The following is a 576,716-nucleotide window of genomic DNA, read 5'->3' on the forward strand; positions in this document are numbered from 1 at the left end:
AACTAGACTACCAGGAGCCTTAAAGGTTCAAAGAATTTGTTCTAAATGACAAGCATCTCCTAACATATTGGAGAATGATCATAAGTTTGGATAGGCTAAATTATGCTATGCCCAAAAAACTCCTTAAAATTCAGTGGCTTAAATTAATGATTCCCTTTTTGTAGTCCCCACGTGTCTGTCATTAGTAACAAAGAGCAAGCCTCCGCCATCCCTCCTCTAGGATAAGACCCAGAAAGCACAAGAAGTCAGCAATGTGTATTACTATTGTTTTGTTCCTCCCTCCCCACAGACTCCATCTGCATATCTTTTTCTTGCTTGTTTTTCAGATATTGTAAGCTGACTCAAAGAAAATGGAAGTGTTTTTAAAATTATATCAAACACAGGGAGCTAAAACATTGTATTCAATTCAAAGGCAAACAAAGGTCAAAGGATTCAGTCAAGACAACTGTGGTCCACAGCAAATACTAATTTTTCAAATTTTCAAATGTATTTATTTGAAAGGCAGAGAGATTCAAAGAGTAAGAGAGACACGCAGAGAACTTTCATCCACTGTTTAAATGTCCACAATAGCTGGGGCAGGGCCGAGCTGAAATCAGGACCTGGGAGATCAACCGAGGTCTCCTTCATGGATGGCAGAGACTCAAGTACTGGAGCCATCACTTGCTGCCTACCAGCACATTAGCAGGAAGCTGAAATCTGCAGTGGAGATGGGACTCAAAACAAGGCAGTACTGGGGGCATTCTAAGCAATATCCTAACCACTGTGCAACAATGGCTGCCCCCAGAGCAAATATTTCTAAATGGAAATGGAAATCGGGAAAATAGTAACTGGGAATACAAAATTTTCTTTGTTAACATTTTATTATTTTGTTTTATTTAGGAGGTACAATTATAGAGAGAGGGAGAGACAGAGAGAAAGACCTTCCATCTGCTGGTTCATTCCCCAAATGCCTGCAAAGGCTGCAGCTCAGTCAATCTGAAGCCAGGGGCCAGGAACTTCTTTCAGATCTCCTATGCAGGTACAAGGGCCCAAGCACTTGGGCCACCTTCCACTGCTTTCCCAGGCCACAGCAGAGAGCAGGATAGGAAGAGGAGCAGCAGGGACTAGAACCAGTGCTCTGTGGGATGCTGGCGCTACAAGTGGAGGCATAACCCACTATGCCATAGCACTGAATTCACAAAATTCAAAAATTTGCATAAAGATTTTAAGAATTTTATTTCTGAAAAAAATATTATAATGTTGTTTAAACATTTAGGAAGACTATACATGTATTTTCTTACTTAGGGGAAAGTGTGAAACTCAGATTTTTAAAGCACCAACCTTGATAAACTAAAAAATAGCAAATATATATACTTTTCTCTCTGATAAACAATGTGATTATGCTATACTGATTACAGGAGGAACTGTCAGTAAACTAAATGGCAGGAGAGGATGATGAGGGGGATTCTGAAAGGTTTGTGCCATGCAAGCAGCTGCTCTATGATTTTTAACAAAAACGTGTTCCACAGAGGGGAACATCTTTAAGCCTTTAGCCAAGATCTTGGCTTTTCCAGGTTCTGCTGACCAACTCGATGGATTTCTTGCTCACTGAGATCTGAAGAGGTTGGCCTCCTTCAAACAGGAGCTATGTGAACTCTTTATCTCTTTACCACCAGCTTGTGCCAAGCACATCCAGTTTAGAAATCTCACGGGAGTCTTTCAGTCTGTGTTCTGCTCAGAAGGGAGCTCTATATCCTCCTGCCAACCTGCTGGGAGGCCTCTTTTTTTCCTTTGTCCAGGAGCCCAACAGTTTGTGCTATGGCTGCTCTCAAGTCTGACTGTCCCCTGCACAGCCAAGGGTAAAAGAAAAAGGTATGTAACACTGGTGTCAGATTTCGTCTTCTCTTCCAGACACGTCTATAATTCGGACACAATCTTTTAAAAAGTACTTCTTTTTAAAGTACATCTTTTGCTTGTAAGTGGCTGGCCTACCCAATTTTACTGGAAGATAATACTGGATATTCTAAGCAGTAAAGATAGATTGCTTAGGATTGAATTTTTGGAACTTCTGGTGAAACAGTGACTAATTCTGATGCACCTGTTAAGTGGATCCCACTAGCCTGATGTGTTGCATGGGTCCTAGCATTCCAACTCCAAGCTCAAACTCATCAAATGGATAAATTTTTTTACAGGGCTGGTGCCATGGCTCACGTGGTTAATTCTCTGCCTGCGGCGCCGGCATCCCATATGGGCGCCAGGTTCTAGTCCCGGTTGCTCCTCTTCCAGTCCAGCTCTATGCTGTGGCCCGGGAAGGCAGTAGAGAATGGTCCAAGTGCTTGGGCCCCTGCACCCACATGGGAGACCAGGAGGAAGCACCTGGCTCCTGGCTTCGCATCGGCGCAGTGCTGGCCGTGGTGGCCATTTGGGGAGTGAACCAACGGAAGGAAGATCTTTCTCTCTGTCTCTCTCTCTCTCTCACTGTCTATAACTCTACCTGTCAAATAAATTTTAAAAAAAAATTTTTTTTACAAATACCCACAAAGTGAAATGGATGGCACACTGCTGAACAACAAGATGAAGAAATGCAACCTCATAAGACTGTAAATGAATAATAGAAGGTTTCTACTAAGTGAAAGAGAAGAGCAATTAAATATTAAATCACGACTCTCAACAGCAGGAGTGCTCGTGGGGAAAGCAGCAATGACCTCCCCTACTAGGATTCTGTCTCAATATTTGGGGCAAGGTATAGTGAAAGCAACTGTTGATTAACTCATATATAGAGAGTGTGCCCCTTGCCCAAATAATGATGCTATTTCTAGAGCATGTTAACAACCACACACAGTATGATAACAGTAACTCAAGGTTGAAGACATCTGCACTAAATCAAACAACTTTAGCTACTGAAGTGCTTCTTTACTATCTACTACAAATCCCAGGTTTGGATTACAAACATAGTAATTTTTTAAAGTTTTTATTGTTTATCCACATAATGTAGACAAGTACTTAACTCTGGACAGACTTATTGCAAATCTAAATGAATTTACAAGTGCAAATACATTACGCTGAGTCTACCTCATGGATTGCTTCAACATAATCTAAACCTTTATAAAGGTTTTTGTAAGTATTATTATGTTATGTGGAGGAAAAAGCATTTCAATTTTTTTTTCAGTTGAAAAATATGGAAGCTAAAACAATGATTTGGGTCCAGGTAATTTGTGGAATTGACACTTGTCATAGAATGTGAGAAATGGGAAGTCCTCCATGACCTTCAGGAAGTGCTGTGTTACAAGGAGAACTCTAGGCTGAAAGCCCATCTTCTGCCATGGTTGAGGACCTCCACTGAGACCAATATGTCTCAGGAAGACCAACTCACACAGGGACAAAACGTTAGCAGTTATCCAGCCTTCAGAAAATCATGTAGACCTGGACTAAATCACAGATGCAATCAGAGTGTAACATGGCTTGAGCTTGTTGCAACCCGGGAGGTTCATTGTACACATGAGTCAGGGCAGGAAGCAGGGTGCAGAGAGGCATGACGTATCTGCTGTAAGTCATGGAATCACCACCCCTGTGGCACAGAAATGGGAGAAGGCAGTGGTTAGAAGTAGGGACACGAAGGCTTTTGACAGGAAGCCTTAGAGAAAGGCTCTGACCTCATGACTGAAGCAAAGCTGGGGCAGGCTGAGTGACTTACTGAAAACTAGGACAATTCAGTGAAATTTTGCATACTAAACATAATCCTCTCCCCAAGAAAGCCTTGTACACAAAAGAAAGATACACATACTTCAAGAAGGGCAAACAGGAAGAAACTTAGATAAAGCATAAAGTGGGAGAAAACTTTTGAACAACATATTATAAGCTAAGAGAAGCTCTTATATTCATGAAACAAGAGCAAGCTTCTATAAAAGAAACCACAAGGGAAACACCAAAAGCTCTTGGAAATCAAAATATATTACTAAATTCCCAACAGAAAGGCAGCAAGATAGAGTTAAAGAAATCTCTCCCCCAAATTAATTTAAGAACAAGAAAGATAGAAAGCAAGGGAGAGACAATCAGAGAGCGTGGGAAGGAGGAAAATGAGAAAGATAAGAAAATTAAAGACCAATAATCTGGAAAGTTTTACTTCTTAAATAAACCAGGAGTTCCAGAAAGTATGAGAAAGAAAATTAAAGAAGCCAATTTCTATCTTTGTCAGTGAAAGTTTATACTACCCTTAAGATAGGAATTGTACTTATTTTGACAGAAAAAAAAAATGCTACAAAGTACAAAAAGCCATTTTGTATCATACTCATCCTTACAGAAACAACTTGGGAGAGGAATTTTTGAAGTATAGTTGGTTATTTAATGTTTGTTAAAGTAGTAATTTTAGAACTGAAAATAGCAGCACACATTCTCAGCAAGCATCTCATGAGAAACTCTCCTGCTGTTGATGATTTGCCCTTATCAAGGGCTGTGCAAATGCTGGGAGAGGACAGGCTGAACTGTTCCATGTCAGCGGCCCCCACTGTGTGGCTCTTCCTATCAGTGTGGATGCCGAAAGGCTGTCGAGACACTCCAGTTCAAATTCCATGTCCTGTTTTCCTGCATGAGACACTCCTATAACTGGGCAAATATTTATTGAGCAATTACTAATACAATGACCTTACCCAAATCCTCTCGTTTGGCCATAGTCCACGTTCTGTCAATATCCTAGGCCCCTTCAGCTCTTAGGAGATCACAAATCTCCATGTTTCAGTCCTTCTTGACGTCCTATGTGTCTGCTTGTTTCTGTTTCTGTCCCTCCATGCCCACCCAGCCTTCAGAAAATCATGTAGGGCTCCTCAAAATCTTCTGCCTCAATTTGAGACATAATGTGTCCAGCGAGTCTCCTAAGTTTGCAATTTCATATAGCTTAGAAAAACGAATTTCAGAATGCAAATATGTTTGTTACTGGCATCTCTAACAACTTTAGAATTGAGAGTACTCGCATTTCTTGCAAACATGTCTTTTTAAAAAATCCTCAAGGATGACTGAAAATAATAGCCCTCCTAAAAAGATAATGCTTATTTGAGATAATAACTCAGTCTTTTGAGTTATGTAAAGAATGGATCACAGTGACAGACATTATTTTATTAATTCTGTAACACATGGGATTATTGATGCTTTTTTTTTCCTTTTTTATTTTTCCTTTCACAGTTTAAAAGGAAAACTCAGACCACCTCTACCGAGCTAGTACTGCAGGCAGGAACTGTAAGCATAATCCATGAATGATAATGATACATTTAACAAGATAATTTTCCCAAATGTCTATGAATGGTACCTTTTTAATAGGAAAAGTAACAATTTAGTAAGCACTTAGTGGTTTGTTAATTATGTCACATGGTGAAAATGTGACTTAACTTTAGATAGTAGGCAATCATTTCCCTTTTGGCTGAACACAGTCTTAAAAAGGAGTATCCATTTATCTAGCACTTCTCTCTAAAGAACTAAACAGCCCTTGCTGACATTTCTTTATTAGTTCTCCCAGCATTCCTGTGAGAAAACAGCATTATTTCTGTTCTATTGATGAAAAAATATGTGAAGAAATTAAACAGCATGCTTGGGATTGTTCAGCTAGCCATAGATCTGGGAAGAGACCACTGGTCCTCAAAGCCCAAGACAAGATGTCACCAACTGCCTCAACTTTCACTGGCGGGAAGTACACAGTCAGTATAAGTCTAGACACTAAAGACATTTTACTACCCTCTCAACACTGATAGTTGTATTTCAGAACTTTGCTGAAGGTAGATCTCAGCTTTTAAAAGGACATAAGGGGAGCCAAGGTGGGGGCCGGCACTGTGGCTTAGCAGGTAAAGCTACCACCTGCAGTCCCCAGCATCCCATATGGGCGCTGGTTTGAATCCCGGCTGTTCCATTTCTGATCCAGCTCTCTCCTGATGGCCTGGGAAAGAAGTAGAAGATGGCCCAAGTCCTTGGCCCCCTGCACCTTTGTGGGAGACCTGGAAGAAGCTCCTGACTCCTAGCTTCGGATTGGCGCAGCTCTGGTCATCGTGGCCATCTGGGGAGTGAACCAGCTGATGGAAGACCAACTTCTTTCTCTCTCTCTTTCTCTCTCTCTCTCCGCCTCTCTGTAACTCTGCCTTTCAAATAAATAAATAAATCTTAAAAAAAAGACATGAGAGCAAAAGTTGGCACAACTAAACACTACCACCATCTTCAGTGTGCTTTATTTTCTCGAGATCTGTTTATTTTGATAAATAAGTCTTCTAACTCCTAAGAAACCCAAAGTGTTGGGGTTACCCCATAAGTATCATTGCTACTGGAGCAGAAGGCAGATTTCTTAGATATTATGCAAGTCACATATTCCAGAACACTGTTGAACTCGAAATAGGACTTGTGAAATCAACAACGCAATTCTGGGAAACACATATGCAGAAAGTACTTCAGGAAACAACAAATTCTGGTAATAGTAGAGATCCTAGGCAGAATGAGTTTTGGTCCTGGTCTTGCTTCTGTCAATATATAATATAATTAATATAATTTTACAACATAAAAATTCATTAGTTTTTCTATATAAAATCAGTAAATCCATTCTGAATATATTGTTTTTATTAATACTTTTATATGCTTAGACTTTTTTTTTCTGTTCATGATGGAGCCATCAAATTTTCACTTATTTCATCCATTGGTAAACTATTTACTTAACAATTAACTTTTATATCAGAGATCTGGGGGTGTGTAAAATCTGAACCTTCCATATACAATTTTTAAAAAAATTATTTGAGAAGCAGAAAGACTCTCACAGAGTGGGGTGAGGAAATGGAGAGAGAGATCCCAACCATTGGCTGGCTCACTCCCCAAATGCCAGCAAAGGCCTGGGCAGTCAGTCTGAGCAGTTACATGGGTGACAGGGACCCAACCATTTGAACCATCACTGCTGCCTCCTAGGGTCTGCCATTAGTGGGAAGCTAAAATCATGAGCCAGGGATTTAACCCAAGTACTTGCTATGGTAAAAGGATATCCTAGCTGATCTCTTAACCACTAAGCCAAACCTACCTGCCCCAATCAAATTCTGATTAAAAGCTTTATTTTATTATTATTTTTTTGCATTGCATTGCAGACAGAACTAAGGGAGGTAGGAAGAGCATTCACTGAGATCCTGAGTAACTCTGTTCTGAATCCTTTATGGAATGTTTCATATTTCATATACATATAATTAAAATGCTAAGGCCCTACTGTGTTCCACTCTATTCCTCTCAGACGTTACAAAGAAATTCTGGTATTATTTATATTTTAAAAATAAAGGAGAAGAGCCTTAGAAACATTAAACTTACTCAAGGTCGTAGGACTAGGAGGGCCTACTTGAACTGAAAGCTCAAGGTGTTTATTATGCCCTTCTAACTTTCAGAAAGGAATTCTTTTGTTCCCCTGTTTGGAGTTTCTTGTAATAAAGAAGCTGCATCTCTCTGCTCAGTTCTTCATCAAGAAACTATAATAGGATCATACAGATTTCAAACTACTATCTTGTAATATTTTTCATGAGAGTTACGTTTCACTTCAAACACTCATATCTCCAAATAAGAGTGGATTTAAAAAAAAATAGGTTTTCCTTTTTGTGTTGGAACAGACCATTTCTTCTCTGGTTAAGGACCAGGTGAATGGCTGGCTTGTGCTTAGCAGCTAACTGTTTTGAAGACATGGGATTTTGAATACCAGAATCATACTAAGGAGAAACAGTGACATTAGGAGAGACACAGGAGAACTGGGACCAGCAAAAAGGAAAGCAGAGATATGTAGGTAGTTTCACACATGCTTCGAAGAACAAAATACTTGAGAAAACAGTGGACAAATTCCTAGCATCATATTTTCTCCCCTCCCACCTTTTTCAAACCTTCTTTTCATCCCACACACTTTAATTGTTTCACGTTAAAGGAATTCTCCAGAATAAGGTAAAGGGCCCAGGTAAGACTGGGAGTAACAGCACCAGGGTCCCATCCTGGGTTCCCTTCTCGCAAGCTGGTAGCTTTGCACACCTTCTAAAGCCTTGGGGTGCTCCAATCTATAAAATGAAGGAGTTGCATAGACCATCTTTAAATTTTTGTGTAGAGCATTCCATGACTGTACGAAAGCGATATGATCCAGGAAGGTCAGCTTTAATACTCACTATAGCTAACTGAAGAGAAAAACATAATGTGAGGGAACTTCCCAAGGAATAAGTGACGATCCTAACTTGCCCTGGTGTTTGAAAACTGGAAGGAGGTAGAGTTGAGGAGGGTCATCATTCAACATTTGGGAAGACTACACTAGACATGAGACACAAAGACAAACGCAGGGCCTGCTTTTATTCAAAGTGGAGAGGGGTATGCACTGGAGAGGAGGCTAAAGACCAGCCTATACTGTCAGGCATTTGTTTCCAAAGTGAGGACCCCTTTTACATAAACACCCACATGATGCATCTGTACATTCAGAATCTCTTGTCTCAGAAAACACACTAGAACTAAGAGTTATTATGGAGGCCAGTGCTGTGGCATAGCCGCTGCCTGCAGTGCTGGCATCCGATATGGGTGCCAGTTCAGGACCCAGCTGCTCCAGTTCCGATCCAGCTCTCTGCAATGGCTGGGGAAGGCAGTGGAAGGCAGTGGAAGATGGCCTAAGTCCTTAGGGCCCTGCACCCACGAAGGAGCTTCCAGAGGAAGCTCCTTACTTCTAGCTTCAGATCGGTGCAGCTCCAGCCACTGCAGCCATCTGGGGAGTGAACCAGTGGATGGAAGATGTCTCTCTCTCTCTCTCTCTCTCTCTCTCTCTCTCTGCTTCTGCTTCTCTGTAAGTCTGACTTTCAAATAAATAAATAAATATTTTTAGAAAGTTATTATTATTGCCGGCGCCGTGGCTCAATAGGCTAATCCTCCACCTTGCGGCGCTGGCACACCGCGTTCTAGTCCCGGTTGGGGCGCCGGATTCTGTCTCGGTTGCCCCTCTTCCAGGCCAGCTCTCTGCTATGGCCAGGGAGTGCAGTGGAGGATGGCCCAGGTGCTTGGGCCCTGCACCCCATGGGAGACCAGGAAAAGCACCTGGATCCTGGCTCCTGCCATCGGATCAGCGCGGTGCGCCAGCTGCAGCGGCGGCCATTGGAGGGTGAACCAACGGCAAAGGAAGACCTTTCTCTCTCTGTCTCTCTCTCTCACTGTCCACTATGCCTGTCAAAAATAAAAAATAAAATAAAAAAAAGAAAGTTATTATTATATCACTTGCAATTAAATGTTTAAAAAGAGATGATGATGATATCTACATGAATACAAAAATTGGCCATGTATTCAAGTCATCACTGACTGTGCACAAGGTTTAGTGTACATATACATGACTTGTAATAAATCAGCAGCAGTCCACAAGTCAGAAATGAAGAAGTAAACTGATTTTTAGTGTATGAGCCCAGCTTAATTTATATTATTATTTTTCTTTCATCTCTCCATCCTACCCCCAATATCACCTGGCTATTTCTCAGTGTAACAGCAAGACCCCAGCATCCCTACAGTTCTATAGGCTTATGGAAAGCCAGTCTAGAGAGGCAGTGCTTTGAGCAGGATCTAAAAATCTGAAGGTCTGGCCACCAACTGCCCAGAAAACTGAATAGTCCCATTAGATAATACTAAGGATGGTATTATAGGGATAAAGCTGTGTTGGATGCCATAGTTAACACCAAACCTACTTTTATTAACACCAATGCAGTACAAAGTCTCCTACAACATGATTTTAGGTTAGCTTAATGCTTCTTTTAATTGAAGGTGATTTGGCCCACCAGGTGATCAGATTTAAAAATCAGAAAAATTTCTAAACAATTCACAAACATTGAATAGTGTGAAGTATGGAAACTAGAATCTTTGTTAATGTTACAAGTGCTTACCTAAATGACTAAAAAATGTTGGAATCAGAGAAATAATTGACTGACAGCCATCCAAAACAGTTGAAGCCATAGTCATAGAATCTAATTTCTATTAATTTATAACGGACATGTAGCTCAAAGCTTCAAGTGAATAATACTCAAATTTTTCATGCTGAACCCTTAAGCTAATCAGAATCATTAATTTAATCAGAAACTTAAGTTATCTTTAAGTTAATCAGAATGGTAATAAACATTGATAGGTACTGCTAAGAGCAGTGAGGACAAAAGGAAGACCCCATGTCCCGAATTACAGATTAATTCTTAGGTATGGAGATAGGTCTGAAAACCCCATTTTAAAAACAACATGTCCCCATATTGGTACTGAATGTCTTACTATTATAATGCATGACTCCCTGTAAGTTGAAATTATAAATACCCTATTGCAGCGATAACTTTTACTCTGATTAGTGTTATTATGACAATAATATCTAATAAAAAAGGAAGAGAAAGAAAGACAAGCAGCTCTGATTACTATATTAGCCGAGCCTTTCATCTAATCTCTTAAATTTAATTAACATTGCCTTTCTTGTTCTTTTGAGAAGAAAGAAAATCCAGGAACATTTTTGAGTTTCATAAAAAAGTGGCTTACAATATTATGTTTTAATTAAAATTGAATAAGCCTTCCCATGAATATTAAATTTTTAAAAGCCTAGTGAGCAATAGTACATTATTAAAAGCTGCATCAGTTATGTCCAAGAAATCAGCACTTGATTTTTTGAGCCGCATCATCAAATTCTAAAACGATCGGTATCTTGAAACTCATATTCAAATTGTGTTAATATTTCAGTTACTCAAAGCTGAAGAAAGCACTAAATATTCGCTCTAACTGCAACGCGCTCCCAAGCGTTGAAACGCTGAGATAAAACACATTTTTATTTTCCTGTAAACCCTTTAAAAAAATGTTCCAGAAAAAAAAATTATTACCTCATTTGAAAACTGCTCCACGCCCCCACCCCTCCATCTAATAAAAGCTTGTGACCAAAGTCTCATTCTTGGACTTGCTTGCCAAGTTCGTGCCTGAACGAGAGGACGTAAAAATCCCTGACTTGGCGCTGTGTATCAATCATTTTATCTTTAGACAACCCCATTGTCACCTCGAGATCCGGCCTTTTTGGCATCTCTCTCTCTCTCTCTCTCTCCCCCCCTCCCCCTCTCTCTGATGGAGTCAGGAATCAAAGTCCCTCGAACTGCCCCAAAATGTGAATCGCACTAACGAGTAGTATTACAGAGAGACTTCAAATAAAACCGTAAGCACCCTCAAACTCCTAGCAGGGACAAAAGAAAACAAAAGAAGAAAACACAAACTCGGGCCGCTCCCGGACACCCGCAAGGGTGCGAGCGCGGGCGAGGGACCGCGGCCTCGGCTGTCCCCTGCCCGCAGGTGCGCGTGGAGAGCGCCTCCAACAATGGCCAGGAAGGGCTCAGCCGGCGGTGTCAGTTTGCGGTGCGCGCCCCTGCCCGGAGGAATACCCCATTTCCAAAGAATGACAGCACAGAGAAGCGTGCGTTAGGCTCCCCACCCGGGAGGCGTCCCCCCTCCTCCACCCCGCCCCATGCCTCCTCTCCACCAGATTCCCCCTCGCGGGCCAAACATGAACCTGCCACCAATCAAGTTCCTGCGCAAGTTATTTTATTTCCCGCAGCCCCTCCACCTGCCGGGGCGGTGCTCTGCGCACCCCAGGCTTCCCTCCGGCGACCCCCCGCGGGCTGCAGCAAAAACGGGGCGCCTCGGCGGGGCGGGGGCGGGCGGCTGCCGTGGATCCGGCCGGCTACCGCCGCAGCTCGGTGGCCTCCGATTGGCCACGACGCGGGCGGGGAGGCTCAGCGGAGGAGGGAGGCGGAGGCGAGGGCGGCGGCGGCGGCATCAGCGGCGGCGGCGGGAGGGGATAGGAGAAGGGACCGGGCCGCGCACCGGGGCAGCGCGTGTGGCGAGCGCGGGAGAGCGGCGGCGGCGGCGGCTGGCCCAGGTCGCGTTGGCGGAGGCCGAGCGGGGTGCGCGGGCGGCGGCGCAGGGAGAGGACGCGGAGCGGCGGGAGGGTGCGGGCGCGCAGGCAGCAGGGCGGCCGCAGCGGTAGCTGCGTGGGACGGAGCCGCGGCGGTAGCGGCCGCGCTGGTCCCTCACCTCGCCGTCGCGCGCGGCCGAGGCCGAAGAACAGTCTTCCCAAGTCGCCGGGGGAGGGCAAAAAAAAAAAAAAAAAAGGAGCCGAGAAGCGGCCCTCAGCTCAGCCTCCAACACAGCGGAGAAGCGGGTCGGCGGGACCGCTGCCCTTTGTGGGCAAAGCGCACAGCGCCCGGAGCGCCCTCCCCGCGGCGCTCTCCTCTGCGTCGTCGTCTCGCCCAGCGGCCGCTGAGAGACGACCGGAGGAAGCAAAACCACTAGCCCGAAACCTGTCGTTGCGGAGCTCCCAGGGAGCACCGCCCGCTCCACTTCCATCGCCGCATCACGCACCGGCCAAGGTCCCCGCCGCTGCATCCCTCAGAGCTTCCGCTGCGCTCCGGGCCGGAGCAGAACCGCCCGCGCTGCCCCCGCGGCCGCCTGCGCGCGCGCGCGCGCGCACACACACACACACACACACACACAGACGCACACACACTCGCGCCCTCCCCTCGCCCCCTCCCCGGCTCCTTGATCCCTCGGTCTGTTTTATTACTCCTAGCGCGAGTCCCGCGGACTCGGCGGCCCGCTATTTGTCATCAGCTCGCTCTCCATTGGCGGGGAGAGGAGAGCAGCGGAGAAGGGGGTGGGGTGGGGAGGGGAAGGGAAGGGGCTGGAAACTGCCTGGAGCCGTCTCTCCGCGCCGCTGTTGGTGCTGCCGCCGCCACCGCCGCCTCCGGCTCCTCGCTCGGCCCCTCTCCGCCTCCATGTGCCGGATAGCGGGAGCGCCGCGGACCCTGCTGCCGCTGCTGGCGGCCTTGCTTCAGGTACGTGGTAGTCCCCGTGGGCCGGGCTGCGGGCGGGGTGGGGCGGGCGGCGCCGGGTCCCTTTGTTCCCCGCGCCGCTGCGGGGCCGGGCTGCGCACCCGGGAAGGGAGGTGCCGCACCGCGCGGCCGGGAGCTGCGCAGGCACGAGGCTCGGGCCGGGCGCGGGGGTAGGGCTGCCGGGGCCAGCTGGTCTCCCGCTCCTTGCCCGGCAAGGGCTCGGTAGGACCGATCGCGGGCCCTTTCTGCTCCTCCTTTGGGGTGAGGAACCCGCTCTCGGGTCGGCGGGTGTCCTTAGGAAGGCGAAGGATGAGGCGGGAGTGCTCCCAGGTTTTGCAGTTTTCTGTGCTTTCGGGCCCTTCGCATTGCACTTTGCTCCAATTTTTTGTTTGTTTGTTTTGTTTTGCTTATTTCTACAGGGGTGGGTCGCGAGTTTGCAGTAGCGATTCTCACTCTGGTGGCTTAGTTACGGGACTTGCCTCCACCCCACCCTGGCACCCGCGCGCCTCCCGGTGCCCGAGGGTTCCACAGTCCTATTGTCTTTATCCAGCCAAGAGTTGCCTCCTATTCTTCTCTTGCCCTCACGATTTTCCATATGGGTCCCACTTGAAAAGAAAGCGTTGCCCCCTTGTTCTGAGGAGTCCTCCGGCCTGCGTCTGGGGCACCTTGCCCGTGGCTCCCCCACGCCCCGTCGCCGGCGGGCAGGGAGAAGTTCCGTTACCCGGGGATGACTGCTCTCTCTCCGGCTGCCGCTGCCCTGTGTGCGTCCCGGGCCCGCCTTCGCCCTGAGCCTCCCGCACTTTTCACACCCTCCGGAGAGCGCCAGCGAGCCTTTTCATTGAATCTGTACCGGGAGGCTCCTCCGCGCCTAGAAGCACCTGCTCCAGGCGGGTCACAGCTTCCCTCACCCCACCGCCTGCCCAACTTTCCCTCGGTGTCCGGCGCAGGACTGCCCCCCAGGTCCCTCCAGGCCCGCCAGCCGGGTCCCCGGAGGCGACGACGCGCAGCCCGGGCCGCGACCTTCGCGCTGGGCGGGGGCCATGGCGGGGTCCCGAGCCTGTCCCCGCCTGCGGTGGAGTCCCGGAGAGGTTGCGGGAGAGGGGCGTGCCCGCCCTTGCCTCGGGACTGGGAGATCCACCGAGAGCCCCCTCCCCACCCTGCGCACAGCCTTGGCGGCGCGGGGGGCAGGGCAGCCGGGTGGCAGCCCCGAAAAGTGCGGGTGCGCGCGCCTCGGAAGTGCCGTTCCGCCGGGCTGGGAGGGGGAAGGTGGGCGCAGATGGTGCTGATCGCCCCCCGCCCTCCACGGTCTTCACGGGTCAGGGCCTGGCGCGCTCAGGCCGCAGGGGCTGGGGGCCTGCGGGCGCCTGGGGCGGGACGGGGCCGGCGCCCGCCCGGGGTCTCTCGCGCTTTCTCCCGCTGCCCCCTAGAGGGGTGTGGGCCGCGGCCGCACCGAGCCCTGTCCATGGTGCGCCATGGTGCGGCGCGCCCAGCCCGGCGGGTCTCCTCCCCGGATCCTGCTGTCCCCAGCACTGGCTCCTGGGACGCCCGAGCGCCTCGTTCCTTCCCCCTTTCTTGGGTTTCTCCTTTTGTTCTGTGTCTCCTGCTGGTCTTTCTTTCTTCCTCCCCTTCCCCCACTCGCGGGTCTCCCCCACCTCAGCTCTCTCCTGACTCTGGGATTTCAGAACTATTAGATGAAACATGTTTGGCCTCTGCAGTTTTGGGGAGTAGATGGGATTTCTCCTAACTTGGAGGAGGAGACCTGCCAGTCACTTGCTAACAAAAGTACCTCCTGTTATAAAACCGCCCTTTATTCTCTGGAGCGCACACTCCTCATTCTTGCGCCTCCTGTCACTTCATTTATTGTTTCTTTCAAAAAAAAATTTTTTTTTTAAAGAGGTTAGGCTGAAGGGGAAGAAGGAAAAAAGCGCTACTCCTCGTGTTTGAAGTTAAAAGGAAGGCAGGGCTTGGCTATTTATGTGTAGCTCGTGTTTTCTTCTTCGACAAAAGGGGTCATCATACGTTTTGAAAATATTTTAAAAGCATTATTTTTGGCGTCTTTTGGTTTGGTCTTAACTGATTTGCAGACAATAAATTGAATGTGAACGCGGCATTACATGTCTGTTTTCACCAACTTTTGGATCTAAATTCAAGTTTTAATTGGATACTGCACAGTGGAGTTAGGACAGGAGGGGACATTTGTTGGTCTTTAACACAGCAGGAAGTCTACATGTGTTAGGACTAAAGCAATCTCATTTCCTCTGTTAGTCCTCGCCTGGAGATCAGGTGTGAAATTTGGAGGTTTTTTTTGTTTTTTGTTTTTTTGACCTTTTACATTTAAAATATATCATCCGTAAAGTCGAATAATGTCCTTATCTTTTCCATTGTTCTTTTGCAGTGTCTTTTGCACTGAGGTGGATTTTTATAAACCTTGCTGGAAAGGGACATTGTAACTTTGTCATAGAGTTTTTGGAAGTCTTATAATTCCTGAGTGCCAGTCAAGCAGTAACACTGAGTGATTTGAAAGGTCATGAGGAGTGGAAGCAGAGCAGTTGGTCAACATAAGTTTGAGGGTTAAATGCACCATGTGGATGCTACTGAGATCGGGGATGACTTAGCTCTTGGTCTGGTTTACACCCTAGAACAACAAAGCTCTATCTGCAAGGTGAAAGTGGTTCTTCTGCAGTGTTCTACTGTTAAAAGTCTAGTTTGTTTTGCTTTGCTTTGTTTTCCTCTTTTTTTCAGACCAGGCCAAGCAGCCAAGAGTTTTAGAAAAGCAATTGTGTCGATTATTAGAGCAACCTTGCTTTTGCAGGGCAGTTAAATATAATTGAACGTTCAAAGGATTCTTTTCCTTTGTTAACCAAAGTGTCTGCTTTCCTTGTATTATTTTAAGAGAGTCTTTACTAGTTTAGTTATTCTGTCACCTACATTTGCATAATTCTTGTTAACCTGTGAGGATATCAGCTTTATGATTTTAATCTAAGATATTGGCTTTGTCCTTTACATTAAAGAACAATTTGAACATTAAACTTTGCAGCTTAGGGATAACATATTATATCATAAAATTAGACTAGTTTTCCTTTAAAATTATACAGTTGACTTTCAAATTCATAGTTGAGTTCATCATTAGAAAAAGAAATCAGTGTTTCTTTTACCTGTGACCCAGTAATTAATAGATTACAAAACTTGGTTTGTTTTTCTGTTTCACATCGTGATTGTATAGGATTGTTCTAATTTAAATACAGTTGACTGAATTAATAGACATCAAGGACAGTACCTTGATGTTCATAGAAATTCTAGATTCTTAGTCTAATCACATATGTCCTGGTTTCAAATCTGTAGGAGGACCTAGGAACAAAAATACATGATACCATATGTGTTTTTCACCTGTTAGGTACAAATTTTAGAGGTTAACATTCAACACGTGAATCACATAAGATGAAGCTTTGCTTTAGAATGTGGAAAGTCTAGGATTCAATCATTGTCTTCAGCATAAAATATTTATTCTCAATGTTTATGTGATTTTCACACAACTTACAACTTAAATTCTATTGGAAGTCAGAACTACTAATTTAGTTGGTGTTGCCAGTTAGTTACTCTCTAGATGTGGTTATCTAGGTCTTTACTCTTTTCTTATATAATAATTTATACATCCCAAAACAATTTATGGGCATATTTGTAAAAGATTTTACCTATATACACACATACACATTTAGGCCTTAATAGCAAGGATGTACAAGCAGAGCATATTTTTTGCTTTATACTTTCATCAAAGTCTTCTGTGACCTCTTTCTAAAAGTTCAGACTAAGATTTTAAGAGGGAAATCTTTTTAGATAGCTCTTATTTTTCACATGTGGAGACTTAAGTCTTCCTGTAGCATTATTTTGGAGACAGTATGTTGCACAAAATTGTCCTTAATTTCTTTTTCATTAAAAATTTTCAATTCTGAAATCTGTTGTGCCTTATTAAGCTTTAGGGCTATTAATCGGGAAATGTCAAGACTTAAAGCAACAGTTAATCTTACTTTAAAATGCTTTTTTTGGAAATCTTAAGTAACTCAAATCCCTATCCTGTTTTCAAGGAGATATTCTTAAGTCAGAAGAGTGAATTTTTAAAGAAAAATCAGAGCTGTTATTTAAGAAGTGTAGTGTTTATGTATACACTCTATCATTTTGCCCAAGTTAACATTATTCAAATTTGTTCTTTTGGCTCAAATACAAAAAGTAATCAAGTTTAAGCACTGCTTAGAGTTGGCAGTGAATTTTATCAGCCATTTAAAAATATGATAGACTTGGAATTTGGATTTTGTCATTTGAATAAGTAGTTCGTATCTGCTACCAGTACACCTTCTAGAAGTTAAGTATTTTCAAGATAAGAACTATAAGTTCTTAACATAATTTGTACCAATAAATCACAGAATGTTTTTCTACTGAAAATGTATTCTTGTTTTAATTTTTCAGAAATTTTTATCAGTTAACTTGAGTATATGGTGATCTGTATTTAATTAACCCTATTCATACTGGGGAAGAGATATAGAAAAACTAATGTGCTAGGGAAGAGGTATAGATAATTAAATTTCAGTAAGAGCTGAATCTTATAATGTATAAAGTAATAGGTTGAAAGTGAGCAGAACAGGGTGAATTCAGAAGCTCAATGGGACTTTTTGAAAGAAGGATTTGAAGATTATGACTTATGTTGTAGAGATTTGTAAATGAAAATTTAGGTTATATAAAAACTCTGCTGAGTTCTTCTTGATATGAACTCAAGTAGTAGTGCATTTCAGTGTCCAGCTGTGCAGCACTCAAGCCTTCATGTCGCCCTTGCACATGTGTATGCGCATGTACACACACGCTATGAATGGTGAGGACAGCCATCTACGTATGTATCTCCTGCAACTTCGAGTACAGTTGTATGTTAAGTGTCAGTTGGTAGTTGATGGAATACTTTCTACAGTGTAATGGAAAGTGAGAATATAACAACTTACTCTGTGCAAATGAGTTGCTCTTGTGTACTGTCTCTCAAGGGCAGAAAGCTTGGGATTCTGATCTGGTCCAGATGTAGTCTACCCTCTTAAACTCTCATGATCCCGTTTTTAATCAACAGTAACTTCTTGGGTCTGGTTGGATTAGTTGATCTGAGAAGGACTTCTATTTCTGTGATTTTGGGGGACTGCTTAAAATTATCCCAATACTTCTCCTTTTCAGTTGTTTTGGAATTACTTTAATTTTCAACCTAAGATGTAAGGAATTTCAGGTGCTCACAGTTGTAGAAGGACATTTGGGGGGGATTTATTAACAAGAATTTCTCAGACATGCTTGATTAGAAGTTATGTGTATTTTTTGTATTCTTGACTTTAAAGTCTTGTTTACTGGCTGTGATAGCTTTATCAGTAAAAGTAAATTATTTAGAGGTGTGAAGATAAGACTAAAAGAAAGTGTATTATTGCTGAGAATAAAAATTATTGCTTTTATCGTTTCTCAGCCTTTTGGCTAAGATCAAGTGTAAAAATTATTGCTTTTATGGCCTCATTTTTTTATTTCAGAGAAAATAGTCTCTGTGAGAATCACTGAATTGAGTGATATGGGTCAGCATTAAAAACGCAGTTAGACCTTTGTCCTAGAAAGCCTCCTCTAGTTATATAATAGTATAATATAATAAATAATATATACACACCCGAAGATGTTCATTGAAGCATTATTTGTTATTGCAAAAAATTGGATTCATTGATATATGAAAGACCATCAGTAAGAAATGATTTATTGTGCAGCCAGATTTCAGAATCCCTACTGTATGAAACAAAACATTTTAGTTCTACTTTTGGTTCAAGAATATTGTTAAACCACCCCATGGGTTAAGAATAGTTACACTTGGGAAAAGCTACAAAGAAGGACAGGTAAAATCACCAGTGGGATTTCAGTCTTCTGAGTGAGGATCAATTGGACAAAGATCACAAGTAATAGATATATAACTGAAGAATAGAAAGTTAAGAAGAGTAGAAATAAGACAATGATAATCTGAAGTAACACTAGAACATTTTTACAGTTAAATTTGAAACCACCAAAGCTCAGCAGGCTGAGTTAGATTTAGGTCCAAAGGACAACTTGCTAAGTTGAAGGGTAACTCCATGAGGTTATCATGGAGTGACCACATTGTGCTGCTATCTGTGCCTGAGAGATTTTACTAGTTGGTTAAACAATTGTAAAATTACTTGCATTCCCCTTACTGATTGAATATTTAATTTCTTATCTGTTATGATTGTGGAAATGTTGCCTAAGTGGACCTTACTAGGATCTGGAACTTAGGCTATAGAAAACCATTTAATAGCAGAATAGACTCTCTGGTCTACTGAATGCCTTGATTAAGTAAACAGTGTAATTTTGTTTATTCCAAGTAGCATTGGGAAATTCAGTTGTATAATGCTTTTAAAGCATCTTGAGCCACTTAAAAGGAGGTAGCATTTTAAATACAAGGGGTCTTCCAAAAGTTCATGGAAAATGTATACTATGGAAAAGCTCTGCATGAACTTCAAACACTTTTTGCAACAAAATAAACTAAACTTCTGCTTTTCTGTGAACTTATTAAAGTCCTCTCACATAACATCCCATTCATAATAACTCAGATGCTTGATCCCTGATCTCTTCCTAGGTACCCCCCAAAGTAGGCTTACTGATTAAATAAATAATAAGTGACTAAGTAAAAACAGGCATAATAGTGTACCTTTGTACTACTGTGTATTGTGATTTCACTTTTAGCACTGGCTTTTCAGTCAATTTTTTAAAAATTAATTACTTATAATTTAGGACGTGGATACCAAGATTTTATCCCCATTATGATACATTATTTAATGTTTGAGTGGATTCAGGAAGTAGCAAAACAACAGTTAAAAGGTACATAATTTAGAATCTTTTATTATTCCAGACATTACTGGAAATGTAAAATGACTGTTTTTTACCTCACTATTAAAATCAGTTCTTAGTTTATTCAGCTTTCTTCTGTTGCACTAAATATTGGGCTTTTATATCACTGTTTCCAGTAAGGATTGTAAGCATTGACATTTTGGGTTTTTTCCACATCTACTGTTTTGAGACATTTCATAATTTATTTCATATTTAGTAATTGTTAGGAGGCCAATCATGTAACTTGAAAGAGTGCATTCACAGGAGAAAACTCACAACTGTGTATATTAGCTGTTACCTCTTCAAAACTCTTTACAAACTGGTGTCTGGTAGTGGTTAACAAAACTCAGGAAGTAGGTGTTGTTCATTTCGAGGGAAACAATTTTGTAGCTTCAGTTCATAGTTTAAGTTCACCTATCCTGTGAGATGGGCAGTTTTATTCCCATTTTAAAGTTGATGAAACTAGAACTCAGGCATTTTGAGTATTATGAGAACCCAGAATAAAGCTTTATTTGTTGTAGTTGAGTTTTGCTTGACATTGAAGCACATGGTTTTCTCCCTCTACCTCTGTGTAACACTGAGAGGATGAATATAACAGTAGAGAGGGGTTAGCATTTAAGTTACTCTAGTTAGTCTTGGCCTTAAATTTTTGCTTGCCTTTGTCATCTGAAGCCAAAAGTAATGTCATGTTTGGTTAGGTTTTTCCACCGTTATTTTATATGTTACTCTTGGAGAAAGAAGAAAAAACTTAAGGAAATGATTTGTAATCTGTTTTTGAAATTCTTCAAGTTGTCTTAATCAACAAATAATACACTGAGGTGCTCAAAAATATGTGTGTGCATTTGAATTCTGGAACTTAAGATACTTCCTAAGAGCCTACAAACCTCTCAGGCTACAGAATATGCATGGTTTTATTTTTTGAAACTGTATATTTTTCAGATTGCTCATTGTAAAAATAAACATAGGAGATCCTGTGACCAATTTTTGAACTGTTTTAATGACACATTTTCCACCTTTGACTAGTATGAATTATTTTCCCCACAAAATAAAATTATTTGACTTCCCTTAAATACATTGTCTGCATTTCAAAAGGACTTAACAGGTTCTCCTGAATATTTTCTCGAGTTGCTGGAGTGCAGATACTGATTTGCTTGCTCCTGAGAAAGCCTAGAACTATTTTATTTGTAACTTGACCTATTGTTGGTGGGTGGTTACACTTGGCTTGGCTGTAATCTTGCACAAAATGCCTGTTAGCTGGTTGGGAAGCTAATAAGGAAGAACTGAAATAAATACCTAAAAATCATTAATTTTATTAAGCTTAAAGGAGATTTAATACACTTTCTTGCTTAACATAAATCTTTAATAAACTAGAGACTGACCACATTTTTTTTTCCCTTTTGTTGTCTTAACTGGTTGACACAAAAGTTCAAAGTTTGAAATTCATTCTTTATGGCTTTCTGCTTCAGTAAATAAAGAAAGGCGGTGGGTTTTTGTGTGTGTGTGCAGCTAACATAATAGCTTTTGCAGCTCCTGTGGCACCCACCCTTGATAGGATCTATTTGATGTCAGCATCTCCAAGTTTAGGTTCTAGTAGTATGTCAGAAAATCCAAAATTCAGATGATAATAAACACACATTCAACTACTTTATGGAAAATCACATGCATACAAGAAATTCCACATGTGAGGGAACAGGCTGCTAAGTGTTCCTAAACCAAACGTGCTGTGTAATCAGCCCTGGACAAAGACACGAATTACCAGCTCCCCAGGAACATGCCCTCCCAATTTTAACCATCTTCAGTGGTCACTATTTACTTGGGTCCTAGCAGCAAAGATTATTTTTCCTTACTTTTGTACTTTATGGAATCAGATACTCAATTCCATTTGTGTCTGCATTTTCAAGTTAATCCATAAAATCATCCATATCTTTGTGTCATGTGTGCTTGTTATACTCAAAAAATTAGAAAGACCAGTAGACACTAGAAATGTCTGGGAAGTTAAGGAAGTTAAAAATGATTTTAACAAGAAGGAAAGATCATTTCAGTGCAACTAAAGGCCCCTTGAGCATTTATGGTGACAAGCCACTCAGCACCTGTTGTGGATTTTCCTGCTGGATAGTTTTTGATGTTCTTTTGGTAATTGAACAATATGGCTTCAACCAACAAAGGCATTTGAAATTATGTAATTCGTGGCCTTTTTTGCCATTCCTTTAATCAGAAGGAGGGCGGAGGCAAAGAACTATCTGTTTGACCTCAAGTTTTCACGCAGAAGATTTGAGTGTTAGGATTCTAATCTTTTCAACAGTGCTTCTTAATACCTTCTCTGAGCTTACAAGTGACCCACTTTTCAGTGAGGCCCTACCCAATTTTTACTTTGGTTCTAATTTTAAAAAGGTTTTATCAGCCGGCGCCGCAGCTCACTAGGCTAATCTTCCGCCTTGCGGCGCCGCCACACCGGGTTCTAGTCCCGGTCGGGGCACCAGATTCTGTCCCGGTTGCCCCTCTTCCAGGCCAGCTCTCTGCTGTGGCCAGGGAGTGCCGTGGAGGATGGCCCAAGTGCTTGGGCCCTGCACCCCATGGGAGACCAGGAGAAGTACCTGGCTCCTGCCATCGGATCAGCGTGCTGCGCTGCGGCCATTGGAGGGTGAACCAACTGCAAAAAAGGAAGACCTTTCTCTCTCTCTCTCTCTCTCTCTCTCTCACTGTCCACTCTGCCTGTCAAACAAAAAAAAAAAACAAAAAAAGGTTTTATCACAGGCTTTATAATGCCATAAACTCATAGTTTTCTGTCTGTTCAGTATGTATTTGGGTACAGTTGACCATTTTTATGTTTGTGTAGCTTTTTTCAAGACCTGAGAGTTTGCCATGAGGGATGCAGAGTGCTCATACTTTGGGAAGATCTGTCCAGAAGCTCTTTCTCTCTGATTATAATGGTGGTTTGGCAGGTCTTGATTGTTGGTGGAGGATTCTGCATAATGATGAAAACTAAGGAATCCAGTTCCATGGGTAATTGCCCACCTAGGATTTGTTTGCTTCAAGATAACTCTAATTTACTTTTATTCTTACACGTGTGGACTTTATTTTACTGTATTTAAAAAAGATGGTGCTGTTTCTGTGGCCTCAGTTTTTTGAACTTGCTCTTGCCCCAACATTGTTTTTCTATCATAAAAGTAATGGTTTACACGTAGTGATTGTGTTTTTGGCATTGAATTTTATTTACACTTCTATCTTTGTTAGACAAATAACTAAGAACATTTGGGGAGAATATTAAAACCATTTATTTAATTTATGAATTGATTCACATTTCAGTGCCTTGTAAATGAAATGGAGTTAAATCCATGATGTGGTCTATGACCTTTCCCTTTTTTGAGGCCATCTTGATGGATCTTTGTTTTAAAGAGAGGTAGTGGTATATTTAAATGTAGATAATAATGAATTATTATGCAGATTTCTTTTAAAGTATCAAGAAGGAAAGTAAATGGATTTTGGAACATAGGTTACTTTCTTTAGTACTGATTTTGCATATATATTAGGTATTGACAGGATTCTGATTCCTTATTTTCTGGAATTTTGGTTATTTGTAATTAAACTACTTGTACACATATCTCTGATGTGTAACAGGAATACAACAACTTTGGTTAGTGAGCCAGGGTATAAATTGAGGCCTGTCAACCTCCACAGCTTTCTTACACTTTTTCTTTTTCAGATATTACTCATCTGTTCATATTGTCAAATTTAGATATTTTAGATACTTTACTACCTGAAATTTATTTTTGTATATGGTGTGAGTAAGGGGTCTCATTCTATTTTTTTCCTTTCAGATATTTTATACATACCTTATGTGTACACAGTAACACATTTGTCAAATAAAATTTTTATTTTTCTGAACTGAATATAACACCTAGTACAACATTTCTGTAGATGTTGGATTTCTTTCTTTTATTTAAGTTATACTAATTTTGTGGTCTAGAGATGCAATGAGGTATCATGCTCAATAATGGAGACTGTAGAGCAGGTGATTTGTGTTGGATCCCCGGCTTGATAACACCTGTTGTTGAGTGAACATGAACACTATTTGGATGTTTCTGTCCCTCAATATGCTCAGCTATGAAACAGGAATAATAAATAGCATCTATCACAGAGGTTGTTATGAAGAGTAAATGATTATGTGCATATATATGCTTATGTTTATACATATAATCTAAAATATACATGTATATATATAATCTTGTTTATTATACATGCATATTGGGAGCAAGATTATAGATCTATAAAGATTTGGGGACCAACACATTACCCTTATTTTATACAAACACAATCAGGAGTTGTATAATTATCTGAATAAGTTTGAGCAGTTGATGTGACAAGGCTTTGTTCTATGTTAAGTATTTTCACTGGTTAACTTGTAGCCCTCCATGGACTATCTAATACTAGGATTCTTTAGACCACACTTGGTATTCTGGAAGTCTTGGAAGGACACATATTTATTTTAACAGTCCTCCCTCAATCCTAGATGATATTGTCTAGGCCGACTATAATTAGAGAAGGATAGAATGTATTCAGTTTTATTATACAGGTTATTTGTGGTGGAAATAGCAGGTATTCAGAAACTGTTCTGGTGTCTTCTCTGAGATCTGTCTCTTGCTTCTATGATTTAATTCTTTAGTGTCTGGGTGTGAACGTGTGTGTGTGTGTGTGTGTGTGTGTGTGTAGGCCAGACTGGACCAAGAGTTACTTAGTTCTCTGCATAATTGTAACATAATACTGAGGACCCAGTAGAGGAGAGGATTGAGGAAAAAGTTATCATATTGGTTGATGCCAACACAGCATTTGTGAAAACAAAAGAAAGGTAGATTCACTGTTCTCATAGATGCTGATGATTTATTGAGAATTAGATGCAGGAAATGTTGCTTTTAACTTACTATTATTCTATGGTAATAATAGCTTATAATTTTTGAATAATTACTATGTGTCAGGCACTGTTCTAAGTACCTTGCATATATTAACTCATTTGTTCTCAAAAATTAATACCATTTTACAGATGAGAACATCAAAACATGGATAGGTTAACTAATATGCTCAAGCTTATTTTTTTTAATGATGGAGCTATAATTCAAATGTAAGCAGCCTGATGTTAGAGGCTGTGTTCTTAGATTTCATACATATTTCAATTCAGGTAAAATATAAAGCAGATTGATGCCCATTTTTTCTAGTATATGTATGATGGTTACCTTTTTTAGAGCCCTTTTTAAATAAAAATGTATTACATGTAGAACAGTATATAAAACATAAGGATATACTTTAAAGATTGCTAAATTGGATTAATGGCCAGAAATTTAAGAAATAGAATATTTCCAGTACCTTGGAAATATCCAGAGTACTTCTTCCATTCCCCAACTACCCTGATTATTCCATTATTTATTTGTTCATTGCTTTGCTTTATAGCTTCATCATCTATGTGTATATTTGTTAAGTGCATATATGTACATATATCTATAGAGAGATGTGTCTTTTATGTATACATATATATTATGCAGAGATGCATAATGCATCTTGCACATGTGTGGATACTATGTATTTTTCTGTGATTTGCTGTTTCTGCTTACATTATGTCTGTAATATTCATTCCGTTGAGTTGTGCAGCTGTAATTGGTTCATTTTCAGTGCTGTTGAGCATTGTATGCTATGAAAATGGCACAGTTTCCTTGGTTTATTGCTGATGGACTTGGTTGTGTGGTTTCAGACTTTTGCTGTGATCAGCATCACTTTACATGCCATGTGGCCATAAATGCCAGGGATGCTGTGCTGTAGGGATGGATTTTCCCAGAGTTTAGTGTGTATGAGAATCACCAGAAAGCCTGTTCAAATGTGGAGCTCTGACTGTATCGCCTGAACTTTCTGATTCAGTAATTTGTAGTGGAGCCTGCAAGATTTGCATGTCCAGTAATCTCCCGGGGACATAATGCCATTCTTCTCTGAGGTATGGGCCAAGGAATAGAACTGATGGGTTGCAAGCTGTGTGCATGTTCGTCATTACCTGCTAATGCAAGAATTTTTGCCAAGCTGGTCCACCAGCACTGTGTACATATTTTTCACCCATCATTTTATGATGCTTAATCAAACTTCAAAGTTTTTAAAATGTTATGGACTGTGTAGTATCTCTTTTTGCTTTAAATTTGAAATCTCCTAGTTATGAATGACTTTGAGAATGTTTTCATGTGTGTTTTGGCCTTTTATAATTTGAAATGTCTGCATGAACACTAGCCTGTTGGTTCAAGTCCACAACTTGTCTGTAACTTACCCTTTGCCCAACATTTTCCTGTATGGCTCTGTGAAGTTGTGTTTCCAAGGATTGAGGACCTTTCTGAAAACTGACTGCTGTGATTGAATGTAGTATTTACTGAGTGTTTACCATGTATCAAGCCAAGCATTTTTCCTGCATTTTCTCAAGTGATCCTTATATCAGTCCACTATGGTAGGTAGGCAGACATTATTGTCATTATCTGCCTTATGTCTATCTGAATATGGCTTTACTTAAACTATTCACAAAAAGTCATACTGTTAGGAGATTCCAGACAGGAGTTTTGATGATGTTTTGTCTCCTTGTTAACAACTCTGCTGGTTCCTTGGAAGTGTGCAAAAGAATGCACCCAGTGGGTACAACTCTGTTCTGGGCTTTGAAGAGTTGCAGCCTGAAGGAGGATCTGACTTTGGAATCAAGACTTAAAGGTTGTCAGGGAGTTTTCAGGGAGAAAACTTTGGCCTTAGGAATGGGAAGATGTAACTGATTGAGGCAGGATAGGCTGGCCTGTAAGCAGATGATTTCTGTCACTGCTCACAGAGCTCCTTGATGATGGCTTAGAGAAATATAAATGTCTGGGCCAGCACCATGACTCCCTAGGCTAATCCTCCACCTGTGGCAGTGGCACCTCGGGTTCTAGTCCCGGTTGGGGCGCTGGATTCTGTCCTGGTTGCTCCTCTTCCAGTCCAGCTCTCCGCTGTGGCCCGGGAAGGCAGTGGAGGATGGCCCAAGTGCTTGGGCCCTGCACCCGCATGGGAGACCAGGAGGAAGCACCTGACTCCTGGCTTTGGATTGGAGCAGCACGCTGGCCTTAGCGGCCATTTGGGGGGTGAACCAACGGAAGGAAGACCTTTCTCTCTGTCTCTATCTCACTGTATAACTCTGCCTGTCAAAAAAAAAAAAAAAGAACTATAAATGTCTGATGTGTTATTGGTAGTTCTTTCTGTGAGTAGTTCCATTTGTCCTGACCTTATACCAGCTTGACCTAGAACTGTTCTCACTTAGTAATAAAGGCATACCTGTAGCTTTCTGTTCCTAGCACTTGGTTCCTCCAAGTACTTATGGAGTCTTGATTGTCTACTCTCAGGCCCTCAGCATTGAGCCATTCTGATAGGCTTGTGGACCTGTTGGCGGTATGTATAGTGATGCTGTTTGACCTGATTTCTTCCTGATCTTTAAGCTTTTGCTTTGAAATATTGCTATTATCATGACATTATTGATAATTTGATTGTCTATGAATAGATCTAAAAACTAGTACTTCTTATGCATCTAAGTTCTTTAGGAATAAAACAAAAAGTCAGCAGATAAATAACAAAATACATCCTTTGTAACTGATAAAGACCAAGTTGGGGAATCTGTCTTAAATGTATCGCGTCACAGAATTGGTTGTCCCTTCCTTCCTGTCTTTGACAGTGCTATGATGAGGGCCAGCCTTCAGACCTATATGAATCACCATATTAACAGTACTGACCCTGGCCAGCTTAGGCTGGCTTCTGACAGAGATGAGCTAAAGAAGTGGCTGAACTCTGTGCTCAGTTTTTTCATTCAGACTTACGTAAAGGTTGACAGAGATCAAGAGTAGTATAGCTCCCACTCCATGGAAGTAGAGAATAAAGATTCTACTTTCATGAGCCCCAGATTTTGTTATTTTGTCTTTATTTATTTGTTTATTTATTTTAAAGATTTTATTTATTCATTTATTTGAGAGGCAGAGTTACAGAGACAAGGAGAAACAGAGAGGGAGGTCTTCCATCCTCTGGTTCACTCCCCAAGTGGCTGCAAAGGCTGGTTCTGGGCCAACCCAAAGCCAGGAGTCTGGAGCTTCTTCTGGGTCTCCCACACGGCTGCAAGCAGTTGGACCATCTTCAGCTGCTTTTGCAGGCCATAGCAGAGAACTGGACTGGAAGAGGAGCAGCCAGGACATGAACTGGTACCACAACATCAGCCCCAGCTCCTAATTTTAGATTAACCATCGAGTTTGTGTTCTTAACCAGTATGTGTGTACTCAACCAGAAGTGTGCTCAACCCATCAGAGACAGAGAGATAGATGCACGTCTGTTGGACTATCTTTGTCCCAGCTTCATGTTCTATAGATCTCTAATTTGATGTTTTAGAGTCCCAAACCTAATGGAGCATGGTGGATGATCACAGCAATGGTCAAACAGCCTACAGACTTAGAAAGCAAACCAACACTAACCCTTAGAAAGGTTATCTTGGGCAAAATAGTTTCCCAAGCTTGTTGTTAGTGTTCCAGAGACCATCGTAGAAAGCCTGGGTTAGCTGAGGGGAGAGGCCAAGTGTTCTTGGGATGCTTGTCAGTCTAAGCCTCTTGTCTATAATCCATGACCTTTGAGCTGAGTGCAGAATTCAGAGTGAGAAAGGGAAATTCCGAGATTTGGAACATGCTGTCTGAGAAAGAAAGGTACTCCCAAAAGATAGGGCCCAATGGACGTTTCTGAACCTTGTATTTTGGTGGCAGTATCTCAAATGGCAACTTTCTGCAAGGAAGCCCATTGTGTAGGGTGGATTCCCCCAACCCCAGATAGTGAATATGAAGTGCAAATTGAAAATACCAGTGGGATCCTCTTCCAGTTGAGTTTTGTTTAGCAACCAACACATTCAAACATCCTTTTCCTTTGAGCCCCTTGCATCTGGCAGTCCAGTGCTGTCACCAGGTGAGCTTGGCCTAGTGGACACCGTCTGGGAAGCAGGTGTTTCAGTCTTCTGCCTCACTGGCTTTCTGTGCCACTTGCTGTGGAATTGCCTTGGCCCATCTGCAAGGGAAGATGTCTCCTTCCTTTGTAAAACAAAAACAACAACAAAAACAAAACCATCCAGAGCACTTGGTAGCTGCTGGCCCTTGAGTCTGTGACCCTCAAGCCTGACCTTTGAGCAGTGAAGATCCAAAATGTGCCTTCCTTGCCCCTGAACACAGTAGAATTTGAGGGAGCCAATCCTTTGCTGCTCGCACAGACTTGTCACTAATAATTTAAAGTGAGATCCTTGCTAGGGCGCTTGAACTTGTCATTTAAAAATAGCAAATGTTCTGCTCACTAGTCTTTGGGCAGTAGATGTTGAAATAATCCTCTTTTTCTGTTCCACGGCTGCCTCTGCTCATTTAGGCTGGAGCCTACAGGCATGTCTGAAAGTCCTGAGTTGCCTCAGACCCTTGCCAAAACCAGGCTACAGCAGCTGTTGACCAGAAGTGTTTACCGTTTGGCCAAGGTCGCTGTGATTCCTGCCTCATTTCTCACACCTCTGACCTGGGACCTTTCCTGAAGTCTGCTGGTTTTGCTCTAGGCCCCACCTCTACAAACAGCCGCTGTCCTAGAGAATAAACCCCACTAAGTTGTGGTCATGCATCAAGATCAAAATACCCGCTGTGGTTCAGGAATTAAAGCCTCTTGATGTTTTGATGTTAAAAGCCACCTGCCTAACCATAAAACCCAGCCACACTGCATCATCACGACTGCAAACCAAGTTAGCAAATGTGCAATGTGCAGCACTCAACTAAAACACTTGTTTTCCCTTGCCAGAAGTCCCAGTCTCTCCAGGGCTATTTTGTTCTTTATATTATAATTCTTTCTTATTTCTCAGGGTTCCCAGACAGTTTACCAAGTGTCAGTCTTCAGAGGGTCCAATATGTAGGACCTCTCCTCTTTACCTCAGTTCTGAACAAGATCAGAAGAATATGTAGACAGGAAAGGGAAGCATCACCGTGGTTCCGATAAGTACTAGGGTGGAGAGTTTGGTCTTTATCTACAGGTTAGGTCCCCTTGCTAAATTTGAATCCCTGAATTCCACAGATGCCCCCTCCTCCCTTCCACAGTGCTGGCAGGGATCTACAAGCTCCCAACATGAAAAATGAGATCACATTTGTTTTCTGTGGTCCTGTGACTCCCAAGTGAGAGGAGTAGGAGACAGGTTGGGCACCAGCTGCCCCAGTTTTTTCAAATGCAGCCTTTGGGTAAGTTCAGTCCATCGCTTACTTTTCTAGAGCAGCAATGCACAAGATTTTGAGTGTCAATACTCTTACACTCTGAAAAAATATTGAATATTCCCATGAGCTTTCATAATGTGGGTAACATCCACTAACGTTGACCATGAAGAAATTGAACTAAGAGAATTGTATGATATTTATTTATTCATTTAAAATATTAAATCTATTATATGTGTGATATAAACAGCATTTTTTATGAAAAAACACTGTTTTCTAAAAGAGGGAAGAGTAGTGTCATGTTTCTATATTTTGCATTGTCTTTCACATCTGGCTTAATAAAAAGGCAGCTGGTTTCTCATACATGCTTCTGCATTTTCTCTGATAAGGTATCACATGTCATATAGACCCTGGAAATTGCCACTTCACATTTGTGAGAGAATGAGAGTAAAAAGGCAAATAATATATTACAAAAGCAGTTTTACCTTTGCGGGTCCCCCGATAGTATCTTGGGGATCTCTAGTGGTCCACTCTTGGACCTGGCTTTGAGAACCACCATTCAGAATGTGACTGACCAGTACAGTGGGAAGATTTGGGACTGTTAGAATTAGCAGAGTTCCTTCCACCTGGACAGAAGGGTAACAGGGAATAAACATTCCCCCTCTAAAGGCTATGTAGTGAACCTATCCAAATGCCACGCTCAGACCTTGAGTTGACACCAGAACTGACCGTATTCTCTGTGCAGTCTCTTGGTGAACATGCAGGCCTTGCAGGTTTACTCTTTTATTGCTTGTTCTATTAGAACAGCACTGGCCAGGGCGCTGCTTCCGGAGCAAGTTCAGGAATGGCTTTGAACTCTGATGTTGCTGACAGTGCCCTCCTTTTACTGCAGTACGCTTCTGGAAGCTGTGCCACAAATGTTGTTTTCTCACAAGAATAGTGTTATTACTGTGATGCGTTTATCTTATCAAGGACTCAGAATTAGGTAAATCAGCACTAAGACCAGCTATGCTAATTAGATCAGTGTTACAAGGACTGTGAATATCTATAACTGTTTTTAAATAGGAAAACCACATTCCAGGTTTTATGAAACAGGTCTAGTTGTAAATGAATACAAGAGACTGCAGAGTCTGAAAGCTATAGAGATATTATTATAGCCTGTAGTTAGTCTCTCATCGGTATCTTCACTGAAAATTAGTATAGTATACATGATATCAATTTACTCATCATTTTACATGTGTACTTTCAGAAGAGTTTTGGTGGAGAGGGGAAACTTTGATTTGGATGACTTGAAAAACAGGATGTTTAAGACAGCTATTCTTTACAATTTTTTCCCATAGTAAACAGAAAAATCATACTTTATCAGCATGTATCCTATCACATGCAAGCATGAATCATATTTTAGAAAAAAATTCTTGAAAACAGTAGACAGAATTTTCATGTGGTCTCAATTCATATAGGACAGTTTGCAGCCTTCAGCTAGGTAGGTGTTGTATGTCAATGAATGTGGATGCTTCTTGCTGGCTTTTTTGGTGATTGAGCAATGGTTAATGGTGATCACCAAGGCCATTTGCTGCTAGTTTGTACATCCATCCCTAAGTTGGCTAGCAAAATTGCTTTGGACACTTCTTCTCAGTTGACTTTCTTACTGCAGAATAGCACTACAAATAGTATCTACCTCACAGGATTGTTGAAAAGCTGTAAGAAATTATGCACAAAAAGCATTATAGCACACTTCCTGACACATGGTGAGTGCTCAAAAGGTATTGACAATCATTGCTACTCTGTGTATTTTGTTGAATGAATTCTCAAGCTGATTATAAATGCAGTCTAATGCCAAGTACTTTATAATTTAATGACATTTTGAGTTTATATATTAGTATGTTGCAGACTCTGGTGAGTTTAATGAGTTGATAAGGCAGAATCAATGTAAATCAGGATTGACCCTCTTTCCTGGAATTGTCTTAGACACTTCTAGAACTTTTAATGGAAGTTCAATTGCACAGCTGCCTGAGCCACAGTTTAATGTTTGTATTGTATTTTCACCAGCCAGCTCAGTCTATGGATGTATTGTTGCACCGTTATGGTTTTTTTTTTTAAAGATTTTACTTATTTACCTGAAAGTCAGAGTTACAGAGAGGCAGAGGCAGAAAGAGAGAGAGAGAGAGAGAGAGACCAGGAGAGAGAGAGAGTGAGTCTTCCATCCACTGGTTCACTTCCTAGATGGCTGTGATGGCCAGAGCTGTGCCGTTCTGAAGCTAGGAGCCAAGAGCTTCTGCTAGGTTTCTCGTGTGGGTGCAGGGGCCCGAGGACTTGAGCCATCTTCTCCTGCTTTCCCAGGCCACAACAGAGAGCTGGATCCTAAGTGAAGCAGCCGGGACTTGAACCAGCGCCCATTTGGGATGCCAGCAATGCAGGCGGCAGCTTTACCTGCCACGCCATATCACCGGCCCCACACCAGTTATGTTAAACATCCAGTACACACGGTGGTGAGCTCCCATGTTTTGAGACTCTATTCAAAGAAATATGGATGCCAAGGAAGCCTCCTCCCACTTTGGCTGAGTAGGCCTGGGATTCCAACCATCAACATGGATGTCACTTGACATATGTTTGTATATTGTCCTAAGCTTTTGCAGATTCAGCTTCTGGGAAGATGATATTCTAACTCATATTTTGAATGCTGGACTCAGATTTTTGTTCACAAGTTGTATTGTGGTGCTCTTTTAGTTGAGAATTGGATTTCCAGTGTTGTCAGGTTGCTATGCCAGCATCAGTGCTATTATTTGTCTGTTCTGTTTGTCCTTCCTTGATTAAAATGAATGAGAATCAGAAAAATAAAAGTATTGATTCTAGAGATATTCATGTAACACTAGAGATAATAATACATTTGGAGCAAAGATGGAAATCACTGGGTGGTCAAAGGAGGCAAGTGTGTAGCCTTGGTCAGATATTTTTTCTCACCTACGCTGGTCTACATCTTAAAGACAAGAAAGTGTTAACAAACCCATACTGAATGATGCATGCTCCCTCCAGAGTGGTACATGACAAAACAAAGTACTGAAGTTATCCAGGGTTAAACCTCTGCAACATTGCAAGTGTATTTCCAGGGATGTACAGTTCAGCTTGTCATCAGTGACATTACTGACATAGAAAAGCTTTAAAGAGTGGCAGTCACTCTTAAATAATCTTCTTAACATAGCCTCCAACATCAAGGATAGAGTCCTGCAAAATGTGGAGGATGGCAAGTGTCATCGTATGGTGATAAATTGGATTAAAAATTTTTAAAAAATTGCTCATGTAGAATAGATCTCGAACAGCTCCATTATTCTATTACTGTGTACCTCACTAACCACTTTTAATAGTGTCTGCACTACTTGTCTGGGTTCTCTTATAGCGTTTGGAAGAACAAGCCATGTAATGAAAGTACTACCTTTGTTGTCCTCTCTATCTACAACCATCCCCTGCTCCTTAACCCACAAACCACATACTATGAAAGAAAGAAATTCTACTTGGGTTTCTTTTGTCTGTATTTGCAAATGAATTTTTTCTTTATTTCTTTACAGTAATTATACTACAAAAATTTATAAAAAATATTTCTCAGAGGAGTGGCCTAGCTGATAAGACAAACTCACTCCATATTGAAATACCTGGGTTCAATTCCCAGTTCTGACTCCTGGCACTAGATTACTACTAATGCAGACCCTGGGGTGCATCAGGTGGTGGCTCAAGTTACTTGGTCCCTGCCATTTATGTGGCAGACATGGATTGAGTTCCCAGCTCCTGCCTTGTTTCAGGGTCCCTTTTTGTGAGTATTTGGGGATGAACCAGTGCAATGAGGGAGGGCTCTTTCTCTGTTTCTCTCACCCTCTCCTTCTCCCTCTCTATCCCTCCATGTCTTCCTCCTTCTCTGTTCCTCCCTCTTTGCCTCTCTCTCTCAAATAAATACATAAATTCTATAAAAATATTTCTCAGCTACTCACAGAACAAAGAGATAAAATTTTCCACAACAAAAACAATAACAAAATAATAACTCTCTTGTCTGATTGTCAATCAGGCATTATTTTTAAGCACTGCGTACTGTTTATATGTGTCCTTACTTTTAGCTATGATATGACAGAAGGAGCTGAGGCACCGATGAGGCTGTGTAGCTTGTCAAGGTCACATAGCTACTATGGAATGGAGGCTGGATTTAAACCTAAGCAGGTTTGCCACAGTCTTCAGTCTTAACCACTGCACACATTACTGCCTTTATTTCCATAAAGAATAGGGGAAGCAAACATATTACGAGGTTGTTTCAGCCTCGCTGACTGCATTTAATAATTACTGTACAGTCATCAAATTGTTATTAGATGATGATGATCATAGAATAGCTGATAGGGAAAGGGAAGAGAGAGAGGCCTTGAGAGGAAAACATCCTATTGGTTACATTTAAGAGTTTATGATAATCAACATTGTCTAGGTTTTGCCATCTGTCTAGAAAAGGTAATGTTGCCAGTAGGTTTGGGCTGCTTGCAGATGTGAACTTTTTAGCCAATAATCCTCAATGATCTTGATCAGGAAGAAGATGGAGAGGTGAGGCAATTGAGGAGTCAGACTATTGTGGCTCCACATGAAATATTTGAGAGCTTGGATTTAGGAGTGATTTGGAAGAAATTGTAAAGCAGATCCAGTGATCAAACATGATAATAAAAAAAATAGTGACAGAGGCTGGCGCTGTGACATAGTAGGCTAAGCCTGTGGCGCCAACATTCCATGTGGGCTCTGGTCTGTGTCCCAGCTGTTCCTCTTCAGATTCAGCTCTCTGCTATGGCCTGTGAAGGCTGTGGAAGATGGCACCAGTGCTTGGGCCCCTGTACCCATGTTGGGGACCCAGAAAAAGTTCCTAGTTCCTGGCTCTGGATGTTGTGGCCATTTGGGGAGTGAACCAGCAGATGGAAGACCTTTTTCTCTGTCTCTGCCTCTCTGTAACTCTACCTCTCAAATAAATAAATAAAACCTTTTTTAAAAAACAGTGATAACAGGAACCTGAGAGAGGAATAGACTCGTGGCTTTGATGCTCACTGTATTGAGACTATGGAAAGATTTCAACAAGAACAAAAACAACATTGCTGCAAGTTCAAAACCAGAATAGAGAGACTAATACGAACAGGAAGGAGGACTCCTCAACTCCTATTACACTTCTGTCCTTTTTAGACAAGGAGGTTGATCTTTAGCCTGGGAAGAGTAGAGCAAATTCTTGTAAGAGGAAATTGAAACTCAAGATAGGTGATCTGATTGTGTAAGAGCATGGAGCGGCACTAAATGAGTTCAGGTCCTCTGACCAGCATGAATTTCATCCTGATGGATGGAGAGAACTTACTGACTGCTTGTCATCTTTGAGAAATTGTGGTGAAGAGAATTATTAATGCATTATCAGGGATGAGGCAGTGTCTCTATGAAAAGCAAATAAAAACAAAAACAAGAAGGTGTAGTTATCAAACAAAAGACAGCATGAAATTATTAAGAACAGAAGAATAATTGTTTCTGAATTCCTTTTTGTTGTTGATAATCCATTAGAATTGAAGATAAGAGCCTAGAGTAGGCAGGGATGTGATATATCGCGTTTGGAAAGGTTTTTGGAGGTGGATATATGGGCTGGACGTGTGGCCACAAAATGTGGCATAGGTACCTGTTAAAGATACAGATTTGTCTGTCATGACGCTGGAGATTCTGTTGTAGTGAGTCTTGGTTTGGGACCAATTTGGGTTTCAACTATTTTAAACAAATGCCCCTGGTTGCTTGCCACGCTGAGTATGTTTGGGAACTACTGGACTGTTTGAATGATAGACATACCATGTGTTGGATTCATGTTGTCCTCATAGTGTTACTATTACTATGACTAATAGCTAATGTGTACATTGAATGACCATATGCCAGACACTATTCTAAGTCCTTCTAATGCATTAAGCCACTTAATGCTTTCCTCTGTCCTATGAAAAGATGCTGCTTTTATTATGCCCATTGTACAGATGGAGCAACCGTGACTTGCTTGAGGTCTCACAGATAGTAGTGTGGGCTGAGATTCAATCCTAGGCATTCTGGAGTGTTGGAAGTCCATGCTCCAGCTGCCCTCTCAGGAGTGTGGCTCATAGCCTGGGGTTGGCAGGAAAGGTCATGTCTGACCACATGGCATGCCTTGCCTGTATTTAACATCTGAGTAGCATCTTTATGAAGATCCTGGGATGATACATTTTCTTGGTACTTACATAGGAAGAAACAACTAAAACCAGCTGGAATTATTAATTTATTGACACCAGTTTTGGAAGCTTAAATGCAAATTTATTCCCTTAAAGAGCACATCAGCAGCAAAGACACTGGCTAAGGATGCCATGACTTTCCTGTTTTCCTGGTAGAAAAGATCAGAGTTGTTTTGGTGGACAACAAGCCCCACATCAATCAACAGGGGCTTTGTTCTGCCGCACCTTATGTCTGGGATGCCCTTTTCGACTTCCTCCTCTTTCTCTTGGCAAATTTTTAATCATCTTTAAAGTCAAATCCTAAATGTCACTTCAGCAATGGAGTCCCCTCTTTGACTTCCACAGGCGAATTCATCATCCCCTTCTTTCTGCTGCTTTAGCACTTTGTTTCTGATGTTAGAATTTTGCAATTATTCTTCCTAGTGTGTTGCACCCCTGTTCACAGTCACCCAGCTGGAAACAGAGGAGGACATCATTTCCTCCTCCCTCCCTCCCACTGGGTGTCCCTGCCTTCACTAAGCCCTATTGATTTTAATTGTCTGCATATTGATAAAATCTGCCCCTTCTTGGTTCCTGCAGCTTCTACCCTGATTCCAGCCTGTGTCCTGACTTGTCTCCCAGCTGTAACTTGCCACACTCCTCTCCAGCCCCCACCACCACCACCACCTACTTCCCATTAAGCAATTAGATAATTCTCTCTCAAATATAGTCCGCCTGTGCTTTTCTGGCTCTCTCCAGCCAGAAGGATAACCTCAAGCCCTAACCACCTATGATCGAACCCTGTCCAACTCTGCAGCTCAACTTTTAACTCCTTGCCTTGCTTCTTGGACTCCGGTGACACTGAACTCATTGTAATTCCTCAGGCACTGTGCTGTTTCTTGCCAGCCTTGTTTTAGCTAAAGTGGTGGCCGCCAGGGATGGCTTCCCTGCCGTCCCTACTGCCTTGGTACTCCAGGGTTGTGTCTGGAAGACCCCCAGACTCCCTGCTTGGGGCTTTCTTCTTGCATATCTCTACCTCTCGCAATAAGCTAGAGCTGCTTATGGACAGGAACTGCGTCTCATTCTCTGTCCAGCAGCAAATAGGCACTAAGTATACGTTTCTTGAAAGAAGTGGGATTATTTGTGCTTGGAAAGACTAAAAGGAGTTAGAATCCTGCCTCTTCCTCTTCCTGGATGGGAGGCGTTGGATATTTTCTTGCTCTTCTTTGAAAGAACCTATTTGCTCATTTGTAAAATGAGGATAATTTTGCCCCTTTCTGGGGGCTATTGTGAAAATTAAGTGGGATAGCAATATTGTACAAAACTTACACCATTCCTGGGACCCTGATGCCTGCTTTTGTGTGATCAATGATGTGTTTCACATTTTTAAATGCATAGTTGCTTTTAAAAACATCAATAGGCAGCTGTTTGGCACCGTGGTTAAGTTGCCGTTTGCGATGCTCACATCCCATATCAGAGTGTCTGGTTTGAGTTCTGGCTCCTCTGCTTATGATCCAACTTACTGTTAATGTGCGTCCTGGGATGCAGCAGGTGATGGCGCAAGTGCTTGGGTTCCTGCCGCCCACATGGGAAAGCTGGATAGAGTTCTCAACTCCTGACTTCATCCTGGCCCAGGCCTGGGTGTTAGGCATTTGGGGAGTGAACCAGTGGATGGAAGAGCTCTCTTTCTTTGTCTCTCTCTTTCTCTCTTTCTGCATTTCAAAAAGAAAAAAAAAATGATACTTTCAACCTTATCCTCCATCCCTCCTCCTTCTTATTTTTAAAAAAATTGTACAATGACATATTTTCAGTTTATTTTATAATCACAAGCTTAACCCTCCACCAATTAAAGAATTCAACTATAATAAGCAGAAAAATCATTATGTGTAAAATGTATATATGAAATCTGTTCACCTTATATGAATAAGCATTTAATAAAAAAGAAAATAAATAATCACAATAAATATAGCAATTGAATACTTTTTTGATCCTTGGCAACTAAATAAAATTCAGGATGTCTGTAAATAAAGTTTTCTGAAAATGAACATAGCTAGTCTCGTTTGTTTTTTTGCATTATAACAGAGCTGAGTGGCTTCAACGGAGTTTCTGTGGTTTGTAAAGACTAAAATATTTACTGTCTGGCCCTTTACAGAAAAATCTTGGCAACTGCTGCCCTACTCAAATATAGGAAGATGCATGCTATTCACAACCTCCTCATTTACCCACAGTGAACTTTGGGAGGAAACAGTTCCTCTTTCTCATATTCAGACTTCTAGAGCTTCATCCTGGGTTTTGACATTCTGTTAAAGAAGGGTGTTCCAACAAGAATGTAAGGGATTGTTCAAGGAGATAGTAAGCATCCCATTGTTAGAGGTGCTAAAAATAGGTGGGCATACGTATTTTGTGGATTGCTATAGAATAGAATTTCTTAACCTTGCCTCTGTTGACATTTTGCAGTGAGTACTTCTTGGTGGTAGATTCTGTCCTCTGCTTGGTTGGTATAATGGTTACTAACCTGTATGGCCCTTACCCACTAGAAGCTAGTAGCATGTCCATCTCCAATCTGTGTCCAGATATTGCAAATTGGGGATGAAATGGCTCCTAATTGAGAACCGCTGTTGTAGAACGTGCTAACATTAGCTGTGGATTAGACTGCTGGACTTTCTGTATCCTCAAAGCTATTACTATTAGAAGTTTTGAAGTGGAGGTCAGCTTCCCTGGGTGAACCAACTCTGTGGTTTTCTGCACCCCCAACCCAGTACCAGCCCCAGTCTTGTAGGGTGGCTAGAAGAATTAAATTCAATTAATTTATTAGCACAGTGCTTGGCATAAAGGAAGCCAGCATTGTCTCCACTTTAGAGATTGTATTGATTTGATGTTTCCTGTTTTTTAAACAGGCCAATTTTGTTATTTTGGACTGCAAAGTAAAGAGGGAAAATTAGTCACAAATTAGTATGAGAAATACATATTTTAGTAATTTCCATTTTTAAGAGAACACAGTATAGATTGTTAACAGCATATTATTTTGTGGATCCATTTTTTGTGTTAGGGAAGAATTTAGAAAATTTTTCTGTTGCAAATGAAAATAGAAATCTCAAAATAATGCATGATCTCCTAGCCAGTGTTTGTTAGATACATTTGCTTTATAAACATAGTTTCAGCAATGTTCATAGTGTCAACAATGCTCACAATCAGCGTAGGCAGGTAGGATGCCCTTTCATAGCACAAAGGGGTTAAGTAAAGGGTAGGTAGCACGTCGAGGACAAAAGTACCTTTTCTGAAATATGCTGGAGACTGAACATCAGAAGTGAAAATTCACTTATTTCTAGTGGCCCTGCTGTGGCCTCAAAGTACCATACGTGTGGGCTTGGACCAGGTGCCTGTTGCTGCTGACTCCCTGACCCATAGGGCAGATCCACTGGACAGCAAATCACTAGTCACGGAATTGAAGAAAAGCTTCCTGTTTTCCTCTGGTCTTTAGAGTTTATTGATCTCTGGGTACTTTCCCGTAAAACTGCAAGCTGACCTAAGCTGAATGCCTAGGTAGAAATGTGACCACCCTGTGCTGTCTGCTTCTGTTGTTTGATGCCTCCCCCGAACTCTGCCATGCCTTGCTTCCCTGGGCCAAGGACTCTGTTGGAGCCCTGGACCAGAGTGGAAGAGACAGACCCCAAACAGGGCAGTGGGACATGGTTTATAACACATTTGGCTGTTTCATATGGCAAACTAGGGAGTTGCATTTATTTGTTTTTGTTAGCTAAAGGAAAAACTTTCCCATAATGAACGCCTGCTCTGTGCCAGGTGGGTCTAGGTGCCCAGGTGATTACAGGTGTCAAGTAGCACAGTAGCACCCAGCATCCCAAACTTGACAGGTGTTAGAAGCTTCTCCTCAGTGTGTTTTTAGCATTTTCTCTGTTTTTCTTTATTATGACGTGTATGGAACAAAAAGAAGAGGTAGGGGGATAATAAAATTTGTACTCATATTCCTAAGCAAATATTCACATTTTGACTTGTTTGCTACAGATTCTTTTTGAAAGAAATGAATTATCACAGAAAAATCAGTCACCTGTGTAATACTTCCAGAGACTTATTTTCCTCTTCCCTAGGGTAACCAGTACCCTAATTTTAGTGTTTACCAGGCCAGGTACATTTTTCTATTCTTACTGCATGTGTATGTGTCTCTTACATTATCTTTTGTGTGTAAATTTTATGTAAATGGCGCTATCAATCATGCTTTTGATGTATTTTGTACAATTCACATTGCTGTGTGCTTTGTTTTCAATCTGAAATTGGAATGTTACCCAAATGGGTTTTTGAATTTACTAAAAATAGTAGTCATTGATAGGTTGATTTATAATTAAATTTCTCTGTCAATCTTATGTGAAACAACTTTTTTGTTTGTTTTGTTTAGCTGTTTTTTTCTGAGATGTAGCCTGTAGGTAACTATAATTCCACTTCTTCTACTGTAATTTTGTTGAGTCTTCCTTTTCTTGACTGTGTCAGTTTTGATTTGTCAGTTTTTCCATTGTTGGGCATTGCAGTGGTCTGTAGTTCCTGCTGTTACAGCCCTGTTTCAGTGAACATTCCTGCATGTGTCCATTGGAGCACCATTGGGAGACTATTCCTGAGAATATACCTACAGTATACACTACAAGGGTACTTCAAAGCATTACTGGGATAGTGGAATTAAAACTAAGCTTATTTTGGTGAAAACAGATTGAAAGTCATACATAATTTTTTAATAAAGTGGACTTTCCATGAACTCTTTGAAGGGCCCTCATCTGTCTGCATTCATTGCTGATCCATTGCTGGTATCCATTGCTGATCTATTCCTGGTTCTCCTCAGTGTATAGATGGCTCATAATGCTGAATGCTGTCCCTGTAGCTACTGAAATTTCTCCCTTGGGTGGCCTTAGGCTGTTCTTCCTCTTCTTTATGTAGTTGGTTCCCCATCAGGGCAGGGTAGAGCTTCCCTTTATTAATGTAAATCCTCCAGGAGTTCTGCTTTGGGCTAATCATCTTGTGATTGTGTCAGCAGGGCCGGAAGAAGTGGTAAAACTAACTGGGAGCTAAAGCATTGGGTATGGCTGAGTTTTAAGCACATTGGGCAATTAACTGTGCATGATGATACTGCAGGAAATGTCAGAAGACAATTATTTTCTAATCTTAATATTAAAAGAAACGATGTTATTTCTTTTACATTTTTAAAGTAACTTTTCCCTTCGAATTAGAGAAATGCATACTTTTCATTGTTTGATTTTACTTGGATAATACTATATATTCTGCAGTCGCTGTTGTGTATTTTTATCTTTTTTAATGCACAAGGTATATTGAACCACACTCTATAGATAATCAAATGAGAATATGAAAATCTGTATATTTGGTTGATAAGTTTGTCATGAGCAGTTAAGAAAGTGATGGTGATTGTGGAGCCTGAACAGGATTTGGCTGCTCAACAATTCCAGGCCCACTTGATAGGTCTTCAGTCACAGTGGCAATTATCATGGAAATGCTAGGTCCTTCCAAGGACCTGGAATGTGTATTATTTAGATTTTTTCTGGACTGGACAAGTGGGATTTGTTTCTTCTACTCCAGTTATCGAAAAGATTAACCCTTTAACCTCTACATTTTAATTGTAACCATTGGGAAACAAAGAGGTTGTTTGTACAAGAGAGTTGGAAAAATGAGGCTTTATGCCAAGTGGAATGTTTCTCAGAAGAAAGAGGCAGCAATCATTGCACACATTTTTTTTTCTTGTGTTGCAGGCGTCTGTAGAGGCTTCTGGTGAAATCGAATTATGCAAGACTGGATTTCCCGAAGATGTGTACAGTGCTGTCTTATCGAAGGATGTGCACGAAGGACAGCCTCTTCTCAATGGTACTGTCCCAAAGATACTTGTACATATAGCATCCATGCTTTTGAAACCCACAAGCTATTAAAAACACTCTGGGTCAGCTTTCCTCCATAACAAGCATGAATTTTTTGCAATCACTGATGAGCCTGGAGGGACTATTTCAGATTACAGAAGAGCTCATGAATCTCTTATCTACATAATTGGAAGGCTCCTGGTCTCTTGAAAAATTCATATTTCTTCCTTTTTTAATTTATAGTAGGCAACTCTACACAACTGATTTTTACTGTTTTTCCTCATACATTTTACTTAAATTGAAAACTAATGTGTGACATAATTTTGTTCTAGTAGTTTAAAAAATGGTTTATGGTAAACACCCACTTAGAATTTAGAATTAAAGAAAGGATTTTATTATAATGTGTTTGACAAGACATGTCAAATTCAATATTTAGCTAAATTATAAAGAACAAATTAATCTCAATGAAGGATGAAATCTATATTTTATTATGATATTGTTTATAGAAATTATGATAGTTAATTTAGTTGTAGCATATGTGAGTTTCAAATATAGGCTCATTCTCCATTTGAATATGGATCAAGTTCATTACAGTTACCATTTGAAAACCCTCTCTAGTAATCTGAGATAAAACCCAAGTATAAAAAGCAAAATTAAGAGCCCCCTCCTTGAGCTCCAACTGAGAGCAAATAAAATTTGAGATAACAGTGCCTCTGTGAACTTTATTATTCCATATAATGTCAAATTTTGATTTCCCACATATGCATATCACTGAGACTGTTTTCAAAGCTGTTTTGAAAAATCCTGTGAACCCTCAACTGATTAATTTTCACAGGACTATACCACACAGCCTTAATTGAAATATCTCTGCAGCACTCACAAAACTGTTATCCTACCTAATGGGTGATAGTTGACGTGATGGCAGCCTCCTTCAAATCACAGAATGTAGATTCTTTTTTAAAAAACGATTTATTTGCTAATTTATTTGAAAGAGTTAGACAGAGAAGAGGTAGAGAGAGGGAGAGAGAGAGAAAGAGAGAGAGAGAGGTCTTCCATCAGCTGGTTCACTCCCCAGTTGGCCACAATGGCTGGAGCTGCGCTGGGTCTCCCATGTGGGTGCAGGGGCCCAAGGACTTGGGCCATCTTCTACTGTTTTCCCAAGCCATAGCAGAGAGCTGGATCGGAAGTAGAGCAGCCGGGTCCCGAACCGATGCCCATAAGGTGTCACTCCCCCTCTTCGCAGAGGAACGACACAGAACCCTGCGTTGTTCTTTTGTCTGCTCAGCCCTTCCAGGGTTTGCTGCTGGTCCTTCCCTGGTTGGCTGCCGTCCTTCCACCTCCATGGAAGGGCGGTTCCCCCTGCCACTTTCCCCACTTCCACGGGGGAGCGGCACACTGCCGGCCGGCTCTCTCGGAGGCTGCTCAGATGTTATCCGGATGTTCCCTTTAGATGTTCCTGGTGCATGTTGTCTCTCTCCTCCTTTATAGTCCTCTTCCACCAATCCCAACTCTGCTACCCACACGCCGAGCACGCTGCTCTCCTCCAATCAGGAGCAGGATCAGCTCCTGCAGGTCATCACTCAAGTTGGCAAGAGGCAGCTGCGTAGAAGTTATTTACTCCCTTCTCAGCGCCATATTGTGGGAGAGCAGATGCATAGAATAAGTCTTAATTCCAGTAACTTAGTCTAGTCCGAGTTGCTCCCCACAATAAGGGATGCCGGCGCTTCAGGCCAGGGCATTAATCAGCTGTGCCACAGCACTGGCCCCAGGATGTAGATTCTGTTTAACTTCGTGGGAGTCTCAGAGTTCTTCTGCATGCTCATCATCTTCTGTACTTTTTTTTTTGTTTGTTTGACAGTCAGAGTGGACAGTGAGAGAGAGAGACAGAGAGAAAGGTCTTCCTTTGCCGTTGGTTCACCCTCCAATGGCCGCCGCGGCCGGCCCGCTGCAGCCAGCACACCGTGCTGAACCGATGGCAGGAACCAGGTACTTATCCTGGTCTCCCATGGGGTGCAGGGCCCAAGGACTTGGGCCATCCTCCACTGCACTCCCTGGCCACAGCAGAGAGCTGGCCTGGAAGAGGGGCAACTGGGACAGAATCCGGCACCCCGACTGGGACTAGAACCGGTGTGCCGGCGTGGCAAGGCAGAGGATTAGCCTATTGAGCCGCGGCACCGGCCTTCTGTACATTTTTAAATTCTTAGGCGGCATTGTAGAGCTTGTATGATGTGTAAAATATGGCAGAATAATTCAAATGAGTGAAAAATATGAGAATTGTTTGCATTTTTGCAATATATGGAGATTCATTTGTAAATAGGTCACTCCTTCTCCTAAATGTTTATAATATGTTGTTTACAGATTAACACATGGTCTGTCACTGGATATGAACTTCGGATGAATTACTTTGGCATACTGAATAGTTTTGAAAATGATAATCTGTTCTCCAATTACTAAATCATGCTGGTGACAGTAGAAATTGGCCATAGGTTCTTCCCAGTGTCTTTTTTAGTTTAACCTAGAAACTCGAGGTTGCTGCTAAAGTTGTTCGTGTGAAAGATAGAAAATATTTTTGATTTTGTACTCTAGTCATCATTGTGAGAAGAGTCCATTGTAGCCTCTAGTAGAATTTCTAACCAATTTGTTTTTATTTTTTAGCATTTTTTTAAAAAACTGCTTTCTACATGACATACCATTACATTTTGTCTTTATCATTTTTAGAATACATTAAGGAATACCAGCATCATAAAGCTTAAAACACACAATTGAAATATTGATTAATAGAAAAAATAAGTTTTTGGAAGAAAGCAAATTTATGTGGAATTTTGTGAAGCATGAACCTTCCTACTTGTAACAGTGTTGTCCTTAGTTAAGGTGTTTCTTTTGGAGAATGGCTACTTAGAGTGATTCAGGGTTTTTACCATTCCTGTCTTTTTGGATTTTTGGTGGGATGATAACCCAAAGCTGTGTGTATACACTGAGGCCGGATGCCATGCCATCAATATGTCCTTGAGCTCTGTGTACTGCACTGAGGCCATTCACCTGATACATACTGCAGCTGAAAGGAATCTGCTGCTAGGCCAACCAAAGTGATCACTTTGCTAGGGTTTTGTGGTCTCTAGTGTCTAAGGAAAGCAGTAATACTACACAAAAGGCGTTCCAAGGCTTCATGGCATATTCTGCCATATTAAGGTTGACTTGAGAGTCCAAGAGCCTGCTGTAATCATGACTCCTAACTCTTGATGTTTCCTTTACTTTCCCACTGATGACACCCAGGGGGAGGAAGATAGTAGTAGCCCATCAGTGTGTGCAGTGTGGTTTCATAGAATATATCCAACACACTAGACCTTGTACAAAACTTAATATTTTTGTGTGTAGACCTCATGAATACTGACTGCTTTTCAAACAATTAAGTAACATGTTCTCGGTGAAAATGTTTAAAAAACGTTAAGCATGAGATAGAGACATGATACTAGTTGTGTTGGAATAGCTATTTTGGGGGAAGCAGTTTGGAGAGCATTATATCTTCCCTCTTCCCATTTCGTTTTGTTTGCTTGTTTTTTGCTGTTGTAATGCATTTTATAGAAATAACAAATGGACATGGTGATGCAACATGTTAAACAGCCACTTGGGGTGCCAGCATTCCATATTACAGTGCCTGTAATCACATTCAACCAATATTTCCCATCCAGCTTCCTGCTAATGTGCTCACAGGGAGGGAGCAGATGATGACTCGAGTACTTGGATCCCTGCCACCCATGTGAGAGATCTAGCCTTTGACCTGACCCAACCCCAGCTGTTGTTGGCATTTGGGGACTGAACCCTTGGCATTTGGGGACTAAACTGGTAGATGGAAGAGCTCTCTCTCTCTTTCACTTTGTTGCACTCCTTTGAAATAAATTAAAACAAATAAACTTTTAAAAAATGAAAAAGAATCCAAAGAACTGGTTTTATCCCTTGGTTTTCAAGAGTCTGTGTTTTGTGAAATTGCAAAGGGGGTGAAGTATTTTGTGACCAGCCATACATTTCATGTTAGGTCACGTGAAGAAGTCTCTGAAGATTATTTTCAAAAATGGCCGTACAGGCCCACATTTTCAGTTTTTGTTAGCAAACACAGATTTTGCTTTTAACTCTGCCTCTATTTTTGAATATACAGGTTGGTTCTAGTTTTTCTCTCTGACATGCTGTGCTGTTGTGGAAATTGTTAGAGAATTTTGATTTTTCTTTAGAGATTTTGTTTGAGGGGATTTGTGTTCAAAAGTAGAGTTATGAGGTCAAAGGGTAGATAGAAAATTTCTCTTACAGGCATCTTGTATGATATTTTCATTCAAAAACTATTTTTAAAATGGCATATATATGTGGTATACAGTATAATTGGATACAATGTATAATACTCAAAGTGAGATAAATAGCATTTATATCTTCTTAAGTACTTTTCATTTCATTATTTTGGGAACCTTCAAAAACTTTTCTTCTAGTTCTTTATAAGATATGTAATAAACTGTTGTCAGCCATAGAGGAGAACTTGGTTACAGGGCTAAAAGTATGTTAGTTCTTTTCAACACCCCCATCGCCATTTAATTTCTTTTTATTTTTTTAATTTATTTATTTTTGACAGGCAGAATGGACAGTGAGAGAGAGAGGCAGAGAGAAAGGTCTTCCTTTTGCCCTTGGTTCACCCTCCAATGGCCGCTGCAGCCGGCGCGCTGCGGCTGGTGCACCACGCTGATCCGTAGCCAGGAGCCAGGTGCTTCTCCTTGTCTCCCATGTGGGTGCAGGACCCAAGCACTTGGGCCATCCTCCACTGCACTCCCGGGCCACAGCAGAGAGCTGGACTGGAAGAGGGCCATTTAATTTCATGGTGGTTTGTTTTTTTTTTTTTTTTTTTTTAATTTGGTCTTTCTCCCCTGATGAAAACCATTCCTTATTTTATCATGTGCCATACATATGTTTTCCTTTGTAAGTTAGGATCAATTCTAGTATGTTCAGGTAGTCATTTTTACCTTGCATTTTTCTATTCTGTTTTAGAAGCATTTATTGCCAACCCCCTCATTTTACAGACAAGCAAATTAGAGCTCAGAGAGATTATAGGCTTTTCCCGTGATTATAGAGCTCTTTAGGTTGTTAGTAGCAGACCTGGAATTAGAACTCAGGCTTCCTGATTTCTAATCTAGTTCGGGTGATGGTGATAGTAGAAACCTGTTATAGTATAACACAGAGAAGGCTGTAGGCTAATGGGAGATAGCCTGAATATCCACGTGTCTTGTATCAAGCTTGTCTTGGACCTGGTCTTCCATATTCTCCACTTAAGACCACATTTGTGCTGTACTAGTTGTATTTGGGATTTGTGGACTATAATGTAAACAATGCCTTCTGTAATTTAAAAATATCTTTCAGTTGTTGTTATTGTTAGTATTTTGTGCATGCCTGCTTACAAGCAGAAAAAAAATTTAAGGATTTAGAAGATAATATGTAGTATTTAATATTTAACTTAACACTGTAATGAGCTGGATGGGGGGGCTGTTATAGTAGCACATTGCTTGAAAATTAAAAAACTGCAATCATCAATTTTCAATCTGTCATGAATACTGTATCGGATGCTATGAAATAGCAGCTGTACTGTGTGACATTGCAGAGAGAATCCTGGGCTGTTTTGTGTGGATGTCAAGAATGATATTCCTGTGTGTTTTGCATTGGTGGTCTGGGTGCTTAGATGTTTTACTAAGTAAACTCCTCCAAATCTGATCAACATAAATAGCAACCAGCAATTACCATGGATATTTTCAGTAATCCATTCATACTCACCACCTCTGGGCAGTGCATGATGATTATTTTCAACTAGATGGAATTTGATTTAGATTAGTTTGCTTACTGATTAAGCCTTGTCTGCATTAACATGCTTGGAGGAAGCTACAGTACAGTGTCGTTAGATAACAGTGCTGAAATATCTTTTATTAGTTTAAGAGAACTATACAGCTGAACAACTGCATAATTTTAAATAATAGGAGTACTTCTGTATGATGTGATTTGCTGAGTAGCAAAGAGTTATATTAATCTGTTATGAAACCATTGGTTTTTGGTTTTGTTTTCTTTACTTTAGGCAATCACTGTTGTTATTGAATGTGTAAATGTTTTAAAATATTTGAAAGGTAGGTTTACAAACAACTTGTTTACACAGCCAGCCAGGACTTTGTACTTTACTGATTTTTCAATTGATTGTGGGAAATGGCACTAACCACAGAGATTGTTCTTTTGGATATTGATGATAAACTCTAAGGAGGAGTGAGTGAGATTTAGCTATTTGCATAAAAGTGGTAGCTTTTTGTTTATACATTTTTAAAGGACAACGAACTATATAATAAGGTCAGTAATGGAACCAAGAATTTAATCTTTATTTTCAGTATAATATTTCAAACCTTATTTAATACTTGTACTTTTTTCTGTTCTTTTGGACATTTTTTAGGTATAGCTTTCTCAGTGTGTTGCTGCAAACTAAGATGAGCAGGTTTGACTAGACACATTTTTTTTTTTTTTTTTTGGACAGGCAGAGTGGACAGTGAGATAGAGAGACAGAGAGAGAAAGGTCTTTCTTTTGCCGTTGGTTCACCCTCCAATGGCCGCCGCTGCAGCCGGCGCACCGCGCTGATCCGATGGCAGGAGCCAGGAGCCAGGTGCTTTTCCTGGTCTCCCATGGGGTGCAGGGCCCAAGCACCTGGGCCATCCTCCACTGCACTCCCTGGCCATAGCAGAGAGCTGGCCTGGAAGAGGGGCAACCGGGACAGAATCCGGCGCCCCAACCGGGACTAGAACCCGGTGTGCCGGCGCCGCAAGGTAGAGGATTAGCCTATTGAGCCACGGCGCCGGCCTTAGACACATTTTTTGTTGTTAAGTCTTTTTGGAGTTATTCATGGCTCTCAGTGATTTGAATAGCTGAGATTTGCTCATTGTCCCACTTACAACCAAGGGATAGGCATTGCAGAAAGCAAGCCATGGTTCTACATCTACCACAAGCATATGAGCAAGCAGGGACCCAAATGGTTTAACATCCATTTTTTTTTTTTTTGAAAGATGTATTCATTTGTTGGAAAGTCAGAGTTACAGAGAGAAGAGGCAGAGAGAGAGAGAGAAAGAGGTCTTCCATCCACTGGTTCACCCCCAAATTGGCCACAATGGCCGGAGCTGTGCCGATCCGAAGCCAGGAGCCAGGAGCTTCTTCTGGATCTCCCATGGGAGTGCAGGGGCCCAAGGACTTGGACCATGCTCTACTGCTATCCCAGGCCATAGAGAGCGGGATTGGAAGTGGAGCAGCCGGGTCTCGAACCTGCGCCCATATGGGATACTGGTGCTTCAGGCCAGGGTGTTAACCCACTGTACCAGAGTGCCAGCCCCAACACCCATGCTTTTAAGATCAGAGAGGCACTTACTCTCTTTTCTTTCAGGCTCTCTACTAAGTAGAATGAACAGTCAGTAAGTGAAGTGTACTTCATGTTAGGTAGTGAGAACAGCTATGGGGAAAATAGGGAGTATGTGTGCTTCTGCAGCTTACACATAGCCTGGTCATTAGACGGATTATTCACAGGAGACAACTGAGGAAGTATTGATGTTGGTGATGGCCAAAGAGCTGTAGATAGCTTTTTTTTTTTTAAAAGAATTATTTTATTTATTTAAAAGAGTTACAGAGAGAGGTAGAGACAGAGAGAGAGAAATGTCTTCCTTTTCATTGGTTCCCTCCCCAAATGACCTCAACAGCCAGAACTGAGCTGATCTGAATCCCTGAGCCAAGAGCTTCTTCCAGGTCTCCCAAGCAGGTGCAAGAGCCTAAGGAGTTGGACCATCTTCTACCGCCTTCCCAGGCCGTAGCAGAGAGCTGGATTGGAAGAGAAGTAGCTGGGACTTGAACCAGCGCCCATATGGGATGCCAGTGCTGCAGGCTGGGGCTTTAATCCACTGCACCTCAGTGCTGACCCCAAGAGCTATAGATATCTGAGGAAGAGCAAGTGCAAAAGCTCTAACATAGGAGTCTGGTGGTAAAGGAGGACAAGGAGCATAGTTGACTGATATAGGAAAAGCAAAGGGATTAGGTCAGAGCAGTAGTATGCCATTATGTGTGGGGGCTATTGCATGGACATGGCTTTGAATATGGGCTGGTAAAGAGTTGTTGGGGGAGGGGAATGGCACACAGCACTGTGGCATAGCAGATAAAGCTACTGCATGCAGTGTAGGCATCCCACATGGATGCTGGTTCAAGTCCATGATGCTCTACTTGCCATCCAGCTTACTGCCAATGTGCCTGGGAAAGCAGCAGAGGATGGTCCCAGTGTTCACCCACATGGGAGACCTGCCTTCTGCCTTTGGCCTGGCGCATTCCTGGCCATTGCAGCCATTTGGGGGGTGAACCAGTGGATGGAATACATCTCTCTCTCTCTCTTTCTGCATCTGATTCTCCCTCTCTGTAACTCTGACTTTCAAGTAAATAAATAAATCTTTTTTTTTTTTTTTTTTAGAGAGTTGTTGGAGAACTTTCAGCAGAGGAAAGACATAAACTGACTTTTTTTTTTTTTTTTTTTTTTTTGGACAGGCAGAGTTAGACAGTGAGAGAGAGAGACAGAGACAGAGAGAAAGGTCTTGCTTCTGTTGGTTCACCCCTCAAATGGCCACTACAGCCGGCGCGCTGCATCGATCCGAAGCCAGCAGCCAGGTGCTTCCTCCTGGTCTTCCCTGCAGGTGTAGGGCCCAAGCACTTGGGTCATCCTCCACTGCCTTCCTGGCCACAGCAGAGAGCTGGACTGGAAGAGGAGCAACCGGGACAGAACCAGCGCCTCAACTGGGACTAGAACCCGGGGTGCCAGTGCCACAGGTGGAGGATTAGCCAAGTGAGCCGCAGCACCGGCCTCTGACTTTCAAAATGGGATTATTCTGGCTGTTGTGTTGAGAAAAGATCAAGGAGATGAGAGAGGATGGGGAGACCAGTTAGAAGGGCCCTAATAATCCAGGTGAGAAAGGTTGGTGGAGTGGGCCAAAGTGGTAACAATAGAGATTCAATTCTGAGTTTTAAAAAAGTAGTAACTTATTGAAGTGGCATTCACATAATTTAAAAGTGAGCATATTAAATGCTTAAAATATCATGGCACTTAGCACATTCAGATTGCTGTGCCAACACTACTCTATCAAGTTTCAAAACATTTCATCTCTTCGAAGTAAAACTCTCAGCCATTGAGCATTGTCTGCACCATCCTCCTTTCTTCAGGGTTCACAGATCTTTTGTGTCTGACTTCTTTGACTTAGCGTAGTGTTCTATAGATCCATCCATATTCTGGCTTCTATCAATTCACTTTTTATGGCTAAATGGTACTCCATTGTTTATAGGTATATATCTACCATGGAACTTTTATCCATTCATCTGTTCATGTACTTTTTTTAACTTTTATTTAATAAATATAGATTTCCAAAGTACAACTTTTGTATTATAATGGCTTTTTCCCCCCATAACCACCCTCCCACCAGTAACCATCCCATCTCCCACTCCCTCTCCCATCCCATTCTTCATCAAGATTCATTTTCAATTATCTTTATATACAGAAGATCAATTTAGTATATACTAAGTAAAGATTTCAACAGTTTGCACCCACACAGAAACACAAAGTATGAAGTACTGTTTGAGTACTAGTTATACCGTTAATTCACATAGTACAACACATTAAGGACAGAGATCCTACATAAGGAGTAGGTGCACAGTGACCCCTGTTGTTGATTTAACAGTTGACACTGTTATTTATGACATCAGTAATCACCCGAGGCTCTTGTCATGAGCTGCCAAGGCTATGGAAGCCTCTTGAGTTCGCCAACTCCAGTCTTCTTTAGACAAGGCCATAGTCAAAGTGGAAGTTCTCTCCTCCCTTCAGAGAAAGGTACCTCCTTCTTTGATGGCCTGTTCTTTCTGCTGGGATCTCACTCGTGGAGATCTTTCATTTAGGTCATTTTTTTTTTCTTGCCAGTCTCTTGGCTGTCCATGCCTGAAATACTCTCATGGGCTTTTTAGCTGGATCCAAATGCCTTAAGGGCTGATTCTGAGGTCAGAGTGCTGTTTAGGACATCTGCTATTCTATGAGTCTGCTGAGTATCCCGCTTCCCATGTTGGATTTTTCTTTCTTTTTTAATTCTGTCAGTTAGTATTAGCAGATACCAGTCTTGTTTTTGTGATCCCTTTGACACTTAATCCTATCATTATGATCAATTATGTTCATGTACATTTGAGATGTGTTCAACTTTTGGCTGGTGTGAATAGAATAGGTATGGACATGAATATATAATATATGCATCGTGTCGGCTTTTTTACTAAGATCAAGTGTAGGCCGGCGCCGCGGCTCAGTAGGCTAATCCTCCGCCTTGCGGCGCCGGCACACCGGGTTCTAGGCCCGGTCAGGGCACCGGATTCTGTCCCGGTTGCCCCTCTTCCAGGCCAGCTCTCTGCTGTGGCCCGGGAGTGCAGTGGAGGATGGCCCAGGTGCTTGGGCCCTGCACCCCATGGGAGACCAGGAGAAGCACCTGGCTCCTGCCTTCGGATAGGCATGGTGGGCCGGCCGCGGCGGCCATTGGAGGGTGAACCAATGGCAAAGGAAGACCTTTCTCTGTCTCTCTATCTCACTGTCCACTCTGCCTGTCAAAAAAAAAAAAAAAGATCAAGTGTAATATATGCATATTATATTTTTTTTGACAGGCAGAGTTAGTTAATGAGAGAGAGAGAGAGAGAAAGGTCTTCCTTCTGTTGGTTCACCCCCCAAACGGCCGCTACGGCCGGCACTGCTCTGATCCGAAGCCAGTAGCCAGGTGCTTCCTCCTGGTATCCCATGTGGGTGCAGGACCCAAGCACTTGGCCCACAGCAGAGAGCTGGACTGGAAGAGGAGCAACTGGGACAGAACCCAGCATCCCAACGGGGAATAGAACCCAAGGTGCCGGCGCCGCAGGCAGAGGATTAACTTAATGAGTCACTGCACTGGCCTGCATATTATATATTTTACTTTGTAAAAAGTTCCTATCTTGAATTTTTTTTAAGATTTTATTTTTTTAAAATTTGTTTGAGAGGTAGAGTTAGACAATGAGAGGGAGAGACAAAGAGAAAGGACTTCTATCCGCTGGCTCACTCTCCAAATACCTGCGATGGCTAGAGCTGTGCCAATCCAAATCCGGGAGCCAGGAGCTTCTTCTGGGTCTCCCACGTGGGTGCAGGGCCCAAGTGCTTGGACCATATTCTACTGCTTTTCTTGGCCAGTGTAGAGAGCTGGATCTGAAGGGGAGCACCTGGGACTTGAATGGGTGCTCATAAGGATGCCAGTGCTGCAAGTGGAGGATTAATCTACTGCACCACAGTGCAGCCCGTGGTATCTTGATTCTTTTGGATATATACCTGGGAGTGAAATTGAGGAGTCATATAATAATTTGATGTTTAACTTCTTGAAGAAACACTAAATTATTTTCATAATAACTGAGCCATTCCCAGTACAATTCACAGAGGCTCCAATTTTTCTACCTACTCACCAACACTTGTTATTTTACGTTTGATTGTAGACATTTCAGTAGGTATGAAGTGGTAACTCCCTATGGATTTGACTTGCCATACTTTAATTGTTAATGATATTCAGTATGTTCTCATATACGCCATTTGAATGTCTGCTTCGGAGACAATGTCTATGCAATTCCTTTGCCCATTTTTAAATTGGGTTGTTTGTCTTTTGGTTTTAAATTATAAGAATTCTTTATATATTCTAGATAGTAGACCCTTATCTGATACATAATTTGCAAATATTTTTTTCAATTCTCCAGATCTTGTCTTTGATCAGAATACTGTAACAGAATACCATAGGTTGAGTGGCTTATAAACAATAGAAATTTATTTCTCAAGGCTCTACAGCTAGGGAAGTCCAAGGTCGAAGAACTGTCAGATCTGGTGTCTGGTGAGGGCCTGCTTCCTGATAAAGGATCATCTTTTCACTATACCCTCACATGGTAAAAGGTGCAAGGGAGCTCTCTGAAGCTTCTTACAAGGGCACTGTTTGGAGAGAGCACTTATGACCTAATTTCCTCTCAAAGGCTCCACCTCCTAGTGCCATCACTTTTGGTGTTGGGATTTTAACATGTAAACTTGAGAACACACAAGGATTCATACCATAATAGATATCATCTCATAATCTTGTTAATGATCTTTGATGCACAGAAAGTTTTTAATTTGATGAAGTCTAACTTGCCTATTTTTATGTTGTTCTTGGTGCAGGTATTACATCTAAAAATCCATGGCCAAATCTAAGGTCATGAAGACTTACCACTCTGTTTTCTTGTAAGAGTTTTATGATTTTAAAACACGGTTACATTTAGAACGTTTACCTACTGTTAGTTAATTATTGTCTATTATGTTAGATGGAGGCCTAACTTCATTCTCTAAACATATTTGAAGACAGAGGAAATGATGGATTTAATGTTGTGTGAGAGAAAGGATGATTCCCTGATGTTTTGTCTGGGTACCGGGAAGGAGATTACCCACTATGTTATAGGATATCAGGAGCTTACTTTTGAGTCTGTTGAGATGAAGATCAGAGATGTTAAATTTAAATTTTTATTTATTCATTTTTCATTTTTATTTGAAAGAGAAACAGAGAAAGATTTGAAAGAGAAACAGGGATCTTCCATCACTGGTTCACTGCCCAAAAGCCCACAACAGCCAGGGCTGGACCAGGTGATAGCCAGAAGCCAGGAGTTCAGTCTGGGCCTTTCAGGGTGGCAAGTACTTAGCTACTTGAGCCATCACCAGGATGTGCACTACAGAAAGCTACAATTCGGAGAGAATCTGGAACTCAAACCCCAGTACTCCACTATTGGTTGAAAGCGTCCCAAGTGGCATCTTAACTGCTGGGCCACAATGCCCATTGTAAGGGGACATTTACATGTGGGTCTAGGGTTTGGTGAAGGAGGCTGGGCTGTAGAGTGGGAAGCAATAAGTGAGCAAACATAAGTAAAGCCACAGCGGTGTGACGTCACTCAATAGCTGAGTGTGAGGAGGAGAAACAAAATAAAGCAAAGAAAGTTTAAATACCAGGTTTTTGAGAACTCCAATGTTAGAACCTCAGAATTAAGAAGAGGAATGAGGAATAGAGACTGAGAGTGAACAGTGAAGTAGTGTAGAAATCAGGCAGGTTTGAATTCTTGGAAGGCAAATGAGGGAGTATTTTAAAGGGAGGGTTTTGATCATTTTTGCCTGGTGCCAAAGGGTTTCTTGACATGAAGACCGAGAATTCACCATCGTATTTTGTAACGTTGAGGAGCCTCATGTCTTATAAAGCTCTTGGAGATGGGTATCAAAAGCTTGATTTTATTCAAGTCAAGTGGAAGCTGGATGCAGATTGAGTTTTCCATTTAAAGAAAGGAGAGAACTTGGATGGTAATTGGAGAAGCAGAGGGGTCTCAACCAAAAGCCTTTTTAAAAGATTGGAATTAATATATTTGTATGATGAAAACAAAGAATCCAGACGGGAGGGAGGAAGTGAGGGTGCAGAAGAGAGGTGACAGTTGCTGGGTCAGTATCTTGGAAGAGGGTAGAGAAATGAGACCCAGAGGGACTTGGGTGTCTATGTTGTTTGTGACAAGCCCTGAAGTTGTTTGTGTGGACCTGCACTTGGAAACCACTCTCATACATTTTGTTGAGTCACTCCGAAAATGGTTAAAAATCCTTCATTTCAGCTTGCTGATTTTATGTCAGCAGAAGGTTTTCTCTACAGAAACGGCAGAGAGGATAAAAATGAAACCCTTGTGGTGTTCGATGATGTAAACAGTATTTTCATTGCCGTAGCATCCTTGACAGATGGTTATCCAGTTTCCACAAGAATACTACTGCCACTTGCTTCCCCTAGATGAGGAAGAGATCACTGCCTTACAAAGTCTGCTGCATCTTTGGAGAGCTCTAACTGTTAAAAAGTGATTTCTTACAAAGTTTAGCTGAAGCATATGTTTCTAAAATTTTTACGCACTGCTGCCATCAGCTACCACACTAAGCAAGTGTAGTCTCTTATGCACTGAGGTCATTTATTTCATTTTTTTTTTGTTTGTTCAACTAGTATTTTTGAACCTTTGTCATGTGCCAGGCCTTTTTCAAGGCACCAAGCAAAGGTGGGCAACAGAGGAGCAAAATCCCTGTGGTAGGAACTTGCATTCTAGAGATCCTTCAAATACCTGAGCATAATCACCTCGCCTCTTTCAGCATCTGCCCCAGGCTAAACATCAAACAATTTATACAGAGGGAATTGAGCATTCTGGTTTACTCTTCCCTTTCAGATAAAGGAAACCAGGGTTCCCTCCACATTGAACTTAATATGAGTGTGTCCTGCTGGATGCTACAGAGGCTTTTCTCTTGCCTTTGATGTGAATGCAGTACTTCTAGCACAGTCCATGGTGGAATTGGCTTTATTTATGGCTGCGTCATTCTGTTGCCTTCTCAAGACTGTAGTTAACTAAAACTCCTGGTTGTTTTTCAGATGAACTGCTTACCATCTTGCACTTAGAAAATTGATTTTTGAACACAAATGTTAAAACTGTAGGTTAACTTTTTTTTTTTTTAAGGTTCTAGCTTTGACACTATCTGGGGAGCCCTGACAACCAAACACATAGTAATCCTAGGAAACAATACCAGTACTTACCAGTACTTACTTTAAATCCTCATTTGAACAAAGAGTTAATATAGTAAAATCTATAGGCTTTAGATGACATAAAATTCACATTCAAAACACACACACACAGATACACTCACATAATCCTTAAATTGTTAAATGATTAAGAAGCAATCAATGAATTTCAGCCTACGGCAACTTCAAGACACATATTAAGACCATATTTCAATTCATAGCCCATGATTTTCTTAAAATAGAGTCTCTTAATGTCAGAAAATAAAGAAAAGGTCTATTGTGGATATAGAAAGGTGAAAATAACAGAATTCGGATCATCCCAGTTTTGACTGTTTCGGATCCATTCTGAAGAATGTATTTCAGGGGTGAGCTTTGTGACACAGCAGTTATGACACTGCTTGGGATCTGACACTGATACTGGAGTGCCTAGCTTCGAGTTCTGGCTCTGTTCCTGATTGTGGTTTCCTGCTACTACACACCTTTTGAGGCAGCAATTGATGGCTCAGGTGCTTGTGTACCTGTCGCCCACATGGGAGATCTGGATTGGGTTCTTAGCCCCAGGCTTCATCCCTGGCTTTTGCAGGCACCGGGGAGAGAACCAGCAGATGTGAGATTTCTCTGTTTCTCTGCTTTTGAAAGTAAATAAAATAAATAAATGAAAAGAATGTATTTTTTACAAAATAAAAGCAGTTTTCAAGAATGTGCGCATCTTACTAATGCACATCTTTAGTTCTTAAATTCTCCATTTCACCTTGTGGACTTCTAGGTCAGTAGACAACTGCTTTCTAAACCAACAGGATGTAGATAGAGCAAGGATGAATTCATTTGGTGCTTCTTAATAAGAGAACAACTTTTTTCCACCTTCCATCACTTTGTGTTTTAAACCATGGCTCTGCAGGAGCCTAAAGGTTGCCTCTTCAGTTGTTCATTGTCCAGTCTTTTCTAGATCACTCTGGTTGGGATTTTCTCACCTATAAGGGAAGCACTGACAGCTTGATAGAAAAATTTTTCCTTCTCCAGTATGGGTTAGGTCCTTTTATGGATGCCTTACTTTGTTTTTTTTTTTTTTATTTTTTTTATTTTTTAAAGTCTTTTCCAAATAAAATTACCTTTGATGCATATATTCATTCTCAGTAATAAAATAGGGGCGTGCTCATTGCTTTTGAGGAGTTGTGTCTTTATTCTTGGGCATGCCTTTCCTGCGCTTCTCTTGAAGTTAGTCATTCGTTGTGACAATGCGCCATTTCACTAGGTTGAAGATTTTCATTAGGGTGAGGAAATATACTCATCAGATTTTAATTGTAGTACCTTTTAAATGGACTGTTACGTGCTTCTACACTACTTATATGCTTTTATTATTTCCAGGTCAATTTTTTATTCCTAATGTCTGTAGTTAAAAAGTATAGGTGGATGGCCATAATAATGCTGCATCCTGGTGCCTGGGTTTAAGTCTCAGCTCCACTTCTGATTTCAGTTTCTTGCTGATATAGAGCCTGGGAGGCAGCAAGTGATAGCTGAAGTACTTGGGTCCCTGCCACCCATGTATGAGACCCAGATTTTGTTCCTGGCTCCCAGCATTAACCTGGTGTTTTGGGAAATGAACCAACAGATAGGATATCTCTGTCTTTGTCTTGCTTTCTTTCTCTTCCTTCCAAATAAGTAAAATAATAAATAAATAAAATATTATTTTTAAAAGTGTAGGAAAAGACTTTCCCAAAGTTCTTTTGTTTTAACTTTTAAACCGTCTAGTAGCATTGGTTTTCAGATTTCATGGTGCTTGAAAGTTACCCCTGAGAAACTTGTTAAAAGGCACAGTCTTGGGCTCCACTCCAGATTTTCAAGTCTGGTCCTAAACATGTATATTCAAGTGATTTCCAAGTGCTTCTAATAAAGTTGATCTCCCATAATTACGTGTATGACCTTTGTTTGTTTCTGACAGAACTCCAAATCTTGTTCACTTATGTTTGTTCTGTGTTTCAATAGTCAGGTCATAAAAGTACACAAGGAATTTTGGAGGTGTTATGCCTTGGAGTTTGTACATTTGCTCTTTCTTGCCTCATTATGTAGAGGCCTGCCTGCTATCTTTGTGTAGACAGATATCCCAGCCTTGAATAATCAGAGAATATCTGTGTATATTTTATACTTTTGTTTGTGTTTATTTTCTATGTGTTTATTTACTTGAAAGATAGAGTGACACAGAGACACAGAGAAAGAGATCTTCCATCTGCTGGTTCACTCCCAAAATGGCTGCAACAGCCAGGGCTGGGCCAGGCCAAATCTAGGCACCAGTAATTCCATCCTGGGCTCCCACATGGGTAGCAGAGTTCCAAGTTCTTGGCCATGATCTGCTGCCTTCCCAGGTGCATTAGCAAGAAGCCATTTTGGAAGCAGAGCAGCTGGAACTCAAACTGGCACTCTGCTATGGGATGCTGGCCTTGCACGCAGCAGTTTGGCAGTTTAACCTGCTGTACCACAATACTGGCCCTAATTTTTGTTTGTTTTTAAACATATGGGCGTTTATTTAACCAGATGCTCAGAGAAGGAAACTGGTAAGTTCTAATGAACTGTTAAATAAATTGAAACTAAGATTCTTCACTTAATTAGTGTAAAAAATATTACAGCAAAGAAAATGGATTATGAATTCTACTTCTCAGTTAATTCCCAGAGCTGAAAGCTCCTCCTTTCTGGAAATTTCATTTACCCACCAAAGTCGTGGTCTGACCAAGGACCTTCCTGGAAGAGGGGAAACACCTATTAATGCTGACTCTGATTTTCTTCTGCCACCTGCTAACCTTCCCGATGTTCTTGTTTCATACTGGCACTTGATTTTAGTGTGAATTTTCAAACCCTACAAATCAGGGCCTGCTCATTATTACTTTGCCTTTCATTTTAAAGGTTAGCTTTAAATTAAGTATGTTTAAATTTAGCATGTGTTATAAATTTAAGAGGGTGTAATAAGGAAATTCTGAGGGTCTGGGAAGTGTTTGTTCTTGTACGTATATTCAACAAATGTTTGTTTTCTGCTGTGTGTAAGGAAAGTCACTATGCATTGCCTTGGAAAATGTCAGTGCCCAGCTAATACTTGTTAGTTGTGGTAGCAGAGAAAATAAGCATAATTTGTAGTAATCATTTAAATTATAAATGTCTCTTTGCAGAATTTTCTGGGACTTTAAAGGACAAGAAATAATGGGCCACATAAATGAATTTATAGGAGAAAAATTTCAATGGTGCTGAATATTTATTCTCCCAATTTCTTTGTGAAAGCAAGTCCTGCAGATTGTCACATTATGCATAAATGTAATTATTCCTTCAGTTCAGTCACTTAGATCTGCTATGGCATCTTTCGTTGACTTGGTGACTTGTCATCCATTCTATCCATGTAAAAAACAAGTTTATTAAAGCATCTTGTTGCATTTATATTGCAGGAAAATGTTCCCTTATGGGGTAGTCTCACACAGACTACTCCAACTGATAAACCTTCTGTATAGTATTCTCACCCCACTAATGATTAACCAATTAGTAGACAGCATGGATTCTCACCCCATAATAGTTTTCCATTTCTGAGTTCTGGTACTTGTATATTTAAATGTCCTAACTGTTTAGCCTACTTCAAGAAATGATTATAATGTATTATTTTTGAAAAAATCTCATAAAAATGTAGAGAGTTAAGAATAGATGCATCTTTGGGCTGATTGTTGATGATGTCTGCTGGTCACATGTGGACGCTTAAGTAATACTACATTAAAATTTGTATGAAATGTCTTACCTTTGGCATGCAGATTAGCTATCTGTAAACGTATTTTGTTTGCATAGCATTTTGTACTTGTCAAGCAATTTCATTATTTTGTTTTAGCTGTCTCAAACTCTGTGAGTCAGGGAGAACAGGGCGCTTCTATTTTCATATAATGCTGAGTCCACAGAGCTGAAGTGATTCACTTAGAATCAGAAGATGAATAGGTGGCTGAACGGGGTCTGGAATTGTGCTGATTTCTGACCATTGTATGGGCTCCCTTCCCTCCAACCCATGACATCAGTGCTTCAAAGAAAGTCTCCTTCTGCCTGAGTGTTTGAGACTCCTGTTACTTTCTCTTGACCCCTGTGCTAGGGCTTATCTGCTTGTCTGGGTTTTTAAAGCCCTTGTTGTCCATCAAGGTACACATTTTTTTTCCATTTGTGTGCCCCAGAACACTTGTTGGTAAGTGAAGATCTAGCATATTTAGAGAGCAACAAAATTTGCATAGAAATAAACAGGATTTCATGGCTAATAGTAAGAGATTTTATTTATCAGACGACTAAGAATTATGTTTAGTCTTTAAAATGGCTCTGCAACAGTGGAAATTCTGGGGCTGACATTGTGGTGTAGCCTGCAATGCCAGTATCACTCAAGGGAGCTGGTTCCTGTCCCTGCTGCTCTACTTCTGATCCAGCTCTCTGCTAATGGCCTGGGAAAAGCAGTGGAAGATAACTCAAGTGCTTTGGCTCCTACCATTCACATAGGAGACACAGATGAAGCCCCTGGCTCCTGGCTTTGGCCTGGCCCAGCCCAGACCATAGTAGCCATCTGGAGAGTGAACCATCAGTTAGAAGATCTCTCTCTCTCTCTCTCTCTCTCTCACTCTCTCTCTCTCTCTCTGTAACTCTGACTTTAAAGTATATAATCTTTTTTTAATTAAATTAGCTATTCTTTTTTGTGAATAAAGACACTCAAATGCACATAGATTTAAAGTGCTTTATCAAAGTCAGGCCATTACAAATAGTGACACTTGGATTTGAACCCATATCTGTGACGATGGGCTCTCCGTGTACCCTTTGACAGATTTAGCATGCTGTCTGCATACATTGTGCTTGAAAATTCAGGGAAGTGAGGGACCCAATGAGGCAGGTGTGACTTAATGAAGAAGACCATTAGCTACACAGCACTGTGAATGGATGAGAAGGAAAGAACAGCTTGCCAGATTTTTATTCAAGAATACTTCTCCCATATGTGGACTGTTTGGTGGCACCAAGTCCTGGAGATACTTAAGTGCCAGAGTAAGGAATTTGAGTTTGCTGGTGAGGTGGAAGTCATATAGTATTGTGAAGGAATATTTAACAACTAGGATTGTGGAGATAATAATATGCAAGAGGCCAACCTTAATGTCTGTGCAGTAGATGAATAATATTATGTGTGAACTCAGTTGCATTGTGGACATAATGATTTCCCCTGGGATCCATTCCCCCCAGATTATGCTATTCCCTACTACTCCCACATCATCCATAGGTATAGGAAATGCCAGGTCAATCTCTGGTTCTGGAGACATGGTACCATAGTCCTGTTCCTCTGACCACCACAGAACCCTGTGTATCAGTGAGGTAAAATTTAGGGGAAATACTGCTCCTTCTCAACCTGTCTTTTGCCTGCTCTTCTCCTTCTACTTGATACCTCTTTTCCTTTTCCCCAAAGGTTCTCCTTGTCAGTCATCCGCTTCTAGGCAGACTGGAAAGTAACCCAGCTCTAAGTGAAATTACTGAACTGCTGAATTAATATAATCCAGAAGCATTTCCTATCCCTGGGCCTCCAGTTATGTTCACTGATAAGCCCCATCGATTGTGTAAGGCAGCGTGAGATGAGTTTTCTGTTACATGCAGTGAGTTGCATCCTAACTGATAGAAGGTCTCACTGAAGGTCTCCATGAGGATGTGAGCACAAGCTTCCCAATTTGAGAAAATGTGACTGGTGGATGTGGCTATGCTCAGGATGGCTCTCTCTGGGGGTCTGCATTGCTGTGATTTTCTGCTATGGGCTGTAAAGGTGTGATCATTTTTCTAAGGTCAGGACTGTGATCCTTATTTACCTAGTACTCTCAGTGGCTAGCATGATGCCTGACAAATTGGTTGATAGATTAAATGAATGAATGAAGGTGATCAAAAGCTTGGAGTTTAACTGAGAAGTAGGAAATGAGATCAAGGAGTGCATTATCTGTTGCAGAGAACAGGGTGAGATTTTTTTTTTTTCAAGTGAAGTAGTTAGTAATTTAGAAAGATGGAAATGCAATGCCAGCTTGCAAATTAGTGGAAAGTATTTGGGTAGAAGGAAATGTTTAATGGATCTGTAAGATCACACTGTGTCGGGCTTCAAAAAAACTGCATTGGGAACAATTATTTCTCTATCCTTAATTTTCACTCTATCTCTTTCTAAATGGACCATGTTTTTTTTTTTTTCTAAATGCCTTCCAGAATATTTGGATTTTGTTACAGAAATATATTGCAAGGTAGAAAGTACAGGGGAAAAAATCACAGGCTTTTTCTAGGTCAAATCTTAATATAAAATCACCATGGCAGTGACTGATATGCTGCATGAAGATTACATCAAGTGTCCTTATATCCTGCCCAGATTGAGGGAAAGTGGTGTCATTAAAAACTCTCCCATGGGGCAGACTTTGCGGTGCCGCAGGTTAGTCATGACTTGGGACACCCCTGCAACCCCATATCACAATGCCAGTTTGAGTCCTGGCTACATTGCTTCCAATACTGCATTCCCACTAATGTGCCTGGGAAGCACATTTTGGCATGAGTACTTGTGCCTCTGTCACCCACATGGGATACCTGGATGGAGTTCCAAGCCCCTGTGTTTTGGCTTGGCCCAACCCCAGCTGTTGTGGGCATTTGGAGAATGAACCAGCAGATGGAAGATCTCTCCCTTTCTCTCACTCTGTCTCTCTGTCTGTGTCTCTCCCTCTCTCCCTGTTGTCATTCTTCCTCCTAAATAAATAAAATAAATAAAATCTCTTTTAAAAAGCCCATCCATAAAAATGTTCAACTATCACCTGCTAATAAAATCAGTGAGCATGCCTGGGATCTCACTTTGTTCATCTTTATCCCATAGCCTCTTTTCTCAGAAAGCAGGAGCATGGAGGTCATTGAGAGCATTAGAATCTTAAAAACTGACATAAAAATTGACATAAAATCTACTTCCTGGGAGAGGAAGGATCCTACCTGAAAACATAGATTTTCATATATTTGAAAAATTCATGAAGTGTTATACAATCCTAGATTTGTGAAAAGGCAGAAGCAGCTTAGGAGGAAATTACTACTTTTAAATTGTGCTGAATATAGGACTCTTTTTTTACATAACTTTTTGGATTAGGCTATTTTATCAGCAAATTATGTAGTATTTTTTGATCCTAAGTGACACTGGATTTCTCAGATTCTTGGAACTGCTTATTAGTTATATGTCTGATTAGCTGAGGAAATGATATAAAAAGCTATTCTCGCATTTTCTTTTCCTTTTTAATACCTGTTTTTTGTTTTCTTTTAAAAATTTATTTATTTTATTTGGAAGTCAGAGTTATACAGAGAGAGGAGAGACAGAGAGGGAGAAAGAGGTTTCCCATTTGCTGGTTCACTCCCCAACTGGCCGCAGTAGCCAGAGCTGCGCTGATCTGAAGCCAGGAGCCAGAAGCTTCTTCTAGGTCTCCCACATGGATGCAGGGACCCAAGCACTTGGGCCATCTTCCACTGCTTTCCCAGGCCATAGCAGAGAGCTGGATCAGAAGTGGAACAGCTGAGACTCAAACCAGTGCCATATGGGATGCCAGCACTGCAAGTAGCAGCTCTACCTGCTATGCCACAGCGCCAGCCCAATTACCTGTTTTTTAAAACAAGGACTCTATTGAATAGATGGGTGTGTGTGCTGGCATATGTGTGTAATTCTAAATTTTTAATGAACTCATTCTTTCAAAGGTAGTTCATCCCAACTTGGGATTCCTTAAGGTTCAGCCTCCTATAAATTTTAATCCTTTTACTATTCTAAACCACTGTAACACAGGGCTTGCAGTTCTCACAGTCTAACTCCACTTTGGAAAGTCTTGGCAGAATTAAAGCTCTCTGTGCCCCTAAGGATGTAACACAATTTTCAACTTCAATCACTGGGGAAGAGCCCAAATCCTCTCCTGCAGGGCTCCCTGGAAGAGGCCTGCTCAGCAGCCATGCACACATCTGGATAGTCTCCATTTTCTCAGGAATCGTGCCAATTAATTCTGGCTCCTGTATCCTGGCTAGACGTGGTATGATTACTTCACAGGTGTCTAATTTGGACTGGGTATGTGCCCATGTGTTTTAGAGCAGTTCTTGTCAAATTGTTATGTCAGAAATGCATTTGACATCATGGCCCTGCACTTATATATGTAGTTCACAAGATGTTATGCTTCCCTTTGACTGGCATATTCCATTTTCCACTCCATTCCTTTCCAAATTATACTAATAATACAATGCTCTCTGCATTTTCAAAAGTTGCATTCTCCCTGTTTTTTAGGTTGCAGAGAGTACTTTTCCTCAGGGTCCCTCACAAGTGTTTTTGTCTTTCTGTCCTCTCGCAGTATGGACCTATGATGACCACTCATGGTCACCTACCCATGCCCACTGTCCCTCTGTTAGTGCTAGTGCAACCACACAGTCTGTGGGATGCTTCTGTGTACTATGTAAGAAAGGGTTTTGCATGAATCAGCTCCTGTGGGCCTCATAACCATCTATGAGATGTGGGCACTGTGATTCTGTATCTGCTTTTTGTGAAAACAGACAGAGAGGGCTTCATTATCCTTGCACAGAAGTAGCAGAGCAGGAAGACTATGCTTAATGTTGTCTTTTCCCAACAATTCTACTTCATGTGCATGATGATACTTACGCAGTTCTAGATGTCCTAAAATGAGTAATAAGAAACGTATATAAATTATGATTACTGACATATAAAGTAGAACTATATAGATTTTATATAATTAATTTGTATTTTCAAAGTTATATCCAAGACTAGGGTCTGATATTCTTCTGTTTTATAAATTATAAGCTAGATTTATTAAGAAAAATGAAGTTTTAATATTTTATTTTTGTTTCATATTTACCAAATATTTCAAAGTAGAATTTTTTCAAAAAATTTTTGACTGTCTACAATTAAAACACAATTACTTAAGTTTAGGTAGACTTTTATATTTAAGTGATGATGTTTTGTTTGTGACCTTAAACCTTTTTACAACTATAATTTGAAAGTATTAAACTGCAAAGTGGGCCGGCACCGCGGCTTACTAGGCTAATCCTCCGCCTTGCGGCGCCGGCACACCGGGTTCTAGTCCCGGTCGGGTCGCCAGATTCTGTCCCGGTTGCCCCTCTTCCAGGCCAGCTCTCTGCTGTGGCCAGGGAGTGCAGTGGAGGATGGCCCAGGTGCTTGGGCCCTGCACCCCATGGGAGACCAGGAGAAGTACCTGGCTCCTGGCTCCTGCCATCGGATCAGCACGGTGCGCCGGCCGCAGCGCGCCGGCCGCGACGGCCGTTGGAGGGTGAACCAACGGCAAAAGGAAGACCTTTCTCTCTGTCTCTCTCTCTCACTGTCCACTCTGCCTGTCAAAAAAATAAAAAAAATTAAAAAAAAAAAAAACTGCAAAGTGAAATGAGCCAGACACAGAGAGACAAATATTGTATGTTCTCTCTCACTTATGGAAGCCAGAACAAGTTGATCCTGAAGAAGGTAGTAGAGTACAATTACTAGGAGGTAGAGGTGGGAGGCAGGGATTGAGGGAGGTTAGATAACAGGTACCAAAATACAGTTAGGTAGGAGAAATAAGATCTGGTGTTTTAAAATACAGTAGTGTGGGTATAATTTATAGCACCCTAATACACATTTTATAAAGAACTGAAAGATAGGAGTTAAAGTCTCCAAACACAAAGAAACGATAAGGAGATGGAAATGCTCCTTACCTTGATTTGATCATCACATATTTTATACATGAATTGAATAATAACAGCATACCTCATAAGTATGCATGGTTATTTTTGTTATCATTTAGAAATAATAAAAATTAGAGCCAGCATTGTGACACAGTGGCTTAAGGTGCTACATGTGACCAGCATGCCATATCAGAGCAGTGGTTCAAGGCCTGGGTGTTCTGCTTCTAATCCAGTTCCCTGCTAATGCACCTGAGAAAGCAGCAGAAAATAGCTGAAATCCTTGGGCCCCTACACCCATGTGGGAGACCTGAGTGGAGTTTTGCTCCTGGCTTTGGTCTTTCATAGCCATGGTTATTAGGGCCGTTTGGGATAAAACAGCAGAAGGCAGACCTCTTTCTCTGAATCTCCTTCTCTCCTGCTCTACCTGTATCACTCTTTCACAGATAATATAAATCATTTTTCAAAAAAATAAAAATAGGAGCTGGCGCTGTGGTGTAGCGGGTAAAGTCTCCACCTGCAGTGCCAGCATCTAATATGGGCACCGGTTCAATTTGGTTGCTCCACTTCCAATCCAGCTCTGATATGGCCTGGGGAAGCAGTGGAAGATGACCCAAGTCCTTGGGGCCCTGCACCCATGTGGGAGACCCGAAAGAGGCTCCTGTCTCCTGGCTTCAGGTCAGCCCAGCTCTGGCCGTTATGGCCATCTGGGGAGTGAATCAATGGATAGAGGACTTTCTCTCTCTCTCTCTCTGCCTCTGCCTCTTTGTTACTCTTTTAAGTAAATAAATAATATCTTTTTAAAAAAAGAGAAAGAATAAAAATTGGAGGAAATGTTTGGCATAGTGGTTCAGATGCTGCCTGTGGCTCCACAAACCCATATCAGGGTGCTTGAATTCGAGTGCCATCTCTGCCCCTGACTGTGCTTTGGATTCCAGCTTCCTGATAATGCACACTTTGAGAAGCACTAAGTGAGTCAGGTACTTGGGTCTCTGTCACCCATGTGGGTAACCTAGATTGAGTTCCCAGCTTCTGGCTTTAGCCTGTTCCAGTCAGCTGTAGTGGGTACTTGGGGAGTGAACCAGCAGATAAGAAAACTCTCTCTTTGTCTCTTTGTCTTCCAAATAAATAAATGAAAAGAAAAAAATTAAATATATGGAAAATATTAAATTGATAGAAGTAAAATTTTTCAGAGAAAAATAATTTAGCATTAGCAATGTGTCAGCTTTTGACTCAGTGATATATGGGTAGACAAATTCAGTTTTCAATGGAGTAGCTACTAATCAGAAGATCACAAAAGGCAATGCTAAGATCTTTTTGTATATAACAGGAACAAAAGCTGTATAATATATGATGCCTACTTTTTTTGAGAGGACTGAGATCCATCTGAAACCCGTCTATGGAGGTTTAATGTCAGCAGATAATATGGGAATAGCCATTGTGTTTTGCATCTGAAAATACTTTACAAATCAGCTTCCAAATCTAAGCAAAACAGCAATTCAAATAAGCTTTTGGTTTGTGCAACTGGCATATCTGTCAGAATGGAATAAATAATGTCCTGTTGGGTGTGTGCTGGAGGTCACTCTCTTCATTGTGTTTGTGTGTCCTTCTGTGGGAGATAGTCTCATTCACAGTGGGGTTCGTTTTAAATGCACTATTCATTAATGCCATTGAACCATCCAAAATAAAACTTGAGATAGTTTAGAAATCAAACTTTTATGAAGAAGTTGGTAAATTTAGGGAAATAATTTTCTGACATCTCAGGTACAAAGGCACAATAATATATTGCATACACAGAGTTCTTAGTGAATAATGAATTTATCTAAGTGAGAAGATTATGAGGCTTAGTGACAGCCTAAAAAGTTTTTAGACCCTATTATGTCTATGTCTATGTCTATGTCTATGTCTATATCTATATCTATAATATGTCATACAGATATATATATATATATTTCATGTAATTATAGGAAGAAAACAAATGAAAAATGGGCAAGGAATTTCATGATAAAAGTTTTAAAGAATATCAAAGGCCATGTTGATGGGTTGCCATAGACTCCATCTAGTTGTTGGTGGTGTATTGACCATATGTTTTACTATTGCATGGACTCAGATGTCCTGGGAATGTGGTAGGTGGCAAGTACTTTCCTTTCATCTGTTGTCTAAAGTATCTATCACTGAGAATTCTTTTAAGATCACACATTAATATTTAATACATTAACTCTACAAAATATTTGACCACCGTCATCCTTTGGCTGGTATTACCTATGCACTTTGATGACATGGCACATTGAATTTCAAAATATTCTAGCCATACCAAGGGCTGAGTTTCTGTGTACAAAGAAAATGAAAGAGAAAAATGTCACACTTTTTTTTTATTCCTTTATGAAAGAATTTTCTAAAGGCATTTATTCTGAAGGAGCCTTGAAAGATTTATGTACTTTAGGGCATCTCTACCTCCAGCCATAATAAGCTCCACTTTTTCCAGATCTGGTTATCTTCATCTATATTTGTATGGTGTTTTCCTTTTTTTATTTTTTTATGTGTTTGGCATGGCTTCAGTTGATGCATTGTAATTGGCCTTGGTACTTTGTGAATGGATTATTTTCCTGATTAGAAAGTGGAATGGTCGTTATTTAAATAATGTTGAGTAAAATCTGAAATGTGTTTTTGAGTAGGTGAATTGATTTGACCCTTGCTCACTAGAAAGAAAGTGCTTTCCTTTGCCTTAGGGCCTTGGGTTGATGACTGCTTTCTAAATTTCAGATAGGGTTTGGAATAAACTTGTCACTATGGCTACCAGAATTTCAATTTGCTGTTATTAGAGAGAAGCTTATAAATTCTCAAATCACTCAGAAGCAGAATCCATCAACTAAATCCATAACTGCTCCTGTGGGAGCTAAGAGAAAAGCCCTATAGATTTTAGTATTATTTCCCCTACATCAGGTTGGTGGATAGGATGACGTGACAATTGGTTTTTTTTTTTTTCTCTACAAAAGAAGATTTCATAAGTAGTAAAAATACTTATCATTTTTTTAAAAAAATGAAAACATACAAGTTGTGTTCAGGTTATCTTCCACAATACTGCAAATTCTTCATGTGAGGCAGACACTGACTGGGTCTTTCTCCTATTTGACAGTTTACCTATAGCCTCAATGCCTTGAGGAGAAAATCCAGCTAGATGTAGCAGGCACAGCCCCTGAATCTGGTCTTTCTACAGCATCTTCACCCACCACGTGGATAGTTGGGTCTCCATCCCATGAAACTGTTATTTATGAATCCTGGCTGCAACATGTGAATCATGTTGCCATATCTTTTCCTATGCTGATCTGTTTCTCTGGAGCCTAGTGGCTCCTTCTGTCTGCCTTTCATTTCTATGAAGTTGCTTTTACCCACCAGACCAATGGTTCTGCCAGGACAGCCCATGGCTCATTCACATCTCCTTCTCCTGTGCCAAGCACCCTCAGTAACAGATGGGGAAAAAAAAATGATGGTTTGCCTCTCATTCTTCTTATTTAAGAAATTATAAAATTAGAGCAAATGACTCTAATTGTGATTTTCCCCTCAAAAGTAAGTGTGATAAAAGATTAGAAGTCCTCTGACCACATTTTATATTTATATAAAGTATACCAAATTTGCTTGAATTTCAAATACTATAATAGGGACTCTAGATGCATTATTTAACTTAATTGCAATAGCAACCAGTTGGGATGGACTGTATGCATTTTTAAAGGTATTGAATAAACAGATTAAGAAAAGCTAGGGAGTCTGAGTAAACATCCAACTAGTAAATGGAAGATCCCACAATTTTCAGTTGCCACAAACTATCTTTCTTTAACCAGGGGTATGCTATGAAGTATAGTTTAAATAAATAATTCACTTTGATTTTTTGAAGATTTGTTATGTAGCCATATTAGCTCTCCCCATTATTCTGTGTAAATGTAATTTTGTAAACCTATAAATGTAAATTTGTATACCAAAATAAGAAACAGCAGGTCTGGTTTTTTCTCAGGATTGTAATAATCTTCAAAATAAAAACATTGGCACAGTTTCAAATCACATCTATCTGAATATTTTACATAGAACAAAGAATATATGACCTTTAACATCTTTATTATTAAATATGTTTTTTTATCTACATATAAACTATTGTGCTGTCAGAATAGTGTGTAAAGTATTACACAATGTAGATGCTCATCAATTCTCTTTTGTTGTAAAAATATTATTAAAGGTAAGTTTTCATGTTTTTTTAATATCTATGTTATTTCCAATTCAAATTTAAGAAAAAATGGCATAACCTACTTTTGTGTTTTTAAAAATTATTTATTTACTTTATTTTCACTTTGCTTGAAAGGCAGAGAGACAGAGAGAGAGAGATCTTCCATTTGTTGGTTCATTCTTCAAATGCCTGCAACAGCTGGGAATGGACCAGGCCAAAGACAGATCCCAGAACCCAATCTAATTCTCTATTGAGTAACATGGACTCAAGTACTTGAGCCATCACCTGCTGCTTCCCAAGGGTACATTAGCAGCAAAACAGATCAGAAGCGGAGCTGGGACTTGAGTAGGCACTCCTAAAGGGAATGTCTGTATCCCAAGCAACTTGTTAACAGCTAAGCCAAGCATTCATACCATCTTGTGTATTTTTTATACCCCAAAAGTATTTCTGAAATATAAACTTATGTGTTGTATATTTTATAACCAGGAGTTGTGACTTGAAAATTGAGGATAACAACAATTGCTATTTTATGTGCATATGTACCTGAATTAGTAACTTTACAGTATTTTGAACAATCCCAGCCCATAGTAAATGCTAAATATATGGGTACTAGAAAAAAAGTTCAAGGACAAATGGAATTAAATATAAATTTATTATGATGCAAAAATTTTTGAAACCTAAATGTTTTCTTAATAATACATACATTCCATGAATTTTTTGAAGACCCCTGATATGCATGGATTTCAAAAATGTTTTTGCACCAAAATAAACATCTTTTCATTCCATCTTCCATGAACTTTTTGATGCTCCCTCATAACTGTTCATTATTATGACTTAAGGTTTTTCCTTCCAGAACTCTTCAACATGAAGCATTTTCAAAAATCAAGCTGACAGACATTTAACATTTACATGTTTACATGAATGTATTAGGGTATATAAATCCATTTCTTATGAATGCAAATTTTCAGGTCTAGTCCCTCATTCCTTCTTCTCCCCACTGGTTTTCCACTAACTCTTGGCCCTTTTAGAAAAATTAATTTAGAAAATATTTTTTTCTGTTTTACTCCGTCCCATCTCCAGTATTCCTTGGAATCTCTGCCAGCAGATACTAGTTTTTACTGCCAATGTACTCATTGAGCAGCAGTGGCTCTTTTATTTATTCTGGGGACTCTGTGAATATTGGTCAAATGAATCAATGCCTGAGCAGTGGGGTAGTGGATTTCTGGCTTCTTGACCTTCGGAGGAGAGAACTTAAAAGAGTTTGCTATACTTCATATACTGGAACATAAATTATAAAGTGGAAGTCTCATTCCTCTCCTCCACTAACTAAAAAATTCTTAATATCTGTATGACAGCTATAGTGTTCTGATCAAGTTAATATAAATACATTAGAATGTAAATTCTAGGCAGTTTTTAAAATGGCTCAGATCTGTGTCTAAAGCTGTTTTCAGGTCATTATCTTAAAGTTTCAGAACCAATCCAATGAACAAGCAGTGTTTGCCCCATAATACTGAAACTGAGCGGAGTGGCAACTTGCTAAAGAGTCTGCACTCACTGCACAACTATTTAGTGGCTAAACCAGTATTTGGATTGCATTCAAATTTTGAATACAGTCCCTGTACTGGAATTTTCTTCCCCTGAACTTAATAAGCCAATTACCATTTCCTTTAGATTGAGAAGAGTTCAGAAATATCAGAAAGTTTAATGCAGCTGTTCAACACAAAATTATTATCTCCCTCTCTTTTCAGATAACAGAATAGCAGAGTAGTAATGGCAGCGAAAGAGTTGATCAAGGCACTTAACCCTTTGCGTTTGGAAGATAGACTGGAAAGCCTTACAGCCAGTGTTCCCTTGGCTGACATTTAGAAAAAAACAACCGGGCTTTCATTTTATTTGTTTTAAAATAGACAACTCTTTGAAAGTGTAGTGATGAACACTAACGAAATTTGGAAACACACGCCTGCCCTGTGGGCTAAAAAGCAGGACAAAGGGGTGTGGTTTCCCTTATTCTGAGATGAAAGCACACTCTAGATTTTAGCAGCAATATTTTAATGTAAAGATCAATTCATAGCATATTCAGGCTTATTTTGATTGAAATTTGAGTTTGACTAAGGAAAATCATGTCCTTCTAGATGAAAATGAAAATAGGCTGATGTACAAAATAAACCTTAAATAAATCTTGAATTTATACCTCCCTCAGTATATCATTTCAGTCATAGTAAAAGTGACAGAGACTGGGGGTAGGAGCCATTGCAGTTAACTGAAATCACTACACACATTTTAGGGGCTGAAGGGAACACGTGTGCTAATGAGACAAAATTGCCTTTCTGCTTGGGAATATGCAAAGAAAATATTCCTCTGTTCAAAGTCATTTTACCTTTAACTGATTATCACACCACTTTTTAAACTGAGAAATCTTTGAATGAAGTACAAGTTTTGTCTCCCTCCCTGTTCTCTAACTGAATGCTGTCTATTATTTTAATCATGTTGATCTACTACTTAATGTAAAATGCTGCTCTGTGGCTGCCTGAGAACAAAAGTGCTTTCTGTTCCTCCTCTGTCAGTAAACCAGGCTTCACTTCATGCATGGTCTTGCACACAGTTAGGGGTTTAGTCTAAGCTGATCAATACATCCAGAACCCTTTATTTAGTGAGATCGATAGAGTGTAATGAAGTCTGCGCTCCAATTCTCTTCCAGGTGTCATGACCAGGGGAGGACGGCATCTATTCTGTTGTAAAGCACAATCAAAATTATGTTTGAGGTTTTTTTTTCTTATCACTCAGGATGGAGCCCCTCCAAACAAGCTCAACTGGAGCTCACTCCCGGGTTCCTCCAAAGACACAGCCTCTGTAATAATGAGGGATGTGTGAACAGAACTCATTTGATCCGAGAAAGAAAAATTGAGTGTTAGCAGAAACACTGCTTCAGTTATTATCTGTGACTTAATCACATAGGATGATTGGTGCTAAATGGTTTTGAGTCAAATCCTTCATCTGTAAGTCTGTGCCCACAGGTTGGCAGCTTGCTTAGGAACAGGATATGGATAATCATGGCGTCAAAGAGGTAATGTGGCAGCTGTAAGTTTAGTGTAGATATATTTGTAAGCAGCATGATAAAACAAATTAGAATATTTCATACTTTCCTTCTGAGTTTTTAATGCTTTGATTGTGGTATACTTTGAGTGAGACTTCTAAACAGTTTCAGTTGTCTTAAAGGGATGTTTGAAAAGTCAGTTATCTAACATTTGTATCAAAATAGGAATAACAGAGCCTGAAAATTGATCCCTGTAAGTGTTAATACACAATTTGTCATTTTTTGGCTACAATACCTTAATACATCTCTTACAAACTTTCTTTATGGCCTAAATAATTCACATGAAGCCCATGGGGCATTTCTGTTTTCTAGTTTCTGTTTTACTAAGTGTTGTAAGAAAATGTTTATATTCATAGGCATTAAATGTTTATATTCTTGGGCATTAAGAATGAAGTACATCGAGTCTGCTAAAAGTTCTGTTTAAGAAAGTTTGAAGAAATCACCTTATAAGGTGTTGATCTAAAACAGTTTATTTCTCAGTGTTTTATAATTAGAAATCTTAGTACTTTTCTTTTCTTTTCGTTAACCATGTTTTATAGGATTGAAGACTAGTAGAATTCTAAACTTGGAAGGAATTTTGCAGATTACCGAGGCCTTGCTCCTATTGTGGAGTCTAATACTTAATAAAATTAAAAAGAAAATGCAATTTAGCTAAAAATTTGTGTTGACTTTGCTAACAGTAAAATTATATTGTTAAATACACTTCATACCAAGAGCCATGATAATGATGAAAATAAAACCTACTTGGAGAAAAGGTAGCACATTAAAATAAAACCTACTTAGAAAAGGTAGTACCTTTTAACATCTGGTATCTACAAATACTGTAGTGAAGATGTGAAGAGAATTTTTTTTTCTTTCCATTGCCTTTTGTTGACTAGTGAGAGCTATTTGAAACAAATACACTCAAAGTATTAATTCTTGAAAGAGTGATGACTTCTCTCTGTGATTCAGGTTGGAAGAGGTTTCCTGGAGACATGACATTTGAACATAGGTATTCATTAAATGTAACCATTTGGGATTTTCTGTTTGGTGTTTGTTGATGTTGGGGTACCAAAGATAAGGGGACCAAAAGCTTTCAGGATTTTAAATATAAGTGATTAGATTGGGCTGGGGGATGGTCTGGTCCACAGGCTGTATAAGGCCAGTGGGATAATTTGATCTGGCCCTGCCAAGGCAACTGCAGGCATGACTAGAGATTCAGTAAATTTATAGCATACTAATTTTTAAGTTGATCGTTTTAAATGGCCTGTGAATGATCCTATATGTATCCAGAAGGTTCCCCACTCCTGGAACCACTGACATAGGAAACACCAAAAACTAGGAGAAGGACAACACTATCCTCACTTTTAGCAGCTTTATAGCTCTATGGAATGAAGTATTCTCTATTTGTAAAGTGTTTCAGCAGTGAACCATTGTTCACTTCACTCTTGCCCTTTTCACCCCTATCCTGCTAACTTCTCACTTCTGATTTTTACAGAATCCCCATCAAGTGTCACAGCTCTGTGCACAGTCACTGAGATAGGCGCTTTCATGTCACCAGTTAAACCATTTATTGTCTATTACTCTAATGTGAGTTTGTTTTTATTTTATGAGACTACAGTGACCTTGTTTTCCTTGGTAACCCAAATCCCTGGCACGCAGTTAATACTCAGATTTCTATTGAATTAATGAAAGAGGATAAAAAATACCAGTTGATGGAAAGACAACTAAAGAGAGGGCATCCATTATTAGCTTAGACCTAGACTTAGGGAAATAGTTTGGAAATCTGAATTAGAGTTAGTGCTTTGAAGCCACAATGTGAATATAGAAAAGAGAAAATACTACTGAGGATTGAATTGTGGGACCTAAACAGGAAGGATCAAGGAGAAGTCAGTATAACATAAGCTACAGACCAAGAAAATTTTGAGAATTAAGGGATGACCAAAGAGTTAGAATATTGCAGGGAGGCCAAGAAAAATGAGACATAATGAAAAGATTGTCTTGGGTAAATAGCACTCATTGAGGCCTTTGAGCATAGGTTAAAAAGAGTGGTTAGGATACAGATAATGTGTTTCTTTGCGAAAACATTCATATGTTTTCACATGTCATCTGTAATGACATGTGGATGATTTAGTTTACTTAGGTGTTTTCTATTAACCCTTCACCCCTGGATAACCATAAGGCTAAAGATTTCTTCTGGTTGTTTTTAGTTGATAGAAAGTTAGTTATTTGGTAAAAATATATTCTAAGTACTGCGATGCTTATGTGAAATTGCACAAAATGGCATTCATGCTTTATAGTGGTTTTAATGTGTTTCTCTGTTTCTCCTTGATTTTCAGTGAACCTGTTAACTGTAAGCTGTCACACTGCCTGTGAATAGACTCAGACACTGAAAGTGAAAGCTTATACCTGTGACCAAAGCAGCTCTTTCTTGAGAAGGGTTGAAACCCTTGCCAAAGAGTTTAATTTCCAAGGCAGGAAATAATTTTCAAAGGAAATAAAAACAACAAAACAACAATTTCATGATAGTGTGGGTGGTATTTGTGTCTAGAGGTAACCCAAGCATATTGTGCCTGAATATTTCTTCAATACTGTGCTTTCACTAGTAGGTTTAGAGTTTAGGACAGGATGGAAGGGGTCACTGACCATAGGTTTTCTTTTTAAATAATTCTGCCTTTCTTTTATATCTACCTTTTAAATATTATTGCTTATTTGTCTTCTTTATTATAATCGTGTCTTGTCTTCCAAATACACACAGGCTATTCAGTCATATACGGTTAGATAAAAAAGCAGTTTTGGTCATAGGTAGGCATATGTTTGATTTATATCTATGACTATATAAAAGCAAAAGTTTTAGAGAAAACTAAGTGATTTGTACACAACTTAGGTATCATAATCATAGTCTATCAATTCTATCTTCTGTGATTGAATATTTCATAATTCCTTTGCTAAGGATGTCAACTAGTAGTGTTTTAACAAATCTGGCAGAAGTGAATGATATTAGGAAGAGAGAGTTTAAGAAATATGTTGGGATGGCAGCCATTTAACCTAATGATCAAAATGCTTACATCCCACATCGAAGAAACTGTGTGCAATCCCTGGCTCTGGCTGTGTATACCCGGTCTGCTAATACAGATCCTCCAAGACAGAGTTAATGACTTCAGTAATTGAGCTCCTTCCCCCCACGTATATGGCTCATATTACATTCCAGGCTCTCAGCTTTGACCACCGCCCAGCCCTGGCCACTGTGGGTATTTAGGAAGTGAACCAACAGATGGAAGCTCTGTTTCTTTCTCCCCTTCTGTGTCAATAAATAATAAAAGTAAGTAAATAAATACATAAATAAATTTTTATAAGTATCTTGAGCCTGTCAGTGTGATTGGGACTTACTTGGGGTGATTGAAAAAGTTTGGAAAATGACATTAAAAGATAAAAATATAAACTTTATTTTTCAACTTAAGCTCCTCCAACTTCAGGATACTTTTGTAAATGTTGATACCAGTCATTTAGTCCATTCTTCTTCTTTTTTTTTTTATTAAAGATTTATTTATTTGAAAGGCAGAGTGTCGCTCCCCCTCTTCGCGGAGGAACGACACAGGACCCTGCGCTGTTCTTTCGTCTGCTCGGCCCTCCCCGGGTTTGCTGCTGGTTCTTCCCGGGTTGGCTACCGTCCCTTCCACCTCCGTGGAAGGGCGGTTCCCCCTAGCCACTTTCCCCACTTCCGTGGGGGAGCAGCACACCGCCGGCCGGCTCTCTCGGGGGCTGCACAGGTGTTCCTTCCGATAGATGTTCCTCGTGCATATTGTCTCTCTCCTCCTTTATAGTCCTCTTCCACCAATCCCAACTCTGCTACCCACACGCCGAGTATGCTGCTCTCCTCCAATCAGGAGCAGGTCCTACAGTTTATTGGTTGAACTGGAGGCAGCTGTGTAGAAGCTGTTACTCCCTTCTCAGCACCATATTGTGGGAGAGCAGATGCATAGAATAAGTCTTAATTCCAGTAATTTAGTCTAGTCCGAGTTGCTCCCAGTTGCTCCCCACACAGAGTTAGAGAAGAAAAGACAGAGATAGAGAAATCTTCCATCCACTGGTTCACTTCCCAAATGGCCACAAAGCCAGGGCGAGGCCAGACCAAAGCCAGGAGCCAGGAATGTCTTCCAGTGCCCCACATGGGTTCAAGGACCCAATCACTTGAGCCATCTTCCGCTGCTTTCTCAGACCATTAGCAGTAAGCTAGATCAGAATTGGAGCAGCCTGAATGGCCCATTTGGGAGGCTGGCACTACAGGCGCCAACTTAACCTGGCATGTCACAATGCTGGCCCCTAGTCCTTTCTTAAAGAAATGAAGGGTCTTAGAATTTAACCCTGTCAATGCATTGTTTTTTACATTATTGAATAAAGATAAATCAATGCCATTTAAGTATTACTTAAGGTTAGGAGACCAAAATAAGTCCAAAATAAGAGCACAATCAGAAATGTAGGAAAGATATCTAATGATTCCCTATCAAAAATTTCACAAAATAGCTCTTGTTTGATCAAAGGAGTGAGCAGGAGCTTTGTTGTAGTGGAGACAGACTCTGTTGAGGCTTTCTTGGACCTTTCTTTGCTGAAACTCTGGCTTTCTCAAAATACTCTCCTACTAAACATATGTCATCATTCTTTGGCCCTTCAAAAAGTCAGCAAGCAAAATGCCTTGAACATCCCAAAGAGCTTTGCCATGGCTTGCTCTTGACTGGTCTGCTTTTGCTTTGACTGGGCCAATTCCACCTCTTGATGGCCATTGCTTTGATTGTGCTTTGTCTTCAGAATCGTACAGGTAAAAGCTGTGTTTCATTTGCTAATGGATTATTTGAAGCAGTTCTTCAAAATGCTTCAGGATCTTGATCTCACTTCTTAAAAATTTCAGTTGAAAGCTCACTCACTTTTGTTTGCAGCTGATCTGTATGCAACATTCTTGGGTCCTATCAATCAGAAAATTCATTCTTCCAGAAGTGGATAAACTGAACCAGTTGAGATATCTAAGGGGCTGGCTGTTGTTTCTGCTGTTAATTGGCCTTTTTCCAATAGGGCACATACAAGATTAATTTTTTTACTCACAAATTGGTGTGGGTAGTCTACCTTGGCTTCATCTTCAACATCATCTTATCCTTTCTTTAAAAATGAGTTATTCATTTGTAAATTGCTGATTTCTTTTGGGTATTTGTCCCCATAAACTTTTCATGAAGCATCACTGATTTCACCATTCTTCCAGCCAAGCGTCACCATAGATTTTATGTTGTTCTTGCTTCTATTTTTGCAGAATTCATGATGCTAAGATAGGAGTTCTTTCTGAGCTGATGTCTTATCATTCTTAGTGCCTCAAATTAGATCTGCTTCAAGCATGTTATAACAAGTTAGTATGATTTCATTTTAGAGCAAAGAAATTTTGAAATAATATGGTTTTCCATGAACTTTTTGAAGAATCCTTTATACATGCAATACATACATTCCATGCAAGTATGACACACACGTATGTATGTGTCTATGTAAATAGTGCCCATCATGGTATGTATATACATGTGTGACATAATTGAGCCAAACTACTTAGGAATAACTCTAAAATAGTGATTTTTTTCACTTGGTTTATGAATTAGATGAGATACAAATTTGTTGTGTGAACTTAGAACTAGAAAGGACACTAAATTGAACAAAAATCAATTTTATTTTTCTCACAGGTAGCCATTTGAAAGTCAGCAGGGTTTGCTTCATAAAGTCCTCCAGGGATCTGGGCTCACTTTTTGCTATTATTTTGCCTTTCTAAAGTATTGCCCTTACTAGCACAGTTCAAGGTGGCTACTAATAGTCAAGTCCACAGTCCAGGCAGCTGAAAGGCAATGAATCCCTCTTCTTTTTAAAAGGCATTACCTTGAAATTGCACATCTCACCTTCCTGTGTGTCCCATTATTTAGAGAGTTTTTTTTTTAATAAGGTACTACAACTTGATGAGAGGCAGAGAAAGGTATTTTTTTTATTCTGAATGGCAGTGTGCCCAGCTAAAACTTCTGCTAGAGTAGAAGAAGGTGAGAGTGAATATTGGGTTACATTTTCTGCCCCAGGGCATGGTAGAGTGGCTGTTATTAATAGCAGACATGTTATTTCTATTTGCGTTATTATTGATCACTTATAGAATGTCCACTCAATACTGCTTAATATTAAGACATTATTGAATGCTTTACCAATTATGCATATGAAATTTCCTTTATTTGGAGACTTGGTGACCTCAAATTCCAGAACTTTAATCTCTGAGGAATCTGAGGGCACTTAATTACTGATGGAAATCTGTTTATTACCTAGAAAGTTAGGGGTAGTTTGTGCCTGATGGCTTCTTTTTTCTTTTAAGAGATTTATTTATTTATTTGAAAGTCAGAGTTACAGAGTGAAAGATGGAGAGATAGAGAAAGAGAGAAAGAGAAAATCTTCCATCTACCAGCTTATTTCCCAGATGGCTGCAACAGTTGGGACTGAGCTAGGCCAAAACCAGGAATCAGGAGCTTCCTCTGGGTCTCCCACATAGGTGACAGAGACCCAAGGACTTGAGCCATCTTCCACTTCTTTTCCCAGGCACATTAGCAGAGAGTTGGATCTGAAGTGGAGCAGCTGCAACTCAAAACTGGAGCCACGTATGGGCTGCCGGCATTGTAGGCGGCAGCTTTACACGCTGCACAACGCCAGCCCCTGATTACTTCTTGAGTATTGATCTGTTCATTCATTCATTTCAGTGCTTTATTAAGCTTCATTAAATGTGGAGGTCCTGTGTTAGGCTCTTCTTGGGGTACAATAGGAATTAGACACAGACCCCTAACATGAAGGTTCCTCCAGTGAAAGGAAGACCTTGATGATAGTGGCTGTACTTGGTCCAAAAATCAAGGAAAATTGCCCACAGAGTGCTTCCTCCTCAATCACTCAGTGTCACTTTGTTCCATAGTCCCTGAACATAACCTACTTTGGACCTGGTTGCTATTTTGAGGAAAATTTTGTGGAGAATCAAGTTCAGGCTGTTCCCTGGGTTATTTTGTGGTTTTGGATTTTCTAATGGCTTATTAAATTGCCTCCACAGTGATCCATTGGACACATTGGGAGTAAGGAAAATAACTTTATTTATATCTATTTAATTAGGGGGTTTTAAGAAAGGATTTCAGATGTTCTGCATGTAACATAACACAATATACTTTCAGATAGTAATTATATAGTCTTTCCTTTCTTAAGCAATGCAAAGTTAAAATTCCCCCTCCCTCTTAGAATGTAACTTCAGAATATTTTAGAATGAACAATCTTAAGAATAAAAGGCTGGCTTTAGCATGAAACTAATGGAATATATCAATAATCTTGAAGGTATACTGGCCAAGCCTTCCTTAGGTGCAGTTTATTCTAAAGATCCAAAACACAGCAAAACCTGGCGTGACCATGATGCTGCTTAACCTAAAGTCAGCACAAAAGCAATAACCACAAAAAATAAATACACACATACCAAAAAAAAAAGCCATTTATTAAATCTTAAGTGCAGTATGAAACAAGAGCAAACAAAACTTGGCTCACCCAGTTTTATCTTACTTTTCGTCAACACTCCCTAATGAGAACATTGGAATTAGTTCTTTTTAACAGTATTCTTTTGAAATAGGTTGATTATTTTCTGAGATTATCTAATTGCGTGGAAGCTGTGAGGATCAATGCTGATGTTACTAAAAGCCGCATGTGGCAGAAGATGGAGCGCCTCACCTGGCTGTAAATATGCAGCTGCACATCTATGGAAAGATCAGCATTTGTTCTTAATTCCTTTTTTCCTATTGCATTTCTAGTCCTTCATTTCTTACTCTTCTTTCAATCACTGGCGCTTAACAAAAGTGTAGGTGAATGTAATCATAATGTGCACAACTTTTGAAAGATTTTGCTTTTTGCTTATTTATAGATTAATTTCTTTGTGGAGTTAGTGTTGTCACACAGTGGGTTAAGCCGTCACCTGGGACACCTGCATCCCACATCAGAGTGCCGCTTGGAGTCCCAGCTGCTCCATTTTCAATCCAGCTCCCTGCTATTGCAACTGTGAAAGAAGCAGAGGATGGCCTAAGTGCTTGGACCCCTGCCACCCCTGTGGGAGACTAGATGGAATTCCAGGCTCCTGGCTCCTGGCTTCAGCCTGGCCCAGCCTGGCCCAAGCAGCAATTTGGGGAGTAAACCAGCAGATAGAAGATATCTACTCTCATTTCTCTCTTTTCTCCCCCTCCCCCTGCCCGTGTGGGGGTGGGGGTGGGGGGGTGTATGTGTTTCTCAGCTTTTCAAATAAATAGATTTGAAGAAAAAGAATAGTCATTGGGTTAACAAAACAAAATTCAGTAGAGAAAAATGAAAAGTATGTATGAGAGTACTGTGCAAAGTTTGTGAATATCTTTTTATTCTCTTTTCCCATGAACTTTTTGGAGTACCTTGTATGTTGCCCTAAACTTGGCAGGAGGATAGATCATATTTAAATAAAGATAGATGTACCACATCACCATTCTTTACCATCATTTTAATAAACTAGATTTAGCTCTTAGGTTCTGATCTATGCAAGCTTTTGAACTTCTTTCCAGGATTGTGTATGCTATTTGGGTAACCGGTGGCCTAATACACTAGGAAAAATAATAGTTAATAATAATAATACTTGAGGCCTATGCTGTGGCGTAGCATGTAAAGCCACCGCCTGCAGTGCCGGCATCCCATATGGGAGCCGATACACATACCGGCTGCTCCACTTCCCATCCAGCTCTCTGCTATGGCCTGAGAAAGCAGTAGAAGATGGCCCAAGTCCTTGGGCCTCTGCACCCACATGGGAGACCCAGAAGAAACTCCTGGCTTCTGGCTCCTGGCTCCTGGCTCGTGGCTTTGGATCATGGCAGCTCCGGTTGTTGCAGCCATCTGTGGAGTGAACTAGCAGATGGAAGAATCTCTCTTTCTGCCTCTGCCTCTGTAACTCTACCTTTCAAATAAATAAATTAAAAAAAAAAAACTTGTATAATAATAATCTATATTATATCTATAATCTATGTATATAATAATGAACTTTCTGATAGTTTAGGAGTCAGGAAGCCTAAGTTTTAGGTGGGGTAGAGCTACTGACTTCACTGTACCATGAGGCATAGTGTCTGGGTACCTTTTCCTCATCTGTGAAGTGCAGAGCTTGCTCTAGGCTATTACTAAGATTCCTCTCAGGCCTGCAATTATCATTTTACTCGTCACTTTCATTTTAAAACCAACATAAATAAAAGTTCAGCATTTTTCAAAGCCATGTTCTACAAAGCCGGATTTGTGCACATATCTGTGTAATTCATCTTGCCTTAAGGCTGCATCCCTTTCTTGACAGCTTAAACTTTTTATGAATGAATTTTGTGACCTAGTGTAGTCAGGCTGTGGTCTGGGATTTACAGCATAGATCCTCTTTTAGCAACACCTAAATAAAAGACTGATATAGCTCCCAAGCGAAATCATTGATGTGAGCTTGATGTGCGCAGCCCCACTGCTTGTGTATCCTCCGTGGGTGCAGGGCCAGGTGGCCAGCCTGGAGGGGGTACTATGCCCTGCTGGTTGTGAACATTTGTCCCCAGTCGTGCTTTTCCTTTAGCCATGTTCCCCTGGGATCCCATATTTGAACATATAGATTTTGTTTACTTAATGTGAGGTTAGTATTTTCAGTCTCAATTAATCTTATTTAAAACAATTTGGTTTTTACAACTAAGCAAATATATTTATCTTGTTGTGTTCTCTTTTGATAGTACCTATTAATATCAATTTGAAGGTGTATTAGATATCTGTATGATAAAATGAATATGGAAAGCAAGCCACTTCTTAACTTTCAAAAGTTAGATTACAAATACATTGTAGTTTGTGAGGGATGAAGAGAGTACAAAAATTAAATTGTGAGCGTATTTGTAGGAGATCTGACTGCATAATGAACCCTGCCTACAAAATTTGAGCAATCTGATTTTTAAACAGATGGAACACTGATTCTTCTCCCTTCGTTCCTAACACAGGTGCTTAGTACATAAAACACACAGCCATTCCTTTAGAGTACATCACTGTTAATGCTTTCATTTTTTTTTTTAAAAACCTTCTGTAAGCCTAGTTCGGCTCACTAAATCAGGAGTTCCTATTTCGAGTCATTCAAACATTGAGTGTCCTTTGCGTCACACTGATTCTGTGCTCAGGATCAAAGACAAACAAGGAAATGACAGCTATTGATTGGTTTTATAGAAAAGCCTTGAATGTCAATGACCTCTGGTGTCATCTGGTTTACTTTGGCCTTTTTGGAGTTGTTTCTAAAACTGGCATTCACTTTCCACTTAAACTCTTACAGTGATAAGTACCTGACTTCCTGCTGAAATAGTTGTTGCCTTGAGAAACTTTGCCTTTTACTAAACTAAAATCCATATAGCTTTTCCTAAAGTGGATTAAAGAGAGCATTCAGAAAAATACATAGAGGTGGATGAATAAACATGGTAAAACACTGAGCAAAATTTAAAATTCTATTCAAATAGATCATCTGTTACCATTTTTATTATTATAGATGCTTAGATTTCAGAGTTATTCAGTCCAGAACGTTTTGGATTATCAAACCTAATTGATTAGTCCTTTCTCCCTAATGAGCTAGGTTTTTTAGCCTAGAAATGTCAGATCCTATGGGTTGAGAAACAAGTAAAGTTTCAAAAAAATATGCTTAGTTGTGGGGAGCAACTGGGAGCAACTCGGACTATACTGTTACTGGAATTAAGACTTATTCTATACATCTGCTCTCCCACAATATGGCGCTGGGAGAGGAGCAAACAGCTTCTACCCAGCTGCCTCTCACCAACTTGACAAGCTGCAGGACCTGCTCCTGATTGGAGGAGAGCAGCATACTCGGCGTGTGGGTAGCAGAGTTGGGATTGGTGGAAGAGGACTATAAAGGAGGAGAGAGACAACATGCACCAGGAACATCTATCTGAAGGAACACCTGTGCAGCCCCCGAGAGAGCCGGCCGGCAGTGTGCCGCTCCCCCGCGGAAGTGGGGAAAGTGGCAGGGGGAACCGCCCTTCCATGGAGGTGGAAGGGACGGTAGCCAACCCGGGAAGAACCAGCAGCAAACCCGGGGAGGGCCGAGCAGGCAAAAGAACAATGCAGGGTCCTGTGTTGTTCCTCCACGAAGAGGGGGAGCGACACTTAGTGAGGACCTTGACGTTAAACCAGCGTTTCTCAACCTTAGTACTATTGATGTTCTGAACCAGATAATTTTTGGGCATGTGGGACTTTCTGCACATCGATGTTTAGTGACATCCTTGGCCTCTGTCCATTAAATTCCTGGGTTATGACAACAAAAATATCTTCAAAGATTGCCAAATATTGCCTGGAAGGGAAAAATCAGTCTTATTGAAAATCATTACATTAAATAAATAGTTATCATTGTTTAATACCCAGAACATTGGAATAGAGGACTTTCCAAGAAAGGACAGTACAGTAAACTGAGACTGACCTAGTGAAAATGCAGTATTAAAACTTTATGAGATTTATTGATTTTGCTTGTTTTCTTGATCCATATTGATAGATCTAGACCAGAGAGAATGAAGTTGAGTTCATATGTCCCACTTGTTTTATCACTTCAACAAAAGTAAAAATTCTGACTCACATGGGCATATTTGTGTAAATAGATGTAGTAGTTGTAACATCAGTTCCTTCACTTGAGAATATTGTAGACAAATTAGAAAATGCATCAGTCAGTTCTGCTGGTTGTGGTCTGGTTCTTATGAGAGCTGCTGTCATCTCCCCATTTTTCCTCAGTTTTGTGCAGCTGGGAGCCCTGATACGAGAAATTTCTCTGAAAATTTTTGGAAAACTTGTCACCAACTAGGAGAAAACAGTTGCTGTGGTCCGTGTTTGAGAATTCTTAAAGGTTGACCAGTTTGATGTCTTCTCTGTCACTATGGCTGCTGAAGGAGTCAACTCCAGAAGAACATAGTGATTCATGCTGGAGTTCCTGCACCCTCCAATGTGCAGGGCCTGAAAAACAGGGCAGGAAGTAAAATGACGTGACTCACATCCACTTCCCACATACTATTTCTGATAGAAGTGATCCTTCTAACACTTTGTGGGCAGGAGAATCTTTCCCATAAAATCACTCAGCCATAATTCCCACCCTAGCAGCCAACCCTGTGATTAATCCTAGCTCTGTCCAGAATATGACTTGGGTTCCCAGACTTCAAATGAAGGTTGAAGACTTTGGGCACTCAGGGCTCTTGAATCACTAAGTTCCAGTATGCAAGTTATATGCTGTTCCCATTGGAGATCACTGTAGCACCACTTAGGCCCCTGTCATTTAGGCGTTTGTCATGTATCTTGGGTGGAATGAACAGGCAAAAGGTTGAAAATCATCATGTGCCTAAATATTGTTGACCAACAGAAGCTAAACCTTAATACTGTTCATTGTAATATTTCTTTTAGAGTATTCATTTTCCATTCTGAAGGCAGCCTATGATTTAGATGGAAAGAATACGTTGATTTTGTAAGATGATAGACAAGTTGAGCTATTTGGAGCAAGGTGCCAAAGATCATGGCATATTAATAACAGAGTGAAGGCCTCAAAAGTTGTAGGCCTGATAACTAAAATCTCTCATGGCATAGTAACCTGAGTATTTTACTGACACCTAATTCAGATAATGTCAACTTTGAACTATCTGCTTGACTTGCAAGTCATTATTAAAAACCATCTTTACAGTTCCATGGCATAGAACTTAAGGGAAAAGAACATAATCTAAGGCCTAGTGTATTGCTCATCAACGGTCAGGTGAATTTAGAAATACATTTAAATAAAAGCCAGTGTAACCCAATATGAAATGTTTAATCACTTATATTTTTTCTTATTAAATGTATATTTCTGTACTGATTGTATGAAGACCAATGGAAAACCAACTTGTAGTGTATGCATACAGACATGGAATAAATTGGAAATGCTTTAGGATCCAGATCTCTTTCCTAACCTAACGTCTTACTAGTTGGAGGATGCCACTCTAAATACTATGGAATCTGATTTCTTTCCAAGTGACTGCTCTTATTTTAGATAATCTTTTTACTTTCTCCTTTTCCAGATACTGTCATTTTCCCTTAGTGTTTCTGAAGAGTAAAATGCATAGTTGCATTATGCCTTCATGGAGTTTACATAAATTACTCAGTCTTTTATGGAGAGTAGCTTTATATACACTATGAATTGTCATTAAAAAGTTGAAGGAAGATACAGTGATAGGATTGCGTTTTCCCTGCTTTTTTGTCTGTAGTAATTCTATTATTTTTTTAAATCATGCTTATTTACATAATATTCTGAAAAAGAGGATTCTGAGCAAATGGCTACTGTAGCTATGGAGTTCTTCCTAATGTCTAAAGCATTCCTTTTATGCCAAATCTGTCTCACCTTCCTTTCTCAGGCAGTGGTGAATATTTGTGCTACAGCCGTGATGAACATACTTTCCCCCATCTTTGCTTTCCGTTTTCCTGACTTTTCACAGTATTTTAATACATATGCATTGCAGGCAGTTTATGTAGGTATTTAAATATTCTGTCTAGTTTGTTAACCAGTAGGTATTTGTCACATGTCAGCTCCAGATTTTGAGGATCGGATATGAAAGAAGAATGTAAGTAGTCTCCCCTTGTACATTGATTGTGTGTCAAAATGTTATTTTACTGAGTTAAACTGAATACATTACAATCAATGTTACCTTTTTGGGTTTTTTTTATCTTTTTCTTATGGCAGTTGAAAACTTTCAAATTATATACAGAGCTGACCTAACATTTCTGTTGGGCAGCCCTGCTCTCAGTATTACAGTTTCTTTGCACTGTAGCACCCAGATTCAGTATTTTACTCAGACCCAAAAAGTATCAGAAGTGTTGAAAGTATAATTGCTATTATCATATTCTATGAGTATTTTTCTTGATATATAGTCACTCCCTCTAGCCTTCTTAAAATTGAGCAAAAAAGACTTTTGTATTTTTTTTTATTGTTTTGGTCCATTGATTTAATGTCTTTGATTCCCTCCCCTGTGTAATCTCTGTGCAGTTAACTTTCTTTTCTTCAGAGAATTAGTCTACACCCTTTCAATGGCTCACTGACTTGTTTGCTTGCCAGCCTGAGAAGATAGGGGGTCTTAGAGTAGGCTTTGATCTACTTGTTGGAGTTGATATAAATCTCCTACTTTGAAAGTGGGCAGGGATCTCCAGGAAGTTTTCCTTTTAAAATAAGGTTTGGGTTACTAATTAGAAGACATTTATAAGAAACTATATACTTTTTGAAAGGATATTAAAAGATGACCAAATGAACATTATAATGTGGTTTTAAGAAATTATTTCTTTTTTTGAACCAGCCTGTTAGTTTTGTTTAAGAGTGTTTGAAGTTTTATATGAAATTGTACATAAACTTCACAGTCTTTTGCTGGATCTGTCACCTCCCTGCTTCCTTCAAAGGAATTTCAGGCTGACCTCTTTGCTGGCCATTTGGTATCATCTCTGCTGAGAGCAGCACAGACTCCTTTAATGCTCATTAAGATCTCCATGTGGAATTCTGCAGGCTGGGGCATCACTAACCCATTTTGTTTAGGACGGGGAATGCAGAAAGTCAGAAGGTTTTATTTTGGTTCAGTGAATTTGTCTGTGACCATGAGGCTGAAATATGAAACAAGCCAGCTTTGGAGACATAGAGTCTTGCATTTATAGTGGGAGTGATTAGATAAGTAGTCTGCTGGTGACATGGACATGATTCATGCTCTATCTACTGATGACTAAACTTTCCAAATACTTTCAGTGCACTGATAGCGCATTTCTTGAATGCTAAATATATCTAACTGTTAACAGCTAATTGTCCGTCGAGCTCATTGTCGTTAGCCTTAAATGCTAAGGTCAAATCGTCCTTCCAGTTTGTAGATAGAAGAATGTAATGTGTGGCAGAGGCAAGGACATAAAATCTATAAAAAGTAAGTGTACACTTGTAAAACTTGCTTAGCTTAAAATTTTAAAGGAAAATCTTTTTAACCGCTGTTGTGGAATTTGCATTTTTGTTTTTTATTCTTTTTCATTTTGGAATAGAATCATAGAATTTTACATCTGAAAAAAAAAAGCTATAGAGGCTATCTGTTTCAAGCCTCCATCTTTTCATGTTGCCTGTTTTGTATACAGGTTTAAAGAAGGCAAATGATTTTACATCCATGCTAATAGCATAGGTTAACCCAAACTCTGAATTTCTGACTTGTAGGTATAGTATTCTTTCTGACAGCATTTAACTCCTCACTCAGAAAATTTCAGACTGATCAAGACATCGGAGAACTCGATGTGGTTCGTTTAAAGATACAACACCTGCCTTCCTATCCTTGGTTGCTTCATTTATAAAATGATAGCTCTCGCTTAGATGATTTCTGAGATTCTTTTTGCTCATTCTGATTATCATACAGCTTTCTTTGTATAAGGTAAACAGTGTATTAACTCAGATACATGTGTTTTCAGTCTTTTCAACAAAACACTTCTATTTCAAGGTGACATGAAGTAGGATTTGAAATTCCAGAGCTGGGGTGGGTGGGAGGGGCGTGGAGAGGGGTGTCAGCATGTGGGTCAGCAGGTGGGCTGAAGAAGCTGAGGGCAAGCTGCTTTGAGATCTGAGAATGTTAAGTCCTGCTCTGTTGTTTTCCTCCCTGGCAGCCTTTGCCCTGCCTCTTTCCAAGACCTGTAAGTAGGCCAGGGAGCCACTGCAGGTCGGCCTTGGAGTTGCCCAAGAGAGCTGATAAGAACTCTCTTCCCCAGGCTGCACTAAGCAGGAGGCCCACCCTCTGGGCCCCTGCACTCCCTGATTGCTGGATGAGCAGGTTCTTTCTTTTTTATCCTTTCCTTTCTCTGCTATACTGACCTCATGCAGTTTGATTTACCCCCAGGTCCTGCTTGGTCTGTGAAGTAGAATGTGGAAACTAGCTTGGTGAAGAAAACTCTTGATTTTTTTTTTAATGTTTGTTTGTTTATTTTCATCTACTTGAAAGGTAAAGTGACAGAAATAGAGTGAGAGAAAGACAGGTCTTCTATCTGCCTGTTCTCTCCCCAAATGCCAGCAAGAAAAGAGCCCAAGGTGGGCCAGGCTGAAACCAGGAGCATGGAACTCCATCCAAGTCTTCCAAAAAGGAGGCAGGGACCTAAGCATTTGAGGCTTTCTCTGCTGCCTCCCAGGATGCAGTAGCAGAAAGCTGGGTCAGAAGTGGAGTAGCTGGTACTGGAACAGGCACTCCAACATGGAATTTGGTCATCAAAAGCAACAGCTTAACCCTCTGTTTAAATTTATAAAGTAGCAAATTTAAGTTCTACAGCCATCTGTGCCTTGTGTCACTGCATAGCCTTAGCCAAATCTTAGACACCTTCCCTTCACCTTGCCTGTGTAGGCAGTTATTTTACTCCTCTGAAATGACACATTGACTTTAGCATTTATGTTGTGGAAAGGCATCCTCAGTGCCCTTTCCCAAAAACTCCTACTGTTGCTCGGGTGCATCAACCCCACTGGCTTCCACAACAGATAGTTTGTTCTAGGTTTGTGAGGCCAGGGCCAAGGCTTTTGCAATGGGAAAATACCCTGGTGACCATTGATGTGAGCATATGGCAGTGGTCTGCTGACTCAGTCTTTGGGTTCTGGCTTCATTGTTTCCCTCTCCTAAGTGTGTTTCCCTCTGTCTTCCTGGCTCCAGTGGCTGCGGAAATCTCTCACTGCTGCTGGCCCTCACAAGGCATCTCCAAAAGGCCCAGGTTTGTTCTCAAGACATAATTTATGCAGTGAAAGATTGTGGCTGACAGAGGGTCCCATGGAGGAAACACTTGTTATGTCAGTCTTTCACTGCAACTTAAACAAAGTAGAATTAACTGCTAGACAATGCTAAACAACAGAGATAACAGCTGAGGTCCCGGTGTATAATTAGTACAGCTTGAGTCTCTTCTTATTTTCTGTGTTAACACGAGCAACACCAAGTTCTTAATTCAGAAAGGAAATAGATTCCAAACTATATCAGCTTATTGCCTTTTATCTCAAGAAAGGACACCATTTGGACCAGTTTGTCTATGGTCTTGCCATGACAATTGCTCCCATCAGAAATGATCTTCTCCAGAAGTGTGGTATGTGTATACTTAAAGGTTCTTCACTCAAAAAAAAGAAGAGAATAGAATTTGTTAACTATCATTGTTGAAAATACTATTTTGGAGGAAAGAGGAATTAACAACCCCTTATAAGAATTGGGGCTGTTTATGTACTTTTAGTTATAACAAAAGCATGAAATTATATAAACAATAAAGCTTTCTGGACACAGATTTTATATAAATAGATATAATGGGTATATATAGTAGGTTTCATATTCTTAAGTAGTGGGGAGAAGTGTCAAAGAGATTTCGACACCATATTTTGTGTGTGTGTGAAATTGCCTTGAAGGTAAAAATTGTTTCAGTCATGAATGATGATGAAATTGACAATAATAAATCATTCCCCAGTTCCCGAGAGTAACAGCTCAAAATGTCTTATTTGTATCATCGTTCAATATCCAGCTCCTCATGTTATCTGTTTATATTTATTATCGTAATTCTTAAAAAGAGATGTGGGGGCATGTTTTTGGTGTAGCCATCAAATGCTGCTTGGGATGCCCACTTCCCTCACTGCCTGTTCCAGATTCCTGCTAATGCCAATACTGAGAGACACCAGGTGATTGTTCAAGACACCAGGTAATTTTTTGCCACCCAGACAGGAGATCTGTATTCTTCTCCTTGCTCCTGGCTTTGGCCTCAGGGGCATTTGGGGATTGAACCAACAGATGGGAGCTCTCTCCTTCTGTCTCTTTCTCTGTCTCTGCTTCTTGAAGAAATAAATAAAGAATTGATAAAAAGATATCACCAAAACATTCAGCTTTAAATGTTCATTATACTCAATGAATCTTCCGACTTAAATCCTTCATGAACTGTGTAAGGGGGAGGGACAAATTGCTCTGTACTTCTAAACATGTAGTGATGTAGGAATAAATTGGATGACATTCCATGATTTTAATCTTTGTAAATGAGTAACACATTTTTTATCATAACAGTCTTAATTTTTTAAACAGAGAAGGTTACCTAGGGTCACAGTTAAGTCTACCAAAATATACTTACTTTGCAATATAGGCATTTTGTTTCTGTAGAAAATTTTCTTAATTTGTATTGGGCATTTCAAGGATGAGTATTCTCTTTTCCTCCTTATTAGCTTGAGTAACAGTTTGTAGATACTGCATTTATGTCATTAGCAGTATAATTATTCTCCCATCATATGGTGGCCATGGTTCAGATCCTGGTTTAATAAGTTTAATCAAGCTGCTTTTAGTACTGGAGAAGGTGCAGTTGTGTTGTGAAACTATTATTTAATGTTCAGTGTGAGAAAGACTGTTGAGGTGTGACTTGGACTTGAGTACATTTTCATAATTTGGACATTACTCCTGCTTCCAGTTCAAGTTACAAAAAAATTTGGAAAAACTGTTTTACTCTGTGATTGAAAAACAAAAAACAAAGCAAAGGAAAAAAAGAAAGAAAGAAGCACCTCCAATGTTATTGCAGAGTTTGCATTGATAGAAAATGGTTTGTTAAAACCTTCTGATGAATCATTTGCCAAATGCAAAAGAGCATCACAGAGTAAAATAGAATTTGTAAACTTGTAATTGAAATTTTACTGTATTAGGTATGCACACATGCAGTTTAAAAAATATTTATTTATTTGAATGTCAGAGTTAGAGTGAGAGACAGAGAGAGAGAGAGAGAGATCTTCCATCTGCTGGTTTCGCTCCCCGAATGGCCACAACAACCAGTGCTGGATCAGGCTGAAATCAGGAGCCAGTAGTTTCATTCTGATCTCACAAGTGGGTGGCAGGGGCCCAAGCAAACACTTGAACCATCCTCTGCTGCCTTTCCAGGCCTTTAGGAGGGAGCTGGTGTGGAAGTGGAGCAGCTGGGACATTCCACGTGGAATGACATTGCAAGTGGCAACTTCATCTATTATGCCACAACACAGGCCCTGCACACATGCCCTTTGAACATGTTGCTTGAATTTCTGACATTCCTTATTGGATGGGTGCTGTGTTTGACTGTTTCAGGGGCACAAGTGTGTCTTTAAGCAGTTGCTTGATTAAAAGCTGAGCCCCAGTCTGTTAGGATGAGTTAGATTTGGCCAGAGCTCAAGTGTAGGTGATTGCATTTCCTCTATTTGCTATCTCAACAAAGGCATCTATTAGAGTATCTGTACTTTGTCTTTCAGCAATGATTAGATAAACCAATGACTGTAGATTTCATTGACCAGAAAGAGTTAAGGATGTTTCTCTGTAGAATGTTGTGTTTTCATAGTAGTTCATAAATTTATGGATCAAATAAGCAACTGAGAGTTTTCAGTACTTTTTTAAATCTTTGGAGGTTGTCTCTGAAGCCTAGTCCAAAGAAAATGAGGGCATTTATCTTTGCAGGGGTCTCCCTGCCCTCTCAACACCTATGTGTTAATGGGATAAGTAAGGGTAGCTTTCACTTCTCCAGACCTGCAGGCTGTCAAATGAAGAGGAAAAAATGGAAAGGTTACTGTTTCCTCTGTCTGCCAGGTTTTATTATGGAAACTAGATTTAATTTTAACAGAGGGGAAGAATCCTATTGTAAACAAGAAAGTTCTTTGAAGAGAAATCTTGTCAGTAGCTGTTGGAAGGGTGCTTGAGGAAGCTTGACATTTTTTTTAATGGCCTGGAGTAGGCGGGTGTTATCCCCCCCCCCCCTTTTTTTTCTTTCTTTCCTTTTCTTGCTAGACTACAGAGTGTTAGGGGGCTAAAAGGTGATAATTAGTGTAGTCTTCACCTGATTGCTTTTTTTCCTTTTGCAGATTGGCTAATTGAAATGCATTCAAACCCTTCACTTTGTTTTCCCCCAGAGGAAAACATACTTCTTTTGATATGTGCCCTTTTTTTTTTTTTCTGAACTTCTCACTCTTCCCTGTTACCTCCTCCTTTGTTTTATTTGCTGCTTCTTTAAACAATTAAGACTCTAGTATGCTTATTTGTAACTCTTAAGTGTTAGGGGAATGAGCCCTTCTCCTAAATACAAAGTTTATACCCATATTATCAGTATTTTTAAAAAATGTCTTTATTTTTACTTATTTGAAAGATCAACAGAGAGAGAGAGAGAGAGAGAGAGATCTTCTATCTACTGTTTCACTCCCCAAATGTCATAACCAGGGCAGGGACAGTCTGAAGTCAGGAACCAGAAACTGTCTAGTTTCCCGCTAGGATGGCAGGGACTCAAGTACTTGAGCTATCATCTGTTAGCTTCTGGATGCATTAACTGGCTGAATCAGAAGCAGAGGCAGCATCTGAGCCCAGCCACTCCCATGTGGGATGTGGATGTCCCAAGCAACAGCTTCTCCCACTGCCCCACAGCACAGACCATGTTTTTATCTCTGCTATAACATACATATTATACCCCTGTGAAGTCGTTTATTCAGTTCTTCACATATCTTCTATATTGAGTTTTTACTTTTTACTTTTAGTCTTGTTTAAATTTTTAATGTTCTTAACAGTATTGTTACAGTTTTCTCTATTACAATATATCCTTGATTCAACATTTTCATTTTAAAATGCATACGATCCCTCCATATTTTACCATCGCACAAAAAAACAACTGATTGTTCACCCTTGTAAGTACTGGGTGTAGAATGCTATAGATCTAGGTTCACTTTTTAGTTTTAGATGTCTTGCTTTGGATTTTGTACTATTCTCATGTAAAGGAAAGAGATGAATGAACATTGACTTTGTAGTCTAAAATGGTGATAAAGTTTTCTGAAACATTGCCACAGTAAATGTCCATAGTAGTACATTTAGCTTTGCCTAGTTTTGATTGTCAAACTTCTAGGGTTTTGGATATAGCTTTACTATATTCAAGCTTTTCATCATCACACAAAATATTTGTCATGGAATTGGTAAAGAAGGCTTAGGTATGTGCTTAATCAATAATGGGTGATTTTTTTGCTTATATCTAAAGTAATTATAACTAAATTGTTTAACTAGATAAGTGCTAAAAATAATGATCTTTAGAAATGCTAAACAGTTATAATTTATATTAAGTACTTGAATCTGATTTTTTAAAAATGCTGATTTATAATTTATCATCATATAGTAAAAGAGCTTGAAAGAATAGGTTACTTAAGCCAGAAAAAAACTCTATGAAATAGGACATATTCTGAAAGTCAGAAGCAGACAAGTAACTCATCTTGTGGGCTTCCTTAGTGTTTAGCAGTTGCCTGTTACATGATCTTTTTAAACTTATCTAGAAATTGGTAACTGTAGTGGGTGTTTTTTTCTTCTCTCTTGTAAAAGTGAGGTCACACCATCTATCTGGGAGAGAGAGAAAAAAAAAAAAAACTGGTAAATTGATGCCCATAACGTAGATATAACACTTTCTTATCCCACATTTGCTAATGGTGACCGACTGCTGACAGGAAATTAAAATTTTCAAGATTCTCACATTCACAATCTCAGAACAGAGAACTTGTGAATAAGCTCTGCGAGTGAAGCAATATCATGAGGATACTGTTAAAGAGAATGCATACTACTCATTTCCCATCTATTACAATTCTAGCTTGCACTTATAATAAATCTCAACTAATCCACACAGTGGAGGTTTTTTTTTTTTTTCCTTATTAATTAAGTCATATAGAGGTTAGCCAGCAACTCATTTTAATTTCAAGCTTTATTTCTAAACATCTTTATTAAATGTATTAGGCCATTTTGGTTATTATGACACCCTTAATGGTAAGGACTGTGCATTGACTTGGGCAAATATTTTTCTGCATTTGAATCTTCATGTTAGAGTTCTGTTATACAAGACATGGCCCAGAAGTTGGAGGAGTGTACAAGTTTTATTAAATGAATAATACAAATGTATTCTGTTGTAAGCCTGAACTTTTCTTCTAAGATTACAGTAATTTTTTTAATTTCTAAATAATTTATGGGTTCTGTTTAATTGAGACTTCATTTCTCCTTACGAAAAGCTTATTTTGAAAATGATAGCAGGAATTTGGAAGTATTCCAGAATTCTCTAAAATTCATAATAATTTGCTTCATTCAAACTTATTTTGATTGGCATGTGATCCCTGTGTTGTGTGCTGAAATATCCAAAATCACAACATCTTGATAGAGTCTGCTCTATTTTTGAATTGTTTTAAATAGTAACTTTAAAATTTGCATTAATTGAAAGGTACCTTGTCATAACATTTGCTTTGTGTCATGAAAGGTTATCTATATTTGGAAGTAACATTTTGGTAAAAGGAAGATTATGGAATATTTATGAACCTTCTGTCTCACAGATTCATAGGTTATTAGAACAGGATGGAACTTCAGAGCTTTTCAACCACAGCCTTCTCAACTTACAGTTGAAGGAAATGAGTTCCAGAAAGATGAAATGACTTGCCCAAGGACACACAGCTAAAATGTCATTTACTAGGAATTAAAGGGGTGGGCATTTGGCAAAACTGTAAAGATACCACTTGGGATGCCTCTCTCCTTTTTCGGAGTGTCTGGGTTTGAGTCCTGAATCTGCTCAAGTTTCCTGCTAACGTGTACTCTGAAAGGAGCAGGTTGTGGCTCAAGTACTTGAGTCTCTCTCACTCTTGTGCTTTCCTGGCCCTGGCTTTAGTGTTGTCCATCCTTATCTATTGGGGAATTTGGGGAGTGAACTAGTAGAAGAGAAATGTCTGTCTGTCTCTTCTACCTTCAAATAAATTACTTTATTAAAAAACTTTTGTATTTAAAAAAGAGGATTATAACCCAGGACCCCTCATTCCAGGTCAGCTTTTCCTACCATAGAAAATTCTCTCTTCAATAAGCATAATATATTGCTAGAAAATCATGATATGGAGCTAGAAGGGAGTAAATTTTAACTATGTTTTATTTTAGTGATATATATTATCTATTATCTATATATTATATTTGTATCTGTACACGTTTAATATTCAAATGCTTTTATTTATATTTTCATCTATACAGTTAGATAATCAAGTACTTATACTTTTTTTGCAGATTAAAAGATGTTGAATTGTATTTTTTTAAAGATTTATTTCTTTGAAATTTATTTGAAAGAATTACAGAGAGGGAGAGATGGAGAGAGAGAGATATCTTCCATCCTTATATTCACTCCCCAGATGGCCACAATGGCCAGGGCTGGGCCAGGATGAAATCAGGAGCCAGAAGCTTCTTCTAGGTCTCCCACATGGGTGGCAGGGGCCCAAATACATGTGCCGTCTTCCATTGCTTTCCCCAAGCCATTGGTGGGGAGGTAGGAAGGTGAATCAGAAGTGGAGCAGCCAAGACATGAGCCAGCATTCATATGGCGCTGCAGACGGTGACTTTTCCCACTATGCCACAATGCCAGCCTCTAATTCTATTTTTGAATTGAGCACAAGGATGAGGATAATTACTTTGTGATGAGAATGATTTTATTTATTCTCAAGACTTAATTTAAAGGCTATTGCTTCTTCATAATGCCAATTTAAGATAAAAGACAACAATAGGGTTCTGTGTAAAACAGTAATTCCTGGATTGCTTCATGGTTTTAAAAGTATTTGAATAAAGATAAAAATTAAAAATTAACTGTTTATGATTTGAAGATACCAACAATGACATACTCCATTTTAATGTAACCAAGTTTTAGGAAACAAAATTAATACCTGTATACTATTAATTTGTTTTTAGTTCATGTCTTCAGAAACAAATGAAGAGTGAATGTATGTGATCTATATGAATATATATATATGATGAATATTTTCGTAGTGAAAATGTTTGGTAGAGAATCAACAGAAAATTTTGATAACATGATTCAGAGGGTTTTTTCTTTATTAATCTGTTTTAGTAACCAGAATCAATAATATAATCCACTGAAATTAACACTGAGTGTTTTTGTGGAGAGGGAGACAGGACAAAGTCACAGCCAGTTGGCATCCAGAAGTGCTGCAAGAGCTCAGGGCCACTGGCCACAGCTGGTGAAGTTTCTCAGAAAAAGTGCTGTTCCAGCATCTCCCAGGCCATTGGTATTCACAGTGTGCAGCCTGTTTTCAATTACAAATCCTAAATTTTTTAACTTTTTGGACATAAATAAGGGCATTTAAAGAGATTTGTGCAAAATAGAATTAAAAATAAGTTTATTTTAGTGCAGAAAATTTTGAAATCCATGCATACAAGGACTCTTCAGAAAGTTTATGAGAAATGCTGTTATGAAAAAGACTGCTTGGGTTTCAAAGGGTTTTTTGCACCAAAATAAACTTATCTTCTGATTCCACTTTTCCATGAACTTTTTGAAGTACCCTTAGAAGTGTTTGAAAATAAGTTTATCAGACCTAAGACCCTGACTTATGTTATTTCCTTTGTTGCTTTACTGGCTATTTACTGCTATGAGTACCTGCTATTAAGGAACCAGTAAAAACAGGGTGCTTTTTTATAAGCAAACAGTATATTTTGATTTTTATGATCAGCTCTAATGTATATAAGAAGTATTTTATCTGACTTCACGGTTATAGTTTAATTTTTTTTTATAATCTGAAAACCACTTTCAGTTTCACTGTTTAGACATTCTTAGCTATTTAGTATTGCTCCTTACATATTATTGCCTATTTATCTACTTTATGTTGGCTTCTAATTTTCATTTCAGTTTCTAAGATAAGTATTTTTGGGGCACTACCCCTTGCCACAGTTCCCACAAATACAAATAAATAAGGCCTCTCAATGACAATACTTTGATCCAAGCCACAAAATAAATTGTAGGATTTTCTGTTTTTATAATTTACATTAAGTGCCTGAATCCATGACTTGAAAAGGCATGGGTATAGTTTACATATTCATTACAAAATAATAATCTACTCTGAAGTTGCTGTTTTTCAGGTTATCAGCTTATGTTACTTACTGTCTGATCCAATAGACCTTATGTCCTATACACAGTCATACCCTTGACTACAAGTCTGGCTATAAAGGACGAGAAGAGCAAGGGTATTGCTCTGTGGTATTGTCCTCTCTGTTTCCAGTAAAACTTTTTTTTTTTTTTTGCAAACAATGATTCTGCAGAGGTGGATCAGAATACCCTGATTATGCATGACATTTTCACTTCCTAATTCTGTAGGCATTATACAGCCCATCAGTTCCAAACTTGGGAATTTCACTGCTTCGTTTAATAAAAATTTTTTAGAAGATTTTTTCCCTACTAAAATTGACTTCTGATTTCTTGGTTTATGGAAAACATAACAGTTTCCCACAGAGAGAGGGAAGAAGCACTTTGCTTTTGCTCTCCCTTCTACCCAGAAAACTAGGACACAGGCAGATTTCATAGAAGACAAGATTTCCACTCCATAAGAATGAGTTGGTGTGACTGCAGGCATTTCCTTATAGACAGCTGTGGGAGGTATGGATGTGCTTTGTCCACAATTGATTGCATGTGCATGTCCACAGTTGGTTCCCTCTTGAGCAATTTGAGATAGGAAGAAATGTAAATAGAATTGGAGAGAGCAGAGAAAAAAATGAAATAGGTACACCAGTTGCTAATTTGGGCTTTAATAGGATATCCATTTTGGCCCAAGTAGGATGTCTTTGCAAGGTAAAGTATTGTTTCATTTTTATATTTGGAATCCTTAAGTAATCAAAGAAATTAGAAACCCTTTTCATGCTTAGGGCAGATTTTTGTGATTTGTTGTGTGCTTCAGGCTATGCAATTTAGTTTCCTGGATTCCAGAAAAGTTTATTCTTATACTTCAACCAGTTCTTTCTCTTTCTAAAACTCTGAATCCCCAAGATCTGCTATTTCAGGCAAACCTAGCATTTTACTCGCATTGAATTGCACATTGGTATTGAATAAGCTTGGTGAGATTAAATTCCCAAATGTATTATGGTGCATTTGTTTATAAATCACAGGTGTGGCTCCAGGTGGCTTTTGGAGAAATGTAAGTTAATAGGGTGCTGGTAAAGAAATCCATACAGGTGCAGATGACTTTAAAAGGCAGAAACATTCACCACCAACTTCATTATGGTAGATGAAAATTAAGTTGCACTTAGAAAAGTCATAAATATAGTGACAGGGTCATATGACATTTGCTCAGGAGGTAGAGGTCATTGTAGAACATAGGCAGTTTTATAATTCCCTTTAACAGAACTTGGGATGTGTAAAGCATTAAGTGAGGAGCAGAGATATTCTAGATACACTGTTACTGGCAAGTTACCTAAATTCTTAGCATTGATTCTAGACATTAGGGTCCCCTGGGTTAAAGGTAAGATTTTATGTTTCACTTTCCCAATCATCATAGTCAATTCTCCAGCTGGGTGCTCTAGAAGTATTACACTTAATACAATAGTGATACTTGTTAATAAGCTTTGCAAAATTACACTTTTGAAAAGCACATGTCTTTGTGAATTCCAGTTAACCCTTCTTTATAGTGTTGGCCTCACTTACTTACATCCAGACCTTCTTGGTGAGTGAGGTAGAAAAGTCTAAATTTCAGCAGATGACCCTTCGTATTACAGTGGTGTGGGCTATAGTGAGCTGCCTTTTAAAAGGTACAGTAAGGGTGCATTTAAAAAAAAAAAGATTTATTTAATTGAAAGGCAGAGTTACAGAGAGAGAGAGAGAGAGACAGGCAGAACTTCCATCTTCTGGGTCACTCCTCAAATCGCCACAACAGCCAGAGCTGGGCTACGCTGAAGCCAGGAACCCTGAACTGTATCTGGGTCTCTCACATGCATGGCAGGGATCTAAGTATTAGTCCCATCTTCCACTGCTTTCTCATGTGCATTAGCAGGGACCTGAATCTGAAGTGGAGCAGATGGGACTCAGACTGGTGCTTATTTTGGATCCTGGCATTACAGGCGGCATCCTAACCTGCCATGCCACAATGCTGGCCCCTAGTGAATGGGTTTTTTGTTTTGTTTTTAAGATTTATTTATTTACTTATATAAAGTCAGAATTACAGAGAGGGAAGAGAGAGAGAGAGAGAGAGAGAGAGAGAGATCTTCCATCTGCTGGTTCACTCCCCAAATGGCTGCAATGGCTGGGGCTGAGCAAGGCCAAAGCCAGGAGCCAAGAGCTTCTTCCTGGTCTCCCATGTGGGTAGCAGGGGCCCAAGCATTTGGGCCATCTTCCACTGCTTTCCCAGGCACATTAACAGGGAGCTGGATCGAAGAACCAGCACCTATATGGGGTGTTGATGCTGCAGACAGTACCTTAACCTGCTGTGCCACAGCACCAGCCCTGAGGTGGATGTTTTTTAAAAATTTAAATAAAGGGGCCGGCTCCGCGGTTCACTAGGCTAATCCTTCGCCTTGCGGCGCCGGCACACCAGGTTCTAGTCCTGGTCAAGGCGCCAGATTCTATCCCGGTTGCCCCTCTTCCAGGCCAGCACTCTATTATGGCCCGGGGGTGCAGTGGAAGATGGCCCAAGTCCTTGGGCCCTGCACCCACATGGGAGACCAGGAGAAGCACCTGGCTTCTGGCTTCAGATCAGCGCGATGCACCGGCCACAGCGCGCCAGCCGCGGCGGCCATTGGAGGGTGAACCAATGGCAAAGGAAGATCTTTCTCTCTGTCTCTCTCTCTCACTGTCCACTCTGCCTGTCAAAATAAATAAATAAATAAATAAAGGTGCAGCCTATGGTGTCTCTATATCAAGAGTGCTGGTTTGAGTTGAGTGCCCCACTTCTAATCCAACGTTCTGCTAATCTATCTGTGAAGTCAGTGAAAGTTGACCCAAGGACTTGACCCCCTACCAGCATGTGAGAGACCAGGATGGAGTTCTAGGCTCCTGAAATGGAAAATATCTCTGTCTCTCTTTATCTCTCAACACTTCTCTCGCTCACCCTCTTTCAAATGAATAAATCTTTTTTTAAACATAAGGTACGGTACAACTATCAAGCTTCCATAATTGTATTTTTCAAGTCCCAACAAAAAGTTTTTATATTTTATTATTGATTTCTTAAAACTTTGGGAATGATACGTGCATATGAATGAATATCAATTGTGTCATGGCTCAAAAGTCTGCCTTGATGGACAGAACATCACAGGCGTGTTGTTCCATACATACACCAGGTTTGGGAAACGCAGGGCTTCTCTGACTTGCTCATGTGCATCCTGATAGTCTGACTTGGTGCATTAGGGTTCTTCAGAGAAGCAGAAATTACAGCAAAGACACTCACACATTTGTGCAATGTGACATATCACAAGATCTTCGGGCTCTAAGAGAAATAGTGATGTGATGTCTGGTCCGGAGTCTGGCAGACTGAGGACCCAGGTAGAGCTGATGTTTAAGTCTGAAGACAGAACAAAAGCTGATGTTCTGATTCAAAGGATACATTTTCTCTTATGTATGAATGGATTAGTCTTTTTAGGCCTTCGGCTGCTTACATGAAACTCACCAAAATTAAGAAGAGCAATGTACTTTTCTGTCTGCTGGGTTAAATACTAATCTCATCCAAAAGCATGCTCATGGAAGCACTGAGAATACTGTTTATCTAAATACCTAGGTACCCCATGGCAGAGTCAAACTGACACGTAAAATTAACTCTCACACATAGGGTCTGCATAGTGCCCATGAGAGTGCTTTAAAAAAATCAATGATGAATAAATATTGGATGGATAGATGGATGGATGGCATCCCATATGGGCACAGGGTTCTAGTCCTGGTTGCTCCTCTTCCAGTCCAGCTCTCTGCTGTGGCCCGGGAAGGCAGTGGAGGATGGCCCAAGTGCTTGGGCTCCTGCGCCTGCATGGGAGACCAGGAGGAAGCACCTGGCTCCTGGCTTCAGATTGGCGTAGCTCTGTGCCGTAGTGGCCATTTGGGGGGTGAACCAACGGAAGGAAGACCTTTCTCTTTCTCTCTCTTTCTCTCTCTTTCTCTCTCTCTATCTTTCAAATAAATAACTTAAAAAAAAAAAGAAGGGGTCTCAGTGGCTGCAAGTCAGGTCTGAACAGGCACACTACCGCATCCTCTGCTGCAGGGGAGCTCCTAATTCTTGCACCAGGGGGAAACACAGAGCGTAGAGAGAAGATTACTTTCTGCCGGGAGAATTGCGAGGCTGATTGAGATGGCCTGTATGCTAGACATTGAACGATAACTTAAAATTATCATGGGGAAATTATCTAGTGCTATAAATTTTCATATTTCTACTACAGTGGCAAATTTTTAATTTTGCATGTGATCTTTCTCAAGTAGAGAGTGTGCCTAGCTTGTCATTATTTTAAGCATTGCTGCCACAAGAACGAAAATGTTTTTTTATGCTGTTTCACTCTTATTTACAAAGTACACATGGTATTTCACATTTTTCCTATATCCTCATAGCAGATTTTTTGTTTTGTTTCTGCAGTGTCTTTTTGATCAGAACCTAATTTGATCAGTTTAGATTTTATTATACTTTTTTATTATCATAGATAATGCCAAGTAAATCGCTTGATGTTTATATCTTTTTTTTCTTGTGTGGCATTTTGGAGTATATATTACAGGTATGGAATTACATGAAACTGTTTTATTACTTTTGTTGGATAGTTTCATTTTGCTTTCACAACACATGTTGCTAGTTAATAGTACTCCCTATAATAGTTATCCTATCATTGCATGTTATGTGTGCTTATATTAAAAGAAAAACAAACCCTTGGGGCAGATACTGTGGTGCAGAGCAGCTTTAAGCCATTGCTTGGGATACCTGATTCCCATATTGGAAGGCCAGATTCACAGACCAGCTGCTGTACACTTCCAGTGCAGCGTCTTGCCAGTGTGCATCCTGGGAGGCAGCTGATGTTGCCCCAAGTACTTGGCTTCCTGCCATCTTTGTGTAAGACCTGGATGGAGATCCTGGCTTCCAGCTTTGGCCTGGCCAAGTCCTTGCTGTTGTGGATATTTGGGAAATAAACCAGCAGATAGACAATCTCTCTTTCTGCTTGTCTCTCTCTCTGTGACTCTGCTTTTGAAATAAGTGAATATATATATATGTATATATATATATATATTTAGATCTTACTTCCTTTGCAGCCATAATAAGACATTTCAAGGTTATTTTAATCTGCACATCTTTGATTGCTAGCAAGGATAATTCTTTGATAATGTTTCTAATGGAATTTTGCCTTGTGTAATTGTTCGTAATTTTTGTCCAAGTATTTGCCTGGTAGAGTCTTTTTTATTTTTGCCATATGTAAGGTCATTTCTTTCTCTTTTTTAAATGATTTATTTCATTTATTCGAAAGGTAGTTACAGAGAGAGAGGAGGCAGAGAGATCTTCCATCTGCTGGTTCAGTCCCCAAATAGCTACAATAGCCAAGGCTGGGCCAGGCTGAAACCAGGAGCCAGGAGCTTCATCCAGGTCTCATACATGGATGCAAGGCCCAAGCAGTTGGGCCATCTTCCACTGCTTTCCCAGGTACATTATCAGGTAGATGGATCAGAAGTAGAGCAGCAGGGACACCAGCCGGTGCCCATATGGGGTGCTGGCATTGAATTCAGTGGCTTAACCCACTATGCCTCAGTGCCAGCCCCAGTTACTCCTTTGCTTTTGGAGTTATTCCAAGTTAAATATTTTTATGTATGTAAAACTAAGTGTTTCATGTGTACCTCTATGTCCCCAGTGGTGTAGAGGGAGTAACACCTCTTATTACTGGGTTCTTACTTGGCTACAGGCACTTTGTGGAATACAAACATGTCTGACCACCCTCACAATAATGTGTAAAGGAAACAGGCCTACTACAAACTGCATAATTCCCTAATATTTATTTTCTGACATTGGAATGCAACCAAATACTGACAATAATAGCTAACTTCTTATACATCCTGCCAATCCCTTCATTTCTTTTCTGTGTTGTTATTGTACCTTGTAAATCCTTTCCCTTGTGGAACCGTAGTCACATTTGATTTTGTTTTTTTGTTGTTGTTGTTGTTTTAATTCTTGTGCCTAACACACAGCATTGCAGCCTCTCCTTAGTACATTCATTTTTAACAAAGGCATTTATTGCAGGCCCAGGTGCTCTCCTAAGCTTTACTGGGAATGGGGTGTATAAAGATGAAAAAGTTCCGGGTCCTGAAGTTGGGCCAGACCAATTACAGGCAAAAGGAAAACCATGGGTCCCTACATAACTAAAAGGGTATAAAAACTGATTTTAAAGTTGAGAATGGTCTTTAATCACTAAAAAAATCAGAGTTAAGACATTCTATTAAAGTAACAGGGATCAGAAGTCATTGGGAAAAAGCATGTTATAACTAGCTACAAATTCTTTAAAGTTTATTTTCCCAAACTTTATGGATCTTCAGCTATGTTACCCTGGCCAACTAAATTCTCACCCTTGTTCATTAAAAACCTTAAGTCAGAAATGTAACATTTAAAGTGGACAGGGATTGGAGCAATCATCTATCTTAGCGCCTCCTTTTTTTTTAAGCCAAGAAAACTGGACTCCCAAGCAGTTATAAATGTCTGCCAGGCTAATGGAGGTTTTTTGTTTTGTTTTGTTTTTTCTTTTTTCAAGAAAAATACCATTTCAGAATTGAGGGAGAATACATTTCTTGATAACTGTGATGAAGAATGTTAGGTACATCCTTGCACAATTGAGTGAAAGCTTTTCATCAGACCCAAGACTCTTTTGGCCTCACACATGTGTGTGCTTGAGGTGTGTCCAGGTGATGCTGAAGGTAACATACAGTGACCCGTTTTTCCCTTGTTCCATGTGACGCTGAGAAAGCCTCAAGGAGCTGAGGTCTGTGGCATGTCCTGTGTTTGTAACTCTTTGCTTTTTAAAGCCTAAGATCGAAATTTACCTTTGAGCTTAGTTATAGCTGTCTTTAGGACAAAGACATATACAAATGAGGTATTGACTTTTAGTTTTTCTGTATAATATATGATATGTAAAGGAATGAGACTGTGTCAAGAAAATGCATTAATCATGCAACTGGCTGGAAGTAGTAGTATTTTTCACAGTGTTTTATCTCAACCCCTAAGTCTTGTTTTTTTTAGAATAATGTGGGTTTTTTGGTTTTGTTTTTTACTTTGTTTAGACTATAAAAGATACAGACATATCTATCTTATTCACAGCAGACAAAGCTAACATAATAGCCTCCATATGGGATTAAGATGATCTAAATGGCAGAGAGAAAATTTTCAAGCACTATATTATTGTTATGTTGAATATTAAAAACTTACTCCCTTGTTACACAGGAATAGTCCTTTAGTTAAGATGATGACTCAGCAACAAGAGACTTCTTGGCATCCTCTTTTTTTTTTTTAAGATTTATTTATTTATTTGAAAGAGTGTTACTATAGAGGGATAGAGAGTGAGGAATGGGCAGAGAAAGCAAGAGCGAGCTTCCCTCTGCTGGTTTACTTCCCAGATGGCTACAACAGTCAGGCCTGTCCCAGGCCAAACTCACGAGCCAGGAATTCCATCTGAGTCTCTCACAAGAGTAGGAGGAACCCAAGTACTTGGGCCATGTTCCACTGCCTTCCGAGCTGCATTAACAGGAAGCTGGATAAGAAGCAGAGCAACTGGGATTCAAACCTGTACTTTAAAATGCGATGCCAGTATTACAAAGGGAGGCTTAACTTGCTGTGCCTCAGTGCTGACCCTTAACATTTTCTAAATGAGGCTTTTTTTTTTTTTTTTTTTTTTGACAGGCAGAGTGGACAGTGAGAGAGAGAGACAGAGAGAAAGGTCTTCCTTTGCCATTGGTTCACCCTCCAATGGCCGCCGCGGCCGGCGTGCTGCAGCCGGCGCAACGCACTGATCCAATGGCAGGAGCCAGGTACTTATCCTGGTCTCCCATGGGGTGCAGGACCCAAGTACTCGGGCCATCCTCCACTGCACTCCCTGGCCACAGCAAAGAGCTGGCCTGGAAGAGGGGCAACCAGGACAGAATCCGGCGCCCCAACTGGGACTAGAACCCGGTGTGCCGGCACCGCAAGGCGGAGGATTAGCCTAGTGAGCCGCGGTGCCGGGCTAAATCAGGCTTTTTTAAAAATCTGAGTCAGAAGTTTTAATTAGAGACTTTTTAATTTTTTTTGACAGGCAGAGTTAGAGAGAGAGAGAGAGAGAGAAAGGTCTTCCTTTTTCGGTTGGTTCACCCCCCAAGTGGCCGTAACCAGCGTGTTGCGGCTGGCGCACTGATCTGAAGCCAGGAGCCAGGTGCTTCCTCTTGGTCTCCCAGGCGGGTGCAGGGCCCAAGGACCTGGGCCATCCTTCACTGCACTCCCAGGCCACAGCAGAGAGCTGGACTGGGAGAGGAGCAACCAGGACAGAATCCGGTGCCCCAACCGGGACTAGAACCCAGGGTGCCAATGCCGCAGGCTGAGGATTTAGCCTAGTGAGCCATGGCGCTGGCCAAATTAGAGACCTTTTAGGGAGGTATTTCAACTCTCTGAAATGCCAAATTTTGTGTATATACATACACAAAATGTGGAGACTAATGTGAAGAATTCCATAATTCTGTGTAATATTTCATTCATTCTATTGAAGATAACTAAAATTAGAAATAAATACTAGAAATATTATTCCATACCATCTCTCAATCACAAGTTTTTTCTTGCTGTTGTTTCCTTAAAGATTTTGTCTTGCAAAATAATATAAAGATTTTCAGCTGCTAGTTTTTGTGAGGTCTTTATAATTTTATATTTTTTCTTTTATGCTTTGCCTTTTCTTTTCTGATCAATATTTTATTCTGATTGCTCGAAATAAGGATGGCAAAGGAAATTTGGTAGATCAAGTAAAGTTTAATTACATTGGACTTGTGAGGAGTGATGACCAAAATTTATAAGCATGGTACTGTTCTTCTGACTTATGTATGTTTGATTTTACAAATAAACATTTCAGGTTTATATCTAAAAGTAATCCAGCCTTCAATAAAACAGTCAGAGGTTAGACCACTACTGGCAGTAACTGTTGTTGGTTTGGCATCATGGTCAGTGATTTCTTTTACTTTCCTAGTGTATTTCTTTCTGTGCCTTGAAGATAAGAAAGCAAGATACCACTAAATACTGAAATATGAAAATTAAAGATTGTAGAGTTCTTGGAGATGAAAAGTTAATTACTGATGGGGCTGTTTTTAGGGGAATGGTGTAAGTTAAAACCCTAACCCCTGATACCTCTCAATGTGACTGCCGTTGGAGAGAGGGTCTTTAGAAAGACCATTATATTACAGTGAAGTCTCTGGGATGATCCCTACTCCGCTGAGACTGTATCTTTATGAGAAGAGGAGTTTGGACTCAGATGGGTATGGAGAAGGACCACGTGAATACAGAAAGAAGAAGATGGCCATCGTGAGCCAAAAGAGAGCCCTCAGCAGAAACCAACCCTGTTAACCCCTGCATCTCGCTGCTAGCCTCTAGCATTGTGAGAAATCATGTCTTTGTCTTTAAGCCACAACTCAGCATACTTTTTTATGGCATTCCTAGCAAATGCATGCCAGGGGGCTTGTTTCAAGAGTGATTAAAATAGGTCACTTATAGAAGGGCATTTGTCCTGATGATTGGGTCACTCTTATCCCATGGCAGAGTGCCTGGACCCAGTCCCCTGCTCCAGCTCCTGATTCCAGCTTCCTGTTAATGTGCACCTGGGAGGAAGTAATTGATGGCTCAAGTGTTTGTGTCTGTGCCACTCATATGGAAGACTTAGTTTGAGTTCCTAGTGCCCAGCTTTGATTGGCCCAGTTCCGGTCATCGTGGGTTGGGGAGTGAACCAACTGAGTGTTCTCAGTTTTCCTTTCTGTATGTCTTATTCTGTTTCTCTGGATTTCAAATAATTTTTAAAAAAATAGTTCAGGTAATCAGATGAAAAGATAAGTCCATCACTTTTCTTTGGAAACCAAGTTTCTATTAATGTCACTTCTGAATAACCCCTATAAGGGTATCCCAAACCATTGGTAATTTGTTCAGTTTTCCAATGGTGGCTCCTTCACATAACTCACTTTAAAGTGTCTTTATTTTGAGAAGTTTCAGGAAACCTATGCTTTAAAAAATAATCTGACTTGGCCGGTGCCATGGCTCACTAGGTTAATCCTCCGCCTGCGGCGCCGGCACCCCAGGTTCTAGTCCCAGTTGGGGCGCTGGTTCTGTCCCGGTTGCACCTCTTCCAGTCCAGCTCTCTGCTGTGGCCCGGGAGTGCAGTGGAGGATGGCCCAACATGCATGGGAGACCAGGAGGAAGCATCTGGCTCCTGGCTTTGGATCAGCGCAGCGCGCCAGCCGCAATGCACCAGCTATAGAGGCCACTTGGGGGGTGAACCAACGGAAAAAGGAAGACCTTTCTCTCTGTGTCTCTCTCACTGTCTACCTCTGCCTGTCAAAAATAAAAATAAAAATAATAATCTGACTTAATCATTAAGATTAATTACTTCGTTCCTATCAAAATTTTTTTTTTCTGTTCTTCAACTGTAAGATAAATGATTTTTTTTTCACCACTTTACAAAAACATAGGGAAAGAATTGTGGAATGTGAGTATTTGCAAGACAGACTGAATGACAAAGTCTACTAGCTAACTGAACTAAAGGGAATTACATTCAGTTAGTTACAGAGTACATGAAAAGCATTCAAGTCTCAGGGAGTATTTTTCATTTTGTTCCTATTTCTCAAGAACAGTGGTGTGGAGTGAATGATGGGTAGAAAGGGAAATTTTACCACCTATACCCATTTTACTTCATGATATCTTGTGTCAATTTCTAGTAGAAAAACAAAACTTTGCAAATATATAGGTATTAGAGAAAACAGTACTCTCAAGTTTAGTTTTTTGTTTTTTGTTTTTTTTTCTTTTGGCATTGCATCAGAGTGTCTCTAGATCCTTTCATTTTTTTACAACTTTGCCCTGGAAAATATGGGAAACTCAGCCTATGCAATTAAATGCAAAATCAATGTAAACTGCCCAAAGGACGAACATATTGGGTATTAGGTTGTAGAGACAAATGCTTTTTCAGTTTCTCTTGTAATTCAACCGTTATTGGATATAGAAATTTCAGGCTTAATCTCTGTTTTCTCAATATTCTAGTTGTAGCTGAGTGGAAAGGAATACTGGTATTCTTATCCCAACCAGGAAGATACATGTTGCATTAGAAATATGAAACTGGCTTCTGGGTGCCATTAGGTCATGATGGATACAGCATTCTGCAGTATCATAAAGGAAAATCTTTCTTGCCTTGAAGTTGTATTTTAGCTTTTGTTAAGTTCTTTTTTTTTATTTGCTTTTGTTAAGTTCTTATCACTAGCATAAAGTTGGAAAGAGGAAAAGCATTTGCAGTACTGCCAAGAGTTTGCTAGAATACAATGGAAGATAATATAATAAATGTATCCATAGATTACTTTTGATTTGATAGCTAAAAGAGAATTGTGCTTTGTGGGAGGGAGATTGTGGGTTGCAGCTGAGCAGATGTTTGTGGACGCTACCTGGGTAGAAGTATTGACCCTCTGTGTTCTCCCCCGCCAGATGGCTCAGTCATTTCTGGCCTTCGGTTGTACTTCAATGATGACATGATGGAGATGATGAGGTTTTTGGTTCTTGCATTTAAGGGGCCTCAGAGTTATTGCCCAATACACAAATCCATATGTCAACCAATAACACACATTTGTCACTGTTCCTCAAATTAATTTAGATGTTATTGAGATTAATGTGGTATGCATGTATTTAAAAGCATACTGAATTCAAAGTAGTAGTTTCATTATGCGTTATCTTAGTCAACAGATGCTAAAAAAAAAAAAAAAAAAAAAAAAAGAAGCACCATGCGTAGAATCTGGGTGCAATCTATATACTTTGGTGGTTTTGTGTAGATTTTTTTATGACATTTGATACTTGTATTCAAAAAGAAAAGCAACAGATTAATATATTGCCAAGGCCCATACAGCTGTGGAATACAATTAATTGTTAAAACTTTTTATTTGCTAGGTAAAGAGTTGAAGAGAGAGAAAGAGAGAAAGAGGCCACCCTTTGGTTTATTCCCCAAGTGCCCATAGTGGCAAAAATGGGTGGCTAGGAGTGAGCCAGTGCCAGGAGCCAAGAACTCAGTCTAGGTCTTCCATGTGGATGTCAGAGCCCAGTTACTTGCCATCACTGTTATCTCCAAGGTCTGCATTAGCAGGAAGATGGAGTTCAGGAACTAGAACCAGGATTCAAACCCAGGTACAGAAACATCTTGCCTGCAAGGCTAAACACCTGTTTCCCTAACAATTTTCTTTTAAGTGTGCTAACTACACATTAGTTTGATGTCATTGAAACCTTAAAGATTTACTAGAAGAGTATAATCAAAGATTTTTAAAAACACAATTCATGGTGAATATTGAAAATTCTCTGTTAAACATGGATCTGAAGCATGGAGGGCTCTGTTGGGGGCAGGAATCTGGCTCTCTTGTTTCTTGCAATTCCCTAGCACCTTTCACATATTTTTTTAGATAGTAAATGCCCAGTAAGTATTTGTTGTCAGATGAATCCCTTGAACAGATAAGATTACTAATCATGAATTTGACTAAATTTATTTCCTCTAATCTTGCTTTAAGAGAACTGGTTACAGATAGGACCAATTAAGAAATAAGTAAATTAAATAAAACAATTTACTTTAAGAAGAAATATTGGACTTGGATTAAATTGCAATTGAAATTTATTTACATTATTTAAATAATCCATGAACATTTATAATGTAACTCTGTTTACAGATTATCTTGGTCTATTAATTTTATGATATGTTTATAAATATAAATTTCCAAAGTGCAACTTTTGAATTATAGCGGCTTTTCCCTCCATAACCTCCCTCCCACCCGCAACCATCCCATATCCCACTCCCTCTCCCATCCCATTCTTCATCAAGATTCCATAAAAATTGCACCACTATCTCAAAAGTCATGTCCTTCTCACAATTATAAATTAACTTAATCTCAGAATTCCTAAAAGTCTTAACTGGTTTCAGCGTTAATTCAGAAGTTCGAAGTCCAAAGAAATGTGTGAGACTCAAGAATATTCATACTGAGGCAAATTCCTCTTCAACTGTGAGCCTGTTAGGTGCTTCCAAAATACAGTGTTGAGCCAGGTTAGGATAGATTCTTTTTTTTTTTTTTTTTAAGACTTCTTTTCTTGTTTGAAAGAGTTACACAGAGAGAGGTAGGACAAAGTGACAGAGATCTTCCATTTGCTGGTTTACTCTCCAGATGGCTATAATGACCAGGGTTGAGCTGGGCCCACATAGGTGGCAGGGGCCCAACTTCTGAGGCTTTCCCCAGGCTGTTAGCAGGGAGCTGGATGGGAAATGGAGCAGCTGCGACTTGAAGATGGCACCCATATGAGATGCCAGCATTGTAGGTGGTGGCTGTACCTGCTACTCCACAATGCCAGGAGAACAGGGAAACCAACATTATGTCTTAAACAGCCTCCTTTGACTCCATGTTCTGCATTCTGGGCTCAATTGGGATGAGGATTGTGCCCCCAAAGTCTCAGACAGCCCTGTCCCTATGGCTTTACAACCTTGATCCATCTTTCAATTCTCTGGAATTGGAAATTGGTCCCTATGGTTCTTCCAAGCTGGTGTTGCATGCTTGTAGCACTACAATTCTTATCAAATCAGGGATAGCCCAAGCTTCCTTTCTCCACTAGGACTTGTCCTAGTGGGAATTCTGCAGTGACTTTATCCTTGTATCAAGTCTCCGCCTGGCTCCCAGGCTGTCTCTGTCATCCTTGCAGATATAAATGGAGGAAGCTGTTCCCTTGGAATTCTTAAATTTTCGTGTCTACAGAATTTGCATCCTGTGATGCCACCAAGGATTGTAGCTCATACCTTCCAAAAATTGTGGGTCATCTTGAGCCACGGCTGGGGTGCAAGAAGAGCACTGACTGCAGTGGAATGCAGAGAGCAGAGATATGAGGCAGTTTTAAGCAGTAAGCCTGTGGAGGGCATCCCAGTCCTCTATCCCAAAACCATTCTGTCCTGTTAGAGTTCTAAGTCTTTGATGGGAGAGGCAGCCACACAGATCTCTGAAATGCCTTTAGGGTCATTGTCCCATTGTCTTGAGAATCAGACTAGTGTCAGTCCCTACTAATCGCCTTAGTTGTGGATTGTTAGGCCACACCCTTAGTTTCCTGTCCTAAGCATGCCTTTCAAAGGAGAGTTTCAAAATCTTTCTGTTCTCTTACCCATTTTATTGTAAAGTCTATCTTCAAATAATTTCTCTCTTTTCTCATTGTATTGTGAATAGTTAAAAGTGTCCTTGAAGCTCCTTCAATATGTTTCTTAGAAATTTCTTCCACCTGATATCCTAGTTCAATGCTCATAAATCCCTCCTTCCATAAAGCTCTCAGGCATAGGCACAATTCAGCCCAGTTTTTGGCCAGTTTATGGTGAGAGTGACTTCTGCTCCTGTTTCTGGTACCTTGCTCCTCATTTCCATCACGAGATCTCATTAGAATTTTTTTTATGGTGAAAAAACATATATTTAGAATTAGCCAGCTGGACTCCTTTCAGATAATCCCAATTTTGTTGACAACGTCCAGAGCATCATAGTCAGGAGCCAGCCGCACATACGCCTTCTTCTCTCCGTCAGGTCTGATCAGGGTGTTGACTTTGGCCACATCAATGTCATAGAGTTTCTTCACAGCTTGTTTGATCTGGTGCTTGTTGGCCTTGACATCCACAATGAACACCAGCGTGTTGTTGTCTTCTGTCTTCTTCATGGCCGACTCCGTGGTCAGGGGGAACTTGATGATGGCATAGTGGTCAAGCTTGTTTCTCCTGGGGGTGCTCTTCCAAGGGTATTTGGGCTGCCGTCAGAGGCGTAGTGTCTTGGGCCGCTGGAAGGTGGGGGACGTGCAGATCTTCTTCTTGTGGCTGTGGACGCCTTTCAGCACTGCCTTCTTGGCCTTCAAGGCCTTCGCTTTGGCTTCGACTTTAGGAGGGGCAGGAGCTTCCTTCTTCGCCTTCGGCGCCATCTTGGTGAAAAATCTCATTAGAATTTCTACCAGTATTCTGACCACAGTCACTTAAGTACTTTCCAAGAAGTTTCAGACTTTCCCTGCTTTTCTTCTTTTACTAAGCCCTCACCAGAATCGCCCCTGATGCTCTCTGTTCATGACAGGCAAGGCTTGGTCTACTCTACTCCTCCAAATTCTACCAGCATCTATTGATTTGTTTCAAGCCATTTCTAGATTTTCACATATTTGTTATAGAAACAACCTGATTCTTGGTGCCAATTTTCTTTCTGAGTCTATTTTGAGTCACTAAAGCAGAATACCAGAAACTAGGTAATTAATAAACAATAGAAATTTATTTGGATCATGGCCTGGGAGGCAGGAAAATCCAAGAGCATGGCTCTGGCATTTGGTAAGGACTCTTGGGCTGCATAATCCCATGGCAGAAGACAGAAGGGCTAGAAAAGATGGGAGCAAGAGAGCAAAAAGGGGACAAACTCACTTTATAACCAGATGACTAAGCCATTCCCATGATAATGACATTATTCCTTGCATGAGGACAGAAGCTCCCTGATGTAATTTTCTCTTACTGAGCCAACACTGTTGCACTGGGGATTCACATCCCAACACATGCATGAACTTTGAGGTGCACATTCAAACCCTAGCACAGTCTGTCAATTTGCATGCAACTTTTTAGGTAAAATGGTTATGAAAAACTAGTCACTCTTCCAGAAAGGCACAACATCCATTTGCTATTTTTCTTATATCTAGGACATACTGCTGACTATAGTGATTCTCATATGAAGATTAAATAATTATAATGTGCAACAATGTGTGCCATTGGCTATCCTTTCAGAGTTGTGACTTACTGTTTGGTTTTCTCTGTGGTAGTTTTGATTGGGAAGGATTTTCCCTGTGTTTCTGACCCCTACATTTTAAGTCCAGATGTTGTTTTTCCAGAAAGTTATCCCTTGATAGTATGCTGATCTGGCATGGAGTTGAAGAAGTTGGTTTGGCATTTAGGCTTTTTTTTTTTTTTTAAGATTTATTTATTTATTTGAAAGTCAGAGTTACACAGAGAGAGGAGAGGCAAAGAGAGAGGTCTTTCATCCGCTGGTTCACACCCCAATTGGTGGCAACAGCCAGAGCTGTGCCAATCCGAAGCCAGGAACCAGGAGCTTCTTCCAGGTATCCTACGTGGGTGCCGGGGCCCAGGGACTTGGGCCATCTTCCACTGCTTTACCAGGCCATAGCAGAGAGCTGTATTGGAAGTGGAGCAGCTGGGACTTGAACCAATGCCCATATGGGATGCCAGTGCGGCAGGCGGTGGCTTTGCCCGCTACACCACAGCTCTAGGATTTAGGCTTTTTTGAAAGTTCTCAGTAGCTATTCTTTCCTACACACTGGTCATCGAAAGTGTGAACAGGTTTGAGTGGCAAGTAAAGGGAGCATGCACCTGATCTGTTACTGAGCTCTATAACTCTCTGTTTTGTATTCTACTTACATTCCATCATGATTAAGACACACACATGTGTAGATTTTTATTTGTTGACAAAGCTCTTTTTGTATGGTTGCCCTGTATATTACATAGAAGTGTAATGATCTGGGTACTAACTTTATAAGGTCAGGTTTGATTTCCCTTTGATTTTGCAATACAGTCTTTACCCAAAACCCCACATAGAATCCATGTCTTCTTTTGCAATAAACCATGTCTGCGTCTATACACATTGAACTTACTTTGTATTGTGGCTCTCATTTGCTATGTATGGAAGGTCTCCAGTTTAGAAACACTTGATTTTCTCTGAAGGTGACCCCTGTGAAGCATCCTCTGCCCCTGTAGGAGCCCTTGCACACCTGAGCAGGAGCTGTTGGTGCTGGAAGCTCTTACTCTTCTCCCAAGCTCGCCAAACTCCTCTAGGGCCGACCTGTACCCCATGACATTTCCTCCTTGTCAGGTACAGGGTTTCCATGCCTTCAAGTATTTAAGGCTGCAAGGTACAATTGAGAGGACTGGGTGCCAATTTAGAGAAATGTAAGGGATTCTCATTTACTCTGAATGAAAAGAGTTGTGATCTAAGTGGCAGACTTATACATTAACTTTTAAATTCAGTTACTTGTTTGGGGTATCTTATTTCTCACATTAGATTTTCAGTCTCCAGGGTCAAGCAGAGTTCATTAAAAAACGCCTGTAATTGGGCTGGCATTGTGTCAGCAGGTTAACTCTCTGCCTGCAATGCCGACAGCCCATATGAGTGCTAGTTCCTGTCCCAGCTGCTCCACTTCTGATCCAGCTCCTTGCTAATGCACCTGGGAGAGCAGCAGAAGAAAGCCCAGGTGCTTGGGCTCTTGCATTCACCTGGGAGACCTGGATGAAGCTCCTAACTTCTGGCTTCGGTTGGTCCAGCCTCGGCTGTTGTGGCTGTTTGGGGAGTGAGCCAGCAGATGGAAGATCTCTCCGTCTCTTCTTCTCTCTGTGTGACTCTACCTTACAAATGAATAAATGAACCTTAAAAAAAAAAAAAAACAAACAAGAGTCTATAGGGACCCACACTGTGGTATAGCAGGTAAAGCTGCCGCCTGCTGAGCTGGCATTCCCATATTGGCACTGGTTTGAGTCCTGGCTGCTCCATTTCAGATCCAGCTCTCTGCTATGGCCTGGGAAAGTAGCAGGAGATGGCCCAAGCCCTTGGACCCCTGTGCCTGTGTGGGAGCCCCGTAGAAGCTCCTGGTACCTGGCTTTAGATCAGCCCAGCTCCGGTTGTTGTGGCCAATTGGGGAGTGAATCAACAAATGGAAGACCTCTCTCTCTCTCTCTCTCTGCCTATGCTTCTCTGTAACTTTGCCTTTCAAATAAATAAATAAATCTTTCTTTAAAAAGTGCCTATAATGGTTTTGTTTATGCTTAAAAATGTAGTTGATTTTTTTGAATATTACTATATTCCTCATCCTGACACCCCCCAAAAAAGAAAAAAAATCACACTTTGATGTACAATAGTCCCTTTTTCCTCTCTCCTGTTTTTGTTCAATGTTATAAATTAGTTGCTTCTCACCCATTAAGCCTAATTAATCAAGGTAATATTTAATTTTATCTTACTGTCTGGTTTAATATTTTTACCAGGCAGCCTAGGGCCAAAAGGTCTTTTTTCCATTTTGACCAGGCAGGTGTATCTGTGGGGGAGCCTGTGTTTTTGAATGTTGCCTTCTGCCTTCTCTGATACAGAGAGGATAAGATGAGATGACAGTGGCACTGTGGGTATCTGTAGCCTGGTTTTCCTGTCCCATGTAACACAGCTATAATTTTCCTGTCCTAGGGCTCCCATCATGAATGTTTGGCCAGCCTTGTGTTTTCTTTCCTCTTTTTTTTTCTTTTCTTTCTTTTTTTTTTTTTTTTTGAATGACTGGACAAGTAAAAATCGGAGCAGAGGTGGCTTTACATTACAACAGAATGTGATGACAGTTATGTAGTCTGGTCACAGATTTTTTTTTTTTTTGTATAATACTATTATTATCAAAGGATATATACTTGGGCTTAGAAGTATTTGAGGTGGGGAGAAAAGCCTAGGTTTTTTTCTTTTCAACCCAATGTAATAAGAAGCTTAGATGGAGGCAGTCCCAGGAGTGGAGACCCAGTGTGTCTAGCTGGTGTTTGCAGGAGGGCAAGCTGCCAGTGGAGTTCAGAGCCTGCGGCTTGTTGGTGTTGGCACGCCACTGTGTGCAGAGGGCGTTTTAAAACCTCCTGGCGTGTGAGAGGATGAGAAGATGCTGTGGTGCCTTAACCCGGTCACTGTTCCTGTTAGGACATACGCTTGCTTTCGGCAGGACACAGGATACTCCATGGCAGTATCTTGTCCAACCTCATGGCACAGGGAGAACTGCTCTATGCTCTGTCATGCGTCTTTACACACAGATGCACAGCCCTTCCTGCACTTTGCATCAAACTTATCTTTTATCCTGTCTTTTGTATCTTTTGCAAGGAAATTGATCTCATAAAGAATGCTATGAAATCCATCAACTGGCACAAGATATCATTTCAAAGTATAAGTAAGGGACATAAAAGATGCAAACGTAAGCGTGACTGTTTCAGCAGAGCTGGTTAGCAGAAAATATTAAATCAGCCAGCCTGCCATGCAGTCCCTCTGGCCACAGCTCGCCAGAGAATCTCACAATGTGGATAACCTCCAGCCCTCTGACTGTATGCAAAATAGGAGTCCTGAATGAGAGCATTGTGTTCTAAAACCTTTAACTAGAGCTAGACTAAAAAGCCCAATCTCACTGGTTATTTTGGACATTCAAATACTGTCTAAGAGAAAAGAGCTCATTATGACTCAGTTCCGTTAATTAGACGTAAATTACCATCTTTTGTCTGATACAAAAGAAGGTAAAGGGAACTCTGCAAGACCAGAGGATACAGAAATTCTAATGAGATGAGAGCATAGGCTGGGAACTGAGTGAATACAAGAAGCCATTCAATTTGAGGCAAGCCCCTGGTGTGTCTTGTGTATGAGCAAAAAGCAAAAACATACATTTGTAATTGTCCGGATTCATATACTATTTAGAACCATGATCAGTGTCCGCGCAGACACTGAGGGTCCTGATTTTTGACAGGATGTGAAGCTGACCCAGGAAATACTCTCTTACACCCTGAAGATTTCTGTTATGTACACAGCCCTTCTCAGTGAGAGATGAAAGGCCTCTAACGTGATTCAGTGATAAGTAAATGGACCTTTTACTGGAAAACAATGAAGGCTTAATAAATAAAGACAATTAGCGAAATTTGACCAAGAGATTTAAGGAACTGAAGTAAAGGAGTCATAATGAAAACTGAAGAATCACAGCATTTCAATGCTGGAAAGCACTCATAGGGTAGTTCTCAAACTGAAAAGCTACTTCATTAAGCCAAGAAAATAGTAACCCCATTAATCCCGTCTTTAGGGCTGTCTAAACACACTTTCTTAATTGTATCAACTTCTCAGTAACAAACCAGGTTATTCCAGAGTAAATTTAGCAGCACTATTTCCGCCTGCAAAAATGTTGGCATTTTCCCTTGTATTGGGCAAAAATGTCTTGTGATCTCAAAGATCCTGTAATCTAGTTGCTAAATGTCATATGTGTTTAAAGCAAGTTTACAATGCCGCGGTGAGCTTAGTTCCAGGTGGATATTTTTGCTTTCTTTTAGAGATGGGTGCAATGGGAGTTTATAACTTGCGTCCTGTGGTATTGACTGTCTTGCTGTTAGTTCACATGATCTTAGTACCAATTATAGGGAAATTTAATAACTGTATTACAAGTAATTAATCAGTTCATTCATTCAGCCGTTAAACACTTGCTAAATCCTGCACTTAGTGTGATACACTAGGGGTTCTGACTCCAGTGCTGGGAAAAGGGATGGAGCAGGCAGGACCAGATTTAGGAAGAAGCTGATTTCCACCAGAAGTCTGACTTTGAGATGCCAGTGTCAGTCAGCGCCAAGCAGATATTTGACCATGATTATCTGAATGTGAAGGTTAAGTCTGAGTCAGGAGGTCCAGATCTAGAAGTCAGCAGCAGGAAGTTGTTTGCTGGTCCCCTGTGGTAGTAGATAAAAATCAGACAAGCTGAATGAAGTGGGAATGATGTTCCAGGGGGCTGAGATTGGAGGGGCAGGTGCAAGATAAGGAACCCAGGGTGGAAATCAAGGCTGTTTAGAGAAGCGGGGAGGAGCTCATCAATGCAGTACTTGCAGTGCTGTAGTTACTAGGTTGAGAAGTGTGTTTTCGCAGTAGATTTGAGTTGTGAGGTGTATATGTAGAAAGACAGGTGGAAAAACAGGAGATATTGCTGAGGGTATCTGAGTAGGACACTAAGATAAATCCTGTGGGTAAAATGGCTATTTTAAAAAACAAGTGTATGACATGTGTACAAGGAAGGTTTAAAGAGAGAAGCTGGGAAAAAAAAAAAAAACAAGAGGAAAGATCTTGGGGTTATCTGTGTCGGTAGATGCCATAAAGGTCAAGGACACAGTCTTTTAAGCTAGCCCCTAACAGGGGCAGGGCTTCCTCCAACTGGAGTGCTGGAGCTCAGGGCTGATGTGGATGCACAGGCTGATTTAGCCAATGAATGGGGGACTGAATTTTGACTCTAGCAGATGCCCTTCCTCTTCCTCAGATAGTAGGAGATACAGCCCTCTATAGGGTTGGGCCAGAGCCTAGTCAAAGTTCACAGTCATCCCTGAAGGACCTGAAGAAAGATCCGTAACAGCCATGTTATGGTGCAGTGGGTTAAGCCGCTACCTATGGTGCTGGCCTCCCATGTGGGTGCCAGTTTGATTTCCTGGATGCTCCATTTCTGATCCTGCTCCCTGCCAATGGCCCTGGAAAAGCAGTGAAAGATGGCCCAAGTACTTTTGAGCCCTGCCACGCACATTGGAGACTCAGATGGAGTTCCAGGTTCCTGGCTTTAGTCAGTCCCAGCCCTGGCTGGACATTTGGGAGATAAATCAGCATATGGATGATCTCTCTCTATTTGCTTCTCCCTCTCTCTCTCTGTAACTCTTTCAAATAATTTTTTTTTTTTTTAAATGGAAGCAGTGGGTGTTTAGCTGGCCAGTGGACTAGCATGAAGAGGGTGGTGCTAGGATTTAGATGTTAGATACTTGAGCAAACATGAACAGCATTCTCTGTGTGTGGCAGGGCAGGATGTGGGGGATGTTTTCCTATTTTCGTTTCTTTCTACACTGCCCCATTGCTTTCCGGAACTGTGTCCTTTCTGTGAAAATAGTATTGAAACCAGTCCTGTGCTTCATGTGGCTTGGAGAAACCAGGTAAGGAAAAAGGTCCTCATGTGGTTGACTACTGATGAAGACCCAAAAAGCAACTCTGAACGTGTTGGTGATTCTTACTACTCTTATTAGTTTGTGCTCTTGAGTTTTCTCATGAAAGCAAAATAGAAATAAAAAACTACCAAATGAATGAGAACCCCCTCCCATATTGTGTTGAGATCAATGACTGTTCTAAGGTGATGCCTGTGAAATCTCAGAGGCTAGTAGGTATACAGAGAATTCAGTAAACCAGATTTCAAACACCAGCTACCGGCACTGAGTCTTGTTCGTATTTGCTCATTTGAATTTGTCAGACAAAAGTCTTCATGGTTGATTTGCTTACTGACTACCCAGGATGGACTTCAGATCTCTGTGAACTGAGCTGGGTGCAGCTCTCTCAACTCAGCAGAACTGCTCTCTGCTGAACTCAGCAAGCCAAAGTAGAACTCATGAAACCCAAAAGTGAATGTGAGATGTTGTTCACAGAGCCACTTGAGTGTGTTCTCAATACCAAATTTAGGACAGTGACTGCCAGCCCTGATTTCCTGCTGTCTGTGCCCATTTCCATTTCATTTGACTATAGTGTGTGTATTTACATATTCAATGAACCTTAAAATTCACCATACCTTTTATGAATGAGGGAGCCTTTCCAACTCAACTTGAGTAAGATGTGTGGAGTCAATGCCCTAAATCTCTCTCTTAACATAAAAAAAAAAAAGTCCTCTACTTGTTGTTCAACTTGACCTTAAGCAAGTACCTTACCTCTGAGGTCTTAATTTCCTTACCCTTGAAATGATCACTAGTCTTTTTCAGCACTTAATAATTCATGATTTTTTAAAGTAGTGTTTGAAAGATTTTAAAAACATTTCTTTTTCTTGCTGTTTTCTATTCAAAGTGGTCCATCTGTTTTCCTAGTACCACAGTGCTTATGATCAAACTATAGATCGTCTCTGCTTCTGTTGGATCAGAGCCCTTCCTTTTTTTCATAGTCTTCTATTTGCCAAGTGACTTTAACTATTTGTCTGTTCATTAGTACCTCTAGTCTAGTGTGGACTGGGACAATAAAATATGAAATTCAAGCAAGATATTGCTGCAGTCTTGGTCCTAATGTGGAAATGAGTTTCTTGGGAGTGTTATCTTTAGTTACTTAATTATACTATCCATATCTCCTGGAGCTAATTGAGGAATGACTCTTGCAAAGAGATCTACAGCAACAAACATGTTTTACCAGGCCTTCTCCCCTAGGAAGTCCACAGGCAGGAAATTTAATATCAGCATTCTTTTCTGCTCAGTTGGCATAAATTGTTACTTGCTTTTAGGATGCTCGCATGGTATTTTTGGAGGCTGTTAGTTTAGTTCACTGTGAAGTACAACAAATCCTAACCCTGTGGTCTTAGATCAGGGAGGGAAAGGATCTTCCAAGTTGGGATAGTCCAACCCTCTATCGTGCTGAAATACTCTTCATCCGTGAGCGATGTGAACTCCTATAAATAACAATATTTTTGCAGTTCTTTTTGCTGGCATTCTAAAATATGAAATATTTTAAGAAATTTATTTTCACTATATCCAAGAAAGTAAAGTTTACATGCAATTAAGACAGCCATTTAAGGAACATCTGTGTGGTCATAAAACAACATGTGTAATGCCCCATTTTATAATCTAACATAAAATAGGATTAATGAGATGATAAGAACTGCTTTGTGAATCTTTGAGCAGTTTTTAAGAAAAAGCATAAATTAATTTTGAGATGAGGGTGCATATAAAAATCTGTGGTGTGGCAAAATACTTAAGAGATTGATCCAGTTTTGTTAGTCTGTATCAGCCTTTATTATGTCTCTTATGGAGAAATACCACTGTGACTATGTTATGTTACCACTTTAAACATTGTGGAAATCTTAATATTTATAATAAGTAGAAAATATTTGAATGAATCATTTGGTCACACTAAGTTTGTCAGTATGTCATAGCTAGACTTTACCAGGCTATAAACTTAATCTTGGACCTGATAATGTGATTTGAAGAGCTGATGCTGAAAGAGATGGTATTCAAAATATGACAAAGAGGAAAATGCTGAACTCTTGCTTCCTTACCTGCTTATGCTATATACTTTGGTCATACAAAACACCTCATTGTAAAATATTACACATCTGGCAAACATTATTCAAGTATATTTCATTACCTTAATGTTAAGTTATGTATGAGTTTCAGCAACCACTGAGCTAAACGATATAACTACTATTAACTTGTGCTAATATTTGTAGCATAAAAAATAATCTGTTTTATAATGTAATGTAACCATTGTTCAGAAAACCTTATAAATAACCTTAAAGCTATATGATGATTTCCCCATGAAACATTCTTCTATATAAGTGAATAAAATTAGTATTGTACTTTATTCACACAATGGGGAAAATTTACCTCTTTGGAATCTAAGAACTTAAACATTTATAATATCATCACTTGTAATACATTATCAGATAAAATATTACAACTAGCTTGTAAAAGACTTTTAAAATAGTCTATTTGTGGAGATTTCTTGTAAATTTAAAATATTTTCTAAAAGTTGATGTTAGTATCAACTTTTATTTTTTAATGGCTATCGTTAGGCCTTCAACAATAAAAGAATCGGTGACAATTTATTTCTACTAAAACTTAATGGATTGCTTCAGTGTGTGAGATGGTATATGCCCCAAGGTTATAAAGCACAAGGAAGAATTACTAATATTATGTAAATAATTTAAAAAATAGTTACATGCTAAAACTGTAAGGGTTAAATGAATCCAGAAAAGGAGACCTTATTCTGACCTAAATGAGTAAATACATGTGCTCCTAGGCTACCATAAGATTCTGTCCTGATAAACCCATCCCAAATAAGTTAAAGATATTGCAAATGGAAAAGGCATTGAATACTGAACATTGCAGCTTAGCAACACTGTGCATTGTAGAGTGTGGGTGACTGAGGAGATGACTGGGACTTGTGGTTCCCTTCTGCTTCCCATCATCACATGAGAGGGTTATGCTATATATTAGGAGCCCAAGAAAAGAGCAAAAATCAAAATGGGAAGTATGGATTCTACTGGATATTTATTATTTTTGTACCATGGTAAGGTTGAAAATTTGTAAGTGGAGACTTGCCCCAAATGGTAGAGTTAGAAACATACCAGGGGATTCCAATTCAATCCCATCAAGGTGGCATGTACCAATGCCAACTCACTAGCCCCAGTGATCAATTTCAGTTCACAATTGATCATAATGATAGGACTAAGAATCAAAGAGATCACATAAACAAGACTAGTGTCTGAAAATACTAACCGATAGAACAAAAAAGGGAGAGAACGATCCAACATGGGAAGCGAGATACACAGCAGACTCATAGAATGACGGATGTCCTAAACAGCACTCTGGCCTCAGAATCAGCCCTTAAGGCATTCGGATCCAGCTGAAAAGCCCATGAGAGTATTTCAGGCATGAAAAGCCAAGACACTCTGTCAAAAAAAAAAAAAAATGACCTAAATGAAAGATCTCTGCGAGTGAGATCCCAGTGGAAAGAACAGGTCATCAAAGAAGGAGGTACCTTTCTCTGAAGGGAGGAGAGAACTTCCACTTTGACTATGACCTTGTCTAAATATGATAAGAGTTAGTGAACTCGGCCGGTGCAGTGGCTCACTAGGCTAATCCTCCACCTTGCAGCGCCGGCACACCGAGTTCTAGGCCCGGTCGGGGCGCCAGATTCTGTCCCGGTTGCCCCTCTTCCAGGCCAGCCCTCTGCTGTGGCCAGGGAGTGCAGTGGAGGATGGCCCAAGTGCTTGGGCCCTGCACCCCATGGGAGACCAGGATAAGTACCTGGCTCCTGCCATTGGATTGGCGCGGTGCGCCGGCCGCAGCCGTGGCATCCATTGGAGGGTGAACCAACGGCAAAAGGAAGACCTTTCTCTCTGTCTCTCTCTCACTGTCCACTCTGCCTGTCAAAAAAAAAAAAAAAAAAAAACAAAAAAAGAGTCAGTGAACTCAAAAGGCTTCCATAGCCTTGACAACTCATGACTGGAGCCTAGGGAGGTTACTGATGCCATAAACAAGAGTGTCAGTTTGTTAAGTCAGCAACAGGAGTCACTGTGCACTTACTCCTCATGTAGGATCTCTGTCCTTAATGTGCTATACATTGTGATTTAATGCTATAACTAGTACTCAAACAGTATTTTTCACTTTGTGTTTCTATGTGGGTGCAAACTGATGAAATCTTTACTTACTATATACTAAATGATATTCTGTATATAAGAGAAATGAATATGAATCTTGATGTGAATGGTAGGGGAGAGGGAGCGGGAAAGGGGAGGGTTGTGAGTAGGAGGGAAGTTATGTGGGGGAAAGCCATTGTAATCCATAAGCTGTACTTTGGAAATTTATATTCATTAAATAAAAGTTAAAAAAAAAAGAAAATTTGTAAGCGGAGCCATCATCACTAGGGGATTATCTTCAGCATCTTGGGCTGAATCTTGAAAGATGAGATTGTGAAACTCATGCCTGTCATGTACGAGATACTGTGCCTGGCCCTTTAGGAGTGATTGAACTTCACAGCAGTCCCTTCTTGGACAAGGAATCCAAACTCAGAGTTTAGTCCTTTACTCTTAACCACCTAGCTGCTCAGTGAGCTACTTGTTTCTGAGAAAAGACTTTCTAGGTCGAAGGAATGCTTGACAAAGGCAGGGATATAGGCACAGCTATATCTCTTGTCTTGCACTTCATTAATTTTCAACAAACTTTATTATTACATGTATGTGCTATCATCTCACAGCTTCAAAATTTAGAATTGAGGCATTTTACAGTAGAAGCCAATCAGAACTAACGACAGAATTTCTGTGAAATTTTAATTTCTTCTTGAACAAGTACAGAGTTGCCATTTTAAATTTATTTAATATTTGTTTTCATTTGTTAGAGAGAGAAAGAGAGAATCTTCTATCTTCTGGTTCACTTCCCAAATGCCTGCAAGCAGTCAGGGCTGGGCCAGGTCAAAGCCAGGAGCCAAGATTTCAGTCCAGGTCTCCAGCGTGGGTGACCTGCTGTTTCTGGGCTGTGCATTAACAGGAAGCTGAAATCAGGTGGAGCTGGGACTTGAACCCAGACACTCCTAGGATGTATACCTAGGATGCAGGTATACCAAGCAGCATGTTAACCTGCACACCAAACATCCACCACTCAAGTTGCCTTATTTGAAGTGAAAATATAGATTTCTAGGTTCTGTATTTCTGATTGGTGTTTGTAGTTCAGAGATTCATCCCTGTGAGGCCTCGAGGTTTGTATTAGAGTATGGGTTAGTGACTTACTACTCATTGCTAATTCTTTCTATGACCTTATAGCCAGTGTCATTTTCAGATTTTGTTTGTTTTGTGTTTTAGCCCTCACGGTCTTGTCTTTCTTCCACCTTTGGGTAAATTCATTACCATAATATTCTGTCTGTCTTTTGAATATCAACCCTGTGTTTTCTTCCTAAGGAACCTGTCATTAGTCACCAAGAACTCTTTGAGGTCCCTGAGTCGGAGTCTGGTAAAGTTGTTCTACAGAATTTCAGTTCATGTGTTAGATGTAAGAAAATGTTGTTTAGTCTCATGCTTCCTGTTGCTAAAATTGTATTTGGCTGCAATATTTTTTTTATTGTTTGTACAATAGTGGGCCAGATTTGAAAAGTTAGTTAAGTCTCTCTGATCATATAAACACATTTTGTCAGGAAAAAATAATTTACTTGAAAAAGGATTATCTACTACATGTTTTAGAAAAATCTTGATAATTGAGCATTAGTGTGACAGTGCAGGTCTGAGGCTTATGCCAGTGTCTCCCCTTCTGAAGAACCTGTCATCTTACCTCTGCATTTCATGGCAGAACTGGAATTGGGCATCTTTACCATATTAAAACATTGACCATAACATCTTGGCTTTGCTTTTTTCTTTCCTTTTCTTAGTAAATTTATCCTGTACAAAGAAAACAATATTCAGTAAGATTATGAAACAAAGCTATGATCTCTGAAGAAGTAGAATAACTTGCATCAACGGAAAGTACCCAGCGGTAGAATAAAAAATATTGGAGAGACCCAAATATAGCTAACTATGTATTCTGTGTTCAGAATGGACTCGGATTTACACAGGATTTGAAATCATGCAAGGCCGGCACCACGGCTCAATAGGCTAATCCTCCACCTGCGGTGCCAGCACACGGGGTTCTAGTCCCGGTCGGGGCGCCGGATTCTGTCCCGGTTGCTCCTCTTCCAGTCCAGCTCTCTGCTGTGGCCCGGGAGTGCAGAGGAGGATGGCCCAAGTGCTTGGGCCCTGCACCCGCATGGGAGACCAGGAGAAGCACCTGGCTCCTGCCATCGGATCAGCACAGTGCGCCAGCCACAGCACGCCGGCCACAGCGGCCCATTGGAGGGTGAACCAACAGCAAAAGGAAGACTTTTCTCTCCGTCTCTCTCTCTCTCACTGTCCACTCTGCCTGCCAAAATAAATAAATAAATTAAAAATAATGCAAGCCCTGCCATTGTGCCTCTGCTGTAAAATAGTGCTTTTTGCGTATTTTGCCATATTTTAAGAATTAAGGAAGAAATTTAAAGGTTAGAAAAAATGGTTAGAAAGCAAAGGTTTTTATAATCTAGAGAGAAAATGAGTAACTACTGTTTGTCCTGATCTACGAATAATGGTGAGGGGAACTACTTTTTAACTAAAGCATTGTTTTGATAAATTAAGCTAAGCATAGAAGGAATTGTGGATAATTTAGATAGTTAAACGTTTTACTGTTTTTTATTTAGCAAATTTTTGTTGAGCTCTTAGCTAAATTGCTAGATACAGAGATAAATAAGAAACACTTCTTCAGACTTAAGACACCAAAAATCCGTTAGTAAAACAAGGTGAGCAATAATTATAGTTCGAGAGAGAGGCTGTACTCTGATTCATGTGTGAAGCAAAGGCGTGATTAGTGTCCAACGAGAAACCCCTTTCCAAATTATCAGGAATTTGATTGTTCAACCCGATGTGAAATAAGCTGCTCACAGTGGAAGACCGAGTGATGTGATTTGAATGCATAAAATACTGGGATTAACCCGCTAGGGAAAGGGTATAGAAAGCTTTTGATGTGTGGAAATGTTTTCCTAGGGTCTTGAAAGATAAGCAGGGTTTTTTTCAGGTAGAGAACGGTATTTCTGGCAGAAAAATTCAATGAGAAATGCATGGGTGTTTGAAAGAACACTGAAGCAGAAGGGAAAATTCGTTGCAGCCAGGCATCAAATGAGAGTATGAGGGGCGTCGTGAAGGTGAGGCAGGCGGAGAAGGTAAGGAAAGGCAGCCTTGTCCTCCTAAGGCATTGGTACTTTATCCTGGCATCAGATGTAGCACTTTTGGACTACCTTGTGCTTGTATCCCAGTCACAACTATGGCCCTTAATGACTTAAACCTGCCTTCCCCAACACTATTCTCCACATCACTGAAGTTCAGATGTTCCTCTTTTTTTCCAAGACATTGAGGTCAATGAATCTCCATTTTCATTTACTCGTGTACATCACTGCTTTCCCTATAGAGATTCAATCAGCATAGTGTTTGCCCAGCTAGTACAGGGTGCTCAACTAGCTAATCTGGAAAGTTTTATCAACTTGAGAGAATCCTTTCAGCCTGTATGGAGATTGTCAGGCACAGAATGGGTCTTGAGAAGTACATTCTAAGATTTTGATTTTTTTTTTTGCATATCAGGTGAAGTTTTGAACGGAAATATAGTAAGTTCTGCATGCAAAGAAAATTTTCAAGTAGGCAGACATGTACCATGGGACGGAAATCTTCTCGTACAAAGCTTACATTCAACTGTGATGTTCCTCAACAGAGGTTAATCAGCCTTGAACTTGACAGAGCAAGTACTACCTCTTTTGCAGTAACTACAGATTTGATTTGATGTCTGGGATTTTGCAAGGCTTCCACCTTACAGAGGGAGGATAAATATTAGTGGTAACCACTATTCCTTTTCTTTAGGAACAGAATAAATGTTTTGCAATTTCCTTTTTTTTCCTGTTGATTTTTGAAGGGCTTCTAGAGTTAAAAAAATGACATTTCCAGGTTTTCATACAGCATTGGAAGAATGCTTTGGTCTAATATAAGCAGAAATGTTCAAACATTCTGGTACTGGTGATTTCTTTTATTAAAGGATTTCTTTCAGTCTTATTTTAATTTCTCATCTAATAACATCTTCCTTTGCAAACATTTTTCAAGATTTATTAATTTATTTGAAAGGCTGAGTTTGAGGAAGAGACAGAAAGAGATTGTCCATCTGCTGGTTCACTTCCCAAATTACGCCCACGGCCCGGTTGGGCCAGGCCGAAGCCAGGAGTGAGAAGTTTCATCCAGGTCTCCCACATGGGTGGCAAAGGCCCAAGCACTTGGGCCATCTTCTGTTTCTTTCCCAGGTGCATTAAGAAGGAAATGGGTCAGAAGTGAAGCAACCAAGACTCAAACCAGTGTCCATATGGGATGCTGGCATTGCAGGTGGAAGTTTAACCTGCTAAGCAGCAACACTGGCCCCACTTTGTAAATTTCTGTTTTGGTCCATTTGGAGATTTGGTCAGTCCCTGATGTAATTCTTTCCTGTACTACAAAAATTCTGACTTTCTCTACTGTAAACAAGCAGAACAGTATGTCATTAGTTACTTCTTGGTTGCTACCAGTTTTAGTCCACTTAAAACAGCAAGGCATATGGCCAGTGTGCCCAAAAAAAAAAAAAAAAAAAAAAAAAAAAAAAAAAAAAAACCTACTTAAGATAAGAAAGGTAATCTTTACACATATTGCTGATTTGGCTATTTGATGCAAACTATTTGATGAAAACTATTTAGCACCCAGGTTTCATCCTCAGAGTGGAAAATGAGTCATTATTTCTATAGATGATGATGACTGATGATTAGCATAATCTTGATAATGACAAAGGCAAGACTTTATTGAGGGCAAGTGATGGTTACTATATAAAGTCCTTCCCGTGAATTATATCATTTAATTTTCACAGTTCTCTGCTTTTTCATCTACAAAGATTGGCAGAGTTGTTTGGGTATAATTTTGTAATAGAGAGATCAGATAAATTAATCAACACATTTCCTAAAAACAGTATTTCTCAAGATTGAGAAAAGGAAGCATCTCTTTCACTTAGGATTCAAATTATAATTTGTTAGTTATACACTTACAAAATCTAAAACTAGTTAAAGCTTTATTAAATATAGTTCTCATATAATTGTAAGAGCTAAGTAATTCTAAACAGGCACCACAAAACTAAAGAATCATTAAAATTGGAATTAGAGAGTTAATTTAATGTTATGAATAGCGATGTTAGTAAAACTAATATTGTGCAGTTGTATTAGTGGGTTTGGCATTCTCATGAACATTTATGTCAAATGATGGCTGAATTTCCTCACTGCTTTCTCTAAAAAGTGTATATAGATTGACATGGCACCATTTGACCTTTGCTTGACAGGAGTATTATCTATGCATTAGGCCCACCTGTACATCATTACCTCTTTGTACATGTGAACCAAGTGGTCATTAACTGTTGTTAGCTTGAAAAATTATGTGAATTGAAATAAATAAATTTTTAAAATTCGTGTAGTGCTGGCTTTGTGGTGCCACAGGTTAAACCTCTGTTCTGCAATGCCAGTTCCAGTCCCTGCTGTTCATCTTCCTATCCAGCTTTCTGCTGCAGTGCCTGGAAAGTTAATGGAAGGTGGCCCAAGTACTTGGGCTTCTGCCACCCAAATGGGAGACCTTCATAGAGATTCTGGCTCTTGGCTTTGACCTTACCCAGCACCCATTTGGGGAGTGAACCAGTGAATGGGTGATCTCACTCTCTCTATCTCCATCTCTCCCTCCCTTCTTCTCCCTTTCTCTTTCTGATACTCTGCCTTTCAAAGAAGTAAATAAATCAATCTTAGAAATTCTGATAGAGAATTTGTAGTCCCTCAGAGTTCTTGGGCATGTTTCCCTGACTTCATCCACAATGTGCTAAGGAAACTAATACAGTGGAAATAAGAGATACTGAATGGCTAGGCACTGTATTAAGCTCTTTGTGTTCAGTAGCTCATTGAATTTCACAGAAAACCCAGGAACTAGGTAGTTTTGTTACCCTCTTTGTAGGTAAACACTGAACCTTGGGTATGTTAAGTGTATACCTTCCAGGGTCATGTGCCTAGTAGAAAATCAAGCTGGCTTTGAACCTAGGGACTTTCACTCCAGAATCTATAATCTTTTTGTGCCTCTCTGCTACCTTGTAGCTTTATTCCTTTTTCACTTCAATAAATGTGTACAATGTACCCCTTCTGTGCACCAGGTACCTGACCAGATGTGTTTCATACATTATTATCTTTACAACAATCTCAGCTGACTAGAGTGTATCATCTGCCTTTAGTAAGCTAAGAAGGCTCAAGGTCACACTTTTCCCCTTTTAGGAACAATCTCCCTCCCCTCTCCTTAAAAGATATAATAGTGTGAATAAGGGATGTTTTAAAAACAGAATTTTAAATAGTGTCTATGTTTTCTAGAGCTTCAAGAGCTGGATTTATAATTTTCAAGGAAAAACAGTCAATTAAGAGACCCTATATTTGTATTGATTTTTTAAAAAAGTAAAAAAAGTCATTAGAAAATGGACCTGTTAAAACCCTTCATTGTCTGTGAACCTTGACCAAGGACATGAGATAAATGCCTTGTACAATGAAGTTTTCTGCATTAAAAACATTTTTGGTCAGCAAATTTTGTGGCAAATTTATCGATGTAGTAAATATTTCATTTACTTAATAGAGCTGTTTGGGAGAAGATTTGTTTACACTAGAGAACTGAAGGAAATGTAATCCAAATTACAGGCATAATGATTCTCATTGATATTCTGGCAGTGTCCTCTGGCTTATGTGCATCTAGAAAATGATGTTTTTTTTTTTTAAATCTGTCACCATCTAAATAATTTATGTGACATTTTTGACAATTGATGTACTGATGTTGAAGATAGTGGAGGAGACTCTTGTAGGTGGGACTGTATGTGTGAGATTATGTGAGTACGTGTATCTCGGCAAACCAGTTGCGTATTCCTTCTCCTGAAATGCTTGGGACCAGAGTGTTTTAGGTTTTGGAATTTTCCAGATTTTGGAATATTTGCATATACTTCACCACTTGAGCTTGGATAGTGTATACTTGTCAGTGTTTTGTTACTACAGCAAAATGTCTGAGGCAGGCTACTTTATAAAGGAAAGAGGCTTATGTTGGATTATGGTTTGGGAGGTATAAGGTACAAACAGCAATGTGCAGGCTCTGGCGAGGGTGCCCTAGGGTGTCTCATGTCACAATAGAAGCCAGATGTACCTCTCCTCTGTAGCCAGTCTCCCTCTCCTTATAAAGTCATCAGGATTCAGTCATGGGTATTGCATGTGCCCATGGCCATTTTCCAAACCTTAGCAGATGGGCGAAGGGCGCTTTATACCATTTAAAGGAGATTCAGTCATGGAGCTGTGGAACACACCCATGCCCAGCCAAGAGGTAGAAGAAAGAGACTGATAAGGAAAAGGCACAAAGACTGGAGAGGGATTGGAGTGAGGACTTGAAAGCTGGGGAGGGGAGTAGGGAGTTTCAAGGCAGAAAAAATGACTCAGTGTCAAATCTTGCTGTATTTTGACAAGAATTCTACAGAATCATTGACTTTTGCAATTAAGCAGTCAGTGGTGACCTTATCAAGAGCAGTATCATTATCCCTATTGTATGTTGAATTTCTGGGATCTCAGGAGAGGAGTTTTATGATATGAGTCTCATAAACCTCCTCCTCCTTCCCTAATGACTTTGAAGCTACTGTGGGCATGTGATTGCCCCTTCTGGATTAATAGTGCAATCGATGAATGGGGAAAGGATCCACACTGGGGATAGAAGGAAGAGCAAAGAGGGAGAGAGTATTATTCAAGCTGCTTCAGAGAAATGGACAGTGGACACAGGCTCCTCCAGGATATTTAAGAGACACTAGTTTCTTAAGTAACTTGTAAACAAAATTAGTTGGGCTGCTGATTAAGAAAATGCATGCCAGTTTGTCAGAAGGCCTGAAGTTTGTTAATTATTTAGCAGTCAAATAGGTTTAACTCTTTGCCTGCTTCCTGGCTAAGGGGAAGGTAAGAAATGAGGGAGAGGGAAAGTCAAGGTCAGGCAGGCCCGGGAAGACAGATGTCTGCCTCCTGTCATCAGTGTTCTGATGAAGGAGTGACATTTTGAGCAGATTGTCCCCCCCTCCCCGACCCTGCCTGCCCCCTCTCTATCCCTCACACTCACTTGCTCACACTTTTCCTTCTTGACTTCCTATGTCATTTCCAAGGAGCAGAGAGTGACCTTTTGATGGGTGCACACCTGCATTTTTGCTCAGTAGCACTTTGCGTCTGTTCTTGCAGAAGCAGCATGTACAGGTTTCTCCAGCTCCTTCCTCTCTCTTAAAGGATGAGAACAAAGAGACTGGGGTGGGGGAGGGAAGGAGCAAAAATTGGCAGAAGACTCTGAAAGAAAATGAGTTTGACAGATTTGTTCAGTTCTGGAATCCTGTCTTCCTGTTTCCTAAATCTGTCAGGAAAGCAAAGACCCTGCCCCCACGATGATTAAAATCCCTAAGGCCACGTCTGCGAAGAGGGAAGATACACATTGTTTCTCTCCAAATTATCAGAGGAAGGTTCATACAGGCAGAACCGAGACACACATCGTTATCTCCAAATTATTGGTGGGAAATCAAATTAATGCTGGGGGCTTTCAAATGGGTGGGCTAATATAGAAGAGGGAAAAAAATGAAAAACAGAATGTCTCCTGAATAATCAATAAGTCAAATCTAGTTGTAATTTAAATCTGATTCCTACCCTTAATGGATTGCTCATGATTCACGGTGTGGCCTGGTGTGCTTTATTTATTTCATTTTTTTATTTTTTTAAGCTATTTCCTGAGTTACCCACTTATGCTGCCTCTTTTCCTGTGCTCATCTCTCCTCGCACATTTAACTGCCTGTTTGTGCTTTGTGGGTCCCCAGTTAGGCAATGGGCTTTTTGAGAGCTGGAAGCAGGCACACTGCAGTCCCAGTCCCAGGACAAAGCAATATTCCAGGAGGCTCCTGTGCACTGGAGAGACAGTTTGTCTTTTGCAGAGGTTGTGTGATCTAGGGAGTGAGCCAGCCCTGGAAGGGAGTCTGCAAGAGCAGTGTTCGCATCTCAGATGCAATAGCTGGACACTTGGCTCAGCATTCTCTCCCTGGCTGCCTGGATGACTACAGGTTCATGCTCCATGAGACAACATGGTGCTATAAATGAGCACCTGATCTGGAATCAGGGACAGCCCAGTGCATATCCCACTTCTGCTCCTTAGAATGTTTCATTCTTTTCCAAGCCTTAGCAGTTAAAAAAGGATCTACCTCATCTGGTTGTCATAGGGCTCAGATAAGTTGGTAACTGTGAAAGCACTTTAAAAAAAAGATTTATGTATTTATTTTGAAAGTAAAAACTATAGAAAGAGAGGAAGAGAAAGAGAGAGAGTGAGTTTCCATCCACTGGTTCACTCCCCAGATGGATGCAATAGCCAGGGTTGAGCCAGGCTCAAGCCAGGAGCCTGGAGCTTCTTCCAGGTGTCTCATGTGGATAGCAGGTTCCCAGACACTTGTGTCATCTTTACTGCTTTTCCCAGGTCATTATCAGGGAGATTCATTGGAAGTGAAAGCACCTAGGACTCAAACTGACGCCTATATGGGATGCTCGCATTGCGGGCGGTGGTTTTACCCCGAAAGCACTTTTAAAATTATGATGGCGGTAGTTGTAGCTGGGCTTGTAGTTGAGCAGTAACTGAAAATACTACATTTTCTATGCAACTTTTAACAAAGTGCTTTGTGTAGAAAGGATAGCATATCTATAATTTAACATATATTTTCTTGGCCTACGTAATACCAGTTCTCTCGAAAGTAACATTCTCAAACCATACCCCAGTTTTCACCCTATCTGTGATTCTACCCACATTTTGAATTTAACTGCATTTGTCACCGTGGTTCTTAGTCTGTTTATCCTCCCCTGCCTAGTAGGCTTCCTGTGGATGTTGCTGTACTGGGGGCCTTAAAGAGCATTTTGAGTGGAGGGTATTAGACATAGTGTTTAGGCCACTGCTCGGAACATTCACATTCCCTATCACAATACTTGTGTTTAAGTCTGGCTCCACTTCCAGTGCTGACTTACTGCTCATGCTCCCTAGGAGGCGGTAAGTGCTGACTCAGTAGCTGGGTCCTTCCTCCTACATAACAGACCAGAATAGAGTTTCCTTCTTCCAACTTTGTCCTGGCCCAGCTCCAGCTATAGAGGGTGTGCGAGGAGTGAAGCAAGGAATAAGAGGTCTCTGTTGTCTGTGGATCTGTCTCTCTCTGTTTCAGTCTGTCTTTCAAATAAATTAAATAATAAGTAAAAATTGTTTTAAAAGGTAGCCTTTCACTCTTTTGCATTATTGCCTTTTGAGAACCTCTTTTTATTGAATTCCTAGGGAAGCAATACTTCGAGGGGTAGGGTGGAAATCTAGGCAGTCTATTTCCAGGGTTATTAAGCTGGTGACTGGTGACTCCATCTGCCACATCAAATATTGTTGAAGGTTTCATATGCCTCACTTTTAGGGGTATAGCTAACTCTCTGTGTGTGCCAATAATGTGGGTACCAAATAAGCCTATGAGAGCTCAGAGACTGGGTCTTGATCTTCTGTCAAGAGATATCAAGTGTCATCTTTTATTTGCAAGATCTCAGAGAGGAGGCGATCCACTTGAAAGATGCTAGAATACCTGTAAGGCTAAAGTGAGTGGATTGTCACTGAGTTTGTTGGTTCTGAATACTTGAATGTCGGAATGAAAAAACTTGGGTCACTGTTATAGAAAAAGTATAGAATAAGAGAATAATTCCTTTGGAAGACAGAAATTCAGTAGCCGTTGAGTATAACAGTAGAGGCTTAGAGTAAAATGTACATTTTTTCTCACAAAAGGGTAATTCTGTAGACCTGTTAAGAGTGCAAAAGAATTTTGATGAGGCTTGTCCAGTTTGACATAAACAAGCTAAGGAAAGGTTAGCATTATAGTATGATCAAGTTTCCAAAATTAAAAATGCTGTCATATAAAGATATATATATATATATATATAAGCTTGTGCAGAAATTTTGAAATAATGTGCATCTCCCCAAATAAAAAAAAAAGTGTCAAGATTGCTGACATGTGGTTGAGACGAATTAATTTTCATGGTGGTTCCACTTCATAGAGTAAACATAATATCCTTAATCCTTTGTCATGCTCAGTTTTGAATTAAGGGAGGACTCCAGGAATATGTCCCTTTGATAATATATGATAACATTGTGCATTTCTACTCTCCAAAAATAACAAAAGAGGAAAAAAGGAATAAAGATCATTTATTAAATGGTAGGGAATGACTTGTCCTTTCCCTTCCTAGTCTAAAATTTGTATGTTATTAGATAGATTTAAGATGGGATAGCTTAGCCTTTCACCAGCACAGTAGCTATCAGATTATGTCAGATTAGTCACCAGTTAATGAAATAGCTTGGAATCTAGTTTGAGTTGGTTCTTGACTCTGCAGCTCTGTTTTAACTAGAGGGTATTTTTTGTCAGCCTTCTTAAGACCAAATTTGCTCTTAAATATGCTAGTTCTATGGATGGATGCTAATGTTATTATTTTCATGTATGAACTCAGGTGTCATCATCTCACCACAGGACTTAATGAAGCTGTTTTAGTCATTCTGACAACACTTCTCCGCTTTTAATACCAAGTGCCTGCATCCTCTGCAGTATGAGTAAATTCAGTTGGTTTTTAATTTGATGATAAGTTTTGTTCTAGTTAGGAACATTGATCTGTATGTTCCTTTCAGGATGTTCAAAGTGACATTATTAGTGTTTATGTGCATGCTTGGAGGAAGAGCACACATGTGTTAATGTAGCCTTCTTTATACTTCAGAAATTTACTCTGGCTACTTAACATTTGGACTGTCTGGAGCATTCTTTGTGTTTATAAATAACCACTATGCATGCTAATGTTGAGACCTCATAGCAAATAGCTCTTACGTTTTTCTTTCTGCTTTTGCCTTTAGCTTTCAAAGTTGGAAGTGCTGTTTGAAATGGCTGCAGATGGGGGATTTTCTCCTGGCCTTTCTGTATCTACTCTCCATCTCAGGATACTGGCCTGTGTGAATTCATCATGGGTCCCTTGGGCTCTGTGTCTGTACAGATTTGGCCAAGGGGATTCCTAACAAAGATTGGAGGGAGGGAAGAAAGGGGAATTGGGATATTTATTATTCTGTTACTCTACCTGTGAAGAGGCTTTAGACTATTGTCACTAGCATCACATTTGGGGTTTTATTCAGCTTTGTTGTGATAATCCTTTCCACTGTATTATGAGCATCAATTTCTAGATTCATAAAACTTTAAACTCAGAAATAATCTTTTATTTTCTCATAACTACACAATCATCATTTTAAAAATGAGAAATTTGAGGCCCACATAACATGGTGGACCTTACTTGTGAATATTAAAACTTGACTCTCCAGGACATTACATACTTTTGATCATAATATTGAACAGGAAGTAAATTATTTTACTTCTGGGAGAGGGTGTTATATAGAGGTCCATATGATGGATATCTTTAGTCAAGAAAGCAAAACTGGATAAGAATTACTGTTTTAAAAATCTAATCAATCAGAAACAACCCAAATTTCTATTAGGTGATAAGAGATAAATACAGTGTTATACATCTATATATAGATATATGATTAATATATATGTAACTAATATATAGAAACATATAAGTATATCCATCGATGGAATATTACTCAGTCAAGAAAACGAGGAAGTACTAATCCACGAACTATAGGAATGAACCTTGAAAACATGTTAAGTGAAAGAAGTTAACCACAAGGGACCCATATTATGATTCCATTTGCATGAAATGCCTAGAATAGGAAAATGTGTATGGTCAGAAAGTAGGTAAGTGTTTACCTAAGGATGAGCAAGTTAGAGTCTGAGTCAGGCATTTAGCCTACCAGTTAAGAGACTGGTTAATATATTCGTGTTCCATATCAGAGTACTTGAGTTCAATTCCCAGCTCTATCTCCTGACACCAGCCTCCCACTATTGTGAGGTAGCAAGTGATAGCTCAAGTCATCGGGTTCCTACCACCCACGTGGGAGACCTGGTTTGACTTCTACGCCCCCGACTTCAGCCCCAGCCCAAACCCAGCCATTGCAGTTGTTTGAGTAATGAACTAACCAATATGAGCTTGCTCTCTCTTTCTCTCTGTCTCTCAAATAGATAATCTTTTTAAATGGGTGCTGATGGCTAAGAAGTTCAGGGTTTCTTTAGAGTAAAGACAATTTTATTGTAGAATCGATTATGGTAATTGATGTGTAACTGTGAATATGCTAAAAGCATTGAATTGTATTACTTTAAATAGGTGAATTTTGTGTCTCAGTAAAGCTATTAAATTAATCAGTGACACTAAAAAATAAACAAAAACCAAACAAAATAAAAAGCCACAGTATTTTTATTTCATAGTCAATATGGGTGTACAGATCATTGCTTTCAGATTTTGTGAAGATTTTTTGAGTTGCTAAATATTACCATTACCAGGACATACATAAATGCCTGCAATCTAATTGTTAGTCCATTTGTAGAGTTTGTTTTCTCCTCCAGTTTATGAAGTTTTATTTTTATAGGTTTGCTTGTTTATGAGGAGAAATATCCAAGTAGAAAACTAAATTTCCATGGTGTTCTTATTTTAGGGCTTTTATTTTGAGTTTTACTTAAAATTTACTTGTGGTTTTTATGTTTTGTGAGCTTTGCCAGTTTTTTCACATAGGAGCAGTAGATCCATAAAATCACTAAGAGTTGAGTCTTCTGAATACTAAATGTGCTCGTGTTGTGGATTTTAGATTCTGTCCAAAAATATTTTTATAATTTATAGATTAAATTTTTTCTATCTGATCCAATGGTAAAACTTATCTTTTGGACATTTCAGATTCAGCTTGACTATAATAGAAATCATTATTCAAACAATACAGTAGTACCAGCTTTTCAGGCATCCAAACTAAGAAGAGATTTAGTAAAATGATTTTAATTACATGCTTGTCTGTTTGATAGGCAGTAAGAAAAGGAGATTTTTCCCTTTGAAAATGGAAAGGGGTCTATTTGGAGAAGGGGGTTGTCAATACAATTCCACGCATTCCTATCAAGAATTATTCTGGAAATTCTTGATGCATTGCACATAAGAGGCTTTGTTCGAAACCTTGTTCTAAAGGTGGCAACCTTAAAATCTAAAAATACTCTGAGCAGAAACCCAAGTTTTATTTTAATAATGTAAAAGCAGTGTTTCTCTTTATGAAATAGCTAAATTTTGAAGTTTATCTAATTTTGAACGTAAAGTTTTTTATATTTCGTATGTGGCTGCTTTGCTAGTCTTTTTTCCTGTGTGAGTTGAAATAGGCCATCCAGTTCAGTCCAATTGAATTATAGTTTTTCACGTGATCTTTTTGAATTTAAGAACAACTTTCAAAAAACCAATGCTTAAGTACTTTTCAAATGGTCATCAGAGAGAGTTATGACATAAATTGACATGTAAATTCTAAAGCATAGCATACTCTCCAGTGCATAAAAGAGTGAGGGTATACAATTGAAGTCAGTCCCTTCTTTACCCACCTTCACCATTACTAGAAAGCTTTGTCTGATCTGGTACATATCTAAGTGGAAAATTATCAGAGCCTAGAGAGAGTGCAATTTAATGTTGCGATCATCTCCAAATCCCTAGCTTTTAAGGCTAACATTGCCTTTAAGAAATAAAGGGTGATGAGTGTCTTATGTTTCTGAGTCATTAATCACTTTGTAACCTTGGAGACTATGAGATCTTTCTGTACCTTGCAGATATCATCTGTTAGGGTCTTTTCTGGAATTGTGATTAGAGATTTGGATAGGATGATGACGATAGTGGCGGTGGTGGTGAAAAATGGAATGATGTAATATTGCTTATAATGTCAGCACTCTGGGCAAACAAGAAACCAATTGACAACTAGTGACTGTAGATTTCCTTGGAGGTTGACAATGACTGGATTATCAGTGTAGCTAGCATTCTTGGCACTTGAGCCAGTGTCTGAGAATGTAAGATGGTAATCCCTCTTCCATATTAGGAGATGGAAGCATTATATAGTTGAAAATAGAAGTCTTTTGGTAATAGATCGTTCTATCACAATTGCCTCTAGAAAGCATTCTCCTTAAAGATGTATTTAATTGAAGGGCAGAGTAATAGGGTGGGGGTAGTGAGGGAGACACCCCCACACCCTGCCGCATACACAGAGATTTCCTGTCTATTGGTTCACTTCACCAAATGCCCATAACACCCAGAGCTGGGCCATGCCGAAACTAGGAGTCAGGAACTCTGTCTAGGTTTCTCATGTGGATGGCAGGAACCCAACTACTGGAGCCATCATGTGCTGCTTCCCAGGCACATTAGCAGGAAGCTGGGGTAGCCTGGACTCAAGCTAGCACTCAGATATAAGATGCCTCCCAAGTGGCGACTTTACCCACTATACCACAAAACCTGCTCCTAGAATGTATTCTTCTTAACACGTAATAACCCAAGAGCCTTATTCAGTAAGACAGTTTTGGTTATTAATATTCTATTTTGGCTACTCCTTAGTTAACCTACTACCTGCATCCTTATATCTGGATGCCATCAGTTGTGAAGTCTAAGAGAGTTGGGACTGTGTCTCAAATCTTGGTTTAGATCTTCTCACCTCTCTGAACAATAAAGTGTAAGCAGGAGATAAAACACTTTGGTGATTGAGTTTCTGGCTCAGCTCCACAGAGTTGCCCTTCATGAGAGAGACTGAAGAATGCTGAAGTGAGCTACAAGCTGGGATGCCCCATGGGAATTTATAGCTTTTTAGTAGCCACTGAACATAGCATCCGAAGTATAATACAGATTCATTTATGTCTGACTTCCTTGGGTATAAGGAATCTTATTATAGCAGGTGACTGCTGGAAATGAAGGAAGCTGAAAAATTCATGGTTCTCAGAGAGGACAAGCTGAATGAATAGGAAACAGCAGAGGTGGGTTACTGTGAAGCACAGGTGGGTTTGAATGAAGCACAGGTAGGTTATGTGAAGTCACTTTAAGGACCTGGGAAACAGGATTTGCTGGGAGATATTTTCATATGCTCTCAGAGAAATCAGGGAAGGCAGATTGTAATCTGGTTCTGCCTAAGGAGACTTAAGAATCTCTAGGGGACCTAAACTCTCTCAAGGGTCCAGGAATTTGGTGATTTAGTTTCTCATTTTAAGTAAATATTCACTTTATTTCATATTTTGTATTTTATCAAACAGGGCTTCAGATTTCTAAATACATTTTTTTTCCTTTTCCTTAAACCATCTCAGACCAGGTTGGGTGGGTAGTCAGCTCCATGCTTCCCTGTTTTTCTGTTTCAATTTCTATATTTCATTTATTTTTTTATTTTTCTAGCCTCTTATTTCCTTTTTTCCCCCACTACCTGACACATTCTCCTGTTTTGCAGCTGGTGCCTCATGAAAAAATTAAGTTTAGGAAGACAGAGAAAGAAAAAGAGCTGGGAAAACTGTGCTAATTCTCAAGGGGTTGCTTCTTTACACATATCACAATCAGAGACGAGATTCCCAAAACCTCCCTCTGCGCACCCTCCCCAGCCTCCATTGTGGAATTCATACTATAGGAGATTTCCAGATGTTTCTCATCCAGACATGTCTGGAGGAATAAATGAAGAACAGCATATATTTAAGTGGTCTGGTTGTTAACGCCTCTCAGACAGACAATAAATATTATATTACCTTTTCCTGTGCCTAAGTCGATCTTAATGATAGAATAAATTGGGGCTGGTTCTATGTGATATTCTGTGCTGCTGGTAATTTTGAAGATTTTAAGATCTAGATGGTTACCTATAATATGAAATGCTTTCTGAAGACAGCATAGAAAACCTTGTGAATAGTTTATGAAATATGTAGGGGATTGGAGCTAAATTTTACAATAACAGTTATGCAGTCTATCTGTACTAGCCAAGGAAATCTCTCCTTAGACGCCCTGCTGCTGATCATTACTGGATTTAAGCTTCACTTCATAGTTCCTGAAGCTATAGGTCTCCTGCTGATATTCAGTTTTGCATGGAGATGAGAAAGGAGTCCCTGTGAAAAGTTTTTATTAGGATGTGTTAATGATGCCTCCTTGCTGTATACAATGGCTGAGAGATGATCTGCTGAAGTGGTGGGTGTGTGCCACTTTAAATAACTCAGAACTCCTTTTGTCCTTTGCTCCAGCTGAAAGCCTGCTGAGGCTTCCCTGAGCAATTCCTAAAAGGAGCCTCTCCTCCCATTTCCCCTACAACACAGTGGTCTTCCACCTGTAGTTGTAGTTTCTGGGTTGTTGACTTCTCTGTCCATTTTGGTTTCTTAAACACCAGTGAATAGGTTAGAGTAGAAGTGAAGTATTAAGTATGACACTGAGTATTCAAGATACAAGAAAAGTAATATAGGGGCCGTTGCTGTGGTACAGTGGGTTAAAGCCCTGGCCTGAAGTGCTGGCATCCCAAGTGGGTGCCGGTTCTAGTCCCAGATGCTCCTCTTCCAATCCAGCTCTCTGCTGTGGCCTGGGAAAGCAACAGAAGATGGCCCAAGTCCTTGAGCTTCACCCACGTAGGAAACCTGGAAGAAGCTTCTGGCTCCTGGCTCCAGCCATTGTGGCCAATTGTGGAGTGAACCAGCGGATGGAAGACCTTTCTCTCTGTCTCTACCTCTCTCTGTAACTTTGTCTTTCAAATAAAATAAAATAAATCTTTTAAAAAAAGAAAAGTAATATAAACATTGCTGTTGCTGTATCATAATTGTGTTTTTTTCTAATAATGTAATGAAGCAAATAGAATTTGATAAAGCTACTTTTTTTTTTTAAAGATTTATTGATTGATTTGAAAAGCAGAATTACAGAGAGGCAGAGAGAGAGAAGTCTTCCACCCACTGGTTCACTCCCCAAATGGCATCAATGGCTGATCTGAAGCCAAGAGCCAGGAGCTTCCTCCAGGTCTCCCATGGAAGTGCAGGACCCAAGCACTTGGGCTACCTTCTACTGCTTTACCAGACCATAGCAGAGAGCTGGATGGGAAGTGGAACAGCCACGTCTCGAACCAGCACCATATGGGATGCCAGCATTGCAGGCAGCGGCTTTACCAGCTACGCCAAAGTGCCAGTCCCTATATATTTTATTTTTAAAAAATCATCATAACAATGACTTAAGAGGGCATAAAAGGCCACTTAAGCCTAACATGTAAGTATCTGCTTTTAAAGTACAACTTATTTTTATGACGTTATACTATAATTTTAACAATTTGAGGGCTTGTTAGGCTTTTGTGAAATATGCATCTCTGAATTTATGATATTTCATTCTGCTTTTCTTAATGTTGTGTCATTAACATTTGGAAGGCTTTCATATTTGCATTTGCTTATTTTATGTCAATGTAGTTTATATTTATATTATTAACTCAGTTGTACAGTGTGGATCACTTGATGTTCAGTGTCAGACTGTTATAAAAAAGTTTCATTATTTTGCAAAAGCATGGGAATAATAAGAGTTTTCATCTATAGTATTCCTTAAAAATAATGGAGGCAAAACCAACTCTCTGTTGTTAACTCAAGTTGAATAGTTCAGATTATAAATTTTAAGTAATTAGCTACATAAGTTACATATTTTCTGTTGGGAAAGTTGATAGATACTTTAATTTAGTGGATAAATGGATGATTATTTGCCAGCTGTCTGTCTTGTTTCAATATATTCTCAGCTTTTTAAAATAATTCTCCTTTTAATTTATAAAGAAATTGATAAATGGCTAGGAAAAATATTATATATTGTACCAGTTTATTGCAAAAAGAAGGCTGTTCAAAGCAGAAGAGTATAAAATTTAAAGACCAGAACCAACTAAGGAATGGGTTTAATAAAGTATAGTACATCTCCCTAAGAAGTACTACAAAACTGTCAAAAGAAATGAGGACTGTCTACAAGCCACTGTGGAAGGATCTCTAGGATAAAGTTTTAGTATATTAACACTGCAGAGTGAAATACACTTAATAAACAGTGTCGTTGTTTACCGAAAGGGAGTGAGTATTTTGTGAACATGCCTCTGGAAATGTACATATTTTGCAAAAGTATAATACCAAACCAATAAAATGAAGACAATCATCAAAAATGAAGTAAGTATATATCTGGTTACTTGTATACCTGTCACACTGAGAAGTATTTCAAAAGCTGTCAAAACAGAAATTTGATTGTACATCCTTAGTGGGATATATAATCTGACATCCAAGAACAAAAAAAGTCATGACACATTTTTAGAAATGTGAGTTTTAGGAAATGATGTGTGTATGATATAAAGCAAGTGAATAGATGATCTTAGCTGGAAGAACTGAGGAAGCAGTATAAATTTGGTGTGATTAAGAAAAAATCCTGAAACCCTAAATTTGAAAATACAAATTTCAAAAATCCTGATTTTATACACTTGCCCTTAGAAAGTTGCCTGAAAACAGTGGCCATCCAATAGCAATCAACATTCTTGGAGTCCATCCTGAGGCTCACAAGAAAGAGACAGGGAGATGGAGATTTTCAAAGAAAGCATAGATTCCATCTCTAGAGCAAGAAGTATTTGAGATAAACTGGAATGTCATGTTGTCCTGTCAGGTAGTGGGGCATTATCAGTGATTACCAGCCTTATCACAAAGTCCCAAATCTAGGCCAGCTTGGTCGCTAATAAGGTTAATGTTAACTACAATGGGGAAAGAAAAAGCTACTCTATTTTGGATAACACTTTGAAAATTATTAAATAAAGAGAAAGAATCAGGTACTTGCATTGTTCTATAGTGATTATATTTCATGGAAACTATATGACAGACAAATCCCCTTTTATTTTCAGAAATTTTCATTTAATGTTTGAGAGACAGAGAACCTTCATCTATTTGTTTACTATACAGATACCCACAACAGCAAGGTTCTGGGCCCAGCTGGCGCTGGGAGCTGAATACTCCATCCAGTTCTTCCTCATGGGTTATAGTGGCCTAATTACTTGAGCCATCACAACTGCCTTCCAGAGTTTGCACTGGTAGGAAACTGGTGTGCAGAGCTAAAGCCAGGAATAGAACCAAATTCTCAGATGTGGGATATGGGTGTCTTAATCAGATGTCCACCACAGGTTCCTCTTTAACAGTGTATTGTATATATAACAAATGAAGAAAAAATTATAGAAATTGATCACCACCATTATTGAAACACTGGATTTAAGCAGTGATCACCAATGACTAAAGGAAAGACAATCAGTCCATTATGACTTTGTCACAGGAATACCCAGCATCATCTATGAACTTTCTTGCCAAAAAAGAAAAGCACCTGGATCTGATTAAACCTCTAGATCTGTCATTTTTAAGAAATAAGACAAGAAGAACATGTTACATAACCTTACAGAATTACAGTCTCCAAAATCTAGATTGCAAGGAAATGCTGTAGAACAAATGATCCAGTTTCTTCAACAAAAGAAATTTGAAGATAAGGGGGCTGAGAACTGACAGATTAAAGACACATCAACCAATCTTATTATAAACTTATTCCAACAAATGTGTGTGCTCAGGTTTGTGGAAAATGCACATGAAACATGCACATACATTCATATTCTGCATTTGTGATAAGGAAATTACTGACTAGATATTTGATAATTTTAATGAATTGCTGTTACATTTTTAGATAGAATAAGTATTTAAAAATTAAGGTTGGGGGCCAGCACTATGGCATAGTGGGTTGAGCCTACACCTGAAGTGCCAGCCTTCAAGTCCCGGCTGCACCACCTCTGATCCAGCTTCCTGCTAAAGGCAGTGGAGGATAGCCCAAAAGCTTGGGCTCCTGCACCCATGTAGAAGACCCAGAGGAAGCTCCTGCATCCTGGCTTTGGATTGGCCAAGCTACAGTCATTACAGCCATTTTGGGAGTGAACCAGTGGATGGAAGGCTTCTCTCTCTGTCTGTAACTCTGCCTGTCAAATAAATAAATCTTTCTTTAAAAAAAAAAAATTAAGATTGTGGCCAGTGTTGGGCCTAGCACTTAAGAGGCCTGCATTTCATATAAGCATACCTGGGTTCGATGCTTAGCTCCAGCTCCTACTTCAGCTTCTGCTAATGAAGAAATGGAAGTCGGCAGTGATAGTTCAAGTAATTGGGTTCCTGGTGGGAGCCTTCAGATCATGTTTCCAGATCACAGCCATAGGCACTGCAGGCATTTGGAGAGTGAACCTGCAGATGGGACTATTTTTTTAACCCTCTCTATCTTTTACCTCTCAAATTAATAAAATAAATAAAATAAGAAATAAAAAAATGAAGTATAGTTATACTTAGGTTGTTATGAATGATAGTGGCTAAATTTTAGATTTTTTTTTCTATCATTTCATCATGTTCTGGTTTCTTTGGGCCATCATCACACAGTACTGCAAAGTAGAGTGGCTTAAGTAATAGGAATTTATTTCTCACAGTTTTGGAGGCTGAAATTCTAGAACAAAAAATTGGCAGATGTAGTTTTTTCTTTTTCTTTTTTTAGAAACCTTTTATTTAATGAGTACAAATTTCATAAGTACAACTTTAGGAACCTAGTGATATAGTTTTTTCTGAGGCTTCTCTCTTTGATGTCTTGCAGTGTACTCACATGGTCCTTCCTCTGTGCACAGCTATAAATGTGTCCAAATTTCTTCTTATAAGGACTATTGAGTAATGAATTAGAGCCAACCTCTCTGACCTCTCTACCTTAATTACATCTTAGGATTTTAATGTATAAGTTTTAAGGGGACACAATTCAGTCCATAATACACAGTATATAATTTTTTAGTGATTTAAAGGAGAAGATTAATTTTTTTAATTATAAAAAAGGAAGAAATTGGCTAATTCTAATGCACTCTTTCTTCGTGTTGAGTTCTTAGATGTAGCCAGACAACTCACCGCTATCAGGATATCCATTTTCATTCTTGGTCCTAATTTGTTCCCTGATGCTCTGCTCTTTTCCCCAGGATTGATGCTTCTGATGCATTTGCCACACTAATGTTAAAGCATTATTTAATAATCTTGAAACACTTCTTTGTCATCTTTGAAATTTCTCTACCTTTCCAAACCTGAGTAGGACCTAATAGAGAAGCATACCATTTTTTTTTTAAGATTTATTTTATTTATTTGAAAGACAGAGTTACAGAGAGAGGTAGAGACAGAGAGAAAGGTCTCCATCTGCTGGTTCACTCCCCCAGATGGCCGCAACAGCCAGAACTGCACCAATCCGAAGCCAGGAGCCAGGAGCTTCTTCCGGGTCTCCCACGTGGGTGCAGGGGCCCAAGGACTTGGGCCATCCTATCTTCCACTGCTTTCCCAGGTCATAGCAGAGAGCTGGATCAGAAGTGGAGCAGCCAGGACTAGAACCGGCACCCATATGGGATGCCGGTGCTTCAGACCAGGGCTTTAACTCACTGTACCACAGCACTGACCCCATTAAAATAGCCTTAAGTAAGGAGGTATTTCAGAGTTCACTCCCATGCACTCTTTAAGGAAAAGGACACTGAGAAGTTTAAATTTAGGTTTTCATTTGCTATGATTATTGTGGCTTACATACAAACTAACACTCAACTAGTAATTTCTCTTCTTTCATCTGTTTAGTCCTAAATTTGATATACATACAAATCCTGTGGCTTCTTTCCTTTCTACTCCCATCCACAAATTTCTTCCCATGTGCAGAAAACTGAAACTATGACTCTTCTAATTAATTTTCATTTCTTCATTTTTTCATTTCTGAAAAATATAGAGCTGGGAAATAATTTTCATTGTAAAATATGTTATGGTGAGGGAAAATTTGCTTTAGCTTCATCCTTTGATGCCAAACGATTAACATTAGTTGTGTTAGGGCTCTAATGTCATTGTGGTTCTCAAGAAAGTGTTTGTGTTTTTAGACATACATGCTAATGGAGTTGAATTTGCCTTAAAATACTTAAGCAACTCAAACAAAAGGAATAGAGCAAGCACATGCAACAAAATTCTGATAACTGTCCAATGTGGATGGTTGGTATGAGTTCGCATACTGTTATTTTTTGTTGTTTATTTTGTAAACATTTCCAGTGAAAAGTAATCGGTGATATAATTATCGATTTTACATAGTGTCTTTGTGGAAAAAAACTTAGTAGGAAGCATTTACTTTGTTTGTTTGTTTGTTTGTTTTTAACTTTTATTTAATGAATATAAATTTCCAAAGTACACCTTATGGATTACAATGGCTTCCCCCCCACAACGTCCCTCCCACCTGCAACCCTCCCCTCTCCCACTCCCTCAAGTAGGAAGCATTTACAACACCTAAGAGGTGAATTTATGCTGCTTGCCTCCAGATGCAGAGGCATTCCTCAGTCTTCCTGGGATAAATGATGGGAAACTTTGTCATAAACAGTCCTGTGTTCAGGGCAGGGCAGTTTCAGTAATTAGAGGGAAACATTGTTTGAATAGACCCATTTTCAGCAAAGAATGCAGTGATTTTATTTTTATTAAAACATTTCTTTCTTGGTAGCACAAGGTTTTGAAAGTCAAGCACTCCTGATAGGAATCTGAGTCATTCTGACCCAGAATCTATTGTCTGACATGCAGATCCCTTTCTTTTCACCTTATGTACCACCTCTCTTGAGATGAGCAGACATTTTTAGTTTCAGGTCTACTATTACTAACTGGATGTAATGTCATCCTAATAATTATACAGGGTTATTCTTAAGTGCATCTCGTATTTTCCCAAGGTCATTGCTACTTCCAGTCATCATAGTTTGTGGTTCGAGCACATCTAAAGTTTTGAAAAATGTTTGTCTGCTGTCATTTTTGCTATAAACATGTTTTCCTGCTCTGATTTTAGCTATATGAGGGTACTTCAGAAAATTACTGGGAAAAATTCAATTAAAAGGTAAAGTTGTTGTGGTGCCACCAAATTTTCTTTTCTTTCTTTTTTTCAAAGATTTATTTATTTGAAAGATTGCACAGAGAGAAGGTGAGACAGAGAGAGAGAGAGAGAGAGAGAGAGAACCTTCTCTCCCCAAATGTCTTGGCAATAGCCAGGGCTGAACCAAACCGCAGCCAGGAGCCATGAGCTTCATCCAGGTCTCCCATGTGGGTGCAGGGACCCAAATACTTGGACCATCTTCCACTGCTTTTCACAGGCCTTTAGCAGGGAGGCAGATTGGAAGTAGAGCAGCTGGGACAAGAACTGGAGCCATATGCAATGCTGGCATCACAGGTGGCAGCTTTACCTACTATATGGTAAGACTGGCCCCACCACCAAATTTTCAAACCCATGAATAATTTTTTCATATGCATTACCCATGAACTTCTGGAGGCCCCTTGAGTGCATGCATGCATTTCAAAGTTTTTGCACCAAAATAAACTTGTCTTTTAATTCCATTTCCCATGAACTTTTTGAAGTACCCAAAAACAGAGAATCTGATTGCCTTGAAGTATTAGAAAATATATCTGATTAAAGCTTGTGAAAGCAGCAGAAATCATAATTTAATATAATGCTTGGAAGGAACTAATCTCTGTATCAGTACCTTTGAAAACTTATCTTAAGAAAGTATCTTTTTATATATTATGCATGTGGATTAAAATAAGAAAGTTGTTTGTATGAATTAAAAATGTTTTCTTGGTATGGGTTAATTAGGAAGATGAGTGGTTGGGGAAGTGTATGATTTCTAAAAAAATCAATTTTTCCCTTGTATAGTCATTATCAAGACTGAATTATCTTAATGAGCATAGATGAAAAGAAACTTTTTTTTCAAGGAATCCTCTTGAGGTAAAACTTATGGCTGTCATAGGAATTTTCTGGGCTGTACTTCTTCTTTGCAAGAAGAGAGCTTTCAGGCCTCCCCAGAGGCTCTCCTTGTCAAGTGGACCATCTGGGGGTGGAATGGGAGAGCTATTTCAGTGCTAGATGAGTCCCTGCAGAGCAGCAAAAGTGAAAAAGACATATCTCTTCTATGGAGCCTCCATGCTCTCCTGTTAAACAGTTTTGAATAGGAAAAAACCTAACCAGAATATGGAAAGTGGTAAAGAGAGCACCTCCCTTGAAACTTAGAGCTGCAGCCTGTATTAGCCATGAGCTGCTCAACCTCAGTGAGTCTTGATTTCTTTGTTGGGAAAGCAGGATGATTTTTACTTCACAGAAATTGTTTTAAGAATAAATTGAATAAAAAGCAACTACTTTAGTGCCTGAAACATTTTTAAAAAGAGAGTGTAGAACTAAGAAGGTTTAATTGTTCCAAGGCTATAGTAACTATGTTATATACTATCACTAAGACTGGAATGTCTACTTTTACCCTATGCCATTGATTTAATATAGGGACAGTATCTATAACAGCATTAATTAGATCATTATCAGTACTAGTATCTCACTTATCAGTTGCCATGGTGATATTGCATAACAAACACCCCAAAACTAAGTGGTTTTAGACAACAGTCACCATTCTTGCTCCTGCATATGTGAGCTGAAGGGGGCTCAGCTGATCCAGTCTGGGCTTAGATCCAGGCTGCAGATTGAGCCTAGCTCTGTTTCACATGCATTCATCCTTCTTAACCCAGTGGGTTGGCAGAACATGTTCTTTTGCATGGTGATGGAATCCTCCAAGAAGTCAAGCCCACAGCACGAGCACATTTCAACTCTGTACTTATGTCACATTCACTAACATCCCAGTGTCCAAAGCAGGACAGGTTGCCAAGCCTGACATCAGTGGAATAGCAATGTACATTCTGCCCATGCTGGGAAGAAGGGAGTAGTGAGTGTTTGCTGTGAAATAATCCAAGCAATTAAAATCTTTATCATCATAATTACTATTAATTGCATCCAGGCTAGATTCTACTGAAAGATCCCCCAAAAAAGTGCTTAGGTTGTGATTGTTGACCATTGATACTTAAATAAAAGTATGAGTTAGCTTTTCATTGCAATAATAAAACAACTAAGATTACTTACAAGGAAAGGAAGTTCATTTAACTCACAGTTCTGGAAGGTGAAGGGTGTGACACTGGCATTGGCTCAGCTCTGGTAAGGGCCCTCTCAGCTTAGCCCCATCATGGTATATGGCAATTGCAGGACAATGTGTGGGATCAAGTTACCATATCTTAAACAGGAAGCCAGAGAGGTACTGGATAGAACAGAATCAGACTTTAGAACAGTCCTGTCATGATAACTAACAAGGGCCTCACTTTTCAAGGTCCCTTTTTCCCCAGCAGACCTAGCACTTCCCACCTTCCAGGAGGTCTCACTTTCCAAAGATTCACACCATCTTCCAACAGTACCACCCTGGGAGCCAAGCTTCCAACAAATGAACCTCGTGGTAACATTCAAATTTTGTATGTGCAGTTCCTGGGGCCTTGTCATCGTTACTGTTTGGTGATGAAGTAATCCAGTGATTCTGGATGGTCAGTGTGCCGTCTTCTTCATGGTCAGTGTGCCATCTCTGATGAACAAATGTGTGTAAAAGTCTGAAAGCATATTGGTGCTTTCAGTCTAGGTGAGACTATCTTCTGCTTGTCTTATTAATCTGCTGTAGCAGGTCTAAATCTCCTTTAGTACTATCACAGTGTATATTTTGTGCTGTTTGTTTCATCTCTGCATGGGAGCTTCCTCTCTCTCAAAAAATAGTTTCAGGAGCGTGTTTAGCATTGTAACAGGTGAACTGGAAGTAGCTGTATAGCAACTAGCAACTGTTGTTTTGGTGCAAGTACTACAAGCCCGTAGCACGTTTCTGTGTAGTGATCACAGAGGAAGCTTTTGAAATGCATTCACCTTGCTGGTTGGATTTGCCACTCACCACTTTTAAGTGCTTATTTTTTCTAGCTTTTCCTTTCACCTCCACATGACCCTAAACAAATCAATCAGAAGCCCTCTGGTTGAAAAGTTTTCCAATGGATGATGTGACACCAGCAGAATCCTTTAAAGCATCACTGTGTATTCCTCTGCATGTACACTAACTGGGAGTATCAGTTCAGTTCAGGGAATGAAATAGAATCTAAGTAGGAGTGTACGGCTGCTGTTGATTTCATGCTGGAGTTTAGTGAGGGGACCGGCAAGGTTTGTCCTCCTGTTTGCATGCAGATGGTATTGTCTGTTTTCTTTCTTTCTTTTTCTTCCTTTTTTTTTTTTTTTTCATACAGGAGTGGGAGGAGAGGGCTGGTTCAGCTGCCATTGATGAAAATCAAACTCCCAATGTCTGATGGCAGGCTGCTATTTCACGCTCCGCCGTTTTTGTTTCAACAGAAATTTAGTTTGTTGTTTTTGCTGGCAGGGTTGCCTGTTCTGAAGTATAAAGACTGCTGCATTTAGTTAGGGGTTTAGCATTCTTTGCTTACATTCAAATGCATGTCATGGTTATGGTGCTGCAGATTTATTAAGTAGCAGCACCTTCACGTAGGCTGGGAAATAGCACCATGAATAACATTGTAGTCTTGAAGGAATGCCAAAAAACTGAAATGCTGGTCTCTGGATACCCACTTTGTATGCTTTGGGGGTATTTGACCCACATTACATATCAAAAACAGTTATTCTTTATAACAACCAGAATTATTATTTATCACCTGAGTGGGATACAGTTTTGCAGGGTTACTTGCGGCCATGTATACATTTAACATAATAAAATTCCTGCTAATAAAATTCCTTACCATAATTTCAAGTGAAAAGCAGATAGATGAGGCAAAAGTGTAATGGAAAAGCTTACTGCAGCTCCTCTACCTTTTATTTTTTAGCATTAAACACCAAAGAGAAGTAAAAGCAGATCACAATTCAAACTTACCAAGTCTTTATTCATCATATGGAAATGATTTCTTTATGTCAAATTTAAAGTGTTACAAGATCCACACTTGAATGATCAGATGAAAATTCTCTTTTCTTCCTTGGTGTTACCTATTGAACTGAAGCTAGCATGGCTGTAGCAGTCAAGTTGTTTGCTTTGTTTTTAAGGGTAAAAACATAAGTACTGCAATCTGTTGGCTCAGTGCTTGGCAGGTCAGTTTTACCCTGTGGTCTTTTATTTTTTGACAGGCAGAGTTAGAGAGGGAGAGAGAGACAGAGAGAAAGGTCTTCCTTTTTCCGTTGGTTCACCCCTCAAATGACCACTACGGCCGGCGCGCTGCGCCGATCCAAAGCCAAGAGCCAGGTGCTTCCTCCTGGTCTCCCATGCCGGTGCAGGGCCCAAACACTTGGGCCATCCTCCACTGCACTCCCTGGCCACAGCAGAGAGCTGGACTAGAAGAGGAGCAACCGGGACAGAATCCGGCGCCCCAACCGGGACTAGAACTCAGGGTGCCGGCTCCGCAGACGGAGGATTAGCCAAGTGAGCCGTGGTGCCGGCTTACCCTCTGGTCTTATTAAAACATCTTGAGAGGTTAAAATGAAGAAGGTTTTTGGATTTTTTTTGGGGGGGGGGTATGGTTTCTTGCTCCACCATAAATAAAGAGGGTCAGAACTTTCAATGATAGATCTAACTTTTATCAATATCTCATTTCTTCTTGCTTCCCAGCAAGCTTCTAGATATTTAAATCTAGTGGTTTTTTTTTGTTGTTTTTTTGTTTTTTTTTTGTTTTTTTTTTTGACATCGCTGCTTCCCCAACAGCTAAGAATCTACTTTCTCTGGAAGTGGAGGCAATTTGTGAACTGCCTGGAGCTTGGCAGATCACAGGGCCATAGAAGATTTGAAGTGTAAAGGAATCCCTCCAGGAATCACATCAGATACAATCCTCTGGTTTCTAGCACATCCCAGTAATGCATGATCTAGAAATCCTTAGTTTATTGCCTACTTATCTGCTATATTTCACTAAGGTAGTGTCGTGTACCTGCCTTAAGCTTGCTTCAAAAGCTGACATATCCTTCTACTTAGTCAGTTATGGCTCTTATCACTTTTATCCATGACTGTAATGCAGCATAAGTCAAATCTAAGTCTTGGGTTTTTCTCTGAATGAAGTTCATTAGGAAGTCCTCAAATTATTATTATTATTATTATTTAAAGATTTATTTATTTATTTATTTGAAAGGCAGAGTTACACAAAGAGAGAAGGAAAGGCAGAGAGAGAGGTCTTCCATCTTTTGGTTCACTCCCCAGTTGGCCACAACGGCCAGAGCTGCTGCCCCTTTTTTCGTAGTTCTTACCACATCTTTATTTATGTTCTTAGTATTTTTCTGTTTTTAGAAGATATAGTTTTCTGTTTTATTCTATGGGTAAAAAATCTTCCCTATGTATTTTTTGTCTTTTAAGCTTCTTCTAAAAATACTATTCCCCAAAAGAAAATTAAGTACAAATTTATTAATGTTGCCTAAATTTCTAAATAATATAAGAGATGATCACAAATTCCTGGACAACAGTGAGCTTATTTTCTGGTGTTGGTCATTAATGCTCCATATTTAAAATAGACTGAAGTGTTTACATCTCTCAAATGGTCATTTATGGACCAGAATTGTGGCAATGTGGTTTAGGGCTCTATTTGCTTCCCCAGCATCCCATATTGAGTGTGAGTTCGAATCCCTGCTACTCTGCTTCCAATTCAACTTCCTGTTAAAGTACCTGGGAAGGCAGTGGAACATGGCCCAGGTACTTGGATCTTTGCCATCCATATTGGAGACCAGATTATGGTTCCTGGCTTTGGCCTGGCCCAGACCTTACTGTTTTGAGTATTTGGGGAATGAACCAGCAATGGAGATGTGTGTGTGTGTGTGTGTGTATGTGTGTGTGTCTCCTCTACCATCACAACCACAACCACAACCACACCCCGCCATTCTGCCTTTCAAATAAATAAATACATCTTTTTATAAATATCATTTAGGGGCAGTAGCTATCTTATACAAAGGAGTGCGTGACTCAGCCCCTTCTGGTACAACAGGTCAGCGTCATCACATACTTAATCATCTTAAATAATAGCTCTTGTCTCTACTGTTGAGGAATAGTGTTTTTTTCTTCTATTTATTGAATTATTTACTTAGTGGATGGTTAAGCTTATGATTATAAAGTAAACTGAAAGTGTGATTGTAAAAATTAAAAGAATAAGAAAAGAAGGAGGAGGGAAGGTAGGGTTGGAAGTATCATTATGCTGCTCAATCTGTATATATGTGAAATTTGTTTAACTTATCTAAATTAAAAAATTATATAAAAGATAATGATTCTATTTTAATTCCTGAAACTGGTTATTTGTGTTAAATTTCTCTTTGTTTCCCCAGTGACTTCTACTAGTGGTTTATTAATTTTGATAACATTAAAAATTCCTGTATCCTTACAAATGTAATAAGGCATTCCACACAACTATTGTGGAATGTTTTTCTTTTTTACTATTAAATTACACAGCGGAGTTTAGATAATTTTTAAGTTTTTTCTTAATTTTATTTATTTTGAGAGGCAGAGAGAGATCTCCAATCCACTAGTTCCCGCTCCAATTCCTGCAACAGTCTGGGCTAAGCTTCGGTGAAAGCCAGGAACTTGAGCCAGGTCTCCCATGTGGATGACAGGGACTCAACTACTCGAGCCATCACTACTGCCTCCTAGAGTCTGCAGTAATAAGAAGCAGGAGTCAGAAGCCAAAGCCAGGAATTAAACCCAGATACTTAGATCAGAGTAGTGTGCTTCTTAACTGGCACTTCAACCACGAAACACTTGCTCCAGTGTTTGTTACCATTATTGTATTTGTATTGTTGTGGGTCTGTTGAGAGACACCAGGCTGAATATCTTCAGAGTGCTGAACACAATTTAAACTTTTCTTTTAATTACTAAATTCCCTTAATTGCCTTTTTCTGTGTTTTATCTCGTGTATTTAGCTTTGGGTCAGGTATGAGCAAGTAAGCACCAGGGTCCTTAAAGAACTAAGTGCAGCTCTGCCCTTTCGTTTGGGAACATATGTAAACAAGCATGTGAAATTCTGCATAAGCACTCTGATGGTAATATTTGAGGGAAAGGCCTTTGTTTGTTGCTGCTTCACAAAGGACATGACCCTTGAAAGAAGAGAAGATGCTTGCCCAGGTACTTAAAGTAAGGGTGCTTGCTCCACTCATAGTGACCAGCATGAACACATGTACAGAAGCCAAAAACAGTCACACATGTGTCAGAAACTGTAAGCAAGTGAATATGGTGGGAGTGGCATTGTTGAAGAACATGTGTCATAAACAGTGAAATGAGTGGTGGCTTTTTAGTTTTGCTTTGTTTTTATTTATTGTTTGTTTGTTTGTTTCTTAAGACTCAGACAGAAAGAACTCCTATCTGCTGGTTCACTCCCCAAACACCTGCAAGTGCCAGGCCAGGACTGGAGCCAGGCACTGAGAACATAATCCAGGTCTCCCACGTGGTTGACAGGAACTCAGTTATTTGAGTCATTCCTGCTGTGTCCCAGAGTCTAAATTGGTGAGGAGATGGAGTCAGGAGTTAGAGCTGGGAATCAAACCCAGACACTCTGAGTAGCATACAGGCATCTTAACTGCTGGGATAAATGTTTACTCCCCCCAACAAGTAGAATTTTATTTTCTAATAAATAGAAGAGCTTTCAATGGATTTCAGCCTTACAAACTTTGAGTTGTTAAGAAGCTATTACCAGAGGCCCTTATTTGCAAGAAAGAAGCAGAAAGGATAGATCCAAGAGATTTAAGAGGGTAACATTACAGAATTTAAAGACCAGTTGGTTGAGACAGGACTCTAAGATTATCATTCTTGTGGCTGGATGACTGGTAGATAGGTTAGTATCATTCTTCAAGAAAAAGAATGTAGGAGGAGCTGGGCTAGGAGGAGGGTAGATGTAATTTTCCCATTTGAATTTGGAATTTTAAGTTCTGTCCACATGAAAAGGTCATATAGATACTTAAATCTGTGGCTCTGAATCTTAAGAAAGAGTTAGACCTTAATCTTAATTAAGGTTAGACATAGGGATTTAAGTCTTAATGGAGTAATAATGCTCTCATTTATTGAAAATATTCTATGTGACAGTTCTTGCTTATTATGCATATAATAAAAGGTTATATCTATTCAGATTGACTTTGCTGTTTCTAAAATGCCTGGGACCAGAAGTATTTGTCAAATTTCAGATATTATATATTTTGGAATATTTGCATATGCATAATGAAGTATCTTCACTTACATTTCATATACAATTATAGATAAAACCCAAAGATAATTTTATACAATATTTCAGTGTACCTGTGTTCTGGCTGCAACCATCATTTGAGGTCAGGTGTGGAATTTCCACTTGTGGCTTCATGTTGGTACTCAGAGGTATCAGATTTTTGAGCATTTAAGATTTCAGATTTTCAAGTTAGGAAAGCTTAACCTGTATAGTGTTATATATGTGTTTAAGTATAAATGTGTTTGTGTGTGTAGTAGTATTTATATAGTATGTATGTCTATAGTCTGTCAAAGTCCTTAATATAGCTCTAAAAGCAAGATATTATCTTTATTAGTATATAAATAAAGTTTAGAAAAGTTCAAAAATTATGCAGGCTTTCATATCTAATAATTAGTAGGTACAACATGGAAATCCACAGCATTAGAATGGTGTTCACTGCCTTTTCCTTGATCATTTTTACAAAAGGTTTAGGAAGAATGGGAAGCAAGGCTATGTGTACAGCAGTGGATAGTCAGACCTAGATTTGAAAGCCTATAGAAGTATCTTAGCAGAATAATTGTGGATTTGAATTTATCTTATTGGCAGTAAAAAACATTGAAAATTTTTAGAGGGATGATTAGAAAAACCCATATGAATTTAAATGAAGTGCACAGAATTGAGCAGTTGGAGAAGATGTGATATTAATATTGTTTTGGTTGTAAATAACAGATCCTAACTCAGCAAAAGGAATTGTTTGTTGGAAGAATAACTGGAAAGTCTTGGGGAAACAAAAAGGTTAATAGGCAAGAATTGGAGCAGTTCATTGAGTTTCACCTCCAGGATACAACCAGCAAATTAACACAGCTACCAACTGGTCTCTGTCTTTATTTATCTGTGTTCAAAAGTCCAAAGGCTGAAAAAATTAAGGCAAAGATGAGTGGCCCAGCCCGAGGACAGTGGCCATGGCTGTACCAGACTGTTGTGATCATTCACTTGTAAACACAGCATCTCTTGTGACCTTAGGAAAGTCATTTCTTCCCTTTTTTCTTGCTAGGTAGGAATGAAAATGTTTCAAAGTTTATGATCATAAGAATAACACTACTGGAGTATTTATTTCAATGAAGATAAGCCATGACTTTTGAAGCAAAATCAGATAAGATGAAAACTCAGTCCCATCAACCACTAAAAATCTGGTTTAGGGGTTGGTAAAACTCCCAAGTCTCTATCTGCTGTTTCACATCAAATCTGTTTTCAATCATTTTGTCTTCTCAGTAGGAGGGAGCTCAGTCTTTCCCTCCATCCCTGTGCCACATTTTTTTTTCTGAAAGCAGTTACTCTGCATTTTCTTTTTGTTTTTCTTTAATAGAAAATATGAAATCTCTTCATTTCATAAACTTCGTACAGAAAGAAGGCTAAAACCATGCTTTTAAATCTTGAATTTGTCAATGAAAACATTGCCTTAATTTTTCTTAAATATTTTACATAGGTATTTTTGCTTTATTTTGTTGGCTACTATATCCCTGGTGCTCGTAACAGTTTCTGGCAGATAGTTAGGCCCCCAATATATAATTGTTGAATTAGTGGATGATTCTATAAGACATGTTAAACTGAGGTGACTTATCACCTTATTTTCAGAATTTACCAAAGTTTAGGGTTTGTAAGTGCTGTGGAATATAATGTCAGACCATCCATGTAGATAGGCTAACTGTGACCCTCTTCTATAGCGAATGGATGGAAGTGTCAGAGAAACTCAGCTGTTAATTGGGTTAGTCATGGAATTACTGAAGAACCTCTAACCTAGAATGCTTGTAAAGCATTCCAGTAATTTCAATGCTTTATTATTGGTCATTATAAAAGCAGAAAACTTGTCAATAAATAAACATAAAAAAGCAACTATTCTAAACACAGTACTCACAATTCTAAATTTCCTATATTCAGACTGTCAGGTTTTTAAGGATAAATTGTTAGTAAAAATCAAGTCACATATATTGTTAAGAAAAATGCTTATTAGCAATTTGATATTTCAGATGTACCGATTTCAGCTTTCATAATTGATTTTTTAAAAAATCTATTTATTTATTTGAACAGCAAAATACAAAGTAGGGGTGGGGAGAGAGAGGCAGCAAGAGAGATATTCCATCCACTGGTTCACTTCCCAAATGGCCACAATTGTCAGGGCTGAGCCAGGATGCAGCCAGGACCCTGGAACTCCCACTGGTCACCCAGGTGGGTGGCAAAAGCCCAAGAAGTTGTGCTATCTTTCACTGCTTTCCAAAGTGCATTAGCAGGGAACTGGATGAAAAGTGGAGTAGCCAGGACTGGAATCCATGCTTATATGGGCTGCCTGCATCACAGGTGGGGGCTTAACCTGCTGCTCTACCATGCTGGCCCCCATACTTGTATTTTTATGGTGATGGTTCTCCTAGCATACAGCTGTTTCTCAGTTGTCACTACTAAAAGCATAATTAAAAACTAAGGACAACTATATATAGGGAAAATAATTTCTTGGTATTGTTTCTTTCATAAATAAATTATATTTTAAAAAATCAGGGTAAAATTCTTACATAATTGGAAACATTACTGCAGATTTACTTTGAGAAAATAGATTAATATTTTCATTCATTCTTATTCTTCTTGGGAACACCATAAGTTGTTTATGAGTTATATGGAAGTGTTTAAGGTGTAGGAGTGTTGAAGAGTGGCCGCACTGAGAGAGAGCACAGTCCTCTGCCAATTCAGGAGTAGTATAAAATGATGCCAAGGCAGGTCCATGGTTCCTGAAATGCTTCTTAATTCTGCTAAGAGTGATTCATCTGTAAGTAGGAAGGGAAAGAGGTAGATTGATAGCTAGGCTAATTCCATTCCTAATCTCTTTGAGTCTGTTAACAGAGTTGCTTGCACTGGTGTGGCATTTTTTCCTGTTGTCATGGACACTTATCCGTTGAAAACACAGATGCCTGCTGACTGTCCATCTTTGCACATTGCCTGGTGAGACTTGAGTCTGATTTCAGGCTTTGATTAAAGTAGAAAGTGTTCTGTAGAGATCCTTTCATCTTCTTTCATATATAGCTTGATGTGTGATTCCAGTGAGAAATTAAATGAACTCTGATTTTTTTTTTAGAAAAGCTAAAAACATTTATATAGCCCAGGTACATATGTAGCCCTTGGATACCATATTTTAAAATAAAATGGGCAGGTTTTCACTTCAGAGAATCTCTTTTATAAATGTTCCAATTAAAATAAGTTGTTCCAAGAATGCGTCACATGATAAATTTTCATTATTTTGTAAATTTAACCTTTTGTTCCTAAGGAAAGCATATTTTTATTTATGAAGATACTAATTCATGGTTCATGTTTTTACTCTCAAGGAATGCTCATTGAAGATTCCTCTCCCAGTAACACAAAGAGAGGGGAGCCTTTTGAAAAAGCAAACCATGTTTTAGAATCACAGAATTGTGTTCAAATATTAATTCCACCACCATGTGACTTAGGAGCTGGTACTTTATCTCTTTGTGACTCAAGTATTTTTCATCTTTAAAATACTGTCTACCTTTAGAGTTCTTAGAATTCACTGAGATAATACCTGTAGTCAGTTTGTCTGGTGTAATCACTGAATCAGAGGACCAAAACTCTTCCAATGCAGAAATAATGAGCTAGAATCCTAGAATCTGTTGCCCTCTCACTGCACCGTGAGTCTCCGAAGGCCTGGGACTGGAGTTTTCTGTTTTGATATTCTGCATTTAATAGGAGTATTGTTGCACTTAGGGTGGTTCTTAGCAGGAAGGTTTGCAGAATCTGACATGGAAGCTTTGCTGGCCTCTGTTGGTGCAGCTTCTCCTTTATGTTGTCTTTCCTATACTCTGCAACCAGTATTTTCAGTTTTCGCTCTCAGCACCAAGGACAATTTTGCTCCTTCCACGCCCATGAACAGAAGGTAAACCTGAGTTTGAATGTGGAATGTGTATTGTAGGAACACAGTTTTTTTCAGGATGCTGACATTAGAAAGTTAACATTGTTGACCACAGAATTTCAGCTACTTGAAAGTGAGTTGATTACTTTACCTCATCTCACTAGCATCCAGTTCTTCGAATACTCCATATTAGGAATCATAATTTGCCTCTGTTTACATGAAGGCACTCTTGTGTCTGTGACAGTGCTGCATAGCTGTAAGATAAAGACACTATTTGCGATCTTGATCAGTCAGGGAAGTTCTGTGATTGTACTTTTTACTAAAATCCAATGTCTTAACTATAAAGCAAACAAAGAGTAAGGACCACAGCATGCCATACTCTTGCTTGGTACTTAACTCTAAAGCCCTCTGAACAAATAAATGCTCCTTTTTCCTTAAGTATCATTGACTCCAACTAAACCAATAACTCCTTATTATTCAGCAGTACTAATATATTATACTAAAACTATGGATTTTGTATTCAAGTAGTCATGAAGTAGTTTGCTTATGTTTTTGACATTGTCAATTAGTTGTTCCCAATACTAAAGTATAGATTATCATTGGCCTTCTGTTTAGAAGAAATTATTTGTTTAATGTCCAGTCCTCTCTCTTTCTTGAACTATAAATGTCAACTGACTAACTTTACTTTCTCTGTATTTACACTACCAGTTAAAAATTTTAAGATCCATTAAATAACTACATGAAACTCTAAGTTGTGTGGAATTGCCTAATCCCACACCTGATAAAATTTGTAGAAAATTATTCTATAATCAGTAGAAATACGAACTTGAATTGACAACAAAGCATGCAACACAGACTCAGGAATCCTTACTTGGCACTGGTAGAACAGAAAGGAGATAATTATACCAAATCATAAACTAAAAGTGAGCTAGAAACCTGTTGTTATTTGTAATCCATCTGGTCCCTAATAATGGCAGTTTGTTCTATTTGACAGTTGTGGGACCCAGGGCAACTTGCTTAATCTCTCCAAGCTATAATTTATGCATTTATAAAATGGAAATATGGGTTGCTGCCTACTCAGGCTGTAGTTGTAAAGATCAAGTATGATCTTGTAAATGAAATCAGTGAAACACTAATTTTGGTCTCCTAAACCCAAGAGCAGATTAGAAAGGGCCACTGGAGGAATGCAGCTGAGCAAACAGTGCTGAGGTGTTAGTGTTCCCTGACTTCAAACTCGGGATGTGGCATGGATGGTACGTCCCTGCCCTCATCAATGTGGCAGTTTTCAGACGTCAGAAATGTGGATTTGTCGGGTGACCAGGCAGTACAGATCATGGGCTTTCTGGAAAACAAGAAACATTTTCTAGAAAACTTCCAGTGTCTGTGGAAAGGAGAGTAATGAAAGGACTCTGCATGACATTAGACTGAGTGTGGTAGGACATTAAATAAGGGACCAGGAGTCTAAAAGAAGACTCACAGAGGCCACTGTCCTCTGTAACAGAGATAGGATGTAAAGTGCTCAATTATCAATACTGCCAAAGGTTTTTAAACTCACTAGAAATTGCCAAGTCTCCATCAGAGCTACAGAAACTAAAAAGTATTCTGCATTCAGCAGGTGCATTCAGTATTTTGTGATGGCAGTAATTACAACAATATTTGTCCTCTTAAGTTTGGTTTTGTGAATTTTACATTTAAAAAGCATAGTAGTACATTAGAATATGGTTCACGGAAAGAAAAAAAAACATAGTATCAAGGGCCCATAGGTCAGGAAACTAATAAATTCAATAAAGAGAAAAATATGAAAGAAAGGCTGACATCAGTACATTTTTTACATCTTTTTGAAGAGATGTCTGCATAGGAGATGGCTATCAGATGTTTCTGTCAATAAGACAGCTAACAAGATAACCTCAGCAGGAAAATGTTAAATTAAACATGAGTTTCTTCCTGAGAGATTTCACCTCATTCCTCGGACTTCACCTGCACAAATAATTTGTGTGTGTTCCTATAATTGGACTGATAGAAGCTCCTGCAGAGTGAGGCTTATGAATCGTCTGTACTTAGCCAATGTCAGACACTCAGAAAATGTACATTCTCTATATACTTACAATGCTACATTGAATCAGCAGTTCTGAAAATCAGCCTTTCATGAAATTATTCCCTCCTGCAGTTAGCACCTATTTCCATTCATCTTTCTCCTCGTCTACTAGTGGACACAAGACATTGGAATTCTTTTTGACTCCTTCCTTTTCTTTTAGAGCTATTCCTCTTTCCCATATCTAATTAGCTATCAATTCCTGTAGATACTTCCTTCAGCGCCTCTTTGTGCAGATTTCTTCTTTGGGGAATTCCTATTCCCATCACTCTGGCTCCTTAGTTCATGTACAAACACTAACCTCTTGGGTTCTCTGCTAGTTTCTAGATTTTATGTCATAATTCCAGCCTATATACTCACGTTTAAATTTGATCACTTACCCCAAAACACTACTTTCACTTCCCCTGCCCAAGAAATTACAGCATTTCTCTCTTCTGAGTTTTTCAAGTCCACTGTGGTTTGCCTACATTCAATTTATATGTTCCACTTTGTCCTTAGAAGAAATCTAGATTTTAAGCAGTGGCTGGCTTTGCCTTTTCTGAACATGTCCTTGCATCTTCTGCTGTGTTGTTTCTGCTGCCTACTGGGACTCCCTTTGTTCCCAGACCCACCTTTAAAAATCCTCAGGCTTAGCATTGTCCCAGAGTATTTCTGTAGGCCTTCTCACTGCTTCCACAGTACTCCTGGTCTGTACCAAACAATGTAGCATATGGTGTGAACTAGAAAGCTGATTGTGCAAAGAGAGATGTTGAAAACAAGACATCTGACGAGCTATTGTTGAAAGCAGTGCTACCTTCATGTTGGCAGCCTGTCTGAAATCTCATGAAGTTTCATGGTATACTTAACATCTTTAAAAATCTGAAATAAAAGGGCTCTTTAGAATCTTTTATCCACCCAATGGCAAAATTGTTTTTAGGCATGGGTTGTATGTAGAGCATCTTTCATTTTACATGGAGTACATTTCTTTTATTGTAAAATTTTATATTTTAACAAGTACTCTTAGATGTGTTCTTTTTGACATTTAAGCTTAGATTCATATCCAATTTAGGGTACAAAACCAATGACTCCTTACTAGTATTAATTATCTTATAAGCACTTTGAGTGCTCACTGAGTACACCAAGCACATTTATCATTGACTATTCACCCAAGTTGCTCTTTAAATAGAAAGCTAAATCTATAGATTTACTCAATAGATTACAAAATAACAAGCCACAAAGAGGTACTAGCTGAAAAAACTAGATAGAACACGCATCTAAGATAACCAAAAGGAAGATATTTGTCCAAATGAAAATGCAGTTTTACCCTGTCAGTTTATTCTTGTGTTGTATTTTGTTTTGCAAACAGACAAAAGGACTGGCAGAGCTTAGGAAGGTTTTGTGCAGGGCCCAAGGTTGGGGGCAAGAATTTGAAAAGGATCAGTGAATCAGATGTAATACGGGCTCTGTTTGAGCCACCCAATCTCTGTTTTGCTGACGGTCAGTATCCCAGTTATAAAAAGCTGCATAGGCATTTCCGTCAGCTCAAAGGAACTTTATCCCTGTTTTCATTCTGACGTACCTATTATGACTTTGTTCACTAAGCAAGAGGAATTATGGGAAATGGAAACTCGAAGGCATGTTTTTTATAGAGGAGTTGTATGTGTGTCTTTACTGAGAAATTAAAGAACCGAGTAGAATTGCGTGTTTTCCTCTCAGGTAACAAAAATGGACATACTCCTTCCCTCTAAAAGTGATTTAGCTAACTTGGAAAACAAAGTGGCCTAAAATGAGAAGGCTTATGCACAGAGTCTGTTTTATATTTTAAACAAGGAACTCAGTGAATCTATGAATTGCTTCTCTTCTAAAAGCAAACTGAAACCTAATCACAAAAAAACCTCTGCAAATTTATTTTATGCAGGTGGGGAAGTGGTGGTTCAAGAAAGGAGTGTGAAAAAGCATGTTTCTCACTTGCCTTCCCAAGATTTATAGGTATAGAGAGTGCAGAGTTGTATATTTGTATTTCTTCCTTTTTTTTTTCTTTTTTTACAGGCAGAGTGGACAGTGAGAGAGAGAGTGAGACAGAGAAAGGTCTTCCTTTGCCATTGGTTCACCCTCCAATGGCCGCTGCGGCCGGCGCACTGCGCTGATCCGATGGCAGGAGCCAGGTACTTCTCCTGGTCTCCCATGGGGTACAGGGCCCAAGCACTTGGGCCATCCTCCACTGCACTCCCGGGGGCCACAGCAGAGAGCTGGCCTGGAAGAGGGGCAACCGGGACAGAATCTGGCGCCCCGACCGGGACTAGAACCTGGCGTGCCGGCGCCACAAGGCGGAGGATTAGCCTAGTGAGCCACGGCGCCGGCTAAGTTGTATATTTGTATTTCAGAACAAGTACATGTTTTCCAATCTAGGTGGTCATACTCGTTTTTACACCTTTTTATAAAGACACTTACCAACAAACTGCAGGTACATTAAAACTTTACAAACCAAGTATTTTTGTAGAAAATTTTATAGTTGATATTCTATTTCATTATGATATTAAATGTTAAATTCCCTTTTTACATTTCTTGGCCCACCAATAAGTAAATCTTCATCTTAATTCACATAATTTACTGGAGAGATTCTTAGAGAGGATCATGACTTTCTTGATGCTAAAATACTTATGCCACTCACTGTGCCTGTGTTGTAGTGTGACTTATACAGGACTTCAAAAAGTTCATGAACAAATAGAATTGAAAGATGAAAGTTTTGAAGAAGTTTTTGAAGCCTCTTATATATTCCATCTTGGATGAAAGTAAGAACACAGATTACCATGCGGTTATGAAATGGGATTATATAAAAGGATAACCATTATTAGTATACCTTTTCAGTTCAGAAATCTTTACTTTTCTAAGACTAATTTAGATGGGATTAACCTGTATCGATTTGTCTAATAAATATGTTTAAGAAAATGTTACCTGCTTCTCTCCTTTTTAGTATCTGCTTTGAATTTAACAAATTTTCCTTAAAAAAAAGCCAAACTTAAAAGCCCTTGAATATGTGTCATCGTTAAATCAGAGGTCTATGTTAACATAACTTTGAAAGTCTAGAAAATGAAGGTTAACCTCATTAATTTTGTAAAAATTTGCCAAACATCAAGGGGTTTGAAACTGCCTAGAAAAACAATAAGATATTCAGCGAAGTTGCTTGTTTTAAAGTCTTAACTGCAGTCCATAAAAGAATTATCAAAAGGTAGTCTGTGCATATAAAACAGGCTGCTAAAAAAATGACTTTGAACCTGAGAAAAAGATTGCTACTCATTAGGAACCAATATTTGCACTGGTGTGGATGTATGGCCATTATGTTAAGAAAACTGAATATAGAATGGCTTTTTTTTTTGTTACAAATACTGAGTTTATTTTATTAGAAATTCTTTTTTAAGGTTTATTTTATTTTATTTGAAAGAATTACAGAGAGAGGGAAAGACAGAAAAATCTTCCATTCTCTGGTTCATTGCCCAAATGGCTGCAGCAGCTGGGGTTGGGCCTGGCTAAAGTCAGGAGCCAGGAGTTTATCTTGGTTTCTATGCGGTTGCAGGGACCCAAGCCCTTGGGCCCATCTTCCACTGCTTTCCCAGGTGCATTAGCAGGGAGCTGGATTGGAAGTGGAGCAGATGGGACAGGAACTGACACCCATAAGGGATGCTGGCATCGCAGGTGGCAGCTTTATCCACTATGCCACAACACTGGCCCCTAGAAACTCTTCATAATATGTTGCATAAAAGTTAAAGGATCACCTTTCTGTTGTAACTTAAACTTGAAATATATCATATTCATTTTGTTATCACATTTCTCCCAAGGATTTTTGTAGGCCTTCATTTTGTTTTTCTCAATGAGCATTTATTCTATCAAAATTATAAACTAATAAGAAATTATGAACTGTATCCTTAATTGTCTTGAAAGCATAAATTCCAGAGTTATATATGTTACATATTCCGTACTAAAACAGTTCTAAAGAACTTTTTTCCTAAAAGTTTGTTCTCAGGAAGTTTGAATTTTGCATTTTACTGTTGACATCCATTATTTTAGAAGAGACATAGAATTCGGAACTTGAAGTATGGGATATCACATGTGATCTTCACTACTCATTGTGACACTTTAGTCATGAAGTGATTGAAATCTGTCTCAAAAGGTGACCAGTCTATTTTAAGAGTTGTATATCACACAGAATAGCTTTTTTGTGATGACATACAGAGTTTAGTAAAAGAAAAGCATGTAGACAATAAATTATAATTTCATTAATACCTGAGTAAATTTTTAACCTATGGATAGGAAGAGTAAAGCAGATTTTTATCACTCTAGCTATTGCTGCCATTTCATCTGTAATTGCCTGAAATGTGTTACTTGGATTTTAATTTTGTTTTAGGATTCATAACTTTATAAAAACAGAGAAAAATACTTTTGAAACAGTTCCATTCCTGTAGGTGTTCTACACCTCCTTTAGTTTCTGTTCCAGAAAAACAATGTTTTTTCATAGTGTCTGCTCAACAACAACCAAAACAAAGCTTGAGTACAACTTTCAGTGGGACTTTAACTTACACTCAAGGATTCATGATATCAAATTTTAAATTACAGGCTGTTCCCATTTTTAGTACTGTAAATGATACTTCAAAAAGTTTGCATAAAAGTGTAGTTAAAAGATAAATTTGTTTTGGTGCAAAATTTTTGAAATCCATGTATGGATTTTTCCTATGTGTTTTCCGTGAATCTGTGCAAACCCCCTCATATGCCTGAATTTCAAAAATTTTTGCACTAGAATAAATTTCTTTTAATTCCAAGTTTTCATAGACTTTTGGAAGTCCCCTTTGATTTAGCAGAATAGTCTTCCAGGGAGACTCGTTCATGTTACAGCTGAGTTCAACCAATGGTACTAGAACAAAAAAAAAATACTAAAATGGATAAAGTATTACACTGTACATCAACCGTCAGGACAAGAGCTGATCAAGTCACTGTTTCTCATAGTGTCCATTTCATTTCAACAAATTTCCCCTTTGGTGCTCAGTTAGTTGTCGCTGATCAGGGAGAACATATGATATTTGTCCCTTTGGGACTGGCTTAATTCACTGAAGAAACAAGAATTCAAAACTCTTTGGAGATCATTCAGTGTCATTGGATTCACAACCAGAACCAAGTTCACTGGCTTGTAGTCCACTATTCCTTTCATGTTTTTGCACCTAACTGAAATGACATGATAAAAATCTTATTACCAATGCAACTTCTTCCAGTTTAAAGAAGAGTAAACTTTTATCAGACTAGTTGAGGGTGTGGTTCAGTTAAGTATAAAATGATACTGGCTTGTTGAAAATTACTTGTCAAATACATGAGAGTTGGACTTTATACAAGCAGGGACTTTTTTAGTATCTTTTAGTATTTATTAATAATTCATCTCATTAGATACTGAGTTTACTTCTCTACTTTACTCCAAGTTAAAGTATATATTTAGTGCCCTGTTGGTTGAATTATAATTTATATGAGGCATGACGGTTATATAATGAATCCGATTTTTTTCTATGTGACTTGTCAAAGTAATCTCATTTCTGTATATATATCTTGCATATTATATTGTCTGCTTTTGAATAATTCCTGTGTTTATAAACTGCCATGACTGGTATTCCTCATATTAATAGACCAAACACATAGGATCAGGAAAAGGGGGGATAGTAAGCCTTTTTACTAAAAAAAACTACAATGACACTTAAATTTTCACTCAGTCATTTGATATGCATGTTTCACACACAAAGCCCCAGGATTCTGTGAACCGATTTGTGTGCATCATTAACAACGTCTTTATTCTGTGTCTATGTTTACTTTTTAAAAAAAGATTTATTTTATTTATTTGAAAGGCAGTTACAGAGAGAGAGAGAGAAGAAGAAGAGATAGAGAGATCTTCCAGCCAGTGGTTCACTCCCCAAATGGCTACAATGGATTGGACGGGGCCAGGCCGAAGCCAGGAGCTTGGAGCTTCTTCCAGGTCTCCTACGTAGTAAAGGGCCCCAAGTATTTGGGCCATGTTCTGCCGCTTTCCCAGGTGCATTATCAGGGAGCTAGATCGGAGGTAGAGTAGCCAGAAATTGAACCTACACCCATAGAGGATGCAGGCATTGTAGATTGTGGCCTAACCTGTTATGCCACAACACCAGCCCCAACATTTCTTTCAGCTTAATGGATTCTAGTCTACCCGGCAATAGTTTGTCTGAATAAAAGGTTTTACTCCATAGAAATTCCTCACCTACAAAGAAAATGTGCCCTAAAAACACCTTGCCAAACAAATTTGCTCTTAAAAACATATTTAAAAAATTCAAAGACTCATTGTTAACAAAGACATCAAACAAGAAGCAATTACTGATCCAGTACCAGTCGTCTGTTAAGTGCAGAGTGTAGGGGCTCATTGCCTTGCTTCCATGCCCTTTTTGATGCTGAAGCAGCCATCATTTGCCTGCCGCCTGCTAGAACCATGCTTATACTTCTATGCTCAAATCAAAAGCCAGCTGCCGTTTTCATGGCAGCTAGTCTGTTCTTCCTCTCTTCAGAGATAATTGTCAAGCAGTTTGGTTTTGCCCATTTTGCTATGAGTGTTTTGTTCACTTTACTCTTGGTTGTTTATAGGCCTTTTGCCCTAAATTTAAACACCTAGCAATTAAAGACCTTGTTTGGTAAATTAGGATTCCTTTGGTGTGGGCAGTTCACAAGAAATGGTCTTAAATGGTATTGGGTGCTTCCTAGGATGCCCTCAAGAGCTTCAGGCATCCATGCCATTAACTACTTTCAGTGTTACCAGGTCACTTAAACACTGTGGTCTTTTGTTTTCCTTTGAGTAAATTGGGAAAATAATAATATGAACAGAAAAAAAGTATATGAAAATATTTAAATCATTGTATCTCATCTCCAAATGAGATATCGGAGACATTCTGAACTCAGAGCTCATGACATAGAAATTGTACTAATGAGAGTAATGTTAGATTACTTATTCTGTTCCAAATCTGATGCTAAATTCTTCATGTTTATAGGTGGGTAGATGAATTCACACATATATACAAAACAAACAAGTTAATGTGCTGTTATTCACAAATGCTGTTCGATCTTTGTGGGTGTAATCTCTACCTTTATCCTGTTCCTTGCAAGTCATCCTGGATATGTTCTTGTTAAAATAGGGTTGTAATTGGATGATTAGGAAGTTTCTTTGTGCTTTTTCTTTCTCATCCTCAATTTTTTAAAATATTTATTTATTTATTTGAAAGGCAGAGAGGCAGAGAGATAGAGAGGAAGAGAGAGAGAGAGAGAGAGGTCTTCCATCTGCTGATTCACTCCCCAGATGGCCTCAGTGGCAGGAACTGCACCAATCTGAAGCCAGGAGCCAGGAGCCAGGAGCTTCTTCTGAGTCTCTCATGTGTAGGCAGGGGCCCAAACACTTGGGCTATCTTCCACTGCTTCCCCAGGCCGTAGCATAGAGCTAGGTTGGAAGTGGAGCAGCCAAGACTTGAATTGGTGCCCACATAGGATGCTGGCAGCGGCTTTACTCACTACGCCACAGTGCCAGCCTATCACTCTCGATTTTGAGAAAATGTAATGCATATGTGAATGAACTCTGGCTCAACAGTACATTGTTTATAACTGCTTGCAATCCAGTGATGTTTGGGAAGCCACAAAGTGCACAAGCTCAGCAGAGATTCAGGGAAACCTGAGGCATGGCTACATGCATGCTCATTTGACCAATACCTAGATTGAAGACAGACATCAAAGCATTTTTATTTTCTGACTTTCCATTTGTTTCACTCTTCTGAAAGTACATATTTTACTAGATCCCTCTGTGATGTGTCCTTTTTTATACTCACTCTAGTCAAGTCAGCTAATAAACAAAAAGAGGGTCTCATATACCTTTTATTATTTACCTGGTTTGACTGACAAATAGTTAACTCTACTCTTCCATTGGATACCAGTGTCACTTAAAAACAAGGAACAAGAACTAGATTTTTGGTGCAATGGGTTAAGCCGTTGCTATGATACTGGCATCTCATGTCTGAGTGCTGATTCAAGTCCTAGCTGCTCTACTTCTTATCAAGATCCCTGTTAATGTTCCTGGGAAAGCAGCAGAAGATGGTCCAAGTGCTTGGATGCCTGCCACACCATGATTTCCAGGCTCCTGACTTTGGCCTGACCCAGCCTCAACTGTTGGGAACATTTGAGGGGTAAAGCAACAAATAGAAGATCTGGGTCTCTCTTCCCCTCTCCCTCCCTCTCTGTCACTTGCCTTTCAAGTACATAAAATAAGTCTTTAAAAAAAATAAATAGGGTCCGGAATCGTGGCATAACAGCTACAGGTAAAGCCACCACAGTGACACCGGCATCCCATATGAGCACCAGTTCGAGTCCTGGCTACTCCATTTCTAATCCTGCTAACGTGCCTGGGAAAGCAGACCCAAAGTGCTTGGGTCTCTGCCACCCACATGGGAGACTAGAAGGTAACTCCTGGTCTTGGCTTCAGCTTGCCTGAACCCTGGCTCCTTGCTCACTCTCCTCCCACCCCTGCCTCTGTAACTCTCCCTTTCAAGTAAATAATTAAAATCTGAGAGAGAGAGAGAGAGAGGGAGAGAGAGAAAGACAGACTGTTGGAAAAACATAGAGAAAGATAACTTTTAACCATAATTCCTATATACCCTTTTATGACTAGACATTTGACTTAATCTGCATGATTCTCCAAGTTTTCTTCGTTCATCTGTTCTTTCCTCTCTGCTGTAGTCCACTGTGTAATATTTCAAATATGTAGACACAGACCTGTGGCCAGAGTCAGTTAGGCCTGTTGGAGGAATTATAAGAAAATTGATGAGACTGTGGCAATCAAGTGAGCTATGTGCAACAGAACCCTTGAAGCATGATCCAATTCATGTTTCTAAAAGGTCAGTATAGATGTCATGAAGCATGGAAATGGGAGATCAGCTAGAGGATCTATCTGTGACTTAGTGCCGACAATGATTGACAGTAAATCTGTCCCATGTTGCTGACAGATTTTGAGGTGGAGCTGACAGGATATCCAAATGGAATAAATCTGAAATGAAAAGTCAAAGTCAACTGCTAGAACTGCAATCTGAGCATCTGGATGAAGAGTGAAGTCTCTACCATAGGTTGTGGAGGAAGGGGATGAATCAAGGACTGTCTTTGGTGTTCATTCATCTGTTCAGTTTGAATTCCCTATTAGAACCAAAGTGGACATATCAAGTAGGCCATTGAATGTAGGGCTCTAGATCTCAGTGGGGCAGTCAAGGTTTACACATGTGTATTTAAGCTTCTTTTTGGTACAGGGTTTTTTTTTTTAAGATTTATTTATTTATTTGAAAGTGCCACAGCACTGGCCCCAGTACAGGTATTTTTTTAAACCTTATGTCTAGGGGCCAGCTCTGTGTAGCAGTAAGTTAATCCTCTGCCTGCAGTGCTGGCATCCCATATGGGTGCCGATTCTTGTCCTGGCTGCTCCTTTTCCCATCCAGCTCTCTGCTATGGCCTGGGATGGCAGTAAAAGATGGCCCAAGTCCTTGGGCCTCTGCACCCACATGAGAGAACGGGAAGAAGCTCCTAGCTCCTGGCTTCAGATCAGCACAACTCTGGCCATTGCAGTCATTTGGGGAGTGAACCATCAAATGCAAGACCTTTTCTCTGTGTGTCTCTCTCTCTGTAACTCTACCTCTCAAATAAATAAATAAAAGCTTAAAAATAAAAACCTTATGTCTAGTTGAAATCACCTGTGATGAAAATATAGAAAACTGAAAGTCTCAGAATAAACCCTTCGTCACTGAAGCAGATTGAGAAATAGTGGCTAGTGAGAAGGGAGGAACCAGAAGACAGCTCTCTCAAACTAATTTCATTCTGAGTATGATTGTTCTGCTTGTTTACTTTGTTGACTGTTCTTAGCAGTAGATATTTTTGATGTGTAATTGTTTGGGAATTTCAGGCTCATTGTGAATGAGACATTTGTTTTCAACTTTTTTTTTTCATTCCATGCTTGCACAAACTCAACCACAGCTGCATTCTGGGGCCCATTCCTTGGAGTCAAGTTGTACCCAGCTTGTGGTCACCCTCAATCACTTTACCCCGTACCAGCTGAACTTCAGTTGCCCTTGCTTCCTCTCTAAGTGGCAGTTTATACTGGTTCTTTCAGGTCCATGCTTATTTGACTTTGAGTCTGAATGTTAAGTTTTTAACTTTTTATCCTGCATTATTTCTGCTGTGCATTTGGAACACGTTAGTACTTCAAAATCATGGAACAGCTTGTGCCATGCCATGCTATCCAGGGGTCTCCATACCTCCAGCTTCTATTTGTCCTTAGTTTCATATACCTCCTTTTAAAAAAGTACTTTTACTTTTAAACAAAATTCTCCATTTCAATAAATCTTTATCCATTTCTGCTTAGGTATGTGTTTTTTGCTTTTTTTAGTGTTGCTTTTGTTTTGTTCTTGCTATTGTCCCAACTTATCACATCTGTTGTTTTCTTGCACTTTTGTACTTCCAGAAGTCAAATGCTTATTGAAAGTTAATTTTCAAAAATATAATTTTTAACATATTATCCTAAAGCATTTGGATTGCTGGGGCTTTTATATGAAAAAAGATAATTTAGGCTGGTCTGCTTAATGCATCTATTTATCAGGACAGGATAAAGATATTGTTTTAGCCTAACTTCATATATTGTAGCTAGTCATACAGATTGAGAAGTGATAGTTTGGAAGTAAATACTAATGTGCACAGAATACTGGCCTTGACATCATCTTAATTAATGTGATGAAAATCCTTGAGTACTTCTTGTGTGGTTAATTAAATGTGAAAAATCCTGGCCGGCGCTGCGGTTCTCTAGGCTAATCCTCCACCTTGCGGCACCGGCACACCGGGTTCTAGTCCTGGTCGGGGCGCCGGATTCTGTCCCGGTTGCCCCTCTTCCAGGCCAGCTCTCTGCTGTGGCCAGGGAGTGCAGTGGAGGATGGCCCAAGTGCTTGGGCCCTGCACCCCATGGGAGACCAGGAGAAGTACCTGGCTCCTGCCATCGGATCAGCGCAGTGCGCCGGCCGCGGAGGCCATTGGAGGGTGAACCAACGGCAAAAGGAAGACCTTTCTCCCTGTCTCTCTCTCTCACTGTCCACTCTGCCTGTCAAAAAAAAAAAAAAATTCTTTACCTCTGTGTAGTTTAAAGATACCTTGACCCTTCCTAAGTACATCTAGTAGCTGAACTAAGAGTGTTATAGTGGCATTTGGGGAGGGTGAGAGATAGGATTAATTCTGAACAGAGCACTATTGCACCTCATAAGTTGTTCAGATAAATCACACAGTGTGGAACTGAAGTGTACATGAGATGGCCATAATGTTACAGTATATGACAATTAATCCCATTCACTTTGATATAATTAATGAGAATGGTGAAATGCAAGTGCAGTCATTTCTCCAAGAGGAAATGTCAGCCTGTTAATGAGGAAAAGGCTTATTATTGTCAGTTGAAATAGCAGATTTCTGAAGCAGCATCTATTCAGCTTGCTGAGCTAGTGTTTTCAGGAGTCGATTTTCAGTTTGGACTGTGACAATGGGAAGGAACATTTTTGAAGAAGATTTTGGTTCTCTCTCTCCGTTATCAGTAAATGTAAAATATATCAGTAAATGTAAAATATAATTTATCAGTATAACTAACTGAAATTTTAAAAGAACATTATGCAACTTAAGTATTAATATATGTATGTAAAATCAAATACTCTTCAGCCTTTTGTTGCTGTTATGTTACTTCACGAAAGTGTCATCTGTTTCGTATTATGTGCATGGGTTATTTGCCCTTGTCCTCTTTGTGACTGTGTTAAACCACACTGAACCGAACTGGGTCTAATACTTCCCTATAGGTTGTTGAAGAAGACATCTGTCATTGGGACAGCTTTCTAGGGTTTATGCAGTAGTTTGTCAAAGAGTTGGAAATTGGTGAATTGGGACAGTTATAGAAAGATGGACTGAGAGGCTATAGTCTTTCTGAGCTGTTTGACGGTGCTTCCTAACAATAATGTATTATTAATGCATGAAAGAATTAATATTATAATTTATTAATTGATTTTACTACTTCAGTCCTATTGGCAATTTATGGATTTTATACAATTTCTTGGAATAATTTCATTGCCTTTGTGAAAGAAATAGCAGCATTGCTGAAATTTTTATGAAATTTTACATAAGTGAGACCCTTTGAAAAATCCATGGAAATACATATTATGAAAAAGCTATGGGTGGATTTCGTTTTTTGCACCAAAGTGAATTTATATTTTATTTCCATTTCCCATGTAACTTTTGGAATTACCCTCATATTAAATACTAACTACATATCATTTTGTTGATGTTCAGAAGACAAGGCAGCCTTTAATAATAGTAGGGCTTTGCTGTGGCTTTTGTTTAAGTTTTATAGTTTGCTTTCTGTGAAATGTCCAACTTTGCTATATACAAGGTTCCTTTCAGAAGTCAGTGGGGTGATACATCTTTTTGGTAGATTGACAGCAGGAATTTGGAATTGAGCTTTTAACTATGAGTTAAGTATTATATATTTTCTGGAAATGCTTTATATGAATTATTTTTCTATATATGATCATGCTCTTTCTCTTTCAGCAAATCAAGGAATAAGCACTTCCTACATTTTTTAAGGGTTAAGATAAAGTCTTATCTCTTTGTCCATTTTGTAACTTTACTACCAGCAAAGGATTTTGGGTTTAATCGTTTAATAGTTCAATAGACTTTAATTTCAGTTAATGTGGCATTATATCATATGAGCAGAGCTAATTGACTTAATGAACATTATGTGTTATCTATTTCTTTTAATCAGGTTTCATAAAATATATAACATCCTCACGTTCCTTGCTGTACCCATGAATCAGGTAGTCTAGGTCATATTTGCTCTTACTAGCCTTTATGGCACATTTTGAGGCTACAATAATGAAATTAAGACACCGATCTAACTTAGTTTTGTTTTTTTTTTTTTCCTTTCTAGTCACGTTTTTGAAAACAAGTTAACAAGAATTTCAGTTTTCAGCAAAGTGGGTTGAAAACTTTTTTAATTTAAAAATCAGCAAAACCTCCTATTAGAAATTAGGACTTAGGATTCCTTCTTTGTTGACAGAAATAACTTGGAATATGGAACTGACTAAATTGCATCAGATTTCAGAGACTAATAACTGTACAGTGGGAAAAGGGAGATTCTGTACCACCTGTACTCTGGGAAGTGATTTAATTAGAGGCAGTGATCTTTCAGTGTAATTTGTTAATGGACATATTCTACCGAAAAAAAAAAAAAAAAGAACAATTCTGCTTGAGCCCTGATAATTATATGTATTTCTAACTGGATTCTGTCAAATGGTGGGGAGCGGGGCGGGAAGCAGAGTTTCATTGAATTTCATGGAATAGAGATGCCTGGAGGAAGAATACCAATGAAGTGAAGAACAGCTTGAATTTTTCAGTTATTAGGTTGTACACAAGGAAGAATGCAATAATCCTACTGCTTTTCCAATAATTTAATATAAAATGGTGTGCATAGCATTATTAGACTAGTAAAAGTCTAAGTTTTATATTTTGATATCATAATCATTCTTCTATATCATTCCTACTGCTTGCTATTTTGATCTTTTCCAACTTCAGTTCAAAGAAGAAAATCATGGCACACTATTCTTCTTTTATTTGTGGCAACTCATACACAGATGCTGGCTAAATAGTACACAACTTTCCCTGGAAAGGAAAGGAAATAACAGCTTCTCTAATAGAGTTCATAACATTTTCAGGAATACTATAACAAAACTCTTAGGAATAAAGAATACTTTTATGAGTTTAATTTCCAATAAGTTTTATTGTGATTTATTTCATTTTTACAGGCATTTCATCTTGATTTTGCTGTCTTAAGAGTGCTTTGGGTCACTCAGAGTGAGGCCTTATCAGACATGATAGCTATGATGTGATGTACCAGCAGTTGCCAGTTTTCTGTGCTTACCACAAGAACATTGATTTCTTGTGCATGCAAAGTCCATTGTGAGCACAAATGACTCTCAGGATTGCTCTCTGTGGATTGTCTCTCATCCCATGGGTTTGATCTGTGTTATTTCCATCTACTATGTTCTTTTGTAATTGCCACTGCAGGGGAAGAGGGCAGCAAGTTGTTGATGCTCCTGCTGAGAAATGATATATGTCATTTCGATCCCCAGATTTTATTGGCCACATGGTCATATCTGATATCAAGAGAGATGAAAAGTATAATCTTTATGAATGTCTAGGAAGACACTGTGAAGCATTGCTAGTGTTTACATAAAGCTTAGTATTTCAGGAACAGGGAAAAATAGTGTTTCCCCACCCGGAATATCGTGAATGGGAAACAGACGGGCTGCTGATATCTTTTCACCTGTATTTTTTTTCTTTTAAGATTTTTTACTTTAATTCTTTGAAAAGCAGAGTTAAAGAAGAGATCTGCCATCTGCTAGCTCACTCCCCAAATGGCCACAACAACCAGGGTGGGCCAGGCAAAAGATAGGAGCCTGGAACTCCATCAGGGTCTTCCACGTGAGTGGCATATGCCCAAGCACTCGGACCATCTTCTGCTGCTTTCCCAGGTACATTAATTAGCAGGAAGATGGATTGGAAGTGGAGCAGCCGGAACTCGTGGGATGCCAGAATCACAGGCAGCAGCTTAACCCACTGCACCATGCTGGCCCCATCTTCTAGTTTTTAATGTGGCTTCTAGATTACTTAAAATGATGTAGACCGTGGTCACATTATATTCCTGTTGGACAGTTCAGTTCTGACATCTAGGCTACTACTTGGCACAGGTAGATAGGTCCTGTTGCTGAGACAGTAAAACAATTTCCCAAGGATAGGAAGGTGAGAAAGCATGGCGATCTCAGGCTGTTGGTGTTCTAACAGGGTCTAGGCATGTCTCTCCCTGCTGCCGCTGTCACTTTGGTATGATCTCCGGAAGGCTCTCTGTAATTTTACCACTCCCTATCTCCACTGGCATTTTCAAATGACAATGTTAAGAGTTCTTAGCTGATTCAGGCCACCATAGTATATGGGTCCAAATAGCCTTTATCCTGTTGATAGCCTAAAAGGAGAGTTAGGTAATTGACAGTTACTCAAAAGCTTTATTGTTGATGGAACTCAATAGTTAATTGTTAGGTGTTCTGTAATTAAAGAATTTCCATCATGTTAAATTTCTATCTGTTTTTAAAAATACATTGCTAATGCATTTCTCTGATCATAAAATTTACTAAAAGGGAAATTGAAGTACAAATTGAAGTACATCATCCTTTTGATTTTATAAGAACATAAAAATGACTATGGGATACAAGTTTGGTAACAGCATGTAAGATAACACTTGGGACACTGACATCCATTTCATAGTGCTGAGTTAGAGTGCCAGTGCTGCTCCTAATTCCAGCTTCCTGCTAATGCACACTCTGGCAGGTAACAGGTGATGGCTTCAGAAGCTGGATTCCTGCCACCCACATGGGAGAGTCAGTTGGAGTTTGGGGCTCTCGGATTGGGCCTGGCCCAGCCCTGGTTGTTGCAGGCATTTGGGCAGAGAACTGGAAGATGGGAAATCCCTTTATCTCTGTATCTGTCTGTCTTTCTCTGTGCTTTTCAAATAAAATGAAATGAAATTTTTAAAAAATTAATGATTATATTTTATGTTTTATACTTATAATTATTGACCCAAATTATTCAATTATTCTACTTTAGATTACTATATATTTAACTTTCAAGATTTTCATATGATTTGTTTTATATCATATATATATACAATAATTCTATCATATTATTTTAAGATTTTATGTTATGTTTATTTACAAATAAATTCCTGGAACTTGTACATGCCTGCAATTTGTTTTATGTTTAGATTTCATTTTTACATATTCTTACTTACCCAACACAATGAATAATTTGAAATAACTTTAGAGCCTCTAGAATCCATCCCCCAAATGATTAAGATATTAATTGTGTATAAAAGTGGTCCCCTCAAATTAGAATTTGTATGCCCTTAAAATTATGTCACATTTCATTTGCACGCAGAAGTGATCAAGTGAAGCTTCTTGCATGGCAGAGTTTTGTGACTATTATACTCCCAAGCAGCTGTTTTAGGAAGAGGTGGTTTTGCACTATCTTAAGCAGAAAGTTCCTCTATTAGATTCGGTATGGTACGCTAATATCAAGCTTTAAAAGCACTAAAAAGGTGTGCCATCCAATTTAATACTTTTAAGCCAACAGGCTTTTTACATTTGCAGAATTGCTTATCTTATCACCCTATATACAGCTTCATTGGTATACTGGGGACCAGGGAAACAGAAGAAATAGTAAAGGAGGCACGTGTACAGGACAGACAGTACTGGCAAATCACACATCATAGTGACAACATGAATCAAACAGATTAATAAATTAAAAAAGTTACTACTGCATATCGATGACTTTAGGGTGTTAATAAATATGCTAGTTAATAGCACAGTTAGACTCATTGAAGATAATTTTTCAGAAAAAATGAAACAAACTTCTTATAGATTATATAGGCAAGGATGCAAATGAATACTTTAAACAAAAATTAACCTTTCCTTTAAAAATTTTTTTCATTCAGCATAGCCCTGACTGTTAATGAACAACATAATACATTATCCCTCTTAGTAGTTTTTTTGTCTGTTCTACTTAATATGACTGGTTTAATTCTGTAATTAATACACAGTTATTCTTAAGTGTTGAAAATTAACTGAAATGTGATCCCTGTTAAACATAAGAGTGGGAATAAGAGAGGGAAGAGATGTATAATTTGGGACATGCTCAAGCTGACTTGCCCCAAATGGTAGAGTTAGAAACATACCAGGGGATTCCAATTCAATCCCATCAAGGTGGCATGTACCAATGCCATCTCACTATTCCAAGAAATCAATTTCAGTTCACAATTGATCATAATGAAAGGACTAAGAGTCAAAGGGAGCACATAAACAAGTCTAGTACCTGCTAACACTAACCGATGGAATAAATAAAGGGGAGAGTGATCCAACATGGGAAGTGAGATACTCAGCAGACTCATAGAATGGCAGATGTCCTAAATAGCACTCTGGCCTCAGAATCAGCCCTAAAGGCATTAGGATCTGGCTGAAAAGCCCATGAGAGTATTTCAGGCATGGAAAGCCAAGACAATCTGGCAAAAGATCTCTGTGAGTGAGATCCCAGTGGAAAGAACAGGTCTTCAAAGAAGGAGGTACCTTTCTCTGAAGGGAGGAGAGAACCTCCACTTTGACTATGACCTTGTCTAAACAAGATAAGAATTGGAGAACTCAGAGGGCTTCCATAGCCTTGGAAACTCATGACTGGAGCATAGGGAGATTACTGATGCCATAGACAGGAGTGTCAATTGGTAAAGTCAACAACAGGAGTCACTGTGCACTTACTCCTCATGTAGGATCTCTGTCCTTAATGTGCTGTGCATTGAGATTTAATGCTATAACGAGTACTCAAACAGTATATTTCACTTTGTGTTTCTATGGGGGTGCAAACGGTTGAAATCTTTACTTAATGTATACTAAACTGATCTTCTGTAAAAAAAAAAAAAAAAAAGAAGAAATTATCAATTCCCAACTTGACTCTCACTGGGATTAAACATGACAATAGGTCTGATCTGATTTCATCATCATTTAAAAAAAATCATCTATTATTTTTCACTTTATGTTTCTGTGTGGGAGCAAACTGTTGAAATCCTTACTTAATGTATACTAAGCTGATCTTCTGTATATTAAGATAATCGAAAATGAATCTTGATGTGAATGGAAGGGGAGAGGGAGTGGGAAAGGGGAGGGTTGTGGGTGGGAGGGACGGTATGGGGGGGAAGCCATTGTAATCCATAAATCGTACTTTGGAAATTTATATTCATTAAATAACAGTTAAAAAAAATTTTTTTTCATCTATTTACCTGGAAGGCGAAGAAGCAGAAAGAGAACTCCTGTTTGCTGACTCACTCCCCAAATGCTCACAATAACCCTAAGCAAAGTGGGGACCAAAGCTGGAAACCAGTAACTCAATCCAGCTTTCCAGCATGGGTGTCAGGAACCCTACCACATGAGCCATACAATGGCTACTTTCCAGGGTCTTCATAAGGAGGAATCGGGATGGGGGGCTAAGTTACTGAACCCTGGAACTCCAACATAGGACGTTGTGATAAGCAGATATTACATGAGGCATGGACCCTAGTGTCATGAAGGTATAAAGACTATAGATGCTGTGAAGATGCAAACACTGAGCGTTGAATCTCAGAACCTCTTGCAGGTATAAAACTCACATAGAAGCTTTTGTGAATAAAAGTTTTCTCGGCCGGCGCCACGGCTCAATAGGCTAATCCTCCGCCTGCGGCGCCAGCACCCTGGGTTCTAGTCCCGGTCGAAGCACTGGATTCTGTCTCTGTCCCGGTTGCCCCTCTTCCAGTTCGGCTCTCTGCTATGGTCCGGGAGTGCAGTGGAGGATGGCCCAAGTCCTTGGGCCCTGCATCCGCATGGGAGACCAGGGGAAGCACCTGGCTCCTGCTTTCGGATCAGCGCAGTGCGGCGGCCGCAGCGGCCATTGAGGGGTGACCCAACGGCAAAGGAAGACCTTTCTCTCTGTCTCTCTCTCTCACTGTCCACTCTGCCTGTCAAAAATAAATAAATAAATTTTCTCATATATCTTAATTCCATATAAGTGAATATGAACATATAAATCCAGATAAATGGCTATGGCTTTATGCAAAGATACAGTATCAGAACACCATATCTACTGACATATAAGGAGTCTTCAAACAATTCATGGGGGAGTGGACACTGATGACATCATGGTTCTGTATCTGAGCACCTGACTTTGATAGCCTGGATCCAGCTCCTGACTCCAGCTTCCTGCTAATGTAGACCCTGGGAAGCAGCTGTGGTGGCCCAGATGACTGGGTCCCTGACAGGCAGTGGGAGCCTAGAATTGAGTTTCTGGCTCCCAAATTTGGCCCCCATCAAGCCAGGATCTCTTGTGGACATCTGGGGAGTGAACTAGCAGGTGGAAGCTCTCTCTCCCTCTCAAATAAATTAAAAGAAAATTACAATTTTTAAAAATGAATAGTTCATGGGAAATATGTATTATGGAAAAATTACACACAGATTTCAAATTGTTTTGCACCAAAATAAACTGATCTTTTAATTCTACCTTTCCATGAATTTATGAAATACTTTGTATACCCAGGTATACACACATTCCAAAGACTTTTTTTTTCCAGGAGTTCATTTGCTAATATAAAAATGGATAGCAAATGTGTTACTGTAGATTTGTTAAAGGAAAGCTATTCACTTGAAAAAATAGTTTACTTACCTAACATTCCGGGGCATCTGAATGAACCTGATTAAAAGCTGCAAAGGGCATGTTAAAAAAATACACAAACAAAGTTTACAAATTTGAAGCAAAAATTCAGTTTTGGAAAAGGGATAAAAATGATTGACTGTGACACTTATTTGGTGCTACATTTTAACTTATTAAGAAAAACTGAGGCTATTAGAGTAATATCTGTGATTGTGTGAAGTACAGTTTCACCCATTATTCAGAAATACTTAACAGGAAATAATTTTTAAAAATTGGCATTTCCTCAAGGAATGTCAACATTATATTTGTCAATGTATGAAGGGGAAGGAACAGGAAATATTTAATAAGTTTATCCTTCATGGCTCATGACAAGAAAGAACTCTCTGTCATGTGGAGAAAAAGTGATCAATATTCCACTGCCCTTTACTGCTGCCATCTTTTATAATTAAAGTTTTTCATTGATGGTAATTACCAAGGATTTGATGTTTCAATGATAGACCTTTTTACAAAAAGTCATTTCCTGAATTTATCATTAAATACTTTTAAATACTTTAATTGGAAGTTATATGTATATTAAATAATATATTCCCTAAAACTCATAGTTTTATTGTTATCATAATTATAGTCTATAAAGAAGGTGTAATGATTTTTTTCACCTAGCTGCATATAGACAGCCTGAGACTATGTCTGTTTTCTTTTTTGTTTTGTTTTTAAAGGTTTTTTTTTTTAATTATTATTTATTTGAAAGTCAGAGTTGCAGAAAGGAGAGATCGTTCATCCACTGGTTCACTTCCTGAATGGCTGCAACATCCAGAGCTGAGTCAGGCTGAAGCCAGGAGCCAGGAGCTTCTTCTGGGTCTCCTATGTGGGTGACGGGGCCCAAAGAAGTAGGCCATCCTCCACTGCTTTCCTAGCCCTTTCACAGGGAGTAGGATCAGAAGTGGAGCAGCTGGGACTAGAAACAGTGCCCATCTGGGCTGCCATCATCTCAAGCAGTAGTTTTACTTGTTTATGACACAATGCCTGCCCTAAGTTTATTCTGTTGTATGTGTGTGAAAAAAGTTATTAGGACCTGGAACGGCTACTAAATTATTCTAAAAAAAAGAAAAAGTTATTCCTCATATTGAAATTTAAAAGAGGCCTGGGGTGGCCAAAGAAAACCTAAACAGATTATTTAGACTCTCCACCGGAATCAATATGTAAAAACACTGGAAATACTTAGTGTTGAGACAGCTTCTTTCCTCCCTCCCATGTCCTCATGAATTGATAGGTAGCTCATTCATAAGAGTGTGTCCTTGAAAGGGGAACTTCTGTTAAACTGTAAAAAGATTTCTATTTTCCAAATGTGCCTTCAAAATTAACAATTAATGTGGAAATAAAACAATAAAAGTCAAAGGCATATTTACATATGAAAATGTTTTATAGTGTTCTCTTATACTTGCTTCTGAATATGTTTTAGTTGAGCAAAAATTGTAAACCATATGTATTTTAATATTTTCATCAGTATGGTTTATGTAGTGCTATTAACTGATAATACATTTAATATGTAAGATCTGTGGTTTCCTCTTAATACTTTATAAGGACATTGTAGTTTTATCATTAACATTAATTTGAGGTATTTGTTTAAGAAGAAAAAAGTACCTTAAAATAATTATTTCTCTGGTGTTTAATTGTGTATTCATCTTAACAAAGTTTTATGTATATTAGAACACAATAACTGCATTTTATATATGTAAACTATGTAATAGCTCTATTAAATTTCTTGTTTAATATGATGTCTTTAGCCAGAAATATTTAGTTGTATATAAACTTGGGTTTTTTAATTTGTATTCATTTGACAGAGAGAGAGAGAGAGGCAGAACATAATCAATGGTTCATTTTCCAAGTGCCTGCAACAACTGGGCCAGACTGAAGCTAGGGAGCTAGGAAAGGAATACAGGTCTTGCACACGAGTGACAGGGATCTAATCACTTGCGTCATCACAAGGGCCTCCCAGGGTCAACGTTAGCAGCAAGCTGGAGTCAGGAGCCAGATATCAAATCCAGGAACTCTGATGAGAGATGTGAGTTTCCTAACTTAGCATTTTAACCATTAAGCCAAACGTTAGCCTAGATTATTTTAAGTTTGATTAATCCAGTAAGTCAAGCTTGTTTTTTTGACTTATCATGGGGAATATATTTCCTTTTGTATTATTTTATGATATTCTAGAATTTCTACTTTGTGTTACATGAGCACTTAAGAAAAATTAATGTATAAACATAAGGAAGATTGTTCTGGCAGAAAAAAGACTAAATCAAGTTCTTTGAATATGTTTAAAATAATAGGAGGATAGATATTTGACCTGGCAGTTAAGAACCCCACCTCCTTATCAGAGTGCTTGGGTTCAATTCCCATCTCCAGCTCCCAGTTCCAGTTTCTCTCCAGTGCAGACCCTAGTAGGCAGCAGGTGATGGCTCAACTAGACCACATCAGTCTGTATTGTGTTCCAAGCTTCAACCTGGCCCAGTAGTAGGCACCATGGGCTTTTGGGAAATGTACCAACAGATGAGAGCATGTTTTCCCTTTCTCTCTCAGCCTCTTCAATAGATAAAAGAAAGAATTGTTTTAAATAATATAATTTTAACTTTATTAAATGCGTCTGATAAAAAATTATGACATTCATTAAACAGCAACACATTGTCTCCATACTTAAGATCGTTATTTAAAATTATCGACTCAATTGCCTTACCAACTCCAACTAAAAATCATCTTGAGGCAATTCACTGGAACTCAGCTTGGGAAAGACTGAAGATAGTGACAGCTGTCTATTCCTTTCAAATGCCTAATAGTATAGCAGGTTAGACTGTCATCGATGAAGAAGTATTATTTTTTAACTTTAATTTTTAGTCCAGTTTTATGTTTTCAGAGAAATTAAGTGGAAATTACAGAGTTCCTTGTGTCTCCTTCTTGTGAAAAACATAATTTTATGCATCAATCATTGTGGTATCATACTGAATAGTTTCTCTGCTCAGGATGCGTTTTAAGATAAATTTGTCATCAGTTTTTCTTAAAAGCCTATATATTTTAAAATGATAAAACCACTTAATGTTTTGAAAAGCCTAAAAGTTGAAAATCTTGTTCATTATGGCACCAAAATATGTTTATCTACTATCCATAGGGAGAATGTTTTAATATCAGAAACAATTCTAGGGAATTATATATTTCTGCTTGCAAGAGGCAAATATCCATGAGGTTTGCTTTATTTCCATCTTCAAAGTTAAATTTTCAAACTAATTTTAATAATTAAGTCATGTCCCTTTGATATTTTTCTCCCTTCCACATAGTTTCTGTCCACTCTCATTTTTACTTTTAACCTGAAAACTTGTATGGAAGTCTACAAACTATAAATAAATATAATTTATAAATTATGAATATGTTATATAACAATTGCTGAGGTAGCTAAGATTTTATAACACAGTTTTCTTCTTTCTTCACATGGATTTTTAAATTTCTAGAGGATACAAATCCTAGTAAGTTTCAGTTATCAGCTCTAGAGCACAGGTGAATCTTGTCACATTGGAGAAAATATCCCTAGTTGCATTTAGGTCATAGGTGAACAAGACAGCAGGCATTAAACATTGTTATCAAACGGAATATACATATTGCCCATGGAAGTTCGTAAGCTTTTTAACTTGTGTGACTTTAAAGTAATTGACCATGATTGACATGGGTGAAACACTATAATGAGGCAGGCACTGCACATGGATAAGTTTACAGCTGCGTGATTAAGTCAGGACCAACACTGTACAGATGAAATCATTCTTTCAGTTGACAATTGAATGTTTTTTTTGATTGTTGATGTAGTTGGTCTGTCAGATATGCTGTGGTTTGGGTGTTGAGTGTCTCCCAAAGGCCCATGTGTCAAAGGCTTGGTCCCAGGGTGGTACTCCTGGAGGGTGGCAGAACCTTTAGGAGCTGGGGTCTGGCATGAGGGTGTGCCCTTGAAGTGGACTGTGGATCCCTGCCTTTCTGCCCACCCCCACCACCATGCTATCCCTCCACCTCACCCCCACCCTGGTTGCTGGCTCAAGATACAAGCACTTGCTCCAAACCATCTTCCTGCCATTTTGCCTCTCTTAACAGAGACCAAACCACCAAGGTTGCCTAGTCTTAGCCTGTGAGCTAAGTAAACCTGTCCTCTCCATGTTATTTGTCTCAGGTATTTCATTGTAGTAACTCAAAGGTAGCAGATACAGATGTGTAAAGGCAATTTTGTGATTCAGTGTGTCTTTGAGCTTGAATTCCAAAAGGTTTTGCTTACTTTAATAATAGTAAAGTCCAATGAGAATTAGCATTTGTTTTAAAAAACAGAAAAAGTTTCTACTTAATACCATTGATTGAACTCTTTAATTAACACAGAATTATTCCTGTTAAAAATAAGAGTGGGAATAAGAGAGGGAGATATATAGTTGGCACATGCTAACTGATCATAAAGATAGGATTGTGTCAAAGGGATCACATAAATAAGAATAGTGTCTGCTAGTAATAATTTATAGAATTAAGGAGAGATCATTCCAACAAGGGAAACAGGACTCATAGAATGACAAATGCCCTAAGAAGCACTCTGCCCTCAGATTCAGCCCTTAAGGCATTCAGATCTGGCTAAATATCCCATGAGAGTATTTCAGACATGGAAAGCCAAGACACTGTGGCAAAAAAATGACCCAAATGAAAGATCTCTGTGAGTCAGATCCCGGTGGAAAGAAAGAGCCGTCAAAGAAGGAGGTACCGTTCTCTGAAGGGAGGAGAGAACTTCCACTTTGATTATGATCTTGTCTAAATAAATAAGGTCAGAGTTTGTGAACTCAAGAGGCTTCCATAGCCTTGGCAGCTCTTGACAAGAGCCTTGGGTGATTACTGACGTCATAAATAAGAGTGTCAATTGTTAAATCAACAACAGGAGTCACTATGCACTTGCTCCCCATGTAGAATCTCTGCCTTTATGTGCTTGTACTATGAGAATTAACAGTAAAACTAGACTTCAAACAGTACTTTATACTTTGTGTGTCTGTGTGGGTGCAAACTGTTGAAATCTTTACTTAGTATAGAGTTCATCTTCTGTATATAAAAATAATTAAAAATGAATCTTAATGAAGAATGGGATGGGAGAGGGAGTAGGAGATGGGATGATTTGTAGGTGGGAGGGTGATTATTGGGGGAAGAACCACTATAATCCGAAAGTTGTACTTTTGAAATTTATATTTATTAAATAAAAGTTTTCTACTAAAAATTAAGAAGCTGTATTGAACTAATGCATATTTGTTGTAAGTTAGGAGAGGGACAGCAGAAAAATTAACTGACTAAATGATTGACCTTTACACAATTTCTTCTGAAGCATTTTCTCCAGTATAGGCTCTCTGAAGTAAACCTCTTCTCATTCACACAATGTGCAGTGACCCTTGAAGAAAAGGCACATTTTTTCCTTCTTTGTTTTTTCCAAAGATCTTCTCTTTTCCCTCCCTGAAGCACTCCACCTAAATCCAAACTGGTAACTGAGTGCCAGAGAGATAAACAGAGCAGGCACCCACAGTAAGGAGTATGCGTTCCCGTACGTAAGGGTGGGCGTTTAGTCGGGTGGGTCCCCTTCTGAGGGTCACATAGCTCACCTCCTGATTCTAGCTTCCTGCTAATGCACACTCTGTAGACATCAGGTGATGGCCCAAGTACCTGGGACTCCACTCATGTTGGAGATAGGGATTGTGTTCCTGGCTCCTGGCTTCAGCCTGATCCAGCTTTGGCTATTGTGGTTATTTGGGGAGTTGAATCAGCAGGTAATTTCTCTCTCTCTCTCTCTCTCTCTCTCTCTCTCTCCTTCAAATAAATACAATTTGTTAACTTAAAAAAACAAAAGACTTTACAAGTAATATTATAAGTATTAAGTAGGGAGGAAAAAGTCACAGCAGAGATCTAGTCTAACAGTAATTGTTCCCTGACATGAAACTGGGAGAATCCCACACCCAGGAGACAGGGCAAGACTAGAGGTATGGAGCCGGCGCCGTGGCTCAATAGGCTAATCCTCCACCTTGCGGCGCCGGCACACCGGGTTCTAGTCCCGGTTGGGGCGCCGGATTCTGTCCCGGTTGCCCCTCTTCCAGGCCAGCTCTCTGCTATGGCCAGGGAGTGCAGTGGAGGATGGCCCAGGTGCTTGGGCCCTGCACCCCATGGGAGACCAGGAAAAGCACCTGGCTCCTGGCTCCTGGCAGGATCAGCGCGGTGCGCCGGCTGCAGCGGCGGCCATTGGAGGGTGAACCAGCGGCAAAGGAAGACCTTTCTCTCTCTGTCTCTCTCTCTCACTGTCCACTCTGCCTGTCAAAAAAAAAAAAAAAAAAAAAAAAAAGACTAGAGGTATGAATTTGTGAGGACTAATGCCAGTGCAACAAAAGTGAACAGAAAAGTATTACATAGTATATACTTTTTCTGATCCACATAATATGTTTTTAAGTAAGAGTTCATTTTATGATCATAAAGCATATATATAGAGATGGTCTCTGATTTTGATTTCTCAACAGGTTTCAAAAAAACAAACTTACTTTTTTGTTTTATCTTTAATAAAAGATACACAATAGATACCATTGTTCTCCAGAAAATAATCTCATTTTTCAATTTTAAATCTTATGGCATGGAAAATGGGGTAATTAGATATCTTTTGGGATACTTTGTTCCAAAGACAAATATTTTGGTTGAACATAATTTAGTTTGAGATACAACTTTTATTTTCATTTTGATGTAATGGAAATATGAAGGATGATATATTTGACATTATGTGAAAAATAATATATTCAGTAGTTAAAGTATTTTATTACTTCTATCAAGGATTTTATGGTTACTGAGGGAAATAAGCATGCATGTTATTTGGCATAGTGGTTTTGCATACATCTCAGTGAATTTATATTAATGAAAACAGAATTATCATCACTTTGTGTGTGGAGTTGGAGAGTTTGTAAAAACTTTGCTTAGATCCTTAAGACATGGGAAAGGTATATATGATTACATTTTGCAAGGTATATCTAATTAATTGCAATTCAGAATGTATCCTGTGTAATTGTGATGAGGATGTAACATAAAATGTTTACAGAAATAAAAAGCTCTTTACTGATGTCTTTACATGCTATTCTCATAGAATTTTTCTTCCAAAATTATGAGTAAGGACTTCAAAAGGAAATAATATTCCTTGGAGAATATTTTTATTTTTATGATTTTATTTTGCCTTGAACATGTTTATTTCAGTGCTCATAAATATATGGTTTCATTTTTGTTTTATTACCTGTTGAGACATAAACTGATTGTTACTACATTCAATTTTAAAGTATTAATTTTTAAAGCAATAATTTTTTAAAGTATTTGTTCCTTGAAAGGCAGAAAGACAGAGAGAATGAGATAGAGAGAGAGGTTCCATCTGCTGATACACTACCAAAATGCCAACAGCCAGAGCTGGGCTGGGGCTGGAGTTGGGAGCTGGTAACTCAGTCCAGGTCTCCAAACTGAGTGACAGGCATCCCAATCACTTGTGCTATCAGTTCTTGTCTTAGCGTCTCCATCAGCAGAAAGCTGAAATCAGGAGCAGAGTGAGGACTCAAATCCAGACACTCTGATATGGGATATGGGCATCCCAAGTATCATCTTGACTACTGTTGCATCAATCACCCATTCCAATTCTTTTCAGTTTTAAGTCATTGCATGTAAGATCAAGATAAGACAGTGAAATCTTTTTGATCCTTCTACTCTTAATTGATTCTTAATTTAAATTTTATTTTGATATCTTTTTTCATTTGCTTAAAGATTTATAAAACTGTCACTGCTTAATAGAACTTTTAAAGTACCATGAGGAATAAAAATTGCAAATTATTCACTTTTTAATTACCATAAGACCTTTTGATTCTAAAGCACAGTAAGCATTCAACATTCATAAATGTATTGCTTTTTTCCTCTAAGCATTTGTTCAACAATTATTGCATTCATTTGTTTTCCATTGCTATAGTGAGCTACCTGAGGCAAAATGCTTAATGAAGAAAATATATTCATTTAGTTCACAGTTCTGGAGGTTCAAAGGCATGGTGCCAGCCTTAGCTTGACTCTGAGGAAGACTTCATGGGATGTGGCATCACCATGATGGGAGCACATAGAGAGCCAAAGGGCAAGACAGAAAACCAGAGAGCTGCATGGGATTTGTTTTCCTTTTCAGAACTCACTGGAGTCCCACAAGAACTAGTAATCCCTTCTGAGGGCAGTTCCCCAGGGTCCTCCTGAGAGGCTCCGTCTCTTAATGTCCCCCATCACCTCAACACCTCCACACTGAGGAATAAGCCTTGGGGCAAACCACTTACAGATGACAGCAGGTCTGTGTGCCAGGAAATGTGCAGGATCTATAGATAACCAAGGAAATTGGCCTTGAAGGACCTCTTCCAGTGGGTGTCAGGCATGGCTGTGGAACTGGTAGTAGAGCTTACATTGACACACACAGACTCAGAATGAGGATTTTGTTCTTTCTTCATGAGTTTGAAGCAGGTTCTGAAGGATGAATAGGAGTTTGTAGGAAGAGGGAAACAACAAGGAAATGTGTCAAAGTGAAAAGAAGATGTGCTGGGGGCCCAGTATCCAGGGGAATGTGACAGAAAGGGGAGGCTTTAGAACAACTCAAAACTAGTGCCTGATAGTCTACAGTATGGTAGTGCCTCACCAAACCCTTTGGATTTCATGCTACTGCATTTTGTCAGCAGCATACAGGCTGAGATACTAGTTGTTTTTGCCTTTGTAGTATAATTAGACTTCTATTTTTACTATCTTTTCCAGTGAAGTTTAGCAATTGCAATGGAAAAAGAAAAGTACAATATGAAAGTAGTGAACCAGCAGATTTCAAGGTGGATGAAGATGGAATGGTATACGCTGTGAGAAGCTTTCCACTCTCCTCTGAGCATGCTAAGTTCCTGATATATGCCCAAGACAAGGAGACCCAGGAGAAGTGGCAAGTGGCAGTAAAACTGAGCCTCAAACCGGCCTTAACGGAGGATTCAGTGAAGGTATAGTATCAAATTATGGCTTAAAAATTAGACTTCCACACTTTGACCTAAGTAAGAGATACTTGAAAAGGTTTATGGAAAATGGAGTTTGAAGAATGAAATTCATGCATATGAAGGGTCTTCAAAAAGTTTGTGAAGGAGGCTGGTGAAGCTGTTTCCCGCAGTGCCACCATCTCCTGTGCGCACTGGTTCAAGTCTTGGCTGCTCTACTTCCGATCCAGCTCTCTGCTATGGCCTGGGGAAGCAATAGAAGTCCTTGGGCCCCTCCTCCTGTGTGGGATACCTGAAAGAAGCTCCTGACTCCTGGCTTCGGATTGGCCCAGCTCTAGCCATTACAACCATTTGGGGAATGAACCAGCAGATAGAAGATTTATTTCTCTCCCTCTCTCTGCCTCTGCCTCTGTAACTCCACCTTTCAGAAAAATAAATAAATCTTTAAAAATGTTTATGAAATGTATATAATATGAAAAACTATGCACAGATTTCAAATTTTTGAAATTCCATTTTCCAAAAGCTTTTTTGAAGTACCATAGTGGTTGGCCAACATTTGAATTTTTATCTATGTCAGCCACTTCAATGGTATTTTGTTCTATCTTTAATCTTATAAGATACTTAGACTAAATATATTTTCAGCAAGTGGAAGTTGTATTTGAAAGATTCATTTATACTTTGAGATTTTAAATTAGAAGTGGTTGTTTGTTTGAAATTTCTCAGAAGCTTTACAAGCTGTTAAATATAACCACAAAATAAATAATTCTTTGCAAGATGTCATCAGTCAGATTTATTAGGTTGGGAAGTACAGATTTACAGTGGTAACAGAAAAACATTTCTGGCAGTGAATGTTGGTTTTTTTTTTTTTTTTTTTTTTTTTTTTTTTTTTTTTTTTTTGACAGGCAGAGTGGACAGTGAGAGAGAGACAGAGAGAGAGAAAGGTCTTCCTTTGCCGTTGGTTCACCCTCCAATGGCCGCCACTGCAGCCGGCGCACCGCGCTGATCCTGGCAGGAGCCAGGAGCCAGGTGCTTTTCCTGGTCTCCCATGGGGTGCAGGGCCCAAGCACCTGGGCCATCCTCCACTGCACTCCCTGGCCATAGCAGAGAGCTGGCCTGGAAGAGGGGCAACCGGGACAGAATCCGGCGCCCCAACCGGGACTAGAACCCGGTGTGCCGGCGCCGCAAGGTGGAGGATTAGCCTATTGAGCCACGGCGCCGGCTCGAATGTTGGGTTTTTGTCTTGTCCCTTAAAAAATAATCAAATTGGGGAGAATGAATTAGTCATCCTACTGATAGGACTTTTAGGAATGATTTACTCCCTCTGGTGGAAGCTGCTATGAGCCAAGATAAAATAAATGAGATACATCTCCAACAGAGTACCCCACAATTCAATTCAACAAACATTTATTGAGCACTTATTTTGTATAAGTCACTCATTAGGAATGTTAAGTAAGGTACAATAACTTTTCAGTGAAGTTATGATCATATTATTTCCTGAATATTCTTAATTCAAATATGAAGGGGCACACCCATAAAAATTAAAGCCCATGTTTTATGAATTATAACTTCTACATTTTTTATAATGATTATACTCTGGGAAATAGGGATACACACATTCATTCCTGATATTTAATTGTAAATGTGTTCTATATATCCAAATCAAATATGAATGAATATCTCATTTTTCCCTCCTAGCAATGTTGGGGTTTCTGTATGTGAAATTTAATTTGTTAATCTATTAAGTGTTAAAGGAAATCATGTCATTTGGGGAATGTAAAGTGAGAAACTGGCAACTAATGGACTGAGAGATGCGTTTGTATTTGTTGTTGATTTCTCTGCATTCCATCAAAGTATCCTAGATATTTGCACTGAAACAGCAAAGACTGATGCCTATAGTGTCTACAGATATAGGGAGAAACAGAAGAAAATGTTGACATCCAGCAGAGATTAATACCTAGTGTGCAAAGTGGGTCATTTACAGCATCCATCATGGCTGACATAGGTTTAGAATAATTACAGCATTAATTCTGTGGGATTTAATAGGGTCATAAATATTTGAGACATTCCTTAGCAGTATGTATTAAACTCCTCTTGGAATTCAAATTATATTTTAGCACATCAAGATCTAAATTTAATGTACAGTAGCACATTACCTGAACTGTGGTTTAAACTAATGAGAAATATATAAAAGAGTACTATTAAATTTTGCTCAATATTAATTACAATCTAAGGTAGTTTATAGAAACTGCAAATAGTTTACATAGCTGAACCATAATAAATTGGAGTTCAATTTTTCAATAAACGGTATAACCCCAATTTTTTTGGTGTTTTCTACTATTTTAATAAGAGAACAGGGAAAGGGCCTCCTGACTTATGTTTTGTTCCTACTAAACTATGACTTGTATACTTTCAGACATGCATTGATATTGATGTTCTTTCAGAAAATGTTTTTCCTAGCACTTAGGAATGTCTCGTTGTATTTTAATGCAAAGGAATCACAAGAAGTTGAGGAAATAGTATTCCCAAGACAATTCACGAAGCACAATGGCTACCTGCAAAGGCAGAAGAGAGACTGGGTCATCCCACCAATCAACTTGCCAGAAAACTCCCGAGGACCTTTTCCCCAAGAGCTCGTCAGGGTAGGGGGCATATTTCTAATTGCTTGCATGGGTGTGGGTACCTTAGGAATGGTTTTGTTTTTTGCAAAGTAGAATGTATGACATGCATATTCTAAAAGTTTCTTTGTATATTCAAAAAGTATAGATGGGGTGTCTACAGTGTTATAGAAAGTCTCTTTGAAGTAGGCAGGCAAACAGGTTAAAATTGATCAGATTTGTGAACTGGAAGACCACGCCCCTGTGTGACCTCATGCCAGTACCTGATACCCATGCCACGCCCCTGTGTGGCCTCATTCCCCTACCTGGCCACACCTGGGTACCCACTAGCCAATCAGGTTAATTAACCACTCCCCTTTGGAAGTGGGTTAAAAGCCCGGCCACGGTGTGGCCCGGCCTGCTCTTCTTCCCTGGCCTCTTGCCAGGACAGGGCTTGCTGTAGCCCTGCACCTCCAGGGCGCATGGCCTTCGTGCCAAGTGCTCTAGGCTTCCTGGCCTAGATGCTCATCCACGTGGCTGGTTCCTGGTGCTTGGTATGAACTCCCATTCACTTCTCTCTCCTAAATAAAGCTCTCTCTCCTATGCATCTTTCTCACTAAATAAAAGCTTAAAACGTACCATGCTGCCTCATTTATCTGTGCCAGTATTTAGAATTCTTCTCTAAATATTAGGCAAGAACTCTCTCGGGCTTATTAATATCAGGGATTTAGTAATAAACCCATGGTGAAATCGTAAGGCACCCCAAATTCCAGTAGCGCATGTGGCACCCCGGATAGTATTTTTTTTTTTTTTTTTGACAGGCAGAGTGGACAGTGAGAGAGAGACAGAGAGAAAGGTCTTCCTTTGCTGTTGGGTCATCCTCCAATGGCTGCCGCGGCCGGCGTGCTGAGGCCGGCGCCCATCCGCTGGCAGGAGCCAGGTACTTCTCCTGGTCTCCCATGGGGTGCAGGGCCCAAGTACTTGGGCCATCCTCCACTGCACTCCCTGGCCACAGCAGAGAGCTGGCCTGGAAGAGGGGCAACCGGGACAGAATCCGGCACCCCGACCAGGACTAGAACCCAGTGTGCCGGCGCCGCAAGGTGGAGGATTAGCCTAGTGAGCCGCAGCGCCGGTCCCCGGATAGTATTTCTAGGAAACTTTAAGGGGCCACATTTCAGGATAAATCTTAGGGTGTCTTTTCCGATTTCATCTTCTCATTTTCCTTTGCTGTCTCTTAGATTATTTATAGATAGAGCTGTTTGTGGGGCCTGGACACTGTGGCTGATGAAGCTCTTTCTACTTTGGCTACCTAAAGCCCTAATGCCAACTGGCATTCACATCAGTGTCACACCCACTGCCTCAACACAGAGACCTAAGCTTCCCATCTTATGCCAGGGCCCTCCATGCTGATCTGTGTCCTCTGCAAGGAGCTTTTGAGAGAAAGGAAAAATAAAAGGCGATAACTGCTGAAAATGCCAGCACCAAGTGCAATTGAAAGTTTTTTTAAAAAAGAAAAATAAATGACCTTTGTTATCAGTAGCAGAATCCCTGGGGTGGTGCAAAACCATAGAGTTTCAAATCAGGAAAGTTTCTTTCAGTCACTTCAGATGCACACTATCAGATAAAGAAAAATAAATTATAGCTATTTTATACAGATTTAGTAAAATTATCAAGCCATTATTTATTACAAAAGGACAGTAAGACAAATTCAGATGTTTCTGTATTTGATTATTTTAACATTCCAACACATACTTATTGAAAACTGTTTTTTCCTCTACAAGCCACTTTTTTGTGTGTATATTCTGTCCTTATGCACGTTTTAATTCAATGTAACAATGAACATAGCCCCCAAATAAAGGTGTTTCATGTCCTATTTTAATGGAATAGGAAAAAAAGAGAATGTTGCCTTAACTTAAAAAACAAAACCCAGCAAAATTCTAATGACTGAAGTAATCTTTATTATAACCTCTCAACGTCCTTGTTCAAGTAGTCCTTTCTCTGTGCCTGTTTTCCTTCTTCCTTCCACACAGTTGTTCTGCCTCCTGTGACTATTCATACATTAACTTAATTTTCTTGGGAGTATAATTGCATCTGGAGGAGAAAGCGGTGAGCCTGTAATGGGCATAATGTTAAAGAATATGAAAATATATTTTAAAATCCTTTCTAATATGCTTTCTTTTTAATAAAAAAAAAAAGTGTGGTATTAGATGCCACCTTAAAATGATCTGGAAAGCTTTGGTTGCAATGAATAGTGTTAGTGCAATGTAGGTGAAGAAACAAAGACACCCAGCCTCAGTCGCCTTAGAGTTCTATAACAGTATTTCACATAGTGGCTAGACAATTCTTTCTTTTGATAACTGATGCAAAAGGGCAAGCAATTTATTTAAAAATCAAATCGGTCAACTGTTACTGTGTTCAGTAGCCTAACCTAGAAACTCCCAGGATAGAATTTGCTGCTTAAAAGCCGACACTCCTAAATTTTGACTTTTTGCACTGCTTTTAGTAGATGTTCTTTTAGATGCTAATGTCGCCCCCAGTCTTTCTGGTGATAGGTGACATCTCTTTTTGAAGCCTATCACCAAGAAGCAGAGAGGAGGATTAGACATGGGGAGAGTGTTTCTGGGAGGAGATGGTATAAAGTTGTAACTGAAAAAGGGCATGAAGGGTGGCTGCCCTGACTCTGATAATGAGCTCATTTAGTCTCTCATTTAATGGGATTGTTTTCTTGATCCTCAGATCAGGTCTGATAGAGATAAAAACCTTTCACTGCGGTACAGCGTAACTGGGCCAGGAGCTGACCAGCCTCCGACCGGTATCTTCATTATCAACCCCATCTCAGGTCAGCTGTCAGTGACAAAGCCTCTGGATCGTGAGCTGATAGCCCGGTTTCATGTAAGATTCCAACCAGCTGACAATGCTGTGTATTCATGCTTTTCTAAGTGTGTGCAGAGTTCCCAGTTTCCTCCTAACAGTCTGAAAGCCTTGATACTAAGCTTTAACACCAGAAATGTATTTTAATCTTTTGATTTGTTCTAATGATTTTTATAGAACTGATGAATACTCTTGAGGAAAACAAATAGCACCAAGAAAGAACAAAGGAAGCAAAATAGCCTAAAATCTCATTACTCTTCACGTGTTGATACTTGTCTTTAGCTGCGTGGCTAAGAGCTTACAAGAACAAACGCATGCAAATAGAGTCAAAACTGTTGCATATAAAATACATAGAGAGCACAGTGTTATTAATGGATGCATACTCCAACCAAAGAGAATTCCCTATTCCTGCCTTATGCTGCATTTTCTTTTGGATTATCATTGCCTCTGTTACTAAGAACTACTAGGGTCATTAATGCATGTTTGGTCATATAATTTTCTCCTTTTGCAGAGTGGACAGTGAGAGAGAGAGGCAGAGAGAAAGGTCTTCCTTTTTGCCATTGGTTCACTCTCCAATGGCCGCCGCGGCCACCTTTTGCTTGTTTCTAAACATTGTTTATGAAATTTTGCCTTAGTGTAACGTAATTTTTGCATTACACGGTTTTTTTTTTTTTTTAGTTTGTCATAGATTGTGACTTTTACAGAGGTGTTGATATAGGCCTTCTCTGCTCCAAGATGCTAAAATTCCCAATTGTTACCTGTTGTGTTTACTTTCTATATTTAAAATTTTAATCTGTGTGGAGTCATTTTAATAAAAGAAGAGAGGATATGGGCCTATCTTGTTTTTCCTTTATGGCTAGCCCAGGTTTCCCAACATTATGTATTGAGTTGGTTTCCACATTGCTCTATGATTGACAGTCATTAAAATTTTTATCAAAAATATACTTATGTTTGTTTCTAAATGTATTTTTCTCTTCATATTGACTTCTTGCACATGTAAAGCTTTGTAAATTATTGAAGTTTTAAAATACAATAGATTCCCCTAGATCTAAACAGATAAATAAAGCATATGAGAAACAAAAGATGTTTTAAGTACTATTTCTCAATATTACCTCTTCCCAAAGGCCTTGTTTGTTTTATCAGCCTAGTCTTTTAAGAATCTTTGAAGGAGCAGGTTTTTCTAATGCTTTTTTGTGTTATTCTAAAACACAGAGAAAGAAGTAAAACTTCCAAACTTTGCACAGACGACATGGCATTAATAGGGAAACTTGATAAAGATAACATGCAGTAGAGTAGTATCTGATTTGACTAGTTTCTCATTTATGTATATAAGTAATATCAATACAAAAATCCTAAATAGTTCCTCTTACATGAATTCTCACCATCTTAACTCTTGTGGATAAAGCTCAGGAAATAAACACATTCAGGTCAGTATTTAAGTAAAGTATTTCTCTCCAGATGCTTGCTAATTGCACATTAAAAAATAAGTGCCCATAACAAAATAGAATGAATTATAGAATCACAAATATTAAAAATCAGCAATAAGATTCAGCATTTTGTATGATTATAAGTATAACTAAGGTTTAATATTAAGAATGTATTAGGGAAACAGAGTATTAAATGAATCAAAGGAAAGTATGATTATCTCTGTATGTGTTAAAAACAATACTAAAATTTGCATTTTTCATGTGTTTTTTATATGCTCTGAATAAAAAAAGGGTATGTCAGAGCTACTTAAACTTTTTAAATCGCACCCACAGAAACCAACAGCCAGCATCAGACTTCACAGGAAAACCATGAAATCATTCAAGTTAGAGAGAAACAATTCAATGGAATACTACACAGCAACTGAAAAGATTGAAAAGGACCTTGATGTGCTACATGCAAAGATTCTGAAGATACTCTGATTACATTTCTTTGAAAAGAAAAGTAGAACTACGAAACTGAGAGCTGGGGCAGGGAGAGTACCAGCTATCTCATGTTCACCTATGTTTTCAATGTTTATGAGTGACTTTTATAGTTAAAGAGAAAACAACCTGTTGGAATTTCCCATGTACACATGATTCTTTTTAGATTCTGTTCCTTTACTGGGTCTGTGCAACTAAGCTGTGCAAAGGCCTGACCCTGTGATATGTTCTGGTTTAGCTACAAGTTTCTAGAACTGGACAGGACAGGCTTTGGATCTGGGTTCCATCAACAGATAGAGCAGTGTGACCTTCACAAATTACCTAGTCTTCCCAGAGCTCAGTTTCCTCATCTTCAAAGGCTGCTCATTTCTGCCTCACTCTTTTGTATAGGGTTAGATGAGTTAAGACCCTTTGTGTTCTGGGCTCAATCCTAGTAGATCATAAGTGCTATTTTCTGCTTTTATCTACCCTCATTATAGGGGCTAACTTCACCTTTTATGAGAAGGTTTTGTTTTTCAGTTCTCAGTCTATTGTTACTCTTTCAATACCACTATGATTGTATATTTTATCCTCCTAAAGATGTAAGTCTGTTAAGTAGTTTTGTTTTCTACCTATTCTTGCAGTTGAGGGCACATGCAGTAGACATTAATGGAAATCAGGTGGAGAATCCCATTGACATTGTCATCAATGTTATTGATATGAATGATAACAGACCTGAATTCCTGCACCAAGTTTGGAATGGGACTGTTCCTGAGGGATCAAAGCCTGGTAAGTTAGAAGGGCTAGTTTAACTGCGACTTGGGACTCCCACATCCCATACTGAGGTGCCTGCAGTGGAGCCCAACCTCTGCTTCTGATCCAATTTCCTGCTAATGCACAACCTGGAAGGCAGCATGGTTCATGGACTTGGGACCCTGCCACCCATGTCGGAGACCCAGCTGGAGTTCCTGGCTCCTGGCTTCAGCCTGGCCCAGCCCTGGTTGTTGTAGACACTTGGGGAGTGAAGCAGTGGATGGAAATATCTATCTCTCCCTCTCTCTCTGTCACTCTCATTCTTGCTCTGTCTTTCAAATACATATAAACAAACAAACAAACAAACTTTTAAAATAAATGTGAGAATAACTTCAGGAAATGCGGTATTCCGTGTTGTTAAATAAAAGATAAGAGAAAAGGCAGATAAGCCTTATGATATCATTTCCTTCCTTGCGTAGTGGTTTTAGGGAAAAAGGAAGAAATCTTAGACAAAGACTGATCAAAGAGTAGAAACAGAAAAATATCCCCTTATTGTCCTTAACAGTTTTTTCAATCTTTGAAAAAAAATCCAATACTATTTGATTGTATCTCATGAAATTTGTAGGATCCCTTTATTCTGCTGTATCTGATAGTACAGTTTGAAAGTGAACACCAGAGGATTAGAAGCCATCTGTTCACAACATACAGATTGGGTCATACCAGACTTCGCAGCCATAGAAATGCAATTGGAAAGGCTTACAGGAAAGGAGGGTTTGGGGGACCAGGTGGTGAAATGAAACCAAAAGGAAGGAAGGGGCGTGGTGACAGCTGTGATTGCCACCTGGAGAATGACTGTCGGGGTGTGTCACCTGGAGAATGACTGTCGGGGTGGCCCTGATATCCTCTGCAATCCCCTGTTCTCAACTGCATCATGGCAGGTGGCCTGGCCAAGAACCACACTTGTGCAAATCCTCTCAGGCTCTCAAGAGGTGTTTGACCAAAATTTTAGGTTCTTATTCTGAAAACAGTCTCAGTGGAACAGTCAAGCAAGAAGTTGCCCATTTTGGCCAACCATCCTGAGATGAATTGGAATTTAGAAAGATTTCATTAGCTATAATAGATGTATTTTTAAAATACTGCTAAAAGGCTTCAACATTTAAAATTGTATGACATAATACCTTTGTCATCTATGGTAGTTTAAGAAGCTCTCTTACACATAAGCCAATGTGTAGATAAAAGTAACTGCACATTAAGCACGTTCTTCTTGTTGGTCATGTGTGCTTCTTGTCCACTGAGAAAAGAATCCAGGGTGAATATGGGGGTGGCTGGGGGGAGGGAGGACAGGGGCTGGGCAGGAAGCTCAACCATCTGTGGTTCCTTTGCGTCATGGTTCCAAAGCAGCTTTCTTTTGTGTTTAAAATATAACAAGATTGAGGCACGTTAAACATACCCTTAATAAAACACTACCCTTACACAAATATTCCAAAGATAAATAAACATTAGGGGTTTTTGGCTGCAAAAGATTGCTTTGTAGTCATTTTCTTTTGGCCTTTATTATTTCAAACTTTATGAAAAATACTGTGTCACCAAGCTATCCAAAATAAAGCACTAAGAGTATATATTTTATGTATTCACTATGAATTTCCACATAAGTCTTTCATAAGTAAAAACGCTTTGTGATCACTGGAGGGGAGGACATTTCATGAGTGTATTATTTCCCATGATTCTTCTGTAAGTTCGAAAGCCTCCTTCTAGGAAGGGTTTGATAATGTAATGAATCTTATGTTAAATTGCATTATCATTATTTTGGTTCAAGGTTCTGAAACAGGGGTTTTTGTTTTGACCATTCATTCGTTCATTCTTTCAACACGTTTAGAAAGCATGCGCTGTGGGCTAGGCCCTGTTCTGGCACTATGGATACAACAGTGTAAGCAAGTTCCTGCCCTGGTCAACTCTAATTCTAGGAGATCAGAAAAATAAAAGCAAGCAGGCAGGCAAATAATGACATTTTTGAAAAAAAAATAATGAGGATGTAGATATGGCACATTATCAAAGAGGGTATCTTGTTTAAAGAGATGAACTCTGAAAAAAAGATTTTAAAAATGAACTGAGACATGGCCAATTCTTGGGCAAAAGTGTACCATATAGAGAAAATTTCAAATAGGAAATTTTCTGTGTTTCTAAAGTAGAATCAGGCTTGGAGTACTAAAGAAGATACAAGATACAAGATAGGCAAGATACAGAACACTTTATGATTTGTTTCTTAAAAAGTTTCCATAGAACAAACCATCCTAAATAGTAAGTCCTTTTCTCTAAGGTAAATTTTTTGTCTAGCTAGTTTGAAATTATTTGATCCTAATGCTTTGTAGATTGATGTTCCCATGTATCTAATAAATTGAAGTCCCTGAGTTGGTTACAGTGTTCTTTTAATCTCTGAAGAAATAGTGAACCACAATGCCAAATCTCTATTCAGTGTCCCAAAACAGTAATGCATGAAATGATTCCTTATGACTTGGGTAAATGGAGTGTGCCTTTTGTGCAAAGCCTACTTTCAAAAAGTAACTTAGACACTGAAGAGAATCCTACTCAGTGTGACATTTCAGCTGTTACTGCATAACTGAAGCATAATGGATCAATGACCATAAAATATATTTCTAATGGTATTTATATTATTGATTTCATTTTATATAAACTCATATAAAATATTTAATATTAAATTATGTAGCTCCTTTTGGATTCATAGACTGAATTTATCTCCTGAATTATGGAAAAGTTAGTCTTTATAAATGTATATAATGTATCATTTCTCTTTCAAGTATGTAAGCATGCTTTCTGTTTTTTAAGATGAGTACTCTTCTTACCATAGTATTTTTAATCAAGTCTAAATAACTAAAAATGTTGGTTTTGAAACAGTGAAAAGTATATAAAAATGGGAAATTTACTTTGCTTTCAAGGGGCCCCTGAGATGCAGAGAAGCCATTCATTTTCCATGTGCACTGTCCCTAGGAACATATGTGATGACTGTGACTGCTATTGATGCGGATGACCCAAATGCCCTAAATGGGATGTTGAGATACAGGATCCTGTCTCAGGCTCCAAGCACTCCTTCTCCCAACATGTTCACAATCAACAATGAGACTGGGGACATTATCACCGTGGCAGCTGGACTGGATCGAGAAGTGAGTCACCCAAAATGTGTTTCAATTTATTTCTAATCTTAAAGGTATTTTGTATCACATATACTTTATCTCCAGATAATAATATATTCACTGCATTACCCAGTCACCAATTTAATTAAGAAATCTGTTGACCCATTGTATAATTCCCTCTAGAACTTCAAAATGGTTCAGTGATGTATATATGAGTGGTTCTCAAGAAATTCATGGAAAATTCATGTAATGAAAAAAAATGCATGGATTTTTAAAAACATTTTGCACTGAAGTGAACTTATCTTTTAAAAATGTCATTTTTCCAGAGTGGTTCGAAGTACCCTAGTATTACTGGATAAAACATTGGTAGCCTATGTATTGCTCAGTGTGGTCATTAACTCAGTCAAGCCAATATTTCTTGTATCTCGTGTTTAAAATTTCTAGCATTTTCTTAAATTTCCTTTATATTCAAAAGTTTGTGTGAAATTAAATAAAAAATCATGATCATGGTCTCATTTATATGTAGAATCTATATAGTTGATCTCATAGAAGTTAAGAACAGAATGGTGGTTCCCAGAGTTTGGGGAGAGAAGAGAGGAAGAAGGGATGAGGAAAGGTTGAATAACTACTAAGTTAGATAAGGATAGGAAGTTTCTAGAAAGTGTTCTATTGCATAGTAGAGTGATAATGTGCTGTATGATTTTCTAAAAATAACTTGGAAGAATAGACTTTGAATGCTTTCACCATAAAGAAATAGTAAATGTTTGAGGAAATAAGTACATTACCTTGATCAGATGTTATGTGATGTATACATGTATGGTAATGTCACATGGTGCCCCGTAAATGTGTACAATTTGTCAATTTAATATTTAAAATTATTTTATAAATAGTGGTCAGATACTGTGTGCATAAATTTATGGAAATTTTAACACTTGCATTTTTAAGAAAAAACATTTATTTATTTATTTATTTGAAAGGCAGAGTTAGCAAGAGGAGAAGGAACAGAGAGAGATCTTCCATCTGTTTGTTAATTCCGCAAATAGTTGCATTGGCTAGGGCTGGCCCAGGCCAGAGCAGGAGCCAAGAACTACATCCAGGTCTCCCCTGTGGGTAGCAGGGGCCCAAGTACTTGGGCAATCTTCTGTTGCTTTCCCCAGGCCCATTAACAGGGAACTGGATTGGAAATGGAGCAGCGAGGACTAGAACAGTCACTCATCCAGGATACTGGTGCTGCAGATAGTGCCCTAACCTGCTGGCACTTGCATTTTCCTGAGATACAAATAACATGTGATGATTAATATTTTTTTAAATATTTTGCTTATTTATTTGAAAGGTAAATTACAGACAGAGAGAGAAAGACACAGAGAAAAATCTTCCATCTGCTGGTTCACGCCCCATATGACCTCAATGGTTGGAGCTGAACCAATCCGAATCCAGGAGTCAGGAGCTTCTTCCAGGTCTTCTATGTTGGAGCAGGGGTCCAAGGACTTGGGCCTTCTCCTACTGCTTTCCCAGGCCTTAGCAGAGAACTGGATCGGAAGAGGAGCAGCCGGGACTCGAACCGGCACCTGTAAGGGATGCTGGCACCACAGGCAAAGGCTTAGCCCACTATGCCACAGTGCGAGACCCAATGATTAGTTTTCATAGCCTCTGTAGTACAAAAGAAATGGCCACCTTTATTAGAACTTGCCCCTTCTTTCTAACATTAATTTATATCACATTTGAACACTAGTGACTGCATTCATTCTATTGACAAGCATTAAAGCTACAGATGAAGGGGCCAGTACTGTGGAGTAGCAGGTAAAGCCGCCACTTGCAGTGCCAGCATCCCATATGGGTGCCAGTTCCAGTCCTGGCTGCTCCACTTCCCATCCAGTACTATGCTATGGCCTGGAAATGCAGTAGGAGAGGGCCCAAGTCCTTGGGCCCCTGCACCTGCATGGGAGACTCAGAAGTTCCTGGCTCCTGGCTTTAGATCAGCCCAGCTCCGGCCATTGTATCATTTGGGGAGTGAACCAGCGGATAGAAGACCTCTCTCTGTCCCTTTGCTTCTGCCTCTCTGTAACTCTGCCTTTCAAATAAATAAATCTTTAAAATAAATAAATAAATAAATAAAGCTAAAAATGCGGAGAGAAACACTTTGTAATTTTTTTTTTTGAAAAGGCAAACAATGTTGATGGCATTGTGATACCATAGGTTTAATTCCAGGTAGATCAATTGATGCGATCCTTATCATGTGATCCCTTCTGCTAGGAATGTTTTGTATCTTTTTCATGATCTTGAAACCTTCTGGTTCTTCAGGTTGTGATTCATGCTTTGCTTAAATCCTTTTTCTGGACACTCCAGCAGTAGTGAAACTTTTATTTCTTTATTCTCTCTTGGCCATTTTCTTAGTTTCTCAAGGTTATTATTTTAAACATCCATAATTACTGTTTAAGTGAGTTATCAGAGTGACATCTCATAGAGATTTGCACTCTGTAAATTTCTGGCTGAGCCTGGTTTTACTGTAATGAGACTTCAGATGATGTATGTCAAAAGGAAACATTATACCACCACAGAAAATATTATTGACAAGGATTTTAGGAGTAGGTTTTTGTGATGCTTTATTTGCTGCAGTGGCATTCACTTGAACTGGATCAAAGAAACCATTACTGTTGCGATTAATTAAATATACCAGATAGTGCCAGAAGCCTATAATAATGTAATATGAGCCAATCAAGGTTCACAACTGAACTGAGAGCCTTACTTAGAAGTGAGGTATGTGCCTATGGTGTTGTGCCTATTACCTTCCAGGTTTCTGCCATTCTTTTTCTTGGAATGTATTGCATCAGAGATTGGTAATACCCATTTACTTTTTGCAATAGTAAAATAATTCAGTGATATTCAGAAAATGTATATGTTTCACTTCTTGAATTACTGTATGCAATACTGTCCTTATATGCCAATAAACTCAACATGAATGCCATATTTTATATGAGAATATAGGATATTTTTCAATATTCCCTCTTGAGTGCCTGATTGCTCACGTACAAAGTAGATTTAGCTCATTGCACAATCCTAATATTTCTCTTCCATTCACACTGACATTTGGGTGATACAAAGATGTAGCTTCGTCCTGTTTTCATCCAGCAGCATTCATATCCCATGTAACCTGGATGTTTGATGCAGGAAAGAGGCATGGATATTTAAAGATAGTTTTACTGGAGAAGATGAACCATGTTTACAAAAGAGATTACACTGAGTGTTAAGGATGAAAGCCTGAAGTGAGGCCATCATCATGTTAAGTATTTTCTTCCAGTAGACAGTGGGCAGAATAGCCGTTCACTAATCATGAACGAAACCAATGCAGAAATGGATCTGAAACTCGGGAATCTCGGGGTAGACACAGTATGAGAAATAGCTTCATGACAGCAAAATTATTAAACACAACAATGAGTTACTATGGGAAATTACAGAAAAGCTTCCTTTTCTGAAAGTCACTTAACATAGAGAAATGTATCTATCTGGGATGGTTTATGGTAATTCTGCCTGCGGCCAGGGATAAATTACTTTGACTTTTTCAGGCCTCGTGTAGGCATGAAATTCTTTTATTTCTATTAGAATTCATAGTTTCCATTCTGTCAAAAGTAATTTTAGTTGTCATTCTCCCAGAATGTATGACACCTTTAAGTGATTGAACTCCTAATCATTGAAATGCTTACTGGGACTGAGCTTTTTATTTTTCTTTAATCTACAAGTTTAAAACATCAATTCTTCAGGTTCTGCAGAACTGAAGCTGTACCTGCCACAAGACCCTGTCTGTGGTTTTTTTTATTTCCATCTGGCTTCTTGTTACCATGCTTGGTGGCTATTCCTAGCATTTTCTTCCTTTCTTTTCCAGCCATTTCATGCCCATCCCCTGCCCTTCTTGGACAGAATCCCCATGACTCACCCCTGCTGCATGAGGTTTGCATTATGACTGTTGCTCTTCAAGGCTATTTGATCTTCAGTGTATTAACCTACAACCTCAACTCCCACACCTGGAAATGGGAATAATAATATTCTGTACCTCACAGCATGGTTGTAAGGATGATGTAACATCCTGCAGAAAGCATTCAGCACAGGACCCTATAAATCTTAGATACTGTTTTCTTCATTGTCATCCTAACATACGGGAGCATGTACTGGTTGAGCACTGTCACTTTCACCCCTCTTCATAATTCTTCTCATGACAAAGAATTGTACTTCCTGTTTTCCAAGTCTAATACCCTCCTTTTTAAAAAAAATTTTTTTTCTATTTATTTGAAAGTTAGAGACAGAGAAACACACACACACACACACACACACACACAAGAATCTTCCATCCATTGGTTCACTACCCACAAAAGCTGGGACTGGGCCAGGCCAGGAGCTTCTTGCAGGTCTCCCATGTGGGTATCAGGGGCCCAAGCATTTGGGCCACTTTCTGCGGGTTTTCCCAGGCCATTAGCAGGGAACTAGATTGGAAGTAGAGTAGCCAGGACACAAGCCTGCACCTGTATGGGATGCCAGCATTGCAGACGGTGCTTTACCCACTATGCTAGAACACCTGTCCCCTAGTAATCCCTTATTTTATAATAAGATTTATTTATTTGAAAAGTATATTGACAGAGAGAGGGAGACATACACACAGAGAAAACTTCCATCCACTGATGCACTCCCCAAATGGTTGCAATGGCCAGGACTGGACCAGGCTGAAGCCAGAAACCTAGAACTCCATCTGGGTCTCTTACATGTGTGGCAGGGGCCCAAGCACATGTGCTGTCTTCTGCTTTCTGAGGCGCATTAGCATGGGAAGTAGAACAGTCAGGATTCAAACCAGTGCTCACATGGGATTCAAGTATCACATGTGGTGGTTTAGCCACTGGGCCACAGCACTGGCTCCTAATAATCCTTTTGTTTGTGCCCTCAATTCCTTGTTATGTCCTCAAGAAGTGTTCGGCTGTTTTCTGTGATGTTTATAGTCTTCCCTTTTCTACAGGCTGCTTCATCATCTTCAAACACACTGTGTCTCCCTTATGGTGAAATGGCCATCCACACCCTAGTGGATATAGAATTATTTAATGTGACATTCCAGACCCTCCAGAGCCTTGGTCCCAAAGCCTTCCTTAGCCTAACCCTGCAGATTCCTTTCCTCCCACTTAAGAACAAATGATGCCCAACCATTCAGAGAACTACATAAACTTACTTACATAAATAGTAAGTTTTCTGTTTTTCTGTTCTTAGTTCCTTTGCCTAAATAACCCTTTCCAGTGTCTAAATAATAGACTTAGTCCTCATTCTCTAAGAACCAATCCTCAACCCCTTCTCAGGGCACCCAATTTGGTCTGCCTACCTCTCTGTTTTCAAAAGACCATGCTGCATAGAAATTACATCTGGATTCATGTTCTTAGTAATCAGAGAGGCATATGTGCCTCATGTTTTACCCTGAACAGAAATCCTAAAGAAATGATCAAGTTCTCAGACATCCTGCTTCAACACCAGACTTCTCAAAAGGGCAGCCCCGACTCACTGGTCAACTCCCAGCCCTTGCTTATCCACTTGAAATCTTACTTTCTACCTTATTTCCACACTTAGGAGGTGCACATGCTGCATAGGTGTTCTGACTTTTCTCTTTTTACACTTATCTAATAGAGTGATTAATGGTGCAATCTCTCTACTCAGTTTCCTCGTGTGGAAAATGAGAACAAAGCCCCACCTGTCTTAGAGAATTATTGTGAGAACTGAATGAAATAATGCATAATGCTTAGAACTGTGCCTTGCACATAGATCCCGATCTCAAAAGTGTTATTGTTTCTTATCATAAAGTCCCTTAAAGCAGTGAGCATGCAATAAGCATGATCGGAAAAAAGACTGGACTACAGATTTACAGGGTAGGTAGTACTTGCAGTCCTACTTCACAGGTGTTGGAACTGGGGTTTAGCAGTTAAGAAGTTGTGCAATCACAAATCTGTACTTCTCTCTTAGGTGCTGTTACATTGTTACTTAACTATCTGTCTTCCTACTCCAGTGCATCCAAATGCAAATAAGTCATCTTGTCCCTAAGCCTGTAATCCATGACGAGTTTCCTATTGCATGTGACCAGTACCTTCTCCTCAGTCTCTCAAGGTCACAGTCTGAGTGCATTTTACCACGCACTACTGTCTGTCCACCTAGACTATTTCATCATCAAGTTCTCAGTAACCACCGGAACACCACTTGGCACTTGTTCCTCTCTCCAGGCTTTGAAAAGAAGTTGGGAACCCCTAACAAAGGCTCCTTGCGTCACTTCTTCATACCCTTACTACTGTTGCATGGGACTTTTAGTCATGTGATCCATTTTTGTCAGTCTCCATCACTTAATAAAAGCAGTATCTTACCTGGTTTTGTTCACTGTTTTAGCCAAGTAAATAGTACATTGTCATCTGGTACACATTCAGTGAATGTTTGCCAAATGAATGACTAAACGTTCTCTTCTTTTCCTTGATACCAGTGTTTGATAAGTATGCTACACTGGTATATGATTTTCATTGGTACATGAAGAGGATCCTCCAGGCACAGAGCCCACAAGCCTTTTAGATACTACTCTATCAAGTAGAGACATCAGAATGAAAGAATTTTGTTAAGTGTGTTTTAAATTTATTTGTATGGCAAGTGATTCTAATTTTCCATTTATCATTCTTTTATAATAAATTAATTTAAGCTTTAAAATGAGAGTTAATACCAAGGTAAATGAGAAATGACTCATGGTATAGAAATATAAGGATGTGACAGAATTGGGAAGATTTTATATGAATCACTGCAGTTTGGGAAAAGTGAGCTAGTTCCTGCTCCTGGTTTATGTTTCAGTAAATAAATTATAGCACCTACGTAAATAAAAAGATTATTTACCCCTAACTTGAAATGGTTTTTATAAGGTAATGTGAAGCCCAAGGTTTTTCAGCCAGCCAGCCACAAAGTCAGAAGGATCTACTGCTGTCTCACTCTTTGTCAGATATTGTGCTGTACACCAGTGACATAAAAATGAACCAAACAAGGGCTCTAGGGAGGGATGTGAGTGTGTTTGTTTGCATAGTGAGACACGGATAAGCCTACTACTGATAACAGCCCATGTCTTCTAGAGACAGTGACAGAGGAATGTTGTGGCATTGCAGGCCCAAAGACTCAAACAGCTCAACCTCAGAGACTTTCAGAATTCATTTCAGAGGTGACTTCTAAGCTGTGTGTTGGAAGGGAATGGTATTCTGGGTCAGGGTTGCTCAGAGACAGCACCACTGACATTTGGGACCAGATGCTTCCTAGTTGTGAGGATCTGTCCTGTGTATCAGGTTGTTTTGCAGCATCTCTGGCCTCTCCCTCTTTGAGATTAGCAGCACCCTCCAATTGTAACAACCAAAAATGTCCCCTGATGGGGCAGCACCCCTGGTTGAAGACCACTGGCTTAGGCAAAGGGTAGTATCAAGTACAGTGGCATAAGATCATGAAAGGGCATTTGACAGTAAATACAGAGCAAATAAGATATATAAATATTTGATAAAAGCAGGTGAGTCACAGAGAGGGAAGGATTGACAGTAAGCAGATGAGTGGAGATTTTATCCCATATGGAACAGGAAGTTAAGAAAAGTCTTTAAGCACAATCTTCCTGGTCGGATATAAAACCATGGTCATGGGGAGTCAAATTCTTATGAAATACAAATGTCAGTCATTCAGAACCAGATGCCCAATGGTTAGTCAATCAAGAAGTTCTAAATAGCTTTGTTGGGCCAGCGCCACGGCTCAATAGGCTAATCCTCTGCCTGCAGCACCAGCACCCCGGGTTCTAGTCCCAGTCGAGGCACCAGATTCTGTCCCAGTTGCCCCTCTTCCAGGCCAGCTCTCGGCTGTGGCCCGGGAGTGCAGAGGAGGATGGCCCAAGTCCTTGGGCCCTGCACCCGCATGGGAGACCAGGAGAAATACCTGGCTCCTGGCTTCGGATCAGCGCGGTGCGCCGTCCGCAGCAGCCATCGGAGGGTGAACCAACGGCAAAAGGAAGACCTTTCTTTCTCTCTCTCTCTCTCTCACTCACTCTCCACTCTGCCTGTCAAAAATAAAAATAAAAAAAAGCTTTGTTTTCCAAAACAAAAGCTGTTAAATCTCCCATAATGAACATAAGAGTATTTTATCAATTTGGAAATGGGAATAATATGATTTACAAAGTGGATATATTTTATTGGAAGAGCTATTGCATTTTAGAAATAATTTTTTGTGACCTACGGATGTTGAGACTAGCTTGAAGAGTAGGAAATTTCAAGTATTAGCTACTACTGATCCCAACATTTCAATTCAGTGGAAAACTGTATGTATTATACTGCTATGATGTTCAAGATGTTTGTGGAATAGACATTGGAACAGAATTGTATAATATCTATGCTACTATTTTATCTTCTTAAAAATAAACCACTTTTTTTTCGTTTAAAGAATATTATCTGGTGCTGCAAGCAGCAATTCACAAAAACGGCATTTGAAGAGTCATAGCAGTTTTTTATTTCTGTGGTTTTCATCTGGGAGGCTGAACTAAATGCCCTACCAAGTTCCCTCACTAAGCATGAAGGCATGATGCTGGAGTGACAATCTTGATTGGGAAAGGAAACCATTGAGAAATTGTAAACTACTGTAGGCATTGTAGTGTGGTTTTAGGGGTTAAGAAAAATTCAAATGACTCCAGCAGCCCTGTTCCTTTGCGGTTTGTTTTTCATTCAAAACAGCGTGGGATTTTCTCTTTTAGGAAGGCAAAAATAACTAAAATAACTGCTAGCGATTGGCATTTGGGTGGACAGAGACTGAAGGTCTAACGTGTAATATCTGACTTTCCCTCCTACTCCTTTCTTTTCCCTGCCCTTCTCTCTAACAACTAAATCAAAAGCTGCAATTTGTGTCTGTTCTGTCCAAGCTCCAGAAATCCCTTAAGAATGGCCATTCATAATGCTAGCTGTATTTAGAACCAGGGAAAACCACACTTTCCAGTGACAGTTTATTTTCATAGGAGGAAGTGAGTTTTGTTCAGAATATTTGAACATTTCTAAAAATGATCTGTATTTTTAATGTCTGCTATGGAGATTCACAATGATTTTAGATATTATTTTTTATTAGTTTTTCCTAATGGAAAACTTGGTTGGTTAGTGCTTGTACACATTCAGACAATGTCAAGATTTTGACAAGTACACTTGCAGTGTAATTTGTCTCCTTTTAAAACAGTTGGTATGGAATTTGAACATAGTACCATAATCATGTACATGGGAGTGTGTCCATATCCATCCACTCTAGGCTGTGTTCAAAACAGTGGACACAATGAGAGTTAAACCCAGACTACTAACTATGCAATTAATTGATACCTACCTTATAAGACATACGATTATAAAAGTAAACCCTTTTGTTAGGTTTTGACTTTGTTTAAGAATGTATCTTTTTTTTATTTAGTTTTGAATAGTACGTACTGATAGGAGTTAGTGGCAAATATTTTATATCATATCAACCCTATGACAAAGTAGAGTCTGTATTAAAGATGTGTAAAAGGAGCATTTATATACTTGGTGAATTGTATGTGTTTTCTCCCTTGACTCAAATATACTAATATAGAGATTCACCCAGTATCTATAAACTGGGTAGAAATTTGCATATGAGAAAATTAGTCAGAACAGAGCTTGATCACAATATTGCGAAGTTCAGAAGAAGGGAAGGTTGGGATCAGATAGCAATTTCATTTGAGTTGTGAATTTCACGTCTGCATGTGTATCTTTCTGCCAACCAGGGTGAATATATACAGAATGACCAGATCTGTGCCTCCTAAGTTAATGTCAATTCCACCTGGTGGCAAGTTTCAAGTCGTGTTAATCAGAACGAATGATGCTGTGCTGTCAGTGTGTAATAAAGAACTGTTTACAAGCCACTGTGATGTCTTCTGGAGGAACCACTAATGATGTTATCATTGTGTCTTTTTTAGAAAGTGCAACAGTATACGTTAATAATTCAAGCCACAGACATGGAAGGCAATCCTACATATGGCCTTTCCAACACAGCCACGGCCGTCATCACAGTGACAGATGTCAATGACAATCCCCCTGAGTTTACTGCCATGACAGTAAGTGCAGCCTGTCACTCACAGTATTGTAGGTCGGGGGTGTGTTACCGAGAAGTTTTGTCATGAATAATAAATGCATTAGGTAGAAGTGCTACTTGCTTAAGTGAATAGCTACTGACTCAGCCATTTCTATCACCAGGCCTTTACGTGACACATCCAGCTAACTTGTATCTCTTAGAGTCCAAATCCACTGATATAGTTGTTAAAATATGCTACCTGGAAATATGTCCTAAAAAGACTTTATGCTGTTACAACAAAATACTTAAAAATATTTTCAGGTGTATGTACTGCATGACTGATTTATGCTCCTTTGTCAGCATATAATTATCTATATTGCAGGTGAATTATTTCCCACAGACAAGTCCTTTGCACTGACCCCACATTCATCACCCAGATACTCACAAATGGATGCTAATTTTAATATTAATGAAACTGTAATGTAATTTTGGGGGAAATGGGCTACTGAAAAATGTGATGGTATTTTTAAAGTCTAACATAAACGCTGGGATTACCTGCATTACCGATCTCCTTATTTAGTGGAGATAATAAAGATTTAATGGGGCAGTAAAACGAGGGCCATGTGGTCCTCCAAACAGTTGTCCTTCAGTGGTCCACAGCACTCCTCTGACTGAGTTTTGCCTTCATTGTAGTTCTATGGCGAAGTCCCTGAGAACAGGGTAGATGTCATAGTAGCCAACCTAACTGTGACTGACAAGGATCAGCCCCATACGCCAGCCTGGAATGCAGTGTACAGAATCAGTGGTGGAGATCCTACAGGCCGGTTTGCCATTCAGACTGACCCCAACAGCAATGACGGACTGGTCACTGTGGTGAAAGTAAGTACTTCTTCGACCCATGAAGTCTCTGATAGCTGCTCAACAACCAATAGATGACCCCTTCCCATTAGTTTTCTGCTGAATCTTAGGACTTCTTCCCCGCCCGCCAAGGACTTACTTATTTAGTTGAAAATGTGACAGAGAGAGAGGGAGAGACAAATCTTCTAGTTCACTCCCCAAATGCCTCTAAGAGCCAGGGCTGAGTCCGATCGAAGCCCAGAGCCTGGAACTCCATCCAGGTCTCCCATGTGGGTGGCAAGGGCTCAAGCAGTAGGGCAACCTTCTGCTGCCTTCCCAGGTGCATTAGCATGAAGCTGGGTCAAAGGCAGTGCATCCCAAACTGGACCTCCAATAAGGAATACTGGTTTTGCAGGTGGCCACTTAACCCACAACACCACTACACCAACCCCAGGTCTTTTTTTTTTTTAAGTTTTATTTATTTATTTGAGAGTCAGAGTTACGCAGAGAGAGAGAGAGAGAGAGAGAAGTCTTCCATCCAATGGTTCACTTCCCAGATGGCTGCAATGGCCAGAGCTGTGCCGATCCGAAGCCAGGAGCTTCTTCCAGGTCTCCCACGCGGGTGTTGGGGCCCAAGGACTTGGGCCATCTTATACTGCTTTCCTAGGTCATAACAGAGAGCTGTATCAGAAGAGGAGCAGATGAGACTAGAACCAGCGCCCATATGGGATGCTGGCGCTTCAGGCCAGGGCATTAACCCACTGCACCACAGCGCCGGCCCCATGGTCTTGTTTCTTCCAAACATCAATACATATGCCATTCATATCTATTGGGGGAGGTTATATGTTACTGTTTAATTTATGTTGATGCTGAGGCCAACATAGGTAATCTTCCATTATCACTGGAGTAGGTATTTTTAATCAATTTGGACAGTTTATCAATCTTAAGACAGGACTGGCCTCTGCAATTTCAGCTGTCAATATAGTTGATATATTAATGCTGTATCACATTTTGAAGTTTCGACCACCAGTTGGTAGCTGTTGAGAATGAAGGGTCACACCTACTGTCCTTGTGTTCACAGCTGTTAGAGTATTGGCAGGCAGTGAACAAACCAAAAAATATCACAGAAATGAAGTGGAATGAGGAGACAAGAAGAGGGCCTACATTTTGAAAAGGCTTCGCGTTTACGTTGCTGTTTTAAATGCTGTTTTCGAGATTTTAAGAAATTGGTTCTTTGATCTTTAATTGTCAAAAAAAGAATCCAGCAAAGCAATTGAGTGCTGGAAGCAAATGAGATGTTCTTCAATTATAATAAATGCATAACTGTGTCAGTAAAAGCCCTTTAAAGCAAAGATCCCTACCTTTTAACTGCTCTGTGAGAAGACACTCAGCCCTTTGCCTCCCACACAAACACTATTGATGTATAAGTGAGCCAAAGTTAGCCTTACATGAACAGGTGCACACAGGTGCTGGTTGTCAAGAATTCTGCACATGCGTGAGTACAATGAGATGGGGTTTGGAAGCAACAGTTACAGTATCATGATCAAGAGCACCAGCCCCAGAGCCCGGCTGTCTGCATTTGGATCCCAGATCTGCTCTTTATACTTGTGAGGTCAGCACCAGTTTTTCACCTCTGAGAGCCTGAGGCTCCTCATGCAGAAGGTGGGGTTGATAACTGTACTCAAGTCAGAATTTTTGTGAGATAAATCAGCATCACACACATTAAAGGACTTAGAACTGTGCATATGCCATGTAGCACATATAAATGCTCCATTTGGGTGTTGCATGTGACTGATGGAAGCACTCGAAATATTACAATATTACAATCTTTCTGGCTTCTTTCCCATCGTATTTAAAAATACTTGAGAAAGGAAAGTTGAATTGGGAAAACTTGTGTGTCTGAAGGTTGGAGGAGCTGTGGTCTAGGTTAGGAACCTGGTGCAGTGTGCTCATCATACGGCTTTCTCATGAGCTTCAGCCCCTGATCATTCTTAGGCTGCCATTGATAGCACAAGGGCTCTCCTTTTTGCCCCTGTTATTACTATACAGGAATCATATTTGCATCTCTCCTGGAAGGAGATCAATAGAAAATAATAATGAAAGCCCAATCTGGTCACCTGACTGCTATAACATTCTAGTGACAGCATGACTCAAGGGACGTTGGAGTCAGTATTCACATGTTCATTGCATTAATCTAGGGTGTTATTCTTATAATTGGGATTTTTACAAACCAGTAAAATGTACAAAATTATTTTAGAAAAAGTTTGACTTTTCTAAGTAAGAAAAAGAGAGAAACATTTAAAAACATTACTTCAGAAGTTTGTGTGTATGTATATACTTGGAATTCAAAAATATTCACATCAAGTTATAAAGATACTTTTCAAATAAGCTGAGCTTTCTGGGAAAACCATGACATTTTCTGTTTTTGTTTTTGTTCTTGTTCTTTCTAATTCATAAGAGACTGGTAAGAACTTTTCTGAATGGGGAGTCAGTGGCCTTTCTGCCAGTGTTTGAGAGAATCCTCTAGACCATCCTTTCACGTGATCTCATACTATTTAGTATTTTTGGCCAAATAATAATCAAATTTTTACACATGCCTACATAAGTAGATCCATACAAAAGTCATGTCATTGAGCATGCTAATGCATGTTTTCCAGGAATTTGAAGAGAATTTTATGATACAGTGAATGGAAAAATTAAAATTTTGTAAATAGAGTTGAATAGCAGTAGTAAATGGAGTTAAATAGAGTTGAAGAAGAATAAACTGTAGAATGCTAATCTTATTTCCAGCAAAAATACGGTTTCTTTTTTTTTTTTTTCAGCCAATCGACTTTGAAACAAATAGGATGTTTGTCCTTACTGTTGCTGCAGAAAATCAAGTGCCATTAGCCAAGGGAATTCAGCACCCACCCCAATCAACTGCAACTGTTTCTGTTACAGTTATTGATGTAAATGAAAACCCTTATTTTGCCCCTAATCCTAAGATCATTCGCCAAGAGGAAGGCCTTCATGTAGGTACTATGTTGACGACATTCACTGCTCAGGACCCAGATCGATATATGCAGCAAAATATTAGGTAGGAAATATCATTGTTTTGTCTTTGTAATTTGCATTGCATTCTGTGTTGCATATAAAGTTGATTTTATTTGCCATTTGAGTAAGAAATTTTCATTGGAACTAAAACTGTGTATTATAAGATGATTTTTTATTTCTTAATTTTATTCTAATGTTTTCAAGTTTCAGTAGCCTGATTCTTAAGGAAAATAATAGCTTTTTATTTTTATAGATTTTATTTAATTATTTTCATTTAATTTGAAAGGCAGAGAGAGAGAGAGAAAGAGATCTTCCATTTTCTGGTTCACTCCCCAAATGCCCACAACAGCCAGGGCTGGACCCAGCTGAAGTCAGGAGCCTGGAACTCAGTCTGGGTCTCAGATGGGTAGCATCCTTGACTCATCATCTACTGCCTCCCTCCCAGGCTATGACTTAGCAGGAAGTCTGGATCAGAACCAAAATCAGGCACTCCGACACAGGATGGAAATATCTCAAGCTGTATCTTAAATTCTGTTGCAAATACTCACCCCTTATTTCTTTTTCCAAAAAGCCTCTTCAGTTTTCCCAGGTTTACAGAAAAACCTTGTAAAGATATGAACATTTTCTATGATATTCTAGAATTCTTTGATGAAATTTCCTCTTCATAAATTATGACAGGAAATGGAACAATGTATCTACTCATGTATAATTTGAAGAAACAAAATTTCTTGCCCCTGTGCTTCTGCCTTCTTTCCTTTTTTTTAAAAAAAATTCGGAATTATTTATCCTGGGCATTTATACCAAACATCACAGAAAGGTTTCTCTAATGAATAAATAGGAGGTGTTCACAAGCTTTTAACATTTCTCTCTTCCACACTTCAGGAGAAAGGAAAACTTGTGCCAGTGCCAAAATTTAAGAGCTAATTATTTTTATCTTCGACCTATACAGTAATTATGGAACTTATAGGATGTATCTGAAGATTTCCAACCTCAGCACAATCTAATTTATCCTTCCTGATGAGAGTGTAGGTGGCTGGCAGAGCATACCCAGCATGACTATTATCCATAGCTGATGATAATTTTTAAAATTAGTTCATATTTTATTTAATGTCCTTCAGAACTGCAGCTAACAGATCACTGCACTCATTCACTCTTTCTGTACACATTAAAATCAGAATAGATTGTCAATAGGTGTGTTGAAATCCTGAAACTTAGCCTTCTCAGAACAGTAGCTTTTGGTCAGTCAATATATTTGTTGACTGAGCTTGAAAAGTTTACCCCACCCCATATCAAAAAAGGAGTTTAAGGTGGTACGTGTGCCAACACAGACTCAAGACTGTAGGGCTTCTTTGAGAGGGTGCAGAGCTGAGGCTTGGCCCAGTGTGGGAGATCCTAGTAAGACTCTGGAAACGCTGTCCACTAGGACTTCATCTCTGCCATGATAAGAAGGTAGAGTATGGTAGGAGTAGTCTATGATAGAAAATTCAACTTCGGTCACCATTTGTTTTATGTCCTATATACTAGGGCTATTGCTTATTAGAAGTTATATTTGACCTGTTTTATTATCTGTTGAAGCAGACAAGAGCCTCAGATGAGATCTGTCCAAAATGCCAAAGCCTACTGCTACTCATCTCATTTAAATACCTGTAGAATGTTTGCTGCATGACTGATTGAGCACAACTTCTGTGTGCCTCCAAAAATCACTGACACAAAAATAGTTTTCCTTGTTATCACTGTATTTCAGGCATCTTCAACAAAAATGCAAGTTAATGAGCTAGTTACATTTGGAATTAAACCTGTAAAATCTGCTCTAATTTTTTAAGTTTCAGATCAAAACAATTAAACACTGCACTTTATTTTTGTAGATACACAAAATTATCTGATCCTGCCAATTGGCTAAAAATAGATCCTGTGAATGGACAAATAACTACAATTGCTGTTTTGGACAGAGAATCACCAAATGTGAAGAACAATATATATAATGCTACTTTCCTTGCTTCTGACAATGGTACGTGATAAACATATTCAATGTATTATCCTGTATGCTGGTTCAAGAGAGCAGAGCCTCATCGTGCATGGTTTTCTTCAAGACTGAATTGTCCAGCTTTTATTTTCCATTTCTAAAAGGCTTCCAGTGTCATACCTTCCCGTCTTCTCTAACAGATGTCATCCATGTCCATGCACCTTTCATGGAAGCCTGATATTGTGATGATGAACCTTGGTCGTCTGTCCTCAATGGCCCCAATCTGTGATTTTCACTAATGAATCACAACCATATTTTAAAATATTTTTAAAGTGAGACTATGAATATCAGCACTTAAGAAAAATGATAGGCTTCAATTTGGTGGCCAAGATATGCAGTTTGTAAAACATTGCCTATCAACATTTCTGATAGGAACAGTTCCAGTAAACCCTTCCAAATTCTGCATAGTAAGATGCAATCTATAGACAAATCTGTGTGGTGACAGGGCTGAAGAAATATTTCACATCCTTGATAATATGGACCTGATATTCAAAATGTTTAACCCTGGAACTTTGTCAAAACAACCTCTGCAATCTGATATCAAAACATAGCAGTTTTATGCCTTCTTGCAATGCTAACAGTAGCTTTCTTCTATGCTGGAACTTAACCATTTCATGTTAAGATTTGAAGAACTATAAAATTACATGTATGTGTGATGGTGATGAGTTACAATCAGGTTTTTCACTCTACAGCAGCAATTGCTTTCTTTCTTTCTTTCTCTCTTTTTTAAAGATTATTTATTTGAAAGGCAGAATTACAGAGAGAGAACAGAGACACAGAGAGAAAAATCTTCCATCTACTGGTTCACTCCCTGAATGGCCGCAATGGTCAAAGCTGAGCCAACCAAAACCAGATCCAGGAACTTCATCCAGGTCTCCCACAAGAGTGGCTGGGGCCCAAGCACTCAGGCATCTTCCACTTTCTCAAGCACATTAGTGCTTGGGACTTGAACCATGCCCAGAGGGAAGGGCAGCATTGCAAATATAGGCTTAACCCACTCTGCCACAGTGCAGGCCCTGGGGGATTGTTTTCTAATTGAAAGAGCATTTGATATGCGAGAGAAGTGAAGTATTGACTCAATGTAACTGGATTCTTTGAAAATGCACTGGACTTTACAAGGCTAGATTTGGAGCCTCAATTCTCCTTAAAATGATTAGGCAAGCACTTAAACTCTGTGCCTTGGTTTCATTATTGATAAATTGTTTTGCTACTTCTATTCTAAAGTTGTTGTAAGAGCCAGATAATTTTCAGTGTGATGATAAATGTGAAAAATGGTGATGATAAATGTGAAAAATGTGATGATAAATGGTGACATTAGAATATTCTAACAGGCACCTTCCATCCGTTCTCACTAAAAGCCATCAACTCCTCATAGAAAGTGGTAGAGATTTGTCCTTATCATTTTTTCAGGATTGTGTGTGTGTGTGTGTGTGTGTGTGTGTGACTAGTTCCAGGTCATTTAAATCTCTGGGTTTCAGTATACAGTATTATTTATAAAATATTTATATATTGCATATATAATATGTTGTTTATATGTATGAACATTTATAACATAGCAAAAGCCAAATCACCAGACTATGTGATGTGACATGGTGGAGACAACACTTTCTAGTACTGTGAGAATGAGTTTAGGGTCAGGCAGACCAGTCTTCAGTACCAACTCCTCCAATTCCAAGAACATAGAACTTTGAGCAGACCAGGTATTTTGATTCTTCATGGTTTAAACCTGTGTCTTAGGATTATAATGAAATAATGTCCACAGAGCAACCCTCTACTTTCTCAAGCAGAGTTGACTGGTCAACACTGATCATTTCTCCATGGTGTGCCTTCCTAAGATGAGGTCTTTGGTTCTATGTCACTTGTCTATAGACTGTAAATAGAGTCCCAGCTATGTTTGAGCTTCTTTAAATGCATTATGAGATTCTTGCAAGCCCACACCTTAATTCTCCCTCACAAGAATAGGGTGCACAAAATTGTCTCTCTGGCCTTCTTCCACAGTGCCTGGAGGAGCTTGGTGTGCATGGCCTCAGGTAATGGACAGCAAGGGCAAGGAAGGTGTGGGGCCCTACGGAAGAGGTATCCCTTGTCGCCACACTCAGCTCCTACAGAGCAACAGTGGTAGCACAGGGTTGTCCTAGGAGGGAAGCAAGAAGTGGAATTGCTCTGAAAGCAGTCTTCGTAGATGCTGTGGCAACTGGAGTTTAATAAGGTTGCTCAGTGATAAGGTCACATAGGCTAGAAGCTTTGAGAATTTCAACATAATTGATGCTCATCGGAGAGAATTGTTCTATATCAATTTGTGATTTTTCTCCCTTTTAAGGAATTCCTCCTATGAGTGGGACAGGAACACTGCAGATCTATTTACTTGATATTAATGACAATGCCCCTCAAGTGTTACCTCAAGAGGCAGAGACTTGTGAAACTCCAGACCCCAATTCAATTAACATCACAGCACTTGATTATGACATTGATCCAAATGCTGGACCATTTGCTTTTGATCTTCCTTTGTCTCCAGTGACTATTAAGAGAAATTGGACCATCACTCGGCTTAATGGTAAGAACAGGTTAATTATTTGAGGATATGTGCAGATAAGAGGTTTTGAAGCCTGGTATGAAAAGTTAATTTTTATGTGCTTCATCATCTTATCATTAAATGTGTTTAAAAAGCTACTTGAAAGTTTAAGTAAGATATTAAAAGCTCTCAACAACCCTCCCCCCCAAAAAAACACATGTTCATAATACAACATAATTGTAATCTTCTTTATGTATACAATCAGTAGTAAATACATTTTGGAAAAATGTTATGGACTTTTAATTTGATTAGGTACTAATTATTAAAATGTATTTTTCCTTTTCCATTCATGTAGGTGATTTTGCTCAGCTTAACTTAAAGATAAAATTTCTTGAGGCTGGTATCTATGAAGTTCCAATCATAATCACAGATTCGGGTAATCCTCCCAAATCTAATATTTCCATCCTACGTGTGAAGGTTTGCCAATGTGACTCCAACGGGGACTGCACGGATGTGGACAGGATTGTGGGTGCAGGGCTAGGCACTGGAGCCATCATTGCCATCCTACTCTGCATCATCATCCTGCTAAGTGAGTGTTTTAATTGTCTCTTAAATTTTAATTCCTTTCACTCAGATCATCGAAGTAACCTCTTGTCATTGTGTTGTAAAGTAACCTAACAGCTGCCTTTGACCTCTGAGTATTTTCTTGCCAATCATACCAATCATATAAGGGATAAATGAGTCCAACTTAGAATAATAATAATAATAAATACCCAGAACATTGTCTCAAGCAGTCACACATTTGCAAAAAGCATCACCCAAATACTTGTCCTGTGCCCTCTTAGCATTTTCTGATGCTGATTGCTTGAGGAGATGTAGAAAACTCTTTTCATGGAAAAACGTTAAACAGTCCTAAGTTTGAGCACTTACCTTATGATTGGAGTATGAATTTATGGCACGTAGTTGATGATCTAGGAAAATAAGTGTATTGCTTTCTTTCGTAAAAAGCGCAGTCAGCAACCTGCTCCATTCATGCGAGGAACAAGGTATTTGTTTCTGAAGGGCTGAGTGAAATAGGAGAGACTGCACTTCACATACTGGAGATTTGATAATAGAAATGATTACACAGCTCAATAAATTGTCTGTCTTTAGAATAAGTGTAGATTAAGGAATTGCTCCTTTTTAAGATACTTTGCAATCTTTGGTTCAATGGAATGCAAAAAATTAACCACTGGAAAGTACTTAGGAACCACTTCTAAGTATGTAGGTTAAAAGAATAAATTGCCTGGCCCCCGTATTTTATTGTGGAATAGCAGCAGGACTTAGTTTATTGTGCGATCATGCTATGCACCAATCACTTTCTTGAAAATGTTGGCCATTTCTTTTATGTTTTCTCCATTTACAAGTGTTCTGGTAATTTAGAATTCCGTCCCTCTATTCTGAGCAATTACTGTAGAAGCCTGAGCATTTTTTTACTTCCTGTGTGGAGACTACTTTGGCTATAATTTGAAACCTGCATGCTGTACTAATAATCCACTTGCTAGATTTAGCCCCGGAACAATGGCAAATGAGATCATGTATCTGGTTTTAAAAGGAAGATATTTACTTTTATGGCCAATAATAAAAATGTGCTCAAATAGGAGTCATTAAATCTTTTGTTTCAGGGTATAAACGAATACTCCTAGATTTTAGACAGGATTCCTTCCTAGATGTGCAGTCAGGTTTTTGTTTCCATTTCAACTGAAATGCAGCAATGTGTCAACCTAACCGAGACTTAGGTGTGATGGATTATCGCATGGAGAAATGACTCCGGCATTTTGAACGAGAATGAATTGGTACTGATTTTAATATCTACTGTCTGGAAAACGTTTGGTTCTAGACCAGGCACCTAAATGTAAAGCACAAAGGCCTAACTTTATTTCATCTCCGCCTAATGCCCTGGACATCTTACCTGAAACATGCAGTGTAGTAGCAAAGGGAATGCAAAATAGTGTAGTAGAAAAAAACATCAGCTTCTGAGAGCCAAAAAAACTCAAGATTCAAATGCCAGTTTAACTACCCAGGTCTTTCTGGGCAGGCGCTTGTTCCCCGGGAGAAGTGCCATTCTCTGTGAATTTGAGAGTATAATGGTGACTGACCAACCTGAATAAAACAGCATGTAACAATCTAACTTACTGCTGCTTTGTGTCTGTAAAACTTAGGAAGCATTCTGGTCAGGCTGTCTGTCCTCTAGTGAGTCCACGTGCACATAGAAACAGTTACTGTCCCCAAGCGTAGACGGTAACACTGAGCACAGAGACATTCACCCGAGAATTCACAGGGCACCAGAGACTGGAGACCAGGTTTTTCACTTTGAACCCAGTGCTCAGGTGGGCTTTGTCTTGCTTCTGCTGATGTGAGGCCAGAAATGAATAATAGAGTGAAAAATACATTACAAGACTTTGACCTATTTAACCATAAATTATTAGTATTAAAGACTACAGGTTAGCCTTTCAAAATGATGTTTTATGGGTTTTTGTTTGTTTTTCCTATTTTCCTTTCTAGTCCTTGTTCTGATGTTTGTGGTATGGATGAAACGCCGGGATAAAGAACGCCAGGCCAAGCAACTTTTAATTGATCCAGAAGATGATGTAAGAGATAATATTCTAAAATATGATGAAGAAGGTGGAGGAGAAGAAGACCAGGTGAGCAATATATTAATTCTTTTAAAGGAAATTTTGATATGCTAAATTAAGTGATAGGAAAAATATTAATACACATAAGAAGATGGTATCAAGTATCTTTCCTTTTATGCCATTACTCACTTGGTGAAATTTTCCTTTACGTGGTACATATTTCTTAAATTTTTTTCAAGCTATCAATTGTAATTGTATTTATCTTGTAGAAAAAACTAGGGTCAGGGGCCGGTGTTGTGGTGCAGTGGGTTAAGCCGCTGCCTACAACACCAGCATCCCATATGAGTGCTGATTCAAGTCTCAGCTGCTCCCTGCTAATGTGCCTGGGAAAGCAGTGGGAAACAACCCTAGTACATGGGCCTCTGTCACTCATGCGGGAGACCCAGATGGAGTTCGGACTGGCTCAGCCCTGGCTGTAGTGGCCCTTTGAAAAGTGAACTAGCATATGGAAGATTCCTCCCTAACTCCACCCTTTCTGTATGTGTGTCTCTGTCTCTTCCTTTATCTCTGTAACTCTGCCTTTCAAAAATAAATAAATTGGGGCCGGCGCCATGGCTCACTTGGCTAATCCTCTGCCTGCGGTGCTGGCATCCCATATGGGCACCGGGTTCTAGTCTTGGCTGCTCCTCTTCCAGTCCAGCTCTCTGCTGCGGCCTGGGAGTCTCTCTCTCCCATTGTCTATAACTACTTGTCAAAAAAAAATCTAAAAAATAAAAATAAATAAATCTTTACTTAAAACAAACAAGCAAAAAAAACTAGGGACAGACGATTGGCACAGTGTTTAAGAGGCTGCTTAGGACACCCATATCCCACCTCCAGTGCCAGATTTTGAGTTCTTGTTCTGCTGCCATTTCTAGCTTCCTGCTAAAGCACACTCTAGATAGGGGTGAGTAGGGGTAGGGGGCAGGGCATCAGGGGAGGGCTCAGGTAGTTAGGTTCCTGCCATTCATATGGAAGACGTTGATTAAGTTCCTGGCTCCTGGCTTCAACCTGGCCCAGTCTAGCACTTGGGAAGTGAACCAGCAGATAAGAAATCTCTCAATCTCTCTCCCTTTCTCTCTCAACTATAGAAAGTAAATAAGAATTTTCTATATAAGAAAGTAATATTTTTTAAGGAGTCTAGCATATAAACCCAATTCTAGTTATCTTTGTACTAATAAAAATATTTTTCTTTACATATTTCTTCCAAAACAAATATAGTATTTAATTATTTATATATATGGTAGAAAAAAAGACTACTCATTTCTCACATTCAGTGTTTGAGACACTATTTAAATCTTTGACAGTACAAAGATGAGCAGAATTAACCTCAAGGATACCTTCCCTCACAGATCTAACATTCATGAGAAATATTTAAAGTGAGAGCCAATAATTAATATCTAGTTCATTTTGGTATCCATTGTGTTTATCATGGTGCCTGGAACATAGAGTTTGTTCAATGGAAGTCAGAATTCCCTTCTAGATACTAAACAATGTGAGCCTTTATGTCACTGTGCATGTTACTCAATGATGAGAAAGACAAACAGATAGACAACAAGCATCTTTGTCTGCTAGGAAGCATCATTTTAGATATTATAATAGCTACCATTTATAAGGTTTGTACTATATGCCAGGCATTCTGCTGAATACATTAAATGTTGTTATGTCTTAAATCTTTGAAACCTATGGTAAGAGTATGTGTATCCCCAATTTGGTGATAGAAAACCAAGACTAAAAGTGATTGGATCCTATGAAATCAGACACTCAGGAAATAATATGGATTTAGTTCTGTCTGCTAACACAACTCAAAACAACTAATGTAATGTAGTTCCTCTTAAAATTATCTGCAAGATATTAACATAATCAGTAAGATATTACTATGGCTGGCATTTCTTAAACACATTTGATGATTATGTCAGTTCTACTTACTAACGCCAAGAAGAACCTAGGGTTCTTGGATTTCACACTATTCACAAATTAAAATACATTGCCTTAAATATATATGCAGATCTTAGTGACAGAACTGCTAACTTGAATGAAAGCAAGTTTTCATGGACATAGTTTTCCCCTTCACTAACTTGAGGAACTGATACATCACCTTTTAGTTTACAAGGCACATTCCTGTCAATTATTGTGTTTAAATCCTTGCAGCAACCCATTCAAGATTTCAATTTGCATTTGTAGAATGTTGTGTGATTTTTCTCTGGGTTTGTAATTAGCCCAGCCAAAACTCATACCCACATCTTCTGATCGAGCTTCGATACTTAGTTTGTAGTACCTCAACTCTCATTGAAAAGAGATGCACATTTAAAATAAGTTGAAAATTTGAATCAAGTTTGTAAAGCTGTTTTGAATACTAATAAAAGTGGCTCTGTAAATACACCCTAAGATTTTTTATATTTCTCATAAATGTCTTTGAATATTCAAACTCATATTTCACTTAATGCTCAATTAATCTATTCTTTCACTTTAAGTTATATTCAAGATCAACAACTGTAAAATGATCACATTCTCTCATAAATGCTCTACTTTCATTATTTTATGTTTCATGTCATTGTGCATAATTTTGAAGCCATAAACCTAAACCTAACTTAGTGAAGCTTTAGGAAAAATAATAATAACTAGAAAATCATCAGTAAGAATATTCTGCAAAAATTGGGAAGAACTAGGGTAGTTCTCATTGTCTGAGAGTCTGTACCAGGACACTCGATTTTAGCTGATCTGATTTTCCTCCCTCCCTCCCAGTCCCTTGAAGCACTGTCAAATAAAGTTTCCCGGTGGTAGTTATTTTAGGAAAGACTTTATTCACTTAGATTGATGCTTGAGATCAAAGGGTAGAACTTACCTTTTGTAAGATTTATTCAAATTATCATCATAAATCTTTATCCTGTTTTTTTTTTTTCCTGACCTCTGACATTTTCTAGGCCCCTTGGTAAACTTTTGGGCATGAATGTGTTGCTTCTTACCCACTTCCCTAGTTACCCAAAGATTTTTCTCTGTATTTTACTCAGTGGATAATTTATTTAGTACTAGTCTTTTTGTGATCTTTTTGTAGTCTCTTGGTTCTTGGTTCAAGATAGATTTTAGTCAAAGTCAAGAGCTTCCATCTCTGGTCCTCTTTTGCAGTTTTTATTTGCGTTTTCTATTTTAGAGCAGTGTGACAAAATGACATAACTAATTTATTCTGATTTTTAGTTCATAGTAAGAGAATAAAACATATGGAGTAAGAATGCTGCAGAAAGGGATCTGTCTTCTCTACCTTCGGAGTGGTTTTTGACATCCATTTACTTATGTCAGTCTCCAAGGTCATAAATAAATAAATAAAAGTTTCTTGTTGTAATTCAATAAAATAAAGAGGTTACTAGTACCTCTGTGTGGCCATGACATCCCAACGAGTGTCCTGTCTATGGCTAACACCCTCATCCACTCTTTGAAATGTGTCGAATCCAACTTCTTCCTTGTCCTGCCAGCTACTCCAGCCAGCACACAACTTTTGATATACTCCCTCATGCACTAGGAAAAGGCCCATGGGAAGAATGGACAGTGGGTGAAGACTCACCTCAGGGCATGAAACCATCAACCCTGTCCACTCATGGCCACAAAACTTTCCATCAGAGTTTAGATGATTTGTCCTTTTGATGGCAGATTCTTTTCTCCTCAAAAGAGCTTGTGTGTTTGTGTATTTGTATTCCATTGGATATCATTTTCTTCTGTGAAGTTATGACTTCTGAAAATTGTGATTTGACCATGTGGAGGACTTGTTTTTGACATTAGTATATGGATAATGAATAGTCTCCTGACTTTCTGTATCCCAACAAGAAGCAGAAGCCTTCTGATGGGTTTCAGAGTGTAACCACCACTCATATCAGCGACATTTCCAGCACTCTAGAAGCTCCCCTTCTATCTCCAACCAGGCCATATGTCCTCTGTTAGAAGCAAACAGTGCGGCCAGCGCCGCGGCTCACTAAGCTAATCCTCCGCCTTGCAGCACCGGCACACCGGGTTCTAGTCCCGGTCGGGGCGCCGGATTCTGTCCTGGTTGTTCCTCTTCCAGTCCAGCTCTCTGCTGTGGCCAGGGAGTGCAGTGGAGGATGGCCCAAGTGCTTGGGCCCTACACCCCATGGGAGACCAGGAGAAGTACCTGGCTCCTGCCATCGTATCAGCACAGTGCGCTGGCCTCAGCACACCGGCCGCGGCGGCCATTGGAGGGCGAACCAACGGCAAAGGAAGACCTTTCTCTCTGTCTCTCTCTCTCACTGTCCGCTCTGCCTGTCCAAAAAAAAAAAAAAAAAAAAAAAAAAAAGCACACATTGCTCATTATCTCTATCACTGTAGATAAGCATTGCTTGTTTTGGATTTTATAAAGATAGATAGCATGCATTAGATACCTTCTGTGTGTGATTTCCACTATGCAGGATTATAGCTATGAGATCCATTCATTTGTATATATAGAGTAATTCATTCTTTGTGTCACTGAACAGTGTTCAATTATAAGAATTAGTCACATTTTATTCATCCATTCTGCTACAGTTGGACATTGGTGTTTCTCTAGTCGGCTTGTTTTGCATAAAACTACTATGAACATTATTTTGTGTGAGGCTTGGTGCCTTTTTCTTGGTGTGTGCACAGGAATTGAATGTCTAGATTATGGAATATATATAAATGTAGCTTAAGTACCCATCCTGCCAGTTGTTCAATGGGATTCTCCAGTTTTCACCTCCCCTTTCACCGTGGTATATGAAAGTTCTAATCACTCTCCCCATTAACAGCTGGGTTTATTTTTTTTCAGCCTTTTAAACTTTGGCTAGTCTGATAATATGTATGTCTCACTATGACTGAATATTCCTGCTGACTTGTTTACCCCTTTGATGTCTTTCTTCATGATGTTCCTGTCAGCTTGTTTGTCTACTTTTGTATTGGGTTGTCTGTCTTTCTTATTGATTTGTTAGAGGTTTTTATATATCATAGAAATGAGTTCTTTGTCAGAAAAATGCATTGTAATATCTCCTCCCATTGCTTTTTAATGGTGTATTATACTGAGCAGTTTCTAATTTTCATGAAGTCCAGATTGTCAATTTTTTCTATTATAGTTAAGTGCTTTGGTAGACTATTTAAGAAAACTTTGTCTGCCCTAAAGTAATAAATCTATCCACGTCCGCAAAGTATATTTTCATATGGTCTTTTTGAGCTTTATTGTTTTACCTGTCATACTGAGTCTGGTCTATCTGTATTTTTTTTTCCACTTGGTATAAGATATAGATCAAGAATTTTTGTTTTCTTCCTTTATGGATGTTCAGCAACATTTACTTAAAAAAGAAGAGATCATTCTTCACCACTGCATTGCAGGAGTTCATTGTCAGAAAACAGATCATTATGTATATGAATAGGTCTGTGCATTCATTTCATGATTTTGCGGAGCTACCTCTTCTGTTTGTCTAGTCTTAGGCCAATAGCAGGTTGTTTTAATTACTGTCTTTCTTACATCTTGATACCTGTTTTGTTTTTTGTTTGTTTAGATTTTTGGTGGACTTTTATCTTTTTTTTTCCTTCAGAAAAAGAAGTCATTTAACAATCTTACTTTCTAAATGTAATTAAGCCATGTACCACACTACATTTTTTAAATAAATGTTATTGCTTTAAATCTTAAGATCATGATTAGTTCCTGAGAAGTTCAACTTTGTGAAATACACTGTATTCTATCTTCCATAATTTACATGTGGCTTCCTGTTAGAAATTATATTTCTCTGTGGTATGCATTAAGCCCTTTTGGCAACATAATGTGATTCATAATTTTTATTAGTTTTTTTAGGATGTTATCCCTGTACAAGAATAGGCTATGGAAATGGGATTAGTGCCATGTTATATTCTAGACAAGATGTAGTCGATTTTTATTACCCACGGCTGCTTTTATGGAGTGTGTGCGTTACCCCAAGGTAAGGATGGAATTGTGCTGTAGTAGCTGGATATAGCTTCTGGCAATCAGACACTGGTCTGTTCTTCTCAGTGTCTCAGCTGAACAGCCTTTTTAACAGTTCACTTATTGAAAGGCAGAGAGACAGAGAGAAGGACAGAGAGAGAGAGAGAGACAGGGAACTTTCATCTCCTGTTTTACTCCCCAACATGGCTGCAACAGCCTTGTGGGTCTCCCATGTGAGTGGCAGGGACCCAAGTACTTGGGCCATCATCTGCTGTCTTCCCAGATGCATAAACAGGAAGCCTGATCAGAAGTGGAGCAGCTGGGACTTGAGCAACACTGTGGTATGGGATACGAACCTCAATGTGCTGTGCCACACCCTGGCCCCTCTGCTTAACATTCTTAAAAATAAATTTTTATAATTGCTAAATAGTGTTAAATTAACCATATTTCCTTTATCCAGCTTTAAAGGATGGATGTATCTCAGAGGTCAGTTAGTAGTTGACTGTGGTGCAGTACTGGCAAGCCTGTAGCAGGAATCAGAAAAGATTAGCCTAAAGCTGTTTCAGCCAAGGTTCCTATTCTCCAGGCTGTGACAAAGTACCCTTCTTATTGGCAGATTAGAAAGAAAACAAAGGAAAACAGTTCTTTACAGCAATTGTTCTTATCTTCCCTGCCTTGATTAGCATCTCTGCTAAAGTTCTTTGCCAAGGTGCAGGATGTTAATTTCTTTAACAAAAGAAGAGGGACCAGAGAAAAGAAAAAGAATAAAACAACACAACTCCATGGCTTTCTTGGGGATATTGCGCTCTATTGAGATTGTCAGGAGGCGAGGTTGGGCCCCTAGTTGATAAAGTAGCATTGGATGTGTCCTGACAGGAGCGTTATCTGTGCACAGGACTGTTGGCTGCTGCACAGGCACTTTGAGTATTCCGTCCAGTCTATTTTCAGAGGGTCAGGTTCCTTTATCTGCTTCACTGCTATTATCAGCAGGGCTTTTGCTGGTTACCAAGGCATGTTTCATTATCCTCATTAGTAAATGTCCTTCAGTGCCCTTTTGGCCAGTGGGGTTGGTTGCAGATAAATTGCATTGCTTTCTGTGATCTTTGCATCTCGTTCCTTCTGTATCTGCAACACTAATAAAATCAGGGTGAATGGACAGTACAGTCAATAACCTGCTTTCCCAGGAAACATCCCCCCTGACCCCAGGATTGGCAGTACAAACAGCTTCTTGCTCTTTAAAAACTTAGACATGGGAGCCTTCTGATGCAGTGGCTAAAGCCACTGCTTTGAATACCCACATCCCATATAGGAGTAATGGTTCAAATCTCAGCTACTCCACCTCCTACCTAATGCATCTTGGGAGGCAGCAGATGATAACCCTAGCACTTGGGGGCCTTGCCATTCATGTGGGAAACTAGGATGGACTTGCAGGTCCTGGCTTCAACCTGGCCCAGTCCTGGCTGTTGCAAGGCAGTTAGGGAGTGAACCAAAGGAGAGAAGATACCTCTTTCTCTTTCTGTTTCTCTCTCTCTCTTTCTCTGCCTTTTAGGTAGTTGAAATTAAACATTTAAAAAACAAAGCTTAGACATACTTAAGATTAAACTTTCATGGGGCCGGCGCTGTGGCTCACTTGGTTAATTCTCCACCTGCGGCGCCAGCATCCCATATGGGTGCTGGGTTCTAGTCCCGGCTGCTCCTCTTCTAGTCCAGCTCTCAGCTGTGGCCCGGGAGTACAGTGGAGGATGGCCCTGCACCCACATGGGAGACCAGGAGGAGGCACCTGGCTCCTGGCTTCGGGTCAGCACAGTGCGCCAGCCGTAGCGGCCATTTGTGGGGGGTGAACCAACCGAAGGAAGACCTTTCTCTCTGTCATTCTCTCTCACTGTCTAACTCTGTCAAATAATAAAAAAAAAAGGAGTGTGCAATTCACTTTCTTTAAAAAAAAAAAGATTAAACTTTCATATTAAAGAAACATTTATCCAGTGGATAATATGTTTATAATACTCACAGTGCTCTCCATGAACTTTCCCTAAATTACTCAAAAGTATGTGGTTTCATTTTCTATAACAATATCAGTAGCTGGTGTTTGGTGTATCCCTCGTGTCAGATACTGGCAAACAATGTTAGAAGACAGCAAAGTAAGGGCTAAATCGTTGAATACCTGATCTGGAGAAGGTGGTGAGTTTATCATCCATGGCAAAGCTCTGCTCGGTCAAGCAGTTAAAACATTGCCTTCATCCTGTCGTTTGAGTCCATCAGAACGCTGTCCCATCTCTGAGATAGTCTTTCTCTGGGACCTCTAGTAGCATCCTCTATCCTTCTTCTTGGAGAATTTACCAATTCCAGGGCCTTGGGCTGCTCTGGGAGCTCTTCATGTATGAGACAAGGTTCCCTAACTGACAAGCAGTAGCTGGATTGTGCATCGGAGGCTCAGGGAGCAATACCCGCATTAGGGAAGCAGGGTTCGTCATCCCCACAGCAGAGCTAAGTCACTCTAGATGAGCGCTCCTGTGGATCAGCACAGATCATGACTGAAGGGCTGAGTTTCTGCTTACAGTCTCCACACCAGCTTTGTCTGGATCACTGGGGACTCCTGGCCCTCATTCTCCACTGTATTATAGATCTGTTTTCTCATTCTCACTACTGCTCCATTTTCTTGTCTCAGTCTCTTCTGTCCAGCCCCAGCAGCTCTGAAGGTCAGTGAGCACTGTAGGTTTCACCACCCAGGACTTTGTAGAAAGGACTGTGACTGAATCCCAAATTTGGTTTCTTCATTGGTAGAGGCATGCTTAAGAGCTAGCTTCTTTGGCACCTGAAGTGGTCTGAACTTTGAGAAAGCACCGACTTTGTGTGGGGAATGTGTGTGATACGTGGATTCTGTACCCCTGGAAAGCAGTGGTTCCTATACTTCCTATACTGGGGATCTGTTCATATGTAGCCCATGCATGTGTTTCGTTTTGCCTAAAGAATTCAAAATTTGAAAAAAAATTCATAAAGTTCTTATTTCCCAATCCCAAAATGAGAAGTTCTAGAAATACAACCTGCATTTGAAGATAGCAACAACTATGGGAAACTAAATAGAAGTTTTCCTCTTTAGGCAAGGCAGGCCTGTTGAAGAAATTGTGTTTCCTATTTTGGTACCAGACCAGCTTTATTGGTTTATGTTGTCAGCCTGTGCTTTATAGCTACTTATTTTTGCAGGCGTTGATTAAGTTATGTCATAATTAGTAGGCTTTGGATTAACAAAAGCAGATTTCTATGAAGAAGAAGAACTATGGTGTTCTGAAACCATGGTAGAGTTATCTGTAGTAAAGAAAGGATGCCTAGGACATTAAAGTTTTGTATGGTAAGTCATTTATTTTAACTGAAACATAGGGCTACACATCTTTGTGTGGTCAATTTTCTCCCCTGCTCCCGTCCCCTTTCTGTTCATCCTTTCTTTACCTAATTACCGTTAAGGTATTTAAGTAAATGAGATTCCCTGAGTCCCCATGACAAAGAAGGCGCATTCGGCAGAGTTTAGTTCTCTAAGATGGGCTAAGAACCTATAGTTCCTATGACCTAGGATTGGATTTTAAGAATGGGGATTATGAGGGCTGATTGTTTAGTTTCTCCTCTCATTATTTCTCTACTTTGCATTTTAAATTGCAATAGCACTCAACTAGCCTGTACCTCTACATTTGTAGAATGCAATTTCACTTTCACAGGTTAGTTCATGTCTTCTCCTGTCTTAACTCTAACTGTCAAGATTCATCTCAAGATGTATTAGGTTCCCAGGCCAAATCCAGTGTCTCTGCTCTGTGTTCCCACAGCAGCCACGTCTCCCTCTGTTTTGAGCTTTGAGTGCCATCCTAGTCCTGACCTTAAGCTATGTGAGAGCAGGGACTTGTCATACTCATTTTCCAGTCCAGTTCTTGGGAGAGATGACACCTGACAGCACTTAGAATGTTCATTGAACAGTAGTGGGACCTATTCCTAATTACTAATTTAGTTTGCACAGGCTTCCATCCACAAGTTCCACTGAGCAGTAGACCCCTGATAATTTCACAGTCATCCTTTGAAAGCTCTGATATCTTCAGGAAATGATGATTACATTCATAAATGCTAGCATACATTTGCATCCCTGTTCTGTGTCAGACACCACTATGCTCTTGGCTTGCATGTGTGCTTCCTAAGCAAACAATGCCGTTAGGGCCTGGGTATGTGTGACCAAGAGTTCAACCTCCTTCACACTGTGCTAGCAGACATACAGTAAATGTTTTATTTCGTATTGCCAGTCTATAGCAGGCAGGTGTAACTGGGTAGGACCAACAAAGCCAGACAGAGTTTATTAGGTGGTCACTGGTTATTTGGTTTTAGGACAGGCAAAGGGTAAGATCCGATTGATTAATTAAACTTGCAAAGTTAAACATACTTTGACATTAGTGAAATTAAAGTCTGAGGGAGAGTCTGAGCAGCCAAGTTATTTTTTAAAGATCTTGAGTGTACGATTTAGAAAACTCCCTAAATGGAGGGATGGGGCCCAGGTACAAGAAAATCCTTTGAGATCAAGACCAGACACTTCCCTAAGTCAAGAGACTCATGCCCCGGCATGAGCTGGGGCATCTCAGTGAATTTTCTGCACGAATCAAGAACCAGCCCCAACATGGGCAACCAAACCTCACCATCTGATTCAGCAGAGAATGAGGCTACATTTAGCACACTGTCATTCCATTTTTATGTGCAATTCTCAAAATGTTTATGGCCAGGTGACATACTATAGTAGACAATAGACAACATATTCTAAACTGGTCAGTGCCCGTTGCCTGCTACTAATTGAATATTTTTAATATACACTTTATTTGCACAATGACCCTGCTATTCTTGTCACTTCATGCATATGAACACAATATTTTGCATAATTTGTTTTAATATCCATTTTTCCTGGCTGTTCATAAGTGCATTGCATTTAGTTTTTAGTTTTAGGGAATTAGAAAGTTATGACTATCACAGTAATAACAACGTTAAAGATTTGCATGCCATGTATGTTTTAGCACTATGCAAAAAATATTTTTAAAATGTAAGATGCTAAAATGCTCTAGGCCAAAGTTCAGTCAATTGCCAAACCACCAATTGTCTATTTTGATTAATAGAGTTTTTCTGAAATATGTCCATGCACATGCCTGTTGTTTATATATTATTGTCAGTGACTGCTTTTACATGTCAGCAGCAGCAAAGTTGAGATACTCTGAAAGAGACATTGTGACCCAGAAAGTGTAAGATACTTCCTGTCTAGTCCGTACAGAAAAAGTTTGTTGAAATGTGCTATAAATTTATTATTTAGTAGGAGCCTCATTAGTTTTTTAAGTGCATTTGTATATTCCAAAGATAGAAAATTATTGTCAGTCGAGTAAATTTCTGTCATCTTCTCATAGTCACACAGTTAAAATATGACAGATTCAGGATTTGTTCTTTGTGTGTGTGTGTGTATTTTTTTTTAAGATTTATTTTATTTATTTGAAAGACTGAGTGACAGAGAGAGGGAAAGACAGAAATTTTGCAAATGACCACTGCAACTCTTGTCTAAGCAGAAGCCAAGTGCCTGGGTCCTCCTTTGGGTGACAGGGACCCACACACCTGAGTCATCTTCTTCTGCTTTCACAAGCCATTAGCAGTGGGAGCCTTATTGGAAGTAGAACAGGCAGGACTTGAACAGGCAGCAGCTTTACCTGTTGTGCCACCTCGCCAGCCCCCTGTAGAGCCAAGTTTGAAACAAGATACTCTGACTTCCTTATACATTTTTAAAAGTCAAATACAAAGGGACTTCAAAACTTTATGGAAAATGGAATGGAAAGATAATTATTTTGGTGCAAAAAAGGATTTTGAAATCCATGCATAAACTTTTCATAATGTACATTTTTCATAAACTTTTCAAAGACCCCTTGTAAATATATCTTACAACATTGAATATTTTTTAGGAAATCACAAAATAATGTGTCAAAAATTAGTAAGGAATGTTTTATGCCTTCCCATCATACTCCCAATCAAATGTTGCCTTTCCTTTATTACGTACTTGTATATTTCTTCCAGAATCAAATAATAGGCCCTGACAAGATACAAAGAATTTGATCTTTTTTCAATTTGTGATGTTCTTGTTTTAGTAGAGAAGTTAGAGCTTATGGTAAAAATGCATTTAGAAGACTGTGTTTTTTGTCTCTTAAGACAAGCAGTCCTTGGAAAGGTTAAGAAATATGTTCATATTTATTCAGCTAAACTAAGTTACAAGGAAAGAATGGAAAATTACAAACATTAGAAGAGAAAGGAAATTTAAGACCTCGGGAGATCCATGGTCTCCCTGAAGCCCTGTTGTGTATCTGCATCCTGTCTCCCTCCAGCAACTCCTGCCTCACAGATCCTTACACCTGTGCTTTCCATATTTTTTGTAACAGTGTAGATAATGCATTTTCATGATTTTTTGAATATGTCCTTTTAAAAGGCATTATTCTAAACACTCTGTGAGGTCAGTAACCAGGTTAGTACTCTAACAGATTCTTATAAAAATACTGTGGGATCTTATCAAGTTGAATTGTGTGTTTGCTGCATTTCCCCAAAAGATTATGGCACAGTATTACAATGGCAAGTGTGTTGGGATAAAATTTCAGCCCTCTTGGTCTCTGAACCATAATTTTGCACCCAAGAATGAAACTTCAGCTCATTTGTATTTCTGAGATCATTTTACAAGAGCCTGTGACAGGACAACATTCACAGCCGCGGAAGCACAAACAGGGAACATGTTCCCTCTGAACCGAGACCTCAGCTACCGCCCTTGTGAGAAGCAGAAGACTGTCCACTGAGATTAAAAAGAGTGAATATCAAGAATGGAGGTCCTTCATCTGTGTATTTTAAGTCCCCAAGTTATTTTATCTCTATTAGGTTTACAATTGAATCCAAGAAAGCTCTTAGCAAATCTTTTATTTGGTGGGACTTTAATAATCCGTAGAATCTACTTAGTTTCTCACATCATTTCACCTGAGCAGAGAGTTACCATCATAACTATGTTTCACTGCAGAAGAAAAATCGGGGCCTAATGTAATTTACATGAAGCTTGCAAGGGTATTTGACTTACTTGTCAGCAGTTATATGGTAATGTGTTGACACCTTATCACTATTTTATTCAATTATTTTAATGCCAGGAGCTATGGAGGGTGAGATAATAATGTTCTTCTTTTCTACCTTCCATTCCTTTTTGTGTCTTTTTGAAGAATTTCTTGCCTGTGCCACAGTCAGCTTTTTTCAGATCTTTTTTTTTCTTCCCCTTCCAAATTTTGTCAATGTACTTTCATGTCAGTATTTCTATTTCTCACGGGCACTCAGTCTTGAAACATTAAAGATGTTTACCTGATCTGTATGAGAATTTTAAAGTTACTTGCCTTTGCTACTATAAAAGGAAAATGCTGCAGTGGTACCAGTCCTTGCCTTGGTGATATAGCAAACCTCTGTCGTGGGTCATCACTGGTTCTTCCAGTAGAGGCAATAAAGGGTCGTGAACTTTGAGCAACAACCCCACTCCTCAGAGGATCAGACCCCTGTGGCTCCCATGTGAAGAATCCTTTCTGCCTTAAAAGAGAGCCTTATTTTTACCAAATGTGCACAGACCAAAGACTCATTCCATCCTCTCTGAGTGCTGGAGCCCAGTACTTGTTAATATAAGCACCTGCCATGAATTCTTCCTTCCAACACTAAAAATCCCTCGTGGGTGTCCCCCTTGGCAACTATTTGGTACATTTCCTTACTGGCAAATGACCAAAAAAAAAAAAAAAAAAAAAAAAAAAAGAAAGAAAGAAAAGAGAGAAAAGGTGCAGCTTTTTGATTATTTGTTTCACTTGCCCTGGTGGTCTGCGTTTTCTCCTTTAACTTTGCTGAACTGAGTCTGCGACCTTGGTCAAATCAGGAACCTTCTGAGATGTGGTGGTCATTAGAGTGGGAACAGTAATGCCCACTGGGTAGGGCTCTGTTAGGATGCTATCAGATAACACATAAACAAGTACCATGCATAGTTCATGGTGGGTGATCAGTGCCAGGTAAGGGTTGCTGTCCTTCTTTCTCACTTTCAGAGCTGAAACAGCAGCTGGCACTCAGTAGGTGTTCCTTCAGCCCTTGTGGAATGGTAAATGGATGTTCTCATCAATCCCAGATACAGGCTCATTATGCCTTTCCGTAGATTCCACCTGCAATGTAGTTTCCTGAGATGTTGTCTGATATTCCAGAATTTCCACTTATTCTGATGCAGCATTTTATTTTATTTTATTTCGTTAACATAACCAAGTGCCCTAAGGAAGATTCATGCTATCGTTTTCTGAAGCAATTATAAATCATTGCAAGTCAGTGAAATTTAAGAAAAGCCAGAACTCAAGCTTTAGCTGCTGATTAACTTCTTACTAACTCACTCAGAATTAAATCACCCTTAAGACATTTTAAATCAATGACAGAAAATTTTTTTATTTACAATGTTAATATTCTGAAATCCCTAATTCCATGCCTACTTTTAATGATCATTGCCAATTAACATTCCAAACACCAGTGAAAACATTTTCCTCATCTTTCATTTGAAAATTAAATTTCTTTGGACATTAACATTGTAAAGGTTGACAATTATAAGAGAATTTTCAGATCTACTCTTTGTCTAGAGGTTTAAAAAGCAAAGAAGCATTTCTTTTTGGGTTTTTGTAGTCTTCAGAAGTATGGCCATAAACCCAGTGCCCTTGAGAATGTTTTTGGTCTCTGTAATTCTCTTTGTAATTCTCATCCTACATGTTGTAATTTGTGTATTTAAGTAAAGTATTATTGGAGTGCAAAGATGTGTAATTTAGGATGTTTGCCTAGGGTGGCCCTTTATCAGAAGCTCTAAAATTGGACCTTCAGGTCAGAACTTCTTCCATATGACCCTGATGGGTATTGGCAGAGAAGGCTCACCCTTGTACAGACCCAAGGACGTTCCTGCATACTCCCCACCACTACCAGATTCTCATCTCCCATGTTTGCAATAGACAGGGGAAACCATCACAGAAAGACCTCTAAGTTGTATATTTTTAACTAGTCTCTAACTTTCCTGTAAAGGAATGGTTTTATGCCTCTTTTTAAATACCATCATAACTGAGGAATTTAACAAGTTTCCATCATTACAGGAGAACTCATCATGGCAATGACTCAGCAGTGGGACCATTGTGAATTATTGCTCCTGGAGTGTGATGTGATCTAAGTCAAATTCATTTAATTGGCTGCTCTTTTAATATCTGAAATGAATGTCATTACTTATAATATTTTCAATATATTTTTTAAAAGTATTTATTCGAGAGAGAGACAGAAAGTTCCCATCTGCAACAGTTAAGACTAGACCAGGCTGAAGCCAAGAGCCAGGAATTCAGTCCAGGTCTCACAAATGAGCGGCAGGGACCCAACTACTCGAGACCTTGCCTGGTGCATCCCAGGGTACATGTTAGCAGGAAGCTAGAATTGAGAATAAAGCCAGGACCAGAACCCAGGCACTACTCCAGCATGGGATGCAGGCACCTTCATTGCTCAACCAGATACCCTCCTCAACACCTTTTTTTATAAAAGCGCTTTGTATAGTCCTTATGCAGTGTTGGGCAAAAGAACTGAATAGTACCAAAGAAATTTTAAAATAGTTGCTGCTTTCTGGTTCTTAAGGTAGTAGGAAAGGCTATTAAATTAAAGATAAAACATTGCAAATTAATATGCTATTATATTATATGGGGGTCTTTCAAAAGTGTATGGAAATGTGTGTTATGAAAAAATTACACATGGATTTGGAACTTTTTTTGCATGAAAATAATCTCATCTTTTAATTCCATTTTGCACAAACTTTTTAAAATACCTGCCTATACACACTGATAAGTAAAGCAGGCCAGGAGGAAGTAGCCATCCATGACCAAAGAGGACAGCTGCTATCAGCTGCAGCAAATTGTGGTCAGAGTGTGAATTCTCTTTTGCCAGATCTTCCTATTTTCAAATAAGATATAACTGTATCTAAGTGTTGATCATTTATTTATTTTAAAAGCAATGCTGGCCGATGGAAATGCATTTGCATTTGTAACCTTCAGCTTTTTTGTCTGTGAAGTCAGGATAGAAAGGTTCTTTGCAGGTGAGCAATAGTGTGAATAAAGCTCACGTGCTTCCTTTGTCTCCAGTTATACTGAAGCAACTCCACTGTATTGTTATCATTGTCACCCTGAAATACCATGTAATATATCCAGCGCTATCAACGGATATGTCACCAGATAAAAGGCAGTCCATAAAAAATAGGGTTTAGTTTCCTGTTTTTGTGTAATTCAGACTTCTAATAAAACATTTTTTCACCCTCAGGATAGAAACATTTATTAACTGTCATCAATGCACTTACCATCTATTTTCCCCTTTCTAGGAAGAAAGCTTTTGTAATTGTTAGAACTCACATTTATTCATGCTTTACCTCATTCCACCTTGCTTAATAGAAAACCATGCTTCTTAGAGTGAAAACAATCCAGAATTCTCTAAGTAAATCTCTCCTTATCTTATGTAGCATTTTCACATTTCAAAGGCTTTCACATCTTTTATATCACTATAGTACATTAAGGTGTTCTGTAAATAATTCCTAATTATAAATTCTAAAAATTAAAAACGGAGAACTTTTGTGTCAGATTATCTAGGTGTTGTGTTGTCACTTTTTAGTGAGGCTTTGAAATGCTCTATCCTAACAAGAGAAAGCAGCATCCCATGCTTTGCTCATCTTGCTTCTCCCCAAGTAGTGCCTGTTCCCTAGCTGGGTATGAGTCAAGGTGCAAACCTATAGCCAGTTTTCCCTCTAAGCATTTTGTAAAGGTTTGTTTATTTGAAAGGCAGTATGATATATAGAGAGAAACAGAAAGACATCTTCCATCCAGTGGTATATTCCCCAAGTGGCCACAAAAGCCAGGAGCTAGATACCCCACCCAAGTCTCCCACATAGGTGCCACAGGCCCAAGAATTTTGGGCCATCTTCTGCTACTTTCCCAGGTGCATTAGCAGAGAGCTGAATTGGAAGACAGGATTTGCACCTGTGCTCTGAAATGGGATGCTGATGTTGTACCGTGCCATAGTGCCAAGCCCACCTCTGAGCCCTTTATACTTTGTTGTGTGTGGAGTTTACATCCCATTATGCTTGCCCTACTCTTTGTGTGCCTCCCTCACTTCCACTTCAGGTTGCACACCCTGAGGAGGAGATTTTCCATCACAGTACCTCAGTGCCTTCCCTGTTAGACTAAGCTCTTGGCAAGCCTCGTTGTTGTCCGTGTCTCAGCAAGCATAGTATTAAGTTTTAGATGAGATCCTTTTAAGTCATACACACATAGTTTTTAACTCCCATCTGAATCACATCCTTGTTATGTGGCCTTGGGCAAGTTATTCAACCTCTCTATTTCTTCATCTCAAAAGATGATAATAAAATATCTTCACAGATCCATTAGAAAGTATTGATAATGAGAAAACATTTATACATGGGGGTGCCTCGTGAGTGTCAAGGTTAATGACCTCTCTCCTTCTTGTCTCCTGTGTTCTTTTAACCATTTTTCACATCTTGTCCCTCCACACACTTCATTACCCTCTCCATCCAACCTTGTCACTCAGACTTGACTCACTCTCCTAGCTGACTGAACAGAGCCAGGATTTGGAGTGTGATCCATTTGGAGTCAGAGCTTAATAGATATGAGGCCTTAGGTGCATTACTTGGCTTATTTGAAACTCAGTATCCTCGTCTTATAAATGGGGATTATAAAACTTAATATCACATGCGTTGTTAGGAGGATTAAGCAAATGAACATATGAGTATGTAAAATATCTACAACATTGCCAAAACATGGAAAATGTTCAAGTGTTGAATAAATCAAAATTACTATGAGATTCAGCACTGCAAATGGTTCCAGAAGAGAGATGAAACCTCAACTAAGAAAAGTACTAGAAAACCTGTACTTTCTGTAAATGACAATATCGAATTAGGGAATTTTGGTTAATCTGGGATATAACATTTTATGTCACCAGAACTTAGAGGTTTGAAAACTACAAAGCATCTGCCCAACCCTAAAATTTTGATTCATTTCCACATTATAGTCAGTTCCTTTTACATCCCTGCCCAGCTGGTTGAAGCTTTCACTGAAAATAGTTCTGAGGACCCACCCTCTGCTCACAGCACCCTTCTTCACAAGCTGGCCCTGGCCTCCCTGCAGGTGGACAGGGTCTTCTAAGACCCCCTCGCCGGGCTGCTTGGGGAAAAAATCTGCTGGACCACAGGTTCGCACAGCTTTTCTGGAAAGGGTCAGAGGAAAGAGTATGTGTTTTGTGGGCCACCCATAGTCTCTGTAGCTTATCCTTCTTTCTTTGTAGTTGTTATTTTAAGTAACCTTTTAAAATGGGAAAGCCATTCTCAGAGGAAAATAGGCCACAGGTCAGTCAGGGCCCAGAGACCATAGGTTGCTGATGCCTGCTGTAGACCTCAGGAGGAAGGGAGGAGTAGGGGTGACTTCAAAACCCTGATGCACCTATGCCTTTCTTAGGGAAAAGGACAAAAGCACCAACATCTTTTTAAAAACATTAAATGTGTGAATATTAGGAAAGTTTAGTTCCTCTGCCACTGTGATACAGCTCTGTCTCCTTGTCAGTGTTTTAGTCACTTCCTAGGGAGACCTCGGCAAACTGCTGCTTCCCATCGGAAACTGATGAGGAAGACTGTAAGGCAGATGGAGCACAGACTGCAGACATGGAAAACACAGAAGAAAGAGCTGTGTGAAAGAAATATTTAATCATAACATGAAAAACTCCGAGTGGCAACTTTTCCATTATGTTAAATCTCCCTCATTTCTATGCGTTCGGAGTGTATGTTTAAAAACAAAGGTTGTAATTTTCCATCTCTGTGCCCATCTACCATAGGTTTTCATGTTCTCTTTTGCAGGACTATGACTTGAGCCAGCTCCAGCAGCCTGACACCGTGGAGCCTGATGCCATCAAGCCTGTAGGAATACGGCGGCTGGATGAGAGGCCCATCCATGCGGAGCCCCAGTACCCAGTCCGATCCGCAGCCCCGCACCCTGGGGACATCGGGGACTTCATTAATGAGGTACAAAGAGAGACTTACTTTATTTATAGGGTCTTTATTTTATGCTAGTGGTTAGATCTGTATGGGCCACAGATTGCTTAGAGTACAACTGTGTTGTACATTAAAACTTACTTGTTTTTTTCTGAAGTTTATGCAAAAGCAAATATGGCTTCAGTAGTAGAGAACAAATTCAGTTGCTTTGGCCAACACAAAAGAGATCCATCAATTAATATTCTGCATTTTTAAAATGTAAAATTTTAGCATATATTATCAGTATCAGTCACTGCCTACAAAAAAACTTTTTCCCTTGGGCTACAAGTAGTAGTAAATAGACTAATAATATTCTAGTGCATTCTGATCTCATTTACTAACACTGATAAATATACCAATAGTTCTTTAATTTTCTCTAAACTGTACCCTTGGAGATCCTACACATGATGAGAATTCAGTACCTACACAATGACTCCATCAAAAGAGATAAGTTGGAAGAGCAGTTATATTAAATCTTATTTAAATACTTGCCTACTTGAGGAGTTTTAAGAGCTTCTGTAAGAGGAAGCTAATTCTCTATTGAATATAACAGATATGATTTTCACTGTCAAGATTGCTATTAGCATTATTTTATTTCATTACTGACCAAAAGTTCTGGTACATTTAGTACTTAAGTTTTGAAGTAAAAAGTTTTATGCTGCTTATCCTGATCATATCTCTAGTTTTACTGTATTTTTTCTGTAATTGTCTTTTTGAATTGTCATTGTAAATGTAAAAGCTGTACATACTGATATTGAGTCTGAATATACAGCAGGGCTCCCGTTCTCTGGCCGTTTTCTCAGTATCTCTGAGACCAGAATTGGTCTGAGTGCATTACCAAGTGGAATGCACCTGTTGTACTTGGCCTTCAGTCACATCCTGATAAGTCTCTTATTCCCTGGGTTTCCTGGAAATAGCCAAATAATTTGTAAATGCAGTCAACCAGCCCTAGGTTTTTAGATGCATTTATAACTTGTAGAACAAGTTTCCAACCAAATTGGTATGTTTATCTATCCTAAAACTGTCCATCCCCGACCATTCCCTAAATATATACTGCTTTCTGAACACGTGTCCTAACATACTTCTGGTAAGTAGGTAATAGGTTTAACAGACATAATTTAAAAGCAACTGAAATGCAAAAGCAGCAGAATCCCAGAAACTCCCTTTATCTACAGAAATATGCCCTGATTTTTCTAGCTCAAGTATATATAGACTTGAATAGGAATATTTTAAGGAATTTATGTACGTGTCTGCATCATTTAGGATATGTAAGGGTGCCTGGTGGTTTTATTTCTAATTTGGTGTTCATGACAGTGAGAAACTATTGGATTCTTCTTGTGGTTGTTGGGTTTCAAGGTACAGTGAATCTTTTGACTGTAGATATAGGAACCAGATTATTTTAAAGTAGGAATTCTGACTTGAATATAATTCAAGAAACTTGCCTGGGCCAGCATTGTTGTGGCACAGCAGGTTGAGCTACTGCCTGTGATGCCATATGGGCACAGGTTTGAGTCCCAGCTGCTCCACTTCCCATCCAGCTCTGGGCCAATGAGCCTGGGAAAGCAGCAGAAAATGGCCCAAGTGCTTTGGTCCCTGCATCCATGTGGGAGATCCAGATGAAGCTCCTTGCTCCTTGCTTTGGCTTGGCCCAACACTGGCCATTGCAACCATTTAGGGAGTGAACCAATGAAAAGAAGATCTCTGTCTTTTTTTTTTTTAAGATTTTTATTTATTTATTTGACACGTAGAGTTAACAGACAGTGAGAGAGAGAGAGAGACAGAGAGAAAGGTCTTCCTTCCGTTGGTTCACTCCCCAAATGGCTGCCACAGCCAGAGCTATGCTGATCCGAAGCCAGGAGCCAGGTGCTTCCTCCTGGTTTCCCATGCGGGTGCAGGGGCCCAAGCACTTGGGCCAGCCTCCACTGCCTTCCCAGACCATAGCAGAGAGCTGGACTGGAAGAGGAGCAACTGGGACTAGAACCCGGCGCCCATATGGGATGCCTGTGCCACAGGTGGAGGATTAACCTAGTGCGCCACCACGCCGGCCCCAGATCTCTGTCTTTCTCTCTCTCTCTCTCTCTCTCTTTCTTCTCTGTCTCTCTATAACTCTGCCTTTCAAAAAGGAAAAAAAAAACTTACTGAATGTTTCTGCCTGTCGCTGCAGTATCAGTGTTTCGTAGGATTTCATCCCATCATTGACAATCTTCCCTCCCTACTCCGTCCCCACACTTCCCCGACGTGCTGCAGCCACGCTGAGCTGTCCACAGTTCCTCTAACATGTCACACCTTTGAAATACAGTAACCTTGCAAAACTTGTATCTTCTTCATCATCTCCAGATCCTCTTCCCCCACTTTATTCAGGATTCAGCAAATATTCCCTGCGGTGGGAAGCCCTGCTTTGATTTTTCCAGGAAGGGACTACCAAGAGGGTACCTCTATCGTGGTCCTCACCAGCTGGGCTGACACTTGCGTGGAAGTTATCTGCAGGATAGGAACTATTTCTTATTTGTGATTTTATTTTTCAATTTTTTATTTATGTAAAGAAAACAAATTTCATGTATTTCATATATACAGATTTAGGAGTATGGTGATACTTCCCACCCTACCCTCCCTCCTGCCCCCACTCTAACCCTCCCACCTCCTTCCTTTCTTATTCTTTCTTTTAATTTTTACAATGACGTACTTTCAGTTTATTTTATAATCCTAAGCTTAACTCTACACTAAGCTTATACTGTACTGCTGAGCACTTTGATTGCGTTGCTTTAAGGAATTCCAGTACCGTGGAAGGCGCACAGGCATGCAGCCATGGGGACCCTCGATTTACATTTGATTGGTATTTAGTGGAAAGCTAGTCTGGGGTCATTCTGCTACTAGTGCTGATTACATTCAGAAAGCCAGGAGTTAGGTTATTCTACATTAATGTGCTTTCTGTGTGTTGGGCAGGAGGATGTTCATGTCTTTTTTTCTTTTACAGTGTCTGCATTGTTTTCAGTAGACAGAAAACAGATTCTAGTTAATCAAGTTCAGTTACTCAATCCTTATATTACCATAGTAGACACAATTATAATAGAAATTACTATTTAGGATTTCCTCTCTAAAACAATGCTTAGGTACACAGTGTAAAATGTGGCTTGAGACCATAACAAATACATACAATTACTTCTATGAAAAACTTTGTTCCAAACAACTGACTGCAAATTAACTTCAATAATACATTCAATTCATACTTTGAGCATTGTCTGCATTTGGTAAAAATGGCTCATTTTGAAATCATCTTGAACTTGGTGTAGGATCATCCATTCAGCAAATCACTATTGAATGTCTCCTATTGTGTTCTACAACTGCACCAGTAATGTATGGTGAAAAACAAAAGCTACACATGGATTTTTTTGTGTGTGCATGTTCCCTACTCTGCACCATCACAACCATTGTAAAATGAAAATATTTTGGTGTCTGAAGCCTCACTTCACCAGACGTGGGAAGCCTGTTGTGTGTGCTTCTTTCTTGGCTTTCCAACTTCGTCTCTCCAGCTTGTACCTTGCAAGCCAGCAACAGAGAGAACTCTACTTGTAGTCCACAGTCTGAGCTTGTAATTTCATTTTGCTACCAGCATCCATGCTGTTCTTCCTGCCTGGAATTCTCTTTTCCCTTTTTCTTGTAGACAGTAGTTCCTTGATTAAATCTTTCCCAACCCAGGAAGTCTCAGGCATCTAGAGTAAGGGCACTATCCAGGGGCCCTCCATCATGCCTAGAGCTCCATGCAGAACACATCTCCCATGGTTCCATCCTGCTTCCCTGTCCAGAACAGAAGTGCTTATCCTTGGGGGCAGCAATGTGCAGCACATTGGTTTGGTGGATAGATGGATGGATAAAAGGATCTAATTTGAGAATCATTCCCCAAATGTCAACTAGATCTGAGAAATTATAATTACAAGATAGAGAAATGTGGAGGGAAAGGAAGACCAAAATGCTGCACCTGAAATGACCGTACATTTGTAGACAAGAAGAGTCCAGTGAGGTTAAGGTGTCACAGAAAACAACACAAAAGGAATCTCAAGACTGAGATGATCAATTCTATGGGAAAACTCTGGCAGATGAAAACTGTCAAAAAGTCTAAACCCAATCAGTCTCAAAGCACCTTGTAGATTCTTCCATGCACAGTATCCATTAAGACTTGTTCAGTCTGTTTCATTAACTGGACTGACAGAAATAAATGTGTGTAAAGTTCTTACACAGTTGAAGGCACACATTTTATATAAAAAAAAAAAATTAAGATAGAGACAAATTTATCTATCTCCAAGTCTTACTTTATTTAGCAGAGTACTCACTGTTCCCAAGGAAGAATAAAACGTGATGATTATGATTGAAGTGTTTTTATAGATGTAAAGAATAAGAAAGCTCATGAGAATATTTTCTAGTTTGTGTATTTAAATAATGAATGAATGTTACCATGAATCTCAAAAATAACTAATTTTCAGTCTGGTAAGTAGAGTAAAGCAAGCCACATGTTTTTGAATTTCTGCTGCAGATTTTCATTCTGTTTTGAGTATTCAAATATGACCTTCAGGTAAAAAGTTGAAACAAATTCATTTAATCTCAGCCTAATGATAGATATTAACATACCTCAAATAACTTTGCTAATCCTATATGTTTCTTTATCTCAGGAAGTACAAAATCAATTGAACATTGTTGTTAAAAGACAGACTTTTGATTTCTTATTTTTTAAAAGTTGATGGAAAGTTCCTCAGAATAATTTTCTTGAAACTAAAGTTTCATTTTCTCCCATTAATTAAGTTTAATTTATCCTTTTTAAATGAGTTTATTCTATTTTTTGGAATTGAGTATTTGAGTTCAGACACACCTGTTTTACCTTGTACAAGGTCAAAATCCTTGTGCTTAACTTCTTGGACTTCCAGTTATCTTATTTGTAGAATGGATGTCATAATAGAACTGCCTTTAAAGATTGTACTGAGAACTAAATGATATCATCTATGTAAAGAAGAAGGGACTTCAAAAAGTTCAAGGAAAATGCATATTATGAAAAAAACTAAGCGTAGATTTCAAAAATCTTTGTATCAAAATAAACTTCTTTTAATTCCATTTTCCACGAATTTTTTGAAGTACTCTCATATTTGATAATAGTGCTTGTCACACACTAAAATTTCATAATTGTTATTAGTATCACGTTAATTTTCCCTTAGATTAATTACCATTTAGGAGCAAAAGACTTTCTACTCTCCTCTAATTGATATAAAGCAATTAAAATCTTATGCTTCTGAGAAAACTGCTTTACATAATATTTCTAGAAAGAGTGGTAGTTGATGTTGGCCTTCATAAACCACAGAATTACGTTGTGAAGCAAACACAGAGTACTTTTATGTCCATGTGAAATTTAAACCAAGATCCTAGCTTTTTCTGAAAGAAGGAGATATAAGCATGAGCAAGATACTGAGAAGAGAAAACCTAATAAGCACAGCATAGCAATGCAACTTTACCTTGTACGATGCCCACTGGATGCTGGGTACTGTGTTGGACAGTCTGGTGCAGAAAGGGTTACCACAATCTAGTGTGATCCAAACATAATAGAAGTATGGGGGAGCAGAGAGATCACAGGACTCACTCCCAGGTATGGTTCAAAGATCACACTTTAGGTAGAAGGAAGCGAACATGTACTTACCATGTTGGTACACAAGAATGTGAGGCATTGGGGTTTCAGGAAATGGGATGTAATTCACTGTGGTTGCTGGAGTTGAGAATAACTGAACAGTCTGGGTTTACTTCTGAAGAATTCTTTACTTTGTCCTATAGATTAGCATCTAGCTTTTCCATGTCTGCATACCCCTTCTTGTATTAACTTAAATTTTTAGTCAGTTTGAATGTAATTTTATTAAAAGCTTACTTTATTTTTATTCATTCAAGAAGCAAAACAACAAGGAGAAAGAGACAATAGAGAGAGAGAAAAAAGGCCAAAGCCAGGGGCCAGCAACTCCATTTGGGTCTCCCACCTGGGTGACAGGGACCCAAATATTTGATCCAGCATCTGCTGCTTCCAGAGTGCACACCAGCAAGAAGCCAGATCAAAAGTGGAGGCAGAACTCAGTCCTAGGCACTGCAGTATGGGATGCAGACTTCACAATGTGGTTCCTACTAATCCCACTTAGCCACAATACTTGCCCCAGGAATTCTTTTAAAGTACCTGTGTACCAATTAAAGATCATCTGGCACACTTCCAGAGGAACTCTTCCCTTATTTGGGGAATACTGCTATAGATTAAACTGCAACTGAAGAGTTTTACTTGGAGGAGTGACATCAAATAACATTTGAGAGAAAAACTAATAGTTTCTAGAAAAGAAGCAGAAATAGTACTGGGAACAGGAAGACCTGATAGAGAGGCTTTTTCTCTGATTCAGGGAAGATATAGTGAGGATCTGAACCAAAGCAGTGTTTCTAAGACTATAGAAGACAGAATATAAGGGAATCAATAGGCCTCTTTCCTCTTGTATCCTTCATGTATTCTTCACTTGAAGAGTGTGGGTTTTTATAGTCTCCACAAAAGCCTGTCTCCACCCATAAAGCATTGGATCAGAAGTCTATAAATATAAGCTCAGCAAGAATTCAATCACTGCCCTTCCACTTCGCAAAGAAGCCTTAAGCTACAGAAAGCAGTTCAGATTTATCCAGATCCGTCTCTCCAAGAAGGGAGAAATGTGCATAATTAGTGGAATTACTCAAACCTAAAGGAACACATGCAGTTAGTTTAAAACTTGGTTGCAGTGCGTTAACGTCACATGAAATGATGTCCACATTCAAGAATAAAGGAATCCCGTAAGAGAGGGCTGGACAGTTTTGTTGCCCCCAGATTTCTGTTTGTTCACTGATATCATGCCAATGACTGTCAGTTTTCAGGGCTTGACTATGATCTTTCTAGAATTACTGAAACATTACCTAGAATTTATGTAATGTCTCATTCAGAAGAATCCTCTTTTTATCTAAGTGGAAAAGATTTAAAGTACTTAACCTTCTGGCTAGAAAGAAGGCTTGCCTAAAAGTTGTTGCAAAATTCAGTGGTTTTTCCCTTTTATAATGATTAAAGCCCAAGACAGTATGCCTAATGTGTTAATTTATGTACTTAACTTCTTTTAAAAGAAGAAGAAGAAATAAAGAAAGAATTGAGGTACTCCCCAGATGATCAGAAGCCAATGTAGAAGCTAAAAAAAAAAAAAAAAAAAAAAAGATTATTTTTGAGAATCTCAATAGTGGGTATTGCCAGTGTCATATTTATCTTAAGGAGTTGAATTTGGCAACTTAAGATATTTGATGAAGAGTCCCAGGGTCCTTAAAGACAGGCCAACACTTTCTCACCACTGAATCCAGATCTACTTAAGGCCCTGCCATTGATTTCTGGAAACTAATTTTAGCCTTAACCTTTCTGGTTTTCCCACTTGGTGCTGACATTGTAAGGATCGGGCAGTGCTTTGTGTATTTTCATCCGAAACTGGAAATACGATAAACCAGATGACTTGAAGAGTGACCGTAACCATTATCCTTACAATTTGTATTATAAAGCATTTGTCATAATGGAAATTTAATATTCTCTTTTGGGAACCCATTCTCCTTATGAGAAATTTCCTGAATTGTCTTGATTTTCCTTTAAGTCCCCCTTGGATCTGGTTCTTGGGTGGCCTCAAGTTAGTTAGTGCTAATCTAAAGGAAACTTACCTAATGTGTAACTGCAGTTGTTCTGTTTTATAGGGAAAAGGGAAAAGGAGCACATGCTAATCTGTGACTATAACCTCCAGCAGGGCAAGCAATAGATCTAGATTATTAATAGCTGTGTGTCCATCATTAAGCAGAAAGCATTATAACCGTAGATACTAAACAAATATATCTAGACTTGAATAAATAAATGCAAACAAAAAGTGAAGGAAGGTGCTTTTGCTAGTTGGAGCTATAGTAACCAACAACTCCAAAGCACTGTTGGCTTATAATAACCAAGGTTTACTTCTTGCCCCAATTGGAAGTCAACTGTAGTTTGTCAGCAGCCCAGTTCCTGATCCATATACATTCTTCATTTTACGATCCAGGCAAAAGTAAACTTCTTGGCTGGGGCAGGCCATTCTCCCAGCAGAAGGGAAAGGAGAAGGAACCAGTGGAAACATAAAAGATAGGGCACTTAAAGCAGCTACTTTTCACTGCCACCAGCGTATCATCAGTCAAAGCCAATCCTCTTACCAACGGAGTCGGAGAAGTAAAACTCTTACTCCAGAGAGACACTTGTGGTGGTGTTAGGCATGCGATCCCCCATGGAAGGAGGATAATGACTCACTGAGGACAGCATCACAGTCGACCACAGAAAGAGAGTGTGAATTTTGAGAAATTGTAGGTTGTGGCTCTGTCTTAGCAGAATTGCCTCGCAGTTTATTCTAAAAATAAGATCAAGAACATCCTATCTAAAATTATGTTGTACATATTGAAGTGATTTGCTGAAGAACTTGCTTTATTATTTTATTTTATTTTATATACTTTTCTGGGCTATGAGTAGTATAACCTGACATGAGGAAGAATACTGAATGAAATGCTTAGGACTGTTGGTGAGAGATAATTGAGTATGAAGAAACTGATTCTGTGTATGTTTCTCCTTTGTTTTCGATTGCAGTTAAGCAAGTGTCATTTTGTTTCTTAAAATATTATATCTTCACATTTTTTTCAGATTCCAAAGCAGGAATTTTTTCTTTAACATAATATTTTTAAAAGTATTTCCTGAGGAGCAAGCATTTGGCCTAACAGTTACAACACCAGTTAAGATAATTGTGTCCTGATATCTAAATGCTTGGATTCAAAGCCCACCTCTAGATCTTGACTGTAGCACCCTTCTATTGAAGACACTAAGAGCACTGTGCTGGCTTAATTAATTGTATTCCCACTATCCGTGTTGGAGTTTTGGATTGAGTTCCTAGCTACTGGCTTCAGCTAGCCCAACCAAGGCCCGTTTGGGCATTTGGGAAGGCAAATAGACAGAAATAGCAGACAGAATCAAGCAATCTCTCTCTCTCTCTCTCTCCCTCCTCCCTCCCTCCTTCCCTCACTCTTTGTGTGTGTGTGTGTGTGTGTGTGTGCCTCTCAAGGAAATTTTTAAAAAATTTTAAAAACTAAATATTAACTGATATTCACAGAACTCTGTATGTGCCAGACACTGTGGTAAGTGCTTGGGTTCCTTGGCTTCATCTTACTATTGTTACTGCAGTTGCAGATGAGGAAATGCTGAGTGAGGCTCCACAGCTAACGTAGTGCCAAGCTGAGATGCCAACTAAGATTTCATCTCTTACCCAATGCACCATACTGACACTGACTTTAATTTGCATGCCCTTTTTTTTCCCATTCTTCCTCTGTAAACTTGAAAGAATAGATGAAAACATGCTTGGAAAAATCCACATATAGATGTTCATAAAGTACCGTGGATTGGAAGGCTTGATCTCTTGAGTAGCAGTCTGTGAAACATCCTGGATAATACATGCTGTCATGAGTCTACCAGCATTTACAAAGCAGAATTGTAGAAAAGGAGAATACTATTTGGAGAATAATGTTGGTATGTCTTGGAGAACTACAGTGGGATTGTGAAAATACAGGCCGGCGCCGCGGCTCAATAGGCTAATCCTCCGCCTAGCGGCGCCGGCACACCAGGTTCTAGTCCCGGTCGGGGCGCCGGATTCTGTCCCGGTTGTCCCTCTTCCAGGCCAGCTCTCTGCTGTGGCCAGGGAGTGCAGTGGAGGATGGCCCAAGTGCTTGGGCCCTGCACCCCATGGGAGACCAGGAGAAGCACCTGGCTCCTGCCATCGGATCAGCACAGTGCGCTGGCCACAGTGCGCTGGCCACAGCGGCCATTGGAGGGTGAACCAACGGCAAAAGGAAGACCTTTCTCTTTGTCTCTCTCTCTCACTGTCCACTCTGCCTGTAAAAAAAAAAAAAAGAAAAGAAAAGAAAATACCACACAAAGTGCCAAAAAGACCTCACATTAAATCCTCAAAAGTTTTGTAGAGAATATTTTATGAGTTTGCTGCAGATACTTCAAAAATATATTGACAATAATCTATTTTCAAGAGTTAAGAATATAGGTGGCACTTATTTCCTTGTTTGTTATTTTTTAATTTCTCTTTAATAGCCAGATATGTGTTTTATTTCAGATTTCCAGGATTTTCCCTCCCACTGTCCTCAGTATTTATACTGTGTACAGACACTACATCATGCCATTTTTGGGTTTTAGGGAAACTAGGAGTTACCATATATATAAATATCTGCTCACATTTTATCAATTAATTCCATATTATGAATTAACAGAATTAATTCTGTTAATAACAAATTATCTAACAGGTAACTTTCTCAAATAATAGTCACATCTGTCTTGTCTTCACTCTTAGAACTTTAGCTCAAAGACAATACTACTTACACCTTGAACTACTACTTCTTCATGCTAGTATGAATTTATTTTTCAGAATCCTGAAGCTTCTACTTAGGACTCATAGTTGTTTTACTTATTTGTCATTGACTTCCTGTTGTGGTAGTGCCTTTTAAGCTAGACCCTAAGCTGGCACAGGGACATAGGACACTCATTGTCCTTCTCTTTCCTTTATGGTCTAATAAGTATCTAAATTCTTGACCCTAATTCTGATGAGCATCCATGTATATCACATGTTTTTATAGCCTGCTGCATTATTTTATGTAACTTATTCCACCAGTAAATTGCTCATTCAAAACCGGTCTTGCACAGTGGACCGTAGCATAGTCATACGTACCACCAGATTGCCTGACAAGAGTGATTGCTCCATAAATGTTGGTGGAGTGGATAAATGTATTGATTTAATGGTAATCACCATGATATAACTTTGCTTGTATTTCATTGAGGTTTTTCTTTTAAAAAGCCTAGCAGTCCTGTTCTGTATGTCATTATTTCAGATCTACCCACTTAGTTTACAGTGGTTGGTATTCACTCCTGCCTTCTGTCAAACATGTTCTCCAATGAATCTTCTCCAACTTTAGGTCTTGCCTCCCTCAGCTAGGATTCCCTCCCCCTCCCCAGAAAAAAGAAGTAAGTTAACTTTTGTCTCACTCTCAAATGCTGATAACCCCAATTTCTGTGTTTCAAAAATGTTGTGGTTTGCAGATGGAAATTTACAGACAAGTGTTTAACCCCATGAATTCACTAGGGTCTGCTTTTGGTTTTGCAAACTGGAACCCTCTCTTAACTCTTTTCTTTCTTTGTGCTTCCAAACTGCAGGGCCTTAAAGCTGCTGACAATGATCCCACAGCCCCACCCTACGACTCTCTCTTAGTTTTTGACTATGAAGGCAGTGGCTCCACCGCTGGGTCTTTGAGCTCCCTTAATTCCTCAAGTAGTGGTGGTGAGCAGGACTATGATTACCTGAACGACTGGGGACCACGCTTCAAGAAACTCGCTGACATGTACGGTGGAGGTGATGACTGAACTTCAGGGTGAACTTGGTTTTTGGACAAGTACAAACAATTTCAACTGATATTCCCAAAAAGCATACAGAAGCTAGGCTTTAACTTTGTAGTCTACTAGCACAGTGCTTGCTGGAGGCTTTGGCATAGGCTGCAAACCAATTTGGGCTCAGAGGGAATATCAGTGATCCAATACTGTTTGGAAAAACACTGAGCTCAGTTACACTTGAATTTTACAGTACAGAAGCACTGGGATTTTATGTGCCTTTTTGTACCTTTTTCAGATTGGAATTAGTTTTATGTTCAAGGCTTTAATGGTACTGATTTCTGAAACGATAAGTAAAAGACAAAATATTTTGTGGTGGGAGCAGTAAGTTAAACCATGATATGCTTCAACACGCTTTTGTTACATTGCATTTGCTTTTATTAAAATACAGAATTAAACAAACAAACAAAAAAAGAACTCATGGAGCGATTTTATTACCTTGGGGGATGAGACCATGAGATTGGAAAATGTACATTACTTCTAGTTTTAGACTTTAGTTTGTCTTTTTTTTTTTCACTAAAAATCTTAAAACTTACGCAGCTGGTTGCAAATAAAGGGAGTTTTCATATCACCAATTTGTAGCAAAATTGAATTTTTTCATAAACTAGAATGTTAGACACATTTTGGTCTTAATCCATGTACACTTTTTTATTTACTGTATTTTTTCCACTTCACTGTACAAATGGTATGTGTACATAATGTTTTATCAGCATAGTCTATGGAGAAGTGCAGAAACTTCAGAACATGTGTATGTATTATTTGGACTACGGATTCAGGTTTTTTGCATGTTTATATCTTTCGTTATGGATAAAGTATTTACAAAACAAAGTGACATTTGATTCAATTGTTGAGCTGTAGTTAGAATACTCAATTTTTAATTTTTAATTTTTTTAATTTTTTATTTTCTTTTTGTTTGGGGAGGGAGAAAAGTTCTTAGCACAAATGTTTTACATAATTTGTACCAAAAAAAAAACAAAAAAAAAAAAAAGGAAAGGAAAGAAGGGGTGGCCTGACACTGGTGGCACTACTAAGTGTGTGTTTTTTTAAAAAAAATGAAAAAAAAAAAGCTTTTAAACTGGAGAGACTTCTGACAACAGCTTTGCCTCTGTATTGTGTACCAGAATATAAATGATACACCTCTGACCCCAGCGTTCTGAATAAAATGCTAATTTTGGATCTGGTGACTGGTTTGAACTTTTTCTTTTCGACATGAGCTGCTTTGAATGTTGTGAAATTCCCAGGTACTGGAGTTTCGTTGAGAACCACAGTACAAAAGTATGTATTTGTTCTTGTACCATTCACCCTTGAAACACTTAGCATGGCAGCCATGTACAGTGAGCAACAGAGAGAATCGTTTGGGATCTCCTCATCTTCATAAAGGAAAAACATCAGTGACTCAGCAATAGAACCTGCTGCTGCTGATATAAAAATCACATCCTTTAACTTCAGTGAACTTTGTTATAATTCTTGATAGAACTTATGTTTTGACTTGCTACTGCTCAAGCTAATGGTTATGTTGACTCTAACCGGCTTCTTTCATTAGGACACCAGTATAAGGAAGTCTTCCATAAAGTGGGTTATAAGACTAGACCTGAAACTGCAGTGGGACACCTCGAATTCTCATGCAAGTCACTGAAACCATTGTTCTATGTACTTAATGAAACACCCTTAGGTGACTGAGCTTTATTCCTTGACCATTTACTTAACTTTGAGACAGCCACAGGGAACAACAAGCAGATAATCTTGCTAAACTTTATAAAATTGTTTATGTGTGTTTAAGAGACTTGAAATAATTTTACTGTATTTTTCTATTTGCTTCATAATTATCACACAATATATTCTTATGCTGTGCACTTTGAAAAATATCTATACAATATTCTTCTCTGATTCCATGTTATTTTTCTTAACATAAGTTATTTTATATGAGGCAGTAGAATTTACTTTTTTGTTGATTCACTCTGTAGACAATATTTTCTTGTTACTTTTATAATCATTATATGCCAGAGCTTGCCTCTGAGAATTTCCATAATGAAACTTACTAAATTTGCTAATTGGAAGTCTTTTCTAAGTTGATTCTCAGACTGTGCCTCCATGCTGGTGCTCATCCAAATGAAAACTGAACTATCTTTACAAATTCAAACCTCACAACATTTAAAATTTACATCATTTAGGTAAACAAACACTATTCAGAACTCTATCATGGTTCATATAGTCACAGACAGTATCTAATTTTGTGTGTATGTGTGTTTGTGTGTATCAACTTTAAGCATTCATGGTAAATATTTTATATATGCACCATCAGTAAATTAAACATCCATATTTCTCAGGAATTCCTTTTTTTTGCAAATGTTGTAATATACAACAATATTTTCTTGATCAAGAAAAGAAATGGAAAGGGCTGGTGTTGTAGATAGTGTGTTAAGCCACTGCCTGGAACAGAGACATCCCACACCAGCAACTGTTCATGTCCCAGCTGATCCATTTCCCACCCAACTCCTTGCTAAAGTGCCTGGGAAAGTAGAGGAGGATGACTCAAGTGCTTGGGCCCCTGTACCCAAGTGGGAGACCTGGAAGAAGCACCTGTCTTCCTTCTGGACCAGCGCTGGCCATTGCGAACAATTGAAGAGTGAATCAGCAGATGGAAGATCTCTCTCTTTTTCTCTCTCTGTAACTCTGTCTTTCAAATGAATAAATAAATCTTTAAATAAAAAAAAGGATTGGGAAAGTAGTAAAAAATGGAAGCCTCTACCTTTCTACATGAGGAAATTTGTTTAGCTAATTGATGGATATTCTAGTCCTTTTAATATGCAACATTTACTTAAAGATTTTGTTTCATTTCATTTTGTGCAAGTGGAATTGTGTAATACGTATTTTTCTATGACTTGCCTTTTTCACTAAGAGTGTATCTTGGAAAATTTTCCATATCAGTGTATGAAGCCATCTACTCATTCTTTTGAATTGACACATAGTATTCTGTAATGCAGACGTGAACATAATAGTTTTATTGAACCATATTCTGATTTATTTGTTGTTTCCAACTTCCCCACTCTTAAAAACAATGCTTCTGGGACTGTGGCATAGCAGGATTTAGCCACTGCCTGCAACACCAGCATCCCATATGGGCGCTGGTTTGATTCCCAGCTGCTCCACTTAAGATCCAGCTGCATGCTAATGCACCTGGGGAATCAGCAGAAGAAGGGCCAAGTACAAGGAGTACTTGTCTCCTGGCTCCATGTTTTTATCTGACCCAGCCCTGGCCATTGCGGCCATTTGCGGAGTGAACCAGTGAATGGAAGATCTCTCTTTGTCTTTCCTTCTCTCCTTGTAACTTTGTCTTTCAAATAAATACAATAAATCTTTTTTTTAAATGCCACAATAAATGACCTTGTGTATGTCTCTTTACATGGGAATATGTCTCTAAATTAGATATTTAGGGATGGAATTGCAGGATTAAAGAGTGTAGAGAGAAGTTAACTAAATGTGGCTGAAATTATAAATTTTGTAACCTTACTGCAAAGTGCCTTTTAGTGGAAAAGATCAGGCTTTCTAAAACCTAGCAACTTCTTCCTCTGGCAAAAAGATTTTAAGTAGCTCGAAATAGTAACCACAAAATGTAAAATAACTAGGGAAGGCCTCACTCTTTTCTTTGGAAGCAACCCTTTGAGTCAGGCCACAGCACTAGTTTTAACTATGCTGACATTACTATAACCATGTATGTAATAAAACCTTGAAAACTATATTTATAAAAATGGTTTATGGGCCCTCTCCAGAAGCACGTTTTCCTAAGCTGTTTCTGGTGATTTGGAACTCTTTTGCAATGTTGCCAATAGAAACACACAGAATTCTAGTATCCCTTTAAAAGTTGGTTATTTTCTGTGAGAAAAATGTGTGCATATGAAATTTTAATATGACATGGCTGGATTTCTCAAATTAAAGACTACACCAATTTGAACATTTCATTTGTTGCACTCTATTTAGTGCAGCATTAAGCCTTTGATTATAATGTAAATTAAGAATGTTATTTCAGGAAAGTTGCAAAGAGCTGTCTACAAAAATGAGCAATCCTGGACATAACACATTTAAAGGTTTTACCATTATGATCTACAGCAGAAAACATCTCATGTTAATAATTAGAGGTAACTGATTTTTTTTCTGATTTTCATTAGTTAGCCATTTGGATTTCTTTGAACTTATGTTCATTTCCCTGTTCAGTCATTTGCCTTTATCCAATTACTTAGTAAGAGCTCTGTATATGCATTTCTCCCCCTGGTCTTTTGCTACTCTTGTAGTCCGTGGTGTTTTGTCCTAATAAAAAAATTTTGGTTTTCGTGAGGTTTATTTTCACTTTTCGGTTGCAGATTTTTGAGATGGTCTTTCCACTACAAGTTATAAAATTAGTATCCTGAGTTGTTTTCCTGTTTTCTATTGTTTTGAATTTACCTATTTCATTCACATAGATCTTATTTTGTGTGATGTAAAAATCTTAAATAATTTCCAAGGGCCAGTATTGTAGCACCGTGAGTTAACCTGCCATTTGGCAACACCAGCATCCTCTGTCAGAGCTCTGGTTCCAATCCTGGCTACTCTGTTTCCCATCCAGTGTCCTAAAGAATCGCAGAGGACAGCAAATGATGGCCCAGGTTCTTAGGCCCCTACTTCCCCTGTAGGAGACCTGGATGGAGTTCCAGGCTCCTGGCTTCAGCCTGGCCCAGCCCTGCTGTTATTTGTAGAGTGAACCAGCAGATGGAAAATTCATTCTCTCTCTGTGTCTCTGTCTCTGTCTGTCTGTCTGTCTCTCTCTGTCATCCTTTCATTTGAACAAGTAAGTCTTTAAAAAACATAAAAAATAAAAATAAGTAGAAAATTCCTAGATACAGGGTCTGTTTTCAAAACTACTTAAAATCTTCTTCGTTAGCCAAATAGGGTAAAATGTAACTTTTACATACACACTTCTCATGTAAACACTTGTTTGCTTCTGGACCTTTTAGATGTGCCATTGATCTTTGGTTAGCCTGTTCATGATACTAGATTGTTGTTAAATCAGTTTTGACAAGCCACTCCTAAATAATGCTGTTTCTTTTAGAATTGTGTATGTTTTCTACATGTTCCCTTATACATAAATTTTAGAAGCATTTTGTCAAATTCCAAAACAAATTGTATTCCACATTTCATTGAGTTGTGAAAAGTTAAGAGTTTTATCTATTTTTCCTTCCAACATTGTAGTATCTTTTACTTTTCAGATCACATACTTTTTATATTTGCACTAAACAGCTCATTTTGTTGCACTGCTGTTTGGTCATTTTCATGATATTACAAGTGTTTTCTACTCTTCATAGCACTTTTTCTAATTATTGTATTGCTCAATTGGAAATTTACCAACTTTATTTCTTTGTCTTATTTAACTGTTGTTAGTTTTAGCAGATTTTTGTTTTGCTTTTTGTTTTTTATGTTTTCTTTGGTTATTCTCTTGTGTTTTTCTGATGAGTAAATATCTCTGCAGTTAATGATAGGGCTGTTGCTCTTTCCACGATGAATACCATTTTTTCCCCTGCACATTTAGTATTAGTGATGATATTGTTCCTCACTATTTTTGGGAGGCTGTCTATATTACACTATTAGTAACATTTACTATACATATAGGTTTATAACTAGCTTCTCACAAGATTTTGAATTTTCAGGTTGAATTTTATAAACTGTTTTTCCTTAATCTACATAAATAGTTATATATTAACTCATTAATACAGTGAGTGATAGTATTAGTAGCATTAATTTTTTCTTAATTGAGTCACATCCCTGGAATAAGCCATCCTTGATTATTATGGTAGTCTTTCAATGGGTTGTTGGTTTGCTTTTTTTTTTTTAAGAATTTAAAAAAAGATTTTTATTTATTTGAAAACCAGAGCAGCACAGAAAATACCCTTCACTGGAGTAATCAGAAGTATCTGCTTTTATATTCTGATTTTTAAAAACAACATCTTTTTGGGGGTGGACATTTGGGAAAGTTGTTAAGACATGATTTGAGGCACCCATGTGTGGGTTCAAGTCTCCTCTCTGCATCTGATTCCAGTTTCCTGCTGATGTGCATCTTGGAAGGCAGCAGTGATGGCTTCCATCCTTGTGGGAGATCTTGATTGAATTCTAGGCTCACATCTTCAGTCTATCCAAGCCTTGGTATTGTAGGCAATTAGGGAGTGAATCAGTAGATGAGAGCTTATGTGCACTCTCTCATTTCTCTCTCTTTCCCTCCCTTCAAATTAAGTAAAATTTTTTAAAAAACAGCTTCTTGATTATTGGTATGGAATATTTATTCACTTAAATATTAGATACACCTTTATCCAAGCCCGTTAGTTTTTCAAGACTCAATATTTTACTTATTTTTGGTGTATCAGTTTGTAAGTTATATTAACATTTAACACGAGGTTGTTTGATTTACTTACAAATAATGTTTTTATGTGCTTAAAACTGTTAGACTATAACTTTTATCAAGGGGAGCTATTTTACTTGGTAACTTTTAGAGCTTTTTACTGAGTTGCAGTTTGTCTAATAGTAATACAGCCATACCTGTCTGCTTTTTCTAGTTTGGTTTTGTTTCACTTGTTCGTTTTAGCCAAATATGTATTTGATTTTAGTCTGATAAAGCTTGGTCCATCTTTTCTTTTTTAAATTATTTAAAGATATATTTATTTATCTGAGACGCACAGTCACAGACTTAGAGGGAGAGAAAGAGACAGAGGTCTTCCATCTGCTGCTTCACTCCCCAAATGGCCATAATGCCTGAGGCTGGGCCCATCTGAAGCCAAAAGCCAGGAGCTTCTTCTGGGTCTCCCGAACAGGTGCAGGGGCCAAGCACTCAGGCTGTCTTCTACTGCTTTCCCAGGACATCAGCAGGGAGCTGGATTGGAAGTGGAGCAGCTGGGAATTGAACTGCCACCCATTTGGGATTCCAGTGCTGCAGGCAGAGGCTTAAGCCACTATGACACAGCACTGTCTCCTTGGTCCATCTTATTACTGCTAACAACTTACAATTTTGTTTTATATATTGTAAGCAAAGTACACATTCTAGAGCTTTATTTAAGTGCTGTTTTCAAATAGGCACTGTAACCGTATATTAGCCAAAGCAAAAGTCTTGACAATGATTTGATTTTTGTAGTTTACCAACTTTGCAGCCAGTGGCCTCCAATGCCATGTTTTTAGACATGACCCCAATAAACTAAGCACATGAGGGATGCTCTGGGGGATGGATCCTGTAGCTCTCCATAGCACCTCCAAGCCACCAGCATGCAAACAGACTTCATTGATACAAAAAGCAGACAAGGCATTAAAAAGCCAGGCCTCTTGCCCCTCTCATTCTAGCTGTATTTGTTCATTTAAAATCTACTGTAGTTCTTCTTCTTTGGGGTTGTGGGAGGGGAGGATCAGTTTTTCAGTCGAAGGAACAACTGGAAGCCAAACTCATGGGAAAAGGTGCAAGCACTCAGAGATCATACTCTCCTGACCTGCCTCTTCGTCTCAAACATAATGTTTTTGAAAACAAAAAATATAAAATATATGTAACTTTTTGTATTACTGCTTTGTCCTCAGTAAATAAATAGACAAAAGCCTTCCTATTGCTTCAAATGCTTACCATTTCTTTTTGCAGGAAAGATTCAAAGTCCTTTCTTCCAGCTATCTTGAAATATATGATAAATTGTAAATTATATTCACCATACTATGCTACAGAACACAATTTAAAAAATCTGAATAGACTTAACTAGTACCTTGAAGCAAAGATTTTACAAAAAATGAACTCTTAAATTATATATATTTTTTTAAATTAGTGCTAATTTTCTCCTTGGAAAACCATCAGTTGATAGACTTTTAGAAAACATTGGAAGGGGATGTCAGTAAGACCATTACCCTTTTCTTTATGTAGCTAATTCAGGGTATATTTTTAAAATTTATTTATTTATTGAAAGGCAGAGTTAGAAGAAAAGAGAGAGGGAGAGAGAGAGCCTCCATCTGCTGGTTTACTCCCCAGATGGCCACAGTGGCCAAGACTAGGCAAAGCTGGGGTCAGAAGCTTCATTTGGTCCTCCTGCAAGGTGTCCAGCGCATAACCAATCTTCCCAGGCAGACGAATCTATTAATTCACAGGCTTTTATTGGGGTTCTGCTCCCAGGCGAGGTTCCCCAGTCCCAACCAAGCAACAGAGTGGGGGCCAGGGAAGTTGTGAGTCAGAGATTGGTAGAGCTCCTTTTATAGATTCAGGGCATGGGAGTTAAAGGTTGAGGCGGGTCTGATCCTCATTGGTTGACCTTTAGGCACCCGCAGGGACCTTGACAACGACTTTCTTCTCCGGAAGTAGGCCTCTCCATTCCCGGAAGTGTAGGCCTTCCCTCCTTGTGGATCCCAAAGCTACCATCCCGACCTTTTGATGATAGGAAAGGGGGTGACGATGAGTCTCTCTGGCTACTTCCTGCTGACTGGGGACGTCGTCTACAGGGTATCTTGGGGCTCCGCAGGGACAGGCATGTATGGATGGAGAAGCATCTGGTTGACTGGTTGCTGAAGGCCTTGGTTCATTCCATTATAACCTGCTGTAAACACTTAAACAGACACTGTAGTATACAAGTCAGGGTGAGAATAGCAACCAATGATCCTAAGAGTGGCATTAACCAGGTAATGAAAGGATTTCATAGAGGAGAGGAAATGAGGGGGGTCTCTGGACCCTTGTGAGGATTGTTTGATAGATGTGGTTTAAATCTGATCCCAGCCAAGACTGGGAGAAAGGCCACTCAACTTTTGCAGGTAGTGGGGTTTGTCTGTAGAGAAATTCTGAATAATCATACAACATTAAGTGGCGGAAAGGACCATCAGTACACACAGGTTGGAAGTAGAGCCATTGATGTTACAGTAGAGGTTATTATTACAAAGGAATGAGACCCAAGTGGGCTAGACAGGGTCTAGAACAAAGGACAGAGTCATTATTAGAGAACTCAAGAAAGGTGCTGTCTAAGCCACAACTGAGTTTGCTGATTGAGAGGCAAATAGAACCTGACAGAAGGGGCTTGGTAATAATCTGGTGGGCTTTAGGCCTTGTAAGTTAAGAGGCCCAGACCTATCTCTTCACATAGGGTACATCCTAAGGGAGGTGTGAACCTCCTTGGGGAAGGCACCCTGTTGACTTCCATTACCTACCTGGCCTGGGAGGAGAGCTGGCTAGGTAAAGCAGGTGGCATCTCTAACAGGAAATTTACAGTTCTGCCTGCAGTATTGCTGACCCTACTTGGCCATCTCCTCTCAGCAGCAGTGGTCACCTTGGAAGCTGGGCTGAGTGAAGGGCTTTTCAGCTTAGAACCAATAATATCCGTGGCTCTGACCTGAAGTCCTTCGACTCCAGGGCAGGTCCATTTCCGGTGATCCAACTCTTGGCTGGCAGAGCTGCCAGGGCTCTTCACAAGCTGACTTCTGCTGAAGCCCAGGCTTACCACATTGCAACCCACTGCAGTGGACTGGCCTGGTGGGTCTCCTTGAGGGCAGATCACTGTACAGAGCAGCCTTTAATAGGCCTGCCACCCATTGCTTCTGATGCCTAGCTTTCTTTTCCTCCTGGTTTTTGTTAAAGCAGACCAGAGGATGCAAGTCAAGGGGGTGCTCAAGTCCTAGATCACTTACTGACAATAGTAACATAGGTAAAGTAGCCTAAGTACTAGGGCTATATTCCACTGTTTCCCCAGGTGCCTTAGCAGGGAGCTGGATTGAAAGTGGAGCAGCTGGGGCCGGCGCCGCGGCTCACTAGGCTAATCTTCCGCCTAGCGGCGCCGGCACACCGGGTTCTAGTCCCAGTCGGGGGGCCGGATTCTGTCCCGGTTGCCCCTCTTCCAGGCCAGCCCTCTGCTGTGGTCAGGGAGTGCAGTGGAGGATGGCTCAGGTGCTTGGGCCCTGCACCCCATGGGAGACCAGGAAAAGCACCTGGCTCCTGGCTCCTGCCATCGGATCAGCGTGTTGCGCAGGCCGCAGCGCGCCGGCCGTGGCGGCCATTGGAGGGTGAACCAACGGCAAAGGAAGACCTTTCTCTCTGTCTCTCTCTCTCACTGTCCACTCTGCCTGTCAAAAAAAAAAAAAAAAAAAAAAAAAAAAAAAAAAACCGAAAGTGGAGCAGCTGGGATTTGAACCAGCACCCATATGGGATACCGGCACTATAGGCAGTGGCTTAATCTGGTGTGCCACGATGCCTACTCCCAATTCAGTCATAGATACTACTTTTTCATTGGTCATAAGTGCTTCCAAAGGATTAGTAATAAAAACTCAAATAAAAAATATTGTAAAAAGTAATTCTTAAAAGAAAAGTATATGTTCAGGAATGCATGGTGAACTTAATTACTAAATGAACATCAGCTTCTACAAATAATTTACTTCTTGATCTTTCTTTGCAACTAATGACCTTTAAATAAAAACTTTCTAAGTAGGGTCAGTAACATTGCAGGCAAAACTGTAAATTTCCCCAAGTGTGAACCTCCTTGGGGAAATTTACAGTTCTGCCTGCAATATTACTGTCCCTACTTAGAAAGTACATCCCTTAGGATGTACCCCATGTGAAGAGATAGATAGGTCTGGGCCTCATAGCTGGCAAGACCTTAAAAACTTCACCAGATTATTATCAGGCCCCTTCTGTCAGTTTGTTTGCCTCTCAATGGGAAAACTTGTTTGTAGCTTAGCACCTTTCTTACGTCCTCCAATAATGACTCCGCCATTTGTTCTAGATCCTAACTAGCCCACTGGGGGCCTCATTCCTTTGTAATCATAGCCTCTACTCTCTCCTCAATGGCTCTACTCCCAACCTGTGTGCATTGATGGTCCTCTCCTCCACTTCATGTTGTATGATTGTTCAGAATTTCTCTACAGACAAACCACACTACCATCAAGAGACGAGTGGCCTCTCAGTCTTGGTTGGGATCAGCTTCAAACCACTTCCATCAAACAAACAGTCTTCACAAGGGTCCAGAGACCCCCTTCATTTCCTCTCCTCTATGAAATACTCTCATTACCTGGTCAATGCCACTCGTAGGATCATTGGTTGCTATTCTCACCCTGTCTTTTATACTACTGTGTCTGTTCAAATGTTTACAGGAAGTGATAATGGAACGAATCAAAGCCTTCACCAACCAAGCGGTCAACCAAATGCTGCTACAGGGATATACTCGGCTCCCCATGCAGGAGACAGTGGCTTGAGACATCACCCCAGGCCAGCAGAGAATACCTCGTCATCTCATGTCAGCAGCAAGTAGCTCTAAAGACAGATCATTGCCCCTCTACGCCTCCTGGATTTCTGGGACTGATGTAATCCCATACAACTCTTGCTTTATAAAAAAACAAAACCGGGGAATGCTAGTAAAATGGCGCAGTCTTATCTGTGGTGTAATCTACACCCCAGACACCATCCTAGGCTCTAAATCCCACCACCATTGCTGGAAGCCAGGTGACCACATGGCCCAACCACAGGTGTCAGCTTCACCCCCACCCTAACGGGATTCACTGGTCCTACTTCTCTTTCCACCCCCAACAAAGGTTCAACAGGAGCTGTTCCTGAGCACGTGCTCACTCTCTTACATTCTCTTACCTTCTTTTACTCTCTTGCCCCCTCCCTCTGACCGGTCAGGCTTCCCCCACCTGACAATAAACCTTTCCTCTAAAATAAAAATAAAAAATTAAAAAAAAACTTTCAAATTTAAGAATGTTGATCTCTATGTTACATGTTAATGCATATCCACTTATTAGAATTTATTTTTTCAATTTCTATTTTGTGAGAAAGATAGTTTATGTAGTAGAGTTTTAGAATTTGCTGTTTCCTAATGGGGCTTGCTTTGCGTTATATATGGTAAAGATATTTATTAAAATAGGGGAGAAACAATGACTGTATTGGATGAGAATACTTCTCATTTTAAATGGCTTCTGTGTTTTGAGGCTGGTTGAGACTATTTTAGTGTTTTCCTTGTTTCCTTAGATATTCTTTCTTCTCTTCCTGTTTTAACAGTATCTTAGCCATTAAGCATCAATAAAAGCATTAACAACCACAGACGAGTAATTTTCTACCCTTTCCCCAGCTGCACTAAGATCTCTGCAGTTTTTCTAATAAATCAAACAGAATCAAAGCCAATCTTCCCAAGCCCCATTTGAGCATTATGAAATGTTGACTTCTTTTGTGATCAGAGAACACATGACCTCTTAGACTAAGTTAAAATAAATCTCTTGCTTGTCTTGTGCAAACCCATGCACAGACACACATTCACAGTATAGGTAGATTTCAATAATGCTGAATTCTTTGCTTGTGCGTAGATACCGGTTCTATGCACTTTGCAGAGTAACTTGTTTAATCTCTGCAGTAATTACCTTATTTCATCACACCTAATAAACTCATCATTGTTTCCCACATTTTAGCAGTTCTAAGTTAAGAAGCTTCATGTGATTAATGAGTGCCTCCCAGCTAGGTGGTGTAATGCTGTAGTTGTGTAAAAACTTCACACTGATGCTGTTTAGTGACACTAAGAAAGGCACTAGCATCAGGGGGTCTTTGAGTTTATGAAATACATATTAAAGTACATAAGATCAATTTCCCCCAGGCCTTTAGATGGAGAAGCTCTATCAGGGAAAGTTACATGGCTTATCCGCTGACATTGGCTAGTTACCAGCACAGACATTATTGAAGGCCAATCATCGAGCGCTCATACTTTTCTCCCACAGGATTGCAGACATTAAGTCAAAAAACAGAGTTGGATGAGCAAAGAAAATGGTAGCCCTATTGCACAGTCTCATTTGCATCTTAGGTTGAACTACATAGGATTGCCATTTGGGGATATCCAAACAGTCAAGTATCTTTCACTTACAAGTCCAAATTAAATCTTTAATTTTTTTTAAATCACTTAGTTTGCAAGCAACCATACATATCCCAAAAAATATGAAATATTACTTGTGGATGCTTGTGGGAAGGGAGGAAATGAATGGAGATGCCAGGACAAGAGGGAAATTCTCCTAATTTATTAGTTTTTTATACTAAGTTCTTTTCTCATTGCTTAACTCCAAGACAAGCAAATTCCTAACATTCTTGTTCATCAAGCTCCATGTGGCCTAGAAGGCTGCTCAATGCATTCTTCTACTGGACAATTGCCTTCGTACATGCAACAAGTGTGAACAGCCATCTCTGACCCAACAATTTCATTTTCCAATTGAAAGCTGAACAGTCTTGGAAATCAGAGCAGCATTTCCAGACTCTGAGGGAACGTTTAGTCTGTCAGCAGAAATTCCCTTCTCCACTAAGATGAACCTTTTATTCTATTTCTTTATCCAACACAGCTGGTTTGGTTTGCCTTCCAGGACACTGCAACATGCTCAAGTGCTGTGAGGAGATACCCACCTTACTGAGAAGTGCAGACTTGGATGATGTTCCCCGGGTTCAGAGCCCACCTCCACTCTTTAAAAGCTGCACAGCCTCGGATCACTCGTGTAGTGTCTGTGTTCTTTTGTAGAAGAGGGGTACATTATACAGTGCGTATGAGGAGAAAGTCTGCAGAGCCTGGAATTAGTAAGCACACCATTATCATCTATTGTGAGTGAGTCATGGTCATATTTGTCTCCATACCCATAGTCACTTATCTCCTTTTATAATTTACAAGCAAAGAAAATATTTTCACCTTCAGAAAACTTTTCACATTAAGTTCAAGTTTAATCTTATTTTTCTCAAAGACTGACAGAGCTTTAGACAAAACTTCCACAAAAGCTTCACAATTCTGTAATGTATATCCTCTTTGCTCTTTTAGTACATCCTCTTAAGTTGGCAAGAGCAACTATTATTTCTTCCTTTTTAATAAGGATTTATTTACTTTAATTGTAAGGTGCAGTTAGAGTGTGAGACAGAGAAAGAGAGTGATCTTCCACCCACTAGTTCATTCTCCAAATCCCTGCAATGGCCAGAGCTGGTTCATGCTGAGTTTTCCACATGAATACAGGGCCCCCAAGAACCTGGGCTGTCTTCCACAGCTTTCCCAGGTACTTAGAAGGGAGCCAGACTGGAAGCAGCATAGTCAGAACTAGAACCATGTAGGATGTAGCTTAACCTGCTTTGCCACAACACCAGCCCATCATTAATCTTTAAAGAAAAGCCTATTTTAGTTTTCTTCATTCTCTTTTTCTTTTTTTTTTTTTAAGATTTATTTATTTATTTGAAAGAGTTACACAGAGAGAGAAGAGGCAGAGAGACAAAGAGAGAGGTCTTCCATCCACTGGTTCACTCCCCAACTGGCCACAACCGCCAGAACTGCACCAATCCAAAGCCAGGAGCCAGGAGTTTCTTCCGGGTCTCCCAAGCGGGTGCAGGGGTCCAAGGACTTGGGCAATCCTCTACTGCTTTCCCAGGCCACAGCAGAGAGCTGGATCGGAAGTGGAGCAGCTGGATCTCAAACGGGCACCCATATGGGATGCCAGCTCTTTAGGCCAGGGCGTTAACCCTCTGTGGCACAGTGCCAGCCCCTTTCATTTTCTTTTTCAAACTTCTTTACCATTATTAAAAATAAAAGGAATTACATATGTTTTATATGATTTATTTGACCCTCATGGTCAACTTTATTAAAGTAAAATTATGCATGATCCCAGGCCCCAATGATCAGAATGCTTCAACACCCGTCAACTTTATTTTCCTAATTGCCAGCTTTGGAAGAATATCCAAGTACATCCAGGAAACGTAAAACCACAGAAATACTAAAATTGATTAAATTGCCTGGAAGTAACAGATCCTAAAGAGATCAAACTTTATTGCTTTGGAGATTTTCCTTGTGGACTTGAATGTGAAAGAAATGCAGATTTAATAACTCAGCTATGTTAACCAAATCATCCATATTAACCTGGATCCCCTAATTCTATATGCCCTTTTTAGTGTTTCCCTGCTTAATAGTACCATTCTTCTTAGACCTTTTGACTGCAAGTACAGAAATCTTCCAAAAATGAGGTCATCATGCAACATTAACCTTTAATAACTGGATATACAGCATATAGTAGCAAATATATTGAATTGCTTTTGTCAATCATGACCACATTTTTTACAAGAAGCTAATGCGAGTATCACCCAGTTTATTAAATCACTTCAGCACAGGGGCTGGTGCTGTGATGCAGTAGTGGGTTAAGTCACCACTTGCAATTCTAATATCTCCTACTGGAGCACCAGTTTGAGTGCCAGCTTCTCTGCTTCTGAACCAGCTCTATGCGAATGCACCTGGGAAAGCAGCAGATGATGATCTAAACTGCCTATGAATTAGAATTTCTGAGGATCTTTTAAAATACTGATACTTGGTCCCCACTGATACAAGGCCAGAGTCTGAGCTTAATTTCCCAAGAGAAGAACCTGTCTGGATTTGCCTGGAAGTGTTCCCAAGGTCTCATCTGGCTTAGACAGCTGACAACCATACCATAGGGACACTAATTAAGAACAGATCCCACAGTGGGTACCACAGGAAACATGCTCAGATGGAGATCTGTATGCAAAACCTTCATCCAGGAGGGCTGTTAAGATCAGGTTCATGGAAGGGAAGGGAAAGAAATGAGATTATGCAGAGGGACAAGTTGGGCTCCCAAGAAGTCTCAACCCAAGTCCTCAGCTGACCCCTCGGCATCTCTAAAGCTACAGTGGTCACTGTGGGTTGTTCCAAATGGAAACCAGGTGCTCACACCTAGATAGCCCCATGTAGAGTCGTCGTTGCTTCTGTGCAGTCCTGGGAAGATTTTTGGTCTTGGGAAGACAGTTCTGGCAGGGGGCGGAGACGTGAGGGCTGTCCACTTGCAGCACTCTCAGAACTGGAGGAGCACCCTCTTTAGTTCTCCAGAAGGTTCTAAGAGGGACACTGAGGTGAATGCTGATTTATTTGACTTTCACCTTGGTAACTTAGCCTTGGATTGCATGGTAGAGTGAAAACAACAATCAGCCACACTCAGCGTAAGAATTCCTCTTTCAGGAAGGACGTATTTGCTTAGGAAGATAACTTCTTTGGATTTGAGTGCAGAAAAAGGTGGCTTCGGAGCGCTGGAGTGCTGCATTTCAGTGCACAGGAAGAGACCGGTTGTGCACATGAGAGAAGATGCTGAATTAAGTGGCATGGAAGAGGTTTAGTTTGGGAGGATGTTCAACATTCAGTGCCAATTTATTTGCAACATTGTAAATAAACAATACCCTTCATTGCCACCACAAAGATCATGTAGGAAATTTGGATTTTTTTTTTTTTTTACTTTTTGTCATTGTTTGTGTTTCTGGTCCTTTGTGGAAATTAGATGAAGACATGGCAGGAATATTAGTGCAATGGGGAATGGCATACTGAAATGAAAATAATTCAGCTTTTAAAGACACCAAGACCATAAGAGATGTCTAAATTGAGGTTACTCTTACCACTGCCCGGGTTTACCCGCAGTGATTAGTTCACATGCAGAAGGGTTTGCATGCTTGCTTTGGTGGCTGCAGGAAGAAAAAGTAGGGAAAGTCAGCAGGCTTTCAACTACAGAAAAAAGGAGGTGGACATGCAAGGTGCATTCCCAAAACTCATAGGAAGAAAGAGGAGCCATCTGCCCCAGAAGGCCCACGTTCTCTTGACAAATGGAGATGAGACCCCTGGATAAACCTCTGGGGAAGTGTTTCTATAATTTATTGGAGCTCTTCCTAGCTCAATTATAAATATTACACCATTCCAGCACTTGAATTCCTTGCTAACCATGTTTTTGCTTGCCTTCAAATATCCTAATTTGGCAGATACAATTTGCATGTGCTTGCATCTTAACTAGACCAATAAATTGGTGAGCTTTGCCTTAATTTCTTCTAGATTATACCTCCAAGTACAGAGTTTTAGATCTGATATTACACTGTGCAGTTTACTCCTTCATAGGGAGCTAATTTTTACCAAAAAAAAAAAACCTAGAAGCTTTGGTTCCTTAAGGTATAATAAAAATCTAAAACAAACTATAATGCAGTGTAATTTGTAAGAACAAAAGGATATCACCAATAATTAATTGCTACTTAACAGACATAAGTAACATCTTTTAAAGCAAATTAAAAATTTGCTTTGATCACAAATCTTTAAAAAAGGCTTTTGATTTAAAAAAGATAATCTAGGGGCCAGTGTTGTGGCATAGCAGATTAAGCCTTTGCCTGTCATACTGGCATCTCATATGGGAGCACAGGTTCAAGTTCCAGCTGCCCTGTTTCTGATCCAGCTCCCTTCTACTGTACCTAGAAACACAGGTGGGAGATGTTCAAATATTTGGGCCCTTGGCACCCATGAGTTCCAGGTTCCTGGATTTGGCCTGGCCCAGCCCTTACCATTTCAGCCATGTAGGGAGTGAACCAGCTCATTGAAGATTCTCTCTCTCTCTCTCTCTCTCTCTCTCTCTCTCTTTCCCCCATCTCTCTCTCCCTCATTCTTCCTTTAAAATGAATAAAATAAATATTTTAAAAAGGTAAGCCAAAGATTGATGCATCTTATTCTATAACTTTTTTTGACTTAAGAATGTTGATATCAGAGATATTGTGCATTATAAAATTAAAAACAAATGAGGATGAACATATATTAATATTAACTGTATAGTTAAATAATACATCCAATTTATGAATAGTATATATGGTTTTCAAACTGAATGCCTTGCACCAGCCTTGTATCACAGTGAGTTAAGTTACCAACTGCAACACCAGTATCTCATGTCAGAGTGCCAGTTTGCATCCAGGCTGCTCCATTTCCAATCCAATGCCCTGCTAATGCACCTGTGAAAGCAGCAGAAGATGGCCTCAAATACTTGGACCTCTGCCACCTGTGTGGAAGACCTGGAGTTCTTGGCTCCTGACTTAGGCCTCTTCCAGGCCTGGCCATTGTGGGTAATGAACCAGTAAATGGAAAAATCTCTCTTTCACTCTGTGTGTGTGTGTGTGTGTGTGTGTGTCTCCATCTGTTCAACTCTGCCTTTCAAATAAAGAAAATGAATCTTAAATAGCATGGCTATATTTTTAAAATGTAAAAGAAGAAACTATTGATGTTTTCAAAATAAGATGTAAGTGGCACTTCTTCATTTATAACAGAGAGGTTTCTGTCTATCTGGATATGCGTAAAATCTTTCTGAAGCAAAAAAGAAATTATATATTTTCTTGATTACCTGGAATAACAGGCTATTGGTTCAATTAATGTCAAGAAAATTTAAAATATAGTTACTGCATCCTCGTTTCCCCTCTAATCCTACTGCTGTGTTGTGTACTCAAAGGTCTTTTAGATAAATAATAAGCAGAATCTTGAAAATAAGTCAGATCAGAAGCTGAACATGTAGATTATTTTCATACTGTCCAGAGGTAAACAGAAATGATTACTAAGATGATAAATTAGATAAAGCAGCTAATATCAGAAGAATGTAAAGAATCTTTTATTTTGCACATATCTTCTATATCATATGCTTTAAATAAATTAACTTACTTGATCCAAACATCAACACATATTAGAGTTGAGCAAACTAAGAGTTGAAATGGAAAATCACACAATAGATGACAGAGTTAGGAGGAAAACTCAGGAATGACTATTTCGAAAATGTGTATTTTAAACGACTATTCTTTTATATTCTTTTAAATGAAGATTCATTTTAATTATAGTAAAATTTTCATCAAAATTGATTTTACCTCCAATGTCAAAAATATTTTAAACTTTACTGGTAAATTTTGCATGTTTGATAAGATTTCAACCTTCTACTATATTTGAAAATTGGCCTTAACAATTTCAATTCTGTTAGTGTTCCCAGCAAAGGGAAATAAAATATGGGATTTCAGAATGTTAGTGATCCTAACATAAAATTTACTCTGTATTTTGAATTTGAATGAATATAGCTATTCTACTTTCATTTTTCCTCATAGCAGCATATTAAATTGGCATCAATAAAGATTTGCTTTTGTATTAGAATATATTTTAAAATTGAGATTTTTATTGAAAAATTAAAATGTTTTATGACTTTAAGTAAAATTAGTTTGTCCATTGCCTATCCCTCAGACATAACTGAAACAATTCAAAAAGGAAAACAGGATGAAAGAAAGAAAAATATATGAACAATGATAGAATGAGTGGGAAATAGTTTTTTTTGTTTGTTTATTAAAATATGCTTGTAGACTCAAAGAATCAGAGATGCTCTTACCTTGCTGGAAAGAGAAGGGTTTTATATTCTGGAGCCCTGTGTTCATATCCTAGAATTGCTAGTTAGCAATAAAGTGACCACATATCTACCACACAACCTGTCAGCATCCATATCCTTATCTGCACCAAAGACATCTAATAATAATGCCTGCTCAGGCCAGCTCTCTGCTGTGGCCAGGGAGTGCAGTGGAGGATGACCCAAGTGCTTGGGCCCTGCACCCCATGGGAGACCAGGAGAAGTACCTGGCTCTTGCCATCGGATCAGCGTGGTGCGCCGGCCGCAGCGCGCCGGCCGCGGCGGCCATTGGAGGGTGAACCAACGGCAAAGGAAGACCTTTCTCTCTGTCTCTCTCTCTCACTGTCTACTCTGCCTGTCAAAAAAATAAAAAAAAATTTAAAAAAAAATAATGCCTGCTGAGTATTTAATTTAAAAGGTTATTATGAGAGGAAAAAATGAAAAGGTATATGAAAAACCTTTGTAAAATGTAAATGTATGTGAATATTAATTTTGATCTTCTAACCTATCACAGTAGTTGTTCATTATATGCAAGCTTATGAACTGAGTCTGTAATTTTAGCTCAGTCTCCCTTGGTTAAAAGGGTCGGAGGGAAGTTATGGGGGGAGCAGGAGCCATTGTAATCCATAAACTGTACTTTGGAAAATTATATTTACTAATAAAAAGTTAAAAAATAAATAAAAGAAATGAAATTAAAAAATAAAACTGAACATATCTGAACTGCCCCAAACAATATATTTTCTGCCAACATTATAAGTGTGCTTACAGTGTAGCAGAACAATAAGTCATTCACCTAAACCAGAGTTCATGCTTTTAGTAAAATCTTCTTAAAGGAGTTTTGTTAGGTTTCATACTTTAAGAGTGATATGAAAAAAAATTCTTTGTAATCCTTAAGAGACAAATTTTATGATACAATAAACTACAAAGAACTAAGCATATGCATTTCACTTTTTACTTCACGCCAGAAAGATAGATGGTCACTGAAAAATAGACATTGATTGAACTGTATTGTGCCAAGTATCATGCCAAACATGAATCTGTTAAGATAATTAAGACTTGTGGTCTGCAGTCAGGGACTCTGATCTAATATAAAGATAAGTGACCAGATCCTCTTCTACACAGGGTAGTACCATAGCAGATACAAGCCCAGCTCCCCTGGAGCTATTAAAAGAGCTGTCTGACTTCTTTTGGCCTACTTCCTTATCATGTCAATATATAGTATGTGTGAGGCTATAAAAGTTTCCTAAACCAAAAGAGAAAAAAGGAACGCTCTAGAAAGGAACAACGTAATTAAAAAAAAATCAAGTTGTTGTCGCTCCCCCTCTTCGTGGAGGAACGACACAGGACCCTGCGCTGTTCTTTTGTCTGCTCGGCCCTCCCCGGGTTTGCTGCTGGTTCTTCCCGGATTGGCTACCGTCCTTCCACCTCCGTGGAAGGGCAGCTCCCCCTGCCACTTTCCCCACTTCCGCGGGGGAGCGGCATACCGCCGGCCGGCTCTCTCGGGGGCTGCACAGGTGTTCCCTCAGATGTTCCTGGTGCATGTTGTCTCTCTCCTCCTTTATAGTCCTCTTCCACCAATCCCAACTCTGCTACCCACACGCCAAGTATGCTGCTCTCCTCCAATCAGGAGCAAGTCCTGCTGTTTATTGGTTGAACTAGAGGCAGCTGTACAGAAGCTGCTTTCTCCTCTCCCAGCGCCACATTGTGGGAGAGCAGATGCATAGAATAAGTCTTAATTCCAGTAACTTAGTCTAGTCCGGGTTGCTCCCCACAAGTTGTAATCTCAAAGCACATTTTGGCAATATTCAAGTCATTTGTCAAGACTGGAGTGTAAAGCTGCAAGGAATGAAGCTTGCCCACTACAGATATTGCTCAGCCCTAAGTAGTATGCCAAAGAATTTAGATTTTTATGCCTTGGGTTATAGAATGTTGTGGAGGCATTGAAAAGTGAGTAATGATAACGTCAGATTTATTTTCTTTAGTAGTCAGTCACTGGTAGCTCATGGATTCTGCTGTCAAAATACAATCTTCAAAGTTTCCTGACATGACAATATTAGAGTGACTCTGACATATATTAACAAATTGAAATGTTAAATTTTAAAACTAAAGAAATCTATGTTCTAATTTTCCTTCACTGATTATTTCAATGTGTTTCAAAAAGATTTATTAAAAATTATTTCACATTTCCTCACCTTTCTACATGTTAATACCTAGGCTAACACAGAGAGTTCAGTGAGTTGAGCATTGAGTTGAGACTAGGACAGAGAGATGTATAGGAGTTTACTACAGGAGTCCAAATAACAGATGATGAAGTCATAGATGACTGGCTTTGGTTCCGGAGCTCGAAAAAAGTGGATAGATTAAATGGATTTAGGATTTGCTCTAATATAGTTTGAAGAAATGAATACATGGATAAAGTAGAATAAACAGAACAAGGGAAGCAATTCAGGAGTAATGATGGTGGAGAGAGAAAGAACAGTCAAGACTGAGTTTACCAGATTTACCATATTTTCAGATTGACAACTGAAAGAATAATGCTCAATATTCAACTGGACAATGGAGCAAAGGTATATTTCAAAATAGCCCAATGTCAAAATGCTATGGTTGTAAACACTCAAATAGTGATATCCAATAATACCGCTGGTTAGTCTCTACTCTTGCTACTTAATGAACAAAAAGAGAAAGTCATAAAAAAGATCTACTACTACTTACTACTAACTCAAGAATAATAAAATCCTAACACCTGGGACAACATTATAATCCACCTATGTATGTGATTTGAGAATACAAATCCAATCGATCACTGAGAAACTCACAGGACTAGAGAGGGATCACAGACAGGAACTTGCTTCCAGTGTAAATATGACTCTGTTCAGACTTTTGCACTAACTAAACAAATATGTGTTTCCCATAAAATCTTGGGTGGTAATGACCAAAGAAAGCACAGTTATACTACTATTTGATTGTATTTTACTATCAGTAGGCTGATTCAATCTTATTGTGGTTATATTTTATTTAATAAAGACATTATAAAAATTGTTACCTGGTGCTTTACATGAGATTTTAGTTTAGAAAATAACTGATTTTTAGGGCAGGAAAAGAACTTCATGCTAAAATTGAAAAAAGTCCCTGAAAGAAAATCCAACACAATCAAAGAGACAATAGATCTCTCTGATTCTGACAGAAGAAATCTATTCCTCCTAGTTTCAGTAATGGAACCTTCCCTGACTTGAAAGAAAATCTGTACCTCAAAGCATAAATGGCACTCAGATTGTTCTCAGAATCATGTCAGAAGGCAATATGGAGTTAACAGACATAACCTTCTGGCTTGATGGTCATCAATGCAGACAGTAACATAAGCCGGTTATGAGGTGGAAGTCATCAGAACCAAGAAGGGCCCTTAGAATGTGCACATGTGTGTGTTTTAGCACATTTGATGTAAATTGAAGAAAATAGTGTCAGTCAAGGAATCACAGGATCATTCAATGTAGTGTACCCTATTGTGTGTTTCTTTATTTATTAGATTGAAACAGACATAGGCAGTTCAGCCATTTCACTTTTTTATAATTTTGTGAGAAATACTTTGTATTATTTTTTAGCTTATAATGCCCTCTTTTTAAAGAAAATTTTTTGATTATTTCAGTAAGACTATTCACAAGGATCTTAAATAGGTTAAGTACTTTGATCAAAGTAATTAAAATTCATTGCTATTTGCTATTTGATAATATACTGTAGCATCAAAATCAAGTTATGATAAATTTTTTCCAGGTCTGGAAAGCCTTAGTTAAGAGTAATTCAAATTTCCAAGAAAATATATATTAAGAGATTATACTATTTTATTTAAATCCTAAACATGTGTAGCTTTTCGTTGAACACCTATTGACTCATCAGTCAGTATCAAAACTTAGTGACTATGGGCAATAATAGGTTATGCCTTCAGGAACCAAATAATAGGTCAGAATTACAAGATGCTTAACCTCTTAAAGTAAAATCCATTATATTGGGCCTCAAGGCATATCTTTTCTTCTAATAATTCTCTGTCTCTCTCTCTCTCCATTTCTCTTTTTTTTTCTTTCCCACTCAACCCTCCCCCCTTTTTTCTCCAAACTAAGAGTTGGAATTCAGCTCAAACAGATAGCTAGCTATTGCACCAATATCATAATACTTACAAAATGTTATAGAGATTCAGGAATAAAACACATTTTGATTTATGTTGATTATGTGAATGGCTAAATAATGAATTCAGAACACATCTGTACATTTCATAGATGAATGGTTGAAAACAAAGAGAATGTATTTCCACGAAATCCAGAGTATATGCATTTGCTGAATTTGTGCCTGAACCAAAACAGCCATTTGATTCAATAAAGACATTCCCTTAATACACGAAGTTTACAAGATGAGGACACATATTTTTATTTAGTATCCTTATCCTCAGTTTTCCAAATATGCATTAATAACAAAAATACATGAGTTATGGAATTTTCTCTTGACAGAAATCCTCACCCACACAAAACTTAGGCCTGTGACCTTGAGATCATCAGATCCATGATCTCAGCATTGCATCTATCATTCCTGCCTTTTGACCTAAGAAGTGTCAGCCACATTACATCAGAAAAGGGGTCCAGGATCAACAATTAATATTTTAGAATTACAACTACATATGAATCTATGTGCCTGCATTTTCAGCAATACTACAATGTAGTATTATTTATTTCTTAAACAAAAAGGAGTCAAATATATCATGTGGTCATTTTTCATTTTCCAAATAAAATTCTTTCTTTTTTTTTTTTGGCTTAAACAACAGAAATTTATTTCTCACAATTCTGGAGGCTGGGAAGTCCAAACTCAAGTATACCCTATTTGGTTTCTGGTAAGACCATTCTTGCTGGCTTACACATGAACACCATCTCTTTTTGAGGTTACCTGGCCTTTGCTCATTGCATGTGTGTGAGAGAGCAAGTTCACAAGCCCAAGGGTGTCTCTTCTTACAAAGACACTAATCTCATCATAAGGGCCCATCCCACATGACCTTGATCTATACCTAATTAATTCCTAAAAGCCCCTCTCCAAATATCTTCACATTTGAGATTAGGGCTTCATTATATGACTTTCGGGGTGGGGATGGGGAGTCACAATTCAGTTGATAACATAAGATAAAAGGAATGTTTTTATAATTTAGTGAAATATTTGTATTTTTTATTTTGAGAATTTGCAGTTCAAATATTTCTATTATATAATTCTGTTTTTTACAGAAGAATTCCTTTTCTATTATCAAAACTAATGCTTTGTTGGCCGGCGCCACGGCTCACTAGGCTAATCCTCCGCCTTGCAGCGCCGGCACACCGGGTTCTAGGCCCGGTTGGGGCGCCGGATTCTGTCCCAGTTGCCCCTCTTCCAGGCCAGCTCTCTGCTGTGGCCAGGGAGTGCAGTGGAGGATGGCCCAAGTGCTTGGGCCCTGTACCCCATGGGAGACCAGGATAAGTACCTGGCTCCTGCCATTGGATCAGCGTGGTGCGCTGGCCGCAGCACGCAGGCCACGGTGGCCGTTGGAGGGTGAACCAACAGCAAAGGAAGACCTTTCTCTCTGTCTCTCTCTCTCACTGTCCAATCTGCCTGTCAAAAAATAATAAATAAATAAATAAATAAAACTAATGCTTTGTTAATATCTGCTTTGAGTTTTTCCTCATAGATTTTATTTTTTTCCCCAGAGACTTTTTATTTAGAGTTTACAAACTTCATTCATTTCATAAATACAACTTTAGGAGCATAGTGATTCTTCTCACCCTAGGCAACCTCCCACATGCTCTCTCACCCTTCTTCCTCCTCTCTCTTATTCCCATTCTTATGTTTTACCACAATCTATTTTCTTTTTTTTTTTTTTTTTTTTTTTTTTTTGACAGGCAGAGTGGACAGTGAGAGAGAGAGACAGAGAGAGAAAGGTCTTCCTTTTGCCGTTGGTTCACCCTCCAATGGCCGCCGCTGCAGCCGGCGCACCGCGCTGATCCGATGGCAGGAGCCAGGAGCCAGGTGCTTTTCCTGGTCTCCCATGGGGTGCAGGGCCCAAGCACCTGGGCCATCCTCCACTGCACTCCCTGGCCATAGCAGAGAGCTGGCCTGGAAGAGGGGCAACCGGGACAGAATCCGGCGCCCCGACCGGGACTAGAACCCGGTGTGCCGGCGCCGCAAGGTGGAGGATTAGCCTATTGAGCCACGGCGCCGGCCTACCACAATCTATTTTCTATTAACTTTAGACACATAAGATTAACTCCATAAGTAAGGAGTTCAACAAATAATATGAAAAAAAAAAGTTACTCAACAGTCAAGACAAAGGCTGTTCAAATCAAATCATCTCAAAGTGTCAATTTCATGTCTGTAGATTACTTTTTAGATGCTCTATTTGTTACCACAGATCAGGAAGAACATGTGGTATTTGTCCTTTTGGGCCTGGTTTATTTCACTAAGTATAAGGTTTTCCATTTGCATCATTTTGTTGCAAATTACAGGATTTCATTTTTATTTCATCACTATGTAGTATCCATAGTGTATATATCCCATAATTTTTTTATCCAGTCTTCAGACATTTGGGTTGATTCCATATCTTAGCTATTGTGAATTGAGTTGCACAAATATGATTCTAAATGTAAAATAGTGTTAATCTTGAGACAATAGGCATGCCTACAAACTACAGCCAATTCTAACTTGCCCTTAAATAAAGCTTTGAATGTATTTAATCACAGCTCATTGACCATTGACAAATAATAAAGATCAATGAGTAGAACAGATCAACCTCATATTCTACTTACCCATCTCTTTGGTAAATAATTTAAGTAATTTAAGAGTTCAAATAGCCTATAAAGCACCCCCCTCCCCCACTCTACTATCTGAATATTTCACCAGGAGAGCAGTTATATATATGTGTGTGACATGATTCAACCTTCAGGCCAAACTAGATGAAGCTAATCCTAGTTTGCCTCTGAAAACAAGTCATTGCAAACAAGACTTAAGTTCTAACTTGCTCGTCTCTCAATGGGAGTATTGTAAACATGAAGTTAAATAGTCATTTTCCATTGCAGGGATTGAACAAAGAAAACTGGTTTACAAGGAGGGACTAAGCAGAACAGAGAAATGAGAGGAGACAACAGGGCTCCTTGAGGCAGCCAGTACCACCTCCTTTGACTTTCTTTAGCCCCAGTTTTATGGTTGAATGTGGATTTCAAAAGGGGCCCTGAAATCCTCATTCTAAATTTGACTTTATGCTTAAAGTAATTCAGGTGGGGGCTGCATTTATTCCAATAATTAAGTTATTACTTGAAATGTCCATATTCCATTTCAGAGTATGTTGTTTGGGTCCTGTCTACTCCTCTTCCAATCCAACTTCCTGCTAATGGACATCCTGATAAGTAGCAGATGATGGCTCATGAATGTGAGTTCCTGCCTCCCATATGGGAAACCTGGATGGAGTTTGTGCCTCCTGACTTTGGCTTGGCCCAACCTGGCTACTGCAGGCATTTGAAGAGTAAACCAGTGATTGGAAGATCTCTTTCTGTCTGCCTCTTTGTCTCAAGAGTCTAACCTAAGGATTTCTTGCAAAAAGAAAAGCAAATTTCATTTAAATACTTAATTTATGTACATAATATTAATACACTGTCTTAAAGAGATGATAGAAAATTTCCTAGTAAGCTTAGTCTCTCTTGTACAATCTCAAAAATAGATCATATCATTTCAAGAGAGACTGATATTATGTTAACAATTTACCCAAACAAAGGCAGGCAGGCTATTCTGAATGTAGGGCATTAATATTTTAGAATAAACAGATTAAAATGAAATATAAATTTGATTCTGATTCATTTTGGGAAGAAAAGATAGTGCCTAGCTTGAGACAGAGGCACCATATGGAGATAAGTATAGGCAGTGGAAAAAAAGAGCCAACAAGGCATATTGCCAAATATTATGACTTTTAATCTGTTTACCAATAGCATCCTTGGTGCCTCTAAAGGCCTTTACTTTTTACCTCTGAGTTTTCAGGCTACAAAAAGAATATGAATATGTATAAAGGGGGATAAATGATTCAGCTAAGATTTATTCTGTTAGCTAAGAGAGAGCTAGAAGCAATTTCGTATTTGCATTTTTATCACCACTTCCTTAAATAAGATTACATAAATTCTAAATTATCTACTTATTTTCCAAAACCTTTTTGCATCAGATTTTGAATAAAAATTTATATTTACAATAATTAAAATAATTATTCTAGGCCAAAATTTCTCTCTTGCACCTATAGAATTGGTAGAGCATTTAAATTTTTGATTTCATAATGTTATAAGAATATTGACAATACTATGAATATTTTCATTACTAAATTGAATACCTGTGGTTGGTTAATAGCTATAATTTTAAAACTTTGAAGTAATTCAATAAAACATGCTGAAACTGGTTCAAATATCTAGTACATTTGGATCAAATTTTATGTGCTCAGAAAATTCAAAGAATTAGAACATCCTAGTACTTAAATTATTCTGAATAATTGAAGTACTCTTACATTTTGATGTTTTCATATATTTGTGAAATGCTATTCACTAAATATAGGTATGATTTTTAATCTTTGCTATTTCCCTTACTTTATGGGACAGCATTGCTCAGAAATCATTAACAATCAGAAATGTTGAACTTCTGAACTAGGATTTGAAAATAGTTGGAGAGTCACAAAGATGTTTCCAATAATTAGTATCTTCAGGAAATTACATTTCGGCTTCCCAATTCATAGTTCTCCTTATTAACAAAAAGAAATGGTTATTGCTGGTGTAATTACAGATACACTTCAGAGAATGATATTAGAAGGATATTACTACACAGTAAATAAGACGTAATTTAAATCACAACTTTGGAAAAAGGCAAATTTGGCATATTGCTTCAAGAGTTACTTGTTATGGGGGAGGCAGGCATTAGGCTCAGAGGTTAGGATGCTGTTTGGGATGCCTGTATCCTATACAGAAGTACCTGGTTCTGAGCCTGCTTCACTTTGGATTTCAACGTCCTGCTAATGTGAATCCACTCGGGTTCCTGTCATCATGTTGGAGTCCCAGATAGAGCTCTGAGTTTCTAGAGCTTACCTGATCTTACCACAGCTGTTCAGGCATCTGAGGCTAGAATAACTGGATGGAAGGTCTCCATCTCCCTTTCTTTCAAATAAAATGTAAATAAATGTTTTAATTAAAAAAAAAAGGAGTATTTGTAGCCATTGTGCCCTCACAATGCAAATGACAAGCTCTTCCTACTGTTAATAGTAGTTTCTCATAGACATCTCAGAGAAAGAAACTATTTTCCTCTTAATGGTTGCTGTTTCCAAGTTTCTGAGTGAGTGCCAGCTCTTTGCAGATTGAACTAAAAATACTAGCTTAAATTTAACTAAAATACTGATTTAATGTATATTGAATATCCCTATAACAAAATGATGAGCTACTTAAGACCACTACTATTTGTGTAATACTAAAACAAATATGATTCCCATTGTTGAAATTTTAGTGAATTATAGTTATTTGTTCTTCATGATCTCAGCAAAAGTGCTGTATTCCTACATTTTGGTAAAAAAGTGTATTGTCCAACTGCAAAAATTTTTACTGTATCTTTTATAAAAAGTAAACTTCAACTTTTAAACACCTAGTGACATGATAAACAAAGAACCTATCATCCCCACTTGGAAGGTTGTAGCATCTAAGGACCTAGAAGAAATGAGATTGGTTGTGCCACATCAATTCTACTTGATATCAGCTCAATATACCATTATATGTAATTAAACATGGAAGACAGTCAATCAAAACAGGTTGGGAATTGTTGCTGTGTGGACATAAATTGCTTATTGCATTCTTATGATTGAAAAAGATTATTTTTTCAAGTCAAAACTGATATTAATTATAATAGTTAAAAGGAGGAAATGGAAATTCACTGCAGTGATGGAGGTAATGGAATATTTGCCAAGATTGCAGAGTATTTTTAAGCAAAAAAATTAGATTAGAGGTGGGGCCGGCACTTTGGCACAGCAGGAAAAGCCGCTGCCTGCAGAGCTGAAATCCCATATGGGCACCGATTCCAGTCCCGGCTGCTTCTCTTCTGATCCAGCTCTCTGCTGTGGCCTGGAAAGGCAGTGAATGATGTCCCAAGTACTTGGGCCCCAGCACCCACATGGGAGACTTGGAAGAGGCTCCAGGCTCCTAAATCCTGACTTTGGACGGCCCAGCTCTGGCCGTTGTGGCCATTTGGAAAGTGAACCAATGATGGTGGATCTCTCTCTCTTTCTCTCTCTCTGCCTCTCTGTAATCCTTACCTTTCATATAAATAAATAAATCTTTAAAAAATTAGAGGGAACTTGTCACTAGTAAAATAATGTTACCTGAAATGAGTGAAAGGCAAAAATTGGTATTGAATGAGCAATGATTTGGTAAGATAAAATCAAAATCGGTATGGGGAAAGGAAGTATTCTCTGCCTCCACAGAACAGATACATTCCTGGTTGCGAGAGAAGACTGTAAAACATCTTCAGTTTACTTCTGCTTCCTAAGTCATTTCCTCAACGGTGAAAAATAGGGTTATCAGTGATCGTACATATTTATAAAATAGTTCAAGAATTAGATGAGTTAATATATATGAGGCACTCAGAATAATGCATATTAGTATTTTCTATTATTATTATTATACTACTCTGAGAAAAAGAGCTTGGAATATGATCATTTTCCAAGGAATGAGTCCCTGTTGCTTATATTAGAAATGGATAACATATTATAAACTCATTCTAAAATAATGTCTATGGCTCAATATTTGAACACATCAAATATCTTTTTTTCTTAATAGGTAGATGTCAATATCTCATCAAATTCAAAGTTAAATATTTGTCTTTTTAAACTTTTCACATTTATTATTTACATGTAATCCTTAAATATTTTGGGGGTACAGTCACATATTTCAACATATATATCTAGCATATACTATCAAACCAGACAATGAGTCTTTCTGTTCCATTATGGTTTCTTTGTGTCTAGAGCCTCAAAGTGTCTGCACAAGAAGTGGGTCCTGGTGTGTCACTTCACTAATATTCTTCAACGTTTCCTATGGAGAGCAACTGGAAATGAAGCATTTTTTTCTAACATTTTATTTCAGATTAGTTTTAAAGTTACAAAACAGGGACCCACACCGGCATGCATCCATATGGGTGCTAGTTGGAGTCCCAGCTGCTCCAGTTCTGATCCAGCTCCCTGCTAATGCACCTGGGAAAGGAGCAGAAGATAGCTCAAGTACTTGGGTCTCTGCACCCATGTGGGAGAACCAGATGAAGCTCCTGTCTCCTGGCTTCAGCCTGTCCAGACCTGGCCATTGCAGCCATCTGGGGAGTGAACCAGCAGATAGAAGATATCTGTCTCTCTCTCTCTCTGCCTATGCTTTACCCCTCTCTGTAATTCTGTCTTTCAAATAAATAAAAAAAAATCTTAAAAAAATAAAGTTACAAAAAGAAATTGTGAGGAAGTAATACAACAGAGTTTGCATATACCCCTGACCCCATTACTTATTAACATCTCATAATTAATATCTTTTTACAATTAATTTATTGATGTAAGGTAAAAAAATTCCATGTATTTCATATATACAGATTTAGGAACGTAGTGATACTTCCCACTCCCCCTCCCCTCATGCTCACACTCCGACTCTCCTTCCTCCTTTCTTATTCCTCCCTTTAATTTTTTAAAAAAGATGTATTTTATTTTACTTGAAAGACAGAGTTACACAGAGAGAGAAGGAGAGGCAGAGAGAGAGAGAGAGAGATAAAGAAAGACGTCTTCCATCCGCTGGTTCCCTCCCCAGTTGGCCGCAATGTCCAGAGCTGTGCCTACCTGAAGCCAGGAGCCAGGAGATTCTTCTGGGCCTCTCATATGGGGGAAGAGGCCCAATGACTTGGACCATCTTCTGCTTTCCCAGGCTATAGCGAGAGCTGCATTGGAAGAGGAGCAGCCGGGACTCCAACCTGCGCCCATACGTGATGCCAGCACTGCAGCGTCAGCCTCTCTCTCTCTCTCTCTCTCTCTTTCTCTCTCTTTTTTTCTTTTCTTTACAATGACATGTTTTCAGTTTATTTTAAAGTCATAAGCCTAACCTTCTACTAATTAAAGAATTCAAATCATAAGAAGAAAACAACTCCGTTTCTTAACAATAGACAAGGGCTATAAATAGTAATCAAATATCAAAATGTCAATTTTGCTCATCTTTGTCACAGTTAATGAGCAACCAGTTCTCCCTAGTTGGTTTTTTGTTTTTTTTGTTTTTTTTTTTTTTTTTTCCAAACTCCTTTTGTAAGAGCCAAAGGACTGGGGCTGGTGCTGTGGCTCACTTGGTTAATCCTTCGTCTGTGGCGCCGGCATCCCATATGGGCGCCAGATTCTGGTCCCAGTTGCTCCTCTTTCAGTCCAGCTCCCTGATTTCTTCTGTGGCCCGGGAGGGCAGAGGAGGATGGCCCAAGAATTTGGGCACCTGCACCCGCATGAGAGACCAGGAGGAAGCACCCGTCTCCTGGCTTCAGATTGGTGTAATGCTGGCCATAGTGGCCATTTGGGAGGTGAACCAAAGGAAGGAAGAAATTTCTCTCTGTCTCTTTCTCTCTCACTGTCTGTGACTCTATCTGTCAAATAAATAAAAGAAGCGAAGGACTTTCTTGGAACAATGCTGTCCTTTATTATACAAAAAAATGATATAAACATTTGCTGCCTTTGAAATCTGACTTCAACAAATATTTTGAGTAAGATAAGTGAGTTAGGCACTATCTGAAGATAAATAAGAAATTGAACCTGTAAGCAAGGAATTGAAATATTTGTGGAAACAAACACATACAAGTACATGAAAACAGAGATTAGATGTTGACAAGTGATGAGATAGAAGCAGAAACAAAACACTTCGGAAGCCCAAGGATGAGATTATCAATTTCACTGATCATGACTGGACAAGATTTTATAAAGAAGATGGCATGGCATTTTATGAATGTGAATGGGAGCACGACTGGGGATTTAGACCTGGAGCTGAGGGGAATGGTAAGATCTGAAAATAAAGATACATGAAGGCATCAGTAAAGGAGACAAAAGAAGTCATGGTTACTAATTAAATTACCCAGAATAGTATATAAGGAATGAGGGGCCAGCACTGTGGCATAGTAGGTTATGCATCCACCTGTGGCACTGGTGTCACATATGTGTGCTGGTTCAAGTCTCAGCAGCTCCACTTCAGATCCAGCTCCCTGCTGATGGCCTGGGAAAGCAGTAGAAGATGGCCTAAGTCCTTGGGCCCCTGCACCTTCTTGTGAGACCCAGAAGAAGCTCTTGGCTCCTGGCTTTGAATCAGCCCAGCTTTGGCCTTTGTGGCCATTTGGGGAAGGAACCAGCAGATGGAAGATATCTCTCTCTCTCCCTCTCTCTGTCTGTAACTCTGCCTCTCAAGTAAATAAATAAATCTTAAAAAAAAAAAAAAACAAGGATTGAATCTAGACATAATCTCTAATATCTGGTGTAGATGAGTTCCTGCATCTTCGTCTTAGGTTATGCATAGCACCTGTATGTAGAACAATGGGCTCCATTTTGGTAGATTCCATTTCTGGTAACTGCAGATTAGTTTTTATGGCGTTAACTCTCCATTAGTCAATGCTTGTAAACTTTAGGAAACTATTAAAAGTACTGTAGAGAAAAATGGAAATGGGCAAAAACTGGACAGGAGTTGGCTGGATTAGCTGCTGAAAGAGAAGAGCACTGTGTGAGGTTTGGTTTATGTAGCATTTTTGCTGAGGACATATCTAGTCCCCATTGTATGGAGCTGCTTAAGTATAAGCAGACAGGTTGCTCAAGAAGTCAGAGGTTAGGGTTCAGGATTTCCAGAGTAGTATGAACTTGAGAGGGAGGTCCCAAATCAAAGACATATGACTATTCATAGAGGGTGACCCCAGAAAGTTATGAATAAACTTTTCCCAATTCTTAGATTAGCTTGAACTAAGCATGCACAGCGGATCTCCTACGGACTCACCAAAAGTAACCGCTAGAGTGATTACTGATGTCATACATAAGAGTGTCAATTGTTAAATCAACAACAGGAGTCATTGTGCACATGCTCCCCACGTAGGATCTCTGTCCTTAATGTGTTTTACTATGAGAGTTAACGATAACACTACTAGTTGAACAGTACTCTATATCTTGTGCGGTTGTGTGGGTGCAGTCTACTGAAATCTTTGCTTAGTATATACTAAGTTGATCATCTGTATATAAAGATAATTGAAAATGAAACCTGATGAAGAGTGGGATGGGAGAAGGAGTGGGAGATGGGATGGCTGCAGGTGGGAGGGAAGTTATGGGGGAAAAAGCCACAACAATGCAAAAGTTGCACTTTGTAAATTCACATTTATTAAATAAAAAAAATTTTTTTTAAAGTAACCGCTGGAAGAGTAAGAGAAATGTTTTAGCTGTTACCCATCACAAGAAGAAGAGAATTTAAGAGTTTGGTTATCAGTTAACTGTCTGCTAGAATAAAATAAACACTTTTGGAGGATTATAACAAATCCAGAATCTCTAGTACATATGATATGCAACACTGAGTATATAATAAAAATAACTAGACAAGTCCTCCTGAAATAGGAAAGTGTGTCACAGAGTTTAAAAAAAAAGAAAAAATTAATAGGCCCAACTTCTGGAAATAAGCGACCTTGTAAGTTGAACAATGCTATTAAAATATTTTTTACAAATATATTAAAGGAATTTAATAACTGATTTTAAAGAAAACATGTTAATAAAACATTAATGGATAGAAACTATGAGAAAGAACTAACCGAAAACTTGTGAATGAACATACCATATCTGAAAGGGAAATGTCCTGATTGGCCTAATACCTGAGCTCAAATATAAATCTGAACCAATCTGAAAAATAGAGAGAAAAGAAGATTTTTAGCAATGAGATTATTAGTGCTCTAATGTGTGCCACCGAACCCCTAGGAGGAAATGGCAGAATACAAGGTGCAGAAAGTTTTCCAAATTTGATGGAAAATGTAATTTACAGATAGAAATTGAGTGAGTCTTAAGTAATTTAAACACAGAAAATGGCATACACACACACCAAAGTAAAATTGATGAAAAACAGCAATGAAGAGAAAAAATTTGAAAACTAGATAAAAATGACACATTACATACAAAGATAAAAATTATGTCCAGCCTTTCTTCATAAATGATGTTAGCCAAAGCCAATGGACGAATATCTTCAAACTGCTTAAAATGAAATATGGAAGTCTTGATTTTATAATTATTTAATCATATTAATATTAAAATTATTATTAAAAACGAATATTAAAAAAAGAAGTCACCTGTTAAGATAAAGAAAAGTGAGAACATTCTTCCCTATCAGACCTATTCTACAAAACTTACTACAGGATGTTCTTCAGGCTGAGGAAAATGATACTCTATGGCAACACAGATCTGTTGGACACAGAGAAGAGCACAGGAAATACTTAGGTAAACATAGAAAATTACTTTTTTCTTCATTACTTTAAGAATAATTGAATATATTATAAAAATATCTAGTGAGATTTATAATATATAGACATAATTAAAACCTTAAGATAAAAGGGTTGATACATGAAATTATACATTTGCAAAATTCTTATATTTTAGGTAACCATATTAACTGAGGGTAGACTGTGATCATTTTAATGTTTATTCTATAATTCATACTGTGATCACTAAAAAGTCAGAAAAGAAATTAAACATTCATATTTAAAAATATTTGATTGACCCAAAAGAAAGAGGAGTAAAAAAAAGTAATTGGGAAAAAATGGAACAAACAAAAAGCAGATGTCAAAATAGAAGACAAATAAAAACATGTCAATATTAACATTGGCTATAACTAGACAAAGCATTTTAATAAGGCAGGTATTATCAGAAAAAATAAGAAAGCGAGGTAAGATTTTTGCTATTTAAAGGATGTACTTTAACCATAAAGCAAAGAAGAGTTACCATCCTCCACTGTCCTCCCGGAACACAGCGGAGAGCTGGACTGGAGGGGGAGCAATCGGGACTGGAACTGGAACCCATATGGGATGCCAGCACAGCAGGCGGAGGATTAGCCAAGTGAGCCATGGTGCCAGCCCCGGGTATTTTCATGTTATTGCAAAGAGGGGGTACCTGAAATTAGATCAATGATTTGAATAAAAAACTAATGTTTCATGGCAATAAAACAAAATCCTATATTAAAAGTTACTGCTTAGTCCTCTCCATTATGAAAGTAATTTTAAATTTTCTCATGTCACATTAAGAAAAACAGTGACAAATGAAATCAATAATGCATTTAATTCACTTTACCAAAAGTGTAATCAACATTTTTTAAATTTTATGAAATATTTTACTTTTCTTCAAAATCTAACATGTATTTTACAACTCACCTCAATTCAGACTAGCTAAATTTCAAGGGTAATAGCCACATAGGACTGGTCTCCACCTCATCAGGCCACAGAAGCACCTGGCTCCTGGTTTCGGATTGGTGCAGCTCTGGCCGTTGCGACCATTTGGGGAGTGAACAAGCGGAAGGAGGACCTTTCTCTCTGTTTCTCTCTCTCACTGTCTGTGACTCGGTCAAATAAATAAAATCTTAAAAAAATTTTAAAAAAAATAAAAAAGCAAAGAAGAGTTAGAAATATATAAGATAATTATGCCATAATATGTGACTAAATTAGTATTAAATATAAACTTCAGAAAAAAAAGTATTCCAGAGGAAGAGATTTCATTGTGATAAAGCAATTAGTTCATCAGGAAAACACAAATTCCTAATTGCATATGTGTCTACCTCAGAACCTCAAAACCCAAAGCAAAAATTCATAAAAATAAAAATGGAACAAATGAATGCTCAGAATTATCGTAGACTGGGATTCCTGATGAGGAATGAGGAAAGAATTTGAAAAGTTAAAGAGAAACTGGCCCTGTCCTTACAGTTAAAATCAAGAGTGAGCACGAAAGGAACGAGGCAAGCAGAAAGGTATGACTATTCAGTGCTACCAGTCCCCCAGAGGGAAAGAGAGAAATGCTAAGAAAATGGCTCATATAATATGGAGTCTGTCAAGTACACAGTTGGCATGTGGGCTGACAAGCTGAAGACAGAAGAATTTGAGTCTGAGATCGAGAGGCTTAGAGCTAGGAAGAGAAGATATTACAGTTAAAGTCTGAAAGTCACCTGCTGCTTACTGAAGAATTTTCTGTTGCTTGGGTGAGGCAGGTGTTTTTTGTTTAACTTGGGCCTTCAACAGGTTGGCAAGGCCTACCCACATTGTGGAGGGCAATCTACTCAAAGTCTGCAGATTTAAATGTTAATCTCATCTAAAACATGCTTATAGAAATAAACAGAATAACGTTTGATCATATATATCTGGGTCCATTGCCACCCAAGATGGCATATTAACTATCACCAGGGTGATACCACTATAGAGTCTATAGATGTAAAATATAAAAGAGAATATTGTGATTAACTTCATGACCGTATGCCTAATAATTTAAATAAAAGAGCTAAGTTCTGTGAAAATACTTTTTTACCAAAACCTACATATTTCTGTAGCTGTTAGGAAAATAGTTTTCCCTAAAATTTTGGAAAAAAGCAAGAATATTCTCTTTCACAAATTCTATTCCACATTGGATTGGAGGTCCTAACTCAAATAGTTAGGTAAGAAACTTCTTTTCAATAATCATAGTGTTTACAAATGAGATGAAAAAATGTTCTCGAGGAGCCAGCCACATGCTGGCAGGGGCCCCTGTACTTGGATCATCTTCTGCTGACCTCTCAAGAACATTAGCAGGAAGCCAGCCATGAAGTAGAGGGCTGGGACTTGAAACAACACTGCAGTATGGAATGCAGTCATCCAGTGCAGTGGCTCAACCCACGTTGGCCCAACCCCTTCCTGGCATGGGAATTCTTAAGGGATCCATCAGCAATCCTAGGCCTGGAAACCTTAGGTTGTTGGAATATGCCAAATGAAGAAAGTGGTTGCTCTTGTTCAGCAGAGGGAAGAAAAGCTCATTTTCAGGAGAGATCCCATAATATAATCTTACCAAGACTAACTGAAGCAAAGTCCATCTGCTTAAGTTTACCAACTGGTCATTCTTAAAATAGCAGTTAAGTGGCCAGCACTGTGACACAGTAGGTTAAGCCTCTGCTTGTGGCATTGGCATCCCATCTGGGTGCCAGTTCTAGTCTTAGCTGCTCCTCTTTTGATCCAGCTCTCTGCTATGGCCTGGGAAAGCAGTAGAAGATGGCCCAGGCTCTTGGGCCCCTGCACCAGTGTGGGAGTCCTGGAAGAAGCTCCTGCCTCCTTGCTTCGAATTGGCGCAGCTCCAGCCGTTGCAGCCATTTGGGGAGTGAACCATCAGATGGAAGACTTTTCTCTCTGTCTCTGCTTCTCACTGTCTGTAACTCTACCTTGAAAATAAGTAAATTTTTTTTTTTTAATCACAGTTAAAAATTCAACTTCATGAACTCTTCATTGCTCCTCTCATGTTTGGTAGCTGTTTTTACAGACACACAACATACTGTATTATTTGTTTTCTCACCAAATGAAAAGTGCTGAAGGAGGAGCGACAGTTATTGTTAGTCACTCATAACAGGGAAACTGGCACACAGTAGGCATTCAGTAATTAATGCCAGCCCTGCTCTTCATTCCATGTGCAAAGTATATGTGATTTATATAGTAATGACATTCCTCTGATCGTGAACAACTGGCTGATTTTCAAAATTTCTCTTTTATCCACTCTCAATAAACAAAACATTCCAGAAACTCTAAATGACATTTTTCACAATGCTTTTTGCAACATGAGGGGACACAACAATTCTTTGTCCAATCCAGGGTACTGATTTTTTCATTCGGAGAATGATTTCGCCGAAGTGTATGCCACGATGCCTTTAGGCATTAGTGCCTAAGAGGCAGAAATTAATTGTGAGAATGTTCTGCTCAATTGATGGCATGCTGTGGTTGCTCAATAGTGATTTAAAATATCAACAAGACTTGTTTCTTTGCTTTGACATTTGAACCAGCTATATAACGTTGGGCAAGTACTTTGATTCCCATACATCTACATGCCAAAGTTGAAAAATAAGGGTCCTATTTTTCCCTCAGAATAGTTCCATGCCTGTATCAAAATACCAAGTTACCATGGTGATAACTACTCTTGTAAATAGGGCGACTCTTCTCCCCTATAGAAGCAAACGCAACACAAAAGGGAGGCAAAATAAGCTCTGAAATAGAGAACAAAGGAGCCTGGGGGAAAATCCCCACAGTGAAAGAGATAAAGCCTGTTCCCAAATAAAGTCTTGGGAGGTGTGGGGCATTTCTCTTCTCTCCTCAAAGGCTGAGTGGGAGCAGAAACAGGACCTGGAATGTGTGTCCTGAGGAGGTTGTACGCTGGTGGCATAAGAAAGTTGTCTTTGCTGAGCACAATGACAATCAAGTACTGCTAGCAATCATGGCAGCACCACCGAGGGCCACTTTGGGGCCAAGCACCATCCCACATGCTTCACCTCACTCCCTCCCTCATTCCTCCAGTGAGCAAGGTCTAAAGCTCTTAAGGAGTCAGACTGGGATTCCTGATGAGGAATGAGGAAGAAACCTGAGACGCTAAAGAGACACTGGCCATTTCTTTATACTTAGAATCAAAAGTGAGAAGGAAAGGAACTAGACAAGCAGAAAGGTACGATTGATCAGTGCTACCATCACTCAGAGCACTGGGGCGTTCCAGGGCCGGCCGGCTGGAGCTGGGTGAAGAGCATGCAGGTGCAGGTGGGAGTTAAAGTGGGGAAGATTGAATTGTGTAGAAAAGACCCAGGGAAGGCAGGAGAGGGAGAGTTTCTGCCCACTGATTCTCCACAGAAACAGGAGTAGGTGCGTGTTCTTAGCCGTGTGGAGTAGAAACGGTCCTTGCTCTCTGCTCCCTCATGCCTCTCAGCTGTGTGTCTTCCTGTAGTGAGTGTGTTTTTCCATTTCATTCTAGGCAAGTTTCAACAAATTGGTAGGTTTGGGGGAATAGGTGACCTTGTGGCTTTCATTGTCATGTACTGCACCCGTCAGAGGCAACCTTGATTTCCAGGCTGCCAGTGTGTCAAGTGAGAAGAGGGAAGTTTCCTCATTAGCAGTGCCAGCCAGGCTAGAGCAAGGAGCGGGCCGCAGGGCCCTTCCCCTTGTAGTGACGGTGCTGAAGTGAGCAGGCCTCCCCGAGGCTGAGTCAGCTCTGAGGGAGGAGGCCTGGTGGAACGGAAACTCTACTGTGCCAGTTCATCAACCATTTTATTCACTATACTCAACTCTACCTTTCTTTTCAAACCCAAAATCTACTGTCAAGGATTCTTCTCCACTAAGAATTATGTTCCTGAATGTGTTGTAATCTGTGTATGCAATTCAAAAAAAAAAAAAAGAAAAAAAAAAAACCTCCCAAAGTGCCTCAATCAAAGGTCAGCACCAGTGGAAAATGTGGCCTCCAAAGCTGACTACTTTGATGTAGTCTGCACTTGGAAATACAGTTTGGCAGACTTGAGAGAAATCAACTGCTTGATTATGGGAAAACAAGGGAAAGAACTGCCATGTTGGATGTAGTCTGTGTCTCCCTAACAGTTTGTGTGTTAAAAGCTTGGTCTCTATGGCAGTGCAATTGAGAGGTGGTGGAACCTTTGAGAGATGGGACCTACTGGGAGGTTCTTGGTTCGCTGAGGTCATGAAAAGTTCACTTAGGATGACAGTTCTTGTGTGACCCTTGAAATCTCTTGTGAGGGTTGTTATAAAAGGAGTAATCCCTCTCTGCTCCTGGTTTGAGAAAGAATCATTTGCTTACGCCCATAGGCATTCCTGGCCTTGCTATGTTGGTCATGAGGTGATGGAGCCAAGGGGTGACCCTTACCATAGAGCCTGTACTGTCATTTGGACTGGAACCTCCAAAACAGTGAGCTAAAAATACCTCTTAATTCTAAGTATCCTGTGTGAGGCATTTCATTATAATGTTGCAAAGCTAACAGCACAATTTTATGTTAAGCAAATTCATAACTGTTGATACCTTTCTTGTGGAACCTCAAAATACCCTGTTTAATGGAGACTTTTGCTTTGGGAAAGTATTTCCTTAAAGATAAAAATCTTACTAAGAAAATTCAGGCTTGTATTCTTTCAAACATACTTGCGGAACTAAATGTTTTCTTATATCTACTGGGGTGAAGTTCCCCAAAGAACTATTTCAGTTAGTGATGAAAGTATTGTCAATTACTTGATCACTGAAATCATCAATGGGCATTTTTTTCTTTTTCTTTTTTTATTTGACAGAGGTATAGACAGTGAGAGAGAGAGAGAGACAGAAAGGTCTTCCTTCCGTGGGTTCACTCCCCAAATGGCCACCACGGCCTGCGCTGTGCTGGTTCTGAGCCAATCCGAAGCCAGGAGCCAGGTGCTTCCTTCCGGTCTCCCATGCGAGTGCAGGGGCCCAAAACCTGGGCCATCCTCTACTGCCCTCCTGGGCCACAGCAGAATTCTGGACTGGAAGAGGAGCAACCGGGACTAGAACCCAGAACCCATTTGGGATGCCAGCGCCACAGGCGGAGGATTAACCAAGTGAGCCACGGCTCCAGCCCCAATCAATGGGCATTTTTTAGGGACATCCAGAGCCCATGTACTGTTGCAGTACTTGTGGATATCCTATGGTCCAATTAATGTATTTAATTTTGTGTAAATATTCTGAAATTGTGTACATATTATTTAGACAAAATTTTAGCTCTTTGAGAGTATAACATTATCCATGTTAGTGCTACACATCTGGGAAGGAGTCTGATGTTTTAAATGTAATTAGTCATAATAAGCAAACTGAAAATCAATATCCCATGCAAAGAGTAACCATGCCATATGTTTTACTACTCGACCATTACTGTTCTTCTGATTCCTTGAAATGGTAGAGTAAAACATAAAAAATACATGTGTGTGTCATTTGTAGATTTTATACAGTTCCTTCCTATTTGCTATAAAAATTTAGAATGATAATAAGACTTACCCCTGGCAAATATAACTGGATCAATATTTGCATGATTTAATTTTATCTTAATTGGGTATCTTGAGACTCACTGCAGGGATTTTTTTTTCCTCAGTATATGCCAATAAGTACTCTCTCCCATTTGCTCTTCTTAAAATTATATCCACAGGCAAATATCCCAGTTGCTCCCCTTTCTCCACTGGTAACACACTCAGAACTAAATAGCATTATTGCCAAGATTTTACTATCCTCATATGCAAGCCAAGTCACATTAGGGACCTCCAGATGGAGGAATGTGCAAACTGAACATTTTTACATTGTAACATTGAAAGATCTTTTTGCCAGCGCTGCGGCTCACTAGGCTAATCCTCCGGCACACGGGGTTCTAGTCCCGGTCGGGGCGCCGGATTCTGTCCCAGTTGCCCCTCTTCCAGGCCAGCTCTCTGCTGTGGCCAGGGAGTGCAGTGGAGGATGGCCCAAGTGCTTGGGCCCTGCATCCCATGGGAGACCAGGAGAAGTACCTGGCTCCTGCCATCGGATCAGCACGGTGCGCCGGCCGCAGTGTGCCGGCCGCGGCAGCCATTGGAGGGTGAACCAACGGCAAAAGGAAGACCTTTCTCTCTCTCACTGTCCACTCTGCCTGTCAAAAAAAAATCTTTTTAAGAATATTCTGATTTAATGCAAAGCAACTTAAAATTACTACAAATTAGCATTTTTTCTAATATAAATCTTCATATGTCTACTAAAATCTCAAATATTTGTATTTATTAAGTGTACTGTATTGTTTAAAAATTATCAACTCTAAAGTATAAAATAATGTTACAAAGAACTTTCATATATTCACATCCATTTTAAAAATAATATATTAAAATTACTTTTGAAGTCTCCTGAGTGCTTCTCCTCAATCCATTTCAAATATGATCACCAGCTGTACTTCAAACAGACTCATTCCTTCATGATGTTTAAAAATTTTGTTAAAGTTTTTTGTTGTTCTTAATAGCTTTTTATTTAGAAATTTTTAGACTTACTGAAATATTACACAACTAGAAAAGAGAATTCCTATACAGTATATTCTTAATCCAGCTTGCCCTGATGTTATCATCATACATAGCTCAAACATCAGAAACTAGAAAACTAACTGTGGAAAGACTCTGTGAACTGAATTGTGGATCTTGTTGAGTCTCATTTTACACTGGTTGGTTTGTTTGTTTCAATGACGTCCAGGAGCACATTTTATTGACTTTCATTTCAATGCTTTCACTTCACAAATTGGGATACTGAGACAGTGTCAACTGACTATCAGTTATTATCTGACTCTCGTTCCCTTGGAGCATCATGTTTGACCTTGTCATGCTTCTTTCTACTTGTAGCTTGCATTAATCACTAAGATCAAAAATAGACAACTGGCCATCAAATAATGAAATTGTGTGTTGTATTTTATATATTTTATATATTGTGGAGAGAAAGAGGGAGTATTTCCCCCAGTTACCTGGAAGCTGCTGACTAAAGCTATGTGTGCATCATTTAATTACATTTGACACTCCTCATCCATGGGTTCCACATCTACAGATTCACTTAACGTTGACTACAATTACCTAAAAAGAAATGTTGCATTAGTACTAAAACAAGAACAAGCCAAACCCCAAATCAGCAGGAGATAAGAAATAGTAAGAATCAGAGCAAAAATAAACAAATCAAAACTAAAAAAAAATATAAAACATCAATAAAACTAAAGCTAGCTTTTTGAGAAGATAAACAAAATAGATAAACCTGTAGCCAGACTACCAAAGAAAAAAAGAGAAAATACTCAAATAAAATTAGAAATGCAAAAGGAGACATTCCAACTGATACTACCAAAACAGTAAGGATCATAAGAAATGACTGTGAAAAACTGTATGAGCTATATGGTTTTATTTTACTCTGTTCCAGGTTTAATCCAAAGACATACATTCATTACAAATGTTTACATGGCATTTAGCCTCATGACCCTTAGTCTTTCCTTGTTTTGTAAGTCATCCAAGTTACAGTTGATGACTCTTTTATTTGAAATTATTTTGATAAGAATACCACCAAAGTAACCTTTTCATTGTATCAGCTATTTTATGATGTTGGTAGATCTAATTACTTCACTAAGATGGCATCTGTTAATAATTCTACTATTTTTTCCTTTGTAATCAGTAAATATTTTCTGGAAGGTATTTTGACACTATGAAAATATCTTGTTTCTCCTCAAACTTTTACCCACTAATTTTCACATCCATTGATGGCTCTTGCATGCAAGAACTATTCAATGTGGTCTTTGCCAAATAATATTCTGATGATCTTCATTTCTCTAGATTTACTGGGATTATCCTGTAAATCTTTTCTTCTCCTTTTATATATTTATTTAACAATAATATTAGCATGGGCCCTGGAGGCTTATTTTATTCTATACATTCCAATGCAATATTCTTCTTTTCTCCTTCAAATGATTCTGGTTTGTTCATTAAAAACTTCTTCAGGGTTACTTCTGTGTTCTTTCACCATACTCCCAACCTTTTCTGCTTTTTAAAAGATTTATTTATCTGAAAAGCAGAGCAATAGAGGAAGAAGGAGAGAGAGAGAGAGAGACAGAGACAGAGACAGAGATAGGGAAATGTCTTACATCCACTCATTCACTACAAAGTGCTTGTTACAGCCAAGTCTAGGCCAGGCTGAAGTCAGGTGCCAGTAACTTGGAGTCTCCCACGTGGGTGGCACAGGCCCAAGCACTTGGATCAACTTCTGCCTTCTCAGGCGTATTTGCAGAAAGCTGTATTGGAATCACAGAAGCCAGGACTTGAACTGGCACTCTGAAATGGGATGCCAGACTCACAAGCAGCTTAACCTGCTATGCTACAATGCTGGCTCCTCCCAGCCCTTTCTGACCAACTCATTGTTTTGGAGCACTGCAAGATGTTCCAGGCTTTTATTCTAAATGTTGCTTGCTTGGTGCTAGTACTAGCCCCCCCCCTTTTTTTTTAATACAAAGCTGCGGGTCTTTTAATGAATAATGATACTTAGCAAATAAAATCCAGATGCTATGATGTTCATTGCTGTGAAGCGCTATTACTTCCAGGTGTCTCAGTGGCAGAACGAGGAACACACACACGTGTGTCCCCCTCCTGTCAACCCTCCTCGGCCAGCCATAAGATTATGCTAAAGTCTCTGAACCAATCCAACAACAGAAGGTTCATTCTGGTCTTTCTGCTCCTCTTGTTTGTAGCTCATTTCTTTAATAATGAAAAACCTGGCTCTCATTACTGACAGTATATTTTGCTATTTGTTCAATCCTAGTACACACACATAAAGTAATATAAAAATTGCTAATCCAGTCCTCTGAGAAATCAATCTATTGACAAGTGAAACATTTGTGTACAGTTCTATTTGCTTTTAGCGTGATAGTCTACAGTCAAAATACAGGTTTTCCAAAGTTACTTAGGTTAGTTTTATTCTTCCTTGTCTCCTTCAGTGTGGTAATATGCATTTTTATCATATTATTATTATTATATATTTATAGTACAGTTTGGTGGATTTGTTCTTGTTAGTGTTCTATTTGAGTTTCCCAAATCCCATATGCTTTAGTTGTTTATTCCTGGGACATGTGAAACATGACTCTAAGAAACAGAGCTACACAAAAGGAGACTGGAAATTGCCAGATCTTTCTTATGCTAGTCCAGTTCCATTCCCTCTTTCTTTCATTGCTTTTTCCATTGATTTTCTGTAGATATTTTTATTTTAACAAAAATGAAAAGGAGCACATATATTTTCCTATAGCCTCTTCTATCAAGATTTATTTATTTATTTAAAGGCAGAGTGACAGACAAAAAGGGAATGACAAAGAAGAAAGAGATCTTCCATCTACTGATTTGCTTCCAGCTGAGGCCAGGCCAGGCTGCAGCCAGGAGCCAGGGACTCCACTCAGTTCTCCCTTGTGATTGGCTAGAATCCAAGCACATGGATCATCATCTGCTACCTCCCAGATAAAGGAGCAGGAAGCTGGGTCAGAAGTGCAAAGTAGCTGACATTTGAACCAGGTACTGTGATGGGGACATAAGCATTGCAAGTAGCAGCTTAACCTGCAGTGCCACAGCCCCGAGCCTGTAACCAGTCTTTTAAACACTGGACCAAATGCCCTTTCATTTTTTAATATATGCTTCACTAAGACTTTTTCACTAGAAAACCCTATGAAAGCAAATCTAAGGATTTTATCAAGAATCATTTTGCTTTAAGCAATGCGATGGAAGCATCCTTTTCTGTAGAAATTCCAATATTTTGGCCTCACATTTGTAGGTCTAGGGGCATGTCTAGGATCCTTCATCTTAGGTTTTGAAGCTCACACCATTGAAAAGAGATACAGAGCAACTCTCAAGAGGGAGATAAAACTAAATGAATGAGGATTCCGAGATGGCCTAATAGGGACATGAGGTGCTGATTTTGACCAGGGGAAGATAATAGAAGACAAGCAGAGAGAGTGCATTTTCAGGGGAGAGTTGGGGCACAGTTTGCAGTGGAAATTCTCCAGAAAGAAGAGAGACGCCACGGAGCAGTGTGGACAGTACAAACACGCAGCAGAGAGCAGGGGGATGCCGCCTATGACTCTCACAGCAAAGGAGGGGATGCCAGTTGCTGAGAGTGAGCTAAGAGAAGACTGTGGCAGTCTATGTCATTGGTGATATTGTCTGAGGGAGAAACTTGAAGAGGACACTGACTTTGATTGCAGCCTGGAGTCTTGGTAGGGGGCAGGGTACTCACCCAACCCAGTGAAAGAGAAGCACGTTTCTTTCTCCCCATCCCCCACAAGGGTGCCTGGTTACCAGCAGGGAGAAATGCCAGTAGGGGCTGCAGCAGATCTTGTTCACATACCAGAGGATTTTACCAGATGGTTAAATCTGCATTCCTGACTGACTTTGATTCTGGCCTGTATGGTAGGCAGGAAGCTGGACACCCACTTAGAGGTGACTGTGAGGTGCCCCTCTCCTCCACTCTATCACAGACTCTGGAGCTCAAACTGCCAAGGTGGAGCACCCACAACCAGCTGGCTCTGGGAATGCCACTGCTGTCTGTGGACAGGGCACTTTCCTGGAACTGAGAGTGGATCGTTTGCACCTGTGACTGAGAGCCTGATGCACTATGACTATGGGAATTCTGTGACTGCATGATAGAGCGTGGGCTTTAGCTGCATCTCTGGACAATCACAGTGTCTGCCTTCAGAGGCTCAGACTTCCCTGATTTCTTGGGGAGGGTCATTGCCATGGGGTCCATGCTTAGACTGAGAACCTTACAGATCCATTGCACAGTTCATGCGCCTGCATGAGTGTGGGGTTGTAGCCACTGTAGGCTAAGCCCAGGCATTTATTACCTTGGCAGAGAGGAGGTGAGGCTATCTTACCCCCGCAGATATGATCATACCTCCCCCCACCCCGATAATAGAGGATACCTAACACATCAAACTTGGGTGTCATCCTGGACACCCATCCCACCCTTGAGCACTGACCAGAACTCCCTGGCCCCACACAGCACACACCTCTGGATATCCACTGAAGTAAGCCACAGAGGAATAGTTCAAAGATAAAAGCCATCAGAGGAGAAAACCAACAAGTGTTTCCACAAATGCCTAAAAATAAACATAGAAATAAAAGAAACAAGAGCATGGAAGACAACATGACTTCTCAAAAGCAATACATTTCAATACCAGAATGTGAAGACCAAGAGATTAATAACAAAGGTCTGAAAATGAATTCAAAGAAATGATCGTAAAATTACTCAGGAGCACAGAGAATGAATTCATGAGATAAAGAAATCCATACACAATATAGATGAAGAATTTTGCTGAGAAGTATATTGAAGAGAAATCAAACTGAAATATTAGAAATAAAGAATTATATATGTCAAATAGAAATACAGTGGAAAACCTCAACAGCAGGCTTGGTAAGGCAGAAGAAAGAATATCTGAGATAGAAGACAAATCTAAGGAAATAGCTTGGACAAAAGAAAAAAAGAAGACAAAATTAGAAAAACTGAACATAGTGTTCAAGAATCATGGGATGCTATCCAATGAGAAAACATATGTGTCTTAGGAGTTCCTGAAGGCTTGGAAAGAAAGAATGGGTTATATCACCTATTCAGTGAAATAATAGCAGAGAATTTCCATAATTTGGATAAAGGAAGGGCCACCAAAGAACAGGAAGCACATAGAATTTTTAATAGACATGATCAGAAAATACCTTCATCATAACACATTATAATCAAATGTTAACGAGTAAAACATGAAGAAAAGATTCCCCATTGCGTATGAGAGAAATGCTGGATTAACTTCAGGGAATCCCCAATTAGACTGACAGCTGATTTCTCATCAGAAACCCTATTTTCTAGGAGAGAATAGAGACAGAGTCCAAGTACTAAAAGAAAGAAAGTGTCCTCCCAGAATACTGTACCCAGCAAAGCCCTCATTTACAAATGAAGGTGAAATAGAAACCTTCAAAAACAAACAGAAATTGAAAGAATTTGTTACCACTTGTCCAGCCTTACAAATGAGCTTAAGGATGTGCTACATACAGAAACAGAGAACAATAGTCATTGTGAAAGAATGTGAAGGCAGAAAAACTCCTAGTAAAAATACAAAGGAAATCCAAAGTAAATGATAGGAATATTTATGGTAAAATGGTAGGGCCAAGTTGTTAGTTATCAATAATAAACTTGAATGTAAAGGGTCTAAATTTTCCAATTAAAAGATACAGACTAGCTGAATAAATTTTAAAAAGACCATCTATTTGCTGCCTATAAGAAACACACATCACTGACAAAGATATAACCAGACTGAAAGTGAAAGGCTGGTAAAGGGTAGAGAAGTTCTAAGCATCCTAATATCAGACTAAATAGACTTTAACACAGAAATTGTTAACTGTTAAAGCAGACAAAAGAGGGCATTATGTTATGATGAAAGGATCAACTCAACAGAAAGATGTGACTATCATAAATGTATATGCACCCAATGCCAGAGTGCTTGGCTCTTTAAAACAAATGTTCATATATCTAAAGAGAGAAATTGATTCCAATACAATAATTATGGGGGACTTCAACACTCCACATTAATCAAAGGACAGATCAGATAGACAGAAAATCAACAAAGAAACAACAGATAATCTACACTGTGGAATTAATGTACCTAACTGATATTGACAAAACATTTCATCCCATAGTTGCAGAATACATATTCTTTTTATCAGAGATGGAATTTTCTCTAGGGTAGACCATATGCAAGGCCAAAAAGAAAATCCCAGCAAATTCAAACAATTTAAAACTATACCATGTATCTTTTCTGACCATATGGATTTAAGTTGGTAATTAACAATTTAAGAAACTTCAGAAAATTTGGAAAACACATGGAGACTGAACAAAATGCTCCTGAATGAATAGTATGTCAAAGAAGAAATCAAAAGAGCGATAAAAAATTCTTGGAAATAAATGAAGATGACAACACAACTTATTGAAACTTAAAGGATACAACAAAAGCAGTGTTAAAAGGGAATTTTATAGCAATTGGTGCCTACCTCAAGAAATTAGAAAGGCATCATATAAATAAGCTACCAATGCATCACAAGGACTAGAAAAACAATAAGAAAAACAAGCCCAAAATTAGTAGAAAGAAAGAAATAATTAAAATTAGAGAAGAAATAAACAAAACTGAAACAAAAAAGATACAAAAGATCAGTAAAATAAATATCTGGTTTTTTTGAAAAAATTTAACAAAATTGAAACACCATTGACCCAACTATCCAGAAAAAAGAGGGAGAAGATCCAAATCAATAAAATCAGAGATGAAAAAGAAGATGCAACAATGAATACCACAGAAGTAAAAAGAATCATCAGGAATTACTACAAACAGTTATGTGGCAACAAATTGTAAATTCTAGAAGAAATGGATAGATTTCTGGATGTAAACAATTTACCAAAATTGAGTCATGAAGACTTAGGAAACCTAAATAGACCAATAACCAAGATGGAGTTTGAATCAGTAATAAAGACCTTCCCAACAAAGAAAAGTACAGACAGGATGACTTCATTGCTGTATTCTACAAAACTTCTAAAGAAGAAAAAAATCCCAATTCTTCTTAAACTATTCAAAACAATTGAAAGGCAGGGAATCATCCCAAACTCCTTTATTTGTGGACAACATCACCTTAATTCCAAAACCAGAAAAAGATACAACAGATAAAGAGAACTAAAACCATTACTGATGAACATAGATGCAAAAATCCTCAAGAAAATATCACATAATTGAATCCAACAATGTTTCAGAAATATCATTCATCCGAACCAAGTGGGATTTATTTCTGGCATGCAGGGATGGATCAACATATGCAAATCAATAAATATGGTACATCACAGTAACAAGTTGAAGAATAAAAACCATATGGTTATTTCAATAGATGCAGAGAAACCATTTGATAAAATACATCATCCTTTCATGATACAAACCTTAAGCAAATTGGACATAGAAGAAATATTTTCTCAACACAATCAAGGCAATATGTGACAAACCCACAGCTAACAACATGTTGAATGGGGAAAAGTTGGAAGCATTTCTACTAAGATCTGTAACCAGATGAGGATGGCCACTTTCACCATTGCTGTTCAATATAGTTCTGGAAGTTTTAGCCAGAGCCATTAGAGAAGAAATAGAAATCAAAGGGAAAAAATTTGGAAAGAATTAAGTCAAATGATACCTGTTTGTAGATTACATGATTCTGTGTGTGTGTGTGTGTGTGTGTGTGTATGGAACCAAAAGACTCCACTAAGAGACTGTTGGAATCCATAAGAGAGTTTGGTACATGGGAAGAGGGCTACATAGCAGACTCATATGTGGGGAGCAACTCAGACTAGACTAAGTTACTGGAATTAAGACTTATTCTATGCATCTGCTCTCCCACAATATGGCGCTGGGAGAGGAGGAAACAGCTTCTACGCAGCTGCCTCTTGCCATCTTGAGTGATGACCTCCAGGAGCTGATCCTGCTCCTGATTGGAGGAGAGCAGCGTACTCGGCGTGTGGGCAGCCGAGTTGGGATTGGCGGAAGAGGACTATAAAGGAGGAGAGAGACAACATGCACCAGGAACATCTAAGGGGAACATCTATCTGAAGGAACACCTGTGCAGCCCCCGAGAGAGCTGGCCGGCGGTGTGCTGCTCCCCCGTGGAAGTGGGGAAAGTGGCTGGGGGAACTGCCCTTCCACGGAGGTGGAAGGGTCGGTAGCCAACCCGGGAAGAACCAGCAGCAAACCCGGGGAGGGCCGAGCAGACAAAAGAACAGCACAGGGTCCAGTGTCGTTCCTCCATGAAGAGGGGGAGCGACATAATGGTGCCGTGACTCGGATATGAAGCCTAGGCAGGGTTTAGTGTCATTCCTCCATGAAGGGGGGAGCGACATCATAGAATGGCAGATGCCCTAAACAGCACTCTGGCCTCAGAATCAGCTCTTAAGGCATTCAGATCTGGCTGAAAAGCCCATGAGAGTTTCTCAGGCATGGAAAGCCAAGACACTCTGGCAAAAAAAAAAATGACCTAAATGAAAGATCTCTGTGAATGAGATCCCAGCAGAAAGAACAGTCCAGGAAAGAAGGAGGTACTTTTCTCTGAAGGGAGGAGAGAACTTCCACTTTGATTATGACCTGTCTAAATAAGGTCAGAGTTTGTGAACTCAAGAGGCTTCCATAACCTTGGCAGCTCATGACAAGAGCCTTGGTTGATTACTGACATCATAAATAAGAGTGTCAATTGTTAAATCAACAACAGGAGTCACTGTGCACTTGCTCCCCATGTAGAACCTCTGTCCTTAATGTGTTGTACTATGCGAATTAGTGGTAAAACTAGTACTCAAACAATACTTTGTACTTTATGTATCTGTGTGGGTGCAAACTGTTGAAATCTTTACTTAGTATATACTAAATTGATCTTCTGTATATAAAGATAATTGAAAATGAATCTTGATGAAGAATGGGATGGGAGAGGGAGTGGGAGATGGGATGGTTGTGGGTGGGAGGGAGGTTATGGGGGGGAAAACACTATAATCCAAAAGTTGTACTTTGGAAATTTATATTTATTAAATAAAAGTTAGAAAAAAGAAAAATAAGAAAAAGAAAAAAAAAGAGCTTGGTAAAGTTGCAAGATATAAACTCAATATTAAAAAATCAATAGCCTTCTGTGGCGCTGGCACCCCGGGTTCTAGTCCTGGTTGGGGTGCTGGGTACTAGTCCCGGTTGCTCTTCCTCCAGTCCAGCTTTCTGCTGTGGCCCGGGAGGGCAGCAGAGGATAGCCCAAGTGCTTGGGTCCCTGCACCTGCATGGGAGACCGGGAGGAAGTACCCGGCTCCTGGCTTCGGATTGGCTCAGCACCAGCCCTGTTGACTATTAGGGGAGTGAACCAACAGAAGGAAGACCTTTCTTTCTGTCTCTCTCTCACTGTCTATAACTCTCTCTCTGTCTCTCTCTCACTATCTAACTCTGCCTGGCTAAAAAAAAAAATAGCCTTTGTATACACAAAGAATACCATGGCTGAGAAAGGACTTGTAAGTACCATTCACAATAGTTACAAAAATTTTTAAATACCTTGGAATAAATTTAACCAAGGAGGTAAAAAATCTGTATGATGAAAGTTATAAGATATTAAAGAAATAGAAGAAGACACAAAAAAGGAAAAAATATTCCATGTTCATGGATTAGAAGAATTAATATCAATATGTCCTTAATGCCAGAAAGAATTTACAGATTCAGTGCAATCCTGATCAAAATACCAATGACATTCTTCTCAGGTCTAAAAAAAATGCTAAAATTCATATGGAAACACAAGAGACTCCGAAGAGCTAAAGCCATCTTAAACAACAAAAACAAAGCCAAAACCATGATAATACAAGGCTTCAAGATTTACTACATGGCAGTTATAATCAAGACAGGCTGGTACTGGCACAAAAATAGACATGTAGAACAATGGAACAGAACAGAAATCCAGAAATTAATCCAGGCATCTACAACCAACTAGTCTTTGACAAGTGGTCTGAAATCAATCCCTGGAGAAAGGATGGTATCTTCAATTAATGACATTGGGAAAACTGAATCTCTACATGCAGAAGTATGAAAGAAGACAAATACCTTACATCTTGTGCAAAAATCAACTAAAATAGATCAAGGACCTAAATATATTGTTTGATTCATTAAAAATACTACTAGAAGAAAATATCGGTGAAATTCTACAAGACTGATGTCTTTACATAGGCAACAATTTCTTGGAAAAGACCCCAGAAGCACAGCAATAAAGATAAAAGTACAAAATGGGTTTAAATCAAGCTAAGAAACTTCTCCACTACAAAGAAAACACTCAACAAAGGGAAGAGGCAACTGACAGAATGGAATAAAATATTTCCAAACAATGCAATGATAAAGTATTAATACCCAGGATATATAAAGAGTTCAAGAAACTCAACACCAACAAAACAAACAATCAAGTTAAGAAATGGGCAAAGGACTTGAACAGACATTTTTCAAAAGAGGAAGTTAAAATGGCCAATATGAAAAATTACCCAATGTTACTAGAATAATTAGAGATCAGTGAAGTGTAAATAAAAACCACAATGAGGTATCACCTCGCTCCATACAGAAGTCAAAGAACAATAAATGCTGGCAAGGATTTGGGGAAAAAGGTACCCCAATCCACTGTTGGCCGGAGTGTAAACCAGTGTTAACCATTATGGAAGACAGTTTGGAGATTCCTCAGAGATCTGAAAATAGATCTACCTTATAACCCAGCCATCCCACTCCTTGGCATTTACTCAAAAGAAATAAAATCAGCATATAAAAGTGTTATTTGTACCCCTCTCCATGTTTATTGCAACTCAATTCACAATAGCTAAATATAGAATCAAACCAGGTGTCCATCAACTGATAACTCGATAAAGAAAATGTGGTACGTGTACACACACACACACATACACACACACACTATGGAATACCACTCAGCCATAAAAAAGAATATATTCCTGTCTTTTGCAACAAAATGGATGCAACTGGAAACAATTATGCTTAGTGAAATAAGCCAGTCTCAGAAAGACAACTATATTTCCTCTGATATGTGGTAGTTAACATAGAATACCAAAAATGTATAGGATATACTGGGATATAATTGTCATTTTTAGCCCTTATTTATACTCCTGTGGAACTCTGGTCTTCATACTTTTTACTTGTTGAATATTGTGATTAGTCATAAATTAAGCTTGTGAATATGAAGTAGAATAAAATTATGTCTTTGCCAAAACTATTTAACAGAGGGGTGGGAGGGGGATTAGTGAGGAGCAGGGGAGTAAAGGAAGTGTGATTGTCTTCTTGGAACCAAACCTATGGAATGCATAAAATAAATCCTCTCTATATTAATAAAAATCTTTAAAAATTGAGTTAGTCAATTTGCTCACTGCCTTGGAACAGTTAGTTTTTATTCACATATCAATAGTACTGAGTCCCTTGAACAAGTTTAGAAGTTTTCCTTCTCTCCTCACTAGAACTTCTCTCTTTGGCAAGTACAATTCCTTGATTGAATCCAGTATGCTGTCCATCCTAGTTCTTTTTTAAGCTTTGTTAAAACCTGGAAGAAGAAAAAGATCTTCCATTCACCTTCCTCTGTGATTATAGCAGTGAAATTGAGTTAGTTCTGACCTGGCGGTTACACACAGGCTGTGCAGCCCTATGGTTCAGCGATTGAGAGAAGGGCTCACAGCCCCCTCAGGAAGAGCTTACAAAGCAATTTCATAGGCAGCATTTCGCCCTTTGCCCCTTTGTCTGGATGGATACATTAATTTCAATGAAATCATTTCAGTTCATCTTTCCTGCATAGCTTGCTTTGTTGTGTCAATGTGAATGCTACCCAGTTCAGCCCCAGATGCTTCAGAGGTATTTATGCTGTCATACCAAACTGCCTGGAACAACTGGCCCAGCCAGGTTTCCACCAAGTCAGACACTATTCGGGAATGGATTTGCTAATTCTTAAAGCGGTATTCTGTCCTCTTTCATTGCCTATATTTTTGCCTAATGAAGTCGTTCTAGCTAATTACTGGATGAAAGAATGGAAGACTGTGTGAAAACCTCCCTCAGTGGCAACAGAGGTTAGAGGGGGCATGAACAGGATGCATTTTTGTGCTGATTATCAGTAGAGGACAAAAGTCTTTTTGAAAATCATGTTCTTTTCTAGCAATAAGCCCTGATAATAGATCCCCACCCTTGGAGATTAAAAAGCTTCAGAGCTGTGCAAAGAACAATAATCAGATCAGAAACTGTTAAAAGCATAAGACAGATAAACCCAATGAGAAGCCTTCAGAGGGAAGCAGATAAAGCGTTGCTTCCGAGTTAAAATGTCAGTGAAGTTATTTTGCTCTGGAGATGTTGTTGTTGTGTTGTTTTTTTCTTCTCTTGAAGAGGAGAGAAAGCATTGATTAAAAATAGAAAAAAATGCAAGTGCATTTTAAACAGAAAGACGAGACCTATTGAAGGCCTATCAGCCTAGCATCTCTTGCTTCCACTGCATCTGACCCTGTGCCATCACAGGACAGCTTGCCCTTATCTTTTTAAAAAAGTTAGAGACCAAAAAATATCTGTCAGTCAGGTGGAAAAGTAAATGTTAAATGCATGAGCAAATTTAAAACGAGAGGAAATGCATGGTTGAAACATACTTAGAACCACAGTTTGGCTGCCAAACAGCAGCAGATAAAAATGTTGATTTATTTTGCATTGTCTCATCCAAGTCCAAGGGGTTACCAAATATGAAAAGAATAGTTAACGCCAAGGATTTCCTCTCAGGAAGCCACGAATCGCAGCAAGCTCCCAGGACTTGGTTGCTATTTTGAATTCACCTTTTGATTGCTTCGGAAAAATACTAAACGATTCCCTGAGGTAGATAAATGTTGCTTTTTTACCTTGACATCAACATTTGTTTTTTTTAATACTTCTCTGAGTCACCGACTCATTTTTTAAAACAGCTTTAAGCCGGCGCCGTGGCTCAATAGGCTAATCCTCCACCTTGCGGCGCCGGCACACCGGGTTCTAGTCCCGGTCGGGGCGCCGGATTCTGTCCCGGTTGCCCCTCTTCCAGGCCAGCTCTCTGCTATGGCCAGGGAGTGCAGTGGAGGATGGCCCAGGTGCTTGGGCCCTGCACCCCATGGGAGACCAGGAAAAGCACCTGGCTCCTGGCTCCTGCCATCGGATCAGCGCGGTGCGCCGGCTGCAGCGGCGGCCATTGGAGGGTGAACCAACGGCAAAGGAAGACCTTTCTCTCTCTCTCTCTCTCTCTCTCACTGTCCACTCTGCCTGTCAAAAATAAAAAAAAAATAAAAAAAATAAAAAATAAAAATAAAACAGCTTTAGTGAGGCATAAATTATATATCATGAAATTCACCCATTTAAATTGGACAATCTGATGGTAATTAATAGAGTTGTACAATGAGCCACAGAATGTTTTCTCTCTCTTTGTCTATGCAGTTTGACTATAATGTGCTTTTTTGTTGTTATTTTTCCTGCTTGATGTTCTCTGAGGTTCTTGAATCTATGGTTTCTTGACTGCCACTCATTTTGGAAGTCTTGTGATTATTCCTTTGAATATTTTCTCCATTCCCTTCTCCCTGTCTTCTTTTGACATCACAATTACAACTGTTCCACAGTTTCTAGGTGCTCTGCCATGTTTTTCTCCCTCCTTTTTTCTCTTTGCTTTTAAGTTGGGGAAGATTCTGTTGAACTCCTTTCAAGCTCACTGGTCTTTCCTTGACTGTGTTAAGTCTACTGGTGAACCCACCTAAAGCATTCCTCTTCATGTCTGTTAAATTCTTGACTGCAGCGTAACAATACTGGTCCCTATTGCATTTTTAAAAAGTTTATACACTTATTGGGGCCAGCGCCGTGGCTCACTTGGTTAATCCTCCACCTGCGGCGCCAGCATCCCATATGGACGCCAGGTTCTAGTCCTGGTTGCTCCTCTTCCAGTCCAGCTCTCTGCTGTGGCCCAGGAGGGCAGTAGAGGATGGCCCAAGTGCTTGGGCCCTGAACCTGCATGGGAGACCAGGAGGAAGCACCTGGCTCCTGGCTTCGGATCAGCATAGCTCTGGGTGTGGCAGCCATTTGGGGAGTGAACCCACGGAAGGAAGACCTTTCTCTGTGTCTCTCTCTCTCTCACTGTCTAATTCTATCTGTCAAATAAAAAAAAAGTTTATATACTTACGTATGTGTTTATGTGTTTATTTTGTAAGCAGAGAGACACAGAGAGAAAGACTATCAGAGGGAGCTCTCATCCATTGGTTCACTCTCCAAATGCTTGCAGTGGCCAAGGCCGGGCCTGAGGTCAAAGCTGGGAGGTCAGAACACTATCCAGGTCTTCCACGTGGGTGCAAGGAACGCAATTCCTTAAGCTGTTCCTGTCACCTCTCAGAATCTGCTTCTGCAGGAAAGCCAAGGCTGAGAAGCAATCCCAGGCATTTTCATGTGACGCAGGCATCTTAACTGTCAGGCTAAATGCACTCCCTCAATTATAGCTATCTTAAATTCTTGCTCTGATAATTCCAGTATTTACAAAGGTACTTTTTTTTTTTTTTCCAGGCAGAGTGGACAGTGAGAGAGAGACAGAGAGAAAGGTCTTCACCCTCCAATGGCCGCCGCGGCCGGCGTGCTGCAGCCGGCGCACCGCGCTGATCCGATGGCAGGAGCCAGGTGCTTCTCCTGGTCTCCCATGGGGTGCAGGGCCCAAGCACTTGGGTCATCCTCCACTGCCCTCCTGGGCCACAGCAGAGAGCTGGCCTGGAAGAGGGGCAACCGGGACAGAATCCAGTGCCCCGACCGGGACTAGAACCCGGTGTGCTGGCGCCGCAAGGCGGAGGATTAGCCTAGTGAGCCGCAGCGCCGGCCCAAAGGTACTTTTAAGAGTTCATGGAAAGAACAGGCATTAGGCCTGGTGGCCAAGATGCCATGCTGCATGTTTGAGGGCCAGTGCTGGTTCCTAGGAGACCTGTCCCTAGGTTCAGCTCAGTGTCATCTGTCGTGGGCATCTGTGGAGTGGGCCAGGAGATGCGAACGCTCTCTTTCTTTCTCTATCTCTATCTCTATTCTCAGACATATTTAAAATTTTTAAAAGTATTTATTTATTTATTTGAAAAGTAGTAGAGTTACAGAGAGGTAGAGACAGAGTAGGAGAGAGGTCTTCCATCTGTTGGTTCACTCCCCAGATGGCTGCAAGCGCCAGAGCTGGGCTGATCTAAAGCCCAGATCCTGAGGCTTCTTCTGGATCTCCCACAGGTGTGCAGGGGCCCAGGGACTTGGGGCCATCTTCTACTGCTTTCCCAGGCCACAGCAGAGAGCTGGATCAGAAGAGGAGCAGATGGGATTCGAACTGGTGCCCATATGGGATGTTGGCACTGCAGCAAGTGACTTTACTGGCCATGCCACAGAGCTAGCCCCAGACTTTTTTTAAATTTTGTGGAAAATATAATTAAAAATAATTTTATATTCACACAAAATTTTTGAGATTACTGCATACAAGGGATTTTCAAAAAGTTCATGAATATGCATATTATGAAAAAACAATGTGAGAATTGAAAAATGGTTTTTACACCAAAATAAACCTACATTTAAATTTTTATTTTCCCATGAAGTTTTTGAGGCTAACCCATACCATATCTTAGTCTGATCCTCCTGCTCACTTATCTCTACAGACCTTTATTTTTGCCTTATGGTATACTTTGCACATATTTTTTAAAACCAGGGCATGGAGCCGGCGCTGTGGTACAGCAGGTTAAAGCCCCGGCCTGAGGCACCGGCATCCCATATGGGTGCCGGTTCTAATCCCAGCTGCTCCTCTTCCCATCCAGCTCTCTGCTATTGCCTGGGAGGGCAGTGGAAGGTGGCCCAAGTCCTTGGGCCCCTGCACCCACGTGGGAGATCTGGAAGAAGCTCCTAGCTTCGGATAGACGCAGCTCCGGTCATTGCGGCCATCTGGGGAGTGAACCAGCGGATGGAAGACCTCTCTCTGTGTCTCTACCTCTCCCTGTAACTCTGTCTTTCAAATAAATAAAATAAATCTTAAAAAAAAAACAGGGCATGTTGTATTGTGTACTAGGAGTTAAATATATGTGTAATGTGGATACTTATGGTAGCCTGGCTATGATACAGTCTGTTTAATGTTTGATATAGCTTTAGGTGGCAGTTTTCAAATTCTTACAGTGTTTTATATATGTTTAATTTCTCTCATGAACCCTGACTAATAAAACCTCCAACAATTCATCAAAATTATTATTTAAATAGCCTTTAATTGGTGTCTTTAGACCATCTAGATGTAATATAGCTATTAATATGTTTAGATTTAGATATGTCATATTATTATTTTCATCCTGGTTGTTTCTTTGTTGCTTGTGTCCATATTCTTAATTTCTTTTGGGTTATTTGGAATTTTTTTTCATTATTCTATTTTATCTACTGTAATTTTGAACATATCTGTTAGTATCCATATAAATTTTTGCTTTTTTAATGTATCACAAAAATATACTTTCAGAGCTGTCTAGAATCGGTATTTTAGCACACAAGGCGGTGAGTAGAGAGAAAGAAAACAGAAACCAGTAGATTAGGGCTCTGCCGTCCTGGCGCTCTCACTCTGTTGGAGAGAAGGTTTCTGTGTTGGAGTTTGGGTTCTTGCGGCCTGGTTACTTTCTCTTTTGCTGCCGCTTCAAGATTGATTGGGGTCTTAGATCTGAAATACAGGGGTAAAAGTGGAGAAAAATTAATGAGATTTCTGCTACTTTCTCACCTTTAGCAGCTCCATTTTCTGGTCCCCACGTCGCAACTCTGAGTCTCTGGTTACCCCCCTGCAGCAAGGTACTCACTTCTCATCTTGGTTCTAGGAGCAAGGAAAAGTGAATAAAATAAAGATGGTCCCAGTAAAGAGCTACAGGCTCCACTTCCAAATAAATGCAAACTTATAGGTGTCGAATAATGTAACCTCCAAATAGACAGCATATATTTGTATTTGTGTATGTATATTACAATTAACAAAATTATTCAGAGAAATAGATCGTTATACATAGTGTTTGGTTTGCTTTTTTCTAAAAATTAGCAGACTAAACAGGCTGAATTATAATAAAGATATAAAGTATTTGAAAAAGCACAATTTAATAATTTGATCAATGTTCTTGTATATGACATTACACCAAACAGCAGAAAGAGCATGCATCCCTTTTAAAGAATATTTGAACTGTTTGGATACTGAAACACATAGCGAGTCATAAAGCGAATGTCAATTCCCTGGCTTCAGCCTGGCCCAGCCCCTGGCCGTTGCAGCCATTTGGAGAGTGAATCAGTGGATGAAAGACCTTTCTCTCTCTCTCTTTCTGTAACTCTTTCAAGTAAATAACACAAATCTTAAAAAGGTTAGTACAATGACAATAATGCAGCAAGTAATTATAGATTGCCTACCATATGTTATAGGCTCTGACATCAAGGAATAAAACAGCATACAGTGAAGTTATTTTAAAAACTGTAATAAAAAAGTAGCTAGAAAAATCTATGTGATTAAACATTAAAAAGGGCTATTTTGCTTTTAAAACTTGGGTTTGTTGCTAAAATAGCCCCTTTGAAAAGGAAGGTGGCATTATCTAGTAAAGCTGAAGATTTTTATGTCCTATGGTGCCACAATTCCACTTTTTGGTATTTACTAGACATTTTACTAGGAAATTTCAAAGAGGTCACTAAAAATTGAGTTAAAAGTTTATTTTGGTGCAAACATTCTTGAAATCATGCATAATTTCTTCATAATATGCATTTCTATGAGCTTTTTGAAGATTTCTCATACTCTAGAGGAATCCTCACATTTATGCAATAAAAGACACTGAACATTCTTCAAAAACAGTGGAGGTTACATTATGATAACAAAAGACTACATAGAAAGACTTCAAGTGAACAATGACAGGGGAATGTGTACATTATAGTGTACTCTATAATGCAGTTTTACACAAAAGAGATAAATAAGTGAATAGCATCTATATAAAAATACAAAAGAAAGTAATAAAAGTTTATAGGTATTAAAGTTCATGCAGAAAAACAAATATGCAATTTTTCAGGACCACAACAGAGAACAGTTCTATGTCCCTGGGCAGATCTTTCTTTTCCTTATGAAGCCATTCTGAGCACAGGTTGCCCAATTCCCAAATGTCAGAGCAGATCTGGGAGCCAGCCTGCAGATACTCTATGCCTATCTACCCCAATCTTTTCATAACGTTGCATTCTTATCAAACACTGTGGCATATCACAGACTCATCATATATAATATATTGTTCATTCCATAGTGTTCTCCTACATGCCAAGCACATTGTGCGGCCCCAGCCAGTTCCATCTGAATTTCTCATCATGCTCTGTTATTTTTCTCACCAAATTTCTGATAATTATTTCATGTGCTTTTGCTGCTCCTGAGAATCCTTTAGGTATTCCTTATATATATATTTGGACATATGTACCATAAACTAGGAAAATAAATTTTAGTTACAGAACTTACTATATTAAGTTGGTGCCTTCTGGGAAAAGAATTAGTGAATTATAGGTATGATTATTTTTCTCTTTTGTTCCTTTTTTTCTTTTTCTATTAAAAATAGCTGTACGTATTTATGGGTTCCAGTATGAGATTTCAATAATATCTGCAGTGTGTGCAGATCACAACTGGGTCATCAACATTTCCCTTTATTTTTTCCTTATTCCTTGATTGAGGTTTGGGGCTATTTAGGTTACTGTGAGTTGTCATCTCCCCACTGTGCTATATAACACTGACATTTCTTTGATCTCAAATTCCCACTGTCCCACCTATCTTTCCCAGCCTCTGGTAATCACCATTCTGTTCAGATTGAGATTTTTTTTTTCAGCCTCCACATATGAGGGAGAACATGCAGTGCTTGCCTTTCTGTGTCTGGTTAATTCCACCCATTAGTTTATTTTACCAGTTCCACCCATTTTGCTGAAACTACAGGACTTTTTAAAGGCTGGAAAGTATTCAATTGTAAAATTGTTTATGTTTTCTTTATTCATATGATTATGGACATCTTGACTGATCCCATATCTTGGCTATTGTGAACAATGCTGCAATAAACATGGTGGAGCAAGTATCTCTTTGATACAATAATTTCATATCTTTTGAACATAAATCTAGTAGTGGGATTGCTGTATCATATGGCAGTTCTATTTTTAGTGTGTTAAGAAACCCAACAGTGGGGCCGGCGCCGTGGCATAGTGGGTTAACGCCCTGGCCCGAAGCGCTGGCATCCTATATGGGCGCCAGTTCTAGTCCCGGCTGCTCCTCTTCCAATCCAGCTCTCTGCTATGGTGTGGGAAAGCAGTAGAAGATGGCCCAAGTCCTTGGGCCTCTGTACCTGTGTGGGAGACCTGGAAGAAGCTCCTGGTTCCTGGCTTTGGATCCACGTAGCTCCAGCCATTGCAGCCATCTGGGGAGTGAACCATCGGACGGAAGACCTCTCTGTCTGTCTCTCTGCCTCTCCTTTCTCTGTGTAACTCTTTTTCAAATAAATAAATAAATCTTAAAAAAAAAAAGAAAAAGAAACCCAACAGTGCTTCTAGCTTTTATATTTAAAATAAAGTTGCTAAAGAGATTATTCCTTCCAAAGCATGGCTATTTTTTTCTTGACAGTTCCAAATTACCTACTTTCTCATCGTTAGGTTATCAGAGCATGTGATGACCAAACCTCAAGGTGTTATTTGCTATAGTAAATGATCTCTGATGATAGAAGTCAAAATTTACATAGACTTTAACTAACACCCAGGTCTGTGCGTGAGATAGTAATAATTAGGAAAGGCTTGCTTGTTAAATTAGGACTAAACTGCCAAAACCAGCAGCATTCAAAAGTCCTGACATCTGATGAGGCCAAGGAGAAAATTAATTACATGTTTCCCAAAACAGACTGCGAAAGCATGTTTATTTCACAAAACCGAAGACTACATGTTCCATTACAGGATATATAAAACAAATAAAGATAAGAGGATTGGAAAATGTATGCTAAATTAGTTAATCTTGTCTCTCTTTAATTTAGTTTTCTTTAAACCGAGAGGTTCCTTTTGTATCCCTGGTGCCTAGTACAAGGGTACTTCAAAAAATTCATAGAAGAATGAAATACAAGACAAGTTTATGCATAGTTTTTTCATAATATACATTTTCCATGAACTTTTTAAAGAACTCCCCTTCCCTTACAGAGCCTGGGACATAGTGGAGGCTCTATAAAGACCATTGGATGAATGAGGGACAGCACATCTTTAATACAAAAGACTACAATGCTAGTTTTTTTGTAGTGTGTTAAATCTTTGATTCCCTCTTTAGCTGTCAAATAGGTATGTTGCTATATAATCATGTATTACATAATGCTCTTTCAGTCAATGACAGGCCACATACACGCTGATGATCACATAATATTATAATGGACCTGAAAAAATCCTATTGTCTAGTGACCTGTTGGTGGTGGTAAAGTTGTGGCACAATGAATTTATTACACATGTGTGATGACGCTGACATAAGCAATCCTGCACTGTTAGTCAGTATAAAAGTATCAGACATACTCCTATACTTTTTTAATGTACAGGACATAATCCTTGATCACTGTACCACCCTTGTTATTTTAGAATATACTCATGCTTATCAAAATTATACTTTACTATAAAACAGTGTGCCCAGTTACTAAGGCAGCAATCTTATACAAATGCATATCTCTTGTATTTTGTGGTTGAGTCAAGAGGTCAGGTTAAGTGATTGACTCAAACCATCTAGTACCATCTAGGTTTCTGTAAGTACACACTATGATTTTGCACAAGGATGAAATCAACTAATGATGCATTCCTTAGAACATGTTCCTGTTGTTAAAAGATACATGAGTGTAATATCACAAAGAAAAATTCGTGGACAATGATATTTATTATGCTAGTTTTTTTGGATGTGGTTTCACAGAAGAGTAGTGATTGACATATTTGGGAAGCAAATAATACCTTCCACCCTTGAAAACATACCCATTTCCAAGCTAACCTCAAGGGTGTGGATTCTTCTGTGGACAACAACCTCTAGTTGCTGGGACATAAAAATTTTTGATTCTTGGTGTCCCACATACCTCTGATTTTCTCTTGTATAATTGGGAGTAAAATTATGTCCCTCTCTTTTTTTCTATTCTTTTTTGTTAAGAACTCCCCTATTATTTCTGTTCCAAATTTGGCAGCATAAAACCCAACAACAATCCCTGTCAATTATAGCGTTAGAAGGTTCTGGGCATCTAATCTATTGATAGATTTTGCAAATTACACACAACTACAGGCAGAGCAAGTTAGAAACTTGGAGTAGGGGGTTAATTCAAGGTATGACTATTTATGTGCTTAGAAGTTCCCAGGGCTGGTGCTCTGGAGTAGTGGGTAAAGCCTCTGCCTGCTGTGTTGGCATCCCATATGTGTGCTGGTTCTAATTCTGGCTGCTCCTCTTCCAATCCAGCTCTCTATTTATGGTCTGAGAAAGCAGTAGAAGGCCCAAGTCCTTGGGCCCCTGTATCCTCATGGGAGACCTGGAAGCAGCTCCTGGCTTCTGGCTTTGGATGGGTCCAGCTCCGGCCATTGTGACTATTTAGGAAGTGAACCAGTTGATGGAAGACTTTCCTCTCTCTGTTTCTGTCTCTGCCTCTGCCTCTCTGTAACTCTGCTTTCCAAATAAATAAATAAATCTTTCAAAAAAAAAAAAAAAAAAGTTCCCTGGGTGATTCTTACTTGACACAATTCCCAATCTCTGGAAAACCAATCCTGAGATGTGATATTGCCTCTTGATTAAAATAAACCAGAGTACCCTAAGAAGTCAAATTCAGGATCAACCTGTGGTCTATTATTCAATATTATTTGAAGCCCAAACCCTTAGTTAACAAATTTAGAAAACAAAACAATGCCCCCACCTGAGTTGATCTAACTGCTTTTTTGGCTGCCCACAGTTTCATGGTACGCAGAGTACCAAGGATGAGACCCAGAGAGTAGCAGCAGATCTCACTGATAATCTAATTTAAGGGACAGCAATGGTAATGCTCCAGTCAAAGCCACCAAGGTCACAGTGAACTAACCTCTATTTTTCATTCCCCAATAATTTTCTAAGAAAAAATACTTTGGCTATATAATTTATCTTTCTTAGTTTTGACTCAAAACACATTTTAGAAGGAAAAATATCAGTAGAACTCTGTATGTCTTTAGTTTTGCTGCTCTGATCAGCTGAGTTTCCTTTGCTTCATAATATACCACTAAATGTATGTAACTTGCTGTCAGTGCAGGAATGGTGCCAGAATGAAGCTGATGTCAAATCAAGTTTATGTGGGCATTCTAGTGTGGACAATGATGAATGATGAATGAAATTGCAACAATCTATTTCTTGGCTACTGAATTGCTCAAAGCATGATGCAGCTATGACCTAATGAATCTTTCCTTCCACACTGAAAAATAGATGAGTAGTGAAGGTTTCCTCCCTAATGTAATCATAGTGTCTTCAATACAGAGGCCACAAGTAATTTATTGAAGAGCACAGTATAATTATTGCAAAGCCCAGTAGTTTATCCTAGAATTCCCCAAATAGGAAAGAAGGCAGACTTTCAGAATGTACTTTTGTCACGGAATCACAGCTTGGGCCTTAAGGATTGGCTAGTTTATGAGCTACTCAGAGGCCAGATGCAAGCACCTGGTATCCTGTCAGATACTAGAGAAAACCACACACATACATAACAAAGAAGCAGCAACAGGAGCTCAGCTCTTAGAGTATCATTATCAGCTCTGCTTCATAGTTGGAAGATCTTGAGAGTCTTTGGAATTCTTAGGTTTCAATACAAAGAATTTGATAATCACTGGAGTAAAGTACAAAAACTAGAATTCAAAAGGAAATGTTCTGGAGAGCTCAAGGATCAGCAGGTACCTCTTGGTACCTCTTGGATTGCATCTCTCTGTTTCCTCCCTACCCTTCTACCCTGGTAACCACCATCAAGTCTCTGTTTCTATGAATTTGAATTTTTTGATTTTTTAGCTTTTGCATGTAAGTGATATATAACATTTTTCTTTCTGTGTCTGGCTTATTTCACTTAATATAGTTTCAACCATATTGCCACAAATGTCAGGATCACCTTTTTAAAGGTTGAATAATATTTGTAACTATATCCCACACCCCAGCAAACACTTATTTTCTGTCTTTTTTGATAATAATCTTCCTAAAAGGATGAGGTGACACTTCACTGTTCTTTTGATTTGCATTTCCCTGAAGATTAGTGAGATTGAATACCTTTTTATACAGTTGTTGACTATTTTAATGTCGTCTTTGGATAAATATCTATCCATGCCTTTTGCTCACTTTTAAAATTAGGTCATTTGTTTTTTGAGATTGAGTTATATGAATTTCTTATATGCTTTGGATATTGGCTCCTTACCAGACACATAGTTTGCAAATACTTTTTTCCCAAATTGTAGGATGCCTTTTTATTTTGTTGATTGTTTCCTATGCTATGCAAGAACTTTTTAGTTTGTAATAGCATTTGTATGTTTTTGCTTTTGTTGCCTTACTTTTTTGTATGGTTTCAAAAAATCACAAATGATCTGGAGATTTACATGTTTTCTTCTAAGAGTGCTATGATTTGTTGACTTATATTTAGATCTTCAGTCCATTTTGAGTTGATTTTGTTGGCTAGTGTGTGATAAAATTTCAATTTCATTCTTTTGCATATGAATGTACTGTTTTCCCAGCACCATTTATTGAAGCAACTATCCTTCCTCTTTTATGTGCTCTTGGTGGGCTGTTGGAAATTGGTTGATGTAAATGCTTGAGTTTATTTCTGGATTCTCTATTCTGTTCTCTTAGTCTACGTGTCTATTTTTATGTCAGTACCATACTTTTGATTACTATAGCTTTGTTATATATTTTGAAATCAGGAAGTGTGATACCTCCAGCCTTGCTTTCTTTTGCAAGATTGCTCTGATTGATCAGTTAGAATCTTTTGTGGGTCCATACAAATATTAGAATTTTTTTCTATTTCTGTTAAGAATATCATTGAAATTACAGTAAGGATTGTGTTTAATCTGTCTTTTGCTTTGGGTAATCTGGAAGTTTTAAAATAAGTGACTTTTCCACTCCCTGAAAATGAAATATCTTTCCATTTATTTGTTTCATCTTCAATTTGTTTCATTATTTGTTTATTATTTTCAGTGAAGAAATAACCAAAATCTCCAACAAAACTAGGACCAGATGACTTCATGGTTGAATTCTACCAAACATTCCAAAAATGCCAATGCTACTTAAACTCATCCAAAGAATGCAGCTAGAAGCAATACTTCAAAACCTATTTTATGAGGCAAGCATCACCCTGATACCAAAGAAAAGATACCAATAGATCAGCAATTCTGATGAATATAGAAGCAAAAATCCTCACTAAAACTCTTGCAAAACAAATTCAGTAACACTTTGAAAAGATTATGCATCATGACCAAGTGGGATTTTTTCCTTGGGTGCAGTTCATTTAACATGAAAAATCAGTCAACATAGTATATTATTACATTAACATAATGAAAGATAAAAGAACACATGATCATCTTAATTTGCATATCAAAAACATTTGGCTGGGGCCAGCACCATGGCACACTAGGTTAGTCTCCGCTGGCTGCATTGGCGTCCCATATGGGTGCTGGTTCTAGTCCCGGTTGCTCCTCTTCTAGTCCAGCTCTCTGCTGTGGTCTGGGAAAGCAGTGGAAGATGGCTTAAATGCCTGGGCCCCTGCACCAGCGTGGGAGACCAGGAGGAAGCACCTGGCTCCTGGCATCAGATCAGCTCGGCCATTGTGGCCATTTGGGGAGTGAACCAACGGAAGGAAGACCTTTCTCTCTGTCTTCTCTCACTGAGTGTAACTCTACCTGTCAAATAAATAAATAAAATCCTTTAAAAAAAAAAGCATTTGACTAAGTTCAACATCCTTTCTTGTTAAAAACAATTAACAATTTGGTTATAAAAGGAAATTTCTTTGGCATAATATAGGCTATTTATGAAAAACCCACAGTTTAATCATAATCAATGAAGGGAGAGAGGATCAAAAGCTTTTCTCATAGGGCCTGTACAAGGCAAGGAAGCCCAGCCTTACTACTATTTGACACAGTACTGAAAGCAATTGGACAATAAAAAGAATAAACAGTATCTATATCTGAAAGAATGAACTAAAATTATCACTAATTGCAGATGACATGTTGTAGAAAACCATAAATTCTCTACAAAAAAGCTCTTGGAGGTAATAAATGAATTCATTACATTTATAAAATCAACAATATGAAAGTCAGTTGTACCTCTATCTGCTAATAATGATCTATCCAAAAGAGAAAAGCAAGAAAACCATCTTATTTGCTATAGCAAAAAATAATCAAATACTTAGGAATTAACTTAACCAATGGAAGAGTTTGAATAAAACAGTAGAAAATAGGAAGTGCCACTCCACTATTTTTGTTGATTGTTTGTTTTTAGATCTTCATCACTTTTGTGATATGTGTAAAATATAAACAACTTCTTTAAAGCAAAACGTATTGTCTGTAACAAAAAATGTAAAGACATTTCTTTTGTCTTGCTATCAATTTGGTCTTTGTTCTTCCTAACCCTAACAAACTATTCTCTACCCCAATGCTTCCTCATCATTTACTTCCTGTTCCCTTTAACTATTGAATACCAGAGAAGATTCTGGTTCTGCAGTAGCCTACATCATAGTTTTCCTTTATCCATAGTTTCATACTCTGATATTTCAGTTGCCTGCAGTCAACCGTTGTCTGAAAATATTAAATGGAAAATTCTAGAAAAAAAATCAGAATTTGTAAATTACATATTGTTCTGAGTGATGTGATAAAACCTTGCATCATCCCACCAAGGACATGAACCATCTGTTTGTCCTGTTTATCCATGTTGCACACACTATCCTCCTGTTAGTCATTTAATAGCTGTCTTGACTATTAGATTGGCTGTGTCAGTATCTTCGTCATTTAATAGCTGTCTTGACTATTAGATTGGCTGTGTCCGTATCTCAGTGCTTGTGATCAAGTAGTATTTATTTTACTTAATAATGGTCTTAAAGTGTGAAAGCAGTGATGCTTGCAACTCAGATATGCCAGAGAGCAACTGTAAATTGTTTTCAGTAGGTGAAAAGGTGAATATTCCTGATTTACTAATGAAAGAAAAATAACATATCCTAAGAATGCTTAAGTCTTCTATGCATGAACTTGTGAAAAAGAAAAAGAAATTTGTGTTGGTTTTTCTGTCATATTTTGCACTGCAAAATTTATGGCCACGGTGTATGGTAAGAACTTATGATGGAAAGAGCATTAAATGTGTGGGTAGAAAACATGAACAAAACGTGTACTAATTGATAGCAATATGTTGTGCTAGCAAACATTGACTATCGTTTCTTCTCATCACATAAGCATTGTATAAACTCATATCATTACAAGAGGAGTATGATACAACAATATATTCTGAGACAGAAAGAACATGTTCAAATAATTATAATTGTTCTATTTTATTATTAGTTATTGTTTTTAATATCTTACTGTGCCTAATTACAAGCCAAACATAATTGGTATGTAGGTATAGGAAAAAAATATTATATATATGATTTGTTATTATGCCAAGTTTCAGACATCCACTAGGGGTCTTGGAAAATATCCTGTACAGATAAAGGGGAACTACTGTATATAAGAATTAGATTAAATTGGTTTATATTTAGCTTTTCATGTTGAAATATTTTTTCTTCCAATTATACTTTATAAACTCTAGAAAATTAAATATATTTATTTCTAGTATAAATTATGCTTTAACTTCATTTTAAAGTATGGATCAATAATCAAGTCATTTTAGTAACTAATAATTTTATATAATTACTGAAGAAACTCTAATTCACATTATGCAGAGTTCTTGAAAGATTGGTTTAGAATAAGGGACAGAGGAGGCATTGCCAGCCTGCTATGACTGCCAATTGATAAAGTTAGGGGGAAGTTGGCTCTCTATGAACAAGCTATGACAGAAGGGACTGCACAGTACGTAATGACAGGGAGCTGGGGCTCAAGTGGTACTCATTTGCCATTGTCCCTCATGCTTGGAATCATCTTCATTGGAACAAATAAGTGGAGGAAAATAAAAATCCCAATGGGCATATTCCTTAGAAAATAACTTGGTTAAGAGATGCTTTTCTTGAATACTAATTATATACCTTCAGTATTTGACTATGCTGCTTTTCTCAATAGAATAGCTCTTAAGAATCATTTACAAGACTTTACATAACCACAACATACCTGAAATCTTGGAAGTACCAAATAAGCATTAAGACAGCATAAAATTTCATCCATTGATTTTGCTGGCTAAGGTGTTTGATTTGTCCCTAGTCTACTTATAATTAACTTGATTAATGTATGTGACACTGATATGTGGTTATTACTGTACAAGGAGAAATGAAAGGAGGAAAATGAAACATAAACCTTATTCTCAACAGTTAGGTGACAAAGAGAAGAAAGAATAAAATAGTAAAGTGAATAAAATACTGTGAGTACACTTCAGAGAAGCAATGATTTCTGCTGTTAAGGTCTCATGGAGTTTAAACTCTTACCTCCATCTTATTTCATACATCTTTATGGATGCCAGTGATATGCCAGGCTCTGTGCCACGTGCAGGAGCTAGAAAGGTCAATATAATCTCTCTCAAGGCTCTTATCATCTACTTGGGAGATGGGCAGATAAACAAACAGCCATGAATGAAGGAACAGAAGAGCATGGCCCGTCTTTAGAACTACACGTAGGTTAACATTCCTGGCTTGTAAACTGAAACAAGATAAGATGACTGGAAATGTACGTATGGGCCAGATGTCAGAGGACCTTGCATATCATGTGAAAGACATGAACTTCAAAATACGGTATCTTACATTTAAGACATGTCACTTCTAGCACTCAAGTGATTTCAAAATAATTATCCACATTCCTGTCAAAATAATATTACGTAAGATATGATTTAATTTTGTTTTTCTTGCTATATTCTAGATGCCTTTGATATAGTCAATATACTTCATTCATTGTAGGCATTTAATAAAGGATGTTTGAACATGTTTATAAATTCAAATTATTTTGGAGGAAAATATTTAATGCAGAGCAACTACTTTCTTAATAGTTATTTTCAAAATAAGCAGCTATTTGCCATCTTCAAACATGCTTTTTGTCCCTAAATCAGTTTTTACTGCAGATACAATATTAATTCAAAGCATAATCATTCCTTGTAATCCTAGAACTAAGAGTGAATAAACATCAGAATAATAGACAACGAACAGATACTGTTATTAGAAAGCTTCATTTTTTTTTAATGGGCGATTTGGTGGCATGCTTATGTGTCATCCATGGATAAAATTACCCTAAATACTTTTACATATTGCAGGCTTTTAAATAAGGGCTTCTAATACTTGAATATTAATATATATTTGATTGACATGGTTTTCTTTCTTATAATTCAAAGACTTTTACATTAAACCAGGCATGATTCTGGCAGTTAAAAATCAGGACCAGCTAATAGTCCATTTCAAAGTTTTTCTCCCAGGTTAGCATAGATACTGAAAGCATGACTCAGTCATTAGTTGAATTGTTGATATACGTCTTACATCCTAGGGAAATAAAGGCAGAAAGTTCACTTCAGACTGAGGCATAATCATCATACTCTTCTGACTTTCAGCCCCGACTCCCTGATGGCGCCACCACTTTCACGAGTTGTCTTAGTCTATGGGTGCAGCACAGAGGTTCATCTTGTTAAGAGTAACATGGGAAGCCTGGAGAAGTCTCGTTTTTCTAGAATCTTGCCTGGTCCTGCTCTGCTTTCCAAAAGAAGAGAGGACTCTTAATTATAGCTACATAGGAAAGCCAGGAAAAAAAAAAGAACAGAGAGCCATATGAAGAGAGCAATCTTTGCAGGGACGGTCTAAGTGCTGCGCTATTTATAATTGATTTTCTCTCTAGAAGCTACAGTAGCCTACTTCAATGTCTTTGACATATAATCTCTTGGAGTGAGAGGAGTCTTTGATTTATCCCTAGAGATAAGGTGTGACCAACTCAAACCTACTTAAAATCTATGTTAGAGCTGGAAGGGACTTCTGAGATTGTGTAGACCATTCTAGTCTTGACTTTATCCCCAATGTACCTGCAGAAAGTAACAATACATTCCATCAGTAACACCCAGTGAGACTAGTGGAGAGATTCTTTGAGAAGATCACAGGAAGGAGGTTATTGGCAGGGCATAAGGGACCTATATAATTTTTAAGACCATTACCAATGTTAAGCAGGAAGTTTAGATATACTGCCTGGCACAGAACAGGCTTTGAAGGAAAGACATTTGTGAATTATTGTTTAAGCAACCTTCTCCACTTAGAGATGGAAAAAACTGAGGCTCAGAGGCTTGAGGGATTTATTCTCATTCCACAGCTTGTTAGTGACTAGTTCAGATCTAGAAAATGTATCTCTTACCTCTTAAATAAGTTTTACTACATTCTACCTCATCTTCATTAAATATAGATTTGTATACAGAATTTCTCTGTCTAGTTAAAATGAGAAGAAAGGCAAGAATGGAGAAAAAAAGAAGGAGAGAAGGAAAGAGAAAGGGAGGGAGAGATGGAAGGAGTGAAGGGCACATCACCAAAATACAGAAGAAACACACCATGACCTACTGTGTCCTGGTTGCAGAATTGAATAATGTATTAGTATTTGAGTGTTGTCATGCAGTTATTGGACTCTGAAAGCAGAGACTGGAAGGACTGGTAAATTAAAAACTCAAAATAGAATTACTGGGGAGCATCTTAATCTCACAATGATTTTGCAGACAAGAACAATGGCTCATGTTAGAGCTGGCTGTTATTTGTGTAAATGTGTTTGTCCCCTAGGATTTCTTTTTCCCAAATGGCCATAAGCCAACACAGCACCAGCAAAACATTTTGCCTGTCTAGCCTTGTCCCTTCACCTGTCAAACCTGAAAGTCAGAGCTTCCTTTTCTCCCTCTTAGATCTCATTCTTGAAAAATTATTATAAGCCAGTTTCCAAAAGACAAATATCTTAGGTTTGCCCTGATTTGTACTCTAATATATGGAATACAAAAAATGTAATGTATATAAGTGAAATTAACATGTGATTATTGTTTACAGTCTCCCTTGTCTACACTCTTAGGGAACAGTGGTTTTTCCACTTACCACTTGTTGAATTCTTTATTCAGTAGAGGGTTAAGCTTGTGATTATAAAATAAACAAAAAGTGCGTTGTAAAAATTAAAAGAAAACATAAGAAAAGAAAGAGGAGGGTTGGAGCATGGATAAGGTAGGACGTATCATTATGCTGTTGAATCTGTATATATGAAACTCATGAAATTGTCTCTATCTATCTATCTATCTATCTATCTGTTTATCTATCTATCTAAACAGTCCAGGAAAAACAGTCAACAAGTGTTTTAATAGGAGCTCAATGACAGAAGATGATATTGGCTGTGAGGATGGAATTAAGGAGAGCTCCCTCCAAAGGCAGGGAAACTCTAGCAGGAGTTGGTGGGCTTGTGCACTGCAGCTGAACATGACATCCAGGACATTTCTGCCTAACGTTGAGCCTGGTTGGAAGGAAGTCCTTGCCTGTCACTTACTGTTAAGGTAGAAAGAAATGATTCCTTTTTTAAAAATCCTATAAAAACTGCAAAACAAGTTAGGTAAAAATTCTTGCAACACGTACTTGGGTGTACAAATAAGGTACATCTAGATTAAATCTGTTCCTGGTTTTGTTTAGTTTATTCTAGAAATGTCTAAATAAACCAACATGATTAGTTTATCAAGTACTAACTATGTTCTAGTCACTATGCTCAGTAGTTTACTTTACATTTTCTCCATCTTCAGTGGGATCAGGGACAGAGTCCATCTAGCATCTCTTTCCTCTTCATTGGAAGAATAGCCCTGCCTCCATGTGGTCTGCTGGGACTCCTTGAGTAACTAGGCACAACTTTTCTTCCTTCTTCTACCCTGCCACTATTCCTGTCCTCACGCCTTGTCTCACACTCTCTAAGCTTACCATGTTTGTAATTTCATGCCTCCAAACTTGAGATGGTTTTTAAAAAATGTTTATGGGAGCAGCCTTGTGGCATGTCGGTTCTAGTCCAGGCTGCCCTTCTTTCGATCCAACTCTCTGCTATGGCCTGGGAAAGCAGTAGAAGATGGCCCAGGCGCTTTGGCCCCTGCACCAGTGTGGGAGTCCTGGAAGAAGCTCCTGGCTCCTGGCTTCAGGTTGGCTCAGCTCCTGTGGCCATTTGGGGAGTGAACCATCCGATGGAAGACCTTTCTCTGTCTCTCCTTCTCACTTTCTGTAACTCTACCTCTCAAATAAATAAAAATAAATAAAATATTTATTTTCTTGAAAGGCAGGGACACACACACACACACACACACAGATATAGAGAAAATTAATTCTTCTGTCTGCTGGTTTAGTTCCCAAATAGCCACAACAGCCAGTTCTGGACCAAGATGAAGCCAGGAGCCAAGAACACCATCCTGTTCTCCCACATGGGGGCAGAGGCCCAAATACTTGAACCGTTTTTTGCTGCTTTCCCAAGCATACTAACAGGAAACTGGATTAGAAGTGGAGCTGCCAGGACTCTGCTTAGTGCTCCTTTATGGTATGCTGCCACTGGTGACTTACCCCACTGCACTGCAATCCTGGCCACCCAGTAAAATGAGTTTTGGACAGAAGAACACAGGGCATGAGGAGGCTGAAACTAAACGTTGCTGTGCTTGAACAATAAGGGTGGATCCCTGCTTCCAGCTAATGAAGTCTCCTGAGCTACCTAGGCACTTAACTTTCCCAACACCTAATTATTCCTCTTCTTTTGACTCTTTGAGTCCCTATACATTATGATAAATATCCTTTTCCTGGCCTCAATTAGTCAGGTTCCATTCTTTTCAAAATAAGAATAATTTGCATATGCTATCTTGCAGAATCAGAAAAATAAAGTTACACAGCCACTAGGCTTTTTATAAAACAGTACATTTAAAGAGAGAGTTCTGTTATTTGGGGTATGTCAGTGTTCTTTTGTTTTAATGTGGTCACTCTTCTAATACATGCTTTAGTTATATCAATTCCACTGCCAGAAATGGATGAATTGCCTTTGCCATCTGGAAAAAGACTGATACTTATTTTACATATAGAAATTGGGTTGTTCAACCTTGAAAGTGGCTTGTACTTTAAAGGATTCTTTGGTGTCTTCAAAACAGCATTTCCTCTTTTATTTAGAATTCAAGGCTACGCTTCTCACTTCTCCAAGTTCTACTGAATATCATACTTGGTTTCAAACTAAGGAACTGAAAATTTTACGACAGTTGGATATAGATATTGCAGAGTGTTGTTGGCTAATTCTTTAATTCCTGTTACTGGGAATTAGCAAATGCATTTCTGATTATGACCCTTAAATAGAAAGTGAATGTCAGGGAAATTAAAGACCATTAATAATTCAGTAAGTAAGAAGCATAATTTTATCCTTTATAAAATAACATGCTGACATTGCTATATTCATGGAGGCTCATTTAAAAAGGTACAATTAGAGTATGAACTTAAGAGACTGTTACTACTTCTCTTTATATATGGAAAAATGCACTAGACTGTTTCTCTAAGAAAGAATGATGTTTGTGATAATGGAGAGGACAGATTCTGATAGAGGCAGAAGCTTAAACAACACATTGGATTCATTTAGTTCATTTCACTCTTTCTTCTTAGGAGATGTGTTGCAATGCACGCATTTTTCTCACAAATCTCTACTTAATGACAAGTATAACTAGGAGGAAGTTCATAGAAAAGTTGTGGATAATCATCCTAATTCCTCCAATTTTTCCAGAAATTTTTTGGTGAAGGGAATTGAGTACATGTAAGTCTCTACTATTAAAAAGATGAGTAAAGTGGGGGTCTTCATTGTGGCACAGCGAGTTAAACCACCGCCTGCAAGTGGTGTCCCACATGGGCACCAGTTTGACTCCAGGCTGCTCTACCTCTGATCCAGTTCCCTACTAATATGCTTGGGAAGGCAGCAGAGGATGGCTCAAGTGTTTGGGCTCATGCCACCCATGTGAGAAACCCACATGGAGTTCCTGGTTCCTGACACCTGGCTTTGAGCTGGGCCAGTACCAGCCTCTCTCTCTCTCTCTCTCTCTCTCTCTCTCTCTCTCTCTGTCTTTCCCCCTCTTTCTGTGACTCTTTCAAATAAAATTTTAAAAATCCAAAAAACTATGAGTAAATTACAGACTGAATTTTGTTACAGGCATCTATAGCACAAAAAGAAGAAATAATTTCACTTTTCTGAAAACTATTATTTCTAGAGTCAGTTTTATTTTGCCATAAGTATTATTGCAATGCAATGGAAATTAGGTAAAAACAAATGACATTATTGTTTAGCAATCTAGAGACAAAACATCTAAAATATATACTTAGATGTTATTTTCTCCACTTTCAGATAATATTAGTAGTATCTTTCTATACAATAGTTCAGTAATATTTTCCTTACTAAAATGAATAAAAAGTTATTCTAAAATAATTTGTCAATTTTATTTTTAGGAACTATTTAGCTTAACAGCAAAATTGATGAGAAAGTATGGAGATACCCTACATACTTCCTCCCCCACATATAACCTCCTCCACTATCAACATTCTAGAGTAGAACACTTGTTCAGTTGAAGAGCTGATATAGACACATCATTGTCACCCAGACTCCATGGTATGCATTAAGGTTTGCTCTTCATGTTGCATAGTCTCTGTGGCCTTGGCAAGTGTCTAATGACAGGTATGCACCACTCTAGCATTAAACAGAGCAGTTTCACTGTTTCAAAACCCTACTGAGTTCTGCCCTCATCCCTCCCTCTCCTGGAAATCACTGATCCTGGTGCTGTCTCCACAGTTTCACCTTTTCCAGAATATCATCTAGTGGAGTCATACAATATCCAAACTTTTGATATTGGTTTCTTTCACTTACTAATATGCATTTAAGTTTCCTCCACGTCTTTTCATGGCTTGATAACTTTTTATTTTAAGGGCTAAAAAATGTCCCATTATCTGTATATAGCACACATCTACTTTATCCATTAACCTACTGAAGGACATTTTGCTTGCTCTCAAGTTTTGGCAACTGTGAATAAAACTGATATGAATATTCATGCTGGAAACATGAGAGCACTTTTCTTCTGTCTTCATTGTGAGATACTGGTAGAGGACCCAAAGATAGAATTCACACAAGTATATGGTCCCTGTTATCATTGGTCTCCCTGGAATTCCCCACCCTGGCGCAGCTTCCTGGAATGGATGAAGTTCTACTTGGTCGGTTGTGATTGTCTTTATTCACCTTTCTGTCTATCCAGTTTTGATGGGCAGTAGCTTGTCCTGTTTATTTTCCACTTTTGACTATCACATTATACGCTTCATTTCATAGATCCAGAGTATAATAATAGATGGTCATTATAGTGTCAGCTAATACTTATTGAGACTGTTTTGCGTTTCCAGAATTGTTTTAAATACTTTAGTATTCCTATTTCATAGCTGTAGAACAAAGAGTTTCATAATATGACTAAAGAGAATGCTATTCTGGGCTGTATTGTGTCCCCATCCTCAAATTCATGTTAAAGCTGAAGTCCTCAGAATGAGACTGTATTTGAAGATAGGGCCTCTTAAGAGGTAATTATGTTAAAATGAGGTCATTGCAGTGGGCCCTACTACCTGCTGATCTGATTGGTTTTCTTATACGGAGAGGAAATTTGACCACAGAGAAGTACAGAGGGAAGATGATGTGAAGACACAGGGGAGGAGATGGTCATCTATAAGCCAAGGACAGGGGCCTCCAAAGAAGCCAAATTATGGATTGTTTGTGGCTTTCTAGCCTCCAGAATTGTCGGAAGCAAAATTCTGTTGTGTAAGCCACAACATTTTGTTATAGCTCTCCGTGGTATGTTGTTAGGGAAGACCTAGCAAAGTCATAAATGCCAATGGAAAGCAATTTGCCAGAACACGCACAGGCTTAGGAGAACCTCTGAAATAAATTTATTTCACAATCCCTATGTCTACCATTGATTGAAGATTATATCTAAACAGACTGAATTGTTACTATCCAAATATGTTGAGTCCTCTGTATTGTGATTCAGGCAATACTTGCAAACACCAGTTATCTACAGCATTTCTTATGTCTGTTGACATGTAAGGGCTATGAACTGTTTTATTGCTTAGATTGACTAAAAAAATGGTTATAGGAAAAAAATTAGTGGATCTATAACAACTGATTACCAAGTAAAAGGGTAAAAAAGAAATAAATACAGAATAATAAATAGGGATCATGTGTCAAAAAGGAAGAATTCAACAAATGAGAAATGTTTAAGGAGAAGACATGAGATGAGAGCTGTTTTTGTTATTTGTTTCAAGAAAGATCAGCGCTTTTATAGATTACACTGAACTTTGAGAAAGTCCTCTTCGCTTTCCTGGGCCTGTGACCATTCGTTATTACAATGCAACCCCTCTAGCATTCATCACAATTGGATTTTCAAGGGGACTTTCTAGAGTTACTTTAAAACTTTGTTTCATGGTTCTTTATTTCTTTCTTTGGAAGTAAGATAATTAACTTCTATCTGCCTTTTACTTGTGCAGTCTTTAAAAGAGCAGAGAGTATTTCACCTGTGACATTTTCCATTTAGCTATCATCACCTCAGAGTAGTGAATCTCAGAGTTTCATAAAACTCTATTTCCAAGGCTATTAATAGAAATTATATCTATGTACTTAAAACTCCTTTTTAGAAATTTGTTTTGATAACAACCAACTCATTCCATAACAATAAAAATTCCCTTTTTCTTTAAGTGTCTAAAATGACAAAATCAAACATGCAAGTCACTTTATAAAATGATTGTAAAATTATTTTTAGGGGCTGGTGCTGTGGTGAAGCGGGTAAAGCTGCTGCCTATAATGCCAGCCTCCCATATGGGCGCTGGTTCTAGCCCCGGCTGCTCCACTTACAATCCAACTCTCAGCTATGGCCTGGGAAAGCAGTAGAAGATGGCCCAAGTCCTTGGGCCCCTGTGCACATGTCAGAGACCCAGAAGAAGCTTCTGGCTCCTGGCTTCGGATTGGCACAGCTCCAGCCGCTGAGGTCATCTGGGGAATGAACCAGTGGATAGAAGACCTCTCTCTCTGCCTCTGCCTCTCTGTAAATCTGCCTTTCAAATAAATACATAAATCTTCTAAAATTATTTTTAATCTACTATAAGATTAATTGACTAGAAGAATCTGAAAGATACATCAATTACTTACAAAATTTTAAATTTGCAAATTGACAGATTTAATTTGTACCTGGTGAACACAAGAATGCTGCTGCTGACAATGAAAAGATGATGAAAAGTACTTGAGTACTTGTTGAGAATTCACTGGGTTTCAGATCATGCACTACAACTCAAAGGCTTGATATTATAATGCATATTATAAAGCTCCAGTAGTAGAATGTAGTATGTACTCTTAGAATTCTTTTTTTAAAGATTTATTTATTTATTTTGTTTGAAAGTCAGAATTACACACAGAGAGAGGAGAGGCAGAGAGAGAGGTCCTCCATCTGATGTTCACTCCCCAGATGGCCACAACTGCCGGAGCTGCTCTGATCCGAAGCCGGGAGCCAGGAGCTTCCTCCGGGTCTCCCATGTAGGTGCAGGGGCCCAAGGACTTGGGTCATCTTCCACTGCTTTCCCAGGCCATAGCAGAGAGCTGGATCAGAAGAGGAGCAGCCGAGACCAGAACCAGTGCCGGCACTTCAGGCCATGGCGTTAACCCGCTGCGCCACAGCGCCGGCCCCTCTTAGAATTATCTCATCATGGAGATTCCTCTTTCCATGAGCATTCACTGGACAGTGCTTGGCAGAGGAAAATTTAGGCAATGATATCTTAAGCTCATATTTTCCCTTATGATTAATGTCTGCTTTCAAATGATGTCAGCCTCTTCTTTTCTCTCAATAACACAGAAATACAAATATATCAATGAGCTATGTGTGCATAACAAGCCCACCAAAATTTAGTAGACTTAAAATAGTAGCAGCCACGGGCTCAGCTATGTGGATCTTTTCTGAACAGGCTCACATGACCGCAGTCAAATGTGGCTGTGTAGGAAGGTGGGCTCTCTCAGGTGTCCAAGAGCTCCTGTTGAGTAACCAAGCTTTCATCTATGTGGTCTCGTTCTCCAGGATGCCAAACTGCAGTCTTCAGGTGGTGGCTGCAGAATCCCAGGAGACAGCATAGCAGCATGCAAGAACTCTGGAGACCTAGGATTAGAACTGTCATGCTGCCATATTTTGTTAGCCAATTCATAGAGACTACTCAACTGGCCCAGTTTTAATGTTAGATTTCTCTTTTATCCTTACTTACAGCAAATGTTTGTAATCTTACATATTTAAATACTAAACTTTCATCGATTGCTCATTTATAGATCCTGGGTTAGGTGTCTTACTTAGATTTACTTATTGAATAATTATTCCCTTGAAATCTATAAAAATAATTTAAACATAAAAATTGTTCATTAGAAGAAAATATGGGAATTCTTTAAGCAATCTTATTAGGGAAGAGAAAAGTGAACTCCTAAACTGAAAAGCAATGAAAGAAATTAAAGAAAAAGAGAGGGCTCACCATATTTGTCCTTTAAAAAAATAAATCCTGTGTCACTCTTCGCTGATGGATTTGCTTTCTATTTTACTAAGAAACAGGAGAAAACTTTCAAGTTTTCCACTTTACCTATTACCATCATGTTTCATGTCTTATGTCTTCTCATGTTACTAAGAATAAACTGTGCTTACTCCTACTCAGAGTTAAATCTTCTGTTTCTGTAGTACATACCAGGATATTTCAATGCGTTGCTGCAGTAAGTCTCCTATCTTGAATCTTTTCCCACCTCTCTAGATCTTTCTCATCAACGTTAAAGTGTACTCAGAACTCCTCTATGAAATATCTAGCAACAGATGTTATGGATTGAACAAGACTTCATTCCCCAAATTCAGGCATATTTTTAAATGGCAAAGTCTTATGTTAATGGATTAATGCCAATGGTTGGTGGATTAGGGTAGAGATTTGATTCAGTTTTTGTGTCTGAAGATGGAGCTTTTGGGAAGTGATTGGAATGGACTGGGCTGCTAGGTTGGAACTCCATGCTCAAAGCAGTATCTTTAAAAGTGAAGATCACATCAAAAATCAGAGTGTGCTGTCTGTCTCTCTCCTCTCTGTTTCCTGGCTTGCCATGTAATAATTTCTCTGTACGTGATCTGCAGTTACCAGGCTCCACCAGATAATAGTAATGGGACTGCCAGATCTTGAACTGTGAATCTCCAAACTGTAAGCCAAAATAAATCCTTTCCTTCCCAAGAAGCTTCTCTCAGACAATTTAGTTAGGGTAATGAAAAGTTGACTACTAGAACTAGCTTCCCTAGATACCACTGTTGCATTTTGCAGCAAAACTTTTCACAATTGTTTTTATTTGCTGTCACCAAATCTTTTTCACCTATTTTTCTCTCAAATCATTCTAAGAGGCTTCTATAAGGATGGGAGCAAAAGGAAACGCCTCAATCCCTACTATACTCTCACCACTCAGTGCATTTCTGTGACCCCAGTTCTGTGGGGGGTCCCCCCAAAACAATCTGTTATCTTCTGTAGATGATTCTACAGAAAACCCCAGCTAGTGATGTATCATTCAATTCAGTTCAAACACTATGAACTTGGACATAGGATCAGATTTCACAAGGTGAGGGTTTAGTCCCATAAGACTGTCCTCTGCTATATTTATTAAAATTTGTTTCTGGCTACTTAAGAGGCAGAGTAACAGAGAAAGAGAGACTGAGAAAGAGACATCTTCCATCTGCTGATTCACTACCCAAATGCTCACATAGCCAGGGTTGGCCAAATTGAAGCCAGGAACCAGGAACTCCATTCAAGTCTCCCAAGCACTTCAGCCATCATCCGCTGCCTCCCAGAATTCATTACTAGGAAAATGGATCAGCAGAGGAACAAGGACTGGAATCGGCACTCTGGTAGGAGATGCAGGTATTGCCAGTGGAGGCTTAGTTCATTATGCCATAACACCCGCCTCTGCCTCTGACTTCAGTTGCCAGTCCAAGTAGTAGATTGTCACTTATATTTTCTGCCAACCAGTTACAAACTAGGGGTTCCCACAAACCCTTATTCAAGTTTGATTAATGTGCTGGAACAGGTCATTGAACTAGGAAAACATTTTGCTGGTTTATTATAAAGGATATTACAAAAGATACAGATGAACCTCCAGGTGGGACAAATGCATAGGATGAGGTGTGGAAGAAGTGGCTCTAAAGTTTTATGCCTTCTCCAGGAATGCCACCACACAGGCACCTGTATGTGTTCAGGTACCTGGGAGCTTCCTTGACCCAATCCTTCTGGGTTTCTAGTAGAAACTTAATTACCTAGGCATGGCCACTGCTGAACAGCTTAACCTTCATCCTGTCCACCAAACTAGGTCCTGAAAATAACAACCCTTTAATGACATGGTGAGTTGTCCTGGTAACCAGTCAATATTTGGGGGCTATCTGGAGACCCTCAGCCATTGTCATCTGATTAACCTACAAAAGGCACTCTTACCATTCCTAAGATTCCAAGCTGTTTATGAGCTATAAGTTGTTTTTTTGTGAAGGTCACTGAACACCTCCATGCTGTTATATTTTATAGGAAATCTGCATCTCTGTCTCCCTTTTATTCTGGTTAATTATTACTTTGTGTCTGAAATATTTCTTCCTATGTATTTCAGGAGTCTCCTAGCTTTCATAACTCCAAATGACCAACTCTCAGAGTCTCCCACAAGTTAGAATTCTCCAAGAGCTCTGCCTTTGTCCTGTTTTGTGTCTACAGTCACTCCTTTAGTGACATCACACCTTGGCATTAGAATTACCTATATGGTAATGCTTCCCACATGTGTATTTCTAACTCTGGCTTCTCTCCTAAAGTCATTTTTTTCTCGACTGCTGGATGTCTAATAAGACACAAATTCAGCATGCCTAAAACCGAGCTCCCCATATTCTCCATCTAAATCTGTTCCTCCTAAAATTATTCCCATTTAACTTAATAACAACTCTGTACTTCTAGTTGCAGGTCAAAAATCTTTGAATCATCATTGACTTGTTTTTAACTTTCCATACCTTGCCTTGAGTAAATACTTTCAGCTCTTTCTCAATGTACATAGAGAATTTTATTGTTCTATATTACCATCACTCTATTTCATCCTTTATTTGGATTACTGTGGTAGCCTCTACAAATTTCCAATCCAGCATCCAGAATGAGACAACATCAAATCATAAAACTACTCTATATAGAACTCTCCAATTGTCACTTTCTCACTCAAAGTGAATACCAAAGTCTAGCACTGTTGTGGGGTACGATGGTGTCCTCAGCTGAGTTTATCTCAAGTTCATGTCTCAGCATGAGGGAATTCAAGCAGAGACATAGATAGAATGCAATCAATAATGGGGGCAGGATTTATTAAAAGATAGTAAAGAAATGGTATACATTCAGAGGTGAATGTGGAAAACATCATGAGGGAGAATTGCCCCCACTTGAGTTTGATTACCCCCTTTATTCGATAGGAGCTAGAATGCTAACAGAATATAAAATTGGGTAGAGTTTGCGTGGGGTTCAGTGCATCTGTGATCTCTGGAAGGTTTCACAGTGTTTCCATGTGGAGCTCAGCATGCACACGTTCATCATGGCGTCTTCTGCTCTATGGAGGTGGTGCAAGGACTTCATGGGAAATGGTACAGAAGGGAGTGGAGTTTATCAGTGTGTGACTAAGACACGAAGAATACTGGAAGCCTCTCGACTCTCTTAGTCACTAACTAGCTCTTTATCTAACCCATATCAGATCCTTCATGGTCTGGATCCCTATAATCTCTTTGATAGAATCCCAGCTTCTATTTATTTCAGACACCCTGACTTTTGTTTTACTGTTCCCTAAACATCCTACCCATAGACTTTTTGCACTTCCTAGTTCTTTAAGTTTTTGATTCTCCTCAACCTTCCTAATAGAAACTGGAAATCCTATCACTTGCACTTTTTATCTCCCTTCTCTGTATTTCTTTTTGTCCGTAGCTCTTACCATATTCCAGCGTAACATCAATTAACTTTTAATCTATTTTCTGTCTTTTAGATAAACTACAATGCAAGCTTCTTGAAAATGAGGCTCCTTGATTCTTGTATTCCATCTTCAAGAGGCGAGAGTGTTGACTATTTTGTTCATTCCTGTGTCACCAGGATCAAAATAGTGTGCAGCCCATAATAAGATTTCAATAACTCATGCATAGGCTGTCTCCACGGCTCAATAGGCCGTGCGGTGCTGGCACAAGGGTTCTAGTCCCGGTGGCTCCTCTTCCTTTCCAGCTCTCTGCTGTGGCCCGGGAGTGCAGTGGAGGAAGTCCTTGGGCCCTGCACCCACATGGGAGACCAGGAGAAGCACCTGGCTCCTGGCTTCGGATCAGTGTGGTGCGCCGGCCGCAGCGGTCATTGGGGGGGTGAACCAGTGGAAAAAGGAAGACCTTGCTTCCTGTCTCTCTCTTGCTGTCCACTCTGTCTGTCAAAAAAAAAAAAAAAAACCCTCATGCATAAAGAATAAATGTCAAAAAGTATTCTGAAGAAAGTTAAAATAGAAAAAAAGTTAAAGAAATATTCCAGAATTAAATAAATTATATGTTAATATATATTACATATCAATATATTTATAATATATAACCTATTATATAATACAATATATAATAATATTTATAGTATAAATATATACTGTGTAATAAATGTATATATTTATGTTAAAATATATAATCTTTATATAGTATTTAAACATATAATATATTTATATACAACATAAAATTTATATATAAACATATAAATATTATAAAATATTATATAATATATGTACAAAATATATAAATTGTAATATTAAGTATATTTTATATACTTATTTTATATAAGTAGATAAATATAAGTATATGTGAGTAGATATTATTATATAAACATTATATAATTATATGAATATATTTATACATTTATTTAAATATATTTTGATATATCATATTATTATGTAAATATATTTGTGTATTTCATATATAAATATAAAAGGTAAAATATAAATATGCATTAATATATTGATATTTTGTGTGTTTATAGATTAATAAGAAACACACTAATATTTCTCTTGAAAAAATAAGCAAATCACATTTGAAAAGATAATTCATAAGAGTAGGGTACATGGCAATGCCAGCACACTTGGTAAAGTGATAAGTATAAGTACACAACCGATCAAAAAAGATAGGGTAAGTGTCGAAGAGATTTTACAAACAAGACAGTGTAAGCAAATAATGAAGGATAGAATTAAAAGGGAGAGAATGATCCTGTGGGGGAAGCAGGACACACAGCAGACTCATAGAATGGCAAACACCCCAAACAGCACTCCGGCTTCAGAATCAACCCTTGGGGCATTCGGATCTGGCTAAAAGGCCCATGAGAGTCTCACAGGCATGGAAAGCCAAGACACGGTGGCAAAAACAATCTAAATGAAAGATCCTGGTGAACAAGACCCCAGCAGAAGGAACAGGCCATCAAGGAGAGAGGCGCCTTTCTCTGAAGGGGAGAAGGAACCTCCACTGTGATACAGCCTTGACTAAACAAGTTCAGAGTCGGTGAACTCAAGGGGCTTCCATAGCCTAGACAGCTCATAGCAAGAGTCTCGGGTGATTGCTGACGTCATAAATAAGAGTGCCAATTGTTAAATAAACCACGGGAGTCACTGGGTACAGGTTCCCCATGTAGGATCTCTGTCCTTAATGTGTTTTACTATGAGAGTTAAAGACAACACTACTAGTCGAACAATACCCTATACCTTGTGCGGTTGTGTGAGGGCAGCCTGTTGAAATCCTTGCTTAGTGTATACTAAGTTGATCTTCTGTATATGAAGGTAATTGAAAATGAAACTCAATGAAGGGCGGGATGGGAGAGGGAGTAGGAGAGGGGAGGGCCGTGGGAGGGAGGGAGGTTGTGGGGGGGAAGCCACAACAATACAAAAGTTGCACTTTGTAAATTCACATTTATTAAATAAAAAAAAAGAGTAGGGTACATGGACAACACTGTGCAACATCAATAGTAATCAAATCCACATTACAATAATGGAATTTCATACTTTTCATGAATTGTTACAAAATATAAGATTTTAAATATTCAAATAAGTTAAGTTTGTGATGAAATGGATACTTTGATATACTGTATTTGATAGTGTTAATGCCCTGAAAAATAATTTTAATACATATATTTTGTATCTCAAAAGTCTTTCAGAGATTTAACTAAATGATTGGAGAAATTTAGCAATGTTTAAGAGGGAAAAAACAAATATAAACCATCTAAATATCTGCAATTGGGGTATGCTTTGAAACATCATAATATACCTAAATTATTAATTATTATACAGCTATGAAATACATGTTTCTTAAGCATGTTTAACAAAGTAAGTTGAAGTTTTACAGACAGGTTCTTGACCTTGAAACTATGCATGAGACTGATTATTTACCCCTTACCAAAAACTGAAAATGTAATATAATGAAAAAATTTCATTAAGAATTAAAATACGTATTGAGTGCCTAAAAATGGAAGGAAATGTAATAGAATCTGAACAGTCATACTGTTTTAGCTCTAGGAATAAGTTTCATTTATTTCCTTTACTTTTCTTAATTCTCTACATATAGAAGTGAATGTTGCTTGGATAGTTGGCCAAAACTAACACAATTTAAATAATTTCATAATAAATAAACAAAACCACAGTCCTTTGTCCATTTTCCTAGTCAGTTGTGGATGGTCTTCCGCATCCCTGCAGAGAATCTGCTCACAGCAGGCTCCTGTGTACTGATGTACAGGTTGTACTAAGTGGGACTGAAATTCCCCTCCATGGGTAAATCAGGCAGCTTGTGAAACCAAAGCTGCCAGGACCTACATCTAATTTTTAATTAAGTACAGTAATTCCTAGACAGTACCAGCTGTTATCATATTTCTTCAATTCTGTGCCTTGATAAATAGCTCAAGAAATGTTATACAAAAAACATAACCACGCAAGCCTCTTCTCACTTTGAAAATAAGATCCCTTTGAATTCCCACATTCTTGAAAAGCTGTGACTGTATGCTTGTTGAGAATAAAAACTCCCTGCACACAGACACACACACACACACACACATTCCCCTGCCCCATCTTTTTCTTCCAACACACTTTTGTATTGTCAGATTAATATTTTCCAATATAAATGAAAGCACTTAATTGAAGCCCAATTATTATTAACCCATTGTACAGTTGAAAAACTTTCAGTAGAGTTGCTCATTGGACTTCTAAATTTGCAATCAGTTTCAAATCTGATTTATTGACTACTATTAGCTTCCGATCTGAAGTTGCCAATCTCTTTCCTGGTATTTCAAGATATCTTGAGTTTGTTGAAGGCTATTTAGTTACTAAAGTGGGGAACTTCAACTAACACATTTTTATCTGTGCAATTGGCTTCTCATAACCCTAAGTGGACTTGAGTGTTGTTGAGAGATATCTGTCTCCGACTACAGTTGAACACTACTATTTTTTTGAAGGATCTTGAGATGAGCTGAGGAGAATAAAACAATGCGATAGTAAGATTTTTCTTTAAAGTTTCTATAAAGTATAAATCAATAAATCAACCCATACAGCACACATTTAAAGCACTTGTTATAGATAATTTAAAAACTTTTTCCATTATAAAAGCAAAGGTTATGAAGCTATTGGTAAAACCTCAGTAAATTTATGCTAGACTGTTTTAGCAGAGGAAGAACTTCATGTCTGGGACATGGGAGTGTGACTCCACAAGTTTTAGAAGATCTCTTCAGTACCATCGTGTGACTGTGGAGCAGCTAAGACAGGGACCTCCTTGAGAGCAGGCACTGAGACTATATTCTAGGCACATGGTGTCTGGCACAAACTTGATTTCAAAGTGTGCTTAGGAAGTAAGAAACAAGGGACTATTTCTAGGTTTTTTCTTCAGAGTTTTCCTCATCAGCTGAGATACAGTGAACTGAGATGTTTATGTTCTAGCCCTGCCCACCGTTGACTTGTTGGCCTCATATATGGAGACATTTCTTTTACTTACCAACTTTTTTTTTAAGTGTCAACCATGTGCAAACAATTTCAGATTGGCTGGTAGTGCCAATGTCTGGTAACCTCTAGAATCTGTATTATGTAAGTAAACAGAACATAGCTTTTAGTTTTAGGGGAGAAAATCCAGAAAGGTAAAGGAACCAAGAGAAAATATTTTATTTTCTTGGCAAACAGTCATTCATTCATTCACTTACTGAGTGCCTACTGTATGAGCAGAGCTCTGCTGAGGACATACAGAGGAGAAAACATAATGTGATCTCTCCTCTGTTGGGGCTTGAAAGCTAGTGGAGAAGACAAGATTGATTAAATAAGTGCATGAATATGTAAACGTGTAACAAGCAGGAGGAAAAAGCAAAGAATATTGATAGTGAGAACAATGGTGGATTTGACATATTCTGTATGTTCAGAACAGGCTTCCTTAAGATCTGAAAGGTAAGGAGAGTTGCCTCAGTGAGGGGTAGCAAAAGAATGAACATTCAGTCAAAGTCTGAATAGCAAGAAGCAAGAACCAATGCCTTTGGGTGATTGGCAGGGGTTGGCAGGAGAGCCTCATGAGCATGGGGTAATGAAGGCCCAGCACGAGTACAGCACCAGAAACACTGGAAGAGAAATGTGAGGTACAGCTGGCAAGTGAGGTGGAAGGGAGATCAGGAGAGAACCGAAGCCTACTAAACCAGGACAAATATTCGGCATGGCAATTAAAACACAGCCCTGGGACCCCTCATCTCATATCAGAGAGCCTAGGTCCAAGTTCCAGTGCTGCTTCTGATTCCAGCTCCTGCCAATGTGCACCTGGGAGGCAGTAGGTGATGACTCAAGTAGTTGGGTCCCTGACACCCACAGGGGAAACCTAGATTGAGTTCTTGCTCCTAGCTTCAGTCTGGTCCAGTCCTGGCTGTTGCCAACATTTGGGGAGTGAAACAATGAATGGTAGATTTCTTTTTGTCTGTCTCTCTGTCTTTCAAACACATAAAATAAAACAAATTTTAAAAAGAATAAAGAAGTTGGAGATCCTGTTAGGAAGAGGCCATTGTAGGATTTTAACAGGAAGTGGTTGGAAAATATAGAAAAATAGAGGTTGTAGCCAAACTGTGTTTTGAAAATGGACTTTGGGTCCAGTGTGAAAACAGACTGAAGTGGTGAGTAGTTATACGAGGTGATCGGTCAGGAGACTGTTTAACATTCATGGGGAGATGTGATGCTACTTACAACTGGGTGCTGATTTATTAGGATGGGGGTGTGTGAAGACCACTGGAAAGTGAAAAACTGAGTCTTCAAAATAAAAATTTAGAAATTCATATAAATCATGAAATTGTGGGAGAGAGAGAATGTCATGTTGAGGTAACCAACTGTAGCAGGCTGCTTATGCAATAAAGTAATTTGTGTCATCCTTTGCAGAGATTGATTATTAGGAAAGAAACTCAACTACCTATAAAATGTGACAAATTCAATAAGACAGTGGAGCCAGATGGGCTTTCAGCTTAATTTTGACGAAGTTATGCCTGACATGCATAGTTTTTTTCTTAGAGTTTCTAATGATACTTTGGAGTCTGGGAAGTTGCCAGAGTCGATTGGAAAGGCCATAGTGAAGCTTCTCAAGAAGCTAAGCCAAATTGAGTTTTAAAATGTGCATCTCTCTGGAGTTATTTTATTTCAGTTTAACTACTCAGGACAGCAGCCTAACATGAAATTACTGCTGAAATCATGGGTGCTAGGAGAGAGGTAGTTTTCCTTCAAGAACTGCATTCTTCATTCTATCTGCTGTTTTGGCTAATAGTTGGTCATTGCCCAGATCTACACTATTGAATTTCAGTGATTATCAGCAAGATTTCGACACAATTGAGTTGTTGAAATTCAGGTTGTAGCCTTATGGAAGAAGAATATTATTATAATGAATTTTAAAACACTAAATAACATGATAATAAAATAATGGGCTGCAAAAGTAAAAAGAATACCCAAAGTCACATTGCTCTAATGCCCCAAAGTACTTCAACTTACCCATATTTTATTTAATAATGTTTTACTATTATAATTATCATGAAGAACTAATTTATGTTATGGGGTAGTATTTTATAATGGGTTTCCCTGTCTCTATAGTATATTAATGAATTATCTTCAAACACATTTTATTTTTTTGTCTTTTTTATTTTTTATTTTTTTTTAATAAATGTGAATTTACAGAGTGCAACTTTTATACTGTTCTGGCTTTCCCTTCCCCCAACCTCCCTCCCTCCCGTGACCCTCCCTTCTCCAACTCTCTCTCCCATCCCACCCTTCATTGAGTTTCATTTTCAATTACCTTCATATATAGAAGATCAACTTAGTATATACTAAGCAAGGATTTCAACAGACTGCCCTCACACAACCACACAAGATATAGGGTATTGTTCGACTAGTAGTGTTATCTTTAACTCTCATAGTAAAACACATTAAGGACAGAGATCCTACGTGGGGAGCATGTGCACAATGACTCCCGTTGTTGATTTAACAATTGGCACTCTTATTTATGACGTCAGCAATCACCCGAGACTCTTGCCATGAGCTGTCTAGGCTATGGAAGCCCCTTGAGTTCACCAACTCTGAACTTGTTCAAACACATTTTATAAAGTTGATGATCTGCAATGAATTTAACTATTCTCTTATTGGATATACAGATTTTTATTTTTCAAATCCAATGTCAATATACCTTGCATTGAATATCTTGATGTATATTGGGATTATATTTGTACATTTAATAAATAACACATTCTGCCGGCGCCGCGGCTCACTAGGCTAATCCTCCGCCTAGCGGCGCCGGCACACCGGGTTCTAGTCCCGGTTGGGGCGCCGGATTCTGTCCCGGTTGCCCCTCTTCCAGGCCAGCTCTCTGCTGTGGTCAGGGAGTGCAGTGGAGGATGGCCCAGGTGCTTGGGCCCTGCACCCCATGGGAGACCAGGAAAAGCACCTGGCTCCTGGCTCCTGCCATCGGATCAGCGCGGTGCGCCGGCCGCAGCGCGCCGGCCGCGGCGGCCATTGGAGGGTGAACCAACGGCAAAGGAAGACCTTTCTCTCTGTCTCTCTCTCTCACTGTCCACTCTGCCTGTCAAAAAAATAAATAAATAAATAAATAACACATTCTAGCAATTATAATATATTGAAAAGGTGTTAGGAACATTATCAAAGATTTGAAATGTTGTCTCTCTCTCTCTCTCTCTTTTTTTTTTTAATCATTGAGGGTAGTATTGCGGTGCAATGGGTTAAGCCATTGCTTGTGATGTTGGAATTTCATGTTGGAGCAATTTTTTAAAGATTTTATTTATTAATTTGAGAGGTAGAGTTACAGACAGTGAGTGGGAGAGACAGAGAGAAAGGTCTTCCATCCACTGGTTCACTCCCCAAATGGCTGCAACTGCTGGGCTAATCTGAAGCCAGGAACCAGGAGCTTCTCCCAGGTCTCTCACATGGGTATAGGGGCCCAAGTGCTTGGAACGTCTTCTACTGCTTTCCTAGTCCTTAGCAGAGAGCTAGATCAGAAGAGGAGCAGCAGGACTACAACCCGTATGGGATGCTGGCACTGCAGGCAGAGGATTAACCTTCTGCAGCATAGCACTGCCCTGGAGCAATTTTTTCAAGTGCTGGCTACTTTGCTTCCAATTCAGCTCCCTGCTAATTCACCTGGGAAGGCTCAGATGATGTCCCAAACACTTGGATCCCAGCCACCCATGAGGGAGACCCAATGCAGTTCCTGGCTTTGGTTTTGCCTCAGTCCTAGCCTTTGTGGCCATTTGGGGAGTAAACAAATGAATAGAAAACTCTTTCTTTCTTTGTCTTTCCCTTTCTTCCTGTCACTCTATCCTGCCAATAAATAAACTAAATATTTTAAAATAGTAAAATCAGTGTATGAAGGAGTTATCTGTACCCCCATGTTTATTGCACTCAATTCACAATAGCTAAGATATGGAATCAACTCAAATGCCCATCAACTGAAGACTGGATAAAGAAATTTTGGGGTATGTACATCATGGAATACTATATAGCAGTAAAAAAAAAAATCCAACATTTTGCAACAAAATGGATGAAACTGGAAAACATCATACTTAGTGAAATAAGCCAGTCCCAAAAGGACAAATGTTATATGTTCTTCCTGATCTGTGATAATTAATAGAGCACCTAAATAGAAATGAAATTGACCCTTTGAAAAGCAGTGACTTTGAACAGCCCTTGTCTCGACTGTTGAGGAGTAGTTTCTTTTTTTTCACCTATTTGTTGAACTCTTTACTTAACATAGAATTAATGATATGTGTATAAAGTTAATTGAAAATAGATCTTAGTAAAAAATAAGAATGGGAATAGGAGAGGGAGAAGGAAGAGGAGTGGGAAGGTGGGTACAGTAGGAAGAATCACCATGTTCCCAAAGTTGTAATTATGAAATATATGAAGTTTGTATTCCTTACATAAAAGATTTCTGGTAAAAAAATGACAAACTAATTCTTACTTCTAACTTGATAATAACCCACACCAAAGTACTTTTTAATACTTTAATATATGTTACTAAGAAATTCAAACAAAAATAAATAAATACATAAATTAAATAGTTATGTTATTTTGAAACTGCTATTAGCAGTGCATGAGTTTATATTAGGTCTGTTGTGATTATTTTTTTAAAGATTTATTTATTATTTACTTGAAAGTCAGAGTTACACAGAGAAAGAAGGAAAGAGAGAGAGAGAGAGAGAGAGAGAGAGAAATCCTCCATCCGCTGATCCACTCCCAAGATGGCCTCAACGGCTGGAGCTGCATCGATCTGAAGCCAGGAGCCAGGAGCTTCCTCGGGGTCTTCCATGCGGGTGCAGGGGCCCAAGGACTTGGGCCATCTTCTACTGCTTTCCCGGGTCATAGCAGAGAGCTGGACCGGAAGTGGAGCAGCCAGGTCTTGAACCGGCACCTGTATGGGATGCCGGCACTGCAGGAAGCAGCTTTAACCTGCTATGCCACAGCCCCAGCCCCTGTTGTGATTATTTTTAAGGTTTGCTGATTTCATAGGTAAATAGTGATGCATCATTTTCAGGTTCATGGCTTTGATAAAGCGAAGTTATTTTTCCCAAGTTGTTTACAATCAGTATCTTGGCTTGTGGGATGACTGTCTTCACATCTTTTTTCAATTTTTTCTAGTGGTGATATTATTTTGCATAAGCCTGACTTATAGGAAGAGTACTGAGAAAAAATAATGGGAAATAGCAAACTTTTTTATTAATGTTTTTCTTTTTATAGCTTTTCCTATCATCCTTTCAGCTATGGGGTAAACTGGAGGAAATTTCTCCCTTCGCATCCCAGCTTTGCTTGTTTTTCAAGTAGTACACTCTTTAAATCATTCCTACCCACTGACTTTTCTAAGATTATATAATCTGAAGATGACTAAGCAGACCTTATCAATAGAAAATGAGTAAGAGAAGCTTTTTACAAGTTTAGGAGCAAAAGAACATGAGTGGGGCTGGCGCTGTGGTATAGCAGGTAAAGCTGCTGCCTACAGCGCCAGTTTGAGTCCCAGCTGTTCCACTTCCAATCCAGCTCTCTGCTATGGCCTGGGAAAGCAGTATAAGACGGCCCAAAAGCTTGGGCTCCTGCACCCACAGGGGAGACCTAGACGAAACTCCTAGCTCTTGGCTTTGGGTCGGCGCAGCTCCGGCCATTGTGGCCATCTGGAGAGTGAACCAGTGGATGGAAGACCTCTCTCTCTCTCTCTCTCTCTCTATCTCTCTGCCTCTCTGTAACTCTGCTTTTCAAATAAATAAATAAATCTTAAAAAAAAAAAAAAAGAACATGAGTGTGTATGGAATACAAAGGAATCCTGTGTAATACCTGGCGTTGTTCCCAGGAAAGGGAACACACTAACACAAGGGGAACAGAGACTCTCCCCCACGCTGAAGACTGAAAGCCATCTCTCTCTGCAAGAGCCCCTGGAAGACTTTTTGACTTCTAGGATTGTGTTAAGAGCATAATGAAACAGAATTATAACTATCCAAAAGGAAAGGTGGGGCCACTCAACACATCTAATAAAAATAATGTTATCATTCCTAGGAATTTTTGTTGACTGGGGAAAAGATAATAAAGAGATCATTTGCAAGCTAATGTTGAGTTCTTGTTTAGCATAATAGAGATTGACACTGACTACTTCTCTTAAGAAGTTCATGCTGTTTTCCTAAAGAAAGTAGCAAAGCAGGCTAAAGCAGTAGCCTGCAGGGCCGGCAACCCATACTGGTGCTCATCTGAGTCCTGGCTACTCCACTTTCAATAAAGCTGCCTGCTAATGTGCCTGGGAAAGCAGCAGAGGATGGCCCAAGTGCCTGGGCCCCTGCACCCACGTGGGAGACCTGAAAGAAGCTCCTGGCTTCAGATTAGCCAGGCTCTGGTTGTTGCAGCCATTTGAGGAGTAAACCAGCACATGGAAGATATTTCTCTTTCTCTTTCTCTCTGTGCCTCTGCTTCTGCCCCTCTGTAACTCTGCCTTTCAAATAAATAAATAAATCTTAAAAAAAGAAAGTATTCGGGTGTATGATTTTGATACCTTGCATTAACAATTAACAGTTAAAGATATATGTTTTCATTGTAATTGCATGTAAATTTAAAAGCCTCTAAATTCTAAAGCCATATTAAAAATCATTTGCTGATTAATGCAAGATCACAGATTTTGTTTGCATTTTGAAATTCCACCCCCACATTAGAATCATCTTTTGATTATTTAACAATTCACACTGAAGATCACAGACTTCAGGAATTATTACATGTCTTGAGTGTGGTAAAGGACTATGTTGTTTATGGATGTAGCAATTTTAAGAGGTCAAGAAAATATCAAATATTTTGTCTATGAATTTATATGATCAAAGCTTATATTTACAATGTTTTTCTTATTCTTTATTAATCATCTCCCTTATACTATCTTGACTAAAAGAAAATAATGTGGTAGATTTACTTGCAGAAATAAATAGCTTCAAAAGAGACAAAAAGCGAATTTCTAATGCCATTGTTTGAGTCTCAGGTTGACTACATCTAAGGTTTGGAAGATTCTGGATACACTGAATTGTGATCCAGTATGTACTTGATGCCCTTTTAGTGAAAGGCATGATGCCTAAATAAATCCCAGTGAAATCTAATAGAAAAACAATTGTATTTTAAAGTCATCAATTTAGAAATCTACAATCCACTAAAGGAAGTAGAGGATTTTAGATCACATGGAAATCCTAAAACCCACAGAACTATGACCTGACATTTTCTATATGAATAACACATGTGTAATTTCTATTTTAGGGGCTTGTCTTTATCAAAACAATTTTTAGGAAACATCTACAAATAAAGTTGGTTTTGAAGATTGTAGAATTCTGAATTCTCATATGCAATTTTTACTTTTTAGCTTTTGAAGATCATCTTTCTGAATGTCGAGTAGGCAAATAAAAATGAACTAAGGGCGGACTCTGTGACACAGTGGGTTAAGCCGCAGCCTGCAGTACCGGCAACTCATATGGGCACTGGTTCTAGTCCCAGCTGTTCCACTTCTGATCCAGCTCCCTGCTAGTACATCTGGGAAAGCCGTGGAAGATGGCCCAAGTCCTTGGGCCCCTGCACTCATGTGGGAGACCTGGAAGAAACTCCTGCCTCCTGGCTTTGGCCTGGCCCAAGCCTGAGGAATTTGCAGCCATTTGGAGAGTGAACCAGCAGATGGACGATTTTTCTCTCTCTCTTTTTCTCTCTCCGCATCTCTCCTTCTCTGTCTGTAACTCTGCCTTCAAATAAATAAATCTTTTTTTTTAAATTTATTTGACAGGTAGAGTTATAGACAGTGAGAGAGAGAGACAGAGAGAAAGGTCTTCTCTCCATTGGTTCACCTCCGAAATGGCCGCTATGGCCGGTGCTGCGCTGATCTGAAGCCAGGAACCAGGTGTTTCTTCCGGGTCTCCCATGCAGGTGCAGGGGCCCAAGCACTTGGGCCATCCTCCACTGCATTCCCGGGCCACAGCAGAGAGCTGGACTGGAAGAGGAGCAACCGGGACTAGAACCTGGCGCCCATATGGGATGCCGGTGCCGCAGGCAGAGGATTAACCAAGTGAGCCATGGTGCCAGCCCCAAAATAAATAAATCTTAAAAAAGTGAATCTACCTGCACTCAGAAATGATTTTATAAATGACTATATTACATATTGATATATCACTTTTTCTTTTTCACTTTTAACCCACTCATATTTAGCAATCATGGCCTTAGCATTAAGCATGCTAAGTGTAAATCCACTTATACTCTTAAAGAAGATCCTAGTTGCAGAACTCCCATAGCTAATTTCTTATTCAGGAGGGGGACATAATACAAGGGTACTTCCAAAAGTTTATGAAAAAATGGAATTAAATGTTAAGTTTGTTTGGTGTAAAAAAAATTTGAAATTCATGTGTAGGAGTTCAATCATCTTCTTTGCTGTATTTAACTCTTCACCAACACAGGTTTTTCTTATCAATCTTCTGTGCTCCACTCTGATGTAGCAATACCTGTGGGTTTAACAGTTACCCCCAATTTGTCATAACTACAGATTGTTTCCTTTAAAGGTGTGACTCAGTTATGATCATCTCGTGCAGTAGTCGCTGGGAATCACTTGAGGGATTCTCTCCAGGAAGGAGCGGTGCCCATCCATCAGGCAGTGCTGAGGAGGGCACCAGGGCCTTAGGTTTACAGAGAAACCAATCAGAGAGTTCAGATTCAGAATGACTGTAGACCTATGGCTGTGATGAAATGTCCTGGCACTTCATTTCTCATCCCAAAATAAAATGAATATCCAGCTTCTTGCTGGGTCACTCTAACCCTTCTATCTGACTGAATAAAAGCTATTTCCCAAAGTTAACAGAAAGTGAGCATCCAAAATACTTACAAGGCATTGTACATTCTTTCCTTTCTTATATCTTCTTTGCTGTAGATTCTGAACAAAATGAATACATGTTAAAGATTTAGGTCTTTGATGCAGCTTGTCTAAAGAAACCTTATTTTCCTGTTGAGGGACATAGGTACACTACCAAATTCCTTTAAATATAAATCCTTTTAATAATATCAACAATATAAAAATAAGATGCTTTCCTACCTCTAGGACAGACATATCTTTGGTTTGAAGCTGGATAAACAAAAGGTCAGTTGTACATTATTCTAACAGCTCCTCCTTACCCAGGGAACAAAGCCACCTTCACTATCCCCTGACCCCTGCCTCCATCTCCACTTCAACAGTTGAGAACATGTAGTGCTTGTATGTATATTACATGTATGACACTACCCACACACAGAGAGTAAAGCATGGGGATGTTACAAAACTCTCTACTTCACCAAAGTTAAGAAACTACTTGTGCAATATAAAGCTTAATGTCTTCACCATGCAGGATTGGACCATCCACTGTGTGCTTTGCAATTTCTGGATTTCAAAAAAAAATGCACATGCAATAAATATAACTAGGAAGGTGATTCAAGGCTAGTGAAAAGTAAATAAAATAAAATGAAGCTATTGGTCTTACAGATCAGCAATGGCAGGTTCTGACCTTGGGCGTGGAATGGCAGAGGACGGCCAGGGCTCTTGTGTCACCCAGAAGGGGCAGAGCCGGCACAGGCTGGAGAATGCAGCTACCAGCAGCTTCATTTCTCCTCAAAGAGAACAGCAAAGAGGAGAGGTAGTATCCAGATCCTTTTATGTAACAAGTAGCTACTAGAGTTTAGCTAAGTTTACCTCTCATTTTTGGCTTCAAGAAAACAATTCTGAATTGATTTTTCCAATTTATTTATTTGTATAAAGAGAACCCATTTCATGTATTTCATATATACAGTTGAAAGCACACAATGATACTTCCCACCCTTCCTCCCTCCCTCCTTCCTCTATAATTTTTCTGCTGAGTGGGAACTTTGAGATGTTTGCCAATCTAAATGCCGTGAGTTGAATTGTACCATGACCCCCTCCCATTCATGTACTGAAGTATTAACTCCCAGTAATTCAGAATGCTACCTTATTGGGAAACAAGGTTATTACAGATTTAATTAGTTAAAATGAGGCCATCAGGCTAAACCCTAAGCAAGAAGACTGAAGTCCTTATAGAAAGGGGAAAATGGGGACAGAGCCAGGGACAGCATAGAGGGTAGGTGATGTGAAGAGGCTCAGGAAGAAGACGGGTGTTTACAAGCCAAGGAGGGAGGCCAGGCTTCAGAAGGAACCAGCCCTGCTCCTGCCTCCACTTTGGACTAGTGCTCTCGGGAGGGGAGGGGATAGCTTCATGTTGTGAAAGCCACGCATTTTGTGCAACTTTGTGATAGCAGCCCTAGCCAATGCATGTGCCACCCTTTTGTCCTTGTGAATAGTTGAAACAACGGTTACAGAAGGAGAGGGATTTGCGGGAAAGGGCACTTGTGTCCCTGAGGGGAGCTGGTGGGAGACTTGTAGCCAGGGAGAGAGATCAGGCCCTTTCCACATCACACCATCCCAGAACAATGTGCTCATTTGCTGTTCAGCCACTGCCCAGCCTTGTTTCTAACCACACTCCCGCAAAGGGGAGACCCAGAAAGCGCCTATCCTGAGGCACTTAATTTCTGAGGTTTACATGGGGGCAATTTACATCACAGTTTGCCTGTTTTTAATTTCTCCTTTTCAAAAACAGACAGCCCTCAGAGACCAATATTTACTACTCCCAGTTTTCAAAGGCTTTGTCGAGGTGGAGCAATAAAGAATCATGCTCATCATGCACTTAGAGGTATGGCCAAGATTAAATTTGAATCTAGAGAAATGATAATCATTTGCTGTTGTTATCTATTCGAAGGAACCAAACGGCACTGCTCTCCCGTGGAGATAAGAATAGCCATTGCCTTTGGCTGCAGGGCACACACCTTAGGGACGTGAACCTAAGGAAGGAGCAGTAATTGAAAGAACAGTGGTAGACCGGCCGAAAAGGAAGCTTGCCTCTACAGCTTGCACAGAGGCCAGACCAAAAGACATTTCCTGTTAGCGCATTTTGATATTTCTAGAAAACCCAGGGGCTCTTCATTTTAAAGCTCTTACTGAAAACCAGACTGATCAAAAGTGATAACACTGGTGAGCACCCACGTCCTTTCAATTGACGCCTTGCTGATACAGATGAACCTTTTCTCGTAGGAGACATACCAGGAGAAAATGTTCACTGAGGCAGAGACTAATGCATCGTTGGGATCCAGTAGCCTCAATGAGCATTGTAATCCTTATACTCAGTCAATTAGGAATTACCTGGGGGAAGACATAATTTCTGTAATTGAACCAACACGGCTGTTGGGCCTGTGTATTTTCTTTAGAATAAAAATCACTGCTGACTTGATAAATATTTGCTATCAGAATAAGGTAAACCTTGGTGGATAGTGAGTGGCAAGGGGCTGCTGCCTTTGTAGAAGGAGCAGCGAGTCATCAGGGGATGGGACGTGCATGCTTCACTGAGCAAATTGCAGTTTGCAGCCAATGCTGGGTCCTATCAAATATCGCTGTGTGAAAGACCATGCACATCGTGCACGCTGGCCATCCTGGCAAAGAGCAGTGTTCCCTCCTGGATTTATTTATGGCTAAATCAATTGTACCTTAAAGGGAGAGTTTTTCAAATAGTTTCGTTCTTGCAGGAGGGCTCATACAGTAGTGGCCATCCTGAAATCAGAGAAGCAAGGTGGTTTAAGGTTTTCCAAAGCCGTCTTGTGGATAATATTCTTCTCCTTTCTCTTGTTCCCCAGTGCTGTGCCATTTATATGGCTTTGGGGTTTCTCATCCTTTAGGATCCAGGATGGGGGAGTCATCTGAGCCACTGCAATTCTCGCTTCCAGTGACGAAGGTCATCTGTCCTGATCTTTTATTATGTGCTTTTAGGGGATTAATAAAACTGAACCCTGTCGTTTTCTTTGTTGGTGTTTTAAGAATTTTACTGAGTCAAGCGAGGTCACTTGGGAGACAGAAATCGTATATTCCGGACAGGTGCTTGTAAAGCAAAGCTCACATTTTTACCTGTGCTAGTTTAACTCACCCTTGGAGGGATAAAAAGCAAGAAAAGAGCAAACGAGTTGCTGCTGCTCCTTGCTTCTTAGTGAATCACAACAAAGCAGCAGCAAGCAGGAAGGGTAAATGAGCGCTGGGAAGGCTCAGGACAGCCCAGCTTCAAATAGAGCTGTGGGCAGCCGGGAAGCCACAGGAGCTGCTGAGCAGGCCTCGTAGGCTGCAGACTGGAAGGACATGGCTTCCCAAGACCGAGAGTTCTGGCTGACCAGGAATTCCTCAGTACAGTGCCAGTCTCTGTAAATAGCTGTTGCAGCTGCAGATCAAAGGAGTTGGACATGTGTATAGCACAAAAGGCGTTGCTGGTTAGGTGCTGGAATTCATTGTCATCGTGTCATTATCTTTCCATTGGCATGTACAAAGAACAAAGAAAACATTTAGAGGCTGGTGTGTGTGTGTGTGTGTGTGTGTGTGTGTGTGTGTAAAAGGGAATGTGATTGCTGCTAATGCCTTTTTGAGAATTTAAAAGTTGCCTGGTCCAAAAAAGTTAGCACGACTTGAATATTTTTCCCCTGGAAGAATTTTTCTGAACCCTAGCAGACGATAGTATTAGCAAGACACTCACAGGTGCCTGCACACTTGCCTCCTCACACACTCCTATTGGCTATAAGGCCAATAGCAGTGACAGGGTTTACATGGAGGAGTTGAGGCTATGGGGCAAGCTTATCCCAGGTGAAGAACTGTGTTAGGTTTTGAGTCTAACTTGATGATTAGCCTTTGCACATAGAAGCACAGGAGAGAAATGACACAGGACAGATCTGAATAGAGATGGGACTCAGCATCCATGCCAGTGTGTGTCCACAATGATAATGGCCTCCCCAGATGTCAGATGCCTGTGTGCAGTGTGCAACTCACCAGACCTGGAAATGGCTTTCATTCACCACTTAGTCATGATTCAAGATATGGTTTATGGGGCCAGTGCTCTGGCGTAGTAGGCTAAGCCTCAGCCTGAGGTGCTGGCATCCCATATGGGCACCGGTTTGTCTCAGTTGCTCCACTTCCAATCCAGCTCTCTGCTATGGTCTGGGGAAGCAATGGAAGATGGCCCAATTGCTTGGGCTCTTGCATTTGCATGGAAGACCCAGAAGAAGCTCCTGGCTCCTGGTTTTGGATCAGCTCCGCTCCCATTGTTGCAGTCATATGGGGAATGAACCAGCGGATGGAAGACCCCTCTGTCTCTCCCTCTTTCTGTAATTCTACCCCTCAAATAAATAAATAAAATTTTTAAAGAGATATGGTTTAAAAATTTTTAAGTTATTTGAAAGATGGTGGCAGGGTGGAAGAGAGATCCTATCTACTCCCTGGTTTACTCTCCAAATCCTCATGATGACTGAGACTGTGCCGGGCTGAAACTGTGAACTCAAACTACATCTCCCATGTGAATGGCAGGCCCACAATTGCTTAAGCCACCACTGTTGCTTCCCAGAGTCTGCAATAGTAGGAAGCTGGAGTTAGGAGTCAAACTCACATACTCTGCTGTGGGACATGGATATCCTAACCCAGTTTTTAACTGCTAGGACAAACACCCAACCCCAGGATCCAATTTTTAATGGAAGAAATGTTTTAAGATTAATTTAGAACCAGGGAAAGAAACAAAACATTCTTTCATGCTGCTAGTGTGCTGCAGCTTTCTCTCCTCGCTACCACATTCTTATGCTCATATTTCTGTGTATATCACTTCCATTCTGTTACAGCTTATAAGATTACATTTTCTTTTTCCCACTGGAGAGAATACACCCTTGTGTCCATGTCTTCTTTCTCATCTCCTTAGGCTCAACGTCTGGAGCATATGCATTGGTTAAATAAAAGAATCCCATGAATCTAAAGTAGAAAGAAAATCAGCTTAAATTAGTTTGAATAGTATTAATTACTGATGATCCTACTTCTGAGACCATATCAAAAATGTATTATCAGTATGTCCTATCCGCCTATGTGAACACCAGGAAAATCGTACTGTCTGGTCAAAGCTTTCAGGACTTCCTTTAGAAGTTAGGAATCAGATTGTCTCTCAGAGGATGGGCACTCTTCTTAAGTGACCACTTTGGAGAAACCTTAAGTGGTTTCCAGAAATAGAAGGCAACATCCACAGTTAAATACAAGTCTCCGAAATTGATGGGTTGTCTCTGGGTACTTGTTTGCCTGGAAGCAGTTTCACTGTAGTGGTTTGCATTTCTAATTGTTTAATGGAGAATGTATTGCTTATGTCCAGATAAAAGCAAGAAATGTCCATGATGTGTTGTTGGGCTTAGGAAATACATAGTTAGGATTTAAGTTGGTGTTTTATGTCTGAAGGCAGTTTTTCCAGGACAGGCATAATTAGAAGGCATGAGGAATTTAGAATGCTTCCTTTTGGACAGCACGATTATTTTTCTTTGCTTTGCCCTGCTGACCTGACCACATCCGGACCTATAACTTCAGATTCATGTGTTCAATAAATGATTATTGTTTTGATGCCTGCCATGTGATACCTGGGTTCCATGTTAATCTTATTTGAAAGGCAGCATGAATATCATTGAATATCACTGCATTTTATGCATTTCTGAGTCTGTTCTGACTATTTACTTGTGGCTTATTTTAGAGGCTAACCTTTTCCTAAAGTGGTACTCTTCTGTAAGAGTTTTATCTAAACACTCTTATGAGGATCCTTGTAGGGTGATGTCTAGAAGATGATTGTGTGTTTGAGTCTGATTCTCAGAGGAGAGCTTGGGAATAAAAGTATGAATAGAGACCCAGTAGACTTTGCTTTTATGCTATTCTTTTTTAAAAGTTATTTATTTACTTATTTGAGAGTCAGAGAGACTTCAATCTGGTTCCCTCCCCAAATGTCTGCAATAACCATGGCTGGGCCGGGCCAAAACCAGGAGCTGGGAATTCAGTCCTAAATAGGTGGCAAGGAGATACAACTACTTGAGCCATCACCTACTAACTCCCAGAGTGCACACTGGCAAGAAGCTGGAATGGAGAGCAGAGGAGGGACTCAAACCCAGGCACTTCCATAGGAAATGTGTGACTCCCTGGTGATGTCTTAACTATTAGACCAAATGCCTGCCCCTAAAATTGTTATTCTTTTTTTCAACAAATATAAGACCACTACTTATTATATGGGCTAAATAGTTAAGGAAAACTGTTATAACCTTTTCTCTCTTAGAATTTACAAAATAGCACAAAAGGTAGACATCACACAAATAATGTATGTGTGGGGAACATTACAATAGAGTAAAAATAAGATCCCATAAGCAAGTCATAAGGAAGTTTAATTTAGTGCTATGAAGAGTAGGTGTGGTGGGACACTTGACATATTTGGGGATAGTAACATTTTAGAAAAGGTCTAAATGAGCTTTCTGGGTGAAAAAGGCGCTGTTTCCTGTTTGACCATGTACTTAAGAGGTTCTCACATTTTTTTCCCCTTTTTGCTTAAGTTGTGGATATAGAAATACCCTTGCGAAGAAGGCAAGGCTGTGCACACTTTGTGTAAATGAGGCATGGTGACCCATGCTCTCTAGGCCATATCTGTATTTTCCCTAAGTTAGGATACAACATTGAGAAGGTTCTGATTGATAAGATAGAGAAATCTGCTGGTGGGACCATTCAGAAAAAAGGACTGTTGGCCTCTGCTTGTCCCTGTTGCCTGGGACACAGGTGTGAAGGTCTTGTGGCTGAGGCTTCTCCAGTCATTGAGTGGCCCTGAGAAGGCCTCATGTGCTGACACCACTGGCCTGCTGGATGGCTTGTCTCCTTATCACCATCCTGTCAGATGAGCAGAAGAGATATTTTATCCATTATTCCATGCGTGTTTTAGCCTTTTAAAATTGTGCCTTAAAGCATACTCTTTTGTAGAAAAAAACATTATTTGAAAGAATTTTATAACAATTTTTGAATCTTCTTTTATATAGTACAAATAGGCAACAGAGCTAATTTTAAAAAAAGATTATTTTTTAAAAAAATTGAGTGCAAGAAAGCTGTTTTTTCATTGTATGTATGTGTCAATGATTTATGGCCTTTTTCTTCCGAAGAAATAGGCTCAGAAAGAGAGGATAAAATGACAGCATTTTTTTCAGTGTGAATTCTAAGAAGACTTAGAAAAATTTCATCATAATAATATTCTTTTAAAGATAAGATTGGTTCCCATCAGTCAAATAGAGTGGATAATATAAATAGCAGATCTAATCACCTTCATCTGCTTTGGAATGTAAGACCGGGTGCTTCTTGAAGTGTCTGGGTTCTGTAGGACGCATTGGGACTGTTATACCATAATGTAAGCATGGTCCCTTTGCTGTCAATCTTTTTGCTGAGAATAAACATGTAATCTTCCTTTCACAGTCATTAGAGACAATATATGTCTGTGTCTATGGCTGGCCATTACCAGAGCCCTTGGCTTTCCATAGTGTTTTAGAATTTTCTATAATTTGGCTCTAAGATCATTGAATTTACATTTTATGAAGAGTCAAAACCTGGTGAGTCATTTGTGGAATTTTTTCCTATAATAAGTGAAGGAATTCTCCAGATGAAGCACATGCCGGGGTGAGTTACTTAGGTTTATGTGCCACCTTTCATGTGAAAGCTTCATGTGTGCTGCAGCAGGAGCTTGTTAGCTTCCTGATGGCCTTGGTGGAAAGGTGAGTGCTATCAGATGTGGAAACTGAGGTTTAAGGAGACTCACAGGCTGTGAATGCTGGTCTATCTTGGATTCAAACCAGAAGCTCAAGATCTTTCCTTGGAATGCAGATTTTTATTTTTATAGGGCTTTATAATTACATATTTTAGATTGCTCAATATAGTTTGAAGTGACTCAAATATGGAAACATTCATTACATCTTTTGGGAGATGATTCTGATCTTGTAAAGGGCTTTTTCTGTCTAACTTGTTTTATGTATTTTGATTCAGTAAATCTCATTCCATCTAAGAAAGCTATACCCTCCCCCCAATCCCCAACATGGGGAGGAACTAGCTTTTCTTTTTAGTCTGTCTCTTTTAGTTGAACAACTTTTGATATATATTTTTACTCAGTTTTAACAACAAACATTGGGGACCACCTACTATGTGCTAATTCCAAGATGTCTCAGTACACAAATGAGTAGAACAGTCTGTATTGCACTGGAAAAGAGGCATAAAGTTAAATCTGTAGATGGGTTGAGAGAGCATTGGGAAGTAATTTAACCAGCTCAAAGTAGGCTACAGAAAGACATTTTCCAGCAGAGAAGGATAAGTAATGTGAATTTTTTATGCCTTTGCCACAGGGTAAGGGAGAGTTTATCTAATTGCTCTGGCCCTTGCAAATGTGGATTAGAACAACAAAAATATAATGGCCCAAAGGCTGTAGAAGCATGAAGTAGAGACAGGAGCCCAAGACTCCAAAATCCTGAATTCTCAGGCAGTCTTACACTGCTGGGTGTCAGAGACAGGAAAAACAGAAAAGGAGACATTTGAAAGAAGAGTTAGATAAATATTCTTATGGCCTGATTCTGCTTGCCGTTCATGTAGTTAGTGGCATGAAACATTTGTTTATTCATTAAGTATTCATTATGGGCCAACTTTATTGAAGAATCTTACACTTTCCTGAGAAAATATAGGACGAAAGTAATGAAAAGACAATTCAGATAATAATAATTGCTATGATGAAAGCAAAATAAGATGATATAATGATGGCTTGAAGACTTTAGCTAGTATAAAAGGCAGACTTTTAGACTCAAATAAGAAGTTAGATATACAAGGTCCCAGAGAAGTAATATTCCAAAGACAGGGGTCCCTGGAGAGAGAGTAACGTGAAACCTAATTTGGTACATTCCAGAATTAGATATAAGTAGCACTGCAACTGAGGTGGAATGCGGGAGAGGGGGAGCGGTATGAGGTGATGGGATTCAGGCAATATAAGAGCTAGTAGCTCACAGAACGGAGCTCAGGTAATATTCTGTATTTGGTTAAAAGTTCTTGAACTGTTGTAAACAAGTAGAATGATATGAATTTTTTAGAAAAATATTTATCTACTTGAAAGGCAGATTTACAGAGAGGCAGAGGAAGAGAGAGAGAGGTCTTCCATCCGCTGGTTCACCCATCAAATGGCCGCAATAGCAGAAACTAGGCCAATCTGATTCCAGGAGCCAGGGGTTTCCTCTGGGTCTCCCACATGGGTGCAGGGGCCCAAGGGTCTGGGCCATCTTCCACTGCTTTCTCAAGCCATAGCAGATAACTGGATCATAGGTGGAGCTGCCGAGACTCGAACGGGTGCCCACATGGGATGCCCACACTGCAGGCGGCGGCTTTACCGGCTACGCCACATTGCTTGCCCCAAATGGTATGAATTTTAAGTACCTGATTTAGATAGACATGGTCATTCTGAACATCATGTAAGGAAGAGTTGATTATAAAAATCCAAGTGTGAAAACAGCAAGACAGGTGGGATAGTTTTAGGCAAGAGCTAACAACAGCTTCAATCAAAGTTGTATTGTGAGAGGCCAGAGCCACGCCATGACAGGCTTCTCACAAGACAAAAAAACTGACTAGGCCCAGGATGCGCCTGGTATGAAAAGATGAAACCTGACTCCAGGCAGTCCTTGGTCCTGTCCACAGGACCAAGTGGAGGCAACCAATAGGTGGGCCGTCCTTGGTCCTGCAGGGCCAGGGGAAGGAAGGAATGCGAACTTAATACTTGTTTGCCTGGGAACTATAAAAACCCCGAGAACAAAGAGAAGGGGGTCTTGGTTTCCCAGCACTGCATTGCAAGGTGGGGGGCTGGGGCCCCAGCATGCTGGACCTACAAATAAAGTTCCTTTGTTCTTTGCATTTCGGTGAGTCTCGCTGGTTCTTTCTATCTGGGCAATCTGGAACACAGCAGTAGCAAAAGTGATGAAGGGAAGTGGATATATGTGGGTAGTATCACTGACAGCTTGCTCATGCCATGTTCTATGGTCTGAATGTGTACCCCCAAATACTCATGTTGGAAACTGGATTCCCAATGAAACAATGTCGGGAGGTGGTTCCTAATGGGAGGTTTTTAGAACACAAGGCTTCACCTTTGTAAGTGGATTAATGTTATTACAAAAACAAAACAAAACAAAACAAAAAAGCTTATAGGCATGAGTTTGCACCCTCTTGCCATTCTGCCTTCTCCCATGTGAGGACACCACTAGAACCTGGCATTTTGATTTTGGACTTCCCACCCTCCAGAATTTTTTTTTTAAAAATTGACTTATTTGAAAGTCAGAGTTACACAGAGAGATGGGACCAGAGAGAAAGAGGGGGGGTCTTCCATCCACTAGTTCACTCCCCAGTTAGCCACAATGGCCAGAGCTGCACCTATCCGAAGCCAGGAACCAGGAGCTTCTTCCGGATCTCCCACGTGGGGCAGAGGCCCAAAGACTTGGGCCATCTTCTACTGCTTTCCCAGGCCACAGCAGAGAGCTGGATCGGAAGTGGAGCAGCCGGCACTCGAATCCGTGCCCATATGGGATGTCAGCACTGCAGGTGGCGGCTTTACCTACTATACCACAGCATTGGCCCCCCTCCAGTATTTTTACCCTTTGCAAATTATTCAGTCTGTGGAATTTTGTTACAACAAAACAAACTGATTAAGACATCATGTCATTGTGTATGTTAGAGAAAGGCACCACTTACTTAAGTGAAAATAAATCTTAATTTAGATTATTGTACCAGGATAACAACTTTGGCTGCCTGAGAGTCAGAATAACTTTTAGATAACCCAATGGACATCAGCCCTGGCCAAGATATAGTCATTAGCACTCACACACTCCATGGACAGCAGCCACATTCACCCCCATGTGCACCATAGAAACATGGTGAGGCAATCATGTCAGGTTTAGAGGAGTATGGGTGAGGGATATGTGGGAATCAAACATCCCCTGTTAGGACTGGGTTTAGCTGCCAATCACATGTGTTTCAGTGAACCTGTGCGTATGCTTTTCTCTGTGCTTGTGTGCATGGCACTAGGCACCAATGTGGAATTCTGAAGAAGGAAGCCTAGCTTTGCTGCTGTAGGACTTGGCTAGAAGACCATGAAGAAGCATGTGTTGAAAAAGAGTCTTTGTGGATATAATTCAATTAAATATCTGAATCAACAGGATGGCATTTAAATCCAATAAAAGTTGACCTTATGATAACAGGAACTATCATAGAAAAGAAGATAAACACAGATGGTAGAGAAGGAAGGCCACACAGAGGTGGAAGCAGAAACTAAAATTACATCATTATAAGTCAAGGAAGGTCAAGGTGCCATCAGAAGCTGCAAGAGGCAAAGATACATTCGCCAGTGGAAAATTCAGATGAGTCATAGTCCTGCCATCATCTTGATTTCAGATTTCTGACCTCTACAACTGAGGTAAATGCCTTTTATTTTTCAGATTTATTTATTCACTTGAAAGGCAGAGTTACACAAAGAGAGGAAGAAACAGAGAGAAACACAGAGAGAGAGAGAGAGAGAGAGAGAGAGAGAGAGAGAATCTTCCATCTGCTGGTTCACTTCCTACATGGCTGTGAAAGTCAGGGTTGTGCGAAGCTGAAGCCAGGAGCACAGAACTCCATCTGGGCTCCCATGGAGGTGGATGGAGCCCAAGCACCTGCTGCCTTCCCAGACACATTAGCAGGGGGATAGATTACAAGTGGAGCAGCTGGAATTCAAATTAGTGCCCATACTGGCTGCCAGTGTCACATGGATGGGTTTAATCTGCTGCACCACAATGCCATACCCAATGTCTTTTATTAAACCCCTATATTTGTAGCAATTTCTTTATTGAGACCCTGGAGGGAGGTGTGGGTTGGAGGATGATACAGGTCTACTTGGCATAAACTTGGCATAATCATGAATTCTGTCGTGGCATTAAAATTCTGTTTAGAAACAGAATTTGTACATTACTGAGCAAGCAAAGATGAAACTAGAATGGAAAGAAAAAGCAGACAGTTCTCAGCCTTGGGGATTTTATTATAGACTGTGGCCTTTAAGAGCAACAGGGAACCATTTAAATGATTCAAGTGGAGAATGACAAAATCATATTTGTGTTTTATACCACTTTGACTCTATTTTAGAGAATGAATTGGGAGAAGACAAGAGTGGCTACAAGACTGGTTGAAAGGTTATTGACTGCTAAAGTACAAAATTGGGGCATTAAAGGCATAAACCCAAGATATACTTGGAAGAAAATAATCTATAGGACTTGGTTACACTTAGGATGTGGAGAGTGAAGATGAAGGGATTGGGATGTTAAAAATCTATTTAGGTGCATGAGGTGAACTCCTAAGCCCAAGTAAAGACACATGTTTTGTTGGAGAGGGAGTAGGAGATGGGATGGTTTGTGGGTGGGAGGGTGGTTATGAGGGAAAAACCACTATAATCCAAAAATTGTACTTTCAAAATTTATATTTATTAAATAAAAGTTTAAAAAAAGAAAAGTAAACAGTTTCAAAAAAATTCAGATGGACATCTTGGGGTTGTAGACTTTAAGACTTGCAGGCAGAGATAGGAGGTAGGCAGTTGGTTATGTGCAACTGAAAATAAGAGGAAAGATCTGAACTCTAGATATAAATTTAAATTCATTTGTGCATTATTGGTCACAAAAGCACAGAGAAACAGAGGGAGAGAGAGATCTTCCATCTGCTGGTCCACTCCCCAAATGCCCACAGCAACTATGGCTGACCTAGGCTGAAATGAAGAAATAAGAACTCAGTCTGGATCTCCCATGTGTGTGGCAGGGACCCAACTACCTGAGCCAACACCTGCTGTCTCCCAGGGTGCACATTAATAGGATGGTGGATCAGAAGCAGAGTCACTGGGACTCTGACTAGGCACTCCAAAATGGGATGTGGGTGTTCAAAGGGGCAATTTCGCTGCTCAAAATGTCCACCTCTGTGTGAGTTCCTCTTAAATTGCAGATTGTGACACTGCTGCTTAGTTATCACCATTGATGAAAACTTGTTGGACTACTTTTCTATGGAATTTTGTTATGCGTTCAGTTCCTCTAGGACAGGGAAAGTGAAGTAAAAGTTTCTAGATTTGTTCAGGAGGGTATATTAAGCATGGATTCAAATCACCCCTTGGTTGAAGGGACATCAAATCCCATAGTAGCCAGCATGCTCAGACAATTTCTTTCTGTGAACTGGAAGTAGAGTGCAACAGAATATTTGTGTTGTGTGGGACCTTTGCGGGTCTGTGCTCCACCCTCCACCCCTGGTTCAAGTATTATGGTACAGTTTCTGTGCTGCATTGCCGGAGGCAGACAAGCCGGAGTGGGAAGCAGAGTTAAATAGTCAATGCCACAGTTCTTTGAGTTTCAAAGTTGTACCTCCAGCTGAATCGATGTCATTGTTCCCTTGTGCAGAGGAGAGAGAGCATGACTACTCTTTTCCATGCCCCTCCTGCCCTTCTTTGGTTTTTATCCTGTCCTAGTTTTCATTTGGGCATGCAGATACAATATGGTTTTATCAATAAAACCTCTAATCAGAGAGTCAAGGATACTGAGTTCCTTTCTTGGCTCTTTCCATAACCCTGAAATAGGACAAGATAGGATGATTTATCACACTCTTACTAATGAGGATATTAAGGCAAGGAACATTTTAGTGATGAGATGGTCAGCAACTGGTTCACAGGCTCAATCAGATCATTTCTCCCTTTGGGCCCCTCAAGATTTTTTTTTTCAGATGCTGAAAAAAACAAAAACATAAGCACTGTTGTTGCATTGAAAGGGTGGAGAATCAGTCTGAGCAACGGCAAGGGGAGTGGTAACTAATGTTCTCATTAACGTCGCTATCATTATTCTGCCAGTCTTATTTTACAATTTGCCTTTAAGAGAGAAATAACAGCTTTTAATGGAAAGATCAATCTTTGGAGACATACAGCTCTGAATTGGCCTCTAAGCTCTCTACCTTCCACTTATTCATTGGGTGAGATAAATTTTTCAGCCCCTTCCTTTATTTAGGGATAATAAGAACTAACTCATAGATTTATTGTGTAGAAGTAAAACAGAACAAAATAAGATGCATTTCTGAAAAAAACAATCATATGTGTTAGTTGGGTCCTTGTTGCCAGTCAATGACTTGTGTTGCATAATCACAGGGTGGGAAGAAAGAGCTAGATCCCTGGCCATATAAAAGGACACTAATCTCATTCATGAGAGCTTCACCCTCCTGACCTAGTTATCTCCCCAAAGCCACATCTCCAAATACCATCACATCCTGGTTATATTTCAATATATGAATTGATGAGGGGAGTTGCACATTCAGTCCACAACACAGGGCTGTTTCCTTTGACAAGATGCCAGAGGAAAAATTCTGTCCATCTATGGAAAGTTGAACTCACAATTTCTATTTAACATGTTTCCCTGGATATGAATAGATAGGTCCATGTGCTGATCAGATAGTGAACTAGGCTCTCTGCCTTTTCAAGGCCACATTGTGACTAGCAGAGTAGAGTAGCCCAGATAGGAATATGGCTTAAGTTGCTTTGAAGAGTTCTAAAAAGCAGCATTATTTGTACTACTCACATTTAGTCACTTGCTATTCGCTATTCACACTTCCTCCCTGAAGAAGCTTATATTTTTTATGCTTTATCTTGTGAAATGACTTAATGAGTCATTCCTAGATTTAAGCCAGTCAGCACTGATTCTAAACTAGAGGTCTCCAAGCACCTCAGTGACGGAGATATTGCACATTAGTTCCAACCATCCCCCAGGGGGTACTTTTGCATTTTCTAAATGAAAGATTTGGTCAAGTGGTAGGATGAGATTATGGAGAAATCATTCATTATTCATTTTAGTGACAACTGTTAGTCCTAGTGATTGGTTGAGGGTCAACCAAAATGCAAATTAAATAACTTTCCCAATTTACAGCTAGCTATGTCATTCTATGGACAAACTAATAAGCTTGGATTTCTTGTCTTCCTACAAATTCAAGCTAAATTACACAAGCATTAAGAGAATCATATCACCTTGGCTCATTCTGGCCTCCAGGGCATAGGCACAGGAAGAGGGAAACCACCAGATGTTGAGCTGATCATCTCTGCTGAAAAAGACACATCAAAGTGTTGTATGCCAAGGGACCCTGCAGTCATAGCAGTTTGACTACAATCTTATTGGGTGCTATAAATAAAACAAGTGCAGTCCAAGCCAGCACCTGGATGGCAGATGTAGCACCTCCTGGGGAGATGCAGTAAGTAGTGCTGGAATCCTAGCAGCACTTCTCCCTTCATGCCAATAATAAATCAGTACCCAGTAGGAGACGAGAGGTTGCCTTATAATTGGCTCCATCTCTTTATTGTAGTTTCTTTCTTGATAGTCCATAAAAATAACTTCTATCCTTTATTTATTGGGACATGAATTTCTTATTCTCCCCACACCCCCACCCCCCAAAAAATCTCATCTTCCTCTCCCTATCATTCATCATTGAAAGCAATTACTTGGGCACATCCTTTTCTTGATGTGACTACAAGATATCAAGGTGTGGCATACCATTTCCTTTTTCATTTGTTTCTCCACAGAGAGTGTACAGTTTCAAAGAGAATGAATGAATTTTTTCAAATATAGGTAGTAAAATGCTTTAGATTGCTGGATTTATAAATGGCTATAAAAATGGAACAGATGCTCTATTGGTCCATCTTGCTGCAGGTGCAAGTAGATTTCATGTTGGGATTATGAAAATCCTCATTCATCTGTCTCTTCCCATCATGATTGTATAATTCTGGTCTGAATTAGGAGAGCTTTTGATGTTTTCATTTTTATTTTACTCTTTATGGTAAAAAACAATTAACCATAACCACCAATACCTTTATTTGTGATGATCTGTTATTGGAGCAGGGCTTCACTGTACCTCTGCATATTTAATGTCATGTCTTAGCTATGTCTCATATAACTAGCTTCTAATTTCAGCCTCTGCTTACTTAAAACACTTTGTCAAACTTCTCTATCACATTTTTTTTTCTCTCTCACACATTATTTCATCCGCACTCTTGAAAAATCTGTTAGTGGCAATTCCAATATTGGCAATGTAAGGGTGAAAAAAATTTAAAAAGGGAAAATAGAATTTGAATGTCATTGCAAAAATGAAACGCTGATTGAACACCCTCAGAGAAAGGGCACAGTACATCTCAGACATGCGTGGGCTGTTTAGCAAAGAATTGTTATGAGAAGGTTAAATAATGTGTCACTCATTAAAATAAAATGAATCATTTAAATAGTTATTTAAGTAGATATTTTTCTGATAATTTAAAGTCTAGTTTATATGAAATTAATTAATTAAGAAAACTCTGAAGCAACATAAAGCATGAGAGCTTATTGCCAGCTAAGGTTCAATAAAAAGGAAGAAAACATAATTTTTTATTTTTTCCCAAATTTTTAAAATTTATATAAGATGAATAATTTCATGCATCTCATAGGTACAGATTTAGGAGCATAGTGATACTTCCCACTTTACCCCCCTCCCACCCATGCTCCCTCCTCCTTCATTTCTTGTTCGTTCAATTTATACAAAACATAGTCTGAAATAACAATGCTACTCATCTGGAAAATATGATTTTATGTTTAAGCAACTTTTTGGGAACATATCTACAACACAAAACACCATATATGTTTATGTGGTTAAGTAGGTTTAGAGGAGATAGACGACATAAATAGCATATATTTGCACAGGAAGGCCATCGGGAGTCTTGGAGGTGGTATTTTAGTTTCGATTTATTTATTTATTTATTTATTTTTATTTGACAGGTAGAGTTAGTTTGAGTGAGTATGAGTTCAATGAGAGAGAGAGACAGAGAGAAAGGTCTTTCTTCAGTTGGCTCACCCCCCAAATGGCCTCTATGTCCGGAGCTATTCCGATCTGAAGCCAGGAGCCAGGTGCTTCCTCCTGGTCTCCTACACGGGTGCAGGAACCCAAGCACTTGGGCCATCCTCCACTGCCCTCCTGGGCCACAGCAGAGAGCTGGACTGGAAGAGGAGTAACTGGGACTAGAACCCAGTGCCCATATGGGATGCTGGGGCCACAAGCCGAGGATTAGCCAAGTGAGCCACGGCGCTGGCCACTTAGTCTCAATTTATTAAGTAAAATCTCTTGAATGAAGAAGTGCATTCTGGGGGTGGAATTACTTGAGGAAAAAATAACACATCTATTTATAGAACTGAAAAACACTTGACGACTTCTGGCAGAGCTTAGGAAAGTAAGGCCTCAATCTTCACCTGGAGGTACAACATTGAAACTCAAAGCACTGTGGCATTGACTATTTAACTCAACTCCAACTGTCTGCCTCTGGCAACACAGCACAGATACCATACCCTAAAACTTGAACCAGGGGTGAAGGGTGGAGCATAGACCTGTAAAAGTCCCACACAACAGGAAATAATTCAGTTTCATTCTATTTCCAGTTCACGGAAAGAAATGGTCTGAGTATGCTGGCTACTATGGGATTTACTGATCTTTCAGCCAAGGGGCAAATTGAACCCATTCTTAATTTACCCTCCTGGACAAATCTAGAAATTTCTTTGGTATATTTGGAACTGAATTAGGTCCTATGAGTACTAATGGACTGAATGAGAAACTTGAGCCCCCAGAGAGCTCATGGGTTAGTCAGGAAGATATGCAGAAAAGATGTCATAGTTAGAGTGATAGTTGCTACCTACGTGTTGGTGTATGCAGAGGGACCAAATCAAACCAAGTTGTCAAAAATAGTCTTCCTGACTTTATTTTAAGTTCATTGGAAATTGGAGTAAGTATACTTTTTCCAGGTTTTATATATTTTTATTAATATAAAGAGAACAGATTTAATATATTTCAAAGAGAATTCTATGAACATGATGATACTTCTCTCTCTCTCCCCTTCTATTCCTCCTCCTTCTTTTCTTCTTTTTTAATTTTTGTGGTAGCATACTTTCAATTTACTTTATAATCACAGGCTTAATACTACACTAAATATAGTGTTCAACAAATAAAGAGTAGAAAGACCAGGGCCAGTGCTGTGGCGCAGTGGGTTAAGCTGCTGTCAGCAGCACCAGCACCTTATATGGGCACCCCTTCTAGTCCCAGCTGCTCCACTTCTGATCCAGCTCCCTGCTAATGGTCTTGGAAAGCAGCGGAGGATTGTCCAAGTGCTTGTGTCCCTGCGTCCATGGGGGAGACCCAGAAGACATTCCTGGCTCCTGGCTTCAGCCTGGCCCAGTCCTGGACATTATGGCCACTTGCGGAGTGAACCAGCAGATGGAAGATTTCTCTTTCTTTCACTCTTTATCTGTAACTCTGCCTTTCAAATAAATAAATTTTTAAATATAAATAAAATTTTTTTTAAAAAATAGAAAGACCATTGCTCTACACAAATACAGCCAAGGACTATAAACAAGAGGCAAATTACAAGATGTCAATTTCATGCATGTATAATCAGGCTTTTTTGTACTCTATATATTAGTTGCTGTAAATCAGAGAAAACATATTGTCATTTTGAGTCTGGTTTATTTCATTAAGTATGATGGTCTCCAACTACATCCAGGATTTTAAAGAGAGGATTTAATTCTTTTTTATGGCTAACTAGAATTCTATCATGTTTACATACTACGTTTTCTTTATCCATTCATCAGTTGATGGACATCTGGGTTGCTTCCATATCTTAGCTATTATAAACTGAGCTGCTATAAACATGGGGGTACAGATAACTCTTTCATATATTGATTTTATTTCCTTTGGGATATTTATTCCAAGGAGTGGGATTGTTGGTCATATGGTAGTTCTATTTTCAGATTTCTGAGGAATCTCCATGCTGTCTTCTCTAATGGTTGTACTAGCTTACATTTCCAACAGCAATGGATCAGATACCTTTTTCTTCGCATCCTCGCCAAATTGGAAAATCTAAAAGAAATGGATAGATTTCTGGACACATTCAATTGCCAAAACTGAGGCATGAAGATCTGGAAAATCCAAGTAGACCAATAACCAAGATGGAAATTGAATCATTAATAAATATGTTCCATACAAAAAAAGCCCAGGACCAGATACTTTCTCTGCTGAACTCTACCAAACTTTTTAAGAAGAATTAATTGCAATTATTCTTAAACTAGTCAAAGCAATCTAAAAAGGAGGGAATTCTCCCAAACTCCTTCTGTGAGACCAGCATCATTATAATTCTAAAACTAGGAAAGATACAACAAAAAAGGAAAACTATACACCAATACTCCTGATGAATACATGTTCAGAAATTCTCAGCAAAATACTAGCTAATTGAATCCAATAATACATCAAAAAGATCATCTGCCTGGACCTAGTGGGATTAATCTCAGGGATACAAAGATGGTTCAATATATGCAAATTGATAAATGTGATACAAAACATTAACAAATTGAAGAATAAAAATCATATGATCATCTCAATAGATGCAGAGAAAGCATTTGATAAAATAAAACATATTTTCGTAACAAAAAACTTAATCTTCAATATGATGGTATTTGGAGATGGGGCTTTGGGGAAATAATTAGGTCAAGAGGGTGAAACCCTTATGAATGAGATTAGTGTCCTTTTGTTAGGTCAGGGATCTACTGCTTTCTTCCAGTCCTCTGAGTATGCAACGCAAGTCATTGGTTGGCAACTTGAAAGATCCAACTAACATATATGATTATTTTTCAGAAATGCATCTTTTATTTTGTTTTGTTTTGTTTTATATTTTCTCAATGAATCTATGAGTTAGCTCTTATTTTCCCCCAGTAAAGGAAGGTGCTGAGAAATTCTCACTCAGTAAATAGGGTTGAAGGTAGAGAGCTGAGAGGCCTATTCAGAGCTTTGTGCCTCCAAAGATTTATCTTTCCATTAAGAGCTGTTATTTCTCTCTTGAAGGCAAATTGTCAAAGAAGACTGGAAGAATAATGATAGTGATGTTAATGAGTACCTTAATTATCACTCCCCTTACCATTGCTCAGACTTATTCTCTACCTTCTCTCTGCAAAGATGATGATTATATTTTTTGTTGTTCTAATCATCATCTGAAAAAATATTGAGGCAAATTGGGTATAGAAGGAACATACCTTAACACAATTAAGGCAATGTATGACAAATCCACAGTTGGCATATTGAACGTGGGAAAGTTGGAAGTATTCCCACCAGGATCTGGAGTCAGACAAGGATGTCCTCTCACCATTATCATTCAATATAGTTTTAGAAATATTAGTAAGATCCATTAGAGAAGATAAAGCAATCAAAGAAATGCAACTTGGAAAGGAGGACATCAAATTATCCCTGTTTGCATGTGACATGAGCCTATGTATAGAAGAATAGAAAAATACTCTAAGAGACTACTGGCACTCATGAGAGTTTGGCAAAGTTGAAGGATATAAAATCAACACACAAAAATCAATAGTATTTGTATATACAAACAATGCCATGGCTAAGAAAGAACTTGTAAGATCAATTCTAGTCAAAATATTAAATACCTTGGCATAAATTTAACCAAATATGTAAAAGACCTCTACAGTGAAAATTATAAAACATTAAGGAGTGAAATAGAAGACTCAATAAAATGGAAAAATCTCCCATGTTCATGAATTGGAAGAATTAATATCATCAAAATGTTCATAGTATCCAAAGCAATTTAGAGCCTCAAAGCTATCCCAATCAAACTATCAAAGATATTCTTCTCAGAGCTAGAAAAAATGATCCTAAAATTCATATGAAAGCACAGAGACTCCAAATAGCTAAAGAAATCTGAAACAATAAAAACAATTATCACAATACCAGATTTCAGAACATACTACAGAGCAGTTATAATCAAAAAAGCTTTGTACTGGTACAAAAATATGTATGTGGACCAATGAAACAGACTAGAAGCCCCATTTATTAATCCATGTATCCATAACCAACTAATCTTCTACAAGCAAGCTTAATCATTCTCTGGAGAAAGACAGCCTTCAACAAATGGTATTGGGAAACCTGGATCTCCTCATGCACAAGTATGAAATAAAAACGCTACCTTATGCCCTATACAAAAATCAACTCATAATAGATTAAGGATCCAAACTCATACCCAAAATCATTAAATGATTAGAGGAAAAGATAGGGGAAACAATCAAGACATTGGCATAGGTAAAGAATTTTTAGAGAACAACATCTTTGAGCTGAGACTTTAACGATAGGAAGATGATTAAGATAATTAGATAATTTGGGGGGCACAGTAAGCATCACATGTAGAGTTACATTGCCCAGTGAAATCATAAACTGTTGGAAGAATTGGAAGGTGTCTAAACACTGAGCATAAAAAGTAAGAAGAAAATTAGGGAGAGGCAAACTCTTCAAAATGTGGATAGGATCCTTTTGGGTGTAAGCTGGTGGAGGAAACTTAGCATAGTTAGGTATAGATCTTTTCCTAATTAATTCCAAAACTTACAATTTGAGAATTTACAACAAGGGATATATTTATAGTGATCTTAAATGTCAATCCAGTTTTTTGTGTCTGATTTCTATGTTTCCACATTTTAGTCTTACTTTTTTTTTGGCAGCATTGTCATAGGATACATTTGCCAATTGATTTGTTGATTCATTTACATATTATTACACCTGTGCCAGATACAAAAATAAATAAGACACTTACTGTCTTCAATGAGGTCATGCTCTAGTGTGTTGGAAATGGGAGATAGTAAATGGAGTATGAATCAGTTGGACTAGGGAAGTAGAATGTTAAGATGAACAGAAAATACTAGTTCACCTAAATAATCAAAGTTTTTCACGGCAAAATACAATGTTGCAGGCCCATGACTTGGTCCTCACTTATCAGAGGAGGCTTCTGTTTTAGTTAAGTGTTTACTTTGGAGGAAGTGCCCAGTTCTTTGCAGGATGGGTTGGGTAGGGGGTCATGAGACTGGGAAAGTGGCCCGTGAAAACCACTCCCGATCAATAGGGTGCATGCTTCTCTGGAGTACATTGTTTTTATATTCTGTGTCAATGGGGTTGTGGTCCAGTGGCACCACTCAGAGTATGTGAAAGAAGCCCCTGGGTTTATAGGACTGACCCTCAGGCCCCTCTTCCTTTAAGGACACTTTTCAATAGTTAGTCATTAGCCACCATGGCTGGGCTAATTAAACAGTGAAGAGTCTATTTAGAGTGCAGCATTATTAGAGAGAATAGTCTTAACACTTTTTTTCTAGGTCCTGGAATTCTTGATTAGTGCTCTGAGTTTGGCCTCTTCTAACCCGTAGTTGATCATTTTGAGAAAACAGAGTTCTTTCACACACACACACGCACACACACACACACACACAAACACTTGTTACTTTCTTTTCTTATACCAAGCCCTGCTTGGCTCATCTTAGAGAATATCATGCTCTCTTGAATTACTGAGAATTTTTGTGGTTGGCCCACTGTTCACTTCCTCAACATACAAACCCCACTGCCCACTAGTTGGAATTTTTCCAGTTTTTCTTTCCTAGCTCACTAATTAATATTTACAACTAAATTTTTTTTTGACAGGCAGAGTTAGACAGTGAGAGAGAGAGACAGAGAGAAAGGTCTTCCTTCTGTTGGCTCACCCCTCAAATGGCTGCTATGGCCAGCGTGCTGCACCAGTCCAAAACCATGAGCCAGGTGCTTCCTCCTGGTCTCCCATGCGGGTGCAGGGCTCAAGCACTTGGGCCATCCTCCACTGCACTCCCGGGCCACAGCAGAGAGCTGACCTGGAAGAGGAGCAACCCCGGGACAGAATCCGGCGCCCCAACCGGGACTAGAACCCAGGGTGCCAGCGCTGCAGGCAGAGGATTAGCCTAGTGAGCCGTGGCGCTGGGCTACAACTAAATTTTTAACATAAATTGTAAATAATGTTAATAAATAACCCTTGTTTATAGCTAAGCAAAGTGCACAATTCAATGGGAAGAAGAATATTTATCATGTCTCCCTTGTTGGTGCTGGTACACAGACACAGTATGACCTTACTTTAGGAAATTGCCTACTAGCCAAAGTTATCATCAAGCACTGTCATTATAATTATTTGCCTTGAGACATCTCAGAATTTGTGTCTTAAGAAAAAAAGTCTATCCATATAACCAGGGACTATTTGGAGTAGGGTTAGAGCTTCAAATAAATTTGCTGGGGTGGGGATCATTATTCAAACAGACAGACTAGATGCAACAGAAACTAGAATCAAATTAAGCTAATGGGGGTGATTGGAGGACATGAAAAAAAAATGTATACAAATATAGCATAGGTAAACATGGAAAGGCACCTGCAACCAGAGACAAATTCAAGTGATACTGATGGTTTGAACCAAGGTGAATTGAAAGATGGACTGACATTAATATAAACAAGGTACAAAAAGAGTAGTTTTAAGGATGGGATGGAGAATGACAAGTTCAAATTCTCTATATGAACTTGAGCTGCGAGTAGGAAATGGTGCTTTGAGGGCTGAGCAGAAGCAGAGGCTCACACAACTGATTCCTCTCTTCCTTCGTTTCCCCTGCTCTCTTTTCCCATTCCCCTCCTGGACAACCCACCTTTTCTGCAGAAGCCTTATAAGGGACCGATGCCCTGACTGTTCTGGCTCTTGCTCCAGGGAGTGGCACAGGCTTATTTTCATGTCTTAGAGCCACTCCCAGGAGGCCCAGCTGCAAGCTGCCTCTGTCTGGCTTTGTCAGTTGGTCTGGAATTCAATTAGGTATTTGGGATTGGATCTCAAGGCTGAAGTCAGGACTCTAGATGGCTATTTGGACTTATTTGAATAAAGTTGATAATTGAAATGATGAGAGGAAATACATTTTCCTAGAAGGCAAAAGGGTAGATAAGAAGACTAAATGGAGAGCTCTGGGGCACCTGTGTCTAAGACATAGCATCAGGGAAAGAGACCAGAGACAAAGTCACAGACAAAGCAACAAATAAGCAAACAAACAGGAATAAGTAGTGCAAGGAAGGAAAGATTTCAGAGAATTGCTGATGAGTGGTGTGCATTGCTGAGAGAATAGAATTGAGAGGCAGGTGGATTTGATAACTAGCAAATGACTGGTGTCTACTACAAGTGGCATTTCAGCAATAGTTGAAGGCAGACTATAACATATAAACAGAAGGTAGGTGGTAGCTGAAGACAGTGAATGAAGAATTAAATGTAGATACAGTGTCTTGAGGAAGTAATTAGAAAAATAGGTTAAATTTTAAATGCTTATGTGTTTGACACAATTCTTTCCAGACAAATATCCAGTTGAAAGGAAGAATTTTAATATATATGGGAGAAGGATAATTGTGAAATGCATATGGGTGTGTGTACGTGTGTTTGTTCATCATCTAATAACTTTTACAATATCCTGGCACAAATGAGACAAGTGTGCCTCTTCTGGATGAACTGCTAGGTCTCAGCAGAATGAATGACTTGATGAATAGAAAAATTAAGCCACATATGCAACTTGCAACCTATACAATGGTACATGGTAATATTTTATAAACACAGAGAGAGAGAGAGAGAGAGAGATATCATATTGTAGTCGCACTTAGAAGAAAACACCCATATTGTTTCTTTGGATTTTCTCAGGATACAGGCTTGCTCTTATTTAGAGCCCTAGCATCAGTCAATGTCCAATGCTGATCTCTCTCCAAGTACGCTCTCCCCAGGGTCCTCTGAAGCATCCATGTAGAAAAGTCCCCAGCTGAAGTGTACAGTGACCGATAATCACATTATTAAGGACACTTTTCTTTTGTTGATGCTCCCAATAAGCTCCAGTTTTACCACTGCTCTGCATGCCTTAGAGACAATTTTGTGGTGTTGGTTTTATTTTGAAAATGAAACAATTTTTCCTAACTCAGAATAGGTGCCTTATAATTAGAAACACATCGTTTAATCATACTATGATAGATATAGGAATAATTGACTGATTTTTCTCTCCCACTTGGATATGAAAGAAAAACAAAGAGTCAAGATGTCTATGGATATTATTCAATTTCCTTAGGAATATAGAAACATCAACTGTTTAAAAAATATTTGTTTTAATGCTTGCATCTTATGTGAAAATGTTGCCTGTGTATTTTTTTTTTTTTTTTTGACAGGCAGAGTGGACAGTGAGAGAGAGAGACAGAAAGGTCTTCCTTTGCCATTGGTTCACCCTTCAATGGCCGCCGCAGCCAGCGCACCACGCTGATCCGATGGCAGGAGCCAGGTACTTATCCTGGTCTCCCATGGGGTGCAGGGCCCAAGCACTTGGGCCATCCTCCACTGCACTCCTGGGCCACAGCAGAGAGCTGGACTGGAAGAGGGGCAACCGGGACAGAATCCGGTGCCCCGACTGGGCCTAGAACGCGGTGTGCCGGCGCCGCAAGGCGGAGGATTAGCCTAGTGAGCCGCGGCGCTGGCCGCCTGTGTATTTTTAATAATTTCTTCAGGAATTTTAAAGAAGATATATTATATTTTAATCTGTTTAGGTGACAGTGATCTGGATAAGAACTCATGGAGGAATTTAACATAGGTTGTGTTGATGATACTGGGAGACCCTTGAGTTTTCTGGCTCCAGAATACAATATCCACTTTCCTGACCCCTTCCTTTGTTTCCATGTTACCATTTTCAAGAAAGACTGGGCACCAAAACTATGAGGTACATGCATAGGCTTACATCGGCATTTGCTTAACAGTGAAGAGCTTATTAAGTCACACGTTCCAGTTAACATCATTTATCATGAGAGGCTGACAACTCCGCAACATCCCTTATTCCCCTAATTCTGATTCTCCTTGCCCAAACCCCTGCACAATGTATCCTCCTCCCCATAAATTAACATAATATGAATTTTACTTATTGGTTTGTCTTTTTGCCAATTAATGTATAACTAGAAGTTTTGTTTGCTTGGGTCACTGCTGTGTTTTATTTATCGTGATAGGGTCTTTTGCATACAGGTATAACTTGGAGGTAAATATGAGTTTGGTTACAGACTACTACAATAACGTAAATATCACAATAAAACAAGTCATGAGTTTTTTTCTTAATGCATACAAGTTATATTTACACTATACAATAGATTATTAAATGTTAAATACTGTATTTTTAAAAATGTACATATTTTGTGTGGCCAGAGCTGTGGCACAGTGGGTTAAAGCCCCAGCCTGCATGCCGGCATCCCATATGGGCGCCAGTTCAAGTCCCAGATATTCCTCTTCCAATCCAGCACTCTGCTATGGCCTGGGAAAGCAGTGAAAGATGGCCCAGGTCCTTGGGCTCCTGCACCTGCATGTGAGGCCTGGAGGAGGCTCCTGGCTCTTGGCTTTGGATCAGTTCAGCTCTGGTTGTTGTGGACATTTGGGGAGTGAACCAGTGGAATGGAAGACCTCTCTCTGGCTCTACCTCTCTCTGTAATGCTGTCTTTCAAATAAAATTAAAAAAAAGAAAAAAAGTACATATTTGAATTAAAACATTTTATTGCTGAAAAGTGTGAGTGATCCTTTGAGCTTTCAGTGAGTTACAATCATTTTTGCTGGTGGTGGTGGTGGGGGGTCCTGCCTCAATGTTGCCAGCTGCTGCCTGATCTGGAAGGTGGTTGTTGAAGGCTGGGGTGGCTGTGGCAATTTCTTAAAAATAAGACAACAACAAAATTTATTACATTAATGGACTCTTCACGAAAGATTTCTCTGTAGCCTGTTGTGCTGGTTGATCGAATTTCACAGTAGAGCTTCTCTCAAAGCTGGAGTCCATCGTCTCAGATTTCGAAGCTGCTTTATTGGTTAAGTTTATGTAGCATTTTAAATCCTTTGTTGTTGTCTCAACAATGTTCACAGCACTTCACCTGGAACAGAGTCCCTCTCAAGAGACCTCTTTCTTTGCCCTTCCATAAGAAGCACCTCTTTGTGCATTAAAGTTTTGTCATGAGATTGCAGCAAATCAGTCCAATCTTTAGGCTCCATTCTAATTTTAGTTCTATTTCTTTTTTTAAAGATTGTATTTATTTATTTGAAAGGCAGAGTCACAGACAGAGAGAGGGAGAGGCAGAAGGGTCTTCATTTTCTGGTTCATTGCCCAAATGTCAGCAATGGCTGAAGCTGGGCTGATATGAAGACAAGAGCAGGGCCTATCTGAAACCAGGAGCCAAGAGCTTCTTCCATGTTTCCCACATGGGTGCAAGGGCCCAAGCAGTTGCCCCATCTTCCATTGCTTTCCCAGGCCATAAGCAAAGAGTTGGATTGGAAAAGGAGCAGCCAGGACGTGAACCAGTGCCTAAATGGGATGTCGGCTCCACAGGCGGAGGCTTAACCTACTACACCACTGTGCTGGCCCCAGTTCTGCCTATTTCAACCACATCAGCAGTTACTTCCTCCTCTATGAGATTTAACCCTTCAAAGTCATTCATTATGGTTGGAATCAACTTTTTCCAAACTCTATTTGATATCAATATTTTTGATCTCCTCCAATAATTCCCAAATTTCTTAATGACGATTAGAAGTGTGAATCTTTTCCAGGAGATTTTTCCATCAGAGGAATCACTATCTATCACATCGATAGCCTAAAAATGTATTCCTTAAATAATAAGAATTGAAATGATCACTTGATCCATGAAATACAGAATGGATTTTGTGTCAGCAGGCATGAAAGCAACATTAGTCTCATTGATTCTGTCCATCTAAGTTCTTGATTGACAACTCGCATTATCAATGAACAGTATCATTTCAAAAGGAATCTTCTTTGCCTAATCAATGTGTATCAACAGAACTTAAAATATTTAGAATATTTTATAAATAGTAATTATAAATTATAGATAAAATATTAAATATTAAGTAATATTAAGTAACAGTGCTTAAAATATTTAGAAAATCATGACATAAACACATGTGCTGCCATTTATACTTTGTTCTTCTATTTATAAAACATAGGTAGGTTGGCTTGAGCATAGTTTGTAAGGGCTCTGGCATTTTTGGAATGGTAAGTTGGCCTTGGCTTCCCTTAAAGTCACCAGCTACATTAGCCCCTAACAGGATCATCAGCTGACTTTTGGAAGTTTGATGCCAGGCGTTGACTTCTCCTCTTTAGCTGTGAAAGTCCTCCAGGGCATCTTCTTCGAAGATCAGTTATCTTAGTTAGATCCTATGGAAAACTCGCTGGAGCTTCCACATCTTGTACTTCCACATCAGCACCAGCTGTTTATTTTGTGCTTTTATGCAAATGGTTTCTTTCCTTGAGTTTCATGAACCAACCTCTAATAGCTCCTAACTTTCCCTCTGCATTTTCTTCACCTCTCTGACTTCACAGAATTGAAGAGAATGGGGGCTTTGCCCTTGATTATACTTCGGTTTAAGGGGATGTCGTGGCTAGCTTGATTTTCTATCCAGCTAGTTTAATTTTCCGTGTATGTGCAGTAAGGTGGTTCAGTCTTCTTATTATTCGTATGTTCACTGGAGTGGTACTTTTAACTTCCTTCAAGAACCTTTCCTTGCTTTGACAGCACAGCTAACTGGTGTAAGGGGCCTAGCCTTCAGTCTATCTCAGCTTTCAGCATGTTTTTCTCTTGAAGCTTAATTATTTCTCGCTTTTGACCTAAAGTGAGATATGTTTGACTCTTTTACTCAAACTTAGAAGACATGTGTGTGGCTATTAATTAATTGGCCTAATTTCAATATTGTATGTCTCAAGGAATAGGGAGACTGGAGGAGAGGAAGAAAGATGGAGCAAAGCCCACATGGTAGAGCAGTCAGAGCACACCCATTAATAATTAAATTCAACTTCTTAAATGAGCGTGGTTTATGGTTCTGCAAAACAGGTACAATAGCAATACCAAAGATCACTGAGAAATGTAATAATAGTAATGGAAAATTCTGATGTATTGTGAGAATTATCAAAATGTGACACAGAGACATGCATTGAGCACATACCATTGGAAAATAATGCTGATAGACTTGTTCAATGCTAAGTTGGTAAAAACAAAACAACACAAAAGAGCAATATCTGCCAAGTGTGATAAAGTGAAATACAATAAAATGAGGTACGCATATACAACCTGACTTCTCTCTTTATTCTTCTCCCACCAATATAATTAGATGACTTTTACATTCTATTTGGATAGAACCATGTTGTTTTTTTTTTTGGGGGGGGTGGGGTGGGAGGGAGCTGCTGATACTGGCTTAATCAATCAAAAGAATTCCAGCAAATCCTTGCTTTACAGACCACAGTGCCCAGGGATGACAATGCCTGAAACAAGTTAGAATGATCATGTTTTTAAAAGCTTCCTAAGGAATGGTGCTGGTGTCAGAAATGCCAGGCAGTGTATTAACAATGATGTAGATATCCAAGATAAATTGCTCTTTTTAAATTAAAAATTTTAAACTCATCCAAAAGTACTGAAGATGTACATGAATTCAGGGGCCTTTTTTTCCCAAGAAGAGAGTACATAACCCTTTCATTTCTGGTAAGAGATTCGAAGATGACAATGACACATCCGTGTGTGTGCTTTAACACAGTTTTTTTTTTATATGTTCTTTCCTAATAAGAGAAATTTCAGGTTTGAATGTCAGCTGACCTGATATTCCTATGTATCAGGAATGAGCAAGTATCGGACTTCTTAACATGAATGATTTGTTATTTTTTTCATTATTAAATTGTTGCATAGAAGATACCCTTAGGTAGGAAACTTTAGGTCTTTAGATCTGATTTTCCATAGTTTTTGTTATTTGGAGATGGTACAGTGAACATGATAATTTAGGAAAAGTATGTAGATTCACTATTTGCTTCTGGAGTATGAAAGAACTGCGGCACAAAATTACCTATTAGAATACTATGGTTCCACCCCTCTTTGTGCATAGATGAATAAAGAAGTAAAAAATATGTTTTATTTCATGTTCACTCAGTAAAGGTTTCTATCAAAATTTTCATGTATCAGTTGATCACTTTAAAACGTTTTAGAATACTTAACATATTCTAAACACAAAGAATGTTTCAGGGCTGGCATTGTATGCAGTGGGTTAAGCCACTGCCTGTGACACTGGTTTGAGCTCTGCTTATAGTCCAGCTCTTTACTAGTGTGTCGGGAAAGCAGCAGAAGATGGCCTAAGTCCCTGGACTCCACCACCCATGTGGGAAATCTGGATAGAGTTCCTGGCTCCTGATTTTGGCCTGATGCAGTGCTGACCATCGTGGCCATTTGAGGAGTGAATCAACAGATGGAAAATCTTTCTCTCTGCCTCTGCCTCTCTCTGTCACACTGCCTTTCAAATAAATAAATATTAAAAAATATTCCATATCTCGAAACTTCCTAGGTAATAATTATGATTCATAAATGGAAAATGTAAGGGAAGGTTGTCAGAAAGGTGGAGAGGAAATAAAAGAACAAATTTTACTGAATGACTTTAAAAAAATTATTTATTTGAAAGGTGGAGTTACAAAGGCAGACACAGAAAGAGAGAGAGAGAGAGAGGAGCCAGGAGTTTCTTCTGGGTCTCCCACATGGGTGTGGGGGCCCAGGCATGTGGGCCATCTACTACTGCTTTTTTAGGCCATAGCAGAGAGCTGGATCAGATGTGGAGCAGCCGGGACTGAATCAGCGCCCATATGAGATGCCTGCACTGCAGGTGGCTGCTTTACCAGCAATGCCATAGAGCCAGCCCCTTAATTTTTAAATACTAAGTACATTCTCACATACTCTTGAATTTTGTCTGGTCAGAAACTCTCAAGATTTTATATCCATTGCTCAGGAACTAATGTCCTCTGTTAAGAAACCAGCCTCCCTGACTTTCTTTTCCTTCCTCCTTCGCTCCCTTCCTCCCTCCCTCCCTCCCTCCCTCCCTCCCTCCCTTCCTTCCTTCCTTCTTCCCTCCCTCCCTCCCTTCCTTCCTCCCTCCCTCCCAACCTCCCTCCTTCCCTTCCTTCCTTCCTTATATAAAGGCGACACAACTCATATATTTCATATATACAGTTTTAAGAGCATAATGGCATCTCCCATCTTCTCTTCCTTCTTCCCTTCATCCCTTCTCCTCCTCCTTTCTTATTTTTCTTTTAATTTTTGCAGTGGCATATTTTAATTTACTTTAAAATCACAAACTTGATCTTCCATTAAATAAAGAATTCAACAAGTAAACAGTAGAAAGACAACTGTTTCTCCACTGCTGCTGAGGGGACAGCCAAGTAGGGTCAGTAACATTGCAGGCAGAACTGTAAATTTCCCGTTAGAGTTGCCACCTGCCTTTACCTGGCCAGTTCTCCTCCCAGGCCAGCTAGATGATGGGAGTCAGCAGGGTGCCTTCCCCAAGGAGGTTCACACCTCCCTTATGATGTTGTACCCCATGTGAAGAGATAGTAGATAGGTCTGGGTCTCATAACTGGCAAGGCCTTAAAGCCCACCAGATTGTTATCAGGCCCCTTCTGTCAGTTTCTATTTGGCTGAGACAACACCTTTCTTAGGTCCTCTAGTAATAACTCTGTCCTTTGTTCTAGACCCTGTCTAGCCCATTTGGGGCCTCATTCCTTTGTAATCATAGCCTCTACTCTAACCTCAATGGCTCTACTCCCGAGCTGTGTGCATTGATGGTCCTCTCCCCCACTTAATGTTGTGTGATTGTTCAGAATTTCTCTACAGATAGTCCCTCTACCTGCAAAAGTTGAGTGGCCTTTCTCCCAATCTTGGTTGGGATCAGCTTTAAACCACGTCCATCAAACAATCCTCACAAGGGTCCAGAGACCCTCCTCATTTCCTCTCCTCTATGAAATCCTCTCATTACCTGGTTAATGCCACTCATAGGATCATTGGTTGCTTTTCTCACCCTGTCTTTTATACTACCATGTCTGTTTAAGTGTTTACAGGAGTTGATAGTGGAACGAACCAAGGCCTTCACCAACCAAGCGGTCAACCAAATGCTGCTACAGAGATATACTCAGCTCCCCAGGCAGGAGACAGCAGCTTGAGACATCACCCCATGTCAGCAGGAAGTAGCTCTAAAGACAGACCATCATCCCTCTACCCCTCCTGAACTTTTGGGACTAATGTAATCCCATAATACTCCTGCTTTATAAAAAACAAAAGGGGGGAATGTTAGGAAAATGGCACAGTCTTATCTATGGTGCAATCTATACCCTGACACCATCCTAGGCTCTAGCCTCTGCTGCCATTGCTGGAAGCCGGGAGGCCACATGGTCCAACCACCGGTGTCAAGCTCCACCCCCATCCTAATTGGATTCATTGCTCCTACTTCCCTTCCCGCCCCCCGGCAAAGTTCTAAAAGGACCTGTTCCTGAACACGTGGCTCTCTCTCTCTTTCTGTCTCCTGACCTCTCTCTGTCTCTGTCTCTCTCTCTTACGTTCTCCTTCTTCATCCCTTCCCTCCAGTCTGTCAGGTTTCCCCCAATAAATTCTTTCCCTTTAAAAAAAAAAAGACTACTGTTTCTCAGGATTATAGACAAGGATTATAAATAATAATCAATTCTCAAGATGTCAATTTCATTCTTATACATTTTTTCTGTACTCTGTGTATTAATTACCACAAAGCAGAGAAAGCATATGGCATTGGTCTTTTTGGGTCTGGCTTACTTTACTAAGCATAACAGTCTCCAATTCTTATGAAAGACTTTCCTCTATTTTCTTTCTCAATCAGTCCATTACACATGGGTTTAGAATGTAACTGGACTTCAGAAAACTAAGAATTTCTTTTTTTAAAGGAAAATATTTAACATGTGATGATTACTTTAAACTCATTCTATCCTCTGATTGTCCAAAAACATTTTTAACACAAAGGAAATCCATTCACTCAGAAATTCTTATAGAGAATGCTAAAAATTAAGATTTGAATTTTATCATTCCCTGAACTCATCATTTTCACTAAAAATTTGCCCCACTGGAGGTAAGGTACCAAGCTATACTTAAAAGTTCTCACTTATTATGTAACTTTTAATCAATTACACTCCAAAAACTACTACTACTATACATTAAATATATGACATTAGTTAATACTCATGTTTTATGAAACTTGCTATTTTGTAGTTACAAAAAGGGAATGAAGGCATTTCAACAGACATTTGATATTGCTTAGCTAATATTTTTAGGATTTTTGTCTAAACTAGTGGGCAACAAACATTTAAGATGAAAAATGACATTCTGTTGAATCCTGTTATGCCTGATAATATTATCATATACTAAAGCAAATGATACCAACACCCACATTAAATTTAGGTTGGTTATGCCAGGGTTGCTTGAACTCTTTTCATTTTTAGCTTTGGGTCTAAATGATATTCTTGTATCATTTCTCAGAATTCTAATTTAATCATTGTTATACAAAAATTATTTTCAGTAATTGTGATGTGAAGTCAAGTTCAGTGCAAGTGTAGCAGAAGCATAAGAGACAGTGTGTCCACGACTGATATGAAATCAGGATGAAGAATAACACAAGTAGGCAGGGCAGTGTAAGCTAGAACATCCTCCAGGAGGGGTAACCTCTAAACCAAGGAAGAAATGGGAGTTGCCCAAGAGAATAATATGATCAGCTGTGGGAATTAAAAGAAATGTGAAGATAAATCTCAGTGGCATTGAGGAGTACAAGAAAATATTGTAGAAGAGTGATAATGCATTTTGCCATGCCTTACCCACAATAGGTGCTCAATATATATTTGATGTTTGAATAAACAGATAAATTAGATTATGAAGGGATGTAAAAGCCAAATGAATTAATTTGTATTTGTTGTCAACTGTATATTTTCAGTACCTGGCATATATTAGCAATTCATAAATATTTGTTTCAATATTTATTGATTAATGTGCATTATATATAGTATGCACTGACATTATTCAAATTATGATAATCATTAGCTGAATACCTTTGCTTTTTAGAAGGAAAAAGTCAGGTGGAGCCAAGATGGTGGAATAGTGAGGGCACACACCGATAGTCCGGGAAAAGATAATTTAATAAAAGTGGAGTTACTGTAGCCTCAGGAAAAGGCTCAGGAAAAAATTGCAGAGGAAACTCTTCCGGATCCAATGGATGTGATATGGAGGACCTAGGGGAGAGCAAGGTCACCCACTGCGTGGAAACTCAGCCACAGAGTCTGTGCGCCAGCGCTGGAAGAGGAGGTGAGACAAAAACCTCGGTAACCCAAGACATTGGTGGGGAAAGGCAGAAAGAGCCTACAGGGAACGAGGCCTGAAGCCCCACTGGGGAAAGTTCATCAGGCTGACTGGAGGAGAGAAAAAAATGAATAAATAAGGGGAACCGGCAAGGACACTAGCCTCTCTCTCCATTCACCTTACAAAGCCGAGCAAGACAAAGAGCAGGCATCATTTTACATATGTAAAGCGGTGCCCACCATTAGCCAAGCAAAAAAACCTGACTCTGGTGGGGAGAAATAACAGGAGGTTAGGACCTAGTGAAAGTGTGGAACTAATGAACTGAGACTGTGAAAATCTGGGGGAGGGGGGAGAGAACTCACTGAGTACACAAACTCGGTAACCTTGGCAACCTGGTGAGAGACTGCGGAGAAATTTGAGACCACACTGAGGGCTGCATAAACTCTTTGTGTGGTCCCAGGGGTAGAGCAGATGAATACCCACAGGGGCCAGATTTCATACATCAACTACCCTAAATTCCACTCAGCTGTGCGGAATTACTTCCTAACTGACAAACAAAAAGAGGGAGAGAGCGAGCGAGTGAGCAAGAGAACAATATGGGTGAGTCACCTTTGGCACACCCTTAACCCTGAAGCACCAAATAGAGCTCTCTGGCCACACCCATCACATCCTCTAAGGATCCATCAAAAGCAGACAGTCCACTTAATCTAGAGTCATAGTATAATGAGGAAAAGTACCACAACGAAGAAACCAAAGATTATCTCCACAATGTCAAATGCAGAAACCGAGGTAACAAGAACAAGGAAGACACTATGATGCCCCCAAATGAAAAAGACACCCCAGTTCAAGATTATGAAGATGATGAGATAGAAGAAATGCAAGAAGCAGATCTCAAAAAATTGATAAGAACATTAAGAAGTTCTCAAAAACAAATTCTTGAACTACAGAAATCCTTAATGGATAAGATAGAAAATCTCTCTCATGAAAATGAAATATTAAGGAGGAATCAAAATGAAATGAAACAACTAGTAGAACATGAAACTGTGATAGTGATGAGAAATCATAATGAAATGAAGAATTCAATAGATCAAATGACAAACACATTAGAGAGCCTTAAAAACAGAATGGGTGAAGCAGAAGAGAGAATATTGGACTTAGAAGACAGAGCACAGGAAAATAACAGTCAAACCAAAGAAAAGAAGAGGAAATTAGAAATCTAAAAAATATTGTCAGGAATCTAAAGGATACTATTAAAAAAAGAAACCAACATTCAGAGTTCCTGAAGGCATGGAGAGGGAGAAAGAATTAGAAGGCCTTTTTAGTGAGATACTAGCAGAAAATTTCCCAGGTTTGGAGAAGGACAGAGACATCCTAGTACAGGAAGCTCATAGAACTCCTAATAAACATGACCAAAAGAGATCCTCACCACGACACGTTGTAATCAAACTCACCACAGTGAAACATAAAGAAAAGATCCTAAAATGTGCAAGAGAGAAATGTCAGATTACTCTCAGAGGATCTCCAATTAGACTCATAGCTGACTTCTCATCAGAAACCCTACAAGCTAGGAGGGAATGGTGAGATATAGCCCAGGTACTAAGAGAGAACAACTGTCATCCCAGAATATTATATCCTGCAAAGCTATCATTTGTGAATGAAGGTGAAATAAAGACCTTTCACAGCAAACAGAAATTGAAAGAATTTGTCACCACTCGTCCAGCTCTGCAAAAGATGCTTAAAGATGCATTACACACAGAAACACAGAAACACGGCTATCAATATGAAAGAAGGTAAAGGAAGGAAACCTCATAGCAAAAGATCACAGGAAGTTCAAAACATATATTAGAAAATATCTTTGGTAAATGGCAGGGCAAAGTTACTGCTTATCAATAGTCACATTGAATGTTAATGGCCTGAACTGTCCAGTTAAAAGACACAAATTGGCAGAATGGGTTAAGGAACAAAACCCATCTATTTGCTGCTTACAAGAAACACATCTTTCCAACAAAGATCCATACAGACTGAAAGTGAAAGGCTGGAAAAAGATATACCATGCCAACAGAAATGAAAAAAGAGTGGGCGTAGCCATCTTAATATTGGACAGCATAAACTTTAACACAAAAACTGTTAAGAGAGACAAAGAGGGGCACTATATAATGATTAAGGGATCAATTCAACAGGAATATATAACGATTATCAATGTATATGCACCTAATTACAGGGCACCAGTTTATTTAAAAGATTTGTTAAGGGACTTAAAGGGAGACTTAGACCCCAATACAATAGTACTGGGGGACTTCAATACTCCACTCTCAGAAATAGACAGATCAACAGGACAGAAGATCAACAAGGAGACAGTAGATTTAAATGACACTATAGCCCAAATGAATCTAACAGATATCTACAGAACTTTTCATCCTACACATAAAGCATTTACATTCTTCTCAGCAATACATGGAACCTTCTCTAGGATTGACCACATACTAGGCCATAAAGCAAGTCTCAGCAAATTCAAAAGAATTAGAATCATACCATGCAGCTTCTCAGACCATAAAGGAATGAAGTTGGAAATTAGCAACTCAGGAATCCCTAGAGCATATGCAAACACATGGAGATTGAACAACTTGCTCCTGAATGAACAATGGGTCATAGAAGAAATTAAAAGAGAAATCAAAAAATTTCTGGAAGTAAATGAGGATAACAGCACAACATACCAAAACTTATGGGACACAGCAAAAGCAGTGTTAAGAGGAAAGTTTATATCAATAGGTGCCTACATCAAGAAATTGGAAAGGCACCAAATAAATGAGCTTTCAATTCATCTCAAGGATCTAGAAAAACTGCAGCAAACCAGACCCAAATCTAGTAGGAGAAGAGAAATAATTAAAATCAGAGAAGAAATAAACAGGATTGAATCCAAAAAAAACATTACAAAAAATCAGCCAAACGAGGAGCTGGTTTTTTGAAAAAATAAACAAAATTGACACCCCATTGGCCCAACTAACTAAAAAAAAGAAGAGAAAAAACCCAAATCAATAAAATCAGAGATGAAAAAGGAAACGTAACAACAGACACCACAGAAATAAAAAGAATCATCAGAAATTACTACAAGGACCTGTATGCAAGCAAACAGGAAAACCTATCAGAAATGGATAGATTCCTGGACACATGCAACCTACCTAAATTGAACCAGGAAGACATAGAAAACCTAAACAGACCCATAACTGAGACAGAAATTGAAACAGTAATAAAGGCCCTCCCAACAAAGAAAAGCCCAGGACCAGATGGATTCACTGCTGAATTCTACCAGACATTTAAAGAAGAACTGACTCCAATTCTTCTCAAACTATTCAGAACAATCGAAGAAGAGGGAATCCTCCCAAATTCTTTCTATGAAGCCAGCATCACCTTAATTCCTAAGCCGGAGAAAGATGCAGCATTGAAAGAGAATTACAGACCAGTCTCCCTGATGAACATGGACACAAAAATCCTCAATAAAATTCTGGCCAATAGAATGCAACAACACATCAGAAAGATCATCCACCCAGACCAAGTGGGATTTATCCCTGGTATGCAGGGATGGTTCAATGTTAGCAAAACAATCAATGTGATACACCACATTAACAGACTGCAGAAGAAAAACCATATGATTATCTCAATAGATGCAGAGAAAGCATTTGAATAAACACAACACCCTTTCATGATGAAAACTCTAAGCAAACTGGGTATGGAAGGAGAATTCCTTGATATAATCAAAGCACTTTATGAAAAACCCATGGCCAACATCCTATTGAATGGGGAAAAGCTGGAAGCATTTCTACTGAGATCTGGTACCAGACAGGGATGCCCACTCTCACCACTGCCATTAAATATAGTTCCAGAAGTTTTAGCCAGAGCTATTAGGCAAGAAAAATAAATTAAAGGGATACAAATTGGGAAGGAAGAAGGCAAACAGTCCCTCTTTGCAGATGATATGATTATTTAGGGGATCCAAAGAACTCTACTAAGAGACTATTGGAACTCACAGAAGAGTTTGGCAAAGTAGCAGGATATAAAATCAATGCACAAAAATCAAAGGCCTTTGTATACCCAGGCAATGCCAAGGCTGAGAAAGAACTTCTAAGATCAATCCCATCCACAATAGCTACAAAAACAATCAAATACCTTGGAATAAACTTAACCAAGGACATTAAAAATTCTATGATGAAAATTACAAAATCTTAAAGAAAGAAATAAAAGAGGATACCAAAAAATGGAAAAAATCTTCCATGCTCATGGATTGGAAGAATCAAATCATCAAAATGTCCATTCTCCCAAAAGCAATTTATACATTCAATGCAATACAAATCAAGATACCAAAGACCTTCCTCTCAGATCTGGAAAAAATGATGCTGAAATTCATAAGGAGACACAGGAGACCTCAAATAGCTAAAGCAATCTTGTACAACAAAAACAAAGCCGGAGGCATCACAATACCAGATTTCAGGACATACTACAGGGCAGTTGTTGGCAAAACAGCATGGTACTGGTACAGAAACAGATGAATAGACCAATGGAACAGAATAGAAACACCAGAAATCAATCCAAACATCTACAGCCAACTTATATTTGATCAAGGATCCAAAATCAATCTCTGGAGTAAGGATGGTCTATTCAATAAATGGTGCTGGGAAAATTGGATTTCCATGTGCAGAGTCATGAAGCAAGACCACTACCTTTCACCTTACAAAAAAATCCACTCAACATGGATTAAAGACTTAAATCTACGACCCAACACCATCAAATTATTAGAGAGCATTGGAGAAACCTTGCAAGATATAGGTACTTGCAAAGACTTCTTGGGAAAGACCCCAGAAGCACAGGCAGTCAAAGCCAAAATTAACATTTGTTATTGCATCAAATTGAAAAGTTTCTGTACTTCAAAAGATACAGTCAGGAAAGTGAAGAGGCAACTGACAGAATGGGAAAAAATATTTGCAAACTATGCAACAGATAAAGGGTTGATAACCAGAATCTACAAAGAAATCAAGAAACTCCACAAGATCAAAACAAACAACCCACTTAAGAGATAGGCCAAGCACCTCAATAGACATCTTTCAAAAGAGGAAATCCAAATGGCCAACAGACACATGAAAAAATGCTCAAGATCACTAACCATCAGGGAAATGCAAATCAAAACCACAATGATGTTTCACCTCACCCCAGTTAGAATGGTTCACATTCAGAAATCTACCAACAATAGATGCTGGAGAGGATGCGGGGGGGGGGGGAAGGGACACTAACCCACTGTTGGTGGGAATGCAAACTGGTTAAGCCACTATGGAAATCAGTCTGGAGATTCCTCAGAAACCTGAATATAACCCTACCATTCAACCCAGCCATCCCACTCCTTGGAATTTACCCAAAGGAAATTAAATTGGCAAACAAAAAAGCTGTCTGCACACTAATGTTTATTGCAGCTCAATTCACAATAGCTAAGACCTGGAACCAATCCAAATGCCCATCAACAGTAGACTGGATAAAGAAATTATGGGACATATACTCTATAGAATACTATACAGCAGTCAGAAACAATGAAACCCGGTCATTTGCAGCAAGATGGAGGAATCTGGAAAACATCATGCTGAGTGAATTAAGCCAGTCTCAAAGGGACAAATATCATATGTTCTCCCTGATCAGCAAAAACTAACTGAGCACCAAAGGGGAAACTTGTTGAAGTGAAATGGACACTATGAGAAACAGTGACTTGATCAGCTCTTATCCTGATGGTTGATGTACTATGTAATACTTTATCCATTTTAGCATTTTTTTTGTTCTAGTACCATTGTTTGAACTCTGTAATTAACACACAATTATTCTTAGGCGTTTAAATTTTAACTGAAAAGTGATCCCTGTTAAATATAAGAGTGGGAATAAGAGAGGGAGGAGATGTACAATTTGGGACATGCTCAAATGGACTTGCCCCAATTGGTGGAGTTAGAAATGTGCCAGGGGATTCCAATACAATCCCATCAAGGTGACATGTACCAATGCCATCTCACTAGTCCAAGTGATCAACTTCAGTTCACAATTGATCACACTGATAGGTCTAAGAGTCAAAGGGATCACTAGTCTGCTAATACTGATAGAATCAAAAAGGGAGAGAACGATCAAAACATGGGAAGTGGGATACACAGCAGAGTCATAGAATGACAGATGTCCTAAATAACACTCTGGCCTCAGAATCAGCCCTTAAGGTATTCGGATCTGGATGAAGAGACCATGTGAGTATTTTAGGCATGGAAAGCCAAACTCTCTGGCCAAAAAAAAAAAAAAAAATCTCTGAGTGAGATCCCAGTGGAAAGAACGGGACCATCAAAGAAGGAGGCACCTTTCTCTGAAGGGAGGAGAGAACTTCCACTTTTACTATGACCTTGTCAATAAGATCGAAGTCAGTGAACTCTAAAGGCTTCCATAGCCTTGGCAACTCATGACTAGAGCCTAGGGAGATTACTGACGCCATAAACAAGAGTGCCAAATTGTTAAGTCAACAACAGGAGTCACTGTGTACTTACTTCTCATGTGGGATCTGTCCTTAATGTGTTGTCCAATGTGAAATAATGCTGTAACTATTACTGAAACAGTATTTTTACACTTTGCGTTTCTGTGTTGGTGCAAACTGATGAAATCTTTACTTAATATATACTGAATCAATCTTCTGTATATAAAGATAATTGAAAATGAATCTTGGTTGGCACTGTGGTTCACTAGGGTAATCCTCCGCCTTGCGGCGCCGGCACACCGGGTTCTAGTCCTGGTCGGGGCACCAGATTCTGTCCCGGTTGCCCCTCTTCCAGGCCAGCTCTCTGCTGTGGCCCGGGAATGCAGTGGAGGATGGCCCAAGTGCTTGGGCCCTGTACCCCATGGGAGACCAAGGTAAGTACCTGGCTCCTGCCAATGGATCAGTGCCGTGCGCCGGCCACAGCATGCTGGCCGCAGTGGCCATTGGAGGGTGAACCAACGGCAAAGGAAGACGTGTTTCTCTGTCTCTCTCTCTCACTGTCCACTCTGCCTGTCAAAAAAAAAAGTAAAAAAAAAAAAAGAAAATGAATCTTGATGTGAATGGAATGGGAGAGGGAGTGGGAGAATGGAGGGGTGCGAGTGGGAGGGAAATTATGGGGGGGGAAGCCGATGTAATCCATAAACTGTACTTTGTAAATTTATATTTATTAAACAAAAAAAAGAAAATATAGAAAAGAAAAAAAAGAAGGAAAAAGTCAATAATTTGCTTAAATTAGACAGCTCCAATTCTGGCTTGATTCAATAGTATGGAAAAACAGTGTCACTTAGAAATAGTCTAGTGATTTAAAGAAAAATTTTATAGACATGAAGTATTATATACCTGGCTAGAGAGTTAGAGCTTCTATAATTAAATCTCTCTTTTAAAATATGGAAAGAAGGAGTCTGAGATGTTTAAGAAATATACCCACTCATTTGCCCATTTATCCACTCACTCATTTATCTATCCATCCATTCATTCAGTTAAGAACATGTACCAGGCAATATCTAGTTAAACAAACCATATAAAAATTTTTGCCCCTATAAGGTTTACATTCTAATTGTGGGAGCGAAGAATAAGTAGAAATGTAAAGTGTTTCGAGTATGGCAATTAGTAACAAAATGAAAAAAGTGATTTGGAAGTGTTGGGTCAGGGAGGTGACAAATTCTAGTTTCAAAAATGTTGTCCAAAAAAGATCTTGCTGAGGAGCACATTTGAGTATGTGATGGAGCAAACTTGGAGGATATCTGGGGGAAGAGAGTTTCAGGCAGAGGGAACAGCAAATGTCAAGGCCCTGAGGCAATAGTGTGCCTGGTGTGATGGAATGAGAAGGCCATGCCAAGATGGCCCCTGGCAACAGAAACTACCTGGCAACAGTCTGTGATTGGATGGCTTCAGAAACCACATGGCAACAGAACCTGACTAACAACAGGCTGTGATTGGATGGTTTTGGAAACTGCCTGGCAACAGGCTGTGATTGGTTAGGGCATAGACCACCCCTTGACCAGATTGGCTGCCTTGGCTATATAAGCTGCTGTAGCGACTGAAATAAATGAGTCTACAGGCTGCTCGCCTCTGGCCTGCTTTCATCCGACTCCCGGGGTCTGTATGGTGACTCCGTGCCTCTTGCCCCCACCACGCTCCTCCTCTCAGAACAAATCAACCTCAACAGCCTGGCATGTTTTACTAGTTTTGTAGAACTCCAAAATTGGTTGGAAGAATTGTTACAGAACTCCCCAAAACTGACAGTGGCGTGGCAGAAGAATGTATTTATTGCAAAGCACAGAGCAAGAACCAGACAGCTATGACTTGATTCCCAGGCTCCCAGGGGATTGGGGATAAATGTTCTTGTAGACTGATGGCTAAGAGTTTTGTGTTCAGCCCCATGTCCCTTTGTTGGTCTGCAGTGCAGTGCTCTGAGTCCTCCTTTGATTGGTCAGTAATAGCCTATTTAGGGAATTTTGATGATGGCAAAGTGAGCTTTGCACTTTGGTAGTTACTGCTCCCTTGGAGTCTGGGGATCCTAAAAAATAAACCCCTCAAGACAAGACAGAACATTAAGATTGGTATCTACAGGGAAGATCAATGACCACATGAGTCTTGTGATCAGAGACCCTGTAGGGCCAGCTGCATCACTTCCTCAATTCAGCAAGCTAATTTTAGTAAGAGGTTGACTGGCAATTACAAAAGCAGGGCCAAAAAACTTAAGCCAAGGAAGAGAGGCTAGGAGACCGAGGGAGAGCAGGTCCTGAGGATACATAGCACCTGTATCAGAGGCACAGTACAGGTGAAGTGAGGAGGTCAAGAAGGCTGGACTGAGTAAGAGAAGAGTGGTAGGAATTCTGCTCAGAGGTTAACGGAAGACCTTGTAGGTTACTGGGATGGTTTTCAATTTTCCTCTGGTGATATGGAAGCCGCTGGAGATTTTAAATAGAGGAGAGTTATGATCCTGATTTGGGCATGTTCTTGGCAACCACATTCCTCTCCATGAAACTGTCTATGATTCTCTTTCCTAGAATTTATTGGTCCCTTCTGGGTTCTTACAGAATTTCTTTCTATTGGATTTACTGCATTTCCTTTGTTTTTGATAATAATAGCGGCAATTTTCTTTTTCCTTGGGTTACAAATATCTTGAAGGTATCTTGGTCATATTTATGTGTCTACTGACAGCCAATGTACTCTCCGTACATAATAGGCACTTCCAAGTATTTGTTGTCTCTATGTCGCTTTCAACTTTGTTTATGGTGAATCTGATTATGAAATGTCACAGAAGTGTAGAACTAGTGATGCTATGATTCTCTGAAATGACAATAAAGCATGTGCATGATTTATGTGAAAAATCTTATCTGTATTAATATTTCAGCTTTAAGCAATAAATTGATGTGTCATTCCATGGATGGCCAAAACACTTAATTAAATGCATCACAGTCAGATTTCATTTCAAACATTTGAAACGACAAAGGAAATTGCAATTCCTTTGTGATTTATCCTGTGAATTATAGCACTGGCATCGGTTCTGTGAGTGTGATTGGAGGGTATCAAAACGCCCAGCTTGCCCAAAAATATTTTCACTATAGGTATTGCCTCCCCACTAGCACTATCAAGACTATTTACCTTCAGTTTCTACCCCAGGAGTCATTGGTTTCTCACTTCATAGATGAAAGGGTGTTGCTCTTCGAGAGCTCCTATACTTGCAAAATATGCACTGGTAGTAAGCGGTTGGACTCACTCAGAGAACAGCCTAGTGAGGACTTGGTTAAAACTGTGCTTTGTACGCATATCTCTTAACGAGCATAAAACATGAGCACTAAGTAATTAATTTATTTATGCAAGTCCTTTAACTCTGCAGGCTCTTAGTGATGTAGTAAGTGTCCCCTTTCTGTATGAACATCTACTGGATAAAGTGATTTAATCAGCTTTGATGATTTGGAATAGCAGGTCTTTACCAAGGGACTAGCTCCTCTGATTTGAAAGTAAATGTCTTAACCTCCCTCACCATGACATTTATTTTCCATAAATGGGGCTGGCTCTGCCTTGGCATTCTTTCAACAGCAGGAGACCATTATAGTGTGAGAATGTTCTCTCCCCTCTCACATTCTCTCTTAATTATTGCCCTCTTTTCTATAGACAATACCGTTAGGAATTTTCATGTCATTTTTCCTTCCACTCCTCCTCTGACTTGTACTGCCAGGGGAGAGGATTTGGGTGTTAACCCCACAAAGTCCAGAATAATGAATCTCGTAGACAGTTGGCTCAGTATCCAATGAATCCTTTGAGAGGGGACTGAGATGCTGTGAGCAAGCACAAGGCAAATGCTTGGGAAAGAAAAAATTTGCATTGAAGCCTTTGAGGGAAAGAAGATGACAATAGAAATCTCAGGGCTGGAGAGGAGAGGAATTGAAGATTTAGATTTTCCCACAAGATTTCGACTTTCTCACAAGATCATCCCTTTTATTGATTTATTTGAAGAAAAGGTTTCACTACTCTCACTAACAAAAATAGCCCTCATGATGTAAATCCTATCTCAGCCCTTATTTTGTTGTTGCTGTTGTTGAGTCTGTAACCAGCAAGATTAGAACAATAGCTGCAAAAAAAAAAAAAAAAGAAAAAAAACCTGAGAACTCCCCTGAAACATCTTAAAGGCTGTTTGTTAACTTCAAAGCTGACCAGTTAAATGCTAACCCTGTTAAGCAAGTTATCCAAAACATAAGCACCAGTTTGAGTCATTATCATCTAATTAGCTAACATTTTCTACCTTCACATTACAATACAGGGGAAATTATTTTATACTATATGAATTATTATACATTATTATATTATAAACAATTATATATAAATATAATGTGTGTATGCAGATGTGTGTGTGCATGTAACACTTGATCATACAAGTTTATGTTCAAGCACAAATGCTTCTATTGTAGTAATGTAAGTCCAGAGTCCCCTGGGCTAAGTTCCCCACTTTCTGTAGAGGAAGACGCAAAACCTAATAAGAGCTTACCCTCCACATGCCTTTGGGTATTAGCTGAAGGAATCCATGGAATTCTGCATAGCATTGTTTGAGGAAGGCAGAGCTCTGATTGCAAATGTTTCTGGAAGTGAAAGAGTGGGAGTTTAAGTCTTTTCCCCATTTCTTTGAAAATGCAGAGAAAAAAAAAATCCCTGATGCTTTTTCAACATAATACAAAGGTCACTGACAATAGCCCACCTATAGATGCTGATGTGTGACATTTAAACTGAACACAAAGAAACTATGATAAGCATAAAAAAAAAACTAGTTGCTCTCATGATAATACTGTTTACCAAATCATTTCTCTTTGACAAAAGAAATAAATGTAACATTCCATTTTACTTCTCAGGTACTATTTAAAAAATACATATATAGTATCTTAGAGAATGTGACTAAAGAACAGATTTTCTATCAATGATATTTAATCCACCAGCTCATAAAAATATTTTTAAAATGTGGCCTGAGCTGTACAAATTAAAATCTAGGGAAACATTCTTTGGGTACATGGAAAATGGAATTTAAACATGAGTTAATTTGGGTGTAAGAAATTTGGAAATGCACGCGTATTCATTTGCTACATTTTAGTAAAAAAAAGTTGAGGTGTTTATACAACAGGAGCTGTGTGTACAGGTTGTCAAAACAACCAGTTTATAAGATTAAGTCATTTGAAAAATTTTCCTATAAATTTGTCTATTTTTTCATATATATGGGCAAAATAACTGGCTACACTGATTTCTGTGAAATTGTTCAACTGAATTTGTGAAATTAAGTCTTGTTTTAATGCTAGATTATCATAGTGGGAACTGAGTCTGGGTGAGGGGTTAATAGTGCACGTTAAGCACAGAGATCTCCCCATGGACCCCTTGCACCCATTTCAGCTCCAAATACACGGCTGCTGGGACTCAGGACACAACACTCCCAAATATGGCACTGTGGCCATGGAGGAAAACACAGAAGCAATAAGGTCACACCGACCTCCTGCCTTCCTTCCCTGCAGCATGGTCATAAACTAACTCTCACTGCCTGACAGTGTTATGGGGTCCTTGCCTGCACATCTCAGTCTTGTCTGTGAAGCCAGTCCTTCCTGTGAGGAGCTAAAGGCTTTATTATTATTATCTTCACAGGATGCAGGAGACTATGTCTCAAATCTGCCTCCTTGGTGGGTTGGGGGCAAGCCTGATAGTTCAGGTAGGAGTAAGGTGGAAGGGGGAAATGCCTGGCAATGCAAATCTTGATTGGAGAGGCTTGAAATCAAGCCAGCATGGTAAGGCAGACCTTGTCCAAGTTTATGGGACATCTCACTTCTGAAAGGACTCCCTCCAGTGCACCCAAGTTCCAGTGTTCTCTGGCTTCTTTGATTTTACCACTTAGATTTTTCTTCTTTTGCACCTGCTTGGGTTGCATGACAAATTCTCAGCTGAGGTTTAATTCTCTGCACAGGTATAGCCATGTCTTAAAAAGCTGGGATTTAGGCCGTTGCCGTGGCTCACTAGGCTAATCCTCCGCCTAGCAGCGCCGGCACACCGGGTTCTAGTCCCGGTTGGGGCGCCGGATTCTGTCCCGGTTGCCCCTCTTCCAGGCCAGCTCTCTGCTGTGGCCAGGGAGTGCAGTGGAGGATGGCCCAGGTGCTTGGGCCCTGCACCCCATGGGAGACCAGGAAAAGCACCTGGCTCCTGGCTCCTGCCATTGGATCAGCGCGGTGCACCGGCCGCAGCGCGCCGGCTGCAGCGGCCATTGGAGGGTGAACCAACGGCAAAGGAAGACCTTTCTCTCTGTTTCTCTCTCTCACTGTCCACTCTGCCTGTTTAAAAAAAAAAAAAAAAAAAAAAAAAAAAGCTGGGATTTTAAAAAAATATGAATAAACCCATTGTGAAAACATAAAATGAGCAAACTTTCAGGAAAAGAATGAGGACGCATAACAGCAAGTTTTTATGCTTGGGACATCAAGAAGAAACATAATGTTAGGTAGGAAGTCAGAAATGAGCTTATGTGTGTGTGACAAAGGCCTAGGGGTTGACATCTAGGTCCAGCATCCGCATCTCAGTCATCCCGATAACCTTCCAGGTGCAGCCCAGTATCTGCACTTCAAACACCCTGCCCCTTCTACCCGATAACCATCCTTCCTCTAAGGCTCCTCTAAGGCAGAGCAATGCCAGCCAGGCTTCCCCCTGTCTGATAACTTCAGGGAGAAAACTCAGAAAGTAATTTTTTGTATTTGTATCCAAAAAGTCTTTTGTTCCTGGAGGAGAAGAGGCGGGAAGGCAAGGCCCATCCCCTTAAAAACCCCCAGCCTCAACCAGACTTTGTGCCCAGCCCTCTGCCTCTGCTGTGCCGCCTGCCTGGCCTGCCCAGGTGTATTCTCTGCACTCAACCATGTAACCTTGCTCTCCCCCAGTCTGAGTGACTGGGCACTCTCTCTCAGGTTCTGTCAGGAGAGGTACCCATCTGTTCTTATGAATGTCCCTACCTTATTTTGCTATTTTGCTTTCCACTTACTCTCTGTCTCAAACCTGAATTCTTTCTTGTGCAAAGACAAGAATCCTTGCTTCTCTGGTAACAATAGTGAGAAGAGATGTGGATATCAAATGTAGGTCATAGGATGCTCATTCCAGAGAAGTCCTGTCCTATATCCAGAGCCCACGAAGGATATGAACAGGGGCAGGCGTTGTGGTACAGTGAGTTAAGCTACTATTTGGGATGCCTCTGTCCCACATCAGAGTGCCTGGTTTGAATTCCAGTTCTGTTTCCAATTCACCTTCCTGCTACTGCAGACCCTGGAAGGCAGGAAGCAATGGCTCAAGGACTTGAGTCTCTGCCATTTCCTGTTAAGGGTGAAATGGCAGGCAGCAGAACACCGACCTCACTGCTTTGTCTCTCCCGAAAGAGGAATTTCCACACTGCCTAAGTCAGAAACCTCCTGCCATAACGATCAGGAAGGGGCTCCAACAGAGGCAGACCCAAGCAACTAGGAAGGTCCAGTCTTTTAAGCACACTTTTGAAAAAAACAAAACAAAACAAAACACTTAACAGCAGCTAATAATCAGTTAGCTGATGGGAACAAAACTCATCTAACAGGCTCATGATATGATAAAGAAAGCCATCAGAGATCTGTTTTTATGGTAAATTGAGAACTCAGAAGGTGGAATCACTATTTCTTCAATATTCTCACGATAAAACTGAAACTACAAGGGAGTGCTATTGGTAATTTTGTCTTCCTAAAGGTAGTTGGGGGGGAGAAGCAAGCATTTTGCACCCTCTTAAAGGGACTCCCCTTTCCTCATTCCTGCTGAGATCAACCCAACTGCCTATTAGCTGATCTGCCTCCTCACACAATCAAGGAGACCCAGAAAGAATTACTGGCTTCCGCCTGGCCTGGGTGCTTCACCGAGGTCAGAGGAGCAGTATTTCCATGAGTGGGTCTTGCACACATGAGGTGTAGGAGCTGAGAGACAGGTTATCTGGGAAGTAGACCTCTAGATATGTGGGGCCAGGCAGGTTTGGTCTTGAAGCCAAGTGGCCAGATCAGCTGGAAATTCTTGAAGGGCACTAATCTTATACAGTGGGCCTTCCATATCCTTGCATTCAGCCTCCAAGGATTGGATCAACTCTGGTTAAAAAATATTAAAATATAATTGCACCCATGCTAAACATGTACAAACTTTTGTTCCTTGTCATTTATCCCTAAGCAATATGGTATTATAATTATCTATATAACATTGACTTTTTTTACATATTATGATCTGGATATGACTTAAGGTATGTAGAAGGATGTATGTAGGTTATACATAAATACTATGCCATTTTTTGTATAAGGGACATGGGTATCTGTGGATTTTGGTATCTGCATGGGGTCTTGTAACCAATCCCTTGTGGATACCAAGGAATAACTATTTTATTTCTGTGGTCTTGGACCAGCATTCCTACTAACTTAAATTCGCTGTCCAAAGAATTAAATGTAACTTTGCGCTGAATAATTTTGAGAATGACGATCAGCTAGACAACTTTAAAGTTTATCAGATAGTATTCAAACAATTGGTCTATGTTTATAGTCTCACTAGAAGGAGGTGTTTTGTGGTCAATCACTGGACTCCACCTCAGCCCTCTGTGTTATCCAACACATGAAAAACAGATGCAATCACACAGTTAGAACGATGGTCCAAGACCAAAGAAATTAAATTAATCATAATTAATGAGCTTACGTGTGTATTACAAAATTAACAGTCTCACAGAAAGGTCTGTGAGCAATTCATATTAAAAATTAAGAAATCTAATAATGTTGCATGACATCCTTGTCCAAAATGTGGCAGTCAAACACATGGCTAGAAGGCCAACAGCGTGGTGCTGGCATCTTAGTAGCCTTCTTGCTGTGTCAGCCAAAGCCAGAAGTGAAAGATCAGAAGAGTACGCAGGAAAGACAGCAGGCCGAATTCACTTTTTTAACAAACACACTCTCAAGATAATTCACTTTCATGATAGAAAGATTCATTACCTATTATTAAGTTATTACCTATTATTACCTATTCTCTACACAGTTACATTAGGGATTAAGTTTCTGACACATCAAGTTTGGGAAACATAATCAGATCGTAATATTGGATCTGATATTATTAATGTAGAAGAGGAAAAGATTTCTTTTTCTTACCTGTTGTTAAATTCATGGCTGAGGCACTCATAATGTAACAAGAGAAAAGCATACAAAAATACATTTAATTTAATTGCACAAGGCATGGGAGCCTCCATGAGGAAATGAAGACTGGAAGAAACAGATATGCTTGTGTATTTCTGCACTTGGGTTTGCTGAAGAACAGTTATGGCTAAATATGACTGGAGGACAAGAGGGTGTGATCTAACGGTGATGAACTTGAGGGCACTTAGATAGGCATTTTTATTCAAAGTCTTCTGTGTCCTTGAGTCTTCAGAGGCAAGGATATTACTTTCCTCCGGGCTTTGGGTGGCACCTGTGAAATAAATCTTATGAATTTCTTCTGGAGACAAGGGCAGAGGGAAGATAAAGGGTGACATTCCTGCTTCTGTTGCTTCTCGAATTCCAAGATGTTATATTTTGAGGTAGCATATTTTAAAACCCATTATTGAGTAGAGCAATGCTATGGTTTGATTATGGTTCATTTCTTCAACTCATGCAGATGCTTAAACCCCAAAATGTTACGTCAACAGTTGGTGGACTAATGTTAATATTTGAGGGATCAAGAGTGGAAACTTGATCCAGTTATTGCATCTTGGTGATGGGCCAAGTGGGAGATCCTGAGGTGTACCCTTGGAAGGTAGTTCTCAAAAGATGTTTGATTATTTGAACTGAATTTGGTCTAATCACTATTTCTGCTTCCTGACATATTACATGATCTTTCCTCCACATATGTTCCACCATCCACCACCTTTATCAGGTGCAAAACCAATACGGTCGGCTGGCACTGTGGCTCGCTTGACTAATCCTCTGCCTGCAGTGCTGACATCTCATAGACACCAGGTTCTAGTCCTTGCTGCTCCACTTCCAATACAGCTCTCTGCTGTGGCCCGGGAAGGCAGTGGAAGATGGACCAAGTGCTTGGGCCCTGCACCCACATGGGAGACCAGGAGGAGGCACCTGGCTCCTGGCTTCGGATCAGCGCAGCACTGGACGTAGCAGCCATTTGTGGGGTGAACCAATGGAAGAAAGACCTTTCTCTCTGTCTCTCTCTCTCACTGTCTAACTCTGCCTGTCAAAACAAACAAACAACAAAAAACACACACCAATAGGGTCATGTGATATCATATCAGAATATGAACCTCCCAAAGCCATGAGCTGACATAAAACTTTCATTATAAGTAGTTGCTCTCATATTTTAGTTAAAATAGCAAAAAGCTGACTATTATGGATCTAGTAGGACTAGTCTTCCCAAAACTCAAGCAGCTGTTTAAACTCTAATGTCTTAATACCAACATACCAACAATTGACCAGTTAGGGAGAGAGATTTGATCTACTTATGGCGTCTGAGAGGTGAGGCTGGTGGGACATGTTTAGGTTATTGGGGGTCTGCCTTTGGAGGGAGTTCTCATGAGAGAATTGACTATTTGAGTTCAGCTTTGGCCTATATTTTCTCTTTGCTTCCTGGATCACTGTGTGGTCATTCTTCTACCAAACACTGAACTATGGGGCTTCCCAGTACTGAGTTGTAAGTGACCTCCTAGAATTTCCCAAGAATATCCTCTCATGAATTTTAAAGTAACAAAAAGTGGACTAACACACTAACACAGGCACGTACTGCATGGAATGAAGCATGTGTGATCTGTTCCAACATGGTCATTATTATAGACTAGGAAATTGAGGTTCATTGGGTGAACTTAACTGCCTGTGCTCTCAGATACCACCAAAGTCCTTCTACCCCACTTCCTGCATCACGCCTCTGCTTGCCTGTGCCAGACATCCACTTCATCCTTTAGATGGGCAATCTCATCTCATTCTAACAATAACCTGGTGACAAGGAACTCTTACTATTATTCCCACTTTACAAATAAGAAAGCAAGGTGCAGAGATGTCACAAACTTGTACCTGGTCATGGGGCCAGGAGATCCTGGAGCTGAGTTTCAACCCTGGGCATTTGAAGTCCAGTGTCCCCTGAGATCTTTCTAGTGAGGTTATTTTGAATGCTCAGATATCAGAAACTTTTTGTTTCTTTCTGTTATCTATGTACTCTAACCAAATATGGCTCCTCTCTCATTTGAATACCTTTACTTACACTACTTTAAATAATTAACCTGATAAGGGAAACATGCTAATGTTCTAATTTAGTGAATGTGGCCTTAGTGGAATAAAAATCTTAACTTCTGAAACTTTGAGTATTCATAGACCAATTATATTTGGTCTGGTATGAAATCCTACATTTCAGAGTGAAAAGTTAATTTTATTTTTTCTATCCAGAAATATTACTACATACACATTTAAACTTCCATGAATCTTCTTATAATATTGGTTTTTCCTACTGGATATATTTTTTTAAGATTTTATTTATTTATTTGAGAGGTAGAGTTACAGACAGTGAAAGGGAGAGACAGAGAGAGAGGTCTTTCTTCCATTGGTTCACTCCGCAGATGGCCGCAACTGCCAGAGCTGCACTGATCCGAAGCCAGGAGCTAGGTGCTTGTTCCCTGTCTCCCACTCTCGGGTGCAGGGACCCAAGGACTTGGGCCATCTTCTAGTTCTTTCCCAGGCCATAGCAGAGAGCTGGATTGGAAGAGGGGCAGCCAGGACTATCCCATATGGGGTGCTGGTGCTGCAGATGGAGGATTAACCTACTGAGCCATGGTGCCGGCCCCTGGATATATTGATAATTTGTTCTTGTTAAGTCTATTATAGTTTTGGAAGTATTCTTTTTTTAATTAATTAATTTTTAACTTCCTAACAAAGTGAGGCTACTAGGAATCCTGTGCCATTTCTCATGTAATTCTTCCTTTCTTCCTCTTGTAAATATTTGCTCTGAGGCTCCCATGTCTTAGGCACCACTGTAGACTTGGAATTCACCGCAGTAAACAGAAGACAATCAGCTTTGCCCTTGTGGAGCTCAAATGCTCTTTCTTCCTACTGACACTTTAACATTTGCTACTCCTAGACCACAATTAATGCTTAAAATCTTTGATCTTTGTTAACAGTTTTTTTTTTTTTCTCTACTAGGGTACATAACCATGTAATGCAATGTCATCTCATCTATCAGTTAGTTAGAAATGCCTTGATCTCTTCTGGATTAAAGCTATTTTTAAGTTGGATATCATTTGGAGATATTTCATCTTTGGAGAACATGAGCTCAATCAAATCTTACTTCTCTCCCTTAATTTTCATATTGGGACACCTCTAACATCCCCAGTAGTCTCTTGCATTCAGTCTGAATTTGTGGGACTGTAACTAACACAATAAGTGAGAAGAGAATGATTTACTAGGGCTAAAATTCCAGATTCATGGAGAGTGTAGACCCAGTGCAAATAGATTAAAGTTCTTATCATGATGTTGCATATTCTCAAATGAACTTTCAACATTTTTTCACCAAATTTTCCTAATAATACCTTTCTCTGTATTATGGAGTTGTATAAGAATTCCTCCTAATTTTAAAGGAAAATTACATTAAAATATCACTCTGACAATGAATATTCAGAATGAACAGAGGAAGGGTGGTCCACCACTTCTTCAATAGAAAGGATTCACAAATGTAACAGAGTATATTTTATGATTACAACAATTTAATTTCTACACCTAGTAACATGTGGTAGGAAGTTTGATATTTTACTATATAATAAAATAAGCATATGAGGATACTTTGAAAAGTTCATGGGAAAATGAAATTAAAAGTCTAAAAATTTGAAATGCATATATATTTTCTCATAGTATATTTTCCATGAACTTTTGGAAGACCCCTGAAAGTTATACTTCTCTTTTTAAATCCCTGATACAACATCTTCCATGGGGCCTGGGACTGACTTGTGAAATAATGGGAAATTCTAAATCAGAGAGAAGATTCTAATGGAGCCTAGACAGCATCTGATACAATGCACTTACACACTGAATTGGTCAGGCCAGATAAAATATTAATCCTACACTAAGTAAAGAATTCAACAAATAGTAAGATGAAAAAAAATATTGCTCTTCAATAGCAGAGAAAAGGGGTGTAAAAATCATTGAATCTCAAAGTCAGTTTCTTTCATAAATACTAAATTTTCAGGCTCTATTAATTACCACAGAACAGGGAAAACAAATGGTATTTGTCTTTTTGGGACTGGCTTATTTCATTAGGTATAATGGCTTCTAGTTGCATCCATTTTGTTGCAAAAGGAAGATTTCATTCTTTTTTATAGCTGAGTAGTATTCCACAGTGTGCATATACCACATTTTCTTTATCCAGTCATCAGTTGATGGACATCTAGGTTGATTCCATATCTTAGCTATTGTGAATGGAGTTATAATAAGTGTGGGAGTACAGATAATTCTTTCATATACTGATTTCATTTTGTTTGGGTAAATTCCCCAAGAGTGGAATGGCTGGGTCATATGGTAGATTTGTAGTCAGGAAACTACAAATATTTTATAAATTTGTTAACATTAATTTCTTTTCAAACTGTAATATGTCAACTTAATAAGAATAGAAATCAATATCAAACTAATAAAAGTTATAAAATAAACTCAAGCCAATAAATCCAATAAATAAAAATAATAGACGTACATATATTAATATATATTTATACATATGCTTTCTTTATAGCTGCATACAGATCTCTTAAAGTAAGAATGGATATGTTGCTTTATGTATAGAAAGCTACACTAACGTGTAAACATGTTTGTTTACATATGCCTAGTGTTGAAATACGTATTTTACATTTATCGTTATTTAAGTTTAATAATAATACTATAAGATAGATGTTTTATCCCACTTTAAAGACTACAATACTATCTATTTTGCCCAAAGCCATACAGCTAATATATAGTACAGTGATTCTCAAACTCCAAAGTGTATTTGAATGACCTGAAGATTTGTTAAGGTGTACATGACTGGGCCCCCCTCCCAGATTTTCTGATATACTAATATGTGGTGGAACCTAAAGAAATTCCCAGATGTTGTTGTTGCTGTCTGTACAGGGATCAAATTTGAGCATGGTTAAAGAATAGAACCAGGAAGTAAAACTGGATGTTTCTAATTTTAATCACATATCCAATACTGCTTAGCTAAATACTCACATAATAGGATTGTTCAATTGACACATAAGCTTGCAGAAAAAATTTTCACTGAAAGACCTTTGTCATGAAAATAGGAGAAGCCATGAAAAATATGTGCATTGCCAAATAAATACGCCAACTTACATAGGATCTCTGGTTTGAACTCATTCCTACACAGGGGTCAGGTATTTTGATTGATTTGAGTCAATCGTAACTATGTATTCCTGATTTCATGACTCCTTTAGACATGGGAATGTGACACAATTGTAGCTAACAATACATGAGAGCAATGTGCTGATAGATTTCTGGGAAAGGTTTTCAGGCTCTTAAAAATACACATGTAGGAAGAGATGTTTTAATGCCTATATCTGCTATCCACAATTTTGGCACCCACTTTCTGCCCAAGAGAGAGATATTCTGAAGGAAAAGATAATAAGTTAAAAATAGTTAAGCAGGAAGTTGAATTCTTGGTGTTGATATGAAACCACTGAACTATGCATTGAACTAAGATATACACATTTGAATTTCTTGATATGTGAGGAAATATATTTACTCAACATTTAACATGGTCAATCTAGGTGGCTTGCATGTGAATGCATCCTAAGTAATAGATCAATCAGGGTATTTCAAAGTTCTTGGAAAGTGCAACTTAAAGATAAGCTTAAGGCATTTGAACTACCCATTAGGACACCCACATTTTTCCTTGGAATACCTGGTGTTAATGATATCTAGCTCTTGACTCCATTTTCCTGCTGATACAGACCCTGGGGGTCAACTGTGATGGCTCAAGAAGTTGGACTCCTGCCTCCCACATGGAAGATTTGCATCGTGTTCCTGCTTTGTTTTCATCCCTAGCAATCCCAGCTGATGTGGGTATTTGGGGAGGAAACCAGTGGGTGGGAATATTCTTTCTCTCTCCCAGTGGGTGGGAGCACCTTTGTTTTCTCCCTTTCCCTCTCCTCTCTCTCTCTCTCTCTCTCTGTCTCTCTCCCTCTCCCTTTCCCTCTCAAATAAATCTATAATTTTTTAAAATATATATTTTAATGAAGAAAATTGAAATTCATACTTGCAAAAGACTTTCAGAAAATTCATGGAAGATGTATTTAATGAAAAGACTATGCATTTCAAATTTCATGCAAAATAAACATCTTTTAACTGCATTTTCTAAAAGTTTCTTGAAGTACAAAACAGGTACATCTGATAGAACTGGAAACTGTTTGAAAGCGAGGCTGAAGAACTCTGGGAAATTCGTGTGAGAGGATGAAGGATAGCAGGGCAGGGCAGACTGAGAAGTAACCTGTGGCTGCTAGAATGAGCAGTGTTCCAGCAGAGTGTAAGTCTGACTCTAATGCTCTCCTTCCCGGTCCCTCTCACCATAGTTGCCCTGGAATATTGCTACACTCTGAAAGAAAGGACACTAATGATGTAATGTAGTGTAATATAATTCCATACAATGTCATACCATAGGATAATGGTATAACACACTGTAGTATTATAATATTATAGCATGTTGTAATATGTTAATGCAATATGATATATCACAAGAAGTCCAAAAGTTTCTGCTATGTAGAGAGTAGACTGATCAGAGTTAACTGCTATATGGACCATTTGTCATGGATAACATATTGTGTTAATTATTCATTATGGTATAACAAATCACTCCCAAACTTAATGGCTTAAAACAACAGCCATTTATTTGGTTCATGACTTTGTGGATCAGCAATTTAGCCTGACCCCAGCTCGGTGGTTCTGATATTGGCTAGGTTGCCTCATGCATCTGTGGCGTGCTGCAGGTCAGTTAGGTGTCCGTACTTTCGAGAGTTGGTTGTCATCGGGGCTTATGAGGATGACTGACCCAGATGGTTTCTCACTCTTCAGAGCAGGCTTGTTTAGCTTTTTCTCCTGATTGTTTTAGAAGTCAGAGAGGCCAAAGTAGGAAAGGCATGTGTGGTACATTCTGTTTGCCAAACCAAATTGCAAGTCCAGCCCAAATTTGTAGGACAGAGAAATTAATTCCACCTCTTGATGGAAATGTCATGAATAAAAGAAGGGATGGGTGGAGAGTTGGCACCAGTTTTCCAAGCAATCTACCACACATATCCCAGTGGAAAACTGAACAGAGAGCCATCTGAGTATCAGGCAGTGAGCAGAGGGGCTGCGAATGTCTGAGCAACAGCTCTGATTGCATGGGAGGCACTAAAACCACTTGGCATGGGACCACACTCAGATTTGACTTTCTAAAGTGTTGGGAAAGCATCTGGACAGAACAGCTATGCCTAATAATGCAGCATTTCTGCTGGGAGGCCAGGCAGCCTGGGCTGCAGCTAGGCACCTCGTCAAAAAGTAAGAAGAAAACGCATGAACTTCTTTATGAGACGTGTGTAACACGCTTGGTGATTTCCAGCAATAACAGGAGGAGACTTTGCCAAGGTGGTGTGATGGAGTTGAAGCTGTATTGGGGTGGCTGGGGGCCATGGTAATTTTGGTATCAGTGAACTGCATTTGAATTTGTTAGATACCTAGATATTAGTCATAGATCTAGATATTATTCAATACCATTATAATGCTAACTTATACTCCTTTCTTGAGTGAGTACTTTAGCCACAGGTAGCCAAAGCCAGTTATCTTTGTCCAGCATCTATCAGGACTCTCCTTTTTCATTTTACTGGATTCAGGTTTTTACCATCTTCAGGAGGATCCTCTCTTCTACAGCCACAACACTTATGTTGAAATAGGTTTCCTGGCATCAGACTGTTTGCACTGACTATATAGAGTTCTCAGTCTCTTTGGCCTGAAAATCCTGAAATGGAACTACAAAGCTGACATTTGGAAGTTCAAGTGGTTGCTGTTATTTTCACAGGATGCATAGATTTGTAAAGCACTATGCCTGAAGGTCTGAATTTATAAAACTCTAGATCTTAATATATACCCCCTAATACCGTATAGCTACATGAAAACAGTGTAGTGGTGTTCTGGTTTCTGTTCTGATTTTCCTTATGTGTAGGAATGACTGCGGGGTTCATCTTATTCTTTCACATCTGGAGAGCAGCCTCCAAGTTTCTGGGCCTTGATTACCTCCTTCCACTACATATCAAGGCAGGTTGCTTAGAGTATGGCAAATACTAGTCTGATAGAGGGTGGAAAAGGTAGGGCTATACCCCAGATAGGAGATCTAAGATCTGGGACCCACATACCAGATTTCTAATTTCATGTCATATTTGAGGAAGATTCAATTGCTGTGTAAAGTTTTCAGGAAATTGAAGCAGAACCGTTTCTAGCAACAGGCAAGTTCATGTGGATACCTTGTTTGCCAGTGGCCATGACTTTCCTTCTTGCCTTTTACTTTCTTCTCACCTTCCTTCTTTTTTTTTCCTCTGTTATATTACATTGTATATTGTGGGGGAAGGGGGGGTTAGAGGGAATAACTACAAATAGCATGAGGATTGTTTGCCAAGGAAAAAGTTTAGGAATTTTAATTAGTGTTTTGAAATTCAAGTCAAAGTAATCAAGATTCAAAATATGGCATAAAAGTTATGAAAAATTTATAAGGTGTAATGTATGATAGAATTTTCTTTCTAGAAAAACTTCCTTTTTGTTGCTTTCTTTCTAATTATCCATACTTTAACAACTTATTCTGTAATTTTTAGCCCTAATGTTGATGTCATCCTTATTCATAGATGGATGCATTTCCCAAGCCTTGATTGAGCCCCTTTCAATCTTGCTATTAATAAATTGGCTTCTATTTTTTCTGAATGTTTTAAGTTTCATTTAATTAAATACTAAAAAATTTTTACAAAGTTTGTTATATTATGCAGAGATTCATATTTTTAATGAAATATTACTTCAGGAAAGGTTACCTATTTCAAACTTCACAAAATTTTCATATTTCCTCCAGTTTTATTTGCTGGTTTTTATTTGATTGCAAGGGCTCTTGAGTCAGAAGTCTTTCTCAACATGGGTCACAGAGTATTAGTCATTATTTTAACAGTGCTACATTTATTATTATTATTATTATTCTCAAAGAAACTACATTGGATTGCATTCTAAAATGTTCAATTATGAAAAGTTTATGAGAGTTCAAGCTCCCTTTTCATTGATAAGACTCTCCTATAACTGCATAAGCAGAGTTTGAGGTGGAAGTAGAAATTGTAGGTTGACAATCCCTTAATTGCCTATAAAAATGCAACAATTTCTGAAAACTAACAAATTTTTGATAACTCACTTGGTGTATTCTGACCTAGTTTGAATACATTGAAATAATGTGGTAAAATTAGACCTGAAATGACATGAGACAGCTATGATCTTCGTTTTCATGCCACCAAGTGTAAATATTTATGTTTCACTGCAGAAATATTAAGCTGTTTACAGATGGGGTGGTTTTACAGACACTGTTGGGAGTTGCTATATCATAAAAATATGCATTATACAAAATATACATCTCTGCACTTTCTAAAATCTGATGAATTCAGAATTCCAAAACACATCTGGTCCCAAGAGTCAAGCAGAATTCTCATAAATGTAAAAAATATGACTCCTCCAAATGTAAAATTAATAAAGATTTTTTTTTCACTTCATTAATTGATGAAGAAACCAGTAGGATGGCAAGGCAGATGCAAAGGAGAAGTCAGAAAGTAAAAATTTATGTAGCCAGGTAATTGAAGGAATGCTGAAATAAATTTGTGTGAAAATGCTTTACGTAATATTTAATGGCATACAAAACAAGAAAGATGTGTTATCTTCTATACCCAATAGGAATCTACGAAGTATTACATAATTTCAGAATCTCTGCACTCTGATTAAAAATACTAACAAAGCCATTCTTCCAGGTACTTATATAATCCATAGTTAAACATTGACACTGAAGTTTATATAGTCAAACTGATTTCTAAGTTTTGAATTATTTTCTTAACTGCTCCTCTACCTCTACCGTAATCATAATTTTCACCATTCATTCTTTAAAAATTTGTTTCTTTTTGTATTTCCATTTTATTTGAAATGGAGAGAGTGAGAAAAGGAGAAGAGAAAGAGAGAGAAAGAGAAAGGGGGGGGGGAGAGAGAGAGAGAGAGAAATCATCTAACTGTTGATTTACTCACAAAATGCCTGCAATAGCCAAAGATGGTCCAGGCTGAAGCCAGGGGCCAGGAGTCTGGGTCTCCCACATGGGTGACAGAGATTCAACTACTAGAACCGTAACCTGCTACAACCCAACCTGAAAATTGTACTCCCATAAGGAATGCAGGTATCCCAAATGGAATCCTAACTGTTGTAGCAAATTTCCACCCCCTAAATTTACTCTTCACAATAGTAACAAAAAAGGGAGCAGCTTCATTTGATTCTGGCCTAATTCTTTATATAGGTACAGCATGAAATGGAGATCAACACATAAGGCTCTTCAAGCATGCACTATTTTACAAACTGAGATGAGAAAATTAACTTCCATTAATACTTTCTAAAGAAATATTGACTTGGACTTCTAAATGCCTCTTTCAGTTGATCTATTTTGGGATTAGGAAATTAAAGGCAAGAGACTTCATCCACTTGAAATAATCAGGAGGAAATTCTATCGCATAGACATTCCCAATATTCTATAGTGTTCTAGGCACTGAGAAATAATATTTCCTGTCTCTGTGTGTCTGGGACCTTCTATTAAAAAAAAGTACCACAAATTTCAGGACAATTTTCCTGAAAGGATTTTGGGAGTTTTGGCTCCACACCTCACATAGAATTTTTAATTTTTATTGGTGAGTTTGTTACATCATATCAAATACAAATTATTCTTAAATATAACACTCTACATTTGGTCATGGTTACACAATAACTTTGTACAATTATATTCCAATTATAAGGAGGACAGACTGTCACTGAAAACATACAAAAGACATATTCTCATTAGTAAGGAGCCTATTCATTGAAAAGAAGTATTTGAATTCTAAGAGTTAAGTAAAAATCAGATATCATTTACTCAATTTTTTATTTCAGTCAGCAGAAATCTTGTCTACTAAGCTAAGAGAGATAGATTCAACACAATGTAGAAAGACAAATTAGATAATATAACATTAAAAATAATACTAAATGTATTCCAAAATAAATAATTACAGTTAAATTTCTCTCAATGATCATTTAAGCCCAATATAACTAACTTTTATTTTATACTCATGAAATTGTATACTTCTAGAGGATGATGAGTTTTGAAAACCCTGATTCTGTTTTTAAGAATAGTTAGTTGTATAAGTAATGTCATCGTTAACCTCCAAGTATGGCACATGAGTCTTTGCCTTGAGTTAGTGGGGATAGATGTTTCCATGAGATACTACCACCATGGTTTGTTGAAGATACAGTTTCAAGGCTGTAGCTCCAAGCAGAGTCTTGGAGGTAGGGCAAGAATTTATTCTGACATTAAATGCAGTGATTAGCTTGTTATTATATTATTATATATAATATCATATAATTAATAGATAATACATATAATAAATATATACATTTGTTATATGTTAGCTAGTAGTAACTGATAATATAAATGCATGAGTTTATAATTATCTGTTGCCATAAAATACATAAATATTTTATGAAAATATGACCAATGTTTCTTCTGAGAGTGAGAGTACATAATTAACCTTGAGGATATTAACAAATTTCCAAGACCATTCAATGTATTTTGTAAGGTAGTGATTTTCAAGTTTTATCCAACACCAGTGCACTAGCAAGGCTTATGAAAGCACACAAAAATGTAATGTATATGAGTGAAACTGACATTTTGAGGTTTGATGATTGTTTACAATCCTTGTCTCTACTGTTGAGGAACAGTATCTTCTTACTATTTGTTGAATTCCTTACTTAATGTAGAGATACTCTTATGAGTATAAAATAAACTGAAGGTAATTCACTGTAATTATTAAAAGAAATAGTAAGAAATGAAAGAAGAAGGGAGGTGGGAGGGAATATGGGATGGGAAGTGTCACTATGGTCCTGAATCTGCAGATATGAAATACATGAACTCTGCTCACCTAATGTAAATTTAAAAAATTGAAAAAAAAAAAAAAGAAAGCACAAGTTTTTGGCTTCTTTACTCTCACCATTTCAAATTTGGTAAGTCTGGGGTGGGACTGTTAAATCTGCGTTTCTAACAAGACTCCAGGTAGTGAAGACTGAAGAGTCCTTTGTGAAAAAGATTGCTGCCAAGGGTATAATTTCTGAAATGATTTTTTAATAGTATTTAACCTCTACATGTGTATGCTTTGATTTGACAACTTATGATAGTATTCTTATACTAGTGTTGAGCTAATTGAGAAGTATGGAGCATACAAAACACTCCCTCTTATCCCTTGTTCTATAGGGAAAAAGAGGACATATCCTTGATTTTTCAGGGGCTTTATGGGAAGTCTCAGAGTTAGTTTTAGAGGATATAAAAGTATCCTAAAAATCATACTTTTAAAATTTGTGGTTCTGATCTTGAGAAGGTAAAATCAAAGGTTGTTATATTTCTTACCTGACTAAGACAGGATCACTGGATTCCTGATATATAAGACGTGGCTATTTATTCAGCAAAAGATTCTACACAGTATTTTAAAATGAATGTTACAGAGAGTAATATGACTGTAGGAGACTCGGGTGGATATGGACATGAGCTGCCTAGATTCTTGTTCCTTGAAGGATTCATTTCTCAGTTGTCAGTAGCAGCCTTAACCTGTGGCTCCTTCGGAAGTTTACTTGGCTGCACAGAGCAGTCTTGTCCAATCACAGCTCTTCCCAGGGTAGCCTATTCCAAGTGACTGGTCAGATTCTGGGTATAAAGACCAGGCCATGGTGGGCCAGCACTAGACACTGATGATATAGATATGTCCCATAGCTTCTCATGGGGTTGGCCAAGCATGCATGAGGGGCCAGCAATACTATCTGACTCCTTCTAATGCCTGACCCTGCTTCTGGCCTGCCTTGTGGCTTCTACAAATATTGAATCTAACATGCCAAACTGTCTCAACATCTGCTTCTGTAGAATCCTGCCACTGACCTTGGCACTTTCATAAGGGAGCAGAGTTTTATCTTTCTTTAAAAATGATATTCAAGGTCATAATAAAGAAATATAATGCATAGACAGTTTTCTTGGTGATACTGGTATTCTTTCCAGAACAGGTTACACGGAAGTAAAGAATAACTGTTGACTACCATGGTTAAGACCAAATATTTCAAGATCCATTACCATTTTAACAGATGGAAAGCCAATTTCTAATTTGCATTTTTATAATTGATTATAAAGCATTCTCAAGTGTCTTTAAAAATTAACTTATTAGTAAATCCATCAAAACTGGGCAAGCTTTATCAAAATTTTAATACATTTCATTGTACTTTTGTCAGATTTGAGTACTATAAACCAAGATAAAGTTCATTTCTCTGAAAATGTTTACAATTTGCTACACAAGCTTAAATTTAGCTCGTCGCTGTCCTCCTTTATATTGTTGAGCAAGTTGGTGTTTTCTTTAGAGAAAAAATGCTCTCATTTTGTTGTAAAAATATTTTAATACCTTTCATCCACAACTATATTTCTCTGATGCTCACACTTCCAGTGTAATCACAATTGCGTGTACTAAATGTAACTTTTACCAAATTCACTTCTGTTTTATAAAAAGGAAAATCACTGATAATTGCCTAGTACTTAAGGAGTTCAGGAAACAAACCAAAAAACCTAAGTCCTACAGTCGCACATTATAGTTGTATATATTGTTAAAGCATCAAGAATGAGAATATTTAATAACATCATCCAAAATTACAGCCTTTCTATAATATGTTAAGACCAAAAGACACATACTATATCTTTATTGGGTTTCAGGACAGATGGTCACTGACTTAAAAATGGTTATACTTAACAATTTTTCAAATTTTCCATGGTATGAAAGTGTTATGTGTTCAGTAGAGACAACACTTCATATTTTGAATGTTGATCTTTTCCCATGTTAGTGATATGAGGTATTAACAACCTCTGGTGATTCTTGGCAGGGGCAGTGAACCACAGCACAGTTACATGGGCAAACAACCAGTACTCCACAGTGCACCATGTTACTAACCTACGGTGTTCAGTAGCTAAAGTGTATTAAATGCACTTCCCTTCTGAAAGGACAGTCTCTTCAACAAATGATGTTGGGAAAATTGGATCTCCATATGCAGAAGTGTGAAAAAAGATTCCTACCTTATGCTCTATACAAAAATCAACTTACAATAGATGAAGGAACTAACCCTAAGACTTGAAATCATCAAATTACTACAGGAAAACATAGGGTAAATGCTGCAAGACATTGGCAGAGGCAGACTTCTTGGATGAGATCCCAGAAGTACAGCCAATAAAGGCAAAAATAGAGAAATGGGATTACATCAAGCTTAGAAGCTTCAGCACAGAAAGGAAGCACACAGCAAAGTGAAGAGGCAACTAAGAGAATGGGAGAAAATATTTTCGAATGATGCATCTGATAAGGGATTAATATCCAGAAAATATAAGGAGCTCAGAAAACTCAATAACAAAATAAACAATCCAGTTAAGACATGGGCAAAGGGCATGAACAGACATTTTTCAAAGGATGAAATAAAAATGGTCAATAGACACATGAAAAAATTCTGCGGATCACTAGCCATAAGGAAAATGCAAATAGAAACCAAAAAGAGATTTTTGAGAGCCACGACAAGGTTTCACTTTACCCCAGTTAGAATAGCTATTATCCCAAAATAAACAACAAGTGTTGGCAGGGATATGAAGAAAAAGGTACCATAACACATTGATGGTGGGAATGTAAACTGGTACAATTATTATGGAAGAGAATATGGTGATTTCTCAGAAATCTAAAAATATATCTGCCATGTGACCCAGCCATCCTACTCCTGCGAATATACACAAAGAAAATAAAATCAACATAGAGTCACCAGTACTCCCAATGTTTGTAGCAGCTCAATTCACAATAGCTAAGATATAGAATCAATTCTGATGTCCATTAACTGGTAACTGGATAAAGAAAATGTATATATATATATGTGATGAAAATCTACTCAGTCATAGAAGAGAATGAAATCCTGTTTTTTGACATAAAATGATGTAGCTGGTGACCACCATGCTTGGTGAATAAGCCAGACCCCCAAAGGCAAATATTATATATTTTCTCTAATTTGTGGTAGCTAATGTATAAGTTAAACAATTTAGGGGCTGGTGCTGTGGCTCAGTAGGTTAATCCTCTGCCTGCGGTGCTGGCATTCCATATGGGCGCTGGTTCTAGTTCCTGCTGCTCCTCCTCCCATCCAGCTCTTTGCTATGGCCTGGGAAAGCAGTAGAAGATGGCCCAAGTCCTTGGGCCCCTGCATCTGGATGGGAAACCTGGAGGAAGCTCCTAGCTCCTAGCTCCTGGCTCCTGGCTCCTGACTTCGAATCGGCACAGCTCTGGCCATTGCGGCCATCTGGGGAGTGAACCAGTGGAGGAAGACCTTTTTCTCTGTCTCTCCCTTCTCTCCCTCTTACTTTCTGTAACTCTACCTCTCAAATAAACAAATAAAAAATCTTAAAAAAATTTAATATATATGAATGATATTGATATCTTGGGACTTGATTATTGTTTATAACCCTTGTCTATATTTATACTGAACAGTTAGTTTTGTACTTTTCATCACTTATTTAACTCTATTTGGTGGAGCATTAACCCTATGACTATAAATTAAAAATATGTTATTGTAAAAATTTTAAAAAATAAAGAAAAGAAGGGAGAAGGAGAGAAGTATCATTATATTCTTAGAATTGTATCTATGAACCACATGAAATCTGTTCTCTTTATGTTCATAAAAATATTTTATACTGGGGCTGACACTGTGGCCTGGTAGGCTAAGCCTCCGCCTTCAACTCCGGCATCCTATATGGGCATCAGTTCGTGACCTGGATGCTCCTCTTCTAATTCAGCTCTCTGCTTGTGTTCTGGGAAAGCAATGAAAGATGACCCAAGTGCTTTAACCTCTGCACCCATGTGGGAGACCCAGATGAAGCTCCTGGCTCCTGGTTTCAGATCAGTTCAGCTTTGGCTGTTGTGGGTATTTGGGGAGTGAACCAACGAATGAAAGATCTGTCTCTATCTCTGACTGTAACTCTACCTCTCAAATAAATAGAATCTTTTAAAAAAAGATGTTATCTCAAAAAAATGCACTTTCCACTTATGACATTTTTGATTTAAGGTGGGTTTATTGGGAAGGAGCCCTATCATGAGATGAGGAACATCTGTATTCTGTTTTAGATAGAAATGATCCGGGTTCATGAGGATTCTTTAGTAATTAACTCTATTTAAAATTATTCCAAGGCTTTCCTTTAGTTAATTAAATGTCTTGGAAATTATGTTTAAGCTGAAACTCTACAGAACATAATTAGTATTTATCAGAATTTTAAGTAATTTCATTTGAACACAATTTTACATTTTTCATGCTCTTAAAAATAACATAGGTGTCATGCTATCTTTTTTAATCAATGAAAGAGTGTAGGAAGCTTTGCTAATACCTGAAAAACTCAAATCTTTTAAGCTATAAACATATGATTATTTAATATTGACCTCTGATACAAGCATAGAAAAGATATACTGGTATAGTTGCTAAACTAGAATTATCAGAATTATCTTATTTGTCATGTGGTTCATATTGACTATGTGAATTTGGGTTATCATATAAACATACTTCTGTGATAATGGTTTACAAGTATTTGTTTTGTGTAAAAGCTGTCATATTTAATACTCATTTTCTTTATTTTCTAGGAGATTTTAGGCATGTCCTCATTTGTGGGCATTCATTATTCTCTGCAAACCAGTATGAAACACAGAACCTTCATTTTGAGAAGCAATATCTTCTAAAATATTATTAACTTTCAGAGGTAGAAAATACCTTAAACTTCACATAATGAGATGCTAAGGTTTTCTCCATTATATGCACAAAGACACATATTCCACGTATATAGTCTGAGAAACAAAGTGAATACAGAAACACAAAAATTCACTACTTTCTGTCTCAAAAAACTGTTTTCTCTTTTAACGTACACAAAATAGTTTCTTAATGGATTTGAGCAAATGAAGAGAAAAACAGGAAGGAAAGCTCATTGACTTCTCCTCTGACAGAGGGCAGATGCCCATCAACTTGATCCAGAATAGCCATTCTGTGAAATCAGGAAACCAGATCCCTTTTGCTGCCTCCAGTGGGAAATAATATGTTGGTTGTTCACAAATTAGAATCAGAACCAAATGTGACCAAGAACCAGAAACAAAACACAGATACAGGCAAGAAATTCAAAAGAGGAACAGAGTCTACTGCTGCTTGAGATGCACTCAGGGAGCCAAGTAAAGATGGGCCAGGGATTAAACAATGCAAGAAATTTTGCTGTTTGGCCAGCATGGCTTTTAATTTAATTGGCTTTGGCAGGTAAGTGCTGTTTAATATCACTGTGGAACCTAATATTGTCAAAGTAAAATTCCCACAAAATTCAAAACCAGTACTCTCAGACAAATATGAAATGAACACATGTTGATATTTTTGGTTCACCCATGAGTTACTGAAAGAACTCATAAAGATGATAAGTTCAAAAGAAAATGTGAAAAGTGAAGCATGTAGAAAGTCAGATAAAGATATACTTAAAATAATTTTCTCAGATACCAACCTGATCAATGTTTTATAGGGCAACATAATTCTAACTTGAGACTATCTTTCCTATGGATGAATGCAAGTTTACATGTGTTTCACAATGCCTGGGCTCTAATTAGGCATTAAGTAGCTGAAAGTTTCCTTTATTAAGCCTGTTAAACAGTAAGATTGAAATGATATGCAGTCATCCTCTTGTTTTATTTCTAAATTTTGGTAACTTTAACAAAAAGCTTTTTTTTATTTATTTATTTTTTATTTTTTTGACAGGCAGAGTGGACAGTGAGAGAGAGAGACAGAGAGAAAGGTCTTCCTTTGCCGTTGGTTCACCCTCCAATGGCCGCCGCGGCCGGCACGCTGCGGCCGGCGCACCGCGCTGATCCGATGGCAGGAGCCAGGAGCCAGGTGCTTTTCCTGGTCTCCCATGGGGTGCAGGGCCCAAGCACCTGGGCCATCCTCCACTGCACTCCCTGGCCACAGCAGAGGGCTGGCCTGGAAGAGGGGCAACCGGGACAGAATCCGGCGCCCCGACCGGGACTAGAACCCGGTGTGCCGGCGCCGCTAGGCGGAGGATTAGCCTAGTGAGCTGCGGCGCCGGCCCAACAAAAAGCTTTTAATAAGAGTTTGTGGAAATGTATTTACTTTGGCAAATTTTGACAATAGCATTATTCAAGCAGTCTGCATAACACTTATTGGTTTGTGAATTACTCTGTGAAATTATCTTTTTTCTCTACCATGATATGTTAGTCATCAAATTAAATTGGACTCAAGTTGCCAGTAAGCAGGAGTCGAACCATTTGGAACTTAAAAGCACTCAAGATACCATTATGGTGTTTTCCTAGGGCAGTTCAGTGGAGTATTTGCCTTAGGATCACTGGAGATACCTGTTAAAAATGCAGATTGCTCATATCAGCAAGATAGTAGAATAGTATATTACCTACTCATATCCCCCAATAACAGGAATTTCACATTTATACACAGAAAAAATATCTTTGTGGAAGATTTGAAATTCAACTAGGAGGTTAAAAAATGCTGGTGAAGCCTGAGGCCTAGAGGGTCATGTTGAAAGTACAGAACTACACTATGCTAGCAGACCCACACAAAATTCTCATGGGAAAACAAAACAAAACAAAACAAAAACCTGGAAATAGCCTCATTCCCCAAAGGACTTGCCTACAGCCTTATATTTCTGTGAGTCTACACCCAAAACTGCCACAGAGACAAGGAAGAATGAAGCACACTAATGCCTCAGAAGTCTATTCACATCAATCTGAGCAGTAGACCTGAAAGTTGTCTTCTAACTTACCTCCAGCCCTCTGTAGCCATAGTCTGAGCTTAGTACTGCTTAATCAAGGACCTCAAGGGAGACTTGGCAATTTGAGACACCAGGAAAGGTTCACCTGCCTCTGATGCACAGTAGATACTGAAGGGTCTGTGGCTTAGTTCTAGTATCTTTCTTCCATATCCCAGAAGTTATTGCTCCCACGTGGACAACTGCTGAGGCACACCCATCTAAGCCTCCTACCAACTTTATCCTATAGTAGATTCCTGAAGAAGCCAGTGTCAAACCCAGCTCTCCTCTACTGTAGCTGGGAAATTATCTTGCCTTATTCATCTGAGCCACATGCTCAGGTTTAACAGCATCCAGCAGATCCTTAAGGGGTCCTGTCTCATCTCTAACAAATCTCTGCTGTATGTCCAGAGTAATGTTCTCTGCAAAGGAACTACTGGGAGACCAATCATCTTGATCCATCAAGACAGTCTCTTTCCACCTGAGATCCTGAGGGATCTCACAAAATAGCCTTAGTTTTCTTATGCCTAAGAGTTTAATCAGCACTCCTTCTGGCCTAAAAAACCACTTTTAAAGCCCATTCAGAAACGGCGATGACCACTGCAATGTATTTCAACTACAGGAAGGCGCTAGTTCTGCCACACAAGGGAGCTTAGCAAGTATTCCCCATATTCTCAAAGTTTACCCCTATGTCTTACCCAGAGAAGGAGAAAAAATCTTTTTTTTTCAAATATTTATTTATTTAAAGGGCAGAGTTAGAGATAGGCAGAGGCAGAGAGAGACACAGAGAGGTCTTCCATTTGATGGTCCCATCGGCGCTAGGCCAGGAGCTTCTTCTGGGTCACCCACGCAGGTGGAGGGACTCAAGGACTTGGGCCATCCTCTATTGACTTCCCAGATGACAGCAGAGAGCTGGATCAGAAGTGGAGCAGCCGGAACTTGAACTAGCACCCATATGTAGGTGGCAGCTTTACCCTCTACGCCACAGTGCCGACCCCAGGAGGAAAATCTTAACCATACTTTTATACTGAGCATAGCAGTTAGTCCATCCATTCTGAGCCACTTAAACTGCAGATCCCTCCTGCAACCCTGACCAACTGCTAAAATTCAGGCCAGGGAATGCTTGCTATAATCCAGCTTGATCAGAGGCAATTGCATAGCCCACATAGCAATTCAGTCTGGTTGCAGAACTGAGACACTGATCTTGTTGAGTAGCAGAATTTAACCAGCTGTCCCATATGAATTTAGAGCAAAGCCAGAAGTCCAGTCATATGGAGAAACTTCAATCAGGCTCTGCCAGTTCATAGTCAATACTAGCTGGTTTATCTTGAATTGTAGGCTAGACTAAATAGTGAAATTGTCTAGTAATACCTGAAAAAAATGTAAAGGTCGCTGTCTTCACAAATCTTCAAATGCCAACTGAGGGGCACAAAGATTACAAAGACTTGGGAAATCATAACATCTCCAAAACAAACAAAGCTCCAGTAAAAGACTCCAAAGGAAGAAAGAGCTATGAAGTGGCAGGAAAGGAAATTAAAATAATCCTCTAAAAATATTCAGTGAACTTCAGGAATATGTTAAATCAAATTTGTCAAACAACATATGAACAAAATGAGACATCTGATAGAGCAATAGGAACAATGAAAAGAAAAATCCTAGAGATGAGCAGTACAATGAAGGAATTGAGTAATGCAATAGAGAGCTTCAACAGTAAGCTAGATCAAATGGAAGGAAGAGTTAGTGAGCTGAAAGAAAATTTGAAATTCTCCAATAAGAGGAGCAAAAAGAAAAAAAAATGAGGAAAACCTCTGGTAACTATGGGATATCTTTAGTAATTCTAATCTATGCATGATAGAAAATAAAGGAGATGGGGCCAGTGCTGTGGCATAGTGGGCTAAGCCTCTGCCTGCAGTGCCAGCATCTCATATGGCATCATTTCTAGTCCTGGCTGCTCCTCTTCCAATCCAGCTCTCTTCCCTGGTCTAGGAAAGCAGTAGAAGATAGCCTAATTGCTTTGGAGACCAGGAAGAAGTTCCTGGCTCCTGGCTTCAGATTGGCCCAACTTCAGCCATTGCAGCTATTTGGGGCGTGAACCAGCAGGTGGAAGACCTTTCTCTCTGTTTCTCCCTCTCTGTCTGTAACTTTACCTCTCAAATAAATAAATAAAATATTTTTTAAGGAAAAGAAAATAAAGGAGATGGAGAATAATGGATGAAAATCCCAATCTGAGGAAAGAAACCAATAACAAAGTACAGAAATTTCTGAGATTACCAGTAATCAAATTCAACTCAGTTTATCATGGCACATAATAATTAAACTAACAAAAATCAGAGTCAAAAAAAAATTCTGAGAGCAGTAATAAAAAAGAAACAATGGCATTCAGAGAAGACCATATATGATTATCAGTAGACTTCTCAGTAAAACCTCTGAAAGCCTGGAGAGAATGTGATGATATAATCCAAATACTGAAGGAAAAAAAAGAAAATCCAAAAGATAAAACATGTCAACCTAAAATCATTTACCCAGCAAAGCTATCCTTAATAAATGAGGGAGAAACAGAAACTTCCCCAGGAAGATAAGGAAGGTCATCACCACTAGGCTTGCCTTACAGAAAGTGCAAAAGGAAGTTTTCAAAATTGAAACAAAAAGCTGCTAATTAATAACACAAAACATATGAAAGTACAAAATACAATGGTGTAAGTAATTGGAAGAAATATTCAGAGAACTCTAGGACTGTAAGGCTGGTATATAAAGCAACTTTATCCTTTATATAATCGTTGAAAAATGAAATTATTGCTAACAATTTTAGTTAAAATAAACCATCGATGGATACATATTGTAAAATTATATAAATTTGGACATCAAAAACAAAAAAGGTGTGTTGCAGAGAAAGTATAGAGTTGTTGTATCTACCAAACTTAAGTTGCTATCGATTTGGAATAGACGATTATTAAAGTGTAAGGTGCTATTTACAAGCCAATTGTAATCAAAAAAATCTATAGAAAAATGCACAAAAATAAAAAGATTTAAAATATACAAATATAGAAAATAATTTTACCATTTCAGTTCTTATTTTAAGTCTTTCAATCCATTTTGGACAATTTTGAATATAATGTGAGATCAGAGATCAATTTTAATTTTTTGCTTTTGGATATGTAGTTTTCCCAACACATTTATTAGTGAAGGTGAGACTGTCCTTTTCTCATTATATAATCTTAGCATCTTTGTCAAAAAGTGTCGCTCCCCCTCTTCGTGGAGAAATGACACTGAACCCTGCCTAGGCTTCATATCCGAGTCACGGCACCATTATGTCGCTCCCCCTCTTTGTGGAGGAACGACACAAGACCCTGCGCTGTTCTTTCATCTGCTCGGCCCTCCCCGGGTTTGCTGCTGGTTCTTCCTGGGTTGGCTACCGTCCCTTCCACCTCCGTGGAAGGGCAGTTCCCCCTGGCCACTTTCCCCACTTCCACGGGGGAGTGGCATACCGCTGGCCGGCTCTCTCGGGGGCTGCACAGGTGTTCCTTCAGATAGATGTTCTTGGTGCATGTTGTCTCTCTCCTCCTTTATAGTCCTCTTCCGCCAATCCCAACTCGGCTGCCCACACGCCGAGCACGCTGCTCTCCTCCAATCAGGAGCAGGTCCTACAGTTTGTCAAGTTGGTGAGAGGCAGCTGGGTAGAAGCTGTTTTCTCCTCTTCCAGCGCCATATTGTGGGAGAGCAGATGCATAGAATAAGTCTTAATTCCAGTAACTTAGTCTAGTCCGAGTTGCTCCCCACAAAAAGCAATTGATAATAGATGTGTGGATGTGTTTGTGGGCCGTCTTATCTTTCCCATTGGTTGATATGCCTATTTTTATGTCAATACTACACCGATTTAATTACTATTGCTTATGTTATACTTTAAAATCTTGTAGTGTGATATACCAGTTTTATTATTTTTACTCATGATTGTGTTAGATATTGAGAATCTTTGTGGTTACATATGAATTATTTTATTTTTTCTTGTTTAGTCTAGCTAAGGATCTGTTAATTTTACTCATATTTTCAAAAACCAACCATTAGTTTGGCTGATCTTTATATTGGTTTTCTTGTCCCTTCTTAGTTTATTTCTGCTCTGGTCTTTATTTTTTCCCTTCTGCTAATAATATAGGGCTTAATCTGTTTTTCTTTTTCTGCTTCCTTGAGACACATTGTTAAGCTGTTTATTTGTGATCATTTTCTTCTTTGATGGAAAAATTTATTGCTAAAACTTTTCTTCTGTAACTGTTTTTGTTGCATCCTATGAGTTCTGGTATGCTGTGTTTCATTTGTCTCAGGAATCTTGTTTTTTTAATTTCTCTTTTAATGTACTCATTAACCTATTTTTGTTCAGGAATTTGTTGTTTAATTTCCATGTAATTATGAATATTCTAAAATCACTCTTGTTATTGACTTATAGTTTCATTGTATTGTGGCCAGAAAAGGTATTTGATATAATTTCAGTCCTCTTACATTTCCTAAGATTTGTCTTCTGTTTATTTTTTGAAATATTTATTTGAGAGGCAGAATTAGAAACAGAGATAGGGAGGAACAGAGATCTCCCATCTGCTGGTTCACCCCCAAATGACTTCAGTGGCTGAAGCTGAGCTGATCTGAAGCCAGGACCCAGGAGCTGCTTCTAGGTCACCCACATGGGTGCAGGGGCCCAAGCACTTGAGCCTTCTTCTACTGATTTCCCAAGCTGTTAGCAGGGAGCTGGATGAGAAATGGAGCAGCTGGGACACAAACTAGCACCCAAATGGGATGCTGGCATCACAGGCAGCAGCTTTACACACTGCACCATAGCGCTGGCCCCTCTAGGACTTGTCGTGTGGTGACATGAAATCAATAACAAAAATTTAAAAGGAACTCGAGTCCACAGAAACAAAATAAATAGGCTAATTAAGAAATGGGCAAGGGATCTGAACAGACATTTCTCAAAAGAAGAAACACAAATAGTTAACAAATATATGGAAAAATGCTCAACATCACTAAAAGCTCTGGGAAATGCAAATGATGTATGCTTGAGATTTGTTATAGTGACTGTTATCAAAGGGAGAAAAGATAATAAATGTGAGGATGTGAGGAAAAGGCAATCTTCGTACACTGTTAGTGGGAAGGTAAATTTGTACAGTCATTATGCACAACAGTGTTGAGTTTCCCTAAAAAACTAAAAATCGAATTACCATATTCTCCACTAATCCCATCTGGGTATTTAGCTAACAGACTTGAAATCAGTATGTTGAAAAGATTTCTACACTCCATGTTCATTACAGCATTATTCACAATAAAAAAGTTATAGAATCAACCTGTGTTCATCTGGGGATAAAAGGATTAAACAATACAACTGAAGGGCTGACATTGTAGTACAGATGGTAAAGCCACTGCCTGAGATGCCGACATCCCATAAGGGTGCTGGTCCATGGACTGGCTGCTCAGCCTCCAATCCAGCTCCTCGTTAGTAGTCTGGGACAAGCAGCAGAGGATGACCCATGTGTTTGAGTCTCTGCCACCCATGTGAGAGAACCGGATGACGTTCCTGGCTCTTGGCTTCAGCATGGCCCAGCCCTGGCTGTTGCAGACATCTAGGGAGTGAACCAGCAATTGAAGATCTCTCTCTCTTTCTTTCTGTCTCTCCCTCTTTCCTGTAGCCCTAATTTTCAAATAAATATGTAAAAAGAAAATACAATTGTAGTATTATAAATGATAGAATATCATTGTCTCTCTCTCTTTTTTTTTTTTTTTTTTGACAGGCAGAATGGACAGTGAGAGAGAGAGAGAGAGAGAGAGAAAGGTCTTCCTTTACCGTTGGTTCACCCCCCAATGGCTGCCGCTGCCGGCACGCTGCGGCCGGTGCACCCCGCTGATCCAAAGCCAGGAGCCAGGTGTTTCTCCTGGTCTCCCATGCGGGTGTGGAACCCATGGACTTGGGCCATCCTCCACTGCACTCCCGGGCCACAGCAGAGAGCTGGCCTGGAAGAGGGGCAACCGGGACAGAATCTGGCACCCTGAATGGGACTAGAACCCGGGGTGCCGGCGCCACAGGCAGAAGATTAGCCTATTGAGCTGCAGCGCTGGCGAATACCATTGTCTTAAAAATGAAGACATTTGTAGCACGTTGGTAGAATTGAAGAACATTATGCTAAATGAAATAAGCCAAACAGAAAGACAAATATTGCGTATTCTTACAATTGAATTTGTAGAAACAAAAAAAGAATGGTGGTTTCCAGAGGCTGGGTAGTGGAGGGAGTAGGGAGGTGATGATCAAAGGATACAAAGCCTCAATTAGAGGAATAAGTTTGATTTTTTGGGGGGGGGGATCAATTGCAAGGTTAATATAGCTAATAATTGAGTACTGTATATTTGAATATTGCTAAGACTTCCTGAATCAAAACTTCTAGGGACATTGCCTGGTAATCTTAATGTTATAAATGATTTCAAATGATTCCTATGCACACTAAAGCTTAGAAGTGCTTGTCTAGGGGGAGGAAAAGATGCCTGGCTAAGATAAGTTAATACCAAGAAATTCTCAGGAAAAACAGACCTAAATCATCTATGCCTCCAGAGATCAAGTCACTGTTTGAGCAAAAAGGGTTAGTGTTGACAGACTATTCCAGGGTTAAAATCCTATATGTACTTATGGGAACTCATATTTCACTAAGGTATTGGTGCTACTGAACACTATTTACGTAATCTTAAATTTGAAATTGAAAACTCTTGTTGGTTTACAATCTTTAATTTAACCTTCATGTAAAGTTAATAGTGATCTTTGCTGCTGAATGAAACCCTGGCCTCTACGAATGAGGTCAGTTGTCAAAAAACACTTGTGTGTGGGGGGAGAGAGTAGGAGGAGTTTTCTCTAAGGAGGCTACCCCTTGGGAAGACTTCTGACACTTTACCACCACTGTGCTGCTTTTCTCCATAAAATGTGGACTTCCATACAGGGTTTTAAAAATTGAAAATTTCTAGTAGGTGTACTGGAACTGAATCAGAGGTGGACAGTTCTACAAAAATAATTGTTGCTAGTCATTTGTTGCTTTAAAAAGCATACTCCTTAATTACATTTGATCTACATCATATGATCTGTATCTGCAAAGCTTATTATTTATTAGTTGTTAAATATGCTGTTTAAACAAAGTGGAGCTATTGAAATTCTCACCAGTTCTTGGATTTGGGTGCAGATAAACATTTTGTATTTTGGGGAGTAGACATAAAGGGATAAAGTGGGAAAAGAGTGCAGGATATTTATGCTAACATTCGAACAAATAGAATTATGAGGAGAAAAACTAGTGGTCTATTTTTTCCTTATCCCAGTTTATTTTAAAAACAATTTTTCCCTGCTCCAAATCTTTAGACAAGAATATGAAGATGATTGCAAATTTTATTGTGAGTTATGTTTGTTTTGCTCTTTAAAAGAATCCTTTTCTTTGAAATAGATCTCAAAATATCTTAAATACTAATGCTTTATTTTAAAATTCCTTTAACAACAGACTGGAAAAAAAAAAGAGGTTGGGGAATGTGTCTTCAGCAGGAAATGAAGTTTGGGGCAAGACAAAACAGAGGAGATTGAAAATCTCTCCATTCAATGATCAAAAAAAAAAAATCTTGAAATAATAGGAGCTGAATTTTCTTGTCTTTGACCTGGTTTTCCTGCTGAAGCTAATCAGTAGAATGCAAGTAGCAGGAGTTCGAAAGGCGTAGTGTTTTCCCATTAGCCACTGATTAGCTATGCATCTGCTTACTGTCATGTGGAACCCTAAAGCTCGCATAGGAACACCAGGACTTGCCTTCACAGTACTAGCAGCTTCATCCCAGCCATGAGCCTCAGATGGCTGCTCTTTACAGTAAGATTGAGACAGTGGAAAAGATACTGTAATGGTCAGAGCCACTCTTAGAGTTGGATAAGAGGAACCCCTTTTTGGAAACCTGTTGGAAGCCTTGCTCAAGTCCTACACTGGCTGGGCCTCTCCTGACATAGAATGAGTCTATGAGCAAAGGGAGGTGGTCCTAGAACACCTCCTCCCCCATCTAGACAGAGCTCAGCATTTCTGGTGGCACCAATACTTTGTAAAATACAAACCCTACACTTGAAGGCTGCAGCAATGTGAAATTTCTAGAAAAGACTCTAGATGCTTACTTTCACTTTCTATGCTAATGTGATTGATAGGTAAACTATTTAAGGAAAAGGAAGAGTTCAAAGACAGGGTTTTGAATAGCACATCACAAACCATGCTTGAGGCACTCAGATCCTCTGTCCAGAGGAACCTGAGCTTATTTCCAGGACTTCAGTAAGGATGTTCCCCTAAATCTCTACTCAGGAAGTAGACCACAACCAGTGGCCAAGGAACACCATGTGGGGGCTGTGGATGAAGCTTGGATGTATGGGATCGGGTGACCACATATGTGCATGTCAGGCCCCTTGTTGTATAGGATAGAGCCAGGGCTTGGGAGAGTCTGTGTAGGGGACTGGGGAGAGACTGAGTGCCATGTTATAAGCTAAGTGATTCGAAACTTGAACTTGGCATTCAGTTATTGTGTGTTTATGAAGGTGGGAGTATAGAACATACATGATTTAACAGCTTGTTACATTGATTTGTTGTTTTTAATACTGAGACACATGTTATGTGGGCTTTCATTTATATTTTGTCTAGGCCCTACAAATGTTAAAGGCACTCCTGGTTATGGTCAAGAAGATTGCTTCCCAGATAACTAGGCCCTATTTTATAAACTCAGGTACTGTTAACAAATGCCAACATTAAAAATCCTTCTAGGATTATCCATTTTTCTGTATTTTTAACCCATGAACTTTAAGACCAATACATGTGCATTAGAATCTGAGTTCCTCTACTTAAAATGTATGAGAATATAGGCAATTTAATTAATCTTCCTGATTCTTACTCGTCTGTAAAATGGGCATGATAATTTCCTGTCACATAGGGCTGTGTTCAGATTCAATCTGTAACACTTTTGAAGTGTGTTTTTCATGGTAAATAGTAAATAAATGGTATCTACCATTTTTATGAAGAGTTCTTCACTGTTGAAGCCATCTGGCAGCTTGATTACAATCTCAGTTTTCCAGATGTAAAACTTAGAGTTAGGACAGGCTGGGGACATGCTTACCAGCAAGTGGCATTTACTCCCAGTAGTCCTTCTCACTAAGACTTTTGAAAATGTAATCCCAGGTTCAATACATCAACTAATTACAGGAAAAGATAACCATCTGCTCATTTAAGAATTTCTCGACTCCGGGAAATGGTAATTTGAAGATTTTAAGTTGGAGGGTCCTTCCTAACTTCTACTTGAGTAAGATGCTCTTCACAGAAATCCTTTGCCTATTTTTGTGTTGACCCCCTCTCCTCAATTCTAAATTGAGATTAAATTTTAACAAACTCTCAATTGTCTGTGCTCATGTTATCACAGAATGTTATATCAGGCATTATGAATAATTCCTAGGCAATATTTAGAATGGCTGAAAGCCATTTTTAGGATTGGCAAAGAATTATTTACAATACCCTGCTCACACATTTTGTTGGTCGTAGTTCACGATGCATGTTCCTCAAAATCCTTTAAAGCTATAAGAATACTACTGTTAACCAGGAGGTAATTTGTAAGCCAAGTCAAGAAAGGTGGTAAACATTTTCATCCCCTCCCTGGCCCCTCAAGCCAAAGTGAACTGCTTGGGCAGTTGAACTCCCCATGGTCTAATTTGTTCCTGGGTTCTATTAGTTCATCCCATTTCTTTCCTCTTGTTCCTTTCTTCTTTTTTTTAGATTTATTTATTTATTTATTTGAAAGTCAGAGTTACACAGAGAGAAGAGAAGCAGAGAGAGAGGTCTCCCATCCGATGGTTCACTCCCCAGTTGGCTGCAACGGGCGGAGCTGTGCCAATCTGAAGCCAGGAGCCAGGAGCTTTTTCCAGGTCTCCCATGCAGATGTAGGGGCCAAGGACTTGGGCCATCTTCTACTGCTTTCCCAGGCCATAGCAGAGAGCTGGATAGGAAGTGGAGCAGCCAGGACTAGAACTGGCGCCCATATGGGATGCCAGCGCTTCAGGCCAGGGCGTTAACCCACTGTGCCACAGCAGCAGCCCCTCCTCTTGTTCCTTTCTCATGCAACCTTCTCTGTCTCAGTGCTATTCCTACTATTGCTCTGGAGAGCCTTTCCTGACCTTTAATTTTGGTTTCGGTGTCTCTTTCTATAAGCTTCTTTGTCCTTATCTTTGTTCTATTTGCTAGTTTGTCTTTACCATTTTAATAAGAGCTCATCAAAGACATAAGCTGTCTTTTTCTTTATTGTGTACAGGAGTTGTAATAAACATACTTGTTAACTGGTGGTAAATATTAACAGGTTTGACAAGCTGATAGAATAGGTTCTGAAAACCCCCTTTCGTGTAGGAATGAAGAAAAATTGTGAAAGATTTCAATGGGCCAAAAGATTATGTCTTTGGTGGAGCAGCAATGCAAGGAAGGTCTTGACCACGTTTTTCTGGGCTATCTGATGCAATGGAGTCCAGACCTTTCATTTCATGGGTTATCCTGCAACTCTATACCAAGAGAGTGAGTTTGTAAAAAACTGATAGAAATGTAATTAATTATTGTTTGCAAACTTGTGAAAAATGTTGTCTAGCGGATGTTCAATTGACTTCTACACCCTACTCTGAAGAAGACAGTGGGTGCTGCACCTATTAAGCAAATCATTTTCAGTATTGCTGATGGCCTTGCATATTTACCCAGCCTTTGAGGTTTCCTTGGAATTGGTGCAACACCTTGTTTGGTTATCTCCTTAATTAATTAATGAGTTAAATAAAATCTTTGATATGTGTTCATTTTATGTCTATATGAAAGTCATGATGTTACTTTAAAAAAAATTCTTTAAATAATTGTAGAGGTCTTCCAATATTATTTAAGGGGGAAAAAAAAAACTAACAATGAACAAAGCTTCCTGTCTCATGAAAGACTAAGATTCTTTTTAGTTGTGTAGCCTTTGTGTTTACTTTTTCATGCTTTGCTGTCACTTTGATTAGATGGATAATCAAATATTGTTTCTCAGGTACCCACGGAGAGGAGGTCCTGTCTTAATCATATGTTGAAATTTCTTCAAGCTTTTTGTTTTTTTTGACTTTCAAAAATAAAACACTAATTATATAGAAAACAGTTAAACTTACAGGATATCTTCTCTGCACGTAAAACTATCTCTGATATTTCCCTGTATAAAATGACAAAGATTAGTTCTCATAAAATGAAGGTATAAATTGTTATTTGTTTAATGAGTTGCCAAATCAGAAGACATGCTAATTCCCCAAGGTTAAATTTGAATACACAAAATATATCATTATCAATATTAGAGAAATTGTGTTTTCTCAGGAATTTAAGATATCTGTCAATGTCCTCATTGTCTGTAACTGTCATATCCTGTTGATCACAATCCTGGGAGTAAGCTGTTGATGACATTAGGCTGAAATAACAGCATTGTCACAAAATTTCAGTTAATATTTTAAATCCTGACTTGGAACATACCTACTTTTTTATTGTGAATCTAGGCTGTGCTAAACTAGAGAGGCACATCAGACTTGCCCCTGGAGTTTTTAAAAAATGCAAATATTTAGGCCTCATAGTAGATTTATTGAATCTCTTTACCTGATATCCTTCATGGATTATTTTTTTAAAGAATCGCCTATGTATTTGTTTTTTTTTTTTTAGGATTTATTTTATTTATTTGAAAGTCAGAGTTGCACAGAGAGAGGAGGTGAGGCAGAGAGAGAGAGAGAGAGAGAGAGAGGTCTTCCATCCGATGGTTCACTCCTCAATTGGCCGATTCGAAACCAGGAGCCAGAAGCTTCTTCTGGGTCCCCCACTTGGGTGCAGGGGCCCAAGGACTTGGGCCATCTTCCACTGCTTTCCCAGGCCATAGCCGAGAGATGAACTGGAAGTGGAGCAGCCGGGCCTCGAAACAGTGCCCATATGGGATGCTGGTGCTTCAGGCCAGGGAGTTAATCCACTATGCCACAGCACCAGCCCCTCACCTATGTATTTGATAGTCGGAGTTACAAAGAGAGAGAGAGAAACAGATAAAGAGAGAGAGAGAGAGAAAGGGAAACAGAGAAAGATTTTCCATCCCCTGATTCACTCCCCAGATAGCCACAACAGCTGGGGCTGGGCCAGGCCAGAGCCACAATCTAGTAGCCTTGAGCTTCTTCCTGGTCTCCCATGTGGGTGCAGGGGCCCAAGTATTTAGATCATCCTCTGCTGCTTTTCCCACGCCTTCACCAGGGAGCTTTATTGGAAGTGGAGCAGCTGGGATTCAAACCTGTGCCCATATGGGATTTCAGTGTCACAGGCGGCAGCCTTACCCACTATGCCACAATGCCTAGCACTATCATAGATTGTTGATATTACCCATTCAACATCTCAGAATTATTGTGCCTTTTATCTTAAGATTTTTTTCTCTGTTAAAATCATATTTATGCATTTCTAAATCAGATGTAACATTTCAAAATAGATTAATCCTCATTCTTGGATATATTTGTCTAAAAAATGTGGGAATGGCTCTGTTATCTTGTTTGGTATGCTACAGAAACAATCAAATTTCTTTATCAGTTGCTTTATTCAGATCTTTCACATTTGAAAATTATCAGTCATAGTCATACCTAGTTCACATTTCTGTCATCTGTGGGTAGTTTTCGCTTTACTTTGATTCCTACTTGAGTGAGCAGCATTTGTGTCACAGTTTGTGTTGCCAAAGAACAAGGGCCAGGTACTTCAAACTATTGACTCTTCTAAGAACACACTCTGGGTGCAGATGGTGTTGCTTACCAATGGGCTGAGTCAGAATTCCCAACCACTGTTCAGCTAAGAAGCAGGCAGCTTCCTGAGTCTGCTAACTCAACATCTCACAGAGCGTGATCTAATTACACAGGACTGAATGAACCAATGGGGAAATTTTTATTAAGGATTTTTTATCCTGCCTATTATTTTTTTAATGTTTATTCTCCTAGATATGGAAGCAAGCCTCCCATTTTATCCTTAAGCTATTTATAGCTAATGGCAATTTAGTAGACAGTACTATTATAAACAAAAATGAAGCATTTTCAAATGATGTCCAATTCTCGTTAACTGCCCCTTGCACCACATGCCCAAATTAAGCACTCTTACTAAGTCTCCTGGATGTTTGCACAATAAGAATTTGTCCTCTTCTGAAGCAGAATAAAACTGGAAAAATCAGAAATGGCATGAAGCTCCTGCCTGGGAGGTCACATTTGAGAATGGCTCTCACTTAATCAGGTATGACAGCCACTTTTAAGGGAAAAAAATGACTTACTCTACTTACACCTTTTTTATGGAGTCACTGCCTATAAAAGTCTCTCAGGAAGACTGGCCTGCAGCCCAGTTTACAAGGTCCCAGCCTTATGGATGGTGAGGAAGGCCGCTTTCTTGCAGGGCAGGTACTTTGGTAGATAGGGATTCACTTTACATTTGTAGGAACTGCGCGTGAAATTTTGGTGAGGACATTTCTGGGGGCTTATTTCCCTAGCTTTGGGATAGAAAATAAGAGAAACCTTAAAAATTTCAAGCTCAAATTCTATATGGAAACTTCCCAATAGAGGTTCATTTTGTGCTTCTTCAATGCTGTAGAGCTCTGATTTCCAAAGCGAACTGTAAAAGTCCTCATGTGCATTTGGGCTAATGATGAGACTAAGCTTATCAGAATTTATCTTTCGGATGTTTCTTTATTGAAATGGGGTTGCATTATATTCCCCAAATGTGAAAGACTTTTCAACTGGGCATAAAGATTTCCAAGTGTCATCAGTAGAAAACTATGCATTGTTTGGAACATACCCTTTAAGGTTATCTGATTCTTTGGGGCTTGTGCTTTTAAATGTCTATTTTATGGTTTTATAGTCATAATTAGATTTAGTTACCTTGTGCAACACTGATATCCTGCAGATAATTCTTATCCATGGACATGCAAAGAGTGTATGTGCTGCAAGCTTTCAGTTAATTCCCTGTCTATTGTCGAAGAAGCCATAAGACTACATAAGAATGTTATTCATATCCCCTAATTTAATCCTAAATAGACCCGAAATAAGGTACCCTTTTTAGAGCCTTTTTTTTTTTTAAGATAAAGGTGAGATCCATGGCTATTAACTTGCTCAGGTATAAACCACTTGCATGATCAGGAGGCTAACATAGGTATCCCTACCTGCTCTACTATGCTGCTTCTCATGAAAAGTGAGCATAAAAAGTTTACAACTGGGGTCGGCACTGTGGCATAGCAAGTGAAGCTGCAACCTGCAGCGCCAGCATTCCATATGGGCTCTGGTTTGAGTCCTGGGGTCTTCACTTCTGATCCAGCTCTCTGCTATGGCCTAGGAAAGCAGTAGAAGATGTCCCAAGTCCCTGGACCCATGCACCCATGTGGGAGACCCAGAAGAAGCTCCTGGCTCCTGACTTCATGGGCACAGCTCTGGCTGTTGTGCCCATCTGGGGAGTGAACCAGCAGGTGGAAGACTTCTCTCCCTTTCTCTCTCTCTGCCTTTAACTCTCTGTAACTCTGCCTTTCAAATAAATCAATAAATCTTTAAAAAAAGTTCACAACTGTTAAAGATGTCATAGTTCTCTTTTTAACATTAATTTATTTGACAGGTAGAGTTATAGACAGTGAGAGAGAAAGAGAGAGAGCTTCCTTCCGTTTGTTCACTCCCCAAATGGCCACTATGGCCGGTGCTGTGCCGATCTGAAGCCAGGAGCCAAGTGTTTCTTCTTGGTCTCCCATGCAGGTGCAGGGACCCAAGCACTTGGGCCATCCTCCACTGCACTCCCGGGCCGCAGCAGAAAGCTGGACTGGAAGAGGAGCAACCAGGACTAGAACCCAGCACCCATATGGGATGCCGGTGCCGCAGGCAGAAGATTAACTAAGTGAGCCATGGCGCTGGCCCTTCCTTTTAACATTAAATTTGATTTATTCAATTATTCTTCTGGTCAAAAATTTATTTCCATGCAGTTCTCACAGTGGTCACGTCTTAGCCCATTATCTGTTGCTATAACTGAATGCCACAGATGAGTAATTTATAAAGAACAAAGGTTTATTCAGCTCATAGTTCTGAAGGATGAGAAGTTCAAGATCAGGTGGCTGCAACTAATGAGGTCTCTTCCTGGTGGGGACTCTACAGAGCCCCAGATTGGCACAGAGCACCACATGGCCTGGAGGGACTGTGTATTTGCTTCAAGTCTCTCCTCTTCTTACGAAGTCACAATACCATTGAAGTGAGGCCCCACTCTGGTAGCCTCATTTAACACGAGTTACCTTCCAAATGTCTTTCCCCAGAACCACATTCACTTTAAGTGTCCACCTTCTTAATAGCCCACAACCACTGTTACATTTCAACATGTGTGTTGGTAGTGATGTTCAAACTGCAGCAAACCTGTGAAAGAAGGGTTCTTATTCCCATTTTAGAGACAAAAAAACTGGAGCTAAATAATGATAAATTTTCAATTGATCATAGCACTGTAGCATTCATTGTGAAATGTTTGCAGCTGAATTGGCCTATGTTGTCTCCTGCTGGGCCCATTGGGCTTTTCCAGCTTTAATCAGTGTAGTTGCTGAACCTGCTTTTTTATGTATTAGGCATGTAGTTGTAAGCCTTTGATATCACCTTCTTTTTTTAAATTTATTTTTATTTATTTATTTTTTTATTTGACAGGTAGAGTTACAGACAGTGAGAGAGAGAGACAGAGAGAAAGGTCTTCCTTCCATTGGTTCACTCCCCAAATGGCCCTACGGCCAGAGCTGCGCCAATCCTAAGCCAGGAGCCAGGTGTTTCTTCCTGGTCTCCCATGTAGGTGCAGGGCCCAAGCATCCGAACCATCCTCCACTGCCTTCCCGGGCCACAACAGAGAGCTGGACTGGAAGAGGAGCAACCGGGACTAGAACCTGGTGCCCACATAGGATGCTGGCACCGCAGGTGGAGGATTAACCAAGTGAGCCATGGCGCCGGCCCCATCACTGCAGTGACTCTTCTTTGTCACCGCCGGAGAATTAGGCAGGCTGCCCGCAGCTTGCCTTGGCTGAGGAGGGGAAGTGTGCCCCCACCCAGCCTTCCCCCAAAACCGGGGGACAATCAGACGCGGTGGGGAGCCCAGTCGAAGCAGTATCTCACTTTATTGTAAAAGGGAGGTGTATATATAGCTGAGGTACAGAGCGGATGGTACAGAGCGGATGGGGCAAGGGGTGGGGTGTTGTGTTGCAAAAGGATCTTGGTCACTCCTATTATACAACCTTAATGATCCTTAGGCAAAAGGGCCCTGGGGCTGGGGTGTTTGCCACCAGGGATTTGAAACTTAGAGACAGGTTTTCAAATTCAAGGCAGGCTCAGGAAGTTTCCTCTAGGCCTCTCGGGATTCAGCATCCCCCACACATCACCTTCTCTTAAAGCCTGGAGTACTGAGTTCTATCTCTGGTGAAGCAGCCTCTGTAAGAGGAGGTAGCACACGCCTTAAGGCACTTGAGAAACTGTTATTTCAAGTGGTCATCGTTATTATTGTTGGAGGAAGAAATAGGGCCCGTGCACAACCAGATCAAACTATCACAAGGGTAAGCCCAGAGACAAATACGGTTTACAAGGTGTGATCTTTTGATTTTTCTTTGCCTTGCCACCCATCGCACTAACCAGCTGTCGATGAGCAGTTGTTCTCTCCCCCCTTATTATTTCCTGTACATTCTGACCATCCCCTCTGATCTGGACTTCTGGCAGAACAAGACTCAGCTCTGCAGCTCCCAAGCCAATCCTAGGATTGCTCAGTAATGACTTCAGCGGTGTGTTCTTGGCTGCCTCTGGCTTGATTTCAGCTGGTTTTTGTTCACTCAGTGGCAGATTGTTAAATAACATGTGTTTCTTATGCACCAAGTTCTTCATCCATGTGGCATCTGACATTTTCATTACTGCTTGTCACAAACTTCACAGCATCTACAGTTGCAGTCCTTAGCTATTAGTTCAGCATTTGCTTATGCTGGGTCTTTGCTCTCTAACATAGGGAGATATTGCCAACCCTTGGGGAATTAGATCAGTCAATGTGAAAAAATAGGTTTGTTGTTTATTTCTTGTAACCACTGTGTGTGTGAACGCTAGAGCTTAGTTCCTTCTGGCGCAGGAACATAGAAAACCCCAGCCTCCGCTGCTGTCAGGGTGGGTGGGAGAGGCCACCACTCCTCCAGCTCAGGCCTCTTACTTCCAAGTGCTTGTGAATGTAATGCATGTTTAACATCCACCTCACCTTTCCCCTCTTGTCTCTGAATCTCCTCTCAGCCTCCTAGTTTCTATTAATGTAATTGCCATTTCTCATTCATTACTTCTGGAAACCTGCAACCGTTTTCCCTAGCTCTTTTCATGTTCGTAGACTGCACGCCCTACCAGTTTACCTCTTGTGCCCCTCCTCTTCATTCCTCTTCAAATTCTGCATGTTTACTTGTTTAGTCTCTTGGTGCTCTTAACTATTTCTTTCATGAGTTGTCAATCACCATATTGGCTGTAGGGAGTAATTTGCACAGGGGTGATGGAGTGTACCAAAGTGTCTTCCCTATTACTAATTAAGATTTCAGTTTCAAAACACTTCTCCTTCCCTGTATCCTCTCCTAAATCCTCTCCTATGTCCAAAAGAATATTTAGTTTAAGTCATGCATCTTATTTTCCTTACCTAAACCTTAATGTAGTTTCCTTTAAAAAATATTTTATTTATTTAATTTAAGAGGCAGACTCACAGACAGAGAGAGGGTGGTCCTCCATCCACTGGTTCACTCCCCAAATGGTTGCAACGGCCAGAGCAGGGCCGATCCAAAGCCAGGATTCAGGAGCTTACTCTGTGTCTTCCACTTGAGCACAGGGGCCCAAGGACTTGGACCATGTGCCACTCCTTTCCCAAGACATCAGCAGGGAAGTGGATGGGAAGTGGAACAGCCGGGACTTGAACTGCCATTCACATGGGATGACAGCACCACAGGTGGAGGCTTAATCTACTACATCACAGCACCAGCCCCTCAGTTTCCTTTTAAGGGGAAGTTTATCTTCTAAGCAGGAGAAATTCCAGATATTTCCCTGCTAATCAAATTGATTTAAACTATGATCCAAATTATGTAAAAAGTGCCTTTAAACCCTTCATGCCTTTCACCAATTCCTTCTCGTACCTAAGAAATCCCATTCTTTGTCAAGGATTCCATTTTGTCTTCATCTCTCAGTATAGGTTAGATTGGGGTGGAGGGGGAGGACCAGCTCCCTCTAGGTGGATTTAATAAAGGATTAGATCTCTGCAGTTGGATCCAGCCTTCGTAACATGTGCCCATCCTACTTGAGCATTCACTCTGGTCCCTCCTGGAGCCCACTGTTGGAACTGGCTTCCTCTGTTTCTGGGGTCTTTTCCAAGAAGTATTTGCCTATGCTGAACATCTTGCAGAGTTCTCCCAGTGTTCTCTAGTAATTTGATGGTATCATGTTCTCTATTGATTTGATAGTATAGGTCTTTGATCCATTTTGAGTGAATTTTTGCATAAGGAATAAAGTAGGGGTCTAGTTTCATACTTCTGCATACAGACACTGAGTTTTCCCAGCACTATTTGTTGAAGAGACTGCCCTTGCTCCATGGATTGATTTTAGCTCCTTTGTCAAAAATAAGTTGGTTTTATATGTGTGGATTAATCTCTGGGATTTCTATTGGGTTCTATTGGTCTATAGATATGTTTTTGTGCCAATACCAGACTGTTTTGTTTATAATTGCCCTGTAGTATGTCATGAAATCAGGTGTTGTGATGCCTCCAGATTTGTGTTTGTTGTACAAGATAGTTTTAGCTACTTGGGGTCTCTTGTGTTTCCATGTGAATTTTTTTTAATTTGTAAGAAAAATCAATTTTATTAGGAAAGTTCTTCCCACATGACCAAAACAATGAATTTCAAGGAAATAAAACCTACATACAGTGAAATTAGAAGTGTTCCAGGATGACAAAAAATACAGAAATATGTACACCCATAATCACTGCCGCCTCCGAAAACCTTTTTTCTTCCACCCTTTCTTAGGTATCCTTTTCTGCTTCTTGGCAGGATGCTGATCCTCATCAAGGTGAGAGCTCCTCCGGTCAAGGCACTGATGTCACTGAAGTGCGTGAGAGAATGAAGCTGTGAGTTCATGACACTCGCGTGCTTTGCCGTCCCTTCTCTCACTTGCTGACACTTAAGCGCACCATCATGCTCTCCTCATAGTTAATCCTGTGCTGGTCCTCCTGACTCTGGTGCGTAACATGAGGATGGCGAGCATCATTTCCATATAAGCATTTCAATATGAACATCATTTTTTTCTAGATATGTAAAAATATTGATCACAATGAACCTGTAAATTGCTTTCAGTAGTATGGACATTTTTATGATACTGATTATTCTAATCCATGATCATGGAAGATTTTTTTCCTTTTTCTTATGTCTTCTAAGCCAAAATTGACAAATGGGTTTATATCAAGGTGAGAAGCTTCTGCACTGCAAAAGAAACTCAGCAAAGTGAAGATGCAACTGACAGAATGGAAAAAAAATTTGCAAACTATGTAACTGATAAAGGGTTAATATCCAGAATCTATGAAGAACTCAAGAAATTCAACAGCAACAAAACAAAAAACCCAGTTAAAAAATGGACACAGGACTTGAACAGGCATTTTTTAAGAGAGGAAATTCAGATGACCAACAGACACATGATTAAATGTTCCAGGTCATTAACCATGAGAGAAATGCAAATTAAAACCATAATGAGTTTTCACCTCACCCAGTTATAATTGCTCTGATACAGAAATCAACAAATAACAAATGTTGGTGAGGATGCAGAGAAAAAAGTACTGTAATCCACTGTTGGAGGGAATGTAAACTGGTGCAGCCACTATTGAAGACAATGTGTAGATAACTTCAGAACTCTGAGTATGGATCTACCATATTACCCAGTCAATCCACCCCTGGGAATTTACCTAAATGCAAAGAAATCAGCATATAAAAGAGTTATCTGTGCCCCCATGTTCATTATAGCTCAATTCACATTTGATAAGTTATGGAATCATCCCAGATGTCCATCAGCTGTTGACTGGATAATGAAAGCATGATATATATACACTGTGTGGAGTACTATTCAGCTGTAAAAAATGAAATTCTGTCTTTTGCAACAAAAAATGGATGCAACTGGAAAGCATAATACTTAGTGAAATAAGCCAGTTCCCAAAACACAGATATCATATGTTTTCCCTTATTTGTAGTAACTAATAGGGTACCTAAAACATGGTGTGTTGGAGTGAAATGGACATTTTGAGAGTCAATGATTGTTTACAGTCCTTGTCTCATCTGTTGAGCAATAGTGTTTTTTTTCTTCATACTATTTGTTGAATTCTTTCCTTATTGTAGGGTTACCTTATGATCATTAAGTAAACTGAAAACAGATCCTTGTAAAAATTAAGAGTAGGAATAGGAGAGGGAGGAGAAAGGATCGGAGTGTGGTGGGAGGGGGGAGTGGGAAGTATCACTATGTTCCTAAATGTGTTTATATGAAATACATGAAACTTCTATAACAAATAAAATTTTAAAAAGAACTATATAATCTACAAAATAAGCTATTTCACCTGAATACATATTATTTAATTAAAAAAAAGTCTTTCTAAATTTTTAAGTTGCTATACCTACTTCATTTGCTTCAGAATAGTTATTACATCTGAATAATGGCAGCATTTCCCAGCCTCTCCTCTGATCCTTTGCCTGCCCTACACTAGTCCCCTCCCTTTATTCATCTCTGCCCAACCAAGCAGCATTTGCCCCTTCTCCTCTCTTGGAGACATGGGCTACTGCATTATTCAGTAGCTCCCCTGTCAGGATGTACACCTTTGTGCGCAGTGAAGTGTTCTGTACTGCATGGGGTGCAAATATGAAAAGTTTTATTTTTATTCAGTCACCACTTTAAACCATGTTCTGTTGACTTACTCTTTAGTCCTGTGAGATCTGGAACATCAGTCCATTCACTTTCAGGTATTAAGTCAAGATCAACCTGGCACAGAACTCCAATACCATCTTTCTTTCACCAGTGCAATGTGAATCTGTGGCCCTAGGGATCCCCACCTGCCTTGGGGAAAGGGTATAATCTGATCTGTCACCCCCACTTCTCTCCCTCCTCAGGGTGTCCAGCTCCTCTAGGGATAAGCACTGAAAGGAGAGGTTAGGAAAGGGGCAGGGATGGTTTCATATGGTTCATCCACCTGTGGCCAATCCTTTTGTGACTGTCACTGCTTTTTCTGTGTTCTTTCTGAAGAAGTTTTCATGGCTTTTTTTTGCTCCTCAGTAGAGGTTTCCACCTGCATGATGCCCTCATTAAGGGAAGGGGGTGGGGGAAGGACTCACTGCTAAACCCCTTCAAAGCCATAGACGATCACACACCAGAGATAGTCGTCAAAATCTCAATTGACAAATAGAAAGTCTTGAAATTGTTTGATTATTATTGAAATCATCTTTCTATTTGCAGTAGCAACCAAGATAAGATTGCATTTGTTTAAAAATAGATTTTAGGATGGTTTGGGTTGCAGCAGATTAAGCTATTGCTTGGGATATCTGCATCATGTATAAGAGTGACCATGTTAGTTCTGGATACAAAACTTGTGATCCAGCTTCCTGCTAATAAATCCTGGGAGGCAGCGGAATATGGCTTACATGTCACTCAAATGGGAAATCTGGATGGAATTTTGAGCTCCTGGCTTGGGCCTGGCTCAGCCCTGGCTGATATGGATATTTGAGGAATGCAACAGTGGATGGAAGATCCCATTAACTCTATCTCTGCCTCTCTCACTGTTGCTCTGCCTTTTAAGCCGATGAAAATAAATATTAAAACAAAATAGATCTCAATGGCAGCCTTTTGGCCTGGTAGTTAAGATGCCACTTGGCATTCCCACACCCTATATCAGAATAGTTATGTTGGGTCCTGGCTCCACTAGTGATAACAGCTTCTTACTAATGCAAATCCTGGTGTAAAGTAGGTGATGGCTCTGGTAACAGGGTCCCTACCTCCCATGTGAGATGCCTGGATTGACTACCTCGCCCTGGATTCCACTGAGACCAGTTCTAACCATTGAGGACAGTTGGTGAGTGAATTACTGGATGGAATATCACTGTCTCTGTTTCTCAAATTGAGTAAATAAATACATGATTAAATAAAATAGACCCAGAGATATGCTTTGGGGTATACAGCTAGCAGTGTATTTGATGGCTTTGTTCTTCATCTTGGGCTAAGATAGGAAGGTACTTTTAAAAGTTCATGCAAAAGTGCAAATTATGATAAAACTGTTGGATTTTGAGATGTTTTTTCATCAAAATAAAGATCTTTTAATCCTATTTTCCATGAATTTTTTGAAATACTCTTGTAAGTTAGTTGAGAAGATGAAGGATGGGAGAGATGCGGCACATAGCAACTGTTTCTTTGTGTCAAGGATAAAATTGTCTGTTTTCTGGCTTTAAAACATTCAAGGACTGGATTCCTGATGACTGTCCCTTTAGGCTTCAGAATCTCTCTCTCTCTCTCTTTCTCTCTCTCTCTCCTCTCTTCCAAAGCTAGCCTTGCCTTTTCTTACATAAATACAGGGTTTTTATATTCTTCCACATCTTGCACATTGCTGAAGTTTACTCAAGGTGGGCAAAGGTAACAGTAGAATAGAATCCAGCAGACCTGGTACCTTCTGGTGATTTTAATACTACAACTCACTTTTCTCAGGCTGGATCCCTGTTTTCCTGTGAACTCAGTAATGACCTTGCAATAGTACTGCTGCTGATCCCTGTTGGGGACATCTTATATACCAACAACTCATTCTGTATCATTTTTGTAAGAGTAACAATGAAAATTTTTGTCCTTTCTCTTTCAGTAGGTTTCCTTGCAACAGGAAGCGATTTTGCTATTTCAAGTTCAATACTTCCCTTGATCAGGATGCATGACAAGTTTTCAATGACTACTGGAGAACGCGTGTGAGGCTGCCCTCCCTGGCACTTTATGGGAATTTGTAGGGCTCTGAAGATGACTGCATTTCACCAGTCTTTTGCAATTCAGGGCAGGGCTTCTGAATTACAGAGTGCCAGAGTTTCAGATACAAGCTCCAGTAGCCCACGCACTCAACTCTAATCCATCCCAAATTCTCTTCATAGGCTTTGGGGAACTCAAAAACCCTTTCTTGGATGTAGGATTCTTTATTATTGTTGTTGTTATTATTATTATTATTATTATTTTGCCTTTCATAGCATGTCCAAATTGGGGTGATTGTTACAAAAGTGAATTATGCTGTAGTTTCTATAGAAAAAACTCCCCTCCCCTTTAAAAAAGGTCAGACATTTAATTATTTATTTGAGAGACAGAGATTCATACAAAGAGAGGCGGAGAAAGACAGAGACACAGATAGAGAGCTTCCATCTGCTGTCTTACTCCCCCAAATGCCTGCACAAGCCAGCATCAGGCAAGGCCAAAGCTGAGAACCAGGACCTCAGTTCAATTCTCCCATATGGATAACAGGGACCCAACTACTTGAACCATTACCTGCTCCCTCCAGTGGTGTGTATTAGCAGGAAGTTGGAATTAACAAGCCACAATTCAAGCCCTGGCATTCTGTTATGGGGTACAGGCTTCCTAAGCTGGATCTTGACTGCTATGCCAAATGCCTATTCTGGTAAAAACAATGTATGTCTCCATTTTCATTTAATTTTTGTTACAACATTATGGTATAGGAGGGTGAGATTGGAACTAACATTAATCCAGTGCCTAGCATGTAACAAACACTCAGATATATCATCTTATTTAAGGATGGTATTCTTAGGAATATCATGGAGGTTTAGTCTCATTTTTCAGATAAACAACCTATAGCTTGGAGCAGTGAAAAGAATTGCCTGAAGGTCACTATAATCAGTGACATTAGGGTTCCAACTCAGATTTGTCAAATTCCTTCCACCAGATCCTTTGTAGGAAGAGAAAGGGTTCTAAGAGGAAAATAAAAATACAATTTCTATGGTTACTGTATTAGTTTCCTAGGGCTCCTAGAGTAATGCACCACAAACTGTGTTGTCTAAAAGCAAAATAAGTCTTCTATTCCATGCTTTTGAAACCTCTAGGGGAAATCCTTCCTTCCCTGTTTCAGTTTCTGATGGTTTGCTGTCAATGTTTGGTATCTTGATTGGTAGCTGCATTCTTAGCTTTCATCATCAAAGGGCATTTCCCCAGGGTGTCTTTGTCTTCTCATGTAAGGACCCCAGGCTTACTGGAATAAAGACCCACCCTACTCCAGTACAACCTCATCTTAATTCAACCAATTATCTGCGACAGCCCTGTTTCTAAAAACAGTCACGTTCTGAGGTCTTGGGGATTGGAACTTCACTTTATCTTTTTGTGGGGGTCTGGAAGCACAATTCAGCATGTAACAGTGCCTACTGTGTTGCAGAGCTGCCTTAGACACAAGGACAATAACTTAATGGAAGTGACTGTTCCGCTTGTCTGGAAAAAATCTTACACTCTCTAAAATTTACTTCATTTTCTCCATAGAGTACTTCATTTTAGAGGAATAATAACTCATTGTGTAAAAATGCTTTTCCACAGGAGTTCAAGTAGAAATGACAACGCTCATTTTCTAGTATGAACTACAATTCTGAAAACAGTGGAACTGAAAAGTCCACTCTTCTTGTGAACACCCGTATGCACACAGAAGAAGCGTAGGATTTAACTTTGTGTTCTCAGATTTTATTATTCAGAACTTTGCACTGACTTGTCTACGTTTTTCCTGTTTTTGTTTCCTTTTTCTTAAGACGGCTCATACTTTGCTCAGCACAAATTTTGTGATTATTGATGAGTAAGCCTAAAAATGGCAATTTGCAAATTGTGTCTTCTATTCTTTTTTCTACAACATAAACTTTTGGTTGATTTAGCATTTTCTAAATTTTCTTGTAAATTATAATGCAGAGAAAAGATTCAAATGGAAACTTCTTATCACACATCTCAATGACTGTCCTTCGAGGTTTTATTTAAGCCATTTTCTATGACATAATGCTATCCTAAAAATAATTTTTTTACAAGTCACATTATGATCATTTTTTGTGTAATAGGAATTTTATTAGTTTTTGCCTTTTAGAAACCTACTTTCCTCTAAACATATTTTAAAATATTTATTTATTTATTTGAAAGGTAGAGTTTGGAGAGAAAAAGGGAGAGACAGAAACAGAGAGAGACCTTCCATTTGCTGGTTCACTCCCCAGACAGCCACAACAGCTGGAGTTGGGCCAGTCTGAAGCCAGGAACTAGGAGGTTATTGCAGGTCTCCCACATGGGTACAAGGACCATGGCTTGGGCCATCTTCTGCTCCTTTCCCAGGCACATTAGCAGGGAGCCGTATCAGAAGTGGAGCAGCCAGTACTCGAACCAGTGCCCATATGAGATGTCAGCATTGCTGGTGGCGGCTTTACCTGCTATACCACAACATTGGCTCACTAAACACATTTTCTAAACTATCCCTTGTGAATTGCTGCCATATTGAATTTGAAGTTTCAGCTCAGTAGACACCAATCCTATCTAAAGCACTTAGTTCACCTGTCGCTCCCAATAAACAGTTAATAATCAGTTACAACTATAAATGTTATACTTAAGAGTCTAGGTACTTAGTCCCATTTTTATACAGAACCAGACACAAATCATCATTTCTAAAGATATTCTTGAAAAATATGCTCAAGTCCAGTAAGTTTTCATCTTATATAGTTAACAAAAATCCAAGATCTGCATATAACTTTCAAAGAGGGGTGTGAAGTCTTTAAAGTTTCTTTTTAATCTGTGGAACTACTTTAAAATAGTCAATTACTAGTGCTTTCTCTTTTTACACGTACACAGCTTGTCCTACCTCTTTTCATCCTTACAGCACTGGCGTCATCAGAAGCAGATGTAGGATACTCCACAAGCTGATACTCTCACCATCTCTTTCCTCCTGTGTTTTTGACTGAAACTTGTCCTACAATGCATGACACTGCTCTCTAGGCATTTTGGAGATGAAAACATTGCTGTTTGTGAAATATTTCTAGGTGGTTTGAAATCCGACTTCTATTTTCTAAAGATGGTGTCAACAGAATGACATAAAAATAAAAATTTATGCATCTTAATATATTACTTTATGTACTTGCAGAATACTTGGGATTCAATCTTTTATTATTGAATGATTGTCACTCTATGGGCTATGTGTCCTATGAAACACTAAGCCAGAATCCTAAAGCTTTGGGCTTGTGCATTTCTTTTATTCATCCTGAAGCTCCTAGAGGAAGCAGAGGAAGCACAGGGTGGAGGTTGAGAGCACAGTCTCTGGAGCCACATTGCTGACCCCCAGTCATTAACTCTGGGCCTCAGCTTCCCCTCCTGAGAACGGTGTTTTCCAGAGCAGTGCCTCTCTGGAGCTGTGCATTCCCTATGCAAGTGTTACCATTATTCTTCCAGGCTTAATTTGGTCTAAAACAAATTCTTTAAATGTTCCGGTGTGATATGTGAATAACAGAGCCTAACTCAAGCTTTTCATGAAGATGAGAGGAGATATCTTGCATAGAAACCAGGTGCACATGTAGCTTATTGTTATTAAATATGCCAGGCCATTCTCTCTCAGTGTATGCTTGAAGACATTCTGGTGACCAAAATAATCAGCATCCTCAAAGTCTCTTAAAACCCATCATCCCCTGAGAGTCATTTAGATATCCAGAGCAACTAAATCATTACCTCTTCTTTGGCACTTTTTTATATAATTGCATATATAATATTGCTGTACAGGTAATATTGAAGTATATATAACACTGTTTTGTCACTGTAATTCAAACAGTAATCATCGAGTTGTGGTTCACTAAACCATTAGGTATCAAAGTATCTTGAGTAAAAGTAAACCCAATAGGAAAAAACATTTTCCATTACCTGCTGTGTCGTCATCCGAAGCCTCATGGTTCAGTGAAACCAATTGCTGTTGGTTATAACAATTGGGTTATATAAATCCCACCATGACTATGATTGCAAGTCTAGAGCTTTCAACTTAAAAATAGTATTGCACATCATCAAGTTTTTACTGTGGGTGGAAAAGTAACAGAGTGAGTCAAGTATAGCTTAAAGCTTTATTGCAAATAAATGGTTAATTTTCCCCTCAGTTTTCTTTGAAGTTTATGAGAACTGCATACATCCTAAGGCACAGTTTGTGGACATTGCAAGACCAAGCTTAGGTGATAGTATCCAGTTTGGAAGGTTGTATTGTTCATTATTTGTGAGTGTAAATTTCAAGTATTCTCTAACCTTGTTTTCTATTTCTAAGCAGCCTGACTCATTCAGATTTTGGTTTCCTGGTTCATTATGTGATCATCATTCCATATGGTGCTGTTATCTTCCAGCTCATATTTTCATCAACTAGCACTAGCTTGTTGCCCATTTAATGATGCAGAAATTTAAATTCATGGATGATAGTTTCAGATGTTAAAGCACCATGCAAATTTACCTAAGGAAAATGAGCAAAAAAGCATTTTTGCATTCACAGCAAAGTGGGTCTTTATGCTAAGGAAACATTCTTGATCTCCTCTGTTCCCATATCTTATTAAAAGCATCATCCAATTAGAGGATGCCTAAAGTAAAAACTTCAGGCTCCTTTGCCTACTGGGAATGGCATTGATATAAGAGAGGAATGTATTTTAACTCCAATTATGTGTGTTAGGTTTGCCAAAGTGCCATAAACCCCCATTTATCAAAATGACTCATTTCAGAAACAGAAACAACACATTTCCTCAGGTTTCTCAGAATTTCTTTTCAATTTTTGAAGCCTCAAACACTTCCAGTTCTCCTAAATCCATCCATAATATCCAGGCTTTAAACAGCTGGCACATATTGGATGTTCTTTTTCAGTGGAGACAACAGAATCCAACCCATGAGTCTAGTAACTTCTGTGGGTTAATGACAATCCAGCACCGCACCAAGCTGTAGCACTCAGAGTCACTGAACAGAATTCATCAAGTTCATGAATCTCAAGATAAGCAGCCTAGATGGAGACCTGGAGCAATGTGACTGCTGCTCACTCATTGTCTTTGAAGCAATCACCAGGCAACTGGGTTGTTAGCATCTTTCACAGATACAGGAAGGATGCCCAGTTTTTTTGGCAGGCTGGTGAGAGATTCTGATGACTTCCCAGCAGGTGCCTTTTCAGAAGCAGGTGAATGCGGTTTCTGTACATTGGCTTCCTAGCTTAGCTTTCTCGTTACTTCCATCTGGGAATTAGTCTTTTTCACACAGCAGGTTACGTTACTTGCATGTTTTAATTTTTGCCGTGGTTCCTTTGTGTTACTGAAGACAGATTTCTATTTCTTCATTGAAACCCAGCCTCAACTGTTTGGAATAACCTGGCAACATTTGAGCCTGCTAGAAAGAGATATTAGTCATTGATAAAGTAAAGTAGCCACTGAGTAAGTGCATAGTTTGTTGTCTTCTGCAACTAACAGTCACCCTTGTTCCTTAAATAATTGGGTTCCAGATATTAAACAATTGGCTATTTTTGAAAGTAAATTAATGGTAGGAGGAATAAAAAGGCTCACATACCCTGATTTGACTTTAATGGGCTATTGGGGCCTTCCTTGCTTCTTTTCCTGCTTTAACAGCACTGCTTACAGACAGCTCAGGTCTTATGATAGCAGCTCACAGTACTTAATAATGATATAAAACCATGCTTCTAGAGATGTTCAGGTGCTTAAATGTTTTGCAACATATAAGACATGATGTGTTCATTTGTCTAAAATAAGTTTGTATATTTGTTGTCAACCTAGAAAGTGTTATGATCCTCCTTGGTCAGCTGCTATATCATCTGAAGGCTAAAATTAAATCTAGTGCCAAGGAGAAGGAACCGAGTGTAACTGCTCTTAATTTCTGCCACTTACTACCAACTTTCTGGACTTTCTGGTATTGATTAGAAATCTTTCTCTACCTTCTTGTCTATATCTAGATGGCAAGCACATGTCCTTTTCCTTGCAAGTTGGCTGTAGTTTTATTAAGCCTGGAAAAGTAGCTGGATTCTTGGCCTGAAGACCCTAGGCAAGTATCAACTTCAGTTTACCCACCAAATACATCAAACACAAAGCCAAGTGGCAGTACTTTCTCTCTCTTCTTTTTGCCTCCTTCTTTTCTCATCTAAAATTCAAAAACCTCTAGAAAGAAACAAAAGAAAAAATGCTCTCTTCTTATGAAATCTCTAAAACTACTGCTACTCATTGTGTTTAGATAAAATTTGCTCTCCATGTACATAGTCCAGTGTTTTGGAAAGAAAGTCCAAGGGGAACCAATACAGATCTTGTGTTCATTCAGAATATAAGCAAATGATTCTGGGATGCTAAAAGAGTCGGGGAGGAGAGTACGGTTGTGAGTGTTTTACGCAGCTCTGTGCGAGCTGAATGCACAGTGACTGGAATCACGTAGCTTTCCATGATTACATTCTCCTTCTGCACTGGGCATCTCACTTCACAAATTATGCATAAACTATCTGCTTATGACGCCACAAAATCCCTCTCAATTACAGATTAAACCTAAAGCAATGTAAAGAAGCAAGTCCATTTTCTTTTCTTGTGGGCTGTTAACATTCTGGGTCCCCGGATATCTGGATAGAAGGCAACAAGGACCCCTCAGTGGAGAAATGACTCAGCAGTTGGCTTTTGAATGTTCCATTGTACAGGTGATGCCTTCACAGCTCCAAGCCAAATGACACTCAGAATAGCTTCTCTTTCCATTCTTTGGGCACTAAAAGGCAAGCAGGAGCTTCTCTATTTCCAAAAGTATGCATGGGTGAAGACCGCGTCACTGTCCTCTTTCTGGTTAAATTGTGTGAACTCAGTTCAGCAACCTTCTCTCAGAGCTCTTTGCATCATCTGAGAGCCTTCATCTGAAGCCTTCCCACTGAGTCCTCAGTGACTAAAGTCTTAGTTCAGGTCTACAGATCATTGCACAGACATCTTTAAAGTGCCAGAGCTCATGCTAACCTTCCTGTCCATTCACAGTCATTTCATTGTAAAAGAGTCAAGTTTTTCTGCTTATTTCTAAGACTTAAAATAACCGAGTGTTTGAAAAATATGTCTTTCCTTGATCTTTCAGTGTTTCCTTTCCAGATAATCTCATGTGTAACACTCTGAATTACTTTCTACACTTTAGGCTTTTTAAAAGAATCCTTCTATTCATGGTTATGATACTGAGCAGGAACTCACTACTCCATGAGCATAGAACACAATTACTAAGACATGGGCTTTTGAGGGGGAAAAGGGCTTTGTTTGGAAGGTCAACTGACAAAGAGACAGGAGGCAAGACTCAAATATGTCTCCAGGGTCTAGGGTTTGGGGTGGGATTTATGGAATCAGGAAAGAGAAATCAGGTAGGAATACACTGAAGGGGTAATTTCTGGTTGGTGGGGCCCATGACAGAACCATGTATAAATTGCTATGAAAAAGAGTCTAGACAGTGGTTGCTGTAATCCATCAGACATCCTGCTCCATAAAGCTGTCCAGCTCTTCTCTTTCCACCTTTTATTCCCATGTGGTCAGGTGGATTGACTTTGGTTATAGCGGTCATCATAGGTCACAATTTTCCCTTTGAACCATTGTGTGGCTCAACTGGTCAGCTTCCATTCATTTGAAACTGAACAGGTTAGGCTAGCTATCAGGTGAAACCTGAAAACAAAAATCACGAGAAATAGTGACTTGGCAATTGACCTTTTCGAGAGTGGTATTAGGAAGCTTCAGTGATTCATACCCAGAAAGCAAAAATCTCCTTGAGTCACTGTGCCAAAGCAAAATACCTCATGATTAAGTCTGCAGTCAACACTGGATGACATAGCTTTAAAAGGGAGCAATACTGTGGTCGGAGACAAACCACGTGGCTCTCTACCAAAAAGCTACTTGAGGTGCCATTAAGTTGTGATATGACTGTATCTCATGGCCTCTTTATTTTGTTATGCAGTTTTATGGACTTGGAATGGAAGGCTTATGCTAATCAAAATGATACTAAATTATATAAACCACAATGAGCTTATAGAATGGGAATATATTTATCTCATGGTGAAGATGAGTATAATGCACCAGAATCCCTGGGAAGTGGATTTAACCAGAAGTGTTTAGATAATGCAGTGAGGAGGGCAGCCTTTAGAAATACTGGGTCTTCAAAAAGTTTATTGAAAAGGCTTAGTAGGTAAAGATCATGCATGGTTGCAAATAAATAAATAAATATATAAAATTAAGTCCTGCCTCTTCCCATCCACCTCCCTGCTGGTGTGTTTAGGACAACAGAAGAAATGGCCCAAGTGCTGGGGTTTCTGCTACACATCCTTGCTGTTGCAGCCATTTGAGGAGTAAACCAGTGGATGGAAGATTGATTTCGTTCTCTTTGTCTCTCTCTCCAGCTCTTACCCCATCTGTTACTCTGCCTTTCAAATAAGTAAATCTTTAAAACATAAATGAATAAACTTCTTTTTCTTTTTTCTTTCTTTCTTTTTTTTTTTTTTTTTTTTTTTTTTTTTTTTTTTTTTTTGACAGGCAGAGTGGACAGTGAGAGAGAGACAGAGAGAAAGGTCTTCCTTTTCCTTTGGTTCACCCCCCAATGGCCGCTGCGGCCGGCGCACCGCATTGATCCGAAGCCAGGAGCCAGGTGCTTCCTCCTGGTCTCCCATAGGGTGCAGGGCCCAAGTACTTGGGCCATCCTCCACTGCACTCCCTGGCCACAGCAGAGAGCTGGCCTAGAAGAGGGGCAACCGGGACAGAATCCGGCGCCCCGACCGGGACTAGAATCTGGTGTGCCGTTGCCGCAGGCAGAGGATTCGCCTACTGAGCTGTGGCGCCAGTCTAAACTTATCTTTCAATGCCACATTTTCCATGAATCTTTTGAAGTTTCATTTTATAAATGGATCATAAATCATTAACCAAGCTTGCATGGTATGGAAATCTCCTCTACTGTATCCTAACTGCTAGCAACTACAGTGAGAATCTATACTATCAAGGAATTCATTGTTCCTTGCAGTGTATCCTAAGGTATTTTGGGATGACTGTAAACTGTTAGAATATCCTTCCCTCTAATGAAGTAATTGGAAAAAGTTTCCAATTCTTTTAACATGAGAGTAGTTTCCCATGTTTCTCATAATCATTGTTCTGTTCCTCTAAAGTACTTTTAGTTTGGGTATCATTTCTTTTTTTGTAATTTTTATTTATTTTAATTTTATTTGAAAGGCAGAGACAGACAAACAGGAACTCAAGTACTCGAGCTATCATCTGTTGCCGACCAGGACTGTCATTAGCAGGAAGCTATAATTCCAGGAAAAGTTGGGACTCAAATCCAGGTGTCCCAAATATTGTCTTAGCAACTATGGTAAATGCTTGCCCCAGGAGGTATCATCTTTTAAAGACTCTGATACTTTAAAAAAAATCTATTATTTATTTGAGGGGGGAGAGAGAGAGAGAGAGAGAGAGAAAATCTTCCATTCATTGGCATCCAAATTCCAGGAATGACTGGATCTTGGTTGGCACCAAAACCAAGAGCCAGGAATGCAATCTAGGTCTCCTGTGTGGTAGCTGGAAAGCAATTACTTGAGCCGTCACTGCTACTTCTCGGAATCTGCACTGGCAGGAAGCTGGAGACGGGAGCCAGAGCCAGTAAGTGAACCCAGTACTTGGATATAATACACAGGCATCTTAATTACTAGGTTGAATGCCTGTTCCTCCAATGCTTTTTAATGCCTGTATCACATTAGTGGCTCATAACAGGATTTTGATAAGTAAAAACTTGAGGTATTCAAGGTTTTTTTTTTTTAAGTTTTGGATGATAAATGAGGTTTCCTCCTCCTATAATAACATAAAACCTGCCTTTGATTCTACATATGGAATTTTCCCTATTTTCTTGTTTTATAGTATTTTGTTGTAATGTTTGACTTTTCATCTCCTAAAAGCCCTTATGCATTCTTATTTCATCATGCTGTATCCAGTATGATATTATGAGAAAAACTAAAATTAAACAAAAATACAGACTTCTTACATATCCATACAAAACATTGACAATACTATTATATTAAATATACCAGACAATGGTGTATTTGCACCAAATTGTGGTTTCACAAGGATTGCATTTCATTAATTCATTCAAATATTCATGGAAGTTTTGTACAGTCAAGCCTTGTGGTAGGCCTTAGGGATACTTATGAATAACAAAGACTTAGTCTTTATGAAGCTGAGCTTTGTGTGAGAAAGATGGAAAAATAAACCAAGTCTAGTAGGGAATAAACAGGTAGAATAACAGGACTGGATAGGTGCTGTCTAATTTAGAGATAATGGCTAAATAAGTGACACTGGAGCTAATGCCTAAAGTTTGAGAGGCATCCAACTATTCAAAGAGCTAGAGAAGAACATTCCAAAGAGGGAACAGCAAATACAACCAGGAAGGAATGAGCTTGGCCTTGTTAAGAATAGAAAGTCCCTAGCATGACTGTGGCTTGGTGAACAGGAGAGAAGTAGGTGGGGCACATCATGAAGAACATCTTGGATTATGTGTGATAGTGGGTTCAGGTTTCTTTTCTCTCTGGCTTGCCAATAACCTTTCTCTGATAAGTAGACAGTCCATCTAACTGCATTGTCACCCAGTGTGCATTTCTCTAGGTAGTTCATAAGAAAAGAAAACAATGAGGAACTCTCTCAGATGTATTGGCAGATGCTTGGTTTACTCTGTATTTTACAGATGTATAATTCAAAACAAATAAAGTTCTTTAGGATTTGTTTTCAGTGAACTGTATTGATGTGGTTGGTTCTTCTAGAGTACATGCTGATGGATGCTGCTATAGTTTGGTTGTGATTTGTACCTCAATGGCTTACGTGCTAGAAGCTTAGTTCCCAGTATAATGATATTGATAAGATAGAACCCTTAAAAGACGGGGCCTAATGGAAATGATTAGAGCATTGGGCACCATTCTTGAAGGGATTAATTTGGTTAGGTCTCCTATCACTGGATCAATTTTCTTGAGTGAATTGTTACAAAGCAAGCACCCCACAAGCTTGGGCCCTTCTACACATAGTCGTTTCCCTTTCTACTTCTCTATCATGTTATCACACAGCTGGGGATCTCTCACCATCTGTTGGCATCATGCTGTTTGGACCTTCCAGCTACTAGAATCTTGAGCCAAATAAAACTTCTTTCTTTATAACTTACCTAGTCTGTGAAATTGTGCTACTAGCAACAGATAAAGGGCCAAGACAGATCCATTATAAAATTTTATCAAGAATTAGAATGAAATTGAACATTATATAATTTCTGGAATTTGTTTTTGAAATTTGAATTAATTTTCCCCATCTTCAGTGCATTCAGATAAATTTCTTCTCTTCTTTATAACTGCACAAGGATGATCATAAAAAATTTCTTGATCAAACCCATAGGATGCTCTTATATTCAGTAATACAATTTTCTCTTTCTTCCTTTCTAAAATCCCCTCTAAAGGATTCACTTTGGCTCATTTTGTTTTAAGTTTGGAGACCAGAGCAGTACTTACTTGAATTTGTCTCTTCTTTATCATCCAACAACTTTAAATTAAATATATATGTATGTATGTACATATATATTTATATATATTCAAGAGGTAGAGAGAGAGAGTCAGAGAAACAAAGAGAGGGAGAGAGAGAGAGAGAGATGGCACACCCACATGCTATTGATTCTTCAAATATCTGCAACAGTCAGGACTTGACTGGCTAAAGTTTGAGCCAGCACCTCAGTTCAAGTCTTCCTTGAAGGTAGCAAGGGTCCAACTAGTCATCACCACCACCTCTGATGGTCTGCACTGGCAGGAAGCTGGAATCAGGAGCCAGAGCAAGCAGTTGAACCCAGGTACTCTGATGTGAGATATGAGACATTTGGCATCTTGACAACTAGGACAAATCCCTGCCCCATCTGCCAACTTTATGTGTGCTAACAGACGGCCATCATGCCCAGGTCAACTCTCTCTCTCCACATCTTGCTTTAAACATTCTAACATATAATGTCAATAAAGTATCCTTTTAAAAATAACAGTTAGCATTTTGTTTTTGACAGAAATATTTTCCTTGAATATATAGAATTCCTAAATTGGTTCCCAGTGTCTTTTTGAAGAAACAAGGAAAATGCCTATTTACTCTCTTAGCTCGCTTCTTCTGGCAACAGCAGCCCAAGATGTGGGGAAATGAAAAGGAGAGAACAGAGAACAGACATTGTACTTCCTTCTCAAACCAGAGAGCAAAGGAGTATGGGAGCTTGGATTGATAACGTGAGCTTGTTGAGTCCCTCTCATCTGGGACCCTAGAGATGGAACCGCCTTGGCAATGTTAACTTTCCAGTGTGAGTACTATGCAAAAGTGCATACTCTTTCTTACCCTTCTGGTTTATAGGAGTGAAGCCAATCTACATCTTAGATTTTAATGTCTAAGGTGTCTCCTAGAGAGTTGCTTATGAAGATGACCAGAATAGGTCACTCCAATGGCCTAGCCCCTAGTTCACTTATCTGTAAAACTAAGAGGTTGTTGGAAAGATCATCTCTGAGGCTCCTTCCAGCTATAGCATTATTATTATTATTATTTTTTTTTGGACAGGCAGAGTGGACAGTGAGAGAGAGAGACAGAGAGAAAGGTCTCCCTTTCGCCATTGGTTCACCCTCCAATGGCCGCTGCGGCCGGCGCACTGCGCTGATCCGAAGCCAGGAGCCAGGTGCTTATTCTGGTCTCCCATGGGGTGCAGGGCCCAAGCACTTGGGCCATCCTCCACTGCACTTCCGGGCCACAGCAGAGAGCTGGCCTAGAAGAGGGCAACCGGGACAGAATCTGGCTCCCCGACCAGGACTAGAATCTGGTGTGCCAGCGCCGCAGGCGGAGGATTAGTCTATTGAACCGCGGTGCCAGCCCACAGCATTCTGATTGTAAGAAAATTCCCTTATTCCTGAATAGGAAGTTTGATCTTTATAGTGACTGAAGCAGAGCTAAGATTTATTTATTTTTATTCTCCAGCAATTCTATGTGCAGCTTTTACATAAGGCATTAGAAAATTGGATCAATTTTCCTTAGAGTTTTCAAAGACATTCCACTTATCAGTTAATATCCTCTATACACTGTATAAGCTGATACTGTGTTGGAAGTTAAAAATGACCAAAACTTAGGTGGTCAGTCCTAGGCCATTTTTCTAATTGACAATTTTTATCATATCACACTCCCTTTATCTCACTTTTGTGGATGTTTGTTTCTTCTAAGTCTCAACCAACCAAATTCTATTGTAACCTATTTGTATCCTGAGTAGGATACAGGAGTTTCATAAATCTTGATCACAGAACCTGATGCCTGGTGATCAAGTGATCCTGAAACATGATGTAAAGGTTATTTCAACACATTTAATTAAAGAAATGAATTGATGCATTGACTCCAGTAAGTGTTCTTGAATGCAAATATGTCTGGACTTGGATGAGTTTGGAGACATGGATCTGTGCTCTCAACCCCAAAACAGGCATCAAAGGAGACAATTGTCTATTTCTCTCTCTTCATTTAAAAAATAATTGGTAATTTTAAGTTATTTAATCAGAGATGCAACACACATGCTTGATTTTGATATGAAATAATATACACTACTCTTCTCCAAATGCGTGTGTGCATGCACACATCATTATGTGTTTTTTGTGTGTGCACACACACATTGTCATTATCACCATGACCACTCTGAAACTCCACTTTTATATCTCCACTTTCTCGAAGATGAGTAAGAATGCTGAAAAAATGAGACAAGAATTCAGGCGCTCACACTCAGCCCATAAGCATTTTCTATTCCAGCACAGACTCACGTTATTGAACTTTCTCCCTGTTAGCTGACTGTGAACACAATGTGGTGTTTGTTATTCTCCTCAGTTCCCCAAGAAATAAAAGAACTGCCCTTGGCCAACTTAGTAAGGAACAATCCACATCTGTTGGGGTAGGGTAGTGAGGGGTGTTTCTTGCATGCGATCAGTCCTTGCATTCTGCCAAAATGTAACAGCCCTGATACCCTCCTGAATGAAGGGTGGGCCACCATCCTTTTTGGGGCTACATAGGATAATTTTAATAGGGAAGTACTTCTTTTTTTCCTGATGAATGAATCTCTTTTGTGATTTTGTTTGATGTGAACTGATGTTTCTTCTTTACTAACTCACATATAATTGTTATGAAAACTTATCTAAGATTCTCTATATCTAATTTTCAATTTTCTCTCAGAAAACATCTGCTTCATGCAGGTGCTTTTGAACAAGTTATCTTGCCCCCTTATATCTAGCGACATTTAGTGTTGCATTGACTGGGGTATCACTGTTTTATGGTATGGTATAGCCATAGTGAAAAATCGGGGGTTGGGCAATTTAGTGGTGTAGCGTTAGGAAACATGGGGCCAATGCCCTAAACAAGGGCAGCAGTTCCAAAATCTGCCTGTCAGGGGCCAGTGTTGTGGCATAACAGGTTAAGCATATACTTTCAATGCCGGCATCCCATATGGTTCATGTCTCAGCTGCTCTACATCAGCTCCAGCTCCCTACTGGTGGACTGGGAAAGCAGTGGAAGATGGACCAAGTGGTTGGGCCCCTGCATCCATGTTGGAGACCCAGAAGAGGCTTCTGACTCTTGACCTCAGCTTGGCCAAGTCCTGGCCATTGGGGCCATTTGGAGAGTGAACCAGTGGGTGGAAGAACTCTCTCTCTCTCGCTCCCTCTGTAATTCTTTCAAATAAATGAACAAATCTTTAAAAAAAAAAAAAAAAACTACCTGCCAACCAAAGTCATTGAAGAACAAGCATTTCAGAAGTGTTTGAGTCATAGCCTCACCTCTGAGCTCCTAATGTACTAGTGGTTGTGTTGATGTTCAGGAACTGCATGTGTGAGTCTTTCATGTTGAAGAAGATTTCCATTATGACAGTGAAGTGACTCCGACAGGACAGGTGCCGATTCTCCTCCCCATCGCTTGGTGGAAGGACCTTTTACTAATCTTTTATATAACAAAAACAGATTTGGGGGGCCGGCGCTGTGGCGCAGCGGGTTAACACCCTGGCCTGAAGCACCGGCATCCCATATGGGTGCGGGTTCGAGACCTAGCTGCTCCACTTCTGATCCAGCTTTCTGCTGTGGCCTGGGAAAGCAGTAAAGATGGACCAAGTCCTTGGGCCCCTGCATGCACATGGGAGACCCAAAAGAAGCTCCTGGCTCCTGGCTTCGGATTGGTGCAGCTCCGGCTGTTGCGGCCATCTGGGGAGTGAACCAGTGGATGGAAGACCTCTCTGTCTCTCTCTCTCTCTGTAACTCTGTTTTTCTAATAAACAAAATAAATCTTTAAAAAATTACATAAAAGGATATATTCAACTTATGGATAATTTTAATCTATTTTTTTCTGTTATTTTAAGTCTTAGTAGGCAGCTATTGGTGTTATTTTATTACTTTCCTATGAAGAGTTAAGAGCTGTGGAGGTCTGTTGTAGAGAACAAGTTTTCTCTTTTTTAAGGATGGAGAAATGATAGAAAGGAAGTAGTATGGAAATTTTTCTCTTTCCCTCAGTTGAATGTTCATTTTGTCCACTACTTCCTTCTGTTTGGGATTTGAAAATCTTGTCCCTCACTGATGAAATACAAATAAATAAATAAAGTTAGGGCCCATTGAGGGAGTGAGAGAAGAGGAGCTATGAAAAGGAGACATTGGCAATGTGCTCTGGAAGACAAAGTAATCTCTAGAGTGGACAGAAACAATCCAGCAGTAAAAGCATTAATATTCTTTATTCTCTCCTGCTAAGGTTAAATTCTGAAAGAAGATAAGACAGGGTCACAAATATATTACGGAGAAATAATTCACAAACAAAGGGGCATTTTTAAAACTTAATTATTTTAAGTACCACTCAGAATGATTAAATATTTTTTAGATCATAGATATATTTCTTAGATTAAAAAGATTCCATCACCTAATGGGGGATTCAAAAGAAGAAAAAGGAAAAGTAGTTGCTTTGTTTATTTTTGAAATAGAGACTGCTAAGTTTTGGTGCTTTGAATTATTACTCTGAAGTGGAAAATTAAGAACACTTGTTTGAACTAGATAGCAACTGCTGTTGGATTTGTGTAGATTCATTTTTTAAAAAGCAAGTTCACATTAATGCAGACTGACACTGGTCTTTTTGTTTTCTTGGTTAAAAATTTTAAAAACTCCCATCCCCTCTGAATTATTTGGGGGTAAATATTTTAAAAATTATGTCCAGGCACAGATATTTTCACACAATTGCTTAACTTGTGCTGTGAGCATGCTGCCATTTTGAATTCTAGTGCTTCTTCTAAGAATAGGTGGTAATTGAATAAACAAATCAATTAAGGCCTTTAGGGGGCTTGCGTGTACTTCAGAAACTTAAAGACCAGTGACTCAGAGAAGCAGGTGGCAGAGGACGCAAAGCCTCCGGAGCAGCTGTACAAGAGCTTGGCAGGTAGAGGCATCTATCCAGAGCTGAACTCCAAAGCAGAGCCCCTGGGGATGATAGACTTTCAGGAGAGCATCTCCTGTGCAGGCAGACACAACTGCCTGCTTCAACAAGAAGGCCCCCTTTTCCTGTGCAAATCTTGAGTGTGGGCAAGCCTCAAATGCCCAGGAAAGCCAGCCTGCCTGTCCTAGTCCCTCCACCCACTCCACCCCAGTCTTAGCTCTTTTTTCTGTAGCATCCATTACTGCTGGAGGATGCTCCTGCCAGCTTATTCTGCTGTTCTAAGCTCACACCCACAGTCACTGCCATGTCAAAGCAGAAGTAGCCCTGGAAATCTGAGATCTTCCCCAGCTATGGTGAGGAGGGAGGGCAGTGTGATCCCGGCTCTGGAACCAGAATTGGAAGGAGAGAGGTTTCAACTGACTAAAGAGTCAATGAGCCCCCTCATCGTACCAGGTGCTGTGTTCAGCACCTGGGATACAGCATGAGCCTGGCAAAGACGTGTTCTGCCCTAATGGAGCCTACAGATTGACCTTGGGCAGCAGAGCTGAACTGTAGTCTCAGCTTGAGTGACTTCATCTATACAAAACTAGCATAGTAAAAACAATGTCACATGGTGTTGTGAAAATGTATACAAAGCACCTAGTGCAATGTCTGGCTCACAGCAGACAATAAGTAAAATATTTTTCTTTTTTCTTTCCCCTTCCTTGCTGAGCCTGAAACTTAATAGTCTACATAGAAAGTTGTGAAAAATAATGGACAGATGGTCAGCGACAGATTCCCTGTTCATATAATCAATGCACCAGCTCTTTCCTTATCATCTAGCACCCTCCCTTTATTCCACTGCACAGTTCCTTTTGGTGATGATTTCATTTCTTCCCCAAGGTTGTCCTTGATGTTCTTTTTAACCTAATTCCACCCACATACCATATGCTGGAGGGTGTTAGTGTGGAGCAGAGGCATGGAGATTTGCTCTGCATCCTGCACCTGCCCTAGGACTGGACCTGCCTATATATAGATGGAGATGAACAGCAGGAATCTCTGAAATGTCAAGCCCAGGGAGCAGGCAGCTCCCTTTGCTCTGTTTGGCAGTGTGCAGAGTGGTCTTAGCAGACTGGCATGGCAGTACTTTCAAATCCTGGAGCACAGCTGGAGTGAGTCTAGTCCTACTTCTTCAATCTATGCTCATTTGTAGCTGCCAGGCCTTCTAAGAGTTATGTTCAAAGAAAGCCTGGAGGAGACAAGCGAGAACTGGGGGGACCCTAGAACTGCTTCTGTGGTTGAGTCTATAAGCACCTGAGTCCTACTGGCTTGGTTCAGAACTGCCCTCCACCACGTAAGTGCAAGCTATGTCACCTGTGGCAAACCCATTTTTGCTATGAGCCTACATGTTATAATCTTTACAATGGAATGAAAAGAATAATAGTCCATCTTATACAACAACACTCAACTCATTAATAACTAGCTGTACCCCTTCCATTTCCTAGGCCAAACACTTTGGCACCATCTTGCATTTTTCTTTTTCTTACTTCTACTCCCAATTTGGCCATCAGCTAATCCTGTGACTCTATTTTTAAAACAAATCAAGAATCAAAACCCACTCGTGTCCCTCACTTTCTTTTCTTTCTAGGGCATCCTTTCTCAGAAGCCTGACAGAATACTGTGAATCAGATCCACTTGTCTCTTCTCCTTCTTCTGTTATTTTGTTCATGAGACTAATTCCCAATTAATATGCTGTATCTGTCTATTTTCTGTCTCCCTGGTAATACCTGAGTATGTCTTCCCCAAATTCATATTTTGATATCTTCACTCCTGAAAGTGAAGGTGGGTAGTAGGAGGTGGGGCTTTTCAGGAGCTCTACGCTCATACAAGGTATTAGGGTCATTATTTCAAGAGGCTCACAGGAGCTCAACCAGCCCTGCTGCCATGAGAGGGGAGAGTAAAAGCTGGGTCTCTAGGAAGTAGGCCCTAACTAGACATGGAATGTGCTGGTGCTCTGACCTTGGACATGTCAGCCTTTAGAACCATAAGCAGTACATTTCTGAGTTTACAACTATCCTGGTTTTGGTATTTTGCTCCAGCAGCCCAAATGAACTGTGGCATGCCATCCTTCCACCAGATGACAAACCCCATGATGACAGAGATTTCGTAGATTTTGTTCTCTGCTATATCCTCATCAGTGAATGCATTATCTGACACAAAATGATTCTTTAGAGCATCCATGTCAAGTGAAGCATTTAACCCTGCAGTTAGAGAACATACGTGCGAAGCAGCTAGCAGAGAACCTCTGTAGCTCTCCTGATGCCCTGTAGGGAGTTTATCTTTGATGCTAATCAGCAGCAGCACAAGCTTACTTCAGATTCTAGTACACTGCTTTGTGAGAATCTCCCAAAGGAGAAGTGGCTAAATCCCCTTTAGAATTAAAAAAATAATAATAATATCAAACTTACTGTGCTGTGTATAATGTACAAAGCTTGCATAGAAAGCTATGGTAATGCCATTACTTCTCCATAGCAGTGTTTCTGGATGTCTGGTTGCCAATCAGAATCTTCCGGGATGCATGTTAATTTGCAGATATCCAAGACTGAGCCTGAGTCTCTATTTGAAGACTACCTTAGTTCACTGCTTTCTACATTGCTTTTGTTGAATGGCAACAGCAGCATTCACATCATCAGCCATCAGAAGCTGGTGATCATTGTACAGTAAGTGAGCCAGGGTGTCCACTGTTGAACAGAGAAAATTCACAGAACCCTCATGCTAGCTACCTAAGATACGTAGAGTGAACATACTCTTGCTGGTGCTGGCTAGATCAGAGTAAAAATACTAAACCTACATCTGAATGAGAAATCAGGTATTTTAGACCATAAACCAATCAAGAGGGCTGAGTATGTGGGTAAAGATTGTGGTTCACCGCGAAAAAATGAGAAAAAAAATATAGTTCTCTAGCTTAACATTCAAAGCAATCTAATATGGAAGAAGCTGATGGTCAGGATGGAAGATTAGAAACTATTTTTGTTTAATTATTCTTCTATTTTTATGAATATTATAAGCATAGGTCCACGTGGGAAATTCTCTATTTCAAAGAAGAATACAAAGAAATTTGGTGCTAAGTATATTAATTACTCAAAGGCCAAATATCTGTATTTAATTCACATAATACGTTATTGACCCCTGGAACTCTACATAATTGACTTGTATAATTAACTTCATTTTAGTGATAGAAAAAGAGGATAAATATTATTAATAACCATTTTTCCTCAAGACAGAGTTTTTTTAAAAATGCTTCATTATTTTACTAAAATATAAGAAAAGAGATGTATTGACCATGTGCAACTTGAATTCTAATTTAGTAAAATTCACCTATTGAGTAGAGCCCTCAGTCAAAGTCATTAAAATCCATAAACCCAAGCCAGACTTATAATCAAAACTATGGTGGAATCCATTATTTGTGATGAAATCAGATAAAATGTTATTCTGGGAAGTAGAATTTTTTCTAAGAATATGAATTATTTAAAAGAAAGATATTTAATAATCCTATGAGTAGTGAAAGATTGAACTATTTTACGTTTTTACTACAAATACTAAGCCAGACTGATTTTTTCCACAGCCCTCTCCACTCATCTGTATCAGGGTCATTGTGTTGCTTGCCATACCTTTCCAGGATAGAATCAAGACTGTGTACTTAAAGTCTTCTAGTTTCAGATCCATAAAATATAGCCCATAATTTCTGTACATCATCAATTCAAACCCAGTTGTAAAAATGATGGCAACAAATAAATTCTTTCATCCATCACAGTGTAGTGAGAATCTCTACTTGTTCCCACAATGTATTCAGATTCTTTTGCAATTAATTCTGATAATATGATTGAGCTGGAAAGACTTGTACTTGGGGTTTTGACAACTGAACAGAAAAATGACTGACAACTTTGCATGGGTCTCTTCCTTATTCCAATCCTTTTTGATTTTAAAAAAGCCTAGAACTACAAAATAAGGGCAGGTTCAGTATTCTTCTGTAGGATATACTAGGAGAAAATATTGTATTAGAAAAGGAGGGTAAATAAACTGCATTTCAGTAGCAAATATTTCTTTCCTTTTAATTAATATAAATAGATTTCATGTATTTCATAGGTACAGTTCTAAGAGATAACCATACTATTCTCCTTCCCTCTCCCTCTCCCAACTCCCCTCTTAACCTTCCTTCTTTTTATCACAAAATTTTGCAAAGACATAATTTTAATCCACTCTAAAATCACAGGCAAAATTCACAACTACCTTTAATATTCAACAAGTAAAAAGTAGGAAGACCATATTTCCACAGGAGTACAAGAGTAAAAAAAATCATATCACAAGATGTCTGTTTCTATACATTTTAATTCTATATTAACTGCCACATACCAAAGAAAACATATGATATTTCTCTTCTTAAGAATGGCTTATTTTAGTAAGCATAATGGGTTCAAGTTGCGTCCATTTTATTGCAAAAGACAGGACATCATTTTTTATGGCTGTGTAGTATTCCATAGTGTATATATACCACATTTTCTTTATCCAGTGATCACTATATGCACATCTGGGTTGATTCCATTTCTTAGCTATTGTGAACTGAGCTGCAATAAATATGGGGGTACAGATAACTTTTTCATATGCTGATTCCATTTCCTTTGGGTAAATTCCCAGGAGTAGGATGGCTGGGTCATAAGGTAGATCTATTTTCAGATATCTGAGGAATCTCCGTACTGTCTTCCACAATGGCTATAGCAGTTTACATTCCCACCAACAATGTTTTAAGGTACCTTGTTCTTTACAACCTTACCAGTATTGCTTTTTGATTTTTTTGGATGATAGTCATTCAAATTGGGGTCAGGTGAAATATTATTGTGGTTTGGGTTTGCATTTCCCTGAAAGCTAGTGATCATGAGTATATTTTGATGTATGTGTTGGCCATTTGAATTTCAGCCTTTAGAAACTTCCTGTTAATGTCTTTTGCCCATTTCTTAATGGGGTTGTTTCTTTTATTTTTGATGAGTTTCTTAAGCTCTTTATAGACACGGATTATTAATCTTTTATCAGTTGCAAAATTTGCAAATATGTTCTCCAATTCTTTCAGTTGCTTGTTTTTTGTTAAGTGTTTCCTTCACACTGCAGAAGCTTCTTAGCTTGAAGTAATCTCATTTGTCTGTTTCTGTTTTTATTGACTGCTTCTGGGGTCTTTTCTAAGAGGTCTTTGCCTATCCCAATGTCTTGCAGAGATTCCTCAATGTTTTCCTCTGGTAATTTGATGGTACCAGTTCATAGATTTAGATCCTTGATCCATTTTGTGTTGATTTTTGTTTAAGGTAAGGGTGCTGTTTCATAATTCTGCATGCAGAGATCCAATTTTACCAATGCTATTTATTGAAGAGGTTCCCCTTTCTCCAGGGATTTATCTTAAGTTGTTTGTCAAAGATTAGTTCATTGTAGGTCCATGGATTAATTTCTGGGGTTTCTATTTTGTTCCATTGGTCTACATATCTATTTTTGTGAAAGTATTAGGCTGTTTTGATTATAACTGCCCTTTAGTTTGTATTAAAATTTTATATTGTGATGCTTTGTGCTGTTGTTTAAGATTGCTTTAGCAATTCAGATCTGTTGTGCTTCCATATGAATTTTAGCATTGTATTTTCTAGATACAAGAAGAATGTGATTTATTTTTTTATTTTTTATTTTATTTTTTATTTTTATTTATTTATTTTTTGACAGGCAGAGTTAGAGTGAGAGAGAGAAACAGCTAGAAAGGTCGTCCTTTTTCCCTTGGTTCATTCCCCAAGTGGCCGCTAAGGCTGGCACATTGCTCTCTGCACACTGTGCCAATCTGAAGCCAGGAACCAGGTGCTTCCTCCTGGTCTCCCATGCGGGTGCAGGGTCCAAGGACTTGGGCCGTCTTCCACTGAACTCCCAGGCCACAGCAGAGAGCTGGAGTGGAAGAGGAGCAACCGGGACAGAATCCGGCGCCCCGACTGGGACTAGAGCCGGGGTGCCAGTGCTGCAGGCTGAGGATTAGTCTATTGAGCCGCGGCGCCAGCCTGTGATTGATGTTTTGAATGGGAGCACTTTGAATTTGTAAATTGCTTTGGATAGTATGGACATTTTGATATTATACTTCCAATCCATGAACATGAAAGATTTTTCCATTGTTTTCTGTGTTCTCCTATACCTTCCTTCCTTCCTTCCTTCCTTCCTTCCTTCCTTCCTTCCTTCCTTCCTTCCTTCCTTCCTTTCCTTCCTTCCTTCCTTCCTTCCTTCCTTCCTTCCTTCCTTCCTTCCTTCCTTCCTTTTTTTTGGACAGGCAGAGTGGACAGTGAGAGAGAGAGAGACAGAGAGAGAAAGTTCTTCCTTTGCCATTGGTTCACCTTCCAATGGCCACCACGGCCAGTGCGCTGCAGCCAGCACACCGTGCTGATCCAAAGGCAGGAGTCAGGTGCTTCTCCTGGTCTCCCATGGGGTGCAGGACCCAAGGACTTGGGCCATCCTCCACTGCACTCCCGGGCCATAGCAGAGAGCTGGCCTGGAAGAGGGGCAACCAGGACAGAATCTGGCGCCCCGACTGGCACTAGAACCTGGTGTGCCAGTGCCGCAAGGCGGAGGATTAGCCTATTGAGCTGTGGCGCCAGCCCCTATTTCTTTCTTTAACGCTTTCTAATTGTCATTGCAGAGATCTTTTATATCCTTCGTTAAATTTATTCCAATATATTTAAAAAATTTTTGGAGCTATTGTGAATGGGTTTTACAAGTTTTTTTTTTTTTTTTTTATCAGACATGACATTGCCTGTGTATACAAAGCCTATTGATTTTTATGTTGATTTTATACCCTGCAATTTTACCAAAGTCTGTTATGAGTTCCAATAGTCTCTTAGTGGAGTCTTTTGGTCCCTCTCTATATAGGACCATGTCACCTGAAACAGAAATAATCTGACTCTGTCATTTCCAATTTGTTTCCTTTGATTTCCTTTTTTTTCCCCCTAATGGCACTGACTAAAACTTCCAGAACTATACTGAACAGTAACAGTGAAAGTGGACATTCTTTTCTGATTCCATATCTTGGCTTCATTGCACTGTGGTCTGAGAAGATGCATTGTATGATTTCAAGATTTTTGAATTTTCAGAGACTTGTTTTGTGGCCTAGCATGTGGTCAGTCCTAGAGATGGTTCCATGCACTGCTGAGAAGAATGTGTATTCTGCAGCTGTAGGATGAAAAGTTCTATAGATATCTGGTAGGTCCATTTGGTCTATAATGTCAATTAACTCTGCTGTTTCCTTGCTAATTTTCTGTCTGGTTGATTTGTCCATGCTGAAAGTGGGGTATTGAAATACCCCACTACTATCATATTTGAGTCTATGTCTCCCTTTAGATCCATTAACATTCTTTTTAGATTGGCCGGCGCCGCGGCTCACTAGGCTAATCCTCCGCCTAGCGGCGCCGGCACACCGGGTTCTAGTCCCGGTCGGGGCTCCGGATTCTGTCGCGGTTGCCCCTCTTCCAGGCCAGCCCTCTGCTGTGGCCAGGGAGTGCAGTGGAGGATGGCCCAGGTGCTTGGGCCCTGCACCCCATGGGAGACCAGGAAAAGCACCTGGCTCCTGGCTCCTGCCATCGGATCAGCGCGGTGCGCCGGCCGCAGCGCGCCGGCCGCGGCGGCCATTGGAGGGTGAACCAACGGCAAAAAGGAAGACCTTTCTCTCTGTCTCTCTCTCTCTCACTGTCCACTCTGCCTGTCAAAAAAAAAAAAAAAAAAAAAAAAAAAAGATAGCCAGGAGCACTGTAGTTAGGAGCATATACGTTTATAATAGTCACATGTTTCTGTTGTATTGATCCCTTAATCATTGGATAGTGCCATTCTTTGTCTCTTTCAACAGTTCTTATATTAAAGTCTGATGGAACAAGGACATAAGCCTCAACCATTTTTGCTCATTGCCCAAAAGATAGATAAAACATTGGTATGTGTTCCTTGCTCTTGAGTTTCAATTGGGTCTCACACCCTATTGCCTTCATACCCGACCCTGAATTCTTTTCCAGGTTCCCAATGCACCACCCAGTTCCAGGAATTCCCTTCCACCTGCTGCCCCCACCCCCAGTCCCATCCCTAGCCCTCCTGAAAAAGGTCTTGCCTCTGGGAATCAGGGCCTTCTGCCATGTGCTTCCATCAATGTGCATGTGGGAAGCTGGTCACCCACCTCTTTGGATTTTTTTTCTCAAAATAAATTCAGTCTGGCTGTAAACTCGTACACTGCCTCCTCTCTATTCTGCACCTCTTTCCTAACATTTTGGTGCTCCATGTGAGGAGGCACCAATCTGCTACTTTTTCCCTAACAAAGTCTATTTTGTCTGATATTAGGATAGATACACCACCTCTTTTTGATTTCTGTTAGCATGGAATATCTTTTTCCATCATTTCACTTTCAGTCTGCGTGCTTCTTTGTTAGTGAGTGTGTTTCTTGCAGGCAGCAAATAACTGAATTTTGTTTTTTAATCCATTCAGTCAGTCTGTGTCTTTAACTGGAGAATTAAGGCCATTTACATTCAAGGTGACTATTGATAAGTAATGACTTTGCCCTGACATTGTCCCATAAATATTCCTATTTTTAACTTTGGATTTCCTTTGTACTTTTTCTGGGAGCTTTCCTTCCTTTACCTTCTTCTGTAGTGATGACCATGTTTCTGTGTTTCTGTGTGTAGCATATCCTTAAGCATCAATATTTGTTTTATATAGTCAGGCACTCTGGTATTTGCTCTACATACATTTATTATAGTCACATCTTCCTGTTGAATTAATCTCTTAATCATTATATAATGCCCTTCTTTGTCTATTTTAACAGGTTTTGTGTTAAAGTATTTTGTCTGATATAGAATGGCTCCACCGACTCTTTTGCTTTCTATTGGCGCTGCATATCTTTTTCTATCCTTTCACTTTCAGTCTGTATATTTGTTGGTGAGGTGTGTTTCCTATAGGCAGAAAATAGATGGGTCTTGCTTTTTAATCATTTCATTCAGTCTACATCTTTGAACCAGAGAATTTTGGCTATTTATATTCAAGGTTATTATTGATAAACAATGCCAAATTTCCCATAAATATTCCTGTTGTTTGCATTGGATTTCCTTTATGCTTTTACTAGAAGATTTTTCTGCCTGCACATTGTTTAATAATGATGACTACTTTTCTGTTTCTGTGTGTAGCACATCCTTAAGTTCATTTGTGAAGCTGGACAAGTGATGACAAATTCCTTCAATTTCTGTTTGTTATGGAAGGTGTTTATTTCACCTTCATTTATAAATGAGAGTTTTATTGGGTACAGAATTGTGGGTTGACACATTTTTTTTCTTTTAGGACTTGGACTATGTTTTTCCATTCTCTCCTCGTCTGTAGGGTTTCTGGTGAGAAATCAGCTGTTAGGCTAATTGGGGATTCCCTGAAAGTAATATGGAATTTCTCTCTTGCACATGTTATTTTTTTATTTTAATTTTAATTTTTTATTTGACAGGCAGAGTTACAGACAGTGAGAGAGAGAAAGAGAGAAAGGTCTTCCTTCTGTTGGTTCACTCCCCAAATGGCCGCTACGGCTGGCGCTGCACGGATCCGAAGCCAGGAGCCAGGTGCTTCTTCCTGGTCGCCCATAGGGTCTTGCACATTTTATAATCTTTTTTTCATGTTTAACTGTTGAAAGTTTGACTGTAATGTGTCATGGTGAAGATCTTTTCTAGTCATGTCTATTAGGAGTTCTATGTGCTTCCTGTACTTGGACATCCCTATCTTTCTTCAAAGTAGAAAAGTTTTCCTCTATTCTTTTACTGAAGAGGCCTTTTAATCCATTCTCTTTTTATACACCTTCAGGAATTCCTAAGACAACATATATTTGGCAGGTTGATGGTATCCCAAAAATCGCAAACACCGTTTTCAGTTTTTCTTGTCATTTCTTCTTCTCCTTCTACTCCTCTTCCTCCTCCTCCTGCCCCCCCCCTTCTTTCATCTGACTGAAATATTTTTGAGGATTTGTCATCTAGCTTAGATATTCTTTCTTCTGCCTCACAAGTCTGTTGTTAAGGCTTTCCATTGTATTTTTGATTTGATATATTGAATTCTTCCTTTCTAACATTTCAGTTTGGTTTCTCTTTAATTCTCTCTCTCTCTCTCTCTCTCTCACACACACACACACAGAGCAAAATTTTTCATCCATGTTGTGTATGGATTTTTTTATCTCACATATTTGCCTTGTGTTTTTGAGTAATCTTCTGATCATTCTTTTTAATTCCTTTTCAGACATTTCATCAATATCTTCATTTTCACATTCTAATATTGCAGTTTTGTTGTCTTCCTCTGGGAAGTCATATTATCTTCCTTGTTCATGTTTCTTATATTTCTGGGTTTATTTTTAGGCATTTGTGGAAATACTTTTTTGGTTTTCTTCTCTAATGGTTTTTATCTTTGAACTATACCTCTATGGCTTCCTGGAGTACTTGCTCCTTCAGTGAATAACCAGAGGTGTGTGCTGGTTGGGGTCAGGGAACTCTGGTCAGTGCTTTAGCGTGGGGAAAGCATCCAGGGTGACACCCAAGTAGGGGATGGTAGATCTCTATTGTCAACAGGGAGAAGGGTCTGGTCACATGGGATGGTATGTTCACAGCCTCATCTGCTCTCCGCCAACATGATCAGTGCTGGGAGTTAGCCCACAGTGTCTACAAATCCTACCTACACAGGTACATGAACCACACAAGGGATCTATGCGGTCCTCAGTGTGAGCACAGAACCCTCGGCAATGATCCACCCCAGGCACTCAGGGAACTCTGAGATTATCAAGCCTGACACTGCAACTACCCAGAGACCAGCTACACCCCATGCCCTATCATGCAGTCACAGAATTCCCACAGTCACAGGGAGCAGGGAACCCACTCTCAGCCTTGCTTGCCTTCATCCTTCCTGGAGAGAGCACAGGCATTTTCAGAACCAGCTGCCTGTTAGTGCTCCAACTTGGCAGTTTGAATCAGGTGCCTGTATTAGAATCAGGGCAGGGAGCACCTCACAATCCTAAGTGGGCACCCTGCCTCCCTCACCACCCCCCAAGCTAGACTCAAAGTTGGTGGGGACCATGGATTTATCCCTCTGATAAAATGTCCAAGTCATGCAAGTGGGTGAGCCACAGCTGCAGCCTCTACTATTGTTATTAAGATGATACTTCCTTCCTGCTAGATGCCAGGAGAGAAATGGCAAGTGTTTTAATTTCATGGGGCTTCATTCCCTTCTAAACAACCTTGATTTTGAGACAAAATCATATTTATAAATTGCAACATTCTTTCTGAATATCTCTTCCTTTTCAAATATATAAAAGTCCATTACTGAGAATTTGTTTGTGAGGATATATGTTATGAGAGATTATGCTTTATAGCATGGTTAGGTTATATTGGGTTTCTTGGCCAATATGGATGAGAAAATTAAGCAGAGGTTTCATTGCCATTGTTATACTGGTATAGACTTTGGGAGTGAATCACGCATGCATGCATATGTCTGAAAACAGGAAACCATTGAATAAAAAAATGCAAGGCAAGGCTTCATTTGTTGTAAGGTTGAACCTTACAATCTCTATATATGAGTAGGTAAATACTCTAAATTAATATGTTTTAGAATCTCATATACTGTAAAGCAGGAACTTGAGAAATGTGATCCTGTGTCAGTTATTTCCAATAATATCTTCCATGTTAAAATTGTGTGAAGTTACATAAGTATAGAAAAATTAAAGAGAAATTCAATTATTTAGCACAAATACTATTTGTTGGTGTTTTGGGGACCCAACAATTCCAGAACATTTCTGGCAGGAATGTTATTCACAACAAAGTGCTGATGATTTCAGTGGAACAATGAGTGAATTGCTTCAAACCTCCTGGAACATGGTATTTATGCCCCAACCTTGTTCCCAATCAAAGAAGGGATTTCTTGGATTAAAGTTGTTTTTGTCCATTACGTATCTGTCATATTTTGTAAGGGGTATATTTCAGTGAAGATTTGATTGTTTAATGCTATTATATAATTTTTGGCCTACTGGGTAAGATGACATTTGTTGGGGCCAGCACTGTGGCGCAGTGGGTTAACGCCCTGGCCTGAAGCGTCGGCATCCCATATGTGTGCTGGTTTGAGACCCGGCTGCTCCACTCCCTGTGCAGCTCTCCACGATGGCCCAGGAAAGCAGTAGAAGATGGCCCAAGTCTTTGGGCCCCTGCACCCACATGGTAGAACCGGAAGAAGCTCCTGGCTCCTGGCTTCAGATTGGCACAGCTCCAGCCATTGTGGCCATGTGGGGAGTGAACCATCAGAGGGAAGACCTCTCTCTGCCTCTCCACTCTCTGTGTAACTCTGACTTTCAAATAAATAAATCTTTTAAAAAAAGGATGACGCTTGTTAAAAACAAATTAAACAGAAAGTATGTTTTTGTATTCTTACCATATTGTGACCCTGTAATACTGTTTTTATTATTGGGAAACTAAGATTTTCTGTTCATCAAACTGTTGAAGGTATGTGTCAGCAAGAGAGTATTCTATGAACCATGAAGAAGATGTCAAAATTCACACCATTGCCTAATTAAGCATTTTCTCCAAACATATTCCCTAAAGCTCTAGAGTGTTTATAAATTGTCTGTTACTTATTAATAGAAGTACACATAGAAATGAATTCTTTAGCATAATTATGATAGTTAAATAAGTACTAGGTGAATAGAATTTTTTAAAAAATCACAATTCTGATCTCAACTCATGTTCTAACACCAATATTAACTTCTACAGAGAAGTATTATCTTTAGAAATATAGCTTGACTCTGGTCTCAGAATTAGCCCTTAAGGCATTTGGATTTGGCTAAAAAGCCCATGAGAGTTTCGCAGGCATGGAAAGCCAAGACACTGTGGCAAAAAAATGACCTAAATAAAAGAGCTCTGTGAGATCCCAGCCATCAAAGAAGGAGGTACCTTTCTCTGAAGGGAGGAGAGAACTTCCACTTTGAATATGGCCTTGTCTAAATAAGATCAGAGCTGGTGAACTCAAGAGGCTTCCATAGCCTTGGCAGCTCATATCAAGAGCCTCCGGTGATTACTGACACCATAAATAAGAGGGTCAATTGTTAAATCTACAATGGGAGTCACTGTGCACCTGCTCCCCATGTAGGACCTCTGTCCTTAACGTGTACTACCATGCGAATTAACGGTAAAACTAGTCTTCAAGCAGTCCTCTATACTTTGTGTGCCTGTGTGGTTGCAGTCTATTGAAATCTTTACTTAGAATATACTAAGCAGGCCAGCGCTGCGGCTCACTAGGCAAATCCTCGACCTATGGCGCCGGCACCCTGGGGTTCTAGTCCCGGTTGGGGCACCAGATTCTGTCCTGGTTACTCCTCTTCCAGTCCAGCCCTCTGCTGTGGCCCGGGAGTGCAGTAGAGGATGGCCCAAGTCCTTAGGCCCTGCACCCCCATGGGAGACCAGGAGAAGCACCTGGCTCCTGGCTTCGGATCGGCTCAGTGCACTGGCCGCAATGCACCGGCCGTAGCGGCCACTTGGGGGGTGAACCAACAGAAAAAGGAAGACCTTTCTCTCTCTCTCTCTCTCTCTCTCTCTCACTGTCTAACTTGGCCTGTTCAAAAAAGAATATACTAAGTTGATCTTCTGTATATAAAGCTAACTGAAAATGAATCTTGATGAAGAATGGGATGGGAGAAGTGGGAGATGGGATAGTTGAGGGTGGGAGAGATGTGATGGTGGAAAAAGCCACTATAATACAAAACTTGTACTTTGGAAATTTATATTTATTAAATAAAAGTTGAAAATAAATAAATAAAAAATTAAATATAACTTGAGAAGGTAAAAGTAGGAGGAAGAAAAAGATGAACAACTTTTGTTATTATACTGTGGAAATATTGAAGTTTTAAAAACTATATTAAAATGCCATAGGTGAACTTGTGATTTATAGAAACTAAGACAACTGGATAACATAATAAGGTACTTTTTGTGGAATATGAATATTTCTGTTATCCTAATTTATCTTCTTTTTGATTCTTTGTCTTGTATTTGATTTTTTTTTCAAAGCCAGGCAGCGCTGAAGATATGCATTTTAAGATTAAACGTAGTATTTAGCTTAATAGATTGGAAAAAACACATAACGTACCTGTACTATTGCTATAGTGTTTAAGTCTTAAAATACAGTAATTTCTTCGAGTTAATTATCCTTTACATGGATAATCACAATACTGAAAAAAGCTATTAGGTTTATATTAGGAAAACAGTAGACACAAAAACTTTTGGGTTTAGTCCAGAGATGTGTTAGAAGGACCCTAAGGCTAAAACCAATGCAGGCAGAAAGGAGAGAGGGAAGTTTGAGCTGCAGATTAATTAACCCTCAAATGACTCTATTTACACAACCACAACGGGAATTTTATGGAAATGGTGGTTGCCTTGTAAGCTGTGAAGATACTGAAACCTGAAACTCTTCTCTTCTAACTTCTCTTTTATTTGAAGCCCTTGAAAGGAAATGTTTGATATGGTGGAGAAAGGCAATAACTGACTGTAATTATATTTTAAATCAGTATAAACTTTGTAGTTGACTTTTTAAATATTCTTTCACTATAAGAGACTTCATGAATTTCTTGCTTTCCTCTTAGAATTTAGCCTTTTCGTTTGTTATGGTGTTGAGTTACTGCATATGTATTATAGATCCTGGAGTAAATGATATGTGTGATCATATAACTAAATTAGAATCTGTAATTATTATATTGTTGTGATTTACATTTTTATTAACATTTACTGAATGAAATGCGTAAGCAAATCACATTCAAAAATCTCAGAATATGAGTGCCAACATTGTAGTAAAGTGGGTAAACTGCCACCTGTGACACTGGTATCCCATCTTGGCACCCATTATGTCCTGGCTGCTCTACTTCCTAATCAGCTACATGCTAATGGTCTGGAAAAAGCAGTACAAGATGGTCCAAGTGCTTGGGTACCTGCCACCCACATGGGTGATCAGGATGAAACTTCTGGCTCCTGGGTTCTTGCAGCCATTTGGGGAGTGAACCAGCAGATGGAAAATCTCTGTCTCTCCATATTTTTCTGTAACTCTGCTTTTCAAATAAATAATTTTTTTTTAAAAAATCTGAGTATATGACTTTTCTAATTTATTCTTTTTCAGAAAAATTGAATAATCATTTTCTACTAATAATATAGGAAAGATAATGAAATTCACACTGTACCACCAAGGTTACAAACTTGTTAATGAATATCAATTCAGTTAACACTCACATTAGTCACAACAAAAAATGAACCCTCAAGATGCTGAAATGTAAAAAAAAAAATCAAATATGAATTGTACTTTGGAAATACTCTACCAATAATTAAAAAACAGATTTCTATCAAGGTAGAACAAAAGGCAGAAAACTAAAGTCCATGTTTTTGTAGAACCCATTGTTATAGAAACCCCTAACTTGGGTTGAGTTTTCTGATGAGCTGCAAGCCAGGCACTGACACTGGGGTGGTGGAAGAAAGTAGGAGCCAGGCAGTTTTTCTTAATTCACAGAATTCTTGAGGAACTAAGGGTTAGGGATCTTATAGAACAAAGTTGGAATGGAGAGGTGCATGTTCAGTTTGTGTGCAGACCCTGGTTGGCCTGCAGTGTTTGATGCTGTCCATTGGTTGGTCAACCATAATGTGTATTTTTGGGAATCTTAATGATAACAGAGTGGACTTGAGTCAAGATGGGGGTTACATGCAGGTGGTAATTACTTTAGTTCAGGGACTGGGATTTCTGGAAAAACCCTCATGATAAGAATGTTGTTTATAAAGGAGACAAATGACCTCATGAGTCTTGTGATGTGGGGCCCTATGGGGCTGGTTGCAATCCTCCTTCAACTCGACTAAAATTTAATAAGGGGTTGACTGACAATTACAGGGAAAAGAAGCTTTAAGCTAAGGAAGGGAAACTGGGAGACTGTGGGAGACCGGGACCTGAGAGTATCTGGGATCTTCATCAAAGGCCCTGTACAAGGGCTTAGATTTACCATGAGCTAAGAATGATATTTAGATTTTTAGATGATCAGAGAAAATAATAATACTATATGACATGTGAAAATGATATGAAGTTCAAATTTCAGGGCCTATAAACAAATTATATTAGCACACAGCCATGTTAGTTAATCTATTTATTATTTATTGCTGCTTTTGTGCTACCATGACAGAGATAAGTAGTTAGGACAGAGACTGCACAACCCTCCAAGACAAAATATTCACTAGTGACCCTTTTATAGAAAAAGTTTATCAACTTCTAGTGGTAGAGAAAGGACTAAGTTCTTTCCATAACAAATACTATTATAAAATGTTTGTTCTATAAACATGTAATCAAATAATGTACAGACAAAATATGCAACAAAAATATGATGGTATTGGAGGGGCTAATTTTATCAGCAGATCTTGTTATCCTACTGGATTGTATGATACTTACAGTATTTGTCAGCCCTTCAAACTTTGTATCTTGTTGTGATTACGTTTCTCATTTTTTTTTGGTAAAAAAAAATCATTTCTTTTAGTTCATTTATTTCCAGATAAGTACAAGGGATCTTCAAATACTTCATGGAAAATGGACATTATGATAACCAGTGCATGGATTTCAAAAATGTTTTGAACCAAAATAAAATTGACATTTCTCATTCTAAATAGTCACTTTCATTTCTAATTTTGTATTTGTAATTTTGGCTCTTTCTTAATTTTCTTGTCAAATTATTTAAGCTGTAGGTCTGGGAAAACTAGACACAGCAGCATATAATAAGTCACATTTTTCTGTCTCAACTGTAGCTAAATGCATTTCTAGAGCTATATGTTTGTCCTATTTATAAACATCACACATCAGATTGAAATTAGTTTTCAGAGGGCAAAGAAGCATCTAGGGTAAAATATAGAAAAAAATTCTGCTAAATGTTTTACCTTATTAGAACTTGACCTCCTGCTAAAACATTCTCAAATATTGTTCCTAAACAGTGGAAACTATCGGCTTGAGTCTTGGAATGGCACATTATTGCTCAGAGGGATTTTTTATGCCTAGGTTTAAAATGGAAATGCCAACAGGTTTAATTATTATGCCGCTGTAGAGGGTCTGGCACATTAACATTATTGCAAGAAAAAAAATCACTCTGTTGTGTGAATGTATTGAGTATTTTTAATATTTTTGTTTTCATTTACAAAAACTCACAGTTCAGTTTTTGGAATTGAATTTATGGAAGTGAAACAAGACTTTACAGAGAAGTGACTTCCCAAGGTCTTCTCGTTTTAAATTCCTTATTGTAGAGAAGGTGGTAGAAGAATGTGACGAATCATGATTATTGATACAAACCAAACAAACTTGTCATTCTCTATTGTGGACCTACAGAGTAATGTATTTGACCCTTTTTTCTGGGGTGCAAGGTTTTAATGAGTTGAACATTCAGCCCTTTAAAGAAATATAGCAATAGATTTTTTTTTTTTTTTTTTTTTTTTTTTTTTTTTTTTTTTACAGGCAGAGTGGACAGTGAGAGAGACAGAGAGAAAGGTCTTCCTTTGCCGTTGGTTCACCTTCCAATGGCTGCCGCGGCCGGCGCGCTGGGGCCGGCACACAGCGCTGATCCGAAGGCAGGAGCCAGGTGCCTCCTTCTGGTCTCCCATGGGGTGCAGGGCCCAAGCACTTGGGCCATCCTCCACTGCACTCCCTGGCCACAGCAGAGAGCTGGCCTGGAAGAGGGGCAACCGGGACAGAATCTGGCGCCCCGACCGGGACTAGAACCCGGTGTGCTGGCGCCACAAGGCGGAGAATTAGCCTAGTGAGCCGCGGTGCCGGCCAGCAATAGATATTTAAATAACTCAGGACAGTGCTATAATAAACCTAAAAGGAGCCATTCGCTAAGATATTTAGGGCCAATGTGTTTTCTTTTTCCTTTTTTTAAAAAAGTCCATATATGTGCAAAGACAATCTGTTATGTAAGTGGACTCTTCTTCTAGTATCACATATTTTGATTCTATGCTAGAGGAGAGACTTCTCATATGAGCTTTGGTTTCCTCCAAGACACCATTTTGTTATAAATTTCCTAGACTGGTATGTTGCTACCAGAAAAAAAAAAAAAAAAGGCAAAGAAAACCCTCTCCTTAGCCAAATTCAGGAATGACTTCTAGCAGCTTAAAGCCAGGTTCTTAGGATGACCCAGCCCCAGCCCTTAAAGTAGTCTTCTGAAAAAACTTCCGATTATCAATTCTATTTTTTTCCTTTGATATATAAATTTCTGTTACCCATGATTAGCCTTCTCATGGACCTGGAAACACTTGCTCTCTCTCTCTCTCTCTCCCTCTCCCCCCCACCTCAGTTATTTGAAAGGCAGAAAATTAGAGACATAGAGAGAGAGACAGAGATCTTCCACGGGCTGGTTCACTCCCCAAATGTTGGTACAGCCACGTCTGGGCCAGACTGAAACCAGGAGCCCAGAACTGCACTTATGATCCAGCTTCCTGATAATGCACCTGGGAAGGCAATGGAAGATGTCTTAAATGTTTGCCTTCCTACCATCTGCACACATGGAAGATCAAGACGATGTTCCTGGCTCCTAGCTTCAGCAGTGCCCAGACTTGTCTGCCGGAGGCTTTTTGGAAGTGAATCAGGTGGATTCAGGATCTTCTACCTTTTGAATGCACAAATCTCATTTGAAAGAGAGACATAGAGATAGAGATAGAGATAGAGATAGAGATAGAGATAGAGATAGAGATAGAGAGACAAAGAGAGAGACAGAGACAGAGAGAGAGAGAGAGAGAAAGAGAGAGAGAGAAATGAAGCTTAGATCAGCAGAGTGCCAGGCCCATGGTTTGGGTGCAGAGTTTCACTCTCTAAAAAACCATTTTTATGCTAGAAGGAGAGTTTGGTCTTGATAAAGTAAAGCAGCTTCTGAGCTTAAAAAAAATCCTTTCAGATTTAAGTGCACAATTTCACAGAGATTATACGAAACAAGATCTATACTGTGCTACTTGTGATAAACAACAAAAAGTAAATTGAGATTTCTCAAATAGGGTCGTTGAATCTGACAATTTGATCAATTTAGTCTTCTTGGAATTACAGATCTCATCCTGTCCTCTGTCCCCTACAACCCTCCCCAACCCGGCCACACCACTCATGCCTGCCATTGAAGTCAGGGTTGAACTGAAGATTTTGCTCAAGATTATAGCAAATGTTAGAATGCTTTAGAGCTGTTTTAATGTACAGTTCTAATTCCAAGGCTCACACACTCGTGCTCTCTATTTTTTAATATGTTTTTTCTCATACAGGTTTCAGATCCCTTAAGAGCAGGACTTAGTTTTGATGTATTTAGCATAAGCACTGGAATACATCTAGAATTCTTTGATTCTCTCATATTCACTATAAATAAGCAAACTAAATTAATTTGCCAAAAAGACCTTTTGGGCAAAATGAAAAGAAATTGGAAATTGAGCTTTAAAAATAGAGATGTCTGTACTTTTATCCTTACTCTAAATAGGTGAAACAGCGAGTAATAGTCTACTAAGCTGTGTGAACTATTCACTGCATATGGCTATGTTTTAAACAACTCTTGGCTACACAGTACGTATCTGCAAGCACTGGAGTGATTAAGGAGAAAATGGTACAATTGCAGTGAAAGGCAAAAACCAGCTCTTCTAATGGTTTAGAATTGAGATCAATGATGACATAGTTCAATTACAGCATTAGTTCTTGATGTCAGAGAGGGGTTAAAAATGGATCATAATGACTCTTTAGCAGATAAATTTGGAGCAATTAGAGGTCTGAAAATGTCTCTTTATGTAACTAAAAAAAATAATTGCTCTTAAATTATCTGGGCTGCAGAACCTGTTTCTTTTGCATGATAGAAGCTGTTTTAAAATAGTATTGCTTCTCATTGTGGACTTAATCGAATGAAAGTCTAAGCTCAAATCTCAAAAGAGGACAGATTAGATTCTAAATGAGTCCAAATGACAAACATTTTAAAAGGTTAGTAAGTAAATATATAATGGGGGAAAAAGGTAAACTTTATTAAATAATATAGCATAGAGCCTTGACACAGTAGGCTCTACATAAATGCTAGTGAATTATGTTTTACATTCCTTCTTCAGTGGTGGCTGAAGAGTAAAAGCTGATTAAAGGTCAGTCATGCCAAATAATCTAGATTGACTCACCATGCTCCAAATATCACCATTTATCTTTTGTTTGATGGATATAAGAGTTGAATAAATTTAACTGAACTAAGCCAACACAATTCTTTTACTATAGATTTGTTGCACTCACATCATCCTTTTCTAAACCACAGTTTGCAATTTGTTCCTGAGTTCCCAGCCTGGTAATAGCACTGCAGCCAGAAACACTCATCATAACCTTTTTTCTGTTTCCACTGAGATATTTATTTATATTTATTTATTGCTTTATCTCAATCCATCAGTAAATTGCAGGGAGAGAATTTAAACTTAATTGATAGTCTTCTGAATTGCACAAATAGACAAACGAGTTCATTGCATCCATGGCCATGCTGTACAAACTAGTGAAGTTCTCAGTTTGGCCTCCATGAAACACATTTACACATTTTATACACAGAAAGAGAAATAATTTTGTATTTCCTCCAGCTTCTCTTTGCATTAATCTGGTCATTTAGTTGTCTATTTCTTACCCTCTGGCTTCTTTAAGATTTCTGTTGTCAGTAGTCTTCATTCTGCTAGTTTGTGACAGTATTTAAATTAATGTTGATACAGAGAAGGCACAAAGGGAGAACACAGATTTCTGGTAGGTTTATTGTTTTTGATGCTGTATGTAATGTAAGAGTCTCTGTATTTAACAGGTATGGGAATTCTGCTTTTAAAGTATTGAGATACACACACACACACACACATTATTGTACTTCATTGGCAAAATGTGAGTGAGCATGACTTATATCTAATAAAGCCTTTAATGATTCTGTTGATAATCTTATTTAAAACATCAAACAATACTTCACAGTAGTATTATTAAACTAGTAATTACTAGTTCACCTTTTTTTTTTTTTTACTTACAGAAGGGGAAACTGAGGCCCTGAAAGTTTAAGAAGTTCGCCTATTTTTTGCATTGTTGGTATTTTACACAAGCAGCTAGCCATCTTAACAATGTAAAGTAGGAACAGCTTTCTAAATTCTAAAAACCAATAATATGCTAATAGTATGATACAGATTCCTAAAGCCTTGAGGTTTATAAAATATTTTCAAGGGCAATATCTTATATAATTACAAGGAAATCTTTTCCTTCTGTGAATTTTATTGTTGAAAGGTTATAGAAAGGTCATGTGTTGCTGATTTCTCTGTATTCATAACAAACTCATGCATCTAGCTTACTGTTAAAGACTTCACATTTTCACTACTTGAGATACTCCTGAGGCTGTGTTTCTGTACAGCCGGAGGATCTCAGTTCTTCCCAAGTCGTGGCTCTCCTCTGGCATGTAACATAATGATGTGCATTTCAGAGCAAAGGTACCGTGCAACTGTACCTTGTGAAACTGAGCACAACAATACAACTTGTTTTTTCTCAGAATATTTTTTTTTTTTTTTGACAGGCAGAGTGGACAGTGAGAGAGAGAGACAGAGAGAGAAAGGTCTTCCTTTGCCGTTGGTTCACCCTCCAATGGCCGCCGCTGCAGCCGGCGCACCGCGCTGATCCTGGCAGGAGCCAGGAGCCAGGTGCTTTTCCTGGTCTCCCATGGGGTGCAGGGCCCAAGCACCTGGGCCATCCTCCACTGCACTCCCTGGCCATAGCAGAGAGCTGGCCTGGAAGAGGGGCAACCGGGACAGAATCCGGCGCCCCGACCGGGACTAGAACCCGGTGTGCCGGCGCCGCAAGGTGGAGGATTAGCCTATTGAGCCACGGCGCCGGCTCTCTCAGAATATTTTTAAAAAGTATAGTTCTTTATTTTTCATTATGATAAAAATATCTGCTCCTGGATTCTTATGATATATTAAAGATTGCTAATCCAATGCTACGAATGTCAGGCAACACAAAACTTAAGATCTGATCTTTTATCATATGAAACATAATTGTTTGCTTGGGGATTTAAACCACTTTCTAACAAAAGTAAAACTCTTTTGGGTTAATTTAATTATTTTTAAAAGATTTATTTGAAAAGGAGTTCAAGAGAGAGAAAGAAAAAAGAGGAGAGACAGAGAGAGAGAGAGAGATCCTCCGTCTGTAGCTTGCTCTCTCAATGGTCACAAGAGCTTGGGGTGAGCCAATCCACAAACCAGGAACTCCATCCAGGTCTCCCATGTGGGTGGCAGGGGACCAAACATTTGTGCCAACACCTGCCTTCAGTGTGAATGGAGAAAATAAATAAAGCAATGGATAAAAAATACTTTCTTATTTAGCTTTCTCAGACCATTATTTTCCAGGTCTCTCTATCCTGCCAACACCCTTGACAGATATAACATTTGTCTAAGTAGGGAACAGCTGCCTGCGAGGATCTGACACCTCCACCTCCCACATGATGCCACCAAAGATGCGGCTCGTATTCCCAAAGGAAGTTGACTTAGAAGGAAAAGAGAGCGTTTGTGCCACCCCCCACGGTTTTCTGTGGGGCAGAGGGACTCAGAAACCTAGAAATGTGTCAATGAAATAGTCTATCAGAGCATGCTAAGAGGCTGAGTAGCACAAATGTTTAGCTCAGTAACTGAGCACAGCTGAAAGTGTGTGAGCTGATGATGCAAATAATATTTGCTTCAATTATAGCATCTACCTCAGCACCAGCCTATCTTACTAGTTCTAGGTAACAAAGCCTCTTGAATATCCCAGAAATACACATTGGCTTTCCTTCTTATTTTCCCTTGTCTTATCTCCTAGTCCAGTTAGAAGCCTCTCCTTTGACAGTACAGTCTCTAGAGGTTAAACAGAAGAATTGAACTCTATCTTGTCCTTCTCAGTATTTCTTGCTATTCTGAGAAACTATAGTTGGTTCTTCCAAGTTGACCAAATATAATCTAAGGGCAAAGTTACTGGAGTTGTGAGTTCAGCCTTTATCATTGGTGACTTTTCTCCCTTGATAGCAATATTTTATATATTAAAAATCTCTTACATTCCCCATATTTATGATTCAATAGGAATTGAGTAGACCCTGTTGGGAAGAGTTGTCTAGAAATCTTTTGAATTAGATATGATCCAAAAATCAATGGAGGAACATGGATTTGTTCTGCTGCAACATTTCTGTGTGCTACAAGTTCTTTGAGGGCACAGACTCTGCTTTATAAATATTTGAAATCCACCCTCCCCAAGACCCTGGTACCAAACTTTGAACAGGGAGGATACTCAATAAATAATTACTGGTAAAAACATATGTGCTTTTGAAGCAGTATTTTCTTACATCGAAGAATGAGTTATCTATGGAAATTCTGGCAGAGTGAAATACAATACTTCATTTTTTAAAAGCTGCTGCACCAACCTCTTCAGTTTAATTTCATCACCATCTTTGTAGAAAATGTTTGTAAGAAGCTGTTTGCTAATAAATTCATACTTGAACTTCCCTTCAGAATTAATGTAATCTGTTTGGGGGAGATAAGAATGAGGATATTTTTGCAATTTGTAAAATGAAAACTCACTCAATCTGGATTTGACCCCTGTCAATCATATATACATGGATTTTTCTTACATCCTGGAATGAAATGATTAAGGGCAAAACTGCTGTGTAGTCTAATGTAAAGAAGTTTGCCATGTAGATTACCCCCATTTCCCCGAAACCATCATTTCTGAAATGAGATAATTAGAATACTTTCCTTCTTTTTTTTTGCTATCTAAGGCTACTTTGCCTCCTTTTTAATTATTTTCATATGTGTGCGTTGACTTTTCTCTTTATTGAAAACACTTCTGTGGTGATGCGGTAGCAATGCTATCACATGCTGCCATTTTGCTTTCCTCCTTTTCAGTTTTCTTTCTCCATTACTATAATCTGGTCTTTCCAACCAGAAGAAAGTCAAGAGTTTCGGACGAAAGTCAGCGCTATGACCTAGAAGGCTTGCTTAGAGCAGATGAAGGAACGATTTAAGCAGTTTTCTCTCCCCTTCCTTTATGTGACATTGCAGGTGTGCATGCACACAGGTGTGCAGACACACACACATTAGTAATATGACCTGCCCCATCTTCTTCAGTCTAACAGTAATTTGGGATTCCCCATCTGATGGGCACTCATACAAAGATCTCTTTCATATACAGGGTGGTAATTTCACACTAAACACTTCAATTATTTATAAATGGATCTCAGAGACAGCAACTAGCAGCTGGCCTATAGAAGCTGCTCTGACTGAGGCGTGGCCAATAGAACCACATGCCACTTTAAACAGAGTTATTAATATTTATGTGACTTGATCAGCTAGTTTAGATGCAGGTCTTCCCTGGGCTGTGGGGAAGAAGCTTCCTATTTTCACTTGCCTGTAATTATAAGCTCATTCTTTTCTTTGTCAAACTTCAGGGGTAATCAAAGGTCAGCTCCCTGGCCCGAAAACTGTGCCAAACACATCCAAGCTATAATGCTTTCTCTACTTTTCCTTCAGCTCTTTGGAGTCAATTAAAGTTAGGTCTGAAAGTAGGAAATCTGGAAGCTCAAACTGTCAATCTTGGATTAAGATTTTGGTTTTAACTTTTGACAGTGGCATTGATTATGTAAATAGAACTAATCTGGCATAAGGGAAACTACTAAAATAGATTAAGATACTCAGGTTAATGAATTTACAGCTTTGAATGAGAAATGCACCATACATACAGAAAGATACGAACGTGGTAAATCTTCAGTACATTGAAAAGTCATTGCTGCACACTCCAGGTCTTTCTTGCTTCCTGAAAAATGTCTTCTTTGATCTCAATGAAAACACATTGTATTTTAATCTACAGCAGTATCCATCCTGCTCCACAGACTGTTAATGAAAGAGCATATAGTCTTGATGTCTGAGAGCTCCATGATTTCTCAAGTCAAATAAAAATGTAGAGAAGTGACATTTATAGTGCTGATTAGACAATGGTGATTCTTTTGGGAAAGATGTTGTGAGTTTGGTTTAGCATCTATCTTCTGCCTTCCATATCTGATGTCAGCCCTTACTATGGTGGTACAATAGCTGCAGGCGGGCAACCTTAGACCTGCAAGGTGACAACCATTAGAGGGCAGCACAGTTACATTTTCTTAGCAGTAAACTGGAGGAAAGATGATGCACTTATTCCTTGCAGAGGCCTTCATGACCAAGTCAGTGGTCTCAGTCACAAGACAGTGTTTTATCCTCTCTATTAAAACTGGTTGACATTGGAAATTCATAGTAACAAGGAAAGTTGTAACAGCAAAGATGTCCATGTAGAAATATACCTTAACTTTTGTGTGAAGTTATAAATCTTTATATTAAAAATCACTCATTTTAGTACCTTTCCTGTGTTGACCAAATAATAATTGACTTTTTAAAAAAGATTTATTTTTATTTGAAATTCAGAGCTACACAGAGAGTAGCGAGGCAGAGAGAGGTCTTCCATCTGATAGTTCACTCCTGAACTGGCTGCAACAGCCGGAGCTGTGCTGATCCAAAGCCAGAAGCCAGGAGCTTCTTCCAGGTTTCCCACGTGGGTGCAGGGGCCAAGGACTTGGGCCATCTTCTACTGCTTTCCCAGCCTATAGCAAAGAGCTGGTTCGGAAGTGGAGCAGCCGGGTCTTGAACCGGCACCCATATGGGATGCTGGTGCTTCAGGCCAGGGCATTAACCCACTGCACCACAGTGCTGGCCCCATAATTGAATTTTATGATTTAATTTTCTCATTATAATTTGTCCCTTTGAGATTTGTCATGTGTGTATTGTGTGTGTTTGTGTGTGTGTGTGTGTGTGTGTTGTGTTTAGTTTGGAAAACATGAACAGATTAGTTCTCTCTTAACAAAGTCCAAATTCCAAAGTCTTCCACAACCCAGTACTATAGCAAAAATAAGTATTGTAGAAAGGACAGGTTTAAACACTGAGTAACTGATGACCTGCAATAATGACTAATCACCTTGTAGTTATCTCATTTGTTAGTGATCAACATCTTCACTACAAGCTGCTAGGGACAGGGACGTGAGATCCGGATAAATAATCTGTAGACCAGATGAAGACTGATAGGTGAAAGGAAATTTTATCCTCTGGGATCAAATAACTTTTCCTTTGCCTTTAGTGATGAATTAGCTGTTACAGGATTAATAAATACAGTGTAGCATGTGATAAAATTAAAAACACTCCCCACCTGAGAACCTATCCTGGTAGGTGAAGGACTGTTTCAGGAGGAGGAATGACTTCAACAGCTGAAGAGGAGGAGCATGGAGCCAGCTGGTGCCCCACAACCTAGAGTGACCCAGGAGTGCTCATTCCACAGGCCAGTGGGCTGGAAACTGGGGTAATGAGATAATCGCCTCAGTCTTTAAACAACCAAGCCCAACATCTTTCCCAATTCGTTGCTCTTTTCTCTTCCTTTTCTCTGATCTCCCAAGGATTTGCTTTCTGCTCAGGCTTTGCTTGACAAAAACAATTCAAGGATGCTGTTTCAAAATAGAAACAAAGTTTACATGGAGAAGGATAAAAAGGATCAAATTAAACTTGAGGATGGATGCAGCTAATTAGCATGTAGGTAGCTTCCTCACACTGAACAGAGTGAATTGTATGCTTGCTTTCTTTTGAAGTGAGAATAAGAGGTAAAAGGTGGGGAGATTTAATTGGGAGCCAGAGGCTTGAATATATACCACCAAGAGAAATATAAAAGGTCAAAGAACTATTCGGTGCACATTTTAGAGATTGAACAAAACCTTGTATCACTGAATTAACTTTTCAATCAACCAATCTAACTGTTAGTCAGGACCAATGTTCTCATTTTTTCCTGCTTACTTTGACATCATTTTGACTTTTTCCAGTACTAACAGCTTTGGCTGAACTGTGGCTCAGGGAGGTTGACAAAAAGTGGAAAACAGAAAACACAGATGTGCACACATTCACAACAGGTCTCACTGTACTTCTCACTGCCATTATCAATCAGCACCATTACTTTTAACTATTAAGTCACATAGATGCTGAACTTAATGCAGACCATAACTTTGCATTACTCTGGATGGTCACTACCATGACCTATGCTTCTATAGTTGGCTAACTGGATAAAAGAGCCTGTGTTTGAACCCAAGGTCAAGTGCATTCCAATGTTGCCAGGCATGTAAGTGCAATTGTTGGGGATGGGAACTGTGGCTACGATGTGTGATGATGATGAATGATGTTAAAAAAGGAGAGAGGGGCCAGCGCCACTGCTCAATAGGCTAATCCTCCGCCTGCAGCGCCAGCACACCGGGTTCTAGTCCCGGTCGGGGCGCCGGATTCTGTCCCAGTTGCCCCTCTTCCAGGCCAGCTCTCTTCTGTGGCCCGGAAGTGCAGTGGAGGATGGCCCAAGTGCTTGGATCCTGCACCCCATGGGAGACCAGGAGAAGCACCTGGCTCCTGGCTTTGGATCAGTGCAGTGTGCCGGCTGCAGCGTGCCGGCCGCGGCAGCCATTGGAAGGTGAACCAACGGCAAAAGGAAGACCTTTCTCTCTGTCTCTCTCTCTCACTGTCCAATCTTCCTGTCAAAAACAAAAAAAGGAGAGAGGGAGAGAGGGAGAGAGGGAGAGGTTGTGAGCAGCTTGGACATTGTAACCCTATCCCATGGATCTGTACCAAGCATGCTTCAGATGTGTATCCACCATGAATGGTGCTGGACATCTCACCTATTATATCATATCTAACACCAGATGCATTACACTAAACTGTCTTCAGAGCAAGAGGCAGTACAGTAGTCTTCTAGAGATACCATAAATAGAGGTAGAAAACACCGGTTGGAGGCCAACAAAGATGATCACAGAACTTAAGAGACAATGGGGGTGATTACTTACGTTCAGGATTTTTGGCCCCAGTTTCTCTAACATTTGCCCAAGTACAAAATGCAATATTGATTACAAAGTGGTTCCTGTGGTATAGACTCACATCCTACCCATTACTTTTACCAAAGACACTTTCCTAGTTGCTGGTCTGCAGTTTTGTTCTTCCTTCGTGTTTCCTCCCCCATCAAGCCCTATGTGATCACTAGTATTACTGGGTATTTGGAAATTTTAAAAATGTCTCATTTCCATGTTTTATCATTTTTTATTCCCCACAATGCATCCCTTGGAATGAGAAAGATCAGAGTTTCTAAAAGTCCACTTGAGTGGGATCGTGAGAGTTTGTTCAGGCAGAGACAATGGAAGCTCACAGGTTTTAGGAGATTTGGAACATTCTATCTGATACTTCAAAGAAGGAATGACTTATTGGTGCCAGAAATAGTTGAGAACCAGGGTCTGGTTAGCCAGTTGCTCTGGGAAGTTTCATGAGATGTAGGAATGGAATGTTATAAGAGGAATGAGGTGGTAGGAACTAAACACTAAAATTTATCTCCTGAGGAAGTGACAGAAATTCGCATGGAAGTACTGGAACCGCTCTTCTTTAAGGAACATGGACTTCTAGAAAGTGTAAAAAGAAAAGTTCTCTTCAGTAGAAATTCTGGTCTGTGTGTGCACTGAAGGAAATGAGAACAACTGTACAGTGTGGAGAAGGCAAGCCTTGATATCACTAACACAGGACCTATTGACATCCTAGTGAGGTGGTTTGGTTGCTAAACATAAAATTTGAAATCTAATTTAAATTTTAAAATGTCCAGCATTTTGGGACAAAATTCATGTTTATGGAGTGATTCACTTTCTATTTTTTTAGCTTTTATTTAATAAATATAAATTTCCAAAGTGTAGCTTTTAGATTACAGTGGCTTTCCCCCCCATAACCTTGCTCCCACTTGCAAACATCACATCTCATGCTCCCTCTTCCATCCCATTCACATCAAGATTCATTTTCAATTGTCTTTATATATATATATATATATTTATATATATACAGAAGATCAATTTAGTATATACTAAGTAAAGATTTCAACAGTTTGCATCTACACAGAAACACAAAATATAAAGTACTGTTTGAGTACTAGGTATACCATTAATTCACATAGTATAACACATTAAGGACAGAGATCCTACATGGGGAGTAAGTGCACAGTGACTCCTATTGTTGATTTAACAATTGACACTCTTGTTTATGGCATCAGTAATCACTTGAGGCTCTTCTCATGAGTTGTCAAGGCTATGGAAGCCGTTTGAGTTCACCAACTCCGATCTTATTTAGATAAGGCCATAGTCAAAGTGGAAGTTCTGTCCTCTCTTCAGAGAAAGGTACCTCCTTCCTTGATGGCCTGTTCTTCCTGCTGGGATCTCACTCACAGAGATAGTTCATTTAGGTTTTCATTTAGGTGGTTTGGTTTTTTTTTTTTTTTTTTTCCGCCAGAGTGTCTTGGCTTTCCAGGCCTGAAATACTCTCATGGGCTTTTTAGCCAGATCTGAATGCCTTAAGGGCTGATTTTGAGACCAGAGTGCTGCTTAGGACATCTGCCATTCTATGAGCCTGCTGTATATTCCGCTTCCCATGTTGCATCATTCTTTCCTTTTTAATTCTATCAGTTAGTATTAACAGGCACTAGTCTTGTTTATGTGATCCCTTTGACTCTTAATTCTATCATTATGATCAATTATGAACTAAAACTGATCACTTTGACTAGTAAGATGGCATTGGTACATGCCACATTGATGGGATTGAATTGGAATCCCCTGGCACATTTATCTTTTTCTTTCTTTCTTTTTTTTTGGACAGGTAGAGTTAGACAGTAGGAGAGAGAGAGAGACAGAGAGAAAGGTCTTCCTTTTCCATTGGCTCACCCCCAAATGGCTACTATGGCTGGCAAGCTGCAATGATCTGAAGCCAAGAGCCAGGTGCTTCCTCCTAGTCTCTGGCAGGTGCAGGGCCCAAGCACTTGGGCCATCCTCAACTACCTTCCAGGGCCACAGCAGAGAGCTGGACTGGAAGAGGAGCAATCGGGGCAGAATCCGGTGCCCCAACTGGGTCTAGAACCCAGGGTGCCGGCACCGCAGGTGGAGGATTAGCCAAGTGAGCTGTTTCGCAGGCACCCTGGCACACTTCTAACTCTGCCGTTTGGGGCAAGTCCAATTGAGCATGTGCCAAACTGTACATCTCCTCCCTCTCTTATTCCCACTCATATTTAACAGGGATCACTTTTCAGTTAAATTTAAACACCTAAGAATAATTGTGTGTTAATTAAAGAGTTCAACCAATAGTATTAAGTAGAACAAAAAAACACTAAAAGGGATAAAGTATTAAGTTGTTCATCAACAGTCAGGGCAAGGGATTATCAAGTCATTTTTTTCTCATAATGTCCATTTCACTTCAACAGGTTTCCTTTTTGGTGTTCAGTCAGTTGTCACCGATCAGGGAGAACATATGATATTTGTCCCTTTGCGACTGGCTTAATTCACTCAGCATGATGTTTCCAGGTTCCTCTATTTTGTTACAAATGACCAGATTTCATTTTTTTGTTTACTGCTGTATAGTATTCTATAGAGTACATATCCCATAATTTCTTTATCCAGTCTAAGGCTGATGGGCATTTAGGTTGATTCCAGGTCTTAGCTATCATGAAGTGAGCTGCAATAAACACTGAGGTGCAGACAGCTCTTTTATTTGCCAATTTAATTTCCTTTGGGTAAATGCCAAGGAGTGGGATGGCTGGGTTGAATGGTAGGGTTATATTCAGGTTTCTGAGCAATCTCCAAACTGACTTCCATAGTGACTTCACCAGTTTGCATTCCTACCAACAGTGGGTTCATGTCCCTTTTTCCCCACATCCTCACCAGCATCTGTTGTTGGTAGATTTCTGTATGTGAGCCATTCTAACCGGGGTGAGGTGAAACCTCATTGTGGTTTTGATTTGCATTTCCCTGATGGCTAGTGATCCTGAACATTTTTTCATGTGTCTGTTGGCCATTTGGATTTCCTCTTTTGAAAAATGTCTATTGAGGTCCTTGGCCCATCTCTTAAGTGGGTTGTTTGTTTTGTTGTTGTGGAGTTTCTTGATCTCTTTTTAGATTCTGGTTATTAATCCTTTATCGATTGTATAGTTGGCAAATATTTTTTCCCATTCTGTTGGTTGCCTCTTCACTTTCCTGACTGTTTCTTTTGCAGTACAGAAACTTCTCAGTTTGATGTAATCCTAATTGTTAATTTTGGTTTTGACTGCCTGTGACTCCGGGGTCTCTTTCAAGAAGTCTTTGCCTGTGCCTATATCTTCCAGAATTTCTCCAATGTTCTCTAATAATTGTGGTGTCAGGCTGTAGATTTAGATCTTTAATCCATGTTGAGTGGATTTTTGTGTAAGGTGAAAGGTATGGGTCTTGCTTCATGCTTCTGCACGTGGAAATCCAGTTTTCCCAGCACCATTTGTTGAATAGATTGTCCTTGCTCCAGGAGTTGGTTTTAGATCCTTGATCAAATATGAGTTGACTGTAGATGTTTGACTTGGTTTCTAGTGTTTCTATTCTGTTCCATTGATCTATCCATCTGTTTCTGTACCAGTACCATGCTGTTTTGATTGTAACTGCCCTGTAGTATGTCCAGAAATCTGGTATTGTGATGCCTCTGGCTTTGTTTTTGTTGTACAAGATTGCTTTAGCTACTCGAGGTCTCCTGTGCCTCCATATGAATTTCAGCATCATTTTATCCAGATCTGAGAAGAATGTCTTTGGTATTTTGATTGATATCGCATTGAATCTAAAAATTGCTTTTGGGAGAATGGACATTTTGATGATATTGATTCTTCCAATCCATGAGCATCGAAGATTTTTCCATTTTTTGGAATCCTCTTCTATTTATTTCTGTAAGATTTTGCAATTCTCATTGTAGAGATGTTTTATGTCCTTGGTTAAGTTTCTACCAAGGTATTTGATTGTTTTTGTAGCTATTGTGAATTCTCAGCTGTGGCATTGCCTGTGTATATAAAGGTTGTTGATTTTTGTGCATTGATTTTATATCCTGCTGTTTTGTCAACTCTTTTATGAGTTCCAATAGTCTCTTAGTAGAGTTCTTTGGGTCCCCTAAATAAAGAATCGTATCATCTGCAAAGAGAGATTGTTTGACTTCTTCCTTCCTAATTTGTATCTTTTAATTTCTTTTTCTTGCCTAATGGCTCTGGCTAAAACTTCCAGAACTATATTGAATAGCAGTGGTGAGAGTGGGCATCCCTGTCTGGTGCCAGATCTCAGTGGAAATGCTTCCAACTTTCCCCCATTCAATAGGATGTTGGCCGTTGGTTTTTCATAAATTGCTTTGACTGTATTGAGGAATGTTCCTTCCAAACCCAGTTTGCTTAGAGTTTTCATCATGAAAGGGTGTTGTATTTTATCAAATGCTTTCTCTTTATCTATTGGAATAATCATATGGTTTTTCTTCTGCAGTTCATTAATGTGGTGTATCACATTAATTGATTTGTGAATGTTGAACCATCCCTGCATACCAGGGATAAATCCCACTTTGTCTGGGTGGATGATCTTTCTGATGTGTTGTTGCATTCTATTGGCCAGAATTTTATTGAGGATTTTTGTGTCCATGTTCATGTTCATCAGGGATATTGGTCTGTAATTCTCTTTCAATGCTGCGTCTTTTTCAGGCTTAGAGATTATGGCTTCATAGAAAGAATTTGGGAGGATTCCCTCTTTTTTGATTTTTCTGAATAATTTGAGAAGAATTGGAGTTAGTTCTTCTTTAAATGTCTGGTAGAATTCAGCAGTGAATCCATCCGGTCCTGGGCTTTTCTTTGTTAGGAGGGCCTTTATTACTCTTTCAATTTCTGTCTCAGTTATGGGTCTGTTTAGGTTTTCGATGTCTTCCTGGTTCAATTTAGGTAGGTTGCATGTGTCCAGGAATCTATCCATTTCTGATAGATTTCCTGTTTGCTAGCATACAACTCTTTGTAGTAATTTCTGATAATTCTTTTTATTTCTGTGGTCTCTGTTGTTACATTCCCTTTTTCATCTCTGATTTTATTGATTTGGGTCTTTTCTCTCCTTTTTTTTAGTTGGATGAGCCAATGGGGCATCAATTTGGTTTATTTTTTCAAAAAACCAGCTCTTCATTTGGCTGATGTTTTGTAATTTTTTTAGTTTCAATCCTGTTGATTTCTTCTCTGATTTTAATTATTTCTCTTCTCCTACTAGTTTTGGGTCTAGTTTGCTGCAATTTTTCTAGATCCTTGAGATGCATTGAAAGCTCATTTATTTGGTGCCTTTCCAATTACTTGTTGTAGGTACCTATTGCTATAAACTTTCCCCTTAACACTTCTTTTGCTGTATCCCGTAAGTTTTGATATGTTGTGTTGTTATCCTCATTTACTTCCAGAAATATTTTGATTTCTCTTTTAATTTCTTCTATGACCCAATGTTCATTCAGGAGCATGTTGTCCAGTCTCCATATGTTTGCATATGCTCTAGGGATTCCTGAGTTGCTAATTTCAAGCTTCATTCCATTGTGGTCTGAGAAGCTGCATGGTATGATTTCAGTTCTTTTGAATTTGCTGATACTTGCTTTATGGCTAATATGTGGTCAATCCAAAAGTAGGTCCCATGTACTGCTGAGAAGAATGTGTATTCTTTAAGTGTAGGATGAAAAGTTCTGTAGATATCTGTTAGATCCATTTGGGCTATAGTGTCGATTAAATCTGCTGTTTCCTTGTTGATCTTCTGTCTGGTTGATCTGTCTATTTCTGAAAGTGGAGTATTGAAGTCCCTGAATACTGTTGTATTGGAGTCTATGCCTCCCTATAAGTTCCTTAATATATCATTTAAGTAAACCAGTGCCCTGTAATTAGGTGTATAAAGGTTTATAATAGTTACATCTTCCTGTTGAATTGATCCCTTAATCATTATATAGCACCCCTCTTTGTCTCTCTTAACAGTTTTTGTGTTAAAGTTTATTTTGTGTGGGATTAAGTTGGCTATACCAGCTTTTTTTTGGTCTGTTGGTATGGAATATCTTTTTCCAGCCTTTCACTTTCAGTCTGCATACATCTTTGTTGGAAAGATGTGTTTCTTGTAAGCAGCAAATGAATGGGTTTTTGGATTTTAATCCATTCAGCCAGTCTTGTCTTTTAACTGGAGAGTTGAGGCCATTAACATTCAACGTGACTATTGATAAGTAGTAACTTTACCCTGCCATTTTCCCAAAGATATTTCTAATTTTTGTTTTAAACTTCCTGTGATCTTTTGCTGTGAGGTTTCCTTCCTTTACCTTCTTTCATATTGATGACCGTGTTTCTGTGTTTCTGTGTGTAATGCATCTTTAAGCATCTTGTGTAGGCTGGATGAGAGGTGACAAATTCTTTCAATTTCTGTTTGCTATGAAAGGTCTTTATTTCACCTTCATTCACAAATGAGAGCTTTGCAGGATATAATATTCTGGGCTGGCAGTTATTTTCTCTTAGTACTTGGGCTATATCTCACCATTCCCTCCTAGGCTGTAGGGTTTCTGATGAGAAGTCTGCTGTGAGTCTAATTGGAGATCCCCTGAGAGTAATCTGACAGTTCTCTCTTGCACATTTTAGAATCTTTTCTTTATGTTTCACTGTGGTGAGTTTGATTACAATGTGTCGTGGTGAGGATCTCTTTTGGTCACATTTATTAGGAGTTCTATGAGCTTCTTGTACTAGGATGTCTCTGTCCTTCTCCAAACCTGGGAAGTTTTCTGCTAGTATCTCACTAAAAAGGCCTTCTAATCCTTTCTCTCTCTCCATGCCTTCAGGAACTGCTAGAGCCCGAATTTTTTTTTTTTTTTTAATAGTATGCTGTAGATTCCTGACAATATTTTTTAGATTTCTAATTTCCTCTTCTTTTCTTTGGTTTGACTGTATACTTTCCTGTGCTCTGTCTTCTAAGTCCGATATTCTCTCTTCTATATCACTGATTCTGTTTTTAAGGCTCCCAAATGCGTTTGTTATTTGTTCCATTGAATTCTTCATTTCATTTTGATTTCTCTTCAATATCACAGTTTCATGTTCTACTAAGTTCCTCATTTCATTTTGATTCCTCCTTAAGATTTCATTTTCATGATAGAGAATTTCTGTCCTGTCCAGTATGGATTTCTGCAGTTCATGAATTTGTTTTTGATAATTTCTAAATGTTCTTATCATACATTTTTGAAATCTGTATCTTGCACTTCTTCTATCTCATCATCTTCATAATCTTGTATTGGAATGTCACGTTCATTTGTGGGCATCATAATGTCTTCCTTGTTCTTGTTTCCTCGGTTTCTGCATTTGTTATTTGGCATTGTGGAGATATTGTTTGGTTTCTTCTTCTATTTTTTTTCTCTCTGTGGTAGCTTTCCTCTTTATACTATGACTCTAGATTAAGTGGATTGTCTGCTTTTGGTGAATCTCTAGAGGCTTGTGGTGGGTGTGGCCAAAGAGCTCTGTTCAGTTCTTCAGGGTTAAGGGTGTGCCAAAGGTGACACACTCAGGTTTGGCATAGTAAATCTTCTCTCTCTCTCTCTCTCTCTCTCTCTCTCTCTCTCTCTCTCTCTCTCTCTCTTTTATTCAGAAGGGAAGTAATTCTGCTCAGCTGAGCTCTTCTGCCTGATGGCAATCAGTGCCTGAGCATTAGCCCCAGTGGGTATAATATTCGTCTGCTCTGTCCCAAGGATCACACAAAGGATCTGTGTAGCCCTTAGTGTAAGCTCAGATTACCCTGCAATGTCTCCCAGTCTCCCACCAGGTTACCAAGGTTACCCAGTTTGTGGTGTCTCCCACAGAGACTACTCACATCTTAGCCACACCGTGCATTCTCCCACACACCCTCAGTTTTTTTTTTTCCCCCACAGGCCCAGTTCATAAGCTCCACACGTTCACTAGGTCTTAACCTCCTGTTATTTCTCTACACCAGGGTTAGGTTTTTCTGCTTGGCTGAGGGCAGGCACAGCCCAGAGCTGGTGCAGCTGTTATGTATGTCCAAATTGGTGCCAATGTGTATTGTTTTCCCCTCCTTTGTAAGGTGAGTGGAAAGAGAGAATTGTGTCCATGCTGGTCCATTTTGCTGCATGACCCACCCAGGCAGATGCTTTGGATATTTTCTCCTTATCTTTGGATTTATGTAGCTTCATTATATACACATATACACACACAAACATACATGAATTTATTTTTATTTGCTGCTTCAGAATGTATGATTCTCATTTATGAAATGCCTTTCAGGTATTGTTAAATTATTTTTCCCAAGAAGTTCTATTTGGGACTTTCTAGTAGAGTACCAGCAACTTGGAAAATTGTGCTATTACAGTCCACGTCCTTCTAAGTCCCATGGAAATAATGGATAAAATATGCTTGTACCATATATTGATACATAGCTGAGCTTAGAAGAAAAGGAAACCTCAAGGTGACTGAAACAAAGAAGTATCATAAAAGAAAAATGGATCCATAAGTTTGTGAACCAGTATCATAGTGTCCTGCATGAGAAGATGGATTATGGTGGTGACTATAGGCTCCAATAGTTAGGAGGACAAGGGATTTGGCTCTGGGCCCACACCAAAAACTTGAGATGGAACAAATGGAAAAAATACCACAAAATAGAAAATAAAATGAGGAAGTGCAAGAGACAATTTTCTAAGATGAGCAAAAACCGTATTTAAAAAAAAAAAAGAGGATAGAGAGAATTTTCCAGATTTGAAGTAGATCTGAGAACTCGAAACGAAGTATGATTTCAGAGGAGAAAAAAATGAAATTTAACTATACAGATCATATCAACTGATGATCACCATGTACTTTCATGTAACATTAGGAAAAGATAAGTTTGCTAACAGTTATATAGTCATTTGGCATTTGAGACAACCTAAACAGAAACAGATTATGTGATAAAATGTATGGTGATAGTATCATTAAAGAGATTCTGTTGTGCTATACTGGCATATTCTGTCCTACTATAATTGCACTGACTATGCACTTCAGAATAGTAACAGAATTATTGCTCTAGTTACAGCCACAATGCCAACTTTCATATCTCTGCTGTGAATATTGGTTAATTGGGGAGGACATCTGCAGCCATCAGCTTGACTGTTGACTGATTCTTGGTTGCACTGAGCATTATGGTATCTGCTCAGTCATGCTCTCCTACTTTGAAGAGAAGATGTAACATACACACATACACACATTCATACAAAAATTTTTTCCAACACAGAAAGCATAGTACAAATTACCACCACTCAGGGGTCTAGCAGTGGTAGGATATTATTCTTGCAGATCATCCATCACTTAATTTGAAAGAATTTCATAAAGGCAAAATATTCTATAAAATATCATCAAATCTACTGGTTGTGAAAATAGACAATGCTAGCTGATAGAATAAAAAAGGGAGAGAATGATCCAACATGGGAAGTGAGATACACAGCAGACCCATAGAATGGCAGATGTCCTAAACAGCACTCTGGCCTCAGAATCAGCCCTTAAGGCATGCGGATCCGGCTGAAAAGCCCCATGAGAGTATTTCAGGCATGGAAAGCCAAGACACTCTGGGGAAAAAAAATCTAAATGAAAGATCTCTGTGAGTGAGATCCCAGTGGAAAGAATGGGTCATCAAAGAAGGAGGTACCTTTCTCTGAAGGGAGGAGAGAACTTCCACTTTGACCATGGCCTTGTCTAAATATGATCAGAGTCAGTGAACTCAGGGGGCTTCCATAGCCTTGGCAGCTCATGACAAGAGCCTAGGGTGATTACTGACGCCATAAACAAGAGTGTCAATTTGTTAAGTCAACAACAGGAGTCACTGTGCACTTACTCCTCATGTAGGATCTTTGTCCTTGGTGTGCTGTACATTGAGATTTAATGCTATAACTAGTACTCAAACAGTATTTTTCACTTTATGTTTCTGTGTGTGAGCAAACTGTTGAAATCTTTACTTAATGTATACTAAACTGATCTTCTGTATATAAAGAGAATTGAAAATGAAAAAAAAAGAAAATAGAAAAACTAATGAATAGACAAACTAATGAGTAAGAAATTCAAGTATAATAAAAACAACAATAAATTGGCAAACTAAGACGCAGATATTCCCAAGGATTAATTTCCAAGAAGAGAGAGGATGGAGAGCTCTAGGGTAGTAGAACAATTGGCTCCTTTCTCTCACTCAACCCACAAGGAAGTTGGGGTGTAGAAAGTGAAGTAATCGAAGAAGACCCGGATACCAGGCAACAGCAATGCAGGAGAGTGGGGAGCAGTCTGTGGCAGTCAAAATACTTTGGTCTACAAATGACATTACCAGATAATCCAGAGTATTTTGTTCAGGACCATGGACTGCATGACAGCAGTACCCTCTAGTGTCATTCACGGGTCATAGCTCTACCCCACAGCAGCAGTAAGGGGCAGCAAGGCTCAGGAGGATGGCTGGATGGACACCACCAGAGGTCATGAAAGAAGGAACAGATGTTTCTTCAAGCAGGAGTTTTCTGATTTGGGCCCTTAGTGTGCATCTTTTCAAGTGAGCAGAGGCTGACTTCACCCTTCACTTGTCCCTTTTTGGTTTCATTCTCTTCTTTCTGAGTCTGTTCCCCCTTCGTGCCCCTCTCTGGTCATCCTCTGCATGACCACGTAGGCTCTGGCAAGGTCATGGCATTGAGCTCTCCACATCCATAATGATTAGCTGCCCAGGAAAATGAAGACAATGAAAGCAGAAGCTGCCTGTGAACTTGGCTGAGCTTGATAAGCTCTTTAACCTTTCATGGACCTCCCCAGCACTCACAGAACAGATCTCCTGACCTTTGAGGCAGCTGTTTTGTCATCACTCAAGAAAGACGTCCAGCCTCCTGCTCACACCCCTCAGATGTATTCCTGGCTGCTTGTCCCCAGCCTCTGGGAGCTGGTGCCTTTGTCAGCATGCATGATGGGGCAGTGCCTTCATTTCAGTTATGGTTTCCGTCTGAGGCGCAGTTAACCCATCCACCTGGCATTTCTGCTGTTTACCTGCTTTACTACCTCTTTGGGCTTCTTTCTTTCCATAAATGAAAGAATGATCACGGCTGCCTCCAAAAGTAACATTTTTGGGATAATCTGTTTGGCATCTATAAATTAGATTCTGAAATGAGGGTAATTCTATTGAAGTCAGTTTCCTTAGGTCCATAGACTAAAGGAAATCATTGATAGTTTTACCTTCTGTGGCCACCACTTGTCTTAGCATTCTTGGCTACATCATATTTTGCAGCAAGTGTCTTGTTAAAGATAATATAAGCTTGATTTTCAACAGCCCATATTCTTCATGGTTTGTTGTTTGCTTGTTTGTTTAATATTGTCTAGTAGATATTATGAGACTGAAAGAGAAGAAACCATAAGTTTTCTGACATTTGTCTAATGAGATTTACATAACCATCTCTGAGCAAAATTACATGGTAAATAAATAAGAGCATTTGTACTTTATGTTGACCATGCCTGTGCCCCCCTTCATCACAGGCTCCTTCATGGTAGAGAGGAAAGAGCAGGAAACAACCAGCACAGTCAAGCATTACCGGCTGCATGCAGGCTTCGCATCCTTATTCAGGGCACAACATCAACATTTAGTTTTGCACTGTGACAGGTTTCAATTGACTGCTGGGAACAAGGAAATAGCTCTATACCTCGGGATTTTTATTCACCGCAGAGCTCAGTTCATAAGCCTGCAGGAAACTCTATATACCTAGGTGGATAAATGCCTCTCAAAATTCTGGGGGAAGAGTTTAGGGGAGGTAGAGCTTGAGGAATTGGGAGATCGCGGAATAATGATGGCTGGGTGATTTCTGATTAAAACAGCTATATATATGATGTGACTATTTTTATTAGCAATTAAGATGTCCCTAGGATATAGTCACACAAGTCCTCTTGTTCTGGGACAGACTGTTGTGTTTCCAAGTAGCTGAGCCCCCATTTACTCTGAGTCAAAGAAGAGAAAGGGAAGTTCTCTAGGCTGAGCACCCCTTAGTGGAATAACCTGGGCTTGAGGAAACAAATGACGGGGCGGGGGGGGGGGGGATTGATGCTTTCCAAGACCATTGCAATTGCAAAAGGACGGATTGAACATAGATTGCTTTCTTTTTTTTTCCCCCTTTTTTAGGCTTTTATTTAGTAAATATAAATTTCCAAAGTACAGCTTTTGGATTACAATGGCTTTTTCCCCCCATAACTTCCCTCCCACCCGCACCCCTCCCATCTCCCGTTCCCTCTCCCATTCCATTCTCATCAAGATTCATTTTCAAATATCTTTATATACAGAAGATCAATTTAGTATATATTAAGTAAAGATTTCATCAGTTTGCACCCACACAGAACATAAAGTGTAAAATACTGTTTCAGTACTAGTTATAGCATTACTTCACATTGGACAACACATTAAGGACAGAGATCCTACATGAGGAGTAAGTAACAGTGACTCCTGTTGTTGACTTAACAATTTGGCACTCTTGTTTATGGCGTCAGTAATCTCCCTAGGCTCTAGTCATGAGTTGCCAAGGCTATGGAAGCCTTTTGAGTTCACTGACTCTGATCATATTTAGACAAGGCCATGGTCAAAGTGGAAGTTCTCTCCTCCCTTCAGAGAAAGGTACCTCCTTCTTTGATGGCCCCATTCTTTCTACTAAAATAGGAAGTCTCTCTTCATAAGAACACTTTTCTATTATTATGCAGATCATATCTGTGGACACCATGAATGGTGTTGGGAAAGGATGAATTTTTAGAACGCTGTCACAGCCATTATCTTCTGGGTGGGACATTAGGGGCAGTTGACTGTCAGTGCCACATGATTTGCCATCTTTATCATCCTATTAGCAGACAAAAAGCAGGCAAAGATGGGTAAAGCTGCATGTTTTCCCTCTTTAGACGTCTGCATATTCCTACGTCTACATTGGTATCGTCTGTGGAAGTATTCCTGCTGAGTGAGATTGTTCTTGTTAGGCTCACACTGTCTCTTGCCCCTTGGCATCCAATGGAGTGAGCTTCAGAAGGGACCTGTCCTCATCATTGTTTTGCAGGGTTCATTACAGAGCCAGTTCTCAGGTTCAAGGCCAGTATTTGCAAGCTGTTACCCATCATGAACACCTAACTCCCAAGGAGGTTTTTTTCCCCATTATTTCTATTTTATGATCTAGAATTATGTTGATGTTATGAAAATTTAAAAATGAGAATTATTTTCCTGCTGAGTAACAGTGTTCCATGTAAACCAAGGAAAGATAATGCTTCCTAATTAGGCATTCAGATAAGGAATCCACGCACAGCAGAAGAAAGTTAGGAAGGAGAAAATAAAGAAAATACGTTTCTAAATGATATTTGATTATAATACTCTTAGGATTAAAAAAAAATCAGTACTTCACTTTCTGTCAGAACTCACTGAAATAAGCTTGCAGTAAATGGAATGGCACTTGGTGGATGACAAGTGTACCATGAGGTAGGAAGGTTAACTTTCCTTAGAAGGACACTGTGGGACACTAGGGTAAGCCACTGCTTGGGATGCTCATGTTCCCTTTCAGAGAGCCTGGGATTGCGTACTGCCTCTGCTTCCAATCTGGTTTCCTGCTAATGCACACCATGGGAGGCAGCAGTTCAAGTACTTGGATGCTTGCTGCTTGTGTGAGACCAAGATGTAGCTTGTGGCTTTTTGTTGGCCCAGCCCTGGATGTTGTGGGCATTTGGGGACATATAGAGATCCTGTGAAGAGGTTGCATAAATGACCTTTATGGTTCCTGAAAATTCAAATTCTATAACTATAAATCATATTAGTGTTTTCATACCATCAAGAAAAAAATAACTAACATTTTTGGGAATGTACTAAGTGACAGTTGCCTTCCAAACAATACGAAGCACATGTTTTTCCATAATCAGTATTGGCAATTTTAATAGAGCTAACAAGAATAAAAATAAATACTTTAAGCCTACGTGCTTTAAAAAGGTTTTTCCTGTACTCTGTTCTTCGGTTCTCTTATGAGCATATGAAGTAGGGAGACAGATGACTCTATTCCCATTTGTAAATGGACACATCAGAGAGGCCATGTACCTGACCCAATGGTGCACAGCTGTTTCACTGAGAGTTTATACAGGGATCCTTACGGTGACCAGTAACCATAATGGGGTTACAGCCCCACAAAACAGAAGGTGGATGGACCATTTCCCAGTCTCCTCACCTGTAAATTAAAAAGAAATCAAAACCATCCAAATGACTTCAAATGTTTGTTGGAAAATAAAACACGACATTTAGAAGAGGGGCAAATATGTAAATGTTTTAAAAAAAGTAAATATGATGTATGAAGGGATATAAGGTTCCAGTGTAATTGGTGACTCATTATGGAGTTCAATATTCCAATGTAATGAAGTTTTTTTTTTCTTTTTTTTTTTTAAACTTTTATTTAATGCATATAAATTTCCAAAGTACGACTTATGGATTACAATGGCTTCCCCCCCATACCGTCCCTCCCACCCATAACCCTCCCCTTTCCCACTCCCTCTCCCCTTCCATTCACATCAAGGTTCATTTTCGATTATCTTAATATACAGAAGATCAGCTTAGTATACATTAAGTATGGATTTCAACAGTTTGCTCCCACACAGAAACATAAAGTGAAAAATAATAGATGATTTTTTTTAAATGATGATGAAATCAGAGCAGACCTATTGTCATGTTTAATCCCAGTGAGAGTCAAGTTGGGAATTGATAATTTCTTTTTTTTTTTTTTTTTTTTTTTACAGAGGATCAGTTTAGTATGCATTAAGTAAGGATTTCAACAGTTTGCACCCCCATAGAAACACAAAGTGAAATATATTGTTTGAGTACTCGTTATAGCATTAAATCTCAATGTACAGCACATTAAGGATAGAGATCCTACATGAGGAGTAAGCGCACAGTGACTCCTGTTGTTGACTTTACCAATTGACACTCCTGTCTATGGCATCAGTAATCTCCCTATGCTCCAGTCATGAGTTTCCAAGGCTATGGAAGCCCTCTGAGTTCTCCGACTCTTATCTTGTTTAGACAAGGTCATAGTCAAAGTGGAGGTTCTCTCCTCCCTTCAGAGAAAGGTACCTCCTTCTTTGATGACCTGTTCTTTCCACTGGGATCTCACTCGCAGAGATCTTTTGCCAGAGTGTCTTGGCTTTTCATGCCTGAAATACTCTCATGAGCTTTTCAGCCAGCTCCGAATGCCTTTAGGGCTGATTCTGAGGCCAGAGTGCTATTTAGGACATCTGCCATTCTATGAGTCTGCTGAGTATCTCACTTCCCATGTTGGATCACTCTCCCCTTTATTTACTCCATCAGTTAGCGTTAGCAGGTACTAGACTTGTCTATGTGCTCCCTTTGACTCCCAGTCCCTCCACCATGACCAACTGTGAACTGAAACTGATCACCTGGAACAGTGAGATGGCATTGGTACATGCCACCTCGATGGGATTGAATTGGAATCCCCTGGTATGCTTCCAACTCCACCACTTGGGGCAAGTCAGCCTGAGTATGTCCCAAATTATACATCTCTTCCCTCTCCCATTCCCACCACCATGTTCAACAGGGATCACATTTCAGTTAATTTTCAACACTTAAGAATAACTGTGCATCAATTACAGATCTAAACCAGTCATATTAAGTAGAACAGATAAAAAAACTACTAAGAGGGATAATGTATTAAGTTGTTCATTAACAGTCAGGGCTATGCTGATCAAGCCACCGTTTCCCATAGTGTCCACCTCACTCCAACAGGTTTCTCTCTTGGTGTTCAGTCAGTCGTCACCGATCAGGGAGAACATATGGTATTTGTCCCTTTGGGACTGGCTTATTTCACTCAGCATGATGTGTTCCAGATTCCTCCATTTTGTTGCAAATGACTGGATTTCGTTGTTTCTTACTGCGGTATAGTATTCTAAAGAGTACATATCCCATAATTTCTTTATCCAGTCTATTGTTGATGGGCATTTAGGTTGGTTCCAGGTCTTAGCTATTGTGAAGTGAGCTGCAATAAACATTAGGGTGCAGACCTCTTTTTTGTTTGCCAATTTAAATTCCTTTGGGTAAATTCCAAGGAGTGGGATGGCTGGGTTGAACGGTAGGGTTATCTTCAGGTTTCTGAGGAATCTCCAGACTGACTTCCATAGTGGCTTGACCAGTTTGCATTCCCACCAACAGTGGGTTAGTGTCCCTTTTTCCCCACATCCTCGCCAGCATCTGTTGTTGGAAGATTTCTGCATGTGAGCCATTCTAACCGGGGTGAGGTGAAACCTCATTGTGGTTTTGATTTGCATTTCCCTGATTGCTAATGACCTTGAACATTTTTTCATGTGCCTGTTGGCCATTTGGATGTCCTCTTTTGAAAAATGTCTATTGAGGTCCTTGGCCCATCTCTTAAGTGGGTTGTTGGTTTTGTTTTTGTGGAGTTTCTTGATCTCTTTGTAGATTCTGGTTATTAACCCTTTATCTGTTGCATAGTTTTCAAATATTTTTTCCCATTCTGTGTAATGAAGTTTTAACTTCTCATGTGTTAAATTTATTCATTTGGTGTTTATTGACTAGATAAAATTAGCCCCAAATATAGAATGATAGAAATTACAATTTCTAAATTTATTTTCCATTTTTTAAAAGTTTGGTTATGTATTTTTATTTATTTGAAAGGCACAGAGACAGAGTGAGATTCGGACAGAGGGATATCTCCTATGTACTGATTCACTTTCCAAATGCCCACAACAGCCAGAGCTGGCATTGGCTGAATCTAGGAGTCTTGAACTCAGTCTGGGTTTCCCACACGGGTGACAGAAACCCAAACAGTTGAATCATCATCTATGCCTAGCAGGGTGCACATTAATAGGAAACTGGAACTGAAAGCAAGGTGTACTCAAACTCAGGCCCTCCAATATGGGATGCAGGTGTCCCCCCAAAACATTTTAACTCCTGCACCAAAAACCCACCTTCAGCATGCTTTTTAAATGGCCATAATTCTACAGTAATTTATTTTTTAAATTGTGCTATATTTTAAAATTTTTCTCTATGTAGTTTTTAAGATAGTTTAATAACACTATTTAAAATTTAGTGGTTTTCTGCTTTAAATATAACCTTACATAATTTTTTTGTACATTACTTTACTTTGTAAAATTTTTAGTGAGCATGTAATACTTCTGCATTCTTATAGGGCACAGTGAAATATCTCAACACAGACACAGCATAATTCAATCAAATCAGGCAACTAAACTTTTTATTTCTTAATCTTTTTGCTGGATCATGCCAGCTCTTCTTTTACTGTACAAAATATAGTATCTGGGGCCAACGTTGTACCATAGCAGGTAAAGCCACAGCATGAGACACTGGCATCCCGTATCGGTGCTGATTCATGTCCTGGTTCCTCCATTTCCTATCTAACTCCCTGCTAGTGCTCCTGGGAGGAGCCGCAGCAGATGGTCTCAATTCTTGGGTTCCTACCACCCACATGGGAGGCCTTTGATAGAGCTCCTGGCTCCTGGCTTTGGACTGGCCCAGCTCTGGCTCCTGTGGCCATGTGGGGAGTGAACCAGTAGATGAAAGATTCTCTCCCCCCCCCCTCTTTCTCTAACTCCCTCCCTCCCTCTCTCTGTGACTCTACATTTCAAATAAATAGATCTGAAAAAAGGACACAGTATCTAATACCTTATTGTGAACTATAGACACACCACTTGTTGCTTGTATTCAACTGTGTTTGGTACCCATTATCCAACCTCCCTCTATTCTTTCCTTGCCTCGCTCCCTATCTCTGGTAATCACTATTTCTAAGTTCAGATTGGCTATTTTATTTTAATTTCGTCATATGTAAGAGAACAAATGATATTTGTTTTTCTTGGTTTAATTCACTTAACATTCTAATCTTCAATTCCAACAATGTTGTTGCCAATGTCAGGATTTTATTTTCTTTTATGACTGAATAATGCTCCATTGTATACACACACCATAGTTTCCTATCTCATTCATCCATCAATGGACATCCAGGTTAATTCCATATCTTGTCTATTGTAAATAGTGCTACAATGAACATCACAGTGCAGATGTCTCTTTCATATGCTAATTTCATTTCCTTTGAATGTATACCCAGAAGTAGGATAGCTGCATCACATGTTAGATCTCTCTCTCTCTTTTTCTGATGATTATTTTTCAAGAAATATTCTAGGTTTAAGATATTATTTTAAAAAGATTTATTTATTTATTTATTTGAAAGTCAGAATTAGAAAGAGAGAGGGAGAGGCAGAGACAGATCTTCCTTCTGCAGATTCAATACCCAAATGGCCACAACTGCCAGGGCAGGTGTTGTAGGCAGGCATACAGCATAAAATTGATCAGGTTTGTGAGCTGGAAGACCACGTCTTCACCACACCCCTGTGTGACCTTATGCTGCTACCTGACCACACCTGTGTGCCCACCAGCCCATCAGGCTAATTAACCACTTCCCTTTGGAAGTAGATTCAAGGCCTGGGACAGGGTGAGCCCAGCCCTTTTTTTTTTTTTTTTTTTTTTGGCTTTTTGGCCTTTTGCATCTTTCACCTTTGTAGGCTCCTGCTGCCCCTGGGCCTCCAGGACGTGTGGCCTTTGGGCCACCCGCCCCATGCTTCCTGGCCTGCGTGCTCCTCCACCTGGCTGGCTCCTGGTACTCAGTATGAATCCAGATTTCCCTCTCTCTTTTAGATAGGACCTTCACTCCCTATGCATTTCTCCCACTGAATAAAAGCTCAAAAATTTATCATGCTGCCTTGTTCATTTATGCCGGTATTTAGAATTCTTCTCTGAATATTAGTCAAGAACCCACACAGGCTTATTAATATTGGGAATTTATTAATAAGCACATGGTGATATCATATGGCGCCCCATATTTCTATATCATATGGCACCCCAGATGCGACTTTTAGGGAGTCAGCCTCCGGTTACACAGAGGGCCAGGCAGAAGTCAGAGCCAGGAGTTCCATCTGGGTCTCTCACATGGATGGCAGGAAATCAAACTCTTGGACCATCTTCTGTTGATTTTCTCAGGCCATGAGCAGGGAGCCAGATCTGAAGTGGAGCAGCCAGGACATGGACTGAGGCCCAAAAGGGAAGTTGGTATAGCAGGGGGTGGCTTTGTGAGGAGTCAGATGGATTAATAAGTAGGCAGGTTGTTCCCAGAGGAACTTGGGGTGTAAAATATTTGCTTCCTTTCTCAAAAATGTTATTGTTAGCAAGAACAAACATGTCACCCTCCTTCTTTCAGAATCTCCAAATTGGCCATGAGAATAGCAAAGGAGCTCTTTCATGGCTCACAGCTTATTGTGAAAGCAAGTTACCTACCCCACCTTCTGGATGGTCTTTTGTTTTATCAAGAGCACACCAGACAGGATGGAGAATTCTAAATCGGGTCTTTTGATGGGTTTTGTCCCTTGCCTGGTAACTGAATGACAATCTGTCAATTTTTTGTTTTTTCCCTTCAAAATTGTACTTAAAAAACCCCAGTGCTACGAGGTTCTGGGGGTCTTCCTCTCTTGGAACCCCCCCTCTTTGCCACTATGGCAGGAAGTTTCAAACTTGAATAAATCCTGCTTTACTTTCACTTCTGTGCCTGTGTGATAATTCTTTGGCCAGACAAAGAACTGAGGCCGTCTCCCTGGGCAGCTTTTCCAGCTAGGCCACAATGCGTGCCCCTTACTTTTTTTTTTTTTTCCTGAGGAACCATTAGATAGTTTTTGGAAACAATTTTTAATATCCATATATAATTCAATCAAGTGGTTTAGCCGTTTACTGATAATTAGGTATTTATGTTAAAAAAAAAAGCTAACATTTATTGGGCACCTTGTATACACCAGATACATTTAGATTAATACATTTTCAAGTAGGTATTATTTCCTCTTTCTTTTTGATGAGAAAAACAACTTAAGCAGGGAAAATCCAGGAGTTGAAACATCCATTACAAAATTTGCTTCCCTAGACAGCAAAGCTCAGAACATAATACCCTCAAATATGGCACTTGGGTGCCCCAATTACTTTAAGCTGAAGGATACAGGGGAAACTGCCAAAGCCAAAAGGTCTTTCTAACATTCTCCTACCCTCTCTCTCTCTCTTAGAGATCTTCAAGAGACATGCATCTTACTCTGTAAGACTATCGTTCCCAGTGATGTGTTATATATCATGTAATGTGTTTAAGAACAGAATGAAGACACAGAGTCACAGAAAAGAATTTGAACAAGAATTTTCCCCTTTATCACCACTGGTTCATACCCATTTTTGTCCAATCATAATTTCACATGACTGACTGTTCTCCATCAAACCTAAACATAGAAATATACCATTTTTTCTTAGGAGGTTGAGTTGTCATTTCTGAAGGCTCTATATCACATAAAACCGTTACTAAGTAAATTTGTCCTGCATTTCCCTTTTTTTTTTTACAGATTTATTTATTGGAAAGTCAGAGTTACACAGAAAGGAGAGGCAGAGAGAAAGAGAGAAAGAGAGAGAGAAAGAGAGGGAGAGAGAGAGAGAGAGATCTTCCATCCGCTGGTTCACTCCCCAGATGGCTGTAACGGATGGAACTGCGCCAACCCGAAGCCAGGAGCCAGGAGCTTCTTCTGCATGTCCCACACTGGTGCAGGGGCCCAAGCACTTGGGCCATCTTCTACTGCTTTCCCAGGCTACAGCAGAGAGCTGAATCGAAGTGGAGCAGCTGGGACTAGAACTGGCACCCATATGGGATGGCGGCATTGCAGGCCGTGGCTTTACCTGCTATGCCACAGCTCTGGCCCCTCATTTCTCTTTTTAATCTATCTTTTCTTATAGAAGTGTCATTCAAAAATCTTGTGATGGGGAATCAGCATTGTGGTATAGTGGGTAAAGCCATCAACTGCAACACCAGCATTCCATATGGGCACCAATTCATGTTCAGCTGCTCCACTTATGATTGAGCTCCCTGCTAATGGCCTGGGAAAGCAGTGAAAGATGGCCCAAGTGCATGGGCCCCTACCACCCACGTAGGAGATTTGGAAGAAGCTCCTGGCTCCTGGATTCGGTTTGGCCCAGCCTGGGCTTTTGCAGACATTTGAGGAGTAAACCAGAAGGTGGGAGACTCTCTCTCTCCCTCTCTCCCTCCCCCTTCACCTTCCCCTCCCCCTCTCCTTCTCCTCCTTCTCCCTCTCTCTGGCTCTCTGCAACTCTGCCTTTCAGATAAATAAATAAACCTTAAAGAAAATATTATGATTGAAATGGAAATCATATTATTTTTCTCCCCTACATTGTAACAATGAAACTTTTAAAGAGTATTTGTTTAACACTAAATGAACATACTCTGGTCTTTTTAGGTTCAACAAAATTGAATGTAGATTTTTTTTCTGTTATAGCCATCTAAATTTTTACTTAAGATTTAAAAACCATTGATCACATACAAGTTGACAGTAGAGTAGTTGTCATCAGATACTATGCAGGGAAGGAAACACAAGGCTGATCAACAGGTACTAAAGTCCAATTAGAGAAGAGAAAAAGTTCTGATTGCACAGAATGGTAACTACAGATAGAGATAATATACTGTACATTTCAAAAACGCTAGCACAAAGGATATTAAATGCTTCATTACAAAGGAATGGTAAATGAGGAAACAGATACGTTTGCTTCAGTTTGAATGTTATACAATATATACATTGTTGGGCGTCAGAAAATGATACCCACCAAATATGGCTTTTTTTTTTTTTTTTTCATGCTAAGCAATTGGATTCAAAGGGAAAGGCTGTCTCTGCAATTCTCCCTTATCTGCATTAAGACCAGACTGCAAAAGGGAGACAATTGCCTTCTATCTTCACCTGAAATCCGTTATCTATCTCAGGAAAGCAGCCTGAGAAATGTAACCACACCTAGGGAGGAATTCCCATTGCAGGAAAATGTCCTTTCTTTAGGCTTTGTCAAATTCCAGAGAGACTGCCTCTGGGACATTCATTCTCCTAACAATTATTTACAAGTCACCAAATGGTCTGCATTCCCTATTTTCCCCTCCTCTATAACTGAAGGGAGATCTATAAATTTGTGAATGTTAAGTGGTTTTGTAATCACACTCCTGTGATTTTCCCCCATGCTGTGATTTTTTTCACTTTTGCATATTAACAAATTTGCGTTCTTTTTCTCCTATTTATTCTTTGTCAGTTTATTCCAGTGAATCTTCAGAGGGCAGAGGGGGAAATTTCCCTGTGCCCCTACAACATGTATTAAAATATCACAAAGCCTGAAAAATATGTGCAATTTTTATATCAGTTAAAAAGATGAAAATAAATTTTTTCTTAACATTAAATCTGAGGATGAGCATTTAGCCTGGTGGTTAAGCTGCCACATAAGATGTCCACATTTCTTATTGGAGTTCCTGATTTCAATACCACGACACCTGGCTCTCACTCCTGACTCTAGCTTCCTGCCAGTAAAGATGCTGGCTCAAATAATTGGATTCCTGCCACCCTGATGGGAAACTTGAATTCTTGGCTTCCACTTAGGCCTGATCCAGTCCTAGACATTGCAGACACCTGGGGGAAATGAACCAGCAGGTGGAAGTCCTCTCTCTCTCTTTCTGCCTCTTCCTTTCAAATGAATTTTTATTTTTATTGTTCATAAAAAAGATTAGTTCAAAAATTAGGATTCCTAGAAAATGACAGATTGTCTTGGTAATTCAAATAAAACACATCTAAATTCTAAGAATGCCTTTGGACAAAATCTCACTCTGAGCAATTGATTGACATTTAGAGTTCAGTAGAGTTGAGTTCTCAATGGAGAATGCAATCCTATGGAAATTGAGGACCTTTACTTACTTTATTTCCTCCTTGAATGACAGGATAGCTTTCAGTGCCTCCATAATGTTTTTATTTATGATGTATTTAGTGCTTTTACAACTAAAAGAGAAATGTGGGCACAAGTTCCAACATGGAAAATGAACCAAGGGATGTATTCCCTGAAGGCTAATAAATGTACCTTTTTAAAAACATAGAACATTTAGTTAATTTAAATGATCACATCTGTGATTCAAAATACATCTGGCCTTACAGAAAACAGCTGGGTCCAGAAGCCTGGCTGGTGAAGGCTGAATACATTGTAGCAGGAAGATAATTGGTCTCAGAAGTAAATGTTTCCACATGCGTAGCTGTTCGACATTATTTCAAGGAGTGTCTCTGGAGGAAGATTGATCTTGACATGCCATTCTTCTTTGCGTGGTGTCCTCTGACTGAGTATGAAGACAATGACAGTTAGCAGGGGAGATGGAGAAAAAAGCTCCCAGAGCGGCTGCTGGAGATTCATCCCTGTGGCACAGACTCCAAGTTGATCAGGATGTGGATTCTTGGTTGTCATCCACCATCTTCAAAGCAAACCCCGACTCCACGAGAAGAGGCTAAGACCATTTGAAGCGGCATCAAATAGTTTCAGAAAAGGGTGGACATTCAGCTAGTCCTTCGAGCCCTTAGTTCCCAGTGCACAGGCTCAGAAGCCCTGGGACACAGAACAACTACTGTCAGGGTTAGATTTTTTTGATGTTTTCGATTGTGGGTTTTGTGGACAGAAAAGATGATTCAGGAATGACTTTGTAATATTAATAAAGTTACTCACTTAAAACTAAGGTTTCCCTTAATCTTATACATTTTGTTATTGTATGTATAACAGTGGTAAGTTTTTGTAGGACTCGTGATTAATGTTTGATCCTATTATTAACCCCTCTTTAATTATTTTAAGTTTCTTTTCATTTATTCATTTATACATTTAATATTATTGACTTTCTTTTTTAAATAATTGGATTTAATTTTCTCAAGTAATTCTTTTTTTTTTTTTATTGACAGGCGGAGTGGACAGTGAGAGAGAGAGAGACAGAGAGAAAGGTTTTCCTTTTGCCGTTGGTTCACCCTCCAATGGCTGCCGTGGCCTGCACATCACGCTGATTGGAAGCCAGGAGCCAGGTGCTTCTCCTGGTCTCCCATGCAGGTGCAGGGCCCAAGGACTTGGGCCACAGCAGAGAGCTGGTCTGGAAGAGGGGCAACCGGGACAGAATCTGGGACTTGAACCCTGTGTGCTGGCACCGCAAGGCGGAGGATTAGCCTATTGAGCCGCGGCGCCAGCCTCAAGTAATTCTTTTAAGTCTAGTAAATTTATCTTATGAACAAGGTGAATTTTAGGATTCTTTAAACTATGACTCTGAAAATATTATCCCTGTGTGAAGGGTCAGATGGGTCAATAGACAGATTGGTTTGGTGGAAAATGAGGAAAGGGGAGTCCCCTAAGAGGATACAAAATGCCTGCCTTCCCCCAAACTTACCTTTAGCAAGGTCAAAGTGCTCAGCCCACTCCTTGGGAGGGTCCAGTCTTATCATGTAAATAGCAAGGGAGTGGTAATCTCACCCTTCTGATGGATTTCTTTCTTTTTTTCTTTTTTTTAGATTTTTATTTATTTATTTGACAAGTAGAAATACAGTGTGAGAGGGAGACAGAGAGAAAGGAATTCCTTCCTTTGGTTCACTCCCCAGATGGCCACAACGGCCAGAGCTGTGCCAATCTGAAGCCAGGAGCCAGGTGCTTCTTCCTGGTCTCCCATGTGGGTGCAGGAGCCCAAGCACCTGGGCCATCCTCCATTGCACTCCCGGGCCACAGCAGAGAGCTGGACTGGAAGAGGAACAACCAGGACCAGAATTGGCACCCATATGGGATGCCAGCACGGCAGGCAGAGGATTAGCCTAGTGTGCCACAGTGCCGGCCCCTGATGGATTTATTTCTTAATGAGCAGGCTAGACAGGACAGACAAGATCCCAAACCTGAAAGGTTTTGTTCCTGCCTTGTAACTGATTGTTAGCTGATTGCTGGTTATTTTTTCCCCAAAATTGTGCTTAAAAACCACCAGCCCCTCATGTTTGCCTCTCTTGGAGGCCCCCTCCTGGTCACTTCAGCAGGAGGTTTCTGGCTTAAATAAATCTTGCATTTCTCTCTGCCTTGTCTGCATGGAAAGTCTTCCATGTGAGACAAAGAACTGAGGTAATCTTTCCCTGCCACTGTTTCACCCATAACACCTGGATCAGCCATATTTGCAATAATTGGAAACTTGTTTGAAATGCAAATTCTGATTCCACTCAAAATTTACTAAGTAAGAAACTGGAGTTTGGACCTAGAAAGCTGCCTAGCAAGCTCTGTGTGTGACTTTCATGCATGCTAAGGTTTAAGTGTTCTACTATTACATGCAAATCTATAATATTTCAAGTTAATATCACAAGTCTACAGCAGTCAGTCCCATAATTGCACATTTACCATCAGAATCATAAAGTTTATGCATTAGGATATCCTAATATGCCAAACCCTCTTACAAATTTTCAATATCTAAATATATATGTATATATATAATACACTACTTATAAATCTAACTTCCAAAAATATCTATATTAATTTGTTGTTAGGTAATTTTCCCTTTTAACAAAACAGTTCTAGTCTTGTCTATCCAGGGAATTAAATTAAATTAAATTTTTAAATTATCTCCTTATCTCTATAAATTGCTAATAGACTTGAGATTTTGCTGGGTGTGAAGTTTGAAACAGGTGGTGTGAATCAAATAAACCTCTTTTTACAGTTACTGAGCAACAGAACTCAAAATTTAACAAGGGGTGTGGTCAACTTAGCCTACCATCTTGGATGTGAGATGTCTCATTCTTTAATTTTCAAGGGAAATTACAGTATGTGCTTTCACTCAGCTAAACCACTTGCTTAGTTCTTGTTAAGCAATTTATTACTTCCTTTTATTCTGAATTCCTTTCTTGCTTTTCCTGTCAGAGTGACAACTGATTTCCATATTTAAATCACTTCTGGTTGGATTCAAACAAGGCTGTCTGACTCTACAAAGGCTATTTCCATGACAATGACATGGAATTTTTGAAACCTTAAGTACTCTGCGTATGGCTGGTGAATTATAAACTTTTGATTTTGTGCTTATACCTACAATTACTTTTCAGTTGAATGGAAATGCTGTTGTACTTATAAAATATGGCATTTTTCAAACATTACTGAATATATGATAGTTTTTGTTATATGTTATTTTCATCTCTAGATGTTAAAAATACAACTGTACATAGGGTTCATAAAATCATTTTCTGTTAAAATGATCTTCATTTGGAAATCACAGTATAAAAAAACGAAAGGAGGGGTCTTCTATGCAAAATGTATATAGTCATTTGTCTTATTAATTATAATCCAAAGCAACCTTTTTTCACTCAAAATAAAGCTTGTGAAGCACAAAGACTGCAAATATAAAGTGAATTTTAGTATGCTATGCAGGCCTGAAGAGACCATCAAAAGGACGTAGTTGGAATGGATTTTACAATGGCATGTTGATATAGAACACTCCCAGGATGGGTTCAAAGAGTTGCTACAGGACCCTGAAACTGGGTCTGCTTACCTGACACACAGGAAGCCAATTGCTGACACTGAGGTGGTAGAAAAAAAGAGCTATTTATTGCAAGGTGCATAAAAATGGAACAGGTAGCTATTTCTTTTTTATTTTTAAGATTTATTTATCTATTTGGAAAGCAGAGTTACAGAGAGGCAGAGGGAGAGAGAATTCTATTTGCTGGTTCACTACTCAAATGGCCACAATGGCCAGAGCTGGGCCGATCTGAAGCCAGGAGCCAGGAACTTCTTCCAGGTCTCCCTTGTGGGTGCAGGGGCCCAAGGACTTGGTCCATCTCCCACTGCTTTCCCAGGCCATAGCAGAGAGCTGGACCAGAAACGGGAGCAGTCGAAACTCGAACTGGCACCTATAGGGGGTGCTGACACTGCAGATGACAGCTTTACCTGCTACATCACAGCACCAGCACCAGCCACAGCTTTTAATTCCAGGTCTCTCCAAGAGGTTAGGGGTAAAGTTTCTTATGGATTGAAAATGGACTGAGAGTGTGTATTCAGCTATGTCCAAATTCCTGATTGGTCTGTAGTGTTGGCTTGGGACCTTCTTTTAATTTCTCAGTGATATTGTGTCTTTTTTACAAAAATTTATTTATTTATTGAAAGTCAGAGTTACACAGAGAGAGCAGGAGAGGCAGAGAGGGAGAGGTCTTCCATCTTCTGGTTCACTCCCCAATTGGCTGCTATGGCTGGAGCTGTGCTGATCCGAAGCCAGGAGCCAGGAACTTCTTCCAGATCTCCCTCACAGGTGCAGGGGCCCAAAGACTTGGGCCATCTTCTACTGCTTTCCCAGGCCATAGCAGAGAGCTGGATCAGATGTAGAACAGCCAGGACTTGAACTGGTGCCATATGGGAAGCCAGCATTGCTACGCCAGAGCCAGCCCCAGTGATATTGTGTCTTTAAGACATCTTTTTTTAAAAAGATTTCTCTTACTTATTTGAAAGGAGAGTGCAAATGAGAGAGAAGGGGAGAGAAAAAGAGAGAGATATCTTGCATCTTCTTGCTCACTCCCCAAATGGCTACAAATTTTGGGGCTGGGGCCAGAACTAGGAGCCAGGAACTCCATGCAGTTCTCCCACATGTGCATCAGGGACCCAAGTACTTAGGCCATCTTGCACTGCTTTCCCAGAACATTAGCCGGGCACTTTGTCAAAAAGTAGAGCAGCAGGGACTCGAACCAGTGCCCATGTGAGATGCTGGCATCTCAGGTGGTAGTTCCCTCTTAGGGAACTCTTTATGGTGGCAAAGTGGTACTCGGTTAGTCTCAGGTCTCCAAAGGGTTGTAGTTACTTTTTGGTCTAGGCCTGGGGTTCTTGTAAAAGACATCCATCAAGACAAGACCCAACATCAATATGTTATCTATTAGAAATAAATGACCCCACGAGTCCTGTGATTAGAACCTTGTGGGGCCAGTGATTAGGGACCTTGTGGGGCCAGATACATCCTTCCCTCAATTCAATGAGTCAAATCTAGCATGTGGTTAATTTTGCAATCATAAAAGCAGGACCAGGAAAGCTTAAGGTGAGGGTTGGAGGATGGAGACTGGGACCTGGAATCTAGCATTTGCATTCAAGGCATTGCATAGGGGCTCAGTTTTAGTACTGCTGCTTTAATTTTGGTTAGCTTGAGTAACTGCTTTTTTCTGTTACTGGAACAACAATTTATCAACACCCCAAGTACCATAACCATGGGGCTTCTCTCACCTCCATTACATTCCTTTATTGTTCTTCCTGTAGCTACCCTCCTCATAAGCATCCCCATACATCCACCCATTCACACAACCTCCATAGTGAACTCCTATGACCCTAAACCAGATCATATCACTCTTTGGTTCCAAATTGTCTAGTGCCTTCGTAGCTCATTCTGAGGACAAGTCATTCTTTACAATGGCCTTCGAGGCCCTCTGTGATGGGACCTTTATTTTTCTTTCTCACCTCTCTGCCTCCATCCTCAGCCATGCTGACATGTTTGCTAAGCGGATTTTGCCTCAGGACCCTTGACTATAGTTTCCTCGGTTTGGTATGCTCTTCCTTTGGTGTTCACATAACTAGTTACCTTCCTTAAGACTTTGTTCAAATATTATTTCTTCAATAAGGCCTTTCTTGTCTACCCAACTGAAATGGCAATGTTCACCTCTACACTACTCTCCCACAAACTTGCCTCATTCCATCCTTTTTTTTTTGTTATTCCTTTTTTTTTTAAGAATATTTATTTATTTATTTGACAGAGTTAGACAGTGAGAGAGACAGAGAGAAAGGTCTTCCTTCCATTGGTTCACTCCCCAAATGGCCGCTACAGCCAGTGCTACACCGATCCAAAGCCAGGAGCCAGGTGCTTCTTCCTGGTCTCCCACGTGGGTGCAAGGGCCCAAGCACTTGGGCCATCCTCCACTGCCCTCTCGGGCCACAGCAGAGAGCTGGACTGGAAGAGGCATTAGAACAGGCACCCATATAGGATGCCAGCGCCGCACGTGGAGGATTAACCAAATGAGCCACAGCACCGGCCCCATGTTATTCCTAATACTTTTGATATTTCAAAATGATGGTAGAATGTGTCCTCTGGGCCCTGAAACCAGGGGTTTCGTCTCTTTTTTTCTTTCTTCTATACTTCCTGCACCTGAAATAGTACCTATGCATACTCCACACTCAATAAATAACAGTTGAATGAAATAAATAAATGGGACCCAAGAATCAGAGGTCAGTAGACTGTTCAGTATTCATCTTTGCCATTTTCCATCTACAGTCCAGAACATAATCACACAAATTCTGGGTGTGATTCTCTCTGGAAGAATGCATCTTTCCATGGAAGTGCCACCAATGGCTATTGTAAAGCTCTGTAGTCTCCATCTTTCCAGACCTGGAGTAGATCACAAACAGGGTGTGGTGTCGGAGCTTCCTGAGACATGATGCGCACAGCACCTACCTGCCACTCCCAACTGTAACCAAGCCTCCAAGTTTTCAAAAGCTTTTCTTTCTCCATCATTGTCTTTCCTGCCCTCCCACCTCCTACCCCACCCTTGACCCATCTGCCAAGCTGTAACATTAGAAGAAGGAAGAATGGGGCTTTGCTCTCTGCTACTCATTTTCTCCTAGGAACATGGAAATCTAGTTATAGACTCAATTGCTTTATTTCATTTAAAGAGGAAATTGAATAATTCCCCTGGTTTAGATTTATAATCCAGTTTAGGCCAAAACATCTTTATTTTCTGTCAAGCATGGTGCCTGCTGTTTTCTCAGTGCTATGCTTCCCCTCCCTTGCAGCTGGGGCTGGAAGCCTGCAAAGTCCATTTCCCAGACCTTCTTTGCCAGCTGGCTTCCTGGTGTGCCATTCCAGTGAAAGGCACTGGCAGGAGCTTGCACAGTGAAAGAAGGAGAAACTGTATTTGAATGCTTCAGGCTGTAGCCTCTAGCTGGAACAGCCATAGCAGTGACCTGTAGTCTTCCCATGGGTGAGGGCTCCAGCATTGATGTGGGGCGCAGATCCTGTTTTCTGCTTTGGGGTGGTATGTTTCTACCAGAGTAGAAGCCTGTGTGGGCTCCCAGGATCCAGTCCAGGAGTGAGAGGAGAGTGCTTCCTAATCTCAGGGTAACAATGATCTCTCCTTTGCTTTTTAAAACACTTCTCCATTCAGCATCAGCAATGCAACCCTTTTTTTTTTTAAACAATGGTCTTTCCTGAAAATCCCTTTCTACATATTTTAAATACATCCAGGGAGCCCTCTTTTCCTGACTACATGCTGAGTCACTATCTGGTACCTAAACATAGGATTTTATCTCTATTTCCCAAGTAGAAAAATCATAATAATATGATTATTATTCTCTAAAAACAGGAAATCACAGATAACCTTAAGAAATCTTTTATGTAAGGAGCAGTAAATCATGGAAATAAATGATTGAAAAACTGAGAACACACAGAGGCTACCTAGAGTTTGCTATGGTGAAAGAGCGTGTCAGCCATTATCACGTGTATTTGGCGGACACTCAAAGGCAGTTAGAGGAAGGGAAATGTTTTTAGTTGAAAAATGGGAGGCTTTGGGCCGGCGCCACGGCTCCTGGCTCCTGCCATCTTACACAGTTTGCTTCCCCTCAGGGGTCTTTTCATGTCCCTGGTGAAGCTGCTCGGCACCCCTCATCACTGCCCTTCTCAGAGAACTCTGTCTAGATTGTTGTGAGTACCTGACTCTTTACTTCTTTTGACAGGCAGAGTTAGACAGTGAGAGAGAGAGAGAGAGAGAGAGAGAGAGAGAGAGAGGTCTTTCTCTTTTCTTTTTCTTCGATTAACGTATCTATCTTTTTACCTTTTCCTAAGACCTAACCTCTACGCTCACTCAGGTTATAAGCAAAAGTGCCTTTTCCCTAAAGAATGAATCTTCATAAAATAAGATATATTCTGAACATAGTGCTTTAACAAAGCAGACAAAGCTGGAGACACCGGGCCCAGCATCAGGCTTGAAGGGGGGATGTGCAGGGGAAGGTAAGATTTCTAGTGTCCTTTAAACAGCACAACAAAGTGAGCCTCTTTTTTTAGTTACCTTTAGAGTCACTATTGCCTCATAATTAGTCTTCAAAATTTCATGAACTAGAACTATTGTTCTGCCGGCGCCGCGGCTCACTAGGCTAATCCTCCGTCTGCGGTGCCGGCACACCGAGTTCTAGTCCCAGTTGGGGCACCGGATTCTGTCCCGGTTGCCCCTCTTCCAGTCCAGCTCTCTGCTGTGGCCAGGGAGTACAGTGGAGGATGGCCCAAGTGCTTGGGCCCTGCACCTGCATGGGAGACCAGGAGAAGCATCTGGCTCCTGCCATCAGATCAGCGCGGTGTGCCGGCAACAGCGCACTGGCCGCGGCGGCCATTGGAGGGTGAACCAATGGCAAAGGAAGACCTTTCTCTCTGTCTCTCTCTCTCACTGTCCACTCTGCCTGTCAAAAAATAAAAAAAAAAATAAAAAAAAAGGGAGGCTTCAGATATGCTCTGATTAGAGGCTTTGGGAGTGGATAAGCCATAGATGGATTAACCCAAAGCATGACATCTTATGTGATTGGTTAGGGATGCATATTTGGCTTTCTCTGGTTGGTCTTAAGTTGGAAGTGAGATTTAATTAAGGAAGCTTTGAGTTATTATTCACCTCTTGGACCCTGTAAGTTGATTGTTATAGGGGTTATTGTCAGGTTTTCTGTACCAGTTACTAGAGAGGGCAATATGACTTTCCACAGCTCTTACAGTACAACAGCTTAACAGGCTGATTATTGTGATGGTTAATTTCCTGGACAGATTGCTGCTGGTTATGGGTCTCAGTTCTGTGTTTATATGATCTGGCCATGGCCTACTTATATATTTAGCCTTTCAGGGTTAGCAATATTGTGGCATCTTTCCTTATCTACTAATCTTGGGTAAGAGGGTTGCATCTAAGTCCAGGCTTGGACAAATGAGAAGAAGTGCACATCTTGTACATTTTAAGTACTTTAGGTCAGATCCAGAGCCACATAGCACAGTGAGGGTTGATGGCAAGACAGATTTGGTATTTCTTCTTAATTCCAGAAGCTTTAGAATTGCCTCATCAGTCAACCTTCTTTCTTGAGATCCAAATTCCTAAATAAAATAAGGAAAATCGGAAAATAAACTTTAAGTACTAAAGAAGTAGAAAAAATTCATTTATTTTAAAATTTTTCTTTATTTGTTTAAGTTTTATTTATTTGAAAAGCATGGAGAAGGAGAGACAGAGGCGGAGAGAGACCCTCCATCTGATGGTTCACTTCTGAAATGTCCACAATAGCCAAGGTTGGGCCATGCCAAACCCAGGAGCCGAGAACTCCATCTGACTCTCCCATGCGGATGGCAGGGACCCCAGTACTGATGCCTCTCAGGTGCATTAGCAGGAAGTTGCATCAGAAGCTGAAGTGGGACTTCATCTTTTTAGCACTGGCAGGAAGATAGACATGAGCCCACCTGTGGGAGAAGAAAGAACAGGAAGTTCATGCAGGTTCTGGATGTCTTGGAAGCAATCTGACAGTTGCAAACCAAAAATTGTGCCTCCCGTCATTTTAGGGGAGGTCTGGAACCCTGGGAGCTTCTTTCCTGGTAATGTTCCAGAGGTGCTGAGGAAGAATATTGACAGAAAGAAAATCACCACTTAGCCAGAAACACCCCAGTCTGTTCACAGACAGTACACTTAGTCTTCTGCTCAGCTGCCAAGTGTAACCTTTATTAAACTTCACTAGACTGTTCACGGCCCATCTCTTTCATGAGTTCATTGCTATCTGAGAGAAGGACCAAGGACAGCCTTACTGGTAGCAATCCCAGGCAGCTCAGATACTGGATATAGGCATTCCAGGCAGTGATAGAACCCATAGCACCACAACATCTGTTCCCAACTTCTTTATTTTTTAGGTAACTTCTTTTTTACATGTAGAATCATATTTTGAGGAGTTCACACAGGTTTTCCAGTTTGCCCTGGACAATGCTGCGCATATTTTATCTCCTTGTTGGTCTTGGTTTAAAAAAAAAATTCTTGCAAGAGAGTCCCAAGGGATTGCTAACCACTGCTGTACTATCCCATCACACTGTACAGCTCACTGTGGGTTCCTGTCTGTCTGGAATGGGGCCCCCGCAATGCTCTTTAAATGACATAATTATAAATGAAAATACATCTGCCGTGAGCATAAGCATTTTGGCCTGTGTAATTGATCGTGCATTATGTCTCCTTCAGCTTAGAAGTTATAGTTTGTTAAAGATACGATACATTTTCTGCTAAAAAAAATTATTGTACTATAGCTGATTTTCTATTTTGTCAAACCAGCTTGGTTTTCTTATGAATTCACTTAGTACCAGGAACACAGGATGGAAGAAAGAGAATATGATAGAGTTATTACATAAACCCACTGGCTGTGGCAAAAGACTAGATACAAGCACAAATCCTATTGTTTCTGGGTAAATACTGGAAAGTTACCAAGTAGCATTTCACTGACTGTTTTTGTTTTTTTGTTTGTTTTTTTTTTTTTTCTTTTTTTCCCCTCTGTTTGTATTCTTAAATGATCTAGATCATGCTCAATTTGTGGAAAACAACAACATTTGAATCCAGGAGCCTTCTCCTCTATTGACAAGTTTTATTGATTCTTTGACATTTCTCTTGCTGAGCCCACTGCTGTTCTCAGCTATCGTGTTTTGTGATGATGACACAGGGCTGAGTTTTAAGCATTCAAGCAGTTCTCACATTTTTCCCTCTTCTGGAGACGAAGAAAGGTTCATGTCATTCGATATCCTTGAAGCAAAAGCAAGAGCTTCAAAGGAGACCCAGGAGAGTTGCCGGGAAGGCGATTCCCCAGCTGCTTTCTGCACGAGGCTGCTCATGTAAACTCTTTCCAAAACCACTGGCATCGCTAGCAAAAGGCCTCATGAAATCTGTATCTGGAGGTCGCATGCCTTGAAGGAGTTTTTCTTTTTGACTGTGTTTTCTGGGAGTGTGTGTTTTACACTGATTCTACAACCATGCCTCTGAGATGTCAAATATCCCCAGGGTTGCTGAAATGCCCAATCACATGCAGATGACTCTAGATGAAACATTCTGCATTATTCTAGTGATCAACTTCTGATGGGAAGATTCCAATCCTAAGCCATATTTTGCTAAATTGAAGAGTGAAAGTAGTTTTAGGGGCTTAAGTTACAAACCATTTCTTAAAAAAAAAAATATTTATCGAAAGATAGGAGCTACAGAGGGGGATAGAAATCTTTCATCAACTGGTTCACTCCCCAGATAGCCACAATTGCCAGGGCTGTGCTGGGTGAAAGCTGGGAGCCAAGAGCTTCATCTGGATCTCCCACATGGGGGGCAGGGGCCCAAGCACTTGGGTGTTCTACTGTTTTCCCAAGAGCATTAGCAGGGAGCTGGATGGAAAGTGGAGCAGCAGGGAGAGGAATCAGTACTCACATAGGACGCCTGTTGTGTAGGCAAATCTAACTTGCTAGGCTGCCTTTCTGGCCCCGGTTAAAAGCCACTTTATGGCCAGCGCCGCGGCTCACTAGGCTAATCCTCCGCTTTGTGGCACCAGCACACTGGGTTCTAGTCCCAGTTGGGGCGCCGGATTCTGTCCCGGTTACCTCTCTTCCAGGCCAGCTCTCTGCTGTGGCCCGGGAGTGCAGTGGAGGATGGCCCAGGTGCTTGGGCCCTGCACCTGCATGGGAGACCAGGATAAGTACCTGGCTCCTGCCATCGGATCAGCGCGGTGCGCCGGCCGCGGTGGCCATTGGAGGGTGAACCAACAGCAAAGGAAGACCTTTCTCTCTGTCTCTCTCTCTCACTGTCCACTCTGCCTGTCAAAAAGGAAAAAAAAAAAAAAGAAAGAAAAAGAAAGCCACTTTACTGTGAGTCTCATTCTTCTCCCAATCTAGTTTTCCATATGAATCGCACAGCATGATGCCATTATTTCTATAAGGAAATTTACCCATTACCCAGTGAAGCCCCCTCTAGTGTAAAAGGGTGAAGGAAAGGCTTTTCTTTAGGCTCTTTAAGCCAGCTAGAAGTAGGATACACCTGCAGGTTTTTGTCTATTTGTTTGTTTGTTAAATTTAATCTGATTAAACCTTGTGATCTTTGGAAAATCATGAAAGAACAGAACTTAGATTTTGGCTTCCGCTACGGCCTTTATGTGATCCATGCCCCTTTGCCTTCCAGTTCATGCTCACTCTCTACCTCAGATAAGAACTACTACAGCACTGATACTCAGGGACTTTGCCTTCTTTCAGAGAAATTTGGCAGAATACTCAGGCTGCCAAATTCCTGATGATCAGAGAGGCCTTGCTGAAGATCAATTTGAACTGGAAATCACATAAGCTTCATTGAGCTTTTTCAAAGTTCATGCAGCTTTAGCACTAATCCTCCTAACATATTAGGCCAAGTGGACTCACATACCAAAATGGCAGTGGCATAAGGGCCTCTCCAACTTTTATTTACATTTTTCTCCATGGTGGATGGCAAGTCATTACATTCTCCTTTCTAGTGGACTTCTTTATCCTTGTGTTCTGCCCCAGCGTGATCCAAGTGGTTGGAAAGCCAAACTGCTTAGGCTAAGATACTAGAAGATTTCACATAACACTCTCATCCCAGAGCCCTGGAACACTTGCAATGTATTGGCTTCGAGATCCCTTCCCCCTCGCTCCTTCTGCAAAGGATAACATCTTGGCTGTCGACAAGGTAAGCATTTCCAGTATGAATGTTTAATGAAGATGAAGTCAGCATGCAGCCTGCTGTTTGTTTTGCTTTCTAATAAACCCATGCTCAGCAATAGTCTCCTACTGCTGTGACTTCTTGCAACAATTTTTCAGTGTCTTCTATACTCAGAGGAACTTTCTTTCAGTATTCCCCTTCTTATGATAAATTAATTACATAAAGCATGAAGAATTCAGGGTTGTGAAGAAATGATGAGCTAAAAATAACTCCTAAGAACTTTTTAAACCTCCAGATTCCATATACTTGCTCATATGTGACATAAACAAAGCAAGCTAGGAGGTTATCAAATTTATTTTAGATTCCAAATAGGTGCAGGTGTTATGGCTACCGCCAGCATAATAATCCATCATTGGTAGAATAAAAATACTTGAGTGAATAAAAGGATTAAGAACATGAAAAATAAAAACTTCTTATGTAACACCTACTATACTCAGTGCTCTGTATGTGTTCTTTAAAATCTTCAAAATTACTCAAAAAGGTTTCTACTATTAGCCCCATTTTAAAGTTGTGAAAACAAAGCTTCAAGAAGTATCAGTTCAAAGTGACACAGCTTGTGAGTGGGAGAGCTGGCATTCACACGCAGGTTTGTCTAACTTTGAAGCTATTTCTCTATTAACTATGCTGTGTTTCATCTTCACAGCTAGCAAAAGCTCTAGTGGGCCTTGATAAATAGAAAAAGGAGTCTATTTTATTCTCCTCTTTCCCTTAGGTATTATAAAGCATTCTTGCTTTGTGTGTCAAAACAGATTAATGCTTCAGGAATAGAGAAATTAAGTCCACATTTGTTCACATTCAGGAGACAGCTTCTGGTGGAAAGGAAGTTGGTCCAGGCATAGAAGGTAAAGATTGGTGTATGTGTCACCGTGTTTAAAAACCTGCTAACTTTTAGACTAGTGAGAAAACAGAAATAGGAATCAATGAAAAATTGGTCAATTAACAAATTACTATCTTGTCAAAAGCATGAAAAGCTTCACATATCATTAGAAAATCTTAAAGCCTCAAACAGGCACCCCGTATAATCTGATGTCCAGGATACTGGGTGTTTGCATTAGAAAAATATAAAAGTATGAGGTTCAGGATGCATGTCCTGTGTGTTCCATCATGTGGCTTGAAGCCCAATAAGTCCATTAAGTGGACAGATGGAATAATCAGTACATTTCTGTCTAGGGATAGAAACATTGGTAAAAATAGATCAGAGGATTGGAGCACCATCTGACCTGTTTCCGAGATGATGTAATGGAAAGACCAGCCTTGGAGTCAGATGAGCCCCTGCTAAAATGTGTGATGGAGAAATCAGACATGACTCCCTAAAATCCACACTGAAATGTGGCCCCTTAAAGTTCCCCAGAATTGCTATCTGGGATGCCACACATGCTATCAGAATTTTGGGTGCCATATGATTTCACCATATGCTTACTAATAGATCCCCAATATTAGTAAGCCTAAGAGGGTTCTTGCCTAATATTTAGAGAAAAATTCTAAATACCAGCACAGATAAACGAGGCAGCATGGTACATTTTAGTCTTTTATTTAATGTGAAAGGTACTTAAGAAAGTAAAAGCTTTAGTTCAGGTGGGAGAGAGGGGAAAGTCCGGAAACTAGGGAGCATCCATTCCAAGCAGGGAGCAGGCCAAATGCCACATGCAGCAAGCACCTTGAGCTGCTATCCACTGCTTATCACTGGCAGCAACGTAGAGAGCGAGAGTAAGGTAAATATGGGTTCATACCGAGCACCAGGAACCAGCCACGTCCATGAGCATCTAGGCTAGGAAGCCTAGAGCACATGGCCTGAAGGCCATGCACCCTGGAGGTGCAGTGCTATAGCAAGACCCTCCTGGCAAGAGGCCAGGGAAGAAGAGAAGCCCTGACACACTGTGTCCCAGGCTTTTAACCTACTTCCAAAGGGGAGTGGTTAATTAACCTGATTGGTTGGTTGGCACCCAGGTGTGGCCAGGTAGGGGGATGAGGTCACACAGGGGCGTGGCAAAGGAGTGGTCTTCCAGTTTACAAATCTAATCAATTTTAGCCTTTATGTCTGCCTACTTCAATGGGAAGGTGGGAAAGTATTTCGCTTCTCTGTGTCTTGGTTTCAATGTCTATAAAATGAGACTAATAATCCCTACCTCAAAGCTGAAGATCAAGTGTGGTGACACACAAACATTTAGCACAGTTAGTGGCACATGTAGAAACAGAAAACACAGGATCTGTCTCTCTCATCCCTTTGTGTTTTACTCAAATCCTCATTTCACAATTGACTTCAATGTATCCTGTGAGGCTAGAGGAAGCAGAAAAGATATTTGTCATCTTTGATGTGCGGATCTTTCAAATGATGAGTGTATGAGGATTTTCAAAAATTCACAGAAAAGACATGTTATGAAAAATCTGCATGGATTTTAACATTCTTACACTAAAGCATTTTTAATTTTTTTTGTGAACTTTTTGAAGCACCCTCATACTTGAGCCTCAAACATAACCTGCCTACTTCAAAACATTGTATAGGTTTTGATAGAACTCATTTTCACTTTTCTCTGACTCCTAACATATTGTTGGTTTGAGTATTTAAAAGTATATGTTTATTAAAAATATCATAATTATAAGAATATAAAAATTTGATTCATTGATTACAGTCCATAATTTCTGTGTTCAGGGAAAACATACATAATTTTTTAGGACTTACTTCTTCTCATTTGTAAAATTTGGTTAGCAATACTGCTTAACTCATTGTGAGCTAGTACTTTTTTTACTTTTTTTTAAAAAAAAGATTTATTATTTATTTGAAAATCAGAGTTTTAACCCACCGCACCACAGTGCCAGTCCCTCGCTTCCCACCCTTTTTAAAATAAATTTGAAAGAGTTACAGAGAGAGAGAAGAGACAGAGATAGAAAGACCTTCCATCTGATGGTTCATTCCCCAGGTGGCTGTATTCTCCAAATTGGAGCCAGATCAAGGCCAGAAGCCAGGAACTTCATCCAGGTCTCCCATGTGAGTAGCAGGGGCCCAAACACTTGGACACCCTCCACTGCTTTTCCCAGGCCATTAGCAGGGAGCTGGATCATAAGTAAAGCAGCTGGGACACAAACTGGTGCTAATAAGGGATGTCTGCATGGCAGGGGGCGGCTTTACCCACTACACCACAATGCCAGCCCCTAACATGTTCTTTCAATTCACGTTCACTACTTGATTTGCATATATGTGTATTTGTGCACCATAGGTAGAAGTATTTTGTCATGGTCTAAAAGACATGTTATCATACAATGCATTTCATCCTATTTACCTTTTTATTCATCATTATGTTTCAGAGATTTATAAGTATAAAATGGATCCACTTCATTTCTTTCTGAGTTTTATATTCATTCATAGGCATGTCACTTTTTCATGTTCTCCCTTTGAGGTCCATTTAGGTTGATCTAACCTTTGTCTTTTCCTTTGTAAACCTATATGATGGGTTCTCAGGGATGCATGCTTGAAAATTGGATGACCTGGCTGAGGGATATAAAAAAACCTCCATGTCATTCAACACAGCCACAGTGAGCCTCTCTTTAAATTCTCTCTCGCTGTTTCAGGTTGAATGTATAGTACAATGTGAGAGTGCTTCTGCCTTTTGTTGATCTGAGGAAATTCCATGTGTATTTAAAACTTGAATCCTTAGTCAGTTATACACATTGAGAAGCAATGTGGTGGCGCCATTGTCAGCACCATGTGGACTCATCGTCTTGGTTCCAATGCTGGCTGCTCCACGCACTAACTTGGTGACCTCTCAAAAGTTCCTTGACTGACTGAGCCTCAGTTTCCTCATTCATAGAACTGGAGTAGTAACAGTGGCCTTCTTCACAGTCAACTATGAGAACCAAATGAGCAATGCATGGGAACCACCAAGAACGGAGCCCAGCACAGAGGAAGGTAGCAGTGGCTTTCAGATGTTTTGGTTTTGGTTCTGCTGATTGTTTTACTCTCACTCAATGTTATTGGTTCTCCCTTATAGATGTTTGTGTTCTTTGTGCCAGGGACTGTGCCTTAGTAAGTTTTTTTTGTTTGTTTGTTTTCAGGTACTTAATAAATTGCCTGTACTATATAGGAGGTGTTCATTAAATGTTCATAGAATAAGCAAATGGATGATTTTTTTATGTATCACCTCTGATTAATCACCCCCCCCCTTTCATTTCTTTAAGATAGAGTCGTGAATTACCTGAAGAGCAGGTTACTTTCCTCCACTATCTCTGTGATTGAATCAATCAAGAAGTGCCATGGGGGGATTTGGAATAACTTGCCTTCTGAGGCACTATTCCTCATACATTTTAAACTTCTCTTCAACAGGGCAAACTGCTTTTCACATATTACTACTGTCTGCAAAATATAAAACATTTATTCCATCATTTGAGTCTATTATTGAAGCTTAGATGTCCCTGTGGTATATGAAAGGGAAGACATCACTGATCTCTCGATAAAAATTTTCTGAGTAAGGTCCACAGAGACCTGCCCAGAGTCCAGAATGAATTGCAGATGGACTTAAGATCAGAAACCTAATCCCTGACTTATAGGTCAGTGTTCTTACGCTTTTCTGTACCTTAAAATTTTAGAACTATTCAGATTATCTTAAGGAGTGACCTTGAGTTTCAAGATCCTCTAAAGTCATATAAGAAAAATATCTTTCCAGCCAGGGCAATTTCCCTTAATTTGGCATAGTGCTTCAATTTTTGATAACAATCAATAAAGGGTATGTCATAGAACAAAAGGTGAACGATTAGAAAGTACACATTTATGTAATTTTAAAACATTATGAAACTAAAATTAAAAATGAAAATGAAGAGTCAAAGAAGAAATGACATGAAATAGTAATAAATGCTATTTTTGCAACACATCAAAATCTGGTAGGAAAAGTGTAGTGGCTCAGCAGTTTAAGTTAACACTTGGAATGTCCACATCCCATATTGCAATACCAGTTTTTGTTCTGGCTACTCTGTTTCCTATCCAGCTTCTTGCTAACATGCCTGGGAAGACAGTAGATGATGGCCTAAATACTTGTGTCTCCACCACCAGCATAGGAAAATCACATCAAATTCCTGGCTTCTGATTTTGGCATGACCCAGTGCTTGCTATTGGAGGAATTTGGGGACTGAATCAGCAGATGGAAGCTCTCTCTCTCTGTCTCTCCCTTTTTGTTTGTCACTCTGCCTTTGAAATAAATAAATAAATATTTTTTAAAATCTAGTAGAAACATTTTTCACATGCTGAATATTATGGGCAAAATCATGAAGATAAATGGAAAATAAACTAATATAAGAGATATGTTACATTTTCCCCAAGTGCTGTCAAAGGAATAGAAAAGATGTATAGTGATGTATTTTCTACTACTACTGTACAAATGAAAATTTATGACCACTTTATTAGGGTTATCATTAGTAAATTTTTGTTTATTCCCTCATCTATTAAGTTTAAGATTTTCTGTGAAGCTGAGCCATAGGGAATAGGGGTGTGATATAAAGATTTCCTACATCTCAATTCAATCTTTCAGTAATTTTTTTTGCTTTGTACTGAGTCTGTCCTCAACTAAGTGGTATTGATGAATTTTTTCAACAATATTTAGCTAATGAGTAGGAATTAGACTTAGCGACTAAAAAATTTCCTGTCTAGTTTCCTCTCCTCATCAAATTTCTTCTCTTGAGTAAATCAAGTTAATGCCATCCGTGTATGTTATGTAAGAGCAAAGTTATGATCTTTCCTTAACTAACTCCAGCTGAGTCTCCTTCTGCTCCTGCTCTAGGCACAACTGTGCAGTCCAAGAGCTTCAGTTGTCCCTTAAGTCTTTCGAGGTTTATTGGTAACACATAAGGAACAGACTGAAATATATGAACTCCCCTCAGCCTTCTCTTGCCTGTATTCATTCAGCCATTCAGCAAACAGTAATTAAGCACCAAATATAGGACTATTACTTGATGCCAAAGAAGCACAGATGAATAATATGTGGTCCTTGTGTATGAGGAATTGAGAGTGAGTGGGAGACAGTAGAACTTTTGCCATATTGTGAGTTAAGCACTTTGGTGACTGTGGAAGATATCTCCAAGAGCCCTTATCTGGCCTGAGAAGGGAGATGGGGTAGAAAAGTCTTCCCACAGAGAAGGGAGTGAAGAATGAGCAGGGGTTGGTCATCAGAGAGGTGAGCTAAGGACATTTCAGGGAGCTGTGTAAGCAACAGCTGAGACACATGAAACCCCATGTGTGGTAGAAGCACATTACATAGAATCCGCTTTCTGCAGGAGGAGGGAAGTGGAGATTAAATGAAACCAGGAAAGTTAGGTAAGGACTGGGATGCGATGCGAATTGTTTGTCAGGTTTATTTGTCTGAAACCTGGATACAACAGAGAACTACCTAGGAACTCTCTGCAAGGGTATAATATGACAATAGGGTGGAGAAGGGATTTCGTAATGGAAGATGGGCAGCTGTCATGGGATTCAACGGACAGAAGTAACAAACAGTGTGTGGTGGAGTAGAGATTGGAATCAATAGGGGTGGGTGACCGATCAGAATGACAGTGAGAAAGCAGGACTTGCTAATTTTTTTAAAGATTTATTTATTTATTTGAAAGTCAGAGTTACACAGAGAGAGAAGGAGAGAGAGATCTTCCATCCTATGATTCACTCCCCAGATGGCTGCAACAACCGGAGCTGTGCCGATCCGAAGCCAGGAGCAAGAAGCTGCCTCCGGGTCTCCCATGCAGGTGCAGGGGCCCAAGGACTTGGGCCACCTTCTATTGCTTTCCCAGGCCATAGCACAGAGCTGGATTGGAAGAGAAGCAACCGTGACTCAAACGGGTGCCCATATGGGATGCCAGCACTGCAGGTGGAAGCTTTATCCGCTACACCACGGCACCAGCCCCATGGGCTTGCTAATTTTAAAAAGAGAAAGATGAGTGAGCATCACACCTAACGGTTACTAACAATGACCCTATTCCATATTGGAGTATCTGGTTTTGATACCCACCTCCAACTCCTAAAGCCAGCTTCCTATTCGTGTAGACCCTGGGTGGCAGGAATGATGACTCAAATTGTTGGGTTCCTTGTCCCCATGAGGCAGACCTGGGTTGAATTTTCAGATCCAGTTTCAACCCCTGGCCTGTGACTATTGCAAGCATTTGCAGATGGGAGAGCTCTATATTTGTCTGTCTCTCTGCCTCTCAAAAAAATAGAATAAAATAAAAATTTTTGAAAAGTTAAAAAAAGCAAAGGGAAAGAGCAAATGACAAGCTAAAATGGGAGTAAGGATGAAGAAATCATTAGCAATATTTTCAGGCTGGGACTTGAGTATCTAGGTGATAGCATTTTCAGAAAATAGAAAAGTGGAAAGAAGATCTTTGGGAGGTAAGAAAAGGCTCCATTAGGAAAGTTTTCCATTATGAATTCATTAGTGATTATTTGAGTTTCGGGTAAAAGAGCTGTCTGTCCGTCATCCAGGTATACTTAGCAGGTAGATATCTTGGACCCAAATGTATCTGGAAATAAGATTTATCCGTTTATTTGAAGGGCAGAGTTATGCGGGTGGGGAGAGAGAGAGAAAGAGAGGGATATCTTCCATCCATTAGTTTATTTCCCAACACCTCTGTACCTGATTCCTGACCCAGAGCTCCTAAAGTCCTTGTAAATAGCAGCATTATGGGAATATTTCATTCTATTGGTCTTTGAAGCTGGTTCTTGGCACAGAATTGCTAACATCTTCATAATATCCTGAGGGATAGACACATCTAGCAGAGTTCCTAAATCTTCTGGAATTTCGTGAGGTATAGGAGTATTTTTTACTCTAATTACACAACTCTTGGTGAACTCTTGGATTGCTTCAGCTTGGGGGCAATTTCCCCCATTCAGAATGGAGGACCAACCATGTGATTAAAAGGATGGAACTTCCAATCCTATCCTTCAGTATCTGGGGAGGGGAGAGAGGCTGAGGGTTGAGTTGACCACTAATGGCCAATGATATCATCAGTCATCTTTCATCAACACCCAAAAGGGCAGGTAAAGGAAAGTTTCCAGATAACTGAATACATGGAGATGCCTGGAGGGTAGGGTGCTCATGAGAGGATGGAAGCTCCCCATGCCTCCAAGCATGCCTTACCCCATGTTTCTCTTTCATCTCTTTGTCTGTATCTGTTTTCACATCCCTTAATAATGGAATAGTCAGTAAATATCACTAATTCCCCCAAGTTCTGTGAGTCACCATAGAAAATTAATCAGATCCAAGGAAGTGGTCATGGGGGCCCCAATTTATATTTTTTGGTCAGACATATAGATGGCAACTTGCTACTTGCAACTGATATCTGAAGTGAAAGGCAGTCTTGTGAGACTGGGATTTGACACTAACTTGGTAGACAGTGTCAGATGTGAACTGAATTACAGGACATGCAATCAGTGGCTGTTGGACTATCATTTGCTATGTGGAGGAAAGCCCCCACACATTTGCATTAGTACCAGTGTTGCAGTGAATCAGGTTAAGTCACCACTTGCAACACCAACATTCCATGTTAGAGTATGCATTCACGTTCCTGTATTCCAATTCATCTCTTTACTAATGCACCTTAGGAAAAAAGCAGAAGACAACCCAAGTACCTGGGCTCCTGCTATCTGTGTGGAAGTCCTGGATGGAATTTCTGGTTCTTGGCTTTGGCCTTACCCAGCACTGACTGTTGTAGCTATTTGAGAAGTGAAGTAAATGACGGAAAATTCTCTCTCTCTCTCTCTCATCTGTCTGTGTCTCTGTCTCTCCCCCCTCTTCTCTTTCTGATATTCTTCCCTTCAAATAAGTAAATGGATAGATAAATCTTTTAAAACAAAAGAAATGTTCTGTGTTGTAGGTTGTATTGAGTGTGACAGTAAGAACAACAATCTGTTTTCCCCTGTCTTCTCTTTTTCCCCCATTTCTTTTTTTAATTTTATTTATGTTATATAAATTTCATGTATTTCATATATATAAATTTAGAAACATAGTGATACTTCCTACCCTACCCTTCCTCCCACCCACACTCTAATCCTTCCTCCTCTCTTTCCCATTCCCACTCTTAATCCTTACGAAGATCTATTTTCAGTTTACTTAATGATTGTAAAGTTAATCCTACACTAAGTAAAAGAGTTCAACAAATAGCATAAAGAAGAAAAACACTGTTCTTCAACAGAAGAAACAAGGCTGTACACCAGAGGAAAACTTGAGTGGGTAAATTACAGATATTCTTTAAGAGAATCAGGGCAGGGGCTCTGGGGTACAGGATGATATGAGGCCATGGGTGAGGATAAAATGAAGTGTAAAGAGTTTGAGAATTATAGGATCCACAATTATCCTTGGTAAATTGGGGATGGATATTAAGGTAAAAAGGAGGGGTTGGGGAAGTATGCCTTCTCATCTTCCCTCCAGCCTGCCCTTGTCCATCGCTCATCTTGGCCAAGCCAATGATGATTGTGATAAGAAAAATCTCGGCAAGTGGATAACCTCTTTGGAAAAGTTGACTAAACTGTAAGGTAAGAAGGGAGAGAGAATGAACTCAATTAAATTGCAGGGTATAGACAACCAGAGACTTGGAAAGGATTGAAGGTAAATAATAAATTGTATCATATAAATAATTCTGTCACTATTTGAACACCTTAACTGGTTGATGTCTTTCAAAAAATTGGATTGACTTGATTCACTTATACACATTGTAATAGCACACATTTAACCAGCTGCAATTATTCTGAAAAAAGAAAAATGAGCCTCTCTATATGGTTTTCCTGTTCTCAATTATTTAAGGCTTTATATTTATGTTTCCAAAGCAAGCATCTAATTTAGGTAATTTAGTCAACCAGGCAGTCATTTCAGGAGGAAAACAAGGCTTCAGGATGAGTAATGCTTCAGAATGCATACCTAAGCCCCAGCTGGACTTACTACTGTTCAAGTTTTTGATATTGACATGAACAGGCATGTAATGGAAATGGAAAAAAAAATTGTAAAAATGTGAACAATAGTTGAGGATTCCAGCAAGAAAGATAATCCTCCAATATCTTCTGCTAATGCAGTGACTATTTCTAAAGAGCTTTACACTTCATTATATAACGTATAAAATCACAGGAATAGACCAGATGCTGGCAAGACCATTGTTTCCATGTTAGAGAAGTAGAAAGTAGAGTCTCAAAAGTCACATATTTGAAGAAATTCCAGGTAGCACATCACAGGCATAGCCACACACAAGGCTTGTGCTTTTCAGAATCCCACTTGTGGGCTTCGTCCATTGTGTGGTGTGATCTCTGTTGTCCTTAAGAGGCAAACCTCATCTGGTGACATGTACCCTGGGGGTGTTCGACACTTATATGAACTGAGCTAAAAATGATTGTGATAATGATCATCATCTGGAATGAACAAACGGTAAGTAGCCAAGGGGAACCCAGTGCGAGATAAGTGTTTCTGGGATTGCGTTGTTAGTAATAGTGGTGTAAATGCAAAATTGATGGGACATGCCAAGAAGAAGGGAAATGTTGGAGAGCAGTCTCGTCTTCATTTGGGTTTAGTTAAGCTTAGATTTTTATGACGTTGACATAAATGGGAGAGTGTTTTAAAATTAGTTCTTAACAAAAAGGAAACATAAAAACAAGGAAGCGATGACAATTTTGACATAAAGCAACTGATGAAAATCCAAGTGGGGAATACCCATTAAAATGGAACATCTTGTATAACAACCAGCAGATGTGAAAGCTCTTTACCCTGAGGTCATAAGGGAATGAATTAATGATTTTGCCAGCAATTCTTTTTCTAACAGACAAATAAGAAAACTGGAGGCAATACCAGAGGAATGAAGTACCCGTGGAAAGCCATTCACTTTGCATCTGACGGATGGCAGTGTAAACCCCCAGATTTTATAATGTTGGCCTGAAGACTTTAGTGATGTGCTTTGCTGTTACCATCCTTAAAATGATACACAGCAGGGCAACTTTGGTTATGGACTTTCTGGCTATTACACACCATCTTCGTTTTCTATCACCGTTGACGTTTTTCTTTCCTAGCCCATTTAGGATCTGAAAGCATTCAGAGTTGGAATTGTCTTTCTACTTCAAGGGTAGCATAATATGATCCAAATACAGCACATTGCCAGCCAGCACTTTCTATTAAATTCCGCTTCCCATAAAATGTTTAATTGGTTGCATGACTTTGGGTAAGTGACAAGGTCCTGGAACTAAATTTCCTAGTTTAGGAGTTAGATTTTTTACAGGCTTAAAAATTATATGATTCCTTATCTGTTTCATCTAGGCAGTCAATCACTACACAACTTACTTCAGCATGAAATGTTAAAATTCTGGAAGAAATCGAGGGAACGAGAAGGACATTTTCTGAGTGGCTTTAGCGAAGTGAGCAGAGGAAGACGAAATAAAGGAGGTGGGTGACACTTTCAGAGCTACTCAGTTGAGAATATTATCTGGGGTGGAGTCACCTGTATCCTCCATTTGGGAGTGAGCCCAAGAGGCAGGTTCTGATCCTGGGTCAGGATTCTGAAAACGTCCCTTACAGAGTATGAATTGCAGACGTCTTTAATAGAGATCACATTAAAGAGGACTGTGTAGTAATAGAAATTTGGGGACATGCTCCCCAGAAGGGGTTTCCAGAGTCTGTAATGATTACATGCACCATGAAACTCTGCAGTGCAGACATCACAGTATGCTCCAGCTCCCAAATTATTTTCTTTTCCTAACACTCAAGCATTCGATTTTCTGGGGCTGGCATGGTAATGCAGCAGGTCCCAGTTCCTCTGCTTTTGATCTAACTCCTGCTAATGTGTCCAGGAAGGCAAAGGGTGATGGCTCAAGTATTTGAGTTCCTTTTAAAACCCACATAGGAGACTTGGATAGAGTTCTTGGCTACTGGCTTCTGCCTGGCAAGCTCTAAGTTTCCAATCACCTCAAAATAGGATCGAAGTTAAGAACTGACCAAAAGAGGGTCAGGCATTTGATATAATGATTAACATGTTGCTCGGGATGTCTATATCCCATATGCTTGTGCCTGTTTTAAGTACTGCTCCACTTCTGATTCCAATTTTCTACCAATACACACCCTAGGAAGCAGCAGGTAGTGTACCTCAAGCAGCCCAGATGCAGGTATTTGGGGAGTAGAGATCTCTGTCTCTTGTTTTCTTTCTTTCTTTCAAATAAATTAAATAATACAAAAAAAAAAAATTGACCCACTGTGGCATAGCAGGTTAAGCCACAGCCTGCAACACCAGCATCCCATATGGGTGTGAGTTCAACTCCTGGAAGCTCCACTTCATATCCAGCCCCCTGCTAATGTTCCTGGGAAAGCAGCGGAGGATGGCCGAAGCGCTTGGACCTTCGCACCCATGTGGGAGACCTGAAGAAGCTCCAGGCTTCTGGCTTTGACTTGGCCAAGACCTGGCTGTTGTGGCCATCTGGGGAGTGAAACAGCAGATGGAAGATCTCTCTTTCTCTCTCTGTCTCTATCTCCTCTCTCTGTAAACGTGCCTTACACATAAATTTGAAAAGGAGAGAGAGAAAAAAAAAAAAAGCTTAGATCATCATATGTGTGGAACAGGTTCATTGTGGACTGGTTTCCAGCTTGTCTGAGTCTGATGAGTCAGAATACGCCTGGGCCGGCGCCGTGGCTCAATAGGCTAATCCTCCACCTTGCGGCGCCGGCACACCGGGTTCTAGTCCCGGTTGGGGCGCCGGATTCTGTCCCGGTTGCCCCTCTTCCAGGCCAGCTCTCTGCTATGGCCAGGGAGTGCAGTGGAGGATGGCCCAGGTGCTTGGGCCCTGCACCCCATGGGAGACCAGGAAAAGCACCTGGCTCCTGGCTCCTGCCAGGATCAGCGCGGTGCGCCGGCTGCAGCGGCGGCCATTGGAGGGTGAACCAACGGCAAAGGAAGACCTTTCTCTCTCTGTCTCTCTCTCTCACTGTCCACTCTGCCTGTCAAAAAAAAAAAAAGAATACGCCTATCATGCCCCCTAAAAAAAAATAAAAATAAAAATTCTGGAGTGATAATGTGACTCGATTTGAAAGGAGACAAGTCAAATGAAAATCTGGAGATCTCCCAATAGTTCTTTATTTTCCACTTGAACATAAAAAGGATTTTGTAGTGATACACATGTTGGAAAAAACACTTTAAATAAAGTAAAGCAGAAATCCTCCTGGAAGATTAACCTCCCAGTGCATCCACTGTCTTCCTCAGCAGCAAAGTCACACTGTGTGTCCAAGAGAAATTTAATGGTTTCTTTGTTTACAAATACCTAATAGATTTACACTTAGGGAAATAAGCCAAACCTAAAAAGACAAATACCTCACGTTATCTCTGATTTCTGGTAGCTAATATATAAAGCACAAAAAACTTTAATGTATATGAGTGAAACTGACATTTTTGGGATTTGATTATGGTTTATAGCCTTCATCTATATTCCTGCTGAAAAGTGGTCTTTCTACTCTTTACTTGTTCAACTCTTTATTTAGTGGAGAACAAGCCTGTGACTATTAATGAAAAATGCTATTATAAAATTAAAAAAACAAAAAAGGAAGAAAAGGAGAAAAGAGGGCTTAAGGGAGGGAGGAAAGTACCATTATATTCTTAGAATTATATTTATGAACTACGTGAAATCTGCCCTCTTTATAGTCATAAAATAAATAATTAGTTTTTAAAAAAGAAGAAAATGCCAGAGCAGTTTCATCAAGCTACCACATAGGTTACATATTTGGCAAGCACGTCTCATGATTTCTCAAGCGTATTTAATTGAATAGGTCCCTTAGTAAGCACTTGCTCAGCGTATTTCCAGTTGTTTTGAAAACTTCCTGTGGGCCATGTGAACTCCTAGCTGACTGAGATTCATTGACTTTTTTTTTTTTTTTTTTTTGACAGGCAGAGTGGACAGTGAGAGAGAGAGACAGACAAAAAGGTCTTCCTTTGCCGTTGGTTCACCCTCCAATGGCCGCCACGGCTAGCGCGCTGCGGCCGGCACACCGCGCTGATCTGAAGGCAGGAGCCAGGTGCTTTTCCTGGTCTCCCATGGGGTGCAGGGCCCAAGCACCTGGGCCATCCTCCACTGCACTCCCTGGCCACAGCAGAGAGCTGGCCTGGAAGAGGGGCAACCGGGACAGAATCCGGCACCCCGACCGGGACTAGAACCTGGTGTGCCGGCGCCGCAAGGCGGAGGATTAGCCCAGTGAGCCGCAGCGCCAGCTGAGATTCATTGACTTTTACCTTGTCAGAAACTGTTAGGTGAGAATTGTTGGGTACTTGGTGATTTCCAACTCAGATTAAAGAACTAAAAACACTGGGCGGAGGATGAAAGTGCAGGAGCCTTTATATTTGGGGGGAAGGGGGGCCTTTGGTTCCATTGTTAAGCCACTCACATCCCATATTGAAATCCTTGGGTTTGAGTCCTGGTTCTTCTTCTAATCCAGATACCTAGTAATGCAGCAGGTGATGGGTCAAGTGTGCAAAACTTTACCACCCACCTGGGAAACCCAGACTGAGTTCCCAGCTCCTGGCTTTGACCTAGCCCAGCTCTGGCATTCCGGGGCATTTAGGGGAGTTAAACTAGCAGTTAGGTGACATCTCTTTCCTTTCTCTTTCTTTCCCTCTCTCTCAATCTCTACCATTTAAATGAATAAAATAGATTTAAAAATTAAGAAAGATAATACAAATTTTATAATTCGTAGTTTTAGTCCTCACAGTAATTGACGTCTGAAATTATTTGCATTTAAAGATAGAAAATAACTCCAAGGATACATGGAAAGAGACAATGGTTGCATCTCCAATTCCTTGATGAATTTGAGTTGAGATTGGAGAGGTATAATCAGAAGGCCTCTGATGACAGTGACAAGAGGCAGAAGGTGACATAGATATGAAATATGTGCCTCAGGGAGAAAGGATTTTTGCAGAAGGGCAGAGGTGGAATGATTTTTTTAAAAGCAATATACAGTCCTAAGAGATCCTGAGACTATTTTATGCACTATGGCCTATAATAGAATGAGAAGCCTTCTTTCAAGCTTCATGGTTTCTCAGTAATTCTGACAGTTGTAGACATTTTCTATATAACCACACATACATGTATACACACACACATGTACACATACTCATAACTGTTCCTGGAATTAGGAAAACATAAAGAAGAGAATGACTAGATCCTATTGGTTTTAAGTAAAAGAAAAATCATAAGCTTTATATTTTTATTAGAAATATCCTCATAAAACATTTTTCATTATCAAAATTATGTTTTTTCTTTCAAGGGTAAATTATACAATTGAATGTCCAAGATTGATTCATTTTCAAACAGTTTTATTGGGCTATATTTCATATCAGAACATATTAATTTAATGAAAAAGAAAATAATGGGGCTACCATGTGAGACTTCAATTTGAAAAACAACCATTTCCATAGATGCCTATACAGATATTGATCTTAGGAATATTTTATCTTTTTTTTTTTTTTTTTTTTGACAGGCAGAGTAGACAGTGAGAGAGAGAGAGAAAGAGAGAAAGGTCTTCCTTTACCGCTGGTTCACCCTCCAATGGCCACCGCTGCCGGTGCACCCCGCTGATCCGAAGCCAGGAGCCAGGTGCTTCTCCTGGTCTCCCATGAGGGTGCAGGGCCCAAGGACTTGGGCCATCCTCCACTGCCCTCCGGGGCCACAACAGAGAGCTGGCCTGGAAGAGGGGCAACCGGGACAGAATCTGGCGCCCCGACTGGGACTAGAACCCAGTGTGCCGGTGCTGCAGACAGAGGATTAGCCTATTGAGCCATGGCACTGGCCAGGAATATTTTATCTTTTAAATAAGCATTTTCTTTCATTTTTAACAAAGCTAAATTGATGAAGAATACTTTAATCATTATTGCAATAATCAACTTAAAAACAACTGTGTAAGGATGAAGATATAGTTCTAAAACGAAGAGAGAAATGTGCTAGGGGAGAAATAAGTTGAGACCAGGCAAAACAATTCAGATAAATCTTACATTTATAAGTACTGTAGAAAAATGAGCTATTGGGTATAACTTTCATGCTGATTGAAGATTTTAGGGATGCATCAGATTATACTTGCCTATACCCAAGAGATGAAAACTTGGGTGTTTCCTAAACTGAGAGTTGTTTGTGAGCCCATTTTGCTTCCTTAAGGCTAGTTCTTGTATTAGTACTGAATAAAAATCTTTCACCAGTTCAACAGATTACTCTGTAAGTAGCACAATTTGAATTCACTGTGTAGTCCTGAAACTGAAAACCCAGTTGGTCCTGCTGGGAAGAGTTTGTACTTAATGAAAGAGCAGAGCACTGTTGCACCAACATGTCTAAAAGTGGAATAAATAATGAAGTATTAGGTAAGTGAAACGTGTCTATCTATACCTACAAATCTTTTTATCTGATTTTGAGTTAAATTTGATCTTAATTGTTTTGTTGCTGATATCAAGCTGATTCATTGTTGCTCTGTCAGTAACAGGAGAAGGTCTTGCATGTTTGAAAAAGGCAGAAAAATGATTTGTTGGACTTCTGTCATATATCTGTGTGAAGTTACCAAATTCATTTGTGATTTTTAACATTGTTATATTTTTGGAAGGTAAAAATTACTGACAATTGTTGTGATAAACACTGACATTTAAACCATGAATATAAAAATGTACGTGAATGGGGAAAATTTCATTGAAAAACAATCACAATTCAACAAAACTGAAACAAAAAAGAAGTGAAAATCTGATTAGTCCTATAGCTATTAAAGAGACTGAATCCATTATTTAAAACTTTCACATAATAAAAGCTTCCAGGCAAAGAGGATATAAAAAGCTTAACACTGAATTTTTAAGGAATAAATCACAACAAAGATGTATAAATCATCCAGGAAATAAAGAGGGCATACTCTTCATTTTGTGAATTTAGCATAACCCTGATAGCAACAAAAATTACATGATAATTTTTCTTACAAATATAGACAAATTCTAAGCAAAACATAAGGAAATGAATCTGACATGTATAAAAATTATAATCACAACCAAGTTAGTTTAATTTCAGGAACAAAAGTTTTGCTTACTCCTTGAAAATCAGTTACTCTAATTCAATATTAACTTAATGAAGAAGAAAAGTCATATGATTGTGATTCTAATGCATAAAAGAACTTCAATACAAACTTTTAATTGTTCATGATTACAACTGTTAGAAAAATCAGCAATAGAGGCAGGTATTTGCTGCAATGGTTAAGATATCAATGGTGCTAGGAATGCCTGCACCCTGTATCATAGCACATGGGTTTGAGAACCCGCTCTGCTTCTGGTCCAGTTTCCTGATAATGCAGACCCAAGTAGGCAGCAGGCAGTGGCTCAACTACTTTGGTCTCTGCCACCCACATGGGTGATCTTAATTGAGTTCTGGGCTCCTGATTTTGGTATGGCCCAGAAACTGTCATTGTGGGCATTTGGAAAGTGAACAAGTAGGTGAACATCTTTCTCTGTTTTACTAAAAATTTTAGAAAAGAAACAATAAGGGAGAGAACTTCTGTAATCTTACTAAGAATATCTCCAAAAATACTATCACTGGCATTAAACTTCATAATGAAATACAGAAAGTTTTTCCTCTGAGTTCAAGAGTAAAACAATATTGTTACCATAACCATGTTAATTCAATAATGTAGGGGTTGGAACTGCGGCATAGGGACTAAATCCACCACCATATGGGTGCTGGTTCGAGTCCTGGCTGCTTCACTTCTGATCCAACTCTCTGTTATAGCCTGGGAAAGCAGTAGAAGATGGGCCAAATCCTTGGTCCCCTGTACTCGTGAGGGAGACCTGGAAGAAGCTCCTGGTTCCTGGCTTTGGATCAGCTAGCTCTGGCAGTGGTGGCCATTTTGGGAATGAACCAGCAATAGAAGGTCTTTTACTCTCTCTCTCTGCCTCTGCCTCATTGTAACTCTGCCTTTCAAATAATAAATAAATAAATATTTTAAAAATATATTAGAGCTATGCCAGTGCAATTAAGCAAAAATTAAAAGTAAATTGTGTAAGAATTGGAAAGTAGTTTAAAATTAATAATTCTGCATCAAGTTGAAAATATTCTATAGATAAAGAATTAAAATTACTAGAATTAATAAGTAACTTCAGCAAGGCTATTAAAAAGTAAATGAAAGGCCCAGTGCTGTGGTACAGCAGGTTAAAGCCCTGGTCTGCAATGTTGGCATCCCATATAGGCACTGGTTCGAGTCCCAGCTGCTCCACTTCAGATCCGGCTCTCTGCTATGACCTGGAAAAGCAGTATAAGATGGCCCAATTGCTTGGGCCCCTGCACCTGCTTGGAAGACCCAGAAGAAGCTCCTGGCTCCTGGCTTCAGATTGGTGCAGCACAGGTACAGCCATCTGGGGAGTGAACCAGTGGATGGAAGACATTTCTCTCTTTGCTTCTGCCTTTCTATAACTCTTGTCTTTTAAATAAATAAATCTTTTTTTAAAAAAGTAAATGAATAGTGTTTTCATATAAGCAAGAAATAACTAAAAGTGATATAGAAAAGCATACTTCTTCCAGTAGTATTAAAAATAATAAATACCAAGGAATAAGTCAATTGAATATGTTTTTATAAATTTCTGTATAAAGAAATTTATGAAACATTACACAGAAAAGTTAAGCTTTTAATAAATGTAATCTTATAAATAAATTGAAAGACTCAATGTATTAAAGACATCAACTTCTTCCTAATTCATCATTAAATCAAATGTAACCCCAATTGATGTTCCAGAAGGCATTTTTATAGAAATGCACAATCTAATTTACAAAAAAATATATGCAAATTAAGAGGACAAATTAATAAGGATAGCCTTGAAAAAGAATACAGTTGGAGGACACACTACTAAATCTCATGACTTACTATAAAGTTATCACATTTAAAACAGTATAAAATTGATTCAAGAATAAGCAAGCAGACCAGTGTAACAGAGCAGAGTCTTGAAATTGACTCATACTTACAAGACAAATTGATTTATGGGAAAGGTGATATAGCAACACAGTGGGGGAAGATAGTCTTAAATAAATGGGTTTCGATGGTTATGATACTTGTTTGGTAGAAAATGCTGTATCTAATGTCATACCATGTAGAAAAGTCAGTTCTTTATGTAGACTTAAATATGAGTTAAAAATCAAAATTTCAGCCTCATTAATGATCAAAGACATGAAAATTAAAACAATTTGGGTAACACGAAGTACTGGGGAGAAACTGGTCCCCTCATATACTACTGAGGGCAATATAAATTGGTACTACTACTTTGGAAAACTTGTATTGACTACAAATAAAGATTATCATTATTACTTTGTTCTATAGTAAAAATAGTCACCAATGGGTTGGCATTTTTCAAACATTTATTTATGTATTTACACCTGCTTTAAAGACAGAATGGCAGGGAAAGAGAGTGATTGGGGGGGAGAGAGAGAGAGAGAGAGAGAGAGAGAGAGAAACTTCCAACCACTGGTTTATTTCCCAAATGCATGCAATAGCAAGGGCTGGGTCAAGCCAAATCCAGGAGCTGGGTCCCTCCATCTGGTCTCCTAAGTGGAGACAGGAACTCAATTACATGGCTATCATTTTTCAGCCTCTGAGTATACATCAGTAGGAAGCTGAATTGGAAGTGGAGTAGCATGACTCAAACAGGCATTGTGATATGGGTTGCAGGCATCCCAAGCAATGGCTTAACCCACTGCACCACAACACTCTTCCCTTGGTTGGTATTAAGTTCTTTCCTAGATGTTTTACTGTACTCTGAACTGGAAATTTTTTTTCTATTCCTCTGACTGCATTTTCTAATTAGTATCATGCTATAGGAAACTTCATTTCTTATGTTGATCATGTTTCTTATAATGAGTCATTTTTCATATATTTAATTAGAAACGCTAAAAAACTGAATTAGCACTAGTTTTTACTCTTCTATTCATACAGTTTTCCACATTTCTTTTTTCTTAAATTACAGCTTTGGTAAGGAATGACACTGAAACTGCTGATTATTGATGATTGTTAATGTATCTTGTGCCTGATGTTTTAACAAAAATATTTATGACATTTTACCATTGAAAATGATTTTCTCATAGATTACTTGCAATTATTCTTTTTCAGACTAGGGAATTTTATTTTTAATAATTTAAGAACTTGCATTAAGAATGGGTGATTAATTTTATCAGATTATTTCTGCAAGTCTTTTTATTATTACTTTATCAAATGTTATTAGTTTATATATATGGGTATATATAAATATATGTTTAGATTATATAGAGTAGTTGGATCTCCACACTTGCAATTTCTGTACCAGTAGATTTGATTAACCATGAATCACAAATATTCATTAAGAAATTACATCTGTACTGGACATCTACAGACTTTTTTTTGGTCATTGCTCCTTAAACAGCTAAGTATAACAATGATTTCTTTTTTTTTAACTTTTATTTAATGAGTATAAATTTCCAAAGTACAGCTTATGGATTACAATGCCTTCCCCCCCATAACGTCCCTCCCACCCGCAACCCTCCCTTTTCCCACTCCCTCTGCCCTTCCATTCACATCAAGATTCATTTTCGATTCTCTTTATATACAGAAGATCAGTTTAGCATACATTAAGTAAAGATTTCAACAGTTTGCTCCCACACAGAAACATAAAGTAAAAAATACTGTTTGAGTACTAGTTATAGCATTAAATCTCAATGTACAGCACACTAAGGACAAAGATCCTACATGAGGAGTAAGTGCACAGTAACTCCTGTTGTTGACTTAACAAATTGACACTCTTGTTTATGGCATCAGTAATCACCCTAGGCTCTTGCCATGAGCTGCCAAGGCTATGGAAGCCCCCTGGGTTCACCGACTCTGATCATATTTAGACAAGGCCATGGTCAAAGTGGAAGTTCTCTCCTCCCTTCAGAGAAAGGTACCTCCTTCTTTGATGACCTGTTCTTTCCACTGGGATCTCACTCGCAGAGATCTTTCATTTAGGTTTTTTTTTTTTTTCCCCAGAGTGTCTTGGCTTTCCATGCCTGAAATACTCTCATGGGCTTTTCAGCTGGATCCGCATGTCTTAAGGGCTGATTCTGAGGCCAGAGTGCTGTTTAGGACATCTGCCATTCTATGGGTCTGCTGTGTATCTCACTTCCCATGTTGGATCGTTCTCTCCCTTTTTTATTCTATCAGCTAGTATTTGCAGACACTATTCTTGTTTCTGTGATCCCTTTGGTTCTTAGTCCTATCATTATGATCAATTGTGAACAGAAATTGATCACTGGGACTAGTGAGATGGCATTGGTACATGCCACCTTGATGGGATTGAATTGGAATCCCCTGGTATGTTTCTAACTCTACCGTTTGAGGTAAGTCAGCTTGAGCAGGTCCCAAATTGCACATCTCTTCCCTCTCTTATTCCCACTCTTATATTTAACAGCAAACACTTTTCAGTTAAGTTTCAGTACTTAAGAATAATTGTGTATTGATTACAGTATTCAACCAAAAGTATTAAGTAGAACAAACAAAAAAAAAATACTAAGAGGGATAACATATTAAGTTGCTCATCAACAGTCAGGGTGAGGGCTGATCAAGTCACTGTTTCTCATAGTGTTCATTTCACTTTAACAGGTTTCCTTTTTGGTGTTCAGTTAGCTGTCACCTATCAGGGAGAACAAGTGGTATTTGTCCCTTTGGGATTGGCTTATTTCACTCAGCATAATGTTTTCCAAATTCCTAACAGGGATCACTTTCCAGTTAAAATTTAAATACCTAAGAATAATTGTGTGTTAATTACAGAATTCAACCAATGGTACTAGAATAAAAAAAATACAAAAATGGATAAAGTATTACATTGTACATCAACCGTCAGGACAAGAGCTGATCAAGTCACTGTTTCTCATAGTGTCCATTTCACTTCAACAAGTTTCCCCTTTGTTGCTCAGTTAGTTGTTGCCGATCAGGGAGAACATATGATATTTGTCCCTTTGGGACTGGCTTAATTCACTTAGCATGATGTTTTCCAAATTCCTCCATCTTGTTGCAAATGACCGGGTTTCGTTGTTTTTGACTGCTGTATAGTATTCTATAGAGTACATGTCCCATAATTTCTTTATCCAGTCTACTGTTGATGGGCAATTGGGTTGGTTCCAGGTCTTAGCTATTGTGAATTGAGCTGCAATAAACATTAGAGTGCAGACCGCTTTTTTGTTTGCCAATTTAATTTCCTTTGGGTAAATTCCAAGGAGTGGTATATCTGGGTTGAATGGTAGGGTTATATTCAGGTTTCTGAGGAATCTCCAGACTGACTTCCACAGTGGCTTGACCAATTTGCAGAAACAGATGGATAGACCAATGGAACAGAAAAGAAACACCAGAAATCAATCCAAACATCTACAGCCAACTCATATTTGATCAAGGATCCAAAACCAATCCCTGGAGTAAGGACAGTCTATTCAATAAATGGTGCTGGGAAAATTGGATTTCCACGTGCAGAATCATGAAGCAAGACCCCTACCTTTCACCTTACACAAAAATTCACTCAACATGGATTAAAGACTTAAATCTACGACCTGACACCATCAAATTATTAGAGAGTGTGGGGAGCAACTGGGAGCAACTCTGACTAGACTAAGTTACTGGAATTAAGACTTATTCTATGCATCTGCTCTCCCACAATATGGCGCTGGAAGAGGAGGAAACAGCTTCTACCCAGCTGCCTCTCACCAACTTGACAAGCTGCAGGACCTGCTCCTGATTGGAGGAGAGCAGCGTACTCGGCGTGTGGGTAGCAGAGTTGGGATTGGCGGAAGAGGACTATAAAGGAGGAGAGAGACAACATGCACCAGGAACATCTATCTGAAGGAACACCTGAGGAACATCTGAGCAGCCCCCGAGAGAGCCGGCCGGCGGTGTGCCGCTCCCCCGCGGAAGTGGGGAAAGTGGCTAGGGGGAACCGCCCTTCCACGGAGGTGGAAGGGTTGGTAGCCAACCCGGGAAGAACCAGCAGCAAACCCGGGGAGGGCCGAGCAGACAAAAGAACAGCGCAGGGTCCTGTGTCGTTCCTCCACGAAGAGGGGGAGCGACAGAGAGCATTGGAAAAACCCTGCAAGATATAGGTACCGGCAATGACTTCTTGGAAAACACCCCAGAAGCACAGGCAGTCAAAGCCAAAATTAACAATTAGGATTACATCAAACTGAGAAGTTTCTGTACTGCAAAAGAAACAGTCAGGAGAGTGAAGAGGCAACCAACAGAATGGGAAAATATATTTGCAAACTATGCAACTGATAAAGGGTTGATAACCAGAATCTACAAAAAATCAAGAAACTCCACAACATCAAAACAAACAACCCACATAAGAGATGGGCCAAGGACCTCAATAGACATTTTTCAAAAGAGGAAATCCAAATGGCAAACAGACACATGAAAAAATGTTCAAGATCACTAGCCATCAGGGAAATGCAAATCAAAACCACAATGAGGTTTCACCTCACCCCAGTTAAAATGGCTCACATTCAGAAATCTACCAACAATAGATGCTGGAAAGGATGTGGGGAAAAAGTATAACAATGATTTCTAAAGCATTTACATTGACTAGGTACAATGAGCAATCTAGAGGTGATTTAAAATATACCAGATGTGCATAGGTTATATGCAAAAACTACCCTATTTAATAAAGGCACTTATGTATCTGTGTGGATTTTGATGTATTATGGTAGGGAATAGGACTGAGTCAGTCCCTGGTGAATTCAGAGTGACATCTCTCTCTATATATATATTATATACATATATATGTATATAACTTATGTACATACTATCTTACGTTTCTTAATATGGAAGAATAATTTTACTCCTATATAATTCTTTCTATCTCTGTGTTCTATTTAGAAATATTTTATATGTGTGTGTTTTGCTTTTGTATTTGTTATATGTCCTTTTAATCCTTCACATTATTTTTTATAGTATAGAGATAATGCTTGGTTTTAAAATGTATTGAGAAGATTTTCTAGTCTTTATATAGAAAATATGTTTTCCTCAATGGTTTTGAGGATCTTAACCGAAACATCATCTAGATTCATTACTTCTTAGCAGTGTATCTTGTCAATCTTTGATTAATTTTTTTTAAAATCTCTTTACAAAATTTTCTTGAATCAGTTTTGTTAATGAACATTTTCCTGGGGGAGGAAGCAGAGATACTCTCTAGATTTTAAAACGTATTTATATATGCAGTTTATATATTTTTAATATTTGAAATCTGGTCTTTATAAGGAAATTATTATTTATAATACTATGGATAAATTTTGTTTTACTGATATAACTTAATAGTATCTATCTTTTTTTTAATAATTTTGTGCCTTTTCAAATATCTAGAATTTAGTTTTAATGATTTAGTCTACAAATTTTTTTCTATTACACAGCACACACCACATTTAACCACGTTTATCTTTAATTCTGTCTGGTTATTGTGTACTTTCTAAAATGATATGTTATGCTTGTCTATATAATTCCACTTGGGACAGTTTCAACAAATAGCTCACTGATTCAAGATCTTCTATTAGTTTGCTAAGTTTTCCTTAAAGTAAACATTATTTTAAATGATTGTAAATTTTCTTTAAAAGGATAGAAAAGTCCGAATGTAACTATAGCTTGAGATTCTTTTTGTCTAACCTCCTAAAGCATTATATTGCTAGCTAGATTTAGTCCCAAGATACCAGGTCAGAATCTCACTGATGGTAGGCCTCTGTTATTTGCTTCTTATATCTACTCTTTAATACTTAATTGGAGGGCAACTTACCCAAATCTAACTTTCCATTGTGTACTGAGGCTGTCCCGTCTTAGCTAGAATCATGGTTGTTTTGCTCCCATTTATTGTTTGACATTCCAAACACAATTCCTTGTGGTACTTGAGGATGTAGATGTATGCCCCCAACAGACTCAAGACTTCAAGCTATTTTACTATGCCCAAGACCATAAAGTGGGTATTTCATGTGTTACCTGCATGTGGTTTTAATCCTGTCATCAAATTTCAATGGCTTTGTGTCAATGAACTCTAAATTGTAAAATATTTTACTTAAGAAAAAATCCTTTCGATATATTTGCTCATTCAACTGTCAGCAGAAGTGAAGAGCATGGAAAATGAAATACTTTTTGAAAAACAATGTTTCTAAAGGTTCACCCAGACATAAAGCATGCTGTACGCTTCTCCCCCTGGTGGCTCAGAATGCCACAAGCCACTGACTAGCAAAACACCAAAGCAACAAAACAACCTTCTTGACTGGCTGACACTACTTTCTTTAGGAAATCAAGGAGAAGATGTCTCTAGAACTGCCGATAGGCAGACAGGTACTTCTGTAAGAAACGAAGTTGCCATTTCCTTGACAGCTTCAACTCTCAGAGCAAACTTGATCTAAAGCCAGCACTCACTCTGTGGCTCACTTCCTGATTTACAGCTTTCTGGGACAGAGGATTGTCCTGCAAAAAAGAGACATAGTTAAGAAAGTGAAAGGCATGATATATTTGATAATTATGCTTATAAAGAATGTTATGAAAGCACTCATGCTTTTAATGCGAAAGTCTATTTATGCACTTAGGTGTTATATCTACATTTGTACTATACTTGATCCAACCTCAAGTCAATTAATAGAAAAGTATTAGGCATATTGGGATCTCATTTCTACCTGCTATAAGCAGACACATTTGTTATACATTGCAAAACTATGCTGCTTTTTTCTCTTTTATTCTCTTCAGATCTCTGTGATTGCTGAAGTTGAGCTGTTTTCAGGAACACAGGGAAGAAAAAGCCAACACCCTTTCAGCTCTGCACACTGCATTCATTTCAGGACAATAACTGCCTGTTGGCTGGAGATCCAGCTGCTTGTCATGTTAGACCATGTGGCATCGGCTGCTGAGTCCAGCTGTACAGCTGAGATCAGTACCCTAAGGACTGAGCACAAAAATGCTGTGATCCCTGGCGGTGACGGGTCTCTGCTAACAAGCCTCTAGACATTCAAGATGAAATGTCATCACCCTAGCACAGCTATCACGGAGGATGAAACAAAGCATCTAAAGACCTTTAATAGCATCAGAGTCTGGAAATAAGTGAAGCATCCTAGGTGGAGTTCCCCATTCTATGAAGCTTATGTCCATTCTATGTGCAAACGTGACCCTGTCTCTATCACCTTTGTCCCCAGTACTCAAGAGATAAAAATGTAATAGCTTTTCCCACAATTGAGCTGAAAGCAATTTTAGACTTGACTGCTAATTGTCACTCAATACTTAATAAATAAATTATTGAATGTTTATTGTGCATAAGTCTCTCTGCTCAAATGTATGTAGATGAAAAAATTGAGAGGCTCTCCACCTTCATGGAGTTCCAGGAAACCATCATTCAACATTTAGCCCTACTGTGGTCATGGAATTCTTTAATCTCATTGTTTTAGCTCTTTCACCTTTCTGTGGTGGTCTCAAGGTTATAAATGGATTAAGATGTCCTGTGCTGGCTGGCGCCGCGGCTCAATAGGCTAATCCTCTGCCTTGCGACGCCGGCACTCCGGGTTCTAGTCCTGGTCGGGGCGCCGGATTCTGTCCCAGTTGCCCCTCTTCCAGTCCAGCTCTCTGCTGTGGCCCGGGAGGGCAATGGAGGATGGCCCAAGTCCTTGGGCCCTGCACCCCATGGGAGACCAGGAGAAGCACCTGGCTCCCGGCTTCTTTGGATTAGCGCGGTGCACCGCCACAGCGCGCTGGCCGCAGCAACCATTGGAGGGTGAACCAACGGTATGTCTTTCTCTCTCTCTCACTGTCCACTCTGCCTGTCAAAAAATAAAAAAGAAATAAAAAAATAAAAAAAGATGTCCTGTGCTTTGAGGAAGGGTTCATCTTGTCCTTTAGTTGTCTATCCACCCAGGTTTGTCCTGAGATAAACTTTGGCGCTAGTTATGACTATTGCCCTAGTTAGCAGAATCCTCTTTATTCACTGCCTTTTTGATGTTGGGAGTTCCAAACTATTTCTTCAAGTTGACCCAAGACACCATCTTACACAGTTTGCTTCCCCTCAGGGGTCTTTTCATGTCCCTGGTGAAGCTGCTCGGCACCCCTCATCACTGCCCTTCTCAGAGAACTCTGTCTAGATTGTTGTGAGTACCTGACTCATTACTTCTTTTGACAGGCAGAGTTAGACAGTGAGAGAGAGAGAGAGAGAGAGGTCTTCTTTTTTCCGTTGGTTCACCCCACAAATGGCCGCCATGGCTAGTGCGCTGCACCGGTCCGAAGCCAAGAGCCAGGTGCTTCCTCCTGGTCTTCCATGAGGGTGCAGGGCCCAAGCACATGGGCCATCCTCCACTGCCTTCCCGGGCCACAGCAGAGAGCTGGCCTGGAAGAGGGGCAACCGGGACAGAATCCGGTGCCCAACTGGGACTAGAACCCGGGGTGCTGGCACCGCAGATGGGGGATTAGCCAAGTGAGCCGCGGTGCCACCAGACTTTTCTTTATTTCTACACAGGTTGTTTCCAGACCTCAAATTTGTCATCTCATTTCCTCTGGCCAAGATATTTTTAAAATGTAGTCTTACACACACCCACACCCACACCCACACACACACACACACACACACGTGCATGTAGACAGATATCAGGATTTAAAAAACAAATTCTGTAGGTTTTACCTATAGTATAACTTTCCTGAGGTCTGCTGGAGTATGGGGTTGAAGATGAATGGAAGAGGGAAAAACAAAGCTAAGCAATGGAGGGGTTGGTATTGTGGAGCAGTGGATTAAGCCACTGCTTGGGGTGCACACATCCAATATCAGAGTGGCTAGGATTGAGTCTCATCTCTGCTTCTGATTCAGAGTCCTGCTAATGTGCAACCCGTGAGGCAGCAGATGATCACTCAAGTACTTGGGTCCCTACCAGCCATGTCAAAGACCCGGATTGGAGTTCCTGTTCCTGGCTTCAGCTCAATCCAGCCCCAGCTGTTGTGGGCATTTGGTAATGTACCAATAGATGGAAGCTCTCTCTTTCTTTCTTGCTTTGCCTTTCACAAGTAGATAAATAAATGAATATGTTAGTTAATTAATTAAAGAGAGATACATTGGAAACTATCAAGTGTTTGGGAGGATGTGGAACAAACAAAATTCTAACAGTACCCAATTTGCTAAAGCTAACACAAACAGATTCTATGTCCAGTATTTCCACTCTGAGAGTCCACTCAATTGAATTATACAGACAACAGTGAAGCATGTATATGCCCATCAAAAGACATGTACTAGAATGTTCTCAATGGCTCTCTTTATAACTGTCCCAAACTAGAATTGATTGATTACCCATCTGTAGTAAGATTGATAAATATATTGTGATGTATCAATATAATAAACACTACGTAACTTTTGAAATGAGTAATCTATGACTGCATTCAGAGATGTGGATGAATTTTACAATAAACAAATATAGAGTGAAATAAGCCAGGCATAAAAAAGTATATATTGTATTTGTAAGGTTTCAATTACATAGATTTAAAAAACAGGTGTTTGCTGTTGTTATTGAAGAAAATAGTTTCTGTTGAATGGTGACTACAGAAAGATGCAAGGGGAACTTCCAGAGGACTGGTGATGTTCAGGCTGGTATTAGTTACACAAGTGAGCCGTACATTTTGCAAAAAGACAGTTCTTTAGTATATATACTGGGTTGAATAGCTTACTTGCAAAATTAATGGCTGCTTGAAGCTCCTGAATGTGACTCTGACCTTATTTTGAAATAGGATCTTTGAAGATATAATCAAGTAAAGATGAGGTCATACTAGATTAGGTCTCAATCCAATAATTTCTACCTTTATAAAAAGTGTGAAACTTGGATATAGGCATTAGAGGGAAGAAAGCCGTGTTAGCGTGAAGGTAGAGATGAGAGAGAGAGAGAGAGGGAGAGAGAGAGAGAGAGAGAGAGAGAGATGCCAAGAATTGCCAGTAGCTGCTAGAAGCTGGAAGATAATCAAGGAACAGATTCCCTCCTAGCCCCAGAAGGAACCAACCTTGTAGATATTTTGACTTTAGATGATGGGCATTCAGAATTGTGAGTTAATAAATTCTTATTCTTTATTGCTTTAATTTGTAACTGAAACCTTAGGAAACTAATACACTATTTCTATAATTCTTGGCTTTGGTTATAAAAGAGAATCTTTCTGATTGAAGAAGGTTTAGAATGTAGCAAGTCATCAATGTATAACTCTTCATCATGATTTATCTCTTTCGGGATCTGTTAAATTAGTTGTAATCCTTTTGCAAATGATAAGAACAAGGATCTCTTTCTGTGACTATTTCTTTTTTCTTTTCTTTTCTTTTCTTTTTTCTTTTTTTTTTTTTTTGACAGGCAGAGTTAGATAGTGAGAGAGAGACAGAGAAAAAGGTCTTCCTTCCATTGATTCACCCCCAAATGGCCGCTATGGCCAGCGTGCTGTGGCCGGCGCGCTGCGCCGATCTGAAGCCAGGAGCCAGGTGCTTCCTCCTGGTCTCCCATGTGAGTGCAGGGCCCAAGCGCTTGGGCCATCCTCCACTGCCTTCCCGGGCCACAGCAGAGAGCTGGACTGGAAGAGGAGCAACTGGGACAGAATCTGATGCCTCAACCAGGACTAGAACCGGGACTAGAACCTGCGCTGCAGGTGGAGGATTAGCCTAGTGAGCCATGGCGCTGGCCTCTGTGACTATTTCTACCATTAATGCCAGCTGGAGAAGTTTCTATAAGGCAAGTATTAAGAATGCATCTGTTGGTTGGGATGTTTTCCTCCAGGTCAATTGCTTTGTTAGAATAGATCAAATTCAAGCCCCAGTCCCTTCCTGCCTGTGGAAAAGAAGAAATCACAAGTATCGCCAGTTGTCTTCTATCTTTATCACTGTTGGAAATACAATCACTGGAAAGTGACATTATCCTAGTTATGGATATGGCAAAATTTTTACAGAGTCCAGAATTTTCAGGGCACTATATATTGTGTGGCCATAAGCAGTGAATGTGTTCTTAAAAACATGCCAGGACCAATATATCTGAATAGTGCCATCCATCAAAATAGTTACTTTGGCACCACACACCTCGCCATTGCTGCCATTCATTACTCAAAATGTTACTGGAACTCCTCTTGCAGAATTTGCTTCAAATCTGGTTAATGAACCACACAAGAAAATCAGCCTCATAAATTTATAGTCACACATAATTTTGACCGTTAAGAATGTCATATTGTATGAAGGATCTTACCCACCTCATCCATCAGAATTGACTTTGAATAACTTTTGACCATTTCACCAAATACAAGCCACCATTCATGGAGAAATATTTGCCTCAGATTAGCACTTTCAAAGGAAAAATAGCTTTTAAAATTCCTTTCAAAAGAATGCTGAGTACAGTGCTTTGCAGATGGTTGACAATAAATATTTGTAAGATTGTTCTGAATGTACTGTGTGTGTTTTGCAGACAGTACCAAAAGAGAAAGTCCTGAAATTAAAAAAAAATCTAAACAACTGTATCCAAAGATGAATTGTAGCAAGGAAATGGTGTTCAATTATATGCTTGTATTGTGATCCATGTTGAAAATGACTAACATTATTTTTTGGCACATCAATATAAGACATGTCTTCCTAACCTTTAAGAGATGCAATTTTATGGATTGACAAATTATAAATAAAGAGTATACATACAGCTATACTTATGATTAGGTTTCACTTTTGTTTACTTTTTATTATCTTGGATGATGGATAGTACAGTAAAACATAATTTCACATAAATGTATTTGTTGTTCTATTCCATTTTGTTGTTTGGTGCCATCTATTCCTTTTTTTGTTTTTGTCAAACTATAACAGTGAATCTAGACGTTGCATTTGTAAAAGCAGCAGGAAAGCAGTTAAACAAACTGATAGAAAGACTAAAGTCACTACCATTGGAGTAACTAATGCACAGTACTGTGAATTGTCTCACACCAGGAATACTGTTGGATAAAGCTCAGAGAGGAAAAAGTAGATTATAATTTACGGATTAGATGACAAGTATGATTGAACTGTCAACAAAAAGGAAAGTGACAACTTTTAAAGAAATATAGCATATTTGTGACTTAATATGTGATTATATTTTTCTTCAGTATCTTATCACTTCACCTAGCTTCTTAAACAGTAATTCTAACACATAAAAAGGCAGGTCAAAGCAAAGTCACTCAGTTTTAAAAGAGTTTTAAAACATGGCATCAGGCTTTTTAAATTAATTCATTTATTTGAAAGAGTTACTGAGAGAGATGGAGAAACAAAGAGAGAGAGGGAGAGACAGAGAGAGAAGTCTTCTGTATGCTGGTTCACTCCCCAACTGGATGTAATGTCCAGTGCTGGGTCAGGATGAAGCCAGGAGCCAGTAGCTTCATCTGGGTCTCCTATGTGGGTAGCAGGATCCCAAGCACTTGGGCCACTTGGGCAACTTAACTTAAATGTTGATGAATGGATAAAGAAGCTGCTGAATTTTGATAAATAAAAAGTGGTACATTCATACAATGGCATATTATTTGACATGAAAAAATTAAATAGGGACAGGTGTTTGGTCTGGTGATTTAGATGCTAATGTCCAATATCAAGTTGCCTGGGTTTGACTCCTGGCTCTGCTCCTGATTCCAGGTTCCTGCTAATGCACACCCTGGGAGTCAGTAGGTGATGGCTCAAGTAGCTGGGTCCCTGCCACTCAGATGGAGACCTAAAGTGACTTCCCAGCTGTGGCTTCTGCCTGTCACAGTCCTGTCTGTTGTGGGCATTTGGCGAGTGAACCAGTGGATGGGAGATGTCTGTCTTTCTCTGTCTCTCAAATTAAAAAAAAAGAAGTAGTGAAATATGACAGCATGTGAATTAACCTTGAAAATATTATAAATTATTAATAAATACAGAGGTTTTTTCCAAGGTGACAAAAGGTTCTAAAATTGATTATGGCAATGGTTGCACAAATCTGTGAGTATCACAAAATCCGTTGACCATTTAGATTCACAAAATTTAAATGGGTGAATGGCGATGTGAGTTAGAGTAAATAAAGCTGTTTAAAAGGTGAGTGGATGATATATTTTTCAAAAGCCCCAAACCTTCTATTAAGATGATATTTTCCCCTAAGAGTGTTAACTTTCAGAGGGAAAAGAGAGAGTGAGCTTGAACCTTCAGTAACTGAGAAAGATCCAGCTCCTTCTGCCCTCCCACCAGTATAATGGGTTAGGTCAAATCTGGGGCAGAATATTTAGCTGTTTGTGGTGTTGTTTCAGCTTTGTAGGTTTTTTTTTTTTTTTTTCATGTTTACCATGAATCAATAGATAGGTCCTTACACTTGAGATTTTACAAACAAGCCAGCTCTTGGGAAATAATTCTAGGTTCTGACTTCACTGACTTTGCTCAGTGTTTCAAAAAAGTTGAGGCTTGGGGCTGGCACTGTGGCTCAGCAGGTAAAGTTACCGCCTGCAGTGCCATCATTCCCTATGGGTGCTGGTTCAAGTCTCAGCTGCTCCACTTCCAATCCAGCTCTCTGCTATGGCCTGGGAAAGCAGTGGAAGATGTCCCAAGTCCTTAGGCCCCTGCACCTGTGTAGGGGACCTGGAAGAAGCTCCTGGCCCCTGACTTCAGATCAGCCCAGCTCCGGCCATTGTGGCCATTTGGAGGAATGAACCAGAGGATGGAAGACCTCTCTATCTGCCTCTGCTTTTCTATAACTCTGCCTTTCAAATAAATAAATATTTTTTTTTAAAGTTGAGGCTATCACATTATATATTTCAGAGATATTCAATCTGATTTTATGTACAAGCTCTGGTCTAGCTACAGTTTTTTTAAGGAATTCACCTCTGATTGCTGTCACTTGTATAATTTTTTTAAGCTCTCAGTTACATGTTTTCTATTTGTTCCAGGGGCTTACCTAAGTTTAGGATTATTATCTTATGTGATCCTTAGGACAGTGCAACACTGCATAACACCAAGGGGAATTCCATACAAAGTAGATACAAGGTTCAACTCAATGGCCCAGAGGCCATTATCCCCAGTGGCTCAGAGGGAGGTTCAGAGCCTTACCCAAGATGAAGTGAACCAGTAAGTAGTGAAGCCAGAATGTAAACTTTGGCTCACCTGTTCAGAAACTGTGCTAGACAAGATTTCTAACTTAGAGTTAGTAGGACTATGTACTGGGATTCTGTTTGCAGATGACTAGAGTTAAGATACTTGTCACATCACTTAATATTGTAGACTATGGTTAATTGCTGATGCTCTTTTTGACTTTTATTTTATTTTTGGCTGTATTATGATAATGATAATTTTATAATATTTTCTTAAGGTTTTAAATGAAACAATTCTTGTAAAGATGTCAATATAAAATTTGATATACCATAAAGCTATTAACAACTGTCAACTCTAGGAGTTTATGACTTTATTAGAAGGTAATTAAATTCCTTTCTCTCCATACCTTAGACAGAACAATGGAATGTAAGGACTACCCAATTATTCTACATGTCTTTGTGATAAAATTAGATCTCCCCATCATGGGCAAACTAGTGAGAAATTAATCATTGATATTTTGCATACATAAGTTAGCTACAAAACATCTGGACATCGGTCTTAAGTTTAATGTACTTGTAACTTCCCCCTAACCCTTGGGCATTGAGTAATGTGTGTTTGAGAACAGATGAAGTGTGTTTTACAGGGTTGGAGTACTGGGCTTTTTTGTTTTTGTTTTTGTTTGCTTCTATTATGTTGTAAATAAGTATGGAATAATGTTGAGTTACCTCAATTCGCCTGAATAAAACACTGTATTTAAAAAGCATCTATATTTGAGAAACAATCCATTTAAATGTACCAAAGAAAAAATGCAGTAAGGGTACTCTGTACAATAACATGGAAATTCTTGATAATGTTAAGAAAAGAAAATCAAGCTATAAAGTCCTGAACCTTGTATGATAAAATTGGTATTAAAAAAAGGGGGATGTGAATATGTAGTTGTATCTTCATTTATAGTGCAAAATGACACTATGGAATGAAATACCTGGATGGGCCATACTTACCACTGAGGGAGGAGTAAGGATGTAGACAGACATGGACAGCTAGAATGAGTGAGGAATTTTTATTCTAGCCAGGTTAACCTGTTGATTTATAATTGTGAGTGCATTTCTTATGCTAAAACTTAAACATATGACTTAAGAAAACAAATTTTTCAAATGACTTTTTGGTTAGAGAAACTTGAGGGGGCATCACTTTCTAATAAATAATCATCTTTGAAGAACACAATAAAAGGGCATGGTGATTCTGAGTTATCACTTAGGAAGGAAATGCAATTGAAGAGACATTGCTTTTGGTTACTATATTTGTAAATGGGAACCTAGGAATAAAAATTAAAAGAAGTAACACATTAGAACACAAAAAGAACCCTCAAGGGGCAGTGGTTGGCTAGGGAAGGAAAGATAGCTTAGCAGCCAGACACTGTTGCCTGGGAGAAGATCATGTCCTTGAGGCTAGGTGTGCATGGTTATGTCTAAAGAGAATTCAACTCAACTCCATTTTTTGTGAATACTATTTTAAGCCAGAGGACTATTTACTTGTAATGTCTAAAAGAACTCAAAAGAAGTATGTTTTAGCTTATTGTCTGTTTTATAATATGGCACTTAAGGTGTGGCAAAACAAATGTATTTATCTTGAAAACTTTTATTATATATCAAGCAAATCAACTGAAGTCATTTTGTACTGATTAAAAAAAAATCAAGATTTATCTTAAAATGGGAAAATGATATTAATTCAAAGCCACATGGACTGTACCATCTTCACATGCCCTACCTTATAGCAAATCACTTCACAGTTGTTACACTTTGTGATTAAAAAACTTCAAGGAAGTTTTATTACTCACAAACATGATTTAGAACAACCCCATTGTTTGGGATTCATCTGAATGATAAATAAGCTGTAAGCTCTTTGAGATCAAGATGGTCTTATTTATTTTATACTCATTATTAAGTATCTAATAGACACTAAATAAAAATTTTCCGAAAGTGAATTTAGCTCTGCCTGTTTGTTTTTCAAAATGATTTAGTAATAATTGCCCTGGGTCTGCCAGTATGAATAGTTAGAGGGCACCAGTCGCTGGTTTGGCGTGATCTAGAGTTCCCATGAAGGAAGCGTTGCTCTTTTTTCAGATGGAGGTATTGGTACAGGAATGTTGGGCTGTATAATCTGGGATTCCTTGTGTTATATGGTGAAAAAGATATACTGAAAGAGGAGGGATTGGCTGTGGGTTCCTCCTCTGGCTATTGGTGACGCTTATGTCAATTGCTGGGTGCTTTGAGCCCATGAGTATGTCTACCTGGAGACTTTTTTTTAGGGTGGAGAGAATATTACACTAAAAAAATGAAACCTGAATATAAATCCCAGCTCTGCTACTTCTAACTGTGCAATCTTCGACAATTCACCTAACTTAAGTTTTCATATTCCTCCTTGGTAAAAGAGTGCAGAGGGCCGGCGCCGCAGCTCAATAGGCTAATCCTCCACCTAGCGGCACCGGCACACCGGGTTCTAGTCCCGGTCGGGGCGCTGGATTCTGTCCCGGTTGCCCCTCTTCCAGGCCAGCTCTCTGCTGTGGCCAGGGAGTGTAGTGGAGGATGGCCCAAGTGCTTGGGCCCTGCACCCCATGGGAGGCCAGGAGAAGCACCTGGCTCCTGCCTTCGGATCAGCGCGGTGCGCCGGCCCCAGCGCGCCGGCCGCGGCAGCCATTGGAAGGTGAACCAACAGCAAAGGAAGACCTTTCTCTCTGTCTCTCTCTCTCACTGTCCACTCTGCCTGTCAAAAAAAAACAAAACAAAACAAAACAAAAAAAAAGTGCAGAGGGGGCCAAGATATGGATGCTGGTTTTGACAATCAGACCACTAAGACACCTTGTGAATTCCAAGCAAGCCATGACTCACTGGCTCATTTTCTAGCTCCAATACGTTGTTGGTTTGTCCATGGATTTCTGCCCACATATTGCATGTGAGTTCAGATGTATAGCTTTAGTGTATTTGGAATTCAGCTGTCTTATTTATGTGTCTTGAATCCCAAGCCAGCAGGCTCCCCTAAGCTTTGGCCCTCCTCTCACATCTGCCTAGGCAGTCAAGGACTTAGATTTCTCCCTGTTTTCCAGTCTTCCCCACCATTCTCTGCTTTCAGGTTTCTATTTTCTATTGAATTAACAACTCAACTTGAATACTGCAACAGAGCATTTGCTGGCTCTGATTTTATGATGCTTAGTGAAATAACTCCTTGAAAAAAAAACTTTTGCATCTCTTTATTCAAGAATAAATGCACTTATCCCCAAAATTCTATTAAGCATACTAAGATTTTAATGATTCAAAGGCATTCATGATTTTTCATTAGCTTATAGTCATGTGCATCAATTTTCATCGTATGCCAGTGTGAACGCATTCTGATTATTGGAGTTTAGCACAAAAGGGGCCACATCCCTGTGATCAATTGTTCTCCTTGCTAGCTAGCCTTTTATCAAGCCTCTAGGTACTTAGCATTCTTCACTGTTCATCCTTGCCTTGAATTTTTCTGGTGACTTCTATTGATTCTTCTATCAGTTCCTATGGAGCATTCACTTTTATACTTCAACTATTTATTTATGAAGATCATTATCGTTTTCATACTTTCACTCTATTTTTTTCCATGATGTAGTAAATCCTAATCCATCTACTACTATTTTAATCTACTAATAATCCAAGGATCAAGTTAAATGACCTGAGAAGATGATACATGGGAGTACACATGTGTTTCTTTGAATTTTTTAAAAGATTTATTAATTTATTTGAAAGGCAGAAATATATATAATGAGAAGGGGAGAGAGAGAGAGCGAGAGAGAGAGAGAGAGAGAAACTCCTATACACTGGTTCACTCTCCAAACAGCTGCAATGGCAAGGGCTGGGACAGGCTGAAGCCAGGAGCCAGAAGCTCCATCTGGGTCTCCCAAATGGGTGCAGGGGACCAAGTACTTGGGACATCTTCCGCTATTTTCTTAGACACATTAACAGGGAGCTGGATTAGAGGTAGAATAGCAGGGACTCAAAACGGTGCCCATATGGGATGCTGGCACTGCAGGTGGAGGCTTAACATGTGTTTCTTAATCATAGAGAGGAGAAATGAAATATGTCCACTGTAGCCTTTTATACTAACATTAATGAATCAAATAAAAATACAGTTAAATACCATTATGACAGTTTATTTGAAACAACTTATAAGCAGAACAATAGTTCTTTTTTTTTTTCTTTTTTTTTAAATTTTTTTGATAGGCAGAGTGGACAGTGAGAGAGAGAGACAGAGAGAAAGGTCTTCCTTTGCCGTTGGTTCACCCTCCAATGGCCGCCGTGGCCGGTGCACTGCGGCCGGTGCGCTGCGGCCGGCGCACCACGCTGATCCGAAGGCAGGAGCCAGGAGCTTCTCCTGGTCTCCCATGGGGTGCAGGGCCCAAGCACTTGGGCCATCCTCCACTACACTCCCTGGCCACAGCAGAGAGCTGGCCTGGAAGGGGGCAACCGGGACAGAATCCGGCGCCCCGACTGGGACTAGAACCCGGTGTGCCGGTGCCGCTAGGTGGAGGATTAGCCTAGTGAGCCGCGGCGCCGGCAGAACAATAGTTCTAGTTCATGAAATTTTGAAGACTAATTATGAGGCAATGGTGACTCTAAATGTAACTAAAAAAAGAGACTCACTTTGTTGTGCTGTTTAAAGGACACTATCAATCTTACCTTTCCCTGAACATCCCCCCTTCAAGCCTGACACTGGGCCAGGTCTCCCCAGCTTTGCCTGCTTTGTTAAAGCACTATGTTCAGAATATATCTTATTTTATGAAGATTCATTCTTTAGGGAAAAGGCACTTTTGCTTATAACCTGAGTGAGCGTAGAGGTTAGGTCTTAGGAAAAGGTAAAAAGATAGATACGTTAATCGAAGAAAAAGAAAAGAGAAACGCACAAAGAAATAGTGACATTATGAAATACAGGACAGAAAAATTTGGCCATGGTGGTTTTAGTCAGGATGTAGGTTTGAGTTTGGTGCAAAAAATAGGGCTGGGAGATGGATGCAATGTGATGATGGCCCAGTCCTGGAATATAGGAAGAAACTGGACCAACAGGTTCAAACTAGGTGAGTAGCTCAGGTCACAAGGAAAGCCTACAAATGCGAGATTAACACAGAGAACCAGACAGTAAACCATAGACAAAGAGACCACAAAGTAAGCAGTGCCTTGTAGGATTTGATACCATTTCTGCACAGCTGGATTCAGTGGCTCATTTCTTGAAGATTGCCTGCCCATTCCAGCCAGGGGAGTAGTTAGAAGTTACAACTGTCCCCAAGCCTCCCCTGGCAGCTCATGACACAGCTTGTCAAAGCCTCACACTCCATGAGAGCTACCCTGGTAGCATCTGGATGCACACCAGATGTCCCCTGGAAATGCCAGTTCCACACCTAAGCTATTTAAATATTTCTAATGTTTTGCCCTTCACGCTGGTGTCCATACTTTGGCTTTCTGGATTATCTTTTACTGTTTTTAAGTGGTGTGCTTCACTAAGATCCTTACTGGAAGTGCCAGAAAGACAAGAGTCTCCCATTCTGTGCTTCTTAGCAAACATAGCCTGAAGTGACACTGTAACATCGAGCTCTCAACTGTCCTTTCTGCTGATGGCAACTTTTGGTGGCAGAGTGCAAATAGCTCAGCAAGTGATTTCAGGGTGGATGTTAGACGCCGGCTGCACTGCCAAAGGGGGGTTTCTCAGGAACTTTCTCCATGTCAGTCTCCACTAATGTCAGTCGGTGCCTCTTGGCAGCTAGGCTAACACTGCATCTTCCCTGTTTTTTCTTATGCTCAGACAGGGTTTTGGTGTCAGCATCTAGATTGTGGGGTGATAGAGAGGCAGTTATCTGACCCTTCACCTTATCCAGGGTTCACACAAGGGCAGCAACCGTTTCAGCTTGCCAGGTAGAGGCTATGGAACATTTGGTGTTACAAAGGGGAAAATTGCAGGGAGATTATCCTATTTCCAGGCTAGCTTTGCTGAAGGAACTCAACATTTAGTGCACTTTTGAAGGTAGATGGTACAGCAAAGAACAAAATCAAGTCTCTAAGTAGAAAAGGAGAAGACAAAGTTGTCTTAGAAAAATACCTGATTAGAAAGATATGAAAAAAATTTCAGAATAGTCAATATAATGTAGAATATACCTTTAGTGGTAATTCACATGCAGTGGTCTTTTAAAAAGATTTATTTATTTATTTGAAAGACAGAGATACAGAGAAAGAGGAAAGAGAGAGAGAGACATCTTCCTTCCATTGGTTCACTCCCCAAATGTCTTCAATAGCCAGGGCTGAGCCAGGCTAAAGCCAGGAGCCTGGAGCCTCCTCCAGTCCTCCCACATGGGTGCAGGGGCTCAAGCACTTAGGCTATATTCTGCTGCTTTTCAGGCATGTTAGCAGGGAGCTGGATCAGAATTGGAGCAGCCAGGACTCAGACCAGACCCATATGGGATGCAGACATTGCAGGCAGAGGTTTAACCTACATCACAGCACCAGTCCCATACCTGTGGTGCTCTTACCCATAGAATATATCTCATGTTACTGGAGGATTGCATTGATTTTTAAAAATATTCCCAGTTATGAAGAAAATGGTAACCCAAACTGAATTTGGAGGACTACAATGGGAGAGCCTGCAGGATATTTACCAAATCCATTGTTTTTTTCTTCCTGAGCTCACAGCTGGACTGCATTTTCTTGCTTCTCTTACATAGCCATGGACTATCTTCCAGCAAATGAAACAGGAATATGATATGTGCTACCTCCCACCCCAGCCAAGAGCTACCTCTCTCAAGAGATGCGCTCTGCTTTTGGCTCCTTTTGATTGGCTGAAAAGGAGAGCATGCCGTAAGCAGTATTGGAAGCTTCGTGATAAACATGGCAGGGCCACAGTTTGAAAGGCAACCAGGTTCCTGTGAATCATCACTTGGAAAAGAGGTGCCCACTGGCTAGGAACTTCACATAAGGAAGAAATGCTTGTCTATTCAGTTTGGACCATTACACTTTTTGGAGTTTGTTACAGAAACAAAACTAAAAGAACCTTAACTAATACCTTAAGTATCATAAAGAATCTTTGAAAAAGTTCATGTTCATGTGGAAAGTCACTCATGTTTTTCTGAGTTTGGGCTTTAGCACAGCCAACTGTGGGCACTGTCTAGACTACCATACAACTATACCATGGTGGTGCAAATAAAAATAGGATCAAATATGAAGACACCGAGGAGTGGGCATTCGGCTTTGGGCTAAGAGGCACACTTCCCACATCAGTGCACCTGGGTTCTAATTGCAGCTTTTCCGGCTTCTGACTTCCCCTTCTTGTTAATGTACATCCTGGGAGACAGCAGAGAATAGCTCAAGTATGTGGTTCTCTGTCAGTCATGAGGGAGATAAAGATTGTGTTCTGGGCTCCTGGCTTTGGATCCACCCTAGCCCTGGTAGTTGTGGACATTTAGAGAGTAAACCAGCATATGGGAGCTATCTCTCTATCTTTTTTCTTCTGTGTGCCTATCAAATAAATAAATGAATAAATAAATAAATAATTTTTAAAAGAACACATTGAGAACATATCAATAAATATTTTCCTTTCTGATCTATATAAACCAACCAACTTGACACCTCAATGACTGTGTAACTTAGACTAAAATTCTCTAAATCACAGTGGCTTGAGAATTAAGGAACTATCTATATAATACCAATAAGTTTCTTGATTAGCTTGCATTTCTCAAGGAGAATCTGCTTTATTCATTAATGTGGAGTTCCATAAGAACAATGACAATTTTGCTTTATAAATAGTTTTGCCTTCTGGTGTCCAACTGCACTGACTTGCCAGCTCACAATCTTGGCCAATCAGGTGATACATTTAGATAAGACCAGGCTTTCCTATATAATCCATGGGATGGGGGAGGTGGTTGACTTTGAAAACTTGGCAGATACAGTGGAAAATTAGTCTGTTAAAGCAATATGTTTTGGCATTTTATATAAAGTAAGGAACTAGCCAGAGAGACATATTTTAAATGATGACAATAGCTAATGACAGGAAGAGGAGAGAAAAGTGGCTACTCCAAGAATTCATAGTTGATTAAAAGTATAAGAATGGAGCAAAAGCACTTTCCATGAAGATTAGTGTCTGGGCTTTGACATGCACAGACCCCTCGGCAACACAAATATATCTCCAAAGATTTTTGAACCCACCAAGTAAATTTCAAAGGGGAAGGTCTGGCTGCTGAATCATGCTCCTCCACTGTTACCAAAGGGGGTTCTCTCACGCTCATGGGCCAAGTGGATCTCAAATATCCAGGACTATTCTCTTACTTCAGCTCTGTGTCTGTTGTCAGCCTTCAAACAGAGTAACTTCCAAAGGCACCATTAAGGCATGCCAACAAGTATGTGTGTGTATCAGTGTGTACACAAACTTAAATGAGGGTGCTTCAAATAGTTTGCTGGAAAATGAAATTAAAATGTTTATTTTGTTACAAATAATTCTAAAAAAATCCATGAATAGTTTTTTTCCATAAAATGCATTTTCCATGAACTTAAAAACTACTTTTTATTTATGTAGTCAATTTGAATGATAGAGAGACAGACTGGGGCAGGGGTGGTGGTGAAGTCAGAAAGAAAGAGAGAGAGAGAAATAAAAAGAAAGAAGGCATCTCATCCACTCATTCACTTCCCAAATGCCTGCAGTAGCTAGGGCTGGGCCAGGCAGAAGCCAGTTACTGAGAACTCAATCTGGGTCTCCTACATGGGTGGTAGGGACCCAACTACTGTAGGAGTCGGAGCCCCCTAGCTTGCTAAATGCCGGTTCAGTTTCTGTACTCTGGCTTGCTTGCAGGCCGGCTATAATGACATGATAGGCCTCATCCCGGACCAGTCAGGGAGGCAGGCCGGGTCCTTGAGAACAAAGAAAGTAAGCTCCCTTGGAATTTATGACCTTCTGCTCCCCACCAACTCCCCTGAAATTTATGGCCCAATGCTTCCCGCCAGTTCCTCCCCGTGCCATCCCTTTTGTGTGGCCTTCCCACCACATAACGTATATAGTCTTCACGTTTAAATGAACCAATGAACGTGTTAGGTCCCAATACCTTGCCATATAGAGAGGAAAAAGGTAACCTACGTGGGAGATGACCTGCACCCTTGCAAGTGTGAGGCCATAAAAACCTCTCTTATGCAAACGAGAGGGTCTTTTGCCTGTGCACAGCTAAAGGGCTGTGTGCGGATAGGGGGTCCCAGCCAGCTGGTAACAAATAAACCTCTGCTTTTGCATCTGCGACTGTGCCTTGTGCATTGATTGGGAAATTCGTACACAACACTACTTAGTCATCACTGCTGCCTCCCAAGGTGTGCACTCCAGGAAGCTGGAATCTAGAGCAGACCCAAGATCCAAAGTGACGTCTCAATCATTAGGTCAAGCCTGCCTCTTCCATGAGCTTTATGAAGACTACTCATATGCATAGGATTCAGATATTATTGGACCAAAACAAGTTTGTCTTTTAATTCATTTTTTATGAACTTACTAAAGTACCCTCGTGTGTGTGCATGTCTTTCCTCAAATAGTGTCGAATATGGGTAAAATTAAATTCCAACTCAGAACACACACAAAAAAACCAAAGGAAATGGAAAGAAATGCATATATATGTCTCTGATGCTATCAAAGAAATAGGGTTCCATGGGTTCCAATGCTTTGAACTGTTCTAGGTTTGTTTCCTGGGATACCCAGTCCAGAGGCTACTTCACCTATGACAAATTGGCATTTCTAAGCCTTTAAGTGTGTTGCTTGTCTGTTGCTTTTATGGGCAGGATCAAAAGAAAAATATAATTTAAGAGTATCTACCTAATATCTTGTCTCATTTGTAGAGTCTTTCTCATTTATTTTAAGTATTAACTGCTCATCAATTGTCAGGAGTTACTACATTTTGAGTCATGTTACAAATTTCCAGTTACTGGTTTTTTTGACATCAGTCCCAGAAAAGAAAATCTCTTGAAAAACTGGTTGAAATTTCCTTTGTTGATCAGTCTCTGATCATTTTCATGACTGTTTCATTTTCATAACTATTTCATTGATATATAAAATATATTGTTTCTTTTATGGGTATTATAAATCTATAGTTGTTTACTACATTGAATTTATACATCAATTTATTCAATTCCTTTTTGCTAATGACTTGCTATTTTTCTATTTCTCCACTGAATTGTAGAATTTGTAAGTAAGCCACAGTTGTTAAAATTAAGAAATGTTTGCTGTACTTTTGTTGCATGGCTTTAGGCTTTCTTCCTGTTTGGGAGTTACCTCTGAAGGCATTTCCTCTACCTGGTTAATTTACCTGGAGTTCTGGTGCAGATGCTTCAGTCTCAGATAATGGCAATCCTAGCATCCGTGAGAAATGTGGGCCTACAAGTTGTAATTATTCTGAAGACACTGGGACAGCCTCACAGTCCCTGAGTCTGCTAGTTGACAAGACCATCTCTGTGCCATGCCCAAGGGCTGGGAGATCCCCTCTCGCACAGCTCTTTGGGGGCCAGAGAGAACAGCATCTCCTTGCTGAAAATCATTTGGGCCAGCGTTGTCTTCTGCTCAGGGACCAACTTCCTTCTGCCAAGCTCTTTCCCATGATCTAGTCATTGAGATACACCTCCAACTCTAAGCCTCCTAAGTCATAATGGAGTGTGCTCTGCTCTTGTCCTTCTATCAGAGTCCTGACACTCCTGTGGCCCTGCTCAAAAATTCCAAATCTCTACCAAGAAATGTTGATTTGATGACGGGAGGAAAGATCAAAAAGGTCACATTCAATTCTGTTTTCTTCAGTACTACTCTCTCAACCACACTCTCTTTTCTCACACTGCTGGATGCGCTGTAAACACCTTGATGACCTTGACATCTGCAATGCAAGAGTTACATCCAGTTGATAATAGAAGCACACCCATGCAGGGAATGAAGAATTCTTGCTCTCTTCAGCCTCCTGCCCTGCTGTCATTCAGAGCAGAGTTCTTTAACTCATATAGACAAATGTCTCACCTCAAAGAAACTCATGGAAAACAGAATTAATAGTGATGACTAAATCTTTCCAGGGATTTTTGACTATATAGAGTTCATCAATAAGATTTTTATATTCCACTCTTCTCTGTTCTAACAAAGAAAGCAATGATCTAAGGGTATGAACCTGCTATCTATCTATCTATCTATACTTGAAACAGTACAGAACCTCTTTGCTTATGTCATGCTGGGATGAGAAATTCTGCTTTTGATCATAATATTATTCCAGAATGTCATTTGACAATACAAGAAGTTCATAAACCATTAGGATAATGATTCCTAACATTACTTGTCAGTAAAATATGAAAATCATTTCTTGTTACCCATTTGTACTAATTTTATCTTACATTTATTTAGTCAGCAGCAAAGATTTTCAGAGGTGATTGTGTCATTGTTTCTCACTGATTAATTCTCAGCTTTAACAGATCACCAGATAATAGCCAGATAATATTTTTGTACAGTTGTTTTTTTTTTTAAAGACACCATTTAAAACCAAGCTTTTATTTATTTATTTATTTATTTATTTATTTATTTATTTATTTTTTGAAAAGCAGAGAGACATACACACAGGGACAAAGTGAGAGTTCTTTCATCCACTGCTTCACTCCCTAAATTTTTGCAAAAGCTGGGGCTGGTCAATCTGAGTCTCCCACAGAGTGGTAGGGAATCACTGCTTGATCCCTCATGGGCTGCTTCCCAGGGTGCTCACTAGATCACTGGATCAGAAGTAGAACCCAAACTTCAACCAGACACTCCAATATGGGATACAGGCAACCCAAGAAATGTCTTTTTTTTTTTTTTTTTAAGATTATCTTGTTTATTTGAAAGGAGGAGTGACAGAGGGAAAAGAGATCTTCTGTCCTCTCGTTCATTTCCCAAATGGCCACAAAGGCTGAGTCTGTGCCAAAGTGAAGACCTGAACTGGGGCTCTGATATGGGATGCTGATTCTGCCATACCAACAATGTCAGCCCCCAAACAATGCATTAACCACTGTGCTAAATGCCCACCACCTTAACACTGCATTTTTAAAGAAAGAAAGTTGGTTTTTTTTTTTTACTTCTCAGCTTAATCATGTAAGGGATCTCATACATGTGAGTGGAAATGGATGCCTGTTTTGCCACTTGTTTGTTGATGCCTATCCTGAGATACTCAGAGACTGTCTGCACCGAAGTTACCTGCGCTGCCCTTTAGAACTCATTTTCCTCCGAGTCCTCTCCTTTTGATCCTGTCTCTGTTCTCTACCACTCCTCTGGGTTCAGAATTGTCCTGTCACTCCGGATACCCCATAGTGGCTTGGGAATAGCCGCGTGGTTCCTTAAATTGCTGAACTCTAACCCTTTCTTCTGAACACCCAGCTCGATTTAGAATACATCTGCTTAATTTACTCAGAGCTTTTCTCACTGGAAGTTGTAAAATAATTTGAGTTGACAGATGGTGGTTTTTGCAGGGTGTTAACCTCTCAACTGTGCAGTTGGCCCTGTATATTCCCTGGCTTCAGCATTTGCGGATTCATCCAATCCCTGCTTGAAAATACTGATGAAATGATTATGTCTGTATTGAACATGTACATACCTTTTTTTCTCTTGTCATTATTCTATATACAATGTGAGATAACATTGATTTACGTGGCAATAACGTTGTGTAAGGGATCATAAGTAATCTAAAGATGATATACAATTTGCAGACTATGCATAAATACTATGGAATTTTATGTGGGAACTTGAACATAAACGAATTTTGCTATCCATAGGTACCCTGGAACCAATTTCCCATGGATACAAAGGAGCAATTTTATTTGCATTTTGATCAACTTCAACAGAACAAATCCTAGTCCGCATCAATGCTTGAAATGAATATATTTTTGTGTGGACAAAGAGTCAGTGGAGAGAAGGAGAGGAGAGAGATTTGCAAGATCTTCTAAAAAATCTCTTAATCTCTATGTTAATCCACTTCTTTAAAAGTTCAGACTTGCCGTTCAGTGTTGTTTTGAGGCATTAAATAGTTTGATTTTATTAAGGTTGTGGGTTTTCTCTCTGATAATAATGACTGTATATTAGTCAACTTTTTGTCACTGTGACCAAAATACCTGAAAGATACTAACTTATAAGGGAAAAGGATTAATTTTGCTAATGATTTTTGTCGGTCACAGTCCAAGATTGGGCTACCCCATTGGACTGGCATCTGATGAGGACAGTGGATGGCAGAGGAACTGTAGCAAGGTGAACCAGGAAATAGAGAGGAGTGTGTGCACCTCTCTTTGGTCTTTCCTTAAAAAGCCAATATGATTTTTTCAGGAGGCTCTATCCTAGCATCCTAATTCAACTTTGTTATTTCCTAAAGTCCCTATCCTCTGATGGCATAAATGTTGTTAGGAAGCTGGCGCAGTTTTAGCCAGGTGGCCACATGGCCCAACCTCTGTGGTCAAGCTCCACCCCCATCCTAATGGGATTCGCTGCTCCTGCTTCCCTGCCCGCCCCCGGGCAAAGTTTTAAAAGGGCCTGTTCCTGAACACCTGCTCTCTTGGTTCTTCTCTCTTGACTTCTCTCCTCCTCTCGTCTCTCGTCTCTGCTCATTATCTCCTCTCGTCTCTCGTCTCTGCTCATTATCTCCTCTCCTCTGTCTCTCTCTCCCTCTCTCTTACACTCTCCCTCCCTTTTTCCCTCTGTGCCCCTTCCCTCCAGTCTGCTGGGTGTTCCCCAATAAACTCTTTCCCTTACTCCAGTGTTCGGTGTGTTTTGTGATGGTGTAACAGAAATGTATAACAACTGTAACTGGATGAAGCCCCCACCCTCTCAGCTCCTTGTTGGGGTTTTTTAAAAAATATTTCATTTATATATTTGAGAGGTAGAGTTAAAGACACAGAGAGGGAGAGAGAAGAAATATCTTCCATCTGCTGGTTCACTACCCAAATGCCTGCAATGGCTGGAGCTGATCTGATCCAATCTGATCCAAAACCAGGAGCCAGGAGCTTCCTCTGAGTCTCTCATGCGGGTGCAGGGGCCCAACCACTTGGGCCATCTTCTACTGCTTTCCCAGGCCATAGCAGAGAGCTGGATGGGAAGAGGAGCAGCCAGGACAAGAACCAGCACCCGTATATGATGCTGCACTGCAGGCAGGGACTTAGCCCATTATGCCACAGCACTGGCCCCAAGACTTTGGGGGCTTAAACATCTGAGTAAGTTGAGGAGACAGATCAATTTAAAACTATAGCAGATAGTATTAATTGCACTGTAATAACTTCTAACTTCCCACCATTCTTATGCACTGCTTTCTTGTTTTATTAGCTTTTATTAGCTGTGTCAGTGGTGAAATGTGGAACTCTACCTCTGTTGCAATACCTGGAAATGTTTTGAAATGGGAGTCCATGAGTAAGGGAATCAACCTCATTCACTCACTCACAAAGATAAAGAAACTTTATTTTTATCTTGGTACAGAAAAAAAAAAAATTGGTTCACTGCAGGGATTTGCTCCCAGGCTATGAAAACTACAACTTCTTACTTTAGCCTGACCTCTAGAAAGCAATACTCAGCCATGAAAAGGAGGCATTTTTCCTTTTCCCAGGAGAAAAGATGTAATTTTAAAATTAGAAAGAAGAGATGATAGAAAGACAATGCAAAAATAAAGCACATGTCATACCTTTCCCTTCTCCCTTGTGTTTTTCTCACTATAAAAGGTAGAAGAAAAAAAAATGAACTCAAACTTTTACCAGGAAGAATCCACAATTCTCAGGAGTAAGTCATTAGTTAGACAGATACTCTATCTCATCCTAAGCAAGAGTGGCACTCTCAGGAGATAAGAATTGTTTGGGCTTATGCAAAAGATGGCAAGCCAGAAAAGGAGCATTGAAACACAGTAGGTAATCCTACAGATGCCTTTGGGATCAAGATCAGACTGTTTCCTCAGCAGACAAAGGGCTAGGAGTTGGCCTGGCTTTGATGGATCCCAAGTGGGATTCACATTGTCTCTGACAATGATCACATCCATAAAACTTAACAGGTATTCTCAAAAGGCAATCAGGGTTCTGTGGTTAACAGCAGCCTCTCCATAAGGAGTTACTGATACACTTAAGCTTGCTTTTACCCCAATTCATGCAAAAGAAAAAAAACTAGTATTTACTTATCTTAATGCTTGGCTGGAGTAAATACACTTAATACATAATTATAACATTAAATTGTCAATTAAATGTGCACATATTTCTTAGTTAGAATTGTCCTGAAACACAAGATAATCCCAAATGCCACAGAACAATTGGATTAAACTAGACAACCAAAGATGGTTTTCCCTCTAAGGCCTCTCACATGTTACAGTGAAGCTCCCAGGGACCTTATCAGTTAATTGGAAGGCAAATCCTGACAATCCCTTCATGCAAGGTACTCACAACTTAACCTGTAATAACAGTGAAGCAAAAACAAACAAAAAAGTTTGCTGAAATTGTGTTCATAGTCTAATGTGATTATGATTAATTTTTTATGAATAATAAAGAAAGGTGTCATATAAAAATGGAAATAGTTAAGTCTTCCTTCAAAGGCTTCCAGGTAGATGGGATGGTTTGACTGAGGTGGAAAAATAATGTTTTGAAGTAAATGGCTAGTCTGCCTGTTAGTTCTACACATAGTGTTCTGGGATTTGTTTTCTATTAAAACATTGATGGGATTGACTAAAATGAAAGGTAAATACAAGGACTGATGAACATTGCTTGGCTATTCCTGATATTCATGGAATAGTCTCCTTTATTAGGGAAGGATGTTGAGAGAATTAATTACATGGGCATATCTTTCAGTCCCTTGGAGCTGCATAAACAAAAGGAAGTAGCCGTAATTGGAGAGAGCAGAAAGAAATGAATTCCGGTGCTGAAGTCAACAAACCAAATACTTCAGCTGGAGCCCAACCCAGACACACGATAATGAGAACTGCAGCAATTTCCCTCTGCAGCCTGGGTTCACACAATGTAAACGCAATAAGCAAGAAGAGACAGAACTTCAAGACCCATCTCTAAAGTGGAAACAATGCAGCTTTGCAAAGTGAGAAGTTTGCAAGTGGAAATGTCTGGCCAAATGCTCCTCATAGTTAGTTCCAGGCCGAGAAAGGTATGGCAGTTGGGCCTGCCATCCAGGTCAGCTCTTGCTATTTTACAATGTCTATGGAGCTTGAAGCTTCTTGTAGGCACTGCATGCATTACTATTCCAGGTAGGAGAATGGGAGTCATATAATATACACATTTTTTTTTTTACGTTATAAAAGTTTAAAAAGAAGGCCCTGAGAAAATAAATGAATTTTCCTGGCCGAAGCACTGAATTACAATCTAAATATGCAAAGGATATTTGTTTGTCCTAGCCAGATGATGAAACATAATTAAATTTAACAGGGTGTACCTAAGGCTAACTGCTAGTGACTGTAAAATAAAACTACCCAAGCAAAACAGTGCATACCCATCAAGTGGCCACTGGAGTTATTTAATTTTTTAAAATCCTTTGTTTACTTTTCTTTTTTTTTAAGATTTATTTATTTATTTGAAAGTCAGAGTTACACAGAGAGAGGAAAGGCAGAGAGAGAGAGAGGTCTTCCATATGCTGGTTCACTCCCCAATTGGCCGCAATGATCGGAGCTGTGCTAATCCAAAGCCGGGAGCCAGGAGCTTCTTCTGGGTCTCTCATGTGGGTGCAGGGGCCCAAGCACTTGGGCCATCTTCTACTGCTTTCCCTGGCTATAGCAGAGAGCTGGATCAGAAGCCAGTATTAGAACCAGCACCCTTTTAGGATGCCGGCGCTTCAGGCCAGGGCGTTAACCCACTGAGCCACAGTGCAGGCCCCAGGAGTTATTTACTATTCTTTAGTTTTAAAAACAATTATTACATTACAGACATTAGTATTATATTCTAATTTGCATTTTTATGAAGTATGGGGTAGCAAAATTCAGTAAGTACTAAAATGACTGAATTTGAAGGACTGATTAAAACTTATTATTATTATTCATTCTGGAGACAGAAAGAGAGAGAGAGAGAGAGAGAGAGAGAGAGCGAGAGAGCGAGCTTTCTTAATCCGATTCAGGACCCAAATGTGCTCTAAGCTGGGACTTGGCCAAACTGAACCAGGAGTTAGTAATTCTTTCCAAGTCTCCCAAATGAGTGGCAGGGATCCAACTTCTTGAGACAGCACTGCTGCCTTCCCAAGTCTGACATTACCAAGAAGCTGGAGTTGGGAGCTGGAGCCAGGTGTCGGAGTCTGGTGTTGAACCCAGGCACTCTGTTATCGGACGGGAGCATCCTAACTGGGGTATCCTCACTGCCAGGCCAAATGCTTCTATTTGAGTTAAAGATTTTTGAATTAAAGATTGTTTTTTGACTATACCTTTTTCCCTTTACAAATTGGCCAGGTAGGAAATTCATTCACCCTTACCACATCCTGCCCCTAATTCAGAAAACAGTAATCTCTTTGTTCCCTGAATTCTCAAATTCTTACACCATTTTAACAGTTTTTTGTTTGTTTGTTTGAAAATGCTATCTTGTATTGTGCTTTTGGTTTTGCATCTTATTTTTTTGTGTGTGTATGTGTGGATCAATAGATTTCTTGAAGGTAATGTAGGCTCGTATTCATTTTTTAATCCTTATAGTGTGAACCAAATGCCTTGTATTTCCAATAAATACTAAGAGAGTGAGTGAGTGAATTTGTAGGTAGAAGATATACCACCAAGACTGATACAATGAAATGGCAAATTATAAAGAAATCACAGTAAAATTACAGAGTGACAACCTGTTGAATTGTCTCATGGTGGGACACAGAGTAGATTGTAAGTAAATATTCATCCACATTATTTTATGTCTTATTATAATTATTTTTCTAATTCTAAAGGAAGTGGGTAGGCATTGTACAGTGGGTTAAGCTACTGCTTGGGACACCTCCATCCCATATTAATGTGTGGGATCAAGTTCCGCCTCTACCTCTGCTTCTTATCCAACTTCCTATTAATGTGCCTGGGAAGCAGCAGATTATGGCCCAAGTACTTGAGTACCTACCACCCATGTGGGAGACCTGGATGGAGTCCCTGTCTCCTGGCTTCTGGCTTTGGCTTGGCCCAGCCCTGGCTGTTGTAGGAATTTGCAGAGTAAATAGGTGGAAGATATTTTTCTTTGTCTCTTCCTCTGACTCTCTCTATCTGTCTCTGCCTTTCTTTCTCTTTCTGTCACTATGTCAAATTAATTTAAAAAATGAATGAATAAACTTTGAAAAACAAAGTTTAAAGGCAAGATATATTTATATAAATAGTACATTCTAGCTTCACATATCTTGTGTAGACTCATCATAGTGAGTCCTGTGGTTAAAAGATAAAGTATAGGATATTCAGGTATATTTAAATCTCAGATAAATTTTATATTCTATTTTGCTATAAATAACTTTAGTACAATAATTTTTCATATATTGTATAGATCATGCTTACTACATATTAAAAATTATTTGTTGTTAATCTGAAATTCAAATTCCACTGTGCATTCTGCATTTCTATTTGCTAAATCTGGAAATCCAAGTAGGACCAAAAAACTCAAAGGAGAACCAAATAGAATACCTGTGCCACAGCTGGAGCTGTAGGGAACTGCTTCCTTGCTTACCTCTGACCAAACAGCCAAGTTTGGTTGACATATGGTCTTTCTGAAGAAAGCTACACACAACTTCCTCTTTTCCCAGAGCTACACCATTGTGGACAAATCTTTAGGCAGAACTGGCTTTTCTGTGGTGCTTATAGAATGCTCAAGACAGAGAGCATGCTGTCTTGCTGCACTTTTCTTCCTATAGGTCTTTATACGAAATTACATTAAATGGGATCGATGAAAAGTAGATAAACTTTAGAGCTGAATAAAATATTGTTCTCTGGCTGCAATCCTATATTTTATAATCTGCAAGCAAGAAAGTACACTGTATTTAGTGAGTTTCAGAAGGGAAAATGTTGGACACAATCTCTATAGGATGAGAAGGGAAAAAACAAATTTGGTAGGGGTGTTGAAGAGAAGGTATGGGTGACTCTATTAAATCAGTTAGCAAGTGTTTGTACTCATTGTTCTATTTAGTTGCTGCATGACTTTTAGTAAATCATTAAAGCTTTCTTAGCCTTGACTTTATCACCTTCTTTTAAAAATTTATTTTGTGGGGCCAGCGCTGTGCCACAGCTCTTTAAAGCCCTGGCCTGTAGTGCCAGCATCCCATATGGGCACCGGTTCAAGACTCGTCTGCTCTACTTCCAATCCAGCTCTCTGCTATGGCCTAGGAAAGCAGTAGAAGATGGCCCAAATCCTTGCACCCATGCAGGAGACCCAGAAGAAGCTCCTGGCTCCTGGCTTTGGATCGACACAGTTCTGGCCATTGCAACCAATTGGGGAGTGAACCAGCAGGTGGAAGACCTCTCTCTCCCTCTGCCTCCCCTCTCTCTGTGTAACTCTGACTCTCAAATACATAAATAAATCTTTAAAAAAATAATAAAGATTTATTTTGTTTATTTGAAAGGCAAGTGACAGAGAGAGAGAGAGAGAGAGAGGATTTTCCATCTATTGGTTCACTCCCCAAATGGCTGCAATGACTGGGGCTGGGCCAGGCTGAAGCCAGGTACCTGGACCTGCATCCTGGTTTCTGACATGGGTGGCAGGGGCCTGTCTATTCAGGCCATTATCTGCTCCTTTCTGAGGCACATTAGCAGGGGACAGAAGAAGAGGATCAGGGACTTGAACTGGTGCTCTGATATGGGATGGCAGCATCATAAGCAGTGCCTTAACCTGTTACGCCACAATGCCTAACCCCAATTCTGTTGCTCTATAAAATAAAAGAATAACTTTATCCTTCAGGAAATCTCTGATTATATTAAATGAGTATAACTCTTCACTCTCATATGGTGAGTACTAAGTGTTACCGGTCATGGAGGGGAGAAGTAAAGGGTGTGAACATGCATGGTGATTTCTGTTTCGTGTTGTAATAGGTTGAGTAAATAACTCTGAGTGATGGTCAATTTCTGTTTTTCCAGGTTATCATATGGTTTTTTTTAAAATTGAACTGGCTAAATGGCTTTATCTTATCATTTTCTAACCAACAGTACAACTGGTTCTTGGTCTGAAGCCTGACTCTAATAATGATAGCACAAATATGATTGAAGGGTCCCAATCAAGGAAAGAGAATCTTTAGGATTTGGGAGAATGAAGAACAAACCTAACAGGTCACACATGCAAATAAAAAATTAGGACTTTCAAAGAAAGAGCATTTGATTTCTAGAACTTACTTTCATTAAAAGCTAACCACTTGTACAACAAAACTTCCTTCTTCCTCTCGCTTGTCACAAAAATGACCTACCTACCTCAAAAATATCTAAAGACTGATGCAACCATTCCTTGTCTTAGAGACAACGGATAGCAAATTATTCCATGAGCTTGGACAAAGGGGACCACAGCCCATTACAGCTGGGATTCTAAGCTGTCTTTCACATTTTTGCCAACAAGTCCTTGAGGAAACATTGCCGGGAAGAAGCTTCTTTTCTTTCTTCCATTCTTCCCTTCTTTCATTCATTCTTTCTTCTCCTTTTCTTGTTCATAATAGGTGCACCTTCTAATCACTACCTTTTCAGATCATCAAAATGACTCCCTTGTGCTTCTCTGATGTAGTATTCAGTGAAGCAAAGCACTAAGGGGTCTTTGTTTTGCTGGATGCCTATGTCCATTAGGTTTCAATGGAGCCTTTGCCAACAGACAATAGGGTTGATCTGAGGCCTTTCTGCTTGGCTAACTGCTCCTCAATGCTAACACTGAAAGGCACTGGAGGAGATTCAAATTACCAAAAAACGAATTAGCAACAAAAGATTCAACGAAAGGATTGCAGAAACCAGGGAGATTTTCTGCCATGCATCTATTAATTGTTCTCCTTTCTGTAATCTTTCCACAGACAAAGCAAATGGCTTTGCCTAACCAGCACACTGCCTACTGATATTATTGTGAACCAAAGATGGTGTGGATATTGTCTCCCGAAGAGTGATTATCTTAGAGCCTGCTTTCTCTTTACTGACTCTAATGAGTTCTCTAACAGCATTGCTTTCATTACACTCCTTTTGTTCTGCCACAGAGAAACAAATTTAAACAACAGTTATTCAAGAGCCATGGCGTTTATCGATTGGATAAACACAAGCCTGAGATTTGGTTGTGCTCCTCCTAGGCCTGCCAGCTCCCATTTTCATTATCAGTCAGCCTGGTTTGGCTTCCCCTGCCTGAAGGGTAATCCTGCAGTTCTGATCCTAGAGGGGCTTTGTGAAAGCTGGGACAGAGGGGACTGCAGAACCTTGCCTGACATGACCTGGATGTCCTCATTGTACAACTCTAATAGTATCCTCACAGTCTTCTAGGGACCATTTTCTACTGAGTAAGAGTATATGAAATTAGGATTACTCTGATTTTCAAGAGAACATGTACTGGT

At 39.4% G+C, this 576,716-nt stretch overlaps 1 protein-coding gene across 1 annotated transcript; it reads left to right on the forward strand.

Annotated features, from left to right (window-relative positions):
* The first annotated feature begins 11,792 nt into the window (after window positions 1-11,792).
* On the forward strand, window positions 11,793-255,116 carry CDH2 (cadherin 2). The gene is made up of 16 exons (XM_051851320.2): window positions 11,793-12,821; window positions 41,931-42,042; window positions 190,788-191,014; window positions 193,498-193,644; window positions 196,336-196,491; window positions 199,001-199,145; window positions 202,116-202,288; window positions 212,235-212,372; window positions 213,023-213,208; window positions 215,989-216,242; window positions 218,065-218,207; window positions 220,543-220,776; window positions 221,090-221,323; window positions 223,279-223,418; window positions 242,264-242,428; window positions 253,710-255,116. The coding sequence occupies exons 1-16, from the start codon at window positions 12,762-12,764 to the stop codon at window positions 253,914-253,916; spliced, it is 2,721 nt and encodes a 906-aa protein (XP_051707280.1). The 5' UTR covers window positions 11,793-12,761; the 3' UTR covers window positions 253,917-255,116.
* Window positions 255,117-576,716: the final 321,600 nt, after the last annotated feature.

The sequence above is a fragment of the Oryctolagus cuniculus genome, chromosome 10 (genome assembly GCF_964237555.1).
Source record: "Oryctolagus cuniculus chromosome 10, mOryCun1.1, whole genome shotgun sequence".
In the NCBI taxonomy this organism is placed as follows: Eukaryota; Metazoa; Chordata; class Mammalia; order Lagomorpha; family Leporidae; genus Oryctolagus; species Oryctolagus cuniculus.

Coding starts and splice junctions, on each gene's coding strand:
- CDH2 (XM_051851320.2), top strand. CDS start 12,762: ATGTGCCGGATAGCGGGAGCGCCGCGGACCCTGCTGCCGCTGCTGGCG. Junction 193,645..196,335: donor TTCCCCAAGAGCTCGTCAGG/GTAGGGGGCATA, acceptor CTTGATCCTCAG/ATCAGGTCTGATAGAGATAA. Junction 199,146..202,115: donor TCCTGAGGGATCAAAGCCTG/GTAAGTTAGAAG, acceptor CACTGTCCCTAG/GAACATATGTGATGACTGTG.